Here is a 576,716-nt window from a genome sequence, read left to right as displayed (position 1 = left end):
TCGCCTGGGACCTCCTGAGTGCTGGAGCCAGCCGCCAGGCAGGCCTAGATGAGTCTCTCCTCCGGCGGCACCTTGAGGACACTGTCCATCTCCAGCCGGGCTCCGGCCACCTCCTGCTGGCTGGGGCTGTAGGTGCCCTCGGACTGGCGGCGCTTCCTGGCTGCCAGGATCCCTGAGAGGAGGCCCAGGAGGAGGAGGAGGAGGCAGGCGCAGGCCGCGGGCACGGCCACCTCCAGCAGCGGGAACGGCAGGGGCAGCGGCAGGCCCTTCTGCAAGAGACGCAGTAATGAGGGCTGGGGGCGTGGGTCCATGCTGGTGTGGGGGGAGGTTTTCCCAAACTTCCTGATGGTCCAGTGGAGAAGGGCGGGGATACGCCCTCACTCCCACGAGGACAGGAACCTCTGCTTTATTCTGTGGACCGGTGAATTCCAAGTGCCCGCAACAGGTGGGTGGCACAGGGTAAGCCGCAAAGGAGATAACAGAGGTTTTCCCCAGACACGGGACCAGCAAGCCAGGACTGGCAGACCTCTCCATCTGCCCCCAGGGCCCATGCCATGCCCAGGCCACCATCCTTCAGCCTTGAATTACAGCTCCAGGCCCTTCCTTTCCTGGCCACAGCAGGCCCTGCCACCCGGCCTCCCCCACCGTCTTCCCCCTCCCTGCCATAAACCCAGCCAGTCTGAGGTGGTGGGGACTTGATCCCTCCCTGTCCCAGAAGGTGGTCTGCTTTCTTAGTGTCTGTGGAGACCTTGTTTCATCCCGGGGGAGGCCTCTCAGGCAGTATGTACGAGACACTCCCTGGCCAGGTGGCCTGTGCCGGGCAGGAGTGGAGGGGGCCCGCCCAGCTGAGGGCAAGCTCAGAACCCAAGAGGGTCTGCCCAGGAAGGGGGCCTGAGACCAGGCTTTAGGGAGCCCCGAAACCTCTTCCTCTCTAGGCACAGAACAAGGATGCCCGCATCAAAGGCCTGGACCTTGGAAGCCCCCAAATCACCGAATTCTTAGATTCCAGGGCCTGAGAGTCTCAGACTTGCTGGCCCTTCCTCTGTCCTGTGAAGCCTCTCGGCCCACTGGGACCTGGGTCCCAAGTCCCAGGACCCAGCCCTGAAGGAGGAAAGGCACCCAGGGCTGGAGAGCAGAGTTCCGACCAGCCCAGAAGGGGCTGTCCCCCGCCCCCCCCCCCCCCCCCCGCCCCCGCCAGTACCTCTGGGAGAGCTTGTAAAGCCATTTCCTCCCTTGGCCCCGAGAGGGGAGGGGAGGTAAGGGCGCCAGAGGCTGTAAAGTTCAACTTGAAAGGAAACATTCCCCAGAAGCAGAAGGGATTTGCAGGTTTATGACCGGGGCTGCCAGAAGCCTGTGGAGATCAAGGCTCCTGCCTACCTCTCTCCCATCAGCACCCATGGTGGGCTCGTGGCCCACTGGGCCTGTGGCACCGGTTCCGCCCCTTGGTGGAAAGCGGAGCCAGGGGGAGGTTCAAACTCAAGCTACCCTCATCGATTGGGCCCCTCCTCAGCTGAGTCTCTGGCTGCTCCAGCTCAGAATCCAGGGCTCTCCAAATCTTCCTACTCTAGAATCCTGGCACGCAAACCACTGGAGATTACAGGCCCTTGGAGCCACCAACCGAAACCCCAGAATCCTAAGATCCTGTGAGACCTGAGTCCTGGTCCCAGAGAGGACTTGGCAAAGCCCCACTGTTTCACTGCCAGTCCTCAGAGGGACGGTGGGGCCTCCCAGGCCCTCCCTGAGTCTCCTTCCCTCCTACTCCCTGCCCCAGGACTGGGCTGGTCCAGGCACAGCGCCACGGGCTCTGCAGGTGCTCCCCCCACCCCCAGACCATCTCACCGAAGTCCAGGAGAGGGCCCGCGCCAAGCCCCCCAGGCATCACTCACCACCACTTCGCAGAACCGGCCCGAGAACCTGGCACCGCAGATGCACTCATACAGCCCGCCAGCAGCCCGGCACGTGCCGCCATTCACGCAGGGGTTGACCTTGCAGGGGACCTGACACCTGGAAGGCAAAGAAGGCGAGAGTCAGAAAGCTGCTCCCTCCTGGGGGCCTCTTGCTCCCCCATCGGCTTCAGCTTCTCAACCCCCACCCCCAAATACACAGGTGTCCACCTGCTGTCGCCATGCATGGTCCCCGCCTGGCAGGGCCCTGCCAGGTGACTGAGGCCAACTGTGACCGCTAGCACAGCCCCCCTGTGTCCCACAATCACAACAGAGAATGGCCTGCCGGGGTGGAAGTGTCGGGGAGCCTGTGTGAGGGCAGCGGCCCAGGGATGTGGACGCCCTCTCTCTCCAACAGGCCCAGAACCTGCCCAGCTGTGTCTCCCTAGGTGGTGCTGAGGTGGGCTCAGGGCTCAGGGGTGGGCACTGGGGGCCGAGGCTGAGGTTGATGCTGAGGCTGAGGGCTGAGGCTGAGGTCCAGGGCTGGGGGATAAGGATGAGGGCTGAGGCTGGTGGATGAGGGCTGAGGGCTGAGGCCCTAAGAACCACCACCAGGCCACTACTTTCCCAGTGACAGCCTAACAAAGGATGGTCTTGGAAACCCCGGGAGGAAAGAGCTCAAGTGACAGAAGTGGACCGTCCGGCACTGTGGACACAGTGAGGGTTGAGGAGATGAGCAACAGTCCATACCCCGCTCTGTCTGCCCTGCCTGGAGGGGATACAGGCCCCCCTCCCCTGCCCAGCTCCCAGGCCCACCTCTGGCCACCAAAGCCCTCCTGGCAGCTGCAGTTGGTCCCCTGGGGCCCACCCTCACAGGGGCCACCATCGAGGCAGGTGAAGTTCAGGCTGCATTCCTCCGGCACGACAGGCAACCTGGGCAGGAAGCACAGAGACCGCACTGGGTGGGGCCAGCACCCCGGGGACCAGACCGGGACCCCAGCCACCGAGGCTACCACAGGCCACCTGAGCCCCCACATCCTGAGCTATAGCGTTCAGGGCCCACCTACTACAGACCCGGATACCCACCATGGAAGTGGTGTCCGAGGTGGAAAGGCTGGGGCACAGGGCTAGCCTCCTGCAGCTCTAGCCCCCTCCCCCAACAAGGAGTCCAACCTCCAGACCCAGGCTGGGAACATCTCCCTGGGCTCAGAGTCCCTAGAGAAGCTGAGGAACATCAGAACTCTCCTTGGAACAAAAGCATGTTCCCAAACAGAAAACTTGGGCAGGACATTCCTTCTTGGGGTGGGGGGGACCCCTACCCCCCACCCTCGGACAAGAGCGGCATTGATCTCAAATTCAAAGTTATCTGGGTTTTACCTGGCAGCTCTAGGGGGCGGCTGTTCCCATTTCACAGATGAGGGCACAGAGGCTCAGAGAAGCGCCCACAGAACCAGAGCTGCGGCTGCGGAGCCCGTGGACTTGGGTGCGGCACCCCCGCCCCCGCCCGCGGAACCCACAGGGCCCCTCCGGCCCAGGCCGCCCGGGCCATCCGCACCTGCAGCGCGGGCCCACGAAGCCAGGCGGGCAGCGGCACTCGAAGCGGCCGTCAGGGCGCGAATGGCAGCGGCCACGAGCACAGGGTGCCGAGCGACACGGGTCGGCGCGGGTCTCGCAGCGCGGACCCTCCCAGCCCGGGCCGCAGGCGCAGGCAAAGGCGTCGAAGAGGTCGCGGCAGCCGCCGCCGTGCAGGCAGGGCGAAGGGACACACACGTGCGCGCCGTGGCAGCCGAGGCGTGGGACGGGTGCTCCGGGCCAGGCCGAGAAGTGCTCTCGGGAGCCGGGGGCTGCGCCGGGTCGCGGGCGCGCCAGGGGCAGCGGGAGGCCGCCGACGGCCACGCGACCCAGGCAGCCGGTGAAGTTCTCGGCCAGCAGCAAGCGGGCGGCGCCGGGGCCGCGCAGGAAGCCCAGGTCGCCGGCCAGGCCGCGCAGCGCCACGGGCACGGTCGCCCCGTCCAGCCAGAGCAGCCAGCGCGACGCGGCGGCCCCCGGGCGCTCCATGGCCAGGCGCACGCGGTGCCAGGCGCCGTTGGCCACGCGCGGCCCAGACCCCGGCAGCACTGCCCCCGGCAGGCCAGGGCCGCTGCGCACGCCGGCCGCCAGCGAGCCGTTGCGGATGGCCAGCCAGACGGCCGCGTGGGCGCCCGCGGTGGCGCGCAGCAGCCCGGCCTCGGAGTCGCGTGTACGGAAGGCCAGCGACAGGCCGCTGAGCGACAGCCGTGATGACGCGTTGTGTCCGCTGAAGGCGACCGCGGGGCCCTCGCGGAAGGTGGCTTCACCCACACCTGCGGGGAGAGGGAGCCTTGGGAAGGGCACAGGGGCAATGACACACCTGCCGCCCCCACGGCCCCCACCCATCTCGAGGGGGGCACACCCACACCCCCATCATCCAGTCCCAGGAGCCATCACCCCCACCACCCTGGCTTCCACCCCTCATAATTCCCTACCTCGGAGAGCCAGCTTCTGGCCATGTGGGGGAGACCTACCCTACCCCATCACGCCAGGCCCACTCTACCCTCCAGGTCACACACCAGGCAATAATTCCTCTGTCCCCTTCCCTCTTCCGTGGAGTCTCAGCACTGAGGCTCACTATTCACTGCAGTCATCTTTTTTAAATGCAGATTTTTAAAAATGCTGATCATGCATTTTAATAAAACGCACTCATCTTTCTAAACTGATCACATCCCTCTCCTGTCTAAAACCATCCCGTGGCTCCCCACTTCCCTTAGGAAAAAGTTCTGAGCTGCCTGGTCTAGCTTTCAAGGCCCCTCCTGGCAATATCTGGACCCCAACACCTTTAACTGTGCTTCAGTTGTTCTTATAAACACTAAGACTTTTGCATATGCTGTTGCCCCTCCTGAAAATGTCCGCCCCTATGCCTAGTCAGTCTTCCTTGTCCTTGGAAACCTGGTGAGTGCTGTCTTCCTCCAGAAAACCTGTCCCTCTTGATGCAGTGGCCTAACCACACTGGGGGCTGTTGGCACCCTGGTCTACTGCCTATGAGCCCTCAGGGTAAGGGTGGGCTCTAACCCAGCCTGGGTGTCCAGAACCCAGCATGTAGGCTGCCCAGAGCACATACTCACAGACAAAGCCATCGGGGACCTCCTCACAGGTGGCAGGCGGGAGACAGGGCTGGCCAGGACACCACAGTTGCTCGGCACATGTTGGCCCCGTGAAGTTGACAGGGCAGGTGCAGTGGAAGTCATTCCAGGTGACGAGACAAATTCCACCATTGAGACAGGGGTCAGGCTGCAGAAAAATCAGGGCAGGGATCGGCTCAGGCGTCAGGCTAGCGCCATCCCGCCATAACCATCACTGTACAGGCTCTTCACTGAGCACCTACTACAAACACATGAACTCCTCACAAATACAGAGAGAGGAAGTCACTGTTGTCCCCATTTTACAGATAAACTGAGGCTCAGAGAGAAGAAGCCACTTGCCTGGCTCATCCAGGCAGGAAATAGGGGAGCCAGAGTTCACACTCGGGCCATTCCAATGCCAAGGTTGGTGTTTTGTCCATGGACCCAAGGACATCCCTGTCGTCTGCGCCCCCTCCCCCACCGTTCCCACAGAAAGGCTCAGGCAGCCCTCTGCCTGGGTCGGGGTGTCTGTCTCACACCAAGACTGGGGAGGGAGGTGGGGGCCAACCAGAGGCCAAGAGCCGCTGGGCCAAGAGATCAGTGTGAATCCTGCTGTGTCACTCTCTAGCAGAGGAAACGTTGGCCCAGCGCTTCACCTCCTGCCATTTTCCTCACCAGAAGGACATGCTAACCCCCAGAGATGCAGGGTAGACCCCGAGAAAGGGACCCACTCCTTTTCCCGGGGAACTCACACTGCATGTGTCCTCGGAGACGCAGCCCACGGTAAGGTTCCGGGACTGCCTGCTGCCCAGCTCACTGGGCTGGCTTGAGTTCCCCAGCAGCAGCGGAAAGAACGGGAGGTGGAGGTCATTGAGTCGCAGGTCCTGGAGGCAGCCTCGGAAGGGCCCACCCCAGGGCTGGGCGTCAGCAGGGAGGAGCCTCCCACCCACGTGCACCTGCTGCCCCAAGCCCTGCAGCTGGTCAGGCCCGAAGCTGAGCGTCACCAGGTGGCGGAGCCCATCGTCCCAGCGCCCAGGAAGCACGAGAGTAGGACTGCCCAGCACCTCGGCCTGGATCTGGCCCTCACTCAGGAACACTGTTAGCCCAGCTACTGAGTCGTTGGCAAGTTGGAGCAGCAGGCCAGCGGGTTCCCGAGTACGGAGGAGAAAGGACATGGTGAGGTTGGGGCCTGGCAGCTGGCGGAGCAGGAAGGAGGCAGAGCTCAGGGTGCCCCCCAAGCCAAAGGTGGCAGCAGGAACCTCTGCAGGGAGAGAGGATGTCGGGTGTGAGGCCTGTGGGCCAGGGGAACGCCCACTCTCTGCCCCGGGGGAACGCCCCACCTGCCTCGCTCCTCACCATCAGCGCAGGTAGGACCACTATAGGGCCGGGGGCATTTGCAGAGGAAGCGAGTCCACATGTCCACGCAGGCCCCTCCGTGGGCACAGGGTGGAGGCTGGCACTGTTCACGGCGCTCGCAGCCCAGGAAGACATTCTCGCCAAGGTCCTCAGGCAACAGGAGGTGCCCGTCCACATACACGTCCTCGAGGCAGCCTTCAAAGGCTGTGCCGCCCAGCCGGGCAAAGCAGAACCTGGCAGGCGTTGGCGCTTCAGAAGCCACAGGAGCCAGGGCCACAGGACTGGAGGCCACACAGAGGCGGGCAGGGCAGTCCTCATGCCAGAGCTGCAGCTCCAGGACCCCCAAGCGCAATGAAACCTCCACTTTGTGCCACTGACCATCATTTAAAGCCAGGTCTGGCAGCTTCAGTGTTAGTGCAGTGGTGTTGCCGTGGCTCCAGAGGGTGGCCTGAAGTGTGCCCCCTGCCAGTGCCAGCTCCAAGCTATCCTGGGCGTCAGTGCGAGCGGCCAAGACACCAGCAGGTAGTGTGGTGCGAAACCTCAGTGCCAGACCCCGGGGGCCACCGGCTGGCACGGATGTCTGCACAGGGCTCCCAGCCACCACAGAGAAGGTGGTATTCTGGCCACAGAAAGATCCATGAGTACCGGGTGGGCAGCGGCAGGCGTAACTGTGGACCCCGGCCTTGAAGATGGGGATGCAGGTGGCAGCTGGTGGGCAAGTGTGGCCCTGGCAGCCGGTGAGCTGCACGGAACAGTCATGCCCACCCCAGGCCTCTGGGCACTGGCAGACATAGCCTGCCACAGTGTCGTCACACGTCCCACCATGGAGGCAGGGCTCCGACAGGCATTCATCCACATCTTCCTGACATGCCAGGCCTTCAGGAGAGACCAGGTCAAGGCTCAGCACTCAAGGCAAGAACCGAGCACTCAAGGCAAAGCTTACATGCTTTGTGGGACGGGGATCTCAACACCTAGTGACCGAACCAATTCCCAAAGGATTTCTCATGGTCCCCTAAGTTCCTGGAGGCTGGAATCCAAGATACCCCTTCCTTTTCCATGTCTGGTGGATCTCCATGCCCCGTGGATTCTATCCCCTAAACACTCACTGGTCTTGCCTTTTCTCCCATGCCACCTTTCTGACTCACCAGCTCACAGGGCCACAGTCTAATGTCCTCTACTTTGCCTGCCTTCAACCCCCTCTACCATCCATCTCCACAAGGAGTCAGAAGCCTATTTCCAAAGCATCACCTGGCCAGATTCGCCTGCTTAAGATCCAATCACTCACTTTGGCACTCAACATTCCTTACGGGCTGGGCTCTCCATGGCCCCAAGTCTCAACCCTGCTTCCTCCAAACCTTGAACTGCCTGTTCCTCTAAGCATTTCCTAGAAAATACTTCCCGGGGGCTTTGCTCGAACTGTTTCTCTGCTTGGAATGCCTTCTCCTCACTTACCCAGTCAAACTCCTACTCATCCTGCAAAGCCCAAATTCAAAGGGCCAGGCCCCTAGGAAGCTTCTTGGATTCCCAGTCCCTAGCTCTTGTGTCACTCCCAACTCCTTGCCCAGAAAACAGCTCCCCAGAACCCTGTACTGAAAGTATCTGTTTACTCAGCTGAGATCTCCGGGGCCTGAATATGCCCAGCAAAGGGCTTGACCTGGCTTTTGTGGACAAAGTGCCAGAATGGGGGAGGAGGGGATGGATGGATGCACCCAGGCTCCATCTCCCAGTCCCTCTGCCCCGGGGCCCCAGGCTGACTATGGAGGGGGTCACCTCACCCTCTCCTCCAAGGGCTCCCACACGAGGTACTTTGGCCCCAGCTTGGGTCAAAGGGCCACAGCCCAACTCCAGCTCAGCCAGAGCCTCCACAAAACAACCAAGGCCAGCCCTTCCCATCATACCCCAACTGGAGGAGCCCAGGCCCAGAAAGGCTGCCAGGATTTGAACCCTGACCCCCGTGAGCCCCCAACCACCATGGCCTCTTTTTGGGAACAGCCAGACACACCTCATCCTGCTCAAGGCCCCAGCCCTGCATACCTGCCAAGAGCCACAGGCCCCCCAGGAAAGTCCACAGAGCCGGCAGCTCCATCAGATTTCCCCATGGATGGCCAAGAGTGGCGGGCAGGTCGTGGGCCAGGAAAGCTAAGCTCCCCGCCTGACCAGCCGCCTCCTTCAGAACTGGCTCAGGAATGCCAGGCACTGGCCTCCCCCAGGCCAGCACGACCCAAAGGGAGGATGGGGATGGACAGCGGCAAGGAGCCCAGCCCTATGGTTGGGGTTCCCCCTCCCGGGCCCTGACCTCAGCTCTGACCTCCTGTCACCCATCAGCTGAGCTCAGCTGGGGGAGGAGCTGGGCTCTGGCTGACACTGGTGAACCGCAGGGAACGACACCCCCCTCTCAAACCTCCATGACTTCATCTGTAAGAACCCTACCTCGTGGGGGGGGTGATGAGGAGGGAACGAAATGCTCAGAAATGCTCATCAGGGGCCACGCCCACTGTAGTGGGCCTGCCGGGTGCCTGCAAGACCATTGCTTCCAGGCAGGACTTGGGGAGTCTCAGCCCACGGGGGGCAGTTGATGGGCTTCCTGGGTGGCCGCCCTGGGGCAGGGGACACTGAGCCCAGCATCTTTGGGCTGCTGAGTTGGGAGGGAGGGTGGTGATCAGCACCTCCTTGCCCTGGGCGGGGGAGCCAGTGCCCAGGAAATGTGCCAGGGAGAGGAGGCAGTGTGCCCAAGCAGGAATGCGGGCGGGCGCAGGGGAGGTGTCGCACACATTCCAGAGGGGGCAGGGACACCCGAGGAGGATGTGAGCACTTCTTTGGGTTCACCAGCGTCCTGGGAGGGTATCTGCGTGTCTAGGCATCTGCTGTACCCGAGGCAGGGAGAGGCTTTCTGCAACCCAACTCCTGCCTGAAAGGCCCCAGCTCTGCAGAGGTCAAGCTCACTCTTCTATCTGTGATCCCCTCCTTTACCTCTTCTGTCCTGTCCCTGCAGGGGCCCTTGGCCTCTGCCCTGCCCTAGGATGTCAGGTGCTTAAGGTTCTCTTTGCCCATCACTCCACACATTGGCTCCAGCTGCCAGGACAGTACCCATGAACCCCGGTCACTGGTTCTTCCTGGGCCCCAGACTCCAGACCACCAGCCCCCATCCTGGCTCCTCCCTGTGGGTGCTCCGCAGACACTTGGACTTGGTATAGACAAGTATGGACACCCAACCAACATCACCCAGAGCAGAAGCAGCCAGCATCTCTGACCCTTCTCACTCATGCCTGGACTAACTCCCAGGGCCTCCAGAACTCCCCCCTGAAATAGTTCTCAACCCACTTAGTTCCCCCCACTTTCGCCTCCAAAGCCCAGGTCCCCAGCTCAGCCTTTCTTAGCTGTCACCAGCACATCCACCTCCTTCCTGCTCTCCTTGTCCCCATCAATCCAGCCTCCATGCATCAGCCAGAGGAAGTTTCTCAGCCCAGGCCCCCCGATCTGCCCTTGCCCTGTCCTGGGTGCCCACCCTGCCCCCCGCACCTGTGTAGCCATCTGGACAGTGGCACTGGAAGCCGTTGGGCAGGTCCTGGCAGCGGCCACCATTGAGGCATGGCTGTGAGGCACACTCGTCCACATCCACGCCACATTCGTCCCCTGCAAGAGGGCCAGCTGTGGTTCCCACCTGTGCCTTCAGAACCAGAGAGCTGGAAGGGCCCATTTTAGAACTATGGAGACTGAGGCCCAGGGAGAAGTGCTAACACAGGCCGGCTGCACCTGTGTGACAAAGCCAGGCCTCGAGCAGAGCCCTAGCATCCTCCCCCCACCCCCAGGCCCGCATCCACATGCCAGTGGCCCGGCTTTCTCACCCTCAAAGCCGGGAGGGCAGCGGCACAGGAAGCCGGCAGCGTGTCGGAAGCTGAAGGTGCCGGGGAAGGTGGCCTGGGCGCCTCCGTAGAGCGCCGGGTCTGAGCGCTGCAGACACTGTCCCCCGTGCTGGCAGGGGGCCGACTCGCACTCATCCTCATCCACCTCGCACTGCTGGCCGCTGTAACCTGGGGGCACACGCACGTAGGTAGCAGGTCACACGGGATCTCCGGGGAGCACCCCTCCGCTGCTGCCAGGCCAACCCGGGGCCAGGCTGGAGCGACTGCTCAGAATACGCTCACCGATGCGGTGAGGGACGGGGACACTGAGGACGGTGGGAACGACTGCGGCAGGCGGTCAGCGTCCTGTTACTATCACTGCTAGTACTACGGAGCCCTTCGCACGTGCCAAGGCTTCACGGGCATTTCACCTTGACCCTCCTCGCGACAATGCTCAGAGCATCTGCTGCGATTAGCCCGATTTTGCAGATCCCCGCCGAAGTGACGTTCAGAGAAGCCGCAGTCACAGACACACCTGGAGGGCAGAGGAGCCCTGGCGCACACCTCCCGGCCGCCCACGCGGCACCACCCGGGCGCGAGCACGCGCACGCGCACACACGCACGCGCACGCACCTGGCCAGCAGAGGCAGCGGAAGCTCCCGAGGCCCTCGAGGCAGGACGCGTTGTTCGCGCAGGGCCCCGACTCGCACTCCAGCACCTCCTGCTCGCAGCGCGCGCCCTCGTAGCCCGTGTCCGCACAGTCGCACCGGAACCTGGAGCAGAGCGGGGCGCAGGCCCGGCTGAGCGCGCCCTGAGCCTCCACCGGCCTCCACCTGCCCCGCTCTGGCGTGCAGCCTCCTCCGCCCCCGCCCCGCCACCGGGCCGCGGCCGCCCGCTCCGCAGCTCACCCGTTGACCAGGTCATGGCACTCGCCCCCGTGCGCGCACGGCTGGCTCTGGCACTCGTCCAGGTCCAGCTGGCAGCGGGCGCCCCCGTAGCCCGGCGCGCACACGCAGCGGTAGGAGCCCACGCCGTCCAGGCACGAGCCGCCGTGCAGACAGGGCGTCGAGGCACACTCGTCCACCTCCTCCTCGCAGGTCACCCCTGAACAGGGCCGGAGACACAGACAGACAGATGGACACCCGGAGGGAGGTCGAACGAGGCCCAGACAGGCCGACCTGCAAGCAGCTTCAGACAGCTACAAGGAGCAGAAACCTGAGGATCCCGAAAGAATCCGTTGGTCCATTTGTCCGGAGGAGGTATCTCTTGAGCCGGCAACAGCAATGAGGTAGAAACAGGACGGCCGTCCCTGCCTCCCTGAGCTCACAGCCGTGGAGCTGGGGAGACGGGGAGACGGGGAAGAGGTCGATAGGACATAGATGCTGACTAATTTTTCACTGTGATAAGCTCAGCAGTGGGAGCATAGTGGATCCCCTAAAAGCAAGACCCAGGGTTCTGGCCTGGGCAGCTGGAGTCAGGGAAGGCTTCCTGAAAGAAGAGACTTTTGAATGATGAGTAAGCATTCACTGAGTTGGGCCAGGGCTGTGCCGGGATTTGGCTTCCAGGCTGGGGAACTGGCCCAGACTAGCTTGGGGCAGAGGCATGATGTCCTCAGAAAGGGAAACAGCGAGGGTCAGGAGCAAAGGACAGAGCAGAGGAGGTGAGGTAGGGCTGGGTGCTGTGGTGGCCTCGGGGGCCCCAATCTGGGCTTATCCTAAAAGTTGGAAGCCACTGAGTTACACGATTCTATCTACACTGTGGAAGGCTCACTCTGCCGGCTTTGAAGAGAGTGTAGAGAGGGACTCCGTCGGGGAGGGACAGGCCCCAGTGAGAACTGCTGGAGTGACCCGCTCCTTCAGGTTTCCCCTGTGCCTTCTTGCTTCTAAAACCCCAAGCCCAGGGAAGCCCCTCTGCCCTGGGCAAAACAGACATCTGGGCGGCCCTCAGGGGTCAGGAGACGAGGGGAGATGGAGAATCTCAGGGTTTGGGGATGTACTGCCTGAATTCATCGGGGGGCCCACATGTCACAGTGGACCCCAGAGGCCCTGCCCTCCCCCACCCACTACATAGGGTTGGCCCTGGGGGACCAGGGACCCAGCTGGCTCCAGCTGGAACCTTCCGCCGCTTCCCAGCTCAGTGAGCACCAAACACAGCCCCTCCTTCCCGTGACCCCTCACTCCTCCCGCCACAGTCCCACTCCCACCCTCTGTGCCAGGGGGAGCCAGGCCCCAGCCGCCTGGAATCCCAGCCTCCCCCGCCCGGCTCTGAACGGAGGGAGGAGGAGCGCAGTGAGTCATGGCAGACTCTGGCCCCGCTCGCAGCCTCAGCTCACCCAGAATGTGCTCCCCAGGGCCCCCCGGGCACGTCTGGTGCATGCACCTGCTGGCCCACACACACGTCCACGGATGCACTCCGGGAGCCCAGACACCCGCAGACAGAGACACACGCAGGCCCCTCACGTGACCTCCCTCACACATGCAAAGCTAACACTCCACCCAGACTCTCAGACGGTGAGGAGGATACGTGGAACCCATTTCCAGAGTCCGTCCCAAAGTGCCTCACTATAAGCTCCCTCCCCTGGAAGCCGGCCCCCCCCAGGGTGCACCCCTTACTCTGAGGCGAACCTCAAACCGCCTTCCGCCCTCAGAGCAGAGGGAGTCGAACTAGAACTGGGAGTGTCTATGCTTCAGGGTCCCCGCTGCCCTGGGCGGAGCCTCTCACAGACCTGTGCCTAGCTGCTCCCCACTTCCTGGCTTCCGGACAGTCGGTCCATTCTGTGGGAAGCCCCAGAGCAGAATACCCCACAGTTTCCAGGATGCCTCGGCGGCTGGGCGGGGGGGCTCTCTACGCTAAACTCAAAGCTCAGTGCGTCATTTTACAGCCTGAGCCACTGACGGGATGGACATCACAGACCTCCGTCCAGGACATGAGGCCATTACCTGCATAGCCAAGGGGACAGCGGCACTCGTAGCGATCAGCCAGGTTGTGGCAGGTGGCCCCGTGGTGGCAGGGCCGGGAGGCACACTCGTCGATGTCCAGCTCGCAGCGTGGGCCCTGGAACCCGGGCACGCAGTAGCAGCGGAAGCCGTAGGGGTCTGGACCCTGGGGCACGCACAGAGCGCCGTGGTGGCATGGCTGGGTGGCACAGCCCTGGGGCTCCATGGGCCCACAGGTGTAGCTGCCGTTCTCCGTAGCCTGGCACTCGGTCCCTGGAGCACACGGGGCTGAGGCACAGACACTTGGGGCCTCCGAAGGCACCATTCCTGTAAAGAGAGAAGATGGGCTGGGCGGGGTAGACCAGGACGCTCCCCTCACCACTGTCCGGCCCACCCCAGACCACGGAGCCAGAAAGCAGGAGGGGTCTGTCTGCTTTCAGGAGGCTAGACGGAGGGCCACGGGCTCTACAAGCTGCATCCCCCATGCCCCTGCACAACTACAGCTGGAACTGAGACTGGTTCAGGAGGGTCTCTGTGAAGGGGAAGGGACCAGAAGCATACCACCCCCACCGCCACCCCTCCCCCCATCATGCCACAGCAGGACTAGAGGAAATTCAGGAGGGTCTCCGTGAAGGGGAACAGGCCAGATACTTACCCACCCCACCCCCCCATGCCCCAGCAGGACTAGAGGACAGACGCTCTCTGACCCTGAGAGCTTTGCACCCTGCTCATCCCCTCCTCGCAGAGCCCCTTTGGGGCAGGCACTGTCGTGCCCATTTTACAAGAGAGCAAACGAGGCTCAAGCGAGAGAGTGAAGACCTTTTTCTTTTAAGATTTATTTCTTTATTTCACAGAGAGCATGCGCGCGCACAAGCAGGGTGGGGGGGAGAAGCAGGCTCCCCCGCTGGGCAGGAGTGGGGCTCCATCCCAAATCCCTGAGATCCTGACCCGAGCCAAGGGCAGATGCTTACCTGACTGAGCCGCCCTGGGGCCCCGAAAGTAAAGACTCTTGCCTGAGCCTCACAGCAAGTTACTAGGACAGCCTTGGAGCCTATCACACGTTTCATCACCCCCACCTGCCCAGAGAGGGGGTCTCCTCCCACCATCCCGTCCACCTCTCCCGCTGGGGGTCTGGCAACTCCATCCCAGGGTGAAACCGGAGATGGAGGACTTCAAAGGCAGGGACTGGGAATTGGGCACCACCACCCCCCACCCCCCCCGCCAACCCGGGCCCTCCTCCCAGCCTCCACTCGCTCACTGTGCGGGGCCTGGAAACCTCTCCGGGGATCCCTGGCCCTCACTCTATTCCCCGCCTCAGCCACCGGCTGACCAGCCCACCTGGCCAAGGTCGCAGGGTGCAGGACACCTGACTCAGGCCACTGCTGCCTCCACCACACCAGAGGGTCACCTGCTAGTCTGGAAGCCAAGCCCCTCGGAGTCAGCCCCGTCCCCTTCTGAGAGCCTGCACAGCTGGTGAAGAACTTAGGCTTTGAAGCAGAACTGCCCTGGGTTCAGATCCCCGCTCAGTTACCAGCTCTGAGACCCCGAGCAGGTCCTTTCTCCTGCTGAGCCTCTGTCTCCCATCAGAAAGGGGATGAACCCAGGGCAGGCCTCACAGCACGGGGGCGGATTCAGAGCCTCAGGTACTGCTGCTGGCCACTCGCAGGACCCCAGTAAGAGCTGGGGGAGGGGAACCGCCATAAAGCAGGAGGCACCCCCCAACCTGGGGCTCTGAGAGGCGCCCTTCCCCTGCCCAGGTTGTCATCCAGACACTAACCAGGCCTAGAACAGCTTCAGGCCCTGCACCTCCCTTCCCCCACCTTGGTGAAGACCCCCTAGATAAGGTTCAGCGTCATCCACATTCCACCAGGCAGGGCCTTCCACTGGCCACCCCCCGCCCTTCCCAGCCGGCAGGATGGGGGACAGGGATGTGGAGACACAGACCTTGGCACCAGAGAGAGAACCTGGCTGGCACTCCCCAGCGCCCAGAGCACCTGGTACAGCTGGGCGTGGGCTCACTCACTCCCTAACGGTGGGCCACCAGTGCCCACCCAGGGCTAGGCATGTTGCAACGGGGCAGAGGGGCTGAAACGCCATCAGGCCAAGATGACCGTGTAGGGCTCTAGTGGTGTCCACAGCCCCTCTCTGACCACTGTTCCCTCCCCAGCTCAGGGCATCCATCCCAGCCCCCTCCCCCAAGCCTGGCCGTGTAGGTGAGGGCCGGGGAGTCTGGGCCTCTCTTGGAGCGGCTTCTGGGCAGCTCAGCTTTCTTTTCCCCACCCCAGCTGCTGTGGCTGATCTGTTTAGAGCCATGTCCTTTAGGGCTAAATGGCCAGATGAAGGTGGGAAGATAATCTAATGGAGGTGGGAAGATAGTCTGATGGGGGTGGGAATGGATTGCGCTCCCTTAGGGAAAGGACAGCGGTTTGGGCATCAGACAGGCCTGGCTTCTGGGGTTCAAACAGTGCCACCTCGTGCTGTGAGAAACCACTGAGGGGACAAGAGTGAAGGCCTGGCCCCCAGTGAGGCTTCATGGAGGGCTGTGGCCATTTTGATCAGGCTCTGGATCGCCATGGGAGCAGGTGGCCCAGGACCCTATATGCTGGCGCCCCACGGAGTCGGAGTCTAGTGACAGGAGAGAAAGGGGCTCCTCCCGTGAGTCAGGCGGAGAGGAAGGAAGCTGCTTATCCCACGGGGCACGCAGTAGCACCAAAAGCCTGGATGGGAGACACCCCTCTTTCTTGTATATTCCCAGTTATCTTCCTGTTCACCTTAGCAGACGCAGAGAGCTGCTATCCTGTTCTACCGCTGAGGGAAGGGAGGCTCAAAGACAAAGGGACTGCACTGTCTCGCAGCCTGTGAGGGGCTGGAATCCAAACCAGGTCCCACTACTCCAGACTTTCATCCCTGGGGCTTCTGAACCTCCGGCTTGTATTAAGGATACAGATTTATGGGAGTGCCTGGGTGGCACGGTCAGTGAACCTCTTGGTTTCAGCTCAGGTCGTGATCTCAGAGTCGAGATCGAGCCCTGCATCATCGGGTTCCGTGCTCAGGGGGAGTCTGCTTAAGATTCCTCCTCCTCTCTAAAATAAATAAATAGATCTTTTAAAGAGAGAGAGAGAATGAGAAAGAAAGAATACAGAATACAGATTTCTATTTCTATTCTATTCTGTATTCCCTGAACTCCAGACCTAGAGATTCAGAGCTATTGGGCCTGGGCCCAGAGAATCTGCATTGCCTCAAGTTCCCTGGGGAACCCTTTGCACATGGAGGCCTAGGAACCGCTGGCCTCAGTCCTCATTCTGGCGGGAGTGACACCAGAAGGCCAGGCCAGCCCTGGGCTGAGAGGTGGAGGTGAGGGCAGTGGGGCAGAGGGGGGCCGGCCCTGGGCCAGGCTGGGGGCGTGGCCTGTTGCCAGGGCGACGAGGGGCCTGTGCTTATCTTTACAAATCCCTCCTGACCTCTCAGGCTGCCTGGGAAGACCTGGCAGGGGAGGGATTAAGGGACACACGCCCCTCCCCTTCGACCTGCTGCCCTGTCCCCGGGCAGGCCCAAATCCCCCCCCCCCCACCCCGCCAAGAAGGGAGGACGATTGTCCTATGATAACAGCAACCGTTTACTGAGTGCGTACTATGGGCCGGGAGCCATGCTTAGGTCTGTGACTGCGTGACTACCATTGATTCAAACCAGGAAGGGTGGGTGCTGTTAAGAAAAGTTCTGTTTTCTAACTCAGAGAGGTTATAAACTTGCCTCAAATCTGCTCTCAAAAAACTAAGAAGGAGGTTGTCTCCAGACTCCTGAAAGACCCACATCTCCCAAAGCAAGTGAAATTCCCACTTCGCAAACTCTGCGTTGCCACCCATTGTTGTCATCTCAGGGCAGCCCAGCCCAACCTTCCCGGGTCACAGGAAAAAGTCTCTGAAGGTTGGCACAAGGGTGGAGGTTCCTGGATGGGCCTGGGCCGAGCAGTCAATTTTCCCTCTTTAGGCAGAACCGGGCTGTGGGCAACCCACTGTGCTTCGGCCGTCACTCAGGGCCTACTAACTCCTACTTTATGTGCACTTATGGCTTGTGTATAATCACTGAACAGGTATTCAAGAGTTAAATTACTAAGGATTTAATTGCAGCAGGATAAATTGAGCTTTTGTATGGCTCAGGTACAACACATTTATGTGCACTTATAACAGACCTCGTGATAACTCCTGACGGCTGATGGGAAATGTTTACCGAGGGTGAGTTTTGAGAAGCTTCTTGTCTTAACGTGGCAAGAAAGAGGATATTTCTTCTTGTAAGATATGGGAGCGTCTGACATAGGGGCAGACACTGCTCAACTAATCCCACTAGGCCCCCAGGACAGGAGTGAACACCCACTACCCCACAGCCACCAGGAAAGGGCTAAGTTACCCTAACAAGATGGGACAGTTTGGAATACTCTAACACAAAAATGTTTAACACCGCCCCCCGAGGCTAAAAGGGGAGTTCAGTATTGATAATTTTGGTAACGATAGTGGGTGACAATGGCTACCACGATTTACTGCCCATGCTGTGCCTGGCACTGGCCTATCCCAGTGTTTCCAGCTTGGGTCTCGGAGCCCAAGTCCATGGAGATACTTTCCCACGGGGCTCTGCCCCCCAAACAGGCCACTTTTATGAGTGGTCTCTGGGCTAAAATGTCCTTGGAAACTGCAAGCCAAACTGAGTTGGAGAACCACTGTGTTTTCCCGTCAGATTGCTCAGAGTTAGCTGGGTGGCCTCCTGAAGGGGTGGAGGAACAGAGAAGGGACGTGGCTTAAATAGGCAGGTACCGAACACAGTAGCTGTGCGACTCGAGGCAAGTCCCTAACCCTCTCTGGGCCTCATTTCCTCCTCTATAAACTGGGGGTGTTAGAGCCGGCCTCACACAGCTGTGGGGAGATTCTCAGTCTGTCATGTGGGGTGCCCGGCTGGCGCTGTCGGTACAGCATGGGACTCTCGATCTCAGGGTGGTAAGTTCAAGCCCTGTGTCGGGTGAATGGATGACTTAAAAATGATAAAGAGATTTTTAAAAATCTTTAATAGGGGTGCCTGGGTGGCTCAGTGGGTTAAAGCCTCTGCCTTCGGCTCAGGTTATGATCCCAGGGTCCTGGGATCGAGCCCCGCATCGGGCTCTCTGCTCAGCAGGGAGCCTGCTTCTCCCTCTCTCTCTCTTTCTCTCTGCCTGCCTCTCTACCTACTTGTGATCTCTGTTAAATAAATTTTTAAAAAAACTTTAAAAAAAAATAAAAATCTTTAGTTAGAAAAACAACAAAAAAAAACAAAGTCCCTCACGGGAACCCATTAGCATAATATCTCCCAGGGGTAGCCGACCGTGCTCTTTATTCACTGACCAACAATCCTTTACTTGGAGCAAATGCTGTCTAGCCAGCCAGTCCTGACGCTGGTTCACATGTGTGTGGCTCCCCTCACCCGCTGTCCCTGCCTCTCTGCCGCAGTCCCACAGCCCCCCGCCCCACCCCCAGCACTGGGGGGAGGAGGGGCCAGACGTGGGGATGGGACTGCCGCCCTTTGTCAGCCAGGCTCCCGGGCTGTGAGAGCCCAGCCCGCCCCCATTGTCCTCCAAGATGCTTGGTCCTCTCCACAGAAACCAGCCAGGCTTTTGTGGCAGAGCGGGCCCAGGATGGAGGGGCTCAGCTCAGGGCCTGGCAGGCCTAGGAGGCAGAGCCAGGGGCCCAGGGCTTCCAGAAAGCTCATCCCCTCAGGGATAGAAATTACTTTCCCAGGGACAAGGTCCCCAGCCAGGCGTCGGGCGCTGGTATCCAGGAATGCTTGTGCCCACGGTGCCCTCACCCCAGCTTTTGGGGGGTCCCCAGGGAGTGGGCTCCCTGCAAAGAAATCACAGTGAGAATGGCCACTCCCAGGCACCCTAGCCAGGGTTAGATTGGGGTGAGCCTGTCCCTCCGTGGCCACTTTTTCTGCAGCATCCGTCTCCTTTGTGTTCTCTCGGTCTCACGGTTCACACGAACATGTGTCTGAGTGTGAATGCACATGTCACTGTCCGTACCCTGGTGTGTGCAGGCACCCATCACACATATGGAGGGCCGTGTGTGTTTGTGTGTGAGTGCACGTGGCCCCTGCTCACGTGGTGAGTTGTGCCCTTGTACGTGCCACACCAGCGTGCAGGTGCGTGTGTGTGTGTGTCTGCAGGTGTGAGTGTGTATGTGGTAGGGCAGGGGGCAGAGAGCAGATCTACACGCCAAGATTCCGTGCCCCTCATGCGCAGGGAGCAGGCCCTCGGCTCCTCTCCTGAGCCCGGGATCCGCGTCAGGAGCCCCGCTCCTCAGCCCCCGTCCCTCCTTCCCTACAAAGTGGGGTCCTCATCCTCCCCGGGGGCCCTTCAGAGAGGAGGAGACAAAGGTGTTGTGAGTAGGCCCCATGAATGGGGAGGAGGGCCCTAGGTAGGGGCCTGGGGAGGCTTGACCTCCCACCCTGGGAGTCGGAGAGGTGCCTCTCCCCCCAGCCAGCAGTGAAGTCCAGGCCACCGGCCCTGGGTTGGCTCCCTCCGCCAGCCAGCAGCGGAGGCGGAGGCGGGGTCAGGGGACTTCCCAGGCCTGGCCCCGTAGCTATAGTGACCAAGACAAAGCGTCCCCAAGACCCCCCAGGAAGAAGTCCAGGCTGCGGGCAGCACACGTGAATCCTCTCGGACAAAAGCAAAACCGTTTGGCGAATGGGGTCTGGCTTAGGAATCCCTTTCAGCCAGGTCTGGGAATGCCGGGGAGGAGGCAGCAGGGGACACACGTGCTCCCCAGTGCCTGGCCACCCCCCAGGGGCCCCAGAGCACCCCCAGCCCCCAGTGCAGGCAAGGGAACACACACATGGAGGGGATGCAGGTGGACGCTGGGCTCCCCTGGCCGCCTTCCCCCTCCTCACCATGATCCACGGGGCTGGGGTCTGCTGCCCCCGCCCCCTGTCCCCTTTCGAGAGCTAAGATACAGCTCAACCCACTTGACAAGTTATAACCCACAACTTGTGCTCGGTCGCAGCCCACCACACCCAGAAAGCCTCAGACCGCGACTCTCAGCTCACCCGGGACAGCTCACAACTTCACCGCACCCACAGCCCGGCGCACACTCACAACAGACTCGGGGATGAGACGCCCACTACCTGCAACCCCTGGCTCCCAGCCTCAGCCCGGGGCTTCCCAGTCCCAGCACGGCTCCCAGGCCGCAGCGCCCCAACCCACGGCCCCTTCACAAAGGCCCCCAGGCCACCCGGCAACCCCCCAAGGCCCAGGACACACACTCCACACAGGCCCGGGGTATCTGCACTGGGAGACAGAGACAGACCCAGCCCCAGTCCCCCGCCCCCACCGCCACCCCAAGGCTTGTGCCCCAACTCACCACCCAGGAGGGTGAGGGCCGGAGCCAAGAGCAGCAGCCGCGGCAGGAGAGGGGCCAGGGGCCTGGAGGCCGGGGTCCCAGGCCTGGCCAGCGCCATGGCAGCGCGCTCAGCTCCCGGCTGTGGGAACAGGCGGCCTGGCTGGCTCCGCACCCCCCTCTCCCTCCAACCAGCACTAATGCCGTGGACAGAGGCCCGGCCCCTCCCTCCTTCCCCTCCCGCCTCCTCCCTCACCCCAGGCCCTCCCAGGCTGCTCCACTGGGAACAGATTCTAGAGGAGGGGTCTGGCCCACCCTGTCTCCCCAAGCTCCAGGGCTCCAGAGAGGCCTCAGGGGGCCCTGCAGGTCTGACCTGATCTTTGTGCACCCCCCCCATCGCCCCTCCTCCCACCTCTCAGGTCCTGCTGCCTCAGCCTCCTGGCTGGGGAGGCTTTCTGTTCTTTTCCCAGATGATGCCCGCTACTCCCAAGTCCTAGGTTATCCCAGCCTGCCGGACACGCCCCCATCTCTTCTCAGCCTGGGTCCCCCTCCCTAGCCCAGGGCTGAGCAGCCAGCAGCCTCCCAGACCTCCTCTTGGCTCAAAAGCCCCAGCCCTTCCCACCCAGCTTGTTCCCTCCCGCTGCTTCCCACCTGAACAGGTACCCCCCAGCCTGCAGCCAAAGCCCCCTTCCCCTCCCCACACTCAGCCCACCAGCCCCTGGTATCTCTTCCTTCTCACTCTCTTAATCCCACCCCTCTCCTTGACCTATGCTAACAAACCGCCCCTCCCAGTGGGGCCCTCAGGATAAGGCCCCTGGCTCCCTTCATCCTCACCAGCCAAACTGAACCTTTTCCATTTCTCCCCTTTGGCCTAAATCTTTGCCTCTGCCATTCATAACTCTGGAAACCTCACTGCAATCCAAGGCACCCTATTCTAGTGAATGACAGTTCCAACTAAGCGAATTTTCCCGCTCCCCTGCTGGGAAGTCCTTCTTGTTGTCTAACCTTATAGTCTCCTGCTGCACTTGATGTTTGCTTGCTGCCAGCTGGAAAAGGGAATGTTGTTTGCAGGGGTGGGGGTATGTGTTCTTTGGGGGACCTGGACTCAGGAATCCCGTGGTGGGCTCTGGGATGTGCCCTGACATCTGGAAGGCAAAGTCTGGAGAGATAGACCTGAGCCGTGAATGAGGGAGCTCAGGCAGTGCTAGCAGGTCCACGGAGGGAGGGAGGAGAAGGGCAGTGGGCATTACACAGCACATGGGTGGCCCAGAGCCACGCTGGTCCTCCAACCCTAGCAAAGTCCTCAGAAAGGGAGCCAAAGACCTGGGTGGACCCCTGGTCCACATCCCACATCATCCCCACCTGGAGTCTTGTTTCCTCTGGGATGGGAGATGCTCCTTGGTTTCTGGGACTCTCCTCAGAGGGTCCCTGCCTCTCACATACCAGGAGCTCCCACCACCCCTAAGACCCTCCTCCACCCTGTGAGAAAAGCGCAGACCCCCGCCGCTAAATAGATCCCAGTTTGAGCACAGCTCTACCACTGATTGGCCGAGTCATCTCAGCACGTGACTTCCTCCCCAGGCCTCAGTTTCCTCATCTGTAAAATGGAAATAACAGTTCCCACCTGGTAAAGCTTTAATGAGCTAAAGCTGCAGTGAAACTTCTGTTCATTCTGTGTCTCAGAGGTTCCTGAGAGTTCCAAGCAGCCCGGGGAGCTGCGCACAGAACTGAAGGGCTCCCCTACCCGCTCCCATCCCTCCTACCCCATCCACCCCCGGTCCCCGGCCGCAGGGCCGCGGACACAGACATGCGGCTTTTACACTGAACCCTGAGGTCAGCAGGACGCGGGTCCAAACGCCCACCGCTCCCCGCCCCTGTCCTGCAGCTGCTACGCGCCACCGTGTGGCCAGACCTGGGAGTGTCGTGCGAGGTCCGGAGGGCACTGGATGGGCGGAGGCGGACGCGGAGGGATGGATGCGGAAACAGCGCGGGCGCGGGAGCCCCAAGTGAGCGAGGAGGCGGCGGCTGGGGGGCCACCGCTTGGCCGGAGGCCGAGGTCAGACGGGGCAGGCCGTCCTGCCGCACTCCCTGTTCGGGTCTGGAGAAGAGACAGTGAGAGTGGGCCAGCCCCGCCCGACTGGATGGGAGTGTTTCCCCACCCGGTCCCACTGGGGGGGGGCGGCTGTGAAGGTGGAGGGGGACCTTTTATTACCCCCTCAACAATACTGCAAGGTCAGCGCTGCCCCCATTTTACAGATGAGGAAACGGAGGCTCGGGAAGGTGAGATTGGCTGCTGGGGTCCCACAGCTCAGCCGTGCAGGGGCGGGATTCCAGCTCGGGCCGCCTGACACCAGCCCTTTCCACTTCTTGAGTCTTTGACTCCAGGCTGAGTAAGTGCGCTCGAGGATTCACTCTGCTCGGGGGCTACTTGCTGACTTCCTGGTCGAGGGCACCCAGCAAGAGGAGCCGAGGGAGATGTGACAGGAAAGCTTAGTGCTGGGTGGCCCCACCTTTGGCGTCGCCCCACTTTGTATGAATCCTGAATCTGCTGTCTGCCCTCCGGCAAGGTTTTGTGGGTCTGTTTTAGTTTTTCGATCCTCGTTTCCCCATGTGGAAGTTGGGATAACAGTATCTCCATCGCAGTGCTCTGAGTGGGCTGCCGGCCCCAGGAGCGGTGCATCCCCCTCCCCCCACCTCAGCCGCTGCTCCCCGCTGAGGGGATCTCCAGGAGGGATGCCTCTGGACCCTTCCAAGCGAAGCCTGCCCTGGATCCCCCCACCAGGGGCCTGCATCTCCCTTTTCAGGGGACCCTGTTGGTTATTCTGTCTCCCACTCTCCACACGCAGGGGGGAGGGACCCCTCCTGCCCCCATACGGCCCACTGATTCCCAAGGACTTCCTTCCCTCTGGCTTCCCGGAAGTGGCATGTGGTGGCACAGCAGGAGAGATGAGGGAGGAGGGGAAAGCCCGGGGTATTTCCTCCCTCTCTGCCACCCCTCCCCCCCACAGCCCTGCACCCCACCGCCCGACGCTGCTGAGGACAGCTCCAAGCACAGACCCCTTTGTTGCTTCAGCTCTCACCAGCTCAGTGACCCAGTTCCCTTCGTAGCCAAGTGGGACCCCCTTTAGCCCTGACCTCCCTGACCTCTCAGAGGCCTTCCCCACTCTCACCCTCTCCCTTCTTCTTAGAACATTTTCCCCTGGCTTCCCTCCTACTTTCCTGGCTATCCCTTGCTCTCTCTTTCCTCCCCAAATGTTGGGGTGCATGGGGATCTGCTCCCATCCCCCTGCCCTTCTCACACCTCCCTCCCTGGGTGAGCCCGCGGATGCTTGTGAGCTCTCTGCCAGTGGTTTTTAACCATGTCAGTTCCCCCCTTGATAGGTATCTCATATCACCCTTTACTCCCCTGCAACGAAATAGCATACTATGCATATAATTCTCCAAGGAGAACCATCCCAACGCCCTAACTGAAATATCAGAATGAGTCATTATAGGCTAATGGTGAAGTGCACAAAAACTGGTTCAAATCCTGGCTTCTACACTTTCCAACTGTGTGACCTTGGGTAAGTCCCTTACCCTCTCTGTGCCTTAGTTAGCATTCCAGTAAAAAAAAGGGGGGGGATTTTTTTTCCCTTCTATGTAGTACTTAGCTGCATAGAGTTATGAGGATTAAGTGAATAATTATTCATGAAGTATTTAGAACAGTGCCCGGCACATGCTAAGAGCTGAGCGAGTTCTGATTAAATTAATAAGGAAAGTAATTTAAGAGGAGGTGTATTTCAAGTTGTAAATACTTTCATTGACTACCCTAGAAAGACATGATAAAAGAGCAAGACGCCTGTTCCTATACATAGAGTCCCCTGAACGTGACAGACCCAAATGTGGACCAGTGAGGGCTTGTCAAGTTGCAACTCAGATACCACAGTAGTGTTAACATCAAGTATGTCATTTTCCGGAACAGTGACAACTCTGGGGAAAGTTCTGAACAAGATAAAGAGCACTATTCCTTCCATTTACATGGAAACCATATATCTGGCAATTTAAGTGTATGTCAAAATTCAGAGCTTTCATACAAAAATGCTCTGTACTTGTGAGCAAGACTTGGGCTCTTGCTCAGACACAAACAGGTATTTTTTTCCTCTATTTAGATACCTGGTAGAACATTCCAAAGTCAAAGGGCATATGGGACATTCTTGGTGGTCTGGTCTGAACATCGCAGGGTGTCCAGAACCCCGGTCCCCACACTCAGTGCCAGCCGTGGCCCCTAGTCATCATGAAAACAGCACTCCCTAAGATTCCCCCCAAAAGCATTCAGGAGGCCCCTGGCTTCTACACCAACTGCCAGAATTTTCCAAATCCCAATTGTGTCTCCTTGGCTTCCAGGCCAAGTTCAAATTCCTGAGCCTGATGCCCAAATTCCTCATAATTCAGCTCCCTGCTTACCTTCCCACAGACACAGATGCATATCATGGGGTTTCACCCTCTCCCCTCCCCCCTACATCCAGTTGCTCTGTGTTCCCCCCAGCTCCCAACTAAACACACGTACACACACCAGGGGTTTTGTGGGGGGTTTTTGTGTGTTTTTCTGGCAAGTCTTCACTCCCAGGGTCTGCTCCCTGGAAAGCTCATTGCTCCTCCCTCCACCTGGTTAAATCCTGTGCTGATGACCTTGCCAATCCTTTAAGACCTGGTCTGGCATCCCCGCCTCAGAGCAGCCTCAGTCCCCTTCCCAAGGCTTGACTGGGGTCTCTCCTGTCCTTCCCTAGCCCTGTGGGCTTCCCCGAATGACCTCAGCACTGACCATCCCATGTTCCTGTTGCCAGTGTCCATCTTAGGATGTCTGTACTATCCTAAAGCAGAACACATAGCAGGTGAGAGCCATTCAGCCCTTGGCTTTCAGAAGCTCACATCTAGTGGAAAGACAGACACATGGACAACACCAGGAGACACTTGCTTAGAGCCTGGTGGGAGCCCCGAGGACAGAGAGGCCAGCCACCAGAGAGGAGGTGGAACCTTGGGTGTGGATAGTTTTCCAGGTAAAGAAGGAGACAAAAGGCTTAGCTGGCTGAAGACTCAGTGTGGGTCAAGGTCACTTGTTCTGCTTTCCCATCAGGGACTGCAGGCAGGTGAGCATGGCCTGCGGTCAGGACGGGGAGTGGCTGCAGTCAGAGGAGAGGCTGGTGCACCATGAGAAGAGCTCATGCAGAAGGTGCCAAGGAGGTCGGGCTTTGTCCCGGGGGTACTGGGGAGCCATGGGAGGGATTGAAGCGCGGGAATGATACATTCGGTTAGCGTGTTGTGGAGTGCCCTCTGGGAGGAGCGTGGAAGATGCGCTGTAGGAAGGCAGGAGTAGAAATAATCCAGGGAGAGGTTACAAAGCCTAATTAGGACAGGGATGAGGGTCAAGAGAGGGTGGGCATTTGTGGGGCTGACACAACAGAGGTTGATGTCTTCTGGGGCTGAGAAAGAGGGGAAGGCCAGTGTGTGTCTCTGGTGAAGCATCCCAGCTTGGTGAATGCCCCAGTGATGAGGGTGGAGACAGGAGTGATGAGGGTGGAGACAGGAGCGGTCGGGTGGCTTGGGGAGGGTGGTCCCCACAAACCCCGTCCTCCCCCGCCCACAGGATGGGCTGCAGGCCCCTCTGGAGCCACTAGAGGGAGCTCCAGGATAGGCCAGGCTCCCCTCTCCCACCCGCTGGCCTCCTCCCCCTCCCTGAGGGGATAGGACCCACCATGCTGCTCAGATGTGGGCTTCGGGGGTCCTGCCGGGGCTGGCCCAAGTGCAGCTGCTCACAGAATTGGGCCACCTCGTTCTCCAGCCACTGGGTTTGCCGGGGGCAGGGGGCATTTCTTGAGCTGAGAGCAGGTAGGGGCAGAGGTTGGGGACCGCCAGCAAGCAGCACAGACAGCCTGTCCTGCCTTACCTGGCACCTCACCCTCTATTCCCACCAGGAGAGGGGGAGCAACAGGCTCAAGGTCACATCACTGTCAGAGGCAACGCCAGAGCCAGCCAGAACCGCTTTCCGCAGCTGGGGATGGAAATGAACCAGAGCTCCCAAGTCAGAGCAGCTCTTGAATCAGAATGGGGCAAGCAGACTTGGCGAGCTCCCCTGACCCTTCCTACAAAAACCTGGGATGGAGGTGAATTTCCTTGAGCCTCCTACCTGCGTGACAGCTCTCCAGACCTGGAGGCAGGGAGGCTGGTAGGTTCAAAGAATGGGGGCGGAGGGCGGGTTGGCTGCAGCGCTAACCGCTGCTGGGGGGGTGGGGGAGCCATTAGGGAGTCTGGGGGCCACCTGGGGGTAGGAGGCTTCAGCAGGCCTCCTCCGTATGAGGCAATGTGCGGAGAGCTCCACGCCAGGACAGCCTGGCATTTGCAAAGCATGGCTCCAGCTGCAGAGAGGGGAGTGGCAGGATTACAATTTTTGGAAAAGTGACTGGCCTCTCTACTTGAGTCCAAATGGCACAGTCTTTTAATTTTTTATGAAAACAACAAACGAATAATGAATGGAGACCCAGAAAGAAGAAATCCATTTCCTTTTAAATCTGATGGAAAGAGCGCATCCAACCCCCAGAGAATGCCCGCAGGATCGTAATCAGCTGTGACAAAAGGTGCGATCCCAGCCGAAGTCAGTGCAAGCTGCCTACTCAGGTGACCCTAGAAGCCCGAAGCTGAATCCCTTTCAACAGGGCTGCTCTGGTTGCCTGAGGTTTAGGTGGGGGGCAGGGACTAAGTCAAGGTCATACAGCAAAGCTAGAACTGGAGCAAAGACTCCTGACTCTCAAGCTTGGGTCTCCTCTCTGTGTAAAACACGCCTACTTGTCTGCACACACACACACACACACACACACACATACACATCCACATCCCACCCCACACAGGAAATGCTTTCCAAACTCCGATATGCAACAAGATCCCACAGACTCACAGATTTGCTCACACAGACACATGTGTACTTGCCTGGCTGGAAGTTCAGGGACATCCACTCAGGGCACCCAGATACACAGACAAGAATATTTGCATTCACACACGCAGGTGTTCTTACCCGCAAGTGTGTGATCACCCCAAGTCTAGATACTCACATATATCCAGATACCGACACAGGGCACACACGTGCAGATATTCAGATACAAACGAGATCCAATCCCATCTCTCAGTACACATCTACACACACACCACTCACACAACGGCGCAGACTCCTGAATGTTCACGGACACACTCACACGACCAGCATACTGCACAGCCCCAGGAGGCCTACCGGCCAACACTCTGGGCTAAACAGCCGTGTCCTTGGCTCCCCATCGCCCCTCCCCCCGCCTTGGTGGCACTGAGGTCAGCGAGGAGTGTCCTGAAGACCCTGACTCTGTGGGGGGCCTGGGGATCTGAGATGGGCGCGTGCAGGAGCACAGGGACACTAGGTTCCTGTGCAAAGAGCCCAGGCTGATTCATGCAAGTGCCCAGGCAGCTGGGGGGTCTGGAGCAGCCCCCAGACCCACCCTCGCTCAGCCCCATGCTCTCCCCTCCCAATAGGCTTGTGTGCGCCAGTGGGCTCCAGCGTATGTCTTCTTGGGGGGCCGGCAGGGGCAAAGTCAATGGATGAGTTCCACTACTATGTGGCTTTAGGATTCCTTCTTTCATTCATTCCTCTGATACTTACTGACATTTGCGAATGTAATTCATTTGTGAATCAGGTGAAACAAAGACAAACAAAGGGCAAGGAGCAGAGCTGCACCTGGGCTGTGGGGCTAAGCAGTTCACATTCTTCTCGGAGCCTCGGTTTCCTTCATCTGAAAAATAGGGACCCCGGGAGCTCCCAGACCCCCTGTTGGGTTTGTTGTTAGAATCAGATTTGATGATGGATGCGGCAGTGCCTTCAGGGGGAAAGGGAAATTTTGAGTAAAATAAGAGTCAGACCTTTCTTCGGCACCATCTGTGGGCCAGATCCATGGTATGGGAATGTGGGCAGGTGCGTGGGCCATGGAGTCAGAAGCCGGGCTGGGCTCTAATCACTGCTTTGTCGACACTGGCTGTGTGAGCTTGAACAAGTTACTTAACCTCTCTGAGCTTCTATTTTCTCATCTGTAATGTGAGTAGATGCCTCACTGTATGCACATGCTGTGGGATAGCGCACCAAGAAGCTCAGGGCCCACTTCAGAGCAGGTGTGCAAGCCAGGCGGTCCCCATTATTGTCTCTAAGCTTCCAGGCATTCATTCACCAAACACTTGCTGAGCGGCTACTAGGAACTGCCATGATTCTAAGGGCTCTCCAAATTCTGACTCATTTAATCCTTCTAACAACTCTACTGTGGTCCCTGTCTTACACTCGAGGGAACTGAGGCACGGAGAGGTCCCGTCACTTGTTCGAGGTCATGCAGCAGCTAGAAGCCAGAGTTGGAATTGGAAGCCAGGCCTGTTGGCCTCCCTAAACCCATCTAGAAGATGTGCATTTCCCCTCTTAGGGTTCAAAGTCCTCCCCTCTCCCCAGGAGCAGACCCTGTTAAATAAATCATCCAGTAACGGTTTCTAATTCCCAGACTTGGTTGCAAATGAATTATTCACATTGTAGGGCCTGCGAATGGCTGGCTGGGCCTCATTACCCGGGAAGGGCTGCCCGCCCGCAAGATGCCACTCCCTCCCCTGGGCATGGGTCCTGGTGGGCCAGCCAGAGGCTCCCGGAGTTGGCGGGTGCCGGGGCTGCTCCGGGAACTGGGAGGAGGGGCTTTCCTCCTCCCATTCCCAGCCTTTGCTTTCTAATAAGCTCACAGACTGCCATTGTCAAGAGAACATGAGCTCTGGACTCAGCCAGGCCTGGGTTCCAATCATCGCTCTGCTCTGAGCAGCTGTGTGACCTCAGGTAGGTCGCCTACCCTCTCTGAGTCTCTGGGGAGGCCGACTGGCCCAGCCTACTTCACACTTTCTCTTCTTCCTCCATTTGTGGGCTGAGGCTTGTGCTGCCCAGCCAGGCCCTGTGCTGGAAGCTGGGGACAAAGATCCTGTCCTAGGGGGGGACACTCAGTCTCAGGGTCTTTTATCGTCTACTTCCAGCATCTGGCTGAAACCCATGCCTGAGCCAGAGCCCTGGGGCTGGTTGTAGGGGATACTGAGTGTTCCAGAGCCCCCCTTCAGGGCCAGGAACCCACCCCAGCACTGGGAATATTAACCGCTGATGGCTTCTAGGCTATGCCCACTGCCACAGGGCAGCAGGACCCAGTGCCCGACCGATGCAGAGCTGCAGATGCCCAGCACCCTTTCCTCACCTGGAACAACCCCAAAGGGTCTCACAGTCCCAGGGACCCCTGCAGGGGCCTTAGCCGCAGCCTCATTGTGACTCAGGCTCTCCCCCTGCCCAGTCCTGCCTTCCTGGCTCCTTCCGAGGGCATGCCCCAACCAGCCTGCGTGTGGTCCTCCAGCTCGGCATGTTTCTAGGAAGCCCATTTAACACACTTGTCACAGACAAGGCCCAGTCTCAGTAGTAAAGGAGACAACCCTGCTCCTCCTCCCAGGCTGAGCCCAGTTATACGGGAGACCGACCTAGAGGCTAATCAGTGGGAGGTAGAAGGGGGTTGGAGTCTGGCTTAGCCGGAGAACAGGACCGAAGCCAACCTCATTGGAGAAGATGAACTGATGACCCAGAGCAGCCAGGAGGTCAAGGTCACAGACTTACTTCACATGGAGGTCTTTTTCGAAAGCAACTGAGCAGGATCTTCTTTATGGAAAAACTAAGTTTGAACCAAGAACGATAACATTAGCCGTAATAGTTGCCATTTCTCGAGCAGGGAGGATGTCCGGGCACCCTGCCGTGCGATCGGCTTCATGCCCTTCCCGCCTCCTCAGAACAACCTCATGGGGTTCTCTTCTCACCCATTTCACAGATGAGGAAGCCAAGGCTCGCAGGGCTGAAATGACTCGTGCCTCAGCCGTGGCAGAACCAGCATTTGAACCCTGGGCCATTCTGTGCTTCTGCGGGATCTAGACTCAAGCAGGCACCAGCGTCCTGAAGAAAGGCACCTAAAGAGCTTCCAGGCCCCGGGGGTCACCCGAACTAGCTGTTTGCCAAGTGCCTGTGACAGCCCAGGGCAGCAGGGGAGTCAGGAGGAGAGCTGTGGGCAGTCCGTGAGTATGTCCCGGTGACCCAGTCCCAGTTCCAGGCAGGCCACTCTTCCTGTCAGGGCCCTCCAGTTCGTATATTTGATTCCAACCCCCATCTGTGTGCCACAAAAGAGGAAATTGTGTCTCAGAGAGAGGATATGGCTTGTTCAGGCTTGCAGAGCGGAGACTCAAGAATTCCTGACACTTGGTCTCCTGTCCTCTGCTCAGCATGTGGAAGAACAGAGGCCACTGCTAACCGATCGAAGATTCGGATGTAGAAACCCAGCCCCCAGTGTGATGGGTATTTGGAGGTGGGCCTTTGGAAGGAGATTGGATCATAAGAGCGCAGGCCTCGTGAATGGAACTAAAGCCACTTATGAAGGAGACCCCAGCGAGATCCCTGGCCCCTTCTGCCCTGTGAAGGTATAGCAGAAAGACCTCTGTCTGTGAAGCAGGAAGGGGCTCTCACCAGACACTGAATCAGCTAGTACATCGATCTCGCACTTACCTGCCTCCAGAACTGTGAGAAATAAATTTCTGTTGTTTATACCCAATCTATAGCATTTTGTTAGAGCAGCCCAATGGAAACGAAGGCAGCCACTTTGCCCATCTGTTCCGAACAGTTGATCTTCCTCCCCTCCGTCCATGCAAACCTCTGTCCATGCAAACCTCCGCCCATGCACGGATCCATGCCTGCCTCCTTCCACGTGTTCGTCTCCCTGTGCGTCCACGCATGTCTCCATCCACAGCTGTGTGGTAAGCATCTCTGCGCACCGGGTCTGGGCTGGGTGTTAGGGACAGAGCAGGCACAGCCTACCCTTGCTGGAGAGCCATGTATTAAACAAACAGCCCACAAAGCCCAAGTGCATAACATTGTGCAAAGTGCTGAGAAGAGGCAGCTCGGGAGGTCTTGAGTGGGTGTAACAAGGACCGTGTCTCTCGGGAGTCTTCTTGCCCCAGGGAGCTGGTGGGCAAGACACCCACTGAGACAGCCCCATGGGCTTGGCCTCAGGGGACAAAAGCTATGAGAAAACCATGAACAATGCCCTAGTGGAGCCAACTGGCTTGGCGAGGCTGCAGCCAGCCCACCTGGCCCTTCCAGCCGATGGGCTGCCTTGGCTGCAGCTGGAGGTAAGTCAGGAGGTAAGTGGGGTGGGAGGGGGGCTTTTGTAACTCCTTGTGATTTGCCTTGTGAGCCATCCCAGCTGGAGCCTACAGAATCCAAGAACTGTATCAGAGCTTTAGGAAACACAAGAGAAGTTATTTCAGGAGAAGGGAACAGCATGAGCATACGTGTGGAGGTGGGGATAGTAGACAGACACAGGAAGGTAGAGCGAGGAGAGAAAGGGGAGGAGAAACTGAGTCCTGGTCGCCAGGGACTTCACCAGCACTCTGGGGGCTCAGCTCCCACTATACACCAGGGGCAAGAATTACTTTTGAAGGCTAACTGGACCCCCAAAGAGGGCTACGTGTGATCCCCATTTCATTCTCATTTCATTTCATTTTCATTTCATTTCAATTTCATTTCATTCAGTAAGATCCTTACCCCTGGGACCCATTTTACAGACAGAAAAACCAAAGTCAGGAGAGGAGGAATGTGTCACCTGAGAGCACAGAGTTAGCAGGTTAAAGGGTCAGAATGAGTTCTTTACACTCCCCCACTGTGCTCAGCAAACAAGGGGAGGAAATCTGGACACATGAGGGGCAGTGCCCAGGCTGCTCTGCTGGGGTCTCATCTATCCCGCCCACCAAACAGAGTTTATTTCCGCCACCGCACGACACTAGGTACAGAGTTGATGCTTGGAAAATTCCATGAATAAATAACCATCCGAAGAGCAGACACTCATAAACCATGGGCTCTGCCACCACAACCCTGTGGCCATACTGTTATCACGCCCATTTCACAGGTGGGGAAACCGAGACCCAGCTAGTAAGTGGGAAGGCTCTGATCCACTGGACAGCAAGTATATAACTCAGTCAGCAAACTCACTGAGAAGCATGAGTAATGACCAGTAAATGGATGAGAGCAAAGGAGAGTAAATAAAGGGTGTGAGGTTGAAGGAGGGACAGAGGGAGCCAAGGTGGGATGTGGATCTCAGCAGAGTGCAGGAGAGGGGAAAGTCATTACACTTGTCCCACCTCCAGCTCCCAGGAAAAGGGCTTTTCCTCCTCCCAGGGCGGCTTGAGTTCTTGCCAGGATGTTGCCTAGCAACAGGGCCCTCACCCTGGCCCCGCCCCCTTGAGCTGGCCAGAACTGGGCACCTGCAGCCAGCCGGGAATAGGGACCCTGGGCTCTCAGGCTGGAGGGAAGAAGGCCAGGGCCAGAGAGGCGGGCCTGGCTGGGCTCCAGCACTGAGAAAGGAGCCCCAAGACCTGCCTGGGGGAGGGGCTGCTTGGACCAGCTGTTTCTCCCGAAGGCTGTCTTCGGGGCATGGGGGAGTGGAGGCACTTACGGCTGCCCAGAGCAGGGGCCATGGGGCCCTGGGTTGGAGAAGATCTTGGATGAGTCACTTTCCTTCCTCAATCCCTTTCCTCATCAGTAGAAGGGAGCGCATGCCCCCTTGCCAGGGGTTCCGTGTGGGGATAGAGCGGGCCCAGGGGACTCTTTACTCGCGGAACGTGCAGGCTACTTCTAGAGGAGAAAGATCTGGGGCAAAGGCCTCTCACAGTCCCCTCCAAGAGGGGACACGGTGCCCTGGGTGGGAGCACGAGGCCTAGAGGGCTCCCCAAGGAGGTGGCGATGGGACTTCTCTAAGTGGGGTGGCTGGGAAGTAGGAGAATTGGCAGAGGAAGCCAATGTCCGTTCAACGGCCCAGAGGCCGGAGATCGGTGCCCACTTAGCAACAGCGACACTGCCTCCTGCCGGACCCATTTACATTCAGTCCTCAGTGCAGCTCCGGAGGTGGACAGCTGTGCTCCCATCTCGTACAAAGTGAGATGTTGGCTCAGAAAGGTAAAGAGACTTGCACACAGTCACACAGCTGGCGGGTGGCAGAGCCATGTCCAGTTCCATTTCCCTGGCTCAGATGGGGGGGGGAGCAAAGAGCAAATGGCATTTGGCAAAAAAATGTCACAGTGGAGTCTGCAGGGGCCCCTCCCGGCACCTCCAGGGGGTGTGGACTTGGTGCAGAGGGCACTGGGGAGCCACTGATGGTTTCTGAGCTGGGAGAGAAATGCCCCAGGCTGGGTCCCCAGGTCCCTAGGTGCTGTCCCGGGCCATCTGTCTCCGCCTCCCACACCTGCCACCCTCTGCCTCCAGCCACCCCCGCCGCTTCTCAACCACACCAAGAAACCATGTGTGACGGAGGAGAATGTAAAAATATATATATGTAACTGAAAAACAACGTGCTGACAGAACACAGCTATAAATACTCTGACGGGTGCTGAACCATTCCTCGGATCCTGCTTCCTGCCGCCTGAGGAGCGGGGACACAGGGCCTGGCAGGTGGGGTGGGAACTCGGGAGGGAAAGGAAAGGGGGCAACCACTTGTGGACCTACTTTGTACCAAAAGCTTTACAAGCAGCATGTCTCTGAGTCTTCCCGAAAACCCTCTCAGAGAATTGCTACTGTCGGTTATCTCCAGTTCACAAGTAAGGAAGCTCAGATTCAGGGAGGTGGGTCATCAGGTCAAGGTCACACGGCAAGGAGGCAGCGGAGCTGGGCCTCTGGAAAGTCCTGCGGTGGGCCTGCTGCCGTCCAAAGAACAGCAAGTGCGCTCCAGCTCTGCTTTCCTTCCTCGTTGTCTGGGGACAGAGAGAGTTTCAGGCTTCCAGACCCTGCCCTGCTTCCATGCCTTTCAGGGCTCCCCAGTGCCCTCCAGATAAAGACCAAACTCAGTGAGGTCCTTAAGACCCTGTGCTCTGGCCTCTGGCTGCCCCCTGGGCCCACCTCCCACCATGTTCCGATCTCTGAGACACAGAGCCCTTCTGTCGGGACCTCTTCAGGACCAAGTGCTCTTGGCCTCCATAACTACTATTCCCTTTGCCAGGCATGCTATTCCCTTCTCCTTACTTCCACCTACACTGGGGCCTCAGCTTAAGTGCCACTTCTTCCCAGGCCTCCGGCGCCGCTCAGGCCCCCTCTGCGTTCTCTGCAAACCCTGAGGCTCGGCTGCAACCTCGTGGGTCATTACGGGTGGTGGGCCACAGCTGGCCAGGGCAGACCCAGGGCCGGCTGCCAGCCCCGGGGCCACCCAGTGAGTGCCCCCGAGTGCTTGGCTGCTCGGGGGCGGGGTGGCCGTGCCACCTAACTGCGCCTCTCCTGTGCATGGGTGGGGCTGGGTGATGACCACACCAGGTAAAGCAGCTTTCCGGCTGTCAGAGACACCCCAGGGTGGTGAGAGATGGAGCTGGAAGAGGTGCTGGCTTCAGGGCTCCCGGGGAGAAGGAAGGGAAAGGAGGAGAAAGAGAAGCAAAGGGGGCTCCCAGGGCCCCCGCCAAGGGCACTGGATACCCACGGAGGAGTAAGCTGGCCCCACCTCCAAGACCCTCCCTGGATTGGGACGAGCCTTCCGCCCGGGGTCTGAACCTGTGTACAATCCTGCGTGCGCCTCCAGCCGGCCTGTGGCACAAAGGTAAGGCCGCAGGCGGTTACCTGGTTCGTCCACAGACCTTCCCCGTAGACCAGCACCGTCCCCTGCAAATAAAGTGTGAGCCACCTATGGCATTTTTACTTTTCATTTTCTAGTAGCCACTTTAAAGAAAAAAAAAGCAGCAGCTGAAGTTAATTTTAATGTTTTATTTGGCCCCAATATCATCTCATGTAATCCAGATAAAAAAAATCATTGAGATTTTTAAAAACTTTTTTATTCTTACTGAGTGTTCAAAAATCCCATGTGTCCCATGTACACACAACACATCTTGGTTTGGACTAGACACATTTCAGGTGCTACTGTATTGGGCAGCAGCGTTCCAGACTATGCCATGATGAGAAACAGGACCACGCTTATATCCACCATTAGCTCCAGGGTTTGGCCTGTGAGGGAGACTCAGGGCGTGTTTGTTGAATGACTGGCTGAGCGACTAGAGGAACGGAAGTATGAATGCATGAATGAACAAATGACCTAAGACGTTAGATCAAAAGCCAGATTCCCAGCCCAGGCCATGGGAAGATCCTAGAAATAAATTCTCGTCCCACTTCTGCCTTTAAGTCTTTGCCCAACCAGAACTGAGCCCTCAGTTGGGGCCTCAGTTTCCCCATCTGTACAATAGATTGTGGGGTTGGACTGCATGACATTTCCAGGCTCTCACTGGAGGTTGCCTGCCCTCCTGTCTGCAGCTCCCTTCTCTAAGTCAGGCCCCCAGGGAAGTCCCCCATGCCCCTACCGCCCCACTCTCCCTTCTCCTGCGTGTGAGACAGGAGGTCTCCGCAGAGACCTCCAGGTGACCTTCTGTGCCAGGCCCCAGAGGACTCCTCTGCACAACAACCGTGGCACAGGGAACAAAGCCAAGGTGTGTCCCCAGGCGTGGCCTTCCTCCTTGGTCACCTCTGTATCTCACATTTGTTCCAAGCTAGGAAGATAGTGGGGGAGAGCTTGTCCCTTTGATTCTGTAGAGGATGAAAAGGGAGGGCCAAGAGAAATGCCAAGTCCAGTCCGAGGCCACACAGTGAGCAGGGGAGAACCGGGCCTCTGCTTTACTCACCCGAAAAATAGGTGCAAAACCTGCCTCCCTCCCCCTCAAACATCAATGCCTCAAATCCAGGCTCTGCTGCTGACAGCCCTGTGACCTCGGGCACCAGGCCTTACCTCGCTGTGCTGATTTGTAAGTGGGGATGGTAACAATACCAGTGTCATCGGTTGCTGTGCCCGTGAAATGTGTTAACCTACGTAAAGCGCTTATACAAGTGGTAGATATTATTATTAGCCTTCACTAGGGAGCTATTCTGCCGTTCAGATGAGGCACGGGGTGTGACTGGGGTTTACACACAGTAAAGTCCTCTCTTGAGAGGCAAGTGTTGTTGGTTTTTTTTTTTTTTTTTTTTTGGCCGCAAAGGAGGTTGCAAACTGTAATATGCATTGTGACTTGCAAAGTGTTTTGTAAATGTTGCCGCATTAAGGAGGCTATTGTAGATTAGCTTTTTATAATCTGAAAGGCACTTCAAAATCATAAATCACTTCGGAGACCGTAGAGCTCTTTCCAAGGGCTTTCTAGACTGTCGAGTGCTGTGCAAGTCTGAAACGAGTGGCCTTTCACGGCCACGGGCAAGAAGCAGGGTGGGAGTGGGCAGAGAAAGGGACAAGAAGCAGAGGATCGAAACTGCAGTCCGTTTCCCTGCCGGTCACGGCACCGTCGCCGCCCATGCCAGCCGGTGCGGAGAAATTCCAGAGTATCTGCAGATTCCTGAGCTGCTGCTCTGAGGCCAGGGAGGCCTGCCTGCAGCGCTGACTCAGCCCAACGGGATGAGTTAAGCAGGAATCAGCCCCATCTTCCTTGCACTTGGGACTTCTCTTTTTAATTTTTTTTTTTTTTTCTACCACAAAGGCAATAAACCTGACACCATTTAAAGATTTCCCTGTGGGTTGGGGAGAGGGTGAGCTCCTGGGCTGCCTGATGACCTTGACTTGGGCCTGCTCTGGAGACCCAGCCCGCAGCTCCTGCTGCCCCCAGGTTGACAGGATGGCAGGGGTCAAGGGCTGGGGGCAGGTGGTTCAAAGGCTGGGGGCAGGTGGTTCAAAGGCCCCGGTCTGTGAAGTTCCCCTCCGGGGTTGGCGGCCAGGGGGATTCCAATCCTAGCTCTGCCTGTTACTTTTTCACCTATGACCTTGGGCAAGTCCCCTTAGGCTGAGTCAGGAGTCCTTCAGCTCTAACAGACTGATAATGCCCATTTGTGTGTAGGCATTGGGCGGCCTAGTGTGCCTGCAAATTCTGTCCCTTCTGGCTCTCCATAGGCCCGGGAGCCTTCTAGTCAGGGAGAAACAGAAGGTGAGGCAGCTTCTAGAGCATTGGGGTTATGAGCATGGGATTTCAAGTCATAAAGACCTGGATTCAGATCCTGGCTCTGTGAGATACAGCTGTGTGTCTCCAGGTGAGTCACATCCCCTCTCTGAGCCGTCCTTTCCTCAGCTGTAAAATGGGCCCAGTAATAGTCATTACCTTGGTGAGGATTTGGAGACATGTCTATGGCACGTGTGGCATAAAATCTGACACGTAAGAAGTCATCGATAGTATCTTCGATCTGCCACGCCCTGACCCATTCTGAGGGCCCCGTTGTGCTTTCTGACACCATGCAATCCCCCTTCCCGGGCCTCTCCACATTTGCAGCTACTCGATAAAAAGCCATGTGACCCAGATGACAGCTGGGGTCCTGGGCCATCTGCATCCAGCTCGAGCTGTGCCCCACCCCCACTGGAGTTTCTGCAGAAACGTTTTCTCCAGCCCTGTCTCCTTGTGGCCCCCGGGCTGTGTGATGTGGACCCCAAAGTGGAAACTCCTCTGAGCTCCTTACACAAGCCATGTGTGAGCAAAGCACCTTGGCTGTAGATGTCACAGACAAAGGAGGGTCTGCTGGAATCTGCTCCAGAATCCTCTTCCTGCCCTCAGAGCTCATCCCAGGCTCCCCCCTACCGCTGGCATCTGCCTCTCTCCCTTGCCAAACTTTTAGAAGCAAGACACCGACATTTTTCCTTTTGCCTCGTGCAGTGTACCTCATTTTTTTCTGAACAAAGCCAGACTCTTCCCAGGGTTGCGATGAAGGCAAGTTGTCTTCATCTAGTTGCATCCCCGGGTCTGTGTGACATTTCAGAGCCGGGACTGTGTCCCTGTTCACTCTTCTAAGTCCGTGGTGAGTGAAGAGTAGACGGGGGCGACTGGGGCAGGGGGACGGGAGGAGCTGCCTTCCGGCTGCCGATGACCCTCTGGTCTTGGAGGTCAGTTCCGTGGCAAAGGGACTAATTCAGGAAGAGGTTGAGCTCATGTGTGTCTGTCTCGGGCCCCAGGAACGACCGAGTGCTAACATGTTCTCGGCTCCTTTGAGGGCCACGTGAACTTTAACCCTTGGGGGTCCTTCTTAGGGTCTGACACCATCAACGACTGCCTCCCTGGAGAGTTACCAAGGGCTGGGCAGTGGCTCTCAGGACGGGCTCACCTCATACTCCCCTGGAAAGTATCGAACCCTAGAACCACACAGGCCTCATACCTCCTCCCTCAAGATCCATTCAAATGTCTGATGTAGCATCTGATGATGATTTGTCGAACACCCTAGTGGATGCCGATATACACCCCTGGGCCAGAGAAAGGGACTGGTTTTTTGGTTTTAGGTTTTTGGGGTTTTTTTTTTTTAAGATTTTTTTTTTTTTTAATTTGACAGAGAGAGATTACAAGCAGGCAGAGAGGCAGGTAGAGAGAGAGGAGGAAGCAGGCTCCCTGCCGAGCAGAGAGCCCGATGCGGGGCTCGATCCCAGGACCCTGAGATCATGACCCCAGCCAAAGGCAGAGGCTTAACCCACTGAGCCACCCAGGCGCCCCTAGGTTTTTGGGTTTTTTAAACTAAAGTGTCTGTGCTGCCTGTGGGGTTTCCACATGAGGCCCTAGGAGGCGGTCTGTAGGCTGGGAGTCTAGGCGCAGGGCCCGGCTGGATGGTAGAAAGAAAGGTGTGTGGGCTTGGCAGGCCCTGGAGACCTGGGTTTGAATCCCTGTCTTAAGACGTCCCAGCTCTGTGGTCTTGGGTAGGTCGCTTCACCTGTCTGCACATCGTCTCCTTCCCCGTGGGCTGGCGATCAGAATTCCTACTGCATGGGGCTGCTGGGGTCCATCACCTGGCCCGGGGTCCAGCCTAGAGTCGGTGCTCCCCAAAGTATGGTTCTGTTGCTTTCCTGAGCAAGCTGCAGGGTGGGAGGGGAGGTCACTGGCCTGGAAGAAAGTTCTAGTTCCCGCCCATCGTGATGTGCAGTCTTGGCCAAGCCACTCCCATCTCTGAGCCTCCGTGTCCCCATTCAGCTCCAACCTGGGAGACAGTTAAGGGCTGACCTATAAGGGGGTGGACGGATCTGTTTCAGCCAATTCTTGGGGGCAGGTCACTCAGCCTCCCTGAGCCTCAGTTTCCTCCTCTGTAAATAGACATCCAGCGGTGTGCACATCACATCACGACTCTGTGTTTAGTGATGTCACGTCGCTAGCTTGAAATGGGCCACAGTGGGAGTGTCAACACCAAACAAGTTAGCAAACGTTATAAATCAGATTCTCCCCACCTCCCCTTCCGTGTCCCCCCCCACCCCCGACAGTCAGTTTATCAACATGCCAGCCACCGGGACTCAAGTAAGAAAACTTTCATCATGGTTGTTGGGAGATTCAGAGAACTATTGCTATTAAAATTTAGCACAGCACCTGGACTTAGCACAGCACCCGGGACTTAGCACAGCAACCAGGCACTAATATGTGCTAGTTAAACACACTTAACATTTATCGGCCACCACTTTGTCTCTGTCCTGGTGTACAGTGATCACACCTGTCATCTCATATAGCTTTAAGAACCCTGGGAACTTCTAGAAGAGGAATTTCAGGCTCAGACAGGCGTGCTGACTTCAAATGCAATTAATGCGGGCCTATTATATGCCAAGTTTCTTTTTATATACCCATCTCTGTTCAGCCTTGTAACCCCCTTTTCCTCACTCCAGTTGAGGAATCAAAGGCCCCGAGTGGGCAAGTGACCCGCCCCAGCTCCCACGTCGAGCGCGGGGCCGTGTCGTTGGTCTTGAACCTGCGTGTGCTGGCCTCCGCTTCCGCCAGACTCCCTCCCCACCACATCCAGCCGCATCCTCTCCTGGATCAAGGCAGGCTTTGCTGATCTGATCTCTCTGGCCCTCTCCAGCTCTGACATCCTCAGTATTTAAATCAGCACATGAATATTTCACAAGCATCCCGGGCGAAAATAACCCCCCGCCTGGTTATGTCAGGCTGAGGCCCCAGTCACTGCCGGGCGCTTGGGCTATTTGCGAGGCCTGCAATTCTGCGAGGCCTCCCGGTAGCAACCAAGGAATCGATAGCCTTTAAATAAGTAATTAGAGGAGCTGAAGACGTCGGCACAGCCAGGAGTGAGCAGGGGAGTATAAACTCATAACTCTCCCAGGCTCACTGCGGAGGGCCGCGTTCTATTTCTTGGTTAGGAGATGTGGCGGGGCCTGGGGTAGGCTGAGAGGTGGGGGAAGTGCAGGGAGGGGGAAGATGTACACACCCTACTTGGCATTTGCTGAGCCCCCTCCATGTGCCAGGCTTCCTCTCATCGTTGCATCCCTAATGTTCTCCTAAAGACACTGAGGCTCAGAGAGGGGCAGTCAGTTGCCTAGGGCCACACAGCCAGGAAGTAGCAGAGGCTGTAGGCCTGTCTGACTTCAGCACACAGTTTCTCAGCTTGGGCATTAGTGACATCTTGTTCGTCAGGTGCTTCTTTGGTTTGGGGGTGGGGGACTGTCCCGTGTCATTGTAGGACATTTTCACCCTTGTCTCTAACCTCTAGAGGCTGGTAGCCTGTCCTCCCTACTCACGATGACCAAAAGTGCCTCTGGATGTTGCCAGATGTCCCCTGGACTGGGGGGTGGGACTAAATCACCCAGAGTGGCAGGGCGGCTTATTGAGCCATTCCTTCTCTCTGCTGCTGGTGGCTTTTAGGATAAGGATCAAAATCTCTCTCTGACCTAGAGAGGCAGCTCTAGAACCAAAGCTGGCCAGGTGAGAACACACCTGCTGTGTGACCTTGGGCAAGTTCTCAAGCCCTCTGTGCCCCAGTTGCCCTATCTGTAAAATGAGGGCCCCACCCCAGAAGATTGTCATGAGGTTTAAATGAGTTAGCATACGCAAAGCATTTAGAGCAGTGCCTGGCCTCCACAGTCCAAGGACCCGTGAGGCCAAGCCCAGCCCGAGTCTGCAGCTTCACTGGTACTATTCCTCCCCTAAGAATGGAGAGAAGGACCCTAGCAGGAGCTGGGAAGAAATCATCCCTGACAGCTTCTGCTGTTTCCACCCGCTTCCCCCTCCCACCAGCCCTGAAGCTGGAGAAGCAGCAGCAAGGACAGCCACATAGTCCCACAGGACCACAAGGTGCTAAGAACAGAAGCTGGCTGTGTGGAGAGAGGGGTGCGGAGGGGCCTTACCCGATTTACAACAGCATCCGATTAAAATACAATCCCTTTTATTATCCAGGAAGCCATAAAAATACATATAAACAAACACGTTTTATCCCTGGAGTTGGTCATCGCATTTTACTGGTTGATGGCGTGTGTTTTCGTTCTGCTGACGTCTGTTAGAAACAAGGTTCCAGAAGGCTGTCCTCATTTGGGTGCTTGGGAGAAGCCGTTTCCGGGAAGGCACTGCAAGGCACCCTTGCAGAAACAGCCCCCAGCTGGCCACATAAATCCTCCCTTTCCCCCCCCACCCAGAAGGTCCCTAGAGATTACCTGGTCTAGCCTTGTCCTAGTGGAGGCATCCGAGGCCCAGGACACACAGTGCTTAGCCCAGGAGCCCCGAGCAGCTTGGTTCAGCAACTGTTCTCTGAGTGTATTAGCGACGCAGAGGTGCTGTGATAAGACAGGCCCCCGACCTCAGTGACACAGTGGAGTTGTGTTTCTCGCTCACAGGGCCGGTGTTCTGGAGATGAGCCCTCCCCACGGTAACTCAGGGACCCAGGCCCCTTCCTCCTGGCTGCACCCTTCCCGAGGGCCTCCGAATCGTCTGCTTTCCGCTGGATGGGGGAAGGACTCTGAGGAGGGCAGTCTTTATGGATTTTTACGGAGGTTTTTTTAGGTCGGGCTGGGGAGTGGCCCATGTTGCTTCTGCGCACGTTCCACCGGCCCGTTCTGGAGTCACATTCCATACTGAGCTGCAAGGGGGGTTGGGAGAGGAGGCCTGGCTGTGGGCTTGGGAGGAAGAAGAGACAGGCTGGTGAGCAGCTAGCTGACAGGGTCTCAGGGTCTGGCTTGGGGCTGGAAGCTGTCTGGGCGGGGATGACTAAGAAGGCCGACCTGCTCTCTCTCAGGGCTCATAGCTAGTGGGGGAGGGGAGCAGCAGGTGCAGCTGGCTGATGGTCCCAGCTTGACATTCAGAATGAGGACTTGTCTTTTTGAGCCCCCCTCCCATTGACCCCTGGAAGTCCATTTACTTCTCTCCAGAGAGACCAACCCCCCCCCCCACAGATGCCACGATAAATCCAAGACTCCTGGGGTCCTTGGCAATTTGGCCCAAAAGGAGCCAGCAATCTTTGTTTCTAGAAGGTTGCAGATGGGGCCCCTGGGTGGCTCGGTCGGTTGAGCACCAGAGTCTTAATCTCAGGATCTTGAGTTTAAGCCCTGTGATGGGCTCTACGCGGGGTGTGGAGCCTATTTTTAAAAAAGAGAGAGAGAAAAGCTTGCAGAGAAGACAGTGGAAGGCCCAGTTCACTTCCTGAAAGGCCCTATTCTCTGTAGTATTTCCTTCTTGGGGGAGAAAGAGGGGCCTCCCTCCCCAGGAGTACCTGTCACTTCACACTGCCACCCGCCTAGGCTCTCACCAGAACAGGTCTGGAGACATGACGTGGCTTCTCAGTGTACCGGCCCACGGGCGCGCACATGTGGACGCACGCGGCCCTCAGAACCGACCATCGCAGACATCTGCCGCTTGGGTCAGCTGATATCTACTGGAGGGGGGATCCCGAGACGGGAGAGGACCTCCCACTGCAGAAGCTGATTGGGACAGATAGCCTGTGCCCCCAGCAACTAGACTTCATGCACGCGGCCTGAAGGATGGCCCAGGGGACACGTCCTCCCAGGACTCTGAATCTTTAGAGTGACCCAGGCACAGGGCCAGTTGGGTTTGAAAGGCCACTGTAGCAGAATGGCATCCAGTGACGTGTGATGCATCGTCTCTGTGGCCCGTGGTGCCAGCAGGAGCCTCAGTGACCATTGGCAGGTGGCCCCGGGGCCAGGCCTGAACTCTGGGTTCCTGTCGAGCCTGTTTCTTCAGTCCCCAGTCATATGCAGCACTTCACATTTTTCCAGACAACTGCTCTGGCTACACCAGAGCCAGTCTTCACTAAGGACAGCCAAGGACCCTCCTTCTGTAGCCTGGGCGGCACCCGGACCTCTACCCCACTCCCTCCAGGATGTCCTTTGCTGCCAGACCCACCCGGGGGCCATCCCAGAACCGCTCCCCACCTCCCACCTCCCACAGGTCTAACAGCTTCTGCCCTCAAGGGAGATGCCAAGGCTCCCGTCTCTTTTCCTCCAGGAGATTCTGAGCAGATCTCTAATTAACCTGTCTGTTCACACTCCTTCCACATTCGAAGTCCTCAGGAGGACTGTGGGCAGAACTAACATAATTGGCTTTCTTTGTGATCCTATGCATTTTATGCGTTTAGAGCCATTATTCTGACAAGAGGTCCACTGTCTTCACTTGGTGCTGAGGGGATCGAGGGCACCAAAAAGGTGAGGGTCCCTCTGGGCTGTGGCCTTGGGACTGCTGGTAACAGGATTCCCTCCTCCATGACACACGAGGCCCCTTTGCCTTACGAGGTCCTTACTGGTTGGGGGAGCACCCCATCCTCCCTGCCCCATTCCTTCTGGGAAGAGATCCCCACTTCCTTCTGGGACCACCTCCTCTCACCGCTCTGGGTAGAGGTAGGTGGTCCCAGAAGAGGTTGCTGTGTCGTCCTGTGACCTCACTCGACCTCACTCAACTGACTGGTTAGGGAGGGGCAGGCAGAGAGGCAGGCAGAGAGAGAGGAGGAAGCAGGCTCCCTGTCAAGCAGGGAGCCCAATGCAGGGCTTGATCCCAGGACTCTGAGATCATGACCTGAGCTGAAGGCAGAGGCTTAACCCACTGAGCCACCCAGGCGCCCTCTGTAGTTGCTTTTCTAAATGGGAATCAGGAGGGGGCTTCCAGTTCTTCTCTCCCCCTGTGGGGACTTGGAGCTAAGAGCAGTCACATTTCCCACAAAGTAGGGGAAGCCAGTTTGAGTAGGACAGGGAAGCTGAAGGGAGAGAGATTGAGACAGGGATAGAGAGATGGAGAGAGGAGAAGAGAGGAAGAAAGAGAGGGAGGGAGTGCGAGGGACAGGAAGGGCAGAGGGAAGAGGGAGGGGAGGGAGCTGGCTGCATCCTGGCCCAAGGTCAAGCTGTGCCCCTGCTGGTTTGCCACTCATTTCGCTTTGGTTCTCCATTACTTCCTTAGGTTCCCTACTTGTGACCTCAGCTCATTGGACATGGAGTTTGTCACTGTCTGACTTATTCCCACTGAATCACCAGCGTCTGGCCAGAGCCCAGCACATAGTAGGTGTGCAGCCAACATCTGTGAATGAATGAATGAAAGAACAAACCAGGTGCAGAGAGAGTGATTACACAGGGAGAGGTCAGGAACTGCCGGGGGTGGGAGGTGATACTCAAAGTGGGACTTAAAGGGAGAGCAGGAGTTTTCTGGGGGAAGAGGCTCAAAAAGACAGGGGGGACTAGATTGAAAAAGGCTTAACTATCAGACTAATAATTAGGATTTTTGCAAGTAGTGGCTGATCTGGGTATAAACCCCAAGTGTTCCTGGATGTCCAGGCTCCGTCCATGTAAGGGAGCGTGTGGGAGCTCCTGGGCTCCCCTCGCGTCCCAGCTTCCAGAGACCCCGCTAATAGGAAAAGCCAGTCCTCTCCCCAACCCCCCCAACACCTTTCCCCAAACTGCCCCCACAGGGGTCCCCAGTAGGCCTTCATGCGGCTCCATGCAGCAGCCTTTCCCATTCTGACTTACACCCACACTCTCCTCCCCAGTAACTCCCTCTCTGTCCCTCTCAGGCTCTTCTCCTCTTCCCTGGGCCCACAGCCATTCCCTAAATATCCGTGACCTCCAGGGCCTGTACTGGTTCCTCCCCTGGCCCTGTCTCCGCCCTGAACTGCCCCTTCCTCTCCCATGGCTTTGGGGACCACTCTGAGTAGCACGTTCCCAGCAGCTCCAGACCCAACAACTCTCCAGAAGCTGGACCTCCTCCTCCAGGCCCTTTGGACTCAAATGCATCCCGAATCAGACTCCTTGTCTTCACCTCCCGCCCGCTGTTTGCACCCTCCCTCCAAGTGCACATCCCGCCTTCTGTCCTCCCAGCCGGTGCGGAGAGGGAAGGGAGCAGGCTTGGAGGAGGGCAGGACGGCGCACACAGGGGGTCTGCCTGGCTCCAGTCACGTTCTTGATTTGGACTCGGGCTGGGGTGGTGTTTCTCACCTCTGACCCCCAGGCCTCCCGGGGCCAGGCCAGTAAACGTTGACCAGATCGATTTCCACCGTGTTGGGAAGTCAGCGGTCAGCTGCTGACCGCACTGTCAATTATTCAGGCTCCCTGGGATTCCACCAAGAGCGAGGGTTTAACTAAAGCATGGCTCCATTGTCCTCACACCCCCAGCTTGCCCTCAGAGGCCTGGACAGGGAGGGCCACCTCCCCACGCAGCCAAGTGGACATCTGGCCCAGCCCCCACTCCCACTCCCCAACCCATACATCCCAGGACCCGGGAGCCTCGTTGTCCTCAAGTCTCTCGGATGTACCTCTGGGCCGAGGGGGGCTGAGGCCTTGAAGGCAGAAATGGGATCAGGGGCCAGAAGTTACCTGAGGCACGCGGTGTTGGCGGGTCCCAGGCCCAGCAGGTACAAGCCGGTCCACAGCAGACCACCATCGGGAGGGACAGCTATCACAGGGAGAGACCAGGCTGTCAGGGAGAGATAACGATCATTTTCAGTGTGATCTAAATTTGCAAACTCTTCCTGACGGACCTACGTCATCATGTGGCCTCAAGTCTTTTTTTGGAACTAGGTGATACATAAACAAAACCCCGTTCATTTGTTAGCTGTTTACTGAACAAGCCAGGCACTTTGCTAAGGTGCTGGGGGATGAGGTAAGAATATCAGTTTGGCCCTGACCTTGAGTAATACTAGTACTAACGCTAATAGTAAGGGGAACTGTGACCAGTCAGGGGAGGTTCCAAACACTTGACCTGCTTCAAGGGACACCCCCCTCGTAACAACCCAGTGGGGCAGCGGCTGGGACTGTCTCGGTTTTATAGGCAACACAAGATTTTATAGGTGAGGCACAGAGAGGTACAAAATGTGCCCAAGGTCACACAGCCCATGTAAATGATGGAGCTGGAATTTGAACCCATGCGTCTGATTTCCAGTCCCTGCTCTCAGCCTCTCTGATCCAAGTTGTGTGAGGGGGTTCGGCTGAGGTCAGGTAGGTGATCAGCTAAATAATGATCTAATGATAAGAGCTGTGGAGGAGATATCAGAACTAATCTAACCAGGTTGGGGGGAGGGGGTAACAAATCAGAGAAGGCTTTCTAGAAGTGTTCTCTAAGCCGAGAACTTCTGGAAGAAGTGTCCAACTGGGGAAGGAGTCCAGGGAAGGAGGAGCGTTCAGAGACGGTAGCACAGCCAGCCGGATGGCCCTGCAGCCCCGGGGCTCTCAGAGGACCTCTCAGAGGACCCCTCTGGGCCCCGGCAGAGAGGAGCAGGGGGGTGGGCCTGTGGCTGACTCTCAGCCTCCCCCTCTCTGGGCCCACTTCCTCTCTGTCTGCCGGCTGTATTTTTAGATCTCTTACTTTCTGATGACTGGTGGGCTGGCAGTATCTGGTCCTTCCTTGGGATGTTTATAGTCTCCTACTGCCGGTGGATCCAGCACAGCCCTCCCCTTGGAGACCTGAGCTGCAGGGCTGATTGGAAGCCCCCGCAAGCCCCGGCTGCTTCACCGATGCCTCAGGGCAGAGGGGCCCGCACTCAATTGCCAGTTGACAACAGCCACCTCTGTCCCTTCTGTCTGCTTTCTCTCTCTCTCTTCTTCCCGGTTCAATCCGTGCCGCCCCACAGTCCCTATCTGTACTGGAGTCTGGGCTGGGCACTGACTTAAACATCTGACCTGAACGCCTTTAGCAGCGTGTGCTAGAGGCAGGGTGGGTGCACACGATTCCTATCCCAGTTTGGGATAGCGTGTGAAAGCAAAGGCGCTGTTAACAATTCTGCTGGGAGCACGGTGTCGAACCAAGCAGGGATACAAGTTCAAGTTCGCTCCAGCTCAACAGAAGGATGGGCAAGTGAGGAGACTTGACACAGGGAGGACAGGTAGAAGTGAGTCTTGCCCCGGGGTAATGGTATGTGCAAAGATGTGGCAAGTTTGGGGTAAGTGGGGAGTTTATGGTGACAATAACCTGGTACCTGGACCGTGGAGAAGGGGTGGAAGGAGAGCCCAGGGTGGACTCCAGGCAGGAAAAGATGGATAGTTTGGTACGAGTAGAACAGAGTGGCAAAACCTTGCTGTTCTGCCACCCCTGGGCCCATAGCAGGCATCACTAATGGATCACAGCACTCTCCTTCGCACGGATTCCACCTGCCAGCCCTCAACACGGTGCTGGGGCCAGTCACTTCCAGTTCTCAAGCTGTGCCCTAGAGGAGACCTACTTGCCACCAGGGGCTCAGCAATGGGACAGTGTGTACTTAGCTGGGGAGGAGGCTGAAGTTCAAATAGAGAGAGACCCAGAATGTGGAACTAAGGAGCTGGAATCTTCTCTGGGTGTTAGGGAGCCATCAGATGATGTTGCGGGGTGGGATGTACCGAAGACTGACATTTCAGGAGTTTTAGGAAGGTTGCTGCCGTGGCAGGGAAAGCAGTGAGGGGGTGCTGATGTCCAGGTGAGAGAGGAAGGCATGCCCCCTCCACTGACCTGGGAGCACAGAAGGGAGCCTGATGACCAAGCAGATGCTGTGGGTTAGGAAAAGAAGAGGAAGGCATGGAGGAGGACTCCCAGGCTTCTGGGTGCCTGACCAGGCAGGTGTGCCAACACGGTGGGAGGTCCTGATGGGAATCTTTGCTCCGGAGGTCAGCAAACAATGCAAGATCACCAAGGAGAGGGCCACCCCGGGCCTCAGTGCCCAACCCCCACCCCGGGTGGGGGTGGAGCAAGCTGGTTTGGCAGGTGTTACCAGAGAACCGGCAGAGCCTGGAGCGATTTGCCTTTTGAGGGAAATAAACAATTACTAAGATCTCAGAGATCTCATTCCCCCCCCTTCCCCACCCTGCCTTGACCTGATGGAGGGAAAGAGGGGCCTGCAGTGCTTCCCGCCCCATCTCTGAGAAATGGGAGCCCCAGGGAGCTGCTTGCAAAGTTTGGGGGTGACTGCCGTGAGGGGAAACTGACATGTCATTCCCCGATTGGATATCTGCTTAGTCCTGGGCTGCTACCCGCCCCTGGGCCACCAGTGTGGAACATGGTTGTCGAGGGCGGGGGTAGGGGGGTGAGGGGGCTGTGTAACGTCCCTTGGGGTCTGGTTCCTGAGAGGCACAGGGATGGCGCCGACTAGAGTCTGCGGAGGGCCCAAGGGAGTGGAGGCTGCAGGCTCGCTGGCAGCTTCTCGGCGTGGGGGGCATGAGTGGGTGAGGTGCGGGCTGAAGCTTAGCTGGCAGGTGCCGCTTCGTCTGGAGAGGGACCACCGGTGCCTGGGAGGAGGCCTGGGAATTCAATCCCTGATCAGTGGGATCTTTGGGGGCCTCCACCGTTCATCACTAGGCTTTGAGCTACGTCCACCACAGCCGTGGCTCACAAGAGCACCACTGCCCAGCTACGTATCCCTAGAGGGGCAGCTGCTTCCTCTTCTCCAAACCCAACCCTAGGGGTGAGCCCTGAGAAGGTGTGTGTGTGTGTGTGTGTGTGTGTGTGTGTGTGTGAGACAGAGACCACTCTGCCCTTCCCAGAACTCCCCAAAGTGCATGCATGCACAGGTGCACACACCCACACATACGCACACGCACTTCGAGCCCCTGAAGCTCCCAGCTTCGCTTACCTTGTGGAGGAAGAAGAAAGTTTGGGGTCAAATCTGAGCCTGAAGTTTTAAAATGACCAGGGCTAAAGCAGAATGAGAGACTGCTTCTAGAACCAAAATACCTACAAGTCAGAAACTGGACCAAAGTGCCGCGGAAGGTGCGTGTCTGCCAACTGCTAGGAGGCCCACGGGGCCCAGCTGGTGGCCATTATTAGAAAGATAATTGTACCTGTAACCTAAGGAGCAGAAAGTCCTTAATAAGCTGTTGACAAAGGGAACCCAAAAAGGCTAGAGGATTTGAAAGGATGAAGAGGATTAGAAATAAGGATGGACTGAGGTGTTGTTGAATGAACTCAGCAGGGGGACCAGGAAGGTCTCACACCTGCCTCTGTGCGATCCCCCCTCCCTACAGGGTCTGGGGGAGCCCTATCTATGGGAAACACGGTTGGGCTTCTGCCCCCGTTCTGACTCTGAGCCCTCTCTAGGTTGGCTTCCTCCAAGGCGAGACCCAGATCTCAGGATCCCTTCCCATTAAGCGGGGAGTGAGCAAAAGCCTGTCTCACTTAGCCCACCACTTCCACAACGTGGCTGGGAAGGTGGCAGAGGCAGAGCGGGGTGGGGGGGCGATGCAGAAGGAAGAAGAGGACATCAGTACGAGGCTTGGAGACCTCGGGGTCCTCCCGGCGTCCACCTGCTGGATCAGGCAGCTCATTCGGGGAACCTGACTCCTGAGGTCTAGCTCTCTCCCTGGGGCGGGGATGAGGGAAGCGATGGGGAGAAGGAAGGAGCTCTTGCCTCCCCTGCTCCCCACGCCTAGGGCTGCAGAGAGGGGCTCAGCCTAGCTTCTGGATTTGAGGGGCCTGTGGCTTATCCAGGGGTGAAGGATACAAGGTCAGGGGCTCTCTCAAGAGAGAACTAGGGCAGAAGACAGGAATCTGGGAGTCATCAGGACAGAGGGAAAGCCACAAACCTTGGTGTAAAAATGAGAGCAGGAGATGAGGCAGCCCAGAGAAGGGAGACTGGGGGAAGCCAACTTTTTGAAAATGGGAGAAAGAGTGGCAGGAACTCGCGAAAGAGCTTGCGGCTGCCAGATCCTGGCCACCCTCCGGGCCAGACCCCCTCTGGCGGCTGCCAAGATGCATCCCTCCTGCTCTGGGAAACCTAAGGGCCTGCGTCTGCCCAGGTGGGCAGCGGGACAAGTTCACCTCCCCGCTTCCTGCCCTTCCCCCGCCCCTCCAGCCTGGGCTCCTGCTCTGGACTGCTGCTGAGCCAGCTCCCCAGGGCCAGCCCGTGCTGCCCTCCCCCTCGGGCCCTGCGTTCCAGACTTTCTCCTCATCAGTTTACCAGCCTGGTCTCATTCCCTCTCCGGAGCCTCTCGCCAAGTTCTGCCTGGCTCCCTGCCCCCGTCTTCTCCTCTCCTTAGAGCAGGAGCCAGTTGGGGCCCGTCTACAGATGCAGCCGCGTGCCAGACCCAGGGACCCCTCCCGCCTCAGGCAGCAGAGCTAATGCTCTCCCCATTAGAGCTTTTCTGTGTCTGTCCTCACACCCAGTTGTGACAAGGGGGTTTATGCTCCGCGTCTGAGACCGAGTCCCGAGGACTGGCCAGTCACGTATGCCCATCCCCGGCCCGCACAAACCGGCCTCGGCATCTTCAAACCCCAGCCCCGCCTGCAGCCACAGGGATGCCGCAGGAGCTGGTACTCTCCGGCTCTGGGGTCTCTCTAAACCTCCATCGTTGGCCATCTGTACACAACCCATTTGTCAGCTGGGGGCCTCCAGTCCCAGAGAGTTTCAAAAATACCAGTTCAAAGCCATATTCCACAGCCTGTGGAAATGCAAAAATATCTTTAATATCCTTTGGAGAGTTCTGGAATGGTTCGCTTTTTCACACTCCCCTCTACATCAGAGCTGCAGCTTCTGCTAAATCCGTTTAGTGTCTGGATTGGGCCGCTGCCCTGGGCCTGCTGTTTCGTTTTTACACAGCTCTGGCTGAGAAGGGGAGTACAACGGGCACCTTCCGCTCTGTCCGCCAGACACCCACCGCGGAAGGTATTTCTGGGTGTGTAACGCAGGCAGGCAGGTGGAGGGGCCTTTAGGGAGGTTTGCGGGGGGGATGGTTTCAAGGGCTACAATGAAATCAACTTCAAACAGCATTGGATATCCTGTTCTTAAAAGTTCTTGGGTCACCACACTGCTGGACAGTTTCAAGAACCCTTTGACCTTTGACCTATTTGCATCTCTCTTCCCTGAAAAGCAAAATAGTGCATTGCTTCAGTGTAAGGGCCTGGCCCTGTGAGCTTGCTTTTGCATCTTATCAGCTGTGTGATCAAAGGAGGTTTACTTAACCTCTCTGAACCTCAAGCTTATCTTTTATGAGGATCATACAAGTTGAAGATAATACGACTTGTGGTAAGGATTTCATAAGCAATCTGTGGGAAGCACTTAGTGTGGGGTTGGCTCAAGGATGTTCGTTATTACTACTATTACTATTAACCCCTCCAGATTCTCTTCTTATTCTCCTAGGCAGAACAATTCAACCTTCTTGGCATTATCCCAAATTCCTCATGTCCTTACATATTTAAGCACAGAAGGCTTGTTCTTTGAATGGGATTGACCCTCCTTTGAAAGAGGTCAGTTGAGGTTATGAGTGGGCCTAACAGTGACCTCCCATTGGTAAGTACCAAACGAACGTATGCCCTTCCTTCCTCTCTCTCTCTCCCCGTACCCCGCTCTCCATCAGGCTGAAAGTGTATAGCCGAGACCAGCAGTGAAAGATCTTGGGCCTCACGGGAATCAGCTCGACTTTACTGAATTATTGGGAAACAGGTGCCCCTTTTCAGGGATTCGTACACAGCCTGGAGCGGCTCTTTATCCGACCTCATGGGAAAACCCAAGAGTGAAGCCAAAATAAACAAAAAGACAGCTTCTTGGTGATGTCACTTGAACTCCTCTATCCTACCACAAGTGGATTCAGTCTGAGTTTTCCAAATGTGTGAGCCCAGAAATCCCTCTTTTCTTGTTAAAGCTAGTTTGATTTGAGCTTCTGTCATGTAAAATCGAATGAATCTTGACTAAAGATTCTTGAATCTTGAATTTCAACTACATATCGGGTATATTACAGAACAAGGCGGATGTCAGGGAATCCATTGCGGGAAGTATAACCAGAAATCACAGGCCTGGAAAGATTGCTTCTGGCTCCATTTCTCTCTCTCTCTCTCTCTTTCTCTCTCTCTCAGGCCACACAATCTCCCATTTCTGCTTTTTATCTGCGTATCTGCTTCTTGTTTTTTAGCTTGGCTAACCGGTATTTTTGCTGGCTCCTCTAGCAAAAGGTCCCAGGGCTGACGTTCACTGGCCCCGATTGGGTCATGTGACCACCCTGACCCATAAACTGTGATGGGCCAACCAGTGAGCTCATTACCTCTGGATCTGAGCATTAGGGTCAGGCCCACGTCCACTAAATAGACTGAGAGGGTCACAAACTGTTAGAAAAAAAAAAAATCAAAGTACTTTTTTCAGACCGATGGGGAATGAAAGTCAAATACACACACACACACACACACACACACACGTGTGTACACACACACAACGCATCTCTAACATGGAGTGAAGTGAATTTCTGTTTCACAAACCAGCCAAACCCTGAATAGGGCCAGCCTCTCGCTCCTGAGGAACATCTCTGATGGAAACTTCCAAACTTCCACTGGTGACAGCATCTTCTGGAGATCTGGTTTGGCTTGGGCTTTCCTTAATCACTTTTCAGGTCACACTGCGTGCTAGAGGGGAGCTGGTTCTGGCTCTGCCCCCACCCCCATGAGTCCCTTGTATGGCATCATTTGAGTTATAAATGCCCCATTCCATGGAATCATGATGGGGAGCTCCAAGGAGAGAAGCCAGGGAGTAAGGAAGGGAGTAAGGAAGGGATCCCTGAGGCGGGAGCCTCTGAATGAGGCCTTCAGGGACGGGCAGTAAGAACTCGGGGCTGTAATCACGAAGACAAATGATCACAAGTGTACATGAAAGTGTGGAAATCCCGGAGCACCCATACACTGCTGATGGGAACGCAAAATGGCACAGCCGCTTTGGAAAGCAGTCTGGCAGGACCTCAGAAAAGTTGAACACAGAGCTACTGTGTGACCCGGCAATTCCACTCCTGGCTGTCTACCCAGGAGAAATGAAGACACATGTCTACACAAAAACTTGTACATGAATCTTCTTAGCGGTATGAGTCATAATTACCCCAAAGTAGGAACAACCCAAATGTCAGATGAATGGATAAATAGAATGTAGTCCATCCATACAGCGGAATATAATTGCACCGTGAGAGAGAATAAAGTCCAGTATCTGCTATCACAGGGCTGAACCTCGAAAATGTTTGTCTTTCTTTCTTTCTTTCTTTCTTTCTTTCTCTTTCTTTCTTTCTTTCTTTTCCTTCTTTCTTTTTCTTCTTTTTCTTCTTGAAGATCAACAAACCTTTTCTATTTTAAAGCCAGAAGGACTCTGAGGGGTTGACAAACTATGGCCCACAGGCCGAATTGGTCTGTTTCCTATTTTAATAAATTCAGTTTTTTAAGAAATTGATTTTTTTAAGTCCCGTATAATTAATGTATAGTGTTACATTCGTTTCAGGTGTACAATACAGTGATTCAACCATTCTATACACCACTCAGTGCTCATCACAGTAACTGTGCTCTTAATCCCCATCCCCCCACCCACCTCCCCTCTGGTAACCAACAGTTTGTTTTCTATAGTTAAGAATCTGTGTTTTTTTGTTGTTTATCTTTTCTCCCCCCTGTTTTGTTTCTTAAATTCCACACAGGAGTGAAATCATATGGTATTTGTCTTTCTCTGACTTATTTCACTTAGCATAATACCTTCCAGATCTATCCATATTGCTTCAAATGGCAAGATTTCATTTTTTACGGCCGAGTAATATTCCTCAGTGTGTGTGTGTGTGTGTGTGTGTGTGTGTGTGTGTGTGTGTACATTTATCTATCAATGGACACTTGAGTTGCTCCCATAGTTTGGCTATTGTAAGTAATGCTGCAACAAACATAGGGGTGCATATATCTTTTCAAATTTGTGTTTTCATATTCTTTGGGTAAATTTCCCTCTGGTGGAGTTACTGGATCATATGGTGATTCTATTTTTAATTTTTTGAGAGACCTCCATGTTGTCTTCCATGATGGCTGCACCAGCTTGCATTCCCACCGACAGCGCACAAGGGTCTCTTTTTCTCCACATCCTTGCCAACACTTGTTGTTTCTTGTGTTTTTGATTTTAGCCATTCTGACAGGTGTGAGGTGATAACTTATTGTGGTTTTGATTTGCATTTATCTGATGATGAGTGACGTTTATCATCTTTTCTGTGTGTTGGCCAGAACCTTGAAAATCTTAAACGAAAGAAGCCAATTATAAACCATCATGTACTGCATGGTTCCACTTGAATGAAATGTCCAGCAGAGGCAAATATATAGAGACAGAATGTTGAGGAGGGTTGCCTACAGCTGGGGGGACATATTAAGGGGAAAAAGGAGTGACACTGATGGGGATTGGGGGGGATGTTAAAAAATTGATTGTTAGGAATACACAAAAAACATTGAGTTGTACATTTTAAGTGAGTGAATTATATGGTATATGAATTATATCTCAGTAAAGCTATTACCAAAAAAAGGAGGTAGGAAAAGAGGGGCCTAAGTTGTACTTCAGCCTGGAAACTCAGAGATCCTAGGGCTGACTGTCTGATAAGCTACCCCCTCCCCACCCTTCATTCCTCGGATTCCACAGTAAGTGAAGGGAATTTGGGGCCTGGGAGTCCAACCCTGCAGCTGGAAAAATGCTCAAATGAAAAAGGGGAGAAAGGAGGGGGCGCCTGGGTGGCTCAGTGGGTTAAGCGTTTGCCTTCAGCTCAGGTCATGATCTCAGGGCTCTGGGATCGAGCCCTGCGTGAGGCTCCCTGCTCAGCAGGGAGTCTGCTTCTCCCTCTCCTCTGCCCCGTCCCCTAGCTTGTACACTCTCTCTCAAATAAATCAAATCTTCAGAAAATACAAAACATGAATAAAATGAACGAATATATAAGTACAAGGGGAGAGGGAGAAAAGGCTGTCTCGAGTACCTGAGGTGGGCAGGAAGCTCCACGAGGAAGCGGGGTGTCTGGTGAATGGCCGCCAGCTTGGGTCACTGGGTCAACGGTTGGGGGGTGGCCTAGGACAGCCTCTGATTGCACCAAGTTTCCTTGGTGTGAAGAACCTGTGGTTGGTACTAGTAGCGGTGTCTGCTTGGCCCTCAACAGCTCCCCCCACTGATGCCCGCTGTCCAGCCACAGAGGTGTGTGTGTATCACGTGGTCTGTGGCTCCCGCAGCTGGTCCCGGTGTGGACCTCTGGCCCAAGAGAAATCAGTCCAGGTCCCGTCTCCGGAATTTGGGATCTTGACAGAGGCAGAGGCCTTCTCTCCAAAGGGCCAGAATATGTGAACCCCGGGGGCTTTAGGACAGTCGCACCTCCTCCCCTCAAGTCCCGGTGGGCAGGGCTGAAAAGACTAGGAAGCTGATTCCCCAGCCTGTTGGAATGTTCTAAGCTCTCCGTGGAAGTAGCTCTAAAATGAAAGCACCTGGGAATCCTGAAGGAGAGCTGGGGGCCCTGAGCGGCTAGAGCAACAGCAGGGAAGCAGGGAGGAAGCAGGGATGGAGGATTCTAGATGAAGCAGCCCTCATGGGAGAAGGCAGAGAGGGACCGGGTGTCCCAGCAACTTCCCCAGACAGGGTGTGGGAATCAAAGACCATGGTCATGGGTAACCACGGCCCTCGGCCTGCAAGTTCCAGGGAAGCAAAATTTCTACAAATAGCGACCTAATGGCCTTGTTCATGTCATCAATAATTAATATTTTGTGCCAGGACCACAATCTCACTTGCTCCTTCTCCGTCTAAATTGGAGGGATATGTATTGTGCTCTGAGAGTTGCCCTGCCCACTGTCCCTTCTAGAATAAAGCTACCTGTGTGACCCACCCCTTGCACACCGGAATAAGGTTTGCAATTGACATAAATTAGCCGCCCTCCCCCTCCTCCCCCACTCACTGCCTCCCCGCCGCTGCCACCAAGAGCCAGCAGCTTTGGAGGAAGCACAGCAGGAGACCAGTCTCTCCAGCACAGTCTGTCTCTCTCTCTCTCTCTCTCTCTCTCTCTCTCTCGGCTTGAGAGTGGGCCTCCAGAGAGAGGCAGGGCTCTGTTTTTGCAAGGGCAGAAGCCAAGAGACACAGAGAAGGCAGTCTGCAGGAGCCAAGATTCAGGAAGACGTGGCAGTGGCCCCCAGAAGATGAGATGAAGGTACAGAGAGATGTTTGTGGGCAGGGGAAGGCACGGGATGGCTGAGGCCAAGGAGCCAACGGAGGGGCCCCAGGACAGAGAATAGCTTTGGCAGAGGGCACCCCAAATCCCAGACACGGAAACAACACAAGACCCCAGAGCATGTTCCTGTCTCCACGAAACATAGTCAGGTGGCTTAGATTCCAGCCTTCCCTGTCGTCACAGGTATCCTTGTTGGGAACCCCGGACAGGAACCGGTTAGCTCTGTTCCTTAAGGCAGCCACACACCCCCTTTAGTCCCCAGCCCCCCAGGAGGAGGTCAGCCCATCTCAGCAGGAGCCTCCCTCTTCTTTCGAACCTTCTCTTCCCCAGAGGGGTCCCTATCAGGTGCAGAGTACAGGAAGGACCCTGCTGTGACCTGGTGACATCAGTCAGGATGTCTCCTGCCTTCAGCCTGGACAGTTCAGGGATATATCTTATCAGAGGTGACCATGTCCTCGATTGATAGCAGGCCAAATTAAATCAAGGCCTGACAAAGGAACCCTTCCTTCTTCCCTCCCTCCCTCCCTCCTTCTCTCCCTCATTCTCTCCTTCCTCTGTTTCCTCAAGTGAACTTGACTCTCAAATGCATCCCTTGCTGCCTCGAGCACCCAGCAGAGTCTGACGGGTGTCTGCCCCAATTCTAAATTCAGTCTGGCCCAGTTTGGGTCAGGTGACAACCAGGGGGCCAATCAGCCGTGGCCAACGTAACAGGGTTATGTAGTATTAATCTGGTGGCTGCTGTCAGCCCTCGTGCTGTAGCTTCCCTGGGGGGAAAAGGGAGCACAATGCAGACTAAGACCTAAAATGTGTGTGCTAAACAAAACTAAAGCCAGGGGACAGGAATTAATATTTTTAAAAACTGACATAGTGAGGGCTTCAGAAATTCTACATATATTTTTTAATCGACTGCAGTTCTCACAACTGTGTGAGATAAGCGTTACTAACCTTGTCTTGCAAACAAGGGAAGTTAAAGCACTTACTCAAGACATGGGGTCTAGTCTGCAGCTGGATGAGAATCCAGGACTAACTCCCGGAATTATGTTCTTTCCTCTAGCACACTGCCTGGCATCGACTTGAAATGGTGTTTCTGCCCTTGCTTTGCTAAAGGCTCAAACTCCACTCACTCAGCCTTGTGGAAAGGCCTTTGAAGCTTTCTCGATCACATTCATCAACATATAGGTGAGGATGTAGAGCACAGAGAGGGTTAGTGACCAGCCCATGGTCACACAGGAATTCAAAGGGGACAAGTACCCAGGTCTCCCAAGTCCCAGGCTGGGGCTCTCCCCGAAAGTCATGCTCCCCTGTAGGCGTCCTGAGAGCCTGCTCCCTGACTGCTTTCCTCCCTGCAGAATTAGGGGGTGAGGGTACCCCGTGCTGCTTCCTGTTCTACCTCTCTGTCTCTGTTTCCTTCTCTGGTTCTTCTCTTCTTCCCTTAGATGTAACATTGGTCCCTCTCCTCTAAAGTCCCATAGCAGCAGAGTAATTTGGCTCCACAACTGACCCCTTCACTGTGCCCTTGGGACTTTCTCTCCAAATAGACTGCAGACTCCCTGAGGGGAATGTCTTCTCTGACATTCTCTAAATTCCTAACATGTCCCAGCATCCAGGAAGTGCTCCGAAAGGACTGAGATAAGTGTTGAGATAAGATCATTGGATTATGTGTCCCTGAGTAGCCACTGCATCCATCCACCCACGGTCCATCCATCCACCTGTCCAGTCATCCATCCATTCACCCATCGACCACGATCCTCCATCCAGCCTCGGGTCGGGGCGGACTGGCCTTAGCAGGAGAGCTCTGGGGATGCCAGGCTTATTCACCCCACCGTGTCTTTATCCGTGCTGTTCTCTCTGGGTGGAATGCCCTTCCGGTCTTCTGTTGCCTGACACTCCTCTTCCAGTCTTGGCCACGGCAGCATCTCTGCTCAAGAACCTTTCCCGAAGCCCATTTGACTAAGAGACGTCTTCTGTGTCCCCAAATGCCTTTTAAGCTTATCACATTCTTGACAGGAATGGCTTAAGTAGGATATAATTCATACAGCACAAAATTCACTCTTTTGAAGTATACAGTTCCGTGATCTGTTCAGAGCTGGGCAACCATCACCGCTATCCAATTTCAGACTGTTTTTCAGCCCCTCCACCGGCAAAGAAAGCCTGCGCCCATTAGCAGTCCCTCACCATTTTCTCTCAGCATCTCCGGCCCCTGCAATCATGAATCTCCTTCCTGTCTCTACAGATTGACTTATTCTGGAGGTTTCATTCAAATGGAATCATACAATATGTGGCCTTTCGTAACTGGCTTCTTTCACTTGGCATTTTTTTTTTAAGATTTTATTTATTTATTTGACAGAGATCACAACAAGTAGGCAGAGAGGCAGGGAGAGGGAGAAGCAGGCTCCTCACTGAGTGGAGAGCCCGATGCGGGGCTTGATCCCAGGACCCTGGGATCACGACCCAAGCCGAAGGCAGAGGCCCAACCAACTGAGCCACCCAGGTTCCCCCCATGCATTAAGGTTCACCCATGCTGTTGCGTGTATCAGGACACTCACCACATTTGTAACGGGTTATGGAGCCTGTGAACCCAGAGCCCCAATTGGTAGCTTTGGTCCTAGGGCGAGCTGAACGAAAAAGAGACAGTCTGATAGTCCTAGCACTTCTCTAATTCAGATCCAAAGTACTCATCCCAGGAAGATTGTTAAAAACCAAAGACCAAGAACAGAACTTCTCCAACTGTTCATAATCCCTCCTCCCCAACACTCAGCTCCCCCTCCCAACTGTAACATTATCTAATGACAGGTGGTATCAGTCAGGTTCCCACCGTATCTTTGCCCTGAGCTCAGAGTTGTTTATCCTGACACAGGTCTATACATTTCTACTCAGGAATATGAAAGAATCCAGACTTCACATAGATCCCTCTGTCTGGTCCAGGGGCTGTCCCCAGAGTCCCTCCCTCATGTCCATCACCAACAGATAAGGCAATCACTAGAATCTCATACAAGCTGGATATCAGCCAGTGGGAGAGGAGGCAAAACGCTAAGACACGGGACAGCAGGTTGTCTTTGGCAAGACCGTTTAATGAACAAGGTGTTGTAAGAGTCCCAGAGAAAAACCAGGTGAAATTATTAGCTAGGGTAGCTTTGACGGCAGGCTCTGGGAACTCAGCCCTTTCTCTTCCACTAAGAGGCCCCTCAGCTGAAAAGATTTATACCTATGCTTGTCAACCCATCCACACCCCGAGCTCCCTGTGGTAGGCAGAATAATGGCCTCCAAAGATATTAATGCCCTAATTCGGGAACCAGTGACTATATTAAGTTACATGGCAGAGGAGAGTTAAGGTAGTAGGTGGAATTAAGTTTGCTAATCAACTGATTTTAAGAGAGAGAGAACATCCTGGATTATCTGGGTGCACCCAATGGAACCGGAAGGATCCTTATAACTGAGCAAAAGAGGTGGAAGAGAGGGTCAAAGTGAAACATAGGAGAAGGACTCAAGAGGCCATTGCTGGCTTTAAAGATGGAAGAAGGAACCATGGGCAGAGGAATACCCTAGAGGTTGGAGATGAGAAAATGGATTTTCCTCCAGAGCCTCCAAGAAAGAATGCGGCCTGCTGACATCTTTATTTTATTTTATTCATTAAAAAAAAAAGATTTTATTTATTTGGCAGAAATCACAAGTAGGCAGAGAGGCAGGCAGAGAGGGAGGAGGAAGCGGGCTCCCCGCTGAGCAGAGAGCCTGATGCGGGGCTCGAGCCCAGGACCCTAAGAGCATGACCTGAGCTGAAGGCAGAGGCTTAACCCACTGAGCCACCCAGGCACCCTGACATCTTTATTTTAGCCTACTAAGGCCCAGGGAGGACTCTGACTTCCAGAACTATAAGATAATAAATCTGTATTGTTTTAAGCCACTAAGTTTGTGTTAACTTGTCCCAGAAGCAATAAAAGACTAATGCAGATTCTGGTATCTGTAAGTGGGGTGCAGGACTGTACCTACTCCTTCTCAAAAGCAGAGGCAGACCCTGCATACCAATTAAGCATTGGGATTCTGCCTCAGATCATCCAGGATTTATATTTCCAGTGTTTGCATGCTGGGTATCTTGAGCGAGTGACTCGTCCTTTCTATAGAATTTCCTCAGCAGTAAAATGGGAATCACTACACTTGCCTCATGAGAGTGTTGTGAAGGTTAATGAGGAGTATATGCATAAGTGCTTAGCACAGTGCCAGGCCCATGGTGAGCACTGAATAAATAAATGTTGCCCGATGTTATCATTATCGCCATGCATCATTAGCTGTTTTTTGAAGAAACTCAAATCAGAGCTAATTCCTCCTTCCTTTGTGGTATCTAAAAGGACAGCACCCAAAGGGTACTTGGGCTCAATGTGGGCTGGACTCTGTAGCCGAGAACATTCCTAACAGCTGAGGCTCCAGAGACCGACCATGTTCTTCATGCAGGTGGCCTTACATGGTTCTAGATGTTTCTCTGGTTTAGAGTAGGACAATCGCAGTGGCACAAAGTGACAAAGGTGTCTCGATGCATAGGAAGGGGAGGGATGGAACCAGGGGAAGGATGTGGGATGTTAGGGGACAGCAATGTAGTCTAGATACTAAGATGGGCCAGGATGGTGAAGGATGGACCACAGGGAAGCTGCGTGGACTCTTGAACCCAGAATTTACACCAGACCCAACAGTAAATATTAAATGCTCCCCCAGCTACGGTGGTTAAAACAACAAAGGCAGAAAATGCCGAGTGTTGAGAATGTGGTGAAATTAGAACCCTCCCACATTGCTGGTGGGAATGTAAAATGCTACAACCACTTTTGAAGTCTGGCATTTCCTGGGATAGTTAAATACACTGTTGCCATATGACTCAGCAATTAGTTACTAGTAGACCCATGTCCACATGTGTGTCTACACCAAAGCTTGTGCATGAATGTTCACAGAAGCGCTTTTCATAATAGCCCCAAAGCAGAAACCACCCAAACGTCCATCAGATGAGGAGTGGACACACAAAATGTGACGTATGGAATGGAATGGAATGGAATCTCATTTGGCAATAAGAAGGAATGAATTACTGATAACATGCTAGAACACAGATGAACTTCGAAAACATGATGTTAAAGAAGCCGGACATTAAAGACCACCTGTTGTATGATTTCCCTGATGTGAAATGTCCAGAATAGGCAAATCCCATCGGAAAGCCAATCTATGGTTACCAGGGATTGGGGGGAGGGAAGGCAAGGGAGGGACTGCTGATGGGTAGGGTTTTGGGGGAGGGGTGATGAAAATGTTTTGAAAATAGATAATAGTGATGGTTGCCCAACTCTGAAGAGATCACCAAATTGTACACTTTAAAGGGATGAATTTTATGGTATGAGAACTACAATCTCGACAAAGCTGTTATTAAGAAAATTAAGTACTACCAGGCTTTGAGTGCCTGCCGTGTGCCGGCAAGTGAGCGGAGTGCATGCCTGAGCTTAATGCCAGGCTGTGGGAACGGGGCTGATCTGCGGTGGTGAGCCCCAGCCTGAGCGGGAGCCAGTAGGAATTCTTGGAGGAAGGTGAGGAGGAAAGAGGACAGGTAGCCCAGCTCAGCTGACAGGTGTGTCAAGATGGCTACTGGGATCTCTCATCCAAGGGGGTGATGCTGAAATCAGGGGGGTGGAGGTGACCTCGAGACAAGTGAGATAACCTCGGTCAGAGAGTGGGTCTGAAAGTTGTCTCCATCAGTGGCTGTCTGCTGTCAGGGGCTCAAGAACAGGGAGCCTGGGCACCTTTTACATACAACCCTCTACCCCCCACAGGAAACCTTTCAGACTTTAAGCAGAATGACATGCCCCATTTGTGGGAAACAGTATGGGAAGAGGGGAAAGGAGAACCAGACAGACGACGTAGGAGGCTGGAGGCATCATCAGGAAGTGAGGTGAGTGGGAGAGCTTGCACTTCAGTGGGGAGATGGGCAATGTGTCAGAGTTCTCCAGAGAAACAGTACCAACAGGAACTATCTATACCGATATTTCTATCTATATCTGTATCTCTGTGTCTATAGCAAGAGATTTATTCTAAGGAATTAGCTCATGCAGTTATGGCGGCTAAGAAGTCCCAGGGTCTGCGTTTGGCAAGCCGGAAACCCAGGAAAGCTAGTGATATGATCCCAGCTTGAGTCCAAAGGCCTGAAGAGCGGGAAAGCCCATGGTGCCAGTTCTAGTTTGAGGGCAAGAAGAATCCAATGTCCCAGCTCAACAGCCAGGAGGGTAAAGTTCCCTCTTCTTCGGTCCTTTTGTTCGACTCAGCTCTTTAGTGATTGGATGAGGGCCATCCGCATTAGGGAGAGCAATCTGCTTTACTCTGCCTATTGATTCAAATTTAATCTCCTCCAAAAACACTCTCACAGACGCACCAGGAAGAATATTCGACTAAACGTCTAGCCCCCTTATAGCCCAGCAACTGACACGTGAAATTGACCATCACAGGCAATAAGCAAATAAACACCATACTTATATATGTTCAGGTAGTCCTAAGAAAGTAAGAAAGAAAAAGAAAAGGAAGCAGGATGAGGGACTAGAGAACAGTGGGGACAGAATGACAGGCACGGAGTGTCAAAAATAAATCCTTGTTGCCTGAATGGCCGAATCATGTGCCTCTATCAATGGGACTTTTTTTCTTCCCGTCCCAAATTACTCTACCTTCCATTAGGTTTCAATTGTAGTGAATGCTATTGTTGCCGGGGACAAGGCATTTTCTATTTCTTAAAAAAGAAGTAGCAGCTTGAAAAATGCCATGTTCACACATTCTTCAGGAATGTCATATTTGATATGGCCGCTGGACACGCTTGACTTCTTTATTTATGATTGCTGGCGCTTTTCCTTTGAGACCGCTCAGAATAGCTTCTGATCCTGCTCACTCACACACAAGGTGAAATCAAATCTTCCTGCACTAACCCCGTCGTCAGTGCCTTTGCTTACGAAAGCTTCCCCTGCCCTCCATGGGTAACTGGATGGTTAGAACAGGTTTCAAATGTGCCTCTCTTCACATAAACATCCTTGCCTGGTGTACTATGCTTTTGGTAAAGTGCATTTATTTCCAGAAATCTCATCCCAATCCATAGAAGTTGGGTGCACATTTCTGAAGGCCAAGTGTGGGCCATTTGCTGTTCACCGATCTCCTTATACTGTCCTAAATGTTTTTTTTTTTGGTCTATTGCTCGGTGATAGTCAAATCATTCTTTGGAAGTCTCATTCATCTCCCTCAGCATCCTGCCACGTCTGTTTGATTGCGTTTGCTGAATTTCTACACGCTGGTCAAAGCAGTGGGCTTAAACCAATACACCTTGTTCAGTGTGATGCATTTATGTAGGGACATCTTTGCATAAGTGTGAGTGTGTGTACCCTAACCTCGTTGAAAGAGCTCTGCTTTGGACTCAAACACATTCTAGATTAGAAGGGCAGCTCGTTCATGTTCTAGCTAGTAACTTTGGGCAAGTCACCACATGGGGCCTGCGTCCATACCTGTAAAAGAGAAATATAGGTGTACAACCAAGAGAAATGGAACTAGAGGTCCACATAGAAACGTGTCCATGAATGGTCACAGCGGCGTTTTCTTCATACTAGGAAATGAAACCCAAAGGTCCTTCAACCGATGAGTGAACAATAACCTCTGGTATATTCCTACAGTAGAATCTGTACAGTGGAATATTCTTTGGTCATCCAAGGGGAACCAAGGACCACCTACTACAACATGGGTAAGCCTTGAAAGCACACGAAGTGCAAGAAGTGCAAGAAGACAGTCACAAAAGGCCATGTGTGTGTGTTTGCCTAACACAGGACCACAGACTGGGTTGGTTTGATAACACAAATGTATCGTCTCAGGGTTCTGGAGGCTGAAAGTCCAACATCAAGGTGTCAGCGGCATTGATTTCTTCTTGGGGGAGAACATGTTGTCTCCCCTGGCTTCGCTTCTGGTGGTTTGCTGGCAATCTTTGGCATTCCTTGGCTTGTAGAAGCTCCGCCCTAATTCCTACCGTTGTCTTCACATGGTGTTCCCCCCTGTGTCCAAATTTCCCCTTTTTATAAGGACATCAGTTGTGTTGGAGTAAGGCCTACACTAGTGACCTCAGCCGTATTGATTGCACTGACAAAGACCCTATTTCCAGGGGTTTCTGGGTGGCTCAGTGGGTTAAAGCCTCTGCCTTTGGCTCAGGTCTTGGTCTCAGGGTCCTGGGATCGAGCCCCGCATCGGACTCTCTGCTCAGCAGGGAGCCTGCTTCCCCTTCTCTCTCTCTGCTTGCCTCTCTGTCTACTTGTGATCTCTATCAAGTAAATAAATAAAATCTTAAAAAAAAAAAAAAGACCCTATTTCCAAATAAGGTCACATTCCAAATAAGGGGGTTCAGACTTCAACATAGAAATTTTGAGGAGACACCGTTCAACCCATAGCATCACACGTTATAGTGTTCCGCTTATGGGAAATATCTAGAATACATAAATGCATAGTGAGAGACAGAAAGTGGATTAGTGGTTGTCAGCGACTGGGGGAAAGAGGGAATTTGGATCGACTGCTCATGGGTACAGGTTTATTTTCAAAACTGCTCTGGAATTAGAGAGTGGTGATGTTTGTGCAATTCTGTGAGTATACTGAAAACCAATGGATCATACGCTTTAAAAGGATGAGCTGTATGGTATGCAAATCATATCTCCAAAAAGCTATTTTTAAAAGTAAAAAGTATAAAAAAAATAAATAGATAAAAGTAAAAAGTGTGATGCTGGCTACCTTTCTGCCATATGAGGTGATGCAGATCATGTGCTACAACCGAAACCGAGTGGGTTCGGAAAATTCTGTAAGGACAAGAAACAGTCGCAACTTTCCAGGCTTAATTTTTAAACACCTTTGGATTTTGTTACGTGCATGCCACCCTGACTGCAGCGCGGGTTCCCTATTGATCCCAAACCTTTCTAATATAATAAAGGGAATGCTAGCATTTCTTAAAAGCTAACTTTGTTGCTCAAAGCTCACTCATATTACTTGGGAAAATATCTTCTCTAAACCTGCCCTGTGATTCCCATGAAATGTTCATCCTTTCTAGACGGATGTCTCTTTTACCATTGACTTTACCTCAGTGAAATCTCCAGAAAGCACCATCAAGCCTTTGCATTTTCAGAGCTGAGTTTTTTTTCCCCTGCATCTGTGTTTTTGCCCTTGTTAGCTCACAGTAAGTTCTTTCCCCAGAGGCCAAATAAAATTGCACAAAACAGTCAGGATTTTGGTAGCTAACAAAATGATTTCCTGTCCTCTGAGATGCCTTTGTGCATCTCTGCCCATCCCTCATCCCCAGGGGAACGTGCACAGAGCCTTAGGGACCCCTGAGTTTGTGGCATAATCATCTCACACGTGACCTTGGCTGGCCGCCTCGTGCTGGCGGGCGCCTCGTGCCTGCTGTACAGGGATCTGGGTGAGTTGTGGGTCTCCTGTTCACTGGTCTGAGGGATCTCTGGGTGTGACTGTGCATGGGGCACTAGCCTGTAGGTGAACAGTGCAGTGTCAGGTCCAACTTGGTGAAACCCAGTCTACAATCCCTTCGATGCCCTCTTCTGTCTACCTGTTCGACTTTGTGCCTTGGGGCCTAATCATACTGGGTCCCCATCCTCACTCTGCAGTTTCTTGCTCTGTGTCTTTGGCTGAGGTGCTTGACCTCTCTGGGCCTCAGTTTCTTCAATGGTGAAAGGGAAGCAATGATCCTTTTCTCCTAAGGCAGTGATGGGACAGGAGAGAAAGGACTGAGATTTCTCTGGTATGGACTGGGAGCCTGACTTACTGTGGGTGCTCTGCCTCCCTTCCCCTCCACCATCAGCCACCAATTAAAGTCTGATCTCCCAGGTCCATCTTGACTGAGATCTAAGGGACCGTGGAAAGAGTGCGGCCTTCAGGGTCAGACACACCTCCTTTGAAGTGCCAGCTCTGTCTATGACCTTGGGCAAAATCATCTAACCCAGCCTCTCCTGTGTCAGTGGGGTTGGGGTGAGGTGAGGAGCGTGTGTGAAGGAAAGACGTTGGAAGCCCAGAGGGGGCTGTGTGGCTGTGAGCTGCGCATGTCTGCCGTTGCCCTCTGACCTGTCTCCCTCACAGCCCGAGCCCAGCTGCTCGCTCTTCAGGGGGCCCCCCCACACCCCTCCTCTGCAGTTCCCTCATCCGAGACACGGTCAGGTTTCCCGGTTCCAGGCCTCTGTGTGTTTTCCTCACTCTTCATCCTCCCAGAAGACTTTTCTTAGTCTGAGGCAACTTCCAGGAGCCCTGGGCCAACTGCCAGTCTCCAGCCCTGGCCTCCCTCCTGGTGGGTGGTGAGTGGCCAACAGACCGGGGACAGGGCCCCTCCAGTCATTCCTCGCTCGGCTCCTAGAGCTGTGGGGCTTTGGGCAAGTTCCTCAAGTCCTCTGGGCTTTAGGTGCCTCCTCTATGAGACGGTGATGGTTATAGCACATCCCTCTGGGGTAGGTGGCTGTGTAGACTAAATAAGGCATCCTGAGGGAAGAATTTAGATCAGAGTCTGGCACATAGTGAGCCCTCGGAACTGTTTGATATTACTGCTGCTTCTTCCCTCAAGGAGTCCCTCACTGCTGGGTACTAGCGACACAGATGCGACCCTGCCCTGGCAGAGTTCCCAGTCCAGAGGGGCAGGCCGGCAGGACCACCGACCATCCCTGTACCTGGTGATAACAGAGGGTCGGTGCCATGGGAGCCGGGAGGGGAGAGACGCTGACTCCTCTGGGTTGGCTCCGAAGAAGCCTCCAGGAGATAGATCGTCTGGCTGGGGCCTGGAGGAGGTGTGGGAGTTCATCTACTAGGGGAGAAGAGGCCCAGAGGAGGGCAGGCCAGGGATGGGAACAGCACAAGCAAAGGCACAGAGGCTGGGAGAGATGGGCCCACATTTGAGATGAAGACTGACAAGGCGGGCAGCCCCTGCGGCTGTCCCCTCCATCCCCTCCCACATGTCTGGAGCCTGTCTATGGGGCCCTGCTGTGGGCAGCCACGACTCCAGAAGCAGCCCATGGGTGCCCAGGAGTAAGCACCCCAGGAAGGGCCCTCACCCCAGACAAATGGAAGATGGTAGGTATCCTTGGCCCTTGGGGTGGAGTAACACTAAGCCGTGTTTCATCCCATTTCCCAGAAGTCCCCAGGGAGACAGAGCCCCAGGTGCTTGGAATGATGCCTGCTTGTAAAAAAGCACCCTATACTGGTCCATGCCTCCCAAGTGCCCCATTTGGACCCCAGCGGTTTCCTCAGGGTCTGCTGGGGAGCCCAACCTAATGTATCAAGCTACGTAGGAGCCAACCAGACAGGTTAATTGTCCAGAATCCTGCTGCCCACTGTGCAGTTCTGGTGACTTCCTTAGTTCTTGCGGCAATAACTGAGCTTTCGGTCCGTAGCCAGCACTGGGCTAGACCCTGAAGGAGATGCAGAGAAGTGGAGAAAAGAGTCCCTCGAGGGACTATTTGAGGAGGCAAGACATGTCTGAAAAAGAGAAAATACAAATAAGTGGGAAAGGCCGAGCTCATTTCAGGAAGAGCAGGAAGTCTGGCGCACTGGGTGGTGGGTGGTAACGCAGAGCAAGGTGGGACTGGATGGAAGCAGGAAAACACGGAATGCTGGGCCAGCCTGTGGACACAAGCCTAGAAGTCCTTGTATGGATGGGTCTTTAAACCATAGGCAAGGGGGAGTCATGGAAGGGTTTTGAGCAGTGGAGGGATGGGATGATCTGTGTTAGAAGGATGCCTTGGGCTCAAATGTGGGATGACAGGGAGGGGGTGAGGCGGGAGTCAGGGAGGCCCAGGTAGAGGCTGTGGGAGTCGACTTGGCTGGATTTGGCTGTGGTTCGGACCCCAGCTGAGCAGGCCCGGGATCCTCAGCAGGGCAAATCTGTTTCTAAAAGTGCGGAAAACTTCCTGCCTTCCCACCCTTCCTTTCAGACCTACTTCCTGGTTGGGCTCCAAACCTGTTCCCATTCCTCCCACCTTCTCCCATTATCTCTGACTTCAGAATGTTTGCTTTGGCTCCCACTGTCTCCCGTCTGCTCTCTCCTGCGGTTAGTGGTAGATGCTCAGCAAAAAAAAAAAAAAAAAAAAAAAAACAACAACAACAAAAAAACCCAACCCTCCTTCCTGCAAGCCAGCCCCAGACTCCCGGGGCAGGGATTGTCTTCTTTCTACTTTAAGTAAACGGAATTGGAGCAACCTTGGCCTTGGAAGACAGACTGTGTCTTCTAGCGACTTTCCTCCAAAACCACAAATGCATTTTGCCTCCATTTGAGGTGGTTCTTGCCTCTGTCTCAGCAACCTCAGGGTGAATGTGAAGCAGCATCTGGCAGCCTTAAGATTTCACAGCAGATGCTGGGCTTTTGTGAAAAGTCGATCTCTCTGCAAACCAGCCGAGGGGGCAAAGATGGAGCCCTGCTCCGCCCATTCAGTAAATGTGTCTGAGCCAGGCCTTGAGCTGGGAGTCAGCAGAGAAGACATCTGCTCCCCGGGCCCCCACAGACCGCAAGACTGGTCCCGCGCAGGGGTACCGAGTGCCATGTGTGGGCCCTCGCAGGTGGCGCCTGTCGGCTGCGCTGAACTTGCCCGAGCAGAACGTCGTAGCTGTGCCACTTCCGGCAAGTTACCGACCTCCCTCTGCTTCACTTCCTGTCCACAAGGTGGGAAGAAGAGAGTTCTCCCCTCTTGGTCTTGGTGTGAGGATTAAATAAAGGAAAACAGGGAGACCTCAGCATAGAGCTGGGAGGAGTAAGCACCGAGTAAATGCTAGCTATTCTTTGTTTTTGTTTCTTTTTTTCTTTCTTTCTTTAATTCTCATACCATATAGTTCTCCCCTTTCCCGTGTACCATTCGGTGGGTTCTAGTATATTCACAAGGTTGGGCACCCACAAGTTCCAGAACATTTTTATCACCCCAGAGAAACTCGGTGCCCCTTAGCTATCACTCTCCCCAATTTCCAATGCCCCAGGCAACCCGAAAATCTACTTTCCATCTCTACGGATTTGCCTGTTGTGGACATTTCATGGACATGTAATCATACAGATAGGTGTGGCCTCTTGTGCCTGGCTTCTTCACTTAGCATAATGTTTTCCCTATTGTAGCACAAAGAAGCACTTGGTTCCCTTTTTTTTTTTAAGATATTATTTATTAATTTGACAGAGAGAGACACAGCGAGAGAAGGAACACAAGCAGGGGGAGTGGGAGAGGGAGAAGCAGGCTTCCCACTGAGCAGGAAGCCCAATATGCGGCTCGATCCCAGGACCCTGGGATCATGACCTGAGCCAAAGGCAGACGTTTAACGACTGAGCCACCCAGGTGTCCCTTGATTTTTTTTTTAAGGCTGAATCATACTCTTCTCCGGTGAAGAGAGTTTGTTCATTTGTCAGCGGATGGACATTTGGGTTATTTCCACTCTGCGGGTGCTATGAGTATACTGTCATGAACATTTGGGTATTGTTTCTGTGTGAACATACATGTTCATTTCTTCTTCTTCTTTTTTTTTTTTTTTTTTGAAGATTTTGTTTATTTGATAGAGAACGGGGGAGGGGCAGAGAGAGAGAGAAGCAGACTCCCTGCTGAGCAGGAAACCAGACCCAGGACTCCATCCCAGGACCCTGGGATCATGACCTGACCCGAAGGCAGACTCTTAACCGACTGAGCCACCCAGGCGCCCCACGTGTTCATTTCTTTGGTTATCTACCTGGGAGTGTCATGGCTGGGTCACGTGGGAATTCTGGGCTTCACTTTCTGAGGATCCGCCAGACTGTTTTCCAAAGCGGCTGTACTAGCTATTCTTGACTCAAGCTCTCAAAACACTTTCCCACACACATCACTGCCCAGCCCCAAGGGGAGCTATTATCACAGCATCGAGAGGGAAAGTGACATGCCAGAGTCCCAGGGACAGTTAGTGGTAGAGCCAGGACCTGAGCTGAGAACTTTGGGGCCCAGAGTCATCGTGTCACCTGAAGCCCCCAGGATCAACCACCTGGAGTTTATGCTGTGCCCCGGATGGATGAGATGAGGTGTGAGGCGTTACCTCTGCTCACAGCCACTCCCTTGTAGCAGGTGTACACCGAGAGCCATGGCTTATTCGACACCCCACCCCAGACACGAGAAGGCCCTGTGCACCCCCCACCTCCACCCTTCTCAGCAGACACAGCTCGGCCTGGTTCCTGAGCCCCAGGCAAGGGGAACAGTGGCAGGTATGGTCTAGGAATGGCTGTGCTGTGCCAGACTGGTGGGTGGTGTTTCTGGTTGGGAGGGAGCCCTAGGAAGCTTCTGTTCCCAGCTTTCACTTCTCCTGCCTTGACTGGAGCTCAGCACTAGATATCTGCTTTCCCGGTGGGGACCCTAGCCCCTTTCCTCACCCACACCAGACTCTTCCCTTTTGTGACCCTCTCATTCATTCAGTGTCTCACCCTGACCATCATCTGCTCACGCTGAGTTCCCAGGCCTCTCTGATCCTCTGCTGAAATGACCTTGAACTATGACTTACCCATGCCAAAACTCAGTTTTCTCAGCTCTCAGACCTGTTCCAGACGGTGGTGTAGGAGCAGCACAGGGTACCGGTTAAAGGGATGAAGTTGGCACTCGGACAAGGGCTTTTAGGCCCCCAGTTACCTGCTGTGTAAGCAGCGTGATCTATTTAAAGGACCAGGGACTGAACAGTTGCTTTGGAGATTCTGTAAGCTTCCTAGGCTAATGAGCCACATCCCAGCATGCCTTGTCCCATGACACTTGTATCCCTTGCAAGTGAGACAGAGAGCTGAGTGTGAGCTCGAGAGCCCAGAAGCCTACCGGAATCCTGGCAGACTTCCTTGAGGACCAGGTCTTGCACAATGGGCAAGGTTTTCAGGGCATAGAGAGGACAGGGATCTTCGAGGGAGAGGGACAGGACCACGAACGCTGCTTCAGGGGAAAGAGCAAGGACACGAGTCTCCTTTTTAAAATGTGATGCACTTTTTCTTTTAAGATTTATATACTTATTTATTTGACAGACGGAGATAACAAATAGGCAGAGAGGCAGGCAGAGAGAGAGGGGGAAGCAGGCTCCCTGCTGAGCAGAGAGCCTGAAGCGGGGCTCGATCCCAGGACCCTGAGATCATGACCTGAGCCGAAGGCAGAGGCTTTAGCCCACTGAGCCATCCAGGTGTCCCCAACTTGTTAAATGTCTTACAATAAAAATGCATCACATTTTAGGGGCACCTGGGTGGCTCAGTGGGCTAAAGCCTCTGCCTTCGGCTCAGGTCATGATCTCAGGGTCCTGGGATCGAGCCCCGCTTCAGGCTCTCTGCTCAGCAGGGAGCCTGCTTCCCCCTCTCTCTCTGCCTGCCTCTCTGCCTGCTTGTGATGTCTATCTCTCTGTCAAAAATAAATAAAATCTTAAAAAAAGAGACATTTAACAAGGGGGGAAACTGTAGACATACAATTAAGAAAAGGAGGTAATCTTGGGTATTCCCCCTCCCCAGAGGTAACTAGTATTAACGTTTTGGTGTAATCCCCTCCCCCTTTTTATCCTGTGCAAATATATCATATACATTCTCTTTTCTTTCCTACAAAAGCAGAAATGGACTCATGTACATACTGTTTGTGACCTACTTTTAAAAACGCATCGTGAACTGTATTCTCTGTCATTAAATAGTCGTCTTCAACACTCTTTAATGACTTTACAGTATTCTCTTATATGAATGGAACATAATTTATTTAAGTAATTTTCTATTCTTGGATATTTAAGTGGTTTCCAATTTTTCAGTATCATAAGCATCTTCTAAATGAACATCCTCTTGGTGAAACTCTGTGCATATCCTTAATTATGTCCTTGGGATAAGTTTCTAGTAAAGGAAGTGCTAGGATAAAGGGATGCAGATTTTGAAGAATGCTAATATGTATTATCAAATTGCTCCCCAGAAGATTTGCGTGTCTCTACATTCCTACTAGCAGAAGACAGGGTGCCTGTTTTCTAGTATTTCCCCTAATATGGGGTATGATTTTCTTCTTGGTGAATCTTACAAATTCAAAACCAGAGGTCATGAATCCAAGTTTCCTGAAAAGGTGATAATAGTGGTATCTATCATGGACTGGTGGCCAAAATCAAAACACATGGTGGGTATGGTATGCTTTAAAACACACACACAGGGTGCCTGATGGTGCAGTGGGTTGAGCCACTGATTCTCGGTTTCGTCTCGGGTCCTGATCTGAGGGTTGTGAGATTGAGCCCTATGTCTGGCTCGCTGCTTAGCCGGGAGTTTGCTTGAGTTTCCCTCTCCCTCTGCTCCTCCCCCCACTCAAGCACTCTCTCTCCTTTTCTCGCTCTCTCTCAAACAAATAAATAAATCTTAAAAAAATTTTTTTAAGGGGCTCAGTGGGTTAAAGCCTCTGCCCTCGGCTCAAGTCATGATCCTGGGGTCCTGGGATCGAGCCCCACATCGGGCTCTCTGCTCAGCAGGGAGCCTGCTTCCTCCTCTCTCTCTGCCTGCCTCTCTGCCTACTTGTGATCTCTGTCTGTCAAATGAATAAATTAAAAAAATTTTTTTTAAGATTTTTACTTATTTATTCTACAGATAGAGAAAGAACAAGCAGGGGGAGCAGCGCAGGGAGAGGGAGAAGCAGACTCCCCACTGAGCAGGGAGTCTGACGCAGGGCTCGATCCCAAGACTCTAGGATCATGACCTGAGCTGAAGGCAGACACTTAGCCGACTGAGCCACCCAGGCGCCCCAATAAATAAATCTTTATAAGAAATAAAAGAATAGGGGCACCTGGGTGGCTCAGTGGGTTAAAGCCTCTGCCTTCGGCTCAGGTCATGATCTCAGGGTCCTGGGATCGAGCCCCGCATCAGGCTCTCTGCTCAACGGGGAGCCTGCTTCCCCCTCTCTCTCTGCCTGCCTCTCTGCCTACTTGTGATTTCTTGCTCCATCAAATAAATAAATAAAATCTTTTTAAAAAATTTTTTAAAGAAATAAAAGAATAAAAACACACAATTTGGGGCACCTGGCTGGCTCTGTCAGTGGAGCATGCAACTCTTGGTCTTGGGGCCGTGGGTTCAAGCCTCATGTTGGGTATAGAGATTATTTAGAAAGAAAATCTTAAAACACACACACACACACACACACACACACACACAATTTACAGTTGCTGGTGATTATTCTAACTTGATCATGCCTGGAATGAGGAAGCCCTGTGAGTCAAGGTTGAAAAGATACATGGAAGCCAGCTTTGTAAAGGGCTTTGTTTATCTTCCTTTTAACTACAACATTAATATATGCTTGTAAAAATGGAAACAACCCACAGCTTTGACAGTGAAAAGTGAAAGTACTCCTTCACCTCCCTACGGTTCTCCCCCAGGAGATTAGATGAGGATCCTGCTAGATCTTCTCTCCTACCTTTACAAATTGTGTGTGTGTGTGTGTATGTATCCTTCCATGTATGAAATGTATTGTTGTTGTTGCTTTGTAGACTGGAAATCTGTATAGGACTTTGCTGCCATCTCATAACAAAAAACCTACCTTACTCTTTTGAACATCTGCTTGGATGCTAGGACTGGATAAGGCATAATTTGCTTATTCTTTCCCTAAACAACACAGTAACAACTCATCCTCAGACGCAGACCCTGACAGCATTTTTACAGTTTGGGTTCCTCGCAGTGGGGTGGGAGATCAGAGTGGTTAGACATTGTCACACTGTCAAATCACTCTCTGAAGGGATTGTACTGATTAAATTCTTCTCCTGCCAACCCTCTGGGAGTGTGTGGAGGGCTGGGGATGCCAGACTCAGGGGAACAAGGACAGCCCTTCCGTGGCTTTGTCTGGGTTTGGAATAGCACCTGTCTCCCCATAACTCTTTTTTTTTTTTTTTTTGAGATTTTATTTATTTATTTGAGAGAGAGAGAGAGAGCAAGCGTGAGAGGGGAGAAGATCAGAGGGAGAAGCAGACTCCCCACGGAGCTGGGAGCCCAATGTGGTACTCGATCCCAGGACTCCGGGATCATGACCTGAGCCAAAGGCAGTGGCTTAACCAACTGAGCCACTCAGGCTCCCGCCCTGTAACTGTTTTAACTCTAAAAGGTCTGAGAGCAACCCGAAGCAGGTCAGGATCCGACTCCAGCAGGAGCTTTTGCTGTCCTCGGCTGTGAAGCAAACCACAAAGGAATCTTTTTCTTGTTAATTAACTAGGGTTTTGTTAAATACCTTAGCAGCTAGCCAACTGCTCTGACCCAGCTGTTCCTGGGAGACATTCTGATGAGAAGTTCTGTGTTTTAATTTATACATCTTCAATGACGGTTTTTGTGTCAGAGTGTGTGGTCTCTAATCAAATATTAAATTAGCTAAGAGACATAGCATGAAGCCCTTACTCTCTGCCTGGCACTAGTCTGGGCACTGGGGAGGTAGACATGAGCACAAAGGTGCAGAGGGGTGTCAGGAGCTAGGAGCAACCAGGTATGAACATTTCATTATGGGGGCATGGTGGGGGAGGGGGAACCAAAGCTCTCTCTTTGGGGAATCAGGAAAGTGGACATTCTCTGGATCTCAGAGGCCCAGGAGGTCTTCATTAGTTGAAGAAGGGATAAGTACGGGTATGTATTACAGTATGAGTAATACATCTGTATGGGAAATAGCTGGTTGGAGTCTGGTATGGCTAAGAGCTTAGTTGCAAGGCCAAGGCAGTAGGGTCTGGGGGTATACATAGGAGATGAGGCTGGAAAGAAAGGTTGAAGCAGAACCATGAAGGCCCTCTAATGGCCTGAAGGCCAAGGGGCTTGGTCTTTATTCTCTAGGTGATAGTGAGCCATTGAAAGTTTTAGACAGAGGTGTGACACAACCAGATCTGTGTTTTGGAAAGTTCACTCATGATACGCGGAGAGTGACTTGCAAGAAAAGAGGCAGAAAAGACTAGTAGGTTTTTAAATAAAACTGTTAATATTACTAAAAGTGTTTTAAAATTCTTTTTTTTTTTTAAGATCTTATTTATTTGACAGAGAGAGATCAGAAGTTGGCAGAGCAGCAGGCAGAGAGAGAGGGGGAAGCAGGCTCCCCGCTGAGCAGAGAGCCCGATGCGGGGCTCTATCCTGGGACCCTCAGATCATGACCCGAGCCGAACACAGAGGCTTAACCCACTGAGCCACCCAGGTGCCCCTAAAATTCTTTTTTTTAAAGATTTTTATTTATTTATTTGAAAGACAATGAGAGAGAGCATGAGTGGGGAGAGGGTTAGAGGGAGAAGCAGACTTCCCATGGAGCTGGGAGCCTGATGCGGGACTCGATCCCCGGACTCTGGGATCATGATCTGAGCTTAAGCAGATGCTTAATGACTGAATCACCCAGGCATCCCTTTTTTTTTTTTTTTTTTTAAAGATTTTATTTATTTAGTGGTGCCTAGATGGCTCAGAACATTGGGCATCTGCCTTGGGTTCTGGTTGTGATTTCCGGGTCCTGGGGGTCTGCTTCTCTCTCTCCCTCTGCCTCTCCTCCTGCTTGTGCTTTCTTTGTCTCTCTCTCTCAAATGAATAAATAAAATCTTTTTTAAAAAGAGCAGTTATTTTTAAGATTTATTTATTTATTTGACAGAGAGTGTGTGTGAGCACAGGAAGGCAGAACGGTCAGGCAGAGGGAGAGGGAGAAGCAGGCTCCCCACTGAGCAAGAGCCCAATGTGGGGCTCCATCCCAGGACCTGGGATCATGATCTGAGCTGAAAGCAGACTCTTTCAATAAAGATTGAACCATCCAGATGCCCCACCTTGAATTTCTTTCACCAGTGTTTTATGGTTTTCAGAGTACAGGTTTTTTTACCTCTTTGGTTATTTTATTGTTTTTGGTGCAATTGTGAATGGGATTGTTTTCTTTTTCTTTTTTTTTTAAGATTTTGTTTATTTATTTGAGACCCAGAGTGAGGGAGAGAGAGTACAGAGCAGGGGCAGAGGGAGAGGGAGAAGCAGATTCCCTTGCTGAGCATGAAGTCCTATGCAGGGCTCAATTCCAGGACCCAGGGATCATGACCTGAGCTGAAGACAGATGTTTTACTGACTGAGACACCCAAGGACCTCACAGGATTGTTTTCTTGATCTCACTTTCTCCTGCTTCATTATCAGTGTATAGAAATTCAACAGATTTCTGCATATTGATTTTGTATCCTACAACTTAACTGAATTCATTTATCAGGTCTAGTATTTTTTTGGTGGAGTCTTTAGGGTTTTCTATAAATAGTATCATGTCATCTGCGAATAGTGAAAGTGTTGCTTCTTCTCTACCAATCTGAATGCATTTTATTTCTTTATGTGGTAGCATTACTGTGGCTAGGACTTCCAGTACTATCTTGAATAAAACTGGTGCCTTGTTTTTTTCAGTCTCGTTTCTAATTAAAGAACGAGACTGAGGTTAACAATGAGACACCTTATTTCACCTAATATCTTGATACCCAGTTTGGCAAGAGTGTCTGTAAGCAGGCACTATTTTATACAGTAATGGCAGTGTGCCCTGGACCAGAGCTTGACAATATGTATTAGAAAAACTTTAAACAATCCTTTGTGTCTTTTTATCAAAAATGTATGCTGAAGATCATAAAAAATGGAAAAAACTTGAGGATCAAGATGTTTATTATTCTTTTATTTATGAAAGTAAAAAAGTGGAAGGAACCAAATATCTAAATCAGGGCAGTTATTAATTTAATTATGGTATAACTGCCTTTTTCCACATATTAAATCATGTTCTTATTATTTTTTTTTAAAGATTTTATTTATTTATTTGTCAGAGAGAGAGAGCGAGCACAGGCAGACAGAATGGCAGGCAGAGGCAGAGGGAGAAGCAGGCTCCCTGATGAGCAAGGAGCCCGATGTGGGACTCGATCCCAGGACGCTGGGATCATGACCTGAGCCGAAGGCAGCTGCTTAACCAACTGAGCCACCCAGGCGTCCCAAATCATGTTCTTATTTTTTAATTTATTTCATTTCATTTCATTAGAGAAAGAGAGGGAGAGAGAGAGTCTTAAGCAACCTTCTTGCCCAGTGTGGAACCTGACATGGGGCTCAATCCCATGACCCTGAGATCATGAACTGAGTCAAAATCAGGAATTAGACACCTAACTGACTGAGTCACCCAGGCACCCCTTAATCATGCTTTTATTTTAATTTTAATTTTTTAAAAAAGATTTTATTTATTTACTTGAGGAAGAGAGAAATCGAGAGAGAGCATGAGCTGGGGGAGGGGCAGAAGGAGACTCGCCACTGAGCAGGGAGCCTAACAAGGGGCTTGATCCCAGGACTCTGAGATTATGACCTGAGCAGAAGGCAGAAGCTTAACTGGCTGAGCCACCCAGGGTTCCTTAAGTCATGTTTTTAAAATAATACCCAATTACAGGAAAATTACTGCTCTACAATAACATTCAAAAGCAGTATATGATGCTATGCAGAACGTGATCCTGTTTTGGTTTTCTAAATATGTGATCTGTTTCTAATCCTGTCTATCCAGAAAAAAAATCCACGATATGGTTAACTGTGGCTATCTGACTAAATTTTATTTTCTTCTTGATATTTATTGTTCTCTAAATTGTATGCAGTGAGGATGTAGTGCTTTAATAATCAGAAAAACAACGAAATTACTTTTGGTGTTAAAAAAAGGCAAAGGAAATCCATGAAAATGGAAGTAAGACAACTAATAAACATGAAAAATGCTCAATCTTGCTAATTATTAAAAATGCAAATTAAAGCAGCTCTGTAATCCTATTTTCGTGGACCAACTTTAGAAGAAAAACCTGTTAGTACACAGCATGTATGTATTGGCAACAGTATGAAGAGAAGCACTTGCATACTGCAGATCTGGGTATAATTTGGTTCAGGCTTTTGAAGAACAATTTGGCAATATATCTCAAAATCCTTCAAAATGTGTAATTTCTCCATAAAGTTGGTTTTAAAGATCTGTAATTGTATTCCTTGGATATCTTGAAGAAATTATTAAGAAACTGTGTATAGGGGTGCCTGGGTGGCTTAGTCAGTTAAGCATCTGGCTATTAGTTTTTGCTCAGGTGGAGATCTTGGGGTTGTGAAATTGAACCTCCCCCCTCTGCCCCCCTTAGGGCTCCATGTTCAACGGAAAGTCTGCTTCCCCTCTCCCTTTCCCTCTGCTCCTCCCCACCTCAAATGAATAAGTAAATCTTTAAGAAAAAAAGGAATGGTGTACAGGTGTATAAGCAAGAAAGCCTATCACATTTTTTTTTTTGAAACAGTAGTAAAGAGTTGTTTGAAATAATGTTATAGACTATATAGGCTGTGGAAATGTGATGATATATTTTTAAATTTTAACATATAGCTAAAAACCTGCCCTTGGTGTGATCCCTATAAGAAAAAATAAATAGGGGCACCTGGTTGGCTCAATGGGTTAAAGCCTCTGCCTTCAGCTCAGCTTCATGATCCCAGGGTCCTGGGATCGAGCCCCGAGTCTCGAGTCTCGGACTCTCTGCTCAGCAGGGAGTCTGCTTCCCTTCTCTCTCTGCCTGCCTCTCTGCCTACTTGTGATCTCTGTCAAATAAATAAATAAAAATCTATTTAAAAAAAAGAAAAAACAAATATATATCTTCAAAATAATTTTTTTCAAGCCCAATTTAAAAAATCTTTACAGATTTTGAAATACAGAGTAATGTGTATTAAAGCCCAGCCATGAACAGGTGGGCTGAGGGCTCAAAGCCAAGAGTGAGCACTTCCATGGGTTCTACAGAAGAAGGAATCTGCTTGGTCCATGGAAGAAATGCTTCCAGTTCTCCTTCATCCTGGGGACCAGCCTGACCTTCATGGAATAGGTCTGGGAGGCTGGAGAAGCCTAGACCGCAAGGGTGGGACCCAGCACAGGCTTGCTGTCATCTGGCGCCTGGAACTGTTCCTGCCCCTTATGTCTGACTCCCTTACCCCTGTCTCCCCGCCACTGCATTTCAGATTTTCTTTTATTCTCTCACCTGAAGCTTGATTTTTCTTGCCATAGAATTTTAGCTGGAGGGGTCCCTTCTCCCTGAAATAGTTTTTCTTTCCTATTCCTCTGTCACCTGGGCAACTTCCGCTTCACGTTTTATCTTAAAAGTCACTTTCTACTTTTAGAGACGAGGGGTACGTTTGTTAGTTTGATTGTGGTGATGGTTTATAGATATATCTCAAAATGCACCAAGTTGTATATTTTCTTTTTTTTTTTCGCCGCTGATCTCTCCAAAATCATGACCTGAGCAGAAGTCAGACCCTTAACTGACTGAGCCACCCAGGCGCCCACAAATGGTATATGTTCAATATATGTGCAGTTTATTGTATATTAATTATGCTTCAACAAAGCTATAAAAAAACCAAGGACTTCCTCAGTGAGACAGGCCTTGAACAACCCCCCGCCCATCCCCCCACCTCCGACTCCCCAGGCTGTATTAACCTTCTTTGGTAGATACAGTGAGTAGAGACTGATTCATGATCTGCACGGTGGCAGATGAATGAGCAAGGGTACAGGTTCAGCCCGTGTTCAGAGGGCATGTTCAGAGGGCAATGGAGTGGCAGGGACTCCAGGAGTGAGGACGGGGCCATTCAGCAGGGAGTCTGGAGATGGCATCTGAACAAGTCCAGAGAGGTACTCAGAAGTTGGAGGTCAAGCCAGAAGCTGGGTGGTACTCTGCCTCCGTTTCCCCAGGCTGCAAATTGAAGAGAATAATAATAATATTCATAACTATCCTATTATTTATGCAGACTATTCTTGTTGAGGATTAAATGAGTTAATCTACCTCCAGGGCTTAGAAAAATGCCCGACTCCATTGGCGGCAGTAAGTGTTCACATCAAGCCTTATTTAATCGGGAGCAGCCATCAATAAGGCTGGGAGCCTCTGATACAAACCTTTGATTGATTTGGGTTCAGCTTAATGGTGGATGACTTTAGGGGTTGTCTCCTGTCCGTTAGAGACCCATCTCATCCTCTGTCCCCTTTCACCCAGCTACCGGGCTGCCTCCATCTTCTCAGCCTTCCCTGCAGCGCTTGGAAACCCTGTCAGTTTCTCTACCTTATTTTTGCAAAGCTGTGTTTCTGAAGCCTCCTCTTTCCAAACGACAGGGAGGCACACATATGTTGCAGATTATGCTTCTATTTAGAGTTGGGGATTTGAAAAGAGAACTCACACACACATGGACGAGCATTTGTGTGCAAGCTCGTGGGCTTGTAGGTGTGAACATGTGTGTGCCCGTGCATGTGCTTGCACGAACTCCCATGGTTGTGCATTTACCCGTGTTCATGGGCATGTGAGCTTCTGGATGACTGCCTGAGCACGTAGATGGGTATGTGTTTGGAGGATGTATGCATGCATGTGTGTCCGTGATTGTGTGTGTGTGTGTGTGTGTGTGTGTGGTAGGGTGTATTTTGTGTGCATCTTGGTTTGTGTGCATGTTTGCACATGTGCGTTTTGTGCAAATTATCTGCGTGCATATAGTGTAAGCTTGCCTCTGCTCATGCCCCAGGAGGCACCAAGGCAAGTGCAAACCACAAGGAACAAAGGAATAATCTGCATAATTTAGCCTTTGATCTCAGGCCACCCCCCATCCTCCCTTGCTCTCACTCCAGCTGCCAAGCTGTTTCCCCAGCCCTGTGGAGCCCATCTTTGAGCTTTGTCTTATAGAAGCCTCAGCCTCTCCTTGCCACTGCACCAGACCAGCAGGGCTAGACAAGGGTCATGATCATTTTCTGAGTACCTATGGTGCCCCAGGCACCTGTACCAGATGCTTCACGTACATGCTCAAATTGGCTCCAGCAATCCCACAAAGTATAACAATTGTTCCTATTTGATGTTTGAGGAAGCTGAGGGTCAGGGATGATTAAGCCATGTGTCCTAGGTGGTGGGCTAAAATTTGAACTCAAGACTGTGTAGGCAAAGAGCCCACACTCTTTCCCCTTCACAAAGTTGTCTTCTGGGAGCATGCAGTCCGCCAGTACAGAGAGCTTCTGGGCAGGGGTGGAGGGCGGGGGGGGGGGGGGGGGGGGGGGGGGGGGGCGGAGTTAATAACCCTTACGGAGACATGGATGTGAGGGGAAAGGGAGTGCAAGCGGGAATCAGTAGGGAGTACAAAAGGCTTCACTTCCTTAGTCTTCCTTAGTCTTCACCAGGAGGGCAGGATGGAGAAATCCCAGGTGTGTAAATGGTGCAAAGATGGAGCAAGGGATGGGCCAAGAGCAGAAACAGCAAAGGTGAAAAAGACGCCGTCTTTGCCACCCCTAGCTTCATTATCCTAACGAGGCGACATTGTATCTCTCCGTTTTCTCAACTGGGAAATATGTCTGAGGTGTGGGTTTCAGAGGGTTTTTATAAGCTCTTGCTAAAACTAGCATTTGTTGATCTTCTGTGCTAAGTCACACAACCTCACAACCAACTTGTAGAATAGTTACTATCGTTGGTCCCATTTTATAGATAAGGATACCACGGCTTTGAGAGGATACACTGCTTGCCCAAGTGGCAGAGCAGGACCCAAACCTGGGGGCTTCCTCTACTACTGTTTTAAAGTTGAGAACAAATATTATATAAAATACCAGAGACATGGTAGGCACTCAACAGAGGGTAGCTAATAATAATGATAATGATGAAGGAGGACGGGGGTGGGGAGGAGGAAGAAAAAAGGGTGTTTTGCTGAGAGTTGGGGTGGCATTCAACTCCGCAGGCATCAAAATTTCTGGAAAAATCCCCCACCATTAGTGATCGTTTTTAGAACAAAAAGTTGCTTTCCTTGGAGAGGGCAGTAATATCTGTTCCTGGACCAGCCAGGCCAGACTCAAAGCCCAGCCACCACTTTCCAGCTCTGTGGCCCTGAGTACCCCAACCTCTCTAACCATTATTTCCTTATCTATAATGTGAGGATAAAATAGCCCCGCCTGGTTATTAACCAGGTTATTAACCCAAAAGGTTAAATGTTAAGTTAGTACAAAGCTGACCCAGAAATCCCACTCTTAGGTGTTTACCCAAGAGAAAGGAAAACAGATGTCCACACGAAAACTTGTACGCAAATGTTTATGGTGGCTTTATTCATTAACAGCCAAAAAGTGGAAACAGCCCAAATCTCCATCAGCCCATGAAAGAATAAGCGAAATGTGGTTTACCCATATAGTGGGCTAGTATTTGGCAGTAAAAGGGAGTTAAACACCCATATGATGTTGATCCTTGGAAACATAATGCTAAGTGGAAGAAGCCAGTCTCAAAAAACCACATAGTGTCTGATTCCCCTTACATGAAATGTCCAGAATAGGTAGACCCATAGGGACGGTAAGATAGGGGATCACTAGAGGGAAGATGAAGAATGGCTGTTAATGAGTAACGGGATGTCTTTTTTGGGATGATGAAAATGTTCTGGAATTGGTGAGTGGTGATGAGTGTACCACTTTGTGAATATACCAGAAAACCCACTGAATCCCGTACTTCAAAAGAATGAGTTTTGGGGCAGGTGAATTACATCTCAATAAAAAGCATCATTTGTTTTTTTGTGACGCTTCAATGAGATCCTTTAGGTAAATCCCTTAGCACAGAGGCTGCCTTGCAGTAAGCACTCGTTTGATGCTGCATAATTCAAGTAAATACCAGCTACCATGACCATGACTTTCAGTACAAGACTAGCTGGTGATTTTAGTTCCTTAGCCTCCTAAAGCTTCAGGCTCCTTACCTGCAAACAGGAGCTATAATACTTTAATTAGTTAAGGTTTCTTATTCTAGGCAACAGATACTGACTCGGGCTCATGAGTCAAAAAGGAATTTATTGGAAGGCTGCGGTGCTTTGAGTGCTTAGAACCGGGTTCCGAAAGAAAAGATCCAATAACTGAAAGGCTCCGGACTTCCTGGTGAAACATGTGTTCCAGACCCAGGCTATTGGGGTTCGAAAGTAGCTCTGCCCAGAAAGCTATGTGAGGCTTGGCTTTGCCGCCTGTCTGTTCATCTGCTAGATGGGGAAGATAGGGTGTGTACCGAGGATGAAATGAATTAATGTCTGTTTGTACACCTATCATAGTGCCTTGTGCGCAAAACTCTCAATATGATTATTATTCTTAACAGGGCCTTATTGCCAGGATGATTCAATTTGACATTTTCTCTGACCGTGCATGGCTCTGTCCAAGGTTCAAATCCTTATGGAGTAGGATGGGTCTAGCTAGGGTCACTTACCCACTCCCTTACTCCAGAGGAGCCTGGAGCATCTTGATTGACAGCACCATGGAGACTAACAAATTATGGGGCAGAGCTGATGCCTAACGGAGAATCTAGCAGAAAGGCCAGAGGGTGCTTAGCAGTAAAACCAACCAGACCTCCTGCAAATATCCTCATGTGAGATCCTTTGGAGAATCAGAGATAAGAAGTGCAAAGTACATGGCGCACAGTGGGCCCTTAACTACTGGGTTCTTTTTTTTTTTTTTTCTTTAAGATTTTATTTATTTATTTGACAGAGAGAGCACAAGTAGGCAGAGAGGCAGGCAGAGAGAGGGGGGGAAGCAGGCTCTCCGCTGAGCAGAGAGACTGATGCAATGATTGATTCCAGGACCCCCAGACTATGACCTGAGCCAAAGTACTGGGATTCTTCTCAGCTGCTGGCTGTTCTCTACCCGGGCACTCTGGACTTTTCATTACCATTGCAATATGGATTTGGGATGGATTATAAAAGGCCTTGAATGTCATGTTTAAGTCACCTGTGCTTTATTCTGAGAAACAAGCAGGGTACACCATCTCCCGAAAACCCCATGGTGTTTTCAGAGTCCGTGTGGACAATAGTCCACATTCCCCAAGCCTCCCAGTTGTGGGACCGTGGGCCTCAGCTTCCCTGTGTATAAAACGTGGCCACATTTTAGGTTCTGCAGGACTTAAATGAAATAGTATTTGCAAAGTGCTTAGAACAGTGTCTGGCCCAGGGTGAATGCTCAATAAATTGTGGCAGTTATAATAAATAAAATGAAATTCAAGAGCCCCACCTCCTGATGTCGATCGGAGAATCAATTGGAATCAAAGAGGCTGTAACACTTTGCACAGGACATGAGGCTGTGTCCCAGAAAGCAGTGTCCTTGATTGTAATCACCACTGGCAATAAGACAGGCTTAAGCCTTTAGTCTAAGTCTTACTGTTTTCTGTGAAATAAAGTAACATAAAGTAAACATTTAATAATAAGATGAAGGCTGATCTTAGAAACATTAAAATATGAAAAGGGTGTGTCTTTCAATTTGAGGTAATAAAGTATTGATAATTTAATATTTCACATAATTAAAGAATGTTCTCCTAGAGTCTATTACCAATTTCCCAAAACTTAGAACGCAATATTGCTTACTTAATGCTAAAAGGACACTGAGCATAATTTAATCTTTCCTTGAAGCTTTTGAATTTCCTTGAAGGCAAGATCAGCAATTTCAATATACACTTTTAGATCCTCCCGCTCAATGGTTCTCAACCCTGACTACACATTAGCATCCCCCGGAGAGCTTTTAAAAAATACTGTTGCCTGGGTCCCATTTCAGACCAATTAAATCCGAGTCTCTGGGGGAGGAGCTTGAGCACTAGAATTTTTGAAGTTCCCTGAGTACTTCTGATGTCCGGAGAGTCTGAGAACAGTTCCTCCCAGCGCCCACCGCCGAGCCCCCAGAGGGTGCCAGCTGTATTTGCATATGAGGCTGAAGAGGTCTGCGGAGGCTGGGTCATGGAGGGTATCCTACACCATAACAAAACAGCCCACAGGTCTAGGGGCTTAAAGCAATGATTTCTTTTTTTTTTTTTTTAAGATTTTATTTATTTATTAGAGAGAGAGAGCGCATGAGAGAGAGCAGGGGCAGAGGGAGAGGGAGAAGCGGACTCCTTGCTGGGCAGGGAGCCCGACGTGGGACTCGATCCCAGGACCCTGGAATGATGACCTGAGTGGAAGGCAGAGGCTTAACCGACTGAGCCACCCAGGTACCCCAAAGCAATGATTTCTTATTTCTTCTGATTCGGTGGGTTGGCTGGGCATTTCTTTTGCTGGCCTCACCAGCAAAAGAGGACTCTCAGTCACGCCCCCCACCCTCGAGACTATGACCTGAGCTGAAGGTCAGTGGCATGAATGGGTCCTGTCCTTCGTGCAGCTGCAATCATTGGGTGGGTTGGCTGGAGGCTAGCCTAGCTGGAACAGTTGGACCTCTTTCAGCCTGGTCTTTCATCCTTGATTTCTTCTCTGCATGGTGATCTCGGGGATGGTATTCTATAGGGGATGGGGGCAGAAGCTGCCCGGTCTTTTAAGGTCTAGCCTTGGGAGTCATGTAATCTTAGTTCTGCCTCCTTTCACTGGCCAGAGCAATTCACAAGGCCAGCACCGATTTGAGCACTGGGAAAAAGAGGCTGTGCTTCTTCCTAGGAGGCATGGCAAAATCACATTGCAAAGGAGTTTGCATTCCATGGGATGAATTTGTGGTCCTATTTTGCAGTCCACCACACAGGCTGAAGCCTGGCCTAAGGCAGGGGCAGTAGAAAGAAGTGAATTCATTCATTCACTCAGTCAGGTAGTAATTCATTCAATCAATATTTATTGAACACTGCCTGTCTACCAGGTACTTTTCTAGGCATTGGGGAGACAGCTGTAACTGACAATGGCAGAGTAGTGCTCTTGTGGAGCTTACAATCTAGGTAGAGAGGCATACAAAGAACATAAATAATGTGCATTCAAAAGTGCTATGAAGAAACATAAAGAAGGATTAGGCATTAGGGCTATTTTAGATGGAATGGTTAAGGAAGGCCTCTTTGGTAAGTAAAAGCAGCGGAAACCTGAAAGAAGTGAATCATATAGATGTTTAGAGATTGAGAGGAAAACAGTAAGTGCAAAGGCCCTGAGGCAGCAACGTGCTTCATGTTTGAGAAACAGCAAGGAGTCCAGTGTGTCTGGGGCACAGTGGGGGAGGGAGAGGGTGAAATATGATGAGGTAGGAGAGGCAGGCAGGGCCCAGACTGTGGGGGACTTTGCAGAGCATGATAAGGACTTGGGATTTTTATTTCAACTGTAAAGGAAGAAGCCATTGGGAGATCGTAAGCAAGATTGAGCTTTGTTTCAAAAGTCTCATTCTGGCTACTGGGTTGAAAGAGATAGAAAGCAGGGGGCGGGGGCTGTGACTGAGAGGTTATTGCTTGGACAGTAGTTGGAGTGGGGAAAGTGATGTATTTTGAAGACACAGCTAGTAGAATTTCCTGAAATATTGGATATGGGTGTGGGAGAAGGAGAGATTAAGGAGAAGTCCAAAGCCATTGGCTTGAGCAACTGGGTGAATTGTGGTGCTCTTCACTGAGGTAAGTCCAGATGGATCAAAAGTTTGGTTTTAGATATGTTAAGTCTGAGATGCCTTTTAGGTCTGAATAGGCAGTTAGCCATTGAGCCCAGAGTCCAGGTTGGAGTTCCAGTTAGAAACCCCGTGTTATCAAGAGCTACATCATTCTTGGGACTGGATGGATCACTTTGGGAGTTTGACTGTGAGGAGCTTTGAAGACTGAGCCCTGGGGCCCTGTGACATTCAGAGGTTGGGTTAAGGGGGAGGGTCCAGCTCCAAGACAGAGAAGGAGTGGCCAGTGAGGCAGAAGATAAGGAGTGGGTGTAGAATATGGGAAGCCTGGGAAGAGAATGCTTCTGGAAGAGGGTGGGATCAAGTGTTGAGTGCTGCTGAGGAGACAGGTAAACTGAGGCAGAGAAAGAACAAACCATTTGGATTTGGCAACATGGAAGCCGCTGGTGATCTTAAGATTAAAGAAAGCAGAGCGGAGGGGGTTGAGCAGGGAATTAGGATAATTGCCAGGGAAGGAGGCTCTGTGTGTGTGCATTCAGCTGAATATACAGAGTATTTCTCTGTTGTGGAAATAATCTACTAGAAAGGGAAAATAATCAATGATGTGAGAGAAAGGGGGACAACCACCGGATCAAAGGGCGTGTGATCCAGGGGACCCGGGAGGAGCTGGCCTCAGGGAGCAGGGAGGACTTTTCTCTCATTGTGTCTAGAGGGGAGGTTGAGCGCCGGGGCTCTGGTGCAGGTGGATGGGCAGGCTTGGCAGCCGGGCAGGGAGACAGTCAGGAGGCATTTGGAAAGCAGAACAGGAATGAAAACCAGTACCTTTAGGATTTAATGTGTCTCCCAGCAAGACTGTCTCTTATCAACAACCTCTCCCAACACCCCATCTGTGACAAGCCTGGCGCCAGGTGGAGGGGCTCGGGGATGACTCACCCCGTGCCCCTGCTGATGAGAAGTTCACAGTCTAAGAAGGGAGGCGGACCTGTAAACTGACAACTTCAATACGATGTGCTAATAATAAAGTCTCGTACAAAGGGTCTTGAGAACAAAGAGGGTGTGAGTAACTCTGCCTGGAGGGGTCAGAAAAGGCTTCACAGAGGTGACATTTAAATTAGGCTTCCAGGAGGGGGAGGAGGAGAACATTATCAGTCTGGTTGGAAGAGGAAGGTCTTTCAAGGTGGAAAGAATGGCACGCGAAACCCTCAGAGATGAGAAAGATCTAGTCCCGCTTTTCTGATTTTCCACCTGTCTCTTTTCTTCCTGCTGCTTCCCTCCCCATTCCAGGCTGTCGTCTCTCAGGCTTGCTTAGTTCAAGAGGAAATTTTTCTTTTTGGAAAGTTTAATAAACTTCCGCTCAGCCTGTACTGAGTCATGACAAAGGTGTGTTTCACACTTAAACAAACGTCTCAGATGTTATTTTTTGCACTTGAAGAGCAAGCTATTTTTAAAGAAATCCAAACTCACTGGGGCTCAGCAAGGATGAGTTCTGTGACCTGTTTTCAAGAAGTGAGCTTTGGAGAGGCACACAGTGACCAGCAGTGGTAGAAGCAGACGACCTAGCAATTCTTTCCTTTAAGTGAGCCAGTGAGTAGTCTCACCTTACTAAGTTGCTCATTTTATCTTGGCTCTCTGGTCTTCCAGAAAGCTCTCAGGGAGCATGCACCGATTTCTCAATAACAGAATGAGGGAAGATGAGGTCAGCACTCTCTCAAAGGTGGCCTGAGATAGTGGCAGAGAAAGGACAGAGAGCCGGGGGTGGGTTTGAGAGGGGTCTAAACTGTGCAATGAACAAGGGGAAAAGGCATTTCCCAGCTCCAGAAGTGTTGCCGTACCCATCTAGTAGCTCGCCTCCTCTGAGGAACGTGCACTGCATTCCCGCATTGAGTCTGTTTCCCACTCTCTTGAATCTGGTCTTTGACGACTTGACCAACTGCATGCAGGGGAAGCGACATGGGACCAGCCCTAGGACTAATCTTTAATAGTCCAGAAGAACTATTGCTGTGAGAAGCCCAAGATATATAAAGAGCTAACATTTCCACTGAGCTCCCCAAACAATAACCGTGCCAGGGGCCAAGTACATGAGTGCACCATCTTGGATGTTCCGCCCACTGAACCTTCAGAGGAATCCAGTCCCAGCTGATATCTGGATCCAAGAGCGTGAGTGACCCCAAGAGAGAACAGCCCAGCTGAGCCCAGTCAACCCACAGGGCCAGGAGAGACAATAATAAATTGTTGTTTTAAGCCAGTCAATTTTATGGTGGCTTGTTACACAGAACGTGCTAACGAAGGTATCATATATTTTCATCAATCTTTGCTAACACTAGGCACTGTGCTAGATGCTTTTCATTTTAATGCTCATGACAACCTGGAGATAAGTATTATTATTCTCCTTTTAGAACATGAAATGATGCTCAGAGATGTTTCAGAACCAGCCACATACCATAGGTGTCGCATAAGTGCTATGGCTGGACACTTCCCTGTTATGTACATCATTTGATTTCTCCCAAGCCTGCCCCTCTTCTCAGCTCAGACAGGGAGGCTAGACCACCCAGGCTTTCACCTCAAAACACCTGGCACTGCCTTTGTCCACCCAGTGGAAATGGAAACCACTTGGATCTCAAAGACAGGAGACCTGGGGCTGAGCCCCAGCTCTGCTGTCCAGTTGCTGTTTTACTTCAGGCAAAATCACTTCCCCTCTCTGGGCTTTCATTTCCTTTTCTGAGATAAGGGGACTGGGGTAGAATTGGGCTGTTTCTAAAACCCGAGTAATATATTAATTCCTCCATTTTTAAAAAGATTTTATTTATTTATTTGACAGAGAGAGATCACAAGTAGGCAGAGAGGCAGGCAGAGAGAAGGGGAAAGCAGGCTCCCCGCTGAGCAGAGAGCCTGATTTGGGGCTTGATCCTAGGACCTTGGGATCATGACCTGAGCCAAAGGCAGAGGCTTTCAGCCACTGAGCCACCCAGGCACCCCTAACTCCTCCATTTAAAAAAACTTTCTTATAAAAATTTCCAGACATACCCAGATGCAGAGAGCGCAGTGAACCTTCATGTACCCGTCATCTAGTTTCAACATCATTTCCATTTTGCCATACTGTATTTAATTCATGGCTCCACCTTTTTTCTCCCCTTACTGGCACATGACATCATATCATCTCACCCCTAAATTGGGGTTGCCAGACTTAGTAAATGACAATAGAGGACACTCAGTTAAATTGGATAACAATAAATAATTTTTTTAGTAAAAATATGTTTATGCAATCTTGTATTTTATCTTTCAACCCTACCTTCAATGCTTCAGTTTGCAGTTTTAAAAAGGAAGATTTTATTACACAACTACAAGGTTATGATAGTACCTGAAAAAAATCAACAATAATTCCTTAATGGCATTTAATAAATAGTATATATTCAAATTTCCCTGTTTGTCTAGAAAATGTCTTCACTGGTAGTTTCTTCAAATGGAGATATAAAGGAAGTTCATCATTATATTTGGTTCTTAAGGCTCTTTTTTTTTCAAAGTTTTTTATTTTTTATTTTTTTTAAGTCACTACACCCAACGTGGGGCTTGAACTTGCAACCCTGAGATCAACAGTCCTACACTCCACTGACTGAGCCAGCCAGGTGCCTGTTTGTTAAAACTCTCTCTTTCTCTCTCTTTTCTTTTTTTAAGATTTATTTATTTATTTGACAGAGCGAGAGATCACAAGTAGGCAGAGAGGAAGGTGGGGGTGGGGTGGGGAAGCAGGCTCCCCACTGAGCAGATAGCCCAATGTGGGGCTCGATCCCAGGACCCTGAGATCATGACCTGAGCCAAAGGCAGAGGCTCAACCCACTGAGCCACCCAGGCACCCCTGTTAAAACTCTTAAAGTCACTTGTAATCTAGAAAAATTCCTTCTTCCTCCCCTTCCTAACTCCCAGATCTTCTTTTTTCATGTTATTGACTTATTGAAATAACTGGGCTGGTGGTCCTGTAGATGACATGTTCTGAATTTTGCCAGTTGTTTCTTTATGGTGTGTCATTTACTTGTTCCTTTTGCCCCTTACTTCCTGTAGATTAAGTTTTATCTAAAAGTTTCATTGGATTCAGACTAAATGTTTTTGGCCCAAATAGAGATGCTGTGTATTTTAGAATGCATCTCACCAGGAGGCACAGAATATATGTTCATGTAACTTTGAGTGATGCTAACATTTATCAGTGGATCCAGGGAGTGACACCCTTTTTTCCTTTTTCTTTTTTTTTTTTCTTTTAAAGATTTTATTTATTTATTTGACAGAGATCACAAGTAGGCAGAGAGGCAGGCAGAGAGAGAGAGGGGGAAGCAGGTTCCCCGCTGAGTAGAGAGCCCGATGTGGGGCTCGATCCCAGGACCCTGAGATCATGACCTCAGCCAAAGGCAGAGACTTTAACCCACTGAGCCACCCAGGTGCCCCTTTTTTCTTCATTGTGATTGTAATTATAATGTTCCCTATGAATCCTTGGCTCAAAAGTTTTACCATCTATCGATGACCATCCCTTAAGCCAGGTATATTATTAGCATTTGCAAAATAGTGATGATCTGATTTTTAGCATTCATTCTGATTTATTAGCTGAAGTTCTTTTGTATAGAACTTTTTCTTATTCTCTGGGGGTATTTGGATACTTGAAATTTAGTCCATAATAAAAGACAGAATAAATGCTCAACTTTTTTTTTTTAAACAGAACCCTCCAGTTTTTTTTTTTTTAAGATTTTATTTATTTATTTGACAGAGAGAGAGATCGCAAGTAGGCAGAGAGGCAGGCAGAGAGAGAGAGAGGAGGAAGCAGGCTCCCTGCCCAGCAGAGAGCCTGATGCGGGACTTGATCCCAGAACCCTGAGATCACGACCTGAGCCAAAGGCAGAGGCTTAACCCACTGAACCACCCAGGTGCCCCAGAACCCTCCAGTTTTTATGAAATTTCCAGAAGAGAGTTGAATAGCAATGCTGAGATTTCCAACTGAAATTGAAGATTGTAAGTTTTTTTATTTAACTCCTTTGATATTATATTTGTATCAGTTTTGTCCTAAAAATTTTGGATCTTAACAGCATTGATCTCATTACTAATGTTTTAACCCATAATATACATATTTTAAAGTAGTGATACTGGGCGCCTGGGTGGCTCAGTTGATTAAGTGATTGCCTTCGGCTCAGGTCATGATCCTGGAGTCCCAGGATTGAGTGTCGCATCGGGGTCCCAACTCCATGCGGAGTCTGCTTCTCCCTCTGACCTTCTCCCCTCTCGTGTTCTCTCTCTCTCTCTCAAATAAATAAAATCTTTTTTAAAAGTTTAAAAATATTTAAAAAATAAAGTAGCAATCCTAATATCATTACTAAGACTATTGAGAGTTTAAGATTTCTTTTTGTTTTTTCCCCTTTATTCCTAGCATATATTTCATTAATGATAGTTAAAAACATTTCGTTTTGAAGTCAATTAGAGTGATTCTTTTTTCCTGTGTGATCATGTTATCAACCTGATATAAAGGTATGTTTATATTTTGGCTTGTTTTTCATGTTAGGTATTATTTAAAAATTTATATGATTTAATGATTTAAATATTTACATGAATCATTTATGAGATCTCAAAGTCAAAGGTATCTAACAAGGCTTATTCAGAGAAGCCTCACTTCTAATCTCTTCCCTTCCACTCTGTTCATTTTCTCCCCTATAGAAGCCCTTTAAGAGCTTTTTCCAGCCCAGCACTATTGACATTTTGGGCTGATGATCCTTTGGTACGGGGGAGGGGGGTGGTGGTGATCCTCTGTATTTTTCTTTTTAAGATTTTATTTATTCATTTGACAGAGAGAAGGAGGGAGAGAGAGAGAGAGAGCACAAGCAGGGGGGAATGGCAGGCAGAGGGAGAGGGAGAAACAGGCTCTTGGCTGAACAGAGAGCCTGATGTGGGGCTCAAACCCAGGACCTCAGGTCATGAGACCTGAGCTGAAGGCAGACGCTTAACCCACTGAGCCACCCAGGTGCCCTGATGATCATGCGTACTGAAGGATGTTTTGTAGATTTCCTGGTCCCTACTTACTAAATGCCAGTTGTTACTACTGAAAATGTCTCTAGACCTTGCTAAATGTATGTATGTGTAGGGGCCAAAATTACAGCTCATTGAGAATCACCATTTTAAAGGAGACAATTTCTTGCTGGCTTGAAAATCTGACCCCTGATGTAAGATATCTGCAGTTAACATTAAACTAGTCACTTTAGGCAATCACTTTTGCACCAATATGAGCACTACATTTGGGGTGCCAGGAATCATTTACAAAGCGGCTGTCCTAGTGATCCATAACATACTTATTATTTGTTAATTGTAATTGAAACCAACACACACATTTCTTCTCTTATAACTTGGGACCCCTGAAAATGTGTCCATCGAGAGGACCAGGGAAGAACCTCTGTGCTTTCCCTGCTTTGTAAAATTCTGGAGCTAGGTGATTTCTTAGGGCTTTCCTTCTGTCTGAATGCTTTTGTCCTTAAAGCCTAGAGGCTTGCTTTTCCAAATGGGGGTGGACAGGGTAGTAATTGAGATCACGGAGTTGAATCCTAGGTCTCTAACTTATCGGCTCTGTGACATATTGCCAGTGACTTACCATCTTGGAGCCTTAGTTCCTCCTTGATAATGAAGACAAAAATTTCATTAGAGACATAATGCATGGAAAGTATTTAATATACTGTCCGGTATATAATAGGTGCTTAATAAATGTTGGCTGTTAGTGTAATTGCCATCAGGGCTAGGTGGTGGTATGCCAGGAAATACTCAAAAGAGTCACGGGACAGATCAGGAGCATCTTCCTGGAGTGTGAATTTCTACTTGAGGAGTTGGAAAAAATAGGCTTTGAATTTTCCTCCTAAAGGGAAGTAATCAAAACTTTATTTTCATGTTTAAACAAACATGGGAATAGAAGGTAAAGTTTGCATGGATTTTAAAGATAACACATGAAACTTCAAAGAAATTTTGTGCTTGAGGCTGATGAATTGGGGCCGCATCCCCAGGCCTTCGGGGAGGCTGTCTCTGTCCTCCTTGCTGTGAGACATCTTTGGTGGGAGAGTTTCAGCAGTAGCTGAACAGCTCTGGGCTGTTGTGTATCTTCGGCTAATGAAAGTATCAGGGGTATTAGAAGAAAGCCTGTAAGAAGTGGGAAATTTCTGACCAGGAATCCCTGCTACCTTCTTGTCTTCTTTGGGGTTTGTTCTCCAATTTGCTGGGTATTCATTCAGTAAATATTTATTAAGTGACTATCCTGTGTCTGGCATGAGTCAAAGGCATACAAGTAGAACAAATCAGTCTGCCTACATGAAACCTTTAGCTTACTGATCATTCAGAATCAGTAGCTACCAGCTATCAGTAGCCTCGATAAAGGAACAGAAATGGGGGGACAGTAGGGGCAATAGGTTTGAGGTTTAGGGGAAAGATCTGGCAGTTACGGACAGTCGGGTAGCATGTGAGACATCCAGATAGGGACCCTGCGTAGGCCGTTGCATGAGAATCTAGGGCCATAATTCTCACGTGGGCCTTTTAGACATTTGTGGTGGAGTTTGGGTAGTCATAAGGGCACTTACTGGGGGGAAGCCAGGAATACCAGATGTCCCTCACTGCATGGACAGTACTGTGTGACCTTTGAATGTTGCATTGGACTTTTATGTAGGGGAAAGTCTTCTGTGCAATGATCTGAGCCTAATAACTAACTCCATTTTTCATATAGAGACAAGAATATTCCAGTGTCATTTTAATATTCCAGGGAGGCAAATACTGTTTAAGGTAAATGAAGATCATACCTTGCTGTGCTCAAGACTCTACCAAGAGTTATTCACCATTTCCGAAAATCAGGTCACCGACAGTGATTCTGCTGTAGTATTCTAGTCTTCAATTGGTGTCTGTAGCTGTTGATTTTGGGTCAGTGCTTCTCAACTGTAAGGTGCATGGGATCACCTGGGAATCTTGTTTCCTCCCTCCCTCCCTTTCTTCTTCCCTTAGAATGGAAAGGATTATTTGGGTAATAGAATCTAATCCAGTAGGGAAGGAGAGGCTGACATAACAGAGTGGTGGATTAAAGAGTAAACTGCCTGGGTGCCTGGGTGGCTCAGTCATTAAGTGTCTGCCTTTGGCTCAGGTCATGATTCTAGGGTCCTGGGATTGAGCCCCGCATCAGGCTCCCTGCTCGGCGGGAAGCCTTCTTCCTCTCCCACTCCCCTTGCTTGTATTTCCTCTCTCACTGTCTCTCTCTCTCTCTGTTGAATAAATAAAATCTTAAAAAAAAATAATAAAGAGTAAATTTCCTTAGAGGGTAGGAAAGGGCCTTCAGGCCCAGGGAAAGGATGTGGTCTTTGGTGAGAGGGCTGGTTTTTGTAAAAGGAGGGAAGGAGGGAATGGCTGGAGATGCATACGTGGATTTAGAAACATGGTGACAGGTGGCAGGAAGTTGAAGGATGTCACATCCTGTGTCCTGCCTCTCACCCACAGCGTGACTAGCCACCTTTCTGTCTTCAGCCTCTTTCTGTAGAGCCAGCCTATGGTAGGGAGAGGGGTAGGGAAATGAAGGATAGGAAGACAAGACTGACCTCTCTATTCCCAGGGCAACTGCTCTGAAAATAATATACAATGAAGGTGCTTGGGGTGCCTGGGTGGCTCAGTGGGTTGAGCATCTGACTTCAGCTCTGGAGCCCCCCTTAGGCTCCGTGCTCAGGGGAGAGTCTGCTTGTCCCTTTCCTTCTGCCCTTACTCTGCCCTCCGTTCTCCCTACCCTCCACCTCGCCCTCATGCTCTCAAATAAATAAATAAACAAAATCTTAAAAAAAAAAAAAATCTCATGCTCTACTGACGAAGTCAGCCAGGTGCCCCAGGAATGTTTTGCATTGGTGTTGTTCAATATAGTAGCCGCTAGCCACAGGTAGCTATAGAGCACTTAAAACATGCTTAATGCAACTGAGGAACTCGATTTTAAATTAAATTAATCATTTATTTTAAGTATTCCTCTCCCCATACTGTGCGGCTCAAACTTATAACCCCGAGATCAAGAGTCACATAGCGTACTGACTGAGACAGCCAGGTATCCCTATTTAATTTTAATTTATTTAAATTTTTTTAAATTATTTAAATTAAAATTTAAATTAAAATTAAAGCCACATGTGGCTAGTATCTTTTGTAGCGGAGAGTACAGTGTTGTGTGTTTTCTGTCTCTATCTCAATGTAGGTCTTCAAAGAGGAATACATTTTATAGAGCGTAGTATCACTGGGGACCAAGAGCACTGGACTGGGAGTCAGACCAGAGTTCAATTTCAGCTGTCCACCTTACTGGCTTGGTGACTCTAGGCAATGCACTTCCTTATCGAGGTTTCAATTTCCTCTGTTTTCTTCTCTTTTAGTGGGGAGAAGTGAGGGTCCAAAGAGCTAAGGGTAGTAAGGCACTGGGAACTGGGAAGGGCTGCCCACTGCTCTCACAGGTTACCAATTCACCTCCCTTTACCACCTTTTTTTTTTTTTTTAATCTTAAATGATTTTATTTTTTGGCAGAGAGAGAGAGAGAGAGAGCACAAGCAGTCAGAGCTGAGTGGAGAGCCCTATACCGGACTCTTGATCCCAGGACTCTGAGATCATGACCTGAGCCAAAGGCAGACACTTAACTGCCTGAGCCACCCAGGCGCCCCTACCAAGCACCATTTATAAGAATGGCAGAGTGCTGTGCCAAGTGTATGTTCCAAAGTTGCCTCTTCAGAGAGCCTTTGAGAACCGCATCTATCCACCTCTATTGCCTGCTTCCTTTTCTTTGGGCCATTCAATGTTATTTGAGTAATGTATATTGGCCTCTAGGGTCACAGAGGTAGGACACTGTCACTGTTTTCTTTTGTATTGCTTTTGTATCTCTAGGGACTAGCACGTAGCAGGTTCTCAGTAAATATTTGCACATGAATGGATGAAATGACAAGTGCTAGTGTTTGAATTTAGGTGTGATTTTAAAGCTCATCGAGTTCTATAACTTTATAATATCTATTACCTTACCATGTTTATAACTGGAAATGCTGGAAAAAGACCCAAATACCCAACATGGGTGCTTGGTTTAATTAAATGATTCTTAAGATACATTATGCAAGAGAGTGTTTGGTGACATAAAAAGAGGTGTATGTACTTTGTATTGTTAAGTGAAAAAAAATTAAAACTGAAGGTATACTATAGTCTCATTTTGTATAAGTTACATATATTTGTATGCACAGGATAAGTTTAGAACAATAGATATAATTAATATAAATATGATTACTATCACTGGGTGAGATTAAGGGATAAAAACATTTTTTGGGGGGTGCCTGGGTGGCTCAGTCGTTAAACATCTGTCTTCGGCTCAGGTCATGATCCCAGGGTCCTGGGATTGAGCCTCGCATCTGGTTCCCTGCTCAGCGGAAAGCCTGCATCCCCCTCCTCCCTTCCCCCTGGTTGTGTTCTCTTTCTCTCTCTCTCTTTGCATGTGTCTCTCTCTCTGCCAAATAAATAAAATCTTTAAAAAACCCCACTTTTTTCTAAAACATTTATTTCAATTAAAAGAATGTATCTAATATATCCAGAAAAAGCAAAATTATAGAGACAGAGTAGATTAGTAGTTGCCTGTGGCTGGGAGTGGGAATGGAATTACCAGTAAATGGGTCTGAAGGATTTTATTCTGCGGAATCTGTATATGTTTTAAAACTGAAATATTGATGTTGCATCACTTGGTAACATTATTAAAAATCCTTGATCTGTTCTCTTGAAATGCATGAGTTTTAGGATATGTAAATATACCTCAATAACATTAAAAATGTGTTATATATACATTTGTTTAATATATATATGGGTATGTGTGTATATATATACATACATATATATATTATATATATGTGTGTGTGTGTGTGTGTGTGCTTTCTTAAATAATTAAAGCAATGTAGAAGTATTCAAAATACCCTATCACCAACCCTAGCTCTACTTTTGAGGCACAACAGTAGTAGTTGGTGTTTAACCCTTTCTAGCCTTTTTCTATGCAAAATCTAAGTAAAACATACACATAATAGACATGTAATTTTTTGCAATTTTCTTCTCTCTCTCAACATACACTGTAGGACATGAAAAATGGTAACTGCCCTGGGACGTGGGATTAGGGGTAGAGGGAGTAGAGTGGGGGTGGGAAGGGAGAGGCATACTTGAAATTTTTAGTTTCTTTACTTTTACAGCATTTGCATGCTTTTTTTTGGTCAGGAATGTTTGGAGTTATGAACCCAATAAAGAGATTGGAATAAGTGACACCATTGAATGTTTAATTCTGTGCAGTCCACCTATTTAAAACAATTTAGAAATTGACCTAATGCTGGGCACTAAACTAAGTGCCTGAGATATACTGTCTCACTGAATCCTTGTAGCGATCCTACAAGGTATGCACTGTTATGGTCTCACTTGACAGATGAGTTACCTAAGACCTAGAGAGACTGTTTTTCCAAGGTCACATAGCTGGTCTGCAGAGAACCCAGGCCTTTTATACTGCAGTGGCTCTTTTCCTCCAAGCAGATGCATGTTCTTGGAAAGCCCAGCTTTAATGACCTCATTGCCTGTGCACGTGCAGTCCTCCCTAACCTACTCAAGTCCTCCAGGTGCTTACAGTCCAGGGAGGTGACCAACAATTACAAGCTAATGCTGTAAGAACACATGGTTTAATGAGCTGTGTGCAAAGTGGAGGAATTCAGACGATGTGTCTGAAGCAGCCAATGGGCTTTTGAGAGAATACGTTCGGAATTGACTAAGAATCCCAAGGAGTCTTTCAGGAGTGTGAAGAAAGTTGAGAGCGATTGGAAGTGGGGGACAGGGTGTAGAAAGGGATTTTTGGGCCTAGCCCCCCCCCCGCCCCCCCCCAGGCGGCTCAGAAAGTGTTACAGACCCTGGCAACTACAGTACTTAAGTTGTGTGGCTGGAGGGTCAAGCTGGCCTGAAGGAGGGGCAAAGGGAAGGGCATTCACCTTGGAACTTAAGGCCAGATCACCAAAACTTTTGAAGTTGAGTTAGAGTATTCGTACTTTATCTCTTGAATAAAGCAGAGGCTTTAAAACATTTGAATCTGGCATGTTACAAAGAAGGGAAGAGACCCAGAAGGGGCTCTTATGGGAGATCCCTCTTGACCCCCAGCTCTCCAAATCCGATTGCTGGGTGGTCAGGTTGTTTCCCACCCTGGCCTGGGCATTCCTTTAGGGCGAGGACCTTGTCTCATTCACTTGTGCTTCCTAACACCCAGCACAGCACCTGGCATGCAGCGGGTACTCAGTAAGGGGCGGAATTGGTAGGCAGAATGCTGTAACCAAAAAAGTGCCCAGGATTAACTCTGTAAAATACAAAGTAAAACATAATTTCTTCCTTAGCACTGCCCAGACGGGTGTTCAGCCAAAGTCTGACACAACAATAAGGAGGCCAGAGAAGTCCTGGCCTCAAAATGAATTCCCAGGCAGGTCCATTGGGTGAGAAAAGGAGAGATGGTTGCTGACTAAGCAGCCAACTTCTGTTCAGTGCCTGATATGTGATGAGAGAATTCACACCTATTGTCTTTTTCCATCTCTCCAACGGCTTCTAAATTGGAATTATTGTCCTAGTTTCCCTACCATAAAACTGACGATCAGAATGGTTCTCTAATTTGGTCAAGGTCACACAGCTGGTAAGTGTAGCGGGGCGGAGGCTGGGAGAGAACCTCTTACCAAGTCAGAGGCCTCCCGGTCCTCCACCTGGGGAGGCGTTGCACAGCCTACTCCGCTGCTTAGCCTCTGGGGTTGGGGGCGCACTCGCCACTGGCGCGCGGGCCGGGAGAGGCAGGCTCTGAGTGGCATCCGGGAGCCGCTCCCAGATTCGGAAGTTACGAAGTTTCCGTGCATTTCGCTTGCTTCTCTGCGCAGCTCGTCCCCGCTCCGCAGTAGTTACGCTGCTAGCGCAGCGGGGCTCAGGTGCTGCAGCGGGCGGGGGCCTGGAGCCTGGAGAAAGGCGGGGACGCAGCTTACGTAAGCGTCCGCTCGCAGGTGCATGCGGCCTCCACCAGCGTGTGGTCCCTGCGCGCTCCCAGGTGCGCAGTTGGCGCAGGCAGCGGCGCGGCACGGCGCCGGCGGGCGCTGGCCGGCGCCCTCAGGTACGGCAGAGTGCGCGTGGAGGGGGAGCGCGGCGAGCGAGGGGGCGGGCTTTCCGTTCCCCAGCAGCCGCGGGCCCGCCCCCCGGATCGGCCAATGGGCGCGCTGGGCGGTGTCACGTGCTCGCCGCCGCCGCCGCCGCCGCCGAAGCGGAGACCGGAGCCGCGAGCGCCACCAGGGCAGCAGCCGCCGCAGCCGCCGCCGCTGGGCTGAGGAGCCGGAGACGCGGACGGACGAGGTGGCGGCGGCGGCGGAGCGGGAGCGGGGACCGGGCGCGGGCAGAGCGCGGCGGCGCGGGTAGGCTGCGGCGGTGGGGTAGGCGCCTGCGCGGCGGGCCGTCCCGGGCGGGCGGCGGTTTAGGCGGCGGTTGAGGCGGTTGGCGGAGCCGGCCCGGGCCCCGCATTGTTTGTTGTGCGTCCTTAGCAGCGGCGGCGCCGGCCGCGGCGGCCCGGGCGGAGAGCAGGGAGCAATCCCGGCCCCCGTGGCTCTGGCATTGTGGCCGCCGCTGCGGTGCCCCGGCTGTTTCGGGCAAGGGCAGCGGGCAGCCTTCCTCACCTTCGTGGGGGACGGGGTCCCGGCCCCGAGTGAGGGGAGGGCGTGGGCAGTGTTGGGGGGGACCCGGCGCCGGGGGTCTCGGTAGGATGGAAGGCGAGGGGCTCTGGGCAGGTGTTGGAGGACATTGGGGGCAGGGGCTGTGAGCGAGGCTTGGGGGGGGCTGGCGGAGGGTGTGGGCAGACTTGGGGGAGAATGAAGGGTGGAGGGATCCGGCCCAACAGAGCGGGAGGGCCTTCGGGCAGGTTCGAGCGCCCAGTGGGGCCAGGGCGAGTGCGAGAGGGATGGGGAGGGCATTCAGGCGGGTGGGGGCAGCCTTTGGGGGTTCAGGAGGGTGTGAGGGAGGCTTTGGGGAGGGTAGAGGCTAGCGTGATGGGAATGGAAGGAGGAAATTAGGGACTCGATGGAGGAGTGGAAGAAGCGGATGTCCCGGTCGGGGCTGCGTGTGAGGGGCAAGGCGTGGGGGCAGATTTAAGGAAGGCCACCGGACAAATGTGAAGGGAAATGTGGAGGCAGGTGTGCGAGTAGGGGGAAGTGTGATAGGGAGAGAGGGACGGAGGTGTCTAGGGGTCTCTGGAGTGATGGTGAGGGAAATGGAGGCTTGCAGGGAGGAGGTGTGTGCCAGGGTAGGCCCAGAGGTTTCAGGAGACCTGTGAAGGATGTGAGGTTTGTGTCTGGCCAGGAGGTGTGTAGGGAAGACAAGAAGGAAGCAGGAATAGTGTTGAGACTGGATAGGTGGGACACGCAAAGGGCGGACATGTGGGGCGGGGGAGAAGACAGGTGTCTCACTGGCGAGTGGTGCTCAGGGGAGAACTGTATTGGGGGGGGAGGGGAGGAGGAAGGTGATTGGAGCAGGGCCAGAGTTGGAGAAAAGTGAGGACAGTGGAGTAAGGTGATGGGGATGGACAGGAGGTGTGCAGTGTATTTAGCGGATAGCAGACGTGAGTGAAATGTGTTAACTTTGGGGTTGGGGAGACATTGCAGGGGACAGGTGGAGTGGAGTATGTGTGAGGTAGAGGGCCAGAGGTGTAAGGGGTGAGGAAAATATTCTTGGAGTGGCAGCTGAGGTATGAAAACAGATGGAAGGAAATGTTTTGGGGGCAGGAAGTGTGGAGGGGAGTTAGGGAGAAGAAGTGGGGGTGGTACGTGTGTGAAGGGAAATCAGTAGAGGGAGGTAGTAGGGGATGGCTTGGAGGGGGAGGGATGCAGGTCAGGTCTGGGGTACATACAGTATGTAGAGGGATGAAACATAGCTTGGGGTGCTAGATTTTGTCTGGTGGGGGATAGGCAAGGAAGAGAGGGAAGAATGGGGGAAGACAGGATATTTTTGGGTAGCAGACATAGAATAATGCATAGTACATAACGGGGTAAGAGAAGGGCAAGGTAGGGAGGTGCGTGAATGTGTCTGTGACTAGAAAGGGATAGGTTGTGTATTGGATTGGGGTGATGGTGGAAGAAGCAGGTTGTCCAGGTTTAGCGGCAGGAAATGACTATTCAGGCTGGAGAGAGTTAGGAAAACAGGTTGCTTAAAAGAGAATGGAAGGAGCAGGGTGCTGAAGAGTGGGGTGAGATTGGAAAACTTTGAGTCCTGAGAGATTAAGGGGTTCAAAAGCTTTAGGTCACTGGAAATAAAAGGCAGAGTGCAGAAGTTGAAAAAACAAAAGCCAAAACCAAACTGAAGAGGGGATTATATTCTGGATGTAGAAGAACTGAAGAGTGTGTGTGGTGTGTGTATGTGGATCCTGGAATGATACTAATGAAAAATGGAGGACATTAAACCCTGTATATATTTGAAAGTTCATGCCTCTAGGATCAGAAGAATCAAGAAGCCAGATTTTAGTTCCAGAACCCTATGAATGGGGAAGGGATAGGGTAGAGCTGAGTAGTACACACTCCCAAGTTGGAGGAGGTATGTGGTAGAATATTGTCCTAGTGCATTGCGCTGACAAGTGTGCAGATAGAAGAGCCATACAGGGTTGTGTGGAGTGCACCACCAGTGAATAGAAATAGGATTGCAGCAGGTGCAGGGCAGATGCCTTTTTGAAGATGCTGCAAGAGAGCCGGGCCCAGTGTCCGTGCCATTCGAGGGCTATGTATCAGAGAGGAAGGAATACCTTGGTGCAGTGTCTCAGCTACCCTGGTGCTTTCTGGGTAATGGGGCAGTTTTCAGGCTTTGAGTGATGTAATATCTGAGTCCCATGCTAGAGGCAGACAGAGGTAATGTACATCCAGCTCCTAAAAGTGGCAGGAATGGAGATCTGCGATTCTTTAACTCTCTTTCAGGGTGCAAGTAACTGATCCTGCGTTGTTGGCTTTTTCTCCCAAATAGTTCAAGTAATAATTTGGTTGGAGGCTTTTGGATTTTCTGCTATTTTGATTTGAGTTAGGGAGTGTAGTGTTAACTTTATTGAGGAAGACTTTTGGGGGTGTGAGGACATATGGCCAATCAGCTTGCCAGACACATAGAAAATAACCTTCAGCGGTTTGAGCACATATATCTCAGTGCGGTTCTCATTCAGTGTTCTGTGGCTTGTGTTAGATTCTTTGGGATTTGGAAGGATTAAGGAAACTGCTTTGAGACTGCCGTAGTAAGCAGGGTTTTCTACAATCTTGGGAAATGATTTCCCTTTTGATAGTCGAAAATTCAGTCTTGTCAGATTTTGCAAAAAAATTATTTCATGTTGCAGGAATAACTTCAGTTATCTCTTAGTGGGCTTCATGTAGTGTGTTATGTAGTACCTGTGTGGTTTCAAATAAAAAGTATGCTTTGATACCTTGGGAAGCTTTCTGGTTTGATTAGTTTTCTCCTTTTGTCAATTTAGGAAGTATCTTAATGTGGCCATTGTAGGTTGAAATAATAAGTTTGAGTGGAAGTGAGAATCTTGCCTAAACATAATGAAGGCTGAGCAGAACAACACATTTTAAATAATCTGAATCTGTAAATATAAATATTTAAAAAGTAAACTGGAAGCTAATTTTTAAAATCAAATTTAAAGTGCATCATGAAGGCAACAAAATAATGTTCTGAAGGCATTGCTGTAAGATTTTATTTTTGGAGGGAAAGGTTTTTAAAGCATAATATGCCTTTCATTGAAATTCTTTGAAGTATTTTGAGATTTGATATATGTGTAGGATATGATTATAAGGGTATGGGCCCATTTGGCTCCCTGGCAGAGGATTTGAGCAGTAGGGTATAAAATGAATAGAGTAACCTTTGAAAATTCTCTCCAATATGGCTATTGTTTCCTCCTTGAATTTTTTAAGTCCATTGTGTTAGTTCATTTTATTGATTTGGGGCAAGCAGTATTTTCTTGCTCAGAAAACTCAATTCTGGGAGTGTTCTGGTTATATGTGTTGTTCTGTGAAATTCTATGGTTTGGGATGGTTGGTAGGCACTTGAAAATATTGTCCTAAGTTTATGAACCAAGGAAAGCAGGTTATTTAGACTTTGTAGACTAAATAATTGGGTCTGGTTTTATTTTCACTGGTGACTTGCTAGACAAGATACTTAATCCCTTTGTGCTTGTTTCTCCTCCAGAAACCTGACTCTGTCTACTTCCCATGAGAATTGAGATGGTTTATATAAAAGAAGTAGAAGTCTTTCAGGAAGATTAGAACTATGTAAATATGGAGATAGCTCCTTTTTTCTTTGTGTCTTGATCAAATAATAATTGGTGCTTCGGAATTTGGCATTAGGTGAGTTAATTTATAGTGGGAAACTTGGATAGAGATGAAACTTCTCTGAATGTCAGAGGTGTCTGCAAATTGAAGTTTCTTCATTCTTTGCTCTACTGTCTGCTTATCTTTTCTGGCTCATTTCTGTAGTTGAGTGTTGGTGCTGATTTGAATTCTTGAGTATGAGCAGAAGATTGTGAGAAACATTCTGCATTGTGGCTGTAGCCTGAGATTACTTCTAACATGAATTTCCAGAGATGAGCACTTCTCTCACTCAGTGAATTCACTTCCTAAATCAAGAATAATAAATACAATACATTTTCCTGTGTATTTTTCAGAAAATCAACTAATTCTAAGTGACTTGAACAGAAGAATAGAGCTATCCTTCTTCTAGTGGCATTAAACCTCCTCCTTTAGATTATTGAATATTTTTTCCTTTTTAAAATTTTAGTTCTCAAATACCCATCCTTTTGACGTTTCCAAGCCTGTTGACAGGTTATGCTCTATTTGAGGAAGAATGATGTTGAAATGCTTTTAAAATGTTTGTTAGTTGTAGAAAGCCTCTGTATGCTGGTTATGATTGATATTGCAAAAATGTAAATAGTAAGTTGCTTTTTGGGCATTAATTTGCTTGAGCTTGGTAATACCCAGCCCTGATAGTAGTCTTTTGTGCTAGCTGATCTTTTTTTTTTTTTAAGATTTTATTTTATTTTAAAGATTGATTTATTTATTTTGGCAGGGGAGAGAAAGCTAGCAAGTGGAGTGGTGGGGCAGAAAGAAAGGGAGAGAGAATGTCAAACGGAAGACTCCCCACTGAGTGGGAAACCCGACATGTTGATCTCAGGACCCTGAGATCATGACCTGAGCTGAAAGAGTTGGATGTCCAACTGACAGAGCCACTCAGGCGCCTCTTTAGAGATTTTTTTTTTAAAGATTTTATTTATTTATTTGACAGAGAGAGATATCACAAGCAGAGAGGCAGGCAGAGAGGCGGGGAAAGCAGGCTCCCCGCTGAGCAGAAATCCCCATGTGGGGCTCCATCCCAGGATTCTGAGATCATGAGCTGAGCCGAAGGCAGAGGCCTAACCCACTGAGCCACCCAGGCACCCCTAAAGATTTGATTTTTAAGTAATCTCCATACCCAACATGGCGCTCGAACCCACAACCCTGAGATCAAGAGCTACTCGCTCTACCAGCTGAGCCGGCCAGGTGCCCTGCTGATCTATTTTTAATAGTTTATATTCTCTTATATAACATGTTTGGACCTCCGCTACCCATCTTACTGCTCTTTTTGTTTTCATTTGTTTTATATAGATCTTATTAGAAAATTGGTTGTTTTAAAAAATTTTTTCAGCTGTAGAAAAACTGTTTCTGACAGGTAATTATGAGAGGCTTCATCCAGTCTAATTTTAGAAAACTTTATTGAGAAATGTAAGTTAAATTTATATGTCTGTTGAAACAGAAAAGAATAAAGTGATGAGGCCAGATTAGTGGTAATATAAATATTTAAATGGTTTAAGCCTGAAAGATCTGTAAGTCTGTAACTTTTAGGTCTTGCACTGCATAGTGAGGTAACCACATGACCTAATTTGTCACTTTCATGCCTAATTTAATGTATTTCTTGTTTTTTTATTTTAAAGATTTTATTTATTTATTTGACAGACAGAGATCACAAGTAGGCAGAGAGGCAGGCAGAGAGAGAGGAAGGGAAGCAGGCTTCCTGTTGAGCAGAGAGCCCGATGCGGGACTCGATCCCAGGACCCTGAGATCATGACCTGAGCCGAAGGCAGCGGCTTAACCCACTGAGCCACCCAGGCGCCCTGTATTTCTTGTTTTAAGGGTCCTTGAAGTACATCCTTTTTGAGAAGTATGGGTATATACATTCCATATATATGTGTTGCTGAGTGAATGAATGCCTTCCTAAATTTCAGTTACTTGATATTAAAATTCTCTTCTGAGATAACTAACACTGTGTCGAACATCTGCTTTCTTGAGTTAACTTTAGCACAACTCGAAAGGGTATAGTTGATTATATCGATAAAATCACAGCCTTGCATTGTGTGACTTCATGGTTCATTTCCATTTGAAGAGTGAGTTCTGCAGCAGGTTGTGTAATAAATTCAGAGGCGTTTCTGGGTCATGGATAAGATGTAGTTTCTTACTGCACCTGCAGAATTTCCTGTTCTTTGCAGTTTTCCAGGTACCAGCACTTTTCACAATATCCTATTAGGCAGATCAGCAATTTGTTTATAAATTGAATTTAACCATGTTAATACTATAGACATAAATAAAGTGTGAATTTAACCATATTCATACTATTGACATAAAGCAAATAGTAATTGTCCTTAAAGACTCTGTTTAGATTTTTTTTTTTTTTAATTACACTTACCTATTCTACTAGTTTAATTCAGCAAACATGCATTGACTTAGGCTCAAAGGCACGTTTTGTGCTGGACCTAAGATTTCTTTTTCTTTTCTTTCTTTTTTAATATTTTATGTATTTATTTATTTGACAGACAGAGATCACAAGTAGATAGAGAGGCAGGCAGAGAGAGAGGAAGGGAAGCAGGCCTCCAGGTGAGCAGAGAGCCCGATGTGGGGCCCGATCCCAGGACGCTGAGTTCATGACCTGAGCCCAAGGCAGAGGCCTTAACCCACTGAGCCACCCAGGCGCCCTGAGACCTAAGATTTCTTAGTAGGGCTCTATAACACTGTTTTGAGTAAAGAACAGATCCTTCCCTAGATAGGTTGGCCCTTAATGTGTAAATGGAGTCTATAATTTTGGTTACCGAGGTAGTGACCTGGTAAAGAGGTGGTTTGTTTCTAACAGTTAAGATAGAGGCATTTTATTCTTATGGTAGTTATAATTCCAAGTAAATCTAAAACTCCTTAAACATTGCATCTAATCATAGGCTTTTGCACAACTTAGACAACCTACGTTTTTACCTAATGAAGTATAGGGTATTGGGTAGCTCTTGTTTTAACTCTGGACAATTCAGTTTTAGTTAGCAAAGCTAGTGAACTAGAGGGGAAAGGTGTTGCAGTTTTGATAATGTAGGTTAGCGGCTGGAGAAAATAAGGTTTGGAGCCCTTGGTATCTATACTTTCAGTTGTTTTTGAAGTAAGCTGCAAATAAGCTTTTTTTTTTTTTTTTAAAGATTTTATTTATTTACTTAGAGAGCATGAGAGGGGAGAGGGTCAGAGGGAGAAGCAGACTCCCTGCTGAGGAGGGAGCCCAATGCAGGACTCAATCCTGGGACTCCTGGATCATGACCTGAGCCGAAGGCAGTCGCTTAACCAACTGAACCACCGAGCTGTCCCTGTACATAAGCTTTTAATGTCAAGGTTAGTATGGAAGGACAGATATCAAACATATTAGTGATGAGGTTTTTAAAAAGATGGTATCTTAAAGATAAATATTAACTAATGCTCTTTGAAATGCCAGCTTTGTGGTAAATGTTGTGGAGTTATACAAAATTGGCTTTTGAGGGGCACCTGGCTGGCTTAGTGGATAGAGCAGGTGACTCTTGATATCAGGGTTGTTAAGTTCCAGCCCCATGTTGGGTGTAGAGATTACTTAAAAATAAAATCTTCAAAACTGGCTTTTGGTCAGTATTATTGTTTAGTAGTGTTCTTTATTTCTAGAGCTCAGGGTTTGCATACCCGGACTTTGATCCCTCTGGGAGTATAATGTAGGTGAACAGGAGAGCATTACATTTAGAGAAATGGAGACACGGAGTTGACTCTAGAGCAGAGATAGGCAGACTTTCAGAACACCCTTTCAGAGGTTCCTTTTGGTTCTCAAATTTGGGCAGGAAGGTTGATGTCTGGGCAAATTTGAAATCTGCTTCTTTTAGTCAAGCCTTTGAGTGCAAGTCTTTTCAAAGACTGCCTGCAGTAATGCGTGGCCTTCGTAGGAAATTTGGGGCCAAGGATTATGCATTAGTAATGAAGCTGAAGAAGGGGGCTGGCCCTTGGGTGTACTCTCCTTTTAGGTTATTCCCAGAGATGATCCTGTGTGCAACCTTGACTGCTGTACTGGGTAGTAGAATGTTGTTGACACCAGAAGACTTCGCTTTGAGGTCTGATCCTGTTATTTCCTAGTTGTAGATCTCTCTCCTCATGTATAAAATTGGAATAAAACCTCTAAATTACAGTTACGGTGAGGATTAAAGAAGAAAAGAAAGCTGTTTGTAAGCATGAAACGTAACATTTTTTTTTGAAGGGAGGATTGAGGAGAAATTAAGGGCATACTTTGAAGTAATGAGAAAAATTTGACTCAGAAGGATCTGGATTTTAATTTTTTTTATCATGGCATGTTCAAATGTACATGAAAGAGAACAGTACAATGAACTTTCACGTACCCGTCAACTAGCTTCAGCAGTTACCAGCATTTTGCTGCTTTTGTTTCATCTACCCCTCACTCAGAATTACTTTCTGTTATTTTTGTTGAAATATTTACAGTAAATTTTAGACATCATATACTTTCATCCATAAATACTTCAGTATTTCTAACAGGCGGGAACCTAAAAAAAGATATAACCACAAAACTTTTAACTGTCTAAATTAACTATAATTCCTTATCTAATACTCAGGAGGAGCTGGATTTGAAACATAGCTCTACCACTCACCAGCTTTGTGTTAATCAAATTACTTGCTCTCTCTGAGCTTCTGGTTCCTTATCTGTAGCATAAAGATAATACCTCATGAAGTTATTTTGAGCTTAAATGAAATAACATAAAAGGCCTAACATGAATGTTCTCAGTAAATAGCCCAGCTTCTCTCCTGAGCTTCCTATGGCATGTGAATTAGGATTATGGGCTGCTCTCCTTCCTTCTTTAGTATCACAAAGAATAACAGTGCCCTGAAATGACTGTCCACTAAGCTAGTGAAATTTCTCTTCATTGGGCTCTTTGACTCTTTTAGTGAAATTCTGTCGCAGTTGAAATCATGTCTGTTCTCCCCCTCTCTTCTGCAAAATCGTTGTTCTCCTGTCTGGTGGCTTATTCTAGTCAACATACACATGCTGTTCTTTCATGTATTCTTTTTTTTAAACAATGCTTTCTTGACCATGCTGTTTCTTGTAGATACAACCCAGTGTCTCATCTTCTTGGAAAAGTTGTTTCTACTCATCTTCAGTTCTCCTGTTCTCTCCTGAACCTACAATAAGAGACTTTCAACTTAATTACTGAAACTGCTCTTGTTGAAACCACCAATTTTAATTCTCACTTAACCTGTTAGCAGCATTTGGTGCAGTGGATATGTCCTTCCTTGAAATACTTTATGTTCTGGTTTCTGGGATACCATATTCTGTTGGTTTTCCTCCTGTCTCCTTGGCTTCTCCTTTGTTGGTTCTTCTTCATAACTACTACCTCTTCGTATTGGACCACCTGGGGTCTCTGCTCTTCATTCTCATTCCCCCAGTGATCTCATCCAGTCTCCTGGCTTTATTACTGTGTATATGCTGATGATTCTCAAATTCTTATCTCTGAAACTCCAGACTTGTTTGTCCTACTGCCTATATTGATTGACATCTCCACTTACATATTTTATTGGCATCTCAAACTAAACTTGCCCCAAACCAAACTCCTGATCGTTACCCTGCCCCCTCTTGCACCTGCCTCACTTGTGGATTCCATGGGTATTTTGTTTTTTTTTTAAAGATTTTATTTATTTATTTGACAGATCACAAGTGGGCAGAGAGGCAGGCTGAGAGGGAGGGGGAAGCAGGCTCCCTGCTCAGCCGAGAGCCCGATATGGGGCTCGATCCCAGGACCCTGAGATCATGACCTGAGCTGAAGGCAGAGGCTTAACCCACTGACCCACCCAGGTGCCCCTCCATGTTTTAGTTAATAGCAACTTCCTCCATCTTTTTAGTTGCTCAGGCCAAGAGTTGTCTTTGACTCTCTCTCATACACTACATCTGACCCATCAGGAAATCTTGCCAATTCTGTCTTCAAAATACATCCAGACTCTGACCATTTTTCATCATCTCTACTGATTTAAGTTTACATCAGTTCTTTTGAATTATTGCAGTTAGCCCTTTTTTGCTCTTCGCCTCTTCATATTCTGTTCTCAATCCCATAGCAAGAATGATCCTTTTAAAAAGGTAAGTCAGATTTTGTCTCTTTCTGGTTAGAACACTGTCTTGCTCAGAATAAAAAGCTACGTCCTGTCAAGGTCTTTTGTGATCAGATACCCTTTTCTTTCTTCTCTGATTTAATCTCCTCCTACTTTTTGGACACAAAAAAGTGTCCTTCTTGCTGTTTCTTTAATGTGACAGGCATGTATTTCTGTCTCAGGTCCTTTGCACTTGCTGTTTGCCCTGCCTAGAATGCTGTTACTCAGATATATGATTGCTCCAACTTTTTTAGGTCTTTTCTGGTGAGGCCTTCTCTTTCTACCCTGTTAAAATGGCAGCTCCTCCATTTCTGGCCCTTCCCAGCCTTTTTCACCTTCTTTTTCTCATTACCATTTAAACCATTTAACTTATATTTTGCTTATTTTGTGTATTGCCCTTTTACCTTTACTAGAGTATAAGCTCCATAAAGGTAAGGATTAATACTGGTTTTGTATTGTGCAGATTCTAAGCACCTAGAACAGTACCTGGGACTAAGGTTGTTGACTATTTGTTGAATGAATTTTTCTTTATTATAGTCTGTTTCTTGGTAAAGATGCTATAGTTGGAATTCCAGTTTTTTTCTATGGAATACTCTGTACCTTGAGGTCTTTATGATGTGTTTTTCTTCTCAGTGAGTATCCTTTCAAAGACTGCTGTTGGTTTTATTAATTCATCATAATTTTGAATATTATGCACTGTGCTAGTTGGATGGGGGGGATACAAGAATTAAGTATACATAGACCCTGACCTTCAAGAGCTTACATTCTATTGAGATAGATGATGTGTGTGTGTGTATGTACATGTATATATGTGTGTATATATGTATGTATGTATGTGTGTGTCTTTTTTTTTTTTTTTTTAAGGTAAGACCTTAGATAAAATGGTCCAAGAGTTCAGAAGAGCAAGATATTATTTCTAGCTAAGAGGGATAAGGGAGAGACTTCAGAGAGAATGTGATATGTACATCTGTACTGAGCCATGGAAAATGAGTAGGATTAGGTAATGAGAAAATAGGGAAGAGAATTGCATATGGAGGAAATTGCATTAGCAAAATAAGAATGCTCAAGATTTCTTTGAGAAAGAATAAGTGGTTCAGTAGTTAAAGGTGAGAGAATATCAAAGGAAATGGTAAGAATGTTGGAGCCACTGATGATGGAAGGCCTGGAATGCAAAGGTGAGGAACTCAGTTTTTACTCTGTTGACAGTGAGGCTTCAGTGAAAGGTTTTTAAGCAACAATGGAGGGATGGTATTATTAGGGCTATATTTATGAATTTGGTAACTTTATGTGAAAAGAGAGGCTGAAATGCATACACTGATTAAGATGCTGTTGAACCTGTTTGAAGAAAAAAAGTGATAAAAGTAGTGGAAACAGGAGTGGAAGGGATGCTTGAAACTGATTGTGAGGTCTGAATGACATGTCTGCGGGTTTCAAGCCAGCTTGATTGGGCAGGCTAGGTGCCTCGAAGAGAAGTAGGGAATCTGACAGTGGCATCAGGAGGCAAGTTTAGTTTAGTTTTGGTACTGAATTTGCAAGTGTGGTGGTGACATTCAGGTAATGATTGTTTTGATAAAAAGAAAATTAGGGGGTGCCTGGGTGGCTCAGTGGGTTAAGCCTCTGCCTTCGGCTCAGGTCCTGATTCCAGGGTACTGGGATCGAGCCCTGTATGGGGCTCTCTACTCAGTAGGGAGCCTGCTGCCCCCCCCGCCCCCCCCCGCCTCCTCTGCCTGCCTCTCTGCCTACTTGCGACCTCTGTCAATTAAATAAATAAAATCTTAAAAAAAAAAAAGAAAGAAAATTAGGAATGTTTAGAAAGGAAGTGCATCTGTGGCTTTATGCTTTCATTTTGATACTAACTGCCAGAAAGAGACGTGATTGCTGAATCGGTTACTGAGGTCTGAATCTAGATAATTGATTTGGAAACCTTCTGATAAGGCCTCCAGACTTTTCTTTTGATTTGTAAGTGTCTCCACTTGTTTCACTAAAGTTTGTTAGATAAGTTGCTCTAGATTGTAAAACATTTTATATGTTCTCAGCAGTTTGTTACAACTTAGATGTCATCCTTTGAGCTTTCCTTTACTGCTTCATGGGCTATGGATACCTATTTCTGTACCACCCTTTTGGAAACAACAGATGAGGGGCACCTGGGTGGCTCAGTTGGTGAGTGTCTGCTTTTGGCTCAGATCATGATCCCAAGGTCCTGGAATCCAGCCCCATATCTGGCTCCCTGCTCACAGGGGAGCCTGCTTCTCCCTCTCCTGCTTCCCCCACCCATGTGCTCTCTCTCCCTCTGCTCTCTCAAATAAACAAAATATTAAAAAACAAAACAACAGATCAGAGTTCCCAACTAGTCACTTCCGTTGAGATCCTGTTGAGTTAGCAGGTTTGAATGCTCATGCCGAACCCCCTCTCCTTCCCCTTAGGATTTAGAAGCACATTGGAGGAAGACAACCCTTCCACCCTAATTAATGGTAGTTAAGGTGTTAGTTGCCAAAACATGTCTTTAACAACCTACACTTAACAAAATACCAGAAGATACCAGAGGATTTAGCTTCTCTTCCAGGCATATTCAAGAACAGAATACGATTCCTTTAGATTTATAAACTTTTCAGAGCTGTATAGCAGGAGGAGTTTTTAATCCGAAGGTCATTTATAGGAAAAAAGACATATTTGCAAAATAATGTTGTATGTAATTTTATTTATAGGCTATCTAATGATGCATTATACTTATATTTTTATACTTAATGCATTTTTAATAGTTGGGTAGAAAGACATCCTTGAGTTTATTAGTTAAAAACTTGTAGTTCACCAACTTGGCTTATAATGGTGACCTTGAGCTTACCGCACTAGTGTCTGAATTAAGTCTTTTCCTTTGTCCTTAGATCATAATGTCAGTGAATATGATTTTGGCACTGTCATTATAGAATTGGTTTTTGTTTACCAGTAAATAGGAGTCAGTAGGACCCAGTCACCCTGAAATGAGAAGATTTTCTTATGTAGGATAACACATTTTAAGATCAGTGGACATGTGGTGGCTTTTAGTTGGTCAGATTTAGCATATATTGTAGTTAAACTTTTTTTTTTTTAATCTGGATAATTTTATTTCACATAATTGGTTTGCCAAGAATATAAAGTATAGCATCTTTGAGAAACCTTTTACGTTCCTTTAGCCCCACTTTGTTCTTTGACAGATGAAGAATTCAGGATATATCCTGAGTGGTTAAGGGACTTGGCCAGAATCACACACATAGCTAGTGGCATAGTTGGGGTGTGAGGTGGATTTCTCGACCTCCGGGCTTGACCTCCAGGCTGCTTTGGAAATGTGGACCAGAAAACCTCAAATAAACTCAGCTTAACTGGTCATATTGCTGGCATCTGATGATGTTCAGTAGGAACAGTTATGCTACTTTTTTCCTCATTCCCTCTGAAAATTAATTTTTTTTTAAATTAACCATTTTAAACTGAACAGTTCCGTGGCATTTAGTACATTTACATTGTCTGGCAACCACGACCCTCTCTAGTTCCAAAACTTTTCCATCACTCCAAAGTGAAACCCCATGACCCATTAAGCAGTTTGAAGATTTTTTAAGCAATTAAAAATCTTTAAACAATTAAAATAAAAATCTTTACTCTGACAAGGTTGACAGTAGCAGGTTTGGTACTAGTGGTCACTCTTAGCGCTTTGCTACCCATCTCTGGTTTGCCAGGGAGAATTAAAGTGAATCCTCTTATGTTAATTAGTAGTGGATGCATTACACTTATAATGACAACATAAAAAAGAAAGTGTCAGACACGTAATGATTAACAGTACTAATAGTAGGTATACATTATGCATGTTATCGCTAATCTTCACACTAGCTTTTTAAAGTGGTTGCTCTAGTTCAGATAAGAAGATTGGGGCTTGGGGCGCCTGGGTGGCTCCATCGGCTGAACATCTGCCTTCAGCTCTGGTCACGATCCCAGGGTTCTGGGATCGAGCCTCACGTTGGGCTCCCAGCTCAGTGGAGATCTTGCTTCTCCTCCTACCCCTCTGCCTGCTTGTGTGTGTGCACTCTCTCTCTTTTTCTCTCTCTCAAATAAAATCTTAAAAAAAAAAAAAGGAAGAAAATGGAGGCTTGTTGAGTAAGTTCAGAATCACTTAATTGGTAAGATGTGAACCTGATATTCAAATCCATGTCTGTTTGGTTCCAAGAGTTGGGTGTTCTCTTTACTAAATTTGGGAGTAGACAGGCAAAAGTGACAAATGGAAGGGATCATCTTGTATGGGGTACCTGGTACTATTTTAGCAGGATAGTGTATAAGGGAAAGAGGTTGAGTTTGCTGGTTGCAGTATCGCCACTTCTGACGCCTTGTGATCTGTATTCCATATGAGAGAAGCAAAATATGAAATAACCTTTGGAACTCTTTAATGGACATTATAAGCAATTAGAAGAAAGTGTAGCTTCTGAGATTTTGTTTTTAGAAATTCTTTCTTTCCCTGCTCATTATTTTAAAATCATAAGTTGATTTGCTGAGTAGTTAACGATTAGTCTTAACAGTATTGGAACTCCATTGATTTCCCATTTTAAGATACTTTAAAAAAGTATCTTAGGGGGCACCTGGGTGACTCAGTGGGTTAAGCCTCTGCCTTCGGCTCAGGTCATGGTCTTGGGGTCCTGGGATCGAGCCCCACATTGGGCTGTCTGCTCAGCGGGGAGCCTGTTTCCCCCTCTCTCTCTGCCTGCCTCTCTGCATACTTGTGATCTCTGTCAAACAAATAAATAAAATCTTTAAAAAAAAGTATCTTAGATAAGATACTTTACTTTCAATGAGGAATAACTCAGATTGTGTGTGTTGAAGGATTTTGTAGTTACACTTTTGCCCCAATGAAGAAAACCCTTTTAGCTTTTTTAAAGTTTGAAAGAACTTTAATAGGCCAGTTTTCAGTCATTCTTCTAAAGTGGTTAGTAAGTCACCTGGTAAACCTTGTCATTTTCCTTTTTTCTCCTTTTTAAAGATTTTAATTTTTAACTAATCTCTACACCCAGGCTGGGGCTCGAACCCACAACCCCGAGATTAAGACTCACATGGTCCACCGACTGAGCCAGTCAAGCCCCTGCCCCCCTTGCCATTTTCTACTGTGTTTTGAATGACATGACTTCTCTTCTGGAGTAATTTGGTTCACTATGTTAGGTTTAGGCTAAAAGAAATATAAGTAGAAGATAGCTGCCTGGCTACTTAGAGAAAGAGATTTTTTTAGGTAATGTGAGCATAGCAAGAATGTAAGCTATAGCAACAGCAGCCACCTGAGATGTCCTGAGTTTAAGTGTGTTGATAGTTATCCAAAGAAGTATAGATTTTTGGCAGTGACCTTGTGACTTTTGCTAATATCTAAATAGTAGGTACTTCCATAAATGGATTTTAAGCTTTTAAAAACTTTATTTAAAATTTTTAAAATGCCCTTGTATCTTGGCTCAAACATTACACATTATTTTTCTGTTTTGACCTAGAGATGAGGTTTGATTCACTCTGGAACCAGCCAAACTATGTTGTAGAGAACACAGGCCTTGGAGTTGGTCAAGTTTATTTTCAAATCCTTTCTCTGCCACTTACTATCTGTAAGACCTTTCACCTTTTAAAATGAATATAATATCTCAAAATCGTGTAGAATAGGATTAGAGGGCGATATCTCACAGGGGCTCAGCACAGTGTCTGGCACATACTAAATTGTGTTCAGTTTGTAACTTGCAGGAAGAAGTCTTAATTTTGGTAGCCTAGACAAATATTAATGTATGCAGGTAGGGTAAAACCTCATCTCCTAATGTACACTGTCCTGTAATCAATACATTTCTTCTTGGATTTTTTGTTTCTTTGTGTGTGTGTGTTGAAGTGCTGTGTGTCAGTTTTCACTAGCTACAGAGCTTGCCCTTCTTTTCTCAGAAATGCTTGGCAAATATCTCCATTGATTATTGTATAATTTGCCTCAAAGAATAGATGGTGCTTCCTATAGAGGTTAATGATGAGGCCTTTGCTTCCCATAGCAATCCTTCAGTTAGGTGTTCCTGTGTTCCATGCTAACAGGTTCTTACCACCTTCAGAGATGTCTGCTGGCAGAATGCCCAAACTTTTGTCAAAGAAGGAAGCTCTGGTTGCCTGGAATGAAAGGAGTACAGAGTGTCCACTTAGTGTTTATAGTATATTTTATGATAATTATTAATATTAAAGCATGGAGAGCTATATCCTGGTCTATAATTTTGCTCATTACTTCCCCATTATTTGTATTGCTTCCCTTACTCTGTTCAGAGAACGAGACAGAGGACCTTTTGCTCTAAAACTTTAGGGTTGAAGTTGTGATGAATCATAATCCAAGAATATTAGCTGTGGAGGGGACTTTGGAGATCAGCTAGACTAACCCTCTTATCTTATAGATGAGAAAACTGGCTGAGAGAAAGTTGTGACTTGCTCAAGGACACAGAATAAGCGACAGGACTAATTTCCAATCTGGGGTTATGAAGCTAACCTGGTAGAGTGGGGAGAACACTGGACTTTGGAGTCGCACAGTCCTGGTTCTGAGTCCCTATTCCACCATTTATTAACTGTGTGACCTTTGACAAGTACATCTGAGTCTCTTTGCTGCTCTGTTGTATGTCGTTTGCAGGATTGTGAGGATTTGAGATAATAGAAGTAAAGTATAGTGCCTGGCATATGTTGTGGCCTCAATAAACGCTGTCTGTTATGTTGTACTGTTTTTCTTGATTACTTAAAACAGGTCATATGGCTTAAGTGATTTTTCTTTATGAAATGGGAATCAATGAGAATGGTCGATGTTTTTGCCAAATCCTTTCACTGAAAATCTAAGTAGTTGCTCATTGTAGGAGGACTGCTTATTGCAAAACAAGTGCAAAACATGCATCAAGAGCTTAGAGAATATTGCTCCAAGTTGTACAGTTGTTGACATAGTTCTTTTCTGGGAAATCTTTGCATTTCTCAAATGAAATGGAGCTAGTGTGAGGAACACCCAAATAGTGTACATTTAGTTAGGCCAGCCTAACTCTGTAGTTTTAAACTCAGTAGTACTCTACATTCTTCAGAAATTATTGAGGACTCCAAAGATCCCTTGTTTATGTGTTATAGCTGTTGATATTTGGGTAATTAGAAATTATATCAGATGATATTTACATATGTATTCATTTAAAATAGTAACCATTGTATGTTAATACAAATTATGTACAATATGTGTATAAATATATATTTTAAGATCTTAGTTTTCTAATTTTTTGTTTCAAGTTGCAAAAGTAGTACATGTACAGTTAAATAATATAGAATCAAAAAATGAAATTATTTCATTCCTGTCATATACTCATTCCGCCCCTGCAGTCAAGAGTTTAGCATGTATTCTTCCATAACTATTTTTATATGATTATAAATTCTCTCTTTCATACAGTAGATGTTGTTTGGTGACCTACTTCTTAAAAAGAATTGTATGTATTTTGGAGGTACAACGTAATGTTTTGATAAACACACCTAGAGAATGGTTACAACAGTCAGCCTAATTAACATCTCTCTCTCTTAGTTATGTGTGTGGGGGGTGGGGGGCGGTGAGAGCACCTAAAATCTACTCTGATCAAATTTCCATATCCAAAACAGTATTATTAGCTGTAGCTATCATGCTTTACATTAGATATCTAGACTTACTCATCCTACATAAGTACAACGTTGTATCCATTGACCAGTATCTACCCATTTCACTCACTTTCTACAAATGATGGTTTTTAATGTAAAAGAACTTTTCGACCACAAAAAAATTTAGTGAGATGTGTGGCATTGCTTTACATTTTTGCAAATCTCATTAATGTGTAGCTTAATAGAAGACACCTGGGTTCTGATAGCTGTTGCTGCATTTAGCCTGTTGTGTTATGTTGTTCTGGTTGAAGTATATAAAGAAGAAAATTAGGCTTCACAAGATTTGAAATTGGAAAAGGGGAGGAGTATTTTAATAGCCTTTTCAGATAATTGTGGATATTCTTTGATACTATACCAGAACTTGACAAATGATAGTTTCTTGAAGGAATCTGAAGCCAGATCAGTGCACTTTCATATTCTGTTAAATTAAAATCCAGTAGTTTGTTGCATTTTGAAAGTGAATCTTTTATCCCTGCATGATTTCATAATATCATGTGTTGGTCATTTGGAAGGTGTTGGTTCACTGAATTATGTTGAGCTTCCAAATGTGACACATTTCATTATATATCTTCACACATTATGTAGTCTCCAGAAAGCTGCATTCATGAGAGGGACTTCAAAAGGCACATAATGCCTTGCTACTACTTTGAAAATACTTCTGGATTTGTATGCCCCTGAAGGGATCCTGAATATCCCTAGAGGCCCTGGATCACAATTAGAGAACCAGGGAGTTAGATTAACTAAAGGTTAACTAACTAAAGGTAGTGACCAGGCTTGCAGACTGTATGTATTTTTAATAACGGATTATCTGGTAATTATAATGGAATGGATTGTTGTACAAGCCCTAGGCTTAGAAACCACCTTACTCTTTGAAATAAAACATAGCCTAATTTTGAAATGCAGTGAGTTGGTCATTGAACATTTGAGTGCTTTTTATAGACAAGATACTATGTTGAGGTGCTACCAAAGGTATGCATTATGAAAAAGGATTCCTTTTCAGTAGTTTACAGTCCAGCCGGAGAGGTAAGACATAATTTTATGAAAAGATAACTAATACAGTGTTCTCTGGTAACAAGTGTGACGTACAGTGCCGGGTAAAGTGTGTTTTAAATAGGTGGAGAGAGGAGGCCATTGTCTTTATGGAAGAAAACTGCAATGCTTGTTCAGATAGTCTTTACATCAGTTAGGCTAGACTGGAAAATTCATATAGAATAATTAATCTAGGCTTGCAAAATTAAGTTGCAGTTTATATTTTTATTTTTACATTGTTGTCCTGTTTTTGTAGGATTGTATGGTTTCTAGTATTTTTTATAGATTCTTATTTGCTTTCTTTTTTAGACTAATTCACTGTGTGGTGTGTAGGATAGATCTGTCAAACATCTTACCAAAACACTGTCACTGTTTGGTAGATAAGAAAACAAGATTAAGTAAAATCTGCCCAGAACACATACATATGAGTAATATGTTATTTGCACATATTAGAAAATACGTATACATGCTCAAAATAGAATAAAAAATACTCAGATCCTTTTTCTTTAGGGAAAATGTATACAAATATATTTATATACAGAGTGTAAATATCTCCACTCAAGACTTTGTAGAAATATTTTAATGCTTCCTAAAGTACCTGTGTATACCTTGTACTTGGTTATTTCCTTATTGGATTGTTATAAAGATTTTTTTCTAAAGATCTTACTTATTTGAGAGCACAAGCAGAGGGATTGACAGAGGGAGAGGGAGAAGCAGGCTCCCTGGCCCGATGTGGGACTCAATTCCAATCATGACCTGAGCCACAGGCAGATGCCCAACCAACTGAGCCACCCAGGCACCCTTGTTAAAAAGATTTCTTTTTTTTTTTTTTTAATTTATAAAGTGCCTTGTGCTAGAAGGCACTCGTAGTAGCTATTATTATTGTTGTTGCTGTTGTTACAGACTATTCAACTCGGAGTTATCTCTCATGTACAAGTTTGATAAGACATTTAACTTCTTAGTCCATTTCTGACGTTCATTTGTTGAGTGGTAGTTGTTCAGCTGTTCTGGTCTCTGTGCGTGGAATGCTTTTTATTGTGTTTCAGGTATTGTGCTAGGTGCTTTACATGCATTGCCTCTTTAGATCTTTGTAAGTCTCACTATGAGTTGAGTAATGGTGTTTCCATTTATAATGGGAAAAGTGAGGCTGGCAATGGTTAGCTGCTCAAGGTTCTTACTAGTTAAGTTGTATAGCTGGGATTTGAATCCTTATATGTCTCCAAGGTATTATCTTCTACTTTTCCATTTGGGCAGTAAGTTGAAGAAAATATTTTTGGGATATACTGGGGATTTAGCTACTTTTCAAAGAACAGGTTTGTGTGTATTTATGTGTGTGTGTGTGTGTCTGTGTGTGCATGTGAGGCTGAGGGGAGTTGGATGGTGGTTATTCTCCCTTTTTACATGTATTTGGTTTGTGTTTGGATTCCAGAGGGTTTGTTGTTGTTTTTTTTAAATGAGTTAGTCATTTGATTACTTAATTGCTTGATGAAATCATGGTAAAATAGAAATAAATTAAAATTTTCAAGATCTCTTTTTTTCCAAGGTGACATTGTATTATATTGGTGAAGAACAGTTTGTGGGCTTTTACAGCTTGTTTTAGGCAAGAATTGACCTACCTTTACCGTCTAATACATTACTCTCTGATTGAATAATATGGTTATAGTCACTTTTGAAAGAGTATTGTGGCTTACAAAGCTTGTGAGAGAAAAAAAATTCATTTGTACTGGCAGTTAGCCAGTATTTTATAAGCTACAATTTTCTTTTGAATAGCTGGTGGTTTGTAGCACCATAATTTGTGGTTCTTCTGAACTTGTAAAAAGATTACACATAGTTAAAAATGACCTTATCACTTTAATGTTTTAAGCAACTAACAACTGTCGAATTCTCTTATGTTATAGTGTCCATGTTTTCTTAAATTTTCTGGGCTGAGAATATTGTGAATTAATAATTTATATAGTATAATTACCTTCCCCCCTCTAAATAAACCTCCAAACAAACCTAAAACCAAAAACTACTTTGGTAATGTTAACAGGCATGGTTAAAGACAAAGAAAATATGAATCTCTTCACATCGGTCTGCCAAATCTTTGCAGTATCCTGCTGTTCTATTTCTTAGCCATGGCTGTCCAGATACGTTGAATTATGTGGTATGTGGGTTTGTTTGGGTGTGTTTAGTGTTCCTGCATGACATTTAGTTTTAAAACCAGTTTTTATGATGTTGCCACTGCTGCGGCTTCACATCCAGGTGGGAAAGCACTTCATTTGAAATGCTTAATGTTCTCTACCTTGTTCTCATGGTTTATGTGGAAGTAACTAAATTCTTGAAAGTCGTGAGATTATTTTATATCCTCCCTTTTGATTTTAGGTTAATCCTAAGGAATATGGTAAACTTCTGGTTTGAAAGATTTTAGAAAGCCAGATTAATTAGTTCCATTTTTATAGTTCGAGAAATTTCACAAACGAAGCTAGTATTCAACTTCTGACTTAAACTCCATTGTCAAGTAGAAACATTATTTAAAAATAAACTGTTGTGAACTGTTGTCTTTTTTTTTTTAATATTTTATTTATTTATTTAACAGAGAGAGAGAGAGAGAGATCACAAGTAGGCAGAGAGGCAGGCAGAGAGAGAGGGGGAAGCAGGCTCCCCGCTGAGCAGAGAGCCCGATGTGGGGCTCGATCCCAGGACCCTGAGACCATGACCTGAGCTGAAGGCAGAGGCTTTAACCCACTGAGCCACCCAGGTGTCCCTGTTGTCTTTCTTGAGGTGATTTTTTGACGCTTATTTCTGGAAGGTGGGTGAGATTTGAGTTAAAGTTTCCATTTATCAGAGAAATGATTTTCGTAGCTAATATTTTAGCAAATGGTTAATGGCCAAATCGTTAACGCAATCAACAGGTTGCCTTTAAAAAGACTCTTGCGGGGCACCTGGGTGGCTTAGTCAGTTAAGCGGCTGCCTTTGGCTCAGGTCATGATCCCAAGCTCCTGGGATTGAGCCCCGCATCCAGCTCCCTGCTCAGTGGCGAGCCTGCTTCTCTCTGTTCTTCTCCCTGCCGCTCTGCCTACTCATGCTCTCTATCTGTCGAATAAATAAACAAAATCTTTAAAAAATAAAAAGAATCTTGCTCTGGAGGATACTGATTCTCAGTCTTGATTGTACATTGTAACTATCTGAGAGCCTAAAAAATACAGATGCCTGGGTTTCACCTGGAGGGTCTCTAGTTGAGTTGGTTGAGGATGCTTCCTAAACATGAGGGTTTTTAGAGGTGATTCTTAGTGCGTATTTGAAGCTGAGACCCTACTGCTTTGCAAGATTTGTCTGCCCACCCAAGGGGAAGTATTTGACTTTGAAGGGTAATTATGTCTTTATCTTTGGAGCTTAAAAAACTTATTTTGAAATAATTGTAGGATCACTTGCTATTGTAAGAAATATCCAATAATAATTTCTCTATAATTTTGTCATTTCAAGAATGTCATAAATGGAATCATATAATATGTAAACTTTTAAGATTGGCTTTTTCCACTTAGCATAATTCCATTGAGATATCCAAGTTGTTGCATGTATCAATAGGTTTTTTCCTTTTTATAGCCAAATAGTATTTCATGGTAGGTAGGTGTGTCACAGTTTGTTTAATCTGTTGAAGGATATTTGGATTGTTTTCAGTTTTTGGCTGTTACCAATAAAGCTGATGTGAACATTAGCATACAGGCATTTGTGTGGTCATAAATTTTCCTATTTCTGGGATTAATACCCAGCAGTGCAGTTGCTTGATTGAATGGTAAATGCCATTTTAATTTTCTAAGTCACTGCTGTACTTTTTCAGAGAGGCTGCAGCATTTTACATCCCACACAGCGATGTATGAGTGGTTCAGTTTCTCCATATCTTCACCAGCATTTGATGTTATCACTGTTTTTTAAGAAAAAATAATAAGCTTTATTATTTAGAGTAGTTTCAGATTTATAGAAAATTGAACAGATAATACAGAGTTCCCATAAAGACCTTCCTCCTTCACTCGTTTCCCCTTTTATTAACATCTTGTGTTAGTATGGTAAATTTGTTAAAATTGATGGATCAGTATTGGTACATTATTATTTGCTAAAGTCTGTAGGTTTCACTCTGTGTTGTACATTCTGTGGGTTTTGACAAGTGTGTATGTATCCACTGTTGCATGATCGTATAGAATAGTTTCACTGTCCTAAAAAAAATCTCCTGTACCCTACCTATTCATCGCACCCCAGCCCCTGGCAACCAGTGATCTTTTTCTGAATGTCATATAATTGGAATTATATGTATGTAGCCTTTTCAGGTAGGCTTCCTTCACTTACCAATATGCATTTAAAGTTCCTCCATGTCTTTTGGTTGTTTGATGGCTCTTTTTTTTTCTTTTGATATCTCATTTTAAAAATTGCTGAATAATATTTCACTGTATGGATGGATATATTGTAGTTTATTCATTTAACGAAAGGCATCTTGGTTGCTTTCAGTTTTGGGAAATTAAGACTAAAACTGCAGTAAACATTTGTGTGCAGGTATCGTGGGTAGGTATTTGTGTGGACATAAGTTTTCAACTAATTTGGGTAAATAACCTAGTACGGTAAGACTATGCTTAGCATTGTGAGAAACTGCCACATGGTTTTCTTAAGTACTATTTTTCATTCCCTTCAGCAATGAATTATTTTTTATTTTAGCCATTTAGATTAATATATAGTGATTTTTCATTGTGGAATTCGTATTTCTCTGATGGCCAGTGATACTGAATATCTTTTTCATGTGCTTGTCTTCTATATGTCCTTTACAGTGAGGTGTTTGTTTGCATCTTTTGCCCACTTTCTAATTGGATCACTTATTATTTTACTGTTGATTTTTGAGAGTTCTTTATCCTAGATATAAGTCTTACTGGATATTTGACTTGCAGATATTTTCTCCCAGTCTTTAGCTTCTCCCTTTTTCTTCTTCTTCTTCTTCTTCTTTTTTAAAAGATTTATTTATTTCAGAAAGAGGGAGAGAGTGTGCGAGCGGGGAAAGTGGTGAGGGAGTAGGAGAGAGAGAATCTCAAGCAGACTCCCGGTTGTGAGATCAAAGCCCAACACAGGGCTTGATCTCACAACCCTGGTGTATGAACTAAGCTGAAATCAAGAGTCAGACCCTTAAGCGAATGAGCCACCCAGGACCCCTAGCTTGTCCTTTTACCTTCTTAATTGGGTGTTTCATAGATCTAAAGTTTTAATTTTGATGAGGTCTAGTTGATCAGGTTTTCCTTTTATGTTTTTTAAGATTTATTTATTTATTTACTTGACACAGAGAGAGAGAGAGAGAGAGAGAGAGATCACAAGTAGGCAGAGAGGCAGGCAGAGAGAGGGGGAAGCAGGCTCCCTGCTGAGCAGAGAGCCCGATGTGGGGCTCGATCCCAGGACCCTGAGATCATGACCTGAGCCAAAGGCAGAGGCTTAACCCACTGAGGCACCCAGGTTTTCCTTTTATGGATGTTGCTCTTCATGTCAACTCCAAGACATTTTGACCCAGCTCTGTGTCCTGAAGATTTTCTCCTGTGATTTTTTTTCCTGAAAGTTTTAATAGTTTTAAGTCCGTGATCCATTTTGACTCAGGTTTTTTTGTTTTGTTTTGTATAACATGTGAGGTTTAGATCACAGTTCTTTCTTTTCTTTTTTCTTTTTTTTCTTTTGGCCTTTGGATGTCCAATTCCTGCAGCGTCATTTGTTGTAAAGGCTATCCTTCCTCCTTTGAATTGCTTCCTCTGTTGAATTGCTTTTGCACCTTTGTCAAAACCCAATTGGGCATGTTTGTATGGATCTGTTTCTGGATTTTCTACTCTGTTCCATTGATCTATGTGTATTACTATAACTTATAATATAAGTCTTTAAATTGGGTGGAGTGACTCCTCTTATTCTTTTTCAAAATTGTTTTAGCAATTCTAGGTCTTGTGCTTTTCCATATTCTAGAATAGTCCAAATCTGGGAGTAAGTTTGTCTCTAAAAATAACCTTGATAGGAATTTCATTAAATCTGTGGATCAGTTTGGGGAGAATTGATAAGCTTTATTATGGTTATCTTTACTATGGATTTTAATAGATTGGAATGAGATTAGAGAGAAGTAGTTCTATAGAGAAAGTACTCAAACTCCTTAAATCAGGCAGAGATTTGTTTATAACTAATAAAGTATTAATTTTTTATGTCCCACTCCCCTTTTGGTGCTATAAAAACACCATTAACAGAGCAAAGGAAGTGGAAGAAGTTGTTCATTTATGCTGTTATATATTCACTCAGCATTCTTTGAGTTATCTAGTATAGGCTAGGTAGTTCAAGACATTGGAGTACAGTGGTAAGTGAGACAGACAAGGTCCCTACTCTCATTGACTTTATGTTCCTGTGGGGAAATGGTAAGCAAATAATCAAGAAATACATCAGTTAAGTGCTATGTGGAGAATTAAAATGGACTGATGTTGGTAGGGTGGCTACTTGACTGGATGATCAGGGAAAGCCTCTGAAGAGATGTCATTTATGGTTAGATGTGAATGTTAAGAAAGAGTCAGCCTTAGGAAGAAAAGGGAGAAGACTACTCTGGTCAGAGCAAACAGCTAGTGCAGTACAAGGACATAATTGGTATGTGGGAGGAACTAAAAAGAGGGATTGGAGTATAATGAGCAAGAGGGAAAGGGAAGAGGGTGGGTGGAGAGAGAGGGAGAGGTACAGATACAGAGGAATTTGGTGAAGTAGGCAGGGCCAGATCACCTAGTACTTTGTAAGTCAGGGTGAGGAGTATGATTTTTATTCTGAGAATGATGACAAAATGTTGGAAGATTTTGAATAGGGGAGTGAAAAGGGTTGATGTTTTAAATGATGACTCAGTTGTATGGAGAAAGGATTGTATATAGGGGCCAGAATAAAAGCAGGAAGATGAATTAGGAGGTTATTTCATTTTAGATGAAAGATGATGTTGGGAAGGGATTCAGGATGTATTTTAGAGGCACAGTGGTAGGATATGTTTACAGTCTGTATGGCAAGACTATATACATACGTATATATGTGTATAAAAGCATATACTTGCATGTGTTGTGATGAGCACTGGGTGTTAAAAGCAAGTAATGAATTGTTGAACACTATGGCAACAACTAATGATGTACTGTGTGTTGGCTGACTGAATATAATAATTTAAAAAAAGGATATACATGGTAAGCAATTGAGTAACTACTTGGGTCTAGCATAATGCTAAAATTGGGGGTGACAACAAAAGAAGTGTGACATGTAGACCATACTTTCATTGAACTGTGATGGAATGAGGTGAAAAAGAATACTAATGGGTAAGTGATGGTAGCAGAAGAGGATTTCTTGGAGGAGTTGGGGCTTGAAGAATAAGTAGGACTTTAGGCAGGGGAGAAGAACAAATCCAGGTAACAGAATAAGGTGTGATAGAAAGGCAATGAGCTTTTTACTCAGAAGACCTGGTTTGAATGTGGGCTCTGTCACTTAATAGCCTTGTGAGCTTGGTTGAGTCCCTTTGAACCTGTATCCACTCTGCTTGCCTCTTAAGGCTGCTATAAAGATGAAGACTTGGGTTGCTTCAACTCTAATGACAATATACTCGTTCTTATATGGGATTGCTAATACTCATTTATTGCAGATACTCATTTTAATAACATGGTTCATAAATTCAAATGTCTCATTTAGTAATTTGTATTTATCATATATTCCATAAGTTTCCATTACAAATTATTTACACATAGTGTCTAGGCCAGGGTGAGGCATTCAGTAAATCGTGGGTGATAATCATTATTATTACCCTGCTCCAGCTAAAGAATAGCATAGCAAAAGGCGAGGACAGTCTTTTCCCTTCTGGAGTTTTGCTCTTGGTGATAAGTCATCCTCATGGGAATGTAAGACAGAGACCAAAAGTCTCTGCCCTGGTACCTCAATTTGTTATGCACATGCAAATAAAGAAGACAGGCAGGGCATCTTCACTGGGCCTCATTGTGGCAATGAGACTTAATGTGGCCCAGAAGAAAAGGTAAGATTTGGGTAGTCAGGGAGGGCAGTCTATGCATTCCATTCTAAGAGGGCTTTTATTTTTATTTTTATTTTTTTTAATTTATTTTACTTTATGTACAGCTTATTTTTAGGGGTAGCAAAACATAAATGTTACTGCCACTGCTGAGGAAATCATTAGTAACACCTAAAAGATTCTCATTCTGGAACTTCTGTAATGTTATAACGAAATTTACTTTTTTCCCTGTACAATTTATTGAACTTGTGCCTGCTCTCCAGATGGCATTATAGAGTAAAATTTATTTTTGGAATGTCTTTTTTTAAAATATGGGATTGCTTTTATGATATACTTAGGTCTAATATCTGTTAGGGGGGTTTCTTTTTTATGTGTATAACAAAGCCCTCTCTGTTTTATGTAGTAAGATTTATTGTTACAAAGGCAGGGCAAATTTCTGAAATTTCCTTAGGTAATCTCTCTGCATGTTTTTAGATTATTTGGATCTAAACAGTTTATAAATTTATCTGCATATGTGGGATGCTAGGATGACTCTTTTTGTTTTGGAAAACAGTGCCATCAGAGTCCCTGTACAGCCTGTGCTGAAATTGGGTTGAGTTAATACAATGCACTGTTCTCTCTTGGTCACTGTAATGGTTTGTAAATAGCCCAACCCTAGGTCATGCTTCTTTTATGCAGCTGTCTTTCTTGGTTACTGGAAGTTAGATGCTCTTAATTTGTCTTTAAAGGAATCTAGGTTTAATTGCATATCTACTTGAGTGCTTTGTACCACCAACTAGGCTACAGAGAATTTTTGATAGCATTCCAAAAGCTTTTCTTATTGATACATGATCAGCAATAGCTTGATGAATTTTATAATTTTAATAATAAAGCTGACATTTACTTAGTGCACTTAAGCCATGCACTCTGCCAAACAGATTTAAAATTGCTTATAGAATATTTTTCATTTAAACATCACAGCAACTCAGGTGAATATTGCTTTTATTCCCACTTTAAGTGTGAGACAGAGGTTAATTTTCTGTCCCAAGGTTACACACTTAGTAAGTAATAGAGCAGGAATTTGAACCCAGGCAGACTGATTTCAGGGCCTGTTTTCTTACCCACTGTGCTTTACAGTCTTCTCAGATATTGTCTTTCTGGGAAACTGTCATATTAGGAATTTAATTTTATCTTTTATGTGTTACTTTGTGTGAGGGCATTGTAAACTTGTTACTAAGTTCCTGTTAGGGATTTTATAGTTGTACCCATCACCTTATATGAGAGATTGGTCATTGTCTTAGTTAAGTAACCCTAGCTGCTGATTTAGAGCCCTGAAATACATTGCCTAAAACCTGAAAATACAGTGAGGGCATAATAGTCCAGAGGAGGTGTCCACATCAGCATGTAGCTTTCCTTTGTATAACATTTAGGGGCCTTTGGGCATTAGGGCCATTGGGGATTCTGCCATCTTCAATGCATGGCTTCCAAGGTGGCTTTTAGAAGTATAGGGCAAGAGATTTTCTCTTGAGCAGCTGAGGTGAATGCAAGCAAGTACAGTTTCTGCTCACTTTCATTGCTAACGGCTTAGTCTCATTGTATTGTCTAGTTGCAGATGGATTTGGAAATGTGATGTCCTTTCCCCTTGCTTACCCTAGGAGATTAGGTGCCGTTCTTTAGTATTTTGAATATTTCATCAATGTTGAAGTAGTCTTGGTGAAGTACATTTTCATTGGCAGAGTTTGTGGTAATTTGATTTAGGGATTGGAAACTATGGAGTATGGCTGAATGTTAATGTATTTGTACAGATGGGTTATTAATCAGAAAGTAAGAGACATCTACACATTCCCATTTTAGTATAACAGAGGCAGCAAGCTCATTCTGGTTGACTTATTTTTCTTGGAACTCTGTCTTTATTCCTAAGTTATCTCAGAAGAGGTGACTTTAGTACAGATGAATTTTAATAGTTGAAAGTAGCATGATCTAAGTTTATTTCCCATATCACAAACTACCCTTTGGACTTTCCTTACAGCTTTAATTTTGCCATGATTGGGACAAAGATCAGACAAAGAAACACCATTCTCTTTGCTTTTGGTTGGTGACCTACACCTCTGTGGGATGACAGTGTATTTTGCTGGGGTTTTACCTTAAATGATTTAGTCTTTTCTTAGATTTTCAGTTGTGTGACAGGATATCAATAAAAATGTAGTGGTTGTCTCTTAAATTCACTGAAGCCTAATTGAGTTCCTCATACAATAAGACTAGCATTCTTTGAATGCTTTTGTAATAAAAACACACTTATGCAGACCTTCTATAATCCTTTGTTTTAACATATACACTCTAAAAAAAAAAGTCTAAAAATAGACTGAATTTTAAAAAAAGTTTGTTCTCCAGCTTTTGTAGCTTTGAGTTACGTACTTTTTGGAAAAGTACATGTAAACTTTTGACCTTCTACCACAGACAAGGAATGCAGGCATGTGTACTGCTAAAATTCTTTCAGGGCTTCTTTATTTGCCTAAAATGGGACAGGACTTTCAGGACATTTTAATGTTCAGTTACACTGAATTATAAGGTATGTCATTTGAATTCTCGTTATAATGTGATTCTTATATTTATAACCTGAATGTCTAGTCCAAAAAAGATTAAACCAGTTGGACAAATACAAAATATTTAAGCTGAGATGAGGCATTTCATGTGATATTACTCTTTTTTTTTTTTTAAAGATGTTATTTATTTATTTGACAGATGGAGATCACAGAGAAGCAGGCAGAGAGGAGGAAGCAGGCTCCCTGCTGAGCAGAGAGCCCGATGCGGGGCTCGATTCCAGGACCCTGGGATCATGACCTGAGCTGAAGGCAGAGGCTTTAACCCACTGAGCCACCCAGGCACCCTGTGATATTACTCTTTAATAAAAGGGTCTAAAACTAGAAAGGAGGATGGAAAGAGCATTGGAGTTTTGGTCATGAGTCCAGGGTTTGATTGAGTCTGAGCCTTGCTAAAAAGTTGTTTGGTGACTTTGGGCAAGGTACTTCTCCTCTTTGGGTCTCAGTTTTCTCTTTGAGAAGTAAGGGTCTTGTATTGTTAGTCTTTTTGACCAGTTTTAGCAGTCTGTAATTCTGATTATCTCCTAATTTCCAATTCTCCGTGTGTGTATGTGTGTGTGTGTGTGTGTGTTTTGTCTTATGAAGAGAAAGTTAACAATATAAAGCCACCAGTTTTTCTTTTGTCTTGGTGAAAAGTGTTGATAATAGAAAACATGATTTGAGTTATCCTACTTTAATATGTTTTCTAAAATTTGTTTTCAAGGAGGCATAAAATTAGAAGTATTTTGTTAAACATTTTAGAAGTCCACTCTGTTGTGCATTGCACCACAGGGCCAGCTTGGTTATACATTTTAATTGTGTCTTACTGCTGTCGGTGTAAAACAAGCATGTGAACTGGAAAGACAGTTAAAACACTTTGAAAACCTTCTAAAAGGTATCTCATATACCTAGTAAAGTCTTTTGAGTTTCCATTTTTTAGGCATAGGGCAATAAAATCAGTTAATATGAGAACGTGTATGGAACTTTGCCATATAAATTAGTACAAATGTATTGCTATCACATTTTTCTCTAAGTATTTTATTAGAAAAGTTTAAACATGCAAAAAAGTTGAAAGAGTTGTACAGTGAACACCTGTATATTCTATAATTAGCTCAACATCAACAATTAACATTTTCTTTTATTTGTTTTATCACTTATTATTTATTCTACTACCCATCTATCAATCCATCTTATTTTTTTTAAGATTTAAAAAAAATTTTTTTTAAAGATTTATTTATTGGGGTGCGTGGGCAGCTCAGCGAGTTAAGGGTTTGACTTAGGCTCAGGTCATGATATCAGGGTTCTGGGATCGAGCCCCGTGTTGGGCCCTGTGCTCAGCGGGGAATCTGCTTTTCCCTCTCCCTATACCCTTACCCACCCCCCTGCACTTTTGCACTTGTGCTTTCTCTCTCAAGTAAATAAAATGCTAAAGAAATTTATTTATTTGGGGGGGCATGCTATTGGGGGAGGGGCAGAGGGAGAGAATCTTAAAGTAGACTCCCCACTGAGTACGGAGCCCAAGAGGGGGCTTGATCCCATGACCCATGAGATAAAGATCTGAGCAGCAGCCAAGAGTCTGATGCAATCGACTGGGCCCCCCAGATGCCCCTTAAATTTTTATTTTTAAGTAATCTCTACACTCAACATAGGGCTTGAACCTACAGCCTCGAGATCAAGAGTCACATGCTCTACTGATGGAGCTAGCCTGGTGCCCCAAGTCCATCTTATTTTTGTTGTATTTCAAAATGAGTTGCAGACATCCTTAGCGTTTGCCACTAAACTCTTGGATATGCATATAAATAGCTAGCATTCAATAGTTGTTTATACTTTTTAAGCTAAAATTTACATATGTAAAAATACACAACTCTTAAATGTGCCATGGATGTCAGTTATTAGTTGAGGACCTGACCTATTAATTGAGCATCTAGGGTCTGTGCTAGTCTGGGAAATAGATGAAGAAGACACAGCTTCTGCTTTGGTGCTAGTAGGATAAATAGGGGAAGGCTGTGTAAAAATAAACTCAGTATTCTACTGAATTGAAAGATACAGGTCTTGCTTTCAGAAGCCAAGAGCAAGAATTTAGAGGGGCTTTTGGAGGGACTGAAACCAAGACCTGGCCGACCCACACGGCTGTCTTGTCTTAACCTCTATTTCACTTTGCCCATCTGTTCATTCTTTTCTCTTTGAAGATCTGCTTTCTCCTCTTTTTAGTACTTATGGTAGAATATGCCTGCCCCCACAGCCTTTCTTTTTAAAATGAACACTTCTCAGCCACACAGAGACACCAATTTTCTATTTTAATTTCAATTCCAAATTCCTGGGAGGTAGAATCTGACTGGCTCAGTCCTGCTTTGACTTTGGCTGAGGGCAGGGTTTTGAAGTACTTATTTCCTATTGGAATTCTCCCTTTGTGGATGGAGTGAAGTAGAGGAAAGAGAAGCGACCCTTCTCAGAGCAAGTAGGGAACTATTATAAGTGAGGATGCTGACACTGAAAAATGCTTCTAACTACAAATGTGATAGATAATCCTACAGACAAGAACAGGGTACAGAAATAGCATAGAGGACGAACGAATCACTGTTTAGGGATAGAGTGGGGTCAAGGACAGCTTCCTGGAGGAATTGGTGGCTGAGTTGGGTTTTGAAAGATAATCAAGTACAGCAGTGGGAAGGAAGGATCTGCTCTACAGAAGAGCAGCAACAGAAAGATAACAGATGGCATAGTGTGTTTTGGTAGTTGTAAGCACATTACTGGTATAATTTTTGAAGTGGGGCAGGTTTGTTGGTGGCTGGAGAGAACGAGATCAGGCCCAGTTCATGGAGAAATCTATCTTGCTAAGATAAGGGAACCCACAAAGAGTAGGTGATGATCAGGTTTGTTTCCTTATGAGATCATTCCACTGGATGAACTGGAGGCTGGTTCATTCTCTTGAGAACCTGGGCTAAGAGAGTGGCAGTAAAAAAGAAGAGGGGAGATACTGGGGCATCTGGGTGGCTCTGTCGGTTAAGCTTCCGACTCTTTCCGTTCAGGTCATGATCTCAGGGTTGTGGGATTGAGCCCCACATCTGGCTCTGCGTTCAGTGGAGAATCTGCTTGAGATTCTCCCTCTCCCTCTCCTCCTTCCCCTGCTACACACGCCCCCCTTTCTCTAAATAAATAAATAGAATCTTTTTTTTTTTTTTAAAGATTTTATTTATTTATTTGACAGACAGAGATCACAAGTAGGCAGAGAGGCAGGCAGAGAGAGAGAAAGGGAAGCAGGCTCCCCGCTGAGCAGATAGCCGGACGTGAGGCTTGATCCCAGGACCCTGGGATCACGACCCGAGCCGAAAGCAGAGGCTTCAACCCACTGAGCCACCCAGGTGCCCCAATAAATAGAATCTTTAAAAATAAAGATTTTTAGGCAGTAAAATCTTCAGTACTTGGGATTTATTAGATGTAGGGGGAGAAGGATAATTCTTTTTTTTTTTTTTTTTTTAAGTTTTTTTTGGAGGGGGGGCACCTGGGTGGCTTATTTGTTAAGTGTCTGCTTTGGACTCAGGTCATGATCCCAGGGTCTTGGGATTGAGCCACTCATCTGGCTCCCTGCTCAGCGGGAAGCCTACTTCTCCCTCCTCCCACTCCCCCTGCTTGTATTCCCTCTTTTGCTGTGTCTCTCTCAAATAAATAAATAAATAATCTTTTAAAAAATAAAGATTTTATTTATTTATTTATTTGAGAGAGAGGGAGTGCATCCATGAGCTGGGGGAGAGGGAGGGGGGAAGGAGAAGCAGACTCCACGCTGAGCAGGGAGCCTGATGTGGGGCTCTATCCCAGTACCCTGGAGTCATAACCTGAGCTGAAAGCAAACACTTAACTGACTAAGCCACTCAGGCACCCCAAGAAGGATAATTCTTAAGATGATGCTCCCTGATCTTCTGATCTGGGTGACTAGATGAACTGGGATACCATCTAAGATAAGAGATAGGAGACTGAGGTGCTGTTGGTGGTATACTCCTTGATCTGACTGATAAGTATAAGGGCACTTGAAATTGTGCTTATATGTTTTATGCATTTTTCTGTATTTAAGTTATATTTCACAATCTAAAATGTTGAACAGCAGCAAAAAATAAAAAAAAACAGAAAATACATTTGGGGAAAAAGCTGCTGACTTTAGGGTTGCAGTTTGCATTTGGGGTGTCCATGCGACCCTCCCAGTGGAGGTGTATATTTTATTTCATTTTTTTTTTTTTTTTATTGGAGGTATTTAGAAGGCAGTTGGATATGAAATCTGAAGTCCAGAATTACAGACCGCTGCTGGTAGAGATGAAAGGATTAGTTTAGATTAGGTCTGTAGTTCCAAGCCTGGCTGTATATTATAATCTTCTGGAGAGTTTAAATAAGTACTGATAACCTAGATCCCACCCCAGTCTGACTAAGTTGGTTTCTGGGGGTATGAGGGCACACATCTAGCTGAAGTAGCTTCCTGAGCTTCTAATGCAGAGATGAGAACGGCTGGGTTATAGGAAGATCACTTATTCCCTACATTCTGTGCCAGAGGCAGAGTTGTGCGAAGAGGATTTTGTGATTTAGAACTCAGTAGAGGTTTATTGTTTTTTTGGGACATAATTCATATGCCTTGTGCTTTCCCTCCATTCGTACTGGAGATTTAAAAAGTATGCTTTTTGTTAAAACAGTGATGCACATGTGTTCTTAAAAAATATGTGGAAGATACAGCTATTTTAGAAAAAATAGTTTTAAAACAGAAGCTTTCCTTTATTGAAATGGCTGTGTCTTCTCTAATTTCAATTACTAATAGCGTATAGTCTTTGTAGCCAAACTTAGAAAATTACCTCATCAGCTGCAGTGTCTTTGAATAGTAAATATGAAGGACAATGATTGGTAAATGAATTGTGTGTGTAATGTAGTCTGAAAGGCAGACAGCTGTAAGTGGTGTGAGATTTTCTCTGATATTTGTGGGATACGGAAAGGACAGTTGCTCACTCATCGTTCTTTCATTCCCTCCCTACATGGCTTTATAACTCAGCAGGGTCCTGTATCCATCAATATGTAATAATAGCACCTGGAGTATGCCCAGGAGTATATTAGGAAATTTATGTAAGTTACTAAACAAATAAAATAAAAATGCATGGGACTTGCAGTAGGCATGCCAGTTTGAGTTGAGGAGGGTGTGTAAATGACAGTTGAATCCAAAATTATTTGGTAACGATAAGAATCCAGAAACTAGAATGATTTATTGGGCTTGAGCATTTAGGGATGACTTACACATGGATTATTCTTCTAACACACTGGCCTCTGGTTCCTTGATCTCTTCCTCTCTAGTGATCTTGTTTTCCATGGATATCAGTCAGATGATGGACTTCAGATCCATTGATCTTACCATTTTTTCATTGTCTTTTATCTTCTTGATGTTCACACTTCCTTCCTCAGCCAGCTTAAATTCCATATTCATACAAACTTTTTTTTTTTCAAAGATTTTATTTATTTATTTATTTGACAGAGATCACAAGTAGGCAGAGAGGCAAGCAGAGAGAGGAGGAAGCAGGCTCCCCGCTGAGCAGAGAGCCCGATGCAGGGCTCGATCCCAGGATCATGACCTGAGCCGAAGGCAGAGGCTTTAACCCACTGAGCCACCCAGGCGCCCCCATACAAACCTCTTAAATATCCTCCACTCCCATGCTCTTCTTGCTTTATTACTCACTTGGCAAAACTTACAGCCCTGGCTAACCTGACTCTCCTACTCAGTATGTGCACTTGTGCATTAAGTGCACTCACACACTCCCACAGCCATGCCAGCTGATATTATTTTTACAATTATTACCTTGGACCTTGAGTGGGTCCTTAATGCTGCCAGGCAATCATATGTCCCTAGTCCATTCATTTTGTCACTCTCCTAGACAGCTCTTTTATACCATTCACTTTCACTTTAAGCCCGTAACACCTCCCGTTCCAGCAAGATGACCTTGCCTTCTGCTTCACTAAGAAAACTGAAGCACTCTATATTTATGCATTCTTCCTTCATTCCTATTACCATAGATGAACTGTCTGTGTATCTCTATCAGTCTCTTTACTTGTCTGCTAGATAGCAGCCCCTCTCAACTACTCAGTGATATTGCTCCAAGAAACCCCCCCACCTCCAGTTTTCCCACATCACTATTTTCATTTCTGTTGGATCATTCATAGCATATAAATGTGTTATTTTTCCCACTTTAAAAATACTCTCTTAATCCCACTTTCATTGCCACGTACTGTCCCATTTATTTGCCCTTCTTTGTAACAAAACTTCTAGAAAAAGTTCTCTCCTCAACTCTTGAATTTCTTTCTTCCTATTTTCTCTCTTTTCTTCTGTTATTTTTTATTGCGATATAATTCACGTACCATAAAATTCATCATTTTGAGTGTATAATTCAGTGGTTTTTAGTACACTCATAAAGTTGTGTGTCCATCACCATTAATTCCAGAACATTTTCATCATCCCACAAGAAACATCATTCTTAGTAGTCTCACTGTTTCTTTTTTGCCGGCAATCTTTGGCAACTTCTAATCTACTTTTTGTCTCTATGGATCTGCCTATCCTGGATATTTCATATAAATGGGATCATACAATATGTGACCATTTGTGTCTGGCTTCTTAGTAATGTTTTCAAGGTTCACCCATGTTGTGACATCTATCCGTGCTTCATTCCTTTTCGTGGCTGAATAATACTCTGTTTTATGGACATGTACCTACATATTTTGTTTATCCATCTGTTGATGGACATTTGGGTTCTTTCCACTTACTGGCTGTTATGAAATACACTACTATGAACTTTCATATTCAGGTTCTTATGTGAATGTGTATTTTCAGTCCTCTTGGGTCCCTGTCTTGGAGTTGAATTGCTGGGTCATGTTAGCAACCTTATGTTTAACACTTTGAGGAACTATTAAACTTGTATAAAAGAATTGCATTTTATGTTACCATCAGCAGTGTGTGTAAATTCCAGTTTCCCCATCTCACTCTTTCACAAGCCAACTTTAATCAGACCTTTTTCCTGCTTCTCAATTGAAACTGCCCTTGACAGGTCATTAGTAACACCAGACTACCTAAATTCACAGTCAATTCTCAGTTCTCATTGTGTTTAACCTATAAACAGCATTTGACATAGTTGACTACTCATTCCTCCATTCTTCACTTTTGGCTTTCAGAACACCACACATTTTTGCCCCTTCCCCCCATTTTATTGATCAGTTTTTATCAGTTTCCTTTGTTGTTTCTTCCTTTCTCCTCTTTAAAATTGGAGTTCTCATTGGGGATCTTATGTATTCTTAACACATCTTTTAATATTATTTGTATGCTGGCTCCCAAGCTGATACCTCTGAGATCTCTTTTTTTGTAGTTCAGAGCCATATATTCAACTGCCTGCCTACTTAATAGCCTCACCAGGATGTCTGATAGACATCTTGAATTGAAAACCGGGGCGCCTGGGTGGCTCAGTGGGTTAAAGCCTCTGCCTTCAGCTCAGGTCATGATCCCAGGGTCCTGGGATCGAGCCCCACATCGGGCTTTCTGCTCAGCAGGGAGCCTGCTTCCTCCTCTCTCTCTGCCTGCTTCTCTGTGATCTCCGTCTGTCAAATAAATAAAATCTTTACAAAAAAAAAAAAAAGAAAAATGTCTAAAACCAAAACCCTTTTCTTCTCTCCATAATATGTTTGACTCACAGGTCTCCCCATCTCTAATGAGGAGAATTTCATCCTCTAGTTGTTCAGGCGAAAAACGGCGTTAACTTTCACTCCTTTCTCACATCCCATATCCAGTCTTCTATGAAGTCCTGGTGCCTTTATCTTTAAAGTATACAGTCAGATCGCTTCTCACCACCTCTGCCTTTGCTGTCATCTTGGTCTGGTCATCATCTTTCACCTGGATTTTTGTAAAAAAATTGCTAGTTAAATCCCCTGCTAAGGTACCTTTGCCTCTAGCGGTAGCATAATACAATAACTGGAATAATCCTTGAGGAGTATGTCATATCCTATTCATTTTCTGCTTAAACCCTGGATTGGCTTTCCATTTCACTCAGTAACAGCCAAAGAAGGTCCTATTTCATTTGACTGTATTACTTTTCTGACCTTTTCTACCATTATTCTGCCAGGTTTACGCCTTTGACCTCCTTGCTATTTTTCATTTTTCTTTTCTTTCTTTCTTTCTTTTTTAAAATATTTATTTATTTAATTTAGAGAATGCATGCGTGTCTGCATGCATGAATTGGGGGAGGGGCAGAGGGAGAAATCTTCAAGCAGACTCCCTGCTGAGTGCAGAGCCCCATACAGGGTTGGATCCCCTAACCCATGAGATCACCACCTGAGCCCCAACCAGGAGCCCTCCGCCTAACTGATCGAACCACCCAGGTTCCCCATCCCTTGTTATTTTTCAAACAGGTCAGGCATGCTTTAGATTCAGGGCCTTTGCATTTGCTGTTCCTTTTGCTTGAAATTTTCTTCACTTCTTTAAAATCTATTCTAAACTTGTGACTTAAGCTTACTCAGATTTTTAATTCTACAACTTACTTTTTTCCATACTTGGTTCCTCTTACTCTGCTCTTTTTTACATAACACTTGAGTTACTGATTGGTTGCATTGTTGACTTATCTATGTGTTCATGATGTATTGCTCTCCCTCCAAACCCCTCTGCTAGGCTGAAGCTCCATGAGGGCAGGGACATTTGTTTTGTTTACTGGTATGTCTTAAATGTTTAGGGACAGTGATCGTACATATTAGCCATTCAACAAATATTTGTGGAATGAACAAATAAATGGGATAGCTATGTGGGGGAGGTGGGGTCTGAGGCAGATCTTGAAATATTTTGATAAGCAAAAATTTTCAGGAGAAAAGAACAGTTTGGAATCTTATTTTCCTACTCCTCTCTCTGCCTTTCACAAAATCAGCTATCCTTCAATGCGTGGGCATATGAATTAGGATGGAGTTTGAATCTGCTTCTTATTGTGTATATGGTCCTGAGCAAGATTTGTGGCCACTCTTTGAGTCATTGTTTTTGTTTTTTTTTTTTTTAACTTAGGAAGCTTGCTTTTTTTTCCCTTTTTTTTTTTTTTTTTTTAAATTTTTGAGAGAGAGGGGTGGGGTTGCGAGCACATGTGAGAGGGAGCAGGGGGAGAGGGAGTGTGAGAGAGAGAAGCCCAGTGCTGAACCCGACACAGGGCTCAGTCTCATGACCCTGAGATTAGGACCTGAGCCAAAATCAAGACTCAGATGCTTTACTGACTGAACCACCCAGGCACTCCAAAAAAGTAATTTTTATTAAGGTATATACTTTACATCTAGTAAAGTTCACCCTTTTCGGGCATACAGTTGTTTGAAGTTTGATTTTCTCAATTATGTAACAGCCACAATCAAGATAAAATATTTCCGTCACTTCAAGAAGGTCCTTTGGGTCCCTTTGTAGTCAGTTACCTCCCTTTATCTCCCATCCCTGGCAACCACTGATCTAATTCCTTTCTCTATAGTTTTGCTTTTTCCAGCATGTCATACACATGTAGCCACTAGGTATGACTCATTTTGAGTCAGGTCTCTTTCATTTAGCCTAATGCTTTTGAGATTCACACGTGTTATTCCATGTATTTGGAGTTGATATCTTTTTGTTGCTGAGTAGAATTCCAGTGTATGGATATAATAACAATCTGTTTTTTCATTTACCAGTTGATAGATTTTTGGGTTGTTCCTAGTTTTAACACTTCTGGGTAAAGGTGTTATACATTTTTATGTATCATATATACATTAAAAATTTTTTTTGGAGGGTGGACATATGTTTTCATTTCTCATGGGTAAATACCAAGGAGTGGGATTGTATGGTAAGTAATTTTCACTTTATAAAAAACTGTCAAACTGTTCTTCAGAGTGATGAGTCTTTTTTCACATTTATCAAATGGGCTGTTAGTTAGGACTCTTAGTTGCAAGCAACAAAAATGGACTATGGAAAGGGAACTTAGGAATGAGATACTTGGTGGCTCACAGAATCCCTTGGAGGGCTGGAGAGAGAGGCTCAATTATGTATCTAGGAACATTATCCTAGGCACAGACACTAGAGTTGGAACTGCCAAAACCATTAGGGGCACAGACACTGTAAGTAGAACTGCTGTCTCTGGAAACCTGATAAAGCTTCAGGCCTGCTAGCATTGGCCAGAATCCATTCTCTGAAGCCGAGTTCTTTTGAGTCATTACTTTTGAATCACTTTCTGGAGGTGATTTCATAAGGCAGGGGGTTCCCCAAAGGTAGAAAAGGGGGTTCAGATGTAGGGCTACTAAAGGAAGTGGCCTATATGTATCACAAATATCTACCTCCAGGGGTGATTGTAATTAGATAAAATAATTTCCATGTAATGTCTAGAACTTAATTAGGTGCTTTCTACTTAATAGGATGTAAATGCTTGTTTACTTAGCTGTCTACTTCTTTCTCGTCTTTTTAAAGTAAATTTCATTGAAGTATAATGAAATAGTGCATAAATCTCAAGTATTTACAGCTTGGTGGATTTTCATGAAGTTCATACTTTTAACCGGTACCCAAAAGAAGAAATAGAATATTACAAACATCACAGAAGCCTCTCTCATATCTCCTAGAAACCCCCCACTTTCTTCTCCACTAGGTAACAGCTATCTTGACATGAGTAATTTAGCCTCTTACCAACTTTATATAATCAAAGCTGTATGTTAACTTTGGTGTATATGATTTCTTTCCACACTCAAGCTCATTTGTGAGCTTCTATGTTCTTGTTCTTGTGTGTGACAAGAGTTGATTTTGTATTGTTCTTTTGTTCTTGTATTCTTGTGTGTGACGAGTTGATTTTATATCGTTCTGTTGTATGAATATAACACCATCCATTTTGTTGATTGAAGTATGGGTTATTTCCCATTTTGACTAATACAAGTACGTGCTGTTATGAATATGCTTGCATGTCTTTTCATGTGTGCGTATGTGTGTATACACACACACACATATATATACACACATACATACATACACACATTTCTTTGGGTATATAACATGGAGTGGAATTGCTGGGTCATGGATTCTGTGTATCTGTAGCTTTAGGAGAGAATGCCAAAAAGTTTTTCTAAATTAGTTTTTCCATTTTATACTCCCATCAGTAATACATGTGGGTTCTGGTTTGTTACATCTTTTTAAACATTTTTATCCTTTCAGTAAGACTTTGTTCCCAGGATAATACTTGCTTGATTCTACCTGATCAGTTCCATGTGTCTATTATATTAAGACTTTGATGGGAGATTTCATTTTTTTTTTAAAATCTTTGTTCTTTTAGTATTAAGTACAGAATATAGGATGTATATAGTAAATAAGTGCTCAGTGGAAGTCGCATGAAAAAATAAAGTGTGTAGGCTGGGATAATCTTGGCATTTTTTTGGGAGAGAGAACTTTGTGATCTGACTGAATTAGAAGTGAATGGTATGTTGGAAACAATGATAGGGTTGAATTAAGTCAGATGGAATCTGATTGGATTCTGTAGGTAATAGATAGCTCTTTTTTGTTTTAGGAACTGGGAGAGAGTTCATGAAACCTATTTTGTTCTGTGAATGAAGAATTACATTTTTGTTTAAAAGTGTGCCTAGCTCTTAGGAAGATTTGGGCCGATGATTAGACACAGGTTAGACAAAGTGTGGGCTGGTGTCTATTTGGTCAGCTTTATCTCTTCTTAGTTTCACATCTCTCTTGTCAAGATTAGAACTAATATAAAAATGTGAGTAGATTTTTTTCTTTTTCTCGGCAGAGTTTATTCTGTGGCAATCCAAGATTCAGAACTTTAAAATGTATGTTGCCAAGTATAATTTGTGAAAGAACGGAAGTTCAGCTTCTTCCAGTGCCAATCCTTGTGGAATTTTGTCTAGCTAACTGTAGTATTTCCAGAGTGGCTTGCCTACATTCTCTTGTGCTTTGTTTTTTGTTGTTTTTTTTTTTGTTTGTTTTTGTTTTTCTACTCTAGCACCTTTGTTCTGTTTGTTTCAGTATTCAAAAATAAAACTTTTATAAAGCGCATGAAGTTTCTTGCCTCTGAGGACTTAATATCACAAATAGATGTCAGATTTCATTTCATGATTTTTGTTATTTAAAAAGCACATAAATATAGGGGCGTGGGTGGCTCAGTTGGCCAAGCTTTTGCCTTCCGCCCAGGTCATGATCCCAGGGTCCTGGATCTAGCCCTGTATTGGGCTCCCTGCTCAGTGGGCAGCCTGGTTCTCCCTCTCCCTCTACCTGCTGTTCTCCCTGCTTGTGTGATCTCTTGCTCTCAAATAAATAAAATCTTTAAAAAAACAACAAATCTTTAAAAAAACAAAAACAATAAATAAATGTTTTTTAGAATCAGATTTCTAGTGGGAGAAAATGGTTAAGAAGAAAAAAACTTGTAATGTTAAATCTGAGTTGGAAATATCAATTTAAACTTATGATTTAAAAAATAAATATATTTACTTGTCCTTTACTTGTCCTATCCACGGAAAGAACCTAGCAGCAATGACATCTAAAGGAGAAGAGAATATCTAGTGCCTAGATAATTTAATTTTCAGTACCATTTCCCACTAATAGGAACCTTGGAGAAATGTTCCTTGGATCTGGTTCCAGATGTGGGGCAGGAAAAGTGCTAGCTGAGTCTGATACATCTTATGTCAAAAAGCCAGGGAGCTGGGGTGCTTGGGTAGCTTAGTCGGTTAAGTATCTGACTCCTGGTTTTGGTTCAGGTCATGATCTCATGGGTCAGGGGATCGAGCCCAGCATCAGACTTTGTGCTCAGCAGGGAGTCTGCTTGAAGATTCTCTTCTTCTGTCCCTCCCGTCAGTCACTCTTTCACAGGCTCTCTCTCTCAAATAAATACATCTTAAAAAAAAAAAAAAAAAAGCAAAGGAGCTGTCAAAGATGAACAGTTCATGTCCAAAGGACACAGGAACTCACTTGTAAAGCCTACCATTGGCCAAATTTGAGACAACTTGGGTATGAATGACAAAGAACAATGGCAGCGGACATTGGATTTTAAGAATATTCTATTAGTTCATAATGTGTTGGGGGAGGGTGAGAGGGAAGAAACGGGTGTGGAGAGAAAGGTAGAGCTTTTCTTTGCAATAAGATCACCAGAAAATAAATGTAAAAGGAATGATAAAAGTAGAAAATCACCCTTTTGTATACCCCACTCTATTAGTTCAGGCCGGGATCATTGGTGGATGCTAAAATTGCTAAGTTGCTAGGAAAAAGGATATTCACACAGTATTAAGTATCTTACTGCTTACAAAAGGGAAAATAATTTCATAATGTGGAGATCTAGCATTTACCACCTTAACCAAGTGATTAAGCTTAGGATCACCAAGCTGACATCAAGTCAGCAGTAAAGCTGTGTAACACCTCTGGTTGTATTATTGCCAGAAATGAGGAAATAATCAGAGAAATCATAATGTGGAGCATTCCATATGTCAGTTGGCCTGTACTCCTAAAAAAGACACTGTTACGAAAACAAACAAACAAAGGTAAGGAGACTGAGGTATTTTTTAAATAAATGTTTTCTCCTTGATTACTTTGGAAGCTACATAGTCTTTCTCAGTTCTTTTGATGTTCCCCCCCCCCCCTCAAATGGACTTTTTATTTTATTTTTTTTATAAACATATAATATATTTTTATCCTCAGGGGTACAGGTCTGTGAATCACCAGGTTTACACACTTCACAGCACTCACCATAGCACATACCCTCCCCAATGTCCATAACCCCACCCCCCCCAACCCCCCTCCCCCCATCAGCCCTCTGTTTTGTGAGATTAAGAGTCACTTATGGTTTGTCTCCCTCCCAATCCCATTTTGTTTCATTACTCTTCTCCTACCCCTTTAACCCCCCATGTTGCATCTCCTCTCCCTCATATCAGGGAGATCATATGATAGTTGTCTTTCTCCGATTGACTTACTTCGCTAAGATTTTTTTTTTTTCAGCAAATTTGTCATGCATCTTTGACTTACTAGAGTCTATTTTTATTTAATACTGTTATCCTTTATCTTGACTATGTATGCATCTTCGAACACTTTAACTTCCTTTACCCTCATCTCAAATTATAAATTGTTACTGTTGTGTACTTTATATAATATTTACACCCCACAAGTCAATATTGTTATTTTTTGGTAACATTTTTAATATTAATTTGGATGTATCTGTTTACAGTTGACTCTTGAACAACACAGGTTTGAACTGCATGGGTCCACTTGTATGTGGATTTTTTCCCATATAATATAGTACTATAAATGTATTCTCTTCACCTTATGATTTTCTTTCTTTCTTTTTTTTAAAGATTTTATTTATTTGAGAGAGAGTGAGAGCAAGAGAGAGAAAGCACACAGACAGGGAGAGGAAGAGAGAGAAGCAGACTCCTCACTGAGCCTGAAGCCTGATTCAGGACTCGATCCTGGGAGTCTGAACTGAAGGCAGACCCTTAACCAACTGAGCCACCAAGGCACCCCTTATGATTTTCTTAATAACATTTTCTCTAGCATGTATTATTATTATTATTTTATTAACATATAATGTATTACTTGTTTCAGGGGTACAGGTCTGTGATTCATCTGTCTTACACAATTCACAGCACTCACCATAGCACATACCTTTTCCAGTGTCTAGGATACATTATTGTTAAAAGATTATAGTATATATTACCTATAACATACAAAATATGTGTTGATTGTTTATGTTATCAATGAGGTTTCAGGGCACAGTAGGCTATCAATAGTTAAGTTTTGGTGGAGTCAAAAGTTTTTGTTTTTTTTTTAAAGATTTTATTTATTTCTTTGTTAGAGAGATCACAAGTAGGCAGAGAGGCAGGCAGAGAGAGAGGAGGAAGCAGGCTCCCCGCTGAGCAGAGAGCCCCCTATGGCAGGGCTCGATCTCAGGACCCTGAGATCATGACCTGAGCCGAAGGCAGAGGCTTAACCCATTGAGCCACCCAGGCACCCCAAAGTCAAAAGTTTTATGCAGATTTTCTGCATGGGGAGGTGTCAGCACCCTTAACCCCTTGTGTTGTTCAAGAGTCAACTGTATTTATCACTTTCTTTGCTCTTCTTCTGTCTGAACTCTGATCTTTTATTTGTGATAATTTTCTTTCTGTTGGAAGAACAGCCTTTAGAATTTCTTTTAGTATAGGTCTTCTGGTGGTGAACACTCTCTGTTTTCTTTCTCTCCCCCTGAAATTTCATTCATTCCTGTAGGATATGTTCCCTGGATACAGAATTCTGTAATACAAGTTACTTTCTTTAAGTGATTGAAGATAACCATTCCTCCATTTCTGGCTTCCATTGTAAATATTGAGAGTTGTCAGTCTGCCTCTCCTTTGAAGGTATTTTGTCTTTTTGTTCTCACTTACATTTTAAAACAATCCTTTGGGATGTAGGTTTTATTTTTGTTTGTGCAGGTACAAATAGAAACTCAGGACAACTTGCCAAACAGTTAGCAAATGGTAGATTAAAATCCAGGTCTGTTGGACATCAACACCTATACCTTCCCCCCCTTTGCCTTACTGTCTCTCACTAAAGGAGACTATATATTCATCTCTTCAACAGTATTTATCCAGCTCCCATTATATGTATAACACTGCTACAGACTGCACATTTTGAAATATAATTCTGACCCCCAATTTTACAGTTTAGAGAAAAGCATGCTAAAAACATTAAAGTTGAAATGAGACAGTATATGGCTAACAGCTAAAATGGTGATAGCTTGTTGTAATTACTTGAAGGAATTTATGCAAAGAGAATTTCACATTTGACTGAAAGTGTCGAAGATTGCCCTGGAAAGGAGGTGGAAATGTTGTCTGCACTCCAGGCAGATTGGGTGAGGGTGGAGATTGTAGAAGCTGTTTTAGGAGCAAATCACGGGAAGAAAGGGACAGAGGACTTGATGGATTCCAGGAATGGCAGCGCTTGATTTGGCTCTAGCTGAAGGTTATAAATTTTGTTGGGGATAGGATTGTATGCGAGGGGGTGCCTCATTCTTTTAGGTGGCAGGGAGTCCTTGAAGAGTTGTTTGGGGTGGGGTGATGCGGTGAAATGATTCACTTAAGTCATTTCCCCATTGCATCATTTTGTGATTACATATTACATACCATTCCTAATCTGCGCCTCAGTTAATTCATTTTATCAATAACAACAATAGTGAAGAAAACATCCCATGTTAAGAATCTGTTGTTAGGGGGTGCCTAGATGGCACAGTCAGTAACGTGTCCCGACACTTGGTTTCAGCTCAGGTCTGGGCTCCACACTCAGTGCAGAATCTGCTAAAGTTTCTCTCTCCCTCTCCCTTTGCTCTCTGTTTCCCGCCACCCTCCCTCCTCTCCTTGCCTTCGCAGGCATGCTTGTTCATGCTCTGTCTCTCTCTCAAATAAGTAAGTAAGTAAATAAATAAATAAATTTAACTCTTTAATTAAAAAAAAAAGAATCTGTAGTCAGAAGAGAGGGAAGGAGGTAGTTAAATCGGTGATGAAACAGTGTATCATAGGAGGAAGCTGTAAATATGCCATAGGAAAGATGTAGGAATTGTGCTGGTTGCTGAATTTAGAAACATTATATCTCGGTTCTGTTTAGTATGGTCTCTTCAGGAAGCAGTGTGTAGCCTGCGGATGCTAACTAAGCTTCCGCCGTAGGTATGAAGAAGAAAAAAACGCTTTCTCTGTTAACATTTTTTTCCAAGGGAATTGTATGAAGCCACTGAAACATCAGGACTGATGGAGTAGGAATGCATTTAAGTGTGGGCTCATTAATCTTTTAAGAAGTAGAAAAGCAAACATATGCCCGAGAAGCGGTGTGGGTTTACAGTGTTCAAACGGCGGCATCTTCAGATATCGCCACAAAGGAGAATGGGAAATGATTTGAGAACGGACACCACTTCTATATTTCTTTTAAGGTTGAATAGTTCAGCATAAGACCAGTTGCCTTTATCGATAATACACAACAAGCAGCTGTTTAACTTATTTAACTTATTGGAATGATTTTGCTAGACAAATTGCCTTTCAGTGAACATACTCTGAGTCTAGAGGAACTAAACACATGGGGCTATTTTTATATTGTATTTCAGATATTCTGTGGTCTCTAATTACTAATGATTTGAACATTTTTGTTTTAACTGGCAGCTTTTTTTTAAAGAAGAAAATTCCTATAAATACTTTCACATTTTTTAAATTTTCTATATTCTTTATGTTTTCTAAAATTGGAAAGGGAAGAACTTTGCATATGGTCTGTTTTTCTTGGAATAAGAGATTTTTTTTTTCTGGTTTTCCTCTTTCTGGTCTGCTTTCCTAACCTTTAACCACCCTGTTAACAGATGATCAATTTATCCTTGTATTCATCATTTTGATTAATTATTTTTTAAAAAGCTCAACTTCTAACAGTGATGTAAGTTTTCTCATGACAGCATCATTTAGGATTGTGTAACTCATTTCATTATGACAGTTTTGGTTCTTGAAGGTCCTTTTATCTTTTGAATTGAGTTTGTATGTGTATAATGCTGAATGGAAGGCCTAACCTTACCTTTTAAGTTACTGTCTGATTGTTTCTTTCTGACCCCTTGGCTGAATTTCCAGTTGATTGACCATACCTTATGAAGCAGATAGGGCAGATGTCTTTTACTTGAAGGTACTTTAGTGTAGAGACCCACAGGCTTTGACACCTAAAAGATTTGGGTTCAAATTGTACATTTGCCTTTGTGGTGAGTCTCAGTTCCTCAAATGAGTGGAGCCTTAAAATGGAGACTGATCATGAGCTGATGTAAGCATTAAGTTAGATGATTAATGTAAAGTGTTTTGTACACACTGTGGAGCATGGGGGATCAAAAATGAAGTAACTGCCAAGGTGATAGTTTTACAAGATTGGTCATGTAATTGTGTATGATGTGGTAGTAGTGTTTGCTGTTTATATGAGCAGTTTATTCAAATGAATTATCTGGGAATAAAGCACCTTTAGAATGAATTGCAGTCAGTGTCTTATAAACTTGCATTTGCTCCCCAGCAAGCAGAGGGTGCACAGTAACTGTGCTCATAGCTCTGCTTGTCTACAGCCTAGTAGAGATATGGCCCTTAGGGCAAGATTGTCTAAGTTATGAGTCTAGCTGTGTTACAGCTATGGAGAATGATGAGGAGGTGCTCATATGGCCCGCACAAAAATACCAGAACAGTGGCACCTGGGTGGCTCATTTGGTTTAGCATCCAACTTGATTTTGGCTCAGGTTATGATTTCAGGGTTGTGAGATCAAGCCCCGCTTGGGCTCAGGGCTGGGCATGGGACCTGCTTAAGATTTTCTCTCTCCCTCTCCCTGTCCCCTGTTCACGCAGATACTTGCTTGCTCTTTTTTTCTCTGTCACTCTTGCAAAAAAAGTACCAAGACAGAGCCATAATTGGGTTGTCAGTCATTTATTCATTTGTTTATTCATTTGACAAATATTTGAGCTTACTATGGAGGTACTGTGATACATACAAGGAATACAGCAGAAAATGAAATGTAGTATCTTCCTTTAAGGAACATGTAGTTACAGAACTGGTAAGTGGTGCAACATAAGGCAAAGCTAGTGCAGTGAGAGCATATGGGAAGGCTAATTTATTCAGTCCTGGCTGGGAAGGGGCAGAGGTAGAGGTCAAAATCAGGGAGGTCTGCATGGGGGAAGGTGCTGTCTAAGCTGAGGGCAAAATGAAGATCAAAGGTTTAAGAAGTTAATGGTGGTATTTTGAAAATTTTTTTTTTTAAAGATTTTATTTATTTATTTGACAGACAGAGATCACAAGTAGGCAGAGAGAGAGAGAGAGGTGGAAGCAGGCTCCCCGCTGAGCAGAGAGCCTGATGCGGGGCTCGATCCCAGGACCCTGGGATCATGACCTGAGCTGAAGGCAGAGGCTTTAACCCACTGAGCCACCCAGGCGCCCCGGTATTTTGAAATTTTTATTCTAAGAGTTGAGCATCTAATTTCTGAGAATAGGTTACTGAGTAAGCATGCTTGAGTCTAATTTCCAGCAGAAGTGGGAAATCAGATTTTAGAAATCCTTTCTTTTTCTCTTTGTTATTGGGGATAGGGAGGAGGTAGACCTAACTTTGTGCTCTGGACAAACTACAGTCGGTAATCTCACTTGGAAGCTGGAGTTTTAAATATTACTTGTATTTTTTTTAACAATGTATCTATTTAGTTTCAGTAATTTTGTTACAATAAATATTTGTTGACTCCATAGCCAAAGGGAGTGGCATGGTTCTGGTCCCTATCTCACCTCCATCCTTCAAAAGTAAGATCTGAGAGGCTAAATGGTTGGGTGAGCAGTGTAGAGAGTACTGAGAACATTGGGCCTTGGAATCAGGCAGCTGATCTAGTACATGAATAAAAAATAAACATAAATGACATGAATACATAAATAAACATGAATTCATACCTTGGCTCTGTCACTCACCCTGTGGTACTTGGCAAATAACTTAATGTCCCTGTTAAGAATGTTTGAAGATGTTGTTTAGTTTCAAAATGGGTCTTGTTGGTGTAGATGGTTCTTCAGGAATGAGGAGCCCAAGACTCAGGTTAGTTACATGCTTGCTCTTCTGTACACATATATGTGTGTATATATGTGTGTGTTTGTGTGTGTGTGTGTGTGTGTGTGTGTGTGTGTGTGTATGTCGAGATTTATAATGTTAATAGATTATTATGTTTGTTCTTCCATAACTGTGTAAGATAGGTAGAGATGAAATGGAATGGTGCTTTGAAGGGAAAATGGTTTTAGACTTGGGTTGGGATGAAGGAAGGGTTCCTGGAGAGGTAGCCTTTGAGAGATGAGTGGGCTTTTTTTGGGCAGATGCTTTATAGCAGAGTGAGTCATGAGGAGCTCTGGTTCTGTAGACAGGTTATCTCGTTTGAATCCTGGCTTTGCCATTGACTAGCTGTTTGATCTCAGTTAAGTTACTCTTCTAGACTATTGTTTCCTCTGTAAAATTGATAGAATCACATCTCCCACAGAGGGTTTTTGAGGATTAAATGAAGTAATGCATGTAAAATGCTTACCCAAGTGCTTACCCAAGTGCTTGGCGTACAGCAAACATTGCTTTTATTAAGGTGGCATTATCATTATTGCGGGTAGGGATTGGGGAGGCCTCTGTATAGGCAAGAGAGAATGTATTCTGTTCTGTCTTGATAAACTATCAGTTTTTTTTTCTTTTAAGATTTTTATTTATTTGACAGCATGTGCGTGCACACGCACAAGTAGGAGGAGCGGGAGAGGGAGAAGCAGGCTCCTCCTCTGAGCAGAGAGCCTGACGCGGGGCTTGATCCCAGGATTCTGGGATTGTGACCTGAGCGGAAGGCAGATACCCAATGAGTGAGCCACCCAGGGGCTATCAAGTTTTGATAATCTAGTAGTTGTATTTTTCCGTTTATGAGTCACACACTGAATAATTGAGATTTAGTGCAGATTCTTCTTGAACTGCAGAATTTGTTGCAGACTGAAAAAAACACCAGTCACAAGCTCATGGTATTGTGTTGCTGTCCCTTGAGTTCAGGACTCGCTGTCATTGGTTAGGTTGGAAGGGTCATCTTCCCTGCTTATAAAACTGTGCTTTCTAAAATACTTGCCCAACTGTAACTCCATGATCCTCCAGTAGCCTTGTGAAGCACATAGGGTGGGAAGTCTTATTCTTCTGGAAGCAGATTCCACAGGGCCAGCTGTTAGTGGCCATTCCAACAGTACAGAGCCCTGGTCTTCTGTCTTACATTCCATTTTTTTTTCTTTAGTTTTTTTTTGTGAATAGAAGTCTATCAGTCAACCTGAGTTTGCATTTAGTTGCTGCCATTTACTAGTTGAGTGATCTTGTAACAGTTCTTTGATTTCAGAGTCTGTTTTTCCATCTATCAGATGATGAGACTTTGAATCACCAGGATTGTCTGTGATGCTAAATTTACATTGTGTAATGCTTTGTAAGAATTGCTTTGTATAATGTTGTAGGGTTGTGTGTATTAAGACGCATGCTTATTCATTAATTGGTGTCTTATCTGCCTAATGATAATGCAGGGAGGAAATATTCCTATTTCAGTATTGCCTCTAATGTTTTTATCCTGCTTATTTGAGGGTAAGATCTTTGATAATGATGTGAAGACTCTGTCTTGGGAAAACTTAGGTGATCTGGGAGTGTTTGACAGGTGAATAATAACACTTCTACACAATAACAGTCTATTTTTCACATCATTACTTGCATTGCTTGGTCTTTCCCCTTTGTCTTTCTCTTGCTCTCTCTGTTTTTTGGTTTAGTATTTCCCAGATGGTTAAACAACTTAAAGCTTTCAAGCTAATAAATACATTTTAGAAGCTCAAAGTTTCTTTCCCATGGGATATTCACTCAGACAAGGGGATTTCTTTATGTATGAAGATCATTTTTTATGTGTGTTTATCAGTTATTTATTGTTTTCCTCATGAACCTCTGTCAGAGGCAGGTGAATATATAGTCCTATAAATACCATGTTAATTGGAAATTACAAAATGTATAAATTGAGTAGAACGAATTGCTTTTATAGACTTATTTTTTCTTGAGTGTTAAATATATACATGGGTACTTATTTATTAAGTGGTTGAGTTAGTTGTTGTGAAAACCCTAATTTTAAGTTTTCTAATAACTGAGAAAATCTACATTAAGGAAGAATTTTTGCATTTTACTTGTTCTTTTTCTGAACAGAGATTGTGAAAAAATACTGAGGTTGACTTGAAAGTATCATTTATGAGTTATAAGACTCTTGAGTTGGCATCTATATTTTAAGGGTTGGGCAAGAAACAAGTTATCTTGTAAAATACAAGGATATTTTCTATGGACATGGACGTTTTTGTTCCCTTTCCACTATGTAGCAAGTATGAAATTGCAGTTTCATAAATACTGTCGTGTTGAGTGTGCCAGGAGTCCATTCATAATATGTGACTTAGACAAAATAACTGGCCTAATAACTTAGGGTACCATTTTAGCAATTCATATTTTTAAAGTTATCCACATTAGAAAAAATACTGTAATAGCAGTTCATAGTTGAGTAGATTGACTTTTTTTTTTAAACTAATTTTATTTTTTATTATTTTTAAAAGATTTTATTTATTTATTTGACAGAGAGAGATCACAAGTAGGCAGAGAGGCAGGGAGAGAGAGAGGAGGAAGCAGGCTCTCCGCCGAGTAGAGAGCCCGATGCGGGGCTCGATTCCAGGACCCTAAGATCATGACCTGAGCCGAAGGCAGAGGCTTTAACCCACTGAACCACCCAGGCACCCTGAGTAGATTGACTTTAATTTAAAAAGTTATATTCTAGTCAAGAAGACCAAAACTCAGTTTAGTCAGCATAGGCTTTAGTTAACATAGGCTTGGGAGCCTTTTAAAAAATTTGATATAGGGACTCCTGAGTGGCTCAGTCCTGGAGTCCTCCACTGGGCACCCTACTAAGCAGGGGGTCTGCTTCTCTCTCCCCATTGTTCCCCTTGCTTGTGCTCTCTCTCTGACAAAATCTTTAAAAAAAAATTAGATATACTGTGGATGGAGTTAGATAATAGATTAACTGTAATCCTGGTTTAGGGCGTGCTCTCATTGGTTCACACATAGCCTTGTTTTTGTTTTATTTATTTTTAAAGATTATTTATTTTAGGGAGGTTGAGTGTTTATGTGGCTGGGGGCTGTGCAGAGGGAAAGAATCTCAAGCAGACTCCCCACTGAGTGCAGAGCCTGATGCTGGGCTCCATCCCAGGACCCTGAGATCACAATGAACCAAAATCAAGGGTGGGACACTCAACCGACTGAGCCTCCCAGGCTTACTGTCTTTTTAAGAAATTAAGAAGCCCCTGTGAACCCACCACCAGAGCAAAAGGATAGTCCTTAATAATCTGCGTCTGACTTTTTTTTTTTTTTTTTTTAGGTTCTCTCACCCTCATGCCTCTCCCCTCCCCCCATAATTTAAAATCTGAATTCTGTGTTTTCATTCTCTAGTTTTCTGGTTTTGTTTTTTTTTTTTTTTAAGATTTTATTTATTTATTTGACAGAGAGATCACAAGTAGAGAGGCAGGCAGAGAGAGAGGAGGGAGCAGGCTCCCTGCTGAGCAGAGAGCCCGACGCGGGACTCGATCCCAGGACCCTGAGATCATGACCCGAGCCGAAGGCAGCGGCTTAACCCACTGAGCCACCCAGGCGCCCCTAGTTTTCTGGTTTTGTATAGCTTCATCACATCTTCAGGGATTCTTAGAAAGCATATCTTTTTGTTTTGGCTTTAATTTTACAAAAAAGACATTCTATATGTAATCATTTAGGACTTAGTATTTTTGTTTAATATTGTATTGCTAAGATTTATCCATTTTGCTTCATGTCATTGTAGTTCCTTCACTTTGCTGAGTAATAATCCATTGTAGTAAAGTAACGTAGTTTGTTCATTCATTCTCCTGTGTATGGGCATTTTCCATATTTTCTAGATTTTTGCTACTGTGAACAATTTTGCTATGATCATTTTAATACATGTCTTTTGTACAGGTAAGTTTCTCTTCAAACATACCTAGGAGTAAAACCCCTGGGTAATAGAGAATGGGATTATTCAATTTGTGAAAATTATGCCAGACATGTTTTCCCACTACCAATCTATAAAAGACCCTGTGGACATACCCTTTCTAATACTTGGAATTGTCAGACTAAATTTGTGTTACTTGAATGGGTATAAATGGTATTACATTTTTATTGGTCTTGTGTTTTTTGTTTTTTTTCCTGTGAGAGGCTTGTTTGTGACCTTTGTTCCGGTTTTGTTTTGTTTTGTTTTGTTTTCTTTCACTTGGGTTGTTTGTGCTTTTCTTTTGGATTTTAAGTCGTCTTTATATAGTTAAGGTACTTTTGTTGGATGTATATATTCCAAAAGTCTTCTCAGTTTGTGACTTTCCATGTTTTTTAGGGTGTTTTTGATTACTAAAAGTTATTGATTTTAATACACTTGAATTTATTTTATAGCCAACACTTCTGTATCTTGAAGGAACTGTTTTTCTTTTTCTTATTTTATGTGCCAGTATCTGTTAACATTGCACATGATATTTATTTCAAGGCCCGAGATTGCAGTGGTAGGACAACAGAGAAGGTGGAATGTAGCTTAAGATGTGAATAACACTCATTGCTCATCCCTAACCTCCAGTAGAAAATAAACCCTTGTTAAAAGCTGGTTTCACATTTGTGCTTTAATCCTGAGTGAAGGTCACTGGTCTGCTATCATGATTTTTTCCCTAACTTCTTACCATCCTGTAGGTCTCTTGAATGATTTACCCTTTCTCTGGACTTATGGTTCAAAAATATATTTTTTTTAATAATGACTGTTGGTGAGAAAATGAATATGATCTTCCTGATTCATTTAGATGAACATTAAAAGGATGTTACATGGATATTTATATTAGAAGTTATTTTTATTCTTGAATTTTAAAATAGTTGGAATAAAGCTTAAAGAAATTTGTATTAGAGCATTCTGCAATAAAACATTTTCGGAAGTTATTTTTCTGTACTTTGGTTTTAAGTTTCTAAAAAGGACTTCAATTGAATGCTGTTCTGCTATTCATGCAGCTTGTCACAAGCATATTTGTATGGCAGGTACCCATATCTCCTGTCACTTCTATATATTACGTACTTTGTTCTCTGGCAGATTTGAATTCGGAAATCTCCTCTCCTCCAGAGCATGAGTGCACGTACATGTGCACACACACACATACCCTGCTCTTTCAAAGCCATCCTTGTACATGTTTCTGCTGTTGGGAAAGTGTACAGAGAGAACTTCTTGTGTTTCATTAATAAAGGTATCATTGTTGCCATCACATAAATAACAAGAATTTGTGTACGGCTTTATCAAGTGCTTTTTTGTATGCATTTCCTCCCCTTTAATCCTTACCTAAAACGTGGGTGATTGGCAGGGCAGTTTATAGTCCTACTTTAGACTGGTAATACTGAGGTTTGAAGACATAAAGTCAGCATGTTCCTGGTACATTAAGATACTTTGTATTTGCTGGATGGGTGGATGAGTGAATGAGTAAATGGTTAGTTATGCTCACCCTGATCCCCTTTGGATTATACCATTGCTTCAGATTTAGCTATGCCCCAGCAGAGGTCTTGATATATAGTAGAAACTAGAATGTTTATTGACTACAACTTCTGCTTCTGACTATGATGGAGTAACTGGTTCTGGACTAGCCTTTCTGCCATTAAAAAACATGAAACTGGACAAAACGTATGAAGCAGATCTTACAGGCTTTGGACAACAGGCCTGTGATCTTGAAATTCATGAAATGAGCCTCAGGATTGCCACTGTTTTCTGCCTGAGAACAATTTCCTGAGCTGGAATCTAAGCAGAGCATGGTGGCCTAACTGTATTGAGTCAGAATTTAGGGCAGCTAAAATGGCTAGAATCTTCAGGGCAGGACACTGGAGAAGAGGAAGCGCTATGGGAGGGCTTCCCAAATGTTTCTGTGTGGATTCCTCATGAATTATTGGTGAAGGGTAGAGCTCTCCATTGGGGAGAAAGGCTGGAAGGCTTATCAGAGTGGCTGCTCCAGAGTTGGGAATGGAACAGAGATGTTAGAGGTTGTGTAGCTGCGGGATATTGGAGCTCTGGCCCAGGCAGAATTGAGAGAGAGAGAGAGACCTGATTGACACCCTGGGCATGTGGGTGAAACCCTAGAAAGACTATGAGGTAAAGCAAGGACTGATAAACTCTGTCAATAAAATTTTATTAAAACACAACCACACCCACTTATTTTCATTCTGCAGTGGCAAAGTTTAGTATATTACAGTATTCAGTATTCCTCATTACCAGGACTGTAGGTCTGTAGGCCTCCAGTGTTAATTCACTGCATGTCTCTGTAAGAAAAGATTTTCTGACTTTTCCTAGAGTAAAGCCTACTCTAAACCTCCTATAACAAAGCCTATAATCAAATCCTGACAAAATCTTCAGAGGAGACAGAACTTGGTAGTTGAGTTCTGCCAGGTTATGGAGACTTGGGAAACATCTTAGGCTTTCCATAGTTTTGCCCTAACGAAAGTACTACTTGATCTTTATTTAGAATTAGAGTGTCTTTAAGCATTTTTACCCCCTGTATTGTTTTGGGATCTTCAAACAGTGACAGTGACTCTAGCCTATACTCTCTAATACTTTGAAAGTCTGTGGTTATTCACCTGGATAAATCTATGTAGGAATACATCTCATTCCATTAAACACACACACACACACACACACACAACCTTTTAGTCTTCTTTTACGGGGGAACTTTCTTGTATCTTCTATCCAACATCAGTATTTAGTTTAAATTGAAAAATTTGGTTATCCCCAAAGGCTTAAGAACTAAAATAATTCTCTAAGAGGACCAAGGTTTGGGGCACCTGGGTGGCTGAGTCGTTAAGCGTCTGCCTTTGACTCAGGCCATGATTGCAGTGTCCTGGGATTGAGCCCTGCATCAGGCTCCCTGCTCAGGGGGGAGCCTGCTTCTTCCTCCCCAGCTCCCTGCTGCTTGTGTTTCTCTCTCTTGCCATCTCTCTCTGTCAAATAAGTCAAATCTTAAAAAAAAAAAAAAAAGGACAAAGTTTCCTTTTTCTTTCTGAATATTTTATAGATGTGGGTATAATTTTAAAAACATTTTGAAATTTTGAATTGTTTTGAGCATATAGGCAGAATAGAATATAATAATATGTACTCACCACACACAACTTTTTCACAAGCTGGCATTTTGCCAAATTTGCTTTTTCTTAGGAAGTAGTACTCACATACGTATCGTGTGTGTATACCTCCTTGATGCTGTTCTATTCCTTCTTTTCCCCGTGATAACCACTCCTGAATTTTGTGTCGTTACCTCGAGTGATTTTTACACTAAAAATAATTTATCTGTAAATTATATATAACATTATCTTAAGCATTTTCAAGCTCTTTATAAAAGGAATCACTTTATACGCATTATTCTACAACTAGTTTTGCCACCCACCATTTTTGTGGGTTTAGAAATGATGAAAGATATCACTGTAATTCATTAACTATGCAATTTATAACTTCATTCTCTTGTTGATGGACATTTAGGTTTCCAGTGTTTTGTGATTATAAAAAAGTGCTGTTGTGAACATTGATTTTAACCTATCTTACTGTGTTTTTGTTGGAGTTTCTATACATAATGTAACCAGAGATAGTATTGTTGCTGTAGGATATCCACGCCTTTGGTTATTAGTTATTACTAAATTGCTCCCTAAGATGGTTTTATAGTTTTGGTTTTGTGCAGTTAATATAATGGATTCCCTAAAGCCCACATGTTGTGCTGAAGGAAATATGACATGAAAATCTCATTTTTCGGGGCGCCTGGATGGCTCAGTGGGTTAAAGCCTCTGCCTTCAGCTCAGGTCATGATCCCAGTTCCTGGGATGAGCCCCGCATCGGGCTCTCTGCTCAGCAGAGAGTCTGTTTCCTCCTATCTCTCTCTGCCTGCTTCTCTGCCTACTTGTGATCTCTGTCTGTCAAATAAATAAATAAAATCTTTAAAAAAAAAATCTTTTTTTCTACAGGTAAATTGAAAATTGGCTGTTTAGATTCTTGGTACATTTGTTCCTGTTTAAAACCTTCTTATGGAAATATTTAAACATATACAAGTAGAGAGAGCGCCTGTGAACCATGGAGAACCCCTATGAGTTTGCAATAATTATCAACATAAATCCATTCTTATTTCACTATCCTGCAACCCCCCAACTACATTATTTTAAAGAAAATCTCGGATTTTCAAATAGTATCATCTGTAAATACTGTGTATCTCTCAAATTAGATATCAACATTCCCACCAAGAGAAATTCATACTATACCATTATTGCCCTCTAGAGATAATTCTATAATGTTATTATTCCGTATTCAAATTTCCCAAGGTATCAAGTTTTTAGTTTTATCTACAGTATATTACATTTAAAAACAGATACTTTCAAGGTTTAAGTTTAATATGTCTCCTATGAAATGTACTTGTAGATTTCTGATTTATTACAGAATCATGTTTAAACATAGTACCAAGGGCACCTGGGTGGCTCAGTTGTTAGGCATCTGCCTTCTGCTGAATCAGGTCATGATCCTAGGGTCGTGGGATGGAGGCCCCCGCATCAGAGGCATTAGGCTTCCTGCTTGGCAGGAAGCCTGCTTCTCCCTCTCCCACTCCACCTGCTTGTGTTCCCTCTCTCTCTGTTTCTCTCTGTCAAATAAATAAATCTTTAAAAATAATAAATAAAGAAAATAAACACAGTACCTAAAAAGTGATCTGGGTATAGTCTAACCCTTTTACTTTATAAACAAAAGAATTGAGGCTCAGAGAGGTTGAGATTTGTTCAAAATTGGCTAGTTCATTTGTAGCGGAGCTGGAATTAGAAGGCAGATCTTCTGACCCTGAACGCATTGCTCTTAACACTAATTACATTGTATTGGCTGCCTTGTATACTTATTTAGTCCATTACCTCTATCAATTTTTTTAAAGTTTTCTTATTTATTTTTTAGTAATCTGTATCCCCAAAGTGGAGCTCAAACGCATGACCTCTATCAGTTTTGTAAATCTAGCATGTGTTTTTTTTCCCCCCAGTGGCTTTTCTTAAATATTAGGCTACTGTACTGTCTGTGAAGTACTAATCTTGTGATTTACATCATAGTGTATTTTTAAAGGAATTTGTGAAAGGATTGAATTATAATATCAACACTTGTGCCAAAGATATTGAGCTGTTCTGAAAAGCTACTTGTCTTTTCTGACCTAGATACACAGTTTCCAACTGTGGCAGAGGATGCCAGAAACAGGAGAATGAGTGTTGGCAAGAGTCTGGAAATTAAATTATTTTATTACTGAAGGATCTAATCTGACTCTTAATATTTAGAACTGTTATATATGAAAAATTTTTCTGTATCAACATAATACTTAGTGAATTTATGCATTTTTTTGAGTCAAAACCAGTTATTTGTTTTGCCAAGGTGAAGAGTAACTTCTATTTGTTTTAAAATTCATGATTTTTAACATTATTGCTTGTTTATAACTAGATTGCAGGTTCTGAGGTTGTTTTGCAAACAGCTAATTAAGAAAAATTATCATGTCCATTCTCTCCAGATACAGTTTCTTTGCCATGTTCTGTTCTGTAGAATGGCAACAAAAAGTCTTTTGAGAACCAGAGACACCCTTTGAAGCTTGTTTACCAAGGTGCTGGTTTACCCTTCAGTGTTAAATGTGCTGCAGTGGGCACAGGAAGACAGAGAATACTTGAATACTTAACTCTTTCTTGGCACATTCATTCCTGCTTTTTCCTTTTGACTGAAATTGTCACAAGATCTGTAAATTTCAAAGATAGTCTGATGCCCTCTGTCAGAGCCTTTTAGTGAAAAGAAAATAACTACTGAGTCATGTACAGTTCAGGTGTTACTTCATGTTTGATTGTGATATAAAGGACTAGATTTCAGGTTGAGCTTTTAGAGATCACTGTGTAAAATTAAATACACACCTGGTCTTTGATTTACTCATGGGCACAGTGATGTGAATTGGAAAAGATGCTAGAGACCCAACCCCAGTTCTAAGGATGGCTCTGCTGATGTGTGATCATAAACAGATCATTTAACATTTTTGTGTATTCGTACTTTCATATTTTAAAAGATTATAAAATGTATACTGTTTATTCATTTTTTACTACTTTTCAGGGGGTTGTGAACATTGAATGTAATGCTTTATGAGAAAATATTTTGTGAAATTCATTTGAATTTCTCTTTTGTGCCAAACACTGTTCTAGCTGTGCAAAACAAAGACTAAGCAAAGATAACATGCCAGTGGTAAATCCTATGGAGATGTAAACAAGTCAGAGATGTGCTGGAGGAGGGCTTGCTAGCTTAAATAAGATGATCAAGGATAGGCTCATGATAAGGACATTTGAGAAGACACCTGAAAAAGTAGGGGAAGGAGGTATTTGGGTATCTGTGACAATAAATAGCAGATGTAAAGGCTTCAAGGAGGGGAAGATGTGAATTGTTTGAGAAATAGCAAGGATACCACTGTGGATAGAACACAGTGAAGAGGGGAGCAGTGGGGTATGTGGCCAAGAAGTTAGGGGCAATCAGATTGATTTATAGGTCATTTTATGAGGTGTTTACTAGGAGACCGGAAACCATTGGAGGGGTTTGAGCAAAGAATTGACATGACCTCTCAACAATAGCCGAATTATGGAAAGAGTTCATCATCAAATGTCCATCGACTGATGAATGGAAAAGATGAGGTACACAAGCACACAGAAGTTATTACTCAGCCATCAAAAAGAATGAAATCTTGCCATTTGCAATGATGTGAATGGAGCGAGAGTGTATTATGCTAAGCGAGATAAGTCAGGAAGAGGAAGACAAATACCATAGGATTTCATTCCTATGTGGAATTTAAGAAACAAAAGAGATGAACATAAGGGAAAGGGGAAAAAAAGAGAGAGTGAGGCAAACCATAAAAGACTCTTAAAACTACAGAGAACAAACTGAGGGCTGCTGGAGGGGAGTTTGGTGGGGAATGGGCTATGTGGGTGATGGGCATTAAGGAGGGCACTTGTCATGAGCATTGGATGTTGTATGTAAGTGATAAATCACTGAATTCTACTCCTGAAACTGATATTACACTATATGTTAACAGAATTTAAATAAAAACTTTAAAAAAAGAATAACATTATCTAATTTAAATTTTAAAAAGAACACTCTGGATGCTATTGTTCTAGGTAAACAGAACAGGGTAAAGGTGAAAGATTTGGTGATGGAGTAGATGTGGGTTATGACTGTAAGAGAGCTGTCAAGGATGACTTTTTGTCATAAGCTATTGGAGAAAAGGAGTAGTTGCCTTTTCTTGAGTGAGGGAACACTGGAAGGAGCAAAGTTTTTTGGGGGGGCGGGACACATTTTAAGATGTTTATTAAATAGCCTTCATTATGTATTTGAGTGTGAATCTGGAATTCATGGTGATACAAATTTGGTGGTCCTTGGTGTCTAGTGGTATTTAAAGCCTCAAGCCAGAGTGAGATTGTCAAGTGAGTACATGTACAATGGTGAAGGGATTCAGTGTGAGGGCTGAGTCCGAGGCGTTCCTGCATTTAGAGGCTCTGAAGATAAGAAAGAAAGAAGCCAGCAGAGTAATTTATGAAGTAGGAATAGAACGAAGATGGGAGTTCTGGATGGATGCCAAGGGAAGGAAAATGTTTCAAGTAGGGAGCAGTCAACTGTGTCACCTGTTAGTGAGAGAGGTCAACTAAGGTGAGGACTGAGAATTGTTCACAGTATTTAAACATCATGGGAGTCTTAGGAGACCTTGACAAGAGCTGTTCCAGTAGAGCATTGGGGTGAGAGGCTGATGGGGGTGAATTTAAGAAAATGGAAGGAGAGGAAATGGAAACCAAAAATGTAAGTTCAAACAGTTCTGCTCTAAAAGGGGCAGAGAATTAGGGATGGGGAGCTAGAGGTTAAGGAAAGTTATGCAAGAGAGAGAGAGAGAGCGTGCAAAGGGAGTGATTAGTGGAGTCATATTCTTGAGTAGGCAAAAGGGGATGGGATTTAGTAGGGTTTGAGTTCAGTGCTGTCCATAAATAGGAATAGGAACAATTCATTCATAGTGAAAAGGAGGAAGAATATGTGGGAAAAGATGCAGAGGGTTGGTGTTTTGAAGGAAATAGAAATCAGGATGAGCAGTCAATTGTGAGGCTATGGGATGGAGGCATAGGTGTTTGAAAAAAGACAAGGTGTAAAATAATCGTTAAGAAAGTGAATGCTTTCTTCTTTCTCTCTTTTTTTTTTTTTTAAAAGACTTTATTTGAGAGACATAGAGAGCTCATGTGCATGAACGCAGGAAGGGCAGAGGGAAAGGGACAAGCAGACTCCCCACTGAGTGGGGAGCCTGGCAAGGGCTGACATGGGGCTGACACGGGGCTTGATCCAAGGACCCTGAGATCATGACCTGAGTTGAAGTGAGGTGCTTAACCCACAGAGCTACCCAGGTGCCCCTGAATTTCTACCCCCCTCCCCACCTCCCCACCAATGGAGCTTCTTGGACATTGAAGGATGTTTAGCATCCTGGGATACCAAATGCTAGGATTACTCACTAGTCATTATGACTACCAAGAAACTCTGCCTCACATTTTCAAATCCCCCAGGGTTGCAGTACTGTTTGAGAACTATTGATTGTTGGGCCTTTTGAGGAAAGATCATGAATTTAGAAAAAAGAACATAAGCATAGTTGTGTGATTTTTTTTTTTTTTTCCTCTTCTTAGTCACATCCAGCTGTCCAGGGTTATTGGTGTGGTATGGCCAAGGTTGGATTTAAGCAGGTTTGGAATTTTGCCAGGAGGGGTTAACAGAGGGAGTTGCTGGTGTAAATGAGTGACAGATGATGGATTGTATAATTTCGGTCAGATAAGGACAGAGTGAGGGTGTGAAAAGGGTGAGGGATTGTGAAAGGTGGGTTGGACTGGGGGATTAGGAGCCTTGGTGGGGGTGGGTGTCTAAAGTAGGAAAGAAGATGAGAACATTGGGGGAAAGGAATACAAGGAATGGAGAGCCCAGCATTTTAAAAGGATCATCTCTGTTGTTACTGAAATTGCTAAGAATTATGCTAGGAGTAGAAAGTGAGTGTGTTTGAGTGAGTTAAGTGGTAAAGTCCTGAGGGGATGGGAGAGGGTTTGAGGGATTAATCCAAGATGGGTGAAATAAGTCAAACAAACAACGGAATTTCTGTTGATAGAGGAAGAGTCAGAAATTCCCTGTAAGTCACTGTATTGATGACTGCCATGGCGATAGATGGGAAGAGATGGTGACCTTTCAGGTGGAACCTTCTGGAATTCTGCAATTAGGTGCTCTCTAAGGACTGAATTCAGATTTTTATTGAGCCTCCCTGAGTGCAGGTCATTGTAAGCCGTGCTGTGGAGGTAGAGTAAGTTACTTCATTAAGGAGCTTATGATAAAAATACTGAAGCCAGGTGTTGTTAGTAGGAAGTTGAGAAAATGCTGGATGGCTTAAAGAAGGGAGCAGTTATATCGATCTCAAGTACTAGGCAAAGCTTCATGGAGAGGTAGATTTGAGATGGACGGTTAATGGATAGAAAAATGACAGATCATGGTGGAGTAGAGGTTATAGTCCAAGTAAGGGAAAGGTTTAATTTTAAAGCTTAGCAGTAGGGGCACCTGGGTGGCTCAGTTGGTTAAGTGTCTGCCTTCGGCTCAGGTCATGATCCTGGGGTCCTGGGATCAAGCCCCACATCAGGCTCCCTGCTCAGTGGGGAGCCTGCTTCTCCTTCTCCCTCTGCCCCTCCCCCTGCTTGTACATGCGCATGCACACACACACACACACACACACACACTCTATATAAGTAAATTAAAAAAAATTTTTTTAAAGATTTTATTTATTTATTTGACAGATCACAAGTAGGCAGAGAGGCAGGCAGAGAAAGAAGGGGAAGCAGGCTCCCAGCTTAACAGAGAGACCGATGCGGGCCTTGATCCCAGGACCCTGAGATCATGACCTGAGCCGAAGGCAGAGGCTTAACCCGTTAACCCTCCCAGGCGCCCTAAAGTTTAAAAAATTTTAAATAAAACTTAGTAGTAGTGCATTACAAGATGTTCTGGGGAGGAGTCATTATACTTGTTTTGGCTGGGAACTACAGTGATGAGAGGAAGGACAGGGAAAGGATTACATTAGTGTTGTATTATGGAGGACCTTGGTACCACACAGAGTGGATGAATGGAATGCTGGTTGATTATGTAATGATTAGTCATTGAAGTTTTTGAAGGGGAACTTGACATTCTCAAGGTTAAGTTTCCCCCAAAGAAGGGCTGCAGTGGGGAAAGAATAGTGTAGGATAGGGTAAATTTCCTCTAAATGGCAAAACATGGGGTGCGTAGGTGGCTCAGTTGGTTAAGCGTCTGCTTTTGGCTCAGGTCACTGTCCTGGGATGGAGTCCCTCATGGGGCTCCTTGCTTAGCAGGGAGCCCGCTTCTCCTTCTGCCTCTGCCCCTCCCCAGCTTGCTTCTCCCTCTGCCTCTGCCCCTCCCCATTTGTGCTCCCATTTTCTCTCTGTCAAAATAAATAAATAAAATCTATTAAAAAATAGTAAAACATGGCAAAGCTAGACATTGTAGTGTATAAGATTTCAAAATATAGGTATCTTTGATTTGGAAACATCTTTGGTAGTAAAGCAAGGATCAGAACTCAGGATTTCCATTCTCATGCTGTGTCCCTTTTCTTGTTTTTAATTCAAGGAGCTTGCCTTATTTATAAGTTTATACTTGGCTTTCAGAACAGCACAGTCTTATTTTATTTTCCTCCTACCTCTTAGGCCATCCCTTCTCTAACTGTAGTTGTGCCTCTTCTGCTTTCTCCCATTCATTGGTATACTTACCTACTCCCTTGGTGATCTTGTGGCGTTATATGCTAGCTTTATGCCAAAAAATACCAACTGTATATCCTAATCCAGACCTCTCTTCTAAACTATAGGTTCACATCCAGTTGCCTACTTAAGATATCAGTATCTGGAATTCAGCATGTACAGAGGTGAATTCCTAATCTTAATCCCCCAAACCTGCTCTCCTTTCACCTTTCCTAACTCATCTGCTCAAGCCAAAAACCTTGAAGTTAGTCCTGATGCTTTCAGCTCACTCATACTCACACATCCATTTTGCTGGAAAGTCCTGTCATCTTTCCTTTCAGAATATATACATAATCTGATTACTAAACCTCCTAGTGGTCTCCTTCCTTCCACTCTTGGCTTCTCTATTATATATTTCAACATGGCAATCATAGTGACCTTTTAGAAATATGAGTCTGATATTATCACTTCTCTGCTTAAAACCCTTCAAGGGCTCTCCATCTCACTCAGAGTGAAAGCCACAGTGTTTAAAGTGACTGGAAAGACCTCCAGTATTAAGAGTTGACAGACTTTGGTCCATGAACCAAATATGGCCCACTGCCCGTTTTTGTATGACCTGCAGGCTTAAGAATGGTTTTTATGTTTTAAAATGGTTAAAAAAAATTAAAAAATTGATATTTTGTGATGTGAACATTATATGAAATCAAGATTTCTGTGCCTCTAAATAAAGTTTTATTGGGATATATCCACTCCCATTTGTTCACATCTTGTCTATGGCTACATTTGTACAATAAAGGCTGAGTTGAGTAGTTATGACCTCATGGCTTGAAAAGCTATTTAATATCTAGTCATTTAGAGAAAAAATTTGCTCATCTCTGCCCTTAGTAATCTGGCCCTTCACTATCATCCCTCTGTCCTTGCTGCCTTCTTTCTTTCTTTCTTTCTTTCTTTCTTTCTTTCTTTCTTTCTTTCTTTCTTTTTTCCTTCCTTCCTTCCTTCCTTCCTTCCTTCCTTCCTTCCTTTTTCTTTTCTTTTCTTTAAAGATTTTTATTTATTTATTTGAGAGAGAAAGAGAGAGCATGGGCACACAAACTGGCGGGGTGGGGGGAGGGTAGCAGAAGGAGGGAAAGAGAAGCAATCTTTCCGCTGAGCAGGGAGCCTGATGTGGGACTTAATCCTAGCACCCCAGGATCATGACCCTAGCTGAAGGCAGATGCTCAACTGACTGAGCCACCCAGGTGCCCCCTTGCTACCCTTATTTCTTCTCCTCACCCTTCTCTTGCTATCCAGCCACATTGGGCTCCTTGTTCGTCCACTTCACCAAGCACATTCTTCTTCCCCTGCCAGGAATGCTCATTCTGCAGATACCTGCGTGGCTAACTCCCTTACCTCATCAGTTCTTTGCTTGGGTGTCATCTTCTCAGTAAGATCTGACCATCTACGTAAAATTGCATTCCTCTCCGAATACTGCCTCAGTGGTACTTTCACTGCCCCTCTTCTCTTTCTTTTCCATACCACTTCACACCTTCTAATATACTGTTTACTTACTTTTGCATATATGGCTTCATTGTTTTCCCCTCTCTGATCTTAAACAACAAAGGCGGGGATTTTTGTCTGTCTTGTTCACTGATGCATCATAGTGGCTGGATATTAGAGGTGCTCAGTAAAGACTTGTTGAAATGAATTGAATTATTGGTTCTTTAACCAAATGGGCCATCTAACAGGGTGGTACAGTTTTATCATGTAACTATTCTGTCAAGGACTGGGAAGGACTGGTGTCTATTTATTTTAGTGAGGAAATACGTTTTCCTTACTACCATTTCCTTCGATGGGTTACTTGCTAATATCTTTTCCATCTTGCTTAGAGACAGTCAGTATGTATTCAGAAAGTGTTCTGGTTCAGCTTTAGCGGGCTCCAACAGCCCATTCTATGTTAGGATTATAGCCATGGGTATATCACTCTTGTTTAACTGTTCATTGGTACAGGGCCTTTTGACCTGATCCCAGTCTTGCAAGGCTTCAAATGATATGGTGGGATTGAACGTTTCCTCCTTCTGGGTGTTTGGGGTAGGGATGAATAGCTAGATTTTTGGAGTAGGCGTATGTGGCTTATGGGTTTTTCAGTTTAGCTTTCCCCTATGTGCCTTAGGAAATTTCCAGAGGAAAATACTGAAATTCTGTGTTCTTCTCATGTGACTATTATACACAAACTCAGTGACACCATATAGAGACAGTTTATTTGAAGGGTTTTTGGGAAGGAGTATTTGTCCTTTGTGTGCCTGAGTTGATTCATCCCCTGTTGTATTCCCTGTACTACCAACCATAGTGCCAGGTACACAGTAGACAATTAATTAGTATGTATTTGGTCGTAAATCTCATATAATTTACCTTAAAGTAATGTTCTTGGAGTATCAGTGAGGTCTTTTTCTAATTTTATCTTGCCCATCTTTAATATAGTGGACATGTGATTGTTTCATAATGAAGAAGTAGAACCCAGATATTTTATTTATACATAGCCTCTTTGGAGAGGTTACATGTATTAGTATTAACAAAAAATAAAGTTTTCTACTCCACTACTATTTTGAGAGTAGTAAGTAATTTCCTGGATTTTTATATCATAGTGTTTGCAAGATATTACTTGGAATTTCTTAAGAAAGTAGGTGTATTGTAATAATTATTTGCCTTAATATTTAGTATTTTCTCTTAATTCCTTTCCAGAAAAATGCCTAAATATTTGACTTAGTTTTATAGTATAAATATAGAGAGCATAGTCATTCTTCAGTTTTGAGGTTTGCTTTTAGGAAAAGGGTCTAGTATTCATATCTGTAAGAACCTAGCTTTGTGGGCTGGGTAGTCTGACCTATAAAGCCTTTCACCTTTAAGGTCAATTAAAACAAAGATACCACCACTAACAGGATGACCCATGGAAGAAAAAGTTGATAAGTTGGACTTCATACAATTAAAAACTTCTGCTCAATGAAAGACACTGTTAAGATGATGAAAAGAGAAGTCACAGCGAGAAAATCTTTGCAAAACACATATCTTGACAAAGGATTGCTACCAGAATATATAAGAACTCTTAAAACTAAACACCAAGAAAACAGACAACCCCATCAAAAAATGGGTAGAAGATCTGAACAGATACCTCACCAAAGATGATGTACAGATGACAAATAAGTATTTGTAAAGATATACAACATCATGTTATCATGGAATTCCAAATTAAGCAAAAGTGGGATACTACTACATAGCTATTAGAATGGCTCAAATCCAAAATCTTGACAACACCAAATACTGATGAGGATGTGGTACAACAGGGACCTCATTTATTGCTGGTGGGAATGTAAAATAGTACAGCCATGCTGGATGAAGGAGTCTGGAAGTTTCTTTCCTTCCTCTGTCCTTCCTTCCTTCCAGATTTTGTTTATTTATTTGAGAGAGAGAAGGGAGCAAGCATTAATTAAAAATTAATTAAAATTAATGGGGGGGATCAGAGAGGAAGAAGCAGACTCCCTACGGAGTAGCGATCCCAACTAGGGGTCCGATCCCAGGACCCCAAGACCACAACCTGAGCTGAAGGCAAACACCCAACTTACTGAGCCACGCAGGCGCTCCTGGAAGTTTCTTACAAAGCTAAATTAAACATTGTCTTACCACATGATCCCATTATTGTGTTCCTTGGTATTTACCCAAATAGCTTGAAAACTTATATCCACACAAAAACCTGTACATGAATATCTTTGGCAGTTTTATTCATAATTACTAAAAATAGAAAGCAACCAAGCTGTCTTAAAGTGGGTGAATGAATAAACTGGTGCATCCAGACATTGGAATACTATTCAGTGATAAAAAGAATTGTCATGGAGCAGTCTTAAATGCGTATTGCTAAATGAAAAAGGCCAATCTGAAAAGACTGTATACTGTATGGTTTTAACTATATGATATTTGGAAGAGGGAGGGTTGAGTAGGTGGAGCATGGGATTTTCAGGGTAGTGAAGCTGTCCTGTATAATTCTGTAATGCTGGATACATGTCATTATACATTTGTCAAAACTCACAGAATGTACAACACAGAACCCTAATGTGAACTGTGGACTTTAGTTAATACTTGGTTGTTCATCAGTTGTAACAATGTACCACACTGATGTAAGATGTTAATAGTAGGAAAAACCGTGTGGTAGGGAGAAGGGGCATACATGATTTTCTCTACTTTCCACTCAGTTTTTTCTATAAACATAAAACTGCTAAAAAGAAATCCATTAATTGAAAAAGCAGTGCTTGATTGAAAAAGTGCTACACATTCACATATATGCCTACATTCTACCTGTTGCATAAAGCTACTCTTATTTATTAATAAGTAGAGCACATCTAATATTTTCTAGGCTCTGTTTTTTTAAAGATTTTTTTTTTTAAATTTATTTGACAGAGATCACAAGTAGGCAGAGAGGCAGGCAGAGAGAGAGAGAGGAGGAAGCAGGCTCCCCTCTGAGCAGAGAGCCCAATGTGGGGCTCCATCCCAGGACCCTGGGATTATCACTTGAGCTGAAGGCAGAGGCTTTAACCCACTGAGCCACCCAGGCGCCCCTAGGCTCTGTTGTTAAAGGTGCACATATTGTTTGCTATTTCAGGGTTTTTTCCCCCTTCTGAAGTCATTTATTGAGTGTATACTTTTTGTCAGAAACTTTCAGGTATATTTCATTTAGTTTGAAGTAGATACTATTTACCCCATTGCCCAGATGAAAAAGCTGTGACTCAGAGAAATGAAGTGGCAAGGCTCGTGCTTGAATCTAGGCCTGTTTGGCTCCAAAACCACAATCTTGGCTTTACTGCCTGCTTCTGTTTTGTGTTTTTAATTAGGTTGTATTACTTCTTTATGCTCTAGTTTCCTTATATGTTGAATGGAGGTAGTAATTGAAATTGTGAGGATTAAATGAGTTAATGTATGAAAAGCTTTTAGAACAGTGCCTGGTACAGAATATGAGTTACATAAATACTAGCTATTAATTAGTAGTGGAACATTTCCTTATATCATAGATAAACTGAGAACCAAAGAAATTAAATGATTTTCTGAGTCTTAAAACTTTCTAAAGTCACATAGCTATTAAATGGCAAAGTTGAGTTTTTTTTAATTTCAAGGCCAGAATTTTATCTACTGTTAATGGGTTTTATTGTTTTTGTTTTTTGTTGTTGTTTTTTAAGATAAACTCTAAAAATGTGTTGCAGTTTCTCTCTATCTGCTTACAGTACACCAAATATAATTAAAAAAATTTTTTTTTTTGTCACTCAGGTTGATGTAGTAGGGGAAGAGCATTGGGCTGTAACTTAGGTTCTGGATCAAGAGGCCTGAGTCCCTGGGTTAGTTGTGTGACTTAAATATCTCTTTAGCTCATTTGTAAATCGAAGGGTGGATGAAGTTGGGCCAGATGATTTCTAAGTTGCTTTTATAGCGCGAACAATGTGATCTTGAGATACACTGCTTTTATCATGGATTATTGCAGTATACTATAATACTCTGAAGTTCCCGGAGCTGCTTGATTTATGTGTAGAGCGGTTCTCTCTGTGCTAAATGACTGAAGAATGCTGTATTTTGGTATTGGTGATCCACAGTTTCTCCACTACATCTACTTTTTCTTAGCTTCTTCCCTTTTTCTTTCTCTTTTCCTTTCTTTTAAAAATTTTATTTGAGGGGCAGGGACAGAGAGGGAGAAGCAGACTCCCCACCAAGCAAGGAGCATGACATGAGGCTGGATCCCAGGATCCTGGGATCATAACCTGAGCCAAAGGCAGTTAACTGATTGAGCTACCCAGGCACCCCTCTTTCCTGCCTTCAGTTTACTTTGTTAATACAGCTGAAATTTTGGCTTTACCTTTTTGCAGAGTGAAGCACATGAACTTTGCTGCCAGTTCTCAAATGAACACATAGCAGTCTTTTTTGGCTGCTGTATTCACAGCTAAATATTGAATGGCTGAATCCCCTAGAATGGTGAAGTGGGGTTGGGAATGGGAAATGCTGAAGACTTCTTTTGTGTAGTACGATCTTTATACAAAAGGATCTTTGAGATATGTCTTACCATGGGATCATGTTTTAGATTGTTTCTTGACTTTGTTGTATGAAAAGACCCTGTGAATTGCAGCATGTTTGTGTTCCCACCCTACCTTCGTGTGATATGTATAATAAAGTAAGTCTGATTGATTAATTCAGTTACATGATTTTTTTTTTTAATCAAGTTTTGCTAGCTTATTTCAGGTGGATTTTGTAGAGTCAGGGAAGTTGATGACAGGATATGAATAGTTTTGCATGTAGGTCATAGCTGAGTATCATTTGTGGGTCTCTTTTTTCATGTGCAGTATTGGGGAGCCTTAAATGTAACTTTCCTGGTTTCAAAAACTCAAAAAGGACTTTTTTTTTAGATTTATTTATTTGAGAGAGAGAGAGAGAGAGCGCATGTGAGCAGGGAGGGGGAGGGGCACAGGGAGAGAGTCTTAGTGGCTCTCTATCTTCCAACCGTGAGATCATGACCTTGGTGGAAACCAAGACCCAGATGCTTAACTGATTGTGCCACCCAGGCGCCCCAAGGATTTTTTTCTTTAAGAGAGCAGCTGATAGTATTAGGAAACTTACAGACAGAAGTATAGGGGGTTTCCTTATTTAAAGGAAATATAAAGGAAAGATATTGAGATGAAGAGGAAGCTACTTTTTTTTTTCCCAAGATTTTATTTATTTATTTGATAGACAGTGAGAGAGAGTATGAAAGGGAAGAAGGTCAGAGGGAGAAGCCCACTCCCTGCAGAACTAGGAGCCCGATGCAAGACTCGATCCCGGGACTCTGGGATCATGACCTGAGCTGACAGCAGTTGCTTAACCACCCAGGCGCCCGAGGAAGCTATTTTTTTTTTTTTTTTTTGTGAGTTTATACATACTATGGTGTGTAAATAACTTCCGATAGCCACACAGCTAAGCATGTATTCTCATTGGATGGTTGCTGTCTACTTTGTTTGTTTTTTAACATCTTGGCTTATAATTTTATAAGGATTTCATCAGTGCTCAGAAGAGTTTCCTTTTACCCTACCTGGAATAAAACTTCATAAAGATGGAGTAAAGGGGTAATAGAATAGTGATAAACCTCTGAGCAGATAGACACAGTGGGACTTTGGTGAGAGTCATCCATGGGTAATGAAGTCAGGATCTAGTGAAGATTCAGGATATAAGTGCTGTTTGTGATAACAGCACTTAAAGGTTGAAGTCAGGAGGCAGGGTCTCTCAGGAGTTGGGGGAACAGAGCCAAAAAGCATTCTAAATTTTAGGCCTAAAAATGATTAAGGAGGAAACATTGTGCCAGCATATACTGGCAAAATCAAGTGGAAAAGCTTCATGGTCTCAGTCAATGGTGGTGTATTTTTCAGGTATATTATCTGCTCTTTGGATAGGTCTGGTTAATGCCAATTTCTAATTGAAAATCTTATGGTTAACTGCAGTGGTGTTGCCATGGATAGTAGTATTACTTTTTCAGGTAATACTTCTTTGCTGAATCTGTGTCTGTTTATTTATTTCATTGAATGCAAGTCAGCCAGCTGCCACATTTTGACTACCAGGAGTGTTACTTTTTTGGCCATATCACTTAGGTTCTTGGCTGCAGGCCTTCAAAAGATATGGTAGCCTTTTTTGTTGGAAATGAGGTCATTTTCCTCTATAAAGATTATTTCTTTTTTAATTTTTTAACTTTTAAAATTTATTTGACACATAGCAAGAGAGGGTTGGGGGGAGAGGGAGAGGGAAAAGCAGGCTTCCCGCTGAGCTCCATCCCAGGGTCCTGGGATCATAACCTGAGCCAAAGGCGAGCAACAAAGCCACTCAGGTGCTCCAAGATTATTTCTTTTTAGTCAATAACATGTTTATGGGCTCCACACTCAGATATGAAGCTAATTGTAAATAATCATTTTTGAAAAGTTGTTTTTCTTTTTCTCTTGCAGGTGTATTCTAGAGAATAAGTCTTCAAACATCTTTGCCATATTGACTCCGAGTTGCCAGGGGACTCAGGCTTATGAGGAGGTACTGTCACACAAAACAGTGTCTAGTGAAGACGACAAGAAAGTGGGGAAAGGATTGGAAAAAGAAGCTAAAACGCTATAGAAAACCATGGTAGGTATTATTTGTGATTCCTTCATTTATTTATAAAAGATTTGAGTAGTTTAAAATTGGAAATTTAATAGTGAAGGCAAGTGAAAGACAATGGTGTTAATTTTTGGCTCTAGTGTATCAGATAAAGATGGCACTCTACTCTTTAAGCAAAGCCAATGAGTTCAGATTTATTATGAGCCCTTTAAACCACAAGATGAAGCCCCATGAGCCCTCAAGCCATAAATTATTAAATACAAAGGAGGGAAGGCTCATAAATAATATTTTCTAATAAAACTGACATTAGCAAACTGATACAAGGATGGCTTAGGTGACCTTGAACTTGAAATTGTGTAATTTTTCTCTAGTCTTCTACCCTAAGTTCAGTTTTTTTCCCGTGGACATAAGAAATCTTGAATTAATGCTCTAATGAGTGATACGGATGGTGCAGAATTTTATGAAATGTTCGAGTATTAAACTCAAAAAGTTACCTTTTCCACATGCTTTTAAAATAACAGGGTCAAGTGTTTGGTATATTGGGGGGCACTGAACCTAACCTCAAGTAAATCTTGCTTTTTTGTGGAAAGTTCATACTCAAATTAGATGAGATGTTAGATGAGATCATAATCTCTGGTGCCTAGTGTTTCAGCTGGTAAAATGTGTTGATTTTTTTTCTTCTAGTATTTTGGTTCTGGAGGATGTTGTGTGAATTTTTTCCCTAAGTATAAGTGAGAAAAGACTTAAAAAAGATGTTATAAGTGGGAGAAAAAGCACAAAAATATTAATCATCAGTATGTTTGAAATATGTTGTTTAGCAAGTCTGATGGTATTTCTTTAAGTGTTAGTTGATTTTTTAAAAAATTTGTTCTAAGGATTATAATTTAGTTGACTTGCTCTTAGAGAAGAAATTCTCCCAAATATTTTAATTCTGGATGGTGGGGAAAAATGTTACTTAACTTGGGATTTTCTCTGTCATTTCGTTTTAGGTGAGGTCTAAGAAAGGATACTGTGACTTCCGTTTCTTCAAATATGAATTATGTGCCTCTTCAACTTATTTATTATAGTCTTGATTTTCTTACATTTTAAATGCTTTTTACTGATATTTGTCATAGTTGATAAAAATTCCTTTCCTAGTTTATTCATTTTAAATTTAGTTTAGATTTCCTGGTGTTTACATAATTTTGTGTTTATATAATTTAATTGGTTGGTAGATGTTTTCCAGTTTTTCCTATTGCTTTACACCTTAGATCTTAGAGTTGAATGACAACTTTCTGTTTCTGCATATTATTTATAATTTAATTTTTTAAATCTTTAAGGAGTACCTGGGTGGCTCAGTGGGTTAAGCATCTGCCTTCAGCTCAGGTTATGATCTCAGGGTCTTGGGATCAAGGCCCGCATTGGGTTCTCTGCTCAGCGGGGAGCCTGCTTCCCCCTCTCTCTCTGCCTGCCTCTATTCCTACTTGTGATCTCTCTGTCAAATAAATAAATAAAATCTAAAAAAAAAATCTTTAAGTCCATTTGGATCTTGTTGGGGTAAATAAGATCGCCCTCCCATTTTTTTGGTCTTTTTTTTGTAATACTGCTTATTCTTCCTTTGACCATTGTTACATGGTGCTTATCCTGTCACAAAGTAGAGTCTTGGATTTAACATTCTTGAATTTAACATTGGCAGCATGTTATTTGTGAGAGAAACACCAAAGCTTTGTGGTATGTAGCAGTATGTCATTTTGTTAAGGGAAGGCCAGTGTGCAGGGCTGAGTAATTTAGCTAACCAAATAAATTAGTAACTCACCATAAAACTAAATGACAGAGACGATCCCAAGTTAACAGTTTTTTTTTCTCCACCATTCAGAACTAAAAAATTAGTAAATTTCTCCTTCTCTAGAGAGAAGTCAATAATTTAATAATTTTTCTCTAGAACAACCTGGCATCTCCAATTTGTTATATGGCTTTTTTGTTTTCTTGTTACTTATTTTGGGATATGTGAATAATTTCAAAAAGTGATTAAAAAGTTGGTTTCTTTGCAGCAAAAGATTCCAGTTAGAAAATTGGTTGTGGACTGTGAGCAAGGCAGAAATCTAGACAGAAATGGGTTTTATCTAGAAAAAAGGAAAGCTCTGTGATTGATTTGAGTCCTTATAATAATTGAAGGTTTCAAAGGTTTACTTACCTTTTTAGCTATAGTGTACTTCATTTTATAGGGGACAGTAATACTGTAGCATTAATTTACTAGTGTTCAAACTAGTATGATTTTTGAACATTAATATTCAAACAGAACAAGAGGCAGGACTGATAAGGACTTGAGAATATTTTATTTTATTTTTAAAAGATTTTATTTATTTATTTGACAGAGGGAGATCACAAGCAGAGAAGCAGGCAGAGAGAGAAAGGAAGAAGCGGGCTCCCCTCTGATCAGAGAGCCCGATGCGGGGCTCAGTCCCATGACCCTGGGATCATGACCCGAGCCGAAAGCAGAGGCCTTAACCCACTGAGCCACCCAGGCGCCCCTTGAGAATATTTTAGTTTGTGGTAGACTTTAGAACAAAATATTTACCATCTACTGGCATATTAGTTCATTTAAGTAAAGACACTGTAGCCATCCTTTACATGGAATACTTTGGGCTTTATGGAAACTCACCAACTTATCCCCGTTCATTTTGCAGTGTACTGGTACAAGTGTCTTCATGGTATTTGTAAATTGGGAAATATTCAAAAGTTTCTGGAAGTGTGACTCGTGAGTGTGAAGGATCTGCTCTATTAAATTTTCATGAAATTCATTCTATTTCTAGGCTCTAATCTGCTCCACTGATTTCTGGGCCAGCGTGTCATTTTAATTACTGCTTTTTAAATTTTTGGTATTTTGTTTTAGTATAATGGTACCACTCATCCATCTTTGTAGAATATTTCTTGATATTTTCATTGATTTTTTTTTTCTCCAAATGAGCTTTAAAATGATTTTTGTTGAATATTAAGTAAAGCTATCTTGAGAGGATTTGATTGAGAACGTAATACGTTCATAAATTACTTTGGGGAGTTGATTCTTTTGTAGTATGTATTTTCCCCATTTTGGGGTTTGGAATGTTTTCTGCTAATCTGTTTTGAAAATTAAGGTCTTGCACCAAGGGTGTGAATGCCAAATAGTAAATAGAGTTCTGATGTTACCCACAGTTTTTCTATAGTGTTGACACTTATCTTTGTATTTTATATTATTACTGTATTATGAAATCTCAATTTTTCAAGTTGCATAATTCTTCAGCAGTTTGGAAAGGAGTGACTGGGTATCACGAGTCACCATCATGGTTCCTAGATACTTTGTCAAAGCTAGGAAGTATCTTTTTCTTGCAGATGATGTGTGATACAGATGACCTTTTTCAAAGGTCGTCTGTATGTATCGGTATTCAAAATACTAGATTCAGCTAAAAGGTAGCATGTACATGATGCGGAGAGTGAATCTTACCAAAATAAAAATGAAAAATCGCTAATTTTCTAGTGTGGAGTTCAGTAGAATGATGTTTTACTTTCTATTCTGTGCAATTTTTTGTTGTCTCAACATTAATTGTTTCACAGTGGTTTGACAATGCTATGACTTGACTGAAATACATATATGTATTTTAATATATTTGTATATCATACTTTTCAGGTAACATTACTTTTATTGAAGTAATTGTTTTCTTTCTTCTCACAGAGATCTATTAGATCTTTTGCCAATGATGATCGCCATGTTATGGTGAAACATTCAACAATCTATCCATCTCCGGAGGAACTTGAAGCTGTTCAGAATATGGTGTCTACTGTTGAATGTGCTCTTAAACATGTGTCAGATTGGCTCGATGAAACAAATAAAGGCACAAAAACAGAGGGTGAGACAGAAGTGAAGAAGGATGAGGCCGTAGACACCTATTCCAAGTGAGTGTGGCCTGACCTTTGTGGTGCTGTACCGCAGTGCTCAGAAAAGCTGAGTACTCTCCCACTGGGTTTCATTTGGTATATGGTGTTCTTTAGGTTTTCTCATTTCTATGACTGTAAACAAGGAAGTAAATGTTTGTGGAATTTTTCCAAGTTACATTTGAAAGGAAGTCAAGAGAAAAACAACGATTAGACCAGGAAAAAAAGATGGACTTGTTCAGGATGCCTTTTGAGAGTGCACCAAGCCCTTTGAAGCTGTCATTTTTGGAGATATGAAATGTCACTTTTTTCATGTGTTGGCTCAGCCTTCTGAATTCAGAAATAGGTCTTTGGGGAAATCATAAAATGTCATTTTTTTTTAGGTATTTAAAAATCTTGGTGGAGAAGAAAGAGTGCAGGAAAATGTGTTCTAAATGTGTTTTTGACCATACCTACCTTGTTGAGTCCCAGGATTCAACACAGTGTCTGGCATGTAGTAAATGCTCACTGGATATCTGTGGAATGAATGACGGACTAGCAGGAGCCAGAACCTTCAGCAGTTAGGGCAGAGTGTTCTCAGTGCTGTAACAGTAGTCAGAGATGAGTGAGATTAAGCTTCATGATAACTGCAGTTAGATCAAGAAACTCTGTGTGACGTGCTAAGCTTCCCGTTTTGAGCAGTGACACTATAATTGGAATAAATATGATTTACTTGGAAAGAAGAAGCTCCTTTGATTGTACTGTATTTATAGGATTAAGAGCATTACTTTGGCTATAACATAAAGATAGAGGTTATAGAATTTGTTTCAGCTTTCAATTTTAAATGTGATAAATAAATAAAGAATAGTGGGGAAGTTTTGATAAATCGATTTTCTTCTCTGAAATATAGTGTAACTTTTTCATCTTTAGATGCAAGATAATCAGTATCGGTTTTCAGCTAAAGAACATAATTCCTTGAATTTGTTAACTGTTTACAGGTAATATCTACATTGTGTGTAGTACTAGCCTTGTCAGCTTGGAGCTTCTTGGCAATAATTCTTCAAGTTTTTCTTGAATGTGATGGCTTTAAAATAGATACTGTCAAATTTTGAGGTTTATCTTAATCAGTAGTATCCAGTAATCTAGCTCTATATATCCCAGTCCCTGTGCAAATTAGTTTTGCACTTCATATTTAAATTTGTACTATGGAATGTGTTTATGCCCTTTCAAAAACTTCTTAAAAATTTTTGATAAAATGTGTATAACATAAAATTTACCATTTTTAAGTGAAGTTTCATTTACTGTTGGAATTTAGACTCTCAGTACTATTTCTGCTGTTTTTTTTTCAAGGCTGCGCAGACTTTTGGAAAGTGCTCCAGCAGACTTTTGCTTAACTGGATCAGGTCACTGTATTTTAAAGATTTTTAAAAAAATAATGTGCTCCACACTTTCACTTGGACTTGTAAATATAGCTCTGTGTGTGGGTGCTCTAGACTGTCTTTGTGAACATTGCTAGGTTGAGCACTTGTCTTGATTCCTCCCATGTGTCAGAACTCAAGGAGGGCAGAAGGTTGGGGTCCTTATTTTGTGTAAAACAGAGGCAGGTACATCTGAGAACAGAGCTCTTTTCCAGTAATAGACACGGGTGAGTGAGCTCCTGATGTATGCGAAGTACTACAGAAGGCAGCGAGATGGGTGAGGGCTATCTTCTATTAAGCACCTGCTGCTGCCAGGCATAGTTAGGAAGCTTTTACCTGCGCACTCTTTATTTTACCTTTTTATAAACTGACTCAGAGAAAGCTTCCACTATTTATATTATTAGGAATATTAGGGTTCTGTTCTTAACTTTAAGTAATTCCCTATATTTGGGTGTTTGCTTTATGGTATCTCCTGTATTTAAATTAATTATTTAAATTCAGGGCTGAAGTAGGAGTTCCTTTCTCAGTTCAGTCATGCTGTCATCTGTGTAAGATCAAGTATATCTGAATTATGACATAGAATTTAATAAACAAGTAGTAACGGTTAGTTAATAATAGCTAAACACTTACTGAGTGCCAGTTACTATGGCCGACTGGTTTTCACATTATGTTACAACAAACCTGCTGGTATGGGTTATTATCACTCCCCTCCTTTGCCCCCATTTTACCTATGGAATTTCTGTTGCTTCAAATTTGCAAATGAAAAGAGAGACTCGGAATCATTAACAAACTTTAACTTGCTTGAGGTCAGTGAATGAGTATGTGTGGTGGGCCAGGATTCATTTTCATCTGTTGGGACTCCAAATCCAATTTTCTTAGCACCTTCGCCTCAAATTCCTGTGACTAAAACGTGAGAGCGTAGAGCAGGGAGAGTTTATATGCTGGTTCTGGGGATCAGAAAAAACTTTATGAAGGAAGTGGCATTTGCAGTAGGCTCAGAGTCTGGGAAGGCTCTTGGCAGGCAGTTAAAAGTGGAAGAAAACATAAATCTCAGCAAAGTTCGAGGTGTGAGAAAGCTTAGGGACCATTTAGGGATTAATAGCATTGTTTATTGAGCTGTTAATGTATGCCAGCATCTGCACTAAAGTTCATTACTTACTTGATGCTCTTAAGGACTACTTTGTAAAAAAGGCATTTTTTTTCTTCTTCTTCTTTTTTTTTTTTTATTTTACAAAAGAGGCAGGTAATTTGTAATTTACCCAGTGTCCTAATACTGAGTGGCAGTGCCAGAATTTGAATGACAAAGTTATGTTGTCTTCTCAGTTGGCTCCCAGTGTGCTAAGTGCCTGAGTGTTCAGTGGGATACTAAGAAAGTACAGGCAGAGTGTCGTCCCTGGACTGCTTTTGGAAGGCTACTCTGGTAGTGGTGGTATACAGTGGATCAGAATGGCAGAAGTTACTCATTAAAGCCAGTGAAGCGATGGTTATTGAGCATAGTCTAGGTGAGATGTAATAAGAGCCTGAACAGAAATTAGTTTGAAGGCATTTGTTCAAGGGTGATCCTGGAGGGAGAATTTATCAACTGTTACTAGATTTGGAAGAATGAGGAGAGGACAGGGATACAGGAGAAGAATCAAAGGCGATGGAATCTCTTCTTAATATCAAATAATTTCCTGTTTGGATCACTTGCTTTAAAACCCTTTTTCTTTCTGTCTATTTACTTATATCACCCTTTATAGTTTTTCATTGATTTGATTTTAATTGAATCTCTAAGGTATGCCAGCCACTTAACCAGTGTCTGGATTATTTATAATTTCTTGTTTTATTTCTACTGCCACAATATTTCTCTCTCTTATCCTTTCTCTAGTTCATTCTCCACTCTGCTGATTCTTTGCTCCAGCTACAATGACCTTTTTTCTCTCTAACCTTATCAAAGTCTGAAGTCAGACCCCTCTAATTTTGACCTCGCTTTCTCCTGAACTTGGGAAGCAGCCATAATAATGTAAAGAACCTGAGCATTGTGATCACACCAACTTGAGTTTGAATCCAGGCTGTGTTTTACTCTCTTTGTGAACTTGAACAATTAGCCTTTCTGAGATTGACATTACTTGTCTTTTAAATGCAAGCTTGTTGTGAGGTTTATTTTTTATTTTTATTTTTTTAAAGATTTATTTTTGAGAGAGAGAGCATGTGTGCGTATACAGGAGTGGGGTGGGAGTGGGGGAGAGGAGAGAGGCAGAGGGAGAAGCAGACACCCCGTTGAGCAGGGAACCCCATGTTGGACTCCATCCCTGGACCCCAGGATTATACCTAAGCTGAAGGCAGATGCTTAACTGACTGCGCCACCCAGCTGCCCTTGCTGTAAGGTTTAATGAGCGTCCGTGGCATGCAGTTTGTTCTCAGATGTAACTTTCTTTTCCCCTTTTAAGCAGGTTACTTTTTATACTTTGCTACAGGGTGAGCCTCAGGAACGAGAGATTGGATCTTTAGTATACTTTCTGTACTCAGACATTTGCTTACTTGCTGCATGACTGCTAAGATCAGTTACATTTTCCCTTGTGATGAGGGAAATGAACCTATAAGAAATTTTTAGTATTAAAATTAAGGGTCGATGTTAACATTATTTTTATGCACCATTCGTTACTTGATGTTCTTGTTCTTTAAGCCACAGCTGGATTTAGAATGCATATACTGGCAGATTATCTTTGGTCTCTTTGTTCTTTCTTCAGCTCTTTAGTTTTATCACATTGTTCTGCTTTCCCCATAAACTTTTGTGGATTCCTAGAATGATACAGCTAGAAGGGATGAGCTAAGGCTCATGCAGCTAATAGCCGTTTTTCAGTTACAGGTACTGAGCCAGCAGGCACCAGTAAGAGTAGAGTTCAGGTCTTTTAGATTTCCACCCTGATGCTCTTTTTCAGTATACTTTTGGTGTTCAGGTTTCTCACAAATGTCTTTAATCACCAATAAAAAGATAAAAAGATAAAAGAAGTTTAAAAATATTTTAAAAAATGTGTAAGGGGATATAGTACATATAGACTCTCGTAACACGTAGTTGTAATAAAGAATTAAAAGATTTTAAATAAAGAATTAAAAGAAAGACACTCCCTATTAATTCCTTGGGGAAGACAGATACTTTATTAGTCTTAAAACTGAGACTTAATTTTTGATGTCTGAATTTATATACTCCTTATATACCCAGGAAGCCAAGTGATGATTAAGTTATAGTTTGGGAAATAGGTTGTAAAAGTAATCATTTAGACTTTTATTTTTAGGGATCAAGGTGGTCGGACATTGTGTGGTGTAATGAGGATTGGCCTGGTTGCAAAAGGCTTGCTGATTAAAGATGATATGGACTTGGAGCTGGTTTTAATGTGCAAAGACAAACCCACAGAGACCCTGTTAAATACAGTCAAAGATAATCTTCCTATTCAGATTCAGGTGAGTACAGTTTAATTGAACCTCTAGGAGAACTTGTAAAAAGGTGAAAGTAGGTAGCGACCTTGATGAAATTAATAATAAGGAATTGGTAATAGTAAAGGGTAGGTGCAGACAAAGGGAATACTGCTACTCTGCGTCAGTGACACATCCATCACATTTAAAACAAACTTCTGATGATTAGTGCTCAGGATATATTTACTAGATGGCTTTTTTTCCCTTTTTTTTTTTTTTTTTTTTTAGATTTTATTTATTTGGCAGAGAGACAGACATCGAGAGAGGGAACACAAGCAGGGGGAGTGGGAGAGGGAGAAGCAGGCTTCTTGGTAAACAGGGAGCCCAACATGGGACTCAGTCCCAGGATACTGGGATCATGACCTGAGCCCAAGGCAGACACTTAACGACTGAGCCACCCAGGCACCCCTAAGATGGCTCTTAAGGTACAGTCTTCAGTTTTCAGGTGTATCTTGTTGAGAGGCTTCATGTTTTTCAGACTAAGTCTCTCAGTTTTATAAACTTCTGGAAGGGTTGGTATAATGCAAAAAAGATCAGAAGGAGCATAGACAACTAGAGACTTTCATAGGTGATAATAAAATTGAGAACTAAGTTAATTTAACAGTAACCCTTTCATCCTGTTAATAGAAAGTCACTATAATTCCTTGTTCCAAACCTTTTTCCAATGGATGGTTTTAGAAAATTTTGATGTTGGCATGCTTTTTGGAGAATCCTGTGAAGGTGGACGTCTCCCCAGGGCTGAAGACAATGGTTTGGTCTGGGGCTGTGGCCGCCCCAGGACCTGCTCTGCCAGTCTGCTCCAAGGGCCAGCTGCATCGCTAATTGGAAAGCTGTGATCATCTTTCAGTTTCACATGTGTTGTCTGTGGTATAATCAGATTGTAGCTTTTTGATGATTTCATATTGGTTAGTCCTTATATCCATGTCACATGAATAGATACCAGCCCTCAGGTGTCCACGAAGTCCTTTGAGTTGGGAATGTTCTCTTTTGTTGAGCTTGTTTCTTTTATTTGTATTTCTTCTAAAAAAGTCCCCCCCCCCACCAAGTTATATGAATTCTAAATTTGTTTTTAGCTTTGTTATTGGATACTTTTCTTTCACATTTACAAGTTGATCTTCAAAACCATCTTCCTTTTTTAATCTACTGTTGACACTCAGATTTGTCTTACTTGTTGACACATTTCCCTATATTGATTTTTGGAGCACTATATTTTCATTTTGCCTTAGATCTCAAGATATGGTTTTGTAAGTTACTGAACATATATTTGGCTTTTCCATTTTCAGTTCATGAACGAAGACATGTTTTTGGTCCTTCATAGGGTTAAATTGATTTCTTCTAAAAAATTATTTCAAGTCCTTTTGTTATCATTTGGGGAGGGAGAGTGGTGAGCAACATGGAGTACAATAATAGAACTTTTTATTTTTAGAGACAGTGTGGTGGTGGTGAGGAGTGGGGGTGAGGGGAAGAGGAAGAGTGAGGGAGAGAATCTTAAGCACAGGGGTCATTGTGGGGCTTGATACCACAACTCTGAGATCATGACCTGAGCCAAAATCAAGAGTTGGATGCTTAACCGACTAAGCTACCCAAGGCCCCCCAATAGAGCTTTTAAAAAACAGCTCAGTAACAGGACTTTCTGGCTAGCTGTACTCTCTGTTATTAGAGTGTTAACAAAATTCCTTATTTCTGTTTTTTTTTTTTTTTAAGATTTTTATTTATTTATTTGACAGAGAAATCACAAGTAGACATATATAGGCAGAGAGGCAGGCAGAGAGAGAGGGAGAAGCAGGCTCCCCACTGAGCAGAGAGCCCGATGTGGGACTTGATCCCAGGAACCTGGGATCATGACCCGAGCCGAAGGCAGAGGCTTAACCCACTGAGCCACCCAGGCACCCCCTCATTTTTGTTTTTTTATATTGTTTTAAAATGTAATCTGTATTCCTGCTTTTATTACAGTGAACACTGTTGCTCTTAAATCTAGGGTAAAGTAATCCATGGAGGCTTTTCAACCATCTCACCCCTGTTTCTGCTCCCTGTAGTGAGTCCTGTTTCTTATGAGAGTGGTCCTATTCCTTACCTGTGTCAGGGTGGAAAAGGAGTTGAGAACCAGGGCTATAAATAACAGAAGCTTTTTATTCTGAAAATATATCACATTTCTCAAGTATTGATATGGGAGATTGGGCCAAATTTCAGTCTGCATTAATAGAGCTTTCTCTGTGGAGATCACAACTGTATAAACTCTACATTTTTGTCTCCTTGGTGAGGGTCTTTATTTCAGGCCCCACAGTTTTAAAATGCTCTTGTTGAGTTAGCAAGTAAGTGTTCAAGGGAAAGGACCCAAAAGAAAGTGCAATCTTTGTAAACCATTTTAAATTTGAAGAGACTGGGGCTTTTTAGGCAAGAGAAGACAAAAAAAGACACATATTTTTTGGTCTTTGAAGGGCTTCTTAGAGGAGTTAAAAGAAGCCTGAGCTCTTAAGACCAGTGGTAGACATTAAAAGTATTTCACTTTATCATAGCCAATAGTTATCCAACCCTGAAACCAGTTGCTTTGTGTGATGGTTAGGTCCATTGCTGTAAGTATTTCAGAAGAGGTATCCAAGTAAAATGGGGACATAATTGTATACCCATCTCAGATTAAGTTGTAAACATGTACACATATATGCCCTCATACATACACACATTATTATTACTATTAATATTTCAGAAAAATCATTTTTTTTAAAGATTTTATTCATTTGTCAGAGAGAGAGAGAGAGAGAGAGCACACAAGCAGGCAGAGGCGGAGATAGAAGCAGACTCCCTGCTGAGCAAGGAGCCTGATGTGGGACTTGATCCCAGGAACCTGGGATCATGACCCGAGCCAAAGGCAGCGGCTCAACCGACTGAGCCACCCAGGCGTGCCCAGAAAAATCATTTTAAGCATGATTTCTACCTTTACTCCCTGCCTCCCTATTGTTTTCTTGGTGCTTGTATGGAAAACCAGTTTCTGATATGATATGATCTTATTTTCTTGTGAATTAATCTTTTCCTGAGCACTTACCATAGCAAAACTTCCAGTAATCTAAGTACCTTAGTTAATTGCAGTTGTACCATACCTTTTCTCTACGTACTCTTTTCTAGGTCAATTTTAGAACTTCCTTGAGCAAGGGTTAAGGGTGACCAAAACCAAGAATCACTTCTAATTAGCCCAGAACTCATACACTGGTGATCTGCATACATAGTTGAAGATTTAGTTTGACTAATTCTCTGCTGGCATCTTTAATGTTACTATAATGTCAATGTAAACAGGTTTCTTCATTTTCTCTATATTCTAGTTCTGGTTTTCCCAGTGACTGTGTGGCCTTTTCCCTTCCCTGGTTTTCTTTATTCAAAATTAGGATAATGAATTTTCTATTTTGCTATATTTTTTGATATAAATGTTTAATGGTAAAATGCTATTTTTATGAAAAGGGCTTTGAGTTCTTTTAATGCACACTGATATGCAAAGACCTAGTAGTGTTTCCATTCTATGTCAGGTAATAGATACAGATTTCACCACCAAGAAAGATCTGTGTAACTTACTAAACTAAATATTTAATGTATAATAATATTAAATATAGCTTAATATGTTCTTCTGATTGGTGATTATTTTGTGGAAGGCCCTTAAATTATATATGTGTAATTATATGCTGAAAGAAGCACTCTGTTTCCCTGTGGATGTCAGGTGACTTGTCCCATAATGATAGGTCTCACTGGAGTGATCTCTGAGATCTACCTTTCCTTTGAGAAAGGAAGTTACTTGTTTATACTAATTTTTGAAATCCTTTCTCATTCTTTCTTACTCGATGCTCTTTAAAAATCTACATAATCTTATGTAAAAATCTATTAATCTTATATTTGGAAGTCCTTAACAAATAGAAGTTCCTTTTGAGATGGTCTGGTCAAAAAGGGATTTGGTTTAGAGAGCATTCTCAGCAATTTATTACTCTACAGTAGCTCTCTGTAAGAATTTTAAGAACAGAATTTCACCCATTATCACATAATGATGCTGTTGGTATTTTACTTTCAAATATTAGAAAGAATGGTTTTAAAGATTGTTTAATAATTGTATAGAGAGTTGACATTGTGGTTGCGTTTTGAGGTGTGGAGAAAGATTTGTTCTGGTAAGTTGGGAGGAGAGAGAAATGTTATCCTTAAACTAAACTAGTTAAAGACTTTACTCTTTCAGCCTAGTATTATTAATAGTTAATAACATTTGAAAACTAAGCGGCAGTCATTCATTTTTTGAGATTTTAAAATAATTAACTGGGTGTTTTTGAAATCTTGGTGACTTTCAGAAACTCACAGAAGAGAAATACCAAGTGGAACAATGTGTAGATGAGGCTTCTATTATAATTCGGAATACAAAAGAGCCCACGCTAACTTTGAAGGTGATACTTACTTCCCCTCTAATTAGGGACGAATTGGAGAAGAAGGATGGAGGTACACATGTATATATTTTTGTTTTGCTCGCATAAGACCTCTCTTGAATGCTGTGTTAAGTGTACTTAATGGATTTAAGAAATGGTTCTATCTTCATTTGTTTTTTGCCACTCATAGTATTTTTAAAAGCTTTATTTCTACATGATTGCCATATTTTGCAAAAATGTATACATTTAAAATATGTTAATTCAGAAACCTGTTGATTATCATGTTGGTCTTAACTCTGCTTTAATTTTTATACAATTATGGTGTTCTATTTTACTTTGTCTATTATTATGCTGTTATTGGTATCAGCCAACCTATTCTGTGTAGTTTGGCTTTTAGGTCTGATTTTAGGATTAAATGTGGTGCAGAAAAATACTGTTTTCATATTTGCTCACTCATTGTTTCAAGTTACTCATTTGTACCTTGCTCTTGACTTCTGATAACTATTACAACTTTGTAAGATTTATGCTTTACCTAATTGCCCATGTATAAATATGTTCTATAATATAACAGATATAATTAGGGGATTGTTTTCTAAAAATTAATCTTCAGTAAATTTTTTTCTAGGAGGTTTGCGATCCTGTTAACATTTGTATATTATATATATGGGAATTATGCTTTAAACTAACTTACTTCTGAAGTTAAAAAGAATTCTTGTTTGGCAGTGTCATCCTTATAAAAGTAGAGTAAAAAATCTGTATTCAGCTTTGAGAAGGAATGATGGAGCTGAACTTCTTTATCTGGTGTTTTTATCCTGTTAAGTTAGCTTGTTTCTGCCTCTTAGTCCTATCCCTAGAAACACTTGCCACATGATATTTGTGCTGTGTCAGACCTTTGACCAACTGGCCCTTCTCTGTCATGACAATTTAGAGGCAGTGTGGCTTATCTGGGCCAGTGGGGACTCCCTGTTGCTGTTTTTTCATCACTAGACATTCAGCAAGTCCCATTGCTCACTCCCCTACCTGAAATACCAGTGCAGTAAGAAATATTGGCCAGTTTCTTCATTTATGTCAAATTGATGATAAAGGTGTAGTAAGAGACACATTAGTAATGTTAAGATTGAGAAATTTAGAGTTTGGCAGACGTGTCTCATAGAATCTTTTAAAGTAAAAGTGATACACTCCTTTACAAAAAAGTTTTTTGGAATAACTAAAATCAGCTCTACCATACCCAACAGATACAAAGTAGACACATTATGAGTCAAGTTTTAAAGTTAAAGAGCATCCAGTCTGTAATTGGGTTAATGCCAGTACTTTTTTTTTTTTTTTTTGCTGTATATCATATCTCTAATACCTCTGAAGAACCAATCCTAAGCAGCTTAATTTCTTTAACAGCTTTACAGTTCACCACTAACTATAGAACTATAAAATAATTTCTGAAGTGTCAAGATAATTCTGTTAATTCTGATAAGCTGTGTTCTACTTGACTCTCTCTCTAGTGTAAAGTCAGCCACTTCCTAGACTAGTTACAATTATGGGAATTATTAACAATTATTTGAGTATAGAGAGATGAGAAAAAGACTGAAATCACCAAAGACTAGATTAATTCTACGTCGGTTTGTAGCTGTAGGCATCTCTTCTGTTACTTCTTTGAAAATAGTGAGAGAACATCAGGCTTCTTTTTTCCTGTGGTTTTGTATGCTTATGTGGGATTAGGTAATAGTTTTCTGTGATACCCTTAAGCTTGGTCTGTTGCCTCTGTAACTTTAATTTCTGTTCACAGAAGTTGGAAACAGATACTGCACTGCACCCTTACTAGAAGACTAGTTACTGTAGAATACTCTCTGTTCAAGGTGTTTGTATTACTCAAGGATCCCAAGACCCCCCCCTTTTTTTTTTAAGATTTGATTTATTTATTTGACAGACAGAAATCACAAGTAGGCAGAGAGGCAGGCAGAGAGAGACGGGGAAGCAGGCTCCCTGCTGAGCAGAGAGCCTGATGCGGGGCTCGATCCCAGGACCCTGAGATCATGACCTGAGCCGAAGGCAGAGGCTTTAACCCACTGAGCCACCCAGGCGCCCTTCAAGACCCCTTTTTTGAGCTGTAACCTCCCAGCCCTGTTGAGTCACTGTTATCTCTTAAAATTTGTGCATTTTGTCTAACCTGGGCTTTTTCAAAATGCTTTTTGATCTGCACTGCCATTTTGTGTATTCCTGAGCAACTTTTAGGATCCAGCATGACTGAGCATTTGAGACCTAGGCTTATGATTCTGTAGGACTTGTTTCTTTCTACCGGACAATTCCTCCCACCTTGATGCAGTCATTTTCAGCTGCATGGGTGAAAGTACGGGATTCATTTGGGTTCCAGGAATTTCTAAGACTGGGAGATATCCCTCTTTTCAAAATCTCCACTCCTTTTCTTTCTCAGTATTTAAAAAAATATGCATTGTAACTCTCTTTGAGGAGACACTTTCCTATTGAACCTCAACAGCTCCCCTCCCCACAAAACAAACCAACTTTTCACAGTACGTATACACTCACATCTTTCTCTTCCGTCTCTTCACTTGGTGCATATTTGGGTAAAATCTAAAAAAGGGGAAAAAGCGTGGTTGCAAGCAGGGAGACCAGAGGACTGGGACAGGTGAGAACATCAAACTTAACCCCTTAGGGTTGTCTCTGCAGAAGTAGGTCTAACTAGTCATTCAGATTGCTACTTAAATTTTCAGTGGCCAGAGTATATAGTGAATCTCTTTGGTATTTCTTACTCTTTCACAGGTAAAATCCCTCCCATGCTGTCAGTCTTCATGCCATATTCCAACCCTTTATTTCAAGGCCCTGTAAAATAACCGTTCCCCATCACTATATGCTTCCTGCTAAAGAAGGGATAGGAGAAGCAGCACTTAGTGACTGGCAGTTAGGTGTTTGATTCTTAACTCCATTAGGTACTCATGCTGTGTGATCCTGGACAGGTTTCTTCATTTTAAACCGTGGATAAGAAATACTTTAGAAAGGTGTTTGAGGTCAAATGAGAATTTATATAATGTGACCTGTACGATACCTAATTTGCTCAATTAATAGTGGTAGTGATAGGTACGTTTACTCAGCTTATACTAAAAAGACTCCCAGTGCAAAGTCATATACTAAAACTGCCTTCAATTCATAACGAGAATAATGAGTGCTTGATAGATCTGGGGAACTGAACCTAAATACAGGTAAACTCTTCAACATCCACTGAAATGTAGTATTAGAATCAGTTTACTGTATTTACTGCAGTGCTAATAATGAGCTAATTTGTTATATACCTTATGATTCATCAAGAGGTGGGTATGTTTTTCCCTACCCATGTCCTTTATCCCTAGTGCCAAGGATGTTACCTAATACACTGTGGGTGTGCTGCACCCCTGCAAAGAAAAAAAAAAAAAATCTGTTAAATGAATTTTTGTAGCCAGCACATTACCTGATTAAATAGGACTGTGTGGTGTGTAAGAAGCATTAACAATGGGCATCTTGATATTCAAGCAATGTATATTGAGGATTTAGCTGTGTTAAAGTATTTTATAACTTATTATGTTAGAAGCATTTTCTTATACATGATTTAACCTTCACAGCAGCCCTGTGAGGTGGCTATCTGCCTTGCTTGATAAATGAGGAAAGTCTCAGGTTTTACCCAGCTCCTCCCACTCTGTAGTCCAGTGTGCTGTCTGCTCCCATTTCTCTCTAGGATGAGTGTAGGAGCCTCTTAGCTGATAGAGTTATTCTCAGCCTCACAGGGTCTCAGCTTCTTTCGGTGCTTGTGATTTTAAGAAGTATGTTTGCTATGAGGGTGGTAAGTTAGCTATTATATTTACAATGCAATTTGAAACCAGGTGGATAGGGAACCTACAGCAACTCTTACAGCTTAGGCTAAGATGAACCTCTGTCCTCAGTACTGAGGTAGATTTTTAGGGGTTCACAGAGAAGCTGCTCAAAAGTCTTTTTCACGTATTGGTGCCGGTATGAACTTCTGATGTGTCTTGGCCATTGACTAGGATGAGTTCTGCTAAATGGAAGGCATTAAGTTCTCACAGTCCAGAGATCACAACTGGGATTATAATGATGGAGTAGGCTTTATTTTCTTGTCTTCCTCAGCTGCTAGACCCACACTATTCAATGCAAATCTTTAGCCATTATCTTTCCAGTGGCTGGCTGCCTGCTGAAGCATTGAAGAAAAGTCATATCGAGTGGTGTTTCTACCATAAATTAGGAAAACAGTGCTCTCTCTGTTCTACTTTAGTGCTGCATTTACCTGTCTGCGTTATTGTGGCCTGATGTTTTGCATGGACAGTGGCTTGGTGCCTAGTATCTGCTCTTCACAAAGCCTCAAGGAATTGAGAGAAAGGGCTGCCAGGATATCTTCAGGCTAACTAGAAAATTCTGTCAGCGTGAATTCAGTAGCTCAGCTACGTCCAGATTGTCAAGGAGGCCATTATGATAACCCAACTCAACTGTTTTACCTTTGAAGAACCCAGGTTCCTCACAAATAACTTTCATTTAACACAGTCATGTTCTGGCTTTCCCCCACCCCATCTCTGGACTAGCAGTTTGTTAACAGAGAGCTAGCTTGCAGGTAGAGGGATTGAGAGAAACTGACCAACATTTCCTGCAGTACGGTATATTTCAGGTGGATTTCTGGTCACTTATCTAACCTCTAATTAAATAAGCAAAGTTAGGCATAGTAGACTTGTGTTCCAGTGCTTCTATTGTTCAGAATGTTTTATGTGCCTTCATGCCCTGATACCAGGTTCCTGAGCAATAAATTTTTAAAAGCTGTTTTTCTTTGCTTTTGGCATTTTTGTCACTTCTCAAGCCCATCTCCTCTGCTGTTTCTCATCTGTTTTACCGGACACTGTAGCAAAATGAAACGGCTCACAGTTTCATTGTTTTTACTTTGAAGACTCCAAATTCAGAAAAGTTTTGCTTCTCCATAAAATTGAAACACCTTTGTTAAAGTTCACACAGAATGTTAAGCTTGAGGTTTTACTGTGAGAAGCAGCATTGTTTTTCCACCAAATGCCCCATAAAACTATTATTTTTATATAAAGCAAATAGGCAAGCAGGGCTTGCAAGCAAGCACTGCAGTGCCATATGAATTTATATTGTTTTAAAATAAGAAACTTTGGAAGAAGATAAAATGAGATGAGTTATTACATTTCTTCTGCTGTTTCCCACCTCATGAATATTGAAACATTCTGGATCTTTGGACTTTTTGACTACGAGAGCATGAAGAAACATGGCCATTCTGGTAGTGATGTAAAGGGAGTCCAGGGCAAGCCTTCTGTTCACTGCCTCTGCCTTTCATCTCTTAACCAACTGAGCCACCCAGGCGTCCCCCTTTCATCTCTTTTTAGCCGAATCTATTGCTTCCAAATGTTGACTGTCTGTAACAAGATGATACCTAATTTTTTTTTTTTTTTAATAAGAGTTTGTGATGAAAATCTGACGTTGGGGATGAAAGAAGTTACCTAAATATTTTTACCGTTGTCCCCCTTTAAAAATATCTGTGTTGCAGTGAGCATTATTTGCAAGCTGTGACCACTGGACAAAAATACCAGAAAGGTCGAAAAGACCTTTGGTTTGCCTTGTCTTTTCCTATGCAAATTTCCTCTGACTCACTCCTGTCTTCCATTTCCCCCTTTTCCAACACTCCTGCTAAGATGATTGAATAAAACTTAACTTGCCTTACTTTTACCTTGAAGTTGAAAGTCTCAAAAAATAAGTACATTCCGTGTTTTTTCTTGAGATTACATTACTTAGCAGTCAGTCAACCTTTGTCATATCTAACTTTTAGGAGATTCTAATCATTTATAGGAGTTTGTTTTATCTGGTACATGAGCTTTACACAGATGCTTGTATTGACCATAGTTCAGCATTTTGATATAAAAACATTAAAATGAGTTAATTGTATATTTTACGTTATTAGAAACAGAACTAAGCAAATCCGGGAACTAGATCTTCTGTGAAGTAAATACCCATAGGATATGGCTACATATTCATAATATATCTATGTTTATAAATTACATTAATAGGTTTTTTGGGTTTTTTTTTTTTTTGAGGGTTCACGTTTTCTGAATAAAAAGGGGCAGTGAATAAAAAGGGGCAGTGAAATGAGATCCTGTGTCGTGAACTTGTGGGCAGAGGTTAGAATGTGAAGCAATGCAAGTATCTGCTGTAGAGCTCACCTGGTCAGAAAATAAGTGTGTAGCACTTCAGCCTTTAGAGCATTGCAGCCAGGAGAGAGAGCCACGGTTTGTTCTTTCATCGATCTATTTTCTGTTGGGCATTATGCCTTTGGTTTCAGTTAATGGAATTCTGTCAATTAGAATATGAGGAATCCAAAAAGTGTCAGTGGTCTTGTATCCCATTTAAAAATATTTGCAGTGTATCACTTGGCCCACACAAGCATACTCCCTTCTCTGACTGTTAGGATTATACTAGGAAGAAGTGTTGGGTGGGCTCTCCTACATCTAAGAGTTCTTACAAGGGAATGGCGAATCTGACTTAAATGGATTAGACAAAGAATTATCCCTCAGGAAATATTTGTACGTTATGCATTATAAATAATTGTACCAATTTTGCTTAAAAGCCTAGGAGTTTAGAGGAGATATAAATTTGGTGATCTATACTTGGATTTAGTTTCCTGTGACATCTTCTCAGATGGGGATATTTATCATTAATCACATGTTTGAATTCTTTTACTGCTCTGGGCCATCTAATCCAACTTTAAAATGTTAAGGCAAGTCAGATAACTGTAATTAGATAGTATTCTTTGCTGCCTTTTCTTTTTTTTTTTTTTTAAAGGTAGATAAAACTTGAAATGTTCCAATGTACTTCATTTTTGTAGTTGTAATAATTTTGTTTTAGGAAAGAAATAATGAGAGAATTTAAGGTGACATTTGAAGAGTTCTCATCAGTGGAGCAAAGTATGAGTTTATTTAGTTGTAAAAAAAATTATATTCAGTGTATTCTTAGTAAGTCTCAAGTTATTTACATGAAAGTGCCCAGTTTCTCTGAAGAACTGACCAGCAATTCCTCTGTAAAGGAAAGTCGTTATTGCTCCTGGTCCCAGATTTGTGCTCTTTGTGCCCCGCCAAAGGCAAAAGTGCTATGTACCTATTTTGTGCCCCTGTAATGTTATACACATGCTTAATAAGATCCCAGATTCTATGTAGCAGTGGTTATGTATTTGTTTACTGAATGAATGCTTTTGTGCTCCTGTCCTCCTTGTGCACAGAATGGCTCTGATGACTGTTTACTTACATAATCATTGTGCACGTAATTTAAGAAGAAAGCAACAAAACAAAGTTAAATCGCGAAATCTTCTGGGAGTCTTATTAGTTCACTCAGATGCTGCTCTTCTTTTTATTTTTATTGTTTGGTAATTTGACAGGAACCCCTTGGTCAAATTGTATCTGTCTTTCTTTATTCCATTTTCCTATTAGAAAAGGTTGCGATGAAAGATCCTCCGGACTTATTGGACAGGCAGAAATGCCTGAACGCCTTGGCGTCTCTTCGACATGCCAAATGGTTTCAGGTTGGCTTTTTGTTATTATTTTATTGTTATTGTAGCCTTGTGCAGGTTTCATTTGGAACACCTGCCACTTAATAATGGTTTCTGTGCACGTAATGTATAAAATGGGGCGCTTTCTACCTTGTAGCATTATTGTAGGAGTAAATGAGTTAATTTAGGTAAGGTGCAGAGTATAGCTTCTACTACAGTTAATGATGTTTAATTATCATATAATCTTTTTTTGGCTTAGTACTCTGAATTTCAAATGATGGCTTATAAAATACAAATAGGGATGAGAAAAGATAAGATAGATGGTTGCCCAGAATGGGATTGCCATGAGGCTATAAAAGCTATTTTTGTAATATGCTTCCTTTACTTTAAAATCTGCCTTTCTAGACTACAGTTCTCCTGCTTTTAATAACTTAATTTTTTGGTTTGCTTGACAACTGATGACTGAGTGGCTGATTAGTATTCACTTTAAAAAATGTATCCATGATCCGTGTACTTAAAAACCAGAAGATTGGCTTTCAACAGGGATATTGGAATCATTTTGTTTGTTTTAGGCAAGGGCAAACGGATTAAAATCATGTGTAATTGTCCTCCGCATTCTGCGTGATTTGTGCAACAGAGTTCCCACATGGGCACCATTAAAAGGATGGGTAAGTACTTACGGTTAAAAGCAAATTCTGTAGCCGTAGTCAGAGGAAATTACATGTAGAAATTACATGTTACTATAGAATGGCTGCATTCTGAGTTAGGTGTGCATTATCTTTTCTCTAGAAAAAAACGTTGTACATCTTTTTTATATACTTTTTTTACACATATAACCTGTCTCTTCTACCTCATCATATTCATATTGACAAAAAGGTTCTATACCTGTTAGAAGTGACTGTCTTCTTGCACTTTACTCTGTACTGATGGCTGATTACTATTCACCTACTGCCCGTGAAGGCCTCCTTGACTGGCACATTTCTCTTTCAGGGCTACTTCCATTTAAAATAAAAATTACCTGATATGCCAGGAGATGGCTCCCATATCTCTTTTTCTTTCTCTTTGAGTGTAGACCCTTAAATATAAGTTTGTTTTAGTAAGTAGAGTTGGGCAAATAGTACACTTAATACAATTGTGGATGTAGTTTATAATGTATATTGCAAAACTTATTTCATTTGGAAATTATTATGCTTGGCCCAGTCAAGAGCTCAGTGAAGAATATTATAAAAAAAAAAGCTATCAAGGGTCATTTTAGATTAATCTAGCAATTATTTGATATAGTACATGAGTTTTTAGTTTATTAACTATGGAGATTTGGTCTTTTGTTTATTCTAATAGTACTTGGGGCAGGCTGTCTGAAGTGAAGTTGTACGTGGTTTGAGTGCTTCCTAGGTTAAGTAGGAGATAGGTGGGTTGGGTTTGAACATTGATTAGTTATTAGCTATTACTAACTTAGATGAAAGCTTGTTAAATATTTGTTAAATTAACTAGGTGATCACAGTTTCTTAATTGATCCCTTCAGGTTAACCAAAAACAAAGTTTTGGTAACAAAATGTCCTCTGAATATGTTATCTCAAAAATGATTGATTTAAAAACTGTGGCTGGGATGAAAGTTGATAATCAAGCAGGAAAAGTTTAACTGGGCCTTAGATATTAAATTGACTTTCACCTTTTTTGGCCTCCATTGTAGATAGAAATGTCAGCTCACATTTAACTGGAATCCTTTTAACACTTGGTGCATGTACTAATTTGTAATTTAATATCTTCTAGCCACTAGAGCTTATATGTGAAAAGTCTATAGGTACTTGTAATAGACCTTTGGGCGCTGGGGAGGCCTTGAGACGAGTAATGGAGTGTTTGGCATCTGGAATACTACTTCCTGGTAAGGGTTTCAAACTCTGGAGGCAGAAGAATCAGAAACATTTCATTTTAGTTTATTTTTTTAAATATGTGCTAAATTTGTCCTCTGCACAGGAAAATGATGTGTAGGTGGTGTTTTGCTTGGAATGTTAGCAACTAGAATGTTTGAATGTTGGAAAAGTGCTATAAAACTCTTTCAATAACTGTAATTTATGTTTTATATGTACTAACATAAAAGGTACTAATAAGATATTGTGTCTGCTATGAATTTGCTTTACCTAGAGCTCTGAATTTGAAAATGTAGATGTTTGGTTAAAGTGTTTGAAGTTCATTCTATTTGCGGTCTGGTGTTTAATTTTGAAAAATTAAATTTGGTCTTATTTTACATATGTAATCCCTTTAAAGATCTGGGATGGTTCATCATGCTGTTTCTAAATTCTCAGAGTAAGACCCAATTTTGTCCTTAGGTATGCAAGTGATTTCCAGTAAAATAAGGACATTTAAGTGTTAACATATTGAAAATGAGTGTCCTTTTTATTCCATTTAATTGAGCAGACTTTTAACCTAGTTCCTCAGTTTTTTTTTTTTTTTTTTCCTTTTTCTCACCATTCTTTTTTCTCTTTTGTGTTAGTTCATCGTATTCTAAACTCAGTTCTAAGTGGTGCTTGTGTCTTTCTTTTGCCTTTGCCAAAGGGGGTCCTGGTCTACATGATCCTTGTGAGCGAGACCCAACAGATGCTCTCAGCTATATGACCGTCCAGCAAAAGGAAGATATTACCCACAGTGCACAGGTAGAAGATGGGGCATGTCACAGTGATCTATTAGAGAGAGAGAGATCATAACTTTATTTTCTGAATCATTCTATTTAAACACTTTTTTCTTGGCTGCTGTTAGGGCTTTTGTCATCATAAGGATAACATTTAATGAGTGTCTTTTTAGTTACGTGTACTAAAGACTTTATGAATGGCCACTGAAATTTGAATAAATATAATCTTTTGTCTTTAGCATGCACTCAGACTATCAGCCTTTGGCCAGATTTATAAAGTGCTGGAGATGGACCCCCTTCCATCTAGTAAGCCTTTTCAGAAATATTCCTGGTCAGTTACTGATAAAGAAGGTGAGTGTTTTATTGGGGGTGGATGTGGGCAGTGGTGGAAATGGTCATGGGCTGCATCTCTTGTTAGAGTGGAAGGAACTTTATTGTTAATCCAAGTCGTGTATTGCTTTTCTTCCTGACTTTCTTCTCTTTTCTCCCATCTAACATCTAACAGCTCTTCTCCTACCTAACAGCTTAATACAATTTATTCTTAGTAGTGACAAACTCACTTAGCTATGTTGCCCAGATTCAAATCTCTCCATTTATGTTGGTTGAAGGGGAAAAGATGAGCCATAAGCTGAGAGAAGATGTTATCATGGTCACTGACCAGTTAGATCTTTGTCATACTTGGAAGTGTTATGTAACTAAGAAAGAGAAAGATCTAGAGGAGGAGAAAATGATACTGGAAAATTCAGGACTATTCCATTTGACCTAGTCTGTCTGAACTCGCAGTTTCAACAGAGCATAGGCTTTGGGGTCTGTATGACCTTGGTTGGTTCCAATCAAAGCTCTACTACTTACTAGCTTTAGGCCTTGAGCAATGGGTTCATCTCTCTCTGTGGGGATATTACCCCCACTTCATTGGCTGATGTGACATTAAAATGACCAACTCAGTGCCTGGACTACAGTAGATACTGAGACGTGAATCACTTACTTACTTCATTGTGCACAATACACGTCCCCTCTCCCCTTCCCTTATTCTTGTTATGCTAGAAAGTGGGATGTTTAACACAAGTTATTCTTTACCTGGGACTCAGCCCATCTCCCATAGTAGATATTATTCTAATTTTTATATGACAAAAGTAGTGCAATGGCTTAATCTATCTATTCAGGCAGCAGAATTTCAGTGGGTTGTGGGTTAAAATACTTTCCAGGGAGTCCACAAAACCAAAACTGTTTCATAATAATACTAAGTCTTCTTCCTTTTTTTTTTTTTTTTTTAAATAAAGATTTTTATTTATTTATTTGACAGAGAGAGATCACAAGTAGGCAGAGAGGCAGGCAGAGAGAGGGGAAGGGAAGCAGGCTCCCTGCTGAGCAGAGAGACCGATGCGGGGTTCGATCCCAGGACCCTGGGACCATGACCTGAGCCAAAGGCAGAGGCTTAATCCACTGAGCCACCCAGGCGCCCTCTTCTTCCTTTTTTTTTTTTTTTTTTGCTTTTTTCCATTCTTTGTCTCATGAGTGTGCACAATTTTCTAGAGGCTGCATGTGACATGTGATAGCATCATCACTCTGGCGAATGGAATTCTTTTTTTGTGTAATCCTATATTGAAATTGTTTTAATTTCGAATATGCTAAATATTGATAGATATTACCCAAAAAACAAAGCTCTTTGAGTGTTCGGTAATTTTTTAAGAGGATAAAATGATCCTGAGATTAAGAATTTGAGAATCACTGCCTAATGCTGTAAACTTCTCAGGGGTAGTGAATTCTCCAGATGCTACTATGTAGCTTAAAAACCTATGCTCAGTAAGTATTTGTGGAATGAAAGCTACCTTCTTCCAGAGGGTGCTCACACAGCAGCAAAGATTTTTTTTGGCGTGGTGGGGGGTGGGGATGGAGGGGGCAAAGATTTTTTGAAAATGATATACATAGCCATGTGACATTAAGCACTGTCTGTGGATTGAGTAAAATTTTCAAATATTTATAGAGATTCTTGTGATTGGTGTAGAAAATTTTGTTTGAATCATTGAGTTCATAATAGCTCTTTTGGTATTGTATTTTTTCTTTCACTAGATAGTAAAAGTATATCTGCTGTTGCGTGGCTTATGTTTTTTTTTGTTGTTGTTTTGTTTTAACTTTAAAGGTCTTTCTCAAAAGTTAGGAAACTGCTGATCTGTCAATTTATAGCTTAAAATAGAACCAGACTGTCAATGTTTGTATTCAGGCACTATCAGCTACTGACTTCCATGAGCTGGGCAAGTCACTGACCAATCTTGCCTTAGCTATAGGAGGAGGGGACCATGTCCATTGCCTCCAGACTCTTACGGCATTGTTCCTCATATCTTCATGTTTTTAGTACCTCGCTTCCTAACATTGGCATTTAAACTTTATTCTTGTAATTCTTGGTAATTTCACTATGCACTCAGATTATTTTTTTTTTTTTTCTAAAATTTTGACTTCTTAGTTCCCTGATTTCCTCTTCCACAAATATATTGTCTTCTATCCTACCTCAGTTACTCATACTGTGGACATACCCTAGACCTATCCTCAGTAACTCTACCCTCTCCATAATCTTATTTTTAAAAATACCACTTCTAACTGCCTCTTGTCATCATCATTCTCTCTAGAACCCTTACTCCAGTTCTCGAGCCTTACTGCTGATTCTGTTACCTTTTCATAGTTTCTCAACTTCCTTGTGTTCCCTCTTCTGTCCCTTGTCTGCTTATATTCCATGGTCCATCATTATGATGACTTCCTAGCACATGCCTTCACTTTCTCGATCCTCTCTTCCTGGCACAATTCTCACTCTGGGGAAATCTAACTCTTTGCCTAGACCAGGCTGTTGAACATTGTTGGAGGAAAAGTACAGTCATCTTTACTTTTCCCTTTAGGTCTCAGGTGTAAATAACCTTAAGTAGACCATTTGTGTTGTCTAGCAATCCTCCTGTAAGTTCTAGAATTCTCCAGTTTTCCTAGATAACTGTTTTACACCTTTTCTCATTCCATACTTCTCTTCCAGCACTTCACTCTCATCCGATGATCTTGTTTGCTCAAAGGACTAATGTATTTGGATAAAGTCCCTTGACTGTGGTAGACTATCCAGGCTCTTAAGACCAATCTTTCTACTTCTCTATAAGTGGACATTATTCCAGCAGTTCTCTCTTTTCTCACCAGCATCAACTCTTCCCTTTCTAGTTGATCATTCAGCATAAAAACCCGCTGTAATGCCTCCCGTTTGAAAGATGTAACTAGGGGCTCTTGAGTGGCTCAGTTGGTTAAATGTCTGCCTTCAGCTCAGGTCATGATCCCAGGGTCCTGAGATTGAGCCCTACATCAATCAGACTCTCTGCTCAGCAGCAGTCTGCTTCTCCCTCTCCCCAGCCCCTGGCTCGTGCTCTCTCCCCTGCTCCAAATAAATAAATAAAATCTTTTTAAAAATTTAAACATGAAACCAAACTCCTCCCATCCCCATTTTGTAGTTCCCTCCAACCGAGTCCCATTCTCTGCTTCCCTTTATAACCAGTATTTTTGGAAAGAGTGGCGTATTCTTTCTCCTTTTCTTCACTTTTTAAAATACCTACTCTAATCAGGCTTTCTTCCTCACCACTCTATCAAAGTCTTTGTTGTGACCCTCATGTTACTGCACTCAGCAGTTAGCTTTCAGTTCTCAGCTGACTTTTTAGCCACATTTGATGCAGATGAACACTTTTTTTCCTCCCAAATTTTGTTACAATATAGTATGTATACAGAAAAGTATAAAACGTGTCATTTAGAAAATAATTATTAAGGGGCATGTGGGTGGCTCAGTCTTTAAGTGTCTGCTTCAGCTCAGGTCATGATCCCAGGGAGCCCTGCATGGGGCTCCCTGCTCAGTGGGAGGCCTGCCTCTCCCTCTCCCAATCTCCCTCCCTATATTTCCTCTCTCACTGTGTTGCTCTCTGTCAAATAAATAAAATCTTAAAAAAAAAAAAAGATTAAAAAAATCACATGCAGTCACCAGCCTTGTTAAGAAACAACATTGTTAGCTTCTCAGAAAGTATCTTCTTGTCTCTCTGTATCACCTCCCTGCCCCGGAACTACTAACCATTCCTGACTTTTTGATAATCATTTCCTTGATTTTCTTTATAGCTTTTCCACCTGTGTATGCTTTCCTAAACAGTTTGATATTGCCTACAATTTTATAGAAAGGCGCTCAAACTAAGTTTAATCTTTTGTGATTGGCTTCTTTCTCTCCCGAATTGTTTGGGATACATTCATGTTGCTGCATGGAGCTAATGTTTGTCCATTATAGTAACTGCACAGTATCCATTATGATTGTACTATAACTTATCCATCTACTTTTTTTTTTTTTAAGATTATTTATTTATTTATTTATTTATTTGAAACAGAGAGAGATCACAAGTATGCGGAGAGGCAGGCATAGAGAGAGAGAGGAGAAAGCAGGCTCCCTGCTAAGCAGAGAGCCTGATGCGGGCCTCGATCTCAGGACCCTGAGATCATGACCTGAGCTGAAGGCAGAGGCTTAACCCACTGAGCCACCCAGGCGCCCTTATCCATCTACTTTTGCAGGACATTTGGAGTCTTTTAATTTTTTGGCATCCACCTGCAATATTGCTTTGAGCATTTTTATATGTGCCTCTTGGGGTGTATATCCAGGATTTACTGTAGGCTAGCATATGATTTAATAAATAGTTATATATATATCAGTTTATACCTTGACCAGCACTGTGTGAAAATTCCTGGTGCCCTATATCCTCAGCAGCATTTATCATTGTCATGCACTTTTTCTGACATGAAATACTACTACTCATTTGACTTCTAGGTCATTATTTTCTCTTGTTTTTTTTTCTAGCCACAGAACCATTTCCTCAGCTTTGTAGGCTTTCCCCCATCTTCCTTATTTCTGAATATTTGAGTGTTGCAGAGTGCAGTCCTCAGAGTATTTATCTTTATTTACACCTAATTTTCAGGTGACCTCATCTAGTCCCTTGTCATGAAATATATATGTATCTCTACTACCAGCTGTAGCCACCAGCCTCTGACTGTAGACCCAGATATCCAGAGGCCTCTGCAATATCTCCACATGGATGTCTAAGAGACATCTCTTAGATGTCTAAAATCCAAATTCCTGTCCTTAACCCTGCCTCTGATCTGCTCTTTCCATAGTTATCCCAGTCATTAGAAACTCTGTGTGCTCAGGTCAGACACCTTCACCCATGAATCCTCTCTTTCACTCTGTCTAGACCAGTGGCAAATCCTGTCTATTTTCCTTTCAAAATATGTCCAGAATTCAGCTGTTTCTTTAGCTCCTTCACTGCTGTCATCCTGGCCTACATTGTCATCATCTCTCCCCGAATTATTGCAATTATCTTTCCTGTCTGGTCTTCCTTCTTCTGCCCTTGCCCTTGTTGTCTGTTCTCAGCAAAGCTGTAGGTCCTTTTTTTTTTTTTTTCTTTTTTTCTTCTTAACGTTTTATCTGGAAATAAGTACAGATTCACAGGAAGTTGCAGATGATACAGAGAGGTCGCCATGTTCCCTTCACCCAGTTTCTCCCAGGTTATATCTTATGTGACTATAGTACACTGTCAAAACCAAGAAATTGATATTGATATATTTTACGCCATTTTTATCACATGCGTAGATTTGTGTAATCAGCGTCACAGTCAAGATGCAGAACTATTTCACTACCACCCAGATCTCTCTCATTTTGTTCCTTTGTAGCCACACCCACTCCTCTCCTTCAGCTGTCCCAAGCCCTGGAGACCATGCATTTTTCTCAATCTCTATGATTTTGTTATTTCAAAGATTTTATATAAATGAAGTTATACCACATGTGATCTTTTGAGAGTGCTGCCCCCCCACCCCCACCCCATCCCCAGCCTAATTTCCTTATGGTCCACCCAGGTTATTTTGTGTATCAGTAGTTAATTCCTTTTTACTCTTCAGTAGTATTCTATGGCATGGATGAGCCAGAGTTCGTTTAACCACACACCTGTTGTAGGACATCTTGTTTGCTTCCAGTTTTGGGCTGTTACAAATAAACTTGCTACAGACGATCTCTTGTAAATTTTTGTGAACAGTTCACAAAAACACAAATTTTTGTTTCTTAGATTGGCCAGCAGTTGTTGTTGTAATGTTGTAATGTTTTGTCAAGTTTTGGCTCTAAGATTATGCTGGCCTTATAAAGTGAACTGGGACGTGTCCCTTCTTTTTCTGTTCCTTGGAAGAATTTGTTGAAAATTGGTGTTATTTCTTCCTTAAATGTTTAGAAGAATTTATCATTTGTGGGAAGGTTTTATTTTTATTTTTTAAGAAGATTTTATTTATTTATTTGACAGACAGAGATCACAAATAGGCAGAGAGGCAGGCAGAGAGAGAGAGGGAAGCAGGCTCCCCACTGAGTAGAGAGCCCGATGATGGGTTCGATCCCGGGACCCTGGGATCATGACCTGAGCCAAAGGCAGAGGCTTTAACCCACTGAGCCACCCAGGCGCCCCTGTGGGAAGGTTTTAAATTATGGATCTAGTTTCCTTTTAAGGAAAGGGCTGTTATCTTCTTACCAGAGTTTTGGTAAATTTTGTTTTTCTAGGAATTTGTCCATTCTACCCAAATTTAAAGATAGTTTATATGATTTTATTTTTTTTACTGCCTACAGTATCTTTAGTGATGTGCTCTTGTGTACATTTTATACCTCCTCTCTTTCCTGATCACACTCACTAGAGGTTTATCAGTTTTATCTTTAAAAAAAAAAAAATCAACTTTGGGGGTGCCTGGGTGGCTCAGTTGGTTGAGCATCTGACTCTTGGTTTGGGCTCAAGTCATGATCTCCAGGTTGTGAGATCAAGCCCCAGTCAGGCTCTGTGCTCAGCAGGGTTTCTGCTTGATATTCTCTCCCTCTCCCTCTCTCTACCCCTCCTTCTGTCCCTCCCTCCGCTTACACTCATATACTCTCTCTAAAATAAATAAATAAATCTTTTTAAAAAATCAGCTTTGGCTTTGTTGGTTATCTTCTGGTATATGCTTAAATTCTATTTCATTCATCTGTGCTCTTATCCTTTGTTTTTCCTCACTACCTTCTTTGTTTTTTATTTGTTTTTTGGGTTTTTTTTTTGTTGTTGTTTTGTTTTTTTGGCTTTTTGAGATAGCTGAATACATTATTAATCTCTTGGTCTTTCATTATATGTACTACTAAGGCTATAAGTTTTCCATTATAAGTCCAGATTTATGTGCATTACACTCTTTTTTTTTTAAGATTTATTTTAGAGCGCGAATGTAGGGGGAGGGGCAAAGGAAGAGGAGAAGAGAGAATCTGAAGCAGACTGAGCGCAGAGCAGATGGAGGGCTTGATCTCAAGAATGAGATGTTGACCTGAGCTGAAATCAAGAGTTGGATGCTTAACTGACGGAGCCACTCAGGCACCCCGTGTTACACTCATTTTTTTTTTTTTTTTAAGATTATTTACTTGAGAGAGTGAAGGCAAGAGGGAGCACAGAGGGAGAAGGAGAAGCAGACTCCCCACTGAGCGTGGATCCTGATGTGGGGTTCAATGTGGGGCTCCATCCCAGGACCCCAAGATTATGACCTGAGCCAAAGGCAGATGCCCCACTGACTGAGCCATCCACATGCCCCTACATTCCTTTGACATGAGTATTTTCATTCTTAGTTAAAACTATTTTTTGTTTTCCTTTGTTATCAGCTCTTTGACACATGAGCCATTTAGATGTCATCACTTCATTTCCAGACAAATGAGGATTTTCTAGTTATCTCTTTTTGTGTTCTTGCTTATTCTGCCACCTGAGAACATACTTTTTATGATTTCTGTCCTTTGATATTTCTCTTTTTTTTTTTTTTTAAGATTTTACTTATTTATTAGAGAGAGCGTGCAGCAGAGGGAGAGGGAGAAGCAGGCTTCATGCCGAGCAGGGAGCCCGATGTGGGGCTCGATCTCAGGACCCTGGGATCATGACCTGAGCCAAAGACAGACGCTTAATGACTGAGCCACCCAGGTGCCCCTAATCATTCTTCTTCATAAAGTGCATTTTTGAGAACTCAATCATTTGAGTCCCTTTTGGGTCTGTTTTTGTTGTCTGCTCTGTCCCTTGATTTTTGATCACATTATCTTGTCTTCTCATTTACTTAGTCATTGTGAGTGCTGGAGACTTTAAATGAGCAGTTGTAGAGAATTTAAAAGCTAGAATAACGATATTTTGGAGGATTTACATTTGTTTCTGGGCGATGGCTAGCGGAATTGGTGATCCTGGATCATTTGAATAAAATCAGGGATTAAGATGGGCTTGAGTCCATGTGTGATGCAGACTATTTTCTATTTTATTTACTTCTAGTGTATGATATTGCAGAGGCCCAGTCCCCAGTGTGGGGGATTCAGCAGGCCTTCTTTGCTTGGTGAACTTCAGTTTTTGACCCCTGTGTCCTGAGTGCCTGCTTAAAGTTACTCTGTCCAGTTCCTACTAGTGGCTTCTCCTGGATTTGGAGGATGCACCTAGGGGAAATACGGCCTCTAGTGCCCAGTTTCCTTTATCTTGCAGATCTTGACTGCACAGTTCTTTAGTGTCCAGGAGTAGTTTTTTTTCCCCTACATTTTGTAGGAATTTCTTTTTTAATTGTTTTTCCCAGGAAGGCTTTTTGAATTTACTTACTTTTCATACTGGTAAGTGGAACTTAAGTATTTTGTAAAAGTTCCTCTAGTGAATTGGTGGCAGCTAGGGTTGCTAGTTATTGCCCCTCCTTGTCTTCTGTTATCATCCCCTTCTTTTTTAGGCTACTCCAACCACTCAGTCCTTTATGGTATTTCTCAGCATGTTCCTATCTTAACACCTGTGTATTTGCTGTTTTCTCTGCCTGGGGTTCTTCCCCAAATTGCTGAATGGCTCACTCTGTTATTTTCATCAGGTCTTCATCAGAGGGTCACTTTATCAGTGATGAGCACCATGTACAAAATAGCAACACTTCCACCCCCTCAAGTCTCATATTTTTCTCCCATTTGCTGACCATCATATGACATGTAATTAGTTTCCATCTCTGTGCCTAAACTCCAGGAGACATTGTCTTGTTCTGTTACATGTCCAGCACCTAAAATTGTCCTCAGTTAGGGGCATCTAAGTGGCTTAGTCGGTTGAGTGTCTGACTCTCAGTTTCGACTCAGGTCATGAGGTCCGGGTCATGAGATCAAGCCCTTTGTCAGGTTCTGCGCTAGGAGTGGAACTTGCTTAAGATTCTCTCTCCCCACAACCCCCTCTCTCTTTAAAAAGGAAAAAAGAAAGGAAATGCTCAATTAATATTTATTGTTGAATGAATATAAGTATGAAATTATGATTTAAGTATGGGTTTCATAGGTGCTTGTGATGATTAAATAAGTTAATCCATTTAAGTGATGACATTTACAGTTAAGGTATTAAGCACAGTGCCAGGCATATGGTAAGTTCATATATTCTTTTTCTTTTTTTTTTTTTTTTAAATTTATTTTAATTTTTTTTCCCAGTGTTCCAAAATGCATTGTTTATGCACCACACCCAGTGCTTCATGCAATATGTGCCCTCCTTAATATCCACCACCAGGCTCACCCATACATATTATTTTTCAAAACTGTTGCCTCTCAAATGATGACTTCTCATTTCTAGACATTATATATGAGATTGAAAACTTATTGGCTTTTTGTGAAGCAAGCCTATTTTTTTGTTCACATTACTATTATGATTAACACCAGATTTTACAACCCTGGGGCTGGGATGGTAGAATGAAGCTTATTAATCTGTGGAACTCTCTTTAGGTAGCTGCAGGATTTAGAGAATAGATCTGCGTGTTTAAGCCAGTTTGTGATTTCCAGGCAATCAGGAAGCAGCTTTTAATGTAACTTAATGAGTAAGAGAGTGATCGAATAGACATCATTCCTTTTTAACTTTTATCTTATAAGAACTCCATTCTGGGAGACTGGCACGCTCACAGTTTTATGTAACGCAAGTGAAATATGATACTAAGCAGTTACAAGCAAATATTGTTCTTGTCAAAGAGAACATCAAGATTGATTGACCTGAGTGATAAGTATTGACTCAAGCAAATGCTGAAGTCAGTGTTTACCACAAGGGACAGTAAATCTTGATGATCAGAGAATATATAGTTAATCTCAGTATAATTACAGAGTTTCACTAGAAGTATCTGGAAATCTTGTGGAATGAATCTCTTGAGTATAACTTTCCTTTTGGAAAAATCCAGCAATGAACTTTTAAGTTGAAGACACAGAGTTCTTTAAAGTCCTTACACATACTGATGAGCTTTTCCTTGATTGTTTTGAACTTGGACAGCCAAGTTCCTCCCTTATGCCTGACAGTGTGATTAGCTAGCTGCTTTGTTCAAGAAATTGGTAATCAGTTAAGTTAGTTTTTTTTTCCATACCCGTTATATCATTTATAAGTCCTCATGTTAGTTTATAAAATAAAAGAGGAGAAAGTATCTTTGATGTTCACCAAGTGTAGTGGAAATACAACATCTCTGTATTTGAAGTAGGCAATGGCACAAGACTGCACGTGACAGTGTTTCTGAGAACATAGAAATTATTTTAAAAAGTTGAGATGAGAGGAAAGTTGAAGATGGACTGTAAATAAAATCTTTTTTTTTGAAGTTTTAATTTTAATTATAGTTAGTTAATTTACAGTGTTATATTTTAGGTATAAAATATAATGATTCAGCAGTTCTGTACATTACCTGGTACTTGTCATGACAAATGCACTCCTTAGTCCCCTTCATCCATTTACTCAACCCTCACCCCACCTCCCTTCTGTTAACCATCACTTTGTTCTCTATAATTAAGAGTCTGTTTCTTGATCTCTTTCTTTCTCTCCTTTTCTCTCTCTCCTTTTCCCCCTTTGCTCATTTGTTTTGTTTCTTAAATTCCATGTGTGAATGAAATCACCTGGTGTTTGTCTTTCTCTGATTGACTTATCACTTAGCATTCTACTTTCTAGCTCTACCCGTGTCATTGCAAATGGCAAGATTTCATCCTTTTTTTTAATGACTGAATAATATTCCAGGGTGTGTGTGTATATAAAATAAAGAATGAGATATACCATATGTTTATCTTCACACACACCACATCTTTACCCATTCATCTGTTGGTGGACACTTGGGTTGCTTCCATATCTTAGCTGTTGTGAGTCAGGCTGCTGTAAAACATCAGGGTGCTTCTGTCTCTTTGAATTAGTGTTTTTGTATTCTTTCGGTAACCTGGTAGCATGATTGCTGGATCAGAGGGTAGTTTTATATTTATAACTTTTTGAAGAACCTCCATACTGTTTTCCATGGTGGCTGCATGAGTTTGCATTCCCCCCAGTGGTGCAGAGGGCTCCTTTTTCTCCACATCCTCACCAACACTCTTGTGTTTTTTGATTTTAGCCATACTGTTAGGTGTATGGTCATAGCTTGTTGTAGTTTTGATTTGCATTTCCCCAATGACTGGTGCTATTGAGATTCTTTTCATGTGTCTGTTAGCCATCTGTGTGTGTTCTTTGGAGAAATGTCTTCTGTCCACTGTTGGTTTTTTTTTTTTTTTTTTTTTAAGAGTAATCTCTACACCCACCGTGGGGCTTGAACTCACAGCTCTGAGATTGAGTCACATGCTCCACGGACTGAACCAATCAGGCACCCCTGTCCATTTTTAAATTGGATTATTTGGTTTTTGAGTTTTGAATTGTGTTAATTCTTTATATATTTTGGATACTAACCCTTTATTGGATAGGTCATTTGCAAATATCTTCTCCCATTCCATAGGTTGCCTTTTAGTTTTGTTGTTTCTTTTGCTGTGCAGAAGCTTTTTATTTTAATGTAATCCCAATAGTTCATTTTTGTTTTTGTTTCCCTTGTCTCAGGAGACGTATCTAGGAAAAAGTTGCTGTGGCCGGTGTCAAAGAGATTATTGCCTGTGTTCTCTTCTAGGGTTTTTATGGTTTAAGGTCTCACATTTATGTCTTTAATCCATTTTGAATTTGTTTTTATGTATGGTATAAAAAAGTGTCCAGTTTCTTTTTTTTTGGTGTGGCTGTTTGGTTTTCCCAACACCATTTGTTGAAGAAACTGTCCTTTTCCCATTCTGTATTCTTTCCTGCTTTGTTGAAGATTAATTGAACATATAGGTGTAGGTTTATTTCTGGGTTTTCTTTCTATTTTGTTCCATTGATCTGTGTGTTTATTTTTGTGCCAGTACCACATTACTTTGATTATGTAAATAAAATCTTGAGTAGGATTTGAGTAGGCAGACAAAAGAATGGTTTGTAGTATGAGAATTAGAGTCCCTAAAGAGTAAGATGTTAATATGTGGGCTTAAAAATTTATACAAATAATAAATTACAGACATATCTGAAAAGACATAAATAAAAATAAGTCAAGTCCTTCCCCCGAGATAACTGCCTTTAACATTTTGATATATATCTTTCTAGATTTTTTTTCTGTTCATGCATATACAGGTGTAAAAAATGCAAAGATATTTGTGCAAATGTTTGTTAGTACATGTGAATAAATAGGAAAATAAATACTGATATAAAGGGATAGTATTTATTTCATAAAGATTCACTTATGAATTTTTGCTATTATAAAATTATATATGTGGTAATTTAATTTATCAGTGAAAATACTGTGGTCTTTGTTATTCCTAAGATTTTCCTTCCTGAACATATTAGCTACATTTGGCAGAGTAAGTACACACATTGTTTTGATTGATAATGAATCTCTCATAATTTTTTTAGGTGCTGGGTCTTCAGCTCTGAAGAGGCCATTTGAAGATGGATTAGGGGATGATAAAGATCCCAATAAGAAGATGAAACGAAACTTACGGAAAAGTATATAAAACCTTTCTTCTTAGAGATGTGAAAAGATCTGTAGTCTCAGATAGAAAAATAAAAATTACAAAGTGACAAATTTGATTTGGAGTTTTAAGAATATATCTTAACTGAGAGATTGATGATTAGATAACTTTATATTCTTTTCAGGCTTCATTGCTTCAGATATAGTAGTATTGACAAACTAAAATTGATGCTATAGTAGTTCATATCACTTGTACAATGAAATGTTAGTATAATTAAAGTGATTTTACAATTACTTATGAAGTGAAAATAATTTGTATATGTGTTTTCAAATTCTTGTTTTTTAAAGCCTGGTGAATTTATAGTGGTCACTTAGAATCTACAGATGCATAGATTAAAAACAAAATGGTTTAATTTCTTATCTCATTTTTTTTTGTTTTGTTTTTGTTTTAAACAGTTCTGGATAGTAAAGCAATAGACCTTATGAACGCACTAATGAGACTAAATCAGATCAGGCCTGGGCTTCAGTATAAGCTCTTGTCTCAATCTGGCCCTGTCCACGCCCCAGTCTTCACAATGTCTGTAGATGTGGACGGTACAACATATGAAGCCTCAGGACCATCCAAGAAAACAGCAAAACTTCATGTAGCAGTGAAGGTACAGTATTGCTTTTATTTAGCAGGGTTTTGTTATTTTATGTTGTAAATTAGGTGCTTATTTTTCGAAAATAACAGAATTTTTAAAGATTTTAATGATAATGATTTGAAGATTTTTGTCCCCTCTAGATTATAAAATTTTTCTTTTTTGGTCATGAAATAATATGTATTGATTATATAGAATTTGGGAAATGCAGAGAAAAGTAAAGACAAAAACCATGGGGCAGATCATTAATATTTACATATAGGATGTTTGTTTAGGTTGAGCTCACAGTGTATATAATTTATCCTCTGATTTTTTTTTTTCATTTACTGTATCATCAGTGTTTTCTCATATTATTAGAATGTTCACAAATAATTTTTAATGGCTGTATGATTAACGTGATATGGGTATACTATTATTTGTTTAGACATTTTACTATTCATTGAATATTTTGCTGTTTGTAGACTTTTCCGGTCATAAATAAATTTAATTATCTTCATGCATTTGGTGCCTTTACTGTATTTCAGAGTACTTCTATAGGGCATACAGTCCCGGATTAAATCAACCAATCATGGTTGTTTATAGGTTTGTAGAAAGTCCCTAAATCCTGGAATTTTAATACACTTGTTCTCTTATAGACAAATGTAGAAATGTCAAAGATCAATTTTAATTTAAGAAAAGTTCTGTTATGTAACAGTATAGCATAAGATAGAATTGGTCTGTTTTCATGATCATTCCATTTTGTAAGGATTATTAACATAGATGTGAACATTATCCTAGATTCTAAGGATACAGTAGTGAATAAAACAAATCCCTTAGCCTCCTAGAGCCTGCGTTCTAGTGTGGAAAGGATTGGAGACAGACAACAAATATACAAATGAATAAATGATAAGGCAGGTAGTAATAAGTGCACAGTGTAGGAAAATAATAACTAAACTGTAAACATATAAAACAACATACTATTTATGTTGTGTCTTGTTTATAAAAGGGGCACTTCAAGTATGATGAAATAGTATGAGTTTAAAATGAGGCAGAAAAAAATGAATCCAGGAATAAAGCTAAAAATACAGTTCAATAACTTAGCTGTAATGTATGCTGAGACTGAGTCACAAATTCAGATCTCAGTTCTCTAGGATCTGACTCAAAAAGCTTGTGAAATATCCCTTCACAGTGGCATAAAAACAGGCGTAAGAACAGTTGATTATGAGAATCGTAGTTGTTTTGGTGTAGAGGTCAAGTGGGCATTCTCCTTGAGTGGGTCTTCATAAAAAAGGATTGCATGACATCCTTTAACATCATATGTGATTCAGTGACCATTTGTGGGTTATTATAATTGCCTTTAGTGTAAGCTGGCGGCCTCACATCAACTTTCAATTCAGTAAAATTTGGGGACTAAGAATAGCAGATTTTATAATATGACAGGACTTAGATGCTATTTGTTCTCATAACTACTATTAACATTTTGGCATGTACTTTTCCAAGCACCCCGCCCCCCCCGCCACCTTTTTTAACCTGCAGTTCCAAAACCCAGGATGCGCTGAAAATGAAAAATAATTTCCGAGGTTTGATGAAAACTCACTTGATGGGAAAACCTGACCTGAATTGATAGAGAACTACTTTTAGTCTTCATTATTCCATTTAGTGTGAATATTTTATATGTTCCTTTGCACAAACATGGATAGCATCTGAACTCAACTGGGGATTCAGAAAATATATAGTAAATATTTTGTATTAGCTTTCTAAACTCTGAAAAACTATGAATTCCCAAAACAATCTGGCCCCAAGCCTTTTAGATAAGGAGTGGTGGGACCTACGTAGTGTGTATACACCTTTGTGTATACAAAATATATAATTAAAACAAATATTATTTTTGTTCATCTAAGATAGGAGGTTTTTTTATAGTTATCACAAAGATTGTTCTCCTTTTTAGTGATGGCCTGATATTTGTTTATTTTCAATCTACTGTAATGTAACTGATGATTTTAGATTTAGATGCTTCCAGTTGGTGCTTTATATCTTTAAATGTAAACTAGTCTAATTATCCCTTAAGATACATTCTAGGAGCACCTGGCTGGCTCTGTTGGTATAACATGCGAATATTGATCTCAGGGTTGTGAGTTCAAGCCCCATGTTGGGTGTAGAGTTTACGTTAAAAAAACAAAAGAAACAATTAAGGATACATTCCAGAATGAAATTTCTAGATTAAGAAGAGGGCGTATTTGAATGATCCATTAATTCACTAAATAGGTATTGGGCTTTCCATTATATGTTAGGCATATATGTATATTGCCAACTTGCCATTTATATACAAGTTTCAACTTCTCTTTTACAAATGAATTTGAGAGTGTTTTATATCTAATATGTGTTTATGAAAGTAGATCCTGCTAGATAAAAATCCTTAGATTTCTTACTACTAAGTAAGCTTGGTAGGAGGCCTTACCTGTCATGACAAATCACACCAGAGAATCAAATGAAAGCAAAATACGAAAAAGTGGTTCCTGCCACAGGAGCCTGGCCAGCCAGCAGCAGACACCCTGAAGTGATGGGGATCTGTTGCCAATCTTTGATTTCCTCTTCCAGTGTTCTTTTTTCCAATAGTCCCTCACAAAGAACATAATCAGCCATATTCCATGAAAAGAATCTTAGTCATTGTGGAGAAAAGGTCAGCTAGAAGAGGGCAGGGAGTGAAGGCTCTTTGGGAGAGGTTCTAGCAGCCCTCAGCTCTCCACCATCAAGGAGCCGTGAATAGGACTTTTTTTTTTTTTTTAAAGATTTTATTTATTCATTTGACAGAGATTACAAGTAGGCAGAGAGGCAGGCAGAGAGAGAGGAGGAAGCAGGCTCCCCGCTGAGCAGAGAGCCCGATGTGGGGCTCGATCCCAGGACCCTGGGATCATGACCTGAGCCGAAGGCAGAGGCTTTAACCCACTGAGCCACCCAGGCGCCCCTAGGACTTTCTTTTGAGTGGAGAGCCATAGAGTACAGTTTGTTTTCATGTGTTTTCTTTTCACTTTTGTCCTGTACTCTTTGAGGTTATCAGCTTTCCCAGCCTTAACCACCTTCTAGGGGGGGAGAAGAGGCATCGTTACACTGATTTCCCGGTCACCTTGTTTCCAGGAATAATCTTGTGATTTTTCAGCCCAATTAATATGTTTATTAGATTTGATTTGTTCACCGGACACTTGAAGCTCACTTTGTTGATATATCAATTTTTTGACTTCAGTATTGATTCCAAGCAAACTTCGGTTTTAGAGGTCTGAGAACTCATTACTTTTATTATTATTTTTTTAACTTTTGTAGCGTATACTAGCTAATAATAGGAAAATGATGTAATTTGACATTTTTTGTTAGTTGGTCAGTATTGCAAATACACTGTATCCCTTGAGATTTTCCATCAGTTTTATAAACTATAGTGTAGTGAAGTATGTTGCTACAATAACAAATAAATGAATATGATATGTGAGAAAAGCACAGGGAGAAGTGGTGTTAAGTAGCCACCTTAGACTAATTGTAACTGTCTATGTTAAATTTGGAAAAGCTGCATGTCTTTAGTTTTTACTGGAATAAACAAATCAAATTTATTTGTGACTCTTGACTTTTAGCCTGTATTAGCTTGTGTTCATTCCAAACTGATAACTGTTCTTTCAGAGATGAGATTTTTCAGGGAGAGCATATTTACAGGACTCATACAGTGGAGGTGTTTTCTTTATAAAATATTGATGAGGATAAACCAAATGATATTGATATACTTAGTTTTATCATACTACCTGAGAACTTCTAAAACTTAAGATATTGAAAAGACGTTCTTGGCTTTCTTCCAGTGATTACAAAGAATTGACTTGTGATTTGAAATGTTCAATAGAATGCCAGAGTTTCCTTATGAATTGGGTGAATTAATTTCAAATTCTCTTGGTACAGAGTTCTACTTATGTCCGTTTTTTTACCAATGTACTATTTTATTTATATTGGCAGAATCCATTATAGAAGATGCCATTGTTTATAAACTTTGGGTTGCCTGGTCTCTCATTTGTGGGACTATCATAACTGTTTTTTGAGACACTAAGTATAGTTGGAATAGTAAAGAAATATAACATTGCTTTTACATTCTAGCACTTAAAACATTAGTCAAAAGCTGAAAACATACAGAGATGTTTAGGAACCTATCCATATGTTTTGATATAAACCTTTAAATTAGTAACTGACAGTGCAATATTGGCCTATTTGAAAGAGGCTTTTAAAAATGGTAGAATGTATTTTCTTGTAAACCTCTAAAAAGCTGTATAACCTGGCAGGAGATACTAAAAGCCATGCTTACATGTGTGTATGCTCATGGGCACGTGCATGCCTCCAGAGACACACACACACACACACAAACACACACACACACACACACATTCAGATAACTTTATTTAAAAAATAAGAAATGCCAGGCATTAAATGGTAATATAAGAAGAATGGACATTAGGGACGCCTGTGTGGCTCAAGTGGGTTAAGCCACTGCCTTCAGCTCAGGTCATGACGTCAGGGTCCTGGGATCGAGACCCGCATCGGGCTCTCTGCTCAGCAGGGAGCCTGCTTTCCCCTCTCTCTCTGCCTGCCTCTCTGCGTACTTGTGATCTCTCTCTCTCTCTCTCTCTGTCAAATAAATAAATCTATCTATCTATCTATCTATCTAAAAAAAAAAAGAAGAAGAAGAAGAATGGACATTGGAGGAAGCCATAATGTAACTAGACCTTGAGGGGCAGGGTCAGAAATTTGCTATACACCTAGTATAGCAAATAAATCTTGAGGCTGAATCCTTTCTTTCAAGTATTGATTATGGTTTAAATTGAAAGCAAAGAGGTCAGTAGTAGAAAGCTTCAGATATTATATCATTGACAGGCAAACTGGTTCCAACATGAAGACTTCTTGATTCCCTCTCTGTGCTGATTTCCCCTTATGGATCGAATCATAGAATTTAGAGGTCAGCTAATCAGTCTTCCGGTTTCCCAGATTGGAAAATTGAGGACAAGAGGAGAAATGTAGGATTAGAGTGCCAGGTCTTCTCCTTTATAGTTCTTTGTACTTTTTCATTATGTTGTTTTACTTTTCCCCTCACCTCCTTGGTTGAAAGTGGCTATTCTGTTTCTCTATCCCCAGCCTTCAACTTAAATGACCCAGTAGTAGCCTCAGGTTTGCATTTCTCTAATCCTTTATTTAAACCTTATTACTCTGAGGATGTTTTCCCATTCTCTGTGGTGAACCTTCAGTAGGTAAACTTAGTTTAACCAGGGATTTGTAGGTTTAGGCACCCTCTCGCTCTTCCTGCAAGCTGATTCGTGCATTCAGATGTTATGGATTTGAAACTTGTATTCAGTATTTCATCTCTTCTCTGTGGTTTCTGATGTTTGAGTAAAACTGAATCTTACTGTAATTTGTACAGGTGTTACAAGCAATGGGATACCCAACGGGCTTTGACGCAGATATTGAATGTATGAGTTCCGATGAAAAATCAGATAATGAAGGCAAAAATGAAACAGTGTCTTCAAACTCAAGCAATAATACTGGAAATTCTACAACTGAAACCTCCAGTACCTTAGAGGTATATTTATATGTATTTTTTTCCTTAGAAAAAACTGTATTTAGATTGTAGGAAATTTGAGAGATGTGGAAAAGTGTAAAGAAGAAAATCAAAAGCTTATACAGATGTAAATATTCCAGAGGCAGCCATTATTAATATTTTGGTTTATTTTTATCCAGCCTTTTTGGGGGGGGGCAGTCATGCAGTTTTACATCATCTTTTTTTTTTTTCCACTTAACTTTAAAAAATCTGTTAACATAACTGTATAGTATACAACACATGAGTGTATTCTAATTTAACTAGCATTCTCCTTTTGCTGGCCATGGAAGTTCCTTCTAGTATTTCACAGTTAAAATATATCAACAATATCAACAATAACTAAACAGTGAAAAACCAGAAGGTCTAGCAGAGGGAATTTAGGATTATTTGAAGTTTGTGCCGAGCTCTGGGAGGCAGTGGGTCATCATGGAGCTGATATAGCCTTAAGGAAGGCATAGCCTGATCTAGCATGTTCCTCAGACTCTGAGTAAGTTCTAACAAATGAGCTTATTGCCACAGATAATAGAATGGGACAGAAATCTAAGTACTGACTAGACACAGCATTTTTGGAAATTCATGGAGCCCTTATTTACTGCATTCTGCATAAGGAATATTGGCTCTAAAGTAACAGCAAGAGGTTACATTAAGTTAAAAAATTTTCATTTGTGGGAATGAGTATTTATCAAACACTTAGTGGGCCATAACATTTTCAGTCTATAAACCTTTTGTAGTGCCTGCTATTGCCAGATGCTGCAGAAATTGCGTCCAGAGCCTTAAAACGTTCTCAGGCTAGAAACACAAAGGAGATATCCATAACTAATTATAATGTAATGTGATAAGTACTATGATGGAAAAGTGAACATAATAATGTAAAATCTCAAAAGAAGAATTGATCAGGAAACTCAGACACATGTAAATCAAAGGGAGTAAAATGTGAGTGAAGTTTGAGGTGATGTGTAGGATTTTGCTATGTGGAAAAGAGGTGGAAAGAAGGCATTTGGGGTCAAAGGAATAGGAGGTCTGATGACCTGGGGATTGTGGAAGTACAGGTTTGAGAGGTGCCAGGTGGGCCAGTGTGTGGGGAAAGATGGAGGCTGAGACCTATGGAAGCCTCGTCTGACTTTTTTTTTTAAAGATTTTATTTATTTATTTATACAGAGAGAGTGATCACAAGTAGGCAGAGAGGGCAGGCAGAGAGAGAGGGGGAAGCAGGCTCCCCGCTGAGCAGAGAGCCCGATGTGGGGCTCGATTCCAGGACCCTGAGATCATGTCCTGAGCCGAAGGCAGAGGCTCAACCCACTGAGCCACCCAGGTGCCCCTCGTCTGACTTTTCATGGGATACTGTGGAGGAAACTTGGCACCTGGCTTTTCAGAGGACCAGTCATTCACAGGTGATAGTCACAGGCAGGGCAAGATATTTTGCTGGCAGTGTTACAAATACTTAAAGAAGAAAGAGCTCATTAATTATGAGCTGAGACTGTTAAGTTCCGGGGAATTAGGGAGAGAGAGAGAGCAGTGTGGGCTGCACTGATAGCAGCCACGTGCATATATGGTGCCTTTGGTAGGAATACATATATGCTTCGTTTCTAAGTAATGTAGTAATGGCATGGAGGTTGGGGGAAAGAAATCCCTTATTCTTCATTTAAAATTAAAATATTAAAATGCAAATGTTTGTATGTCTTGACTCATTTTTATAAAAGTGATTTCAGATTTGGAAAGCAGAGTGATTACCAAAGAACTAGTTTCACAAATTACTCATTACCTTTTAAAGATGAAGACTAGAAATTTGCTTTGAAATTTTAAAAAATGTAGATTACAAAAACTCTTCAAGAAGTGAGGTTTTTTTTTTTTTTAAATTGCAGAAGACCTAGGCATGTTTATTAAATATGTCTTGAAAAGTCCAATGTTTCATTTCTTTCCCTACAGCATTAACCATTTATCAAATCAGCATAGAATAGTTTAAGAGAATCTTGCTGTCCATTGGGTTTGGATACATAATAATAGTTTGGGACATTCATTTCTTTCTTTTCTTTCTTTCTTTCTTTCTTTTTTTTAAGATTTTATTTATTTGCGGGGGAGAGAGATAGAGCATGGGCAGGGGGGAGGGGCAGAGGGAGAGGGAGACTTGCAGCTGAGCGGGGAGCTCCATCCCAGGACTCTGGGATCAGGACTGGAGCTGAAGGCAGCCACTTAACCACTGACTGAGCCACCCAGGTACCCCTAGGGCATTCATTTCTTTGTACGACATTTCTTGAGCAATTACTATGGTAGAATTAAAAACATGATCTCTGACCTCAAAAAGTGCTCAGTCTTTGGGTCTCTCCTTTCTCCAAATTATAGGTGCAGTATTTTGTGGTTTGTTTTATTTTTGGTGCTGCACTCTCTCGTCATTTGAGGCTTCACACTCTTAGATGAATTCCTTTTTTTTCCCTTACTCTAATCTTAATCCTTCCTCTAGTCAGTTCTTTCTGCCACTCCTGGCATGACTTTTCTATAACACAAATCTAATCCTGAATTTTCTAGATTAAAGTCCCTCTGTGGCTTCCCATAATTCATACAAAGGCAAAGCTCATTTGCATGGCATGCAGAGTCCTTTATGAATTGGCACCATCAAGGGCATTTCCTGTGCTTACTCCCTTATACAGCCAAACTGTGCTTCTTGCCATTGCCCGAACAGATGTTCTTTTCTTCTCTTGGGCCTTTCCATAGCTGTTTCTTCTGTCAAGAATGCCCTTCTCCTTAGTTTCCACCTTATCATGGTCTGTTGCTTACCTCTTAAAGTTTAAGCTCAGGTTTGAATGTCACTTCCAGGAAAACTATCCTGATTGCCCTAGAAAATGAGTGCTGCTTCTCTGTTTCCATAACATACATCTGTTCTATAAAATACACTGTTTTACAGTGATTATGTCTGTCCCTCCCACTATACTTTAGCTCCTTTGAGCAAGGAGTGACTGTTTTTATTCTTATTTTTAAATTTCAGAATCCAGAGTCTGTAGCCTACTGTTTTTACCTTAGGTGCCCGTAAGTCTCTTTTGAGAGAACTGAGAGCTGTGTAGGAACATTTTCTTCCCATCTCCCAAATTGAGTTATTTCTTCATAACCCTCAAGATGAAAATCAGTGAATACTCAGGTGTCATGTGAATCTCAACTGTTCTGTCCACTTTGTCAGTCATTTAAAGTATTATTCTTAGATCATGAACACCACAGAGTAGATCCTAGAGTACCGTGTAATGGCGAGGCCACATTGCTCTTGAACAGTGTTGAGACAGCCCTACTTTAGGGGCAGCCTGGCTGGATGACTGACAGCCATGTTTATTGCTTACGGAATTTCTATACCTTTAAAGATATTTTGTCATTTTGTATGTAGAGGTGATCACATCCTCGTCTATAAATGCTTTAAAGCGTAATTTTTGAGCCTCTTTTCAAGCAAAACATAGTATAATTAGATCAATAAGAAATTTAATACTTTAAAATCTTACTTGGTTGAACCTCCTTTTAGGTCAGAACTCAGGGCCCTATCCTCACAGCAAGTGGCAAAAATCCTGTCATGGAGCTCAATGAAAAAAGAAGAGGTCTTAAGTATGAACTCATCTCGGAGACTGGTGGAAGCCATGACAAACGCTTTGTAATGGAGGTGTGTACCTACATTCAAGCCCACCGTGCTTTCCCTCACAGACATAGGCTGTCCTTGGCTTATATGTAAAAAAGTTTTGTCTGAGTTAATTCTTGTGCCACTATTTGAGTTTTGGTGTTTTCTGTGTTGTGATACATTTAAATTAAAACTACACAGAGGAATTGCATGGGATAATTGCAGAGTGTTGTTCTTGATTTTAGGTAGAAGTAGATGGACAGAAATTCAGAGGTGCAGGTCCAAATAAGAAAGTGGCAAAGGCAAGTGCAGCTTTAGCTGCCCTGGAGAAGCTGTTTTCTGGACCCAATGCAGCAAATAATAAGAAAAAGAAGATTATCCCTCAGGTATGAGTTACCAAAAATAAATTTCCTTTTCTGTTCTTGGGGCCACTTTAGCTTTTTCTGAAGTTGTTTCTTTTTCTTGCATTTGGCATCCTTTTCTTTGGGTTAGATCATGAATACTGTAATATTCCCTGTTCTGTGGTCTTCATAGGCAAATTATATATTAAAAAGAAGGTATTAGCATTATTTGGGGGCTTTCAGTCACTCTTGGTCAGGTAGAGCCTTGAGGGATCTGGACTTGTAATGAGGTGTTAGCATTTGTTTAGGGAAACTGCCAAGAGTGTAGGGGCTTACTTTCATCAGAGTCTGAAGATGCACTTCCATTTCCTTTCCAGTTTTGTCCTTTTGCGTTATTTATTTTATGTTTTCCTTTGGGGGCGCCACAGTAAAACTTGACCTAATACATCTTCTGTTCATTCCTGACATGGGCATGTCAGTCCTGCTGAAGGCCCAGGACTGTAGAAAGTCTTTAGGAAAGATGGCCTCCTAATTACATGCTTTTGGACAACAGAGTCTTCATTCATTTATGCGTTCAAAAATATTTTCTAGTCGTATACTATGTGCATGATTATGAGGGCAAAAGAGATACATTGTTAAATATAAGATAGTTCTCTTCCTGGTGGAGAGTGCTGGGGCAGTAATGTCTGAATAGAGGATGTGATAGAAACGAGTTGGTTAAAAATGTTTAGACTAATAGAAGAAGATTACTTAAGATTCTGAATGAAACAGTTTGTTTAGTTTCTTTTACATAAGCTGAGTGCAACTCTGGCTAGAGTTGATCTTGTTTTATAGATGAGGAAATGAGGCCTGAAGAGATACAGACACTGCCCTTAGTACCACAGCTAACTGATGGTAGGGTCTCTTTCAGCTAGATTCTTCTCCTTCCAAAGACCATGGGCATTGCGTATTATAGCCATCTTAGACATTTGTCTTGTCTTGTACTTATTGTAATAAGCATTGTTTACATTCTAGGATTCAAAGTATAACCAAGGATGACTTTTACTGAGATGAAATACAAATGAAGCGTTTAAATTGCCCTGATACACATTCGGAGAGAGAAGAATTGGTTTATTTCCCTAAAACCTTCCAGGAAATGTGCTGAATTAGTAGAAAGATAATTGCTGACTTGTTTAGGTGTTTTTTACCATGAGTTACATCTTGTATTGGGTCAGTTAATGTTAGAGTTTAGAAAGTGAGTGCAAATACTTACTAGGTACTAGTTAAGTTTGGTTCTAGTAGACATGAGCTCGATTTGTGTGGAGTCTCTCTGCTCCCACCAGATTGTTACTTCCTGACTCCTTGGACTAAACTGTGTTTTAAAAAAAAAAAGTTACCTACATGAGGTTCACCTATTTTTAGAAATTTTCCATACTAGAACCTCTGAAACTCTTCTGTTCAATATGCTTGACAGCCAGGAGGCAGTCTGTTTTGGATGTGTGGGTTGCATTTTCTCCCCTCAGCCAAACAGAAAAATGGCTGTTCCCTGTACGTGATACATTTGACCTTGAAACGGTCTTCTCCCCAGTTATACTAGTGGTTGAGGTGGCGTTTCAGCATGAGATAAATGTGTGTATGCTCTGAATGTTTAAGCTGTTCGAGATACCGTTGACTTTATTCCACTTTGAGCTCTGAGGCTCTGCACCTTGGTTATAGGAGGGAATTCTGGTAGTTTTTTGTTTGAGTTTTTGTTGTGTCTTTTTTTTTTTTTTTTAAGATTTTGTTTATTTATTTGACAGAGAGAGACAGACAATGAGAGAGGGAACACAAGCAAAGGGACAGTGGGAGAGGGAGAAGCAGGCTTCCTGCAGAGCAGGGAGCCCACCTACGGGGCTCTATCCCAAGACCCTGGGATCATGACCTGAGCCAAAGGCAGACGCTTAATGACTGAGCCACCCACATGCCCCTGTTGTGTCTTTATATTAAAAAAATAAAACATTTCATTGAAAACTATGTGTTCTTGATTTTCTTAAAATTTCAGTTTTGGAAAGGGATGTTTTAGCAGCCCTCTGTTCTGTTTGTCCTTATCTAGTCTGCTTTTCAGAGTTTGCTGTTTTCTCAACGGCCTTTTCTCCTCTGAAGTAAAACAAAGTGGATATCATTATCCTCATTGTATAATTAGTGGTAGACTCTGATAGACATAGAGATTTATGATTTTACCAGAGTCCCATGGCATTATCCTCATTGTATAATTAGTGGTAGACTCTGATAGACATAGAGATTTATGATTTTACCAGAGTCCCATGGCATTTTAGAGCAAGAGGGCACTTTAAAGGCAGTATTTATTTCATGATTGGTACATGTATATACACACACATAAAGCAGGAGATGTAGACACAAATCACATGACTTTCCTGGAGTTTTCATTTTTGGTCTTCCTTCATAGTTTTGTTTTTTTTGTTTTTTTTTTGTTTTTTTTTTTTTAAACTCCACTCAGGTTCACAGATAATTCTTGGTGGTTGGTTGTGTAGTTTTTGTCTCTGGAAGGAGAATTCAGTGGAAACCTGGGTATCAAGTGTCTGTGATTACTTTAGTTAGGCCTGAAATACAACGGATGTAATTTGACTACTGAAATTTGTGTGTAGAAAATGAACTCTTTCTGAGTAACCCTCAAGTGAAAGAAGAAGTTATTTGCATACTTTTATGTGTCCGAATATTCTTCAGAACAGCTCGGTAAAGTAGGTGTCATTTTTATTTTACAGATGATAAATTAAAGGTTCAAGGTCATAGATGACTCACTGACTCATCTACAGACTCAAGTTTCTCATAGAGGTTGTGCATTAGAGGGATGGTGGGATGTTAGTTCTTATTTCTCTCAGTAATGAAAATCTGTTATTTTTAACAGGCAAAGGGTGTTGTGAATACAGCTGTGTCTGCAGCCGTCCAAGCTGTTCGGGGCAGAGGAAGAGGAACTCTAACAAGGGGAGCTTTTGTTGGGGCTACAGCTGCTCCTGGCTACATAGCTCCAGGTAGAGTATAGCCTGTAAGAGGTCTGCCTCCTCGTCAGGGCCAGACTTTGAAGAACAGCATGTCTTTTCTTCTCCAGGGTTATACACGATCCCTGGAAACATAACATAGGTGTAAGATGTGTGTGCATGGACGTTGAGAAGAAGAGAATCTACAGCATTTCACAGAGTCCAGGTTTTCTCCTGGAATCTGCTCAGTGACTGGAGGCATCCTGGAGGGAGGTGACAGAGGAGGAATATTACACTTGGTTGAGGGGACATATTTTGACAATGAGGAAGCTAATACTCCGCAGATTGAGGAGCGCACACGTGCGAGCGGGGCGCATTCAGCGGGACATAGAGGGTGGGTGGGTGTGACAGGAGTGGAAGACTGCTGCGGAGAGACTCCTTCATTGGGGTGTAGCCTAGCATTAACAGCGTTTCTTTAACTCGGTGTGTGGGATCCAGCGAAGGTCTACGGAAGTGTAAAAAAAGAAAAAGGGAAACTTATTTATCCAGAGCTTACTCTACAACAGATACTTTGGCATATATGATTTCACTTAATTGTTTTTTAATCTTCACAGTGTTTCCTCAAGTAGAAGTTATTTCCATTTTCTAGGTGAGGGAACTAAGGTCTAATGAGAGAAGGCAACTAGCTCAGTCTGAGACATAGCAAACAGCAGAGCAGAGATTTGAATGTAGGTGTTTGCAGTTCTAGAGCTTATATTCTTTCCATTTCACCACATGGCTTGAAGGAGATGGGAAAAGATGCCCTCCTTCTGCCTTCTGTTCTAATACTTACGTCATTTCAGCAGTAGGTGTAGAACTGTCTCATTAAAGTCAGGTTGTCTGCCATATTGAACGTATGGAACTTTTCACTTAGCAAGTAGACTGCTTATAATTGTTGATCGGGACGAAATTCTCTGAAGGATTGGATCTTATCCCATCATTATTTTTTTATGTAACATTGCTAAGAAGTTCACTTAGATTGTGTCTGTGTTTTCTTCTTCCTCCCTCCCTCCTTCTCTTTCTTTAAGAAAGAGTTAGAATAGGCTATTTGGGAAGTTCTGTGGGTTATATGGTTTTGGAATTAAGCTTGTAGGAGTTGATCCCTCAAAGATACGTCATATAATGAATATATTCGCTCATTGAAGTACATGTGCCTGCTTTGGGATTTTACTGTTGTGCAGCTTATGATCTAAAGGTGAGACAGGCTGATCATATAGTCACAATTATCAACTGAGAAGGTCGTGATGAAGGACAAGGGTATGTTCTGTGAGAGAATTTAACAGAGAAACTGGGTCTAGGCTTTGGGGCCTGAAGGCCTCCCCCAAGGAAGCGTCACCTGACCTGAGCTTTAGAGAATGAGGAGGCATTAACCTGGAGAAGACCAGGCTGGACAAGTGTTGTACACATAGGAAGCACATTGCTGGGCCAGGGAACTTACGGATGAGAAGGATTAGAGGAAGGCCAAATGTCTTCTAGTGTGGGAGAGCACTGTGTGTTTTGGGTGGGGGCTGGTGAGGAGAGAATGACAAGGACAGGGAGTGATTCGAGCTGAAGCTAGACACTCAACCCAGTCCTAGAGGCCAAGGTGTGGGTTTTGGCCTTAGAATGCTAAGTGTAGTGGAAGGTCGTGAAGAGTTCTAAGGGGAGAGATGACAACATCAGACTTTCCTGTAAAGAGCATCATCAATAGTTTGAAGAATGGATTGTAGTTACAGAAGTAGATGTGAGAAGACAAGTTAGAAGGTCCGGCCAGAGACCGTGCAGGTATCCCCAGGTGTGCAGGGAAGCAGATGGGCGGCAAGAAGCGACCACATTAAAGACAGACTGAGAAGCACAATTAATGGATTTCATGTGGAGAATGAAAAGGAGGGAGGTTTCAAGGATTTCTCCCAGCTTTTTCAGCAAGAGGAACTGGGTCAATGACTGTGCTGTTTAAGGAGATGGAGAATGCTGAAGGATGAGAAGGTGGGAAGGAGATGGGAGAGGAAAAGGTTCATTGTGGTTTGATTCTGTTTATAGGTCCCAAATTAAGACACTGTTCTATGCATTTCACTGTTTCTACTGATATTGAATATTCTTTTGCCTTGTTCGATCATTATTTCAAGAAAGCAGCTTGTATTAATAATAGGCAAGTTATTGAGATGAACTTTCTTGCCTTTGATTACATGTTCATCGGGGGCTTCCTCTGTCTGAGAGCACCAGCAGTCACCTGGTCATGGACGCTTACCTCCCACCCATCATCTAGGGGCAGTCATTGGGAAAGGCTGTGTGTGTGTGTGCGCGCGCGGATGCTAATCTATAGCAGCTTTTCTCTTATGTCATCGCATTGACCTCTGTGAAAGGCCTATCTTGTGAAGCTTTTAAAAATGAAGTTCTTTTATAGCCCAGAGAAGATTCAGATTAGGTCAGTTAGATTATGGATAGGTTATATGCCATTTGCGGAGTGTATTCTGTGCAGCAGGGACTGTAGTAAGTATTTTTACATACATTATTTAATTACATTCCCCTGCCAACTCAGTTACAGAGTGGTGACATAACAGGCACAAAGTCACCTTGCCGAGTGATAGTGAAGTCGGGGTTCAAACAGCCTGATCAGTGGCCAGCTTAGTGGTTGTAGTTTACTCTCTCTTTAAGGAGGTTTTGGTAAAATCCTTAAAACTGTAACCTTAGTCATCCAGCTGGCTACCTTTTCCTGGAATAGATGTGATATGCAAACTTTTTAAAGTATTAATTTCTCTCTTGGCCTCAGTTCCTACTGCATATTTCCTGCTTCTTTTAGCTGCATCATATCCTCTTGAAATCTAGGATTTAGGGAGCACAAAAGACTCCAATTAAGACCAAAGACTAAGGCTACATTGTATTATCCCTAGTTTTATGTGACTTAAGTATAGACTAAAAAGTGAAAATTTCCATCTCAGGAAATGTTTTCGTTAGTCCCTGAAAACAGTTTACTTATTCAGCATACATTTGAGTGTTTTGCTTCAAGCAAGAGATTTGGGCCGGGGCATTTGAAGATGACTAGTATGTGCGCTGCTGAATGCTTGGAAAGTCATATGGGTTAGGAACGAACGTTTGCATCAACACTGTGCGCTGTGATGCAAGCTGTAACGTTGCAGGGGGAGGGGCGCAAAGGAGCAAACAGCAAACCCAGGAGACTTCATAGAGGAGGTGATACTTGGTCCTGATCTACAGGCTGTGTTGCAGTTGGGCAGCTAGAGAAGAAGAAAAAAATCCTTGCAAGCAGCAGAAAGGATTATAGAAAAAGGGCTTGTAATGTTAAAAAGGCTTGATTTGTTTTAGGTACAGTGTGAAGGGCCCATGTAGATTTTGTTCTGTTTTAGAACCCAATTTTCCCTAAAGATTTACCCAAGCAATTTAGTATTTATATTTTTAAAGTTGTTTTATTGAAAGATTAAACATTATGGCTTCTATTAGCACAGTATTTCTAATCCCTACAACACTAGATAAAGTAGCTTGGAAGAGTTTTCATTTTATAGGCATGAAAAGGCAACTCAGAAATTACATGTTTAAGGACATATAAGAAACCAGTTCCAGAACAGATTGGCTCAAAAGCTTCACTGTTCTTCAGATGGACAATATGAGCCTTTTTCATAGGCAGCAGAGGTTAATGTCAGTTTGGCCAACTTTATTGAGAGACTGAGCTGGGATCAGGAAGTCAGATACCAGGAGACATGGACCTTGTCCCCAAGCCCACAAGCTGATCCACATTCCCGTTCAGCAGCACTTGAGGCCTCAGCCTGTCCTGTCACTGTTTTCTGAAGAGACCTGGGAAGTTCTGCTTTCCAACTTTAAAGAAATTGGTTAACTTGAGTGATTCTAAGTTCAGGGAGAGGAGACAGATTTGTTCAACAGATTATATTTAGTGAGTGGTTACTATGTGCCAGACCTTCTGCTAAGTTGACATGGTAAAAAAAAATGTCTAAGACTTGGTGTTTGTCACTCGAGTAGGGACACAGACAAGGAGTCGATAATTATAGCACAGTGTCATAAGTGCATGGAGAAAGACAGGATATTCTGGTAGGTCAGGAGAACCTTCTAGGTCATGGGGAAAAGCTTCCATGCTAAGCAGGAATGGAGGGTTTGGCCATTCTGGGAATAGTTCTCATTCATCCAACATCTGGAAGAAGTCCTCAGGGCCCAAGGCGCTGGGCCAGGCAGTACTTGTGAATGGGGCGAGTACCGATTGGTTGCCCTTTGCTCTGAACTGATCGGCTTTCTTCTTCTTTGCACTAGGCTATGGAGCACCGTATGGTTACAGCACAGCTGCCCCTGCCTATGGTATGTACACTGTCTTTCTTATTTCTCCTCTTAGCAATGCTGTCACAGCAATCTAAAGCACAGTTTGTGTCCAGGGTTTCTTTAAATGAATCGGAGGATCTCAGACCTGTTCATTCTAGTGACCCAACTTAAATTCCCTTTGAAAACGCCACAACCTTGTGGTTCTTGGTTTGGTTGGAGTTGCTCTTCTCTCTGCTTTGCCTGATTGAAGGACTGCTTGTTCTAATTGCCTGTTTCTGACCATATTGAAATTAAATATTTTAAGTAGTTCTTCTTACAGCCAACTGATACTCCATTCAAAGGCTACTGAAGGGCCATACCCGGTTTCCAGCTTGACTGCTCGCCGGTTACCTGGCTGCATTGAAGTTTCTGGCTTGAAACTGTCTGGGTGACTTGAGTTAGGGTTAGGAAATATTCACTTCAAATTTGTAGCCATCGTCCTTTTCCATACATTTTGCTTTAGAGGTGGTATAAATGGGCCCTAGTGTGGTGACGGCGTGTCACTGGCAGTGTCACTGAAGTGCTTCCTGCCCAGAGTCTGTGGTACATGTTACAAAATCATAGGAGTGTCTCCTCTCCCTCCAAAAATAAAAAATAAAAGCATATGCAGAAATGAACCTCAGTGGCCCTTTGGATAACTTTTGAATGAGGTTTATGTGGCAATGGAGGCAGTAGGTTTGGAGTCAGTGATATGCCCTTTTAGACATTTTCTCTAACTCAGGCGCTACATGTTCCAGGTCAGCCATCTGCAGGATGTTTGCCATTGAGAGAAGAAGAGAGTGTGTGTGCGCACGAGCGTGAGTGTGTGCTTGTGCATGTGTGAGTGCATATCGGTGCAACCCTGGGCTGGGCGTGCACATGCACTTTGGGGAAGGACCTTGAATGTCCCGCTCCTTGTAGTGTTAGTCCCCCACACAAGCCTCAGGACCCTTCATAATGCTTTCTCTCTTCATGCATCAGCTTTTCCCTTTTTGTTCAGATGAAAATGTTGGGTCCTTAAAACACTGCTAAGTGGAAGCTTCATTTGATTTCATAACTGTAAAAAATAAAGAGAAAATGAACAGTTTGACCACTTTCCCCATTAGGATAGTCTGGGAAAATGTGGGGAAGCGGCAAGGGTCAAACAATTGGGGTGAGTCTTCTCTATGGCAAAATGCCAAGTCTGGGGTTTCATCCTTCACCTGAATGTCTCCTCTGGAACGCTCAGGTTTGGTCCCCAGAGTCCCCAGGTCCCCAGATGTGGGGTGACTAGAAATTGAGAACTCATTTGAGAAAATGTTTTTACCTGGAATTTCCTCTAAATTCAAATTCTCTAGCTCCTTTTGTTTTGGCCATTTGCTTTTACTGTGCAGCTGACTTCTGGGTACCCTGACCACCACCTCCCTCCTGTGAATTAGGTCTGGGCAGTTGATCCGAATCCATTTTGGCTCACTGGTCCCATTGTGGTGTGTCTTGTGTGCGCGCCAGTGCATCTGCCTGCTAGGGCCGGTTGTTAATTCCGTGTCTTTCCTCCAGACATCGTAAATCTCACGTTCTTTAGTACAGTTTCCTAGGGCTGAATTTTTCTCTTTAAAACATGGGTATGTCTGGGCTTTAAGCTGCATTCATGTCTTTCCTCGGTCTTTTTAATTTTTCTCTCTTGTTCCTCCCTTTCCTCTAACATTGTACTTTCACCCTGCGGCCTCTGAGCCCCCACTTCAGAAGGCTCCTCCCTTCCATGTGCCATATAACTGACTTCCAAAGCTGGTGAAATTTGATGCCCCCATTTTTCACATAAAAGATTTGGTTTTTAAATGTTACTGTGATGCCAACCTACTAAAACAATGCTTTATTTTGGCTGTAAGGTAAATATGTCTTTTGGCCTTTGTAAAGCTGTTGCATGTGGGGTAATTTCCCTCTGATCATCTGGTGCTCTTGAGTACCTGCTGTTGCTGCTTTGTGATTTCTCCGTAGGCTAAAGACTAGACTAGACACAGGAGCAGATTTCAAATCGTGCTTGAGTATGCAGAAGTTTGTGAGGCCACAAGAACTCGCTTATTACAAAATTAAGAAAGTAGTTAATCTTTCCAGATTTGCCATGCCAATACCCGCGGCAGCCATTAAGAAGATAAAACACCCGGTCGCGACTCCAGTTGGAGCTGTGTTTCCGGGGAGCTGAGGCCTGCACAGAAAGCTGTGCTTTGAGTCTCGACAGTCATCCCTGTTTCTCCTACAGTGTGTGATGTGCCAAATTGAGAATGATTACGGATTTCTGGAGTCCCGTTAGAATATTTATCATGAGCACTGCTTTTGGTATTGAGAATTCATGGCCGCTCACACAAATGAAATTGCTTTCTGAATATCATTCTTCCTGCGACATAGCCATCTTAATTTCGAGTGGAAAATACTAATGATAAAAACATTAGCAATTTCAAAACAGGAGAGGTTTGTGGGTCTCCTCCAAAATGGTTCATGTTGACTGACTAATCTGGAAAAGGTTAATGATCATTACTGTAAGATTTTTTTTTCCTGAAATTTTTATTGGATTATTAAACTTATTTGGAGTCCTCTCCGTTTCTTCTCTCTGTAGGTTTACCCAAGAGAATGGTTCTGTTGCCCGTTATGAAATTCCCAACATATCCTGTTCCCCACTACTCATTCTTTTAGCAAATGACAGAAGCTAATTCCTATTGAACAACAAAACCAGTACAATACAGAATGTTAGAGAAAAAGCCTTTTTATCCTGCTTTCTTTGAACACATACTTGATCAAAATTATTTGTAAAGAACATCTTTCCTACTTTTTGATTTTAACAAATGCAAATTTAGTTCTCTAAAACTTGAAAACAAACAAAAAAGAAACTAGTTCTGTGAAACGGTACCTCATTTCCGGAAAATAACTTATACCAGCCCTTCTGTTCTAGGGAAATAAGTCTAGCAGTTCAAAGTTTAAGTTTTAAGAGGAGTATCAGATTATGTAAAATTAAATTTGTGAAGGATGTATAGAGTCTCAAACACTGATCACAAATAAACTGCTTTGTTGTAACACAGAGTACTGCCTGGTTCCTGATGCAGTCACTGATTCTTAGCTCTGATTGATATGTATTTGCCCCAGGGCACTTGAATTTGGGCTGTAGTTATTTTTTTTAATACAATAGAGACTTTTCATTTAAACTTTAACTTTGTAAATACTGAAGTGTGTAATTAAAGCCAATAAAATATGGGTTTGAATATTGTTTTAGCTTATTATTTTTGATATGTTTTGGTATCAAATTACAAGGAATTGAAAACTAATAATAACTTAGCCCTAGAAACCCATTCATTTGTAAGGAAACTGCTAAAACAAAGCAAAGGCAATTTGTTAGTCTGAGCCAGTCTACTCACTTTGTAAGCCTTTGTACTGCTGGACAAGGGCATCCCCATGATAAAGGTATATTCTGTTATCCAAGCATTGCTTCTTAAAATGATGGCACTACCCAGAGATGGGGAAGGAGGAATGTGATTATTTTAGTTTCCTAATTTCCAAGTTTTAAAAGAGAATAAATTAATCGATCAATCACCCTCTCTTGTTCTTGTGGCCTTCTTCACTCTGTAAGATACTGTGTTCACTTCCCTGGCTTTTTTCATGCAGATAGAAGATTAGCGATTTTTCTGGGATTCATTGAAAGGTCTCTTTTCCTCTTCAATTACATCAGAATCTAAAGCAGCAACAGGGTCCCCATAAAACTTGCTCTTCGATCGTCCCAGTTCTTGTTGAGTGCTGCTGTGAAAAGTGACAGGTTTCAGCCATGGGTCAGCATTTATTTTTAAGTTTTTCTTAAAATTTATCTGATTAAGCTGGTGAAAAATGATCAGTCAATAACATTGTGCTGTCCTATAAAGGGTGCAGACCTGAGCCTTCCCCTGCATTCTCGCCTTGTTTGGAGAGCCGATGATGTTACTAGAAGGTAATGGTTTCATTAAGGTACTCACCCCCATGAAGGCACCAGTGTGGTGTCGTGTCGAGATTTCTAAGTTGCTGTGTCTTAAAAATGTCTGTTCTTAGTATGAATTAGCTTCCCTCTTCCCTCTTAAATTCTGTTTCTCAGAGCCCAGTAGTGGCCATCAGTGAGAATGGGCTTCGCAAAATACAGCAAATTTATGTACCAGATTTCTTTGGGACCACTAAATGAGAATGAGACGGGCAATTTAAAACAAATGTTAGTGTCACTTCTCAGATGTGGATTTATTACACAGTGGCTTGTTACTTCTGCTCCTTGACCTTTAGTCTTTATTAGTGGTGGGTGATACTTTAATAAAACCTCATCACTTGCTAGAAATAGCTGTGAACTTACCATTCTCATCCTGTGCATTAGTGGCTAGACATAAACCTGAGGGCCCATTGCAGCTGGGATTTTCATGTTTCATTGATTCATTTTGCTGACCTATGGATGAAACAGAGCCATCACTGAGAAGAAAAAGCATGGCTGGTAGTGTCCAGTTTTTATTAATTCAATATTTACAATAGTCCTCTCTGTGTTTGGAATACTATTAATTGGCAGCCGCAGCCGGATTGTTATTTGAAATTGATTGTCAAATTTGCATTCCAAGTTGGAATCTCTCTGGAGATTTCTCTTTAGAAAATTCTTTTGAAGTAGCTGACTCAGCTTCATAATTTAACCCCTCTATGATGGTGCAAAGGGAGCTGTGCTGTTTTCCAACATGATGGCAGTCATTTCAAATGGTTTCTACCAAGTCTTTTTTTTTTTTTAATTTTGTTGTTTGTTGGAAGTTACTAACCATGTTGTAAACCTGCCCAGTTGCTGCAAACTTTTACATTTCTCTGCTTTACTTAAAATAATTGAGCTGTCAGTCCTTTGTTAGAAGTGGTAACCATGCAAGTTCAACTGTTGAAATTTTGTAATGAATTAAGTGTCCCCCTCCCCCCCTTCTGCCCTCCCCACCCCCTCCATTTTGTAATGAAAATTCCACTTACAGCTGAAAGAGCAGAGAAATATAAATGAAGCTCTTGGCTTCACCAAATTCTGTGACATTAACACCAAGTGTTGCTTCTCTGCTCTTTTCTCCACTGTAGGCGGTTTTTTCATTGACAGCCCCTATTGCCAGCCTCTGAGCGTCGCACCACTTATTATTCACTTGGGCCCTCAAGATTTCTTCTCTGACTTCTAGAACCATCAGGTTGTCTGGCTTGAAATGGCAATTTCTGTCTTGGTCTTAAGAGCATTGTGACCCCCTGAGGCTTTCCAGCTTTCAGATACACCACTCTGACACCTTCTTTTGGAAAGCAATGACTGAGCATTTTAAAGAAGAGCAATACTTTATTCAAAGCCACGGTGTCTGTTTTAAAACTTTTCCTTTGGGAACCTAGCAATATCTGTACTTAACCCCTCCTAGAGTAGTCTCTTGTCAGGGAGTTTACAGACCACTGTAGAACTTCGACTCCGTGTGTGAGCTGTGCTATCTCCCGACAGTTTTTAGACTTTTGTAGCACATAAATTGGGTAGTTGCATTCCTGACTGCGTCAGTTAGCGCTATTATAATTTCTCAGAGATAGGGGTCCTCCTTGAAGCCATATTCTTTGCATGGGGGCTGGCGCCCAGCCAGGGATGCGGCCTGCAGCTCCGGTCTCTTCCGGCGGCAGGACCACCTCCTCTCTTGTGCAAGGTCATTGGTCCAGTAGATTCCCGACATACCTCATGCTGACTAGATGCAGTGCATGGTGCGTGCAGCAAGGGGTCCCGAGTCGTTTGTAGTCTCTCTGAAACCGTTAACCTGGGAACAAACCACTGGTAGATTTTTCTATTAGCCTTTCCTTCTTTTTTTAAAATTCGGGTGAATGTTTGAAAATCATGAATCAGTCAGTCACCGTTATTAATTGAAGAGCTGGGAATACCTCGTTAATGTATTTTTAAAACTGGTGTTGGACCCTCTGTGTATTTCAGGTTAATACTTTTAAGCAGTTTTCAGCACGTTTATCTCACTTTATTCTCGTTCTCCTCGGACCTTCGTAGCCATATCACTTGTATAAAATAGGCTGAGATCTAGTGACTGTAAGCTGTGGTCTCAGTAAACAAAGGTAAGCTCTTTTATTTTCTGATTAAAGAGAAAAATAACTAAAAGTCAATGAACACAACGTGCATATATGACAATCATACAGGATGTATTTGATCTCTTAGGTCTTATGTCATCATATTACCTTTAAAATTTTTATGATCTAAATGTAAAATAGTTATTTTCAGCGTTTGTTTTAATACCCTTGTAATTACTTTTTATTCAAGAGAGACATTTCACCTTTACGAGTTAAATGTGTATATGTGTGTAGAAACTTACGTATTACATGTATGTGAATTACACACATGGACCTGTTTAAATAAAATAATTCAGTGGTGGGAAGAGTTCACCTGAGAAGACTTTAATGTCAGGGCACTCTTTTGGCCAAAGTGCTGGAATTTTATAAGCCGCGAGGTTGGTAACATTGCCGGTAGGACCCATTTACGCGTAGCTGTTACACAAACGGAGGATCAAAGTGCCAATTTCTCAAGGAGAGAAATTTTTCTGAGAAATGAAAATCTCTGATCTGTGTTGTATGCCCTAATACAACAGCAGCAAGAAGCCATAAAAAGAAAAAGCAATAGAAAACAAAAAAACCAAAATATTAAGGTAACTATGGAAGAATATGTAATTGACTGAGTTAAGCTATTCGTAGAACCAACTTTGGCAAGACTCAGAATGGTAAATACCCAGTCTGCAGAGACCAAATAGACGGAAGGCAGTTCGTCTGTCTTTTCCAGGTTAGGCAGCTAGACGATTGATTTCCCACCTGACTCAGCCATCATGGAGTTCATTTAAAAGATGGGAGGGTTAGGCCAAATATTTTAGTAAGGGTTTGCTTCATTTAGTGTGTCCCATAAATACATTTCATATGTGTTAGATGTTCTTTGCTGAGGCCATATTTGATATATAGAGATTAAAATGAATTTCATGTTTTATATGTCTCTAAGTAGCAGTTTTCTTGTTATTACTAACTTTGAAGGTTGCTGGAACATTTTTTCCCCTTACAAAATCTGTATTATGTCGAATGTGGTTTTGGCATCTATATAAGGTTGTATGAGGTCTAGCTGACTAGTACTACATACATTCCAGTCCTTATCGAGCAGCTGAGGTGCCCATTATGTGCCAGGTCCTTCTCTGGGTACTAGCGAAACAGTGTCTCTGCCCAGTGAAAACATTTCAAGTTCGAGAGTCTCCTTGTTGGTGGAATTGGGCCGATTATAAACTTCCTAGGGTGGGAGACAAATGATGCATTAGCAGTGTCAAAAGATAATTAACTTGGTTAGTAGTTTATAAATTATTTAATAATGTAGGCCCTCTGATATCACTGAACTGGCCTGGCCATCATTTGGAAGTTCACTTATTTTAAATATTTCCCTGGCACTTTTGAGAGCCTGAAACCAACTCTGGTTTATGTTCATGGCCCTCTCTCCAAGTAAGTGAATGGAATGAAACGAAGAACAAATACTCCAGTCCTTTAAAGCAGTTTGTATAGTATAGCAGAGACCAAAGTGGTTGCTTTAAACACCGACACCATTTTTTCGATGACAAGTGAGGGGAGTTTTACCCTTATAATCATCATTCATTATAACTTACCTGTTTGTTAGATTTCTTTAATCACTGCAGTGGAGGCAAATCTTCAGTAGTGAGTTAGGGGAATGAACTAAGATTTGCAGATGCGCCCCCACCCATTCCCCCCAGCAGTTAGATTTCTAGCAATCTAGAGCCCGAGGAACTAGGGACATTAGGAGCGGTTAAAGCTGCTCTGTGAATGGTCCTCCGGTACCTCCCACTCAGCACAGGCCGGTGCGTCTTGGGGGCGGTGGGGTTAGGGGGAGCAGGGGGCAGGGTCTCTCTGAAGTCCTCAGAGCAAGAAACGTCCTGCTGTATTTGTACTTGCAAACTATAAGGATCTGATGCCATGCAGTGACCAGAGGTTTCTCAGTGTTACTAGGAGGCCTGGAAGGGAGACAGGTAGCGAACGAGTAACGGCCAGAGTTAAGTTACTGCCTGCTGCTGGGATGCGGTGCAGCACGGATGTCTCCAGCGGGAGCTTACAGAGCGCACGCCAGTACTTCTTACGTAAGAAGCTGTCTCTTCCCTTCCTCATCCCATCTTCCAGAGAGGCGGTTTTAAGTCGCGAACTGAAGTTGAGTTAGCTGTAAGAATAGATACCCTTTCCCACGTTATCATTTTAGGTAGGAGCTAACAGCTTCCATTGATACTTGATGCAGTGATCTTTGGAGATTTTTTTAAAAAATAGCTCCATACTGCAAATTAGGTTATGTAAGCTTTACAGCATAGCTAGAAATAGGGAGTAGAAACCATGTGGGAATCTGGGCCAAAGCGTTTCTCTCCCTCCAGCAAATTCCCATGAGGCTTGGGGATTAGATGAGTTAATTCACGTAAGGTGCTTGGAATAGTACCTGGTGCACAGTAAGTACTCAGGAAATGTTGACCGCTCCTATCACGGTCGGCTGAAGGGACGGAAGGTGTGTGAGGGAGGCAGCAAGACTGTGCTGGCGGGTCGGGGAGAAGCCAGTGCATGGCCTGCTCAGGGGGAGCTGCACTGGTTCCTTGGTATTTATAGGTCTGGGGTGCTTCCACACTGTGAGAGAGGACCCCTGGCATCTGGGGACTAAACAGGAAGCATAAAGCAAACACTTAGCGGGAGAGGTAGTGTGGGGAGGTCGCTGCAGATCCGTGCTGGCTGAAAATGTCGCGTTTCTGGGGTGGTGGTGAAATCACCGGCCGGTCTCCTGCCAGGGACTTGGAAATACTTGCTTAGGGATGTAAGTGTGCTTAGAACTTCAAAAGGGCTGAGCTTAGAATATCACCGGCTGATTCCAGCTTTCTCCCCAGTGCATTAATAAGAAAAAGAGGTGTGTGATTGCAGCTAGCATGGGAAGCCAACATCCAGAGCTCGCCAGTGTTTGGCAGGTAGAAAGCAAGTTGTTATAAACCACAGAAAGAGGAGCCTGGGTGGCAAGCCTAGAAGGCCACGGACTTCTCTAGAAGTCAGTCTAGAAGGCCGATGCTTCTCTGCACAGCATTCCTGCAGCGTCTCTCTCCCAGTCCGCTTCAGCGCTTTGGAACAAACTGGCACTCGTCACCACATGAGGCCTCCCGGGTGTGTGAATCTTAGAAAAAACACGTCTGCCTGTCCATCCCATCTCCTTCTTTTTTTGGAAAAGGAAAGATGGGTAGATGGTCAGATGGGTGCCGTCGGTTATACAGCTTCTGGTCTCCTCCTGTGCAGGCTTTGGTTGCCCTAAGGAAGGGTGGGCAGGAGCGTGCGTCCCTGTCTGTGAGCAGGTGGTACTGAACGCTCGGTGGGGATTACAGACTGAGTTCTTTTTTTTTAGGTTGAATTCTGTGACACTCTAAGTTTATAAAAACTGTGTAGACAGGGACTGAGCATTACCTTTAAAGGCAAATAAGACAGGCTTGCACGATAGTCAAGAGGGTTTTTTTTTTTTTTTTTCTTTTAATTGTACCAAAGGCATTCATTGTTTGCAATGGTAAGTGAAAGAGGAGGGGACTCAGCAGCCCCCAGCTCCAGGGGAAACTCCAAAGACCTGCTCTCTCACTGCAGCCCCAAAGCGGAAGGCTCTTCTTGACTCCAAGAGCTACTCCTATAACTAACGTCCTGGCAGAAGCCACCGCGTGCCCCAGCTGTGGCTGTTTGGAGGAGCCACTGCCTCAATGAGCCAAGACTGAGGGAGGCCTTTCTTTCCTTTTTTCTTTCCTCCTCTCCCTGCCACCACCCCGCCCCCCGCCTTGACCAGTCAGTTTAACTTGGTCCTTCTAAGGAGGGTCTTGGTCTTGGCAGAACTTTGCCTTTTCTGCAGACTGCGCTGCCTTTGCTGGGGTATCGTCTGCCCAGGCAGCTGGAGGGAGGCCGGCTAGCACGTCCCAGCCGGAGGGGTATGGCGGTACCTCCTTGGCTGCTTCTGGTCCACAGAAGGTAACGGTAGCCTGGCTGCGGAGCGGGCATTCTCTTAGCACGGCCTCAGGGCCGGTCTCTCAGTCTTGGTCTGGTTTCACCTACCGTGATCCTGCGGAAGGTTGGGAAGAATGGTCTCCGCCTTACCTGTCAGCTAAATGTTTTCAGGGAGTGAAGGCAGTAATAGCCTTCCGTTTAAGTTATTTTGGGCTGTGGGCAGCGGCAGATTGAAGGAACAGAAGAAAGAAAAGGAAGAAATGCTCAAATTGCTCTCTTGTGTGGGCCAGGCACTCAGACATTCTTCTCCAACAAGCTTCTTGGAGGTAGGATTCTTGTTTTACAACAGAAGAGACCGAGGCTCGGAGTTAAGCACTAGAGTTAGGAATGAAACCCCAGTGTGTGATGCTAAAGCCCCGTTCCGTCACGCCATGCGCGCAGTGGGTGCCGTCTGGACCAAGGTGATGGGAGCACTGTGTGGCAGGAAGGAGGTGGGCAGGCAATGGGCCGGGTCGATCGGGGCCTCCGGGACACAGGGCCTTGAGCTCAAAGGCTCCTGTGCTGAAGCCAGGCTCTCTTACTTGAGGTTGTTGTGGACCAGATATCCTGGGCTTTTAGGGCTATTTTCTGTTAGACCAATTGGATAAGGTTGTTTAATAAAATGGAAAGATAGGCTAGAAGACTAAGGTGTGGCTGCATTTTAAACAAAGGAAGCTGTTGTACTTCAAGCTTGTTTTTTCTGTTTGAATATCAATGAGCACTTGAGGTCTTTGCTTGCATTTAGCTAATGGTTTGTTTATTGGTAATGGGAGTGCTTAGAAGACTTGAGCCTGGTGAGGTTTTGAGTTATGGGGTAAAAGGAAGAGGAGCCCAGGGTGCTAGCAGCCCAGGTTTGAGGGGTCCTGGGGGAGTGGCAGGGGGCAGTCGCCTGTCCTGATCAGCAGGACTTTCCCAGTCGAGGCTTCAGGACAGGCTGCCAGCCTGAAGGTAGCAGGCAGGCCCCCTGCCCCAACCCTGGTTGGGCTGTGACTTGGTGATCCCCACTGGGGTGGCTTGGAGGTCTTGTGAGCCACTCTGCCGCCCTTGTCCCTTCTCCCATTGCTACACACCCGGCTGCTGGCTCCTTTGCTGATGATGGCCACTTGGGTCTCTGCCTGGGTATGGAGACCGAATCCTCTCCGGGGCAGAACGGTTCTCCCTCACCACAGGGCACGGTCCTTGGCAGTAGGCCGTTTCTCCGTGCCGTCTGCCAGGATGCTGGAGGGGAGCAGGAAGAAGGAACCGTTTTAAACCCCGGTTGCCTGAGTTCAGAACAGTGACTTGTGTGTGAGCAGGGTGAGCACCTGTCCCAACGCTCCCTTAGCGGTTCTTTCCCAGGGGCCGCGTCCTGCGCCGCTCCTGCGGTTTGGAGAAGCCGCGGTGCGTGCTTCGTTTCCACCGTGCAGACGGGGACGCGGAAGCCCACAGACCTCGCCAAGCCACCCAGCTTGTTTGTGGCCAAACACCGTGGCTCCTAATAAGTGAGTTTTTTAACCACACAGAAGAAATAACATGTCTTCCACTGTTTCTGGAGTTAACAGAAGCCCTTAGAGATGAGATTTAAATTACACCACAACTGTGGGATCCAGAAATGATCTCCTTTTACAGATGAGGAAATGGAGGCTTAGCCACAATGACCTGCCCCAAATTACATAGCCCTGCCACCGGCTCCGCTCGGCTCCGCTCGGCCCAGCTCGGCCCCCCGGCCTGATAGCACTCACCGTGTGCGGTACTGGTGGTTTGTGTCCCTGCAGGGCGCTGCTGCCCGCTCCGTTTTCCAAACGCCGGGCTGCCGGTTCCCCTCGGCGCTGTGATGCCTTCCACGGACCTCCCTTCCAGCTCCTGGAGTAGATCCCTTGTGGTTGGAAACAAAATAAGCAGAAACCTACGCTCCCCCTCCTTCCCTTACCCCCTGCCATGTGCGGAGAAAAGGGTCCCGACTCCAGGCTTACTGGTCTGGTTCCTTTGCAGAACTGTTCGTGAGCTCAGCCCGGGCCAGGGGACGGACAGGTTAGCTTCAGCTCCATCTGTTTCCGCACCATCCTTTTTGCTCCGTAACCGGACTCTGCCACCACGTGCAAGTCAGCGATGGCTGTCGGAGACCCCCAGGGGCCGGTGGGGGGCGCAGGGTGCGGTTAGGGTTGTACTTTGTGTATTCAGCTTCACCGGCATTTCGGCTGTCCTCGGTCCCTGCCCAGGCCCTCAGTGTGCGCTCCGGCCAAAGGGGTCCCCTCTCAGTGACACGTGCCTGAGTACTCTGATGCCGGGATCTTGTCGGACCCATCCATTATGGAGACGGTCGCAGAAGTTGCTCGGCTTTCTAACACCCCTCGTGTCCCTAGAGGCTACATAAGGAAAATATTGTGGACATCTAGGACGTGAGAAACCTCTGGAAGGTGGCACCTGGGGAATGCTGGAAAGCTGAAAGCCCCTCAAAAAGAGATTCACTGAAGTTGAGGAAGGGGAGGACTTATCCCTTAGCTATTTTAAAGGGTTCTCTTTACTTATATGTGGCTCTAGAAGGGTAAGGATGGTAATAGAAAGCCGGTTGGGCATTTTGGGCTAACGTGTGCTTCCCATGACGACAGGGCTGCCCTGGGAGATTAGGTATGGTGAGAAATGGGGCCCATGGTACCAGGAACGTTTAAGCAAGCTGTTGGCATAGTGCAGAGGAATTGCTTCCGTGGGAGATCAGGTTTGGAAGGAACACTGATGCATATGGGGACACTGTTGAGCGCACTTCTCCCCTCTTGGACGTACGGAGTCGTTGAGAAATCTTCACGGTCACCTGCTGCTGCTTACCAGGCTCTGCGGTGGGGCAGAAGGAACAGCTGGAGAATGGGAGGGCTTTCGGCTTAGACAGCAGAGCAGAAGGTGAGCCTGTCGCCCGAGAGGAGTACACGGGAAGAGCGGCGTTGCCCGGGCGTCTGAACAGATCAGCGCCGTCTTCTGTGGTTGCCCGAAACTCTGGCGGGCCTTCCGCTCAGTGCAGGAGCCAGGCCTGAGGGCCGAGGACCTGAGCGGCTCTGACTGGAGTGCCACAGTCTTCCCCGTGAGACGGCCACCCGAGCTGGGTGGGAGTCTGCCAGGAGGGTCGTGAGGAGAGCTTTGAAGAAAGGGCTGGTGTGGCAGCGGGGGGCTGGGGGGGCTTGGCGGCACGTGGCGCTTGCGGAAAGGGCGTGGCCTGGAGCGGCATGAAGTTACTCCCTCATGGGAACTGGGACGGTCAGAAGGGTGGTGACAGATGGGACGGGTAATTTGGAGTCAGTTGAGGGAAGGCCCTGGGTACTGTGCCCTTCAGTGATCCTCCTCTTCTAAAATGGTGAGAGAATTCTGGAGGGTTGATTTGGACAGTTGGATGGGGAAGGACCGGAGGTGGGAGGCAGAGGCCGCCACAGGTGCAACAATGGGGTCTCTTCACAGGCCGGGCTCCTCGCCCCAACGGAGTGGGAGGATGGATGTGGTGGCACCCAGGAGGGGGCCAGGGAACCACAGTGTCCTAAGGGTAGTGTGGCGGGGGCACTGCCCAAGCACTTCTCCTGGGCCTCTCTTCAGTAGGTCACCGAGAGGACAGTGGTACTGGGGCCAAGATGGGGAAGGTGGGGGAGGGAGGAAGGTGCTGGCAGGGCAGGGAGTTGACAGGAGAGGGGTGGCAGTGTGGCAAAGGCCCTCTCCTTTGGGCTGGGGAGTGGGAGTTTGGTGGGGCCCAGTCCTCGCTGGCGTGAGGTGTGAGGCCTCCTGTGCTCTCTGGCAGTAGACAGACAGGGTGGCAGCCCGGCCAGTCAGCATCTTACCCTTTCCCCAAGCGTTCCCACACGTCTGCCCTGCTGGCTTCGCCAGTCAAAGGGAGTCACAAGTACTGGGTGTTCATCCGTGCAGAGGCCTTCTGTTTTGTGTGTGTGTTTTTTAAAGCAATGTTTTGGTTTCTTTGCCTGGGCAAGGTCTGGAGCTTGGATGCTTGGACGCTGAGTCTGGATTTAGCATCTCTGGAACACGGTCTGTAGCTGGTGGGAAGTTGCTGACTGGCTTTACAGAGGACTTTAACGAGGGGAAGAACAGCACGTAGGACTTTGGTGTCTGCCCAGGCCTGCCGCCTGGGGCTCATCCCGGACAGTGGCACGCAGGACCGCGGTGTCAGGGTGGGTCTCTGCACCTGTTACTTCTGTAGCTCTGCTGGGGATTAAGGTTAACGAGGCAGCTACAGTTTCGAACCTTCAGGGCAGAGCTATGAAAGGTTACAGGTGCTCGGAGACACGGATCCCTGCAGCCTTTGGGGTGGCCAGAACCCCAGGGCCCAGTGTCTCTTAACTACAAGCGGCCTTGCTTTCTGTCCCAGCAGGCCACCTTAGTGTCACCTGTGTGCATCCTAATGAGGAAGGCTGTGGGAGCACTGCCTTAGTCCTGACGTTGGCGGACTCTGGAAAGGGACAGTCTTTCGGGCTCCACGGACGACTCAAGACTCACGGCTAATCGGCCAGGCTGTGGGGGCACAGGAGCAGCCAGAGACGGTGCTGAACACAGCGCAGCTGTGACCCCACCAACTGTACTTAAACCAACGCAACGGGTCGTGGGCCGCATTTTGCCCACCTGTCTTAGACTGTAGAGACTCTCACCCCTTGGCTTATCGAGTCACAGGACTGGAAACGTCCTTCCTTCCGCTGCCGGGCCCATCCACGTTCCCGCCAGGGCGTCCCGAGAGCGTCTGTCCTGTGTGAGCGCTGAGGAGGAAGGTGCAGTCCTGGCCCCTAAGGATCACGGGTTTTGAGGGAGTGTGTCTGGGGGGGGGGCGGGGGGTGCGTTGACAGGTGAGAGCTAAATACAGAGCAGAGTGGCGCTCAGGGAAGTCCAAGGTGACAGGGGCCCGAGGAGAGAAGGGCTAAGGGTGAATCAGGAGAGCCGTAGGAAGGAAGCTGCTCTGGAGAGGAGAGGGTGTGTGTGGGGAACACCAGGGACCGCGCCGTCACGCAGGCACATGGGGCCCAGCCTGGGAAGGGCCCTGAGTGCCGGGCCAGAGAGCATGGGAGCCAGGGAGAGGTGGTGTGCGAGATGGTAAACTCCTCACAGGTGCATTTTAGATCCACGACTCTCGTCGTGGAAGACCAGATCTGTGGTTACAAATGGTATCTGTATTTCGTCTGGGCTTTTTGGGCAAGAATTTGGTTAGAGTTGGTATTCAAGTCGGAGTGAGAGGACAAGAGAGTTGGTCTTTCTGGCCATTGGCTTTAGGGGGCAGGGAGTACCCCCACTTTGGGCAGGGCTTGATAAAATCCTCCACATCCAGGCTTTTTCGCTCTTGCTGTTCTAAAGACCATTGACCAGGGCAAGACAAATTGAACATTCGGTCTTGAGTTAGAGTTTGGCCTGGGGCGTTGGTGTGAGGGTAAAAGTGAGCTCCCTCTCTCTTCAGAATTGAGTTCAGGGCAGGAGGGCTTCCAGGCAGGACTCACTTCCTGTCTGCGTGCAGCCAGCCCCCATGACGGTCGGGACTCTCAAGAAGCCTACACACTCTTGAGGCAAGATGTGTGTGTGTCACAGGCTAACGCCAGCCCTGCCGGGTGTATCACAGCCTGCCTGAGGCCAGGCCTTCCACTGGGTATGGGGGACAGGGAGGTGAGTCACTCATGGTGCCTGCCCCAAGGTGCTCGATGTAGTTGGGGCAATGAAAACAACTATAAATGTATATAGTGCTTTCTGCTTTCCAGATCCCGCCCTGCCCCCCCCCCCCCCAAAGTTTCTGGGCAGGGGAAGGGAGCTGCTGTAGTGGAACATCGGAGAGGTGCTAAGTCCGGGCGCTGGAAGCCGCCCTCATTCTCCTTCGGGGAGGAGGGGGCTGTGTGCTTCCCGTGCAGTGACAGGAGCTGCCGTGGCAGGGCCTGATCTGAGTGCCTGCACACATGCCCTCCCCGAGCCCCCAGCAGGCCTGTGGCAGTAGGCGAGGCTCCCCCGCAGCTCCCAGAAGGGAAGGCACCTGCCGGAGGCCCCGCAGCTGCAGGTGCTTTGCACGTGGTCTGCCCGCACCCTGGTCCTCTGGAGCCCCAGACTGGAGGTGAGGGGTTGGATGCTACCCTGGGCAGGCGGTGCTAGGAAACCGCTGGAAACCTAGGAACACTGCATGCTGTCTGGAGTGAAGCTTTGTCTTGTCAGTGATGGGAACCAGGGGAAGGTTATGGAAGGAAGTTATGGTCAAAGCTGTGCCTCCAAGGCCTGTTGGGAGGCCGGCCTGGGGCTTGTCAGGCTCCCGTTCGTGGAGGTTGCCTTTTAGACTTTGGACCCTGGTCTTGTCTCTTTTGGGGGCTTGGGGGAGGGGGGCGATCGTGTTCTGATAGTAGGTGGGTAACTTTTCTGAGGAGCAGAAAATGGTTTTCCCAGAAGCACTTCTGGGCTCATGGAAGGGAAAGGACAAAAGTGGGCCTGGCTGTGAGGCCAGGTGTTGGCCTTTCCTCAGGCAGCTCAGGCCTCAGAGGGAGGCTCGTGTCAGTCAGGCACCACAGTCCCCTCTGGAGCTGGAGCCTGGCCCAGGCGCTTGCCCTCTCCTAGCCCCACGAGCGCAGGCTTGATGCCATTTTCCTGCTTAGGGACACAGATGGTCAGAAGGCTCCTCTTCTTTTTTTTTGGACTCTAACCTAAATATTTCCGCTGTTCTGTAAAGTCAGGTTTTTGTTGTTGCTCATGGAAATTTGGGGTAGGGACAGATAAGAGTTTTAGATCACTCAGAAGACCCTTAAAGAGGTCCGTTCTCCACATGTGACTTCTTCAGCGTCCAGCCTCTTCCTCCGTCTTCTCTGGGCTGAGCACTGCTCCCCACCTCCGGCTTGGGAGTTTGGTGTGTCAGGGGCGAGACACGTTGCTCCAGGTGGGCTCCTTCTGTGATACGTGTCACTGTGTTGGCCTCGCGGAGTACATCGTCTGTGGCACTGAGCCCTGGGGTCCTGAGGACACCCACACGAGCTGTAACTGGAATTCCGCCGGGCAAGCCGATTCCCCAAATACCTCTTCTCTCCCCTGTCGTGTCAGAAGTGCCGCCATTAGATGCGTCCCTTTCCCTGACCAGGACAGCGTCTCACGCTCAGACCAGCCCCGGGCAGTCAGGCGGGGTTCACACTGCACCCCTCCTTCGTCGAGGGAGCGCTCAGAGCTCCCTGGCTGCGGTGGTTTCTCAGCGGCGGGGCCAGTCATTTCTTGCTCCCGTTCTCGGAGACGAAGCTCTCTAGACCGCTTGTGTCTAGAAACCCAGTCGGGGAGACTAATGACAGGCAGCCTCGGGGCCCCCGAGGCCGGGCCTTCTTTCTGGCACCTCCCAGGAGTCGCAGGTGGCGCTGGCTGTGTGCGGGCTCCCACCCTCAGGTGCACTTCCTTCCCCGGGGCTTACGGAAGCAAAGTGAATGCGGACTTGAGGTGGGCGTCCTCTGCCTTTGCCCCCCGGCCCGGCTTCGGGTGAGTTTCTAGTGAGGCTCGAGCCACCGTTGTCGGGCAGGTCTCCTCTGCTTCAGCCCCGGCGGGGCTCGCCTTGCTTACGGAGCCCGAAGTGTTTCTGAGCTCAGGCCTCTCCCGCCGGGCGGGTCTAGTGGCCGGTGGGGCCCCAGCCACACCTTCGAGAGGCCGGGACAGGACAGGGAGGACGGGCTCCGTCCTAATTAGGGTGAGGGCGCTTCGGAGCAGTGTGGCTCCGCCTGGGTGCGCCACAGCCCCACACGCTGGTCTGCGTGGCATTCGCGGAGGGGCCTGTTCGACTCCTTAGCACTCCAGGCAGAGTAGGAAGGGTAGCCTGGTCTGGGGAGGAAGCGGCCAGTTCCAGACTGAGGCCCAGGCCTGTTGAGAAGGGGCTTCCCTCAAGCAGGAGTAAGGTGGCCCTGCTCAGCCTCGGCCCGGGGTGGGGAAGGCAGGAGGCATGGAGAAGGCGAGCGTAGTTGTGGGTAGAAAACTTCTCTTTTCCCACTGCACGGTACACACATGACGTTGATTGGACTCCTGGCTGTAGCTTACTGTCACTCTGGTCTGGTCATGGCCAAGGTAGTTTTTAGATATCAATTTAAAATACCTATCTATTTACTGTTTTTTCTGAATACGCAAGTGTAAATAGTATAATCTGCAGTGCAAAGTTCTTGGCAATAACTTTGTTGTATATTATGTTGAAAAACATTGGCAAACGCGGCCGCCACGGATTGTCCTTCCCCTCTGGGGCAATGATGCCATGTAGGACTCTGAACCTTAAACCTGCAGCGTGGCTGAAGCAGCCTGCACGTGTGGACTGTCACCAGTGCCTCGCCCAGAGATGCCCGGCCTTCATCCAAAGGGACTCTCTGCCACCCCAGCGCCCACACTGTGGCTCCTCGCACTGACTGTCGGACTCTGCCGTAGACTCACCCCCTCGCCCGGCTGCTGCGGTTCGTCTGTAACGCCCTGACCCGTTGCATTCTCTCCACTTGGATGAATACAAATAAAAGCTTCTGTCTTAAAGCCGCCGCGGACCCGCTCTGGCTCAGTGCAGCGGCCGCTCTGATGAGACGGTCAAGCGCAGACCGTCCTCCGGGCCCTTACAACTCTCTGCTGCTTCTCTGCTAACGGTGCAGAAAGTTTCCTGAACCTGAAACTTCCAGCCTGGCACTCTGACCCTGCAAGTGGTGAGCTGTGGGTGCCAAGCGAGGGCCGAATTCTAAACCTTAGAATTTACTGGGCGCTTTGCACCCATCTCCCTCCTACTGCTCACACCTGTTCCCCAGGGCTGGCAGTACCCGCACATGGCAGATTAGGACACCAGAGCTCACAGATAAAAATACAGAACTTCTTCTAAATGGCAGCTACCATCTGCCCAGCTCCTCCCCCTTGTGAGGGTCCTACCGGGGAGCTGCCCCAGTAACGCAGTCTTGACCAGCAAAGATGGCAGCGTGGAGGACAGAGAAGGCAGAGCCAGGCCAGGGCCTGCGGCTGCCCTTCAGGTAAGCGCGGCCACTGGGTGGACAAGCACTGAGCACCCCGCTTCGCTTTGTCACTCAGGGGCCACCTTTTCTCCCCGCACGCCACCAAGCTGGATTCGCCAGCACGCCGCCACCGGCCGGCTGCCGCTCCCCGTGCAGAGCACACGGGGTGGCAGCTCTCCTGGGAGACTGAGGAAGATGCCTCCTCTCCCCTGGGACTTACTGCCAACCCAGGCCCTGGAGATCAGAGCCTCTTGGGTTCATTGGGGCCTGCTACACAGTCCGCCCAGCCCATTGTGTGTTTTCACGGACTTTTCCAGCAGCCCCGACAGAGTACAATCCAGGAGGAAGTGTAGAGGTGGTCGGAACCAGGATCTGAGTTTTCCAGCACAAAGCCCCATGTTCTTTGCTCTTTCTCCCGTAGTTTCCGGCCAACTACCCACCTTTCCCTCCCGCCCTTCTCAGCCAGGCTTCCTACAAATCTACACTTGCCCGTCTCTGCTTCCTCCTCTCACGCCTCAACTGGCTGCAGGCTGGCCCTCGGCTGTACCCACCCACCTCCGAGTCTGTTCCCACCCTGGGCACCAGCAACCTCCCGGATACCAAATCCAATGAGCCTTTTCTGGTCCCGCCCAGGACCAGATGACGAGCTCCTTTTTCCTCCCAGTGGCCACAGTCCTGCTCTGTGGCCCCTCTTCCTCCTCAAATGGCACTTCCTAGGCCTGCAGCTGAGCCCTTGGCCGCTCCGTACCTTCTGTGCGATCTTAGCCACTCTCCTGGCTTACCCTCTCCTGGCAGACCGGGCCTTCACAACCACGGGGACTTCCACACAGCTGTGACGATGGCGGGGGGGGGGGGGGGGGGGAAGAGCTGCTAACCAGCCGTAAGTGCATGACGGCGCCCCACACCAAAGCATGATCAGTACCACTGAGGTTCCGAAACACTAGGGTAGAGCTGCCTGCACAAGTCCGAGCATCTGTGGGCTCTGGCCTCCTCCCAGCGGCGTTTCCGGGACTCTTCCTGGGTCTCCCCCACCCCCGCCAAGTTTTGGTGACTCTCCAGGAGCCCTCTCCAGTCCGGCCTATTTTGTCACCTCTCTTTAGAATCCAAATCTCTCCTCCAACTTTTCTTCCTAAAGGACTGACAAGACACTTCAATTTTCTTTTAAACCAAGTTGGGTTAAGACTCTCCAATGGTTTCCTTGACCTTCATGGCCTAACCTCATTATCCAGTCCTCCCCCAGCGTCCCCCATCAGACCACAGTGCTGACTGTTCCAGCTAAATGTCTCGTTGGCTCTCTCTCCAGCAAACCCCTTGGTCAGCAATGCAGAAAACAGTCCCTGCCATTACACATCCTGCCCTGTCCCCACAAGGCCCTGTACACCTGTTCCAGCACTCAGTGTTCTCAGTCTGGGTCTCAACACCATTAGGGGACCTTCCTGAAGCAGGGCCCATTGGAGTCACCTGAGGCCGATAGGCACATGAACTCCTTTCTCTCCTCTCCCAGCTGTGACATGAGGATTGCTGCTGTGTCCCTGCACTCCCCAACACTAAGACCCTTGGGACTGGAAAAGCGTAGGGCAAGCTGGCCTCTCTGGATTCCTGCCCCAGCTGGCCAGGAACGTGGATCCCAGAAATAGTTTCTCTAGCCTGTGAATGGCAAAGGGATCCCAGATGTGCTCTGGGGCCGCTGTCGAGCACCTGCCATGGCCCAGGCCCCTCAGGGCACTCACCCGGCTTCGGTGCAGTGGACAGCAGACTGGACGGGGGCTTCACTCACCGCCTCCCCTTCTGTGTGGCCTGCATCTCAGCCCGTTTCCATCTGAGGCCAGGTGTAGAAGGGGTCCCGGAGGGCAGGTCGCACGGGGCGAGAACCGCAGGGTTGGGGAGATTGCTCTTCTTCCTGCTGCAGAGAAGGGGTGAGGTGGTAAAGAGGGCCAGCTGGCGGCCTGTGTGTCCTTACGGGGCAGGGCACAGGAGGAAACCCCCCCCCCCCCGCCCACACACACACCAGTGAGTAGAAAGGAGCTTCTGCGAGATGTGTCGTCCATGCCTCTCTCTTCCTGAAAGTTTCAGCAGAGCGCAAGCAGACCCCCGCTGCTACTCCCGTTCACATTTTAGGCCTGGAATTCCACCTCCTGTCTCTGCCTTGTGAGATGCTTTCACCTTCCCAGGTCTCACCACACCCTTACCTCCTGCAGGACTTCCCTAACCCTACAAATTCACACACAGCACCTCTCCCCATAAGCATGGCACTTGATTTCGCAGAATCCGTGTTCGCTGTGAGGGCGCAGGCGTCAGCCTCACAGAGGAGCAGCTGGTCTAGCCGCACCCCTGCAAAGCCGCCCCCCCCCCCCCCCCCCCCCCCCCCCCCACCCCCCCCCCCCCCCCCCCCCCGGAGCTGCTCGGCGCGCGCGAGTGGGAATGCCTGGTGCCGGCGCACACCCTTCCGGTTCCTGGGCCGCATGTGCGAGCAGGGAAACGGGGCAGGAGCATGTAATGATGAAACCGGTTTCTACAAAGTGAGGCTCTTTGTACCAAAATATTTAATGAATATGCTGTTAAAATAAAACCAACAAAAGGAATAGTAATACAGTTTTACTGGTTTATATTTCAATTCATAAAGTTGACACACTGGAACTACCCTAGCACAATTTCCACGCACCTAGTTTTAGATGGGCTTACAGCTGTTTCGGTAACTGAACAAGAAAGACACAAAGCAGTGGAGGGTGTGGTTGGGCGGGGGTTGCCACTTGTCACCTCCCAGATGACCTCAGCAAGCACTAGGACAGCCACTGGGAAAAGATACAAAACCAGCCAAGTATCTTTATACACAGACCAGTGCCTCTTAGAACAGCTACCTGCGCCCTGCGTGTGGAGACGAGGAGACCCTCGACGCCAGCTGTCAGCATACCGCTTTATAAATTAAAAGACTAGGCGATCTTTTTTTTAAAGGTGCTAAAACCTCCATTCCATAGGTTTGAAGTGAGAACTTGCAATCCATCTGAACGAGGTCTGCACGCAGCCACGCTCTGGGGAGGGACACGGGCCAGCAGGACGGGGCCTCGGCACGCACATCCCACACCTGCGTCTTCGCAAACACACACACACACACACACACACACACACAGTGCAGTGTCCTTCTCGCTTGTATGCCTTGTGCAAAAACACTAGGAACTTTTTAGTGAGGGAACGTTGCCCAGCTCTTGTGAGGGCCAGGAGGAGGGGGAACCCGACAAACCCGGAGTGAGAGCAAGTGCCCAGGTAGCCAAATAATTAGCTTGTGCAGATCAGTCGTGGTCTGGGATTTAAACACTGTCAGTTGGGCGCACTGGGAGAAGATATTTATATATATATATACACACACACACATGACACATGAAGCAAAGTAAGATTTGTCCACGTTATGATTAATCCTGTCTCACATCGGTCAAGTCACGCAGCCCAGCCCCGTGAAGTTTCAGCAGCTAACACTAAAGAACAACAGGAACTACGAGAGTTGCATAGAATTGATCGGAAACGTGAATAACACCAAACCCAAAACCTGTGCATCGTGTAGTTTAACAAAACTAGGCGGCTGCGACTATAACCAGGAAACCCTCCGATTTAAAACAAAGTGCTTTTCCACGTCTGCCTGGAGGACCCTACGCTGGCACTGAAGTAGGTAAGAATTATTTGAGTTACTGATCCCTGCCCGCTCCCCCCCAACCCCGCAATACATATAGTATGTATATTAAAAAAAAAAAAAAAAGATTAAAGGTTTAGAAAAAAACCAAAAGCCTGAAGGATCCCCAAACTCTGACAATGTCAACTCAGCCCTTGGGCTGGGGAGGTGGTGACCCACACCAGGAAGAGGCCTGGGCGCTCACACCGAGGACGCTTTCCCAGCGCGCGTGCAGAGCGCCACTCAGCCAGCAGGCCTGTCAGCATCAGCAGTTAGGAGAGCCTTACCCCAGAGGCTGCCTGCTTCATGAGCTCTGGTCCAATGACCTACCAACATGCTTCTATGGATCTGACTTAGGTACATTCTGGTCCTGGGACATGTCACAGAATCACACATCTGGCCAAAGAAGGCAACAAAAGGTGTCGTGTTTTCTGAAGGTGTCTGGAGGCAGCCGCTTCGCTCAGCAAGTCTCTTTCCCTTGAACGCCCGTTGCCGTCTTTATGGAGCTCAGTGTTCGGTTAAACCAGGTCTTCTTGGCGGCCTGGACCTCGTTTAGGGCAAGGCCTAAATGGTGCTCCAGGTCCTGTAAGAGAACGACGTACATGAGCGTGCCGGGCCCGGTGTCGACGATGCTGCCTCCCCAGAGCTGAGCCAACACGAGACTTCAGCCCATTTACTCTGAGACGTCTCAGGAAATTCCCCCCGTCTCCAACTGGCATAGAAGGATCTGGAATCCCTAGAGTTCTGGGATCGTTCCTAGTAAACACCCCTCCATTTCTTGCCTAGTCTATTTATTAAAACCACCTCCTGACCGAGCGCCTCCCTCCCCTGTACACCTATCACACGCCAGGCAGAACGGGCTAGAGCTCCGGCTGAGACCGTGTCATTCTCTTCCAGCAAAGACCTTTAAAGTCTAGACTCCCAGGCCAGACATTTGAGGCGTTGCATGATTCGGACCCAGAGACTCTCGCCAGCTCAGGACCCACCTCCACCCCTAGCTTCCTGACACTCCTCTCTGGGCGGGCCCTCTCCTCCCTCTGCTGCTCCGCACGCCGCTCCCTCCACCGGGAATGCTCACTGTTCTCTCTCTTCTGCAGCTGCAACCCTGGTTCATTCTTTGACCACAGCTCACATACTGCTGCCTTGGTGGTGCTTTTCCTGATTGTCCTGGACACTCACACAAGCCATGTCTTAGCTTTGCAACCCCAGCACCTAGAACAGGGCCTGGCAGAGAGCAGATGCCCGGTGAATGTGTGCGTTGTGGGAGACCAGGCCCTAAGCTCAGTCCTGAACTCGGTCCCTTTCACAAATGGCGCTTAGGGCCGACGCTGCGCTCCATGAGGCCGCTCATGGAATTGGCCACACAGGATAAAGACCAAAGCCAGCCCCGATTTCTTCGTCAGAAAGTCAAAGTCACGTCCAAAGTCACAGAGCGAGTTAAGTGACGGGAGCTGGGACTAAGAGGTGGCACTGAGGAAGTCCTCAGACACTCTGCCGAGCCCTTTCTGTGCTTAGACTTCAAAGCAAACCACCAGGTGGGGCCCTTGTCATCTCCCTTTGCAGACGAGGAGCCTGAAGTTAAGGAGGCCGAGAACAAACCCACGTCACAGCTGCTGGTGGCGCCGGGGGGATTTCCAAGCAGGTCCCTGGCTCCACTGAAAAGATTCCAAGCTTGACGGACAATGCTCATTATGAGAAAGTCCAGTTCATGACAGGCCAACTACTAATCAAACACCCCCTGGTAAATAACAAGTAATGGGCTTCTTCCTAGAAGGATTATGGCCGAAGTTGAAAAGGGAAAAAAACCCCACACAGACGCCGTTTCTGGGGTGTGCGGCCCACGGCTCGGGCCGGCGCTTACCTGTATCTTACACTCGGCCTCCACCAGCTGCAGCTTGGTCTGCGCCAGCTCCAGTTCCATCTCTCTCAGCTGGTTCTTCAGCGTCTCCTTCTCTTCGTCCGTGTCCTCATCTAAAACTTCCTTAGCAGAGCTCATGCCCTTTATGCGACCTTCTTTGTTGAAAAATTCCCGGCAGCGCTCACAGTCGTCCACTTTTTGCTGAAAGGGAAAGTCAGATGTGAACGGGCGAGGAGAAGCGGCCCGGCCCGAAGGTGTGGGCCCGTCCTTTCTGGGGAGCTGACAGGCGGCTGCAGGCCTGAGCACCCCGGCTCCCGAGAAGCTGTTCCCTTGGGAACTGGCAGATACCCGAGTGGGAAAGCCATGCAGCATCCTACACTAAGATCAATTAGAACATTCTTAGATCTTGGTCTGGTCATCTCACTTCCAAGGAACCTTGGTTAAAAAAGGGAAGATGCGGTGGTGACTGAAGATTTATGTACAAAGATTTTTCACTGCAGAATCAGAGACAGAGAAATAATGGGGGGGATTAACTATCCAACCACTGCGAGAAAATTCAATATACGCTGGGCTGCATCTATACAAGGAAGTACGTAGGCAGCCTCTACAAAGTGCGGAATTTTTCATAACATGGTAAAATGGTTAAATGCTGAGTGAACCAGGACACAGAAATGTCTGTAAAGCACGGTTACAAATAGACACCACACTTCATTAAAATAAGATGTCCCTGACTGGGAGAAACCTCATTTCATGTTCCTCTAAGAAAATATTCTGCCAATTAAACCACTTTATTTTGAGAGAGAGAGGAAGGGCAGAGGGAGAGGAAGAGACAATCCCAAGCAACCTCCACCCCAGCACAGACGACATGAGGCTCACACGGGGCTCGATCTCACAACACTGAGATTGAGACCTGAGCCAAAATCAAGAGCTGCATGCGGGTCCGACTGAGCCGCCCGGGTACCCCCAGTTACACCACTTTAGAAGGCCATCAGTTATAAAATATGTACCAATTTCAGGATGCAAACATGAAAAAAATGCGTATCTTAGAAAGACTAGCATTTTGTATACTGAAATAAACAGAATGAGCACTGAAAGAACATACACCAACATGTTAATTACGATATTATCTATGGGCAATATAATTATAAGGGTTTATTTTCTTACTCTTATTTTCAAAATTTTCTGCAATGAGCACTGCTAGTTTTAGAATCACATAATAAATTAGTAATAAATTACATTAAAAGAAATTACCACTGCTAGTTAAACACTGCTTAGGATGGAGGCCAGGTCTTGTTCCAGGTAAAACGGGGACGTGTATGAATAAGGCCATGAGCCCAGAACTCTCCCACCTTCATCCTTTAGCAAGTTACTCGTCCTGGGATAATCTGACGAGCACTCGACTACCGGCGCGGCTTACGGAATGCAGTGGCTGCCAGGGTGGCGCGGTCGGTGAAGCGTCTGCCTTTGGCTCAGGTCATGATCTCAGGGTTCTGGAATGAGCCCCGCGTGTCAGGAAGCCTGCTTCTCCCTCTGCTCCTCCCCCACCGCTCATGTGGACTCTTGCTTGCTCTCTCAAACAAATAAAATCTTCCAAAAAATTTTTTTTAAAAATTAAAAAAAAAAAAAAAAAAAAGCACCAACTTATAAAAGCCCCTGAATGGGCAACCGAAACATTAAAAACTGAAAGTCCTCATTGGATTTGGATCCATTATAAGGAATTGAGCCCAGAGAGGGAGCTGAGTGCCCTCATTTTACACAATGGGGGGAGTGACAGCGACACCACAGGGTCCTGACCTCTGCACCCTCAGCCTGAGCTCAACTGCCGCCGGCAGGCCTCCTTCACACACACAGCGCTGCAGTGATCACCTGCTCTACTGACATCTGCAAATCTCAGGTCACTTTTTGTGACAGTCACATCATCCAGACGATGTTACGTGAGGAAAAGGGCATTTGTATTTTGAGATATAAAACCAGAGCTCCCGGGTTGTGTCATACTCCCTTCCAGAGGAAACCAGCAGAGCGTTAGTTTTCAGCCCCAGAGCCAGGCCACGACTGGCCCCTTGTCAGGTACATGCAAGCTTCTCTCACTTTCGAAATCCAAGTAAACCACCCCCTTCCCAAAATCTCTGTGGCTGAGCAAAGCACAATGAGCTAGCTGGTACAGAAGAGAAGCTCTTTGGTAAAGGAAAACTTACCCGAATTTTCTCAATTTCCACTTTATTAGCTGTCTGCTGCTTCTCCAATCGTTCACTTAACTGAGAACAAATCTGAAGAAACAAACAAAGTGACAATCTTGTGAGCAATGTCGTGTAGAAGCTGGACCTGGGAGGAATTCTACGGCGAAGCGGAGTGGCCGAGGGCGCGCGATGGAAGGATGAGCCCAGGCTCCCCTGCTCTGCTGCCTCCGGTTTATAGACACTTGACAGCCTCACGAGCCAGCCCAAGATCCGAATTTAGGAAAGAACAAGACCAGTTTAGTTACGTTCTTAAAACTCAACCCGCCAGGGAAAGGAGCGGTTCTATAGCATGTGACCACGCGTGAACATGAGGCCGTAAGGACAGGGTGGCTTTCATTTATTAAATGCCTGTTTATATGCTGGGCACTATGCCAGGCTCTCTACAGACCTGATCTTATGGAATCCTCTCGACAGATCTCTGAAATAGTGATAGTTTCTCCGTGTCAGCGCGGAGAAGCAGTGAAGTCACTTGCCCAGTGAAGTCACCGGTCAGTGTAGGTGGCAGGTGGGTGTGGAGGGGACACATTTATCCAGACAAGCAGGCTTCCAGAAAACACGCCCACTTACAGGGTGCTCAGACTCACCTGCTTGTAGTCACCAATGATAGAACTGTTTTTTCTAATCTCAGATTCTGCTTTGTCAAGTTCCCGACGACACATTTCTTTTAACTGCACACATTAAAAAAAAAAAAAAAAAAAAGGAAAAGGAAAAGTGAATGTTTTAAAGGAAATATAAAGCCCTGGCACTGGCTGCTTCGTTCTGGGCTTTCCAAAAAGTACCTGACTACTCTGGCAGGGCTGCATTTCAACCACGTGGTCTCGATGCCAGGAGAGGGAGAGAAAAGTCAAAACTCCCAAAAGATCAAACCCCATTTTGGAGTGGGGCTTTTGCTAAGGTTCCTCCCTGCCTGTGAACTTGAGCTGAGGAGGCAGCACAGACCCAACGGACTAAAGCTCATCAGAGGACTGCTGTGTCTTTGGAACAGAGACAGGGCCTCATTGTCTCTCAGCTCAGGCCATCCTACCAGAGACCAGAGAGTGTCACCATCATGGAGAACCACGGAGGGGAGAAAGGGCTTCCTGCAGGGTATGCAGCATACTGTGACCTCAGTGACTGGAGAGCTGGCTCAAGACAGGCTTTCCAGAGTCTGCTCTGTGGGGGGAGATGCCAGGGGACAGATAGGGGAAGAGTCAGACATCACGTCTGCTTTCCTTCTGCAGAAATGCTAACCCTCTTCGTCACATTCAGTTGCTGACACACAGGAATTTCTCTTGTCCCAAGGAAGGATGGGCTCTGCCCCAGTGTCTCCTCTTACGCTCTAATTAACTATTACACTTTACACAGTAACTAGAAAAAGCCTTGGGAGAGAAACTGAAGCCAGCTGTCTATGGTTCCCCAGTGCCAACAGGAAGCTGCCAGATGGACTCGAGACTCTCAGGCACGGACAAGACACAGAGACGCGTGGGAGGGGCAAAGCTCCCCTCACCTGAGCAGACTCATCTTCCAGACGTCTTTTCTCTTCTTCAGCATCAATCAACTTTTGTTTAGTCATAAGCAACTCCTTATTGAGTGCATCTGCCTTCTCTTCAGCCTGAAACATGTAAAAGACGCTGTCATAGAACAAGAACTGAGAACCAGATGGGATTTGAATCGCTCAGGACAATCCCTTTTTAATGTGACAGAGAAAGTGAGCCAGAGAGCGGAAAGATGCCAGAGGTCACACGGAGACTGCCTGGCCCAGGCTCTTGCACAGACATCATGTGGGACAGTGGTTAGAAGCTCAGCCTTTGGCATCAGACAGCCTGGGCTCAGCCCCCATTGTTCTCTGACCATGTGCCACTTGGACAAGTCACTGAGAATCTTTCTGAACTTTGGGCTTGTCATCTGAGGGATACGGCACAGGAAGGACCCAGCATAGCACCTAGCAGACAGTACACACTCAATAAAAGGTAGTGGTCATGACCACTAACAGTAATAATAAATCCTGGTTTTCTTCCCCAAGACTCAGTATTTCCTCTGCTTCCTCAAACAAGGTCTACATTTATTCTCATCACGTGATAAAGGAGGCCACCTCTTTCCTGGCACTCAGTTTCCATGATCTGAAATGGCCACACCCCAGTTCTTTTTGAAAACATGCGAAGGTCTGGTGGGCAGATCTGGCGACCTAAGTGAAAATGAGACACTGATGCCTGATGCAGGAGTCCCTGACACTTGGCATTCCACGGATAACCGATGATGAGCACATCAGAGCGCAGCCACAGAAACGGGGCCAAAGCTCCTAGAGCTCCACAGCATCAGACAGAGAGAGTCTCTGCCAGCTCCTTATACACAGCCCTCTTTTTAACAATGAATGGAGGTGGATTAAACAGTTTCTGAAATTAAACAGAGTTTCTGATGTCACTAGCTGAAGAGGTGTCACGGAGCCCCTGCACTTTGCACCACACCACACTTGCTCTGAAGTATCTTCTCTGGGAGGAGCAGGAGCGGCAGGGCTGGGGCCTTACACGGAGAGCGGAGGATGGCTTGATAACGTGACCTCAAACAGCCATGCATTATGGCAAGTTACACATGTGTGCAGTTAAGTGGGGTCTTAGAGTTAGTTAAGGCCTGTCCTGTCTGGGCTGTGGCCTGTCAGCTCCTTCTCTACCTCTAACCCAAGAAACAATGAAAGGAAATGAGAACCGAAAAACAGAGGAAATATCTAGTGAGGAGAACTAAGTCCTGTTACAGATTGGTTTTTCTTCAATCTTTCTCCTCTCTCCCCGGACTCCCTTACCATCTCCTGAGCAGTGCTCTGGAGCCTGAGCACATGTACGTTCTCTCGGTCACTCAGCATTACTATCACAGTAGGAATTCTGAGGAGTGTGAAAGAGCCAGGTTACGAACTACATCTCTGAAGTCAAGTCTTCCCTGCACACCCTGGTTGCCCTCAAGCTCTCACGGCGCACACAGCAGAGCTATAATCTGCAACCTGGTGGTGTGACATTAAGTCCAGTGTTTGTGCCATCTCTCCAAGAGCTGATGACTCTCAAGGCTGTGTGAGTGGGAGGTGCACAGAAGTTACTAGACTGGCCTAACCAGTGTCCCCTCAGGGCACCATACTCCCTGCACTCTATCTGCATGAGCATATGAAGAGGGAGCATCTGGAGATTATATAAACACAAATCCTGACTTCCACTTCTCCTCAGGAAGGACTAACAGGAACCAGATTTATCCTCCCACTGCAAGCAAAAAACTGGACAAAGTGTATGAAACTACTGTTTTCAGACAGTGAAAACAATACATGCAGAACTGTGGTTCCTGGGAGAAAGAAAACAAGACGAGTCCCACTATCACCCTGGGTTTCTACATAGGGGCACATTCTGGCCTAAGAAGGAGGGTGAAGGGTTCCAAACAGAGCATGTCTCAAAAGGTCAAGGAAGCAGAGTTAAGGGACCAGGGATGCTGAGGTGGTTGGAAGCTGGGGGGCAGAGGCCTAGAAATAGGAAAGCTCTGAAGTAGCTCATACGGTAATAGTGGAGATAAACTGAAAACATGAAAGTACCCAATTAAACCAAAGAAGACAGAGAGGTGCCTGCCTGGCTCAGCTGGAAGAGTGTGCAAGTGCTGATCTCTGGGCTGTGATTTCAAGCCCCATGTTGGGTGTAGAGATTACTTAAAAAAAAAAAAAAAAATCTTTAAACCAAAGGAGGCAGAAAAGGAGAAAGAAAAAGCAAATGCAACAAATAGAGAACAATAAGCAAGGTGGCAGACTTAAATCTACCATATAAATATTTACATTAAATGTAAATGGTCTAAACATTCCAATTAAAAGATTATCAGACTAAATAAAATAATCAAGACCCAACTACATGCTGGCTACAAAAAAACAGTTTTAACTATAAAGACAGGGATAAATTAAAGGTCAAAGGATGGAAAAGGATGTATACTAGGCAATACCATGAAAGCTGGAGTGACTATTAATATCAAAATAGATTTCAAAGCAGAATACGACTAGGGACAAAGAGGGACATTTCATAACAATAAACGACTTGCTCCACTGAGAAAGTGTAATAATCTGAAATGTATAAATAAGTTCAAATTACAGGGAACAAAAACTAACATAATTGAAAGGTGAAATAAATGCACAATTAGAGACTTCCTCACTGTCCTCTCAGTAAGCAACAGAAGAAGTGGAAAAGGAAAACCAGTATATTCTTGGAAGATTTCAATAATACTCAACCAACTTGACCAAACTGACATTTATAGAATGCTGCACCCATAACTACAGAACACACACATTTTCCACCTGCAAACAGACATGCACCCATATAGATCCTAAGGTATAGGCCCTAAAATAAACATGAATATGTTTCAAAAGGATTAAAACCAGAAAGGATATGTAGTCTGATCACAAGTGAATTAAATTATAAAGTAACAATAGAAAAAATTCTGGGAGGGGCACCTGGATGGTTCAGTTGGTTAGGCGTCTGCCTTTGGCTCAGGTCCTGGGACCTGGGATTGGGCCCTGTGTCCCACTCCCTCTGTCCTTCCCCTCCACTTGTCCTTGCTAAAAAAAAAAAAGATTGATTTTTGGGAAAAATCCCTAAATAGTTGAAAATTAAACAACATACCACTTATCAATTCACAGGTCAAAGAAAAACCAGTGAGAACTGAATGAAAATAAAAACTTAATACATCAGAATATCAGCATGTGTGGGATGCAGCTGAAACATTGCTTCAGGGAGATTTATCACTTTAAATGCTTATTTTAGAAAAACAGGGTCTAGAATTAATGATCAATTAATGATCTTTCTTTTTAAGATTAGCTAGAAAAAGAGCAGGGGTGCCTGGGTCACTCAGTCGGTTAAGCGTCGAACTCTTAATATCAGCTCAGGTCATGATCTCAGGTCATGGGATCAAGCCCCAAGTCTGGCTCTGCGCTCAGTGGGGAGTCTGCTTGAGATTCTCTCTCTCTCTTTCCTTCTGTCCATCTTCACCGCATGTGAGCTTGCTCTTTCTCTCTCTCTAAAATACATAATCTTAAAAAAAAAAAAAAGATCAGCTAGGAAATGGAAAAAATTAAACCAAAAATAAAGTTACGAAAAAAAAAAATAACAGAAAGCAGAAATCGATGAAACAAAACAAATAGAGAAAAAAAAAATCAAACCAAAAACTATATTCTGAAGAAACCAACATACCTGATAAATTCCTAGTCAGATTAAGGAAAAAGGGAAAAGACACAAATTACTCATATCTGGAATGAAAGAGTATCTCAACAGATCCTATAAACATTTAAAGAGTAAGGAAATAAAAATAACTATACCAATACCTTCAACTAAAATGATGAAGTTACCTGAAAGACACAATTATGAAAACAGAGACAAGAATTAGAAAATTCCTGTATCTGGAAATAAACTGAATTCACAATTAAGTAATTTCCCAAGAAAATTCCAGGCCCACATGGCATCACTGGGGAATCAAAGATTTAGTCAAGGAATAACCCTACATAAATTCCTTAAGCAAACAGGAGGGAACACGTCTCAGTTCATTCTAGAATACCATCATTACTCTGACACCAAAACAAGATAAAATGTTAGGGAAACTCCAGACAAGATATTCCTCATGAACACAAAAATTTAATACAAATACAAATCTTAAGGAAAAAAAGGAAACCCCAAGTTTTCCTAAGGAGGCAAAGGTTGGTTTACATCACCATATTCACAGAATTAGGAGAAACAGCAAGTAACCATGTCAACAGATGCAGGAAGAGCATCTGACAAAACTCAACACCCATCACAACAAAGCTCAGTGCAGAGGAAGAAAGGAGAACTTCCTCAAACTGATCTAGGAAAACCCCACAGGGGATGGCTGGAACAAGGCGATGGTGCCCTCTCTTTCCATTCAACATTGTTCTGAAGATTCTGGTCGGTGCAGGAAGGCAAGGAAAAGAAAATGGCACAAAAGACTTGAAAGGAAGTAAACTGTCTTTATTCAGAGATGAACTGACTGTGTACATGGAAAATGCTATAGATAGTAAACCAAAAAGCTACTATAATTGTAAGTGAATTCAGCAGGGTCATAGGACAGAAGGTCATGTAATCAATTTTATTTCTAAGGACTAGCAATAAACAATTGGAAAACACAATATCCTTTACAATAAATTAAAAAAATGTATAAGTCTTGCGAAGTGAAAACTAAAGAATGATGCTGAAACTGAAAAAGACCCAAATAAATGAAAATTATAACCTATTCGTGGATTGGAAAGTTCAATTATTATTCAGATAATTCTCCCCAAGCTGACAGGTCCAATGCACCTCCACTCAAAATCCCAGAAGCTTTTATTTCTAGAAGTTGACAAACTGATTCTAGTACTTACATAGAAATGCAAATGACAGAATAGCCAAACTATTCTTTTAAAAAGAATAACAAAGTTATTGGACTCCCACGACCTGATTTTCAGATTGTAAAGCTACAGTGATTGAGACCGTGCTGTCAGCATGAGGATACACATATAGATCAATGGAGCAGGCATGGAATTGAGGAGACCATCCATATAATCGATTTTTGATAAAGAAGCCAAAGTAATTCATTCAGGAAAGGTTTGCCAGCTGTCACGGTCTCAGATCTAGGGTGCAGTGTAGCCAGACTGTAAATCTCAGCAGGTGAGCTCCTGAGTATTTCCCTCACCTTGATTACCCTCAGTTTAGAGAGTATGCCAGAGGGGACTCAGGTATGGTCCTGCTGGCCCTATGCAACGGGACCTTGTGCAGTGTTAGGTCTGGGCAGGACTCCTGTTTCATAGAGGCGACAGCACGGCTAGGCTCACTTAGAGTCTCTGTGGCTAACAGCAATCTCCTGTGTAACAAAAGTGACATAAAACATCAACTGAAAATTCAGAGTGTTCTGGAAACTTGGTAAGGCACACACCAGAGTTTTACCCTGGGATACAAAAAGGGAAAAGCTGGAAATAATGAATTTCTTTCAAAAACCTGACTGAAAGGGTACCTGGGTGGCTCAGGTCATGATCTCTGGGTCCTGGGATCGAGCCCTGCATTGGGCTCCCCACTCATCAGGGAGTCTGCTTGTCCCTCTCTCCCTGTCCCTTCTCCCACTTGTGCACGCTCTCTCAAAAAAAACCAAAACAACCTGAGTCCCTGAAGGCCAAAAACAAAAAAAGGGGGTGAGAGGACCCCATTCCCCTCGCTTGAGAACCTAGCTGACTTTCGGTGATAATTCTAAAGGAACAAGAGAAGACAGACTTGGAAAGGGACTCCAAGCCTACTGTGGGCAAGGTGTATCTTCTCAGCACCATAGTAGCCGGCTGGAGGAAGAGACCCCAGTTTGAAATTCCTGAGCCCTAAGGGGAGGAGGGGCCCTGCTCCTCTGAGCCGAGTTAGGAGTGTGAGCTCTGGTGTCAGGCCACCTGGGTTTTAATCTGAAATGTCACGCTATACCGCAGTTTCCTCATCAGTAAAACAGGGATCATATTGTACCCCTGACATGACAAGGGTTGTTTTGAGCACAAAAGCTCTTAGAGCAACGCCTAGAACTCAGTAAGTGCTCAGAAAACGTTTGCTTGTTGTGTGTCACTATCTATGTTTCTGATGTAGTTATGACACCAAATCGCAGCTTCCTATTCCATATTTATTTTGGAGACAGCAGGGCATTGTAGACAAGCCTGGGGCATTCCAGTCAGGCCTGGGCTAGATTCCTGGCTCTGCTTTCTCCACGGTGCCTCCATCTCTCTTTGCATCTCAAGTTCATGATTGTTACAAAAATCCTCATCCATCTGTGGGGCTCATGTAACCCTCCTCACAAGGCTGAGGCAAGGGTAAGAGATACTAGATGTTAGCCAAGAGCTTCTGACAGTGCCGATCACAAAGAACATCACGAAAGGGGAATTCACATTATTTTGACTATTTCTCACTCCTGGTTATCAGGAAGGTTAAAGAACCTAGCTCTTTACTGTGTCAAGATAAGGCAACTTGCAAAAAAAGTTTACACCATTTAGGAGCAGACTTCGAGAACATGAGAATCCGTGCCCACCTGCAAGAGGGGACACATCAGTGTGACCACTGGGCCTGGCAGGGCACAGTGCAGCAGCTCACACTAAACATCTACCTGGGGTCTTCGCTCAAGTTGCCTCTTCCTACAATTTTTTTTAACACAAAGCTCCTATCCAGGACCCCTTTTCTTTTGTCTTTTTCACCTCTTTCCTGCACGATCCCCAGCTGCTGCGAAGCCACTTTCGCGGCGCACTGTGGTCTGGCTTCAGTGGTTGCTGCTCACAGTCAGCCGCCTCCCTCCACGCACTGGGCAGAAAGGTCTGAACAGGAGGGGACGACTTCTAGAGCATTCCTACCAAGAACAGAGGGCATGCTGGGACTCTGCACTGGAAGGAGGGGACTCGAACCTGAGGGCCAGACTGTGGTGAACTAATAAACAGTGAGAGTTCCTGGTTCCGGTTACTGAGGACTAATGACCTGGAAACTGCCTCCCTTCCAAAGCAGAAAACGCCTCCTTCTCAGACACACGTAGCGAGGCGCAGCTGACAAGCAGAAGGAATCAGCGTGGCCCGAGGCTGGCTGTGTTTGGTGGTGCTTTTCACATTCACCAAGTCATGGTGTTCTCCTTGTGCCTGGGGACACAGCTAATATTCCACCTTCCCACCTTTTGCTCTACTTGAAAGGACAGTAACTGGTATTAGAATACGGGTCTATTCAGGGCGCCTGGGTGGTGAGGTTGTTAAGCGTCCAACTCTTGGTTTTGGCTCAGGCTCTGATCTCAGGGTTGTAAGCCTGAGCCCGGTGTCCGGCTCTCCTTCCTTCTTCCTCTGCCTCCCCCACCTCTCCCCTGCTCCGCACTCTCTCTCTCAAATATTCTTTTTTCAAATAAATAAATCTTTAAAGAAGTCTATTCAAAACTGTTTACTCCACAACTCTATTTCTTTTCTTTTCTTTTTTTTTAGAGATTTTATTTATTTATTTGACAGAGAGAGATCACAAGTAGGCAGAGAAGTAGGCAGAGAGACAGAGGGGGAAGCAGGCTTCCCGCCGAGCAGAGAGCCCGATGAGGGGCTCGATCCCATGACCCTGAGATAATGACCCAAGCCGAAGGCAGAGGCCCAAACCACTGAGCCACCCAGGTGCCCCTCCACAACTCTATTTCTAAAGAAAACAAAAACTGGTAGATACTGCCATCTTGCTCTTTTTTCATCTGACGTGTGAACACTTTGAGAATCTAACGAAAGCACAGACTTTCAAAGAAATACAGAACACGGTATTTTCCTACACATTTGGTGGATGCCAAGGACCTTGTGAAGTTCATAGATCTTAGGGGGTTCAACACATCCCGCAAGTATCCTATAAGCCCTTAACAGCCTGAGCCTCTATCTAGAACCTTAGGAAACCAATGAGCAGAACAGTAGTCTTAGGAGTCTGACAGGGAAATATATGAGTCAGATGTTGGCAAACTACAGTCCATGTGCCAAGTCCAGCCTCTACCTACTCTTGTAAATAAAGTTTTATTGGAACACAGCCACACTCATTCCTTTACTTATTGTCTACGGCCACTTCTGTGCCAGTGGCAGGGTTTGATGTTGCCACAGAGACCATCTGGCCCACAAAGCCTAAAATATTTACTATGCATCCCTTCAAGGCGGAAGTTTGCCAACTTCTGACCTAAACGATGAATGAAAGACCACACGTTTTCAAAGGGAGGCTGCTAGCACAGAAAATGGACAAACACCCTGCCAGGAAAGCCATCATCTTGAACTTTCTAAGATTAGGAGGAGCAATGAAAGAACAGCCGCCAGCTGAGATTACCGGTGAAGTCACAAGCCGTCAGGCCCCGAGCTTCCTGACAACCAGCGTGCTTATTCCACAGGCACCTACTTCGCAGGATAACAGAATCTCTTCTTAGGGAAGATAAGTAAAGGATAATGATTAAATGCTACTGCCAATTGTGAGAGCCTAAGAATTAGTCAAAAGGCCTGGCATCAAACAGTGCTGGGAAAGGAGTTCAGGGACGGCCTGTAGAACAAGAGAAGAGTGTGTGGGAAGGAGGGCTTACCAGAAAACCCCTGAAGGAAAAGGAGGGAAGCCAACAGTGACACGAACAAATGATTTTGCAAGAGGGACACTTTACAGGTGACATACTAGGACGACAGATACCGTGACTCAAGGACCGTATGTGATTAAGGGAGAAGCTGAGAGTTTCAAAATAATCCATCCCTTTGACCCTGTTAGACTCACGTTATCCAGGTCCTTCCGCAGAGCAATCTTGCTGGTCACCAGCTCATGGGCTAAGTCATCATTTTCCTGTTCCAACCTCATGTTAGCTTCTTGTAGACGCCGGTTCTCCCGCTGAAGGGTAGAAAGAAACCAGTTACAGACATGTAAAAATCAGATGGAGATGATAATTTCTCATGGCTAACCGTCATGGAAGTAATGGAAGGAGTGGCTGGTCCTTATCTGCTAGCAAGCAACAATTTCTTCTTTTCTTTCTCTTACCAGAAATACTTAACTGGCCCCAGCGACCTTGCCAAGCAGCTACTTCTGATTAACCGTGACGAACGGCCACTGTACTGTGACAACCCAGGCAGCTGGTTTAAAGCACAACAGATCTTACTTTCTTATTTGCAAATTCAAACTGAAACTTGAACCTACAAACAATGGATCTGAATTTTTAAAAGAACTCAGCAAACCTAGTTACATGCATGATTACAGGAAATCAAAGGCTGGAAGATCTTCACACTGACCCAGGCCAAAAGCAAACAAACCTCAAATCGCTCGATAGGGTCTTCTTGTTGGGCCTGCTGTTCCCTCATGGTGTGATACTCTTTTTCATATTTTTTCAACTTCTTCTGACTAATCTGTAGGATAAACCATGGCACAAATTAAAAAGCATCAGAAAGTGATACGTGTCTCAGGACCTGTGCTGACCTGGGACTCTTCAGTCACTGCGGGAGTGGTGTAGCCCCACAACTTCAGCCCTGAGTCCTGTGGTCCCTGATCACCACCTGCCTCCTCCGCCATTTTATTGTGCCCACACCAGCACTGCTGCTAGTGCTTTCAATCTGTGACCTCAGGATACCTCGACAAGATACAGTTTATCATCCTCATTTTATAGGCAACTAAATGGAGATTTGAGGAGGTTATGTAATTTGACCAAGGTCACTCAGTTAAGACGGGAAGATCTGGGAGTGGAGCCCAGGCAGCTAAACTCCATGCGAAGTCCAAGCTGTACTCACCTCACTATCCTACACCTATCACTTTCCCTCTCTACTAGCTCCTTCTGTGCAGCTATCTAACAGACACAATTCTCTCTGCCCTTAAAAACACCATTCTAGGGGCACCTGGTTGGCTCAGTGGGTCAAAGCCTCTGCCTTTGGCTCAGGTCATGATCCCAGGGTCCTGGGAGCCCGAATCGGGCTCTCTGCTCAGAAGGGAGCCTGCTTCCCTTCCTCTCTCTGCCTGCCTCTCTGTCTACTTGTAATCTCTGTCAAATAAATAAATAAATAAAATCTTAACCCTCTCCCACCCAAAAAAAACCCACACAACACCATTCTACCAACCACTCCACTCAGCTGCTCTTCTGCCCAGCAGACTACTTACTGTCCTCTTGCTCTCAAGCTGCTTCTCACCAGCCACGGCAAACCACAGGTGTCTAAGTTTCACTTCCAGTGCTTCATGGTCTCTCTTCAATCTCTCTAAATCAAGCTTTTTCTCTGACTGCTCAATAGGAAGACTCTCTTGAAGGTCACTAGCATTTTCTTTTTCACTCCATCCAGTGGGTCCCAACTCTCCCCAACTAGACTTAAAATTCCTGCCTTTCCTTAACACGACCAAATGACTCTTCTTCCCTCCAAAAAATCATCTCTCTCTTTATTCTCTCATCTCTCCTTCTACCTAAACAGTCCCCTGCCCCTGACCTTACAGGCTAGCCTGTTTTTTCCTTCAATCTGAACATAACCAAGGGCATCCCTTTAAGATGCAACTCTTACTCTTTTGATTCCCTCCTTTAAACCACTAACTCATTCCCTTTGGTATCTTTTAAATTATACTTTTAAATACTTGGAAATGTACAAAATAGAGAAGTGCTAAAACCAGTATGTGCAGCATAACGACTGATTAGAAAGCGAACACTCACTGCTTCCCGAGGCTTTAATATAATCAGCACAGTACTTCTGGCTCACAAATCTGACTTTCAGCTCCAGGTCATTAGGAATCTCAGAGCTGGGCTAGTCTAACTTCCTTATTTTACAGGCAAAGAAACGGAGACCTCGAAAGGGAATGGGACAGCCCCAAGTGTACAGCATCTCCAGTCTCTTGTTCCATGATTCCCTTTCCACCTCACTGCAGCTGCCTGCTGTTTCCCTCCCACTGACTCTCTGGACACTGCCCTTGTCCGATGTTTACAGGTATGCCTCAATCAGAGCTTATTCCTGGAGTCTGGTTACTGCCTGTGGGCAGGCAGCCAAGAACATAACACTACGCCCTGGCTGCCGTCTTCAGAGAGAAGCCCATTAAACACTTGGGGTGAGGCCACAAGCCGGAAAGTGACATCTTTAAAACCAGATCTTCTGTGGTTTAAGGACAATGCTGGGGTAAATGTTTGTGTACGTAAGTGATTCACAAAGAAAGCACCTAAATAAAACATTGATGTGATCAGTAAATTTATAAACAATCCTAAGAGATCAATAATAGAGGAACAGACAAAAATGAGGTCTGTGGGCAGCAGACACTCCCCCCCCAGAGTTCTCTGCGCTCAGTATGGGTAACTGATCAGGGAGCACAGGGGTTAGGAGGCCCCCTGGTACTTGATTTAAAAAAAAAAAAAAAAAAAAAGTTGACACCAAATCCTACAAAACATTTTCATGAATCTTCAGGATTCTTCACCTTCTCATTCTCATGATGGAGTAAGGAAGAGCTATTTCCGTCCCCTCCAATAAACATACATTATAAAAGGCTGATTATAAAGTAATTTCTTCTACATTTTCTTATCCCTTAATAAATGCCTCATTATCAGAGCCAAAGGGCTGACTCTGCCTCAACATTGTAACAGTATTATTGCACACTGGGTACCTGAGAGACGCAAGACTACACATGCCACCGCATCTGGTTCTGACATTTTCATGATAGAATACAGGCATTTCTTTATGTACTTCCCACGTTTTCCAAATTTTCTGCCTTAAGCATGATTTATTTTTATAATTAAGTGAACAAAGTAGGGGCACCTGGATGGCCCAGTCAGTCAAAGCGTCTGCCTTCAGACCTGCCTGGATCCTGGGATCAAGCCCCGCATCAGGTTCCCTGTTCAGTGGGGAGTCTGCCTCTCCCTCCGCCCCTTCCCCTGCTCACATTCTCTGTTGCTGATTCACTTTCTCTCTGAATTAAATAAACAAATAAAATCTAAAATAAATGCTGTTTAAAAATAATTATTAATAATTTTAAAATAATCCTGGTAATTGTTCTGGACTTCCCTAAGGTACCTTCTTGCTCATTTCTCCAGACAGTGGCCCCTACCTGTGCTTCTGAGTCAGTCCTCAGGGGCCACCCTTCAGGACCAGATACAAACAGAGGTCACCATCTTCCTCACTGGTCCGGAGGTCTGACTTCACCAGCTCCGGCTTGCTCTCCCATTTCTCATCCTCACTTATTCCTGGTCTCCCCCTCTCTTCACCACCTTATCCCCCACCCCCACCAAAGACAAAAGATAAATAAAACCAACGCTGCTTATAATGGGTTCACACCTGATCCTGACTTTTGGACCACGGGTGGCTGTATGCCACAGCCAAGTAATTCAGGCTTCCCCCGAGGAATGGATCCCATGAAAAGGCAGATGCCTGATACCTAAATGGGGAACCGACAGGTATCAGCTACAAAAGCCACAATTACAGCCTTACTAGGCTGCAGCCCAGAGAGACCAGTACCTGTCAGCCTGCCTGTCCCACTATCAGTGCCCTCCCCAGGCCAGAACTGTCTCATTGTCGTCCCTTGCCCATGCACAAAGAGAGATGCCTACAAATGCTTGTTAAATTAATGAGAAAGAACCCCTCCTCTTCTTTGCACCCACCTTTCTTCTGAACAGAAATGGCAACCACAGTGAACACAGAGCGCAAGCCTGGTCCCCTGCCTGGACAACCCCGTACCTGGTTCCCTCCTACTCACCTCTCAGAGACGAGCTCCAGGACTGCTTTACTGAACCCCTCCCCGGCACTTCTTCCCCCTACCAGGCCAGGTCTTTGCTACATATTCTCATAACATCAAGTCAATTCCTTCATGGCACCTGTCCAAGTTCACAATTATTTCGTTATGTGCTCACTTGATTTGTCTGTCTTCCCACTGGGAAACAGGCCCCATCTGTTTTGCTTACCCCACATCTCCAGTACCTAGCTCCATGCCTGGAACATAACTGGGGCTCGATAATCAGATGCCGAACAAATCAAGGCCAACGGCCTTCCTTTTACCCTAATAAGGATGCAGCAGGACATTCGTTTACCCAACAGTTGAGCAGTGTTCCTCGTGAGGCATTAGTGATACAAAGATGTATACAGAACACGATTTGTAAGCTCCGTGAAGGTAGGAACTTTCGTTTACTGTAAAATTCCTAATGCTTCGCAGAGACTGCAAGCATGGAAATACTCAATGAACAGACAAAGTCCCCACTCTTAAAAGTCTAAGGTTCATTTTTTCGGTCTCTGACTTATACCAATAACATTTTTTTTTTATACCAATAACATTTTAATTGAATTCAGGAAGAAGGGAAGCTACAGGCTCAGTCCTGAAGCTCTAAATCATACCTACCATTAGCGGACTCCTATCAGAAGAATGTGAAAGCCACAGCCTCACACGCAGACATATTTTTGCCCTCAAAGAAGCTTAGTTTTGAAATTTGTTCTGTTTAAATGTACTTTCAGGGGGGAATACTCTAATATAATTCCCTGGGATAAGGCTATGTTTGTAATTTAGGTAAAACTAATTTTATGTCCCACTGCAATTAGTACATTGTTTCTTAACGTTGTTAGAGACAGTACTATTTTAAAAGTTTCCTAAAAGCCATGGTTCCCATAAAAAGCACTGTCCCAGGGCACCTGGATGGCTCAGTGGGTTGAGCCTCTGCCTTTGGCTCAGGTCATGATCTCAGGGTCCTGGGATTGAGCCCTGCGTTGGGCTCTCTGCTCACGGGGAGCCTGCTTCCCCCTATCTCTCTGCCTGCCTCTCTGCCTACTTGTGGTCTCTCTCTCTAATAAATAAATAGATAAAATCTCAAAAAAAAAAAAAAAAAGGCACTGTGCCTGTAAAAAAGCATAGAAGCCAGGGCACCTGGATGGCTCAGTTGGTTAAGCGTCCACTTTCAGATCAGGTCATGATCCTAGGGTCCTGGGATCGAGCCCTGCATCGGGCTTCCTGCTGCAGTGGGGAGTCTGCTTCTCCCTCTGCCTCTGCTCCTCCCCCTGCATCGTGCCCCTGTATGCTCTCGTGCGTGCTGTTTCAAATAAATAAAATCTTTAAAAAGCCCTAAAGAGCATAAGAGTCAACCCTGCCCCAACCCTACACCAGCAATAAAGCATTCTGCATACCATTTGAGAGGACTCATGACCTCCCTGAGGCCACCCATAGTCTCAGGTTAAGGAACCCTGAATCAGAGAGAAGGTGGAGGCTTGGACCATGCCAGTTTTGTATCTTCGTAGAAGTATGTATTTTATCCCAAACATTTCTCTCTCGCTCACTGGTCATTTATCTGTTATAGGAATTAGATAAGGCTCTCTTAAAACATCAGGAGAGCTGGTACAGACCTGGTAGAGAAAATGAGAGACCGGCCACTGACATGGGTGGGAGGGAAGTGGTACCGTCTGTCATGGAGAGCTTGGGTTTTGCAGGTGGACGGACCCAGGCCTGAGCCCTGGTTCTACCACTGACTCACTCCATCCCTCAGGGTGAGCTGCCTTACCTCAGCTTCAGGTTCCTCATCTGACAGAATTCCAACAGTCCTTCTGAGGACTGCTGTTAGGAGGACTGCATGATAAAAACACATCAAGAGCTCAGAAGAGTGCCTAGCACACGAGGTCTTTTTAAGGAAAAGGGTGGCTATTAAGTGTTATTATTAATAATACCTACATTCTTGTCCTGACTCAGAGACAGAGTTACCCTCGGAACATGTGCTACAAGCAATGAGCCATTTAAACAAGTCGATTCAACACAGGAGAGCAGGAAATAGGTTATGGATAGGAAATGGGAGCTGATTTCCAACTCTGGCTTAAGAAACTGTTGCAAGGGTGGGAATCCCCACTGGGCTGGAGTCACAGGTAGTCCAGGAAAAGTGGAAGGCTGAATGTTATTAGTAGCTCTGCATGGCAGGGGTGAAGTTTACTGTGCAGGGGGGTGGGTGGATATGGAGATGTCTGGTATAGTGAGGAGATCTTGAACCCAAAGTCCTCGCTGCTAAATAAAGACATGTGACATAAGTCCATCTTCCTTTTTCAGACTGCTTGTGGCAGGGACTTCACTTTTTACTGATTTAAAAATCCTGAGACTTACACGGGACTTTCAAGATAGTAAGATACCTCTACACCTATTTTATTTAATCCCCAAAACAACTGTCTGCGATCACCTCATTTTACTGATGGGGACTTGAGACCTAGATAGGTAAAGTGACATGTTGAAAGCCAAGGACCCAGTCCCTTGGCTGGCAAGAGCTGCAGAAGAACACAAATCTGGGGTGATTCTTGTTTCTCATCCATCTCTGTAATATGTTTAACACTGAGCACAGTTCTTGGCACGTAAGAAAATCTACAAATGTTTGTTGCTGTGAACGGACTTAAGGAAAGTCGATATCTGGGCAGAGGAGGTCAGAACAAATGAGCATGGATGAGGACAAAGACAAAGGTCATCAACAGGGCATGGGCCATTTTACAGGTACCATCTGGCTTCTCTTTCTCTAGCCCTGTGGCCTTAACCTACCTCAGGTCACATGGCAGAGGCAGACGGGTAAGAGCCAAGGTCCGAGGGACTCCAAGGCCTGCACTTGTAACCACTTGAAACAAATCAACATCCTATTTAATTTCTGAGCCCTTTTATTTAATTTGTTTGAACAGTTCAGGCTCAAACTCCCTCAAAGATCACTAGATAGAATTAGGCATTCTGGTTCTCCCATCACAGTATTTTTCTAAAATGCAAGTAGCAAATAAGTAGCAGAGAATCCAAACACAGATAAGAACCAAAAGAGACCAGCTTATTAAAATAAATTAAGGCAGCAGTGGGCACTGCTACCCTTATGACAACCAGCAAAATTTAGAGTTCATGCAGAAAAAAAGAGCTTTCACTCAGAAGTTTCCTCAAGAAATTCAATCTAAAAGGTAGAAAATAAGTACAGAAGTAAAACTGCAGCCTGGTCTAGTCCTAAGGAAAACTGAACTTAGCTAAACTTAGCTACAACTGAGTTAAACTGACAGAGACTGCACTTACCTGCCATTACAAGGCAAACATCACCAAAAATACAAAGGGCCCCTCTCCTGTTCATTCAATCCCTCCTTTACAGAATGGTACACTGATGGTAAGCACTGACTTTAGTCTGAAATTCCTACGATCTAACCCCAGCTCCATCACTTACTAACACTGCACTTCTTGAGAGTTTTCTTCAATTCTCTAAGCTTCAGTACATGCATATGATCACTGTAAGGATTAAGTCACTATGTGCAAACATTATGCAAGATTCTGTGAACACATTAAGAAAACAACACTGATGAAGCCACGGCAATCACAGAGTTTAAGATACTCACACACACTAATATACAAATGATCAGACCAGAGGATGAAGTTCAGACTAATACTTATTTCAGCTCCTGAACAAAAATATCCCCCAAAAGCAAATATTCTCAAATGCCAGGGTTTTCTGTTTCTCTAAATAGCAAATGGTTAGGATTACATTAATTTGGAGACACTGCTATTTGGTTTCTGTAATATCTTTTTCTACAAGTAGTCTGAAGTCTTGCACACTCACTTTAAGTTTGAAATAACACATCCCAATGAAGCAATCAATGATTCAGAAGACCCATTTCACCTCAGACAGGATTCCAGAGTGAAAGGATCCAAGTCTTCATTCAGGTTTGCTCTAAGAAACCCATTGGCCATCTCTGTTACGGCTCTTACTTCTTCTGAACTAACCTAAACCTTACATATTGGACTTGCTCTCAAACATCTCAAAAAACCAGTTACTCCCTTATTTCTTGAATCAAAAAAATTTAAGACCTACAAATTAATTTTTTTCCGCATTTTCTCCCTCTAGACACAATGCATGGCCCAGTTATGAGTATAAAAGGGTTGTGGAGCTCCCAGGACCATTCATGATCTCCTGGAACAATCTATTTATAAAGAGAAATTCCTGGAGTGCCTGGCTGGTTCAGTTGATGGAGCATGGGACTTCTGATCCCATGCTTGGGTTTGAGCCCCACAATGGCTATAGAGATTACTTAAAAATAAAATCTTGAAAAAAAAAAAAAAAAGTGAAATTCCTTTTAAATCTTCTATCAGAAGTGGAAACAATCTTCCTATCTCAAGATAACGACCCATAAAGGGAGAGGAACTCTATGGATGGCTCAATGAATTCTGATATATGCTGTTAAACTTGAGATTAAGAGCAGAGGATCTAAGACTATTTTAAAAAGTAAAATATCTCAGTTGCATAATAAAAGTGAGGAGCAAGCACGAGAAGGGGAGAAGTAAAAAGGACTGAAAAGAAAGAAATGAAGAAAGAGGCAAGTAAAGACTGACAGAGAAAAAGATTTTAGAGAAAAGGAAGACACACAGGCAGAGAGAGAAATACAGACCTTTTTGAGCAACACACCCATCTGGTGGCCATTTCAGATATTGCTACACCAAACCTAATTCCTGCTGCAATTCCGCAGTTAAGAGGCCACACAATGGCATGGAAAGCTTTGGGAACATGGAGTCAGAAGGCCTGAGTTCCACTAGGCCTCGAGTCCCCACCCAGCTAGTTCCAGGGTAAGTCATTTGGCTTCTACAAGCCTCAGCTGCCTCACATGAATTGCCCTGCATACCTCACAGGGCACTGAAGGGAAGAAATGAGATACCCATAAAAACTACACAAATACTGGAAATTACAACATCAAAACTGTTAAAACACAACAACAATAAAAGCAGGTAACTGTTTCCTCAACTGGCATGTGAGGCAAAGTATTCCTAATTCCCACCCTAGTCAGGAAGTACAACTGAGAAAACCAAACCACAATATTTAAGAAATGAAAAAATAATGGGATGGGATTTCAGTGAGTTACAAAGCCAACGTTTCCTTTCTAAATTCTATACCAAAAGGTTTAAAAGCCAGTTTCCAAACCATTCACAAAGCAAGCATCCCCTTTTCCATGTCTAGAGGGGGCTCCAAACCCACAGATGATCATATATCGTTTCCTGCTGACGGAGGCACACCCACCTGATGCAGGCCACATAATGCAGGGCTCATGACTGAGCCTGCCGATGAGTTTCCTTATTGTTGAGTCGGCAAATTATCACTGGGACTGAGGTTCTTTGCCAATAATTGGCTTAACTACTGCCTATATTTCTCTTAATAATTTTTGGCATTAATAAACCTGCCAGAGCACAAGTAACCATCACTAACTAGACTACATCCCACCTTTTAGCAGAACAATTTCACTCTCATGTCCTGGTTCAATGCACAGGCTTTCCACGCAATGAGTCAATTTTAAGAAAAATTCGATCTTTCCCACCCGAAACCATGTGCAAGTAGGGGGAAACATCCAAAGTGTACCCCAGCCAGGCAGTGTTCTCCAGGGCAGAAGGAATTATGTATCTAAGCACTAAATGTGTGTGCTGTGCAGCCTTGTCTACCTTAACTCCGTGAAAGCACAGGCAAAAAAAAAAAAAAAAAAAAAAAAAGATATTAGACACCTCCAACCTGGGATTGGAAATGGAAATAAAGGCAGAGAGATGGAAATAAAGGAACCATATATTGTTAAAGTGTTTCAAGCTACTGAAAACCCAAAAAGTAAAACCTTCAGCTGGAAGCTACTGTAAGCCTTCCCCAAAGCCACTTTAACTCTCCAACTCTTCTTCATAAGACAATACTTGGTAGAAACTCAGCAGCGTATCATTTAATTCACTCATTCAACAATTTTTATATGCCAAATCCTGTTCTTGTGCTGGGATCTGGCAGGCAGACAATAATCAAATGAACATGTAAAATAATGTTAAGTAAGAATAAGTGATACGAGGAAACTTAGGGTAAAGAGATCAGGGTGTAAAGTGTTGAGGGAGCTGCTACTTTAGACATGGTAATTAGAGAAGGCCTCTCTGATGGCATGATATCTGACATAAGACTCAATGAGGTGACGGTGACACCATGTGCACATCAAGAAGAACATGATGGGCAGAGAGACCAGCCTGCGCAGAGGCCTGAGGGGTGAACATGCTCAGCATGTGCGAGAATAGCAAGAAGGCCACGTTGTCTGAAGTGGAAGGCGTGAGGGGGAAGAGGAGGAGGAGGTGAGATCAGAGAGATGGTCAGAGGTCAGAGGGTGTAGCACCTTGTAGGCCAAGGCAAAAACTTTTGAGTTTCATTCTGAGGTAAGAAGTCATCAGAGTTTTAAGTAAGGGAGGGATGGGATTAAAAAACACCACTGCGGTGCCTGGGTGGCTCAGTCTGCTGAGCATCCGACTCTTGGTTTCGGCTCAGGTCATGATCTCAGGGTCCTGGGATCAAGCCCAGCGTCATCATTGGGCTCTGTGCTCAGTGGGGAGTCTGCTTCTCTCTCTCTCTGCCTGTTCCTCCCCCTGCTCTCTCTCTCAAGTGAAAAAACTCTTAAAAGAGAAAAAACAAAACCATTGTGGAAACAGAAAGATATGGAGTCCACTGGAACATTCCAGAAGACAAGTGACAGTGATGGTTACACTAGGGTGTTAGAGAGAAGGGGCAAAAGTGATCAGATTCAGGGTGTACTGTGAAAACAGGGCTGGGATGGAGGATGAAGATGTAGTGTGAGAGAGAAAGAGGTACTGATAATAAGCAAGGGTTTGGGCCTGAGAAACCAAGTTCCAGGAACTTAAGACAGGTCACTGGGAAAGGAGGTTTTGGAAGGGAGGAAATCATCAGCAACTAAGAGGACCTCTCTTGTATGAATCAGGCTGAAGTGGAAAAAGCGACTCAGAGAACCTCAGAGTTCACCTGGTTCTGTGCTCTGTGCACAAAACCACCATCTGTGAAAATGTTTCTAAAACGTGTGCATTTGATATCTGCTTGGAAAACCAGTGGGCGCACAGGTTGCTCAGTCAGTTAAGCATCTGCTTTGGGCTCATGTCCCATGTCATGATCCCAGGATCCTGGGACAGAGTTCCATGCTGGACTCCTTGTTCGGTGGGGAACCTGCTTCTCCCGCCTCCCTCTGCCGCTTCCCCTGCTTGTGCTCTCTATCTAAAATAAAATCTTTAAAAAAAAGAAAAAGAGAACCAGAGAGGCAATAACCATAATAAGAGCCATAATTTCTTGAACCCTTACTAATTACTAGACATCATGATAAGCACTGTACACAGTGTAGTTAATCCTCACACATGACGGCACTTAACCACAGTACCTGGCACATGGGAAAATATCATTAAATCTTTTCCAGAGTACTTGTGAACTATGTAACATTTTAAGTTGAACACTAACTTTAATAATTATTTCATTAACTAGAGGCTCTATTTCTTTTTCAAATCCTTGATTCAATTTATATTAGGATTTCTATTGTTTCTCAGGCTTAACAGGTAGGTAGTTTTAGTACTTCCTTTCCCTTTTCACAAAGAGGACAGGCATTCCAGGGTCCGTTACCCAGAGTTTCCAGGTTCAGCTGCTTCCCAAAGGCCCAAAATCATATTATACGTCTTCATGAGCATTAAAACCCTCCATATTCCCCTGGGATGCTGTTTTACCACTTCACACACACTAGCTTTGAGCTACTATGATTTAGGCACCTGGGATTTCTCTTTTTTCTTTCAAGTTCATCCAGGTATTTGATACCTCCAAGTGTTTAAAGGACAGCCTAAGTTAGCTTAGTCTGACATATAAACAGAACCGAAAGCCCACTATTATTTTACATACGAGGAAATTTTGCCTTAAATAGGTAAAGTCACTTTGAATTCAGATCTCCCTGATTCCAAGTCTGTGTTCCAGTTAGTATATAACGAAGTTTCTCCCACTCACATTACAACATGAATACAAGGAGATGCTACTTTTACCCTTAAAAAAATTATGCAAATCATAAATGTCACTGAAAGTGATAAAATTGAGTTTCCATCATTATTAGTTTCATTTTAGGGAATTTCTGGCCAAAACCATAAATATGTGAAGTTATAAAGAACAGAGGAGAAATCATGAAACCGGAGTCCTGTCACTGCTTAGCTGTATGATGCTAGGAGCCCCAGCCTCTTTGTTTCCTGGGTCTTCAAAATGAGAAGAATACCTTCCCTGAAGTCCAAAGGTTGGGATTTGAATGAGATTTAATGCATAGAGTATATAATATGTAAGAAAATATTTGGAAAAAAATTATACAAGACAAACATCATCATATAAATGTTCATAGTTTGATCAGGAACGGTGAGACATAAACTAAAGAATCTAAATCAATGCAAATATTATTTTACCTTCATGCTGCAAGCTAATTCCATTAGTTTTTTCGCATTTTCTTCTGAGCGGTACCTCTTAGGAAGCTGAACCCTGAAGAATTTCAAGGCACCTTCAAAGTCTGTCAACAGCAAGTCATCCTTAGAAGTCTTGAAAGAAAGAAAGAAAACACAACCATGTATAGGAAAAGTTCTTTGCTATGAAGATGCACAAGAAGCATTTTAAAACACCAGCACCTTTACAATCCCCAGAAGATACTTCTTAGCCAGTGCCGTGAGTCACTGTCAGGGCCACGGCTACCGCACGGTGGCTGCTTAGAAGGAGATCAAGACCAAGATACTTCGAGTGCTGGACAGGGGATGTCACTCAATTTACAAATAAATGTGTACCTTTAATAATCCAAGGGCGACATTAAAAATAACACTTATTCCCTAAAAGAGAAAACACAAAAAGAAGATTTTCACTGATTATATCTGGACCAGTCAGCTGTCTGTCCCCAGAATGCCCCACAATTCTAAAGAAAGTATAAAAACTTAACTAAGTAAAGAAATGGGATATCTTGAAAATATCTTGGAAAATAATAATTATAGGTCTGCTACTGAAAAACAGCTTAAAATAGAACCAGTCTCCCATTCTTCTGAACTTTTTTAGCCCTATTCTCACAATCAACAAGAAAGAGCGCTTTTCCAAAGTATTCTGTGCTTCCCAACCAAAGCATCTGAGACAAAAAATTGTGATCTTTCAGGATATAACTGCAGGTGGCCTCTTCCCTTATCTTGTGCTACCCCATTCCAAATATAGCAGCAGTCCCTCTGCCTGTGAGCCCTTTACCCCAGAACAGAACCTGCTCAGGGCTCCCTCAAATCTGCCTTTCTTCAGCTAACCGTTCTGGGAGTGCTAGGGGCAAAGGAAAGATAAGTGGAGGCATGAAGACCTGCTAAATTCTTTAAGTTCCTAGACCTCAGTTTTTGTAACTTATACTCTCCTCCAAGGGTTTTTGGAGCTAATCCGTTGAAAAGTTCATTTAAATTACTTAGCATGACCAGGCCCATGGTAACTACTTAAAACAAATGGTTGTTTATAATGCTGAGAAACTGTAAAACTTAAAGGTTTTACATAAACTATGGTATACCCAAAGAATAAGATACTTTGCAGCTGGTAAGAATAATCAGTGTTTCTGATAGTGTTTTTAGCTTGGTAAAACAAGCTAAAACATGGATTTTATGGATTTTTGTAAACCTTGAAAATGGCATAATTAAACATAAAGAAGGATGATGGTACAGATGTGTGTCTATAAGTGTTCAAGTATATATGGCAGAATCATATTTTTAAAATATATACTTACAGAACCATAATATACATTATTACATAATACTCCATATGAAAAAAGTTATTCTGTATAGAAATAACACAGGTACATAAACACAAAAAATGGCTGAAAGAATATACCCCAAAATGTTGAGTTACTTTCTAGAGAGTAAGTGGGATTGAAGTATTTTGAAATCCTTTTGCTTGTGTTTTCCAGGTTCTATAATATGTGATATTAGTTTTAAAATTATTATTTTAAAAATATCTCACTGGAAAAGGTGAATATTTAATAGAGGTAGTGGATAAATCACTTACAAATGAAATTTTTTTTTTCTTAAACACATATACCCCCAAAAATGCTGTGGCAAAGACTGTTATGTATTCTGTTTCTTTTTTTGTTTTAGTTAATAGACCCTCCAATTTTTAGCTAATTCCTACTCAGCTTTTAAAAAGCTCTCTTTTGCAGCTAGATATGGTCAGGAACCTAAGTTCCGGCCAACAAGAGGTAAGTAAAAATTTGGGTGGAACCTTTAGGAAGTCTCTTTTAAAGAGGGGACACATCCTACCCTGTCCCCTGACCCTTTAGGGAAGGAAGGTTACCGCCAACCTTCTGGCTTTTTTCACATGAGAGAACTGAACTTCTACTTTATTTAGTCACTGTTATTTTGGGTTTCTTCAATAAATGCAGCCAAATCTAATAGTAATACAAATGTGTAACAGTGGGCTGTTTGTCTATTTTTTAGCAGAGAACACCTTTAACAAAACGTGATCATTAGCTTTAGCCCAAGGAAGAGTTACTTAAATCTGGATTTCTGAGCACAAAAATAAAATTAACTAAGAAGAAATTCTATTTTTATGGAGGTGACACAGGATGATACTGAAAACAAAAGCCAAAGTGCTGTGGCCTCTGATACATACCTCACATAAAAGCAGGTCAATGATATGGAAGACCATGTAGAGAGGGAATTTTGCTGTGAAAAGCGTAAGAAACCACTGGGAGGCATACATGTGCGCTTCAAGGCTTATATCCAGGAAGTGGTTGTACAGGTCAGGGATGTATTCCTAAAATAGCAAACTAATTAGTTTTGGGCATAGACATAGCTGTTCAACTCCCACTTGGGAGGCTCATAAATCTGCCAGGAATAGGCCAAAAAAGTCACATATTTGTGCTTTCCTACAAACCTCCAATGTGTTCAGAAGAACACTTATTATCGAGTATTAAACTGACACTTGGCTCCCTTTTCCAGCCCACAAACTAGCTCAAAAGAGGAATCCCCAAGACGGTGACAAGTATTTGGAATGATAGTTTTCCTTTCCAAGTTACGAAATGTTTGGAAAAGTCTGTTTCACTTTTATTATGATATTCCTAACCAGTCAGCTTCAGAGCCTTGGCAGGTACTTCTTGACTTAGTTTGCCATGTCAAAGGTCTCTACAAAGTCATCTGATCTTTTGAGTGTTTATGAGATTGAAAACCTCGCTCACACCCATCAGGTTCACACCTTATTAATGTTGGCATCATCATCACAGTGAGAAATGAAAACCATCTAACTGGTCCTTAACCCGGGATGGGCCAACGCAATCAACACTGCTCCTTGGCATCAGCTCGTCAACCTGGTTCTCCAGAGTCTCGAGTCTCGTGTCTCATGCTCTTAGGGGCAAATGCAAGCTGGTTTCCCTTTTTACCTGCATGAGGCGCTCCAGCTGGTAAAATTTGCAATGCAAATCTTCAAAGTTTTGCTTGAAAAGTTCCCTGAGACCGTAGTCAAACATGATCTTGACCAGCACACTGAATGCCTGTTCTTCAGGCATCTGTAACAGATAGGGAATGGGGTGGGGGTGGAGATGGGGGTCACAAACACACCCAGAAGTTTTGCCAGAGTGATAAATTCATCCTTCCACTTCTATCTACATACTAGGAAATTTCAGTGATATGTAGTAACTCGGGTAGTTGTGTTTTATGACATTCATTCACTCAACCAAGAGATATTAACGATGCCTAGTCTGTGTCACATAGTGTTCCTATCCTCGAGAAGCTTCCCACACAGTAGTATACAGTAAGTATGAATTAGGCAGAATTCATATTCACAATTACCTATGAATTAGGTAGAAAGATCAGTGGGGTTACAAGAACAAGAAAGCCTGAGTCTGGCTGAGGGAGCCAAGAATAGGCTTTGTAGGGGCAGATCTGAACTGAGTAGCAATAGGCTGACACGCAAGTATAGGTTTCATCTTTCTCTAATCATGACAATTCTATTAAATCATTTTACTTAGCTGCTATTTTTTTTTCTTCCTCGTTGTTACAAACACAGCCACTGAGAGGAGAACCTTAAATATTCTAAAGTTTAACAGTAATGTTCAAAGTACTATGGGTTTATGGTAATACTTAAAATACTACAACACCCCCCACTTCACTTCTATTTACAGATGTTACTGATTTATAATAATACCTACATCTTCCATAGCTTTGTGGAAAAAATATTTCCCTGAGAACCTGGCAAATGTCTAGTTTACAAAATAGAAAAAAAGTACTGGAAATGTTATTTAAGGCTTGGTATGACTGTAGCAAGCCTTCCAAATGTCAAGAAGGTGGGCGGGCTTCTGTGGAACCAGGGGATGAGGTGGGCTGAACACAGGCATCACTGAGAATAAAGCGGAGCCAAAGAACAAATCAGATTAAGTAATAAATGAGAAAAGCACAGCAAATTATTACTGGCCAAGTAAGGGCATTTGGCGCAAAGGACCAGATCTCAGAGGTCTCTATCATGGAAGGCAATTTCTAATTTCTTCTGCATACTGAGGGACCCTTAGTCTGTCCCAGAGTGGCATTTCTGATGTCAGGTAGCACATCTGCTTTTCCTCTGAAACAAGCATTTATCCTAACACAATGATAAGCAGGCACAGAGTTCAAACCACACACCATGGATTTGTCTGGGAAACCCATTTTAAAGGGGTTGTGATACTTAAATGGGGACAAATGTTCTTGGACTGAAGTTGAGAACAAAGACAAACCACACGAGCTTGAGAGACTCTGAGATATCAAGTCTTATTAAAAACAACAAAATTTTAAAATTTGAGCTCTTGATGGATATTAATTAGCTTCACCGTGGTAATCATTTCACAATGTATAGCTTATCAACTCATCAACTTGTACACCAAACACACACACACACACACATTTTTGCCAATTATATATCAATAAGGGTGGGAAAAAAACTTGACCCTTTTATAGCTTTATCATATTTTTACATGCTTACTAGTATCAAAAGGCTAGGTTCTCACAGAAGGAAGATACAAAGTGGTTTTGGTTTTACTTCTATTACAACCTACACAAGATGGCTTCAAACTCTTCAAAAGCTTCCCCTTATTTGGGGAAACAAAATTTAAAGTCCTTGGGCTGGCCTCTCCAGCTCCCACCCCATCCCTATCACAGGTAATGCTCCAGTCACACTGCCCAGCTTCCAGTTCCTTCCACAGGCCAAGTCTTCCCCATTTCGTTGCTTCTATAGGTTGTACTATTCCTCTTGTTGGGAGTGCTCTACTCTCCACTCTTGCTTTTAAATTAGTTTTCTTATTTTCACAATAATGTTAGCTTTAAAAAGTTAAATGATGCAGACAAGCACAAAGAGTCCGGATACCCCCTCTCATTTTCAGCATGCACCTTAAAGGTTACCTCCCCAGAGAAGCCTGTGATATAAATAAGGCTCCTTTGCTGTAATCTTGCATAAAACTTTTTACTATACCTTCATGTCGCCACTGAGGTAATAATGACATGCTTCTGGGACTTTCTGCTCACAGCCAGTCAGCTTCACTAGCTCTGTATCTACAAAGACTGGGACCAGGTCTACTTCATTGACTCCTGATCTCTAGCATCTATTATGCTAAAGACGGAGGTGCCCACACACACTCCGCTAACATCACTTGTGTGCTGTGTTTGCCAAGCATTTTGATTTTAATCATGAGGAAATGATCAGACAAATCAAGAATGTGGAGTATTTCACAAGACAATTTGCTTGAGTTTTTCCAAGACTGTCAATGGCATAAATCACAAGAAAAGCAAGGAAAGGAGGTAATTGAGATTAAAAAAGTAAAGAAAAAGGACACCAAATGCATTGCTTGACTCTTCACTGATCTTGGTTAGGGAAAAAAAAAAAAGCTATAAAGGACCTGACTGAGTAAACAACTGGGGAAACTCAAATGCGGACTCTGTGTAAGACATTACTGAGTCAGTGTGGAATTTCTTGGATGTGACTTGCAGTATTATGCTCAAGTCTATAGGAATGAAGTTAACTGATGTTTGCTACTGATTTTCCAAAAATAATTTCAAAAAATGTTTTTTAGTAAAAAATAAAATGTGTGTAAAAAAGGAGGAAAAGAGAGAGATGCAGACAGACAGAGAAAGCAATGTGGTAAAATAGGAACTGGTAAAACAGACGAAGAGTTTATGGGTATTTCACCTTAATGATTTTTCAGTTCTGCTGTGGATTTGAAAGAATAGCAGTAAGTTGGAGGGTAAAGGTCTTTGCTGAATAAATAAATGAATAAAATGGCACTAAAAGAAAGCCAACTTCTCTGCTTCCTTCCCACTCCAATACACAAATGATCCCCAAACAAATACTAGTAATAGTGGCTACTTTATAGAATATAAAATGTCCGTAAGGGTTCAATCAACCAAGACTATCCAATCATTCTAGCAATCAAAATGAAGTCTACTCTTGTACTAGTGTTCAACACTGTCATTTGTTCTTACCATGTTTCTCTTCCATTATGATCTCAAATTAAGGAAAAGCTTTCCAGATATAGAAGTAAAACTCATGCACTAGAGTCTGGCCAAAGGCCATATGAAACCATGCTCAAGTCTAAGGCTATCATAAGCTGAGGCAGGTCATGTGTAAGTCAGAGCAGAGACCTAATACTCACATGGAGAAGCAGAACAGCAGCGAGAAATGACTGGCCCTGGCAATAGCCAATCTCTTCATCATACACAGAATATGCCTGGAGAAAGAAAAACATGGGAGGTATAAATAAAATAAATATAGTCACTCACAGGCCACAGCTGCCCTATAGGACCTTGAATACAGGAAACGTGGAAGATACTCACACTCCGTTATGGCATTTTGATAGTCAATGAGTGATGCAAATATTTCTTGCCAATTTTTTTTTTTAATTTCAAAATATATATATATTTTTTTTTTAATTTGAGAGAGTGCGAGAGCATGAGTGTGAGAGGGAGAGGGAAAAGCAGACTCCCTACTGAGCAGGGAGCCTGAAGAGGGGTCCATCCCAGGACCCTGGGATCATGACCTAAACCAAAGGGAGACACTTAGAGACTAAGCTACCCATGTGCCCCTCACCAATTTTTTCTTTACAATAAACACAACTGTCGCCATGACCTCCTATAGCCCAGGAGTGGAGAAAGTTAGGCAAAAACCACTTCAGCTCTAAAAAAAAGGTTGCCATGACTCTGTCTTGGCCCTTGCCTTCCCCTCTTCTGTCTGGAAAAATGTGCTCTTCCTTCAGGTTCCAAACACTCCATTACCCCAGGGTTCCCTCTCTTCTCTGTACTCTGACAGTACTTGCTACACAAGTATAGTTATCACAGCACTCATCACACTGCATTTTAAATGTCCATCTTTTCTACTGGACTGTGAGCTTCTTAGGGGCTGGAGTGATGCCCTATCCAACCTAGCCAGGACCTCACGTCTTCAACATAGCCAGTCATACGCTTTAACACTGTTAACATTATTCATTTTTCTTTCTGGGAAAAAATCTTTTGGCAAAGACACCAAAATACAATTCTTTCCACAATGCCAGTAATAACTTTTCTGATAAGAGGGATTACTCCAAAACCATTTGTGGGTTCCTCTGGATTCTTATTTTGTATTTTTTTTGGCGGGAGATGATTATTGCCCATCTCTTCTGAACATTATCTTTAATAGAATACTGACATCTGACATTCCTTGTGGTTTACTCTTTTTGGTTCTTTGGTTGTTTTCCAGAGTCTTGTTTTTATGACTAATATTTCCAGTTCTCATGTAAGCTGTGGTGGAAAGGGAAATTCCTACAGATTCAAGATGCTATCCCCTGTTTAACAAGTTTATTTCTGATGAAATTCCATTTATTCCCCACTTATTTTTTGTACCATGGTTCCTCTGCATCTCATGAAAGCAATTTAGAATATGTCCAAAATAAAGATCATTTAGCAAAATGTGATGTTGATGCTTTTTAGATAGCAACTGAGTTAATATACACATGGGTTTTATCATTAGCATTTGGTAAAAAACTCTAACTTATATACTTTTTCAAAGAAAAGATATCCAGAGGGCTTTTGAAACAATTTATTTGATACAGTAAGGCATTATTTTGCATCTGTCATTACTAACACTAAGAAGTGTTAATAATCTTGTTAAGACTGTGTTAAAATCAGTAGTAGTATATGCTGACAGAGCTCTGTGGAAAGCAGTCTGACAATGTCTGTAAAATTATCAATTAATAGTTGTTTGGTCAAGGAAGAAAAGAGGCTTCAGAGTTAGTCAGAGTTGGTCTGAAATCCCACAACCACTGATGTCTAGGTCTGGATCTTAGGCCCATTACCTTTATTTCTTATCTGTAAGATGTGAATAATCCCAGTATTTATAGGACAGACTTAATGATTTATTCTCAGCTCTCTCACTATAAACTGCTCAGCACAGGACCCAATTATGTACCATGATGAAATGTATTGAATTTCTTTAGGCAGAAAATGGAGGGGAGCTTATTTTTCAGGGTCATGGGAAAGTCTGAAGGAATACATACAGATGTGAAAGTACATGACACATTTGAGACATGTTTAGGATATAAAATGCATGGAAGCTGTAATGAAATATGGGGAATAAAAGGCATTTCATCGGTTCATTAACATTTAATGAGCACCTACTATAAGCCAAGCACCATGCCAAGTGCTACAGACACCAAAATACAGAAGTGATTTCTGCCCTTGAGAACTTCACAGTTTTGTTGGGAAGTCTGATGTGTAAATCAACCAGAGTACAGTGAGAAGTTCAATGCAGCTGAAGCATAAAATATTTAGGAATTAAGGCAGGATAAATTGCAAAATGACTTTAATGCTAAGCTAAGAAATATGGGACCAGGAAATGAAGTAAGAGATTTTGATTTCATTCTGTGGGTTAGGAGGAAGCACTAAAGGCTTTTGTGGAGGCCCCACAAATGATCCAATTCTGGGGTCAACATGGAGAAAATAATAAATAGGTTAGAACCCAAAGGGAGGGAGATTAATGCAAGGCAGCTTTTGTGAAAGTGCTGGCACATATGATAGAGGCCTGTAGCCAGCAGTGATTAGAAAGGGAAGTAGGGCTGTAAGAGACATCAATCCTATCAAACTCAATGTGGCCAAAGGAAGGAACTGAAAACTAATAGAGAAATGACTATATGTTCAGCAAGACAATGGCATGGAGGGAAAAAGGAAGACTGTTTCCAATTAAAAGAGCCATAACAACCAAACATATTAGGATACTGCTGGATCTTATTCTCACCAAACGTATAAAGACATTTAGGGAAATGTGAAAGGTTACTGGATGGCCCTGACTGATAATGATGGCTGCTATGGATGGATAGTGATCTAATTTTTTTAGAGATGTGTAGTGAAGGACTCATTCATAATACCTGAGATTTGCTTTGAAGTACTTCAGGAAATAAAAATTTTTTTTTTTGAGAGAGTAAGTGAGCAAGCCTGGGAGTGTGAATGGGGGAGGTGTAGAAAAAGAAAACCTTCAAGCAGACTCCCTGCTGAACGTAGAGCCTGCTGTGGGTCTGGATCTCATGACCCATGAGATCATGGCCTGAGCCAAAACCAAAAGTCAGACAATTAAATGAGCCACCAGGTGCCCCACTTCAGGAAAATTTTTAAAAGGGATAGAGAAAGCAACTATGGTAATATGTTCATAAATATTAAATCTGGTGGGGAGATGTATACAAATTCATTATATTATTCAACTTTTATTACATTTGAAAATTCTCATTAATAAAACATGTTTTTATTTTTTTTTTAATTTTTAAAAATTTTTATTTATTTGACAGAGAGAGAGATCACAAGTAGACAGAGAGGCAGGCAGAGAGAAGGGAGAAGCAGGCCCCCTGCCGAGCAGAGAGTCTGATGAGGGGCTCGATCCCAGGACCCTGAGATCATGACCTGAGCCGAAGGCAGAGGCTTAACCCACTGAGCCACCCAGGCGCCCCATAAAACATGCTTTTAAATGAACTCTATCTTTAGACCTTTTTGTTTGATGTACTTAACAGACCGCCTATAGGAAGACTAACTGACAGCTGGAAATTTAGGCTTTGAACTAAATGCAGATTTGGGAACATCTGTGCAGTGGTTAAAGCTGAAACTGTGGGGGTGGAAGGAGTCACCCAGGGAGACAGTATAGAGCGACAGGAACTACTGATTGAGCACCTAGGGGAATGCCTCTGTTTTAGGAGCAGGTAGAGAGAGAAAGAGGGAGTCAGCAATGCTGAGGGAGAAGGTTGAGAGCAAAACTGGGAGGGTGACAGAGGTCAAGAGGTCAAGAGGAGAGTGTGCTTCAAGGAAGATCATTGTGAGACAAACACTAGAGAGCAGTGGGATCAGGAGGAAGGGCTCAGAGGCAATAAGCGCAGGGTTTCTTCGTGGGAAGTTCTGCACTGAGTAACAGCCAGATGGCTGCCTAGTCTGTACTTCCTAGAGAGTAGATGTTAAATGGGTACTTGATAAATTTTGGGGGGAAAAGACTAAAGACTGATTCTGAGGACAGAGGAAGGTTGAAGAACTCTGGTCCCAAGTCCTCTCTTAGCCTTATGGCTCTGAAGTACCAAAATCTACTGGAAAATTGATTGCTGAAATTGAACATTACTGCTGAATTGAACATTTCCTTTACAGATCTTTTGACAGACATCAGTATTTCCCACCATTTATTATGCTGCAGTGCTAAAAAGTCCACCTAGATAGGCATCACTACTTCCTGCTGTTGGATGTGTCCTAGCTCCCAAGTTCATAACTTATAATGGGAATACCAAAGGGAGATTACAATGTTACAGGACTCAAGAGGCTCTTAACATAAGACAATTTCTGAAAAGTTTAAATGTAGAACTGGGTGGGGAGGGGTTGCCTGGGTAGCTTAGATCATTAAACATCTGACTCTTGACTTTAGCTCAGGTCATGATCTCAGGGTTGTGAGACTGAATCCCAAACTCCACGTCAGGCTCTATGCTTCACGTGGAGCCTGTTTAAGATTCTTTCTCTCCCCTTGCCCCTTTCCCCCTAAAAATAATAGTAAGTATGGAATCAGGGGACTGTCATCTGCAAGTCCCGATTAAAAGGGTAAAAGAAACCTTATCATTTTATGTCTAATTGATTTCCTGTTCATTATGAGCATAAAATTAAAGGTGACATCACAATTTCAGAAAATCTATTCTTTTTTTTTTAAAGGTATTTTATTTATTCATTTGAGAGAGAGAGAGAGAGAAGGCAAGTGCATGAACAGGGCAGAGGTTCAGAGGGAAAGGAAGAAGCAGACTCTGAGCTGAGCAGGGGGCCTGATGCAGGGCTTGATCCCAGGACCCTGGGATCACAACCTTGAGTCGAAGGCAGGTATTCAACTGACTAAGCCACCCAGGGGCCCCCCTTTTTTGCCTTCTTAAACATCAGTTACAAATTACACTTTGTAGTTACCTTCTGTGTAATTTCAAAGAACCAGAATCACCTTTAAAACCTAAGGTTTTTGTTTTTTTGATGTGAAATACCTTGCATATTTTATATAAGGAATCTTGTCCATCTCCTCCTGTGTCCTTAAAATAGTCATGAGCTGGGAATGTCCTGTTAATATCCCGAGTGATAGCACTGTCCTGGGGAGACTCCTGCGGAAACATTAGAAAAGAGGTTTAGTAGTTAATCATGTACATATTTGTGTAAGTTTATACAACAAGGACTTCTCATTTACATGCTTTAAAGCTGCAGGGACATACATATACATGTGCATGCCCAGAGTTATTGCATCTTCAGGGACCAACTGTTCAAGCAAAAGCAAAATCAAGTATTAAGGAAAAAAATATGGAAGAAAAGGAACCTGCTTATTGCATATACCTCATATGTATTCCTCTCTGTTGCAAGAAGTGCAGCTGGTGACCTTTCTATTGCAAGAGGGAAAATGTGGTAATCAAAATGGAGTTCCCATAGGAAAATATTCAAACTAATCTCAAAAGGAGGTATAGTGCTCCCATTAGAAAAACTGGGTATAAAAACTGCTGCTTTAAATGATCCTTTGGCATGATGCCCATATGCCAGGTTCTCAAAAGGAAAAGGGAGGTCCCTAAATTGGGGTTTATCCTAAGGGTAAATGGTATAGAAGTGCATACAGTTTACTCAATATGAAACTAGACCACCAAATGTCAAGGGATTCAAACAGGCTATAGGAAAATATCCCTTCCTTTTGCCAATGGAGAAAACTAAACAAATGTCAATAATATCACAACAATCCTTTAAACAACAAAGCAAGCATTCAGGTATTCCTAATAAATTCCCCTTGTTAAATTTCATGTGTTCACATGCTAAAGAATGGAAGCACAGAAACATGACCTTCTATTTTAACAGTGCATTGTCTTCATAAAACAATGGACTTGATTCTCCTTGGTGAGACTACATCACATTCAGCATACCATCTAAGAGCCTGATACTCCTGCTTCAAGATGAAAAATCAAAGTGATATTTTTCTCTTGTTCAGTAATTTCTCCAGTCTTTTGGGTCATCATGTTCCTGGGACCACAAGTATTTTACAGTTGTGGGATGTGAACTAACTTTACATTTTTAAAGTCTTATTGAATATATTTGACATGTAATGTATAAATTTAAGGTGTACAGTGTTTTATTACTCTGATACATTTATATATTATAATATGACTACCACTATAGCCATATTTCTTACATAATATATTCATTATACTGTGCATCAGATCTCTATGGCTTTTTACTACTCATTACAAGTTTGTACACTATGAGCTCCCAAACTCATCCCAGTGAGCTAACTTTAAAGCCTATGCTCTTTTTTGATGAATAAACTATTTAACTTTCAGAGATGCTGCCAAACTGCTTCCCAAAGAACTTTACTGGCATACTACTCACTTTTAATATGTTATTAACAGTTAAGGCAACTCAGAACGATGGTGCTCTCTGACAAAAGGACAAGATCCAAGGTGAGACCAAAGACCACAGTAGTTATTGCCTGGTGACAGCTTCCAGGCTGCGGCACATGGAGAGGGAACTGAAACAGAGCTGGGGTGGGGAGTATTTCCCTGAGTTGAGAAAAGAGCGGGATATGGAAAGGGCAAGGTAGCTAGAGTTTGTAGGTCAGAGTACTGGAGAGGAAACGCTGAACAGAAAGGGATCTGTAGAGCTATCTATAGGAATCCCCACGAGTCATGAATCATAAAAGAAAAAAATTAGGTGAACTGGACTTCATTAAAACTTTAAAACTGTACTCTTTAAACACCTGGTAAAAACATGAAAATGTTAACCTTGACCAGGACAAAATACCTACAAAATCTGATAATGGTGCTATATCCAGAACATATAACTCTTAAAAAAGATAAAGAGGCAAACAACTGATTTTTAAAAAGGGGGGAATGGTGGTAAAAGATTGAAGAGCTACTTCACAGGGCAAGACACACAGATGGTAAATAAGCATGTGAAAAAATCTTAACATCATTAGTCATTAGAACAATGAGATTCTACTATCCATCTAACTAAATGCTAAAACTAAAAAGAACCAAGATAGCAAGTGTTGGCAAAGGGTGTGTGTGAAACAACTGAACTCCCAGAAATTGGTGGGAATACGAAATGGTACAAATATTTTGGAAATGGTTTGGAAGTTTCTTATAAAGTTAAACATACACTTAACATATAATTCAGTGATTCTAGTCCTAGATATTTATCCAAGAGAAATGAAAATATGAATAAATGTAAAGACTTGAACTTGAATGGTCACAGCTTTAGTCATACTAACCCAAACTGGAAACAATATGAAAGTGCTCTAATGGGTGAATGGATAAATAAAATTGTGGTACAACCCATATAGTGGAATACTACTACACAGAAATAAAAATCACTGATGTATGCAATATGAATGGATCTCAACAGCATTTTCTAAGTGACTGGAGAAGCCAGACACAAAAGATTATTTTCCATTAATCCAGGTGTATGAAGTTCTTATAAAGACAAAATTGTAAGTTATAGAAAGTAGATCAGTATTTGGAAGAGGCTGGAGTTAAAGGGAGAAAACTGATTCTCACGAGACATGAAGAGAACTTTTTGAAGTATTATCCACCACAACTATGATGGTAGTTAAAATGTACTGAATCATTTACTTAAAATTCATGTATTTTAAATTACAACTGAATAAAGATGATTTTAAAATGGAAAAATAAAAGAGGATGCTCATACAAATGAGAGACCCAAGATGATTCTAGCCCTTTAAAGTAGTAGAGTTCCCAGTCCTACTTTAGCAATATACAGCTAAGCGATGAAAATTATGTAAGTCCATATTTACCTCAAGGTCTTAAAACCTAAGGCACAGCTTAGAGGGACATGTATCTAGGTCTGGAAGTTGGGTCAGTCTCTTAAGCTGTATAACTTTAGGTATGTTTCGTATCTTCTGTGACTAATATCGCCTACCTTACAAAGTTGTAGTAAGGGTTACATTAAATGTATACATAAAATTTAAATCTATAAAGAGCATCTACCAGTGTCTGACATGGATACAGAAAAGGCTGGATAAAAGTGGAAGGAAGCAATCTCCAGCACTGCTGAGAGCTGGGGCTATCCTCTGAACACACATATGTACACAATCACTAGTGATATGCAGAATACACACACACACATAAGGTTCCTAGAATATATATTTTTACTCTTGTTTATCTTAAGTTCCCTATAAAACTATTCACGTAAGGATAGAAATTGTGATTCAGTTTTATAATTTCCACAGAGCCCAGCATAATGTGGGGCATAAAGTCAGTCAACGCTTGATAAACATACCTAATAAAGTTCAAATGCTTTCACAGGACTAAGCAATGGCAACACTATGTGGTCAACAGCCCGACCCAAACCAGGATCTCTAATGCTAACGTTTAATTCAAGATCCATGTGAATGAGGCACCACACAATCAGGAAAGACCCTTATTAACCGGAACAATGAACAGAAATTTTTCCAAAGTTGACATATAGAGGGCTAACAGACACATGAAAAGATGCTCAACATCATTCGTTACCACAGAAATGCAAATCTTAACTACAATGAGAGTGGCACCTGGCTGGCTCTGTTGGAGGAGTGTGTACCTCTTGATACTGGGGTTGTGAGTTAGAGCCCCATCCTGGATGTAAAGATTACTTAAATGAATAAATAACCTTAAAAAGAAAAAAGTCCCAAACAAAACTACAATGAGGTATCACCTCATAATTGTCAGAATGGCTAAGATCAAAAACACAAGAAACAACAAGTGTTGGTGAGAATGAGGAAAAAAAGGAAAAACACTTGTGCACTATTGGTGGGAATGCAAACTGGTGCAGCCATTGGGAAAAACAGTGTGGAGGTTCCTCAGAAAGTTAAAAATAGAACTGTCCTACTATCCAGGAATCACACTACTGGGTATTTATCCCTCAAATACAAAAACATTAATTCAAAGGGATACATTCACCCCCATGTCTACTGTAGCATTATTTACAATGGTCAAATTATAGAAGCAACCCAAGTGTCCACTGATAGAGGAATGGATCAAGAAGATATGTTACATGTATATCTGTATATGTATGCATGTATGTAATATAAATGTGGTATACACACACAAATGGAATATTACTCAGCAATAAAAAGGAATAAAATCTTGCCATTTACAACAACATAGATGGAGCTAGAGTATAATGCTAAGTGATAAATCAGTCAGAGAAAGACAAACACCATGTGATTTCACTCATAGGTGGAATTTAAGAAACAAAGCAAACAAGCAAAGGAAAAACACAAAGAGAGACAAACCAAGACACAGACTCTTAACTACAGAGAACAAACTGATGGTTACTGGAGGGGTTGTGGAGAGGGGATGGGTGAGACAGGTGATGGGGATTAAAGAATACACTTATCATCATGAGCACTGTGCAACGTACAGAATCACCATATTGTACACCTGAAACTGATATAACACTGTAATTAATAGTGAAATTAAAATAAACTTAATTAAACAAAACACAATATGCCATTTAAAAAGAAATAGTCAGTAGTACAGATCTGTGAAAAAACTGTATCTAGAATATATCTAGAACTCAAAAAAAAGATAATCTAATAAAATGGACAAAAATTTGAGCAGACACTTCATAAAAGAAAATAAATCAACAGCAAATAAGTAAATGAAAAAGTTAATTAAAACCACAACGAAACAGCCAGCCAAAAATGTCTGCCAAAAGAGAATGATTTCTTGTGCACTGATAAAGAGGGCTATATTACCTGGAATACTCTGAAGAGAGTTATTTAATATAGTGACAATTTGGAAAATCAGAATTATAATTTCAAAGCAGCATTAATGCAGTTTCTGAAAGATTTTGGAGCTTGAAAGAAAAAGAGAAGGGAGATTGAAAACATTAAAACAATGACTAAGATGAATTTCACATTGACAAAGCTTTCCCAAAGTGATGAACAGATATGTCACTGACCTATATTTGGAATAGCTACAAAAAATTATTCTGAAAAATTGTTAATTCTATTCTTGAATTGTATCTGCACCTCTAAAGAGAATTCTTTTGAAAAAAATGTCAGATGCATTTACTCTAGAAATTCTATAAAACAACAGTGTAAGTTCTGAAACATTCTAAGAGAGTGACAGATTGTGGCTTAACACAAGCACAAAGGTTAAATAAATTCTATTAAGAATTGAGAGGGAGGGGCGCCTGGGTGGCTCAGTGGGTTAAAGCCTCTGCCTTCAGCTCAGGTCATGATCCCAGGGTCCTGGGATCGAGCCCCGCATAGGGCTCTCTGCTCAGCGGGGAGCCTGCTTCCTCCTCTCTCTCTGCTTGCCTCTCTGCCTGCTTGTGATCTCTGTCTGTCAAATAAATAAAAAAAAAATCTAAAAAAAAAAAAAAAAGAATTGAGAGGGATATGGAAAACTTCAAAACAGACTATGCCAGTTACATCAGTCATATCAGATTAGTAATGAAGGTAAGATGAAGGCACAGTTATTACAGAGATATGGTTTGGAAATTCAAATGCACATAGGATAGGAAAATATAACTGGTCTGTCCTTATTACTCTGCCATCCCTCATCCATTGATCATGGGAGTCATCAGAGAATTAAGGGGTAAAACACCCTTGAGAAAAGTTGCATTGGAAAATTCACATCCTAAAATTCAAAGCCTCAACAATAATAATGTATCGGGGAGGCCTATGGCCAACCACTGACTTAAAATATCTAGTCTTAGGAAGTACGCTGAAAAATTTGGGATTAAATCCATTTGACTTGCCAGAAGTCAAGCTGTACAAAGATGATCAAGAAATTCTAACAATGATGAATTTAGTTAGTTTGTATCAGACGAGTGACATCATCAACTTAGAAAAGACTGAAGAACAGGGAATGGCAAAACTGTCAGTTGATATGTGACCTGAAATTTGTCAAAGTTATGGCAGAAGAGGGTTTTTTTCTCCATCGACTGGTTTTATGTTTCTGTCACTTCATCCCAAGAAAAAGAGCTTTACTCTCCAGAAGAAAACTAAAATGCCCTATGAGTATGCAGTATTAGCATTTTACAAACTTTTTCTGTTAAGAGTCAGATAGCAAATAAGTTTTGGCTTTGCAAGTCATTTAGCATTAAAATTACTCAATTCTCCCCTTGCAGAGTAAAAGTAGCCATAGACAATATGTAAATAAACAAGCACTCTGTTTTCTAATAAAACTTTATTTACAAAAACAAGAAGCATGCCTGATTTGGTCCCTGGGCCACAGTTTGCCAAGTCCTGCTCTAAATATGTATCACAGTAATTTTTTCATGGGCAATATGAACAGAGATTTGTAATGATTTTAAACATACTGACATGCTGTTGATTAATTTCATGTTTTACAAGCATAAATTCTGTCACAAATAAGCTGCAATAACTTAAAATGTATATCCCTTTGAACATATGTGCTTTTCATGAAATAATGAATGTTAAAAATGTTTGCTGCATTTTACAGAAGTCAGTTCTCCAAAAGTCTGTAAATTTCTGTATCCCCAATGTAGCAGAAGTTTAAATTAAATCTTGTAAGTATGGTGGTATACTGTCCCTTACATTTCAATCAGCAATGCTCAGAAATCATATATACTATATTTACTGCTCAGCAATTATAAACATATGCACTGAAACATACTAGACTGTCTAAAATACAAAGAAAATACCAGATGTTGGTAAGGATATGAAACAACTGGAACTCTCACTTGTTAATGGAGGTATAAAATGATACAACCACTTTGATGAATTACACAACAGTTTCTTATAAAGTCAAACATACATATACCCAGACCCAGCAATTCTCATCCTTAATATTACATAGGAGAACCAAAAACATACAATCAAGAAAGAAAAAAGTTAAGAATGTTCATAATAACCGTATCTGTAATAGCCCCAAACTAGAAATCCCAATGTCCATCAACAGAAAAAGAGATAAATTATGGTATAATAATATAATGGAATACATACGTACATTGTTGGAAACAATTTCATTAAAAATTGTATTCTAAAATCTCAGTACATTTAAAATTTATTCATAAGACAAATACTGAGAATTAACACCTCATACTAACATCTAAATCTCTTTTATTGCCCCTTCTCATACTCCTGCCAAATGGGACTACTCACTGTTGTTCAAAAATAATAAAATTAATGATACACTTTACTGCATTTTGTTATTTATCACGCAAGTGTGAGTGGGGGTTGAGGGTGGTAGGTGGGTAGGAGATAAGCAGGGGCAGAGGGAAAGGGAGAATCTTAAACAGGCTCCACACGCACCATGGAGCCCGATGCGGGGCTTGATCTCATGATCCTGAGATCATGACCTGAGCTGAAATTAAGAGTTGGATTCTCAACCAAATGAGCCACCAAGGTGACCCACCTTACTGCATTTTAAAAGAAAAAATCTAACTTTTTGTTTTCTTCATATAGTAACAAAACCCTTTTATTTTAATAAAACTTATTTTACTTCCTTCTTATGATAATACTGGGAGGAAATAAGAAAAAAGATAATTTCACAGTTCAGAAATAACTGTAGCTAATGTTTGATGGGTATGTGTTTTTTATGTAATTATTTTTAGAAAAGTTCATACTGTTTTGAAAATTAGTTTTACTACCTGCAAAACATTGTGAGCATCTTTTCATATCACTTGACAATTATCTACCCTGCCATTTTTAATGCACAGTTACCTGTAACATGGCTATACCATAATTTACTATGCTAAATCCCTGACTTTGGAATATTCAGGCTGTTCTATTTCTTTTGCTATAAACAAGGCTGTAAAGTAGAGCCATGATTCCTAAGGCAATGACAGTTTCCCACAATTTTATCATCCCCCAAGATCCAGCATTTAAGCCTTGTGTCTCGGATTATGAACTACACTGCCAATTTGTTCTCCAGAAAAGTGTACCAATCAGTGTACACACCATATTAGTAGCACCCTTATAGCAATTATCCTGCTGTTTTGCAAGAGTCTTTTATGTACCTGTCTTACCCTTCTTCTAGTCTATGTATGACTAATAATTGTATCTAAAGTTGCAAAGAACTACATATAAAGTTTACTGAGTCCATCCCATACTAATTCCAATGCACTGTTTGCTGAACCCACATGTTGACTGATCGAAAGGCATTATCGCACAGGTATTTCCTTGCTCGGTCAGTTGATTAGAGGGTCTAGAAGCAATAAAATCCAGTAGCAGTGAGTACATCTATTGCCAGGATCTTGGTTTCCAATACCAGTTACCAGTAAAAGGAACCAGGACTCCTTAGAGAAATAACTGTTTCTAAGACTGGGGCAGGAGATATAAGATGAACCTGCACTATCCAATAGTGCCAGAAGAGTAAGTAAGTGCTTCCCCTGTATCCTGACTATGAAAAAAAACAAACCCACAACAACAGGAGTGTGCCAGAGGGTAAGAGGAGCCAAAGAAAAGAGTTCCCAATGGCCAAAGCTGGAACAATTTAAACAAAATAAACGAAGTAGTACTGGATTATAATCCAAGTATAAAACAAAAATCCATGAGTCTATACTTACATAAACAAATGACTAAATAAATAAAGGCATGGGGAGGGGTGAGACAAATATCCTATGCAGAAGAATTCCCAGTAACGTATGCAGACACGCTGCCCTCCTGGAGGAAGCCCATTCCTGGTGTGAGCGGTGCAGAGCGACTTCCTTCAGAAGAATACACTATGGAAAGGGGAAAAACTGACTTAACAGTGAAGAAATATGACAAATATGCCCTCAGCCAAATGATCAAGGTCAAAATCACAGTGGTGAGTCATGGTGATAGTCCCTACCCTTGATAAGAGATGATAAAAATGGTGCTTTACCTATATGCTCATCAACAAAACTCATAACCTCATAAGAAAAACAGATCAATTCCAGCTGAAGGGCATTCTATAAAATACCTGACCAGTATTCCCTAAAACCATCAAAATCATCAAAAACAAGCTGAAGTATAAAACATTGTTACTGTCAAGAGGAGCCTAAGGAGACATGAGGATGAAATGTAATATAGTATCCCTGAACAGGATCCACTACAAGGAAAGGGCATTAGATAAAAATTAAGCAAAACTAAATAAAGTATAGGGGTACCTGAGTGGCTCAGTCTGTTAAGCAGCTACTTTCAGCTTGAGTCATGATCCTGGGGGCCCTGGGATAGAATCCCATATCAGGCTCCCTGCTTATCGGGGACCCTGCCTCTCCCTCTGCTACTTCCCTCCCTGCTTGTGCTCTCTCAAGCTCTCAAATAAATAAAATCTTTAAAAAAAAGAACCTAAATATAATTTCAGTTAATATTAATACAACTATATTGTTTACTAAACATAATATTTTTTTTTAAAAGATTTTATTTATTTATCAGAGAGAGAGAGAGGGAGAGCGAGCGAGCACAGGCAGACAGAATGGCAGGCAGAGGCAGAGGGAGAAGCAGGCTCCCTGCCGAGCAAAGCCCGATGTGGGACTCGATCCCAGGACGCTGGGATCATGACCTGAGCCGAAGGCAGCTGCTTAACCAACTGAGCCACTCAGGCGTCCCTAAACATAAGATGTTTAGTTAACATCTTACATGCAGGGTATAGGAACACCCTATATTATCTTCACAATTTTTATAAATCTAAAACCATTCCTAAATACAGTTTATTAAAAGAAAAAAATGGAAATGGCATTATCTCCTTATACAATATGGAAATTTGGACTTTTAGCAAGGTTAAGCCACCCAAGTTCACATACCAATAATGATCTGCACTTATTAGCCACTCAATAAAATGCTAAACAGAATATGTGGAATAAAACTGGTGAAATGAATGCTGTGGGTATAAGCTTATTAGTAATCAAAAGTAGGTTCTGTTCATGTGACAGATTTATAGATGACTTCTCTCTTGGCCTGAACTCTTACACCCTTTTAGTGTATATGATATAAAGCAAAGGTGAGACTTTGTTATTTAATTTTTAAGGTTCTTCTAAAAATAAGTCTGCAGAGAAAACCCTAAGGAAATAATAATACTTATATGCTGTTTTCTTCTCTCCATCTAAGTTTTGAAAGTCATCCATTAGTTCAAATCACAGTGGTACCACATTCTGTAATTTTTCTGGATAACTATTTTTATATCTTACTGTGAGAATTGGCCCACTGGGTAACTTCTCAGGATTAACAAGGTACTGGGAACTGGCGGAAACTCTTTGAATACACACCCTTTGTAAACTCAAGTTGAAAAATAGAAAGCTAAGAATGGCAGGAAGAAAAGGAAAGTACCCAAACAAAGAAAATACAGTGGAAGGCTGCCATGAGAAATAACCAACACAGGGAAGATTATTATTTCCAGAGTAGCTTGTTGCCTAAAGAAAAAGTTAGAAAGATCTTGGGACTAGTGTGTAATGTTAATAAATGATTTGTTAAAAGCCATCATGTAACACTTAAGAAAACAAAATAAAACAGAAACCACCAAAACCCCACTCAAATCTATTATACCGTATTCTATCTTTACACGTTTTTACAGAAATAAAAAAATTTTATTCTATCTTGCTCTAAAGTCAGTTATAGCTTGTAAGAAATGAATTTTAAAGATTTAATTTTTAAAATCCCCTAGGATAAAAACTCAAAAGAAGAAAAAAGAAATTGAAGGGGTGCTACATGTTTATAAGGGAATAAATGAGGACTGAAAACATCCTTGAGGTATAATCATTCTCTCTTAATTACGTAACTCTCATCATATGTTATTTAATTATATAGGTTTTGGAAACAGCAGACTTGCTTAAGTAAAAAAATAAAGAATAAGACTTCTACGCCAGTGAAAATAGATGTTCTTATGTATGGACAAGACCAAGATGGTCCTACAAAAATCTGAAAAATCTGGAAATTTTATTTCAATTGATCATGTTAAATCTAAGCATTTCTAATTGGATGTAACCAAAAAAGGTGATTAAGGAAAACAGTAACAATTATTCTGTCTCTTGAACAATAGCTTTGTCTTTAAAAATCAAATACTATAACCCTCTTAAAGAATGCCTCACACAGGAATTCTGACAAAATAAAAAGAAGGTATCTGTGATATTCCTAGAGATTTCTGAAATTTTGAAGATTTCTGAGATGTGTTTGGAGACTTAATAAACAGACTTACAGGTTACCATAAATTCTCTGACACTGCATGCAATGCTTTGCATGTATTTTTCTAAGAGGAATGTTTAGGAATTTTAAGACTCACTAGAATGTGGAAGTTCATAAGCACAGAGACTTTTTTCATGTGCCATCTACAGCTCCTAGAAGAGTCTGACAAATGGTAGACGTTCATCAGGTATTTGTTGAATAAATGAATTCTCAAAGGGATATATGAGACACCTAAGGTTCAGGGCCATTCATTTTTTGCTGACAAATTTGCTTTTAGAGACTTAAAAATAATTAACCAACAATGACAAGAGCTAAGATGGATCTGCTGCCATGGTTTTAACTGCCTTACGTACAGACAGATCGACCCATCTTAACCCTCTGACAACGGGGGAAGAAGTTAAATCATCTGGCTAGAAAGGGGAGAAGCTGGGCCTGGAACCCAATTCTTCTGGTTTTTTAGCTCACATTCTTAACCTAGACAAACATACTGTAAAAGTGAGCAAAGTCCCTTATCAGTAGTGAGTGACCTTTCTAGTTCCTAACATATGAAAAAAAGGCTTTTGTCTTCTAGCTCTTATAAACTAAAACTGACATGACAGACTTTGAAAATACGCTTTTTCTTTTTACTCATATGGAAGTGCTTTCTTGGATAAGGGTTGTTCAGTGGGCTTAAACAGAAATAACTAAGGCCCTTCAAGCAGACAGAGAACAACATGCAGACAGAGAAATATATATAATGCTCTTAAACATAAAAACAAAGTGAAGAAAATCTCAACATGTGGCCCTTCTAGAAGTTATTCAAAGAAAAGGCATTTTCCCTAAATGCTAGTTGGATTCCAACATGTATCTTAACCATAAGACCTTGTACATCAGTGGTGGCTCTTTCCCATCAGACTTGAGATTTATGATTTTGGCATATTTCCAACTTTGGGAGAGAGCCAAGGGACAAAATGTGTATTTGTCAGGTTTTCCTGTTTGGGACTTAGCGCCCTGTGGGGGATCTGCAATTTTAGTACCTAATTCAGAAATCCACTGTATATTACCAACAGCATAATTTATCTCACCCAAATGAAATTACAAAGAAGGTAAATCAGGCAGCAGGAAAAATGTTGACATATAATATAAATGACGCAGTAAATGTTTTTGGTTTTTTCCCCCTATGAATAATGTTAACTAGAACACTGTAGAGCTCAGTATGAAATACCTTTCCTAATCATCTTTTTTTTTTTTTTTAATCATTTCTCAGAAACAAAACCCATTTGGGTTTCTCTATTTTTGTCTCATTTAGAAAAGTGCCCTTCCATCTCAAGACAATTAGACAACTATATCAACACCCAATGCTACTAATCTTCCTTCATTCTCTTTTTCCCTTCCAATAAAGAAAACTTACTCTAAACATACACAACAAAAAGACAACCATGTACTATGGCAATGAACTGCCAGAGAATGTTATACAGAGCAGACTCAGAAAGCAGGCTCCAGTAATGTCTGCCAGACAAGCAAGTGCCTCTAACTTTAATACATACTTTAGCCCTTGTCAGCTGAACAATTATATACTTCTTACGTTAATTCTATCGCATACAGTATGACAGAAAATCAGATGACTTCTTTAGAAAAGATAGTTTTTTAATAAAATAATGTACTGCTATCACATTGTTTCAATCCAAATATGGCATTATAGTGCCATTCTAAAAATAAACTTAAGTCCCCTGTGATATGCAGTCTTTTAGCTATGTTCATTTCCTTTTAGGGCTCAAGTTTCCCACAGGAAAATTATTCAATGTTTGGCAAAACGGTCCCAAATCATGTATAGATAAGGCATAAATGCTAACTGCACTGTCAACCTTTTCCTGCTTTGTTATTGTTGCTTCTTCTTCATAGTAATCCATCATGGAGAGGCCCAAGAAGCAGGAAATACTCATGAACTGTTACCTGACAAAAGTGAACACAAAAAGTGTCATTTTGATTAAAAGCTGGGAGGGGAGGTAATCTATGAGTCAGCTAAATTTGAAGTCACAAAACTATGAAATACAAAGGCATATTCCAAACACTTGTTTCTGATAACTGTGATAATTTCCAAATACTTACTTCAATTATATTACTGAGTAAGACCATGTATCAAATGCCTTCTTCGTACAGCTTAATAAAGACTCTATTGTTTGACTTACACTATTTGCTTAAAGGTTTTATAAAGCATTCTGTGTCCAGAACCAAATCTTCTTAAAATCACCCATTCATGATATACCACACACATTATCAAGATGTATTTCTCAAGCTGTATTTTTATATAACCAAATAATCAAATTATGATTTCTAAGAAAATGTTTGTATTTCATAATCCTTAACAAATACTCAGTTTTAAAGTTAGTTTCTTCTGAAAATAACTCTTAGAGAATTAAGTAGCAAAAATATACATCAACTACAGAATAGCTAGATATATTAATATGACTTTACAATTCTACAGAGTTCCCAGCTCTTATAACAGTTAACACAACTGAGAATCTGTGTTTGAATGATATTAATCACAGACACCTTCATCTGTGAACTGCTGAACTGCATTCAGAATTCTATAAGAGGTCTGCATTCATATACTTAGTCACACACTATATGTTCTGCGTTTTGATATCTATTTTAGTTATATATTTTTATATAGCTTTCAGGCAAAAATAATGTTTCCTTGAGCCCCAATATACAAGAAAAATGTTTGAGATTTTAATATTTCCCTAAAAAATTAATCTTAAGAAACAATTACCAAGAAATAAATATTTAAATATTTAAAAGCTATCTTATTTCATCATTAATGTATAAAGCTGTAACTATATAGATCTTTTTTTATCAACCTAAAAACTCAAAACTTATCCGCACAAAGGTATAATACTAACCAAAGTCTATTAGCACTTTTGTAGTAATGCCTTTCTACATAGGTAGTAAAAGCCCTCCTGAAATTAAGTTTTTTAAAATGTTTTTCTATTTAAAGTTCTCGGGAAATAGCACTTTTAAAAGATATTGGACAAGCAGTGATCTTCAATCTTATTTAAGCAAAAACTTCACCCTCTAATCTCAACAGCAGTACAAGTACTATAAATAGCCATGCAAGCTTTCTAGAACCACCCATGTCATGTATTTTCACTTGCCCTAACAAACATTTCTGAGGTGGCTGCCAGTCATCAACAGAACTTTCTAACTAAGATTTTAATTGGTTTGGTTATAAGTACCAATGGAAAATATTTAATAACACACCAAAATCTGAGTACTTGTTTTCCTTTTTTCCCCAAACCTGCTAGCAACTCCCATTTTCTAAGCACTTGACAAATGTTGCAATCCTTTGGGCTTACTTTGGTGGTATGACTGAGCCTAAGGGAGGTATAAGACCGGGCGGGATTTGAGTCCCAGCTCCACAACTAATTAAGTCACCACTCTGGGTCTCCCTTTCCCCATCTGTGAAAGGAAGGGTCTAGATTGCGACCTCTAAGGGGTCTTCTAGCCCTGTGACTTTAGGATTCTATATTACGTAATTTACCCCTTCAAAAATCTTAAGTCCATCTCCACTTCCTAATTAAAATCAAATCCCTAGCCATTTATTCCAGACTAGGTCATCCCAATTTATTTATCTTTCTTTCTTTCTTTTTATAAAAGATTTTATTTATTTATTTGAGAAAGAGAGAGCAAGTGAGCGCATGCAGAAGTTAGGGGGAGCAGTAGAGGGAGAGGGAGTGGACTCTCCGCTGAGCAGAGATCCTGACGTGGGGCTCGATCCCAGGATCCCGAGATCCTGAGCCAAAGGCAGACACTCAACTGACTAAGCCACACAGGCGGCCCCCCCAATTTATCTTTCTGACCTTACTCTGGATTATACCTCAACTTGAAACCTCTGGTTTATCCATGCGGCCATATCCACACAAGGAAGACAGCAGCACCTGTTAACATGTACCAAATGCTTACTATGGGCCAAGAGCTTCACATGCATTAGCTCATTTAATCCTAATACTTGCATGAAATAGTGCTATTAAGGCAACAGAGACTAAGGGATTTCATACCTTGCCGTAGGTTCACAGTTATTAACTGGCAGAGCTAGAATTCAAACTCAAGTCTGCCTCTCAAGCACATACTTTTCATCACTACATATTACATGGTCTATTTCTTTTTTTTTTTTTTTTTAAGATTTTATTTATTTATTTGACAGAGAGCTCGCAAGTAGGCAGAAAGGCAGGCAGAGAAGAGAGGGGGAAGCAGGCTCCCTGCTTAGCAGAAAGCCTGATGTGGGGCTCGATTCCAGGACCCTGAGATCATGACCTGAGCCAAAGGCAGAGGCTTAGCCCACTGAGCCATCCAGGCGCCCCACATGGCCTATTTCTTAAGTACATAAATGACCCCTCTTCATTCAGAGCTCTTTGAAGCTTAAAACTCCCCTTGCCATGATTTCATTTTTTCCTAGTACAACTCATTTTTGAATTTCAATGAAAGGGATACCTCTTCACCACTGCAGTCCCAAATTTCCTTTCTACCTCTAACCTACTAAATAAAGCTTTTACTCTAAGCCTCAATGACTTGTTCCTTAATGAAGTACATCTAAATGCATGTACCTTAATGTCTAAGAATTGCACAGAAGTAATCCTCCAGCACAACATACTATAAAAGCAGGACAAAATACATAAAACACCAAGGTACTGATGGAGCAAATCATTATGGCATTACTTGAGGGGTTTATGATTCCTGCAAAAAGGGTGGGTCACTCCACATTCACCCAGGGCTTTCCTCTGAGTACATTCCAGTTTGCAGCAAGCCCTGGAGGTTACTGGGAGATTCTGACCTCTGTGTTACAAAGAAATAATAGCAACAATCTTTTACTGAATTTCTATGCACAATTCTACATACTTAAAATGTATAGTGTCTGAATTTCACAATAATTCTAACAAAAAGGGGAGTAAGCCCATTTTACAGAATAGAGAACCAAGGGCTAGAGATTCCAAAATCCATGCTCTTTTCATTACTTTCCTCTTTATCTTAGGAGAAAAGTGATCCAAGAATATAAACATGAAGAGCTTTACATTAATGTAACATGCATCTAATCTTAAACCAACCCCTTTAGTGTTGGCATCATCATAACTCAAACATGAGTATACTTCTGAAGTTCAGACAGATTAAGATTACCTAATAAATAGCCAGAATGAGTACCTAAATTCTGTTTTAACTTCATTTCCAGTGCTCCATAGGATATAACACACATCCTCGGTACAAGGATGTTAACAATTCATGATGGTAACATAGTCTAAGTAGGAAGGGTTTCAATTACTACAAATATCATGTCATGAAGAAAAAGAACTTTTAAAAATGAAAAAGACTTTTGAGTCAGATTCTGCTCCCCAAGTGCCAATGAAGACAGAGACCCACAAATGGCCTTTTTAATTTTTTTATTTCTGGTCTAGCTATAAATAACTGGTTTTGGCAATGGGGATTTCCCCAGTCTTTCTGGAAGAAAATTCATAAAGAAATCATGCTGTTTAATGCTGCTTTCTCCCCAAAATATTGACTAATTCAACAGATATTTATTAAAAGCTGATAGACACAGAATTTAAAGTTTGACTTTGAAAAGACTTACTTTTGTATGTTGTTCAAAGCCAATACAATCGTTTTGTAACAAACCAATAAATCTTTCATTAAGTGATTTTTATCATGGTAATGTAACATAAAGATGTACTTTTTACTCTGCAAAGGGCACTCTCGTGTCATATGTTGCTTTGATAATTGTAGGTTACTTTATTAGTCTATTGTCTATAGATCTTTTGGGTTCCTCAAACTCTGCCCAGCTGAATACTTCCAGCAATCTTATACAAGGGGTGGGCTGAGATAACACTACAGAGATCTTACTTTTCCCAGAACCTTGCCCATCTCATATACTGCCTTCTAAGGAAAGTCATCTAACACACATCTCCTTACCTATGAATACTGCATAGTACTTCATGTTCCACTCATCATCTCATATTCCCACTTGCCATCTGATACTGTCTTGTACTATAGACACCTGCATACCAGTATACATATACTCATCAAACACACACACACACACACACACACACACACACACACACACGTTTGTTTTCATGATTTCCTTCCCAGGATGTCAAAGAAGATGCTTTCAAGTCTGTTATCTTCCCTTGGTAAAAACCAAAATTAAAAAATGTGTAAAAAGACCCAAACAGATACCTATGCATCATCATGATGTAGTACATTGGAATCAAAAAGGTCTTACAGACCCCAAAATAGGCTTCCACAATTGTAAAAGAGGGATAATATATCCCCTTTGCCTGTCTTCCTAGGAGGATAAGAATAGGAAGTTGCTCTATATAGGACCAGAGACAACAGAGTGCTATAAGGTTCTCATTTTCTACTTTAGTATGTTCTAAACCCATGCTTTCTGGTTTCCCTCTACTTCTGCTGAAATTTATTTGCCTTTTCCTAAATGTGGTTTATGCTTCTTGTAAAAAATAATATACCTACTTATTTGGAAAGGTCACAGTACAAAGCTTACAAAGAAAAATAGCAGACCCTAGACCCCTCACTCCTCCCATCTTGCTCCCTGCTCCCCAGAAGCAACCATTTCTTCCTTTCCTTTTTCTTTTTTCTTGGCTGATTTCCTTCTTCCTATTTCTAAATATAATAATACATATCTAAATATAATAATATTTATATATATAAATATAATTATATAAATATACTTTTATATATATATATATAAATATACTTAAATTGCTATTTTCTCTGTGTGTGTGTGTGTGTTCATACATATCTTCCATACTTTCTAGTATGGAAGATGATACTGTACCTGTCATAGTCCCCAAACTCACCCACCCGCCACACGTACTTCTCTTCCTTGACTCTCAATGTAATTTTGCTACAATTTTTAGTTAAATCAATATTGTTCATAGCTAAATCACAGAATATATCATAACTAGACTTCTTTTGCTAATTTTCCATTTTGTCTGCACAGTTACTAATTGCTCCATTTCCATTTTGTCTGCATAATTATTAACTGCTCCATTTTTCTTCTCAATATTCTATGTATATCTATCATCAATTCTTCCCCAACAAATCTGACAGAATTGTAAATGAAATCCTGGGGCATCTGGGCAGTTCAGTCGGCTAAGCGTCTGACTCTTGTTTTCAACCTTGCTCATGATCTCAGGGTTGTGAGATCAAACCCCTCTTTGGGTTCTGCACTGGGCATGGAGCTTGTTTAGGATTCTCTCTCTCCTCTCTCTCCTTCTTCACACACACCTCTCTCTCTCAATAAATAAATTTTAAAATTAAAAAGTAAATAAATAATTAAATAAAAAGAACTGCAAATTCCTCTCAGTTATTTTTTTCTAAAGACATACTTCCTAGTGTCCTCCTTCCTTCTACTCCAACTTGGATGAGTTGCCATCTAGGTTTGCTGCACAGCTGATATCCCATGGCTTTCCTTCTCCATCACCATGGGAATTCTCTTCCCCTCGGTCCTGTGTTGGGAGCCCCTGCTTCCTGGTTTGTCTGTCTTCCACTTTTTAAATTTCAACCACTGTTCTGGGGAAGCATATCTTTTGGTAACTCACTGAGAAAGGATGTAAGGCAGGTAAATATTTTTGAGACCCTGCATATCTCAAAATGGGTTTTTACTCTCACACTTGAAAGAAAGTTTGACTGGGTATAAAATTCTAGGTTTAAAAAAAACAAAAACAAAACACTTGTCAAAAATTAGAAGTTATTCCCAGTTATCTCCTTGCTTCAATGTGGCACGAAGTTCAGTGCTATTTAGATCTCTGTACTTAGCATGTTCCCACTCTTCCATCCTTACTCCAGACCAAGAAGCTATGGAGATTTTCCTTTATCCCCAGTGTTCTGAGATTTTATGATTCGCCATCATAGAGTCTTTTTCACACACCAACCTGGTCCTTTTCATTATGGAAACTCATATCTTTCAGTTCTAAAAATTTTTCTTCTGATATTTCTCTGAAAATTTCCTCATTTCCTCCCCCCACATTCTGTTTCTGAAAATCATGTTAGCCAGATATTGGGCCTCTTCTATTGCATCTCTGTCTTGTTTTTAACTGTATTACCATCTTTTGTTTCATTATCCTACTTCAATTTTACCTTCCAACTTTTCTGATTTAAAAAACAACTCATTAGGGGCGCCTGGGTGGCTCAGTGGGTTAAGCTTCTGTCTTCAGATCTGGTCATAATCTCAGGGTCCTGGGATCGAGCCCCACATCGGGCTCTCCGCTCAGCAGGGAGCCTGCTTCCCCTCCTCTCTCTGCCTGCCTCTCTGCCTACTTGTGATCTCTCTCTGTCAAATAAATAAATGAAATCTTAAAAAATAAATAAAAAATAAAATAAAAATGCCTGATTATACTTTAAATCTCAAGAGCTCTTTCTTATTCTCTTCCTGTTCATTTTTTTTTAAAATGGCAACTTACTCTCTTTTCACAGATGCAAAAGCTTCTCTGAAAATATATTTTGGAAAACATACTGGATTTGCTTTTAAAAGTTTTGTGACTTGCATTGTTTCTATTTCCTCCGATTTTTGTTTGTTTGTTTTGTTTGGGCCTGTGTATTATGTAAGATGCCTTTCTCAAAAGACCAGTGATCTTTGGCTAACTGTAAAAGAGGAGTAAATACACTAATTGGAAGTTCTGCATGGATAGGTGGGATTTGCTGACTGACAGGCATCAACTTAAAGTGACTTGGGCAGGTAACACGACTGGTTTGGGAGCCCTCAAGTATCAGTCCCCAGACTAGACTCCTCTTATCTTCTGGTTAGAAGATTTAAAGCTGACTGAGAGCATTTTGGGAGCACAGAAGGAAAAGAAAACTGATTATTTAATACACAGACTTTTTTTTACAAGAAAGGAATCACGTGATTCTTTATAACTGCCAATTAATTGCAATGACTGGCATATAGCACAGATTGCTGCATAAGGGCTTCTTAACTATTTCTTAAGCTTTCCCTAAAGTCACTGTTATTTCATAATAGAATTTTCCACACCTTCCAAGCCGTTTCATCTAAAGCATATCCCTCTGAACACATGATTGATAGCATGTTAAGAAAAGAAAGGAAGACAAAACTAGAAAACTGGTAAAGACTGAAAGACAAAGAAAAACCACAGAATTAGTCACCAAGCTAGGCTCTACCTCCTCTTTCCTTGTGACTGATTTTTATGGCATACCTTATCTGGAATCAGAGCCAAGAAGGTGACGTGATCCAAGTACATATTCCTTATCCAGGCCAGGAGAAACTGGCAGTTTGACAGCACCACCATAAGTTCCCTTGGCCCAGGCTACAGGGTTTCCAGGAGTAGTTACCTGGCATACAGAGAACACACATTCCCAAACTGGTCTTTTGGTCCTAAAAAGATATCTTTTATCATTTAGAATTAAGAATAGCCTTGAGCAAAGAGAAGACTGCTTGCTTATAGGCTCTGGCCCACCTTTTGAACACCACTGCTCTATAATGACTAGAAGTAATATCAGTGATTAGAAGTAATAATAAGAAAGAATCATTCATTAATTCTGTAGAGTTGACCAGAACTTGCTCTGAGCCAGGTCCCATGTTAGATTTTGGGGATAAAGAGCTGAAGTGATACTACAGTTCCTGACTTTAGAGACTTTACAGACAAGTAAAGGAAGTAAATGAAAATAGTTTTATACTGAATTTAATGCTACTGTTGTTTTCAAAAGGTGAGGGTTTATCATGCCTCTCTTCCCAAATTTGGGATTGCTAACCCACACCGAGCTTCTAAGACCTTAATGTGGGGGGGGGGTACCATATCCTTATGTGGACTTCTTCAGATGTGAAACCATGGTAAATACAAATAATAGTACTTGTGTTTTTATTGCAAAGCACTTCACATATTACAAAATTAAATCCATATCTAATTCAATTGTCAAAGTAACCCTATGAGGGATGAGGAGATTATCTCCTTTTATAGAAGAAGTTAAGTGCTGGGTGCTTGGGTGGCTCAGTTGTTAAACATCTGCCTTTGGCTCAGGTCATGATCCCAGGGTCCTGGGATTGAGCCCAGCATTGGACTCCCTGTTCAGCGGGTAGCCTGCTTTCCCCTCTCCCACTCCCCATGCTTGTGTTCTCTCTCTCGCTGGGTCCATCTCTGTCAAATAAATTAATAAAATCTTTAAAAAAAAGAAGAAATTAAGTGCTCAGAGAAGTGACTTGCCCTTACAAAACTAGTTAATTTGAAACAGAAACCTAGATATTTTATTTTCAGTTCAAAGTTCCTTTTAATCATATCATGATACACTCTTCACCCAAATTTTGAAGAAAAGCCTAATGACTCATTTGCAACTATAAGAAATGACTAGGATAATGCCAAGATCTGCAGAATGTACTAATAATGTGTACATTTAATATAAAATAATTAGGTTTCCTTCAACTTGAAATGGAAAAATTATACAACAACACAGAGAACAATTTGTGAAGACTTTAAAAAATAAAAAATGCCACAATTCTCCCATCCTTAATCTTCCCATAATCTGCTCATATAACAATAAATTCTGGTTTGCCAATAATTTATTTCACAAGTCTTCTATGGTACAAAAAACACAGCGAAATTAAAACATTTCCCACAAAGCCACTGCACAGATTTTCAATCAAACCTGAAAGGCTGAGGAAACACTCCCAGAAACCACTCTGCTGTCTGGGAACTTGTAACCCTGTTACTTTAATTTCAAGTTCAAAGAGTGGACAATGCATTTATAGTACAAAAATTCAAGTTTTCCCAATCTTTAAAAATACTAAGACCATTATTCAAGTAAAAAGGAAAAGCCCTTAAAAAGGCTCAAAAAGAAATCCATCAAGCAATAACGCTTAAAGAAAACCCTTTCCAAAATGGAATGTGGGAGTGCGCAGATCCATGAACAATATAAATATCCTTTCTGGTGTAAGACAGTTCTTTCATTAAAGTAGACCACCCATCTTTTTGTAACTGCTTTTCTGTTCTAAGAGGAAAACAAAACACATCTCCTCTGAAATCATGTACAACTAATTTACAAACATAACCATTAGTTATTGTCTTATCTGAACATTTACTATGAAACAATTTCAACACAATCACCAAAAGCTTATGCTTCCTCTGCTATCAGTCATATACCATATATAGTTAAATGCACTGTCTTGCCAAGGCCCAAGGTAATTGAATCTAAAAATATACTTTTCTTTTTTTTCATTCTGAACTAGCCAGATTGGTATTTAAACCAAACGTCATCAAATGCTGCAATAAATTTGCCAGGATGAAAAGGTCATTTAAATACAAACTGTTCAAATGTATCACACACAAAAAAAGACTTCGTGATTACATCCAGGCTCATCCCCCAACATATACACACATAAGAAAATAAAAATTAAAAAACAAAACAAAATTAAAAAACAGTAAAAAACACTGAAGGTGAGAAAAGAACTAATAACTAAAAGAAAAGGCAGACTTTATATAGTCCAATGAAGACTATAAGATAAACAGGAAAAACATCTGATATTAAGCAAGTATCAGCTGGGGGACTGGGGGAATTTTTCTTTAAAATTACTACACATACTTAGTTTCTACTTTGGTTTTAGGCAGAGACAGTGACAGATTTTAATGTGAAAAAATATTTCTAATAACATTTAAATTTGGTACTAGGACAAAAGAAATGTAAAAATCTGTTAACAAAAGCTCTTATTAAAAGAGTTGTCTTCTGAGTCATTAAAAAATCAGCTTGAGGGGTGCCAGGTAGCTCAGTGGGTTAAAGCCTCTGCCTTCGGCTGGGAATGAGGCCTACATCAGGTTCTCTGCTCACCGGGGAGCCTGCTTCACTTCCTCTCTCTCTGCCTACTTGTGATCTCTGTCTGTCAAATAAATAAATAAAATCTTAAAAAAAAAAAATCAGCTTGATTAGCCACTTCCAGAAAATCAAATAGATATTTTCTCTTTTCCATAAAATTTCCGTAAGATCTGTACCAAAGGGTTTTCTCTTTTCTCACAAGATGGAACTCCATTGCAGGAAAAAATTAAAAGGGCTCAGCATCTTGCAAAAGTAAAAATCCACTGATTTAACATCAGTTTTCTATATATATATAAAAAAAAAATCTTTGAGATTCTCATTTTGCTAAACTAAAAACTCACAAGCAAACTGCAAATGTGAATAGGTTACATTCTCCAACACGTATGAAAAGGGAATTTTGTTTTTTTCAGAATCCAAGAGAAAAGGTTTTCCAATTCAAATGGCAATTTAACAGCCATTCATTGTTAAAATAACTTACAATTTTAATGAGTTCTAAATATTGAAACAGCTTAGAATCAAGTTTTCTAATAGTAAATATAAAGAACAAGCAAGCAAGCTTTTGGGAAGAATTCAGAATCTGAAATTTCAATGTTTATGTAACACTGATTCACTTGAAATTAAGTAGTTTAAGTAGAACACATATTTGAGATTAAAATCAAACTGGTATCTAAAACCTAAAATCCTAAGACTGCTGTCCTTCACTTTAAACGGGGGCAGTAGGTTTTCTAATATATGACCAAAAAAAACCCAAAGCCTATCTCCCTGTTTTATAAATATCCGTGTCCTTTCTTGGATTCAAAACGCCACTTTAACCCATTTCCCTTGGGTTTCTTCCATCTCACTGAATACCATTGTTGTATTCAGATTATAACATCTAGCCAAAGGCAGAGATCATGTAAGTCCCCTGAAGACTTCCAAAACATTAAAACCAGTAGAAAAAGCAGAGGAAATACTCTCATGCCTGGAGCTCCTGGGAAGTCCTTCTCTCCTTTTAGAAAAATAAACTTCTTGTTCTAAAGATAATCACTCGAAGAACAAAACAGCACTAGTACATACAAATATACAGCACTCTCGATAATTCTACAGAGTTAACAGTAATAACATCCTATAGGTTTTGCTAGTACTTTGGCTTAAAAAAAGGAAGACTAAGTAAAGAACTGTTATACCAAAGGACTTTTTTTTTCCTCAGAAAGAGAATAGCAATAAAGATGTCCTTTCTCATTTTCCTTCTCTCATTCAAATGTGCATTCCTTAACACTAACTTAAAAAGATTGCTTATAAAAAGAATTAGATGCTACTTTGTTGATTCCATTTAACCAAAAAGAGAACATCTCAATCCCCTTCTATTTTCTAAGAGTACTAGTTACATATACTGTATATTTTCTGACTCAATTGCTTAGGACACCTTTCTCCCAGATATTCTGGTATTTCAAAACTCTCTGGATGAAAAAAAAAAAGAGAAGACTAAAGATTTACTTTTATATGTTTTCACCATTACACAGAAAAATGGCAGCAATTAACCTATCTTTTGTTTTTCAGCTTATTGAAACACATTTTGCTGTAAAGAGAAATCTAAATTCAAATATTTTCAATACACACATAAACAAAAGCATGGGCAAAAATACAACACCACAATCACTTTCTATGCACACGTTTCTTTAGATCTCCATGAAGCACGGCACGGAGAGCAGCTCAATTTTTCATAAAAATTACATGATTTGACTGCACTTTTGCTTCATTTATGGTACACTGCAAAATTTTAAAATTAGTGTTTAGGTGTTCACATTTTTCACTGTATTGAGAATTCTCTCATGAGAATAAGACATAAAAAACATAAAACATTTGGCTTTCTAAATGACAGTGCTAAAACTTGCAGTGTAGTTCTACTTTGGCATATATAAAGAAAAATTTTAAATCCTGTTAATTCATCACTAGTTTTTAATATTCCACATTAAAAGAATTCAATTGCATATGCAGCCCAAACAGCTGGAAAGAACCCAGAAAAGCGACAAGAAAATGACTTTTTAAAAATGCTGACGCTTCTCACACCCAGGTTCAGTCATGCCCGTTGAAGAGAGGTGTTAGATATGGCTTTATTTATTTTAAATCTTAAAAATGTAGTCATTTTTGTGACATTACAAAACCTGGAACCAAGAGCAATTTATCTTCACCGTCCTGATTCTTCTGATGCAAAAACACTTTTTAGAAAATAATTTCTGCAAACTTAGAGGGTATTTTTGAATGATCATTTGTTTGCTATTGCTTAGAGTCTAATTATTTTGTCCCAGATTTCCTATTGCAAAGGAATACAGAGAGAAAAAGGAAACACACAAACACACATACACACCACAGCGACCCAGAGTGTCTGAACCACTTCAGATATGGCATCCATTAAGGGGGTCTTTGCTCCTAACTGTGTAAGGGTCCTTAGCTATGGTCTGATTTGCACAAGAAGTACACATGGCCCCTGAGAGGCGTTTTAGTCCCCTTTGGAAGACACTGTTGGAGAGACTATAAATGACACAGTTGCAGAAACTGTTACTAATAGCAAGCCAGGTGGTCAAGAAGGAGGCGAAGCGGTTGCTGTGGCCCGTGGAGCTCTCCAACAAGAAGTAGATGATGTATGGCAACCAGAGGATGTAAAATACACTAGTAATTCGGAACAGGACCATGGCATAGCGCTTATCGGGACAGGTCTGCACCTCCCCAGTCTCCCCACTCTGGCTGCTGAAGCGGGCTTGCCTTTCGCGGATCTCCTTTGTGTGCTGTTGGCAGATGCGGAAGATGTTGAAATAGGTGAAACACACAATGAGGGCTGCCGGGGCATACAACATCACCACGATGAAGAGGGTGAAGTAGGGGTCGGTGTGCCAGGACTCTGCACACCACTGAAACACATCTCCATGATATCCAGGTTTGCCCCAGTGGAAAAAGGAAGGCAGGAAGACCAGGGTGGAATACAGCCAAATCAGGAAAATACACAGACGTAGTCTCCAAGGCGTGACCAGGGTATTATAGGTTAAAGGTTTAGTGATGGCAATATATCTATCGATGCTGATACAGGCCAGAGAGGCCATGGAGACGCTCTTCAGAACGGACACTATAAAACCGAATAGTTGGCAAGTCAAAGACTCCTCGACTGGAAGGGGGTAGTGGAGGAGTGATAAAGAAGGGACCAGGCAGCTGACCCCAACCAAGAGGTCAGCATATGCCATAGTCTGAATAAAATAACTCGTAGTATGATGGTTCAACAAAGGTGCACAGTGAAATACAAAAATCACAATGATGTTGCCAGAAATAATCAATACAGTGAGAAAGACAATAATCAACACTTCCAAAAGGCAAAAATCGACAGTTTCCAAATTGCCCAACGTCAAGAGGCAAAAAGGGTGGCTGCTCTGATTACCATCCAAGGTAGAGTTCATCTTGAGCTTGGGAGTGATCTCTCACTTCATGCTGCCGCTTGGCTGCTGCCAACAGTTCAAAGGAGCAGCTGCTGTCATTGCGGTCAGCTCTGTGTGTCTGCAATAATGCCAGAGGAGTCTTAGTCCCCAAGCTCCTGATGCTGCTCTGGTGCATTGCCTGCAGTATAATTCCCTTTTAAATCCTTCTTGGAATAGGGAGAACCAGCAGCAGTTGTCTGGCCAGTCCCAGATGTGGCCATAGTACCAGGTTTACCATACACATAGCACCGGGGGAGTAAGCCAAACTCTGGGTACAGTGTCTTCAGGCCAATGAGGGTAGGGGTAAGGGCAGAAGAGAAGGGAGGAAGATTAGGAGCTTCAGCAGGAGTTGTAATGAGTCTCCTCTGAACAGCTGACAGAAGAAAAGGAGAGAGCATTTTACATTTTGCATCCAATGCCCTAATCAAAGAACCTGGCTAGCTCAGGCTGGTACCAACCCTCCCACTCCACCCTACCCCACCCGGTACAACTATTCATGGCTACTCTCAGCGGCACCCCGCATAACTGGTCCTTTACTCTACAGAGGAGGAGCAACAACAGCAAGCTTTCGTGATCAACATAAAACAAAATCAATCGCAAGCCGGATCAATCTAACCCCATTCTTTTCATTTGAGCCTTCTGGGGGAAGAAAAGGAATCTGCGCTAGCATTTCTGAAAATATTTTACTAGAACTACCACTAATAAAATTACTTAAGGTAATTCATTTCCTTCATTGATTCCAACGTAATATTTCGCCTATCTGAAAACATTTCAACAGAATTTATCTGTCTAGCTCGATTTCAGAGTGTTACCTGTAATTCTGCATGCTGCAATCCAAACAAAAGCCACAACACATCCTTAACAGAAAGCCTTGCAGTGCAGGAATGTGCCTCAGCCCCGTTTACTGCAGAACTGAGACACAGAGGGAGGGGATAAAGGAGGAGGAGGGGAAACGGGGAGAAGAGGGGGCTTGGGAAAAGGAAGAAGGGGGGGAGGGGAAAGAAAACGCCTGTGCGCACACACCCTACGGCATCCTTAGCAGCTCATTAGAATTCATTGCCAGAGAAGTGGTCCCTGATTTCCCGACTGCACAGTGGGGGAATAACTTAATATGCCTGCAGTGCAGTGTTTGAAAGCTGTTTCCTCGTCTGTCTGGAATCCCCCTTTTAGTAGATGGAGTTTAGAGAAGGGGTTGTAGCCGGGACAGAATGCCAACCAGGAATTAGATTGAAACACACTGCCAAAGGGGTAATGGTGAGAGGAAATTCCTATTTTCTTATAGCATTTTCCTCAAGAACAAAGAGCAATGCTAAAGAATGAAAGTGTGTTAACGGTGCATGGCAACTGAGGACTCCTAATTCAGTAGCACAAGGAGTTCTAGCTAGAAGGCTAAATGTTCAGCATTAATTTCCTCTCATGATTCACTGGATATTGGTTAATTTTAAGAAAGATGACAAAAATAACAAGCAAACTTAAAAATCAGTTTTTCAAGAGAGAAAGTAAAGAAAACCTCACCCATTCTCAACACTGAGGAAACAGCACACAAGCACGCTGTCCTATATTCAATGCTACCCTATAGCTTTGAGATGCCATTTCTTGCTTCTAGTTTACTAAGAAGCAGTGCACAAAAATACACACAAAAAGCGGACAAGTAAATATACCCACTTCCACTCAGGCTTTAAAACTGCAAAAGTTCCATGGTACAAATTAGCTTATGTATCTTAGAATACACAATCTTGTCTGTGCCTACTTTAAACAATGCAAGTTGGGATTATATTGTGGGATATATTACACTGTGTCAGTATTATATTCTGATAATGTCATAAATGATGACAATTTTTTCAGCTAACTGGAAATGTGTACTTTTCGTACTTTTTCCTCCAGGTATCTTTGGACTCTCGATTCATTCTTTTAAGTAAAGTTCCACATACCCAGTAGGGTGAAAGAAAATAAGCAAAGGTTGGCATTTCTAAGCATTCTAGAAAGACGGCACACCTGGGCAGGGATACATGTTATGTCATCCAATTTCCATTTTTTACTTGTCTCACATATATGCTTCCTCAATAAAAGCAAATGGCCTCCCATAATCAGAACTTAGTTAATTATATTTTAAGAGCTAAAGCACCATGCTTATTATAGGAAGGCAACATTAAAAAAACCTATGGAGCATAAGCTTGATAGCTATATTTGAGAGATCTTACTGGAAAACATGACAAAGTGCGGCATATAAAAAACCCATGGCACTGACCACCCATGTGGTTCAAATCCTTGCTCTTATATTACTAAAGCTCTCTTACCCTCAGTTTCATCATCTGTAAAATGAGGACTATACTCCCTATTTCACAGTTACTGCAAAATAAAGGAGACAGTGTATACATACAAAAGCTTAACAATACTTAGCATGTAGTGGGTATAAAACTTTATTCCCTTTCTTTTCCTAGAATTAAAATACCCTTCTTCCTAGGTAGTCTGTTTTCCTGCCAACCATACTGCACTGCTTGAGGATGGGCTCCTCTGATTCCTTAAGCGCCTCTCTTACTGTGACTGCCCAGTTACGAGGCACTGGGATACTCTGGATACTTTGCTGTCACACATTCCTCAAATACAATGAGGCTATACATATGTAAGGCAGTAAAAAACGAACGATGATATGACATTAATTATTCCTCTACACTAATTATTCCTCTGCCTTTGTCTCCAGCCCTGACTCTACTCCTGAGCATTCTTTCCCATTTACAATTTGCCTGCTAGTCTACATACATCTTCCACCTGAATGGCCCGTAGACTTCACCCACAGCATGTCCAAAATTAAATACATTTTTCTCAACAAACTGGCCTCTTTTTCTTGTTCCAACACTCTTTTATTTTTTTCTAAGCCCTCAGGTAAGAAACTAAGGAATTATCTTGACCATTCTCTCCCCACTCAATGTACTATTCTTACTCAACAGGTTCCTGGGAATCTGTTTCTACAGTGGCTCTCAACTCAGTTTTTAATACTTTAGGCCATCATTACATATTGTCTGGGTTTCTAGTCTTGTTCATTTTTCTGATCTATTCATTTCTGCCTAAATATCTAATAGTATATGCTTCATTATGGTACCCACAGTTCAAGAAAAGTCAACGGCTCCCTAGTGCCTCTCCAATCTGATCTCTCTGTTCCATACCCACCCCCCCCACACACCTGGCCCTCCAGACAAACCAGCTTACACACTATTCTGTACATTTACCACATACTTTGTTTTTGGACTCTCATTGTTTGAGTGGTTAATACTGAATGAAAAAGGGAATAATTTCTGACAGTTACATTTCAATAAAGAGAAAAGCCATTCACCAAAGTTAGTAGTACAAGATTTTCTAACCACTTGTGAATTTTGTCATGTAACTTATTCTCTAACTCAGGTGTCTCATGTATAAAACTAGACAGTTATGCTGATAAAAAAAAAAAAAGATGTTACATTGGTTAATAGCTTGAAAGAATTAATGTAATAAAAGTACAAGCTGTTACATTACTATCACTAGTATAATAATAGTTCTTTCAACTTCATTTCTATTTTAGTAAAAACACTTAGTGCTATAATTAAAATATTCATACTAGAAACTCAAAACAACAAAAAGCTTGAGAGCCACACTTTATCAACTCAGTTAAGAGTTAAGTGTTTTGTTTCAGATTAAAGAAAAACATTTTCTTCAGGAGAAAAAAATTATTAAGGACATAAAGTGGCAATAAATCTATGTCCTCAAAAAAAATCTATACGGGGTGCCTGTATAGGGCAGCACAGTCAGTTAAGCCTCTGACTCTTGGTTTCAGCTCAGGTCGTGATCTGGAATAATGAGATAGAGCCTGGGAGTCAGGTTCCCCTCTCAGCATGGAGTCTGCTTGGTACTCTTTCTCCCTCTCCCTCTGCTCCTCCCCCGTTACACTCTGTAAAATAAATACATAAATCTTTAAAAAAAAAATCTATATAAACTACCTTTTCATTTTTTAAAATTTTTATTTAAATTCTAGTTAAAGTTTACCATGTAATATTAGTTTTAGGTGTACAATACAGTGACTCAACATTCCCATATAACATTTGGTGCTCATCACGTATTTAACCTATCCCCCCTTCCCCACCTCTAGTAACCATCAGTTTGTTCTCTACAGTTAAGAGTCTGTTTCCTGAGGCTCCTGGGAGGCTCAGTAGGTTAAGGCCTCTGCCTTCAGCTCAGGTCATGATCTCAGAGTCCTGGGATCAAGCCCTGCATCAGGCTCTCTGCTCAGCAGGGAGCCTGCTTCACCCCACCTCTACCTCCCCTCTGCCCCGCCTGCTTCTCTGCCTACTTATGATCTCTGTCTGTTAAATAAATAAATAAACAAACTCTTTAAAAAAAAACAAAAACAACTCTGTTTCCTGGTTTGCCTCCCTCTTCCCCCCACCTTTTGCTCATTTGTTTTGTTTTTTAAATTCCACATATGAGCAAAATCGTATGGTATTTGTCTTTCTCTGACTTACTTCACTTAGCATAATACTTGCTAGCTCCACCCATTACTCATTTCCTTTTTAAAACAACGCAGTCTTGGACACCTGGGTGGCTCAGTTGGTTAAGTGTCTGCCTTCGGCTCAGGTCATGATCCCAGGGTCTTTGGATTGAACCCACATTGGGCTCCCTGCTCAAGCTGAAAGCCTGATTCTCCCTCTCCTGCTCCCCTGCTTGTATGGTCTGTCATACAAATAAATAAAATCTTTAAAAAAATAATGCAGTCTCATGATATATTTGTGTTTTTTGGTAAAACAACAACAACAACAACAACAACAACAACAACAACAGTATTTCTGCATATACATGTAATTGGAAGGAAGCACAATGGAAATCAAGTCTACTTTTTAGTCGATCATGGGTGGGTTAATGAGAGATTTTTTATTTTATGTTTTCCTATAGTTGCTAAATTTCCCAATTTCTTTGTATAGTTGACCCTTGAACAACATGGGTTTAAACTGCACAGGTCCATTTACAAGTGGGTTTTTTAAATAAACACTGTAAATGTATTTTCTCTTCCTTACGATTTAATTAACATTCTTTTCCCTAGCTTACTTTATTGTAAGAATTCAGTATTTAATACATAAAACATACAAAATATGTGCTAATCAACTGTTTCTGTTATTAGTAAGGCCTCTAATCAATAGAAGGCTATTAGTAGTAAAGTTTTCAGGGAGCCAAAAGTTTTATGTGGATTTTCAAATATGTGTGTGTGGGAGGTCATCACCCCTAACCTGAATGTTGGTCAAGGGTCAACTGTACCATTTTTATAATCAGGTTTTATTTTTTATTTAAGTTTTTATTTATTTATTTTTTTAATTTATTTGACAGAGAGAGACACAGTGAGAGAAGGAACACAGCAGGGAGAGTGGGAGAGGGAGAAGCAGGCTTCCTGCCGAGCAAGGAGCCTGATGCGGGGCTCGATGCCAGGACCCTAGGATCATGATTTGGGCCGAAGGCAGATGCTTAACGACTGAGCCACCCAGGCACCCCTATAATCAGGTTTTAAAAAACAGCCAAAATAGTATATGACATGTCCCTTTCAGTAAAGCTAACAAAAACTCTGGCCATGAGATGTCTTCCCAGAGCCACAGTAAGTGGATGATGCCAGGTTTAAGTCACCTACTTCATGGGACTCAGTTCTACTGGTCCTTATGCCATCACAGCATCTTTCAGACAGGCTTTGATGCTCAATTTAACTCAAAACGGATGCTCAGAGCCCTAGTTAAAAATTCTTACAGAATGAGAATATAACTGGATGAGCCATGTAAAATGGCCAGTATTTAACCATTTCATTTCTGGATAAATATTTTCCGATCTACAAAACTGGCAACTTCTATATGGTTCAATCTAATACTAAAAAGTGACAGAACTAAAAAGAAAATAAGGCCAAAAGAGGAAACATAAAACAAAAAAGGGAAATGACTGTTCAAGTTATATTTATTCTTCTCTCAACCTATTCACTAGCTTAAATATTACAGAGGAGAAAGGATCAATCTCAGTTCTTCAAATTCATAAGATACACTTCTGGGCATTACCTACTACTTATTATTCAGTAAAAATGAGCTTTAAATGTTGATTAACATATTATTTAAATGCATCTGATAGGGATGTATTTGTATCAATGTCATTCCAAAACCAGTCTGAGGTCCTCTGACTCATCTTCTACTCTTTCCTCTCTCCCATTTATTTATCTCCTTCATTCAGTCAATCACCAAATGCCAAGTATTTCTGGAACTTCTCTCAAATAGTATCTTTCTCTATCTGTTCTGCCAATACTCCAAGTCACAATCCTCTCTTGCCTAAATTACTCACAGGTTTTGCTTCAATTAATCTTACCTCTTCTAACTCAACTGGAATGATCATTCTTAAACTAATAATGATAATAAATTTAATAACAAAAATAAGCAAGCAATAATTTATACTTACTATGGGCTAAAACTGTACCTAGTGTTTTCATGCATTATCTAAAGTTCATTTAATAGCTCTACAAATAAGGTACTATTGTCATCTCATTTTACAGACAGGGAAACAAAAGTCAAATGTAATTTATTGCCCAATGTTAATGGCTTAAATACAGTAGGAATAAGGATTTGAATCAAGACAATCTAATCCACTTTCCATAGTGCCCTCTAATGTTTCAGTGACTTTCTATTGCTAAAAATTTCAATTATACCTTATATAAGCTTTTGAAGATCCAGCCCCTATCTTTTCTGGCCTCATTTCATTTTACAACCTGTGAAACTGCCAAGCTCTCACGCTTGAGCAAGCAGTTTTTCCACTGACTTCTAACATCACACATGCCATGTAGCATCCTATCCCACCCCAACAATCCCCTTCCCTCAATAATTTCTGAACAAGAGATCTTTTTGAATTCTTAGATGAGAAGTTCTTGTATCATGCCACATGGCAATATGTATTTTCTCTTCTGTAACTCTTCTATAATTTTATTGTAAATGGTTAGTTAATTGCTTATTTCCCTCATTAGACTATAGTCTCTCCCAAACCAGGGAGCAGATACATTTTATTCATGATCATATCCATGAAACCTAGCACAGGGCTGACATAAAGTAGGCTTTCAAAGGTATTTATGGCTGACTGAACAACAAATGGCTAATAAGACAACAGGCTTATAAGAATAAGACAAGACAATTCTGCTTTTAGATGGGAAGATATTTCAAGTAAAACCCTAGTATGATAACTGTTTAATTCACCTAATTATTAGATTGATGTTTACCTATCTGTAGGTCAAAAATTATCAAATATCAGATATTTTAATATGATCAAGCCTATTATGTTTCCAGTCTTATAATTCAGGAAACCTTTAGAACTCCCTGGACAGATATGACTTACAGAAACTCACTAGAAGGGACATGACATTACAGAGATGGGATATGCAGACTTGAAATGATCTTTGCAAATAACAATCTAAGAAAAACTTCTTAGTCCATTCACGTTGTTATAACAGAAACACCAGACTGAATGACTTATAAACAACAGAAATTTAGCATAGTTCTGGAGGTGAGGAAGTCCAAAATCAAGGTACTGGCAGATTTGGTGCCCCGTGAGGACCCATGGCCAGATACTACTATGTCCTCATAAGGTTGAAGGGGCAAGGGAGTGAGTGATCTGGAGACTCTTTTATAAAGATACCAACTGCATTCTTGAGGGATGCTCTCTTTAGACTTACTAACCTCCCAAAGGCCCACTTCCAAATACCATCATGTTGTAGGGGTTAGGATTTCGACATCTAGATTTTAGGGGGACATAAACATTCAGTCTACAGCAGACCAACTACAGCAACTGCTATATGGGAGACACAATATAGTTCTTAAAAGGGTACTCAAAACCCATTTTCCTATAGAATCAGATAGCAAGAGTACTCAGTTGTGAAATCATGTACTATTTTGGAGGGCAGGACTCAAAGACATTACATACCTAATTTTCCAGAATTTTCAAGCCCAGAGGAAGATCAACCAATTACTGTAGTGACCTAATGTCAGAGAAGAGGAAGTGAATGGCCCTAAGAGCAGAACTCATTTGAGTTCATAAGCTAATGGCAGAGAAACTAGTATTCAGGCTTTCTAACTCTATGGCCAATGACCCCCTTTTTGTTTGGTACCTACAGGCAGGTTCTCTGATTATTGAATGTTTGACTATTAACAAATCTATTAAAGAGATACTTATAATTAAAACCAAAACAATCTGCATAATAATGAAGTTATAATTAGATATTTAAGTTATTTTCCCAGACTGGTAAAATGTGGCTGGGCCTCCAGGACCTCCCTCAGACAAACAATTAAAAATGTAAATATTGGTTACATGGACTTGTCACTAGTTTAGATTTTGGATAAAAACTTGAAATTCTTAACAAAACATTCCTATCACTGAAAGTTTATCAATAAAACCACTATAAAAATAAAAGTAAACAGGTTTCAGAAAACACAAGGCTGACTGATGAAAAGAATGACAATGTTTCAGAGTGTGTCATTATTTCATTATTTTTTCATTAAGAGAATCCATTAAGGAAGCAATTTTGACATAAATCTTTGCTACTAAGCAAAACAAAACAAAAAACAAAACAAAAAACCCAAAACAACCAGAGTCACTGACATAAAAGGTGAGAAATAACCAAAAGGAAGGGCCAGAGTCTGACTCTGGAAGTTGGAGACCAGAAACTGTCTATGTTCCTTTCATTGTCAACTGCAATTTATTTGATTCACCAGACCCAAGCAGCTATAGTTCTTACAACTGGGGGTAAGAGGGGCAGGGGAGTCCCTGTGGCTTACTTATTAGGGCTCCTCCCCAATGAGTCTGACAAGTTCTATCTAGATACCAGGGTTGAGGAACCTTTGGTCAAAGGCCAGAAAGAACAGAAAACAAAAAATTTAGGAATATTTGGTCTGCAGAAATTTATTTCATGAAGCCAAGGGTAGTTCAATATCAAGATCATAATGTTGATAATTTGTAAAAATCATATTAAGGGCTAAAAAAAATCTCTAGATAGAATTTAGTAGACATTCTTTAATAAAATCTTCAAAGTCAAAGATGGAAGAAAATCACTGAAGGAAATGTAAGTTCATTACTTACAAAAAAACCCAAAAATGAACAGCATGCCTTCCAAAAGACTGGAAAACTAAAACCGCCTTAATTAAAATCAGGAACTCAATAAGGATGCTAGTTATCACCATCATCATTTAAAATGTCTTAATTTTTTTTTAAGATTTTATTTACTTGACAGAGAGAGAGAGCATAAGTGTGTGTGTGGGGGGGAGGGGCAGAGGGAATAGGAGGCTCCCCACTGAGCAGGGAGCTGGATGTGGGGCTTAATCCCAGGACCCTGGAATCATGACCTGAGCTGAATGAAGGCGGATGCTTAACTTACTGCACCACCCAGGTGCCCCCATCTTAATGTTTCTAACATAAAAACAAAACAAAGAAAATTAAACAGCCTGCAGAAACAGTGAAAAAAGAAGTGCAACTGTTTTTGTTGCTGCCATAACACATACCTGAAAATCTCAAAGGATGCTAATATAAAGTTAGGAGAACTAATCAAAATATCAAGAGGCAGATGAGTAGAGAGTAAAAAAAAAAAAGTCCATTCTCTTTTGTAGCAACTAGCATCCTGAAATAGAAATCAGAAAAAAATACTCCATTTGCAATAGCAAGAACACTCTAGGATAATTCTTAGGAATAAATTTAACAAAAAAGGCACAATAAATTTAACATAAAGGAAGGCAACTCTAAAGTCTTTAACAGACATAAAATAGGATCTGAACAAGTGGCAAGACATACCATACTCTTAGATGTAAAGATACTATAACAATGTAATTTATAACCTAAATTAATATGTAAATTAAAATTCAAATTAGAATCCTTACATAACCTTATTAGGAGGCAGTGGTCGTGAGACTGATGGAAAGGACTTAAAGGTTTATATGGAAGATTACATATGGAAGAATAGATAAGAAAAATATGAAATAAGGAATAGTGAGAAAAGATCTGATTTACCAGCACATATCAGAACATAACTTGAAGCCTCTTTAACCAAAACAGTATTGGCACAGGAATACACAAACAGATAAATAGAAAAATCTAGAACTCAATCTCAGTATATGTAAGAATATAAGATCTAACAAAGATGGCAGTTCTATTCAGTAGGAAAACAGGAGCAGCACAACTGGTTATCCATCTGGGAAAAAATAAAATTGGGCTGCCATCATATGCCATGTACAAAAATAAATTCCAGATGGACTAAAGATATAAATATATAACACATACAATAAAAATCTTGCAAGAAAATCTTAGAAATTGCACTTAACAAAACTTAAAGGTAGGAGACCTTAAAAAAGACACAATTTTCTACATAAAAACTGAAAATGTTTTGTATGGCATGAAACCATCAAGAAAATCAGTAAGGAATTAAAGTTTTAGAAAGATATTTATAATGAAGATAAAGGATTAATATACATAATAGAGAGTATTTAGTTCTTCTTTTGGTAAACAATTTTTGCTTTATTTAAGTGATTTTCTTCCAACTCTGGCTTTGAGATTTCACGTTTAATAAAGATGAAGAGGTAACTCAGAATAGTAAATCCCTCAAATTTATTGGTAGACAGAGAACTGCAAACTGAAGATATGCTGGTATCACTTATACCCACTGACAGCAAAAAGTTAAATACAGTTAGTAATAACTAACGCTGTTTGGTATATGGGGATACAGGTACTTTGCTCCGTTGCTGGTGAACTATGAACAGGAATAACAGGCTTTCAGAGAACCAAACTGGATATAAGTAAATTAAATACAAAAATTAAGGGCGTCTGGGTGGCTCAGTGGGTTAAGCCGCTGCCTTCAGCTTAGGTCATGATATCAGGGTCCTGGGATCGACCCCCACATCGGGCTCTCTGCTCAGCAGGGAGCCTGCTTCCCCTGCTCTCTCTGCCTGCCTCTGCCTACTTGTGATCTCTTTCTGTCAAATAAATAAATAAAATCTTAAAAAAAATTAAGTAATCAGTTTAAAAAAACATGTGACCCTTTGATCCAGCAATCATACTTCTGAGACACTATTCCATAAAAGTAAAAGATTTAGACACATATAAGGATGTTTATTTAGTAAAACACTACTTAGACTAGAATCTGGAAACAAGTAAATGCCTACCAATAGAAGAGAAACTGAATAAAAATGTACACATAAAAACAATATGTTTATGTGTCCATGGTAAATTCTGTATGAGTACATACATGCCTGTGTAAAGAAATTTTTATTTAAATTCAAGGATAGACAAGTAGACAGAATAATGGAAAAGAACGAGCTTTGGAATAATTTCTGAGTTCAAATTCTGCCTCTATCATTTATCTGCTGAATGACTGTAAGCAAATTACTAAGCTTCAAAAAAAAAAAAAAATTACTAAGCTTCAACAAACCCCTGCTTCTTCATTTCTAAAACAGAAATAGTAATTACCGCTTCACGGGGATTTTCTTAGAATAATGACATAACAGTTATAGAGTGCTCAATTTAGCATGTGTTACATACACTCAAAAGGGACAGCTATTATTATTATTATATTTTTCCCTTCTTGAGATCAAAAAACAAAAAACCCCCAAATATAAAATAAAAATCAAAAAAAGGGAGAAGAGTGCCTCTAAACTCCACTGCTTTTAAAGAAATAAGAAACACCTCAGGGCGCCTGAATGGCTCAGCTGGTTAAGCATTTAACTTTTGATTTCAAATCAGTTCATCATCTCAGGGTCCTTGGATGGAACACTATGTGGGCTCCTTGCTCAGCAGGGAGTCTGCTAGAGATTCTCTCCTGCCCCTGCCCCTGTACATGGTCTTGCTCTCTCTCAAACACAAAAATAAATCTTAAAATAAAACCTTAAAAATATATATATACCTATGTATTTTCTATTACTGAACGGTCATTTGTCCTTGGATTACAAAAGTCATATGGGAAAAATCCTACATATACCCCCTTATAAGACAAGCTTGACAATTAAAGCAAGATAATGATGAAGACATTCATCAGTTTTGTTTGCAAGTTAATTTGGGGCAGGGATTTATTCTATAAATCAAGTCACTGTTTGCTGCCTTAAATTTAGTCGTTGAAGAAGCTAAGCAAAAAAACCCTCAAGTGGCGCCTGGGTGGCTCAGTCGGTTAAGTGTCTGCCTTTGGCTCAGGTTCTGATCTCAGTATCCTGGGATTGAGCCCCACTCTCTGCTCAGCATGGGAGTTTGCTTCTCCTTCTCCCTCTGTGCCCTCTCTCTTGCTCTAGCTCCCAAATATATAAATAATCTTAAAAAAAAAACCAAAAACCCTCTAAAGGAATATTACAGGTGAAATTTCAGAATATAAAGCAGGTATCTAGCAAAGAACCCACATCCAGAATAAATTAAAAATGTAATACATATATGTAGGTAAATAATGTCTATATAGGTATACTAATATGTACAAATCCTGCTGTTTTAGTCCATTTGGACCACTGTAACAATACCACAGACTGGATGGCTTAAAAACAGCAGAAATTTATTGCTCACAGTTCTGGAGGTTGGAAATCCAAGATCAGGTGTAAACATGGTTGGGATCTGATGAAGACCCTTTCCTTCACTGCAGACTATTGACTTCTTGCTATGCCCTAAAACGATGGAAGGTGGCGAGGGACCTTTCTGGACCCTCTTTTATAAGGGTGCTAATCACTATCATGAGATCTCTGTCCTCATGCCCTAATCACCTCCCACAGTCCCCACCTCCTAATGCTAACACCATCACTTTTGGAATAAAATTTAACCACATAAATTTCGAGGGAGACAAACATTCAGACTGTAACATTTGCTAAATGCAAGAATGCTCACAGCAGCTTTGCTCATAATGGCTAAAATTGAAAAAGAACAAAGCAAAACCAAACATCTGTAATAGCAAAATAGATAATTTTCAAGCGTGGTTTATTCATACAATGAAATACTCTCAGCAACTAAAAAAATGAAAACAGAGTGCCTGGGTGGCTCAGTGAGTTAAGCCTCTGCCTTTGGCTCAGGTCATGATCTTAGGGTCCTGGGATTGAGCCCCACATTGGGCTCTCTGCTCAGCAGGGAGCCTTCTTCCCCCTCTTCCTCTGCTTGCCTCTCTGCCTACTTGTGATCTCTCACTCTGTGAAATCATAAAATAAAAAAATGAAGACGGGTCCCGATACACTCCCAAAATAGATGATCAAAAGAAGTCACGTACAAACAAGTACATGCTGCACGACTGTGTGATTGCATTTAAATGAAGTTCAGAAACAGCTGAAACTAATGGTATGGAGAGAAGAGTCAGAATAACGGTTATTCAAGGGCAGAGAAGGGGTGGTCATGACTAGAATGGGACAGAAATACCTCTCTGGGGTGCTGGATATATTCTTCCTCTTAGTAGTAGTTACAGCGGTATATTCATATGTAAAATATCACTGAGTTGTATACCTCAAATATGTGTATTTTAGCCTATATACATTACACCTTCCTATGAAAATAAATTTAAAAAATTTTAAAGTAGTTTTCCCCTAAAAAAAATTTCAGAACAAAATGTAAAATGTCAAGTACCATTCCTACACAAGGATAACTATAACTTTCAGGAAGGTTGGAAAGAAAAGCAAACAACCTTATATTAAATAATACTGCAGTGTAAAACAAAAAGAAGCATTCACCAATATTATGATGGCTAAGTAATTTTTATTTTCTGATCATCTACCAGCAATTTAAATAATTATACATCCATGAGATGTATCCACCCGCATAATCGAAGTTTAAGGTGAAATAAAAACCACATGACACCGGCATATATAAAGCACTGATCAAATATATCAGATTTTGTTAATAAAATGATCTTTTACTCATCATATAATTACCAGGTTTCTACTCAAGAAACACCATTTTCATGGAACCAGAAAAACAAGATAGTTCATATTTTTAAAAATTATCTGTCTGAAAGCCACACCAAAAACATCAAGAAACAATTTTTGACCAAATGTTTCAAAGGACTTCAAAAGAAGAAGGAAAGATAGACATACGACTGAGAATTATTTATCCAAAATATAATTTGCCACAATAGGAGAAAAAAAACCAAAACCAAAACCCAAGTAGAGGTACCTTCACTAGCTATACCTGTTACGTATCCTCATTCTTTGATGCCCCCATTCACACTCTTCCATCCTTCATGGCTGGGGAGCTCTTTTCTGAAACTGGTCTTAAATGTTACATTACTGATAAAGAATCTCCTGTTCTCCCAGGCTGAATTAACCACTCCTTTGATAGCTCCCACTGCTATTTCAGACCATGATATGATTTGTGTCTACTGTAATGACAAATTGTTTTGTGTTTCACCTCCCAGCTCCTGCACTGAGGCTGTAATGGGCACTCAAAAAATGCTGCTTGAACAATGACAGCAACACAATGGAGGGAATCAGAATATTAGTTCTTGAAAGAAAAAAACAACTGTCTAGAAACAAAATGATGACAACAGCAGAATTTTGATCAAATGAAGGTCATTTTCTGGGGAAAAAGATCCAATTTTGTGTTCAAATGCCATTCTTCCTCTGTAAGCGTTTTTTAAAGTAATAGTTTTATGGAGATATTATTCATTTAAGGTTTTAATATATCTTTAAAAGAACCCCACTTTTTGCCACATGAAAGATGCTGATGTTTTATTGAGGGTTCTGAGCAATTCATTCAGAACCCAGGTCTGGGACTGGAGAAACTGCTTTCCAAAGATAAATACTTCAAGAATGTGAGAAAACGAAAACAAAAATTAAAACCAATGAAGACAGGTGCAAAGACACAAAGTATCACCAAACCTGAAGAAAATTACTTTAAATTCTTGTATGCTATACAAAGAATAGTTTTTATTGCTTTGCTTGTAAAACCATGAGGAATGTATGAAGTTGCAAAGGGATACTATAAAAAAAAGAGAATTCTTCATTTTAGAGGAATGAGCTAAAAGGGAATACAATTGAAGAGACTAAAATCATGTTCTTTCCAATTGTAGAAATAGGCTTTACCTACAAAGAATACATTTCTGTGAAGTGTGAAAACAAAATAAACAAAAGAAAAGTTTTTCATACTGCATAGCACGAATGATCTAAAAATACAATTACATTCGGAAAGGATTTGGATACACAATGAGTAGAGGACATCCTTTGCTTCCGAGGTGAAGCCAATCAAGAGAGAAAACCTTTTTCTTTCTTTTCTGTGCCAACACTAGAAACAACTTTGGGCTAAAAGTGTATATAAAGTTCTATTCTTATGTTAGATAAAGGGATTATAAAACGTTCCCTGAAATCAAACAGCCACACGATCTTTTCCTCACAGATTTCCAAAAGGATTAATGCTGAATTATCAGCCCCTTACCTTTGTAATAAGAATTCGGTATTTCTCTACCAGGTGGTCGTTGTTGTGACAACCTGCTAGCAGCTGCCAGACTTCTCCTCGAAGAGCTTCAGGAACACCGCTTCTTACTAAGGATGACAACTGCTTTGGTCTCACACTCAAATTGAGATGCCTAAAAATAAAGTCATAATCTGTAAGTGGATTAAAGGAAGATTCTCTAAAGAGTATTATTTTTTTCAAAGATCTTATTTTTGGGGGTCCTGGGTGGCTCAGTCAATTAAGGATCTGCCTTCGGCTGAGGTCATGATCTCAGGGTACTGGGACTGAGCCCTGCATCAGGCTCTCTGCTCAGCGGGAAGTCTGCTTCTGCCTCCCTTTCTGTCATCTCTCTTGCTGTCTTTCTCTCAAATAAATACTAAAAAAAAAAAAAAAAAAAAATCTTATTTTTAAGTAATCTCTACACCCAGTGTGGGGCTCAAACTCAAAAGCCTGAGGTCAAGAGTCACACCTTCCACCAACTAAGCTGGCCAGGCACCCCTAAACAGTGTAATTTTTATGAAAACTAGACTAAATGATTTTCACAAACTTAATGAAGGTAACATACTAAAAAAATAAAATTAAATAGATCTGCTGAATTGGATGTGGTCAAGATAACTAAAAGATTGAGTGAAGAACTGTGCAGACTGTTTCCTAAGTATCTTTAATTTATTGCTCTTTTAATTTTTTTAATAAAAATCAAAACTAGAAACCATAGCTTCATGATTGTGGTTTATGTAAGAAAAACAAAGCAGAATTCCAATCAGCAGACACAAAGTCAAAGATAAGGGCTTGGCCTTGCATCAAAATTCACAAGTGAGTTGTGTATTTATATGTTCTAAGTTAAAATAAATATAAAAATAAAGCTTTCAGCTGTTTTTATGATACCTTGCTTCAAGTAACATTTTAGAATGACTATGATCGCTAAGGAAGTTTCTACTGTACTATGATAATATCAAAACAAATTATGGAAGTCTTTGAGCTTCATTTATTTAATCTATAAAATGGGGAAAAAAACCTTATCTTGAATTGTTGGTACCAATTTATAAAGTAATTTGCATATAATCTTGAATTTGATCTGCACAATAACCACCTGAGGTAGGTAGTTAGTACTTCCAGTTTTACTGACGGAGAAAACAGCTCAGAAAAGCTGATTAAATGACTCAGGTAGTCTCAAACTCAGATCAATAAATGCTCTGTTGAGTATGGCTGCTTTGTGTTTTGAAAGCCACCATTACTGAGTCAGTAAAGCAGGATCCCGACCTGCAAAGTCTTCTGTGACTATCAGATTTAAACAGAAGTTACTGATGACCACTCTCAAAATACAACAAGGACTCAGACTTTTCTCAAAACGTTCCCAGAATTCTAAAGAACAATGCACAGTGTCTTTAAAAATGGTTAATTCTGGGGCGCCTGGGTGGCTCAGTGGGTTGGGCCACTGCCTTCGGCTCAGGTCATGATCCCAGGGTCCTGGGATCGAGCCCCACATCGGGCTCTCTGCTCGGCAGGGGGTCTGCTTCCCCCTTTCTCTCTGCCTGCCTCTCTGCCTACTTGTGATCTCTCTCTGTCAAATAAATAATAAAAAAATTAAAAAAAATGGTTAATTCTGTGATGCTAGTACCCTAACGAGGTAGCTATAGACAATTCAATATGGTTTCTGTCTTTGCTTGGAAAAAATAGTTACATAAAAGTTGAAGGATTGGGAGCAGAAAGAACAAAAGCAGTTGTTACTTAACTCAAGAACTGGTTAACTATGGACTGTATGCCAAATCTGCCCACTGCCTATTTCTGTAAAGCAACTTTTATTGAAACACAGCCTTTTAAAATTGTTTACATATCATCTATGACTACCTTTGCACCACAACAGCAGAGTTGAGTAGTTGTGAAAGAGTCTACTGGGCCACAGAACCTAATATTCATGAGCTATATTTATTAATGGCCTAAGTATTTATGACCTCGCCCTTTACAGAAATAATAAACCTAACCTAGGTTTATTTGCTAATCCTAGCTTAATTTATATTGGTAAAATTATTTTCAGAATAATTTTATGTCCTTGATTGTATTAACTTTATTTACCCCCAACATACTATTTTATACCAACATTAGTTCTCTTATCCACTGAGTCGCATTAAAATATACTTGGAGAAATTAGAGTTCAAAGGTACTATTACTTATACTACCACTAAAAATCTAATGTGGAGGGGCACTTGGGTGGCTCAGGCGTTAAGCATCTGTCTTCAGCTCAGGTCATGATCTGGGGATCTGGGATGGAGCCCCACATCAGGCTCCCTATTGGGCGGGAAGTCTGTTTCTCCCTCTCCCACTCCCCCTGCTTGTGTTGCTTCTCTCGCTGGGTCTCTCTCTGTCAAATAAATAAATAAGATCTTTAAAAAAAAAAAAATCTAATGTGGAGTTAAATAAACCAACTTTAGGCTCGGACTTGCCTGTGTTAAAAATTCTAGGTCTGCCATTTACTAATTAGAATTGCTGACTAAATCTCTGAACCAGTTTCCTCATCTGTATAAATGGATACTAGTTCATAAGGCTGTTATAATGGCTGAAATCAAGCACGTAACTTAGCACAATGCCTGGCATATAGTAAATTCATTAATTCTCACTAATATTACTACTAGTACAACATCCATTATTTTTAACTCACAATAATCTTGAATGGTAATTTTAAAGACCTGTATATTTTGTAAATGAAGAAACAGACTCAGAAGAGTTAAGTGACTTGCCCAAGACCATACAGCTTGGAAATAGGGGAGGCAGGATTTGAAGCCAGGCCTACTAGGTTATAGAATTCCATGATATTATAATGTTTCCTACCTATAGAACATATATAATAATGATGGGAAAAAGAGATGAAATGAATTAAAGAAGAGAAACAAACTGTATTAGTATTTCTGAAGACATGACCCAAACCAGCAAAAATAGTTTCAACACCCTTCAGAAATATCTGTAGACTCAGTTAATGTATTTGAGGAAGTAGAAGAAAAATATATTAGTTAATTAACAAATAAATTTAAAAATATGGTAATAAAACAAATTCCAAGCAACTGTATAAAATGGTGGGGAGTTCATCTAATAAAATCTAGAGTCTAAATGCTGTATCTGAATGATTTTAAATAAACTATTATGTAACCATGTCAAGATTCAATTACATTTCTATTTTAGAGTAGAAACCTTTTTATACAGATGAAATGCCTGCCAGCAGCAGTCCAAACACTCCAAATTCACTGAACTGAAAATATAATTCTGATGAGAGCATCAGCAGGTTTGTCTCCTGACTGCTAAAGGAATATTAAAAATAAATGAGAACTGTATCCTGGAGGGGGGGATTAGAGGGGAGGCTTCTGTAGAGTTCATTTACTAAAACCACTTGTATAAAGAAAAACCATGCTTTGGTTTGCATTCTCCTCCTCTACACATTTGACATTTCCCCATGTCGAACACGTTTCACCGAAAGTGTAAAGCACTGTGAGAATGTTGGAAGCAGATGCATGCCCATTTGTAGTCCCATCCCTTAAGGACATGGAAGATTTTTAAATGCTGAAACACAGTTTTCTAAGAATAGAGTGAAAGCCTTCAACAGTTAAATTTTCTGAGAAAAATCAGACCCCAAAGTAAGAGGCCCATGGGGAGCTTACATGACAACCTTAACAACCAGAAAGTCAGAAATAGAGAAGTGCTCAGATCACTTTCAAGCTTTTTTTAGCCCCAGCATATACTGGCATCCTACAGAGAGGAAAAAGGAAACTACATAAATGTCTCACCAACTCGACATCTCTGGTTTCATTAGGAAACACCTGAAGCTAGTGTATCCTTTCTAGACAGTCTATGAGGATAGTGCTTCTTAACACTGTTGTCAAGCTGACAAGAAATTTCCGAGTTTTACAAGTGTCAGTAGGAAAAGTAACCGTTAGAGCAGTCAATATACAGCATGTTCATAACACTCCGCTGTCACTTCAGATAAATAACACAGATAAGGAGAAATCCCACCTGAGGTCTCTACTCTGGCTCTATGCATTGTGTGTGTGTCTTCCAAACAACCAATTATTGTGTACTAATTGTTATATATTATCTTAACCAGTCAGTGGTTCCTAACCACGTCAATAAAAAGGAGCTCTTTCATGATTCTCTCCATACATTCCATGTTTGAATTATTATTTCCTGCAGCCATGAGAATTTATTAGGTTTCTATATTGTGAAAGGTAATTTCAGGGGCACCTGCATGGCTCAGTCATTAAGCATCTGCCTTTGGCTTAGGTCATGATCCCAGGGTCCTGGGATTGAGCCCCATATCAGGCTTCCTGTGCAGTGGGAAGCCTGGTTCTCTCTCTCCCACTCCCCCTGCTTGTGGTTCCCTCTCTTGCTATCTATCACTGTCAAGTAAATAAATAGCATTTATTTAAAAAAAAAAAAATTAAAAGTGATTTCAGATCTTCACTACTTACCCTTATAAATCTATAAAAACAGAGATTCTAGAACACAAACCCCATACTTTGGTTTCTATAATAGGTTGCAAAAATAGAACGGTTCCAAAATTGGATATTGTAGTTAGGGGAAGATACCCTATCCATAAAATGAGAATTACAGATGAAAAGGAGAACTGTTCTAACTTACCACTTTGACAGCAGTTCTCCCCATGTTTCAAGAATTTTTCCTGCACATTCTTTGGATACATCACCAAATCCACTCAAGAGAGGTTCATCATTATCTTTAATAAATAAAACACAAAAAAGGATAACAGAAGTGGCTATGCTAGCCAGAAGAATGAATGGAAACACAACAATCAAATTTAAAAGATTTTACTGGGAATGTAAAGTCTTAATTTCTATTTCTCTCTTTTAGCATACAGATATAAATACAAAGGAAATAAAAATGATCCTAGGTACAATGTTGCAGTAACCTTTTTATTTCTCTTTTGCTTTCCATAGAGTCCACATTATGTTAACTTCAGAAAAGAGCCATTTCTAAGACTCAAAATATGGTATCTTCTTTTCCCTTTTCCAAAGCAAACAACTTTATCCGTGAAAATATATGGCAGTCTTGTTTACCACAGTTTAAAAAATTACAAACAATAGGAGAGCAGCAATAGGAGGCTGATTAAATTATGAAACACAGTTACAATGTAATTACATATTGACATGTGTTTACATTAATAATCTGGCAAAATGCCATATAAAATAAAAATATCAGGAGCTAATAAATCCTCACTATGATGAAAACAGTCTAGATTAAATTATACTAAGACATTACCAATTACAATCTGAGTGACAGAATTATGATTTCTTTCCCCCCTCCTTTATGTTTTCAGGACTGTAAATTTTCTACAGTGACATACATTTATTATAGAGAGCACAAAAATATTAAAAAAGACCAAAATGAGTCATTTCAAACTTAACTCTAGTAATTAAGAAAAGTAAGCTCAAATAAGAATTTAAAGATTGTAAGAAATGAAGGCAGTAAAAAAAAAAGTGACACTGATAAAAGCCTGTGAGAGGAATTTAAAAGTGTAATGAAAGGGGGAAACACAGACTAAGATATTTACATAATCAATCCTCTTTTGTTGAATACTTGGGGAGTTTTCAATTTTCTGCTACAAATAGTATCAGGAGGAACTTAACTTTTGTTTTCATTGGGTATATGCCCAGAAGTGCACTTCCTGGGATAAAAAAGGCATACTTTTAAGGATTTTGAAACTTACTGACAAACTGCCTTCCATAGTGGCTCTACAATTTAGTTCTACTAGTAGGGGACAACAGTCCTTCTAAGTGTCCTCACCAATGCTGTTTCTAAGTTTTCCGGCTTAACCTGCCTAAACAAAGTTTGGATCTTTATGCCTTTAATGAGTACATCATGAATTTGCATCTCTACTATGGACAGCTCAGAAATCCATGATACTTATTACTTCTTTACATTATAACACCTGGGACATTAGCATCAGTTTTGATGGTGAGATAGGAAAGACAGAATGAATGTGAGACCTCTTTTGCTACAAATGAGAGATAGGATAAATAAGGAAAAGAGAAAGCCTTGAGGGCATGAAGATAAACTTTCCCAATTTTGCTATTTTGCCAGAATTGGCCCTACTTTCTAATGCCTCAAGTAATTCTCTCCTCACTCAAATATCAATGTATTGTATATAATGTATTGGGGAATAGCAGCTATAAAAAATGTACTAAAATGTACCAGAGATGACAATTCCTTTAAAGAGATTAGGAAGACCTGTCTTACCAAATTCTCTTTTATTGCTTTGGACACTTTCAACATAGCTTGACAGTAGCAGTTTGAAATATGTCTTTAGAACTCCATCTACCTAAGACAGGGGAATGGGGGGGGGCGGGGGGACAGGGACCAGGCAACCAGTTTCAGAATATTGTTTCTGAACACCTTCCTTCACTATCTGCTGGTTTCCTGTCTTGGGAGCAGAAATGTCCTATGGATAAGGAGCTTCTCTACTAGAGGACTACAGCCATTTCTTTCTAGGGAGCAAACATATGACAACAGAATGGGTCTCCCTGGTCCACATACAGGTTAGAGAATGAAGAGGTGGGGTGACTGCACAGCTTTCTTCAGCACCATAGTCCTGTCATTAGTCTTGCACTATGGGAATGGATTGGGGGCTGGGATGGTGGTGGGAAACCCATCCCACCAGTATCTCCTGAGCATCTATTACACACACAGAATTGTGTTATACACTAGGGAAACAATGTGGGCAAAAAAAGACACTTTTTTTGTCCTTTATGAAACCTGTGTTCTAGTGTTCCCTAACTCTCCCATGGTCTGTTATTGGTCCTTATCTTAGTTAACTACTGTTACTAGAGCCCCTCTGAACTCCTCAATTCCACTGAAAAATGTATGCCTGCCATAGATTAGAACTAGACATTAGTCTAGATGTTAACCTTTAGCTGGGCCCAAACTTTGTAAAAGGCAGATACTCTTTAAAATCTGCAGCACTGAGATTCAGCATTTGACCATTCTCTGGCTGCAAAAAACCAGAGTGTCTTTCTCAATTCATGGTGGGTTTTGTTTTTATTGTTGAGTTTAAGGGGAGAAGAGTTCTCTAAACTATTACTTGCTCTTCCATCTTGAGCAGCATTGACTTAGAAGGTAAACTACAAGTCTCAAGACTACCAGTTATAGAGCAGACAGTCTCAAACAGTGAGAACAATTCTATCTTTCCCAGCTTTAACATATAACTTAAGTTGGTTCTGCAGGAAGACTTCAAATTGTATCTCTAACTTCTCCCAAAACAGTATATGTGCTTTCTCTGCACTTCAAAATGCTTTATGTGAACTAAATGCACCAAGATGATTACAGAATAGAGCTCAGAATGCTAACTTTCAGAACAGGACAAAGATCCTCCTTGCCTATTTCTAGATGTTTGACCTTGGGCAAATTCCTTTTTCTGAGATTCCATTTCCTTATGTGCAAAATAAAGATAATAGAAATCTCATTTTTCAGAATTTTTGTGAGGATTATATAAACAAAATATTATTCTACTTTAAACTAAGTACCTACCTACCATATATTAAGCATCTAGTAACTGGTGGCCATTAATATTAGACATGGGAAAAGTGAAAGTTACAGGGTACAATGGGAATTGGAAAGTAAGGGCCGGCTCTAACTTGAAAAAAGTACATTTAACCATTAGTATATATTTCTTTTAACCCAATTATTCTTGCCACCTCTAGGCCTTTGTTAATGCAATTTCTTAGCCAGAAATACCCAGACCTGCCCATTTATCTCTTGCACTTTAAAAGTTCCAGCTCAAAAACTACTCTTCATGATGTCCTACCACATCTCCCCAAAATAAAAAATGGATGTGCCTCTATGAATTTCCAGACACTTTCTGTGAACCTCACATACACACATGCTTCATATGACCTTCTACCATAATCAGCTTTTCTCCCTCTTTACAAAAATAAAAAGTCCTGCTACAAAATTATAGGTTAGAAAATATCTCCCAAACTTTTGCTTTTCCTGTGCTCCTTCTCTCCACTTCTCATGTCTATACAGTAGCTTTTAACAGAGACTGACAGATTAGTTAATGGATATAACCATGAAAAAAAAAAAAGAAGAAAAAAAGAGAGGTGGTTGATTCCTAACGTTTATCAGCGTGAAAATCCAATACTATACATACATGATTTGTATATTTAAATACTCATATTTTATGAAAGAGTCATGTGTGGAAGCTGCATTTTGGCAAGTGAAACTATCCCTGTAAAATGAATCAGTTGAAATGGGAACATTTATTTAGGTGGAAGCTATGTCAAGTTTGCTCTAAAAATGTGTTGATACACTAAGCTAGCACATGCTGATTCTTAAAAAAGGTACTAATTATAAATCTAATTTTTTCCAACTTGATTACAGTTATCTTAAAGAAGGTCCTGTGCTCATCATTTTCAAATCTCCCATAATCCTTTGCATACAGTACACTCTCATAGGTATTTACTAAAAGAATTCCAAATGCTATGTCACAGTTATCAATTCCCTGATAAACTTATAATGGTGTGCATGGTATACCACCCCATAATAGAAATTAAGCTCTCCCTACAATTTACCTTCCTCTTCATCATCTTCTGGAGGAGAGGGTATCATTGAACTCTGAGATCCAGACTGTGGCAGGCGAATTGAGGGACTGGCTGTAGTTTTCCTCCTCTCTCTCTCTGATTCACTTTCCAAGCACACAACTTCGTATAAAGTGTCAGTATTGTTCTTTCTCTCCTTCTGCTTTATCTTGAAGATGAAAAAATGTTATTTACTAAGTGGTACAATTATTTTTTAATTGATAACTACACTTCTGATTTCATACTGGATTAGAGAAAAAAAAGGTATTACTTTGAATGACTACACTAAATGTAACTTTTTTTTTTCTTTTTTAAAGATTTTATTTATTTGACACAGACAGAGACAGTGAGAGAGGGATAGGGTTAGAACAGCAGGCTCCCTGCTCAGCACCGGGCTCGATTTCAGTACCCCCTGGATTATGACTTGAGCCAGAGGCTCAAGAACTGAGCCACAGAGGCACTCCTAAATGTAACCTTTTCTAAATAGAAAAATATGTTTAGACTTAAAAATCCAGAAGAAAATGGGTTAGGAGGACTCTAATTCTGCAGTTTTACTTACTGTCATCATATATGCAGCTACCAGTATTTAGTAAGTGTTAGCAATCTATAGCTTCCTAGTTACTTTAAGGTGTCCTTCAAGGTTTCCTACAAGCAACTACCCATGAGGAGAGTGCCTGGGTGGCTCAGTCAGTTAAGCATCTGCCTTCGGCTCAGGTCATGATCCCACGGTCCTGGGATCAAACCCTGCATTGGACTCTCTGCTCAGCAGGAGTCTGCTTCTCCCTCTGGCCCTCTGTCTGCTCATGCTCTCTCTCACCCATGAGCTTTGTATCAAATAAATAAAAACTTAAAAAAAAATAAACTATCCCTGAGAAAATGTTTTTTATTTTATATTTTTTTAGAGAACTAGAGAGGATGGGGAAGGGCAGAGGGAGAGAGAGAGAATCTTAAGCAGGCTCCACACCCAGTGCTGAGCCCAATGAAGGGCTCATCGTGACTCTGACTGAGATGATCTAATAAGCTGAAAAGAAGAGTCAGATGCTTAACTGAATGATCTACCCAGGGGCCCGGAAAAAAAAATGTTTTAAAATATTCTAAGACAGTTTAGAGACTCTCTTTAGAGAGTCCTTTTATTTCCATGCTTCTTCCCACTCCTTTATCTTAATTAAAGCAATGTAGAGAATGTTCTTCAACTGAAAGTTACAACTGGGGGTCAGAAGGAGAAGGTGAGTGGTAGAAAAGAGATTAATGAAATCCACAAAAATTTTGTATCTCAAATTGGTTTGCATTCTGAGGCAAACACGTAGCAGTTTGAACTCACCTAAATTAAAAATTAAGAACCAAGAATATAAAACTTTTCCAGCACCAAATTTAAATATATTAATACACCACATTATAGCCAGCTTATTAAGAAGGAGGGAAAAGAGTGAAATACAGAGCAGGACAAAATGGCAGAATTACAGGAAAAGATACAAAGACAACTAGAAATGTGGCTACATCAATAAGAAAGATGTATAAGCACAAAGTAAAAATACAAGAGATGGGGATTAAAAGGTTCATGAGGTACAGAAGTATCAGGCAGAGTAGATTTTATCATCTGAATGTTCATGCAGGTTTTTGAAAAAATTATACCAATCTTGGAAGACCAAATTAGTGGCAACATGTACTTTCGATATCATCCTGAAGCACTGCTTAATACTGGAGTTGGTAAACCTTTATGTAAAGGGCCAAAGAGTAAATATTTTAAGCTCTATGGGCAACCAGTCTGTCACAACTACTCAACTCTGCCATGATGGTGCAAAATCACCTACAGACACTAAGTGAGTGTGACTATATTCCAAAAGAACTTTATAAAAACGAAGGCCAGGCCAGATTTGACCCATATTTTGCCAATTTTGTTTTAACGTGCCCACCTAAGGATTAATTTTCTAGATGAATAAACGATTTTGACTTAGCTACTTAATACTAAAGACTCAGACTCTATGAAACTATATATTAACCTACAGATGTGTCCAATAGATAGGCAAATGATTTCTGTCCAGTAGAAAAGATATCCCAAACTTACCTATAAGATAGTAGTCAGTTTTATTTCTGACCTAACAATCTTGTTCTAACATTTTTTCTTTTTTTTTAAGGAAGGACTGTATCAACTCAAGTTCCTCAAATATGTAGAGCAAAATACTGGCTCCCTCATTACTCAATGAATTGAATTAAAATCTATGACATATGTTTATTCTAAATTTATAATTATGATTTTTAACTTTTAAGTATTATACTTTGATAAAAGAATAGGATTTCCTTTTTTCATTCATTATAAATTACTATCTGAAACAGTTAATTACTATCTAAAAGAGTTCAAAGATCAATAGTGTTTTACTCAAAAAACAAAAAAATTCTCAGACCATTTGGAAAAAGATTCAATCAGACACATACTTTATACCATATACCAGAATAAAACACTAATGAATCAGAGATCTAAAAGTAGAAAAACAAAAACATATAAGTAATAGAAGAAAATGTGTATATTTCTTTATTATTGGGTGTAGGGAAAGTATTTCTGACTCAAAATCCAGAAGCTTTAATGGGAAAAACTTGATAAATTCAAGTACATAAAAATAAACTATATGGCAAAAAAGCTGAAAAGACTCTTCATAATTTAAGTCACAAGACAAATGACAAACCAGAAGAAATATTTGCAATTTATATCTCAAAGAGTTAATCTCGCAAATACAGAAAGAGCTTCTAAAAACTAAAAGGAAAAAGGCCAAAACCAAAAAGCCAAAAATATGAAAAGACAGTTTAGAGAAAACAAGGAAAATTACCCTTAAACATATGAAAAAAAAGGGGCTTGTTTTCGTTCATCAAAGGATAAATTAAGACTACAATCAGATCCTTAAGTTTAACAACATACCCTTGACAAGCCTATGGAGAAGCAGGTACTTTCATATCCTGTTCATCCCTATGATTACAACAGTGAGAAAGGGAAATCTGGCAAATATAACAAAATTACATATGCAAAATTATTTACTCTAAGATGCACTTTCATTAAATCAAAACAACTTATGCACAAGGTTCTATACTACAACATTATTTGGAAGAGCAAATGATTTTTAAAATCCAAAAATCTATCAATAGAGGACAATTAAAAAATCATAAATCATGATTCATCCAAACAACAAAGTACTATGTAGCCATTAAGAATGAGGAAGATCTCTAAAGAGGCACCTGGGTGCTCAGTTGGTTAAGCTACTGACACTCTGATTTTGGCTGATCTCAGAGTTGTGAGATCAAGCCCCATGTCCATCTCTCAGCTCCATCCATCTCTGCGCTCAGCAAGAAGTCTGCTTGTCCCTCTCCCTCTGCTCTTCCCCCTGCTCTCTCCCTCCCTCATATATAAATAAATAAAATCTTGAAAAACAAAAAAGGTGTAGGACAGTACATAGGCTAGTTTGTATTTAAAAAGGGAGTTAAGAAATATATGAGTATTTTATTACTTTCACAAAAAGAAATACTGGGAAGATAACCCAGAAACCACTAATAATGGTTACTTATGGGTTTAGATGGAGAAACATGAATTAAAGTTAAGATTTCTGAGTACATTTTTACATAATCTTGACTTTTTTATCACTGTATTTTAAATACTCAAAAACTTAAACCAAAAAGGAAAAAAAGACCCAAAGACCCCAAATTGAAAATATGGAAACAAATGAACCTAACTATATGTCAAATGGTAACATAACTATAATGGAAAAGAATTTTTTTCCAATTAACTTTTGAACATATCACTCATTTTATAATCTTACTGGAACATGTTCAAAGGGCGAAAAAAGTTCCATAAAATCTTAAACTTCACTCAATAGTTTCATTATTAACTGTAATACTGACATTTTTGGAATGAATACCAACAAATGGGAATTTGAAACTGTACAGACACAAATAATTTCATATTATATACATCCATTTTTGTTGTATCTACATATTGCAGGTATATTAATAAATGTTTTTCCCAAAACTTAAGTTCAGAATATACTAAATATTCTGGAAACCTTTTCATTTAGATGTTTACATACTGATTTTCATATGCTGATACTAAAATATGCATCTTATTTCCAACTGAAAGAAGTTTGTACAACATAAGTTGTACACAAATTGCAGTGTGGCATCATCTATATTTTAGAAATGGTACAAGTTTATTAATGAATGCTTAATTACCCCATCAGTAACTATATTAATATATGTTTGTCCTCACTGAAATTTTAAGTAATTAAAATCTGTATTTCAAAAACAAATATAATAGTACCTTTTCTTAACATTTTACAGGCTTATAAAGATTTTGTTATAAATATGCTAGGAGCAATAAAAGATCTGTATTCAGGGTGTTTCCTGCAATACTGTCATTTTTTAATTTTTTGATAAAGTAGGATAAAGCAAATAAATATATTACAGTTACTGTATTTAAGATATTCAATATTAGAAACATATATAAATGTAGAAGAAGAAAACCCCGCAATGTGAAATTATTATTGAAAATATGTGAATGAACTCAAGTGATTGAGGGAAGGATCATCAATGCTAAAGGATGCTAAAACCAGTAGTTAGAAAGTTGTTGAGGAACAGGGTATTTGGAAGTTGCCAAAGAACCACCCCAAACATTACTTGCTAAATGCAAAGAGAAAACTACTTTTACAAAGGAGAAATCCAGGGGTCACCACCTGAACCCAGTGATCACACTTCTCAGGAATACCGGAATACCACGGTATCATGTGTCTCCTGATTTAGCCGTAGAAGATCTCTAGTACAGAGAGCATTTCCGTATTTTTTACCTTGAGAGGCAAAGTGGGTTACGGCATACGTGTGCATGGCACACACACGTGCACACATATGCGCACAAATACACACCCCCTCCCAAAGAGAAATAAGAGGCTCAGGTTTCTAACATGGTTATACTATAACTTGCCCATGTGATGCTGGCCACATACTTAGTCTTATAGTCATCATTTATAAATGATATAGAAATCATTTATAAAATAATTTCATAAAAGATTCTAAGACACCTTCTCTTTGGCAATAAAATTCTGTAATTCTATAGTTTTAAGAATGCTTAGCTGCTCTTAAATTCACTTTATGTTACTGTTGGGAAACCTAGTCTTCAGACCAGTTTCTTCCACTTCTACTAAACAATATTCTGAATATTAAAATCCAAGAGAACGATTTATTTATTTATTTATTTAAGTAAGTAAGTAAGTAAGTAAGTAAGCAAGCAAGCTCCACGACCAGTGCAGAGCCCAATGCGGGGCTTGAACTCATGACGCTGAGATCAAGACCTGAGCTGAGACCAAGAGTCAGACATTCAATCAACTAAGCCACCTAGGTGCTTCTTTCCCCACTAATTTTCAAAGTTTCTTCTCTAATATGATGCCATCTTCATATAATAATACTCACAGGTGGGTAGGCTTCCAGGCTAAAGAGGAGTTATAGAGTCATCAGATAATTTTAGTGATAGGAAAAAGAATCAATTTTTAAACATGTATTAAAAAAATTTCTATAATTATTTTTCCCATATTGATAACAGAAACTATATGCTGTATATTTAAAAAATTTGGTCTGCACCACTATTTCCTTTTTAGTCTGATGAGAACTGCAAAAGGGTTAAAATTTTAAATTCTCCTTAATTTAAGTAAATCCTATGTGTCTATGAAAAGAATCCTGACTGAGAACTCTTAGAAGGCTCAGGTATGCATCTTGTTCACACAACATTCCATAAAATCAATTTTACATCTTTGGATCTATAAAAATGAAAATACTATCTTCACTGGATCGCTATAAAAATTACACAACAGAAAAAGTCAAAGTAGCTAGTACAGTGATGGCCACAGTAGGCTCTCAACCACTGTAGTTATTACTTTTTAATACCATAAATATAAAGAAGGGAATAAACTTAGTTTATTATGTTACAAGAAATGAGATTAATAGTCCTCTAAGTGCGTTAAGACAGCAACAAGTTGCTTAAATTCTTCACACTCTCTCTCTTCTTTCCTATTCCCTACCCCTCACAAAATTCCCCCCCCCAGCCCCCAAAATAAGACTTACCCAAATAAGGAGAAAAATGAAAGATTATTCCCAGGAATTCCTTGCCCTCTTCCTAGCTTCCACATATAAACTTCTGCCTTTTGCAAAGAAAATATTGACAAGTTGGCCTATGTTTAGCTTGTAACCTTAACAGAGTCTAGAGTAGACTACTGGATTAGGTCTCAGGTATATGTGGCTACTTGACCCCGCCTAAGTCATTTATTAGCCAACTTAGATATATTATTTTAGACCAAACCACAATAAATAATATTCCTGGAAACTCATGCAGTCTTTGAATATAAGGCTGTATAAGATCTAAAGGGAAAAGAGAGATCAAAGGAATCTTATTTATGTTCACTAAGATTAAAAAGACAGAACTCTCTAATTAAAGAGAATATGTTTTCTTACATACAAATTTGTACTAAAATTATGGAATTAATTTCTATTTATCATCTCTTACTCTAAACAATTAAGAATCATCCCTACTCCCTAAACTTTTAAAATAATACCCGTAAACTGGTTTTCTTTCTGAAGTGTTGTTCTTCTGGGGCTGATCCACTAATAAAAACTAATGTTGTTCTGATTTCATGTCTTAGTATTTTTTTAAAAAGTAGGCTCCATTCCCACTGTGGAGCCCAACACAAGCCCAAACTCATGACCCTACGATCAAGACCTGAGCTGAGATCAAGAGTCAGATGCCTAACTGACTGAGCCACCCCGGCATCTCAATGACTTGATATTTTTAATTCTTTCTCTGCTTCACTAAGGTTCCACAGTCCCTCTCTATAACAGCTAAAATACATGAAGAACATACCATATGCCAAATGTGTTATACAGTTTCTCACTTAATGTCACAATAACACTATGAGGAAGATTCAATCACTGCATTCTACACTTGAGTACACAGGCTCACAGAGTTGAAGGTACTTGCTAGTCAGTGGTAATAATCCCATTTTCTGATTCCAAAGCAAACATCTAGTTGATAACCCTATCCTAATCCTTTTCTGCTGCCACAGTGATGTGCTGGGAGAACAGTGCTGGAGCCCAGGTTTACTTTCTGTCTCCTAAGACAACATGGAAGAGAAATCTCTATTCCTCTTCTGTTTGCCACCTTTCTCTAACTATAACCAAAAAGGCTAACTTGAAAACATTGGAACTAAAATATTTATTGCTATCAGAAAGAATACTCAAGTAAACCCACAAGCAACACTGTAATTTTGTAAAACCGAAAATCAAAGTTACATGTCAATAAAAATCAATTCAACAAATATTTATAGAGAACTACTATGTTTTAGATGCTTGGATAAATCAGTGAATAAGGCAGATCAGGAATACTGTCTTAGTAGAGGTTTCTTTTATTTTTAAACAGGTTTTGTTTTTTTTTTAAGATTTTATTTATTTATTTGACAGAGAGAGAGAGATCACAAGTAGGCAGAGAGGCAGGCAGGGGGTGGGGGGGGGGAGCAGGCTCCCCGCTGAGCAGAGAGCCCGATGCAGGGCTCAATCCCAGGACCATGGGCTCATGACCCAAGCTGAAGGCAGAGGCTTTAACCCACTGAGCCACCCAGGCGCCCAGTAGAGGTTTCTAACAGGGAAAACAGATAATAAGCAAAATAAAATTTATTATGTTGTATGCTAGAAGTTAAGAGCAGACAAACTGCAGTGTTACATGTGGCAGTCAGGCATTACTAAGATGTCAATCTAAGCACAAATTTATTGAAGATAAGGACTTGAAAAAGGTGAATAATAGCAAGTGAGAAACTGGAAGAGCATTTAAGGCAGAAGAAACAGTTAATAGCGGAAGGCCCTGAGAGCATGGCAAGAGAAGAAGCAGCAAGGAAGAAGAGCATTAAGAGAGAAATTAGTTCATGACACAACAGACAGTAGACCATATAGTGTCTTAAAAGCCACAGAAAGGACTCTTGCTTTTATAGAGTAAAATAGGTTTAAAGAGTTATAAGGAGAAAAGTGATATGATCTGATCTTAGGTTGCTGTGTTGAGAATATATGGCAGGGGGGGGTTGCACAAAAAGAAACAGGGAGCTGTGAAGAGGCTACTACAGTAACTCAGGTAAAGGTGACAATTCAAATAAGATTAGTGTAATTTAAGTGCTAAGAAGCAGCCAGAATATGATTGATTTTGATAGTAAACAGAATTTCCTGACAGACTGGATAAGGGGTGTGAAAAATCAAAGTAAAATTCTCAGTGACAATTAGGAGAAGATGTCCATGAACTGAGACAGTGAAGAGAGGTACGGAGAGCATTTTAGGGGTTGAGAGTGGAGGACCGAGGTAAATCTGAGATATCCTGAAGGCTAAGTGAAAGGTTAAGGAAGGGGAGAGTGATCATTTGCTCAAAGGCCAAGGACTATGAAGACTCTGACTGACCACCAGATTTAGCAATTTAGGTCACTATGGAATTGAATTTTTTTCAAGAAGTTCTGATACAAAGGAAAGCCCCCCCCTCCAAAAAAGGGGGGTAAGTAGTGGGGCATCTGAGCCAAGAAAAACTAAAAGAAGGAAACACAGATTTCATCTGCTGCTCACCACAGGTAAAATAGAGTGTAGAATTTGTAGAAATTAACTGACAGATTTTTTTTTTAAACTGATACTCAAAAGAGACCAGAACATAACAGACCATAAAAATCTACTATTAAAAAATGTCTAACATATCTAACATATCCAAAATTGCTAGACAAAGAAACAGAAAAATGTGACTCACCAGACATTAGAATTAGCAGTTAAGGATTTTTAAAGTAGCAGTATTATAATTATGCTCAAGGATGTAAGAGAGAATCTTCTTGAAAGAACAAAGAGGAAATCTCATAAGAAAACAGAAACTATAAAAAAGAACCAAATGGACATTCCAGAAATAAAAAGTTCAAGACCTGAAATTAAAAAAAAAAACAGAAACAAAACTTAATTGAATGAGCTTAATAAAAAATTGGGGATGATGAAAGGGGCAAGCCAACTTTAAGACATGTCAAAAGAGAGTTAAAATGATATCCCACCTGAAGAAAAAACAGAAAAAAAAAAAAAAAAAGATTTAAAAAAACAGAGGGGTGCCTGGATGGCTCAGTGGATTGAGCCCCTGCCTACGGCTCGGGTCATGATCTCAGGGTCCTGGGATCAAGCCCCGCACTGGGCTCTCTGCTCAGTGGGGAGCTGGCTTCCTCCCCTTCTCTCTGCCTGCCTCTCTGCCTACCTGTGATCTCTGTCAAATAAATAAATAAAATCTTTAAAAAACAACACAAAACAACCAGACTAAAATATATGCAAGTGGAATCTTAGGAGAGAAAAAAAGAGATGGGGCAGGAAAAAAGGTAGAAAGAAATAACAAACCAAAATAAAAAAATCAAGAAATTTTAAAAAAAGGGGGGGGATGGGGAGGAAATTGTAGGAAGGGTTTTTTAGCCCCCCCTTTTTTTAAGATTCAGAAAGAAAAAAAAAAGAAAGAAATAATAGACCAGATTTTCCTCAAAATTGGTAAAACGAAACAAAACAAAACAAAAATTGAAAAATTCGAGAAGTTTGGGGCACCTGGGTGGCTCAGTAGGTTAAGTGTCTGCCTTTGGCTCGGGTCATGAACCCAAGGTCCTGGGATCCAGCCACACATTGGGCTCCCTGCTCAGTGGGGAGTCTGCTTCTCCCTCTCCCACTCCTCCCTCTCTCATTCTGTGTCAAATAAATATATAAAAATTCAAGAAGCTCAACAAACCCAAGTGAGACAAAGAATACCATGCCTAGGCACATCATATTTAAATGTCTGAAAATCAAAGATAAAAAATAATCTTAAAAGCAGCTAGGAAAAAGTGACTCATTCCATACAGAGAAATAGTATCAATAAATGCACCCTAACTTCACATCAAAAACAATGCGTCAGGAGACTAAGATGACATCTTTAAAGTGCTAAAAGAAAAAAAAATGTCAACCCAGAATACTACAGCCAACGAAAATATCCCACTGGAATGAAGGTGAAATAAAACCATGTTCGGATAAAGAAGTCTAAGAGTTATAGGACTTTAGTACATGGACACCAGAAGAAATGTTAAAATAAGTTCTCCAGATTGAAGGCAAGTAAGATCAGACAAGAACCTGCTTCTTTAGGAGGAAATGAAGAGAAAAAGAAATGATAAATAGGTGGGTAAAAATAAAAGACATTTCTTCTCTTAATATGTTTAAAATACACATGACTGTTTAAAGATAAAAGTGACAACTTAGCTTCATGATAAATCAGCCTCAAAAATAGTTTCTCCTTTATCTACCTCCCTCCCATATTTATAAAAAAGTGTAGTACCTGTTTTAGTTTCAAAAAGAAATTTTCAGTAGTACTACGTTTGCTGAAGGGCCAGAATAATCTTTCATTAGGTGAGCAAACGCGGACTTTTGTCTCTATGAGAAATCGAACAGGCTCCTGTACTTCTGTTATTACCAAATCAACAGCTGTGGTCATAAACAGCACTTTATCTAGAGAGAGAGGTGGGGAGAAGCAAATAAAAAAATGGAAATATATTTGCTCATACAATTAATGTAAAATTAGTTACTTTTCTCACAAACTTTCAAGATAGCTTAAGGTAATCCATTAATTAAATCAAAATCTAAAGTAATCAGATACATGGCTGTTTTGAAAACTCTTTTTCTATACTGAGAATTCTTTGCTTGGGTAGACTCCTTGGAATTAGTGACGGCATTATATAAAAGTTTATGAAATGTTCTGTCAAATTGATTTGCAAAAGTGGCATATGGCCTCTTCATGCCACTCTCACCAACAGTGGGGATTCTCAACTTTTAAAATCTTGGTTAACTTATCCATTTATCTATAGTGCTATGAGTAACAAGAAAAAAATGAAGGGGAAAAAAATAAACGCTCAATAGGAGGCACCAGTTATGCAAATAATGTTACATTATAAGGAGAGAATATTATGCAGCCACTAAATGACATTCAGAAACAGTAGGAAATAATTTGAAAAAGGCGGTTTCTGCAAAAGAGTATCTGAAAAGCTACATAAGAAACTGGTCCCTATGGTCCCCTTGGGGTAGGGCCCTGAGGACCATGGTAGATTCTTACTTTTCCCTCCATATCCTTTTAATTTTTAATCATATGTGCATATATTATCTTTCCACAAAAATAAAATTTAGAATTCTGTATATAAGTAAGTACACGAATAGAAAAGGAAGCAGGGAAGTGAAAAATTAAGAGACAGGAGGGAAAAATAAGGGGGGAATGATACTTTGTTTATAGGTCAAATTTAATAAACTCAAAGACCTATAACAAATTCTTTGGTTTCACCAGAATTAAAGAAAATACTGATATTTGTCAAATAAGTGGTCCTAAGGTTTGGGTATCTTTTGGGACTCAAATTTCTGTTCGTGATATCAGCAATCTGCATCACCTTTAGGAGTTTCCTCATTTACAACTTGAAAAGGTAGAGATTTTGGATTCCAGCTCCCAGTGATAACATAGGACTTTCCATCTGAACTTTTGCCCATAGATTCCTAAAGAGTAAAGACAAACATTAATGCCAAAATAAAGTAACAACAGCTAATTCCCATTTTGCTGCCTTTAAAAGAATAGGAGTCATAAAAATATAAGAATATGAAAGAGGGTCAGATATTTTTAAAACAAAAATATATGTGAATGAGACTGCAGTTAAAATAAAAGATATGCCAATTATTTATGCAATCGCTCCTGAAAAATTATGAAGTAAATGCTTAGAAATCATATCAAACTACAAATTCAGAGAAACTTACCACCTGAATCTATGCTGAATGCTTCTGTCAAGTGCATAATTATCACATAAATTTCAGTTTTGAAAATAAAGATTTTCATAATAGCAACAATACTACTACTACCTATATTTATAAAACTCATGATAGTCTGTAAATACTTCTCTCGTGAACCTTCTCTTTGATTCCAACTTCAACTTTAAATTATAAACAAGGATTATTCACTATCGTACAGTGAAGAAACTGAGGCTGAGACTAAATAGGTCTAAGGTCAGACTAGTAGATATCAAGTCAGAAATGAGGAAATTCCTTATCTTTGTTTACTGCTACTGCAGCTCATAAGAACACCTTCATAAAAGTCCTTTACCATCAGATTCAGGTCAGATAAAGTGAACCCTTTATCAAGGAAATAGTGTATAACCTTAAAATGAAAAGCAAGTCTTACCAAATCTAACAAGTGCATGTCACTATTTCGTACATCTTTTCCTGGGCTAAGGAGAAGACCAAAACACCTACAAAGAAAGAACAGGCATAAATTTGCAAAGAAGATAATATTAAAAAAAGATGTTTAAACTAGGTCATTTAAAATTCTTATTGATGGATAAAGGACACATTAAAATTATCAATAAACTAGTATTGCCCAAATAACCTTACTTCTTTAATTTACATAAACAAATTCTACGTATCTTTCATTATCACATAGCGAAAGTCAGCATATTAGCTGAAGATTTATAGGCGTTAATTCAAAGTGAACAAAGTATTCACTTCAATAACCCAAAGAATTCCCCAGAGAACAAAATTCTTCCAAATACATTTTTGAATACAGTATATGGTTACTCCACTGAATTAATAAAAACCAGAATTTATATTTAAGCTGAATTAACTAAAAATGTTTACCTTTCAATGGCCAGCTCTTTATTAGTTGTTTGTTGCACATAGATGACAATTTTCTTATCAGTTCCTTGGCGAAGTTTAAAGCACTGTCTGTCCTTCTCTTTAGGAACTGCACTGTAGAACAGCATGTTTCATTAATTTTGCAAAGTATTTTCTTGTGACATATACTAGAACAACTTCCCTCGAATCTAGGATTCTTTTCTATGCCTGGTTTTCAAGTCATAACAGAAATTTAAAAATCATCATCAACCTCTTCAGTGAAAATATTATCATTACTGTATATAATCCATTAAACAATTTATAACAGCTAGAAAAAACTGATATGCTCCCTAAAATGTGGCTTTAATTTCTTAATTTTCTGTAGTTGTTAAGTTAGATATCTATAAAGCATGTAGCATGGCATCTAGCACATAGGTACTAAAAAAAAAAGTTAATTTTCTTTCAACTTAGTCACTTTTTATAAATAATTACCGCCTTATTTGTTTAAATATGTAATAAAAAATAATCATAGATCTTTTGAATTTCTAAACAAGGTACCTTCAAAAAATAACAGAGATAAGGAAAATATGGCCAACAGTCAGCTGTTGCTTAGTGTTTCCCTTAAGCAGTGATAACCTTATTATTCACCCGTGCAATAACTATAAACATAATACTAAGGATATAGTTAAACATCTACTTAAGAAAAAAATTGAAAATATCCTTAAAATTAGAATTTACCAAAGTAACCCCCTACTCTCCCACACACCACTTTCTCTGGCTCCTCTGTTCTCAAAAGCAAACATCTGCCAATGGCAATCTGCCAAAGTGCAGCAAATAGGAATTATATCTTGGTACTGTACAACTTTAAAATAATAATGGCAGCAGAACCATTAAAAGGTACTATAAAAGGCTCAATGAGATTTCCAGGTACTGACTCAAAGTAAAAAGTGGCTCTGAAGATATAAAGTTAGTTTGAAGACCATCTGTACTTAGAGAATAACCAATTCAAAAACACTCTCTGAAACTCAGAATAAGAAAATCAAAGAATCTGGGTGCCTGGCTGGCTCAGTCAGTGACTGAGGGTTGATCTCAGGGTTGTTAAGTCTGAGCCCCATGTTGGGTGTAGAGATTACTTTAAAATAAAATCTTTAAAAAAAGAGAAGGAGAGAGAAAAGAAAAGAAAACTGAAGAATCTTAGCAAGGGAGTCCGGAAATGACAAACGTGCAAAGAAAAATGTCTGCATACCAAACTGTTAAACATTTGTGGCTGACAAAATTTTCACCTCTAAGAATATGTACACAGGTCTCAACTTTTAAATGATAAAAGATACACTAGTCTTTATATTCTGCAAATGCTGACACAGAAATAAATATAATCCCATCTCTTAGTAGTATTTAAGACAACAGCAAATACAAAGTTGTCTCTGGTGTCTTAAGTACAAGGAGAAGCCCTATTAACAGGAAACAGAGTGGAGACTGCAGGCAGTGAGGTGAACTTCAAGGAGATTATATTTCTAGTCTTGTCATCGTATCACTGAACAGATCCACCCCAATAATTTTACATTGACTTCCTATTATATAAATTACAATACTGAGATCCAGGTTTAACTTCCCCAGGCTTCTTTACTTATAAAACAAGGAAAGTATCAAATACCCAGCATATCTAATAGGGTTATATGGTAGAATAAGTAAGACAAAAAGTGCTCTGAATGTTATAAATGAAAACGTTCCATCTTCCTAAGGGCTAAGTTGAAAGTAGGTTTCTAATATTAATAATAAGAATTATACTTTTTCAGGGATGAAAAGAAGAGCATTAAGTCTTGTCACAGCATTTTATTTACTTTAGAGTAAAACCACAATCTATCTTGTGTTATGGTTACTTATTACACCTGTGTTTTTTGGATAGATGCTAAGTCATATGGGTACACCACTATATTGTGTTTTTAGTGAAATATAACGGACATACAACATTCTATTTATTTGAGGTGTATAACAATGTTTTGACATTTGTATATATTGTGAAATGCATCAAATTTTAATTATTCTATTCTGGTGAACATTTAATTTCCACCTTTTAATTTTACTATTACAAACAGTATTAAGGGGAACATCCATCTCGACAATTCTTTGGGTACCTCAATGATGTTTACAGAATCACTGGAAAAAAAACAGTTGGGTTTGGCCCATTCAAATCTGATAAAGAGATGCTAATTTTCAAGAAGTCACTATCACTATGATAGGGCTATACAACACTATTTTCTACCATACACAACAAATTCAATAGAACCACGTTAAAAAAAATAACAAAGCCCTGACAAATGCAAAGAGCAAAATGACCATCTAGGGATTTTTCATATAGCATCCCCTTGGTATGAGGGCGAACAGGATGTCTATGATTATGATCATTCTACCTTGAACATGCCTGAGTTAAGAAGCAGTTTAGTGCTTCTAAGAGATCTTAAACATTGTTCCTATTTGTAATTGAAATTTATAAAAGGTATCTACATAAATTTCTTTACAAAAGGGGAAAAATGGAGTTTAAAGAAACTTTTGTTTCTTAAAAAGGAAAAAAACTGTTACAAAGTTTAAAGATTATAATTTCCACTTCCTAGGGCCGGCATATATACTGTGGGAAGCAGCATATCCCAAAGTTGCCGTGCAAACAGAAATACAGCTATCGAGTGGGCACAGACCATAGTGTCTAATACTTCAGTGCACAAATCAAAGTTGAAGCTGCATTGTACATGAAATTGGCCACCAGATGGCATGATAATTCCAAAAGTCTTTGCAGGGAGACCAAGCGTTATCAGTTGCTCAAACAAACCAGTCATTGTGTTTTCTAATTTGAAAGCAAAATAGTAGAAAACATTCATATTTTAAGGTAATTTCATTTTACCCATTTTATGAGGTAATCATGAAGGAAAGAGACTCTGAATATGCAACTATCAATTATGATCCAAGAAGCACCTAATATGTGATAATGGGTTATAGAGGAAAAAAAAATCATCTGTGACTATAGTATTTTAAAGTTAGAAAGCACTTTAGAGTCTAGCCAACTTATTTTATAAGTAAGGAAACTACTGCCAGGAGATATAAAGAAACTTGGAAAAGTTCACAGTGTTAATAGTAGCAATAATTAAACTAAATCTAAGTATTTCTATTCTAGGGTTCTTTCCACTACTCAAAAGTATCATTTTACGTAAAAGCCCAAGCCAGTTATTTCTAACCCTATATGCAAGACTAAGACTTCAGACACAGACTTCATTTCTCCTCATCCAATGTGTTCAGATAAACTTTAATGGAAAAACTGATGTCATCAGCCTTAAGACTTTTAGATTATTAAAACAAATTAACCAGCCAAAAAGACCAAAGAACGAGCAAAACAAATGCAGCTACAAATCCAGCTTGCTTAACTACTGTCATATTTCATATCAGCAGTCAGCCGGTTACTTTGAGTCTAAAAGAACATAGTAACGTAACGTATTTCCCCATATAAAAGAATTTAATAGCTTTAAAATTCTTCAAATCTTGCCTCTTAAAAAGAGAAATGAAAAAAAAAACCAAACCAGTCCCATTCAGAGGACATGAACAGACATTTCTGCAAAGACATCTAGATGGCCAACAGACACATGATAAAGAGCTCACCATCACTCGGCATCAGGGAAATACAAATCAAAACCACAATGAGATACCACCTCACACCAGTAAGAATGGGTAAAATTAACAAGTCAGGAAACGACAGATGCTGGCGAGGATGTGCAGAAAAGGGGAACCCTCCCACACTGTTGGTGGGAATGCAAGCTGGTGCACCCACTCTGGAAAACAGCATGGAGGTTCCTCAAAGAGTTGAAAATAGAGCTACCCTACCACCCAGCAATCGCACTACTAGGTATTTACCCTAAAGATACAAATGTAATGATCCGAAGGGGCACATGCACCCGAATGTTTATAGCAGCAATGTTCACAATAGCCAAACTATGGAAAGAACCTAGCTGTCCATCAACAGATGAATGGATAAAGAAGATGTGGTATATTTATACAATGGAATACTATGCAGCCATCAGAAGAAATGAAATCTTGCCATTTGCAACAACGTGGATAGAACTAGAGGGTATTATGCTAAGTGAAATAAGTCAATCAGAGAAAGACAATTATCGTATGATCTCCCTGATATGAGGAACTTGAGAGGCAAAGTGGGGCATTTAGGGGGTAGGGAAGGAAAAAAATGAAACAAAATGGGATCGGGAGGGAGACAAACCATAAGAGACTCTTAATCTCACAAAACTGAGGGTTGCTGGGGCAGGGGTATGGAGAGGGTGGTTGGGTTATGGACATTGGGGAGGCTATGTGCTATGGTGAGTGCTGTGAAGTGCGTAAGCCTGATGATTCACAGACCTGTACCCCTGGGGCAAATAATACATTATATGTTAATTTTTAAAAAAAGTCCCATTTAAAACTGCATCAAAAACAGTAAACCTAGGAATAAACTTAACCAAAGAGGTCAAAGACCTATACTCTGAAGACAACACAAATAAACGGAAAGATATTCCATGCTCATGGACTGGGAGAACAAAATGTCCGTATCATCCAAAGCAATCTACTGATTTATTGCAGTCTCTATCAAAATGCCAACAGCATTTTTCACAAAACTAGAACAAATGCTCCTAAAATTTGCATGGCATCACAAAGACTCTGAATAGCCAAAGTAATCTTGAAAAAGAGAACAAAAGTGAAGGTATCACAATCCCAGATTTCAAGATGCATGACAAAGCTGCTGTAAGCAAAACAGTACGGTACTGGCACAAAAACAGACATATAATCCAATGGAACAGGACAGAGAACCCAGAAATAAACCCACAATTATATGGTCAATTAATCTTGGACAAGGAATAATGAACATACAATGGGAAAAAGACCATCTCTTCAACAAATGGTGCTGGGAAAACTGGACAGCGACATTCAAAACAATGAAACTGGACCACCTTCTTACACCATACACAAAAATAAACTCAAAATGGATTAAAGACCTAAATGTGAGACCTGAAACCAAAAAAAAAATCCTAGAAGAGAACACAGGCAATAATTTCTCTGACATTGGCTATAGCAACATTTTTCTAGGTATGTCCCCTAACACAAGGGAAACAAAAGCAAAAATAAACTATTATAAACAAAATAAAAACTTCTGCACCGCAAACAAAACAATCAACAAAACTAAAAGACAACCTTCTGAACTGGAGAAGATATCTGCAAATGATGTATCCAATAAAGGGCTTGTATTCAAAGTATATAAAGAACTTATACAGGACGCCTGGGTGGCTCAGTCAGTTAAGCATATCTGCCTTCAGCTCAGGTCAGGATCCCAGGATCCTGGGATCAAGTCAGTGGGCCTGCTTCTCCCTCTGTCTGCCGCTCTCCCTGCTTGTGTGCTCACTCTCTCTGACAAACAAATAAATAAAGTCTTCAAAAAAAAAAAAAACCCCACAAAACTTACACAACTCAACACCCAAAAAACAAATAACCCAATTTAAAAATGAATAGAAGACATGAAAAGACATTTCTCCAAAGATGGCATACAGATGGTCAACAGACACATGAAAAGATGCGCAACATCACTCATTATTGGGGAAATGCAAATCAAAACCACAATAAGGTATCACCTCACACCTGTCAGAATGGCTAGTATCAAAAATGACAAGAAATAACAAGTGTTGGTGAGGATGTGGAGAAAAAGGAACCCTGGTGCACTACCGAGGGGAATGCAAACTAGTGCAGCCACTGTGGAAAACAGAACTACTTTATGATCCAGTAATTTCCCTACTGGGTAATCACCCAAAGAATACGAAAACATTTATTCCAAAAGATGCATGCTGCATTATTTAAATAGCCCAACCGGGAAAGCAGCCCAAGTGTCCATCAGTAGATGAATGGATAAAGAAGATTGGGGGGTATGTGGGTGTATATACACGCAAATGCATACTATGGACTATTATTACTCAGCCATAAAGACAAAAAATGAAAAGAAAGAAATCAGCCTTTTTCTGACTGACTTTTTTCCTTAACATTATACCCTCATCCATGCTGTTGCAAATGGCAAGATTTCATTCCATTTTTATGGCTGAGTAGTATTTCATTATATATAATTATCACATCGTCTTTACTCATTCATCTATTGATGGACACTTGAGCTTCTCCCATTATTAAAGAAAGACAAAGACCATATGATTTCACTTACACATGGAATTTAAGAAACAAAATGAACAAACAAAAAAAGAGACAACCCAAAAAATCAGACTCTTAACCATACTGATGGTTACCAGAGGGAGGAAGGTAAGTGGGATGGGTGAGAGAGGTGACGGGGATTAAGAAACCACTTACTGTGATGAGTGCTGCGTAGTGTACAGAACTTTTAAATCTCTACATTACATACCTGAAACTAATATAACACTGTATGTTTGATTATACTGAAATTAAAACTTAAATAAATTTAAATTAAAAAACCTTTCCTCTGCAAAGTTGCCTATTTCCTTTTCTTTATCACTTACAATATAAAAAACTCTACCTATAAAAGCAATCTTAAAAAAAAAAGCAAACATTTTATACATGAAAGTTAAATAATCTGACCCAGAGTTTCCCTTGAACCACAAATGATATACCACGTTAATACAAACTTCAATTAAAAAAAAAAAAGAATAAAATATCCTACCTAAAATAACCTTTACCATCATCTTCTTTTATTTCTAAAGACACAGAGAAGGTAAAGATGTCACTGTCAGGAGTTTGAGGTGCAGCAGCTGCTGAAAGTGGAGTCTGCTTGGCAGAACGGCGGAAGGCAGTGGCAAAACTGTAAAGTATCCGGCTTACCTACAATGGACATGTTAGAAAATGGGCTGTTATCAGAAGAAATAAAATACCTTTATTAAGGCTGAAAGTTACCTATTTTGTGTGTGTGTTGGGGCGGGTAGTAATTCATCTTTCCCCCACTGATTTACCAAAAGAAATCAAAATCTTCCCACCAAAGAAAGCAAGCAACACTAAAAATGGCCAGAGAAAGGGTTTTAAAAAAGAAATGGTTATAAACACAAGAAATCCAACTGAAAAATAATTTCCTAAATTGTTAGAAACAATCTGAATATATTTATTACAGTAAAAAAAAAAAAAAAAAAAAAAGGCCTACAAGATTAGCTTTAAAAGAACAGTTTGGAAATGTGTCATTCCTGAAAGCAAGATACCTATCAAGAAGCAGTCTTGGTCTCAGACACTCTTAGCAACAACGTTCTGGTTACCCAAACTTTTAGTTTCTTTATATTTCAGCCCATCAGGCTGGAATCAATAAAACATCAGCAAAGGATTTCATTTGGCTTATTAAGTGACCATAATAAATACTGCAATTAACTTCAACACAGTGAGGGTAAAGGTGAAGTTTCATTTGCAGACAGTTTTCTGGTAGGGACTTACAGCTTCTTGTATTTCACACCGGAAGACGTGTATTCTAAAGAGCTCTGCATTGTAATGACTTTCAGTGAAAGCAAAACAGTCACTCTCGGGAGTTCCATCATGCCCTCTGACACAGAAGAGGATTTTGTAGATAGGGTAGTTTGCTATTTCAGTGTTTGTCTGAGGATCTAAGAGTCTGTTTGGGAAAAAAAGTTATAAAGAGCTTAGAGGGATTACGGACTATTCTCACTAAATCCATATTATGATTCGAGACTCATCTTTCTAGCAAGATCACAGAAACCATTTTTGGTATGCAAATCATATTAACCTTAAGTCTTAACAAAGAAGTTATATGTAGATTTCTATTTTTTTTTTTAAGATTTTATTTGACAGAGAGATAGCAAGAGAGGGAACACAAGCAGGGAGGGGTAGCAGGAGAGGGAGGAGCCAGCTTCCCACCAAGCAGGGAGCCCCATGCAGGGCTTGATCCCAGGACCCTAGGATTATGACTTGAGCCAAAGGCAGACGCTTAGTGACTGAGCCACCTAGAAGCCCCAATACGTGGATTCCTGAATTATTAATTATGTAATTCCATGGTACTAAAACCTACATAATCTTATGCTTTAGGGAGGCAATCAGAAAGACAAACAATAAGTACGTAGGTTTTCTATATAGTCTGTACATAAATAAAGACTAGATCAATGAGTAAATTAGACTACCAAAATGAATCATTAAAGCTGTGTTTCTCACTACCTCCTAAAAAATGACCTAATCTGCTTTATTATTTAAAAAAACAAAAAACTGATGTGTTTTCTCAGAGTGAAACATATTCTTCTGATTCATGGCAAATAAGAAAGTACAAAATGTTAACAACTAAAAAAAGATAATTACTAATCAAAAGCATTCCATTCGCTGAAAATCAAAAGTGTGTTATTCATTCAGAAACGTATTGGTTCAAAAAAAAAAAACTTATTGGTTCAACAAATACTTATAATACTCTAAGCTCTGTTCTGGATACTGAAGACACAAATATAAAAGTAATGAAAAGAAACTGCAATTTCAACAGTGAATGGGTAGGGCCACTGATGAGGAAAGCCTAGGGGTCCGTGCATAATGGAAATACACAGGAAGTGGACCTAATCCACATTCAAAAGCACTTTGACAAAAACTCTGAAAACATGAGCAAGAGAAACTGGGTTTTGCATGTCTACAGAATTAAAATGTATTAGAACAAAGTATAATTTCAGTTGGGCAACAACTACTAAGAAGGACACAGAAATGAACACTAAACAAGTTTTATGAAAAGTTTCATATTATTGGGGTGCCTGGGTGGTTCAGTTGATTAAGCATCTGACTCTTGATTTTGGCTCAGATCATGATCTTGGGGTCCCAGGATCTAGCCCCTGCATCAGGCTCTGTGCTCAGTGGGGTCTACTTGAGGATTCTCTTTCCTTCTTCCTCTGCCCCTTCCCCCACTCACATATGTGTGTGCTCTCTCCAAAACAGTCTTTTAAAAAATGGTGATTCTGATATGTCAATATTATTATTGTTGATTCTAATATGTTGTTAGATTCAATATGAAACTTCATATTGAACTAATGTGTCAAGCTACTATCTGTACTAGTGGAACAGGGAAAATATAAATTAATTTGTTAGGCATACTTTCAGGTCAACATATTTCAATTATCCCCAAAACATTTAAATTTTCAAGGTACCACACACAAGCAGGGTGGGGAAGAATATAAAAAAACTGTTCAAATGAGTAATTTTCGTAAGGGTCACAATCCTTGGAAGACGTTAAACGCCAAGTGAATTAAATATTACATGAATAAGATAATTATGTATTTTGTTCACTACTGCTTCTTACTAAATCTATAGGTCAGAAATCTGATCCAAACATTTCAAGAAGCTGGTCTTACCTCACGGTTCCTTCAGACACATTCGGCACTGACAGGGTAACGTCTAGTGAAATCTGACATTGGCTTCTTAAGATGGACATCATCCTTAAGGCTTCCACTTCACTCCTGGGTGCATTTACTGAGGCACAGCCTAAATAAGTTAGTTTGCTGAAAACTACACTGTCTTCATCAGCAGCTGGTGTAAAAGGACTTGACCCTTCAGAATCTGAAAGAAAGGAAATGAAATCATTTTTAATATTTTGTTGACATGAATACCAAGTAAAACCTTACAAGTTACATTTAGGTCTACAATTAAAAACTAATGAGATAATATGCTAATGCCCCAGAAGAAATGCCCATTAAAGCCAGAAATTTCACATTAAAACTCTGTCACTAACACCCAAATTTTTAGGGATTCCTTTACTGTCAATCCCAAATCTAAAATGTGATCTGAGGTTAGATCTGATTTACATTTTGCCTCTTCTAAATTGTTCTGACTTTATAATTCACATATAGGTCAAAAAGATATTTAGTATTTTACCACTCTGAAAAATTCTCCCTCTTTCTGATCTGTACTGCTTTATTTCTCTCATTCATCATCTTAGCTACTTAATGTTCTCCCAATACCCCTGCTTTCCCTTTCTCAAGAAAGCTGCATAGTTGTAACACTCTAGTTTTCCCAATGAGCCTTTATAATTCCCCTATTCCTCCTCCTCTGTGCTGCCTTTTAAAAAACCTGGCAACTACTCCCAAAGAACTATCTATACAGGCCAGCAGCAAATATCTCTTCCCCAAGCATTATTCCTCTACATCTTCAACACTGTCCTCAAATTCCTTTTCTTAGAAAAATCTTGAAACATTCTGAAACACGGCTTCCTCAGTGTCATTTAACTGCTGTTATCTCTTGCTTTGATAACTATGACGTACATTTAAAGGGAAATCAGAATGGTACATATACCTACCCTTCTCATATCCTCCTAAATCTAGAATCTGAACATTTTAGAAAACAGATGATGGTTTTTGCTTGCTCTGAATCAAACCTAGCACAGGGTGGGCACTCACATATTAAAAACAATAACCTTCAGTTAAGCAAGCAATGCAGCAGTCCTAACCTCCTTGTCCAGGTTTCACTGGCAAGCTCATCTCTGGTTTTTGAAGCCCTACTAATGGCACAGGGTTAATGGTAGATGAAGCTGAGAGTTGGTTAGAAAGAGGTCCATCTCCTTCACCATCCAGTTGTGACCTTTCCACAAGTTCCTTGTCCCCTGGCTGGTCGTCCATTGGAGGATCCATCAGCACATCTGCTAGCTCTTTTTGCAGCTGCTGCTCACTTCCATTCCCTATAATCTAAGGGTCACAAATACACGCAATCAGCAAAGTGAGAAAGAGAGGCCGGTACTAATTCAAATGGGTCCGTATTCTAGAGAAAACTGTCAGCATTTCTTTTGATAGAAAGATATCTTCTGAATTTTTTTTTAACAGAATAAGTCAAGATCTGCAATAAATGAGAGCTGCAGCTGCTCTCTTAATTCGTAGTTTTTCATGAAAAAGTGTATAGTGAATTTGAGACTATTACCCAGAAATGTATGTGACAGTGTTTATCTAAAGTTTTCTACAGTGGCCTCAACTAACAAAACATCCATAATTTTACTTGTCTGGTGAGAAATAATCTGTTAAAAGGAGTATCTTTAGGGGCTTCTCTAATCTTTAAGAAACAGGGAAAATGTGTTTGCCTGCAGAAGTTATCATAGGAACAGACTTATTAGGTAATAAATTTTCACATGTATTTCACCACTCCTACTATAAGTCAGTCTCTTGCAATCCTAAGGGAGACTCCTCTGAAATGAACAGTTTCTTAATGTTCTGAGGCACCTGAATAAAGCTGGTATGTATAAAATGGCCTGAGGAGAAGCACACCATTTCAGTAATGTCAAGTGTTTTTCTAGAGTCATGATGGTTTATTCTTAGTTGCTCAATAAGGAAGTAAACAAGTGCAAAATCTAGTGGAAAGTGCCCAATGCTAGGGAAAACCACAAGTGACAAAACTCAGTACTGTCACTAAATGCTTATTTAAGAAACACTAAAAAAAAAAAATTCAACAAAACAATTTAGAAAAAGACATGATCAAGAATGGGGGTTGATTTAGGAGGCTTTCTGAAAACTAAAAGCTAACAGAAAGTTAAAATGGGTGGGGCTAGGAGACTATGTTAAAGAGAATGAAGTCTTCCCAGCCAAATAAACACAGAAGTTAGAAGCAAAATTCCAATAATAACAGACGTACCTCTGGACTGCCAAAAAAACCAGTTCAAACATTTTTTTTTTTTTAACTCTATAAGCTTCAAGTTCCTTTGGCTGTAAATTATAACTGAGAAACAAACAGTCTTAAGTCTTTTTCTTGCTGACATTTTCCTAAGGGAATCTGAAATGTCAGCTATTCTTGCCACACAGGTGTCCAGCCTCGTGGCTTCGGTGACAATGTGTATTTCCCTGAACTTCATTTTATGTTTACAGTTACTGCTAATGGAACTACAAGTGGATCCCGTAATTTTAATTCTTTGTTATGCCTGATCCTACCCAAACACAAATGCAATCCAATTTCTTCTTTCAAAAGTTGTACTTTCAGAAGTTTTTAAGCCATCTAAAAAACAAACACAGCTTAGTTCCAATTAACCTCTCATTCTTCCAGAACTGGAGAGCAATTACTGCATCACCTGCAGTAAACAAAAGATACTCTAATTGAACCTAAACTGTTTTCCAAGGGGAAAGAAAAAGAACATAAATAGGATAGTTACAACTTCCTGAACACAGATGGAGAAAAGATATTAGACTCCCTGTTTGTGTAATTAGTAATTAGAACTGGGAGACTATCACCAAAAGAGCAAACTAAATCAAAGAGAAAACATTATATTTTACATGTTACAAAGTACTATTTTGTTCTTTGGTTTAAAGAGTAATTAAGCTCAAGTCTTCTGTTGGATAGGCTGCCTACATTTTCACATATTCTTCAATAACAAAAATACACCTAAGCCTGAAAGAAAACATGTTTATATACTTGTATTTTGTTTGTACATGTTTATCTTGCATTCCTCTTTCATTTACAGAGTCTATAAACATAAGAACTGCCTTCTATTTCCTCAACTCTTCCTTAAAAACTAGGAAAAAGAAATGTACACACACAAACATTTGATTTTTAAAAACTGTTTAAAAACAGCAATGCTACATATGCTTTGGATGATTAGGGTCAATACAGTACTCAACAATTATGTTACATCATTTGTGAACCTTCGATCTAATTCCAAAATTATTGTCTGTGACATTATAATACACATACTTAAACTAGTTAAGGTTTTTGTCATTGTTTTTGTTTTCTTTATTTAAAAACTTTTTTTTTTTTTTAATTAAGTAATCTCTATGCCCAACATGGGGCTTGAACTCATGACCCTGTTATAAAGAACTGCATGCTCCATGGACCTAGCCAGCCAGGCACCCTGTTTGTTTGTTTGTTTATTAAGATTTTATCTATTTATTTGACAGAGAGATCACAAACAGGCAGAGAGACAGGCAGAGAGAGAGGAGGAAGCAGGCTCCCTGCTGAGCAGAGAGCCCAATGCGGGGCTCGATCCCAGGACCCTGGGATCATGACCCGAGCCGAAGGCAGAGGCCTTAACCCACTGAGCCACCCAGGCGCCCGTTTGTTTGTTTTTTTAAAGATTTTATTTATTTGAGAGAGAGAGAGAGAGACAATGATTGAGAGAAAGAGAGATCACGAGTGGGGGGGAGCGGGGGGGGGGAGGGAGTTTAGAGGGAGAAGCAGACACCCTGCTGAGCAGGGAGCCTGATGCGGGTCTTGATCCCAGGACCCTGGGATTGTGACGTGTGCCAAAGGTATACACATAACTGACTGAGCCACTGAAGAACTCATCTGCTGTTTTCTTTATGAAGAAGTCTTCCCTAGGCTTATGGAGGAAACATTCAGCCACGCCTTTCAGGGGTCTTAAACTTTGGCATGCATCAGAATCACCCGGAGAACTTTTAAGACACAAACTGTTCAGCCCCAACTGAATTCCAATTCAGTAAGTCTGGGTGGACCTGATAATTTGCATTTTTAAAAAGTTTCCAGGAGATGGTGATAGTGCTGGTCTGGGGACCAGGCTCTAAGAACCAACCTTAGGTTAGTTGTTCTTAACCATGACTACATAGCATAATAACCCATATTACCAGGAAGCATGCTGGTAATATGTAAATTATGTACTAAAATATGTACTCCTCCCTCCGCTCCCTCATCTCCCAAACAAACGAGTAAATCAGTCTCAGAGGTAGAGCCTGGGCATATGCATTTTGAAGAACCTCCACAGGTGATTTACAAAACAGTTGGCATGCCAGATTAGGCCAGCAGACTGCAGTTTGTTGACCCCTGGTCCTGATGAATAGCTTAAACGAACCAACGACTGCTTATCACTAGACTGTGTTATAATAAAAAAATAAACCCACTGTTCCCTGTTGCTAATAGCATTCTTTTTTTTTCTTTCTTTTTTTTTTTTTTAAGATTTATTTATTTATTTATTTGACAGAGACCGCAAGTAGGCAGAGAGGCAGGCAGAGAGAGAGGAGGAAGCAGGCTCCCTGCTGAGCAGAGAGCCCGATGCGGGGCTCGATCCCAGGACCCTGGGATCATGACCTGAGCTGAAGGCAGAGGCTTTAACCCACTGAGCCACCCAGGTGCCCCCCTTTTTTTTTTTTTTCTTAATTTACTTATTTGTCAGAGAAAGAGGGAGAGAGAGAAAGGGAGAGAGCACAAGCAAGGAGAATGGCAGGCAGAGGAAGAAGCGGGATGCGGAACTTGATCCCAGGACCCTGGGATCATGACTTGAGCCGAAGGCAGATGCCTTACTGACTGAGCCACCCAGGTGTCCTGCCAACAGCATTCTTAACAGAAAACACAATCATCTCTAAAATAACACACTGCAGTATTAGTCAACGGGTAGACATATAGATCAATGGAACAAAACGGAATCCAGAAATAGACTGACAAATATATGGCCAATTGGTTTCAAAAAAGTTGGCAAGCTAATTTAATGGAGAAAGGGAATAAAACAAATGGGCTGAACTGACCTGACATCTACACCTATGCAAAAATATGAAGCTCATGAAGCTCAGCCAATACCCCACACATCACATATAAAAATTAACACAAAACGGGTCATGGTCTAAATGTAAATCCTAAAGCTGTAAAACTTACAGAAAAAAACAAAGGAGAAAATCTGTGAAAATCCTGGGACACAAAGATTTCTAATGACACAAAAAGTAGCATAAAAGAAAAAAAATGTACCTGGGTGCCACAGTCAGTTAAGTGTCCGACTCCTCCTTCTGGCTCAAGTCATGACCTCAGTCAGGGTTGTGAGCTTGAGCCCCTCCTTCAGGCTCTGCAGTGAGCACCGAGTCTGCTTGACACTCTCTCTCTCTCTCCCTTGGCCCCTTCCCCCTACACTCTTGCTCTCTAAAATAAAAATAAATCTTTAAAAAAAATGATAAAATGATAAAACTAGAAACTTCCGCTCAAAAGACACCATTGAGAGAATAAAAATATAAGCCACAAACAGAGAATATGTATCTGATGACAGATTTATATCCAGAATGTCTTATAACTCAATAAGGAAACAAGCCACCCAATTTTAAAAATGGGCATTTCACCAAAGAAGGTATAGAGATTGCTAACTAATAAGCACATGAGAGAAACTCAATTCATTAGCCATTAGAGAAATTGAAACCTCCACAGGATGCCTCCACGAACCTATAAGCTTGGATAAAATTAAAATGAAAACAAGGCTAACAATAACCAAGGACTGGCAAAGATATGTAATAACTAAAAAACTCTCAAACATTGCTGGTGGGAATGCAAAACAGTAGTGTCACTTTAGCCATTTTTTTGTGAATTTTATAGTTAAACATACACTTACCATATGACTCAGTCCTAGGTATTTAACCAAGAAAATTAAAACATATGTCCCGTAAACGTTTATAGCAGTATTATTCATAATCACCAAAAAACTGAACACAAATGTTTATCAGCTGCTTAGTGGATAAACAAACTGCAAATATCTATACAATGGAACACTACTCAGCAATAAAAAGGAATGAATTATTAGTACATGCAATAGCATGGATTATTCTGAGTAAAATAAGCCAGACACAAAAGGCTACACCACCTTGTTAGATTCTATTTATATGGCATTCTAGAAAAGGCACAACTTCAGGGACAGAAATCAGATCACTGGTTGCCAGGGGCTGGGAAGGAGATAAGAGGACAAAAAAGAACTACAAAGAACTTTCTGGAATGATAAAAATATTCTGCATCTTAATTGTGGTGATGGTGGTTGTTATGAGTTTGCATTCACTAAAGCTTATAGGACTGTACACCTAAAAGGGGTGCATGTTACTATGTGCAAATTTTACCTCAATAAACTTAAAATAGAAAGGGGATATTGATAGTGGCAAAGGTTATGCATATGTGGGAGCAGGGGTTAAATGAGAAATCTCTTTACCTCCCTCTTGATTTTGCTATAAACCTAAAACTGCTCTAAAAAACAAGGTCTATTATTTATTTATTTATTTATTTAAAATTTTATTTGTTTATTTGACAGAGACACAGCGAGAGAGGGAACACAAGCAGGGGGAGTGGGAGAGGGAGAAGCAGGCTTCCTGGGGAGCAGGGAGCCCGATGCAGGGGTTGATCCCATGACTCTGGGCCAAAGGCAGGTGCTTAGTGACTGAATCACCCAGGCGCCCCTAAAGTTTATTTTTTAAAAAATAGAAAAAAAGCATGGTTTCTACAAAAGATGCAATCTGAGAACACACGGTTCATTTTTTCTATCTGCACCTCAAAAGCTATTCATGCAGGGTTCTGTTTTTGACAATCACCTCATTTTACAGACTCTCCTGTGCCCACTTCATCTGCTGCCAAGATACAGAAACAATCCCTAGTATGGATCTACAACCCCTTCCTCAACGGTCTACTGGAGAGGAAATCTTCAGCTAGATGCCCCAAACAGTGTGTCAAACTTAACTCACTGACTCATCCTCCTCCTGTATCCTTTTATTTTTTTTTTTTAAGGAAGCTCTATGCCCAGTTTGGAGCTGGAACTCATGACCCCAAGATCATGCTGTACCAACTGACCCAGCTGGGTGCCACCTGGTTTTTCGTTTGTTTGTTTGTTTTTAATTAGGGAATTGCACTACTATCCACTTAGTGGGCCAATGAAAGAGCACAATCACCCCTCACCCTTCACTTCTCTAATCCCCACATTACTCATGAATCCTACTGATCCTTGCTCAACTGTGCAGTTTTTCCTTCCTCTCTCAGCATAGGTAATACCACAGGATGGCTAATGTTCATTTTACATAAGCCTATTTATTAGAAAGATAGGAGTTTCCTTGCCTTTTCTCTCTCCTATGACCTATCTTTCACACAGCCACTGAAGTTACAATTGCAAAGCTTAATTCTGATCAAGCATTACCTTACTTTTAAAACCTCCCATGTTTCCTCAATTCCCTTAAGATAAAGCCCAAATTTGTAACTATATTCTATGAATTCTTCACAACTCTGCCCAATTTATGTTTCCATCTCTTACCAATCACACCAAATTACTCACCTTCCCCAGGACAGAGGATAAACTTTCAAGCATCTAGACTTTGTACAGACTATTCCCTTCCCTAGAAAGTAATCCTTCCCTTCTTCTTTCTGCTAAGACCAAGCTTAAATTCTGTTACCTCCTCTGGGATATCTTAATCGTGCAATAGGGGGTGTAATTACTGCCTCCCTAAGGATGCCACCATCACATGAGCATACATGTTTTAGAGAACCAGACCTTGAACGAGACTGGGCATTATTAGATGGCACAGACTGCTTAAGTTATCTTTATATTATTCTCAAAGCATTAGATATACTTACTGCACAATATACTTACAATACATGTTTACTGAACTGAATTTTATAAAGGCAAGGAGTAAATGCCAAAGTAATATTTTCATATTGGATATTCTACAGATTTTGGTTTAGTTATGAAAAATGAAATTTGAATTCTTTATTTTCACTTTGTTTACTTAAACACAAACAAAACCACCATCATTTCCTATTATTCTGAGAGTCATTAAAGGTTTAACGTTTACAGTAAGAATACTGGGCAAGACCAGTTAGCATGCTGCAGACCAATTTTATTCTGAAGTCCAAAAAAGACTTCCTTTCCAGGAGGGTTCAATGACATAATAATAATAATATTATAGGACATTTGTTTATAACTCAGGCACTATATGTGACTTTTACAGGAATTATCTCATTTCTCACATGGCAGTACCCGCCAATTAGTAAGCATCCGATTAGTATCTCCCTACCTCACTTCCAGCTATTCCATTTTTTTTTTTAAGATTTTTAGTTAATTACTACATGCAGTCCCTACACGTGGGGCTTGAACTTAAAACCTTGAGATTGAGTCGCATACTCTACCAACTGAGCCAGCAAGGCGCCCCCCACTTGCAGCTATTTCTAAATAAACTCTGGCCCACCTACTGGAGTTCAGGTATGAAAAAGCAAATAACTTAAAAAAAAAAAAGTTCCACTTTCCATTATCCAGAGAAAACTAAGAACACACCTACTATTTATGTGAAAGACCCATTACTGGAATAACACCTATCCTTTCTAAATATATCAAATAAAAGTAATGATTTATATGGTAGAAGTGGCTACAGGTCTGTATCCTTGAGAGCAAAACTGCATTTATAGAAGCAAGGGACAAAATGTTTCAAAGACAACAGCCAGAGTCATTTCCTGGTGTTAATTTTCTACTCCTAACTTTATAGCCCCTGTTTCCTGTCACTGCAACAATACCAGCTAGGCCCTTCTGGATTTGACTGTTATCCAAAGCTACTTTAGGCAGTCTGTGATCTTTTTCCAGTAGAGATTTTGTCTTCAAGAGGCATGCTTAGGAAATGACAGTGTGCCTTGAGAAATCCATAGATGATCAGAAAATTAAAGACAAATCCGTGATATCTACAGTTCCCACTACTTGAGTCAGACCATAATGAAAATATAAATGACAATGCTTCAGACAGTAATAGTACTCAGTTTCAGTGTAAAAACTAAGGCATTCTGAAACAAGTACATAAAGCTCACTTTTACCAGAAAGCATGGCACAAAATAATCAGAAGTCCCATTTGGATCCTAGAAAGTATCGTTACTAACCTCAAATCCACTCACATACTTGTTCTGTGATCTTTGGTAAATCACTAAATGACTTTGTGCCTCATTTATAAACAGCAGCTGTTTTGATTAACCACCTCTTTATCTTCTGTATGAAGTTGGGACCAGAGAAACCACCTAAAATTACCACTAGGAATCATTAACTTTAATTTAAAAAGGAGAAGAAGGAACAGCACTTTGTGAATTCATCCTAAAAGGTCAACTGAAGACAGACCCAAAGTATTTATGACTGTGTTACAAAATAATGGGATTATGACTGGGTTTTACTTTTCTTATTGTCTGAATTTTCTGTATCAAGCACACATTATTTTTATAACTATAGAAAACAAGTAACAAAAAGGTCATTTGGGAGAAAAAGAAAAGCAAGCACATTCAATTCCACTATATGCAATGCTCCTGACTTTGGGCCCTTTTCTCTTGGTCTCTCTACACATTACAGACTCAGTTCTTTGAGTAATTCTTAATCATTCTTTAAGGTTTTGCTAAATTATTACCTACTCTTTGCTTTTCTAGGCATTAGGCTGTCATACAATTCTGTTCATATCTATATTCTAGCACTTGATGAATTTTATCATGATGACAGGGTTACTTATGTGTCTCCCCCATCACCACCGCGATCCCCCTAATTAAACTGTGTGTTCATGGTTCAGTTACTTTGTTTGCTGAATAAAAGATCTGCATTAGAGGACAAAATCACCTGATACTAAAAACAAGTAATATCAGAAACTGAATCAGAAGACTGGCTTAGGCAATTCTAAGAGAGGAGTGACTTCTATATCAGCTATTTTAATACAGTTTGGCAACTTCTTTCCAACTAAAATAATGTCCACTGAATTTTTCAAGAAGAAAAAGATTAAAACTTTTTAAAAATCCTCTAACTGAACTTTCCACCAAAGAAGTACTCACTCAGCAATGTACCTCCAACCAATATTTACAGAGTATCTTTGGTTAAGAGATAAGGGTATAAGATTCCTACACTACAGGAGTCAGGTAAAGAAAATACAACATGTTCTGAATTTATGAAAAGTTCTCCGATTATGATGTGAGTTTTCCAAACATTTTATGAAGAAAAATGCCTATGTTTTTAATAACCACACCATTGCATAAAGCCTTTCTTTAAAAGGCTTAACTAATGCATTGTCTTTTCTAAGAAGGCTTCTCAGACTCCTCCCCCAGTTGACATAGGTTTCCATCCTCTCTATTCTATAGCACCCTTTGTTAATCTCTATTTAGCATTTATCTGTTAATGTTGAAAATTAAATATAGCCACAGTATCTCTACAGCTCCTCCATCAAGAGGTATAAGTCAATTTCCCTAAACCCCAGAATCTGGACTGGTCATATGACTTGCTTTGACAAATAAAATGTGGCAGAAGTGACACCATGTAATCTCTAACCCTTTGCCTTAAAAGATGCATTACCACTTCCGTATCTGCCCTAGGACTGCCATGTTGCTGTGAAGAAGTCCAAGAAGACCAAATGAAAAGAAAGATTCAGCCATCCCAGTCAAGCCCAGTCACCAGTCAATGTATCAGATCAATGAAGTTATATGAACAAAAACAGGACGAGCAAAACTACCCATTCAATGGATAAAATCATGAGAACTAATAAATTGTTTCAAGCCACTCAATTCTGAGGTAATCTGTTACAAAGCAAAGATCAGTACAAACCACTTCAACAAGATCCCTAACAACTATCATCTACCCCAAGCTGTAAGCTTCTTGAAGATAGGAACCATATCCAATTTATCTCTGTTTTCATTCAGCCTTTTAAGAGCTTCTCTTCGTCTGTGATATTTGCCAGTTTTACTGTCATCCTGATTGGGACTCACACACTGTTCCTTGAAGCTGGGGATCTATGTCTTACCACTTCTGGAAAATATTCCGCTATTATCTCAAGTAACTCCTTCTCTCCCATTCTATTTTCCACATAACTTCTGCAGATTTATTGATTTTCTCTTTGGCAATATCTAATCTACTATTTAACACATCAATTGCACCTTTAACTTCACTAGCTCTTATTGTCACTAAGTTTGCTTTGTCTTTTAGATAATTTTGTTCATTTCTAATATTTTCCAATTTTTCTTCAAATCTTCAATCACTTAAATCATATTTATCTTAAAAGTTATAGCTAATAACTCAAATGCTCAAGTTTCAACAAGATTTGATTCTGCTACAGTCTGCCTGCTCTTTGTTCTTTATAAATTTTGGATTATCTGATATTCTTTATCAGGGTAATCTGTGGGAATACCAGGCAGCCTGGGTGGCAGGCATGTCCCTCCAGAGTAGTTTTGCAATTGACTCTGTCAGGTGCCCTAGAAGTATTACCAACCCAGGAATATTCAATTAGTGTAAATTCAAACCCCAAATACCCTAAGGCAAGCCTATGGGTATAAATTCTCAAGACTCCCCTCCAAACCTGTGTCCATCCTAAGAAGACTTAAGCTAAGTTTCCTTTTTTTCTTCCTGTGATTGTAAGTAAGTTATTTTTTCCAAGTCTATCCTTTCAATTAGGATGCATCATCCCCTGAAGGTGCTATATAAGGAAATCTCAGTTTCAATACCCTTCTCTATAAAACCCAAAGCCTTATGTCTTACCCAACTTATCTATCAAAACCCATGCCTATTGGTCATGAAGAACACTAAAATCCCCCAGTATAGCCCCAATGTAAGCATTTATGTATAGATCTGGCTTTCACTGTCCCTCTTTGCTTTTGTTCCTTTGGGTTTCTTTACTTTCTTATGCATATAGCTGTGAAAGGATGTATTTCACCCAGCTCTCCTAAATATTTTGTATTGGGACATTTTTGGATTTTCTAGGTCATCACATTTCCAAAAATGGGAGTTGTCAGCCTCAGTGCCTAAAAACAGCATTTGGTAGATTACTGGTTGTCAACTCAATATTCAACAAAACAATTAGGACTTCTGGCATGGAAGAATGACGGGCTTTCAAATATATTTTCTAAATCCAATGCAATTTTAAAATACAGCAGTAGCTGAAAAAAAAGCTTCAAAAAGAAGAGTATCACTGAGCAACATGTTGCAGCAATTCCATCATACTTTACTTTAATCCCATAGACTGAACAATAATTCTATTACTTTCTTCACTTACCAGTTCTACATACAATACTCCAATATACTGCAGAGATGTACTGAAAATACAGAGAGGAAACATTTTAAATTTGTAGGGCATATTGCTCAATTTCCTGGTCTAAAAAAACAGAACATTTCTTTTCAGTAAACAAGATAAGATGAGAGAGCAAGAAAAAAAGTTCTCTGGAGGAGCCCTGAGGGTCTTTCCCATTTACCATAAAAGATTCATCAAATTAGAAACAGGAAGAGTAACTCAAACAGTACTTCAAAAATTAACAAGAAAATTTTCAAATGGAAGACACCCAAAAAGAGAGAAGACTGATCTATTTGCAAGTGTACGTGTTCATGCTATCTTCCTTCCTATTACAGAAACTGTTCCTAGGCTAACCCCTCTACTCACGCAATAGGAAACCCCTCTCCTTAATCAAAGACTTTCCTCTTCTCTGGTACTAGTAATGTCTTCCTCTTTAATGAGTAACTCCTATTGGCGCATTTGTATCTTAACATCTTTCACTGGAATCCCTATTCCTCTTCAGGTACCATGGTTTTTTTCTTGTTTTTGTTTCTTTTTAGCAAAAATCCTTAAAATGGTTGTTATACTACCACCACTTCTTCCTCACCTACCATTTACTACCCAACCCATTAAGAATGCTGCTAATCATCTAATCTCTCTCTTGAAAACAAAAAGTAAGCAAAAACAAAGACACCCTTCTTAAGGATCACCCAGGCCTCTATCCTGTCTTTTTTCAGTCACCATCGAAAGCAACCTCTCAGCAGAATCTAACATACCTGGTTATTCCCGCTCTTTTGAAACACTTTCTTCATCTCTTTTCAAAGGCATTCCAATCTAGTTTTCTTTAAATCTAGTTATATCTTCTCAGTCTTCTCTGCTGGTTTCTCTTCATCTCCATCTCTGAATGTTGAAGTACTCCAAGAATCAGTTCTTCACTCAACTCTTCAGTTTCTATGCTCACTCTGTGGGTGATCTCATCTAATCCCATAGCTTTAAATACCATCTATATACTGTTGATGCCAGCCACAGTCGCTCCGGAGATCAATCTCATATAATCAACTACTTGACATCAAGAAATGGACACATAATAGTCATCTCAAATTTAACATGTTCAACTTCTGGTCCCTCTAACCCAATGCTGGTCCTCTTTCCATTTTAATAAACGGCACTACCATATACGTAACAGCTCAGGCCAAAAATTAGGAACCATCATTTATTTCTCTCTTTGCCTCAAATCCCACATCTAATTTGCCCACCCTATTAGTTCTACCTTGAAAATACATCCTGAATCAGACCACGTTCACCTTCTAGTCTTAAGTCAACATTCTCTCTCCCTTTAATGAATGAAACAGCCTTCTATCTACTCTTTTTGCTATCAGTCCTGCCTCTTGATTGCCCATTCTCCATGGAGCAGGCCAGATATAACTCATCGTTTTGAGTATATTCACAGGTATGTGCAACCAACACCAAAGTCAACTTAAAATGTTTTCATCACCTCAAAAAACAAAACAAACAAACAAACCCCCAAAACACCAAAAACTACCACTGTTAGGTTTCAACTCTTCTTTTCCCTAATAACTCCAGACCTAAATAAGCAACAACCAACTGATCCTCTGCCTCTGAAGATTTGACTATTCTAGACAGTTCATATTAATGGAGCCATGTAATTTCTGGACTTCTGTGACTTGCCTGTTATTTAACATGTCTTTGAGGATCATCTATGTTGTAGCATGTATCAGTACTTCATTCCTTTTAAAGATCATAAACCTAATATATATAATAAAATATTTTAAATAACTGTATACCACATTATCCATTTAGTAGTTGATAAACATCTTATGTATCTTTATCTTACGTCTTTCTTCCTTTGTCGCTTATGCTTTTGGTGTGGTATCAAAGAATCCACTGACAAATCTGAAGTCATGAAAATTTACCCGTTTCTTCTAAGAGCTTTACACTGAAGTCTGTAATCCATTTTAAGCTAATTTTTGTATATGGTGTGAGGTAAGGGTACAACCTCATTCTTTTGAAAGGGGCTATTTAGTTGTCCCAGCACAATTTGTTAAAAAAAAAACAAGACCAAAAAACCTATTCCCAACTGAATGGCATTAGTAAACCTTGTGTCAATCAGTGGACCACCAAAATGATTCTATTCTCAACTCTCAAATGTATTCCAATGATCTATATGCATATCTTTATGTCAGTACCACATGTCTTGATTACCACTCTTTATAGTAAGTTTTGAAATTACAAAGTTTGAGTCCTCCAACTTTGTTCTTCATTTTCAAGATTACTTTGGCCTATTCAAAGTCCCTTGCAATCCAAAATGAATTTTACAGTTGGCATGTAAACTTCTACATGGATGTTACCTAGGATTCTGATAGATTGCAATGAAAGTGTAGATCAGTTTCATGAACATTGTATGAATTTCCATCTACTGAGCTCTTCTTTAATTTCTTTCAACAATGTTTTGCAGATTTCAAAGTATAAGATTTTCACTTGTTTAACTTAACACTATTTCATTTCTTCTTTTTTTAAAGTAGGTTCCACATCTAGTGTGGAGACCAGTGGGGGGCTTCAACGTGCAATCCTGAGATCAAAACCTGAGCTGAGATCAAAAGTCAGACACCTATCTAACTCAGCCACCCAGGTGCCCTTATTTCATTCTTTTTCATGCAATCATAAATGTTTTTTCATTGTTATTTTAAGATTGTTCATTCCAGGTGTATAAAAAATTGAACTTTTTGTATGTTGATCTTGTATCCCGTAATATTGCTGAACTTACTAGTTTTAATAGTTTTTTTTTCATATTTCATAGGGTTTTTCATATATAAATTCATGTCAACTGCAAACAGAGTTTTTACTTCCTTTTTTCCAACATGGGTATAATATTTTTGCATGCCTAACTGCCCTGGTTGTACAATGGTGAACAGAGGCTGCAAGTGCAGACACCCAGGTCTTGAGTCTGAACTAAGGGCTAAGAATCTACTCTTTCACCAGCATGAATGATTCTTACTGTGAGTTTTTCATAGATGCTATTAATCAGGCTGAGGAAGTTCTATTCATAGTTGATTTATTTTCTATGTTTCTTTATTTTTATAAAAAGGTGTTGGGCTTCACCAAACATTCTTCCTGTGCCTACTGAAAATGATCATGTGGTTTTGTTTTTAGTTCCATCGATATATTACATTCACAGATTTTCAGTTGTTAAACCAACTTACATTCTTGGGATAAATCCCACTTGATCATGGTATGTAATCCTTTTCATATACTGCTGAATTAAATATCCTGCTATTTTGTTGGGGACTTTTGTGTCCATATTTAAGATACTGACATGTAGCTTTCTTGTGGTGTCTTTGTCTAATTCTGGCATTGGTACAGTGTCACTCTCATAGATTTAGTTATGAAATATTCTCTCCTTTTCTATTTCTTGGAAGTTTATGAGGAACTGATATTCTGATTTAAGCATCTGGCAGAATTCAGAAATAAAGCCATCTAGGCCTGAGCTTTTCTCTGTGGTATATTTTTTATTACTAATTCAACTTCTTGTCATAGGTCTATTCACACTAAGCCCCATTAGTCTTTTTCTACAACTGTATCCATTTCACTAAGTTCTTTAATTTCTTGGCATATTACTATTCCAAATAAGTCTTTATAATCCTATTTAACTTAAATTCAGCAGTAATGCCCCCTCTTTTAGTTCTAATCCTAGTAATCTCTCATTTTCTTGGTCAATCTAAGGTAATGCTAATTCCGTTGATCTGAAAGAAACATGTGCTTGTTTTATTGATTTTTCTCTTTTACTTTTCTATTTTGTTTCACTGATTTCTGCTCTAATCTTTTGTTCCCTACTTTGGCTTGTTTTACACTTAGTTTGCCCTTCTTTTTCCAATGTCTCAAGGTGAAAGATGAGGTTATTGATTTGAAATTTTCCTTCTTTCATAATATCGGAATTTACAGGTATAACTTTTCCTACATACATTTAATAAGCTGTATCCCATACTGCCTGCTTTTTTAGTATCTAGTGAATATTTTCTAATATGCATTGATATTTCTTTAATGTGTGTATATCACTTTAGTAGTTGTTGTGGAACTTGCCATGCATGTCTTAATTTATTAGAATCACGTTCTAATTTACACTACCTTAATTCTAGTAAGATACAAAAAATTATTCAAATATAGCAGTATTCCCCCATGGTATTATTATACATACTATATCCATAAATATTACAAATCAACACATTTTTATAATTGTTACTTCATATAATTCTGTGTCTTCTAGAAAAGATGAGAAAATATGTATTTATTTTGTTGTATTAATTTTATCAATCCTAGTCCTCTTCATTTGCTCTTGTAGTTTTGAATTACCATATTAAGTCATTTCCTAAGCTGTAATACAGCTCTGCTCTAACCTACCTCTTTTTTTTTAATGACTGGCAAATAGATCATATATCTGTATATTATGGGTATAATATATACTTATTGTATATATAACACAAAAGAAGAAAAATGTATTCATACCATCTTTATCGTTACACAATTATCCTTACTGGTGCTACGGATTAAAATTATTTGGGGTCACTTGCTTTTAGCCAGAATAACTTCCTTCAGTATTTCTTGCAAGGTGGTTCTGATAGCAGTAAATTGTTTTTATTTCAAAATATCTTTATTTCATCTTCAGTTTTGACTAACAGTTTTGCTAGGATTCTTGGTTAACAGTTTTTTCTTTGAGCACTCTGAATATGTCATCCCACTGGCTTCAAGCTTCCACTATTTCTGCTGATAAGTCAGCTATAAATCTGAGGTCCCCTTCCAAGAAATGAATCATTTTTCTTCCATTACTTTTAAGATCTCCCCCTGTCTTTGGTTTTCAACATTTTACTAAGATATGCCTTTTTGTGGATCTGAGTTTTTATCTTACTTAGAGTATGGTGAGCTTCTTAGATGTGTATTGTTTTTCAATAAATAAATGTGGGACTTTTCAGATATTATTTCGTTAAATATTTTTTCTGCTCATTTTCTTCCTCTCCTTCTGAAATACATACAAGGATGTTATTACACTTAATAACATCTCATTTTTCTCCATGGTTTTGTTCATTGTTCATTCTTTCTGTTCTTTGGGTATTTCTACTGATCTTCAAGTTTATTAATTCCTTCTTTTAAGAGTGGCTCGCTGGCTCAGTCCGTAAAGCATGTGACTCTTGATCTTAGGGTGGTGAATTCAAGACCACACAGTAGGTGTGGAGCCTCTTTAATAAAAAAGTAAAAATAATAAAATAAAAATAACAAAAACTGTTAAATTCTTTCTTTTAAAAAAACATATTTGTGGGGCGCCTGGGTGGCTCAGTGGGTTAAGCCTCTGCCTTCGGCTCAGGTCATGATCCCAGGGTCCTTGGGTTGAGCCCCGCATTGGGCTCCCTACTTGACAGGAGGGCTGCTTCTCTCTCCCACTCCCTCTGCTAGTGTTCCCTCTTTCGCTTTGTCTCTGTCAAAGAAATTTTAAAAATCTTTTAAAAAATGTATTTATTACAGTATACTTGATGTACATTATGTGTCATCTTTGCACAAGGGCCATGTTAATTGTCTCTGTGTTGTTCCAATTTTAGTATGTGTACTGCCAAAGCAAGCACATGTACATTCAAATGCACATAATTTAAATGTGCACTTTGGTGAATTTTGGCATATGCACATACCACAGTCAAGGCAGTGGACATATCCATAATGTCCAAAACTCCTTGCACCCCTCTGTACTCCCATTCTTCTTTTTTAAAAAAACATTTTTTTTAAAAGATTTTATTTATTTGACAGAGAGAGTTACAGCGAGAGAGGGAACACAAGCAGAGGGAGTTGGGAGAGGGAGAAGCAGGCTCCCCACTGAGCAAGAAACTCGATGTGGGGCTTGATCCCAGGACCCTGGGATCATGACCTGAGCTGAAGGCAGATGTTTAACAGACTGAGCCACCCAGGCACCCCTGTACTCCCATTCTTCTTCGCCATCCCATCATCATACCCCCAGGCAACCATTGAACTGCTTTCTGTGACTCTAGGTTTTGCATCTCCTAGAATTATATATAAATAGAATGTGCAATATGAGCTTTTGGTGGTGGTGAGGGCTGGTCTGTCGCCTTCCACTCAGCTTATTTTGATAGTTCTTCACGACTGTGGTAACAGTTCATTTTTTAAAATATTTTAAACACTTCTCCCATTTTGTTATGAAAAATCTGTGGGTCTCTATTTTTTATGTATTTTTCCAACTTTATTGAGACTTAATTGAAATAAAACATTGTTTAATGTGATTTGATATGTGTACATGTTGTGGAATGATTACCACAATAAGGTTAGTTAATATATCCAACAACTCACACGATTACCATCTGTGTGTGTGTGGTGAGAACATTCAAGATGTATTCTCTTAGGTACTTTCAATCAATTATGTAATATAGTATTGTTAACTATAATCCCAATGCTGTACATTACATTCCCAAAACCTCATAAATGCACAACTGGAAATCTGTACTCTTTGACCAACATAGCATTTCTCCCACCATCACTTCCTGCCCCTGGCAACCACGATTTTACTTTAAATTTGGCTCAGATTCCACGTTGTGGAATGTGAATTACGTTTTCGGTTGTTGTTTCAAGGTATTTTTGATTTCCCTTTTGTTTTCTTCTTTGATTCACTGGTTCTTTGGGAATATATCGTTTAATTTCCAAATATTTGTGATTTTCAAATTTTCCTCCTGTACCAATTTCTAATTTCATACCTCTATAGTTAGAAAAAAGATATTTAGCATAATTTCAGTCTTCAACTTGCTAAGATTCGTTTTGTGACCTAACATATGATCCTCCTGGAGAATGTTCTGTGCATGCTTGAGAAGAATAAGTATTCTGTTGCTATTGATAGAATGTTCTATATATGCCTGTTAGGTCCATTTGGTCTATGGTATAGTTCAAGACCAATGTTTCCTTATTAGTTTTATGCCTAAATGATCTATCCATTGTTTAAAATAGAGTACTAAAGTTCCCTATCATTATCATATTGTCTATTTCTCCCTTCAGATCTGTTTCTTTTGCTTAATATATTTAGGTACTCTGATGCTCAATACATATATATTTACAACTGGTACATCTTTTTGATGAATTGACCCATTTTTCATTATATTATTCCTTCTGTCTCTTCTTAGTTTTTTGACTTAAAGTCTACTTTGTCTGGTATCAATTCAGATTCCCCTGCTCTTTTGGTTTCCACTTGCATGGAACTGCTTTTCCATCTCTTCACATTGAGTCTGTGTATGTCCTTAAGACTGAAATGAGTCTCTAGCAGGCAGAATATAGTGGGGATTGTATTTTTTATCCTCCCAGACACTATGTCATTTGGAGAATATAATTCATTTGCATTTAAAGTAATTATTTATAGGTAAGAACTTATAATGCTGTGTTACTGTTTTCTCACTGATTTATAGCTCCCTTGTTCTTTTCTTCCTTTCCTGATGTCTTCCTGTGTGAAATGAAGTTTTCCAAAGTGGTATACTTTGATTCCCTTACTGTTATCTTTCATGTTATCTATTGTAGGTTTTGCTTTGTGGCTACCATGAGGCTTACATAAAATATCTTAAAATGTATTACTCATACAACAGTGTATTATATTTGTAACAACTTCAATCATATATAAACACTCCACCCTTCCCCCCACAACATTTTAGGGTCTTGGTGTAAAAATTTAACTTTTTATATTGTATATTCATTATCACTATAGTTATTTTTAGTATCTTTGTCTTTTTAACCTTTATACTAGAATTAATCAACACACCATCTTACAGTTTAAGAGTATTATGATTTTGACTACATACTTACCTTCTTCAGTTTTATACTTTCATATTTTTCATTTTATTAGTTAATATTTTTCATCTCAGATTGAAGAACACCTTTCAGCATTTTTAGTAAGGTTTGGTGATGATTAATTCCCTTAGTTGGATTTGGGAATATCTTTTTCTCTCCTTCATTTCTGAAGGGCAACTTTGCTGAATAACGCATTCTTGGTTGTTTTTTTGTTTTTTTTCTTTCAGCACTTTGTATCATCCCACTCTCTTCTGGCCTACAAAGCTTCTGTTGAGAAATCTGCTAATAGACTTATGGAGACTCCCTTGTCATGTGATTTTTTTTTCCTCTTACTCCTTTAAAAATTGTCTTTTACTTTAGACAGTTTTATTATAATGTGTCTTGGAAAGAATCGCTTTGGGTTGAAATCTTGGGGAAACCTATTAGCTTTATGAACTCAAATGTCCAAATTTCTCTCCAAATTTGAGAAATTCTCATGCATTAGGTCTCTATAACCTTTCAACCCATTTCCCCCTCTCTTCCTCTGGCACACCAATAAATGCAGAGATTATTTTTATGGTATACCATGGTTCATGCAGGCTTTCTGCACTCTTTTGCATTTTTTTGTTTTCGAACTAGGTAACATTAAATAATCTTTCTTCTACTTTGTAATAATTTCTTCTGCCTGATGATTTCCATCTCATTTGCTTTCCCTAAGCTGGCGATGACTGCTCAAGCATGTGGTTTCTCCCAATCCCACAGAATCCAGTTTTATGCATGCTCACTGGCCATCTGCAAAGGCTCATTCTGACCATTCCTGCCCTCAGCAGCATGCATAAGAAGGCAGTCACTGGGGGCAGGTGTGTCTGGGTGAGCTGCACAGAGGTTGGTGGTACCCATAGCCCAGCTGAAGTGATCAGTAGGGGAGACAACCTTATGAACAGAGTTCTTGATAGAGTTCCCAAAGCAGTTAATAAAATGTGTGTTCCTCTCATATGTTCCATTCTCAGCCTTAGCTAGTGTTCTCCCAGCAAGACTGTCCACCCCCAAGTTGTGTAGTTCACAACCCAATATTCTGGAAGGATTGAGAAAGAAATGGGTTTTGGGAGTATCCCACACAGCTGGGGAATCCAGCACCTGCTCTCAATTTCCCACATGGAGAAAATCATGGGCAGAGAAAGTCTCTACTGGCATTGAGTTGTGCTATCTTGGGGGAAAGGTGACACAGGTAAAGTAAAACAGCTCCTTTCACAGTCTTCAGTGGATCCAATCTTGGATGTTTTTTGGTCCAAGCATGCTGAAACCTGATAGACCCCTCGACTTCCACAAAGGCACTCTGGTCCATGACTGATTGTCTAAATCAGTGTAAAGTTTATCCTAAAACTCCTGAAAACACCTCTCATTAATTCTTTTGCCGGCTGAAATTTACTGTTGATCCCCTCTAGTGAATTTTTGGTTTCAGCTGCTGTGCTTTTCCACTTCAGAATTTCCAACTGGTTCCTTTTTTAATAATTTATATCTCTTTAATGATATTCTGCATTTGATATGACACTGTCATCATACTTTCCTTTATTTCTTTAAGCGAGATTTCTTTCAGTTCATTGAATTTAATGGCTACTTTGAAGAATCTATGTATTAAGTCCAACATGTCACTCTCATAACCAGTATCTACTGCCTGCTCTTTTTTTTTAAAAAAGGACATACAGGTTATTTTTTCATGTTTCTTTGCATGTTTCACAATTTTGTGTTGGAAACTTGATATTTTAGATAATATATTGTACCAATTCACAGTACTGGTCTCCCCACTCTGGGACTTGTTATTTTTTTATGCTTGCTTGTTTATTTAGTAGCTAGATAGCTTATTTCCCTAAATTCTATTCCCCTAATTCCTATACTGTTAAACCTCTGACTTGCTCCCCTGGAGAGATTTGGCTTTGCCTATAGTAATCCTAAAATGAGAGCAATTTTGAAAGAGTACTTGGACGACTCCTCTGACCACCGTAGATATTAAACTCCACTAATTATGGCCAACTGCTCTATAGTTTTCAAGAATGCACTTGGGTATAAACTACTCCACAGAATAAACTAACCAAACTGACATTACTTTGAAGGGATTTTCAGAGGTCCATGTTTGAGATTTGTTCTGACTCTAAGAGTCAGTCTCCTCCCAGTAAACCTATACTTAAATCTATATGTTCAATCAATCTACCAATCTCCTCTCCAATTACCTTTCACCACAAGGGCTACTGTTTTTGAGAGTACCCTTAGGCTTGAATTTCTCTACATTCTACTGTAAATAAAGTCAGTTTCTCTGGGAAGGGATTAGGAGCCGTTTTATGACACCCTTCTCACTACAGGGAAAATCTGAGCCACAGTTGTGAAGTTAGGAGATGGAACAATAGCATGTTTTACCCTGAGTGACATTCCATCTTTAGAAGCTGAGTACATGGTGGTTGTAGGTGATATAGTAGTCTCAAGTCTTCTTGGTTTGTCTGTACTGGTGGGGAACCACTATTTTAGAGGCTAGGGCAATTGGACCCTCAGTATTCTAAGTAGCACTGTGCCCAAAGGAGAGCCTCTATCCCAAGAACAAGGGCTGAGCAAAAAAAGGGATCCCCCCGCCCCATCTCTGAGTCACACTTGGCTAGCAAAATGTAGCTGGAGGCAGGATGAGAAACACAACTGCCCTGTTATTCCCTGGAAGATAGCCCTCCAACTAGGAGTCAGGGGTGGGGGTCGGGTGAGAATCCTGTCTTCTTGATTGCACTGATAATGGGGTTACCATTTTGCTCAGCTGGGATAGATGAGGGAAGCAATAGGTCTTGGTTCAAATACCACAGATTCTTTACCAAACTTTAGTAAATTTCCTTGAATAAATGTTTCTTTATTTGCTATATACCCTTTAGAACATTTCCAAAGACTATAAATCATTGTTTGTTTGTTTTAATCACTGCCACCAATTTTGCTAAGGAGCAGGTCCACGCATCTCCTTATGCTGCCATGCTATCAGCCAGTGAGCTTTTTAAAATGTAAATCAGGGGCGCCTGGGTGGCTCAGTGGGTTAAAGCCTCTGCCTTCGGCTCAGGTCATGATCCCAGAATCCCAGGATCAAGCCCCGCATCGGGCTCTCTGCTCAGCAGGGAGCCTGCTTCCTCCTCTCTCTCTCTCTCTCTCTCTCTCTCTCTCTCTGCCTGCCTCTCCGCCTACTTGTGATCTCTGTCAAATAAGTAAATAAAATGTTTAAAAAAAAAAAAAAAATGTAAATCAGATCATGCCCCCATTGAAAACTCTCCAAAAGATTCCTTCACATTTATAACAAAGTCCAAATTTCTCCTAAGCTCTACAAAGGTCTACATGATGCAGGCTCGGCCAAGCACTGGATATCAGTTTACCACTTTTTATTTCCTTTTGTCACTCTGCTCTAACCTCTGTCCTAACAACGGTGGTCCTCTACAGGATCTGTCTTCTGTTCCCTTTAAAAAGCTTTCCTCCTGGATTTCTCCTTGGCCTTCTTCCCCATTTCATTCAGGTCTCTGCTCAAATGTCATTTCAAGACATTCTCTAAAATAGTACCTGCCCTTTCTTCTTTATCCATGTATCCCACTCTGATTTTCTTCACAGCACCTAAATTTACTTAACCTATTCATTTTCTTATGTGCTTAAAGTCTGTTTCCTCCATTAGAATAACAACTCTTAAGAGGGTAGGGGGCTTTGCAGTCTTATTCACCACTGTATCCCCAGTATTTAGTACTTGGCACATAGTCAATACTCAATAAATACTTGTTGAATGAATAAACTTAAACAAGAACTGAAGTATTTTTAAAGCGATTTACATTTTAAAAGGCATTAACAGTGTTCTTCCTAATATTCATAAAGACAATGATTAACAGAGTATGGGGAAAAAAAGTAAAATAGTTGTTCATTTGGCTTAGAAAATATAAACAAACAAAAATGGCCAATATCAAAGTATTTAATATTGTTTCAATAATCCTAAAATTTATTTTTATAAATTACACTGCTGATCTGCCCTTGCTTTTACACTACATATACCAGAACCAGAAGAAATAATCATCTCTAATTTAATGAGAAAATAAAAACAATACTAAGGTCATAAATATTTCCACTATGACCGCTAGTTTTCACAATTGGGGTATTGGAAGACTTAGAAGCTAATCAAATTGAAAATCCTTAATCAAATATAAATTTGTCACCATCACTAATTATAAATAAAAGTGTTTACTATTAAAAAAGTTAGGATACTATTTCCCTTTTTTCAGTTGCACTCCATATACCTTCCTATTATAGGCCAAGTTTTGCAATGAGCCTAGCAAGGCTAAGCAAAGGAATCTTAGGTTATGGAGTTTTACCTTGAGTCCTGTTTTCTCGTCATCACTTCCATTATTTGTAGATGGTGTCTCATCTCCTTGCCTGGAAACCAAGACAAAATCTTCACTATTAAGAGTAGATACAGAGTCTGAGGAGACACTGATTTTTCCAACAGAAGCCTTGTCATCCATGACTCAAGAATGAAGCTCAACTCATGAATGATTAAATATTTTAAAAATGCCTGAAAAACAAAAACCATAAAGATACTCATATAGAATGTCTGCCAGATATTCAGTTATGCTCTAATTCTTACAAAATACATAAGGAAAAACTTAAAAAAATACTTTCTAAATCTCTTCCCAAGACTTTCACTACTTACAACTTAGGCTTTCTATTCCAGATAATAAAGAATTTGATGCTATTCAGGGCCAAGATATTTCAGATTAAAAAATAACAAATAAAACAGATTCCCTTGAGAATAACTTCCTACCTACAGTGATTTCTTTGGCATATGTTACGACTCTATTGTTAGACCTCAAAAACTATGAAGTACTAAACTTCTGTTTTCTAACCTTTAATTTGCAAAGCTATACACATAAATGAAATTGAAAGCACACAGGACAATAACTAAGGTTTTTCTAATGTTACTGATCCTTGAATTTAAAATATTAATAAGATGCTTTTAAGAAATAAAATTTCATATTCACACTCAAGAGAAATAAATTCAAGACAGAGCAAATTCCTTACATAGCAAGAAATCAGAAATCCATTAAAAACTCCTATCTTCCCATCCCATGGTTTCTTAGAATTCAACTCAACATGAACATTACCAGTAAGTTTCATGCCAAAAATTCCCAGCAAGAAGTATAAAAATATCTCACTTATGAAAAGCCACTCAATTATTTATGGACTCCTGGAATAAAACTTAAACTCATCTACCATTCAAAAACCTGGTTCTGAATACTTTATGGCAATGTTCCCATTTGGTTGCCAAACGGCAACAAACAATGCAACATACTCAGAAAGCTGTAACCAATAAACAGTAGCTCCAGCTCTATGCTCATCTTGTACCCCAAAGAGGTAAAGGTGCTGAGAGTCTATTTAATCTCTCCAATTAACAAGCCTTGATTTATGCTTTGTGTTTTTAACTGAACATATATTCATTGGGCGCACACCATGTGCCAAGCACTATGTTCCCTCCAAAGGCTCACAGCTAAACACTGGGCAGCAGGAATTACACAATCCCTGAGTATTACCGTGAAACAGACAAGAAAATGCAACCCCAAAAGAAGGTAATTTACCTAGGCATAATTAACTACCTACTGCTTCCTATTTAAACTAATTTCCTTGTTTAAATGGCTATCATAGCTTTACATTTCATAGGACTAAATTTAGATGTATACTGTGGCATTCAAAGACACTTCAAAATGTACTTTTTGAAAACTTTCTCTAATGTAGTTTTGCTTCATCCAGTCAATGAATACTCACTAAGTGTTTAGTGTATAAAGGATAACACATGGTAAACAAGAGAAAATCGATTTTTGCCCCAAAGGAATGTATACTGCAGCAGAGAACAGAGGCACATTGAACAGGTTAACAGGTATTGATTTAGGGTAAAGAAAACTATGGGAACATGTTTGGAGAGGGACCTAGACACAAAAAGTTAAGGAATATAGTCACCTGAAACTAGTAGAATATTGTATGTCAATTATACTTCAATAAAAAAAAATTATTAGAAGAGGTAATGTCCTTACTAAAGATATATACTTTATTTTAAGATTTTATTTACTTATTTGACAGAGAGAGAGACAGCAAGAGACGGAACACAAGCAGGAGGAGTTAGAGAGGGGGAAGCAGGCTTCCCGCTGAGCAGAGAGCCAGATGCGGGACTTGATCCCAGGACACTAGGATCATGACCTGAGCCGAAGGCAGACGCTTAACGACTGAGCTACCCAGGCGCCCCAAGATAGATACTTTAATAAACACCCATGTATTTGCCCTTATTGGATCCTCTTACTAAAGTGGTTTCCTTGCTTTTGTACTCCATCATCTCCAACTCATCAATTCATGATCTAACTCCTTTTCCTAGTAGCTTGCCAATCCTCATCCCAGAACCAAGTAAACTGCTTGCCTTATTTCTGCTCCTCTAACATTTTACATTTTTATAGCATGTATTGCGATGTATTACAATTTGATGGTAACTGCCTCTTAATTTAATCTTCACATCATTTATTACACAGATAAGGAGATTGAGACCTAGAGTGAGGTGTAACTTGTTCAAGATAATGGCTGCAGTGTAAGGTGGTTAGAGGCAAAGGCAAAAAGTGAACCCAATTATCTGTTATTCCAGAAGCTATGCTCTTTCTGTCAGATTATGATACCTTTCCAATGCCACGAATCTGGGCCCTGTCCCAAAACACTCAGTATTGGGTAAAGGAATCTATATCTTTTGTAGAACCTGCTCATACTTCAGGCAAGGTTCTTCATGCTTAATTAGATTTCCATTCTTTTAAATTGTGATTAATAGAATGCCTCAGAAAGTTCTCTAAAGCTATGATCTGAGACACTGACTACTTTCTATAATATTATAGACTCAAAAAACAATATACTTTGGTATTTAAACACTACGGAACTGAGAAGACTTGGCCGACTCCAAGTTCAACCTATTTCCTTTGAGGAGGTGATAGGAAAATATACTTTATAAAATACTATTTGTTTTGGCACCTGTAAAAAAAACTGAATCACTAAGTGGGGATGAGGTTTATCAAAACATGAAGTAGTACAGGAAAAGTTATACAAAACTCCCCTCCTCTGGCCTCCACAATAAAGAGGTGTCCCAGAACCTGGTGTACTCCTGGCAAAGCTGTATTTGCAACCTCTCTGGAGACCACGAGGAGTAACTGTTTTGTTTTTAATCCCTACTTTTATCATTTACCAAAAGAAGCCCCTACTGTAATCCTTCAGAGTGCAATTCTAGGTCTGAACCTCATGGATAATTAAAACAAGCTTCTTCCTCCAAACATCCTGCACCACCAGCTCTCTTCCTACTTTTCCTTATAATATCCATCACCATTTGACACATTTTATGTTTTAATCATTTGTTTTTAAATATCATGTAAGCTAGAACCTAAGTCCCACCAGGACAGAGATGTGTCTGTTTCATTAACTGCTGTACCTTAGCACCTGGAACAGTGCCTGGCTCCATCCCAGGACACTAGCATATAGTAGGAGCTCAAATACTTGCTAAAAAATTAGGATAAATGGTAAATAAAGATGGAAAAGAATAAGAGCCACCCAATGAACAGGTAAGATCATCTACTGACTGACAGAACACATGTCACATTTGTGACAGTAAAGCACACAATTAAGAGCTGGAAAAACCTAAGTTAGAATACTGGCTGTACTACCTAATAGTGTGAGCTTTGTCATAATGAGCCTTAGTTTCCACAAGTGAAAATGATGTACTATCTAGCTTACAAAACTACTGTAAAAATTACTAAGGAACATATGTACACCTTATTTATTAACACACTAAAAACAGTATAAGCACCCAGTAGTTACAGCTTTTTAAGCTAACTTCCAGTTTTAAAAGAATTAACAACTATCAGAGCACCTGGGTGGCTCAGTCAAGTGTCTGCCCTCAGCTTAGGTCATGATTTCAGGGTTCTGGGATCGAGCCCTGTGTTGGGCTCCCTGCTCAGCAAGGAGTCAGCTTCTCTTTCTCTCTCTGGCACATCCCCCATCCACCCTGTGCTGTCTCAAAAAGTTCAATAAAATCTTTAAAAAAAAAAAATTAAAGAATTAACAAGTATCAACTGATTAAGGTAATTCAGTTTCAGAAACACAATACTAGAACAAAAATACATAGCTTTCTTATTTTCCACATTCTAATTTCTTTGTATCTAAATAAATGTGAAGGAATACTCTAATGTTTTACCTTTATATGATACTTTACAGATTACTAAAACATACACATTCTTAATCTCATTTTACCACCTAACAATTCTATAAGGTAGACAGAATAAGGATTTTTATCCCATTTTAATAAGATAATATACATACATGGATCCTCGTATAGGTAGGCACTAGTTATCTCCTTCTTTTAAACAAGTGACAACCTAGACCCTAGCATATCTAGTTACCAACAGGGCCAGATTGGTGAGTCAAGTTCAAGGATGTTTCCTTCTCTATCACCTTTTAAAAAGTCAGTAAGTCACTTAAAATGATAGGTGATTTTGTTTATGCAGCCTCCAGCATCAAACCCAAAAGTTCAATTGTTAAATTTTTCAGAACTTCCTTTACTACTTTTATCCTTATTAACATATAAAAGATCCCTAGAGATTTTCTGATTGAAGATTAGGCTCATGGGGGAACCTAGCTGGCTTAGTAAGTAGACACGGTCAGTCAGGGTCATGAATTTGAGCCCCATGTTGGGCACAGAAATTTAATAAAAAATTTTTTTATAAAGGAGCGCCTGGGGACACCTGGATGGCTCAGTCAGTTAAGTGCCTGCCTTCAGCTTGGGTCATGATCTCAGGGTCCTGGGTTTGAGTCCCACATCAGGCTCCCTGCTCAGTGGAGAGTCTGCTTCTCCCTCTGCTGCAGCGCCCCCTGCTTGTGCATTCTCTCTCGGGACAAATAAATAAAAACGTTAAAAAAAAAAAATGGGGGGGGGGGGCGCCTGGGTGGCTTAGTGGGTTAAAGTCTCTGCCTTTAGCTCAGGTCATGATCTCAGGGTCCTGGGATCGAGCCCCACATCAGGCTCTCTGCTCAGCTGGGAGCCTGCTTCCCCCCACCCCCTGCCTGCCTCTCTGCCTACTTGTGATCTCTGTCAAATAAATAAATAAAAATCTTAAAAATAAAAAAATTGGGGGTGCCTGGGTTGGTTCAGTTGGTTAAGCAGCTGCCTTCAGCTCAGGTCATGATCCCAGGGTGCTGGAATCGAGCCCCACATTGGGCTCCCTGCTCAGCGGACAGCCTGCTTCTCCCTCTCTCTGTTTGCCACTCTGCCTACTTGTGCACTTTCTATTTCTGTCAAATAAAATCTTTTAGAAATTTTTTTAAAAATTAAAAATTTAAAAATTACAAAATAAAAAGGGGCACCTGAGTAACTCAGTGAATTGAGCAACCACCTCTTGATTATGGCTCAAGTCATGATTTCAGGGTTATGGGATCGAGTCCTGCATCACGTTCCATGTTGGGCATTGAGTTAGCCTGGAATTCTCTCTCTCCCTCTCCCTCTGCCTGCTGCTCCCCCAGCTAGTGCTCTCTCTTTCAAATAAATCTTTTTTTTTTTTCCCCTGATGGGCAGCTTATTTTATTCTTTTGTTGGACTGATCCTTTTTTTAAAATTAACATATAATGTATTATTTGTTTCAGGGGTACAAGTCTGTAACTCATCAGTCTTACACAATTCACAGCACTCACCGATAACAGATACCCTCCCCAAATGCCCATCACCCCACCTCCCCATCCTTCCCACCCTCCTCCCCTCCAGCAACCCTCAGTTTGTTTCCTGAGACTAAGATCTCTTAGGGTTTGTCTCCCTTCCTGATCCCACCTTGTTTCTTTTTTCCCCTCCCTTCCCCCCAACAAAGCCCCACCCTGCCTCTCAAATTCCTCATAACAGAGAGATCATATGATAATTGTCTTTCTCTGATTGACTTAACTCGCTTAGCATGATACCCTCTGGTTCCATCCATGTTGTTGCAAATAGCAAGATTCTGTGTTTTTGATGGCTGCATAGTATTCCATTGTATTTATATACCACATCATCTTTATCCATTCATCTGTTGATGGACAGATAGGTTCTTTCCATAGTTTGGCTATTGTGGACATTGCTGCCATAAACATTCGGGTGCACGTGCCCCTTCAGATCACTACATTTGTATCTTTAGGGCAAATACCCAGTAGGACAGTTGCTGGGTCATAGGGTTGCTCTATTTTCAACTCAAATACATCTTTTCAAAAAATTTTTTTAAAAAGAAAGAAAATTAGTCTCATGATATCAAAACTCTTTACAAACTTTTAGCCTAAATTTACTGTTCTGTGCCCTAAGTGACAATTTATACTTAACTATACTTCTGCAAAGATCATGGCAAATAATGCACCTGAGTCTTGTCAAAAGAAGATCATGTTCATTCTCAATCTCCTCTTTCTTAGAGACCCAGCTAATGGGGAGTAAAATGAAAAGGAAATGGGGCACCTGGGTGGCTTAGTCGGTAAAGCATCTGCCTTTGGCTCAGATCATAATCCCAGAGTCCTGGAATCAAGTCCCACATCTGGCTTCCTGCTCAGCGGGAAGTCTGCTTTTCTCTCTTTCTCCCTCCATCTGCTCTCCCCACTGCTTGTTCTCTTTCTCTCAAATAAATAAAATCTTTAAAAAAAGAAGAAGAAAAGAACTGCCCATGATAAAGTTTCTTTTGATAGTCCCTCAAGAGTAGTGGGCTACTGGGCAATCGGTGTTTACTTTTTAAAAACTCATTTTTTGGACAAAGTACTATCAGATACTAACATTCAGAGGAGGAACATAAACACAGCAAACTTGCAGTGGCATGAATTTGCTTATGTGCAATTAGTAGAGACAAAAATCACCTCCCAATAAGTGACCTACCTAACTCAATAAAAGAGGTGTGAGTGATACTTGTAATTGAACTTGACATGCTTGAGACAAAATGTGCTAGTTCCCAGCCACTATTCCAGGGCTCTAATTCATCTTTATTTCCTTGAAACTCTTTCCTCCCAAAGTAATATTAACTGCCTCCACCTCTACCACTTTCAATAGGACACTCCAGTCGAAGAGCAGTCCCTCTCTCAAAAATCTGGCTCCTCCATCTCTCACCAACCCTTATTGAACCTCCTCTTTTTAAAACTTAATTTAAAGCCTCATCTGTGGGGGCACCTGGGTGGCTCAAGTCGGTTGAGCATCTGCCTTTGGCTCAGGTCATGATCTCAGGAGTCCTGGGACTGAACCCCATGTTGGGCTCCCTGCTCAGCAGGGAGTCTGCTTCTCTCTATCCTTCTACCCCTCCACCTACTCCTTCTCTCTCATACGCTAATAGATAAAGTCTTTAAACACACACACACACACACACACACACACACACACACACACACAAAAAACACCTCATCTATGGCCCTGGGTATTTTACCCTCTCAGCGTCATTTTTTTTTTACTTTTTTTTTTTTTTTAAGATTTTATTTATTTATTTGACACAGAGAGATCACAAGTAGGCGGAGAGGTAGGCAGAGAGAGAGGGGGGGAAGCAGGCTCCCTGCTGAGCACAGAGCCAGATGTGGGACTCCATCCCAGGACCGAGATCATGACCTGAGCTGAAGACAGAGGCTTAACCAACTGAGCCACCCAGGCGCCCTCTCAGCGTCATTTTGAAAAGGAAATAAACAAACTAGTCAAGTACAGTACTAACTTTCAAAGCCCAAATAATTTTTTTTCAGTTCTCATCATCTTCTACCACTGAAATCAATGAAAATGCTAACCATTTCTTTATTCTGAAACTTTTTTCTTGCTTCCATTTTCTACCTTTGACTACCTTTTCTCAGGTATCACTTAAGTTCCCTTTCTTCTGACCCCCGCCTTTTTAAAAGTTTTTATTTATTTATTCATGAGAGACAGAGACAGAGAAAGGCAGAGGGAGAAGCAGGCTCACTGCAGAGCAGGGAGCCTGATGTGGAACTCGATCCCAGAGCCCCAGGATCATGACCTGAGCTAGAGACAGACGCTTAACCAACTGAGCCACCCAGGCACCCCTCTTCTGCCCATTCTTTAAGTTCTACTCTGTTCTTCTTTTTCCATTTTTCCCTAGCTCTTATTAGCTCACACAGTCACAATTTTTTTGGGGGGGGGGCATGATGACAATACTCATAGCTCATCTTCCTCTCTAATTCCATATGGGTATTTGTGTTATGTTTTTCTTTTTTCCTATTTCTTTTTTCTTTTTCTTTTTCTTTTTCTTTTTTTTGAGAGGGAGGAGGGTGAGAGGAGGGGCAGGGAGAGGGAGAGGGAGAATCTTTTTTTTTTTTTTTTTAAAGATTATTTATTTATTTATTTGACAGACTGAGATCTCAAGTAGGCAGAGAGAGAGAAGAGGAAGCAGGCTTCCCCATAGAGCAGAGAGCCCAACGTGGGGCTCAATCCCAGGATCCCGGGATCATGACCTGAGCCGAAGGCAGAGGCTTTAACCCACTGAGCCGCCCAGGGAGAGAGAGAATCTTAAGCAGGCTCCATGCCCAGCACGGAGCCTGACGAGAACATGACCTAAACTGAAATCAAGAGCCAGACGCTCAACGGAATGAGCCGCCCAGGCGCCCCTGTGTTTTCCTTTCAATTTCATATTAAGTGTCTGACGTGTGCCAGGCACTATGTATAATGCCATGGTGAGGAATAATAGGTAGTCTTTACCTAGGATAGGCTTACAGTGGTACAGAAAATGGACAGATGAGCAAGAAATTATAATATAGTGCTTGGTATAATAGAGGTATGCAAAGGATGTTGTGAGAATACACAGGACAGTTCTGCTACATGTATTCATGACCATCTCAAAATCAATTCCATGTAAACCTCTGTCAACCACACAAACATATTCTTTCTTCTTCATAGGTTCCCTATCCTGGTTAACAACTACTGATCCAAGACAGAGATGTTCTCCCCTGGAACACTAATGGGTTTTGGTTCCAAAACACCCCAATCTTATTCTCTGACATCCTTCATGTCACTGACTCATGAGTATTCCATTCTCTTTCAACTAAAACATAAGTTTCCTTTCCTAGACTCTCCCTATGGGGTGCCTGGGTGGCTCAGTTGGTTAAGCAGGACCGTCGGTCCTGGGATCGAGCCACACGTCAGGCTTCTTACTCAGCAGGGAGCCTGCTTCTCCCTCTCCCTGCTACTCTGCCTGCTTGTGCTCTCTCTCTCTCTGTCAAATAAAATAATAATAATAATCATCATCATCATCTAGACTTTTTCTAGTCATTGATTATCAAGGTCCTATAGCTAATATCTAAAATTTAGATCTGATCATATATCCCACACTTTCCTCAAAACCTTTGACTGCTCCTGACTGAAAATAGAATAAAACCCCAACTCTCATTACTCTTCAAAACAGGGAAACAGTCTATCATTCTAGTCTTATCTCCCTTCTATCAAACCATACCAGAAATGCACCAAATATGTCATGCATTTTTATGCTTTCAAACCTTTGCTCATGTTGTTTGCTAATCTAGGAACAGGTCTCCATTTCCCCAGGTAGTTCTTCTCCCTCACCAGCAATCTTATGTTACAATCAAATATCCAAACTCCCCCTTTCCTTTCTGCAATATTCATTATTTCTCTCAAGGGCTCCCTAAGGCTTTTGTTTGCTTTTTAATTCTATCACAAAATTACAGCATTTATCACACAGTAGAGTAATATTATACCTCTTCCCTACTCCAACACATTGGTTGATCATTTATTCCAGAAACAATTACTAAATAAAAACCACTACAGTAAACGCTGGGAATACAATGAGCACAGACAGTCCCTGTGAACTATCTGTGGACTGGGATCTTGGGTTTTATTCGTATTATCTTTATATCCTTGTTTACTAGCAGCCCTACATAAATTTGGTTGAAAATTAATCAGTGCTTAACTGGTAGGAGGACAGATGACAAATATGCTACACTACATACATGTGACTTGGGGATATGGATATGGATAGCAACTAGAATGAAGAGACTCAAAAAGACTACCTTTGAGTGTGCCTCACTGACTCTTCATCAAGTTCCCAACTGTCAAACTCAAAACCAGTTAACACTGAGTCAGAAAATATATCTTAGATTCCCTTTGGACCAAAACACTCTCATCACTTCCTTCACAATACCCATCATTTTTGTTGCTCAACCAGCGAGCAAATGAGTACAGCTTTAGGGAATCTTAAAGGGGATACTTAAGTTATCTTGCTAAATATAAAGAAACAGTAATACTTATTAGTTCCTACCACCAATTATATGGCCAACATGGTACTAAAAAGCTATATAAGCATTATTTCTAATGTTCACATAAACTTTAACAGATACTGACTTCTTATGACGAACAGACTGAGGCTGAGACAGGTTCCATAACCTGCTTAAGTTCACGCGTAAAACTATAGGTGCCTCTGTCCTTTTCTGGAATGCAGCTCTTCTCCTTGGTGTCCTTATCTCCATTATCTCCCCATTCTAATCCATTTCCATTCTCTATGTTAGGTACCAGTTGTATCTGTCTAAATCACAGATAAGGTTACTCTCTGTTCAGAAAAAGACAAAACAGGAAGGAAGAGAATCAAGTCTCAAAGATGCTGTAACAGGCCAATTTCTCTGGGTCTGTAGCCCTTTAAAATTAAACAGCATACTAAGAAGTTATTATTATTATTTTTTAATCACACTATATTAATCTCAGCTTTTTTCTTTTTTCCTTGGCTCAGATGTTTTCCTGCACTGGTTTTCACATGAGTTTCTCACAGCCTAGCCCTGGGAAGGGTGGGACAAATTTAACAAAACTCAATGGAAAATCATCCCTTCTTTATAAAAATAAATTCCTTTCCACCACTACTAATTGCTAAACAATAGATGTGTCTTTGTTTGTTGAAGTCTAACTCTGAATTTGGAGGCTGTTTCTTTGAATTATTCTAGTGAGCGAAGAGAACCATATTAATTTAAGCCTTCTGAATAATTTCAACTTAGCTTAGAAAACCAGAAACAAAAGAAAACAAAACAATCATCTTGGGCCTACAGCAAGTAAAAGCAAGAAAAACCAGGTTATCTAAAAGTCATCATCAGGCAAATTTTAACCTGCAATTCACTTCCTTCAACTATAAAGTGATTATTTTAGTTCAATTCCAGAAAAATTTAAAAGGATAACTTAATTATAGGAATACAGAAATTTGTAAGACAGAAGGGTTTACATTTAATTTTTAAAAAGATTTTAAAGTTTTAATCTTGTTAAATTGTAGCTAAATATATGTTACTATTTTATCCATTTTTAAGTGTACATTTTGTGGCATTAAGTACATTCACATTATTGTGCAACTATCACCACCATCCACCTTTAGAACTCTTTTATCTTCCCCAACTGAAAGTCCATATCCATTAAACACTAACTCCCTTTCCTCCAGGCAACCAACACACTATTCCTTCTCTATGAATTTGACCATTTCAGGTACCTCATAAAAATAGCAGAATCACCCAATATTTGTCCTTTTGTGGCTGGCTTATTTCATTTGGTATAACGTCTTCAAAGTTCACCTATGTTATAGCATGTGTCCTAATTTCCTTTCTATTTAAGACTGAGTAATATTCTATGGAGTATTTACACTAAATTTTGTTCATCCATTTGTTGTTCGATACAATTTTTTTTCCTTAAAGATTTATTTATTTCAGGGAAGGGGGGGGCCCAATGCAGGGCTCCATCCCAAGACCCTGAGATCATGACCTTAGCTGAAATCAAGAGTCAGATGCCCAACCAACTGAGCCACCCATGCGCCCTGGTTATACAAGTTTTTAAAGCCCAACTGTAACATTTTAGGATCTTTAAGGTAAAACTCACAAAATTAGTAAAGGGCCCAAAGAAAACAACTAGGGTTTCCAGAGTTACTTCTCACTTTGTCATGAGTAACAAAGCTTTATTAAAGTTAATAGTCTGGTACAATATTAAAAAAAAAACAAAACTCCTTGGTCCTTCTTGATGTGACTTAAACAATGTTGTAGCTTCAGTTTTCTCGTATGAGAGAGGAGAGGAATGAACATTTCTATTCTTTTGTCATTGGGAGTAATCACGAAGAGGGTGGGGAGATGCCAGGTGCTGTCCAATCTTAACCCATGATGTAAGCATAATCAGTTCCATTTCTGCAAATGAAGAAACGGCGTCTCAGAAGTATTAAGTAGCTTACCTTCAGTCACACAGTAAGTACAAGACTTGGGATATCTGTGTATTTCTGATTCCAATGTTCACACTCACCCCTTATATCTTGATACCTCAAGATGAAGGGTACAAGAGGTAAGAGTGGAAGAAATGGACATAAAATAATTCATTTAACTCTGAGTTGATTATCTGAATGCAGTACTGTTGACAGCTAAAAGGGGGGAAAATGTAGGTGGTTTCCCCATGTTCCTATGGATATTTCAGGAAACACCACTTTAATTTTTTCCAGAACTCAAGGTGTGATGACTTTATGCCACCTCAACACAATATCTCCAAAACTAAATATTTAAATTATTTGGATGCCATTTCCACAATAGAAACCTACTTCTGGCAACAATGAAAGTTAGCTCATTCAGAAAGTCAGATTATGTCTGCCCTCCCTAGTATAGATTTGGGGGGAAAAAAAAATGTATTCTCTTTTTCTGGAACAGATTCCTAAGGCATAATGATTTACATTAGTACTTTATATATCTGGAAGTATGACTTTTTAAAATTTGACAGAGACAGAAAGTGAGAGAGAGAGGGAGACAGATCACAAAGAGGGAGGAGAGGGAGAAACAGGCTCCCGCTGAGCAGGGAGCCCACAGTGGGGCTTGATCCCAGGACCACGGGGTCACAACCTAAGCCGAAGGCAGATGCCCAATCAACTGAGCCAACCGGGCACCCCCTTTACTATAACCTCTTTTTTACTTTTAGGGAAAAGTATGTATCCAAACCACAAATGCTTGGCGGATCCACACTTGTTTTCTGCACCTTCTGATATAAGGTGGCCAGAATTACACAAGGTTGGTGGGACATAGGACAAGTGTGTTGAATAAGGGATGGGCAAATATTTATTACACATTTTCATCACAGCACTGGAATAGACACTATGTGAGAATATTAAAAAATTCACAAATATTAAGCTCCATAGATGTTTTTAAACTTATCTGAAAAGATTGGTTCTCACAACCAAAAGCAAAAAATTTAAAGATTTGTTTCTGGTAGTGAATAATTTTTGTAAAGAAGTATTAGCTTTTGAGCTTAGAGAGATTTCAGATTTTTCTTCAATTCATAGAGAATTCAACAGGTAACTACGATAAGGATATAACCATTTCTCTTCTATAGATATATCAGAGGTCTATTCACAGAAAATCGTGTGTCACAGCAAAAGAGATTTACATGACACGTTCCTACTCTTACATTGCCAGAATCCATTCATCAGCATCCTTTGAGGGCATAAAACAGTTTATTACCTCTACAATAAAAAACATGAAAATGATTAACTCAAGGCTCTTCTCAGTAGTATTATACAAATCCGCAACATTTAATCCAATTTAGCCTCACATGCTGTCTCTTAATACCCATGATATTTAAAATATGCTCCCCAAAAAAGATTCTGCATATCAATTCCTTTTTCTGATACAAGGGCCATCTTCAAAAAAAAGGAAAACGAGATTATAACCACAGGTTGTTGGTTGTAATTACCAAAATGCATAAATAAGGAAACATATGTATAATCTTTATATATTGTAATTTTATATATTTATAATTTTATATACTTTATACATAAAATATAAATTTTATATATTTATAATTTTAAATATAAATTATAATATGCATTTTGTATACATAAGTATACATGAAATAATTTTGTTATATTTAATAAATTTTACATATCATATATAAAATAAATTTTTTAAATAGTCAAATTATTGTTAAGCTGTAGAGTTAGTAACAGTTTGTTAAAGTTACCACAGGCTCTAATTTGCTAATGTACCTAAAGAAATAACAGATTATAGCATGGAGAAAAACGTATTCCTACAAAGATTAATGGATTCCAAGGAGTGGTGATTTGTAACATAAAAAGGTGATGCAACCTTAACTGGAGATCTGTAACAACCATGCGTGGACTCTTATGAGTGATGTGGACCTCCCAATCTGGCAGCACAGCCATACATTTAAGAAGATACACCTCCTGCTTCAGAGGCATGGTAGTATATACTATTTAACGTCAGGTATGAACTTAAAAATAAGGGCTTTATTTTTACATGTGATCCACAAAAAAAGGAATTTGGGGGAAAAGCTAGGCCTCATAAAACTCTACTACGCTGGAAAGACAATCGTCAAGAGAGTCTCATTGATGACTACCTCAGAGATACTGGTTGCTTTGAAAAGAGGGAAACTTCCAGGCTAAATTCTATAACTAAAGTGTTTGTCATGACTTGCAAACCGTCATATTTGTTCAGTTTTTGTATAGGAAGAGAAACAAAGTTATTAGGGTCAATAAGAGTGGTTGTAAGTTTAAATGTCTATCCAGTATTATTTTGACTTAAAAGTTTTCCAAAGAATCAGTATCTTTCAGAAACAACACAGCACAGGAGGTAGAGGGTGGGGGATGGACTGGGTAACCAATCTATGCACAAAGGAAATAGCTGTTAAGTTGTTGCCCACCGACTTTGAGTCCTTGGCCTTGGATTTTCTTTCTTTGGGATCTAACTACGGAAAACCAATAAAACAAGGCAGTTGCATACAAAGCACCCAAATGTCATGCCAAACCCTTCTTTAAGTATGTTGGTTAAATCAGCACTTCGATATTTAAGTTCTAACTCCATGAAAGATTATTTATGAGTTCATTTACTCCACATGCTTGAGAAGTCTAATCATATCTGATTACACTGAAAACTACAAAGATATTATTGGTAGCCTACACCAGAAGCTCAGCACACCACTGTCTATAAAGACACTCAACAGCAGCACTGATTTAAACTGATTATTTTCTGAAGTCTGTACTCAAAGATCACTTGTTAATTACTGCAAAATGATGAAACCTTCAAAGTAGGCTACGCATTAGCTGGAAAGACGGTCAATAACAATGACTTCTTAAAAAGAATTTGGGCTGGAAAGTTTAACTGGAAATACACTCAAAAGAAAATGACTTCTTTAAAGAATCTGGGCTGTAAAGTTGATATATATTTGGAGGAACTCATGTCTCTTCGTGTAGATAACGTGCACAATGCACTTCTTTTAATATGTAATGTAAAAGGTAGGAAACAGTTGTCTTCACTCTTACAGTGTCCCACTAAATTACCACTCAACTCAAATTTAAGGACGTGTCAACAGCTAATAAAACACTATTCCAGTAAGACCAAAATGCACAGAGTTCGAAGGTTAACTATCCAAACACACACATACCTTAACACCAATGACCTAACTTAATCAACAGTAAACTGGGTTATAAAACTGAAAAGAAGTACACTACAACATAGCAATAGTTCAATTTTAATTAGGAATTTGAGTTAATCTGTATTCAAGCTACATGTAAATTTTAAATCTTACTAGTAAATACAGTCATGGATGCAAATCTCATACGATCTGAGATCTATAAAGGAAGACCATAAAGAACGCTCTCCCACATTCATTTTCAGTTTTTATAAGTAAACTCTTACAAACCTTCAATATATATTAAAATAGCACCTTATACACGTTGAATTGAGGCCGATAGGTCCTTCGTTTAAAAGAAGTTTAATGTGTACTTCCTTGGCATTTAACTTTTTTTCAACTTTTCAAACATCAGTTTAATGTGATAAACACAGTGCAATTCACCCTCCATTGTTTTCTTTTTAAATAAACAAAGCAGCTGGAAACAGAAACATTACACTATTCCAGTCACATGTATGGGAACACAGGTGTTTATACGGATGAAAAAAAATCAAATGGTGAAACCATGCCCCTGATAGTTCCCCCCCCCCACTAATAAAAACCACAAAAGCCAAAAGATTTCAAATTCAAGTTGGAACACGATTTTAAACTAGCGAAGCACTAGTAGCATGATCACTTAACACGGACTTCTAGCATTTTTGCTTCCACGATAAAGGAGTCCCCGAGAAAGCTTAAATATGGAGATGCCTGTAAAAACAGGTGCAGATGCTAACAGTCGTTAGAAGAGCAGGGACCAAAGTAGTACTAGGCAATGGACAGCGAACTCTTAGAAGTCTGGGGTTATCCTCTGGCTCAACACCTGAAAAACCCTAAAGGTTGCTGAGAATCAAGACGCAGCAACAAGGTACTGGGAGCAGATACATGGGGAGAGCGAGACACTTTAACTGCAGGTGGGGAAAATGAGACAGAAAGATCAGTACAAGTTGGCAGGCCAGCAGTAAAAGAAAGCAAGTCTTTCAAAATTGGCGCAGCCCACGAAGCTAGCTTGAGGCCCAAGCCAGCTGAAGTCCTAATCAACCAGCAAGAGGGAGAAACTGAGGCGGAGGGAGCAGCCAGATTCCCAAACAGGACCTGGCCGCAAACATGAAAGTCGAGAGACAATCCGGCTTTGCCTGGGGGTCAGAGGGACTGCAGCAAGCTCAGGACTCCGTAGACAGACACCTACTCAGACAGGGGGAACCGGTTTGGGCAGGGGCTGCGAGAGCGTTCCCGCCTGCGCATGCGCCCTGTTCCCTCCGCCACAGCTCCCCCTCCCCCCAATCACGGCTCCCCTCAGAACCCGGCTAGTCGAGGGAGGTGAGCGCAGTCTGGCCGGCCCAGCCCAGCGGGATGAGAACACAGCCGGGCCCCCAGCAGGGCCTGTCACAGGATTCCCCCGGGCTTGGTGGATAGGAGGATGGGAGGAGGAGGGGAAACGCGGCCCTACCCGACCCGCCGTCTCCTCCTCCGCCGCCCGCCGTTCGCCGTCCCGGAGGCTCCGCCGCCTGGGCCTCCCCAGCCGCCCTGCCCCCGCCCTCCCCGCCCCCTACTCACGTGAGAACCGCTTCTTCCGCCCTCCGCCCCGCCTCCCGCCCCGCCTCATAGGCCTGCGGCGAAGCCGAGCAGCCCCATTGGCCCAACAGCAGGCGGCGAGGGCGTACTTCCTTTCCTCGAAGCTCCACCTGGGCTTTTACCCTGCCACGGGAGTCTGCGCCTGCGCCGAGTCTGCGCTCCTGAAGGTGGGGTAACGCTGCGCTCTGTATTTGGACTCGGTCGGGCCGCGGCTGTGACTGCTTCAGGGGCTGGAAGCAGGATGACAGGGGACAGGGGAATCAGGCTAGCTAGCACCTGTTAGCGCCTAAAAGGAGGTATCCATGCAAAGACTACTGGTGCTACAGCAAGAAATCCGCTAATCTTTCCCGTTCAAGTGCTGTTTCAAAAGCAGCCCTTAACAGCGTTACTCGACTCACTTGGCCTTTATTGAAGGCGTGCATTGTGATAGGTCATTTTATGGGTATCTCATTTGGCCTTACCACAAAATCGAGAATGTTCGATTTTTCTCATTTTATAAAGGAGTCCAGCCTAAGTAACAATTCAGTCCAAAAGCCAAAAACGTTTGCCTCAAGTCCACGGGCCACTGGCTGCAACACAGTTGCCTTGAGGTATTGAGACACAAAGAACAGACCAGAAATAAACAAGTTTGTTTCAGTGTCACCTGAAGAGGGGCTGAAATTTTATCTTAAAATCATTCAAAAGTAGGGCACCTGGCTGGCTCACTCCTAGAGTATGTGACTCTTGATCTCGGGGTTTTGAGCTCAAGCCCCACATTGGGTTTAGAGGTTTTTTAAAAATCTTAAAAAAAAAAAATCATTCAAAAGTGATCTATAGAGCAAAAGCAATAAAATGAGATTTAAAGTCCTGAATGACTTTAAAATGTAGTTGGTAACAGAAACAATGGCTACTAAAGGTGCTAGTAAGTTATGACAACTTATAAAATATACAGCCTATCCCTTACTCTTCCTTTTTCTTTATTAAAATAGTCTATGCTCTTTTCCTGGTGAATGAGTCATGTAATGTTTTCCTGTGGATAATGTGTCCACATCAACCGGAGAAAACACAAAACTGTTGTGCTCTTTTGCAGTCCTCTATGTGACTTCTCTACTATTACAATAGACTTGGCTGCACTCCCGCAGGAAAATAGCTTTGTTCTTTTTCTCCTTATACAGTTACATAATAATACACACCCATTTTAAAGTAGTAATATCAAATAATAGATGCAGTATTAGGAAATCTTCTGAAGTCTTGAAGCATTTTTAATATTTTGTTGACTATACATTCATGTATTGATTCATTATGTATACCCCAAATATATATGTAAATCTTAATATAAGCTTTTTAAATAAAATTTTATTACAGATTCAGTACAGTATGCCTTGGAGAATAGAAAACAGAGACAAGCTACAGTAAAAAATAAAACATCACATTCCCACCATCAATGTTAATACCATAATGCAGATCCTTGTGTGCCAACATAGTTTTTCAGAATGAGATCACGTGGTTTAGCAATCTGCTTTATTCAATTAACAATATCCACCTTATCATTTCAGTATATTTTCCCCACATCCAATTCCCAGATTACATCCAATTTTCTTTCAACCTAAAAATATTTTTACAGTTGGCTTTCCCAAATCATGTAATATTTCAATTGTTTTCCTCTCATCTATTATCTACTATAGTCAAATATCTTGTTGACTGAAATATATTTTTTTAAAGCTAATTTTCCTAAATCAGTATCCAATTCAGGGCCACACACTATATCTGGTTGTTCCATCCCTTAAGTATTTTTTTACTCTAGCACTTAAGAAAAATATTAAGATACAGGCTTACTGAAGAAATCAGGCCACTTGAGTGCAAAATTTCCCACTCTCTGGATTTGAATGATTGCTTCCCCAAGAGGTTATTGAATTTGTTCCTCTAGACCTGGTATTTCCTGGAAACTAAAAGTTCTGTTTCAAGGCTCAATAGATTAATGTGGTAAGTTAGAGCCAAAATGGGAAAATCCATGAATGCTAAAATGGGGAAAAAAAAAAAAAAAAAAAGGAAATTCAATCTATACATCCAAGGATGCCCTCAGACATTTTTAAGGACAGTGCCAATTTCAGATTTGGATTTTCTAAAAGATCATTCTGGTAGAAGTAGAAAAGGCAAAACAGGGTAAATGGAACAGTTTAGAGGCCACCTAAGATCAGAAAGATTTGAACTAAGGCAGAACAAAGGGGATGGGGTTGGAGGGAACAGGGTTCAAGAGATATTTGAAAAAGAAATATATTCAAGCTTGCTGATCTTCTGCCTGCTCAAACCTGATTTTGAGCCCTTCTGGTGAATTTGTCATTTCTGCTATTATACTTTTTAACTTCAGAATTTTATTTTGGTTCCTTTCATAATTTCTATATCTTTAATACTATTTCCATTTTTTTCTCATAGCTTTTCTGACTTCATCTATGTTTCCTTTTAGCTCAGTGAGCAACTTCCAGACAGTTGGTTTAAAGTCTTTGTCTAGTAAGTCAGATGTCTCCTCTTCCTCAGGGATGGTTTCTGTTTATTTCATTCCTCTGAACAGGCCATACTTTCCTATTTATATGCCTTTTGATTTTTTGCCAAAAAATGGACATTTGAATCTTATAATGTGGTAACTGTGGAAATAAGATTCTCCCCCATCCTAGGGGTTGTTGGTTTTGTTTTTTTGTTTGTTTGTTTTTATTGTTGAAGGATATCTCTGTACCAGGGATCAGGATCAGCCTAAGGTGAAAGGTCAACATCTCAGTTCTTTTCTGAGTCTTCATCTTTTCCTGGTTATACATATTGGCTTTCTAATTTTCCCTATGTAAGTGGTTGCTTCTGAATGTCCTAATCCTTAAATGTCTGATTCCCAAATGGGGTAAAAGGGAAAACAAACACACAGAACAGGAGCTGTTCCTTCAAATCCCATAGAAACCAGCTCAGCCTATGGAGGTTGAAACACAGGCAACCACTCTGCGCCTGAATCTCAGAACTCAAAAGGAGCAATAAGCAATCAAAATACAGAACCCAGGTATTTGGTGAACAAGATTCTTATTTCCCACCACAGCTCCAGCAAGCCACACTGGGATGTAAATATGGCTGCTGGCCACAGGGCTGAAGGGTAGGAAACAGGGGGGTGTTATCATTCTAGAGGCTGACACTGACTGAAACTAACCTCAATTTACCAACCAGACTTTCTCCTGGAAGACGCAAGAATTCAAATAGACTCCAGAGTTCCAAAATAGTTACTTCAGTTTCTGCCAGTACAACTGTTGTCTAGGTAGAGAGACGGCTTCCTTGTGCTTCCTCCTATATCTGAGGAATAGAAAGAAAAGAAATGTGAATGGTGAATAGAGTCTAAGGGATCTGTGGGACACTATCAAGAGAAGCATACCACTGTGGAAATCCCAGAAGAAGAGAGAAAGGGGAGAAAGAATAATAATCAGAGGTGCCTGGGTGGCTCAGTTGGTTAAGTGTCTGACTCTTCATTTCTGCTCAGGTCATGATCTCAGGATCCTGGGATTGAGCCTTACATAGGGCTCCACACTCAGCACATAGTCTGCTTGAGATTCTCTCTATCCCCCGACTTTTCCCTCCTTTCCTGCACTTGCGTGCACACTGTCTTTCTCTAAGATAAATGAATAAATCTTAAAAAAAAAAAAATCAAACTGTAGAAAGCCAAAGAAAAGAGAGACTCTTGAAAGCAGCAAAAGAGAAGTGATTCTTCACATACAAAGGAGCCTCAATAAGATTATCACCCAAATTCTCATCTTAAACCTTGGAGGCCAGAAAGCAGTAGGTTCATAATAATCAATGTGCTGAAAGGAAAAAAAAAAAAAAAAAACAACTCGATAAAGAATTCTGTATCTGGCAAAACTGTGCTTAGCGCACCTGGGTGGCTCACTGGGTTAAGGCTCTGCCTCCGGCTCAGGTCATGATCTCAGGGTTCTGGGATCGAGCCCCACATCTGGCTCTCTGCTCAGCAGGGAGCCTGCTTCCTCCTCTCTGCCTGCTTCTCTGCCTACTTGTGATCTCTGTCTGTCAAATAAATAAATTCTTTTAAAAATCTTAAAAAAAAATCTTTTAAAAAAACGAGGAAGAAATTAAAATAATCTGATTTTTAAAAAGCTAAGGGAGTTTGCCAATAATTCTGGCCATCAGAAGTGCTATAGGCAATCCTTCAGGTTGAAATGAAAGGATGCTCAACGGTAACTTGAAGCCATATGAAGAAATAAAGATCTCTAGTAAAGATAAATGTGTGGGGAATTATAAAAGTAAGTATTATTATAATTACAGTTTGTAACTCCCCTTTTTATTTCCTTTATGATTTAAAAGACAAGTGCATTAGGATATTAATCTATGTTATTGGGCACAGAGTATATAAAGACATAATCTGTAAAATCAATAACAGAAAGAAGGGGCAGAGCTATACGAGAGGTTTTGTATGCTATTAAAGTTGGTATCAATTAAATTAGGTTGTTATAATTCTTTGGTGTTAAATGCAATTCCCATGACAACCACAAAGAAAATATTTATAGTATATTCGCAAAAGGAAATAAGAGGTGAATTAAAACTTTTCACTAAAAAAAATAAACACAGAAAAGGACAGTAATAAAAGAAATGAAAGGCACAAAGGCCTATAGAAAAGGTATAGCAAAATGGCAGAAATAAACCCATCCTCAGCAGTAATTACTTAAAATGTAAATAGTGTAAACTCTTCCATCAAAGACAGAGACGAGCAAATGGATTAAAAAAAGAAAAGTTCCAACCATCCATAGAAAAGACTCACTTTAGACCCAAAGATACAAATAGGTTTAAAGTGAAAGAATTTTTAAAAAGCTATTGCTGGGGGGGGGGGGGCGCCTGGGTGGCTCAGTGGGTTAAAGCCTCTGCCATCGGCTCAGGTCATGATCCCAGGGTCTTGGGATCAAGCCCCACGTCAGGCTCATTGCTTAGCGGGGAGCCTGCTTCCTCCTCTCTCTCTCTCTCTGCCTGCTTCTCTGCCTACTTGTGATCTCAGTCTATCAAATAAATAAATAAAATCTTAAAAAAAAAAAAAAAAGCTATTGCAGGGGCTCCTGCTGGCGTTAGTCAGTATAGCATGCAACTCTTTATCTCAGGGTCGTAAGTTTGATTCCCGTGTTGGTCCAAGAGCTTACTTTAAAAAAAACTTTAAAAGTTCCATATAAATAGTAATCTAAGAGAGTGGGTGATTATACTAACGTCATACAAAATAGACTGTAAATCCAAAAAACTGGTTACAAGAGACAAAGAAGGATGCTATTTATTAATAAAAGGTTCAATGAAGCAAGATCATATAAAGATTATAAACATTGGGGTGCCTGGGTGGCTCAGTCATTAAGCGTCTGCCTTCGGCTCAAGTCATGATCCCAGGGTCCTGGGATCAAGTCCCACATCGTCCTGGGATCGAGCCCCATATTGGACTTCCTGCTTGGTGGGAAGCCTGCTTCTCCCTCTCCAGCTTCCCTTGCTTGTATTCCCTCTTTCACTGTCTCTCTGTCAAATAAAAAATCTTTAAAAAAAATTATAAACATTAATATACCTGGTAAGAGACCCTCAAAATATATAAAGAAAAAATGACCAGAAGTAAAGGGAAGAATAAAAAGTTCTACAATAACAGTTGGAAACTTCAGTACTCCACTTTCAATCATGAATAGAACAACCAGATAGAAGTTAAGTTAGGAAACAGAGAACTTGGAAGATCATGCTAAACCAACTAAGCCTAACAGATATGTACAGAAAAGTCCACCCAACAATAGCAGAATACACATTCTTTTTACATTCACATGGAATATTTCCTGGACAGACCATATAATTAGGCCACAAAACAAGCCTCAATAGATTTTAAAGGATAGGTATCAGACAGTGTATCTTCTCCAACCATAATGGAATGAAGTCAGAAATCAGTAACATAAATAAATGTAAATTACACAACATGCTTTTAAACAACCAATAGGTCAAAGAAGAAATCAAAAGGGAAATTAGACCATATGTTAGAAACAAATGAAAATGATGACACAACATACCAAAACTGATAGGATGCAATGAAGGCACTGATTAGAGGGAAATTTATAACTGAAAATGGCTACATTGAAAAAGAAGAAAGATCTCAAAAATAATACCCTAACTTTATACCTTAAAACAAGAAAAATTAGAAAATAAACCCAAAGCTAGCAGAGGGAAAGAAAGAAAACAGATGAGAGTGGAAATAAACTAGAGAACAAAAAAGAGAAAAATCAATAAAACCAAAAACTGTTTCTTTGAAAAAAACAACAAAAGCAACAGATCTTTAAGGAAATAACTAAAATCAGAAATGAAAGTGGATATCACTTCTGACATTCTAGAAATAAAAGGATTATAAAAGAATGCTGTGAACAACTGTAAGCCAACAAATTAAGTAACCTAGAAAACAAATTCCTTGAAACACACCAGCTATTTAAACTGATTCAGAAGAAATAGAAAATCTCAGCACACATATAACAAGAGATCGAGTGAGTAATCAAAAACTCCCAAGAAAGAACAGTCCTGGGGCGCCTGGGTGGCTCAGTGGGTTGAGCCTCTGCCTTCGGCTCGGGTCATGATCTCGGGGTCCTGGGATCGAGCCCCGCATCGGGCTCTCTGCTCAGCGGGGAGCCTGCTTCCTCCTCTCTGCCTGCTTGTGATCTCTCTCTCTCTCTCTCTGTCAAATAAATAAATAATCTTTAAAAAAAAAAAAAAAAAAAAAAAGAAAAGAAAGAACAGTCCTGTCCCAGATGACCACCAGTGAAATGTACCAAACATTTATTTATTTATTAAAGATTTATTTATTTATTTATTTGAGAGAGAAAGACACAGAGAGAGCATGAACAGGAGGAGAGGCAGAGGAAGAGGGAGATGCTGACACCCTTCAGAGCAGGGAGTCTAGCGTGGTTCTCTATGCCAGGACCCTGAGATCATGACCTGAGTCAAAGGCAGCTGCTTAATCCACTGAGCCACCCAGGTGCCCCGAAATGTACTAAACATTAAATGATTAACACCAATCCTCCTCAAATTCTTCCAAAAAAATTAAAGAGGAAATATTTCTTAACTCATTCTAAGAGGTCCTCATTATCCCGATACTAAAGGCAGATAAAGTCATCGTAAGTAAGTTATAGACTGGTATTTCCTATGAATATAGATGCTAAAATCCTCAACAACATTTAAGTTAATCAAATCCAACAACATATTAAAAGGATTATTCTCCATGTCCAAGTGGGATTTATCATAGGAATGCAGGGTGGTTCAACATAAAATCAATCAATGTAATATATCACATTAATGAAACCAAGAGAAGAAAAACATGGATCATCTCAATGGATGCAGAAAAGGCATCTGACAAACTATAATGCTTTTCATAATAAAACCTCATAAAACTAATTTTAGAGGGAAAATTCCTCAACATGATAAAGGTATTTGTTAAAAACCCACACTGAACACCATACTCAATAATTTAGCTACCCCTCTAAGATCAGGAACAAGTTAAAGATGTCTCCTTTCACTGCTGCTATTAAACACTGTACTCGAAATTCTAGCCAAGATTATTAGACAAGAAAGAGAAATAAAAAGCAAATTGTGAACAAGAAGAGGTAAAACTATCTCTATTCACAGACAACATGATTATATGGAGAGAAAATCTCAAAGAACCCACAAAAAAGCTACTGAAGCAAAAACAAAACAAAAATTCAGTAATGTTGCTGGGTGTAACACCAACACACAAAAACCTGCTGTTTCTACACACCAGCAATGAAAAAATATGAAAAGGAAATGAAGAAACAATTCCATTTACAATATTATCAAAAAGAATTAAATACCCTGAAAGCCTGACAACATTGCTGAAACTAATGTACACCTCAATACATGGAAAGACGTTCTGCATTCACAGGAAGTCTATTAAACTTGTTAAAACAGCAATGCCATCCCAAAGTGATCTACAGATTCAACACAAGATCAAAATTACAACATCCTTTTTCTCTGATATGTAAAAGGTCATCTTCAAATTTATATGGAGCTTCAAAGGGTCAAAACAATCTTGCAAAAGCATGAAGTTGAAGAACTCACGCTTCCTCAAAGGTGAGAGGACAGAGAGCTCAGAAATAAACCGTCACATATATGGTCAAAGGTGCCAAGACCATTCAAAGGGTAAAAGAACAGTCTTCAAGAACCGGTGCTGGAAAAACGATATCCACGTACAAAAGAATATGAAGTTGGGTACAGCTGTGGTGACTATTACACAACAGTGCGAATGTACTTAATGTCACCGAACTTCACATTTACAAATGATTAAAATTATACTTTGTTTTACCACAATAATACCCCTCTCCCCAAGGTGGGGGGGGGGTAAAAAAAAAAAAAAAAGGAGAGCCCAGGGAGCTACTGAATTGGCAAGAAGGAAAAGGAGTCCAGAACGATGATAAAGTTTTCTGGTTGGCAGGACTGCGTGGATGATGCCGTTTACCAATACAAGGACTGCAGGCCATAAGAAGCAGGAATGCATACGAACTTGAGATAATTAAGGTACATTAAGATTGGGACAACCAATTGGAGATGTCTTCTGGGCAGCAGCCCTGGAGCTCAAGAGACCAGTTCCGGATGGCGAGAGTGATTTGTGAATGGCCAGCACGTTGCAAGTAACAGAAGCCACCGGGATGAGAGAGATCTCTGGGAAACAGCAACTTCCAAAAGCTGGGAGGAGTCCACCACCTTCTGCCTTCAGGGCCCCAGCTCCGCGAGTCCACATCCCTAGGCGGGAGGGGCTTACCAAGGCTTAAGTGCGGAGGTGCCCTTCAAGCCCACGTCGGCAGCAGGCGGCGGAGGCCCAGCTCTAGAGGAGCGGCTCCAAAGCGGCGAAGCGCGCAGAACCTGAGCCAGGAACGCGAAACAACCGCCACAGCTCCCGGTCAACGGCGAGACTCTCGCAACACCACTCTCGGATACTCTGCCCCCTTTCCTCCGCGCGCAGGGTCCCTCTCCGGGATCCCGTCACCCTCCGAGTCTTCCGATTGGTGGAGAGGACCAAGGGACCTGGAAGTTGTTTTGTCCGGCGAGGGCTGCCCTTCCGGTTCCGTTGGGTCCCCCTTTGGCTCGGGTTCCCTGCCCCTCCCCCTTCCCGGAGCCCCGAGGGGCCGGAGCTCCTGGCGGTGCCGGATCCAGACGGTGGCCTTCCCCCGGGTCTGTAAGTGCGGAGGCGGCCGGAGCGCCGGGCAGGGGTACGGGGTCTCTCAAGAGGGAGCCCCCTTGGGGCCCTGGATTGGCCGGGACCCGCTCTGGGATGGGGGCGAGGAGCTGGCCTAGGCCCGGTGGGACTTAAGGAAGCCTTGGCCCGGCCCACGCTGTGCCCCGCCCCTTTTTCTTCCCGGCTTCTGGAATGAGGCGCCTAACTATGCCCCAGGGACCTCCTCCTGGGACCCCAGCCGAGGGCCCAGCAGTTGGCTTGGACGCCTGATTCTGGCATCTTGTAGGAAGTGCAAGAGTTGAGGCCCTGACAAGGCCTCGGTGCCAACCCGCTGGATTCACTATGCGTGCTGACCTAGGTTACCCTTTTGCCGGGGTTTCCCCCAAATTGGCCGCTGGCCACAGCATCTTTTCTATTACTGGCGCTATGCTAGGTACTGGAGCTTCTTAAGATACCCTTTCAGTATTCCAGGGTCAAGTTTGGGAGCCAAATATAAACAAATAATTGCTCCTGCGATTTATGTATCAGGCAGATATGTGTGAACTACCCAACGGGCAGTTGCAGGGAAGGCTGAGGAAAGAAGGTGACGTCTGAATTACACTTCTTGCAGAGGATAAAGTGGAGAAGAGCTCTTCAAGCAGAAGGAACAGTTCGCAAAGCTTTGAAGGAATGACTGAGGAGTGAAGAGGAGAAAGTAGGGGGCTCGTGTGTGTAGGAGGAGATACGTGTCTGGGAAAGTAGGCTGAGGTCCAGATAGTGAAAGGTTTAATCCTAAAGGAGTTGGGTAGTTTTAAAAGAGTTTTAAGTGGGAGACTTACATAGGCAGATTTGCACTGTAGAAAGCTATGTTGTTCTAGAAGTCAGCTTATAGAAAAGAAATGTCTCTAAGCTGATACGGACTCTTCAATTAATGTCTAGGTGCTCTTATTGGAAATTCGTTTGAAGGAGTAATGAAATTAGCCTAGTTAAGGAAGCCTGAAATGGAGTTATGACAGTGTTACTGGAAAGAAGGGAAGTATGCTTAAGTGAATGGTATGATAACTCCATAATAAATTGAATGCTGGGGGAGAAAGATGTAACAAAGCTGCTTCCTAGGTTTTCGGCCTTTGGCATTTGGAGAATGTTGATGCTAATATCAGCAATAAAACCATAAACTTGTAAATTACAAATTTATTTTTTTGGACATGTTGAATTAAAGGTATAATGGAATAGCCACATATAACTGTCCAGTATAGAGTTGGAAATGCAAATCTGCAGCTTAACCTCAGTGTTGTGGCTAGAGGTAAAAGTTTGAGTCATTGGCATAGAAGTGGAAGCTGTGGTAATATTTGGCATCAGGAAGGAAGTATTGAGAAAGATGGGAATATTTGGGGGGGGATGCTTGCATTTATGAAGCAAAAAGAGGAATTAATTGGTGGGATAGCAAAAACAGAGGCAGGGGATAATGTATAAAAGTATAGGGTTCCAGCAACCAAGAAGACCCAGAATCAAGAGAAGGGAATTTTGGGAAGGGTCCAATGGGACAATTTGTGCAGAGCATTTGGGGAATGAGGAATGGGGGGAAAGATTGTGTTTCTGTAGTAAGACATCATTAGTGGGGCACCTGGCTGGCTCAGTCAGTAGAGCTTGCAACTTTTGATCTTGGGATCATGAGTTCAAGCCCCATGTTGGGCATAGAGATTATTTTAAAAAAAGAGACAGAGAGAGAGAGATCTTTAGAGACCTTTCAAAAAGCAATTTTAGTAGAGTGATGAGGTGTAATTTATGAAATAATGGAGACCTCAACTAGTTTGGTGTTAAATGAGAATGAGACAAGGCTACATGTGAAGTGTTTCACAAAGAAAATTGGCAGGCTTTATTTGTTTATTCACCTAACAAATGCTTATCAAGCACATTCCAGATACTGTTCTAAGCTCTTTTAAACATTAATTTAATTTTTAATTTCCCATAACAACACTATGACGTATTACCATTTGACAGATGGGAAAAATGAAGCACAGAAGGGGTTAAGTAACTTGCCCCAGGGTCACACAGCTAGTAAGGGTTGAGCAGTATTGTCCTTCTAGGAAGTATAGCTCCAGAATCCATAGTTTTATCCACTGCATTAAGCAGTGACTGAATATGGTAGTGAAAGGAGTGGGAAAATTTTAAGAAAAGATAGGTTCATTGATTAAAAAATGGAAGGCTCGGAAGGAGATCCTAATTGAGAAGGTAAGTAATGGGTGTATGTTTATATTACATATTTGTTTTTTATTTCTCTCTGTCTTATATCCTCTTCCAATCAATGCCACTTTAGGTCAGTTTCTTTCACAATTAGGTCAATTTATCCCATGCTTTTATCTATCACTTACTATCTATAATCAAGTCTCTTTAAATTCAGTCTCTATCCAGCTAGCTAATGAATCTTCCCCATCATGTCATGTAAGATTCTCTGGCTCATCATTTTAAGACCAGATGGATGATCATCCCCTCCAATATTCCTTAGCTAATGAGTGACACTGTGTCACATTAATCCAGTCATTCAAATCAGAGGTCTTGGAGTCATCTTAAACTGTCCTTTCTTAACCCCACCTTGGTCACCAAGTCCATCAGTTCTTTGAAATATCTCTCAAATCTGTTTTCCTCTCTGTATCCATATGATTGTTGTCAGTATTCAAGCCCTCATTATTTCGATCTTGATCTGTTAGACTAATAGCATACTACAGGTATCCTTGCCTTCATGTCCACTGTTCTCAGAGCCATTCTCCATTAATTTTTAGGTTTTACTTACTGAGTTTCAGACGGTGAAGGAGTTTAGGTATCGCACATCTCAAGTGATAGAATAGTAGCCTAGGGCAGGTACTGTTGAGTAACCTGAGGTAAAGTTAAGTTTGTTTAAGGCTGGCCATAAGGATAGGGATTTAGGGATTTTTTTTTTTTTTAAATAGAGAATGTAAATAAAACATTGAGAAACCAGATGGGCTTTCTGAGGAGTAAGCCTTGAAAAAAACAGCAAAAAATCAAGGACTAAGCTTTGAAGGATATACTTAACCTTTACACAATTTATTGGATCCTTGAAGAGCAAACAAGCAAAAGAATGATGAAAAGCTGAGGCCAGTAGTTAAGCAACTTGACCATTTCTGTACAACAGTTTGAAAGAATGAACTAGATCTGTATTCAACATATATAGCTATCGAAACAATAAATGAAAAAAAAAAGTTTCCAAACAACATGTAGAGTTTATGTGTAAGAAACATAGCTTATATTTTCTGGGGCTAGGCATATAGAAGTACTGTTTTTCAAGTGGAAGGAAGGAGAATCAAAAAGTACCAAACTTTTCCAGTAGTAAGTGGAAGATGGTTGGGAAAGAGAACTTTAGACTTATAGTTAAAAGTAAAAACAAAACAAAAGATTGATAACTTGGACAATGTAGTGTCATGAAGGTTACCCAAATGAAGAAAGAGATTGAGGTTTATAAAGAGAAAGATTGTGATGTAATGCAACCTTTTTGAAAAATGGAGTATGGTGTTAGTGAGAAACAAAAATTTCCAGGTATTATGAGTGCTAGTTTGAAAGATAAGGTTACTTCTATGAGGTAGATCACAAAATAAGACTGACGTATAGCTTGGGAATTTATTATGTGGAATAGAAAATTTTTCCTTATAATTAGAGGTATTTGAAAAAGAAACTTTGATATTTTCTCACTACCTGTAGCAGAGCAGTAAACATTGTCCAACTTAGAACATCCACTGATCCTTTTTGGCTACTCCTGTTTGAACAAGGGGAATTTTCAGATTAGTTGGCACATTTGTTACGGAGATAATTATGAAAGAACTGTATAAATATAACAAAGAGAAAGGGGTCTTAAGTGAAAATATTCCTATTACACCAATGTTTGATAAATAGGTCATTCACAGCTTGCTAATAGGGGCACCCTGGCTCAGTCCTTTAAACTTCTGCCTTCAGCTCTGGTCATGATCCCAGAGTCCTGGGATGGAGCCCCCTGTTGGGCTCCCCGCTCAGTGGAGAGCCTGCTTCTCCCTCTCTCTCTGCCTGCCTCTCTGCCTACTTGTGATCTCTCTTTGTCAAATAAATAAATAAAATCTTTAAAAAAAAATAATTAAAAAAGGAAAAGATACAAGTGTGAAATCAGGGCACCTGGGTGGCTCAGTTGGGAGTTTGCCAGCTCAGATCACAATCCCAGTGTCCAGGGGTCGAGCCCCATGTCAGCTTCTCCTCACTCTGGTCCTCCAACCCCATTCATGCACTCTCTCTCTCTCTTGCTCTGCTCTCTCTCTCAAATAAAATCTTTTTTAAAAAAGTATGAAATCAAAGAATTTATATAAAAACCCTTTCATCCCCTTGCTCATGCTCACTCTTGCTCTCTCTCAAATAAATAAAATCTTTAAAAAAAAAGTTGCTAAAAGAAACTTGGCAGTATTCAGCTTTAATTGTAGTCATCTAGGCAATAGATGATAAGGGCTTGAACCATGGCAAAGACAGACAGAATAAAGAGAGAGAATTTGGAAGTCATTCTGAGGGATCAACAGAATGTGGTGACCAAGTCTCTATTCTACCTGATTAAGTTCTTTACTTTTGAGTTACTCAAAGCTCTCTTATAATCTAGAATTATGTGAGTGATTTTTATGAAACCTATGAATAACTGCTGCTGTACTTAGAATTATGGTTATTTGCAAATGGCATTCAGACTTAGCATACAAATATGAATACACAAAAGATTGAAAAATAACAAAGTGAAAATAGGTGAGAAATGAAGATAAAACAAGGATAAGGGAATAATTGCAATGAAGAATACAACTAGTAAGCCTCTGCCTTCGGCTCGGGTCATGATCCCGGGGTCCTGGGATTGAGCCCCGCATCGGGCTCTCTGCTCAGCGGGGAGCCTGCTTCCCTCTCTCTGCCTGCCTTTCTGCCTGCTTGTGATCTCTCTCTGTGTGTCAAATAAATAAATAAAATCTTTAAAAGAAAAAAAAAGAATATGACTAGTACATAAAAGGCTTACTGTTAAAGTCCTCTAGACTTGACACAAATTTGGCCTTACATCCTACTCTGTTTTTAAACATAAACCTTTTGTTGAAGCATAAGTCAATACACAAAAGTATGAAAATCATTAAATGTACAGTCGAATGGATATGAGGAGGGAGGTCTGAACAGTTACATAGTTAACATTATTCATGGGGTAGAACTTCAGCTAGTCTTGTTTCATACATGGACTTTAGCATCACGTAGCTTGGGCCCAAGTTCCAGTTCTAACACTTAATATTTTCCACCTCTCATAAGTTGAGTAAGTTATTTATATCCTCCAAGATTGGGCTTCTTCATATGCAAAATGGGGATGCTAATAATACCTACCTCCTAGAGATTTTGAGGATTAGGTGGGTCAATTTAGGTAAAGCATTTAGCACTTTACCTTGGACCTAGCAAGGATTCAGTAAAGATTGGCTGTCCTTTTTCTTTCATTAAACCGGTTTATAAGAAACACAGTTATTCCTTTTCATTTTAACATTTTTTTAAAGTAAAAAAAAAAAATGTTTAAAATTTGGGTGTACATTGTCAAAACTATTTTGGTAACAAACGCTAGAAAGGAATTTTCTCCCAGGACACTCAAAAGAGAATATGATGATAATGAAGGGCCTCTCTACCATAGCACAATAATAATTTTACAGGGGACATTAAAGAGTTAATTATTCTGCTGGTTTTGTTGAATGAGTTGTGTATAAAGTAACACTTGGTCCTTGCCCTCAAATAACTAATATTGTATTGAAAAGAGAAACTAGTGGCAGGAATCAATTAAAGGGATAAACTGTGTGGTCCAGAAATAAGAGTTTATCAAAGGCAGCCAGTGAGTATATTGACACATACTAGGCAAAACTTCTTAAACAGAACAAATTTTCCTCACATTCTTGGACTGTAGCAGAGAAATCAAAGCAAGCACTTTCCTGGGGTACATACCTATTGGGTTGTTCCTGCTGTTAAGTTTCTTGAGACTGATAGAAGTACTCCAGCTCCTCATCTTTGAAGCTCCAAGGAACAATTACCCTTGAGAATAGTTGTGTAATGCACTCTGAGTATTATCATCCTGTAGATGGAAGGCGTTAATGATCATTGTTGGGTGTGTGTCAGAAAATACTGACCTGAGGGTAGACTCAGGACAAGCTAAACTCTAAAAATAGAATGTCCCTTTTGTTGGCCACTTGAAGCAACAGGCAATTTTATAACTTATGGTTATAAATTTGGGCATTCACTGTTGCCAGAATGAATGTATGAGGCCACTGTAATTGCTCAAACTAACCAGTGATTATATAATTTTGCTGCTTTCTTTATTAATGTTTCTTTTATCTCCTAGATTTTTCCTTTTTATTTGATATTCACCATCTTTTCTCTCATACAGCATTTGCTTCTGTATGTTCTTCCTTTCTCATCTTTATTGTGATTATTCATTACCTGTGCATTCAGAATGCCATACAAAGGAAAAGCTTTATAATTTCTGTATGTCTGTTTTTGTTAATAAACCATGCCAGTTCTCCTTCCTACATTTCACCTTTCTTCCAATGACAGTTCCATTCTGCTGAACTCTTAAGTTTGGAATCTTTACACATTCCTTTTTTTTTTTTCTCTCATTTTCTGTATCTAGTCAATTACCAAGTTCTTCAAAATATTTTATTATTTTTCCTTACTCGGTATTCCCATTTTCATTCCTTTCTAGGCTCTCAGGGCCTCAGACTTGTAATGCTTTTACAGATCTTCAATAGCAGTTCTTTCTTCCTTCCACTGTCAAATTCTATAGGTCCAATAAACACAAACTGAGCACCTCCTGTGTGTTTAGTACAATATTAGGTTAGGGGAAGATACAGCAGTTTGAACAGAAGAGGGTCCGGCCGGTAATGTGGCTGCAGTAAGTAGAATTTGAAGCAAAAGGGAAGTGTTTTGCCGTAGAAGATGCAGGTTTCCAGCATCAGACTCATTGAGTAAGGTGAAGATGTTTCCCTCTAATGTCATGAAGCTTGCAGTTTGGAGGAGAAGGAACAAGTACTTAATAAAGTATTCTGAGTGTTATTGTAGAGGTGCTATACTATGGGTCCAGTAGAGACAACTGTTCCAGTCTAAGACATTAGGTAGGGGCATCTCAAGAAATAAAGGAATGATGGGGCACCTGACTGGCTCAGTTGAGAGTATCGCACTCTTGCTGTTGGGGTCATGAGTATGAGCCCTGCATTTGGTGTGGAGATTACTTGGAAGGAAGGAAGGCAGGAAGGAAGGAAGGAAGGAAAAGAAAGTCAGTCAGAAATAACTAGGAGTAGTATTCTAAACTAAAGAAGTAACTGTGCTGGGGTGCTTGGGTGGCTTATTTCGTTGTGTCCACCTTCAGCTCAGGTCATGATCTCAGGGTCCTGGGATCAAGCCCTACATTGGGCACTCCACTCAGCGGCCAGTCTGCTTCTCCCTACCCCCTCTGTGATCTCTCTCTCTCTCCCCCCCCCTCCAAGAAATAAAATCTTAAAAAGAAGAAAGAGAGAGAGAAAGAAAAGAAAGAAAGAGAGGGAGGAAGCGGGGGAGGGGAGAGGAGAGGAGGAGAGGGAGAAAGAAAGAAAGAAAAAAAATAACTGAGCTAAGGCCTGGAGTCAATAGAGTGCTGTCATGCACCAGGCACTGAGCACTGTAAGACCTGGACTCTGCTTCAGGAGCTGGGTTTTATGAGCCTTGGTAAGTCACTGTTATAGAAGATAAGATTATAAAGATTAATCTTCAGGATCTATATTTGATCAATTACAGCTGATTGTCTCTTGTGACTCTCAACTATGGAGTTGATGAATGCACAAAGTTCAAGGTGAATTTATTGATGCTCTAAGATCGTAGAGCTGTTTTTCAAGGATAGAGCTGATATACCTACTGATGTCACTCACAGAAGACTGGTGTAGAAACAGAGTGTCAGTTTATTATTTTTACAATGACTGGTGGACTGGAATTATCATGTTCACATAGCCATTTCATCCTTCCCTTTGGAGAGAAACATGGGAAGCCAAATTATCAGAAAATCATTTAGGGAGTATAGAATCAGAACATAGAAACTTTCTTCAGAGGAATTGCGATATAAGGGACAGATAGGCAAAGAGTTTGGCAGACACCTTATCCGTGGTTGAATGGTTATCCCAATGTTTACCTTAATTATAATTATTTACCTTAATTAATTATTATTGGGTTTACTTCATCAATTTATACTCCAAGGTTAGTCTTCATCCAGGAGACAATGGGAAGTCACAGAAGGATTTTAGGCAGGGTTGGATCCAGTCAGATCCAGTGTTTTTGAAAGTTAACATGTGGTGTAGAGGTTGTATTAGAAGAAATAGAAGCTGGAACCCAAGAAGCATTTATGATCCTGTTCTAGTAGTCCAGTTGATGAGTAATGATGGATAAAGAGGACTTAAGAAGAAAAAAACAGAATCTATAAGCTATTAATTTGATTGACTTTATTCCTGCTCAGATTCCCACCAAGTGGCTCATCTGGTTTTTCTATATAAAGTATTTCATTTACTTTCTATATCAAGAAATCCTGCTTGAGAATTTAGATTTGTCCAAAATGCACAGGATAAAGACTTGTACTTTGGCACTGTCTAAACATTGTCCCTTTAAGTCTGTTACGTTCAGTTTATTGCAGAAATGCTTGTCTGAATAAATGCACATCAGTTTAAATAGAAGAGTGTTTACCCAGGAATGGGGCAAGCAAGGTCACTACAGATCTTTAAAGTAGAAAGCAAAGGGAGATTCTTCTTTTTTGCCTTTGAAGAAGCAGGTTCACAGTATCATGCAAAAAAAAAAAAAAATCGTTACTTTACTACTTGCTGGGATGTTTTTAGTATGTTTTTGAAACCCTATAGAATTCTCATTTGAGGAGTAGAAAAAATGCTCTTAGAGCAAGCACTGTTCTTGTATTAAGTATCTTAAGAAGTTGAATGGATGCCAAATTATTTACAGTGATACAAGTCTACTCCTTAGGTGCAATTGATACTTGATATGGAATAATTTTTCACAGCCTTTGAAAGCTGTCACACTAGCTTCCTCTTTCAAGGAAAATTTCATTTGGATACATACAAAGAGATATGTCAACACAGATTTGTTTTTGGAAGGAAAAATCCAGGTTTCTTAATTGTTTGAATTTTCTTAAATTCATCCTTTTTACATTTCTGTTCTTTAGGTCTGCCAAAATGTCTGAAAGATCAGATCTCCTTCACTTCAAGTTTGAAAATTATGGAGATTCAATGTTACAAAAAATGAACAAATTAAGAGAAGAGAATAAATTTTGTGATGTTACAGTTCTCATAGATGATATTGAGGTACAGGGGCATAAAATTGTGTTTGCTGCAGGTTCCCCCTTCCTAAGAGACCAGTTTTTACTGAATGATTCCAGAGAGGTGAAAATCTCCATATTGCAGAGTTCCGAAGTGGGGAGACAATTGCTCTTATCCTGTTATAGTGGTGTGCTGGAATTCCCTGAGATGGAACTGGTCAATTACTTGACTGCGGCAAGTTTTCTTCAGATGAGCCACATTGTAGAGCGGTGCACGCAGGCCTTGTGGAAGTTTATAAAGCCAAAACAACCAATGGATAGTAAAGAGGGATGTGAACCGCAGAGTGCTTCTCCCCAGTCAAAAGAACAGCAGGGAGATGCCAGAGGCTCCCCAAAGCAGGATTCACCTTGTGTTCATCCATCTGAAGACAGTATGGATATGGAGGACAGTGATATTCAGATTGTTAAGGTAGAATCTATTGGGGATGTATCCGAGGTTAGAAATAAAAAAGATCAGAACCAGTTTATTTCTTCTGAACCCACTGCTTTACATTCATCAGAGCCCCAGCATTCCCTGATAAATTCAACTGTGGAAAACAGAGTAAGTGAAATAGAACAAAACCATCTCCACAATTATGCCCTCTCTTACGCAGGCAGTGATAATATCATCATGGCCTCAAAAGATGTCTTTGGGCCTAATATTCGAGGTGTAGACAAAGGCCTACAGTGGCATCACCAGTGTCCAAAGTGTACCAGGGTGTTTCGTCACCTGGAGAACTACGCCAACCATTTAAAAATGCACAAACTCTTTATGTGTCTACTCTGCGGCAAGACTTTTACTCAGAAAGGCAACCTTCATCGACACATGCGTGTGCATGCCGGCATTAAACCTTTCCAGTGTAAGATCTGTGGGAAAACCTTTTCTCAGAAGTGTTCCTTACAGGATCATCTTAACCTTCACAGTGGAGATAAGCCCCATAAGTGTAACTATTGTGACATGGTTTTTGCACATAAGCCAGTTTTGAGGAAACATCTTAAACAGCTGCATGGCAAAAACAGCTTTGATAATGCCAATGAAAGAAATGTGCAAGACCTCACAGTGGATTTTGATTCTTTTGCATGTACAACAGTCACAGACTCTAAAGGGTGTCAGCCACAGCCTGATGCAACACAGGTCCTGGATGCAGGTAAACTGGCCCAAGCTGTCTTGAACTTAAGAAATGATAGTGCTTGTGTGAATTGATTAAGGGCTTTATGCTCACAACTTAGAATGGACTGAAAATGTGGCAATAGTCTCGAGTCTTTTTAGGAGTGATTTTGATAGTCTGACTTCTCCAAATCCTCTGTGCGGGTTGTAGGGGTGAGTCAAAGCACTAACAGACCAGGCAACTTACCACTTGGAGTGGTCTTGCCTTCCTTTTGCCCTCTTCCATTTTGTGTTTTGAATTATTTATCCCGTGTTGTCTATTTTCCTTTCCCAAGGAGTATTCCATTTGTCTACCTAACATTGACTTTGGTCTTAGACTGACACTATTTTAGGCTTTTCACTGGGCACATTCTGAAGGTACCAATAAGTTAATAACATCACCTACAGTCCACTAATAGATGCTATGCTAAGAGAAGTGAGTAGTATTTTTCTTTGGCAAAAAAATAGGCTAAGATACAAGGTGATACTGCTCTTGGCCTGAATATGTGATAGAACTTCTGGTTGCCTACTGTTAATTGCCTACTGATAATGAATCTGCCTCCTACCATTTGTACTTGTCTTGCAGCTGCCTATGAAGTATTTTGGGTTGTTCTGTACTCTTCAACGGTATTATGGCCCAACTTCATGTCACTGAGTGGTTCACATAGACCAGAGTAGAGTTTTTTCAGCAACACCTACAGACAGTTAGGGATCAGCATGAGGAGCATAATTAACAAAGGATAGAAGTACAATTGTATAATAGCACTTACATAGGTGGTCTTCCCAGAAAGAAGCCAAATGCTTATAATTAACATGTAATTTACTTGTGGATGCTTTTGAAGTCAGGATTGCTCCAGGCACACTTAAAATGTGCTCAAGTATAATGGTCTCTCTAAAAAGGGGCTATTTGGGGGTCCATCTCCGGACTTTGTTTTAGAGGGCTAGCCATCAGAAAGGTGAGTTTGGCCTTCACAGTTTTGTCTGGTGTAATCTCTGAATTCTCATTTCTTCCTGTACACTAGTTTCTAAAATGGATGAAAAAAGTGGATCACAGAGGAGCAATCAGATTTTTGCATTCAGATATTCCTATAAAGGTACACAGTCCCACCTTGCCATGTTTGATAGATCACTAATACAAAATTGATCTTCCAATATGGAAAAACACAATTTTTTTCCCCAAGAACACAACTGTGTTTTTCCTGAAGCACATGTTATAGTTCAGAAATAAAATTTTGAGACTTAGTAGCTTTTGACTCATCAGTTAGATTTAGGTAATAGGAATCTTAGAGTACTTAGAGAATCTTAAGAAATCGTATACTCCACCTCTTTTATTTTTTAAGTTGGGGTATCCAAAGCTCAAAGAGGTGGCCTGGCCAAGATTGGCCGAAGTAGAGAAGTGACTAAGAATGAGCTAATGTCTTCTTATTTCTCACTAGCTCTTGGCTTAAAAAGATACAGTACATGATCAAGAGTATATTAGCAAAAAGCTCCCAGTTTGTGCTTCACTTTTGGGAATCCCTGTTGGCTTTTTGAGACAGCCCGGAATTTGCAAACAAAACATCACAGGAAGGATGTGTTTTTGTGTTTTTTTTTGGTGGGGGGGAGGGTTAGAGTGAATATTACATTCTTCTCAAGAAATTGACTGACTTGGTAGGTGGTGGTCAGGGAGGGAAAGGATGAGTAAGAATAATGTGAGAAGGATCAAAATATGAAACTGATTTTTGTCTGGAAGCAATGTTTGTTTAATTTCCATCAGGATTTTCTGTTTTTATTTTTGAGCTATGAGAATCATGTACAGATAAACCAAAACTGAAGTTTAACTTGAATCGTCACAGGGAATTCTTAAAGTTGTTATAATTTAATGCATTTACATGTGAATCTGATTTGAGTTATAATTTCAAACTTTTGTTAAAACACTTAAAATGAGAATAAAATTGAGTGATAAGACCAATAGGTATCTTATGCCTAAGGTCACTCATTTTTATGGTCTAATGATGCTACCTAGCATTCTGATTTTTATATGATCCAGCCAAAGAGTACCAAGTCTATGCAACGATGAGACATTAATATGTTAGCCGATGTTTTTCTGAACATCATTTCACCATAGGGAAATTTCAAGTTGGAGTGCTTTCTTTGCTTACATTCATATCCCATTTTTGTTATTGGTTTGAAGACTAAAAGGCATGGGTTCAAGTAAGATTGGTCTCTTTGGTTGGAGACTATTTCTAGGTTCATTCAGTAGTTGAGAAACATTTATTGGGCACATTTGTTGCCAGGTACTATGCTAGATACTGAGGATATGAAGGTAAGATTGCTAACGGTCCCTGCCATCACAGAGCTTATGGTCTCAAACGGTCTCGTGTGGTCTTAGATAAAGTGATTTAAACTAGGAATAATAAAGAAAATGCCTTGCTTCCTTTGATTACTTAAAATCAGCATCTTGATGATTTTTTATCAGTAAAACTTCTAGTTCCCACCTTTTGCAACTGCAAACCACTAAAGTGATTTACAGTCTCCTCCATTTCTTGGCTGGAGAGGTGTTCTGTTTCTGTGAGACATTTTCTTAATTTTGGTGGGACTTGACTTTTCTCCTTTGTTTATACATGTTTCTTAGATTGTATTGCAAAGTGGTCAAGTTAACTGACATCAAATACATTTTATAAGGGAAGATGATTTTCAAAACTAGACATATTCTTATAGAGGAGAAAGATTTTTTTAAAACTTTAAGTCATTCTGCATTTGTATTTTATGGATCCCTAGGCTAACTAAAAAGAACTCTCTTTACCATAGTTTGGTTTTTAAAAAATTACCGTGTGTCACCGTTATTTATTTATTATTTAATTTTAAAGACAAACTCCAAACTGAAGTGGCTCTGAGGTAAATCAGATGTGGTTTTGTTTTAGTTTCTTTATTAGAAGATCTATAAATGGAGGGTGACCAATGTCACCACTTCTAAAATATTGTCCTAAACAAACAAACCAGAATATTTTATTTCAGCTGGTGAATAGCTGTTCTAAATCTGTTGTATGTTAGACATACTATGAACTACCTCTTCACTTATTATGGGGAAGTTTCCTTAATAAAAGTGTGACAATTAAATCTCTGGTGTCAGTGGTTTCTTTTCTCTATCCCTCCTGCTTTCCTTTTCAGTCGCCTAAATTTGAATAAGGAATGCTTTCTTCACTCCTACTGTTTAAAACACATATTAATCAAGCGCTCTGAGCATGGCTTCTGAAGGAAATCTGGTTAACTAGAAATTGTTAGTAGGGTCTTACTTCCAGGAGAACCTGTTAACTGAGGGGGTAGAGCTACTCCTTTTAAGAACTAGTTCAGACATTCCTTCATTTAGGAAATACTTAATGTCTACTCCAGGCTAGACTTCGGGGATGCAAAGATTGTAAATCACTGTCCGAAATACCTCAGCCCAGATGGGTCACAGATTTCAGTACAGGTATGGTAACAATAATGAAGGCAGCCAAAGGGCTCACAGGCTCCCAACTGGGAGCCCACTAATTCAAGGGCCATTCAGAATGGCTTCATGGACGACGTGATTTATGAACGAGATTCTGAAGGATAAGTGGGGGGAGAGATAGGGCACGTGGGAAGAGACAGTCCCAAAGAGCAGATAGAAGGTCTGGGTTTGCCTAGAACTGGCGTGTGGGGAGGGGGTCGGGGGACGGTGACATCGCGATGGATGAGTGAAGATCCAGAGGTAGGGGGCCAGATCCTGATGGTCATTAGGCAATCTCGAATGCCGATTTTTATGGCGGTCTCCTTTCCTCTGTCACATTTTAAGTTGTAGATGGCCCAGAGAGGAGAGAACCCGGCCCGTGACAACCATGAGGGCCTCCCAGTGATCCCATTCAGGGTGTTCCGATAGACGCGCTGTACTTCAGCCTCACAACCCGTCTGCGATACGGACACTGGAGAGAACTCACGAAGGGAAAGGCCCGCTCGCCGAAACTGGGGCAGGAGAGATGGGATTTGCCGGAACACGGGGGCCTCTCTGCCATTCTAGGAGCTGGGCGGTGGTGGGGGAGGGGATGAGGAAGGGAGAATGTCTGTGCATGTCCTTCCGGGACGCCCAGCCCACCCCAGAGAGGAGTAAAGCTAGTTGACACCGGATGTGTTTCCTCCCAAGCGAAGTCCACCTTCCGGCCTGGGCCGCCGCTGCTGCGGGAAGCTGAGCTCTGGCTCTCTGAGTCGGTGAGTGAGCGCGTTGGAGACCGGCAGGGTGGGAAGCCGGAAGAGGAGGAGGAAGAAGGCAGCCAGGCTCGGGCAGGGAGGCTGCGCTGGTGCTGCAACCACTTGGCAGACGGGGCCTGTGGTCCTGGGAGGCTTAGCTCGGGAAGACCTGTGTATGGCGAGCTGCAGGATCTTCCAGGCCACCTTGGGTCCCGTTCAGTTCAACAGATGTTCCCCTCCGCTGTGCGTGCTCTGCGCTGGCCCCTGTGCTCGGGGCAGAAACTCAGATGAAGCAGGCCCCTTTTCGTGGTGCTCTGGGAGCAACTCACTGTCTGTTGGGTAGATAGGAGAAGTCACAGAAGTCCTAACTGATTTGGGTCTTAAAGGAGCCAAATTACTGGCTGAAAGAGGGTTTTAATGGAAACGTGCAAACGTGTGTTTGGTCTTCTTGTCTGGGCAGTGGTGAAAATCTCAATATCGAAGGAGCTTTGATAAAAAAGAGAATATATTGAGGAAAGATAAAGCCTTAAAGATGGCTAGGACCAAATAATGAAGGATCTTGTATTTGCTAAGAAGGGTAGGCTGTCCTGGAGGTAGAGGAGAGCAATGGAGGATTTAAAGTAGAAGAGAGGGACCCCTGGGTGACTCAGTTGCTTAAGCATCTGCCTTCAGCTCAAGTCATGATATCAGGGCCTGGGATGGAGTCCCACATTGGGCTCCTTGCTCAGCAAGAGGTCTGCTTCTCCCTCTTCCTCTACCCCCTCCCCCCACTCGTGTTCACTCTTGCTAGCGCTCTCGCTCTCTCTCTCTCTCTCTCTCCCTCTCCCTCTTTGAAATAAATAAAAAGACTTTAAAAAATAAAGTAGAAAAGAGAATTTTTTTTTTAAAGTTTTAAGAGGTGTTGGTTCTGGTGGCACTCAAGAGGGTAGGTTGGAATATGGGAGAATGGGATAAAGGAGACCTGTTGGAAGACCTTGCAAAGGTCGAAGGGAACAGAAGGAGGACCTGCAGCAGTGATGCAGAATAGGAAATTTGGACATTACATTCGGGTTTCTAATGTGAGAAACTACGTTAAGTCCCTTTACTAGTGGACATTAGCAGCGTCTTGGACCACAAAACGGCTAAAATTTAGCCAAGGAGAAAAACAGAAACCATTAAGTACAACTCAGTGTAATAGGTGCTGTAACAAAATTACGAAAAACAGACCATGAGATAAAGAAATGTGTTTTCATTTTTTCGGTTTTGCAATGGTGGCGTAGGAGTTCACTCTTTGCACCTAGATTAGAATTTGAATCTTCTTTTACCCAATTCAGGTGTGGGATTTTTTTCTTCTTTTTTACCATCACAGTGTAGGAGAGCATTCCCTATCTTTACATCAACATTTGTGTTTTCTTTTGCATAGATTGTGACCATGGCTGCTGAATCTGATGTTCTGCACTTCCAGTTTGAACAGCAAGGAGATGTAGTCTTGCAGAAAATGAATCTCTTGAGACAGCAGAATTTATTTTGTGATGTGTCCATTTATATCAATGACACCGAGTTCCAGGGCCACAAGGTGATTTTAGCTGCTTGCTCCACTTTCATGAGAGATCAGTTTTTACTCACGCAGTCAAAACATGTCAGAATCACCATCCTGCAGAGTGCAGAAGTTGGCAGAAAACTGTTGCTCTCATGCTATACTGGAGCACTTGAAGTTAAAAGGAAAGAGCTTTTGAAATATTTGACTGCTGCTAGTTACCTGCAGATGGTTCACATTGTGGAAAAGTGCACAGAAGCTTTGTCAAAGTATCTGGAAATTGATCTTTCTATGAAAAATAATCAACATACTGACCTGTGTCAATCCTCTGATCTGGATGTTAAGAATGAAGAAGAAAACTCAGATAAAGACTGTGAGATTATAGAAATTTCAGAAGATAGTCCTATAAACATAGATTTTCACGTAAAAGAAGAGGAAAGCAATGTTTTGCAGTCTACAGTAGAGTTGACATCAGAGAGAAAGGAAGTGAAGTCACCAGAGCTATCTTCAGTAGACATTGGTTTTAAAGATAATGAAATTTGTATCCTCCACGTGGAATCTATTAGTACTGCCAGTGTAGAAAATGGGCAGTTTTCACAGCCTTGTACTTCTTCAAAAGCAAGCATGTATTTCTCTGAAACACAGCATTCACTGATCAATTCTACAGTTGAGAGCAGAGTGGCAGAAGTTCCTGGGAATCAAGATCAGAGCTTATTTTGTGAGAATACTGAAGGAAATCATGGTACAGTGAGTGAGATTCAGAATCTGGAGGATGCTTATTCACTGAGGCACCAGTGCCCCAGGTGTCCTCGAGGATTTCTTCACGTTGAAAACTATCTGCGCCACCTGAAGATGCACAAGCTCTTCTTGTGCCTACAGTGCGGGAAAACATTTACGCAGAAGAAAAATCTCAACCGGCATATTCGAGGGCACATGGGCATACGGCCCTTTCAGTGTACTGTGTGCTTGAAGACATTTACTGCTAAAAGCACACTTCAGGACCACTTGAATATACACAGTGGAGATCGCCCATACAAATGTCACTGTTGTGACATGGATTTCAAGCACAAATCTGCCCTCAAAAAGCACTTAACCTCTGTGCATGGCAGAAGCAGTAGTGAAAAACTACCCAGGCATGATCTCAAAAGGCAAAATTTGCTGTAATTAGAACCACACCTTGCTATATAAGCCTTATATCATAGTTAGGCGAGTTTTTCTACAGAAATGCAGCATATGTTATATTGCATCCCCTGTGCCCCCCCCATCTTTGGGTCTTAATTTTGGTCTGCCTACACGTTACTCTTTCTGAACTTCTACTAGCAGTTCCAATGTGTGGGAGACATGATAAAGCTAATGGGATGCTGTCTTACCTCGTACAGTATATGTAAGTCCCAGTGGTATATCTAGAGAAATAATGTTTCACTCTTAAATATTCCTGATTCTTGTGACAGAGAATCCAGCAGTATTTCTAAATTCTGATTTTGACTCTCTAGATAAATGATGTACATGTAAAATCCCAACCACATAATAATTTTAATCAATTAGGTTAATAGGAAGAGAAAATAGACTTCAAAACATGCTGTAATCCATTATTAATTCTTTATAGGACTAGTGAAAAAAAATTTTTTTAAACAAACTGGTTGGATTCTGAAGCAAAGCACCAAGGTACTTGTTTTAAACTGTAAGGGAACACACTTCAGATTCACTTGGGAGTAGTAGAATTTCCTTGGACATGGGCTAAAATTCCTTAAAATAATGTTTCCATGATTTGTTAGTATACATATTTTAGAAATGATTAATCAAGCCCAAGTTTCTTGATTTTATTTCATACAGTTATATTTAATAATTTTATGACCAATAAAATTATACCATTGGCAGGAAGCTCTGAAAATTTTCTTCTCTTTTTATTTTTTTTATTTTTTTAAATATTTTATTTATTTATTTGAGAGAGAGACAGTGAGAGAGAGCATGAGCGAGGAGAAGGTCAGAGAGAGAAGCAGACTCCCCGTGGAGCTGGGAGCCCGATGCCGGACTCGATCCCGGGACTCCGGGGTCATGACCTGAGCCGAAGGCAGTCGTCCAACCAACTGAGCCACCCAGGCGTCCCTTTCTTCTCTTTTTAAAGATTTTATTTATTTATTTGACAGAGAGAGAAATCACAAGTAGGTGGGGGGGGCGGGGAAGCAGGCTCCCCGCTGAGCAGAGAGCCTGATGTGGGGCTTGATCCCAGGACCCTGAGATCATGACCCGAGCAGAAGGCAGAGGCCTAACGCAATGAGCCACCCAGGCGCCCCTCTGAAAATTTTCTTTTAGAAATTGCAACTTTACTAAAGGTACTCTACTGTTTCCTCTCTTAAATTCATTTTATTTTTAAATTTTTTAGCTAACATAAACTAACACTGACATTTGTTTTTGGTCTACATTTTCATGAATTTTAACACATGTAGATTTTGTTCAACCACCACTGCAATCAGGATACAGAACATTCCATCATCCCTAAAAACTCCATTATGATGCCCCTTTGTAATCAACTCCCCCACCTATCTTTAAATCCTGGTAACAGTTGCTATTGCTATCATTTTCCTTTTCTGGAATGACATGAGGGGATCTTGTAGTATATACCCTTGTGAGATGATTTTTTTCACCACACAGAATGCCATTGGATTCATTTATGTCGTGTGTATCAACAGTTGATTCCCTTTTTTACTTTGAATTGGCAATATATATTATCTTGCTGTCACTAGATGAACAGTTTAAATAAATATGGTTAGCTATTGGTGTTCTCTTAATTGTTAACTTTTTTCATTTATATTAATGCAATTTTCATTTACCACATGTTGGTAAAAATCCTAACCATCCCTAGAGTTTTATTCTGTATTTCCAGAAATGTGCCAAAAGCAAAACCATGACCATATGGTTATTTTTGTGAGCGTAATATTCTGATTGTGTTATGAGCCATTGCTCTCTACTATCCCTGTGTACAAATAACACAAAACTTTTTGTTGTCAAAGCCATGATTAAAATCTATTACCTGGCAAATCATACTCTCTAAAATGCAGGAACAAAGTAGTTAAGAGAGCCTGACTGGATGCATCTTTCAAGATGTTCTATTTCTCCTCTACTCACCTCAGCTTTATGTAGAATTTCTGCTATACTTAGGTTCTGAAGCCCTTCCACATTTTAAAATGTAATATACTTTGTACCATTTATAAGAATTTTGTGACTGATCACATGTTGATAGTTATAAATGTTAAATATCCTTTTTGTGATACTTTTGTGAAAAATATATTCTCTGTAGAATTTTAACTCTCGGAGACACTTCAAAGAATCCAGCTCTCATCTTTGATAAGAAAACCAACTTCATAACCCCCTCCCCCAGCCATGTCACTTGTTAGTGACATTGGACAGGTCACCTCTCTACCAGTTTTTCTTAAATTAATATGTAAAACAGTAACTTTGGACTTGGTAACTTGAAAGATCATTTCCAGGTCCAAAAATCTATGATTTTATATTTAAATCTTCCTGAGTTTTAAGAACACAGAAGAGGGGAAAGCAAGAGAGGAGAGTTTTGTGTCTTTATGAATGTTGCTATTTGAGTACTACTTTGGAGACAATTTTTCTAAAGTAAATAGTGTTTTTCTTCAATGGAGAACATGATAGTGCAGCATTTAAATTTCTTTGCGATTAGATCTATAATTGGCCATGATTGTAGTTATGAAAACATTTCCCTTTCAGAAATAGTTTGTGCTTGAAGTACTTTTCTTATTTTTGCTTCCTAGGATGAAATTTTCTGGGGGAGGGCTAGAGATGGGAGGGAAGGGTAAAAGAATAGTAATAAACTGGTTTTTTAGGAATTGGTACCTACTATCCTTGATGTTTGGAAAAAATTATGGTTGAAATATGTTTAAGATTTATGTGTGCCTTGTAAGATTCTTGTGACATTTTTTGTAAGCACTTTGAGATATTTGCTTGGGGGAAGGGTTGTTTTGTGAAAGTGATGGTTGTTATTTATTTTTATTTATTCCTGTCCAGTAGCAGAGAGTGATCTCAGAACATTCCTAGGACAGTGTCTGTTTGCATGATGTATATAAACAATTCCAGGAAAATGGAATCTTTTTAAAAATGCAGGTATGGCAAAGTAAAGTGTTGAATTTATTCATTTAAAACATTCACTTTTTGTTTGTGTTTCTGATATGTTGGGGGAAAATGCAACATGTTTGAGTTCAGCCTCTTCATTTACTGCATCTATGTATAAAGAGTCTTGGAAAGTTAATTGTTACTTTGGTATAAGAGAAAATTCTTGCTGTTTTTTTCTTGGATGTAACTATTCTATATGTTTATATTAAAAAAAACCAATAAACTGGAGATGGGAATGGAGAACTTTGTGTTATGTCTACATCTGTGAATTTTAAAGAAGGAAACTTTCTTCTGGTCATTCATTCAGTCAAAGAATATTTACTGAGTCTATATAGTATTAGAAGTTAGGTATGCAGAGAAAAATCCCTGCTCTCATGAAAGGTGTATTGTAGTGGAAGGAGAAAAACAGTAAACAAGTAAAATCGGTGTATATCAGATTTTGAAAACGAAGTTGGAGAAAATAAAGCAGGGGTAGAGAGTGTCAGGGAATGGAAATTGGGATTAAAATTTTAACTGTGATGGTCAGGCCACCTTTGAAAAATTTTGCAGACTGTCATATACACTATCCAGTAGAATAATGTGTGTGTCTATATATATGTATATTTGAATATATATGAATATATACATATACATTTACAGTTTATAAACTACTTGTTCATATGTCTTTTAATTCATAGTGGATTTACTTTCATACCTACCTTTGTTGGACATCTGGTTTCACATAGGAAAGTGCCTTGAGTTTAATTACAAATCATGGCCATTTTTCTTAGTCTGTGTTTTTCAGTTTCTCAGTAACAGAATGTGTAGTATCTTCTTTTTAGGATTATTTTAATGAGTGAATAAAACCAAAACCAATGGTAAAAATGAAATTTTTATTACCTAATACAGGACCTAGCACATGGTAAGCACTTTATAAATGCTAATTCCCTTATTTCTCTGCTTCTTCATCTTAAAAAATATATAATTCAGGCTTTACAGTTTGCTGTGAAAAATCCTTCAACAAGTATTGAGATATTAATCGAATTTTTATCCTTGTCAGCTTCTGAAGAGTTAAGTTTTCTTTTTAAGAAAGAGATCTGTGTTCGTGCCTGCCAAGCAAATGCTTTTCTTTCTCTCTCTCTCTCTCTCTCTTTTTTTTTTTAATAGGGAGATTGTTTGGCAAATATGTGGAGGGATTGAGGGAACGGGTCAGTATTTGATTACCAGAGAGTGCATAGAATATAATACAGATATATCAGATCATGCTCAATGGAGACTGCCTTTTCACGAGGGGAGTCAGACTCTCTCACATCAGCGTCTAGGAGGCTGACTCAAAGCGCTGATGAAGGTGCAGGGAGTTTCCCATCAACCCTTTCGGCTTGTCTAGGCCTGCTAACAGCACCTCCCACAGTGCTCCGGGGCTACCTAGTCACGTGACAGGGGTGGTTAGACTCGACCAGAGGGAAGCTGATGCGCAGTCCAGGTGGCGGGGGCTACTACTCTTTGCTTCCACCTCCTTAACGCCAAGGCCTGCGTGATCTCGCGTGAAAGAGGCAGTATCTTCTCGCGAGAGCTAGGTCGGGATCCCTCCAGGACCGCCTCCGTGGAGAGGAGGAGGAGGAGGAGGCGGAGGCGGAGGGAGGAGGAGGAGGCCCCGTCGCGGCCTCCGCCGCCGCCAACGGGGCTGTCCCTATAGCTCCCGATGGAGTTTGAGGTCGTGAAACCGCCGCCGAGCTCTGCCCCGGCGAGACGAGGCGCCTCCGTCTCCGAGCCGCGCCGTCGCGGGGCTCCCGGGAGCGGCCCTTAGCGACCCCGCCCGGGCCCCCACAGGTAGGGCGGGGGCGGGCACGATGCGGCTGGGGCCCTAGCTCGGGTCCCTAAGTCCTCGGCGGTCGGGCGGGAGACCGGTCTCAGCCCCGGGCCTGTGTGCTTCGTCGCCAGTGCCCCGAGGGTTGGGAACTGGGGGCCGCACCTGACACTCGGACCCGGCCCGGAGTCCGGGGCCTGCGGAGGCCCCTCTCTGGTAGGGCTTTTTCAATACCGAGCGCCCGGCGCAAATGGCCACCTCCCTTCGACACCGGCTGAGGAGAAGCCTCTGACCCCTAAGGAACCCACCCAAGCAAAGGCCAGGGTTCTCTCTCCCTTTTCTACACCAGCTGGCGAGAGGGCTTTTGGAGGAGGTCCTCGAAACCAAGCCCTCTCTTAGCTTTTCGGCGTTCTGTCCTGGGGCTTCGCGAGATCCCAGAGCAGGGATGGTGGAGGCGATCTGAGTGGTAAATAGGGACCGCGGCCAAACAATGCCCTGGGAGGGCTTAACCTCCTGGGAGGGAGATGGCCGGACCAAAGTGGTTGCACAGTGAATGTGAGGGAGCAATGGCACGAAACACGGCCACGGAATTCTGCTGTGGCTTTTTTTCTTTCCCTCTTTCATTTTTCCTTCTTGGGGAAGCCTCTTAAGACTCTTCCACCATCTTAGAAGAATGGTAGAAAGCATCTTTGTTTCTCAGAAGCAGCTCTACTTTTCTCTGCCCTTAGCTTTCAGGAAGGGAGAACATGAGAGTAGCTGTCATTTCCATCCTTCTAATCACAGAGGAGTTTAAGATACCGGCAGGTAGAACCTTGACACCGAAATAGTCTCCAGTAATCACTGACATAAAGTAGATCTAATCTCGTGATTCCCAGCCTGTTTTATTTTTAAATAACCATCTAGGTTCCCTTCTTTTAATTCCTGCTCTCTCCTTACCTGGGCCCCTTTTTAATTCCTACTCTCCCCCAAACTGCTAAAGTGCTTAAGTAATCTTTTCTCCATTTTTGTATTAGTCAAACTATTAAGTTCTAATAGGAGCTTTTGATTAACCTGAGAATGCAAACGTTGCTACGCTACACTGATATGATTTCACCCAAAAGCAAAAAAACAAAATGTTTTAGTTAGCCTGTGCAGCCTTTTTCTAGTTAGATACACAAATTTAGTTAAGGCTTCTTCAAACATTAAGAAAAGTTTATGGATTTTGCTATTATTACCTTCTTTTATCTATCTATAAAGCAACACCACTGTTAAAACATCCTTTTCTTTTGCTGTTTACTTCCCCATTAATTTTTGAAGGAAGAGAGGCCATTAAATCCTGTCAAATTTTTAAATGTTATTTTCGTTAATTTGGAAATTCATGTTTTCTAAATTTTAGAGTTAGGAAAATTGCTAGAAGGACAAAATGTTAAGCGTATATTGTTTAGAAAAAGCAGATGTTAAAATTCAAATTGCCTCCTATTATTTGAAGATTGAATTGCAGTCATGTTCATTAGTGGATCCTCTGAGTTATCCCTGATCTGTTATTACTGTTGTGTTGACCTGACATATAAGACTTATGTCCTTTGTTCATATGTTTTCATTAATTCATGTTCTGCTTTTGTAATTTGCTATATCTTCCAGTCTGAAAAAGCTGACAAAAATTCTTTTGGTGGGGAAAGCTTTCTTTTAACACAAAATTTTGTGTTCGGAAATAGAACTTTGAAGCTATATGCAGGATCTAAGAAGGCTAAATAAACTTACAACAAGGCCTTATTATAATAAGCACTTACTGTTTTGGTTGGACTGCATTGAAGTTTCACTTTCTAGTTATGGAAAAAGGAAGCATGTGGTAAAATAAAGCTAGCTGAAAATTAAAAGTAATGTTTTGCATCCAATCTGGTTACTCTCTTAAGTTACATCTTTATGTTTCTCAGGTTTTCTAGTTTTGTGAAAACTTCTTAAGTGTAGTTGTGACTTTCACCTCAAATTCTTAATAAATATTACTTTTGATTATTGCTTTATAATTTTAAGTACTCTGGAATAGCACTATCCAGTACAAGTCAGTAGCCACATGTGGCAATTGAGCACTTGAAATGTGGCTAGTGTGAGTTGAGATGTGGTATAAATGTAAAATAAAATACACACCAGATTTCAGAGACCTCGTGCAAAAAAATAATAATTGAAGATACCTTAATAATTTTTTATGTTAATTACATGTCGAAATGATATTTTAGATAAATTGGGTTAAATTATATTATTAAAATTATTTTCATGTTTTCCCTTTTTTAATATGACTACTAGAAAACTTTAAATTACTTGTAGCTCACATTGTGTTTCTATTAGACAGCACTGTTCATTTTATTATTATTATTATTTTTAAAAAATTTACTTATTTCTTTGACAGAGAGAGAATGAGAGCACAAGCAGGGGGAGTGGCAGACAGAGGGAGAAGGAGAAGCAGGCTTCCCGCAGAGTCGGGGAGCCCGATGTGGGACTTGATCCCAGGACCTGGGGATCATGACCTGAGACAAAGGCAGTTACTTAACCAACTGAGCCACCCAGGTGCCCCTAGATAGCACTGTTTAAAACAACACTGCTCTTCTGAGAAGTAAATTACCTGAATAAAAGTAAGCACTTGAAAACCAAAAATTTCCTGACAGAGTATCATCTTGCAATCAGAGTAATCAAAAGACTAATGACTTTGGTAATATGAAGGATAAAGTTCTCAAGTGGCCATTAGTGATAGGCAGAGGTGAGTAAGTTCTGTCTCAAAAATAAGTATTGTTCCTGTCTTGTCATCACTAAAGCAAATCTTTATTGGATATGCTAATTAAAATAGAAAATTATTGCATTTGTGTTATACTAGAAGACATGAGAAGTTAAATCTTATACTGATTAAAAAACTGAGTTTATGGGATGCCCTGGTGGCTCAGTCAGTTAACGTCTGTCTGCCTTTGGCTCAGATCATGCCTTTGGGATGGAGTCCTACATTGGGCTCCCCCTACTTTGCGGGGAGCCTGTTTGTCCTTCTCCCTCTGCCTGCCACTCCCCCTGCTTTTGCTCTCTGTCTCTCTCTCACTGACAAAGAAATAAATAAAATCTTTAAAAAATAAAAATAAAAAACTGAGTTCAGTCTCAGCGTGAATTTAAGAAAAAGTTGAGTCTTATACTTTGCTAACTTATACTAAAGTCACTTATAATAGCAGTCTTTAAAACTGTACTTCAATTCCTTTTCCTCCAGTCCCTTTAGTATGTTTGAGTGCGGAGTTTTAGAGTTTGTACATTATTTCCATTGGTTTTGTTTGCTGTTTTATAGGCTAAGGTCTCATTTGTACCTATGCTTTAAATATAATTTTTGAAGTCTAAACTAATTATTTGTAAGGTTTCTGAATTGAGAAGTACTTCTCATTACTTTTCAGTAGCTTAAATTCCTCACGTAGGTGAACTAAAATGAAAACAATGAATGTCTTAACAGACTTGAGCCCTAATGTTTACATTTTTATGAGGAGAATTGTAAAATACTAGATACCTTTTATTACACAGTAGTGAAGGAATTATAACCTTTATTCTGGCATTTTAAAATCAGGTGGCATAGTCCAGAACTGGCTCCATAGTGTCATGGTGGACTAATAACAAAAATTGAGAGTACTTAGCTGGTATGCAATTTGCTCATAATAAAGCAATGCATAATTTGCATCATATAAGAGAAGCCTATTAATTACTCTTTCTATTTTACAAGTTAGTATTCATAACAGGGAACTTACAGCCTGGAAAATTACTTCAGGAAAATCTTTTTAAGGTCGTACTCTAATGGAATGTTTCTTCTCTTCTCTATATTGCTATTCGTCTTCAATTTTACTAACAAGTAACTGAAAGTTACTTAGTTAATTCAAGTAATTTAATTAGAATGGTTTTCCTAAATAGTCTCTTTATGTACTTAGAGTTGTGGGCTTTTTGTTTGTTTTGAGTTTTGGCTTTTTAATCCATTTTATCTCACTTTGAGATGTTTTGGGAGTATCTTCAAGTTTGATACTTGACTCTTAACTCTGAGTGTTATTAGCAATTTAGACTTCCATAGAGTCAAGTAAGTTACTATGGAATTATTAGTATAAATCTGGAAGTCTTATACATCAGTATATATTCTTTGCTTGCTATGGTTCATGTAGATGATTGTTAAATTATAAAGACAATAAGCTATTTATCATTTTGGTTTATAAAAATACTTCCTAGGTAAATGTTTATGAAGTACCTTTTTTAAAGAAATGAAAGACAAAAAAAAAGTGAAAGTCACTTTTGCTATCATGAATTAAAAATTTCGGTGGACTATATAAGCTACTTCTGTGTTTTAGATAAAATTTTATCTTCTCTTTATCTTAATTGAGGAATCTAGAATTTATTGATAATGGTACTGAAGAAAAAACATTTAAAAAAATCAAACTTTTCCTTATGACTTACGTAAGGAGAATTCAGTACATATTTTCCTGTCAGAAAGTTAGACTCTGACACATAGCAGGAGAATTTGGCAGAATTACTGACAAGTTTTGGCAGAATTTTTCTTTTTTTTTTTTTAAAGGTATTAATTCAGTTTCTATTAGAAGTCAAACTTCTCAGCATTAATTATATTACAGTATCTGGTGTTTGTAGACCTGGAAACACATGTGGGATATTATAACATAAAACTATTAATTACATTCTGGAGTAGTATGAAACACTTGAAAACTAACAGGTGAAAGAAAATATGAAAGATAGCATTTTTATGTTTAGTTCAAACTTAAACGGCTTCTCCCACCCCCTACTCATTTACTAATGTAAAGTATTTCAGGATGATCTTGGAAAATGAAATAAGGAAAATCGTTTTCTACTAGTGTCCTGTTACCCAGTGTCTGTGATACTGTAACCCACAAAATTATAGCATTTCCAAACAGGTGGCCATTATGAAAAAATAGATGCAGTGTCTTGTTTTGATAAATATTATATCAGTTCAGGTTATTAACTACATTAGGGCTCTCAGTAGTAGATTCAAGATAAAATGCCTTCTTCCTCAGAGGCCTTTTCCTTGTATAATTCTACAACCTGGAAAACTGAACATTTCAAATGTTAAATAGTTTAAAGAAGTGGTATGTTCACCTGTTCAGTGCTCATCTCTGAAGTTGGAAGCAGATTAATCAGATTTAAGATTGATGGCATTACTCGATGTGGCAATGTAAGGGTATAAGGTAAAAGGTATAAAATTAAGTATAACTTGCAAGATTTTGCTAGTTTAAAAATAAAAATATTAGAACTTTACATTAGAACTGTTTGAGGAGAAATTTGTACAGGGTGCTTTTAATGTAATAAGCCCTGTGATTTATTCACCAAGATATTTTTTGAAACCTTAGTTTTTGTTGAACATAGAAGCAAAATAAAGGCTAACAGAATTCTTCATTTGGATGTGGAGATATTGGAGAATCATCAGTTACATACTTTTTCTGTCTTGAGTATGACTATAGTTTTAAACATCTAATTTCTGTGGAACTAAGATATTTGGGTTGGTAAACATTCTTAGGAAATAAAGTAGTGGCTGTTTAATTGCCCTAAATACCTAGATTTCTGTTCACCAGAGAGCCTTTGTCCGACTTATGTAAGTTTTGAATTGGAAAAAAAAGTTTGTGAAATGTAGTGTTCAAGTTAGGTATCTAAAGATTTCAAGTTAGAGTGCATATAGTTTTGATACCAAATATTTTATTTTATTATAAATCGTGGAATAAACATTTTAATCTTAGGAAAAAGAATTTTATCATTTTTTCCATGTGCCTTTTAATCATATGTAAAGATAAAAATTTATATTTTGCTTTTTTTTCTGATTAGAATTATTAGATGAGAATATTGCTTTATTCTTCCCATATCTTGCTTATTGGACCTGACAATTTGGGGTTGTTTATCTATAGCTCTGTCTTACTAAAAGATATGTTTTGTCAAAAGTATTGTAGGGAACCACATTCTAGATTTGTAAGACAATTTTTTTCAACTTTGGCACTGTATTTCTGTATCTTAAGGTTAGCACTTTTTTTTTTTTTTCTGACAAGCTGCTCTATCATCATCTCAGATAATTTGATTTTCAGTACCTTTGTTAGCCTCGTAGTCAAATCTTCTTTCATGAAGCTCCCGAGTCGAACATTGTCTGACTTGGTCATGTAGGTAGCTTGACTCACTATGACACTTGACTCACTATGATATTCTTTAGATCAATAGTTTTCAAAGTCCAGTAACTCTTAGACCATTTCTTAATATGTTTGGGGGTAGTAGCTATCCAGAAAACCCCAAGCAGTCCAAAGTAGTTTGTATTCTAAAAATGAAACATGGAAAGTTAATCTACTTATTTGATGTGGTCGTTAAAAAAAATACATAAAAGTTTTGAGAGTCCACTGTTAACTTGAGCAACCAATATAAACATGTTTAGTTGAAAAGGATACTATTTAGATATTGTTTCTGGACAAAATTTCAGAAATTTAACAAATTCAGCAAATAGATTTAAAGAAAAAGATCTCTAAACCATATAAAATTATTCAGAGTGTTTTAGGTTTTGAAGCTATGATGGTTGACTTAAGCAGTTAACTCTTAAAAGGTGAATGATGAATATGTTGTTAATTCTTACTTTTGTCCATTTCCAGCTTACAAAACACTACACAGCAAAATAATGATCTGCTAGACTGCTAACCCGAGCATCCAGCTTCCACAATGCCTGTGCAGGCAGCTCAATGGACAGAATTTCTGTCCTGTCCAATCTGCTATAATGAATTTGATGAGAATGTGCACAAACCCATAAGTTTAGGTTGTTCACACACTGTTTGCAAGACCTGCTTGAATAAACTTCACCGAAAAGCTTGTCCTTTTGACCAGACTGCCATCAACACAGACATTGATGTGCTTCCTGTCAACTTCGCACTTCTCCAGTTAGTTGGAGCCCAGGTAAGCTTTCAAGATTTTACTAATTTGGTATATGTAATAATTAGATAACTTTGTTCATTAAGGGGGTACAAAGTGTGTCTAGTGATACTTGAGACCGCAAAAATATTCAGTGTACCTGATGTCATGATTATATTCTGCAAAAGATTTCCTTTAGATAATGTCATATAAATTCCATTATAGTTATGTGTTTGTGTTCAGTGCAGTGGTCAAAATTTTTAAATGATTTTGGTGGATAAGGAACATTTTTAAATAAGCATATTCATTAGGTGATATGAAAAGAAATATAATCAAAGCTTTGGCTAGGTACCAACCAACTAGGACCCTCAAATGGAGGTTTTAGAGTCTTTTTTTTTTTTAATTTCACTTGAGTTTTAGGATGATATTACAAATGAGATAATAAGGTCTATTTAGGGATATATATATAGAAAACCAGTTTCTGGAATATCAGTAACAAATTCTGCGCAGTTTTTATGCTCATGTGTTATAAAATTAGTATTTCTTGTTTATAATCTTTTTACTGAATCAGACCAAGACCCTAGACTTAAATAATTTCCATTTAATAAGGGCTTGCTTTATGTTAGGTATGATAGTAAGTATTCAACATCTATTATTACTAATTCTTTCCATTAGCTCTTCAGATAGTTATTATCCCCATTTTACAGGTGAGGAAGAAGATGAAATTCTGTACATCATGCACTTATATTAAAGCAAGAAAGTAAGGACTTTTCTGATAAATCACTTCTTGGAAAATTCAGTGATTTAAAAATATTCCATTCTTTTAGTATCTTGATATTTGAAGTTTTTATTTTAAAACCTATTTCTTTTCAATGTTCATAATTCAGTTAGACACTGTGAAATCAAGATGCATCTATAATCAATAGTATGTCATAATTGGCAACAGTTTTTCTTAATGGCATATGAAATAACAGTGCATTTTGTAAACAGTGGCATCGTAGATCCATGAATACCGTAGACTCTTGGTAATAATACTAGCCATCTGCCATTTATTTAGCGCCTGCTATATAGGTCAGGTATTATGTTTTATCATTTATAAATGTCCTCTCAGTTGGTCCTTAATCGCCTACAGGCCTATACAGTGTGATTTCTGTTACCTTTAAAGCCCCACCTACGACTACCACAGACTTCAGTCTTTCTGCTTAAGCTATATTGCTTCCTAGCCAATTGTTAAATTGTTAAAAGTACCTACTGAGGGATTTTGTAGCGACTGTTACCTTTTCCTAGAATGTTTGTTACCTCTCCTTTTTCAGGTCTTTATTCAGATGTCATGATTCCCAAGGAAGCCTATCCTGACCACCCCTGTTAAAATTGCAGCTCCTCTCCAGCACTCCAGATCCCCCTTTACCTTGCCATGTAATTTTTACTGACCAGTTTCTATCATACTACCTATTTATTTATTATGTTTTTTGATCTTTTGGCTCCATCCTCTCTTCATGAGAATGTAAGCTCTACAAGGGCAAGAAATTTAACTGTTTTGCTTACTGATAGATGCCTAATGCCCAAAACTGTGTTTGGAACATGTTAAAGTACTCCAAAAATACCAATATTTGTTGGATTAAAATGAATTTTCATAGTGGCAATATGAAGTAGAGATTTTTATCTCCATTTTTCATATAGGAAAACCATGAGTTGGAGCACTTAAGTAATTTACTCAAGATCACTCATAGAAGTGGCAGAGCTGTAGTTGATGCCCAAGTTTTGATCTTTCATTAAGAATACTGTGTTTTGAGCGTGCCTGGATGGCTCAGTGGGTTAAAGCCTCTGCCTTTAGCTCCGGTCATGATCCAGGGTTCTGGGATCCAGCCCCACGTCAGGCTCTCTACTCAGCAGGGAGCCTGCTTCCCTTCCTCACTCTCTGCCTACGTCTCTGCCTACTTGTGATCTCTGTCTGTCAAATAAATAAATAGAATCTTAAAAAAAAAAAATACTGTGTCTTGGGGCTCCTGGGTGGCTCAATCAGTTGAGCATCTGACTATTGATTTCAGCTCAGGTCTTGATCTCAGAGTTGTGAATTCAAGCCCCACACTGAGCTCCATGCTGGGCATGGAGCCTACTTTAAAAAAAAAAAAAATACTGTGTCTTGTGTCGCTTCTATTCTACAAAAAGGGGACAGACCATTATCAATAAATGTAATAAGTAAATTATATAGTGAGAGGGTGCTAAGTACTTTTTTCCTAGTTATTTTGAAATACTTTTTTAAAAGTTACAAAAAATAGTGTACAGAGAGCCTGTATAACTTTCTGCAATTTCCCCTAATGTTAACATCTGTCAAAATTGTAGCATAGTTATCAAGCCTAAGAAATTTAATATATTTTTTAAAGATTGTATTTATTGATTTGAGAGCGAGAGAGAGACCATGAGAGGGGCGAAGGGCAGAGAGAGAGGGAAAAGCAGACTCCATGTTGAGCAGGGAGCCCGATGCGGGACTCAATCCTGGGACTCCAGGATTGTGAGCTGAAGGCAGTTGCTTAACCAACTGAGCCACCCAGGTGCCAAAGAAATTAATATTAATACAATATTAACTACCTGCTGCTTTTTCCATTTATTAATACACTGAGTCCTTGCTGTTAAGTATTGTCACCTTGGTTCTTGGAAGGCAGTTTGGCTAGGTTTCGGCTTTAATTTTGCTTAAGCTACTTTGATGTATTGTCTCCGTATTATAATTTTATATTCATCAAGATTATTATCAAATATGTAAATAATCGTTCCATGAGCTGGATGAATGTATTTCCTCGATTTTTCTTTGTTTTTAGGTACCAGATCATCAGTCAATAAAGTTAAGTAATCTAGGTGAGAATAAACACTATGAGGTTGCAAAGAAATGTGTTGAGGATTTGGCACTCTACTTGAAACCATTAAGTGGAGGTAAAGGTAAGTTCATAAAAAGTCTTTTTACTGGTGAGCAGGATTTGGTAATATGTTTACTTTGAAAGACTTAATGTTGATACCATTTTAAATAATTTTGAGTTTTGTTTTGTTTTAAAGATATTTATTTATTTATTTGACAGAGAGAGAGCACAAGTTGGCAGAGCAGCAGGCAGAGGGAAAGGGAGAAGCAGGCTCCCTGCTGAGCAGAGAGCCAGATGCGGGGCTCAATCCCAGGACCCTGAGATCATGACCTGAGCTGAAGGCAGATGCTTAACCAACTGAGCCCCCCAGGCACCCCTAATTTTGAGTTTTAAAAAAGTTTGGACAATTCTTGGAAAACTTTCTGATGGAGAATATTATATCATTTTCTGAAAATAACCGGTATTGTTACTATTTTAAGAATTCATCAGACACTACATATTGAGATTTCTACAGTTCCTATTCATTAAAGTAATAGTGCTGTAGCAGAATATTAATTTTGATAAGTCATACTAAGACAATTTCATGTATTCATTGAATCATTCATTCAATTTTATGGAGCACTTGCTGTGGTTAGGGTCCCTGCCTTCACAGAGCCCACAGTCTGTTGAGGGAGATAGCCATATAAGTGCAATGAATTAAGTGTTGTGACAGAAATAGAATTCTGTTTTGTTCATCACTGCATATGTAGTGACCCACACATCATAGATGAATCAATCAAGTATTTATTTTATACCTGCTCTGTGCTTTATGCTGTTGAATACGGAGGACATAGTGATTTCCTTGAGAAACAGCCTATCTACCTCATTAATTCAGTCATTCATTTATTGAAAAGATACCTAACAAGCATGTACTAAGTGCTGGGCAATATTTTTGTATTTGGCTTATATGAATAAAAATGCTTGCCATAAAAAAAATGCTTGCCATTATAGCACTTACATTTTAGAAAAGGGATAAAGTATAATAAATGGTAAACATAATAAAAATTATTTAGTATGTTATGATTGATAATCATTATGAAAGTAAAAATACATTTAGAGGGATCAGAGATGTCCGGGTGAGGGGATAAGGCCAGATTGAAGTTTTACAGAAGGTGCTTTAAGAAGTTAGTTTCTAAACTTGAGATGAAAGAGGTGAGATAGCCATGTAGGTTCCTGGGAAAAGAGTGTTCCAGAGCGGCAGTAAGGATGGGGCACCCGAGTGGCACAGTCAGTTAAGTGTCCGGCTCTTGGTTTTGGTTCAGGTCATGATCTCAGGGTCCTGAGATGGAGCCCCATGTCGGGCTCTGTGCTCAGCATGGTGTCCGCTTAGGATTCTCTCTCCCTTGTACTGTTTCTCTCTCAAATAAATAAATCTTGAAAGAAAAAAAAAAAGAAGAAGACTTTTCCAGAGAGGCAGTAGTAAAGTCCCCAAGGCATGCCTAGTATTTTCAAAGAACAATAATAGGAGAGTGTGCCTGGAGTAATGTGTGTTAGGGGGAGAGCAGTAGGACATAGATGAAAGGAAGTAGTAAGACCAGAAAACGTGTAGACTTGCAAGCCATTTTAAAGACTTGAACTTTTACTCCAAGTGAAATTGGGGATTCATTCTAGGGTTTTAAGCAGAGGAGTGACACAATCCTAGGCTCTGTGTAGCTGCTCTGTTGAGAATGCGGTGTGAAAGGGTGAGGGTGAGTGTAAAAGGGAGCATGGTATTGGCTTATAGGCTAATGGGCCAAGAGTAGCAGTGGAGGTAGTTAGAAGTGAATGGCGTGGATATATTTTGAAGGTAGAATCAAGAGGATTTCCTGAATTATGGTGTGTGGGACGTGAGAGAAAGAGCAGAATCAAAGATGACTCCTGGGCTTTGGGGTCTGAGCACCTAGAAAAAGAGATTACCATCAACCTAGACAAGGAATACTGAAGATAGATCAAGTTTAAATGGGAAGATCACCAGTTTTAGTCATGTTATGTTTGGTGTCAAATCTTCATTTGGATGCTATTGAGTAACCAATGGATATATGTTAAGGAATGAGGTATAGAAACTATCTTTGGGAGTCCTTAACATACAGGTAGTATTTACAGCAATTAATAAGGTTGGTTAAGATGATGTTAAGAAGAAAACAAAAACTGGGTCCTGAGGCCCTTTAACATTAAGAAGTCAGGAAGAAAAGGTTAAATCAGAAGAGAAGACCTGGAATAAAAGGAAAGAAGAAAAACAGGAGAATGGAGTGTTCTGGAAGCCAAGTAAAGAAAGTGTTTAAAGGAATTAGGAGGATCATCTGTGTTGAGGGCTGAAGGTGAAGTAAGGTAAAGGACTGAGAACTGACCATTGACTTAGCAGAGTAGAGGTAATTGTCATGAACAGGCAGTTTTGATGAAGTGATAGTAGCAACAACTTGATTAGAATAGGTTTTAAATATTGTGAAGCAAGGAATTTGGAGATAGTGAATATAGACAATACTAGAGAATTTGGTACAAAAGAGAAGAAAGAAATGGGGCAGAGTCAGGCAAAGATGGATGAATAAAAAGATTTACTTATTTTTAAGATGGATGAAATAACAGTCTGCTTGTTTTTACTCTGCTGATGGGAGCAGTCAAATATCAAGGGAAGAAGTGATGATACAGGAGAGAGGAAAGAATTGCTGTAGCATATCCTCAGGAAAAGGGATTATGATCTAAGAGCTTGCCATTAATTTATATTTCTAAATGTCATGTATACAATAAAGTTAGAGCTGTTATTAATCATACTTTTGATTAAAGTTTTCATTAATTAACTGGATGGAGAACAGACTAAATAAATCCAAAGTACTCTCTTGAGGGACACATACAGTTCAGAGAACAGGATACCTAAATAAAATTTGAAGTAATTGCAAATTAGACTCCTGTTACCACAGAATAGTAATACATAGATTCAGGACACACTTGTTAAAACAGTAGAAGGACTCATTACAAAATATGGCTTCATAGTTAAGTATGGATAACGAAAATTAACTTGTCTTATTTAATTGAAAAAACTTTACTTTATTTCCTTTCTCTTAAAGGTGTAGCTAGTTTGAACCAGAGTGCACTGAGCCGTCCAATGCAAAGGAAACTGGTGACACTTGTAAACTGTCAACTGGTGGAGGAAGAAGGTCGTGTCAGAGCGATGCGAGCAGCCCGTTCACTTGGAGAAAGAACTGTAACGGAACTAATATTACAGCACCAGAATCCCCAGCAATTGTCTGCCAACCTGTGGGCTGCTGTCAGGGCTCGAGGATGCCAGTTTCTGGGGCCAGGTAAGATAGATCACTATCTTGTCTCTCTTACTGGCTATCAGGGGAAGAGGATGACAATTTCTAGAGTTAGCTAAGAATCCCCAGACTCAGCCCATCTTTATTTTTACATATCTTGACATAATTAAAGATAAATCAGTTTTTGTGATCATAATCTATGTGATGGTGCTGTAACATCTTAGAATAAATTTCTCATTTAATATTTAGCAGCCTTAAAAAGAAGTGACACAGATCCACTTTTATAATTTAAAGAACCGAGTTAGAGAGGCCAAAGATTATACAGATATACAGATTTTTAATGAAAGAAATTTTAAAATTGTCTTTAAAAATTGGAAAACAGAAATTAAAAACAAAAAAATAATAAGAACCACTGGGGATGATGCCTTCATAGTTATTACCATCTACATTCTATTTAAAAAATCTTAACCTATACCAAGGTTATGAATGAAGTACACTTCTCTGTTACCTTTTAGAAGCTTTATTGTTTTACCTTTCTGATTTAGAACTTTAGTCAGGTAGAATTTTGCGTGTGAGTGTGTGTGAAGGAAACTTTCAGTAAGTGACATGGGACAACTGAATAGATGTGGAAAAAGATAAAATTGGATATATTTCTTATACACCATAGCTACTTAAATTCCAAGTAGGTCATAAATATTAGTTATATAAAAATATATCATACAACTAATAAAGAATACAAGAGTGAATTCCTCTATAACTTAATATAGGAAACACTATCTATATATATTTTTAAAGATTTTATTTATTTATTTGACAGAGAACACACGTAGGCAGAGGCAGGCAGAGAGAGAGAGAGAGGGAGGCAGGCTCCCTGCTGAGCAGGGAGCTGGATGTGGGGCTCGATCCCAGGACCCTGGGATCACGACCTGAGCCGAAGGCAGAGGCTTCAACCCACTGACCCACCCAGGCGCCCCAGGAAACACTATATTTTACTCCAAATCCAGAAGCAGTAACAGAAAAGACTGATACATGACTAAATATTTTTTCTAAGATTTTATTTATTTATATGACAGATACAGAGAGAGAGCTAACACAAGTAGGGGGGGGTGAGAAAGGGAGAAACGGGCTTCCCACCAAGCAGAGAGCCTGATGTGGGGCTCTATCCCAGGACCCCAGGATCACGACCTGAGCCGAAGGCAGACACTTAACGATTGAGCCACTCAGGCACCCCGACTGAATTTTTTTTTTTTTTAATATTTTATTTATTTATTTGACAGACAGAGATCACAAGTAGACAGAGAGGCAGGCAGAGAGAGAGAGGGAAGCAGGCTCCCTGCCGAGCAGAGAGCCTGACGCGGGACTCGATCCCAGGACCCTGAGATCATGACCTGAGCCGAAGGCAGAGGCCCAACCCACTGAGCCACCCAGGCGCCCTCGACTGAGTATTTTTTTAATTGAATCACAGAAAATATCAGCAAAGTAAAAAAATGACAAACTTAGAAAAATGTTTGTATTCTATCACAAAGGACTAATATACCTAATATGTAAAGTACTTCTAAAAACTCAAAAAAGATATCAGCCACCCAATTGAAAAATTGGCAAAAGATATAAACAACATGGATGAGAAAAATATAAATGGCCCTCAAACATACAAAATATACTCAGTGTTTCTCATATATAGCAAGAGAAATATTCATGAAAATTATATTGACCATCTCTCATGTATCAGATTGGTAGAATTCAGAAGTTTGACAGTATATTTTGTTGTCAGGGCTATGGGAAAATAGGTACTTTCATCCAATTATGGTGGCAGTACTAAGTGGTACACATGTTAAAAAGAGGTATTCCACAGTTTCTACCAAAATCACATATGCACTTATTCTTTGGCCTGACAGTTCCATTTCTACAAATCTTTGCCAAAGATACAACAAAAAATATGGAATGCATAGTTTTTTGGTTTTTTAATTTTTTATTTAAGTAATCTTTACACCCATCGTGGGGCTCAGATTCACAACCCTGAGGTAAAGAGTTGTGTGGTCTTGTGACTAAGCCAGCCAGGCACCCCTAGAATGCATAGTTACAAAGTTCTATTTGTAATAGCAAACATCTGGAAGCAACCTGAATGTCTATGAAGAAAAGATGTATTTAATAAACTGGTATATCCTTCCAGTGGAGTACTCTGCAGCTGTTGAAAGGAATGAGGACAATGTATATGTTTTGCTACGATGTGATCTCTATATACATTAAGTTTAAAAAAAAAAAAAAAAAAGCAAAAGGGGTGCCTGATTGGCTCAGTTAGTAGAGCATGGGACTCTTGATCTTAGGGTCATGAGTTAAAGCTCCATGTTGGGTGTAGAGCTTACTTCGGAAAAAAACCAAACCAAAAAATAGGTGCACCTGGGTGGTCCAGATGCTGGGATCAGGCTCCCTGTTCAGCGGGGAGCCTGTTTCCCCCCTCCCTGTGCTGCTCCCCCTGCTAGTGTTCTTTCAGTCTGTCAGATAAATACATAAAATCTTTAAAAACAAGAACAACAAAGTGCAGAATAGTGTGTTTAATATAGGATTTTTTATCTAAGAAAGGGAAAGAGAGACAACCATTATCTGCTTTTGTTTGTATTTTCCAAAGGAAACAGTGGTAGGAGAAATTTAGAAGTAATAAACGTATATAGAGGAAGAAGGAATCAAGGGAAAGCAGGACAGAACTAGACCTTTCTCCGTGTACCGTATTTTATACTTGGGACTCATGTACATATTTTATGTAATTATAAAACAATGTGTAGGAAAAATGAATTTTAAAAATTTAATTTAATTAAAAAGAGTAAGACAAAACAATACCTAAAAATAAAAAAGCTGAAACATACATTAAATTGGTTGCATATTTATCTGGAGTGAATTACTGCAGGTGACTTTGGAACACAGTGTTTTTGATTTTTATATTCTTAGCGGGATGTATAATCCTAAGGTATATTCAGGTACACAGTAGCATAAAGCAAGTAAGTAATTATGTTAATTGCCATCAGGAACCAAGATTTTCAGCATTTAAAGGAAAAGATATGGGGTGCCTGGGTGGCTCAGTGGGTTAAGCCTTTGCCTTCAGCTCAGGTCATGATCCCAGGGTCCTGGGATCAAGCCCCGCATCATCGGGCTCTCTGCTCCGCAGGGAGCCTGCTTCCCCTTCTCTCTCTCTCTGCCTGCCTCTCTGCCTACTTGTGATCTCTCTCTGTCAAATAAATAAATAAAATCTTTTAAAAAAAATAAAAATAAAGGAAAAGATACAAGTGTGAAATCAGGGCACCTGGGTGGCTCAGTTGGGAGTTTGCCAGCTCAGATCACAATCCCAGTGTCCAGGGGTCGAGCCCCATGTCAGCTTCTCCTCACTCTGGTCCTCCACCCCCGTTCATGCGCTCTCTCTCTCTCTTGCTCTCACTCTGCTCGCTCTCTCATAAATAAAATCTTTTTAAAAAAAGTATGAAATCAAAGAATTTATATAAAAACCCTTTCATCTTAAATTTGAATTGTCAGTGTAAGTATAGACTCATTTACTTTTCCTTCTCTAAAAATGCCTATTCCCTAGATCTGTCCACTAAAAGGGCTTAGCTGTAGCACACAGATTGTGACCCTTAATAAATACCATTGCCCACTAAAAAGAAGCACGGCTCTTTAGTCTTTAGTTAAATGCCATATTTCAGTTCTAGGGTAGGGAAGTACAAGTTGAACCTGGGAATTCTTGGGCTAAAAAACAAAATGCTATCAAAGATCATTGGCATCTTGTCAGAATTAGGGCTTCCACTGTATATGAGTGGTACAGTTTGAACATCAAAATGGATAATGAATATAATGGATTAAAACATATAGAAACATGTTTTATGTTTTAAAAACATATGGAAATATGTGGAAACCCATGATCTTGTAATGGTGGTATAGGAAAAATTAATTGGTTATCTTTGGCAGTTGCTAAATAATGCCAACACATTATTCTAGAAATTGCAAGAGTAGAATAAAAGTCAAGCATATTTTTTCTGCCTTTCCTTTACAAACTGTTTTAAGGACAGTTTCTCAGGGTGTTGAGTGTAGCTTCCTCATTTAGCAAAATTCCAGCTAATAAATTTAGAAAAAAAGTGTCAAAATTAGAAAAATCACACATTTACAACCTCAGATGAATTAGTGGGTCTACATAAGAATTATTAGTGGCTGTTAAAACCATTAGATGTAAGGGTGCCTGGGTGGCTCAGTGGGTTAAGCCTCTGCCTTCAGCTCAGGTCATGATCTCAGGGTCCTGGCATCGAGTCCCGCATTGGGCTCTCTGCTTGGCAGGGAGCCTGCTTCCTCCTCTCTCTCTCTGCCTGCCTCTCTGCCTACTTGTGATCTCTCTCTGTCAAATAAATGAATAAAATCTTTAAAAAACCACAAAAAACCATTAGGTGTAAGGTTGCTTGGAAAATTTACTATAGATGCATGAGGCCTGAACCCACTGATCATTACTAAACCTACTAACATTGCTAAAAGTGAGACAACTAGGCCTTAAGTGTCTCCTTATGTAATATTATGTAATATAGGGAATAATAAGTGAGCTTGGCAGAAAAACTAACAAAACCTCAAAAAACAAAAACTCATTATGAATCTAATCAAGCCTGTAGTTTACATGAAATAAGGAGGTTAAATGAATATACTTAGAAATACTATAAGCACAAAATTAGCCAAGTCAAGAATGTTGGGAATTGTTTAGAAAAATGATTGTTTCTTCAAAAAATTCAGAGAAAAAACTGTGTTTTCTCTTAAATGGGAAGGTGAAGGATAGCGGAAAGCTAGTATAGATATATATTTTTTAAGCCTAAAGGCATATTAACAAAAACAGTATGGACTCTATTTGGATACTTACTAAAGAAGGCAACTATAAGAAGAAATTTTTGAGACAGTGGGAAAAAATTCAACGTGGACTGGATATTAGATGATAGTAAGGCTATATATTACTTTTTAAAAATTGATAATGGTATATAATTTTTTATGAAGTCCTTACAGGTTAGAAATATATAATGAATTATTTAAGGGTGAAGTACTATGTTGTGTGGGATTTACATCAAAACACTCCAGCCAAAGCCAACTGGAAAAGTGGTTAAGAACTGGCAACAGCTATCTTATGGGTTCATGTGATCTCTACTTTTATGTATGTTGAAAATTTTCCATAATACAAAGTTACATTGAAAAAATAATTTTAAAAATCTACATTTATATGTAATTTAAGAATACTGCCTTTGGATATTTCCTCATAATTATTTACCTGACCCAAGGACCACTACACTGGGTATCAAATATCCTTTGTTCTACCACTCAACAACAAAAAGACAACACAATATAAAAAATGGACCAAGGGCATGAACAGACATTTCTCCAGAGAAGGTACACACATGGCCAAAAAGCACTTGAAAAGATTCTCAGCATCATTAGTCATTAAGGAACTGCAAATCAAAATCACAGTGAGATACCACTTCACCTCAGCTAGGTTTGCCGTAGTCTAAAAAATGGAAAGAATGGTGGTGAGGATGTGGGTGAAACTTGGGAAGCAGAAGGGTGCTGCCTCTGTGAAAAACAATTTCACGGTTCCACATATACTCAGAGTTACCTTATGACCCAGCAATCCCACTCCTTGTGTATATATCCCAAAGAACTGAAAACGGATTCAAGCTAGTACTTGTACACCAGTGTTCACAGCAGCATTCGTCACATTCGTCACATGCTTCCACAAAGGTGGAAGCAATCCACACGTGCGTCAGCTGATGAGTGGATGGCCAGATGTGCTTTGAACACAAATAGAATGTTATTCAGCCACAGAAAGAATTGAAACACATAAAATACTTTCATTTCTATGTAAAGTCAGCATAAAAATTAAAAAATAATTAAAATCGATATATGCTACAATGTAGGTGAACTTCAATCATACTATGTTAAGTGAAAGAAGCCAGGAAAAAGGTCCCATATTCTATGATTCCATGTATTTATTTACAGTATCCACAAAAGTAAATCTATAGAATCAGACTACAGGCTAGTGGTTGTCAGAGCCTGGGGGGTAGAGGCTATGGGGAATGACTGTGTAATGGCTGTAGATTTCTTAGATAGACCTGATGGTTGCTCATGTGAATTGTATACTCTAAAACAGTTAATTCTGTCTAAAGTTTACCTCAGTTTTTTAAAAAAAGTCCTTGGTGCAAGTACAGTTTTGCTGCTAACTAGTTATGAACCTTGACCTTATTTCCTCCCTTTTAAAAGAGTTCGATTTTTTTTTTTTAAGATTTTATTTATTTGTCAGAGAGAGAGAGAGAGCATAAGCAGTCAGAGTAATAGGCAAAGGCAGAGAGAGAAGCAGGCTCCCTGCTGAGCAAGGAGCCTGATGCAGGACTCGATCCCAGGACCCTGGGATCATGACCTGAGCTGGAGGCAGCCCCTTAACTGACTGGGCCACCCAGGCGTCCCAAGGGTTTGATTTTTAATCCATATTCTAGATGAGCCCTCAGCTTTGAAGTTCCACTGTTTTAATTGAGAACCAACACACTTTTAACTTCTAATTTTAAAATAATTTCAGATTTACCCAGAAGTTGCAAGAATAATGCAGAGAATTCCTGTATACTTTTTAAAAAAATTTTATAATTTTTTATTTTTTTATAAACATATAATGTATTATTAGCCCTAGGGGTACAGGTCTGTGAATCACCAGGTTTACACATTTCACAGCACTCACCATAGTACATAACCTTCCCCAATGTCTAGAACCCAACCACCCTTGCCCTACCTACCTCCCATCCTGTATACTCTTTATCCACATTCACTAGTTTTTAATATTTTATTTACTTTGTTGTTTGCCCTTATCCTCTTTTCTGAGCTATTTGAGAACAGGTTGCATATTTCAGTGCCCCGTTATCCCTTTATACTTCAGTGTTTTCCTAAAAATAAGGATACTAATTAACAACAGTATGTTCATCAAATTAAGAAAATTTAACTTACATGCCATACTAAAATCTAGTTTGTATTCCCATTTTTTCAATTATTCCAAAAATGTCTTTAATGGAATTTATTTTCTTCCAGAATACATTCCAGTCCAAGATCATTTATTCTATTTATTTATGATCTCTTTTTAGTCTTCCTTAATCTGGAACCATTCTTCAGCCCGTCTTTGTCTGATGTTGGTATTCTTGAAGGATACAGGCAGTTATTTTTTTTTTTTAAAGATTATATTTATTTGTTAGAGTGCATAGCGGGTGAAGAGGGAGAAGCAGGCTCCCCACTAAGCCAGGAGCCTTACGTGGGGCGTGATTCTAGGACCTAGGATCATGACCTGAGCCATAGGTAGACAGACACTTAAAGAGCTGAGCCCCCCAACTGCCCTGAAATAACAGGCAGTTATTTTATTAAAAGTTTCCTAATTTGAGTTTGTCTGATATTCCCTTATGATTAGATTAGATTCAGATTATACTATATACATCCCTGGCTGGAAAACAACATAAATTAATACCTTCTTTAGGTATTGCATCCGCAGGGTAATATCATGTGCAAAATTGTTGTCAGGCAAAATAACAGTCTCAAGCATCAAAGAAAAATTACCATTTACCATAAAGCTACTACATGTCCTTTATATGTTATTTAGTATGTCAGAGTATTTCTATGTATTTTGTAAATGAGGATTGTTTCTTTGCACTATAACATTACTATTATCTAGTTGATTATTAAATACTTGCAGATAAGTTTTAAGTTCTGTTGACTTATGTTCTAAATGGTTGTTTAGTAGAAATTATATTTTGTTTGATTGCTTTTTAAGTAAACTGCATTTTTTAATGCATGATGTCCTCTTTTTGTGTTAATGAAATACAGACTGTGGATAATGGATGCCCATGAACCTAATATCCCCCCAAAAAATTGACAGATGTCATCTGCAGGGTTTCTTATTTATTGTGAATTCATGTTTCTTCTAGCTATGCAAGAAGAGGCCTTGAAGCTGGTATTGCTAGCATTAGAAGATGGTTCTGCTCTCTCAAGGAAAGTACTGGTACTTTTTGTTGTGCAAAGACTAGAACCAAGATTTCCTCAGGCATCAAAAACAAGTATTGGTCATGTTGTGCAACTACTGTATCGAGCTTCATGTTTCAAGGTAAGTAGCAAACTATTATCTAGACAGTCCATGCCTGTGTATCAGACAGAGGCTTTCTAAAATGGGCGTTAACCTGGTCTAGAGGCTCCAGGAATGCAGAATGCTTCCAAGAGTTGAAAGGAAACTGTTTTCCTTCTGCATTGCTTGCATCTGTGATACTGCCTCTTGAGCATAAACATAGGTGAAGGTGTCAGTAACACAAGCCAGAGCGTAAGGAAATAGTTTGGTAAACTTGACTCTCGGAATAATGAATGTAGGCTAAAGAAGTCTAATTCAAATGAATTTCCCATCTTAAAAGGAAAAACGCTGTAAAAATACGTAAAAGGTTGGTAAATGTTTCCATTTCCTGTTACTATTTTTATTTTATTCCTTGTTATTAGATTATGGCCTTTAATCTGAAGATGGCCTATAATGTTGCCTTCAGGACAAGAGAGTGAAAAGTTGAGGTACATGCCCCACTCTGCATTTAGGAGGTGTGATTTTTTGGGGTATGTTTTGTTTTGGTGAAGAAGACGGAAAAACCCCAAGATATTTAGAAATGTGGTTGCATTGTCTTACAGACTTGTGGGTGATTACAGGTATTGAGAGTGGTGGAAAGTAGGCTGAATCCTTGGAAGTTTCTGCGAGTTATAAGAGTAGGGGTTGCTGGCTGGATCTTAAGAAAGGCCCAAAGACTTGGAATTGCAAAGGTCCGTTGGCTTTTGTAAAAGTAAAACATCAAAATTCAAAAGCCAAAGCTATTTTGCTGGTTTTACAGTCCAAGAGTGAAAACAGTAGAGACAGAAAAAAGTTTTTTCAGCAGATTGCTTAGTTTGAAATAACAGGTAATTGCTGATGGAAATATGTTCAATTGAACTCACTTATCTCCATTAATGAGGCTTGGACACTATCTCCTTGACAGTTAAGTGCTTGATTTTGTGTCCTTACGGGAAGCAATAGAAATGAATCCCTGGTTCCTCACATATTATGCTTTTGGCTAAGCAACCAAATTACAGACATCATTTATCATCCTGAAGTGACTGACTAGGTTCTCACACTGTGTATTCGTGACTTAATGTGTTTTTTCTCTCATAGGAATCCTAACTGATTTGTGGTTTATGATAGTCATACATCTACAGTTGCTACGAATATCTGACATTTGAATAACACTGGTATAGAAAGTGATTTCAATTTTATGCTCTCATTTCATCCTCACTAATCCCTAGTTTAAAATGTTGAAGCAGTGTTTAGATTAATAAAAAGATACCATACTGACTGGACTTCCAAAAGGCCTCTCTCGGGTGTCATATACTCTAGTAAAATCACCATTGTCAACGCTCTTTCCTTGATTTTATAGGCTTAGAGATGTGAACTTTGTGGGTGCATACAGTAGAATCTTTCCTCAGGAACAGAACACCCTTACCAAGGTCACCCACAACGGGTGATTAGTTTTATTAATTTGTAATGAGAAGTGCAGCTCTCACATGACTTAAATCATCATATTGTAGATATTTTCCTGCCAAAGAGTATCACGCCTTTGCTTAAGTAGCATGGAATCAACACAAGGGGAAGGGGAGTTACTAATTCCAACATTTGGTGCAGTGAATCCCAGCTGATGATCTGCATCAGAATTATCTATGGGGTTTTTTTTAAAGTATACATTCCTGGTCCCATCGGCAGATATATTCTGATTTGGTGTATCTGATGTGGGACTTGAGCATTCATGCATACTTTTTAAATTTGTGGTCTTCAAAGCCAGGAATTGTGATTACCTGAAATTGAAGTTTTTAATGCTTCACAGGTGATTTTGATGCATGTTAGTGAGAACTTTAATTTGACCAGCTCTGTTAGCCACTTGGGTCTGTCTTTACTACTCATGTGAATAGGTGCTTAGGCTGCCTACTAGGCACCCTGTAGCCTATATGGTAGTTGTCTGATGCTTGGGCTTCTTTCTTCTATTTTTTAGGTTGATAATTCTTTCTTTTGTTTCCTCAGTGTTTCTTTAAGTAGGTTAGGGTAGAATATAGATTTTTATAACTTCTAAGTTATATACTCTGCTCTCTCTTCAATTATACCTATGATTGTGTTGTTTAGAATTTTGGGTGTCCCATACTTTTCTATAATGTAATTACATATTCCCAAAGAGATTTTGAACTGATACTGTTAATTCTCAGATGATAACTTGATTTTCCCATCTTCATATTCTTGGGGTCATATTATTGTTGTTTCATGTGACAGCAACAGAAACAGCCAGTGAGGTGGTTTGGAGGTATTTTCATTTTGCCACTGAGGAAAATCATGATTTTGAACAGTTTAAATGATTTGTCCAGACTGAGTTTCAGAGTCTGTACTAGTCCTAGGTATTCTGAATCCTAGCCAAGTTTCAAATTTCATTATGCGAGTTTTAGATAAATGATATCATTTATTGTGGAAATTATCTAGTTATACATTTGTATGTTTGGAGAATTAGACCATTTCAGTAGGGTATGTGAAACTGTAAGCTTTTGAATTTATGTTTTTTAAATTATTTAAGTCAGGTATAAATTAAGGCTGTATAAATACCCTAATGATCATTTTTTTTAAAGATTTTATTTATTTATTTGACAGAGATCACAAGTAGGCAGACAGGCAGGAAGAGAGAGAGAGAGAGAGAGAGAGGAGGAAGCAGGCTCTCCACTGAGCAGAGAGCCTGATGTGGGGCTCGATCCCAGGGCCCCGGGATCATGACCCGAGCCGAAGGCAGAGGCTTTAACCCACTGAGCCACCCAGGCGCCCCCTAATGATCATTTTTGTGTTGATAGAAAATTTCTTTTTTTTCCCTCCAAAGATTTTATTTGTTTATTTGAGAGAGTGAGAACACGAGAGGGGTGAGGGACAAAGGGAGAAGCAGACTCACTACTGAGCAGGGAGCCCAATGTGGGGGTCGATCTGGGACTAGGGGATATGACCTGAGCTGCAGGCAGATGCTTAATCAACTGAGCCACCCAAGTGCCCTGATAGAAGATTTCGTAATCATCACATGACAGTGCTAATATATGTCTACCCATTGGCTGGAGTGATTTGTTATTCCTCTGCTTAAAAGTTCTCAGTGGCCTCCCATTCCCTTCAGTGTAATATATAAACTTCTCCCCACAGTTTTTAAGGCTCTCTGATTCTTCTCTAGACTATCATAGCCTTCAATTCTGTGTGCTTTGCTCTTTCATTTTTGTTTCACCACTTGCTACCGTTGTTAGGATTCTGTTTCTTACCTGGAAACTCCTATTTGTCCGTCAAGACTCAATTTACCTAGCCTTCAAGTGGGGAAAGCCTTCTCTCTTATCCCTTCCTTCTCCCCCAAGTCAGATTTAATTGCATCTCCTTTATGTTGCCATGGAGCATTATAATAGCATGTATACTATAATTTTCTGTTTAGAAGTGTCTTCTCTATCAGCTCCTGCGTTCATTGACAGAAATCAAAACTGTGTGCTGGGTTATGTAAGTTCTGCTTCATTCCAAAAAGAATTTGTGATGAGGGTATTCTCTTCATTTCACCTTCTTTTGTCTGGTATCTGGTATCTCTACTCTCCCCACAAAAAATTCTTTGGAGAAGCAGGGCGAGCAGACCAATTCTGATGGCCTTTTTTTCTCCGTTTTATCGTTTAGGTTACCAAAAGGGATGAAGACTCTTCCCTGATGCAGCTAAAGGAAGAATTTCGGAGTTATGAAGCATTACGCAGAGAACATGATGCCCAAATTGTTCATATTGCTATGGAAGCAGGACTCCGTATTTCACCTGAGCAGTGGTCCTCACTTCTGTATGGTGACTTGGCACATAAATCACACATGCAGTCTATCATTGATAAGGTTTGTGAAATTAGTGATGTTTGTTTTATATCCTTGCTCTTACTTAGAAGAGCATTCCAGTGTTCTAAAGGAACTAAAGAGACAACTAGTTGGAGAGTCCTATGTTTTTAAATATCTGACTCTATATTATTTTCTTTATTTCTTATTATTTTTTTAACTTTCAAAATAAATGACAGGAGGCAACGGGGAAGCACATACAGGGTAGTAGCGTCAAAGCAGCCTGGCTTTCAGAGTCTGTGGTTAATTTGTGTTTTGACCCCAGAGAGCGAATATGGCTTATAATAAGTAAGTTTTCTAAGTGTCTAGTGATGAATTTCATAGGGCAGATTCTGAGGTGAAAATTTCATTCATCATTGATACTCCTACTATGGAATCTGAAGACACTTGAAAACCTGTTTAGTATGTTGACTGAATAAAGCACTTGAATACAGATGTGTCATGAGAACCAGAGTACAAGCCATCCTGTTTTCTGTTTGGTAGCTGCAGTCTCCAGAATCATTTGCAAAGAGCGTCCAGGAATTGACAATTGTTTTGCAACGGACGGGTGACCCAGCTAACTTAAATAGACTGAGGCCTCATTTAGAACTTCTTGCAAACATAGACCCTAATCCAGGTATGTGAAAAAATACTCAGCTGCTTACACTTTTTCTACCCTTGAGGTAAATAACACAAGAGAATTACTGCTAACAAATTCTTCCCCCCCATCCCCTTGACGGCTTATTTTAGATGCTGTTTCGCCAACTTGGGAGCAGCTAGAAAATGCAATGGTAGCTGTTAAAACAGTGGTTCATGGCCTTGTGGACTTCATACAAAATTATAGTAGAAAAGGCCATGAGACACCTCAGGTAAGCACATACGTTGCACTTCTGACAGCTCTTGCCTCTAACAGAGGTTCATCCTGCACCTCTTGAACAAGCTTTTCAGTTAATGGACTTCTTAGATGACTGTGCTCTTGTAGGTTTCTCTCATCTCTGTTCTTTTGGGAGAAACTCGAGTGTTAGTACCTGACAAATAATTCCTAGCACAGCAACCGTTGGGAGAGTATCTTGAACATGAGTTCACGGTCAGTGTTTTTGATGGAGTAAGATCAGTGATTCTTTCCAGACATTTTGCCTAATTCTTCTCTAATTTAGGGAAATTATTACTTTTTTTCTCGATTGCTCTCATACAAATAAATCTGTTTGTAAATGTGTGGAGTTTGAATTTTTAAAATATTTGCAATGTACTTTAGAAGGAGTTGTTTAAGGTATAATCTTTTATTCTAATAATGATGCCCATTTATTACATCACTGTGAGCCAAGTTCCTATATTTGGTATTTTATTTATATGATCTCTAATCCTCACAGCCACCTGCAAGATAATTGCTATTCCTAAGCTGAAGTTTAAAGAGGTTAAATAACAAATCTAAGATCCTGGTGGCAGTAAGTGACAGAGCTGGGATCAAATCTTCTCAAAAGTCATCTTTTCACTCTTTTATCCTTATTCTATTGGAAAACATTGTAATATTCAAACATTAACTGACAGATAAATGTTTCATCGTCATTAAGGTTGCAGAATTAACAATGCCATCTTAAATTTTGATGCAGTTCTGATGAGGTTCTTACATTTTGCCTCATTGTCTTTATGAACTTAAATAGCTCCAAGCCTAAGAAGAAAGTTGTACCCTCAAGCTTACAAATAATTTGGTTTCATAAATTTTCACTTTCAGTGGAAATCGTTTTCTACCTCTTCTGGGAAAGTTTAAGTGGACAAAGCTTATGGCCTTTAAATGCTTTTTAAATCATTTGTTTTGGTATCATTTTAAGACAGCAATGAATTGAGGAGAAAATCTTTTATTTTTGTGGGCATTGTATTGCCTGACAAATATATAGACATAACATTTGAACCAGGTTCAGATACTCCTCAGAAGGAATATTTAAAACAGCAGTTCAGAGTTAACCGTATATAATGCCTAATGGGACATGGTGGAATGGCAGTTGTTTCAGGACAAGAATAACCTCTCTAACCTGAAAAAGAACTAAAGCGGTTAATCATAAAATTCTGAAATTCCAAGAGTCCTCACTTTTCCACACACCAATTTTCTTTTTTGTAGCCCCAACCAAACAGCAAATACAAGACTAGCATGTGCCGAGATCTGCGTCAGCAAGGAGGGTGTCCCCGAGGAACAAACTGTACTTTTGCCCATTCTCAGGAAGAGCTTGAAAAGTAAGTTATGAAAATTCTTTTTCAGATGGGTTTAATTTGGGGTCATTATGAAAGTGTCCTGTGTAGTCTTAAAGTTTGTGGTGGGTTTCACAGATGTGATTCATTGTAGAGTTCCTTACATTGCAAGATAATCTTTTCTTTTGAAACTATACCTTTTCGCTTTTGGGAGCAAGAGTAACGTGATAAGTGATTTAGAACCTTATTCAAGGGTCATACTTTAGACCATTATTTCGCTGGAATCCATGTTTTTGCTAAGCACCTGTGCAGAACAAAAACACCCCTCCATGCAGTCTTACTTTTGCTCAGGTTCAACTGAAGCAAAGTCACAGGTAAAACAGTACAGCAGGTACATTTTCTTTTTATGGCTTTTGGCCTCTTTAGCATATGTATTGTCCAAGTTTCTGGGGGTTTTTTTGGTGTTTTTTTGTTTTTTTTAAGATTTTATTTATTTGAGAGAGAGCATGAGCTGGGGAGAAGGGCAAAGGGAAGAGCAGAAGAAGCAGTAGTTGTCCCATTCCCCTCCCCCTGAGCAGGGAGCCCATCGTGGGCCAGGTCCCAGAACCCTGAGATCATGATCTGAGTTGACGGTGAACACTTAACCAACTGAGTCTCTCAGGTGCCCCTGTTGTTCTGTTTCTTAACCAGAACATTCATCATTGAGATCTTGCCAAAAATTGGTTCCAGCCTTTCTATCGAATCAACCTTTGTATCAACTCTTAATGGACATCTCTTGTTTTTAGATACTTTAAGCTCAAGTTGAGCTAATTTTCTCCTCCCATATATCCTCTCCCACCTTTCATTCTGCTCTCCCTTGGGGTACCCTGTCCAGCCAGCTACACATGCCTTGTTAAAGACATCATCTTTGTCACCTTTCTCTCACCTACTTATCTTGGTCAACGAGTTAGTTCAGCTTCCTGCCTGGGTGTTCATTTCTGAACTCTTCTTTCCAGCCTTATAGTCCAAATTATCATCCCCTTTTCTCAGTCTGCCATTGCCTCCTAACTAGTCATCTTACAGCTGTTGTTGCCTACCCCCCAAACCCACCATTCCCCACAAAACAAGGAGAACTTTATATATTAAGCTCATTGCAAATAATGAGAAGCAGGGGTTTCTCATTATCCTGTGGATCAAGTTATAATCTAGATTGTGGGCCCTGCATCATCATCATCTACCATCTTTCTGATCTCATCACAGTGCTCCCAAATTGTATTCTGTACTCATACCACGCTTTCCTTCTGTCAGTCTCTGGAATGCAGAATGCTCCTTCCCACCTCAGGTCTTCTATGTCATGCTGTTCCTTGGGGCCTTGCCTTTGGAGCTTTTCTTTCACCTAGCTAATCTTTCACTCTTTGGGGGGATCTTCCCAATATTACATACTAAACCAGGTTCCTCTTTGCCATGCTTATCGGTAAATTTTAGTGGTTGGCAAACTTCTATGTCAAGGTCCAGATAGTAAATATTTTGGTGGACCATACAGTGAACTGTCACAACCACTCAATTCTGCCATCGTAGCAAAAAAGCCACTATAGTGCATAAAACGGGCATAGCTGTATACTTTATTTACAATGAACAGGCAGTTTTGGCCCACAAGAGGTAGCCTGCTGACCTCTGCTCTGTTGACCGTCTGCCTTGTTGTAGTGTAAGCTCAGTGGACTGTATCTGTCTTGTTGATTACGGTCACCTCTCCTCAGTTGCTAGCACTGGCCCCTGTACCTAATGAGCTCCACAGCAGCAGCAACATGATAGGTGATATGTGTGTGTGCATTAAAAAGAAGAAACATGGTTCTCTTTTTTTCCCCCCTACTGGAAGAGCCTAGAGAGGTTGCAGGAGCCCTCTGCTGTTTGCACCCAGTCTAAGCAGCTCTGTATACAGAGTTTTACATCAGTCTGTTTTTTGAGACTCTAGGAGATCTATTGAGCTTGCCCATACCTGAAATAGAGCTTCTTAGCTAAAGTAGAACTTTTTAGGGGACCTTGCTTGGGAGTACTTAGATTTAACAAGGTCAGAGGAGAAACTGATTTCATTGCCATTCCACCCATAACTGGTGCCCCAGCTGAAAAGCCATTTCACCTCTTACATCTTTAAGCTGGTTTTCTACTCTCCATCTCCATTACCTACTTCAGAATTTTATTATCTCGTCTGAAATTATAATAGTAATAGTATAAAAATAATAATTATAGCCAAATTAACTGGTCTCTTTGGTGTCAGGTACCATTTTTAGCGTTTCACATGCGTTTACCCAATTCATCCATTTAGTACTCTACTGGCCTTTAACCTGGCATCTATGTTCAACGTGGCTATTTCATTGCTACCCAGATTTTCTTTTGCAAGTAAGCATCTAATCATGTCCATCTTCTGCTTTACATTCTAAATTGGTTCCTTAAGTGTATCACGGGATCTGGTCCTAATGTAGCTTTCCAGCCTTACTCTACCTTTTGCGGTCTTTATAATTTTAAGGTACATCTCATTAGTCACTGTTCACTACTACACAAATTCTTTCAGTCTTTCCCTTGTTGTTTCTCTGTATCATATGCTTTTCTCTTTTCTATTTGGAGAGCTCTTGTTCCTCATCAAACTCCGATGTCAACTTCCTTCTGAGGACTTCTTGACTGCCCAGGCAGAGTTAGTTGCTTTCTTCTCTATGCTGGTGTAGTGCTTTATCCTTTATAACGTCCAGTTCTCTTCTCATATTGCAGCTATTTATTTGCATGTTTGTATTTTCACTGGACTTCATTATTCTATGGGTAATTAATCTTGATATTTTTTGCACTTAGCAAGTAGCTGATACATATATTTGGTATATTTATGTTGAAAGAACAAATAATCTACAATTCATATTTCCACCCAGCCTTACATTCTTTGTTGCTGTGTGAAAAAAAGAAGAAAAAACAGGATGGTACAAAGGATTAAGGAAGTGGAAGATGTCACTATCCTATTGGCTAAAAAAATACATGTTGCTACCTGTAGAACCTTTGTCTTATTTCATGTAGTACACCAGGAGGAAACATTCGTTTTACTTAAAATTAATTTTACTCCAGCCTGCTTTCACTACTGTGCATCTCTCTAACCAAACTTAATGTAAATTCCCAACAATCTCCTAAAAATAAATATTTATGCGAATGTATCTTAGAATGTAGAGTATTAGAATCATGTTTTCAAGAGTTGCTACATTCTGGAAAGTGTCAAAAGTCTGGGATCAACCAGTTCAACAAATATGTATAAAAATGATTGCTAAGTGCTAGGTACTATTTGAGGTGCTTCTAGTGGAGGAAGAGGAACAGTAAACATGTAAACACAATTTCAGTTACTGATAACATACTTTAAGAACGTCTGAGGTAGAAACAAATTTGTCATGCATGGGAACTACAAATAAGACCAGTGTGTCTGGAAGATGGAGAACGAGAAGAATGACATAAGATTAGAGAGGTAGGCAAGGACCAGGTCTTACTGGCTTTATGGACCACGGTGAGGAATTTGGAAGGCATTGTAGGGTTTTATTCAAATGCAACAATGAGGTTTTTAAAAAAATCTTACTTATTTTTTAAGTAAGCTCTTTGCCCAATCTGGGGCTTGAGCTCAGGAGCCTGGTCAGATCTAGTCTCATTTTCTACCAACTGAGCCAGCCAGCAACCCTGCAACAATGAGATTTTAATTTTGTCTTAGAAATGTCACTAAGTGTCTGCATGGCTGGAGTCCAGTTAAACTACTACAATGGTTCAGGCACAAGATTGGTGTCTTCATCCTAGGACCATAGTAATGGAAATGATGAAAAGTGGTCAGATTGGGGATGTATTTCAGAAGTGAGGCTGATAAAACTGATAGATTGATTATGGACTTTAAAGAAAAGAGAAAAATCAAGAATGACTCAGAGGTTTGGGACCTGCATAACCAAGTACTGTATTTTACTGAGATGGGAAATGCTTTTGGGGTAGAAAATCAGTAGTTAGTTCTCTTGGCCATATGAAGTTAGAGGCTTACTCCATCCACATTCATGCAGCAAATATTTATTGAACACCTAGTATGCACAGGCACTGTATAATGTGCTGAAAATAGAGATGTGGGTACGAAAGGTAAAAATCCTTGCTCTCATGGGGCTTATAGTGTAGTAGAGAAGAGTGACATAACGCAAATAAATAGAAAGCATAATACCTGGTACTGATCCATGCTGTGAAGAAAAATAACACAAGGTATGGAGAAAGGGAACGATTGGGAAGGGGGAGATATTTTAGATAAGATGGTCTGGGGAGGTATCTCAGAGGATATGACATGTAAGGAGACACCTAAGTGAAGTGATGGTGCACTAGAACAACAGATCGTTATAGGAAGTCTTTTCAAAGGCAGATGGGCTTGGGATCTGGGGCTCAAGTGGAGAGATGGGCCCTTGGTAGAACCCAAGCGGCAAGATTGGCCTGAGTTAGGAGCAGGAACTCTCTATCCCTTTTTTTGAGGAGCATGTAGTTAACAGATGCAGGAAGTTTACTGGAATTGGTGGTAAAAGAAGTAATTCTCCTCTGGTTCCATCTATTTTCTCTGTGAAGTGGGAGGCAGTATCATCAGTAGCAGAGGAGCTGTCGAGAGTGGAGGTGGAAAGGATGTTAGAGATGAGAAAGTGAGTTGAGTAGAGAAGTGTATTAATGTATTGCTTGGCCATTTAAAATAATTGATCATAATTTTGAAGGGAGTCTAGAAAGCATGATGGCATGGTTTTTCTCCACAGCATTCAGCTCCTGAGAAAAAGGCCCAGAATGAGAGATTAGGGTTTTACCAGGTGAGTTCAACACAGGGAGTGAGCCAAGGGAGTGGAAGGTATTTACAAGGGAGGAATTAATGGCAGATAGTGGATTCAAAGCTGGGTAAGGCAGGGAGTGAGTACTTCAGGGAGCTCAAAGATGATTTTAAAAGAATAGGAAACAATTAGCTTTTTCAAGTGTGAGGTCCAGACCCTAAGTCCAAGTCTTTAGCTGCCTAGTTGCTAGAAATCCAATATGTATCCTGACTTGTCACTGACTTTACCTCCCTTAGTTGAGGTTTTACTTGTTATACCTCTTCTAAGATAGTCACAGTCACAACTTTGTTTTTTGCCTGCCAGAGTAATCTTAAGGATAGCTGAGATTTGTCCTTTGAGGACGGGAAGCAAGGAGCAACTGGGTATTTTGTGCAAGAACCTTTTGAGGTGAAGAATGAAGAGTAGGTTTCAGAGAGCATGTTGAAGAAAGTGCAGGCCTCTCCACACTACCAATTGGCCTTTCTAAAGTAGACGTTTTCTCATCCCCTCTTCATAATCAGTGGCCCCCCAGAATCTCTGAGATGACATATATAAACTGGCTGTAATCTCTTCTTCTTTTTTTTTAAACTTTGTGTTCTGTCACTGCACTCTCAGCCAGTCTCATCTGGGGACACTTGGCTTTTATTGAGCTCCCACATGCCTGTCAGAGTGTGTGTGTGTGTGTGTGTGTGTGTGTGTGTGTGTGTGTAAAAGAGAGAGAGAGTGGGAGAGGGAGGGAGAAGAGCAGGATTGAGTAATGAGGCTGTTTATAGATACTGAGGGACTGAAAGGGAGGCTATTGTGAAGGCATTGCTCATCAATAATGCTATTTATATTTAATTACCATATGTTTGATTGTATAACATTAGTATCAGACTAATTTAGGCATATGTAATTATGACTTCAAATGTGTATAGTCGTTTTCTATTCATTTAACAGTTGTTCCTCACTTTAAAGTATTAGAGGAAACATGGACTAGGACTACATTAGAATGAAGTTTTTGAACTGTACAAGTGGAAACAAATTTTTTTAAATGGACTTCAAGATCAGATTGCTGTATATATTATGAGTGTTATATCTGTGGGGCGCCTGGGTGGCTCAGTGGGTTGAAGCCTCTGCCTTCAGCTCAGGTCAGGACCCTGGGATCAAGCCCCGCATCGGGCTCTCTGCTCAGCAGGGAGCCTGCTTCCCTTCCTCTCTCTCTCTGCCTGCCTGTCTGCCTGCTTGTGATCTCTGTCTGTCAAATAAATAAATAAAATCTTAAAAAAAAAAAAAAGAGTGTTATATCTGACTACTATAAATAAAACCCTGAAATTACTATCAGAAAAGCCTTTAATTCAAATAACTTTTTTACTTTAGGCATAAACTAATCTGAAAAATATAATACTAAATTTCCATATTTTGTTGAAGAATGAGTTTTGGTTTCATAATTTTTTTTTAAAGATTTTATTTAGGGGTGCCTGGGTGGCTCAGTGGGTTAAAGCCTCTGCCTTCGGCTTGTGTCGTGATCCCGGGATCCTGGGATCCAGCCCCACATCGGGCTCTCTGCTCAGCGGGGAGCCTGCTTCCTCCTCTCTCTCTGCCCGCCTGTCTACTTGTGATCTCTGTCTGTCAAATAAATAAATAAAATCTTTTTAAAAAAATAAATAAAAGTTTTATTTATTTGACAGAGATCACAAGTAGGCAGAGAGGCAGGCAGAGAGAGAGGAGGAGGCAGGCTCCCTGCTAAGCAGAGAGCCCGATTCAGGGCTCGATCCCAGGACCCTAGGATCATGACCTGAGCTGAAGGTAGAGGCTTTAATCCACTGAGCCACCCAGGTGCCGCAGTTTCATAATTTTTTAAAATTTACATAATACTCTCAACAATTTGGTAATAACAGAATTTTTGTCAACTTTTTCATCCCTTTTCATTTGGCATTTCATTTGGCATTGCTAAATAAATTTTTTGTATAGTATACTTTATATTCCAATTATGTAAAATTTTCAAAAGGATCTCTTCTTACTCCCTTAAAAGGCTTCTTTGAATACATGTGTATTGTGCTTGCTATATTAACTGTGCCCACATACATGTATGTGTGTATGTGTGGCATATATATTTTCATGTGGCAGCTATCACAGCACAGTTTGATGTACGCTGTATTTGATATTTAGCTGAAGAAACTTCTTTAAAGCTGTTCCTCCTATTTAAGTCTTTTCCAATTGTCCTTTTTTTCTCCCTTCAGAGTAAGATGTAGTGAAATATTCACTGATATGTTGATTGTTTTTGAAACAGGTATCGATTAAGGAACAAAAAGATCAATGCAACTGTAAGAACATTTCCTCTTCTAAATAAAGTTGGTGTAAACAACACTGTCACAACCACAGCCGGAAATGTCATTTCTGTCATAGGAAGTTCTGAAACAACGGGGAAAATTGTTCCAAGTACAAACGGAATTTCAAATGCAGAAAACAGTGTTTCCCAGCTAATCCCACGTAGTACTGACAGTACGTTAAGAGCTCTGGAGACTGTGAAGAAGGTGGGGAAGGTTGGCACTAATGGTCAGAATGCTACTGGGCCTTCTGCAGAGTCTGTCACTGAAAAGTAAGTATTAGGTAAAAATGGTTACTTTGAGTTTTTTAGAAATGCGTGAGTATTTTTATTTACCCTAAGGAAAAACAGTTAATCAGAATTTTTATGCAGAATGTTTCACATTAAAGAAAGCACTAAATACCAAAAAATTTGAGTTCTAGCCCTGGTTCTGCAGTTGAATAGCTCTGTGGCCTTGGAAAGTCACTTCATCTCTGGGTTTTGTTTTCCTTGACTATAAACTGAAGAGGCTGGATCAGAATTGGTTTTTTTCACTTAAACTTTTCACACTTAAACTTCCTTGAACTTCAGGGTCGAGTCATAGAAGTGCCAAAAGGGAACTAAGTAAAAACCTAAGCAAGGTGAGATGCTGAGCTTCCAGCCTCCAGACTCTGCTACAGTCAAAACAGTTCCTCTCTGTGCTCCATAATGATGTGTGGTAGTTAAGAGGGTACTCTTGGCAGCCGAACTCTCTGGGTTCAAAATCCGGCTTACTGTTTTCTAGCTGTTTGATCTTAGGCCAATTAATCTGTCTTCCTCAGTTTACTCATCCATAAAATCTGTGCAGTAATAGCAACTACTAGATGTGTTGGTTGTGCAGATTTGTGAATTGTAAGTGTGGTGCTTTGAACAGTGTCTGCCAAATAGCACTCAATAAATATCTGTTGTTGTTGTTACCAATATTGTTGGGTCTCAGTGTAAGAAAGGGTTTTGGTGCCTTAAGAAAAAACTTTCACAACTTTCTAACAATCTGAAAGGTTTCTTCCACCTCCAAAATCTCATGCTTTGGTATTGTTTTCGAGTCTTAAAATCTGAGTTTTGAAGAGACCAGCCTTTTGAACTGAAAGTTTTGTTAGGGACTGATTAAAATAAGATTCTTAGATTGAGAGGCTGGCACCAGATTATGGACCTTGTGTTACATGTGTGTTTAGAAAATGAGCTTTTGGAGGGTTTTGGCAAGGTGATACAGAACTGTTTTATACCATACAGTGGGATGTATTCAGCCATAAAAAAGGAGTGAAGCCCTAGTACATACTACAGTATGAATGAACCTTGAAAACTATGTTAAGTGAAAGAAGCTAGATATAAAAGGCCATATATTACAGAATTCCATCTATGTCATTGTCCAGAAGAGGCAAATCTGTAGAGACAGAAAGTAGATGAGTGGTTGCCAGGGGCTAGCGAGAGAATGCTAACAAGTAGAGATTTCTCTCAGGGCTGATGAAAGTGTCTCAGGATTAGATGGTGGTGAGGGTTGTTGTACAACCTTGGGAATATACCAGAAGTCACCAAATTGTGTGCCTTCAAAGGGTGAATTATATCTCGGTTTTTAAAAAATGATGAAACTAGGGGAAAAACTTTAAAAAATAATCTAAATTAGTCATTTATTCATTCAGAAATTATGAATGTTCCATGTGCCCAACACCAGCCAGTTGGTGAAAATGTAATGAACGTGAACTAGATAATACTAATTCCTGCTTCTAAGATGGGTCTTACAGGGTGGTTTAGGAGGCAGACGTAAACAGACCATATAATATATTCTGAGCGGTACTATAATGGAGTTGTGTTCCAAGTATTATTAGAACACACAAAAAAAGGATACCATTCTGCAGGGAGTTATTGTGGAAGGCTCCTTAGAGAAGACCTAAGCTAGTTCTAAAAACATGGATTGTTGGGAAGGAAGGACTCCTCAGTACAGGAAGCCACACAGGCAAAATCATGTACACAGGAGAGGCATGCTGCGGAAGAGCCTGGAATCCTGAAAGTCCTGTAGGCCACAGCTGTAGGAGTCTAGCTGTCTGACTGGAGGATGACTAAAGGCTAGCATTTTCCTTAAGTCTGATTTTTACAGATAGCTTGCAGGATCTCATGAGGCTATGAATGTTGTCATGGATTTTGATACCTTTTTGCTGACAAGTCTAAAAATTTGCCATTTCAAGGTACTTAGCCAAGTTTTATAGTGTATAACATTTTGGGGGTTTTTTTGCTTGTTTTTTTTTTGTTGTTGTTTTGTTTTTTTAAGATTTTATTTATTTGTCAGAGAGAGAGAGAGAGAAAGCACAAGCAGGCAGAGTGGGAGGCAGTCTCCCCGCTGAGCAAGGAGCCCGATGCGGGACTCGATCCCAGGACCCTGGGACCATGACCCGAGCCGAAAACAGAGGCTTAACCAACTGAGCCACCCAGGCGTCCCATGTATAACATTTTGATATGGAAGGACCAGATACCCTGTGTTAAGCTCGTTGCATAGTGCCTGGAATGCGCTCAGTAATTGCTCAATAGGAGTTAGTGTATTACTGCTATAAGGAAATCCTAATCATTTTCCTTGTTGCCTTTATTTAACTGCAAAGAATAAGCATAGCCCTAAAATATCTTTAAACTGTAAGTCAGTAAATTTGTATCTACTATTATTCCCCAACAGTTCCATAGTTATCTTCATTTTACACATAGAAGTAAACATCTGCTAGACTAATCTGCTGTGTTAGACTTAAAGGCAGCCCATACTCCTTGTTTATATTCTAGCTTTAAAAGGGTTTCTCTAGTTTGAGAAAAACCCTCTAATCTCCTTGGGATGCAGCATACTGAATTCCTACATCATTAACAAGTGCATTTTCTGGAGCCACCTCATATCTAACCTCTGCTAAAGTTGGACTTTTTTTTCTTCTTTTAAAGATTTTTATTTATTTGAGAGAGAGAGCACACAAGCAGGGGCACAGGGCAGAGGGAGAGGGTAAAAGCAGACTTCCCACTGAGCAGGGAGCCCAATGCAGACCTTGTTCGATCCCAGGACTCTGGGATCATGACCTGAGCTGAAGGCAGATGCTTAACCGACTGACCCATCCAGGTGCCCTAAAGTTGGACTTCTTAATAGGACATAAGAAAGCCGTGATGAGATCCGCTGCGGCTGATTGCTTGGTGACTCAACAAAGAAAATCCTTTGTTAAAAAAGTAGTAATAATAAGCTTATTTATTCAGTTTATGGGTAACCATGTATTGGCATTTTGATCACCCACTAGTTATTTACTGACTACCTACTATGTGGCAGGACCTATTTCATTTGTTTAAGAGATATTACTGAGTAACTACTGGGTGCCGGGAAGTCTTCTAAATATAACAGTTAACAAAACTCTGGAGAGATAACAGTTAACAAAATGAACAAAAATGGGGCCTCTGGGTGGCTCAGTTGGTTAGGCGTCCAACTCTTGATTTTGACTCAGGTCTCGAGCTCAGGGTTGTGAGATTGAGCCCCATGTCAGGCTCCATGCTGGGTTTAGAGCCTGCTTGAGATTCTCTTCCTCTCTCTCTGCCCCTCCCCCACCAAAGGAAAAAATAGCCTCTTCTTAGGGAGTTTATATTTCAAAATGTCTACCTAGCTCTTAATAGAACAACCCTTGTTTCATATGTCTGTCTTCTTTGTCCCAAAGAATTCTGGTGGACTACAGTGGGCCCTTGAACAACATAGGGGTTGGGGGTATCAACCCCTGTGCAGTCCAAACTCTGAGTACAAGTTTTGATTTACCAAAAATGTAACTATATTAATAGCCTACTCTTAGCCAGAGGCCTTATTGATGACATATAATCAATCAACATAGATTTAGTAGGTTATAGGTACTAAATACTGTATTCTTTCTCTAAAGTTAGCCAGAGAAAAGGGAATGTCATTCAGAAAACATAAGGAGGGATCCCTGGGTGGCTCACTCAGTTAAGCGTCTGCCTTCGGGTCAGGTCATGATCTTGGGGTCCTGGGATTGAGCCCTGCATTGGGCTCCCTGCTCATCAAGGAGCCTGCTTCTCCCTCTGCCTGCAACTCCCCCAACTTGTGCTCATGGTCGGTCAGTCTCTTTCTGTCAAATAAATAAATAAATCTTAAAAAAAAAAAAAAGAAAAAAAAAAAAGGAAGGAAGGAAAGAAAAAAAACATAAGGAGAGCTGCCTGGCTGGCTGGCTCAGTCAGTAAAAGCTGCACCTCTTGATCTTGGGGTCATGAATTCGAACTTCACATTGAGGGTGGAGTTCACTTTAAAAAAAAAATAGTAAAAAAAAAAAAAAGAGAGAGAACATAAAGTACATTTACAGGACTGCATTAATTGAAAAAAATCTGTATTTAAATGGATCTGGGCATTTCAAACCTGTGTTGTTCAAGGGTTAACTGTGTATCATTCCTGTTGAGAACTTCTTGAACAGTAATTTTTTTTTTTTTAATTTCCTCTAGGAAAAATCCACCATTGTTTAAGAATGAGTAAAAAGGGATTGATGGGTCACATTAGTGCCTGAGATTTGTTTGCATTTCTTTTTGCCTTTCTCAGAATATGAGATCTGTTACTGTGATTCTATGAGTGAGCAGTGGAAGGTGGCAATGAAATCCATTGCCTGATTCTTCACTATGGAAGTATCTAAAGAGTTACAGACAGTGATTTATTCTTTGTTCTTGATAAATTATCTCTCCAGTAAAATTGGCTCTCCACCCAAGACTCCTGTAAGTAATGTAGCGGCTACCTCAGCTGGGCCTTCTAATGTTGGAACAGAGCTGAATTCTGTGCCTCCAAAATCCAGCCCATTTATAACTAGAGTACCAGTATATCCTCAGCATTCTGAAAACATTCAGTATTTTCAAGATCCAAGGACTCAGATACCCTTTGAAGTCCCACAGTACCCACAGACAGGTAAGTAACTTTAGATAGTTCTAAGAAAAAAAGAAACTATAATATAATATGTGTTGTCCTTAGATAAGCAAGTGAATCACCTACCTAGAATATGTACATTAAGAAATTAATTGGGGTGCCTGGGTGGCTCAGTTGGTTAAGCATCTGGCTTTTGATCTCAGCTCAGGTCTTGATCTCAGGGTCTTGAGTTCAAGCCCTGTGTTGGGCTCCATGCTGGGTATGGAGCCTACTAAAAAAAAAAAAACGAAAAAAAAGAAAATAATCCTTTGGACTAAGTTTTCTTTCTGCCCTAAGAATCAATGATTCTACATGCCAAAAGTTTTAGGATTATCCTTCCCATGCATCAGATTTAGGTTCCATGAATGAACTTCAGGGAGTTTTGTGAATCCTTTGAAATAGTTTGCAGAATGTTTGGTTTATATATACTGAGGTATAATTTTGGAAAGACAGTGCACAACTTACGCATATTTTGAAAGGTCTTTAATCTCTGCTCCCCAAAAGTTACGAGTCAATAATGTAACTAACTACTTAATCCACAGCCTGCAGCAATAGATGCCCTAGAAGGAAACTTACCAGCCATCTATTAATAGCTCTGTCTTGGGTTTTTGAGGAGCGGTTTGACAAAATAGTGAACTTCAGTAATTTTCATGTAGTAGTGTCTTGATTTCTTTCTAAAGCAGGGGTAATTCAGTAAGGTTCAGAATTTACTTTCTTTTCCCACAAGGCTGCTTTAGACTTAAACCTTTGTAAAATGTTGGATTTTACTAAGATTACATTAAATATTCCTCTTTTCTGATTTTCAAGGGTACTACCCACCACCTCCAACAGTACCAGCTGGTGTGGCTCCCTGTGTTCCTCGCTTTGTGAGGTCCAGTAATGTTCCAGAGTCCTCCCTCCCACCTGCTTCTATGCCATATGCCGATCATTACAGTACATTTTCCCCTCGAGATCGAATGAGCTCTTCTCCTTACCAGCCGCCTCCTCCGCAGCCATATGGACCAGTTCCCCCAGTACCTTCTGGAATGTATGCTCCTGTGTACGACAGCAGGCGCATCTGGCGCCCACCTATGTACCAACGAGATGACATTATTAGAAGCAATTCTTTACCTCCAATGGATGTGATGCACTCGTCTGTTTATCAGACGTCTTTGCGAGAAAGATATAACTCATTAGATGGGTATTATTCCGTGGCTTGTCAGCCACCAAGTGAGCCAAGGACAAATGTGCCTTTACCAAGGGTAAGTGATGATGGAAATAGGAGAGTGCCACTGTAGTGTAGTGGGTAAGAGCCTGCTGTCACACTTGGTGTCCTACCACCCAGGTGTAGATTTCTGGCTCCTCCACTTATGAACTATATGACTTACAGAAGTCGCTTGACTTCTCTGCGTCAGGTTTCTCACGTTTGGTAGCAGGGATAGTAGTACCTACCTCATAAGGCAGTTGTGAGGATTAAATCAGAAAAACAAAGCCTTTAGAACTGGACCTGATACATATTAATGCTCAATAAATGTTATGCTTGGATAGGAAACTATCCTATGATGGGAAAGTAAAAAGAACTCTCCAGAATGGAAGGGCAGGGCCTATTTTCAGTATCCCATGCAGTTAGAAATGACTTCCCTAAACCAGAAAAACTGAGTGCTCGGATACTACTTTTAACATCACTGGACTCAATATTAACCCTTTCCTTTAAATGTGTGAACAGACTAAGGTGACTTCCTTACGGTATCTTTTTTTTTTTTTTTTTGGTCCCGACGATATAATAAACTGTTAACATTATTTCCACAGAGCATAGTTACATTTATTTACTGCTCCCTAGATGATTAAGATTGTTTCTTTTATCCCCCCTTAGGAACCTTGTGGTCATTTGAAGACCAGTTGCGAGGAGCAGATAAGAAGAAAGCCAGAGCAGTGGGCACAGTACCACACTCAGAAAGCAGCTCTTGTCTCTCCAACTCTTCCTGTGGCAACACAGTCACCAACACCACCTTCTCCTCTATTCAGTGTAGACTTTCGCACTGATGTAAGAAAGGTCTTAATCACTTGACGTTGCAAGGACAGATCAGACACCTGACCTCAGAGCACTCCTTCAAACCAGCCTTAGCTGTGGTGGCCATTTTGTAGTGGTTTGGTGTGCAGTTGAGTCTGCTTAGTTCTGTGAACACTGAGTATGTAATGAGCCCTGCAGTTAGGCATTGGCAGACTCCGGAGACCGTGAAGTCACAGTCCTCTTCCCACCAGGAACTGAAAGTCTTCCCAGCAGTGTAGTTCTCATTGTTTTTCTGGTTTTAATTAATAAGATTTATATCTGCCATTTATTGAGCACCTACTTGTGCCAGGCACTGTACTAAGCATTTACAGAATGTTTATTTAATTCTCACAAAAATCTTAGGGGGCAGGTATTAAATCTGTATTTTTTTAAGGAATCTTATTCAGAGAAATTAATTTGTCCAGGTAGTAAATTCATCCTGTAAATAGCTGGGATTTAAGTCCTAGTCTAGCAGAATCATTTCTTCCCTACTTTACAAAAGGTGCAGAAATGCCCCTGTTTTATTTGTACAGTTTTACATCACTGTTAACTGTTGTTCTTGTCACAAAACAAGTTTTTGTACTAGGATCAATTCAGTGTGCCCTGTGGTTTTCAGTACTTCTATATGTAGAACAAACCATTACTTCTTGAAATTTCTCTAGTTGGGTTTATTTCTCATTCCTATAGGCTCTCATATAAAAAACTCATTAAAATTTTACTGTGAGAAATTTCAAATGCGTAAAAAGTAGAGAGGATAGTAGATAATAAACCCCATGTACCCATCACCGCTAATTATATACTCAGCCAGTCTTGTTTCATTTGTATCCCTTCTTCCCTCTGGATTAATTTGAAGTAATCCTAGACATCATATTTTCTTGTCCATAAATATTTCAATAAAACATTGAATTTTTAAACTAGATCCAAATTTCTCATCAAAGTTAGACTTTTTTAGGGTGCCTGGGTGGCTCGGTTGGTTAAGCATCTACCTTCTGCTCAGGTCATGATCTCAAGGTTCTGGGGGCAAGCCCCTTGTTGGGCTCTCTGCTCAGTGGGAAGTCTGTTTCTCTCTCTGTCCTCCCCCCCTCCCCCCACTTGTTCTTTCTCTCCAGTAAATAAATTTTTTTAAAAATCTTTAAAAAAGACTTCTTCAAAGCAGCTAAACATCTTGACAGGAGTGTAATAGAGTTGCCGCTTGCTTCATACAAAAATATATTTACACTTTTTTATACTATGCTTTAAGAAATAAGTATTTCCCTGAGGAGCCTGGCTGTAGAGCCTATGACTCTTGATCTTGGGGTTGTGAGTTCAAGCCCCACATTGGGTGTAGAGATTACTTAAAAAAAAAAAAAAAGTATTTTGTTGACACTCAGCTCCGCTGTTTCCTAGCAGTATGACTTCATATAAGTAATTTAACCTTTTTTGGCCTTGGCTTTCTGTATCTGTACAATCCGTAAACTAGATTTAGTGATTATTACAACTTTAATATTTTGATCCTATAATAATTCTGACAGTCTCTTTAAAATTTGCCCACTTTTTCTTCTAATTCCAAAGAGCTGCCTTTGAGGTTTTTTTGTTTTTTTAATTAAATCCTGCATGGTTCATCAGTTATATTCCCATATTTTTAATGTCGGTCTCTTCTCAGGAGAATGATAAACTGGTACTACGGGCTGTGGTGTGTGTATGTGTTTTCTTTTGCTTTTTTCATTTTTTGGAGTACCTGGTCTACGTTTGAGTCATGCTGTAATTTTTTGTTGATTGGTTTTGACAGTAGCAGTCAGGGGTTTCTTATGAGTACTCAAAGGACACAGTAAAAAGAGAATTCATTCTCTTTTCTTCTAATGAATAATGTAAATACAAAGAGTATAGATACTGCTTGTTACTTATGACAGGTTTTTATATTAATTATTGAAGGTTTAATTGTTCACTGTGAAGTCCTGTATATTCTATAATTGTTACTTTGTATGAGTTACATGTTTGTAAGTTTAAGATTTATACTAATTAACTATGCCTTTTTTTTTTTTTTTTTTAATCAGTTCTCTGAGAGTGTGAGTGGTACAAAATTTGAAGAAGATCATCTTTCTCACTATTCTCCCTGGTCTTGTGGCACCATAGGCTCCTGTATAAATGCCATCGATTCAGAGCCCAGAGATGTAATTGCTAATTCAAATGCTGTATTAATGGTATGATTTGGGGGGGCAGGAGGATATCATGCATGTTGACTCAAGTTTTAGAGTGATTGAGTGCTTTCATCTTCATATTGTTGCTATATAAGTCCTAAGTAGCAGAGTTAGATTTAGGTAAGTCTGAGATAAATTGCATTTGATGTTTAAATTATTTGAGCATAGTTCAGTGGTTTAAAATAGATGTTGGACTACCACTGACATCTATAGCTAGTGTTAAATTTACCAGAAAACTTAATTACATGTCTTTTGAAAGCCTGTATCTGTATTACTAACTGAAGTAATTGCTGGCAGTCCCTTTATTGATTTTCTTTCGTTTATGTAGGACCTGGACAGTGGAGATGTTAAGAGAAGAGTGCATTTATTTGAAACCCAGAGAAGGACAAAAGAAGAAGACCCAATAATTCCATTCAGTGATGGACCTATCATCTCAAAATGGGGTGCAATTTCCAGATCTTCACGTACAGGTTACCATACCACAGATCCTGTCCAGGCCACTGCTTCCCAAGGAAGTGCCACTAAGCCTATCAGTGTATCAGGTAATCCCCCTTACTAGTATGATACGTTCTAACACTGTGCTTTTTAAACCTCATTTTGTGAGGTACAGAACATTTCCCTCTATTAATAATCACAGGAAGCTCAGAATTAAAGTGTTTAGCCTGGAGAACATGGCTGGTTGGATAAAATAGGGATTTTTTTTTTTTTTTTTAAGATTTTATTTATTTGACAGAGAGAGAAAGAGTGAGAGCAGGGACATGAGCAGGGAGAGGGAGAAGCAGGCTTCTTGCCAGGCAAAGAGCCCTATGTGGGGTTCCATCCTAGGACCCTAGGATCATAACCTGAGCCAAAGGCAGATGCTTAACGACTGAGCCACCTAGGCGCCCCTAAAATAGGGATCTTTTCTTAAAAATATATGTTCATATTTATATACTAATTTTTCACTTTTGTGATCATTGTTTTTTTCTGCATTTCTGTAGATTATGTTCCTTATGTCAATGCTGTTGATTCAAGGTGGAGTTCATATGGTAATGAGGCCACATCATCAGCACATTATATTGAACGGTAATTAGTTACTCTTAATTCTCTTGGATTCTCTTCTCAGACTGTATGTTCTCCTCAGAGTATAGCTCCTACCTCCCCAGTTATTCATGAAGTATGCTCTGATGATTTTAGCTATATAACAAATTTCTGAAAAAAACAAAACAAAACAAAAAAAACAATTTACATTTGGAATGACAACTGAAACTTTCAGGGTTGATCCATTACTGAAAACATGCATGGCATATGGCCATATGGCTTTAGTTGCTTCATCAGTTTCTTTTTTATAACTGTAAACGTGTTTCTCTTTAAAGGGACAGATTCATTGTTACCGATTTATCTGGTCATCGAAAGCATTCCAGTACTGGAGACCTTTTGAGCATTGAACTTCAGCAGGTAGGCTCTGTGTTGCTCAGCTTTGAGTTTTTAAAAAATAAAATGGTGGTTGGAAGGTAATTTTACTTTTTTTTTCTTTACTGTAGGCCAAGAGTAACTCACTGCTTCTTCAGAGGGAGGCCAATGCTCTGGCCATGCAACAGAAGTGGAATTCCCTGGATGAAGGCCGTCACCTTAGCTTAAATCTTCTAAGCAAGGAAATTGAACTGAGAAATGGAGAGGTAAAGAAACCAGACCTCCCACCTTCATGCTAAATGTATTGGCGTTTGCTGTTGTGTTGGTTTCTGCCATTACTTAGTGCATGTTAGTGTGCCTTTTTCTGGTGGATGATTGCTTTAAAAACTCCGAATAGAAATAAAATTGTAGTACCAGATTATTTTATTATTCAATCAGTTATTTCAATCTTTAGGATTCCTGTTTTAATCTAAAAGGGAACCCCCAGCTTCCAAAGGTATAAAGTCATCATTTTTCTTAATTACAGAGTGATTATACAGAAGATACAAGCGATACTAAGCCTGATAGGGATATTGAGTTAGAGCTTTCGGCACTTGATACTGATGAACCTGATGGACAGGCTGAACAGATTGAAGTAAGTACCACAATTCTACATTGAGGAGGCTTTATTCCATTGGAAATGAAAGTACAAAGTGCTTTCATAGTCAAGGATTAATGTTTTATTTCCTTAGGAGATCCTGGACATACAGCTTGGTATCAGTTCTCAAAATGATCAGTTGCTGAATGGAACAGCAGTGGAAAATGGGCATCCAGTCCAGCAGCACCAAAAGGAGCCGCTGGAGCAGAAGAGACAGAGTTTAGGTGAAGACCATGTGATTCTGTGAGTGTTAGACAGATAATTCCTCACCAATGGACATAGGCTGTGAATATTGAAAGAAAAACAGATACAGTATTAAATGCATTTTCGGCTTTATCTTATGAGGGGAAGACCCTATGTAATAGGACAATGACTGGGTCAGTCTGCATTTTTAGGAGAGAAGAGGTAAATTTGAATTAACAAAGTAGCCCATTTAAGTCGCCTGAAACTTGATTTTTGTTCGGTTAAAAGTTTGTCCCTGTGCTCCAACATCAGGCCGTACTTTCTCAGTCTGGTATGCGGTCTTCCAGATGGCAAAATGGAGAATTAAAACCTGGATGTAGGATTTCCCTTTTGAAAAATCATGTTAAGATATTCTTGGATTTAATATTGCCATTTTATATAATTACTGCCAAGAAATATAGGTTAGTCTTGAACTTAATAGTGTGTTGGCCTTAAATTAACCAGTATTTTAATTTCTTTAATACGATTTTTGGAAAATGGGACTTTTTTTAGTGAGCGCTGATCCTTTTTAGTGATAAAGACATGCCTTTGCTAGGAGCTCTCAAGGTTTATTATAACTTGTATTAAGCATGTATGGTTATTCTTCAAGTTTTCACTTAAAGCTAATTTGTTTTCAATGTCATTTATTTTCTCCCAGGGAGGAGCAAAAAACAATTCTGCCGGTAACTTCTTGCTTTAGCCAGCCACTCCCAGTGCCCATTAGCAATGCAAGTTGCCTCCCCATCACCACGTCTGTCAGTGTTGGCAACCTCATTCTGAAAACTCATGTTATGTCTGAAGATAAAAACGACTTTTTAAAACCTGTTGCAAATGGGAAGATGGTTAACAGCTGAAAGGAGGTTCATCTTTCAAATTTGTGACCATACCATGGAAGCATTTACACTAGCTTTTTATATATATAATATATATTATATAATGTATATTTTTTTTAAAAAAAGATATTACTGGGGGCATCCATTTCCTGTGGACTCTTTGATACTTCAAGCCCTCTTGCATTAGCATTATGAAAAAAAAAGAAAATTTACTTTACTAGGGTAACACGTTCACTTTCCAGAAGTGATTGGAATTTGGACATTTAACTTAAGCTTCAAGCAGCTTTTTATGAGTTTGTAGCAATCCGGTGCAGTAACTGAGCCATTTCCTATTTTAAATGGCTTCTATAGAAAATTAACAACTCAGTTATTAAACTAGCAGGATCCTACAATGATACATCTAGTGAAAGTAGACTTAATTAACTTATTTATTTCTATTTTATGTTTTGCTGAGAGAAATTTCCATCTCATTCCAGCTGCTTTATCCTTCTCATGGGACTTTGCATGGATTTTTCTTTTTCTCTCTCTCTTTCTTTCTTCTTCCTTCCTTTCTTTTCTTTCTTTTTTTTTTTTTTTACTTTGAAGAGTGGAGTTAGACGTTCTTACCATAGAATTTTACAGGGTTATATAATAGCTTTCTTTACTGCATTATATGTAGGAGTGTGGTGCAGTGCTTTTATCTGTAGCATTGAAATTTTTTTTAATTTTCCATTTTTCAAGAATAGTTTCTGCTTTGTTAATATTTATACACAGGCTACTTGTTGAAGTAAGTAATTAAATATATAACCAAGTGCCTAAGTCTTTCAGCTGATGTACTAGATATTAAATTCTCCTAAGTTATGCAGAATCGTTTTTACAATTTTGATAAATTATGCACTAATGTAACGGCAGTTTTTTAAAATGCAGATTTAAGCCTGTACATTATTGAATCTGATGACTTGGCAAAAGAATCAGGTGCTTTCAGCTTTCTTGAGAAAACCCTGTATGTAGCGTTTGCACTGACTAACAAGATGGTATTGCTGTTTTTTTTTTATTTAAACTAATTAATTTGGATGTTCATTGCAATATCTTAGTTAAATATTGTTTATTGTTACTTCACGTTGGGGTTTAATTTTCCTTGTTTTCTGACTGTTAGGTTAATAAGACTATGAACCATGTAATAATAGAACATTGGCTAACCTTTATTCCTACTTAAAAACACGAATAATTTCTGCCCTGCTAAATGTGACTGAAAAGTGTTTGGACCTGGCATCTGGAAGTATGCAGTATGTTCAACAGCCATGCCCCAGATTTGTGGGAGGTATATTACTGAAACCTAAATTTCAGTCAACATTTAGAAACAAAAGCTGGGCATTCCTGACTGGTGATCTTACCTATAGTTTGTCTCTTTGTTTCCCCCCCACCCCCGGTTTCTTTGAGATTAGTTTGACTTTTATTATTTTTTTAATTAACTTCTGTGAAGTTGTTTACTCTGAAAATTGTACTGGAATATTTTAAGCCAAGCTGATCTTTCACCAGGTGTACTGTATGTAAGGGCTTTTCCTGCTAGCAAGATGCTTAAACAGGATCATGTTATTGGTCGTCTGAGCTATTTAGTTGTTTTACAAAACCACAGCATTGTATCAGATAAGATTTTGATAAAAAGTTTTGTGCACATTTCCAGGGGCGGGAGGGTTGACATTTCCCTGAAATTTCTTGATCAGAATGAGTAAATACTGGTGTTTGATAACCTGTCTTAATGAACATGCTCATAAGGTGACTGATAAGTTGTAAATATACCTGAGAAACAAAGGGGTAGTTTTGATATTCTGGTGTCAGTGTGGAAGATCTTACACATTTATTTAATATTCAGATGTATGAACATGTTTGTTTGTAGCGTAACAGCACAGTAGCCTTGACTTCGTTTCCTTCAGTTAGTGCTGTACCTTTTTGCCATGGCCAGTGCTCCCTATCCCTACAAAGACATTTTATTTATTTCGCTCTGTAACCTGAAATGAATAGGAACAAGAGTTTTAAACCATGTTACATTAACTTATTTCTGACATTATAAATTAGCCTAGGATAGTACAAGAACATGATTGTTATATAATTTATATCAGAACCCTTCTATAAATATGCGCTTATTACATTTAAAATGCTTCCAATGTACTTTATTTGCTGTTTGTATTTCCAAAAAGGATTTGCAAACCAGTATGTCTATTTCATGGATATTTAAATAGTGAGATCTTCCATGTTGAAGGTAATGTATTTTTTTTTAAGATTTTAAAATTGCTATTTTGTTACAAAATAGAGACCTATTAACAGTTTGAGAGCTCCTTATGTGCCCTCAGGGAAAGAACCCTCTGTGCAACAGAACTACGCAAAACATCTTCAGCACGTTCTGAGGGTGAATATATACTACATAAATTGATCTTGTGTATTTAACCTTATCTTTTTAATTTTAAAATTGAAATTTTGAAATTTGGTTGTGCTCTGCTGGAGGGGTTTGGGATAAACTGCTTAGGTGTTTGCCTACTTGTCCAGTGAAATTACATTTGCATCAGTATATGTATATACCTGCCAACCTTATTGGTATGTCTCAGAACATTTATATTAAAATAATGCTTGTCTTGCAGCAGGTGATCCCATAAAACGATAACTCCCAGTTCTTAAAAACTTACTCTCATTCTCACTAACAACATAGGAATTGTTTCTGTGTTGGGATTATTCTGTATTGCATCCTTTATCTGTGTAGTGGCCATCTTCTGTTTCTCACGGTGGGTTTCACGTAAGGAAAGACATTCGTTCTCTGCCCCTTTAGAAGAAAGAGCAATTTTTCTGATCCTTCAAAAAGTTACTCCCTGATGTCCTGGAGGGGGAAAATAATTCTAAATCAGACCGAGGATGTGACTTTTTAAAATTGGGTGCATTCCCTGTCATTTGACCCTTTTACCAACATGTTGTGATGTACAAATGTTTGGAATCAGTATATAAGGCAATAGGAGAGGAAAGGTGTGATGTTGGTAATTAAATTGAATATGGTGCCTGTGGTCTAATTAGGAAAAAGTAGTCTGAGGTCTGGAAAGTGGGAAAGTGCTGGGGTGTTTGTTTTACTTTTCGTGGTTTTGTTTTTCCGTTTCTAAGTCCCACTCTGGAGGCTGTGGGCCTCGTTCAGATTCTGTGAATGTAGCCTCAGTAGTTCTCTTCTGTAGTGTGCAGTTCATTTTCCAAAACCTGAAAAAGTGATGTATGTATTTCATCTAGTTGGTACCTGAGCAGAGCAGATTCCCTGCCTTTCCTGCCATGACTTCTTTCAGTACCATCTGATAAGCCAGTGTCATGCATGGAGTTTGTGTGTTACAGTCTGCAAGAGAAGGTAGTACTTCACTGGGTCGGTGGCACTGATTTTTTCCTAGTAGTTACTTACTCTCACAGAGGATAAAAGAAACCTCACGTCCTATACGAGAACTGAAATATCCCATTTGTATGGATCTAGTCACTTTCACTCAAATTTTGAGTTGATTCTAAGTATATAAAGCACATCCCAATTTTATATACTGCCTGGAGAAAATTACAGGATGCACAGCAATTTCTAGGAATTTAAAATGGGATCATTTAAACATTTGAAAACATTGTTTTAAAAACCATCTAGCTTGCTCTTGCATTTTAGATGTTAAAGCCCATGTTGTCTAGTTGACAGGAGTGGAATTGTAATGATCAGATTCAGCATGTGATTTCAACTTTGAATCTGAGTATTTCTTCCCTAGCTTCTTTGTGTCGTTTTCTGAGCAGACTGTCACCAGTTACTGGTGACTGAGCAGTTAAAGGGAAAAGTTGCATTGCAACTATGTATTAGTTTCCTGGAAGAACTTTCCTTGTGTTTTAGTGATTGAAGAGTGTTGATGGGATCACTTACTGTAACTCCTTCATAAGAACCCCTTCTGCAAGCAGAACACAAATGAACGTGCTCAAGGAGTATCCCATTTTCTGGATAAATTGGATACATTTGCTAGTTATTCCTTTATACTAGCAGTGCCTTTGTATCCCTTTGCTGGCAAGGGAATACAAGGAGTCAAGGCCACTGATCAGAACACCCCACATTTGAGTGGAGTCTTATTTCTACTCCAAGAGCAGTTATTCCCCCCAATCTGAAATTGGCAACTTTTTTTTTTTTTTAAATAAAAATTTAAAAAATATCCTCAAACCAGTGGAACACAGACACTGGCTGCACTTAGTACTGCCAAAAGCCAAGGTCATTTGCATATATTCCATCAATCTGTCGAGAATTAGGCCTCACTTTATAACCCAAGGCATGGAAGTGCATGCATTCTCTTAGCTGGGCAAACAATTATACTGTAGTTGTGATACAACACATGTGGCTTCTATTTGTACTGCACATATCCACTGTACAGCCACTTGGGAGTATCGTGGTTAGCTTGCAGCAACTGCTGTCTGCATTTATACTGTTTATTGCATATTCTTTTCCCTGGAAGTGAAAGAGAAATGTTTTTCTTGTTGCATTGATTACATTTTATAAATTTGCTTAGCTGGAAAGTTTGGGAAAAGAGGCCTGTTTGTCAATTGTACAACCGATTGTGAAGCTCTAGTGTGAATATTTTTACGTCTGTATTAGACATTTTCTTTGCAAATCTATTGTTCGATTGAAATGTAAATGAAATTAAAGATGGTGTACACCCATCATGTAAAAAGCAGGCACCATCTCTAAGATGGACTTAATGCTCATTTTTAAGGCATATACTCAGCTTCTATTTAAAACTATAATTTAAAATAATTCTGTACAATGAAATGGGGAATATATATGGGAATAAATTCTATTCCATTTATTTCAATTTGAATTTCCAAATTGTAATGTTTCCCTTTGTGCTATAGGAATAGGATTAAATGGGGGAAGGCTAGGATTTATAAGGCCTGTATATGGGGGGAGGGCAGAGATGGAACAATGAGGGTTGTGATGATAGTGAATAGCAAAGAGTGAATTCTGTGTGTTTTTGCTGTAGCACTGAAGTGAAGAGATATTAGCTTTGGCTGTTCACAGAATAGAGCATCATGATTTTCAGTGTTTGAGAGAAAATTGATGGAAAAAGTTTGCAGTACTTGACATGTATTTGCATGCACAAAATAAAATTATTTGTCCACCTTAAAAGTTGTTTTAGTGTCAATATTAAGTTTATGGTGCATTTTAGTTATAGTTATATCCTTGGTATACTGTTTGGCTTAAATGAGCTACCAGGATACTCCTTGAGATTTAAAAAATCACCTGCCTTGGGGTGCCTGGCTGGCTTAGTTGATAGAGCATGGGACTCTTGATCTTGGGGTTGTGAGTTCAAGCCCCACAGGAGGGGGTAGGTTGTACTTAAAAGGGTTTTTTTTTTTTTTTTTCTTTTTGAGATGTATTATTTGAGAGGTTGGGGCAGGGGGAGAGAATCTCAAGAAGACTCCCCACTGAGTGTGGAGCCCCATTTAGGGCTCCCATCTCACAACGCATGAGATCATGACCTAAGTTGAAACCAAGAGTCAGATGGATACTTATCCAACTAAGCCACCCAGGTGCCCCTAAAATTAAAAATCTTTAAAATAGGGGCACCTGGGTGGTTCAGTGGGTTAAAGCCTCTGCCTTCGTCTCAGGTCATGATCTCAGGGTCCTGGGATCAAGCCCCACATCAGGCTCTGCTCAGTGGGGAGTCTGCTTCCCTCTCTCTCTCTCTGCCTGCCATTGTGATCTTGTGATCTCTCTCTCTCTCTCTCTGATAAATAAATAAATAAATAAAATAAATAAAATCTTTCTAAAAAAAAAAAATCTTTTAAATAAATAAATAATCACGTACCTCATGCATACATTGCCTGGGAAGGATCTGAAAGAATGAATAGACTAGGGAGATTGAAATATTTTACAATGCAGTCAGTCAATTCAATTATTCAAATACAGGTAAAGTACTTTTTTTGTTGTTTAAATTTTTTTAGACATTTTATTTATTCATTTGAGAGAGAGAGCACAAGCAGGAGGAGTGGCAGAGGGAGAGGGAGAAGAAGACTCTCCGCTAAGCAGGAAGCCCAAGGCAGGCTTGATCTCAGGACCCTGGGATCATGACCTGAGCCAAAGGCAGACGCTTAACCATCTGAGCCACCCAGCGTCCCCAGATAAAGTACTTTCTATATGGGAGATGAGGACATAGATAATACTAGCAGTTCACACTCTAGAAGAGGAATGAAATAGGACAAATTCATAAATAACTAATATGTCATAGCTGTGGAACCTCAGAATATGAACAGATAATGGCCTGAGTGCATCGAAACGCCATTTTCACTGGCCTTGAGTAGTTGTACTCATTCACTCAGCTGATAATTGTAAGACCCAGTGTGTGCTGGTCGTTAAAGGTCAATAAAACATGAAGCCTTCCTCTGGAAGCTCATAGTGTGAAAAATGGTAAAGACAAATCTGAATCTGCAGCTTAGGGAATGATGTTCTAATGTAGGGTGTATGGAAACTTCAGAAGGGAAACTATGGAGCAGATGGTAGTGGGGGTGAGCCAGGAGAGAGAATTCTAGACTTTGTAGGCTGAATAATATGTCACCAGGTAGAGAGAGGGAAAACACCCTGAGCGCCTACTTTACCTTCACAGCAATCCACTCTGTATCTTAACAGTCCTTCACTATAGATCTTATGATTCCTATTTTGTATCTGAGATGTTAAGTAACTTGCCCAAGACCTCCTAGCTAGAAAGTAGTGGAGTCCGAATTCAGGACTCAAGTCTGTCCTACCTTCCCAAAGGTAGTGATGGTGGGGGTTGGAACCTGTTTTAGCCATGTTATAGTGGAAGGAGTGTTTAAGGAGTAAGTAACTCTTAGAGCACTTAACATGTTCCAGACAGTTCTAAGTGCTATAGGTACATTAAAATCTAGGACCATTACTGTCACCATTTTATAGATGAGAAAACCAAATTTGCCTGAATTCACATGGCTAGATGAGGTAGGTAGGAATCTCTATGAAGGACATTGAATACCATAATAAAAACAGGGAGTCTTGGAAGTTAGATGATCTGAACAATCTGGGATTTTAAAAAGATCACTTCAGTAGTAGAGTGAGGTGAAGCTACAGATAGACCAGCAGGGAAGCCAGGCCAGCAGTCTTGGTAAGAAGTGTTCAGAGCATGGCCCACCAAGGGTGGAGGGTGAGAGAGGTGGATCTGAGAAGCAGGAGAGAGCAATTGACAGGATTTGTTGTAGAGAGAAGATATTGGACATCTACACATACAGAAGATAAGATTTGGCGGAGAGTCCCAGACCTCATTGCTGAGAAGAGACCTGTATTTGTGAGACGTGTAATCTTGTGTAAGCCCGGGAGTGACAACTTAGATCAGGAAGAGGAGAAAGAACCAGGGATAGTGGATCCAGGCAAAGGAGAGGAAACTTAAGGAGATGAAAGTCCAGGAAGATTTTATCTCCTTTATTGTACCTATTGGAGTAATTAGCATTCATTTTAACAAAGAGGAAGGTAAAAACCTTAATTGAAAATTCCGCAGTGCAGTGGTTCCAAACTTATTTGCACATTGCAATCACCTAGGCATCTTTTAAAAAATCCCAAAGCCCAGGGATGTCTGGGTGACTCAGTCATTATAAGCGTCTGCCTTCAGGTCAGGTCATGATCCCAGGGTCCTGGGATAGAGTACTGAATCAGGCTTCTTGCTTAGCAGGAAGCCTGCTTCTCCCTCTTCCACTCCCCCTGCTTGTGTTCCCTCTCTTGCTATCTCTCTCTCTCAAATAAATAAATAAAATCTTATGAAAAAAAATCCCAAAGCCCAGAACACATCCCAGACAGATTAAATCACAATCTCTCCATCTCTCGGGGTGGGACCAAGGCATCTGCCCTTTAAAGCTCCCCGAATGCTTCCAATGTGCAAAAAATTTGGGAACCACTGCTGTAATGGATGAAAATGGGTTTGGGACCTATCTTATCCAAGTTACTAAATAACATCCACTGTCAAATGTTCAGGCCGGTATGGTTCTTAGAGACATTCAGCAGATACCTTAATGAGAATCTACTACGCACCAGGCCTAAAGGATACAGGAGTGAACTAATCCCTAACTTCATGAAACTGACATTATAGATGGAGGCATAGACAAGAAACAAAACATGAATTTAGATCATGAGTCATACAACCAGAATGAATATAATACAGTCAACTTTGATGGGATTTTGTAAGGTGGGAGTGGTCATTCTCAGGACTGTAGACCGTTTCAGGTAGGGCAGGCTGCCAAACATCCCTGTCTGGATCCCTGATAAACTTCTCAAACTTAACGTGACTAAGACAGAGTTTCTGGGATTCCTACAGTCTCCAAACCTCCAGTCTACACCCCAGCCCCCACCATTTCTGTTACTTCCCCCTGGATCAATGTCCCTCTCACTTAGTCCAGCAACAAATCTTCCCAGTTCTAGCTTCAAAATACATTCCGAATTTGACCGCTTCTCACCACTTAGGTCTGAGCCACAATGATCTGTCACCTGAATTAGCCTGAAGAGCCTCCTGCTCTCTCTGCTTCTGCCGTTTCCTCCGTTCAGCAGCTAGTGTGATCCCTTTAAACTGTGAAGTCTGACTTTCACTCGTGCTCAAAACCCTTCAGCTGCATCATCATCAGAGTGAAAAACAAGGCCTCTTCTCTGGTTTTTTGCTCACTATGCTGCAGCTGCACTGGCCACTTAGGTAGGTGCTCACCACACCAGGCATGGTTCCACTGTAGGGCTTTTCTGCTTATTATTCTCTAAGGACAAATGCTTCCCCACCCTCAGTGGATATCTTCATGATGAGATACTCCCTTTCTTTCTTTCTTTTTTTTTTTTTTAATTTTTTCTTAAGGTTTTATTTATTGACAGAGATCACAAGTAGGCAGAGAGGCAGGTACAGAGAGAGGAGGAAGCTCCCTGCTGAGCAGAAAGCCCAATGTGGGGCTCCATCCCAGGACCCTGAGATCATGACCCGAACTGAAGGCAGACGCTTTAACCCACTGAGCCACCTGGGCACCCCGAGATACTCCCTTTCTTAAGGTCTTTACTCAGAAGTCAACCTCTGTGGAAACTGGATGGAGAGCCATGGTGGGGCCTGGGTACCTATTTAAACTAGATGTTTTAACCCAAGAGACAATGAGTTCAAATGTTCTTCTTTTTTTTTTTTTTAACTATATTCTGAAGTAGTTATAGATTCACAGGAAGTTGCAAAAATACTAGAGGACACATGCATCCTTCACACAGTTTCCCCAATGATAGCACCTTTCATAACTATAGTACAATAGCAAAACCAGGGAACTTACATTTGTAAAGATCCACATACCTTATTCCGATGTCATCAGCTTCACATGCACTCATTTGCATGTCTGTATGTATGTGTGTGTGTCTAGCTCTTAGCACATGTAGATTTGTGGAACCACCACTACTCCCAAGTTAAGAGAACTGAACGACAACAAAAAAGTAAGGATCTTTGCTCAACGATCCCGCATGCTACCCCTTTACATTCATATTCCTTCCCTTCCCTTATCCTCATTCATCCCTAATCCCTGGCAACCCCTGATCTATCCTCTCTATATATAAATTTTTCGTTTTGAGCATGTTGTACAAATGAAATTATACAGGATGTAACCTTTTGAGATTGGCTTTTTTCACTCAGTCTCATTCCTCTGAGATCCATCCAAATTGTCACATATATTAATAGTCTGTTCCTTCGTATTGCTGAGTAGCAAATATACCATTTTGTTAAACATTCACCCGTTGAAAAACATTTGGGTGGTTTCAAATTTTTGACTTACAAATAAAGCTGCTGTAAACATTTGTATATGTATTTTTATGTGGACATATGTTTTTTGTTTCATATTTTTTGAGCAAATAAATTGGTGCACTTGGGCTACCTCTGAAAGAAACGGATAAACTGGACTTAGGCCGTCTTAACTTAAAAATGGACAAATTCTTTCAAAGTACAATTTCCAAAACATATAAAATCAAAAGAAAAATTGGAATAACTCTTGTATTATCTATTATCTATATCTATATTGTATTTCCTATTATACTGTTATCTAGTATGGTTATCTATTGTCACCTAACAAATTACCCCCAAACCTAGTGGCTTAACGCAATAGCATCTACTATCCCACAGTTTTTGTGTGTCAGGAATCTGCGTGTGACTTCAATGGGTCCTGTGCTTCCAGTCGCACAGGTGTTGGCTGGGGCCTCAGTCATCTCCCTGCTCACCTGGGGAAGTGTCTGTTGCCAGGCCCACTCCCTGGATTGTTGGCAGGATTCATTTCCTCTCCAGCTGTTGGAATGAGGGCCTCGGTTTTTCCATTGAAGGTTGCCCTCAGTTCCTTGCCAGTTGAGCCCCTCACAATCAGTATGGTGGTTTGGTTCATCCAAGCAGCAAACAGGAAGAGCCTGCGACTGGGGGAGAGACTGGGGAAAGGGGCTCTATAAAGTCACAATCTTTTGTAACCTGATCTTGGAAGCACGACCCTCTCTCTTGTCATTATTACTTAGAAGCTTCATTTGGCTCAGACCGCAGTCAGGAACTGATAGACCTCCCAGAGCCACCCAGCTCCTGTTTCATGTTCTGGGTGATCCTTTCCCCTAAGTGTGGACTAGACCTAGTGACCTCTTTATCTCCAGTCAGGAGACAGAAACTATACAGGGGAAATTTCATGTAAAGAATTATTAAGATTTAATAAATGAATGACTGTAAGATAAAAGGAAATTCCATATGGGGCCCTATGAAGAATTCCATTTGGTACCTTATGGAAGGACATACTTGGAAAGAGGCCCCCTTCCCAAGACTGTGGTGCAGACCTCAGTGCAGAAGGTGAAGTTCAGCCCACAGCACAGCAGAGAAGTTTGCTGGTGTTCCCAGGCTGGAACTGGTTGCTGGCCAGCAGAAAGCAAGTCTCTGGACCACAGGTGAACTATACAGGAACCTGTGCAGGTAATTGGCACCAGTGCATACAGGAAGCCTTCAGGTGACAATGTAGGCAGGAGGTCTTCAGGGCACCAGTTTTCATGCTGAGAAACCCACGGGAAAATTATTGTTAGACCAATCAAGTTTTATGTACTTTTATATACTTATATGTACTTATAAATAGTACAATACATCATATCCAAATTGGGTTTATCTCAGGAATGTAAAGTTTCTTTAGCATATGAAAACCAATCAGTGTAATCCACTGTATTAACAGAATAAAGGTTATATCTGCCATAACGTCTCAAAAATTAAGGGGGGGCTCCAATGACTTATAGAGATTAAAAATATATATGAAATTAAAAAAAAACTCAAATATTTCTTAAAGAGGAAATTTCGTTCATTAGTGTAAGAAATAATACTGTTACTAATGCTATGAAAACAAAGAGCATCTACTATCCCCAAACTGTGGGATAGTAGATGTTATTGCGTTAAGCCACTAGGTTTGGGGGTAATTTGTTAGGTGACAATAGATAACCATACTAGATAACAGTATAATAGGTAATACAATATAGATATAGATAATAGATAATACAAGAGTTATTCCAAAGAGGTTTTCTGATTTTTCTCAGATGCCTTAATCAAAACTCTGAAAAGAAATATAATTGCTCCTTAAAGACAACCCAACATCTAAAGAAAATTTCAGTAAACAAAATTAAAGTCTTCACCAAAGATAACACTTCTGAAACTTAAAAATGTATTTAAATATTATATAAGGAAGTATTATTGATTTTATATTTATTTTTTTAAGATTATTTATTTGACAGAGATCACAAGTAGGCAGAGAGCGAGCGAGAAAAGGAAGCAGGTTCCCTGCTTAACAGAGAGCCCGTTGCGGGATTCGATCGCCCGACCCTGAGATCATGACCGGAGCGAAGGCAGAGGCTCCACCCACTGAGCCACCCAGGCGCCCTGATTTTATATTTATTAATACAAGAAGAAAAGCTGCTTAATTTCTAAACAAGAAAGACACTGAATTGCCACAAACTGGCTCCATACCCCCAAAAAAGAGGGAAGGAAGGAAAGGGGTGGGTGGAGAGAGAAAAGAAAGAAAGGAAAGAATAAGAAAGACTGGTTATTCCAAACAGTCCTCATGCCGCTTTGTGTCACTCCAAACTGTCTCTAGACCTTTAATACTTCTATAAGAAAAAAATCCCAGGGCTCCTAAGTGGCTCAGTCGTTTAAGCATCTGATTTAGGCTTAGGTCATTATCTCAGGGTCCCGGAATGGAGCTCGGCCTCAAGGTTGGGCGGGGGCGGGGGGGGGGGGAGCGGCTGTGCGGGGAGGGGGGGTGGGCGGTGAGGATGGGAGGGTGCGTCTCTGCACTCACCTGGGAGTCAGCTTGTCCCTTCCCTCTTCTTCTACCCCGCCCCACCGTGCTCTCAATCTCAAATAAGTAAATAGAAAAAGATACAAATGCAATGCCTCAGTTGGCATTACCATTTAGGTCTTGATCTCAGGGTCCTAATCTCAATCAAGGTCGTGTGATTGAGCCCTCCCCCGCCTTCCCCTCCCCGCCTCAGCCCCAGTTGGATTCTGCCATTAGCACTGAAGCTGCTTCTGCTTCTCTAGCCCTCTCGCTCTGCCCCTCCCCAACTCCGCACTTACTCTCTTGCCCTCTTTTTCTCCCTCTCCCTCACTCCCTCTAAAGTAAATAAATAAGTAAATAAATAAACCTTTAAAAAAAAAAAGTGACAGGGACAAATTGTTCTAAATCTACAAAAATTTTGGTGGAAAACTCAGTGGAAGACCAAATCCCATTTTATGTCTTATTATCATAATCCAGAAAAATAATAAGGGTAGAGCAAGACCTGAAACCCATCATGCCTCAAGGCGTTTAAGCATCTTTACATGAATTTCATTCAGTTACCTCAAAACTGCAAATATGTTTAATAACCGTTTGTAAATTTTTCGGTTGGCTCAAGATTTTCCCTTGATAAAAGGCAAATGCTTTAATAGTCACAAAACAGCTATGGATTTTGGTTTTCCCGCTAAGAAATGCTTTCTTTTTTTTTTAAAAAGATTTTATTTTATTTATTTATTTGACAGAGATCACAAGTAGGAAGAGAGGCAGGCAGAGAGAATGGGGAAAGCAGAGAGCCGGATGTGGGGCTCGAACCCTGGACACCGAGATCATGACCCGAGCTGAAGGCAGAGGCTTAACCCACTGAGCCACCCAGGTGCCCCAGAAATACTTCCAATGTACTCTTTGGATAAACAAACAAAAGCACTATGAGTAAAACACTTTAAGAACTATAAATTACACCTGGTATTCCTATTAGACAGAAATGTCATTGTCCAAACCATCCCCAAATTCTGTTATGTTGAGCAGTCCTGTTGAATATCGCTAGGTAACTAACTCACATAGACATACTCCTGACAGATGTCGAACTATATTCCCAACAAGGACACCACTAGATATATCCCTCAGTCATATATACCCAAGAGAGTGAATATATTAAGAGACATAAATGAAAATCAGCCTTAAAACTGTACCAGAAGGGGGGCGCATGGGTGGCTCAAGGGTTAAGCCTCTGCCTTCAGCTCAGGTCATGATCCCAGGGTCCTGGGATCGAGCCCCACATCAGGCTCTCTGCTTGGCAGGGAGCCTGCTTCCCCCTCTCTCTGCCTGCTGCTCTGCCTACTTGTGATCTTTCTCTGTCAAATAAATAAATAAATAAACCTTAAAAAAAAAAAAAAACTGTACCAGAAGGGACAATTTCAGGTAGTATTAACTCCAAAGAAATTTTTTTTTTTTTTTTATAATTTTATTTTTTATAAACATATATATATATATATATTTTTTCCCCCAGGGGTACAGGTCTGTGAATCTCCACGTTTACAAACTTCACAGCACTCACCATAGCACATACCCTACCCAATGTCCATAACCCCCCCCCAACCCCCCTCTGCCCAGCAACCCTCAGTTTGTTTTGTGAGATTAAGAGTCACTTATGGTTTGTCTCCCTCCCAATCCCAACTTGTTTCATTTACTCTTCTCCTACCACATTAACCCCCCATGTTGCATCTCCTCTCCCTCATATCAGGGAGATCATATGATAGTTGTCTTTCTCCGATTGACTTATTTCGCTAAGCATGATACCCTCTAGTTCCATCCATGTTGTTGCAAATGGCAAGATTTCATTTCTTTTGATGGCTGCATAGTATTCCATTGTATATATATACCACATCTTCTTTATCCATTCGTCTGTTGATGGACATCTAGGTTCTTTCCATAGTTTGGCTATTGTAGACATTGCTGCTATAAACATTCGGGTGCACGTGCCCCTTCGGATCACTACGTTTGTTTTTTTTTTTTTTTTGAGAAAGAGAGAGAGATTGAGAGAGAAAGCACAAGCAGGGTAGGGAGGAGCCAAGGGAGAGGAAGAGAAAGACTTCCAAGCAGGCTCCATGCCTAACGCAGAGTGGGACATGGGGCTGATCCCAGGACACTGAGATATGACCCAAGCCATAATCAAGAGTCAGACGCTTAACCAACTGAGACATCCCCCAAAATTATTCTTAAACTCTAGAACGTACACATATAAAGTTATATATAAAAAGTCTGCCTTCCAGTCCTTTCTCACCTCTGTCCCTCGAAGATAACCATTCTGTTTCTTACATATTCTTTAATGTTTTTCTTTGAGCAAATATAAGCAAATAACATTATTTGTCTATATTTTTTATGCAGAAGGCAGGAAACTAATACGTAATGCTCTCCACCAACTTGCCTTTTTTTTTTTTTTAAACTAAATACTATGTTTATGCAAGTATATTGAAAGGATGAACTTCCAGCAGTGGAATTTCTGGGCTAAAAAAATATTAAATCTTTAAAAGTATTTTTTATAGTTTGTTGATTCTCTCTAATGTTCAAACAGCAAATATATAATTAACAAGGTATTTATATTTTTTATACTATTGAATACCTTGAGCCAGATTCTTCTGAAAACTTTAGTCAGTCATTCACTGTTCCCTAAGTTCTTTTTAAATTAACACATAGTATATTATTAGTTTCAGAGGTAGAGAATTCAGTGATTCATCAGTCTTATCTAATACCCAGTGCTCATTATATCACATGCCGTCCTCAATGTCTATCACCCAATGACCCATCCCCACCCACACCCCCCTTCTCTCAGGGACCCTCAGTTTGTTTCCTATGATTAAGAGTAAAGGTATTTATTTTTGCATTATTGACTAATGTATCTCATATGTAAGAGCTGTATCAATTTACACCTCACCTGCAATGTATTCCCCATACTCTTGCTGTTATCAAACTTTCTGATTTTTAACAATTTGAATGGTGGTAAATGGTATCTGAGTGGATTTCTTCTTTTGGAGATGAGAACCGGGAAAGCATATTAGCAGGCTGTAGAAAGCAAACTTGTATCTGCAGAGGAGACAGAGGGGAGGTCATTGCCGGAAGAGTCCTTTACCAGGCTGGAGGAGCAGAAGCCACTTCGGCAGTGAGTCATTTAATAGGTACAGATGCGGGAGGTTGTTGGTAGGTTTTGAGGGTGGACACAAGTGCACGTCTCTTTTGATTGCTTCTGATTGTTTTGTTTGTTTTGAGGCGTCTTCAGCTCCTGACTGCTTCTGTTTTTCAGGCGAAATAAGAACCAAGGTCATAAACTGAACCAGGAGAGGGGAGAGAGCATTGAGGATTTGAGAAAAGAGATGTGAATTGCTCCTTTCAGTGAATGGGAGGGTAACCTGCCCAGGGAAACAAGGATCCTTGGGTAGCACTGAGGATTACAGCCTTCAATTTAAAGTGAAAAAAAAAAAAAAAAAATTTTTTTTTTGTTGTTGTTGTTGAAATTTTATTTATTTATTTATTTGAGAGAGAGAAAGAGTGGGAGAGCAAACCAGGGGGAGCTGCAGAGGGAGAGAGAGAAGTAAGCAGAGGGAGAGGGAGAAGCAGGCTCCCTGCTAAGCAGGAAGCCCAGGAGGGTGGATCCCAGGATCCTGGGATCATGACCTGAGCCAAAGGTAAACGTTTTAACGAAATGAGCCACCCAGGTGCCCTCAAAGTGATTTTGAAGGACAAAGCACCACCGGGGATGAAGAAGATCCTTGCTTCAGGGACATGTCAGAAAAACAGAATTAAAAGCAAATGCATTCATCTAGCATTCATTTAACAGGTATTAATGGGGACTCTGCCTTACAGAAGCTCTGTTGCTGGGTTCTGGCTTGTCCCCTCGGCAGATCACAAGCATCCTCCAGCTGGCTGCCTGTTCAACGCACAAATCTGATTAAGTTAAGATGATTCACTCTGCAAACAAAAACACAAAATGTCACCATAAGGTCTCCATAGGATGAATTGTTCTTAGATTTGGGGAGCGAAGTTCTCACTCTTGATAGCCTGAACCAACAGCTTCTTAGGAAAATGGGCACATATACCAATTTCCAGACAATTTGCAGGACCACAAGTTGAGGATCTCTCCCTCAAATTAGGAGCCTTATTTTAGAGTGTATTGTTTTAGGGTTATTTTGGATGATTCAGTTTGTACAAAGCTTTCTATGAATTACTTTCTGGCTGTGTATTGGACACTTAATAAGGACTCAATTTTAAATCATTTTAGATTTTTTTAAAAGTTGCAAAAGTAACATGGACTTCTATATTCTTCACCCTGAATAGTCGAAGGTTAACATCTTACATAACCATAGTACAATTATCAATACTGCTGATACACTATTATTATTAATAAACCTTATTTCATCAGTTGTCCCGTTCATGTCCTTTTTCCGTTCGAGGATCCAATTCAGAAATTCACCAGCGTTGTCAGGGTCCTGGCTTTTTTTCTTTTTTTCAATGCAAGTCTGTGTGTTTTGGGGCAAAATACTTAACGTCTCTGAGTCTGTCTTGTTTTAAGGGCCGCGATGTGATTAAGAAGCAATAAGAAACACAAGTGGAATGGTTTCAGAAATGTCAAAGATAACTAAACAAACTTTTCTTAGTATTATAAACTAGGTACGCACAGGGTAACTTTTCGTTTAAATTAAAACAAAGCCAACTGAAGAGTACTACCGACGTCGAGGTGTTTTGTCCCAAAGAAGTACCCGTAGCGATTCCCTCAGCCCCGGAGGAGGCCTTCCCTAATTGGGCAGCGTGCGTCCGCCCGACCACAGGAAGGCCGCCTCATTGGTTCGCGCAGTCGGGACTCCGGCGGCTTTTCTCTTAGAGCTCAAGGCGCTGACCCACTTCTCTTCCTCCAACCCAGCGCTTCCTTCCTTCCGAAGTGCCCAGAGCTGCCGGCCCGAAAGGATCCGGACTGAGCTAGGCGGGGTAACTGCACTGAGGTCAGTCGGCAAGAAACGGCGGGCATGGAACACGGGTGGGAGGTGATGTCTGCGCGCCCCTCGACCCCCACGGCCGCCTCGATTCCGTGCCCTGCCCCCTCCTCTGGTCCCACCTCCATTAGGTTCTCCCAAAAGTTCTGCGCGCCCCTCTGCTGCCCTTCCGCTGGCCCCACCCTCACCGCCCCTTGCGACCCCGCCTCCTCCACCAGCCCTTCCGCTTTTCTCAGCCCCACCCCCGATTCCTCCCCTCAGGGGCCCCGCTCTCTTCGCCGGCCCCGCCTTCTCCGGGAGCCTCTCCACAGGCCCCGCCCTAGCCGCGTCCTCTTCGAAGGCCCCGCCCTCACCGAGCGCACCCCTGGCCCGTCTCTCCGCCCATCCTGTGCCGTCCCGACCGCTCCTCGTCACTTTAACTTTGGTTCTGGCCTCCCGCGGCTCCTCTTCACCCCCCGATCCCCGTATATGCACGTTTCTTTCCATCAGCCCTGCCTTCTGTGCACATTCCCTGTCTGACTACTGGGGTCTCGTTCCCGCGCCGACCCGGACTGCGTCCGTCTGTGCTTAGTGAATGGTGCGGAGACCTTGCGCTGGACCTTGGACACCCCTGCTTTCAGGAACCCCTGGGAGAGCCACACTGCAACGGAGTTTGACAGGCCCTTCCTTCCTTTAATGAAGGAAGCATGTTTGCGATGCTTGGAGGAGGGACTCAAGTTGTCACCGTTACTTCTGGAAGGGCAAGCTGGCCTCTGAGGAGCTAAGCAGTACCTTTCTCCCCAGGTGCCCTTGGCATCTTCTGATGCAGAGTGTTGGCTCCAACCATTGCCTTTTGAACTCTTGGGAATTAGTAGGATCTTGTCAGGGCCCTTCTTTTAACCAAAGTTGGTAGGGCTTTCAGAGCCCATCCATCCACACGGTCACTGAGCTCTTCAAGGAAGTTGAAGGCAAGGGACAGATGAGTGATTGACCTAGACCAGCAGTGGCTCAGCGTCATACTCTTGATGCTGCTCTTTGGAGTTTTTCCTGAGGATTCTGACCCAGTTTACAATTACCCAGCAGTCGTAGTCGATTAGGAAATCCTAAAAGTATGTGTAGGTGAAACCTCTAGTCAGTAAGTAGATTCCTCCAAGCCAACACGCTGGTACAAGCTATGGTACACGGAAGACAGTGACCGACACCCTCAGTCTGGTAGAGTCGGGTACCCTGGGGTCTGATCCCAGCTCCACCATTTGCTGGTTCTTGGCAAAGAACCTTCCCTTATCTGAGCTTCAGTTTTACCTTCTGCACAAAGAGCGTGATTGACCCGGTCACCCAGGGTGATGGCATGGATGGCATGCTTATGAAAAAAAATCATTTTTCGGGTCTTAAAAATAGTAGGATCTTAGCATAAGTGAGTCCCTAGCCCATTGTCTGTCTGGTTCACACCACCAAAGAGCCTGATACGTTGCCTCCTTCAGGCACCATGACGACCCTGGACGATAAGTTGCTGGGGGAGAAGCTGCAGTACTATTATAGCAGCAGTGATGATGAGGACAGCGACCGCGAGGACAAGGACGGAGGCAGGGGTGCGCTGGCCGGCACATCGATGCCTGCAGATGCTGAGTTGGCAGGCGAAGGCATCTCCGTTAACACAGGTACTGGACATTCCTGAGCTCTGGGATCAGGTTTAACAAATGTCCGTGAAATATGTATTTCCTGATCACTTCTCTCTAATTCCAGTCTCACTCCTAGTCTCGTGTCATCATGTCCCTGCGTGTGCTTCTAGCCGTTTCAGTGCACAGTGCACACGTGCGTGCACACCATACACAGACCGTAAACACACACAGTGAACACAGACTGACTTGCTTTTGAATCCGGCTTCTCAAATTCATAGTTGTTTGATATCACAGAAGTCATAGGTATCCATACTATATGGTGGTATAGAGTCCTAGAAATGGCATATTTACACTTTTACATTTTGATATTTCCAAATTGTGGCCATTAAAGTGGCGCTGTTTTATATGTAACCAGCAGTGTGGTTTTCCCCATACACTTGCCCTCCTGCTGTGTTATCAGAATCTGGGATCTCTGCCTCCTGCTGGATGACAAATGGTAACTCATTGTAGTTTTATTTTCTATCTTTTTCAAGAGGGATGTTGAGCCTCTTTAAGAGATATTTTCCTATCCTATACACGTTTTTAAAATTTGGTGGTTGGTCATTTTTTTTTAAGGGAGCTATATAGTAAGGAAGCTCATCTGTGGTATGAGCTGTAACTATTTCTCCCAATTTGTTGTTTGTCTTTTGATTTTATGTTCTTTTCCTGACAGAAAACGTTTTTTTTTTTAAGTGCCTGAAAGCATTATTTTATACTTTCTTACTTTTGTTCCTTACCGAAAAGTTCTTTAGTCCGGGATTATAAGAAGATTCTCCCATGCTTTTTCTTAGTACGTTCATGATTGATTGATTGATTGATTGATTTCTTTCTTTCTTTCTTTCACTTAAATATTGATTCATCTGGAATTCATTTTGGTGCAAGGAATGTGATAGGGCCCTCTTTTTGTCTTCATATTGCTACCCAGTGGTTTCAACACCATTTAGTGAATAAATCATCTTTTTTCTGTTGCTTTGAAATGTCAGTTTTATCATGTACTGAATTCCTCCCTGTTGTTGTGTCTTTACCTGCACTTCGTAGTCTCTTGCGTTGACTGTCTTTCACTGTGCTGTATCACACTGTTTTTCATCACTGTGTTACAGGTTTCAGTATTTAGTGGGGCTGGTTCCACCTCAGTACTCTTCTTTGTCATCATTGTCAAAGCACTTTTTTTTTTTTTTTTTAAGTAGGCTCTATGCCCAGCATGGGGCTTGAACTCACAACCCCAAGGTCAAGACGCACATGCTCTACTGACTCAGCCAGCCAGGTGCCCCTTAACTTTTGCTTTCTTATTTTTCCAAAACAAATTTAGGAGCATGCACACATGGGAATGCATTAAGAATATAGATTAATTTAGGGTTAATTGGCACCCTTGTGATGTTGGGTCTTCCTGGTCAGGAATATGGTATCGCTTTTCCATCCTTCTTTGTGTTTCTTGGTAGAACTTTAAAGTTTTCTTCATAGAGATTTTTAGATTTTTTTCCTGCGGTAACAGAGGCCCTCCAGAGGTCCTCAGTGGCTTGTGGTAGTGAAGGTGTGTTTCTCAAATGTGTTATAAGCTACTGGTGTGGGTCAGCAGCAGCCCTGCCCTTGCTTGCTTCATTTATCCACCGCAGGGTTGAAGGAGCAACCCGGGACGTGCCTTTTCATGACCAAGTCTAGCGAGCAAGAGAGGACTGTTGAAAACATGTAACGGCTCATAAATATTCTGCTTAGGATTCATTGGCCAAAGCAAGTCACATGGCCAAGGCCAACATCAGTGAGCAGGGAATGCATATACCCATCCCCTAAGAGGTCCTATAGATCACATGGCAGGGGGCAGGGAGGCTTGGGGGTAACCTGACTAACAGAATGACCTGCCACAGTTTTGTTATAAAAATCTGGATAATACAGAATGTATGAATGTAGAAAGAAAAAAGCAGTGGTTCTGTCCCACTAGTCCCCTTGGATCCCCCTACCTAGAGACAGCCTCTGTTAACTGTTGCCATTTCCTTCTAGTTCTTTTTCTGTGAACATACAAAGGTACGTGTGCATAAATAAATGTCCATACAGATGTACACACACACCCATAATTCCTTTTCTAAAAAGTGGACAATCCTACCAGGATACTGTTCTGCATTTTGCTCTCCTTTTTTTTGGACCCAATATATTTGAGCATCTTTCATGGCAAGGAACATAGAGCTACCTCACTCTTCCTACGAGTTGCCTTAGTTTCCTCTGAGTAGCTAAATCATGATTTATTCAGTGCGCCTCCTGATGTTGGGGCCTAGCTCGTCCATTTACTCAGGGCAAGCCACGCCGCCCTGTGTGCACGTCACCGTGCCCCCGATGGAGCAGGCTCCGGCGGCACGTGACCAGGCCCGTAGTCCTCCGGCCGCTCTTCTCGGTCACTTCCGCCTTCGCCCCCCACTCAGGTCCAAAAGGGGTGATAAATGACTGGCGCCGCTTCAAACAGTTGGAGACAGAGCAGAGGGAGGAGCAGTGCCGGGAGATGGAAAGGCTGGTCAAGAAGCTGTCGATGACCTGCAGGTCCCCTCTGGATGAAGAGAAGGAGCGGCACAAGCAGCAGGCGCTGCAGGAGAAGCTCAGTGCGAAGGTAATTAGCCGCCCCCGCCGGCCCCCCCTCCCCGCCCCAGGCTTTTCTCAGGGCGGCCACCGGCGCCCCGTGGGGATGCATCTTCCGTCCTGAGTGCGGCTTGTTGTGGGTTAGGTGAGGTCAGCGTCTCTACCTCACAGTGCTCTCGGGGTGCAAAGCGCAGTGCAGAGCCTGGCCCATTAACAGTGCTCAGTAAATGGGAGTTTTCTGTCCTTTATTGAGGCCTTACCTTGGGCCAGGAATAACCCTCTGAGGTCGGTGCATTATCCCTGTTTTACCGATGATGCAACCGTTAGTTCGAGGTGAGGGGGGCCTTGGCTCAGGGTGTGCAACCAGTAAATGCTGATGGGAAGTAGGATCTCCAGCCAGATTTTTTTGCTCTTTTTGTGATGCCGCTCTGTTTCACCAGAAGCCTGTTCATGAGCATTTAGTGGAATAAGGCCACACAGTAGAAGCAAATGGATACTCTGGAAGATATTTGGGACTAGGTCCCTGACTCTCTCATTTTCCCCTGTATCAGAGGACCATCTAGACGCCCCACCTGCCCTCTGAAGATGGATGAAGGTCTAGGAGTGCCCGAGATCATTTGGCTATGGCCAGACAGCTCTTGGCTGGAAATTACTGGCCAGGATCAGGGAGCACATAAGGGGATTGAGAGAGGAGTCATTTTCATGGAGCAGGAGAAGGATTTGGGGGCATGAGACTTTCTGACCATAACAGCTCAGAAACTGCTCTTTCTGAGCAGTGGTCAGAAAGAGCCACTCTGGCAGGCCCAGATAGACTGGAGAGTTGGGAGCTGGGGGGAAGGATGGTGCTGGCCGTGATGCAGAAATGTCCATTCTGATCTACTGTTGTCCCCTGGCTCACCCTGTATTCTGTGCCATACTAGGCAGAGCTAGGCACAAGGATGTCTTGCTGCACCAGGCCAGGAGAAGGAAGATACTTTCGTAACATAAGCTGGCTCCAGGGCAGTGTGCCCGCAGCTCCCAGGGCTTCCGTATACTGAGATTAGAGCAGATGAAGCAACGTATCACATGACCACATGGGGCAGTTGAGAGAAGCTGTCCTTGTCCTGCTGGATTATGTGCCATAGAACAGAGCCGGAAACTGGCTCCATGCCAGAAACACGGAAATTAAGCAAAATATGGCACATTATGAGTAATTCTAAAAAAAAAAAAAAAAAAAGATACTTAGAAACATGAGGAAATATTTATGATGTAATGATGCCAAGTGGCAAAAGGAGGTTATGGCTTCATCGGTACACCCACAGCTGCTGTTAAAAAAAGCAAAAATAATTTCAGCCTGTGACTGGTAATAAAAAGCAACATTCAGTTTTAGAGAGTATATGTGACTGTGTGTTTTGTGGGCGGGGGCTGCAGAACAAGAATGGTGAGTGTTCTTTTTAGAATTCCTTACTATCCTGTTGTCTTCTTACCAAAAATGACACAATGGGTAAAATAATTAATCCATTGTTAAGACTGACCAAAAAAACCCAAGCTCATGAAGTGATATTAGCTGCCTTTTTGGGTGGAGAGGCGTCATAACGCAGTAGTTCCAAGATTGGGGTTTTACAAAATCTAGTTTGAATCCTGGGCTCGTACCTTCTTGAACTGGTACCAAAAATCTCAAGGTTATTATTATTATTATTATTATTATTGCAAGATGGGAGCAATGAAAGTTCCCTCCCGATGGGGTTCTCGGAAGAGTCCTGCGGGCTTTCATGCATACAGAGCCCTGAGCAGGGTTCCTCGCGTCCCGTGAGCCCGGGTGCGTCCTGCGAGCGCAGAGTCGGGTTTGTGCGGCATCTGCTCACTTGCCGGTCGTCCTGCAGATGACTCTGAAGGAGTTTGCCATGATGAACGAGGACCAAGACGATGAAGAGTTTCTCCAGCAGTACCGGAAGCAGAGGATGGAGGAGATGCGGCAGCAGCTTCACAGAGGGCCCCAGTTCAAGCAGGTTTTTGAGATCCCCAGCGGAGAAGGGTTTTTAGACGTGATTGATAAAGAACAGAAAAGCACCCTCATCATGGTCCATATTTATGAGGATGGCATTCCTGGGACCGAAGCCATGAACGGCTGCATGATTTGCCTTGCTGCTGAGTACCCAGCTGTCAAATTCTGCCGGGTGAAGAGCTCGGTGATTGGGGCCAGCAGTCGCTTCACCAGGAACGCCCTTCCTGCCCTGCTGATCTACAAGGGAGGTGAATTGATCGGCAATTTTGTTCGTGTCACTGACCAGCTGGGGGAAGATTTCTTTGCTGTGGACCTTGAAGCTTTTCTGCAGGAATTTGGATTGCTCCCTGAAAAGGAAGTCTTGGTGCTGACGTCTGTGCGTAACTCTGCCACCTGTCACAGTGAGGATAGCGATTTGGAAATAGATTGAACTGCTAGTCTAATTGCATAGATTTCTCATTGTTTTGGCTAGAAGACCCATGGCTGTGTATTTATTTTTGTTCCTTCCTGTGTTGTGTGGCATCTCAGCTGTTCTTTGTAGTCCCTTTTATTATACGTAAAGTCAAGAAATTCTTAGATTAAATTGGAATGCTGAATCACCTTGTGGCTAGCCGCAGTGACTTAAAATTGTGTAAACAGGAAGCCAGGCTTTTCAACTGTTTACCTAAAATTCTCCAGCATGACATCTCTGTTACTGTTTCTAGTCAATATTTACATAACGTCCTAAAGACAGTGTCCTAGAAATTGTCTTCAGATGGTCTCAGAGGTCTCTGCTAGGCCTGGGAATATAATTCTATAGTTAGTGTGTTCTTTGCAACATAAATAGTGTGTCTCTTTCATCAATGATCATAAATTATATTTACTTGTAATCAGATCCATAGTCCTGGAAGGCAGTTACATTTTTACCCTAGACCCTCTTCTCTACCAGGGTCTTGTTTAAAGCTTCCCGACAATGGTTGTTGGCCCCATCAAGAGGGGTGACCTCTGCTGTTGGAGCCAGTGTCCCGCTCAAGCATTATTAAGTCTTGAATAGGAGGAAAGATTGATGCTGACTGCCTTCTTGATGCTGAAGGCCAGCTTAATTTAGAAATCAGAGCTGGTTTGGAGCTGGGAAGCTTTTTGAAAGGAGGATCTCTTAAGATAACTCCTGCTCATTTCTTTGTCTGTCTTTATCTTATTTAACAATGTAAGTTTTTGTTTTAATGTAGCTTTTTAAAAAGCTTTTTTTTTTTTGGATACTGAAAAAATAATATTTAACAGAGGAACATTTGCCAAAATACAGAAGTAAAAATAAGAAAGAATAATATCTAATTCTACCGCCTATCTACCGCCTAGGGTAAAACACTGTTAACATTTTGGCATATTTCCTTCCATTGTATTTTCTTTGTATATGTAGACCTTTTGGTTGTGTTTAAACAAAACAATGGGATCATTCTGAACATACTGTTTTATAGTATGGTCAGCTAATATAGATCAAACTTTTTTTCATGTCATTAAATAATCTACAACATTTAAAAAATGGCCATTGATATTCCACTGTGTAGATGGCGCTGTAATTTGCTTGGTAGTTGTCTCTTAAAAAGAAAAACAGCAAAGACTTTTTACTACGGAAGTAATAGATGTCCATTGTAGAAAATGTAATAAAAATTATTGTTAAAAAGTGATTTTAAAAGTCCTATAATTCGGGGCGCCTGGGTGGCTCAGTGGGTTAAGCCGCTGCCTTCGGCTCGGGTCGTGATCTCAGGGTCCTGGGATCGAGTCCCGCGTAGGGCTCTCTGCTCAACAGGGAGCCTGCTTCCCTTCCTCTCTCTCTGCCTGCCTCTCTGCCTACTTGTGATCTCTGTCTGTCAAATAAATAAATAAAATCTTTAAAAAAAAAAAAAAAAAAAAAAAATCCTATAATTCTGCCAATCAAAAATTATCCGCTTTATCATTTTTATAGGTAGCCTTCTAGTCTTTTCTATTCATATTCATATTTATAATAATGATTGTCATTTGAATGCTTTTCACTTGTTTTTTACTTAAAACGGTGTACATTCTAAGGTCGGGGAGATGTAATCTGGAATTAAAAGATTAACTTTAAAATTCATTTTTGCTTTTCCTGGTTATTCAAGAGTGGACTAAATGTAGAAGGATCTTGAAAATATCTGTTGTGCTTTATCAGTAGGAGGAAAGTGTATGGTTTATCTGCTTTAAAAAGCTCACTGTAGAAAGCGTGGAAAAAGCAGAGACAACTATTGTCAATGTTCTTGTTTATTTCCCTCAGTCTTTTTTTTTTAGTGTTTTAATAACATCGAGAACTTGATTTAATTTTATGTTCTACTTTATTTAATATTATATCATAACTACTTCAATATATTATAAAAATTCTAAATAAATAATTTTTAATGGCTTCATAATACTCCATCATATTGATATACCATGATTTATTTAACCAGTTCCTTAATATTGGGTATTTAATTTTTTTTTTTTTTTTTGAGAGCACACATGCATGAGTGGTGGGAGAGGGGGAGAGGGAGAGAGAGAATCTTAAGCAGACTCCACACCCAGCGCAGAGCCTGATGTGGGCCTGATCTCATGACCCTGAGTTCATGACCTGAGCTGAAACCAAGAGTCAGATGCTTAACTGCCTGAGCCACCCAGGCGCCCCAATATTGGGTATTTAGATTCCAGTTTTTCATTAAAACACTTAGCATCTTTGCATTTGGGGCTGAAATGTTGGATTGTTCTCTTGTATAGATTTCTAGAAGAGGAATTCTTGGTGGGTGGGCAAGAACATTTACAAAAAAATTTTTTTTAAGATTTATTTATTTATTTGAGAGAGAGAGAGACTGCCCAAGCAGGGGGAGGGGCAGAGGGAGAGAGAGAGAATCCCAAGCAGACTCTGCAGAGCATGAAGCCTAACTTGGGGCCCGATCTCATGACTCTGAGATCACAACCCGAGCCGAAACCAAGAGCCGGATACCCAACGGACTGGGCCACCCAGGTGCCCCGCAAAATAGTTTTTAGAAACCATCTTCTGTTCCTTTTGGAAATGAAAATACCACTTGCAGAACCTTCACTTTGCCTTTCAAGAACAGAGATTCTAGAATAAAATACACAGACATGGAATGGGGAAGTCCTCAAGTACTAAATCTCTTATTCAGGTATAGCAGAAATAGTATGGGCTCAGGAGTCAAGAAAGATCTGCGTTCGAATCCTGTCACTGCTGTAGCGCCTCGTGAGGACCTCGGCATCTTGAGGCTCAGTTTCCTCACCCCTGCAATGGGAACACTGTGCTTCACCTCTTCCGGGATAGCGGTTCTCAACGCGTGCTCCCGCAGCAGAGGAGTCAGCCTCACCGGGGAACTTGATCAAAATGCAGATTCTCCACCTCCACCCTGATGCGCCCACGGCATCAGAAATGCTGGGAGTGGCCCAGCACACTCCACGTCCTCCAGGTGACTCTGAGGCTCATGCAGGTGTGAGAATCACTGATGTACGGATTGAGGTGAATGACAGCAGTAATCACAAAACAGCTTATGTGAGTAAGGGAGGAAAGGAGTTGAAACAAAACGCTCAATTTTTCTTTTCCTCTTTATGTGGTTCTCCTTTTTAGCCATGGAAAGGAAGAAAGGAAAGAAACATCTATTTGTCTGTCATAAGCTGTGTCCCTGTAGTATCCAGATTGCACTTTCTTCCAAAACGAGAGTCCCGGGAAGGCACAGGGTTTGTTTTCCTTCCAGAGTGTGGCATAATCACTCTTCACTCCAGGAATAATAGGCTAACTTTTACTGGCTTTGTTGGCAAGATGCTGAACCCCTCTGTGCCTCAGTGTCTTCATCTGTGAAATGGGGATGAGTAACATGAGTCCTTTCATATCAAATATTTAGAACACAGCCTTCAAATAAGTTTTTATCATCCCCAGTGCCCATTACTGTGCCTGACTCTTGCTAAGGATCAATAAACATTTAATAACGTTGGCTAACTGAACATAATTAAAAATAAATAAATAGGGCGCCTTGGTGGCTCAGTGTAACGGTTAGACCTCTGCCTTCGGCTCGGGTCATGATCTCAGGGTCCTGGGATCGAGGCCTGCATCGGGCTCTCTGCTCAGTGGGGAGCCTGCTTCCCCCTCTTCCTCTGCCTGCCTCTCTGCCTACTTGTGATTTCTCTCTCTGTCAAATGAATAAATAAATAAAATCCTTAAACAAAAAAAAATAAACAGATAAAATAAGAAAATAAAGGACATAATATATTGGCCCACTGAATACCAACAGCCTTTCAAGGTAGGAAATAAATAGTAACTTTTCAGACATGAAGAAGCCAAGACTTCCAGCTTGTGGGCGGAGAAGGGTATAAAATCTGGTCTGTGTATTTCCAGAATTTATACCATTTCCACAATGTCGTGTTAGTTCTGCATGGAGGAAGCAGATGATCAAGGGACAATAAAACAGATCAATTTAAAAAAGAAAAAGTGGGGGCACCTGGGTGGCTCAGTCAGTTAAGTGTCCGACTCTTGATTTCAGCTCAGGTCATGATCTTGGGTTGGTGGGGTCCAGCCCAGCATTCGGCTCCCTGCTCAGCAGGCGTCTGCTTGAGGATTCTCTCTCTCCCTCTGCCCCTTACCCTGCACCTCCGTGCAAACTCGTTCTCTCAAAGTAAATACATAAATTAAAAAAAATAATAAAAAGGAAAAAGTGGAGAGAACAAGTTGGAGGAAGAAAATTAGGGAGAAAATTTTAAGAGAACAAGGAGTTAAGCTGGGTGGAGCCCGGGTCTCTGGTCCTGCCTGTGTTTCATGTCAGAACCTCTGCCCATCCGGGCTGTGGCTGTGATCTGCTGGGGGTTCCCCCTCCCTGCCAGGACGCCACAAAGTCCTTCCCTCCAAAGTCTACCCAGAACCATACTTCCACTGCCTGTCCACTGTTGGTGGCAGTGATCCAGAGAATAGTGAACGTGAACTCTAGCTCTCTCTTGGCAGCCAGCTCTGTTCCCCAGACAAACCTCTTCCTCTCCCCAGACCTTAGCTTCCCCATTTGTAAAATAAGAGCTAAATTATATGCTCTTTTAAGACCCATCGGGCTCTCAAGTTTTATGAATTCATGCATTTTTGAAAATCACCTCATATTTTGAAAACTTTGAAAACTACAGGAAAATGAAAAGAATATTACAGTTAATACCCGTGTAGCCTTCGCTTCATTTTACCCCTAACATTTTGCTACACTTGCTGTATCTCTGTTTTTTTTGTGGAACCTTGTTAAGTCTTTCCTGTCTCTTTAGGAAGAAGCAGTCACGTTGCCCGTACTTCTAGGGGTTATGACAACATTGATTAAGAAAAGTTTTGAGGGAGGCCCCTGGGGTGGCTTAGACGGTTAAGCAATCCAACTCATGATATCGGCTCAGGTCATGATCTCAGGATCCTGAGATCGAGTCCCATGTAGGGGAATCAGCTCGAGATTTTCTCCCTCTGCCCCACCCCCAACTCATGCACTTTTCTTCTCTAAAATAAATAAATAAATCTTAAAAAAAAAAAAAAAAAAAAAGTTAGGCGGGCTCAATGCCTGACTCCAGCAAAAACTGGCCATGGCTTTGCTTTCCCACCTAAGTGGGATAACAGTAGTTTGCTTGACAGTCCCATGAATTAATGCCAGTAAAGTAATTAGCACTTTGCTTAACACAAAGGAATGTCTCAGTAAGTCATCTACTGTTGTTTTCATGCTATCATTTTGTATTTCTTCAGTTCAATGAAAAATGTAGGTTTTTTCCTAAGTGTGGCTTGAATGACCTTTTCTCCCTTTCCTGTAGAGTAACCCCTTCTTCAGTGTTTGTGGTTGCCCCAGTTGAATTGTAAGTATTTGTTTACACAAAATACGATGAAGTATTTGGGGACAGGGACTGTTTTCCTGTCATTTCCGGTTTCTGATTAGAGTTGATGGAAGCTCACGTTGGCTGCTTAAGTGGGGAAAATCGCCAAGGCTGAAGTAGGCTGAAATTCACATTAGGGTAGAAGGCTCTCTGCTATGTTGCTTTTCCAGAAATGTTACATGTTTTTGATCGGAGGTGAACTACCTATGCTCCCTGAACCAGGTTACAAATTCCAGCGAAACCCTCCGCCCGGCCAAAGCAAGAGGAAATGCCAGTTGTAACTTGGTTTTGGCCACATGGTGGCAGCAGAGGCGAGGGAAAGAATAGTTTCGTTGCTGTTGGTAAACCCAGCCACAGACTTCCTATTTTGGGGCTGAAGGACATGCTTACTACCATGTACTAGTCATTTTAGAGAATTTGTTTTTCGGAAAGAGAACCAGAAAGTATTACATACACACACTTTATTAATGAGTAACAGAGCAAACAAAATATTAGTTGATGAATACAACATGCGTGCACTTCCGTATTATGGTCCGTTAAGGCTGAGAGAAAAGCTGGCCCAGGAAGAGAAGAGGAAAGCAGGGGCACTCACTAGTCCCAAGTGAACAGTCCCAAGCTCCCTAGTTCAGGGCACAGGCTTTGTGTTCAAATCCCAATCCTGCCACTGATCCCCCAATGACTCTTGTCCCCTCCCTGTGATGGTGCAAGTGACCAACATATATTGAGACTTACCGGGTGCCAGGTCATTATTCTAAGCACTTCAGTATTTATTTAATTATTTTTTAGTTTTTTAATTTAACTTTTTAAAAGTAAACTCTACTGCCAATGTGGGGCTCGAACTCATGACCCCAAGATTAAGAGTCACATGCTCCACCAACTGACCCAGCCAGGCACCCCTATTCTGAGGACTTTATATATATTTTCTTGGACAATTCTCATAACAACCCCGGAGAGATATTATTATCCTCATTTATAGTTAAGCAATTTGCCTGAGGTCAACCAGCTGATGAAGAACAAACGATGTCAGGACCTAACATGCGCAGGAACTCAGAGCTCAGAAGTCAGGATCTCAGTACTGCGTGGTATCCTTACCTCTGCACAGGCTATGATGATGTCCACCCAGAAAGGCTGCTGGGAAGAGATGAGGGGTGCCTGCCCCGTGGTTGGTGTTATGGACTGAGCTAACTAAGACACTGATTCCTAATAATTTCTATACATTCAAGAGAGGAGAGAGAAATAGGACACCTCAAACTTACCTGGAAGGAGAGTTGGGAAGAATCACAGAATCCTCTGGCCTCTGGGGTTCATGGTGGACCTTGCTGTCCATCTTTTCCAGAGCTGTGTATTTGCTACATCCTTTGCATTACCTCTGAACACTTTCCGTGTAAGCACAGCCTTTCTAAAGGCAAGGATGCTGTCTCCCTTTTGGCAAGCTCAAGTTTTATAGCATATAGGGCCAGGATTCTGTGAGTGTGCCTGGGAGACCACCTGCACCAAAATCTCCTAAGGTACTTATTTAAAATGCGGTTCCAGGGGCTCCTGAGTGGCTCAGTGGGTTGGGACTCTGCCTTCGGCTCAGGTCATGGTCTCATGGTCTCATGGTCTCAGGATCCTGGGATCGAGCCCCGCATAGGGCTCTCTGCTCAGAGGGGAGCCTGCTTCTCCTTCTCTCTCTGCCTGCCTCTCTGCCTACTTGTGATCTCTGTCAAATAAATAAATAAAATTAAAAAAAAAATGCGGTTCCAGCCCTCAATCCTGACCCTCCCATGCAGGATGTCTGGGGATGGGGGGTAGAATATTCATTTTACATAAACAGGCCAGGTGATTCTGATGCACGGCAAGTAGATTCAGAGTAAGAAGCGGGTGAGGGGAGGGCTTTTAATTCCTCATTTTAGCCCAGAGCCAGATCTCCATTCAAATACTGATTCTACTGCTTTGTAGCTTGGAGCCTCGGGCAAGTTACCTCCCTGGGCTGCAATTTCCTCATGGGGATAATAATGTGGGCTGCACAGTATTTTTATGAGGATTAAATGGTATGATGAAGGCAAAGCCACCAGCACGAAATCTGGCCTATCATTAAGTAGCTTTCTACCTTGTCATTGTGGTTTCTGAGGTCTGTGGTTACTGGATTTTGTGATGCATGTGGTGATGGTCTTGGTCATGGTTTTACCAAATGTCGGTTGTTCTGTGGTCCTTGGAGAGGAAGGGGTGGAAATAGTGTCTCTGTGTGTGTGGGGTGTGTGTGTGTGTCGGGGGGTATCTGGCTACTTGCCAAACAGAGAGTTATTTGATTAGTTTTGCTCATCTTATTTTTTCCAGCCTTCGTCAATTTCTGTTTCCCTTCCCACAAGAGGAGAGGCGCTGACAGTGTTCCAGTGTGGTTTGAATTTAAGAGTAGGAATGAGCATAAAGTCTCCAAAGAAAGGAGCCAAGAGATGAACCTGACTCTGTGCAGAGAGAAGGTGGACTTGGTTATGAGAACTGAAAGGGGGAGCCGTGACTCCTATTTCCAGGTGCTCCTCATCCAGTGGAAAAGTGTAACTCCTACTCTCAAAGAATCCTCCGTAGATTCATGCTTTGGTAGAGCAATCCTTGGGACATTGAAGGGGTTGGGACATGCTGTGTTGGGGATAAAGACAAATATCAGAAATAACTCTGGGAGCTTCATCAAAATGCTATTACTATGTAACATCACCCAAAAACTCAGTTGGTTAAAACATGCGTCATTTATTTTCACTTCTGTGTCTTTGGGACAGCTGGGCCCTGGCTGACCTTGGCTGGGCTGCTCTCGCATCTACAGGTTAGGTAGGGATTCAGGTTAAGTGACTCTGCTCCATGTGTCTTTCATCCTTCTCTGTGGCCAGTGGGCTAACCGGGCATGTTCTTCTCACGGCGCTGAAAAACGCAGGAGAACAAGCCTCGTATCGTGGCTTCTTTTCATACCTACTAATATTCTATTGACAAAGCAAGTTATGTGGTTGAACCCAGAGACATGGAGGGCAAAGTTATGTGGCCAAGGGCATGGGTTCAGGGATGGGTGAATGGGGGCCATTGATGTAATTGACGAAGTTCCTCCATGAATTTCCTCAACTCTGCTTCCATCTCAAGTCCTTGCTTCCTCACAGATGCTGCTACATAGCACTTCGTACCTGTCTTCTGGCTTGGATCATAATCCATGCTACCATTATGTACATGAGTGCAAGAGCTGTGTGCATAGTCCTGGTGCCTGGTGAGTTAGGGTTAGGGTGAGTTATGGGAGAGAGTAGGAACCAGTGACAGAAATGAGAAAACAGGAGAGGCACATAAAACTAAAAGGAGTGGAGGAAAGACACTGAAAGAGACGTGAATGGGGTGAGTTAGGGAACCTTCTGAACAAAGCATCTGGCTCTACCAGTTGCCCAGAGTATTGATCTATCCCAAGTATTTAAAGCAGCCATATCTGCATTGAGAAGGAGTCTTGTGTTCTTATTTTTCATGTGTACTGGTTGCATTTTCCTGGTGGCAGTCCTTGCATGAAAGGTTATATAGGGTTATAGAAATTTCCTTTGTACCTGGAGAAGGAGTAATCAATTTACCATTTATGATTGGAGTCTCTTTCCCTACTGAGATCTCTCCAATTGCTGCACCCTTGAAACAAGGCTGCCTTGCTTTATAATGCAGGAAGATTGCATGAGAAGCAAGGGTATAGAGGCAGACTCAAATTCCTTTCTCGAAATGCAGTTGTTTTTTTCTTAATGAGGTGGGTCATAGTGCTCCATGTTATTTTGAATAAACTGAAAAGTTGAACGTATTGATTCTGGGAGGGTGGGCTAGATCGATTTTGAAATGGCCGGAAGTCACTTCAGGACAAAGTCAAGGATATGGTGGGTAAGAAGCAGGTTTCCGTGTGCAGCATAAAGACTTTCTGAAAAGGGACTGCTATGAACTACAGCAGTCTCACTGGGATAAGCATAAACTCTTCCAGGGGAACAGCCTGGGAGCAGAAATTACAAGCATTTGCATATGCTTTTTTTTTAAATTTTTTTATTTTTTAGCGTAACTGCATATGCTTATTTTGCTTAAGGTGTTCAAAATTGGTCTCTTTATGTTTCATGTGAAAAATCTCCAGGGGGATATTCTTTAGTGGATTTAAGAGCTTTTCTGGAGTTTGGAGAGGGATTTATCCTCTTGTCTTCATGTCAATGTCAGCTGAGAGATCTACCCAAAGTAAAGCAAGAGGCTAGATCTAGGTAGGAGTGGGTTGGGGATGGGACCCAGGGACCCACATGCCTGGTGACTGAGGCTATTTACATGCCTGCCATTCCCTTCTCTTGCCTGTCCTGCTGGGGGTCTGGAAGTGGAGCACCCTTCCAGGGTGTGACTAATTCTTTGGGATGACACCTGGGTAGGATGACCAGGGCAGGGCTGGTGGTCCAGAAGAAGGAAGTATTGGTAATCTCCCAAACCCCACTGTGTCCCTCTCCCCTTATGCAGAAACATCACCTGGAAGAAGATCAGAAGATAGACAAAGCAACAGCATATTGCATATGTATTCTCTGTGCCAGGTTCTAGAGACACCACGGGAACTCAGATAAGGTCCCTCATGGTCAGCTCATAGGGTGTGTCCAGGTCCCTCGGGACACACCCTCTTCCCTTGGTTAGGGCTGATGGTGCAGGTGTGGAATGGTTGGTGAGCCTCACGACCAGTATCTTTGTGAAACTTCAGAGAAGGCAGAGGGAGGATGTGGGTTGTGAAGCAAGGGACAGGTGACTGGGAGAGTAGCAAAGATCTGGCATCATATCATGAGCAGATAATCTGGGAGTGGATGGGTGGAAAGGGGACCAGGAAAAAGTGGCCTCAGTGTCAGTACAGGGTGAGCTATGGAGTCTGGTGGGCTGAGCAAGGAAGCCTGAAGGTTACCACTAAGTGTGTGTGAACTTGGGCAGGTCCCTTAACCACTCCAGGCCTCATTCCCCCAGTGTATCAAATGAAAGGATTGGATTAGATCTGGGGGCCCTTCGGGGAGGTGGAGGAGAAGCATCAAGGAAGTAGAGAAGGTGCCTTTGATTCTCATCTCACCTAGACTGTGCTGCTTTTTTCCCTTTCAGTTTTATATATGTTTCTGTGTCAGTTTATTAGGAAAAAAAGTGTTTTTAAGATTTTCTTTATTTATTTGACAGAGAGAGAGAGATCACAGGTAGGCAGAGTGGCAGGCAGAGAGAGAGGGGGAAGCAGGCTCCCTGCTGAACAGAGAGCCCGATGCGGGGATCGATCACAGGACCCTGAGATCATGACCTGAGTTGAAGGCAGAGGCTTAACCCACTGAGCCACCCAGGCGCCCTGAAAAAAAAAAAAAACATTTTTAAAAATATTTTGTTTTTTGTTTTGTTTTGCTAAAACGGCTAAAGATCTTTAAGCTCCCTTTTAATTAATTAATTAGTTAATTAATTAAGATCAAACAGCATAGTGTAGCAGTTCCAGAACCAGGCGGTGGCAGGCTTGTGAGTAGGACCTGGAAAGGCCCGTGGGTAAGCCAAAACTGCTATAGCCCTCCTCCTCCCTAGAAGGGGAAGAGCCCAAAAGGGGAAGGTGTGTGGGGTGGGGTGGGGTGGGGTGGGGTGGGGGTGGATTTCTTGGAGAGCTGGGAACATAAAAGAATAAACCTATTTGGTAAAAAATTGGGCATATCATGAAGCCTTTCGGACCCCAAATGTGTCCTCACCTGAGCCAGTGCACCAGCCCCGGTCTGGGATTCCTCCTTGCAAGTTCTCCCACTGAGGCCCCCAAACCTGGGGTCTGGATTCTGTGGGGCCCCCGTTAAAATACACCTGCGCTCCTCCAGCTGCAGAAGGGCTTGTTCTGGTTCTGCTACTGACTCGTCTTCCATCTCGGAGCCTCAATCCTCCTTTGTCAAGTGGCAGTAAGAATACCCTTGCTTTGTGTGGGTAAAAGCAAATGAAGGGCTGGCCCATGATAAAGACTTAAAGACCACCTCTTCCACCTGCCACCTGTCCCTAATGCCTGCAGCCCAGCCCTCCTTTCCTGCTTTGGTTCATCTCATGAACTTAACAGTGCATGCCCACTGCACATGCCTTCTACAGAATTCCTGGTGTAGCCGACGGGTGGCGTCATAGTAAACAAGTAAAATAACAAAGAATTTGAAGTGTGCACAGCTTCTAAATGCTTATCAGCATAAAAATAGATGATCATTTATTCATCTCAGATGTCTGGAGTGTCTCCTACCCGCCAGACTGGGTACACTGGGAGAGGTCAACCCCTTGACACATGAGTATGTGAACTTTTGTCCGTGTCCCAGACAGTTGAGAAGTCAATTATTTGGGAATACATGGTGATGTGATGGAAAATAAGGTGCCAGTCCCCCCAAAGCAAGACCTGGGGATTTGCACCCTCCCTTACAGCTTCAGATCATCAGAAAATTGTAGCATGCACCCTAAGTGCCCAGGAGTGAGTGTTGGAAGAAGGAATGATAAGGAAGAATGGGCACAAGCTTTGCCACCTAAAAATCATGTAAACGTGGAAAAGTCCATTCTTGTCTTTGAACCCAGTTTCCACGTCTATGAAACAGGATCATAATATCCGCTTCCCTGGTTTTTGTGGGAATAACGTAAGATCAGGCAAGGCTCTGCTTCATAGCAGGTGCTTGGAAAGTGATAGCTATGATTATGATTTTGGAAAAAGCACAGAACAGATGATCACATTCTTGAATTGTCCCTGTGGGTGATGCAGTCTCTCCTTGGTGGGGTCCGGGGCTTAGGAGTCCGCAGCTGAGATCCTCCATCCGGGGCAAAGGGCTCGGAGTGCTCCCTGCACATCGCGGTTCCGGAGACTGTAGATGACGGGGTTTAGCATGGGGGTAACCACGGTGTACATGACCGTGGCCACTCGGCCCCGCTCTGCCTCATACCGGGATGTGGGCTGGAAGTAGACGGCGATGACTGTCCCGTAGAAGAGGCCCACCACTGCCAGGTGGGAGCCACAGGTGGACACAGCCCGGAGCCTCCCAGAGGCTGAGGGCAGCCGGAGTACCGCAGCTGCAATGGCCCCATAGGAGGCAAGAATGAGCAGGAAGGGAGTGACCACCACCGCAGCGCCCTCGGTGAAGATGAGAAGCTGAATGTGGCGGGTGTCAGAGCAGGAGAGCCTTAAGAGAGGCTGGTGGTCACAGAAGAAGTGGGGCACTTGGTGGGAGGCACAGAAGGACAGGCGAGCCATAAGCAGGATATGCAGGAGGGAGTGGAGGTGGGACACCAGCCACGCGGTCACCACCAGGGCTGTGCACATGGCCCGGGACATCCTTGTGGCATAGTGGAGAGGGTGCCGGATGGCCACGTAGCGGTCATAGGCCATGGCGGCCAGGAGACAGCTATCAGTCACACCCAGGGCAAAGAAGAAGTACATCTGGGTCAGGCAGCCAGCCAGGGAGATGGAGCGGTCATGGGCCAACAAGTTGGCCAGCATCTTGGGGACAGTGACGGAGGTAAAGCAGAGGTCCGCAAAGGACAGATGGGCCAGCAGGAAGTACATGGGTGCATGCAGGGCTGGACTGGCCCGGATGGCGGCCACAATGAGTCCATTACCCAGGATGCCTGCCACATACAGGACCAAGAATAGCACGAAGAGAGGTTGCCGCTGTCCAGGACTTGAGCTCAGTCCCAGTAGCATGAATGGGGCTCCCTCCGAAGACTCATTGGTAGCATCCATGGCTGGTTCTTCCTCTAGAACCACAAGGGTTCTTTCTACTCCTGGGGCATCTCCCCAGTGTCTAGGAAAAGGGTGAAGTGTGACTACATTTCTCAAGGCTTCCTGGACATGGGGGAAATCATGGGTTTGGAGTCAGACAGCCCTGGTATTACACACAGGTGTGACTGTGGGCAAGTCATGTCACCGCCCGAACCCTCTTCCTTTCTGGCTTTAGGTTTCCCATCTGTAAGATGAGGGAACTGAACTCAGTGATCTTCTAGGCCACTCCCAACTCAGATACTTTGTGATTTTAAGCAATAGAACAAAAGGTGTTGCCCAGGATGGAGGCTGGAGCAGGAAGAAAGTATGGAAGAAAAGACAGAGGGAGGATCCACACAGCAGGTAAGAGTTCTGACCACGAGGCACTTATTTCCACAAAGTAAAAATGGGGAAAAACAGAACAAAACAAGATAGGAGGGAGGACCACACCTTTCAGAACCCCGAGGATAAAGACAAGAGCCCTAACTTCCCAAGGGGTTAGAGCACAAGGATCTAATGATGTTCTGATAACCAGACTGCCTTCAAGTGTTCCACTGGCAGTGGATGATAGAACACAGTTGAACAATATCTTCAGATTCTGAAGGAAAAAAAATGTATTGAACTTAGAATTTGATGCTAAAGCAAAATAATAATCAAGTGTGAGAGAAGAATAAAGGTATTTTCAGACTTGCCAAAAAAAAAAAAAAGTACACAAGAATCGGGATGACTCCCCATATACCTTAGAGACAGATGCACCAGCCAGATGGCAACTTGTTTTATGTCTCTCATTTTTCCCCATCTGTATCTGTTGCAGAAAACTTGAGAGAGGTTTTAGGACAAGGTTTGCTGGAGGCCTTTGCTGAGACGATCCCTGCAGGGGAATGATCTCCTAATTTCTTCCTGTGTCCTTCTCTATTAAAAATATAAAATAAATAAAATAAAGTGACTCCCTACCCTAGTGTCTTCCTTTTTCCCCCTCCATTGTGTAAGAAGAATCCTCTGGCTTTGGCTCCCTGTAGAGCATTTTCTCAAAGTCCCCATCATGTGCCACCTTCCAGGAGGGTGAGTGGATGGAGGGTAGGGTCGTGGGGGCAAGCTCTTTACAAACTGGACCTGTTCTGACCTGTGTCTACACTGGTGTCAATGAACATTAAAACACACGGAGCTGTTTGTAGGACATCCATATATAATCACAGACACAGCCGTGCAGGCTTGCAGACTTGCGCAGCCTCAGGAGGGTCTGGTCTCTGCAAATGCACAGGCACAATCCGTAATATACAGAAATGTGGACCTGGCAGAGGCGTCACACAAAAGTGGACAAGTGAAACCACAAACCCCCAGACTCAAATCATCATACACGTAAAGAGACAGTCAGATATAATCACGACATAGTGCTGAGGCCAGAGAGTGACGATCGGTCACATGCTCCTGTTCGTGGAAACTCACAGCACCATATACAGCGACTGGGACCTGCCGTGCCCATCTGTGCTTCCGCCGACCACCTGCTCTGTGTAAGCGCTCTACCGGTGCGTGCTCCTGCCCATTCTAGGCACACCCGATCCCCTCGCTGATCACCTTGTCATCACGCACAGCCTCAGGGGCTCACAGCCTCCCACTGTCATGCATGTGGTGACACTCACTCACTTGGGTCACCACAGAGCTGCGCCAGTCTGCCTCCCCTTTGACATCGTTGGACAGTGACAGTAATGCACAATCATGGCCTCACACAAACAGCAGGCACTCTCACACTCACACGTGTGTGTGTCTCATGCTCACAGTCGCATGTGGGAAAACAGGTCTGCACGCTGTGCCCCGGTGTACCCTCTGGCCTCTCTGCATCGCAGGAAGGAATGGCAGCAGGGCCTCTGCATGCTCTGTCACCAGGGTATCTGAGGAGGGAGTTATTGGCCACAGCTGACGGGGTTTGGGGGCTTGGGAACACTTTAGCAACCTCCCCATCCCCAGAGGCAATACCGCGCCTTCCCTTGGCCCTCATCCCTGGGGCAGGATGCAGCTCAGCCCTGGGACTTGTTATGCTGCCCCTCTAGGGCGCAATTTGATGGGAGAAAGGGGGGTTGGTGCTGCCTCCAACTCAAGGGACATTCAGGAGCTCAAACATAGGGAGGGTTCTGCCCCTCACTCCCTGTCTTGGGAAGGCCAGAAAGAAGGGTCAGACTGACTCATGAGCCCCGAGCAACAGTGACTGGGGTCGGGGGCAGGGGAGCCCAGGGTTTACAGCCGTAGCTTCCTGGGTGGCCAACCCTCCTGTCCCCCTCTGCTGTTGCTGGTGGCTTCTTCTTCTTCTTCTTTTTTTTTTTTTTGTAGATGATTCTACATAGTAAGTGTTGATAAACGCAGCAGGAAGTGGAGGAGTGTGGGAGGGACGTGCCTCTGGTGACCAGCAGCGTGTATGTTTGTGTGACTGCATGTGTGAGTGTGCAGGATTATATGCTTGGGTGTGGAGAGAGCGGTTGTGTCTCCGTGCAACTGGCTGTAGCACGTGTGTGAGCGTGCTGCTGCATCTGTGTCTGTGTGGGTGGCTGTGTCTATGAGAGTGCTTCTTTGTGCATGGATGTCTCTATGTTGGGAAGGGGTCTGCATTGCTGGGTGTGTACTGTGACACAAGGGAATGGTGCCACACATAGCATTCCAGGCGGGAATGGCTTTGCATGACTCCGTGTCAGAACAGCCATAAAGGGGGGTTTGGAACATAAGAACTTTCAGTGATTCCCTATTGCCTACTGGGTAGAGTCCTCATTCCCCTACCTAAGACCCCACCCATGACCTCGCTCATTCTCAGACCCTCAGTCTTCAGACTTCCCTCTACTTCTTTTCTAGAAAGCCCCTCTCAAGCCAGTTAAATTGCTGTCCTTAAAATCTCCTGCATGGTCTGGGCTCATTTCATGGCCATGTCTTTATACCTGTTTGTCCTTCCCCTACGGAATGTTCCTTTCCCAATTGCCACCCACGCTGTAAGGCCCACAACACCTTGTGCAGTAAGTGCCCTGAATCAGACCCCCTGCTCCCCTGACCTCAAGCCTGCTCGTCCTGACTGCTTATCTTGGGAAATGGTGTTGAAGGAGGTTTAAAAGGGAAACATTTGACCAGAATTGGGGAAATCCCCTGGACATTTCACTTTGGGGTCAAGGATCTGTTTCTCTTCCCTCATCCTCCGGATTGGGCTGTTACTGCCTCCCAGTCCTTCCCCTTCTCTTTTGCTTGTTCTGTCTATCACACAGGCCCAGCATAGTAGCCTGCAACTTCACGTTAATGTGTGGGATTTCTGCAATTATTGCATCATTATCTTTATTATTTATGTAATTAATATTGTAATTATTGCTGCTCCACTGATGCTATCCATGTGGGAGGACCTGTGGACATCCTGTAGTGTCAAGACAGTGGAAGGGGCCAGATGCCTCTAGCAACTTCCCTGATCATGGTGGGGCCTGTACATGTCATGAAAGCCCAAGAACATGCACAAAGAAGAAAAGATCAGAGAGGAGGTCTTTAAGTATAAATTACTGAACTGGGGGCAAACTTCATATTCTCAGTCTGGAGGCTGTGAAATTTTCTGATAATGCCTTTAACCATTGTCATAGCTTGTGAGTTGTTACAGTGATAAGGAGGCAAGGACTGGGAAAGGATTATAAAAGTCTGTGATGGGAGAAGGGGTTTTAATTTAGGCAAACTTTTGTCGTAATGTGTTGACCTAGGATATTGTACCCTCTGCTGTTGAAATGTGGGCTCATCAGGAAACAAGGTGACCAACCATTCCGGTTTTCCGAGTTCTGCACAGGTTTTTAGGTTCTAATAAGAGCTCACATGGGACTTGGTGTTTTAAAACTAGGATAGCTTTGGGCAAATCAGGACAAGTTGATGACCTTTTCAGGAGACCTATAAAATCTTCCAAGATAAAGAGACACTTTTGTGCATATCCCTCTCTCCGTCACACTGGGACACCCTAGAAGACCATGGTTACTGAGAGGGAGGGTCCTGGTCCTGGTGACAAGGAGTGTCACCTTCCCAGGGAGCCAGGCTGAAACTTCAGTCTTCTTGCAATCTCGTGCCTGGTGGCTGATTTCTCTTTGAAGGGAGGTTGGACTGGTGAGGTGGAGAGGAAAGAAGAGACTCTGTGGGGAACCTTATTGGAGTTTGAACGCCATACCTCTCCATCCCTGGCCTCATCACAGCCAAAACAGGAGAACTGGAGGGGGATCAGGTGGGAGCTGACATTGGCTCTGGCCATGCTCCATCTCTCCTCAGCTCCTGCTCTAACTCTCAGGGTCCGTTTCTGTATTGTTCCTCTGCATGAAGGGGCTTTCCAGGCAGAATGCCATGCCTTGTCCTTGTCCATGTGGAACTGAATCAGGGAGGCAAAGAAAATCTGTCAACATTATGAACTCTGGGTAGATGAAAATCCCAAGAGCATTGGGTCAGAAGGGTGCAGAGTGACCCCAGGCTGAGAGCACTGTGGTTAGCCAAGAGGTCTGGGCTACGGCATTCCTTCTCCTAACACTAATTCTGCCTCTGGATGTTGTAATCTAAACACAAAGCAGTCTATTGTACTGGGCCATGTGCTAATCTGAGTATGTTCACAATTCTGAATGAAATGTAAATGCACCAATAAACATCTTGTACCCCTAAGCTTTAGGACATGTGAATCATTATCTATAACCCCAAATAAATCTTAAATTAAGACCCAAGACATGTCAATTAAATACTTAAAATACTCTTATGTTTAACTCTTATCTAGTTCTGAGCCTAGATTAACTGCTATAATAACTTTAGACCGTGACTTAAACTTATCACAAATTTTATCCACACATAAATTTGACTTACCTAACAGATCTCTGATATGGACTACACTCTAACCCAAATGTACTCTAGCAATAAAAGTGAAACCTGAACACCAGCCTTAATTAGCCCTGTACTCTAAAACTAACCCTCAATTATTTCTAATAAGAGCTCACATATAGCATTCCAGGCAGGAATGGCTTTATCCAAACTCTGACTGCTAAATTTATCCCAAACCTACTACTAATTAAAATCAACCCAAATCCTATAATATATGTAATTTCAATTCAATCCTAAACTTATCTGATTGCTTTTAAATTCCAAACCCAGCCCTGGCTCTATCCTTACCCTAACCGTTGTCTTAGGGATAACCATAATCCTAATCCTAACCCTATTCTAACCACATCCATAATTCTGACCCTTCCTAACCTCATCATATACCTGACCTAATGTAGCAGGGGCCAGATTCTAACCTAACTATTGGAATTTTAGGAATGAGCCTGTGTACGTTCCTGTGCTGTTCAGCCATTTCTGGGAGAGATGGAATATAGAGGCTAATAGGGAGGGGTATTTGTTTTATCAGATTCAGTCCCATTCTTTGACGTGAGCGGGTTCTGAAGATGCTCTCTGCAGGTCAAAGAGAGCAGGAGCAGCCTTACTGGTCATGAAGAGCCTTAAAAGGGCAAGAATCTAAGAACACTTAGGGCCAACACAGTTTTTACCCGGTGTTTCTGGGAAACAGACTTCTAGAAGTTCAAGTGGCAAATACATCCAGTAAGTTCACCTGGTAATATCTACGGACTTGAGTTTTGAACACTGAGGAACCTAAGGCAGCTCAACATTAGCCTGATCTTTGTTCTGGCTCTAGATGTTGGTCCTAGATTAACCTCCTTGGGAGATTTTGGTCTCCCTTCTATTGCTTCTCCCCCTTTCTAGTCCCTTCAATAATTGCAAGAGTCAGCCAAGCCACAGATTCATCTGTCTTTACCCACAGGGACAGGGGTCAGAAAGGGACCTCTTATCTTGTCATAGTTCTAATCAGGCTCATTGAATTTCTTATTAGTGCTCTGGACCAGGACAGCAGAATCGGCTCCAAGTCCTTCTGACAGCCTCCTTGACCTCCTTGTTGCGGAGGCTGTAGATGAGCGGGTTGAGAGCTGGGATGACAAGAGTGTAGAACACAGATGCCATCTTGTCGGTGTCCAGGGCATAGCTGGAGCTGGGACGCAAGTACATGAAAATGAGTGTCCCGTACAGCATGGCTACAGCTGTGAGGTGAGAGCCACAGGTAGAGGCTGCTCGGCGGCAACCCTCCGCCGAGCGCATGCGAATCACAGCCCCAACAATGAAGCCATATGACACGACAATGACCAACACAGTGGCTGTCTGGATGAAGCCACAGACAGCAAAGAGGAGGAGCTCATTGAGACTGGTGTCATTGCAGGAGATGGCCAGCAGTGGAGGGATGTCACAGAAGAAGCTGTTGACCTTCCGGGAGCGGCAGAAATCCAGGCGGAAGGTGAAGGTCGTGTGGACAAAGGCACTGACTGCTCCACCCAGTGCTGATGCTCCCAGCAAGGCCAGGCATACACGCTGCGACATGGCTGTTGTGTAGAGAAGAGGGTTTCCGATGGCCATGTAGCGGTCATAGGCCATGGCTGCCAATAGGCAACACTCAGCGTCAGCCAGTCCTGCAAACACAAACATCTGGAGGGCACAGGCCATGTAAGGGATGGTGGCATGGGGCAGCAGCAAGTCCACTAGCATCTTGGGGCCGATGGCTGAGGAATAACAGGCGTCCAGCAGGGAGAGGTTGGCCAGGAAGAAGTACATAGGCGTTTGAAGTCGGGCATCTAGGCGGATCAGCAGCACCATGCCCATATTTCCCAACAGGCTCACTAGGTAGACTGGCAGGAAAATCAGGAACAGGGTCATGCGTAGGTCCCAGCGATCCGTGATGCCCAGGAGGATGAATTCAGCAGGGGTAACCCTGGTCCAGGTGAGGTTCTCTGTAGTCATCCTTCTGGACAGAGACTAATGAGAGGCAAAGCAAGAGGGATATAAGACATAGGTTATGCCAACCGTGGAGGAGGGAGGAGAGAGCACTGGGAGGTAGGCAGACTCGGACTTCCATTCTTCCTGTGTAACAACATTGCTATGTGACCTTGGACAGGCCACATAACCTCTCCAAACCTTCCTTTCTAATTTTGATGAGTCACTGCAACTTAACCTTCCTGAGGGCAGAATTCTTGTCTGTCTTACTCAGTTTTGTATCCACAGTACTGAGAACATTGCCTGGCACATCGTAGGTGCTCAACAAATGTTTGTGAAATGAATGAATGATGGATGGGGCAATAGTTAACATCTGGCCAAGGTTGGAACACTCCATGACTCCAGATGCATTTTGCTCTCCAGTTTCCCAAGGAGGAAAAGAGACAATGAAATGAACAGAAAAATCTCCTGACCCAAAGGGTAACTAGTGATGGATCTCGAGGTTCTGGGAGGACATATTCCCATTGGAGTACGACCTGGGTGGAGAGAGTTCAGATGTGGTCTAGTATCTTGGGGAGGCAACAAGAAGTGGACAGAGGTTTGAATGTATTCCAGGGCCAGACTCTCCACCTCTCTGAGCCCGAATTTTCTCATCTGTGTAATGAGAGACAAGGGTGCAAGGATTAAATGAGAGAATACATGCAAAATATCTCTCTCACACAGGGCCCAGTACACAACAGGGATTTTCAGGAAGAATCAATGAACTGAATTGAGCTAATGCCTTGCCTCATTACCGGAAGGAAGCAACTTTCAGGCAATTAAAAATAGTGTATTTTCTAGAGAGTGTAACATCACATCACACTATTGTGCCTTTGCATTTGCTCCTTCTGCCTAGAATCCATTTCCTCTTTTTGTGTTTGGCAAAACCGATCTTCGATGTAAAGGCTTACCTAATGCACTCAAAGGAAACAAAACCACTCCCTTGTTTGACCCTGCTGCACTGAAGCTTCCATCTGTTGTGGCCCATCAGCCTTCTAGTCCCGTATTTGTGTCGGTCTCTCCTGTGGGATAGGAGGTCCTTGATCCAAAATTCATTCAAGCAACATTTATTGAATACTACTTCACACTAAGAATGGCCCTGCAATTCATTTGTGTATCTCCAGGGCCTGGTGTATGATCTGTTCTCAATAAGTGTTAGTTTCATGTGGAAGAATGAGGCATATGAACACAAGCTGCGTACAGACTTGGTTTTGAGTCTAGGTTCCACTGCTTTCTGGTGTGTAAATTTGGGCAAGCTACTTCACTAGTGTATATTAGGAACTAGACTACTTCCGTTGGGGGTTTCTAAGAGGCGTTAGGTGTGCAGCATACGGCCTGGAGCCGAGTAATTGCTCTTTCAGCTTCCTTTGAGAGAAGTTGAGATGTTCGACACCTACGTGTGCCTGGTGAGAATGACAAAGATTTTCCTACAAAGGACAGCTTGGCTGGAAAAATTTCAAGATGTCACATGTTGGTGAGGTCGTGCTGGTGGAAATGTAAGCTGGGACATTTGAAAGAGACTCTGGCAGTTAAAGACCCCCACTGTCTTAGTCTGCTGGGGCTGCCATAACAAAGGTACCATAGACTGGATGGCTGAAACAGTGGACATTTATTCTCATGGTTCTGGAGGCTGGGAAGTCTGGGATGGGGTGCTGGGATGGTTGGCTTCTGGTGAAGGCTATCTTTTTGACTTGATGATCGTCGCTTTCTTGCTGTATCCTCAAATGGCAGACAGAGCTAGAGAGCAAGCTGTCCGATCTTATTAGGGGACGAATGCCATTGTGAGGACTCCACCCTCATGACCTCATCTAGACCTGATTACCTTCCAAAAAGTTCCACTTCCAAATACCATCACACTGAGGGTAGGACTTCAACATATGAACTGGGGAGAACACAATCAGTCCATAACGGCTAGTAATTCTACTTCTTGGTGTTTACTTTTGAAAACTCTCACACACACATATACAAGGAGATATGCACAAGGGTGCACACCCTGCGGGACTGTTGGTAATGGCCAAGCATTAGCCAAGCCTAAATCTTTGTCAGTAGGCTCAGGGGAGTTAGACAGGAATGGATTCAATTTGTATGTATCGATGTGGAGAAATCTCAAAAAACACACACCAGGCATCCCACAAAAATAAATTCCAAATGGCTACAAGACCTACATGGGAGATAGGAAACCATCAAGATCCTAGAGAAGAACACAGGTGGCAGCATCTTTGACTTCAGCAGCAGCAACTTCTTGCTAGACACATCTTCAAAGGCAAAGGAAACAAAAGCAAAAAGGAACCATTGGGACTTTTCTGCCCGGTGAAGGAAACAATCAATAAAATGAAGAGACAACCTATGGAATGGGAGAAGATATTGGCCAATGACATATCTGATAAAGTCAGATATAAAGGGTAGGTATAAGGAAATGACCAACTCGACACTCAAAACACAAATAATCCAGTTAAGAAATGGGCAGAAGACATGAATAGCCACTTTTCCAAAGGAGACCTCACGAGAAAAGAGACTCAACATCACTCAGCATCAGGGAAATGCAAATGAAAACCACAAGGAAATATCACCTCACACCTGTCAGAATGGCTAAAAAGAATAACACAAGAAACAACCGTTGTTGGGGAGTATGCGGAGAAAGGGGGAACCCTCTTAGGCTGTTGATGGGGACACAAACTGGTGCAGCCTCTCTGAAAAACAGTATGGAGACTCCTCAAGAAGTTAAAATTGGAACCACCCAGCAGTTGCACCAGCAGGTATTTACCCAAGGGAATGTGAAGCTTTTAACAGCACGTAGGAACTGACTTTCTGATTGAGAAAATAAAAAGACGTAATGACCTGGGCAACAGAAAACCTATGGATAAAGAATGTTAGTTCTTATGGGTAAGGGCTTATTAAAAAATTAGAGTATGTAGTTCCACCTTTGGATGGAGAGCCACAAAATTAAACTAAATGACTTCAGATTTTGAAATTTTAATGGGAGAAAATTTGATTTGCAATGAATTATTGTATATCATTAACAAAAAGCTGTCACTGTCTTAGCTCTTTAATATTCAGAAGCTCCTAGTTTTTATATATTTCATCTTAAATGGTATGAAAGGGAAGGCAGCTGTTAGTATATTTAAAATCACCATTGTGTTTTGATCTTCTAAAACTGGTTTATGATATTTTCTTTCTACATTCTTACAAAAATTTGCTCATGGCCTGGATTTATAATTACCTTTTTACCGTATTAGTCACCTGGGAGTCCTGCAAAGGTATTTAATGAGCTAATATTAAAAAATATTTAAGGTTGTCACTATACTATATAAAATATCAAATATACCAAATATTCTCTTTTGAAAGCAAGCTAAGAAGTGTATTTTAAATACAGATAATTAGTCTTCTTTTAAAGCCAAGAAAGTGAAATTACAATAAATTCTTCTTTGACATACTTGAAAAAAAAACCCACATTGACGTGAAAACATGATTTTCAGAAAAATATACAAACTGACAAAAAGGCACAAAATCATTTTTTTGTATATGTATGCACATTTGTATGTCCATGTATATGAACCATTACTGCTGGGCTCCAACCAAAGATGCGATCCTGGCTAAAGAACCTCAGGCCGTTTCAGAATGTTGCATCGCTTTTGCCCTATCCACACACCCAGAACTAAAACTAACCCTTCTTCTCTTTTATGATTCAGGGTCATTTTTTGCCAGGAAGCTTTATCTCAACACCCAACTGCCCAAACTCTTGTGTTGGAACCCCAGTCACTAGACTGTGTATTATAACCCAATTACCTAAATGTTTGTCTGTCTCACCCAATCAAGCATTTGCGACTATGCCTCCTTCTTCCCTCTATCCTTAGGGATACAGCATTTTAGGGACCCTCTCCTCCTTAGTGGCATCCCTGGTGTAGGTGAGAAAGCCTCTAGGGGTAGTTTCTCTAAACTACATGTTCTCCATGAACAGGTCAGCTGGATGACTGACATTCTGCATTCACAATCTGGCTGGTAGTCAACTACTTGTGTGTTTCCATGTTCTGCCTGGAAAACAAACACTACTCACCTTCACAATATGAGGAGCAGAGCAGCTTCAAGTGTCCCTCCATTTCTCCATCTGTAAAATGGGGACAATGAAGCTTCAGAGATTTTAGGTTGCTTTGAAATTTTTGAGTGCAAGGATCCCCAGACTTCAGTTGTGTAGCTATTATGGAGAGAGAGTGTGTGTGTGTGTGTGTGTGTGTGTGCACGTGCACATGCATAAAACACAGAGTTAATTCTCTACTAGTTTCTCTCTGTTCCCTTACTGCCCATGAGAACATTCTAGGGTATCTTTCCTTGAAGGTAAGAAAACTGAGTTCCAAAGAATGGGGACTCGTCCCAAGAGGTACAGTCATGAAGGGATAAAGTTGGGGCTTAAACTCACATCAGACTCCAAATACGACATGTTTGTCTCCAGGCAGAGACTCTAACTAGACTGCTTAATAGATCACCCCAGTCTGTGGTTGCCACTGTCTCCGTCTCTGTCCTCTCATCTTTAGATTGAGCGGATTGGGCCAGATCAGTGGTTTCGTCTACAGACTTCTGTCATTAGAAGTACTGGTGAAGCTTTGGGTAAAAATATATGGCTGTGCACAGTGTCCAGAGATTCTGATTCAGTTGATCTAGAGCAGGCCTCAGAAATCTGTACTTGAAAAAAATGTTCCAGGTGATTCTGGTGTGCTGCATGATTTGGGATTCCTGAGCAGATAAGAGCGTCTTAATCTTAAGTATGCATAGGAATCACCTGGGGATCTTGTGAAATCCAGATTCTGCCCCAGAAGGCCTGGGAGGGGGCTGAGATGCTGCGTTTCTAACCAACTCTCAGATGTTACTGATGCTGCTAATTTGGGCACCAAATCTTTAAGTAGTAAGACCCTAGCTCATATCGGTTAGCATTTTCAGCTCTGATGTCTGAAGATTGTAGCTTTCTGGACACTTCTTTTTCCTGCTAGCTCCTTTCTCTCTGCTGAACTCTGTTTTGAGTCATCCGCTCTCTCCAGGCCTCACTATACTCATGAACACATTTAAGTTTGGTGAGGATGGCCTGCTGGCCTTTCTCTACATGTGGCTTGGCCATTTCCCAGCAAGCCCGAATTCTTAGCCCATTCCTCCTCAGGACACAGGCATTTGACACGTCTCAGTCCAGATACCAGCCGCTTGCCCCGTGATGGTGTGTGGTTACTGGGTTGTTAGGACATACCTAGGAGACGGAGGACAGTGGGAGATCTTCTGGTGGAGCAGCTTCAATCCAGCTTATAGGGTGACAACAGCAGGGACAGGTAGCAGGGATGTCCCCACCCTAACATAGGAATGGGGGGACTTATACACTTCTTGGGCCCGGGGGGAATGGTGTCTTTCTGTTTTCATCCTGATTCCTTTCCTCTCTGCTGTCCTAGACTCCATGGAGACTCCCTTTCCACATCCTTTGGGGACTCCATGAAAGCCAGTGGCAGGGGAATGCCAGGGATGACTCACTCTTTGGTGTCTGGGGAGGATGGGAAAGTTTGATTAAGTGGGTCCCCAGGTTCTATGTGGGGCAGACAATCATGCTGTTTGGGGAGAAGGGTTCCCTTGGCTTGTTTTCCCCATCCGTTCTTTGGACTCAATATTTTTTTTATTACTCTTTATGATCTCGACCAACACAAAATTCTTCTTATGTTTCCCCTAACACTCCACATTGTTCCTCTTGCCTGAAATGTCCAGCCTTTTCCTTGTCTACCTGAAAAGCTCTTTTTGTTGCAGAATGAGCTCGATATCACCTTCTGCAGGAAGCCTTCCTGCCTCCACCGCAGAGACGCTGTTGCCCTCTGCGTGTCTTTGAGATGCACATACGAGAGCAGGATTCTGAGATGATGAGGAAATGGGATCATGTGTGACGCAGCAGGAGACTGGAAGCAACTGGAGGCCAGGGCAAGCCATGGAGTCAGCACTTGGGAAATGAGATGCATGTTCTTACACTGGGCCCAGGGACTGTGTTTTTTGTTTTTTGTTTTTTTTTTAAGATTTTATTTATTTATTTGACACAGAGAGAGAGACAGAGAGAGAGACAGAGAGAGAGAGAGGAGGGGGAGTGGGAGAGGGAGAAGCAGGCTCCCTGTTGTGGGGCTCTATCCCAGGACCCTGAATCCAGAGCCATCCGCCAAAGTTTCCAAGTGGTGAGGATTGGTGAATAGATACATTGGCTCCTCCATTCAAGTGACTGTTCTCAATACGCCTTGGTTTGTGTGGACACTGCCTGGTCTAACCCCACCTTTCCCCTGTCACTGGGGAAGCCAGGCTGCCATCCTTAGGGGCAGGGCTATCTTGCCTAAGCAACACATGTGGTCTCCACAACCAGGCCAGATTCCTAAAGCTGCAGCCACATTGACATCTAAGGGTCAGGCCAGGGGTGTAATCCTTATACAAGGGGAAAACCTCATACATGTTCCTACGACGGATCTGTCCTTTTGGCTTCAGATGTCTGCTGCTTCTGTGGTATCCAGTCACGAGATGGAAGCCTACCTTTGCCAAACACTGAAATGTCTCTAAGGAGAAAAGCTGTCCTCCAAAACAGCATGGACTTTGACATTATTACTGTCTTGCAAGGAGGCCCCTGGGCTATTACGGACACAGTATGTTTTGTGTTCATACCTGATGGGTCTGCTAATGTATCTTTTTTTCTTTTCCTATGCCCCCTCTTTTTTTTTAAAATTTGGGTACAGTTGACATACAACGTTCTATTAGTTTCAGGAGTACATCAGAGTGATACGATGTCTCTGTATGTTACGCAAGGGCTCACAAGTGTAGCAATCCCCTGTCACCATACAACACTGTTACAATATCTGTATCAGCTTTATTAAATCACAGGAGGACACAAGGGAACGCCCTGAGCGAACTGACCGCCCACCCCCCCAGCCTAGCGGGCTTAATAAATCAGTGGTTTGGCTCATGGGGTTCTCGGTGGAAAAACACATGACTTATTTAGGGAATCTTTACCGAAATCTGTGTTTTCTTTTGTATGTACCTATACTGTTGCTACGGTATCTGCTTCCGATGCAGCTAGATAGCCAGCGAACGAGCCACTTCCATGCCAGCAGACCCGCTTGCAGACCGCTCAGGGCACACGGTGGGAGCGGAGGACCTGAGGACTGTAAGACCTGGTCCCAGGGGTGGAGTGGTGGAGGAGGTCACGGAGAGTTCGTGACCTCCGGTTGACCCTATCCTCCGCACGTAGCTCCGCCCACTCTTCCCACAGTGGGAGCCATTTTCGAGGACATAGGCTTGAAAGAGCAGGGCTCTGTTGAGACCCTCTGGACCGCCAAGTGACCGAGCCCCTGTGAGTCATCTCTCTCTACAAACTTCTACGATTGCGGCCAGCGGGTGCGGATATCTGCCTGTGGCGCCCGAGACAAGATGAGCCCCGAGTGCAAGTTGTTTATTAACGCTGCCGCCTGCCAGCCCGAGTGCCCGGGCGCGGGGATCCTGTCCCTCTCCTCTGCGCCCTGAATCGCACTTCCTGTGAGTGGAGGGTCTGCGTGGGGGTGACGTTGCTGTTCCCCTTGATCTCGCACAAGACTTTTTTTTTTTTTAAGATTTTATTTATTTATTTAATTTATTTTTTCAGCATAACAGTATTCCTTGTTTTTGCACCACACCCAGTGCTCCATGCAATCCGTGCCCTCTCTAATACCCACCACGTGGTTCCCCCAACCTCCCACCCCCCGCCATTTATTTGACAGGGAGAGAGAGCACAAGCAGGGGGGGCAGCAGGAGAGGGAGAAGCAGGATCCCGATATGGGGCTCCATACCAGCACCCTGGGATCATGACCTGAGTCAAGGCAGGCGCTTAACCTGCTGAGCCGCCCAGGCGCCCACGACTTCTTTCTAATATATTTTTTTCCACCTCTGAATACACTCTTCCTTTGTTTCTCATAGACCTGAGCTGATACTGGAGTTCGCAGAGTATTGCCACAGTGGTGTGCTTTTCAGGTTGCTTTTCTTTGGTTGTCAGTGATGCTGCTGGGAACATCCACGTACACGCTTTGGCGTGGACATGTTTTCTTCGTTAGGCACCTGGGCATGGAATCACCCCATCACACGGTAACTCTGTGTTTAGTATTTTGAGAAGCTGCCCAGCTGTTTTCCAAAGTGGCCCCAGTATTTTAGTTTGGCTACCAGTGTAGGAGGGTTTACCTCTCTCTCATTCCTTGCCAAGATTTTGATATTGTCCACTTCAAAAAATTTTTATTTTTTTTTACTTTTTCAGTGTGATATTGCCCACCTTTTGGATTGTGGCCATCCTAGTGGAAGTGAAGTGGTATTTGGTTGTTTTGACTTGGCGCTTTCCTAATGTCTCACTGTGTTGAACATTGTTCATGTGCTAATGGACCCTTTGTGTATTTTATATGGAGAAATGTCTATTTAAATCTTTTGGCCATTTTAAAATTGGGTTATTTATCTTTTTATTGTTGAATTGTCAGAGTTCTTTATATTCAATGGAAATATATGATTTGCATTTATTTTCTCCCTTTTGGTGGGTTGTCTACATTTTTTTAATGGAGGTATAGTTGATACACAATATTGCATAGTTCCAGGTATGCAGCATAGTGATTCGACAACTCTGTGTGTAGTCATACTGAGCTCACCACAACTGTAGCTACCATCTGTCACCATACAACACTGTTACAGCACCATTGACTATATTCCTTATGCTGTGCCTTTTATTCCTGTGATTTATTCCTTCCATAAATGGAAACCTGTATCTCCCGCTCCCTTTCTCCTATTTTGCCCATCCTCCACACCCTCCCCTCTGGCAACCACCAGATTGTCCTCTGTATTTATGAGTCTGTTTCTGTCTTGTTTTGTTTGTTCATTTGTTTTGTTTTTTAGATTCCATATATATACATATATATACATGTATATATTCCATATATATTCCATATATATACATATATATTCCATATATATACATATATGTACATATATGTATATATAAGTAAAATGATATGGCATTTATCTCTTTCTGTCCTACTTATTTCACTTTGCATAATACCCTGTAGATCCATCCATGTTGTCACAGGTGGCAAGATTCCATTCTTTTTTATGGCCTAGTAATATTTCATATATATATATATATTTTTTTTTTTTTTCATCAAAAAGTTGATGGTATCTATCTATCTATCTATCTCCATTCATCTGTTGGTGGACACTTCGATTGCTTCCATATCTCGGCTACCATGAATAATGCTGCAATAAACACAAGGGTCCAGATATCCTTTTCAGATTAGCATTTTTGTTTTCTTTGGGTAAATAACCATTAGGAGAATTAGTGGATCATATGGATTTCCATTTTTAATTTTTTGAGGAAGCTCCATACTGTTTCCCACTGTTGCTGCACAAATTTACATTCCCACCCATAGTGTACGAGGGTTCCCTTTTTTCCATATCCTTCCCAGCACTTGTTATTTCTTGTCTTTTTTATACTAGCTGTTCCTACAGATGTGGGGTGATAATCTCATTGTGATTTCAATTTACATTTCTCTGATAATAGTGATGTTGAACATCTTTTCATGTGTCTGTTGACCATGTGTGTGTCTTCTTTGGAAAATGTCTATTCAGATCTTATGACCATTTTTTAAAAAGATTTTATTTATTTATTTGACAGGCAGAGATCACAAGTAGGCAGAGAGGCAGGCAGAGAGAGGGGGAAGCAGGCTACCTGCTTAGCAGAGAGCCCAATGTGGGGCTCGATTCCAGGACCCAGGGATCACGACCTGAGCCGAAGGCAGTGGCTCAACCCACTGAGCCACCCAGGCGCCCCTTTGTTGTTGTTTTTTAAAATTTTGTGTTGAATTATGTAAGTTCTTTATATTGTTGATATTAAGTCAGTATTGAATATATCATTTATAAACATCTCCCCCCATTTAGTAGGTTGTCTTTTCATTTTCTTCATGGTTTTCTTCTTGATTTTGATGAATCCCATTTGCCCATTTTTTTCTATTACTGCTTGTGCTTTTGGTGTCATATTGAAGAAACCCATCTCTTAATCCAAGGTCAGAAAGATTTAGTCCCATGCTTGCTTCTAAGGGTTTTGTAGGCTCTTACACTGAGGTCAAAGATCCATGTTGATGAATTTTTATCTGTGGTTTGAGTTAAAGGTCCAACTTCAGTCTTTTGCATTTGGATATTCAGTTTTCCCAGCACCATTTGTTGTAAGTACTCTTCTTTACCTGTTGAATTGGCCTGGCAGCCTTGCTGAAAATAACTGACTATGAACACGAAGGTTTATTTGTGGGCTCTCAAATCCGTCCCTTTGATGTTGGCTTGTGCCAGTACATACTGTCTAATTACTACAGCTCTGTAGTAAGGTTTGAAATCAGAAGATGCGAGTATTTCCAAATGTGCTCTTCTTTTTCAAGGATATATTACCCGTTCTGTGTCCCTTGCATTTCTATTTAAAATTTAGGGTCAACTTGACATTTTCTGCAAAAAAAGATAGCTGAGATTTTTATAAGGATTGCATTGAATCCACATTATTAGTTTTAGTAGGTTTTTTGATAGATTCCTTAGGAATCTTTATATATATGATGGCTGTCGTCTGTAAAAAGACGTAGTTTTACTTCTTTATAATCTGGATGCCTTATATTGCCCTTTCTTACTTAATTGCTCTGGCTGGAAACTATGGTATAATGTTGAGTAGAAGTGGCAAGAGTGGACATCTTTTTTTTTTTCTTTTTTTTTTTTTTTTTAGTCTGGGAAGGTGGGGAATGAGAGGTCATGAGTCAAGACCATGGACAGTGGGATTATCTTTGTTGAAGCTGGAGTCTAGGCAGTATCTGTGGAGTCCAGCAAGGAAGGGAGAGTAGAAAGAGGGAGGAAACTCTATGAAACAGCACTGATGAGTTCCGAATAATTGTTTGCCAATTTTATTGTCTCAGTTTCCTCAGGGCATTTTAAGATTTTATTTATTTATTTGACACAGAGAGAGATCAGAAGTAGGCAGCGAGAGAGGAGGAAGCAGGCTCCCTGCTGAGTAGAGAGCCGATGCGGGGCTCGATCCCAGGACCCTGGGATCATGACCCGAGCCGAAGGCAGAGGCTTTAACCCACTGAGCCACCCAGGCGCCCCAAGAGTGGACATCTTTATGTCATTTTCTAAAGATTTATTTATTTATTTTAGAGAGAGGGGCCATGTGGGAGGGTCAGAAGGAGAGGGAGATAGAGAATCACAAACAGCCTCCATATCCACCCAGTACGAGTCTGTTGCAAGGCTGATCCCACCACCCTGAGGTCAAGACCTGAGCCAAAACCAAGAGTTGGACCCTCAACACACTGTGCCATCCAGGGGCCCCTGTGTCATTCTTGATCTTGGAAGGGAGGGGTAGAAGAATAGATAACGGGATAGTGGAGCTCACAAGAAAAGCAGATCATGTCCAGGTGATTAGGGTAGGCTTGTGTAAGAGGGTGCTGTCTACAGATGATGTGGGACTTAAGTGAGCTATGTGGGCCTGAAGGAGAGGAAGGTGCCGTGGAGGGGAAAATAACATTAGAAAAAAGACCCTGAGTGGAAATGTAGATGGTATAAATGAGTGAGTGATAGTTCAGATGTAGTCAGCATCCTATTTTTTAAATATGTATATATTTTTATTAACATATACTGTATTATTTGTTTCAGGGGTACGGGTCTATGAATCATCAGTCTTACATAATTCACAGCACTCACCATAGCACATCCCCTCCCCAGTATCCATCACCCAGCCACCCTATCCCTCCCCCCAAACCCCCAGCAGTCCTCACTTTGTTTCTGGAGATTAAGAGTCTCTTATGGTTTGTCTCCCTCCCTGGTCCCATCTTGATTCATTTTTCCCTCCTCCCCCACAAGCCCCCCACCCTGCCTCTCAAATTCCTCATATCAGAGAGATTATATGATAATTGTCTTTCTCTGATTGACTTATTTCGCTCAGCATAATACCCTCTAGTTCCACCCGTGTCATTGCAAATGGCAAGGTTTTGGGGTTTTTTTTATGGCTGCATAGTATTGCATTGTGTACACACACACACACACACACACACACACACACACCACATCTACTTTATCCATTCATGTGTTGATGGACAGCTAGGCTTTTTCCATAGTTTGGCTATTGGGCACATTGCTGTTATAAACATTCAGGTGCACGTGCCCCTTTGGATCACTACATTTGTATCTTTAGGGTAAATACCCAGTAGTGTGATTGCTGGGTCATAGGGTAGCTCTCTTATCAACTTTTTGAGGAACCTTCATACTGTTTTCCAGAGTGGCTACACCAGCTTGCATTCCCACCAACAGTGTAGGAGGGTTTCTCTTTCTCCGAATCCTTGCCAACATCTGTTGTTTCCTGACTTGTTAATTTTAGCCATTCCGACTGGTGTGAGGTGGCATCTCGTTGAGGTTTTGATATGTATTTCCCTAATTCTGAGTGATGTTGAGCACTTTTTCATGTGTCTGCTGGCCGTTTGGATATCTTCTTTGCAGAAATGTCTATTCTTGTCTTCTGCCCATTTCTTGATGGGATTATTTGTTCTTTGGGTGTTGAGTTTGATAAGTTCTTTATGGATTTTTGATACTACCCCTTTATCTGATAGGTCACTTTGCAAGTATCTTCTCCCATTCTGTCAGTTGTCTTTTGGTTTTATTGACTGTTTCCTTTGCTATGCAAAAGCTTTTGATCTTGATGAAGTCCCAGTAGTTCATTTTTGCTCCCTTGCCTTTGACAATATTTCTAGGAAGAAGTTGCTAAGGTTGAGGTTAAAGAGGTTGCTGCCTTTCTCAAGGATTTTTGATGGATTCCTGTCTCACATTGAGATCTTTCATCCATTTTGAGTCTGTTTTCATGTGTGGTGTAAGGAAATGGTCCAGTTTCATTCCTCTGCATGTGGCTGTCCAGTTTTCCCAACACAATTTGTTGAAGAGATTGTCTTTTTTCCATTGGACATTCTTTCCTGCTTTGCCGAACATTAGTTGACCATAGCGTTGAGGGTCCATTTCTGGGCTCTCTGTTCTGTTCTATTGATCTGTGTGTCTTTTTCTGTGCCAGTACTGTACTGTCTTTGATTACAGCTTTGTAATAGAGCTTGAAGTCTGGAATTATGATGCCACCAGCTTTGCTTTTCTTCTTCAACATTCCTCTGGCTATTCAGGGGTCTTTTCTTGTTCCATACAAATTTTAGGATTATTTGTTCCATTTCATTGAAAAAGTTGATGGTATTTTGGTAGGGATTACATTAAATGTGTAGGTAGCATAGACATTTTCACAATATTTGTTCTTCTGATCCATGAGCATGGAACATTTTTCCATTTCTTTGTTTCTTCCTCAATTTCTTTCATGAGTGTTCTATAGTTTTTGAGTACAAATTCTTTGCCTCTTTGGTTAGATTTATTCCTAGGTATCTTATATTTTTGGGTGCAATTGTAAATGGCATTGACTCCTTAATTTCTCTTTCTTCTGTCTTGCTGTTGGTGTATGCAACTGGATTTCTGTGCATTGATTTTATATCCTGACACTTTACTGAATTCCTGTATGAGTTCTAGCAGTTTTGGGGTGGAGTCTTTTGGGTTTCCCACATAAAGTATCATATCATCTACAAAGAATGAGAGTTTGACTACTTCTTTGCTGATTTAGATGCCTTTTACTTCTGTTTGTTGTCTGATTGCTGAGACTAGGACTTCTAGTACTATGTTGAATAGCGGTGGTGATAGTGGACAGCCCTTCATGTTCCTGATCTTAGGGGAAAAGCTCTCAGTTTTTCCCCATTGAGAATGATATTCACTGTGGGTTGTTGATAGATGGCTTTTATAATATTGAGGTATGTACTCTCTATCCCTACACCGTGAAGAGTTTTAATCAAGAAAGTATGCTGTAGTTTGCCAAGTGCTTTTTCTGCATCTGTTGAGAGTGTCATATGGTTCTTGTTCTTTTTTTTATTAATATAGTATATCACATTGATTTGCAGATGTTGAATCAACCTTACAGCTCAGGAATAAATCCCACTTGGTTGTGCTGAATATTCCTTTTAATGTACTGTTGGATCCTACTGGCTAGTATTTTGGTGAGAATTTTTGCATCCATGTTCATCAGGGGTATTCGTCTATAATTCTTTTTGATGAGGTCTTTGTCTGGTTTTGGGATCAAGGTAAAGCTGGCCTCATAAAATGAGTTTGTAAGTTTTCCTTCCATTTCTATTTTTTGGAACAATTTCAGGAGAATAGGTATTAATTTTTCTTTAAATGTTTGGTAGAATTCCCCTGGGAAGCCATCTGGTACTGGGCTCTTGTTTATTGGCAGATTTAAAAATAAAGATTTTATTTATTTATTTGACAGAGAGAGAGAGAGAGAGAGAGACAGACAGAAGAGAACAGGAACATGAGCAGGGAGAGTGGGTGAGGGAAAGCAGGCTTCCTGCCAAGCAGAGAGCCCAATGTGGGGCTTGATCCCAGGACCCTGGGATCATGATCTTAGCTGAAGGCAGATGCTTAACTACTGAGCCACCCAGGTGCCCCTTCTTGGGAGATTTTTGATTACTGTGTCAATTTCCTTACTGGCTATGGGTCTGTTCAGGTTTTCATTTTCTTCCGGGTTTAGTTTTGGTAGTTTATATGTCCCTAAGGAATGCATTCATTTCTTCTAGATTGTCTAATTTTCTGGCATATACTTACTCATAATATTTCTTATAATTGTATTTCTTTGGTGGAGGTTGTGACTTCTCTTTCATTCATGATTTTATTAATTTGGGTCCTTTCTCTTTTCTTTTTGATAAGTCTGACTTGGGTTTATCAATCTTATTCATTCTAAGAAACTGCTCCTAGTTTCATTGACCTGTTCTACTGTTCTGTTGGTTTCTATTTAATTGATTTCTGTTCTGATCTTTATTATTTCTCTTCTCCTGCTGGGTTTAGGCTTTATTTGCTGTTCTTTCTCCACCTCCTTTAGGTGTAGGGTTAGGTTGTATATTTGAGACCTTTCTTGTTTCTTGAGAAAGGTTGTATTGCTGTATACTTTCCTGTTAGGACCACCTTTGCTGCATCCCAAAGGTTTTGGACAGTTGTGTTTTCATTTTCATGAATTTTTAAAATTCTTCTTTAATTTCCTGGTTGGCCCATTCATTCTTTAGTAGGATGCTCTTTAGCCTTCATGTATTTGAGGTCTTTCCAACTTTCTTGTGATTGAGTTCTAGTTTCAAAGCATTGTGCCCTGAAAATATGTAGGGAATGATCCTAATCTTTTGGTACCAGTTGAGACCTGATTTGTGAGCCAGGATGTGATCTATTCTGGAGAATATTCCATGTGCACTAGAGAAGAAAGTGTATTCTGTTCCTTTGGGATGGAATGTTCTGAATATATCTGTGAAGTCCATCTGGTCCAGTGTGTCATTTAAAGACTTTATTTCCTTGTTGTTCTTTGGCTTAGATGATCTGTCCATTAGTGAGTAGGGTGTTAAAGCCCCATGCTAGTATAATTGTTGATTTGTTTCTTTGATTTTGTTATTAATTGACTTATATAATTGGCTGCTCCCATGTTAGGGCACAGATAATTAAAATTGTTACATCTTGTTGGGTAGATCCTTTAAGTATGATATAGTGTCCTTCCTCCTCTCTTAGTGTAGTCTTTGGTTAAAATCTAATTTGTCTAATATAAGGATTATCACCCCAGCTTACTTTTGATGTCCATTAGCAAGGTAAATGGTTTTCCACCCCCTCACTTTAAATCTGGAATTGTCTTTGGGTCTAAAACGAGTCTCTTGCAATGGTATATCGATGGGTCTTGTTTTTTTTAATCCAATATGATACCCTTTGTCTTTTGATTGGGGCATTTAGCCCATTTACATTTAGGGTAACTATTGAAAGATATGAATTTAGTGCCATTGTATTGCCTGTAAGTATACTGTCTTACTGTATACTGTCTCTGTTCCTTTCTGGCCTGTGTTACTTTTAGGTTCTCTCTTTGCTTAGACCCCTTTCAATATTTCCTGTAGGGCTGGTTTTGTGTTTGCAAATTCTTTTAGTTTTTGTTTGTCCTGAAAGCTTTTGATCTCTCCTTCTATTTTCAGTCACAGCCTCTCTGGATAAAGTATTCTTGGTTGCATATTTTTCTCATTTAGTACCCTGAATATATCATGGCAGTCCTTTCTGGCCTACCAGGTTTCTGTGGATAGGGCTGCTGCCAGTCTATTGTTTCTACCATTGTAGTTTACAGACCTCTTGTCCCAAGCTGCTTTCAGGATTTTCTCTTTGTCTCTGAGACTTGTTTTATTATTAGATGTTGGGTGTTGGCCTATTTTTATTGATTTTGAGGGGGGTTCTCTGTGTCTTCTGTATTTTGATGCCTGTTTCCTTCCCCAAATTAAGGGGGTTATCTGTGTCTCCTGGATTTTGATGCCTGTTTCCTTCCCCAAATTAGGGAAGTTCTCTGCTATAATTTGCTCCAATATACCTTCCTCCCCCTTCTCTCATTCTTCTTTTTCTGGGATCCCAATTATTCTAATATTGTTTTGTCTTACGGTATCACTTATCTCTTGAACTCTCCCCTCATGACCCGGTAGTTGTTTTTCTCTCTTTTTCTCAGCTTCTTTATTCTCCATCATTTGGTCTTCTATATCACTAATTCTCTCTTCTGCCTCATTTATCCCAGCAGTTAGAACATCCATTTTTTAAAAATTTTTTATTTTTATTTTTTAAGATTTTATTTATTTATTTGACAGATATCACAAGTAGGCAGAGAGGTAGGCAGAGAGAGAGGAGGAATCAGGCTTCCTCCTGAGCAGAGAGCCCGAATTGGGGCTCGATCCCAGGACCCTGGATCATGACCCGAGCCAAAGGCAGAAGCTTTAACCCACTGAGCCACCCAGGTACCCCAGAACATCCATTTTGTATTGCACCTCAGTAATAGCCTTTTTGATTTCAACTTGGTTAGATTTTAGTTCCTTTATTTCTTCAGAAAGGGATTCTCTAGTATCTTCTATGCTTTCTTCAAGCCCAGCTAATATCTTTATAATCACCATTCTGGACTCTAGTTCTGACATCTTACAAATGTCCCTATTGACTAGGTCCCTGGCAGTCAGTACTGCCTCTCATTCTTTTTTCTTTTCTTTTCTTTTCTTTTTTTTGAGGTGAGTTTTTCTACTTTGTCATTTTGTCCAGAGAAGAATAGATGAATGGAGAACAAAATGCTAAAAGGGTAACAACAACCCCAGAAAAATATATATATAAACAAATCAGAAGAGTCCTGAAACAGAATGGGGGAGGGTGAAGAAAAAGAATACAATCAGGCTGGTGAATAGAATAGAGCCACACAGTAGATTTTGGTTGTATTTTGGTCTTTTAGGAGAAACTGCCTCCCAAAATTTTAAAGAAAGAAAAACTTATATATACACACAAAAATAAGGGTAAATATGATGAAGGGATGGAATGTGACTGTAAAGATGAAAATTAAAAAAGGTTTTAAAAAAGGAATTGATAAGGTAAGAAGTTGTTTTAGAGAAAAAAATGAAAAAAAAAAAAAGAGAATGTGATCAGGCAGGAGACTAGAACAAAGCCACACACTATTATTTAGGGTATATTTTTGTCTTTTGGGAGAAACTGTATCCCAAAATTATAAAGAAAAAAAACTTATATATATACAAAAATAAGGTTAAATACAATGCAGGGATAGAGTATGACTGTAAAAATGAAAACTGAAAAAGATTTTTGAAAAGAAATTGATAAGATGTTGGTTGAAAAAGGAAAGAAGAAATATTCCAAAAAAAGAAAAAGTAAAAAATAATGAAAATTAAAAATATTAACTTTGAAAGACTAAAGAATCATGGGGAAAAAGCCATGAATTCTGTGCGCTGTATTCCCCTAGTGCTGGAGTTTTGCAGTTCTCATTGATGAGTAAACTTGGTCTTGGGTGGATGTTCTTGTTGATCTTCTGGGAGAGGGAGTCTCTTGGAGAGTTGTACCACCCTTGCCAGTGGCCAGGCTAAGTAATCTGCTTGGGTTTGCTCTCAGAAACTTTTGTTCTCTGAACACTTTCTGTACAGTTTTGGAGGATGAGAATGAAGATGGCGGCTTCCTGATCTCCAATACAGTGGAGCCGAGAGCTTGGGGCCCCATTCCTCAGTGCACCCTCGGAGAAAAGCAGTCAGTCACTCCTGTCTCCCTGGTGTCCGGCCACACTCCAAGCTCCCCTGGCCTGTGACTGAGCATCTGTCTCTGGTGCATGGCCCCATTTGGAGTCTCCAAACCCAGCAGATTCCTGTGGTGTTCTCCTGTACCACTCCTCCTGGGGGAGGTAGGGGAGTCTCCCCAGATCTGCTGCTTATTGGGTTCCTGCTGGAAGAGTAGTGACCCAGCTGTGCCATGGATCATGGTTTATGGCAATCCTGTGCTGAGAGCCCCCTCCTCAGCTCTGTCTTTGCAACTAGCTTCCCCACTGTGATACTTGGGAGCTCTGCCACACTCAGGCATCCCTGGTCTTTCTGTGACCCCAAGGGCCCTGAGACCATGCTGTCCCAGGGAGGGTTCCACCCCCCGCTCTCCCTGCTTAGCCACTGGAGCAAAGTCCCTCTGTGGAGCAGACTTCCACAAGTTCTGAGTTTGTGCTCTGCTGCTCTCTCACTGGTAACCAGCTGATGGAGGCTTCCTGCCCCCAACCCCCCCACAGTCTCACCTCAGATTCACTTCCCCACATGTCCTGCCTTCCAAAGAGTGGTCGCTTTTCTGTTCATAGAATTGCTGCTCTTCTCTCCTGTTGAGTTTGCTGGTAATCAGAATGGTTTGATAACTAGCTAAATTCCTGGGACAAAATTTAGGTCTCCTACTCCTCCACTGTCTTGCTCCCATACCACCCCCTCCCCATTTCAGTCTTTTAAAATTTGTTGAGATTTGCTTTATGGTTCAGTATATGGTCAAGTTTTTAAAATATTCCTTGTATGCTTGAAAAGAATGTGTTCTTCACAAGTATTAGATGTGGTGTTTTATACGATGTACATTAGGTTAATATTGTTAATTGTATTTTCCAAATCTTTCAAATATCTACTGATTTCTTTTTGTCTACTTGTTCTGTCAGTTACTGAGGGAAGTATATTAAAATCTTCTCTTATGTGTGTTTTTATCTAGTTCTCTTTGTTGTTCTATCAATTTAATATGCCTATTTACAGCAAAAAAATTTAGAATGGTTGTATCTTTCTGGTGAATGAAAGACCTCATGCTTATAACATGAACCTTTGTATCTGTAATAATGCTCTTTGTCTTAAAGTCTAGTTATTCAATAATGATATAGCTACATAATTTTTATAGTTTATGTTTTTTCAACTATTTTCTTTTCATTGTTATTATTATTGTTATTTTAATTTAAAGTAAACTCTACACCACACATGGGGCTTGAACTCACCACCCCAAGATCAAGAGTTGCATGCTCTACCAACTAAGCCAGCCAGGTACCCCTCAACTTTCTATTTTCAATCTTTTTTTTTTTAATTTATTTTCAGCGTAACAGTATTCATTGTTTTTGTACCACACCCAGTGCTCCATGCAATCTGTGCCCTCTCCAATACCCACCACCTGGTTCCCCCAACCTCCCGCCCCCCGCCCTTTCAAACCCCTCAGATTGTTTTTCAGAGTCCATAGTCTCTCATGGTTCACCTCCCCTTCCAATTTCCCTCAACTCCCTTCTCCTAACTCCCCATGTCCTCCATGCTATTTGTTATGCTCCACAAATAAGTGAAACCATATGATAATTGACTCTCTGCTTGACTTATTTCTTTTTTTTTAATATTTTATTTTTATTTATTTGACAGACACAGATCACAAGTAGGCAGAGAGGCAGGCAGAAAGAGAGTGGGGGAAGCAGGCTCCCTACTTGAGCAGAGAGCCCGATGTGGGGCTCAATCCCAGGACCCTGGGATCATGACCTGAGCTGAAGGCAGAGGCTTTAACCCACTGAGCCACCCAGGCGCCCCTTGATTTATTTCAATCTTTATGCATTTTTAAGTTTTCAAGTACATATTTCATTGAAGGATTATTGATGTATACAGAAAAGTGTACAACATTTTAAATGTATGGATTGATTAATTTTTCCAAAACACACATACTAACTGAGCCAGCACTTAGGTCATGAAAGAGAACCTGAAGATTAACCCAGAAACTTCTTTGTGTGTCCTTTAAATCACCATGAATCTATGCCTAGATTCTTCTAGAAATATTCTTGTTCTTTTAGTTCTAGCAAATAGTGTGTCTTCGTGGTTTAGCTTTCTCTGTGGCTAAGTTAGTCCCTGTGAATGAATCACTGCAAAGCTCGGCTTAGAAATGGTCCCTGAATCTCAGAGCATTTGACCCTTCCAAGTTTTGTGAACATTTCTTATAGTTGAGTGGGGGGTCTGTTAGTCATAGAACTACTAACTGGGCTTCCTCCTAGAACCTGACTTTCGTCTGATGTCATTCTTTTGTTGATTCCCACTCTCTGGTTTGAATTGGCTTGCACACCTATACCTATTCATTAAGTCACAACCAAAAGGCCTTTACCTTTTCTTCAGGTTGATGAACTTTTTTACAAGCTTCTTCCAACGTTAGGATTTTGACCTCAATTTTCTTAGAATATTTACTTTAGAAAATTTATGATCATAAATTCTTTCTCTGCTCCTTTGAGATGTCAATCTTGTAAAAAGCCTCTTGCTAGTTCATAGGGCAAGGATGTCCCAACTCAATAGATGGGAGCCATGTCTTTGAAATGCAATGAACAAGGAAGGAAGCCCACATCTCCCATTCTTTGTGAGACTGTGGAAATCTCACTCCCGTGGACAGTGCTTGTTTCAAGTTACAAAACTACCTCCTATCATAGAGAGGTGACAAGTTTATTTTACCTTTGTGTAAATACAGTTAGGGAACACGGATGGCCTGTATTTTTTAAAAAACTCACCAATCACCCCAGCACTTAAGAATCCTTTTACCAGGGCCACCTGAGTGAATCAGTTGGGTAAGTGTCTGACTCTTGGTTTCAGCTCAGGTCATGATCTCAGGGTCCTGAGATCCAGCCCCAAGCTTTGGCTCTGTGCTCAGCAGAAGGCCTGCTTCAGATTCTCTCCTTCTGCCCTTCCGTCACTTGTTTGCACATGCTCTCTCTCTACCCCCCTCAATAAACAAACAAATAATAAAAAAGAGTCCTCTTACCATTTACCTCAGCAGACTTTAGCTCAGACTGAGCTCTGTTCACTCTTATTGCAAGAATCTTGAATAAAGCCTTCTCTGCCTGTTTAACTTTGGTGCCATTTTTTATTCGAAATCCCATTGGGATTTTTGTCCACTCCTTCTATCCAGGCTGCAGAGCTGTCCTTGGCTAGATGGTTCTATTCCAGTCCTGCCAGGTCAGGCAGGCTTTATTTCTTAAACCTGCTTGTGCTTCTAAGCATTAATCCTGCTATAACCTTGAGCTTTTCAAAATTGTAATAGAGAATTCCATTGAGGAAAGTATTTTAAAAAGCCTGGTCTACTCTTGTCTCTTTATAAGATGCAACATCTTCTGCAGGCAAGGAGTCTCCACAGAGCCCCCTTCATGTCTCTGTTCCTCAGGCTGTAGATGAACGGGTTTAGCATGGGGGTGACCATTGTGTACACCACAGATGCCATCATTCCAGTGCCTGCTGAGTAGGAGGAAGAGGGCTGGAAATACACAAGAAAGACAGTTCCATAGAAAAGAGTGACTACTGTCAGGTGAGAGCCACAGGTTGAGAAGAGTTTGTGCTTCCCCCCAGCTGAGGAGACCCTGAGGATGGTGTGCATGATGTGGGCATAAGAGACCAGGACACAGGCGAGAGGGACCACACCTGCGAGGGCTGCTTCAGCAAACATCATGACCTGAAAGATCTGGGTGTCCGAGCAGGCAAGTTTGAGGACAGGGAGAAGGTCACAGAAAAAGTGTGGGATGGAATGGGAGGCACAGAAGGAGAGATGAGTCATGAGGAGGGTGAGTGAGAAGGCCAGGAGGTGGGCGCAGAGCCAGGATGCGGCAACCAGCAGCAGGCAGCGTTGGGGACACATGATGGTGGTGTAGTGGAGAGGAAGGCAGATGGCCACGTAGCGGTCATATGCCATCACGGCCAGCAGGAAGTCATCCAGCAGGGCCAATGCCATGAAGAAGTACATCTGTGCAAGGCAGCCAGTGTAAGTGATGGTGTGGTGCTGAGTAAGGGTGTTCACCAGCACCTTGGGGACAATGGTGCAGGAGAGGCAGGTATCAATGAGGGCCAGGTTGGCCAGGAAGAAGTACATGGGGGTGTGGAGGCGCTGGTCAGAAACTATGGCCAAGATGATGAGCAGGTTCCCCAACACGGTGACCAGGTACATGCCCAGGAAGAGCCCGAACAGGAGAGGCTGCTGCTCTGGGTGGTCAGAGAAGCCCAGGAGCAGGAAGTCGGAGATGCTTGTGTGGTTTCTGATTTCCTTAAGTAGAGAAATTGGAAGAGAATTTTGCTTAAATAAGGTAGGCCCTGAATAATACAGACCGCAAGGGCTTTGATCTGATTTTCTATGTTCTTTGAAAAGGTCACTGAGAATCACTAGCAGCTGTAACTCTGGGTTTGTAAACGTTGAGGGTTGTGGACTATGGTAATGAGGCATGAGGATGAGCTGTAGTTTGGGTTCTAGATTCCTGTCATGTAGCAAGTTTTTTGGCATGGATTGTCCGAGTGACATGAACTGGGATTCACCTGAAAGAACTTTGGCAAATTCAGCTCCCTTTCTAAAAGACTTAGAACAAGAAGCTTGGTCTCTTCTCTTTTGGAGCTCATTTTGGGGTCTTGCATCTACTAGGGTTTCATGGGCACTGCAGGGAGCCTGTGTGTACGTGTGTGAGTGTGTGAGTGCATCCTGGGGGAGATGGTGGAGGAGTCGTCTCTCCAGAGAGGAGCCAGTGGAGACCAGGTATCTTTAGGTGTAGTGGGGTGTTCCACTGACCTTTGCCTTAGAGAACCATTCCGCTGAGTCAGCGTGGATGTGAGAACGTTGGAAACTGAGATGTGCTCTCTTATTAATGACATACCAGTTTCGTTGTCCTCATCAACCTCACCACCACCACCTTTCTTTTTATGTTCTGGGCTTTGATGTCCTGGAGACAGGATGGGAAGCTTTTCTCTGCCTCTTATCTCAGTCTGAGCTCGGTCAGTTTCTGAACTCTGAATGTGTGTTTCCTCATTTGGACCATGGGCAGCACCTTCATGGAGTCATTGAGGTGATGACTGAGATAACATGTATGGAGGGAGGGTACTATCGAGGGTGGTGAGGCTCCTTCCATTGTTGGTCACAGTTGCTGACTGTGAAGCAGGGACACATGATGCAGTGGAGAAGCATCAGATGCCCTGTTATAGCTCTGTTTCTTATGTGCGTTTTAAACTCGGGGACAGTTTTTCTCACTTGGAGCCTTACTTTCCTTCTCTGTAAGATATGCATGCTAGCCTTACCTGATAGGCGTGTTGAGGGGACCAAGGGCTGGAATCCGCTGAAGTTTCCTTATCAACCATGATGTGCAGTCAAGATGAGAAATTTCCACCTTCCTGTTTAATGGTGTGGAGAAACATTCAACAAACGTTCAGTGGCGGCATGGCTTCGTGCCATGTTTGTTTAGGGTTGTGATAAAAATGTAATATACCCTTGGGAGGTGGACAGAATTTCCCCACTCTTTACTTTTTTTTTCCCTTTAAGTTTTATTTCTTTAGAGAGAGAGATTGAGAATGAGAGTGAGTGAGTGAGGAGTGAGGGAGAGACAGTGGGAGAGGAAGAGCATCTCTAGCAGACTTCCTGCTGAGGAAGAGCCCATGTAGGGCTTGATCGAGGATCCTGAGATCAGACCCCAGCGAAAATCAAGGGTTGGATGCCCAACAGACTGAGCCACCAAGACGCCCCATTCCCCCTCTTTACTCTTTAAAGATTTTATTTATTTATTTGACAGAGATCATAAGTATGCAGAAAGGCAGGCACGCACACAGAGAGAGAGAGATAGAGAGAGAGGAGGAAGCAGGCTTCCTGCTGAGCAGGGAGCCCGATGTGGGACTCGATCCCAGGACCCTGGGATCAAGACCTGAGCCTAAGGCAGAGGCTTTAACCCACTGAGCCACCCAGGTGCTCCCACTCTTTACTCTTTATATGATTTTGAGAAAGTTGCTAAACTTTTTAAATGGGATAATATCTTTTTTTTTCAATTATTTATTTATTTATATCTTTTAAATGGGATAATATCTGAGTTGAATGAATCCAGTGTTTGTGAAGATTACATTGGGATAAAAAATGATGGTGTAATGTTTAGACCAAGGCTGGCACCTAAGTGCTCAGTAAATAGGGTCTAGTATTGTAATTGCCTTTTTTTTTTTTTTTTAAATAACATGCGGGTGCTTTGAGGTTGTGGTGTTGTGGGCTGTGCATCTAGATTGGGCTTGCCACTTGTGGGGTAAGAACACCAAAAGCCACCTCCACCACTGTGACCATGACACCATCAGCAGCATCAGCAGCACCGGCTCTGAAGAGTTATATCTCTACTCAGACCTGTCAGTGGCAAAGCCATTGACATTTTGGGATCTGAAGCCATGTGTAAACTTGGACAAATCACAGAATCATCAGAGCTCCCCCCTGCCTCAGTGATTAATGGAGGAATGGGAATGAATGAGTCTATCTGGAATAGTTTTGGGTGGCTCGAGTTTTTAGATGAAGAGAGGGTGCGAACAAGTTTGGTAAACTGATTGGATGTAGAGGAGTCAGTTACTAGTACTGACTTGGTGTGGTGGCTGAGAGAGTTTCTGGAACCACACCCACCCAAGTGGACTGAGAGGGAAGTGTGCTTTGTCCAGGACACAGATGGGGCTTGGGGAAGGGTGGTCTGAAGCCTGTTCTCTTCAATGACTTTAGACTAGATCATCAGGGACATGAAGAACCCCCGAGGTAGGTGGCCCTGCTCATGATCCGAAGAGCCAGAAATTGATTGGCAGATGAGAATGTAGGATAGAAAGAGGGAAAGCAGAAGGAGCAGGATTATTGCTCTGTGTGTGTTTGTGTGTGTGTGTGTGTTTGTGTGCCTGTGTGTGTGTGTGTGTGTGTGTGTGCAAGCATGCTAACAGGGGGGCTAAGGTAGATGGCTCTCTTGCCATCCATATGCCTCAGTTCTTACCTGGACATGCTGGCCAGCCTCAGTCTCTGACACTTCCAGGGAGGAGATAGGGTTTGCTAGAGAAGACATGGCTGGAGTGAGTCACAGAGCCCTTCCCTGTCTGTAGGAACAGCACAGACTAAAGACTCTGGTCTTGGTGATATCTCAGGCACAAGCGTTGCTGACTTTTGACAGGCAGTGTCTCCTGGGACCCATTCCCGATCTTCTAGTTAGAGCCCAGATGGGGCAATTGTCCAACCACCAGCTGGCCCGTCTGCATCAGGGCCCCCTGAGTCCTGGTAGCATCAGTGATAATACCATTCAGATGACCAGGGCTGGGATCCCTGGGGGACTCCTGTTTCTTCCCCTGTGTGAGATGCTGCTTGGTTGCATCTTCCTGGCCTGATCCTGAACGGGGCTTATCTGTATCATAGAGTCACCCTTTCTAATTAGAGCCCAGTCCCCATGGATGAGATACAGTCAATCCTAGAAAATAAAAAAAAAAAAATTGAAGATAAAACAGATCAGGAGCAGGGGTACCTGGGTTGCTCAGTTGTTTGGGCATCTGACTCTTGATTTTCACTCAGGTCATGATCTTGCGGCTTGCGATGGCCCTGTGTTGGGGTGTAGGCTTGATGAAGAATTCGCTTGTCCTTTTTCCTCTGCTCCTCCACCATTTCATTGTGCTCTCTCTCTGTATCAAATGAATCAATCGATATATAAATAAAATCTTTAAAAAACTCTAGATTAAGAAAATGATCAATACTTCAACTATCAGGGCGCCTGGGTGGCTCAGTGGGCTGGGTATCTGCCTTCTGCTCGGGTCATGGTCTCAGGTTCCTCAGAGTCCCTGCATTGGGCTCTCTACTCGATGGGGAGCCTGCTCCCCCCTCTCTCTCTGCCTGCCTCTCTGCCTACTTGTGATCTCTCTCTGTCAAATAAATAAATGAAATCTTTAAAAAATACAAAGAAAATCCCAGTTCAAATATATAGTAGAGGGACTATTCCTATTTTCAGTGTCCCCAGAGATCAGAGATATGAATACTATGTAGCCTGTCTATAAAGCTCAGGATGCAATCTCTAAATTCTTTTTTAAAGATTGATTTATTCATTTTTGGAGGGAGAGAGCATGGGTAGGATGAGAGAGGGAGAGGAAGAAAGAATCCCACACCAACTCTGTGCCAAGAGCTGAGCTCCATGCTGGGCTGGATCTCATAACACTGAGATCAGGACCTGAACCCAGATCAAGAGTTGGACCCCGAACTGCAGGTGCCATCCAGGTGTCTCAATCTCTGAATTTTTAAATTAATTTTTTGCTGTAATTGTATCATACTCAAAAAAAGTTTGTAAAACATCTGTGCTGTTGAACGAGTGGTAATATAATGAATGCCCATTCTCCCAGCACTCAGCTTAAATAGTTGAATCCTGCAGATGCCCTGTGTGGACCCATTTTCCATCATATCCTTTCCTTCCCCTTTTGAGGAAATCACTGTTGTGAGCACTGTGCATCATTTCTTGTTGCTCTTTGTAGTTTTGCCACATATGCATCTTTGAGGGAGGTCCTGGAGAAGATGTGACCCCCAGTTGACTCATGAATTAGCCCCAGGGAATGGGAGGTTCCCTATCCCTTCCCCTGACTTCAGAATGTAGCTCTGCCCACTCTTCCCATGATGGGAGACATTTTCAAGCACACAGCCCTGAGTTAGCCATGTGCCTTCGAGACCCTCTGGGAGGGTAAGTGACTGAACTCCTGTGAAGCCTCTCTGTGTATAAACTTTTGTGATTCTGGTGGGCGGGTGTGCCTATCTACTTGTCTTGGGGTGCCCTAGATAAGACATGCCCTGCGTGTAAGTTCCCTTGCTTAGTAACACTGTTGCTACCAATGGGCATGGCCTATCTCTTTCCTTGGTCTCTACCTGCTCTCTTTTCCAGTGTTCAGTTTGATAACCCACATGCAGAGATTGTACACTGTATAGTTAACTCTAAATGTGCCTGTTTTTGTCCTTTATGGGAAAGGAATTACACTTTTTACATTCTTCTGTGAACTGGGCCTGTTGGTTAGCATTCTTCCTTCACACTCAGTCACGTAACTGAAGGGTGTTCATGTTCAGTGGTGTCTCGTACAGATCACAGCACCTCCTTATGCACCCCTGTAGCCTGCCAGAATTCTGATTTCAGATATTTTGAGTTTGGAATTGCTGTGTGTGTATGTTGTCTGTGATTCTCTCACAGGGTCCTGGGGACACAAACATACCATATTTCCACAACAGAAGGAATTTATAGTCACACTGAGTACAACTAGTTCAGGCTATACATACCCTCGTGTAAATTCAGATTATGGTGACCTGCTCAATGAGTTCACTGCAAATGCACAGAAAATCCTTCTCTCATGAGAGATTTTTGGATCACAGAAATGTAGATAGATATTCTGGTGCCCATGTAGTAGTAATCATGGTATGTACTTTAAAAAATTAATCAGTGAAGAGTAAGACATAGAGAAAACTGTGCAAAACACAAACACCCCCTGACCCCCAGGAAATATTAGAAACCAGTCCCCTCTGTGCAACTTCCCAGATTTAGAAGTCAAACGTAGCCAGTACATCTGACACTCGTTTTGTGTGTCCTACTAATAATCATGACTTTTCTTTCATTCTGGATGAAAATAATTCCTGTCCTCTTTGGAACAGTTTCTTTTAGCTTTGTCTGTTTCTGAACTTTAAATAAATGTGCTCATCCATATGTATTCTTTTCTCTGGCTCCTTTTGTTCAATATTTTTACTTATATGAGATTTATCTGGATATGTGTATGTAGTGGCGCTATGTTCATTACCATTGCTGTGAGTTGATCATTCTGGTACCTGAGTCTTGGTGCACACATGCGTTCCTTTCTGTTGTGTACATGTCCAGGAATGGCAAGGCTAGGTTCCAAGATATCCGTATCCTCCAGTTGGGTGCACATTGTGAAACTGACCTCTAGGGAGATTGTCCCACATTGCACTTGGACTAGCAACGTGTGAGAGCGCTCGTTGGACCACATCCTGGCTAAGTCCTGGTGGTTTCAGCCTTTTCCACTGTGGTCATGTTGCTGTGTGTGTGGTTTGGGTCTCATCTCCTGATGGTTTGATTTTATATTTCAGTGGTTAATTATGAGATTGAGTTCCTTATAAATACTCATTAGCATTTTGAAAAAGATTTATTTATCTTAGAGAAAGAGTGAAAGAGCAAGAGAGAAGAGAGCAGGGGGAGGGATGGAGGGAGAGGGACGAGAGAAGCTGACTCAGGGCTTGATCTCACCAGCCAGAGATCATGACCTGATGGGAAATCAAGAGTGAGGCTTAACTGAGTGAGCCATCCAGGTGCCACTCATTAGTATTTTTATTTCCTTATTTTGAAAGTGCTTGTTTCAGTTTTTATTCATTTCTTCCGTTTAGTTATCTGTCATATTCAGATGTATTTATAGAACTATGTAGAACTATTTTATTCTAGATCCTAGTCCTTTGTTGATTTATGTACATGATAAACATTTCCTCTATCTCTGGTTTGTCATTTCACTGTTTATAGTGCTATTTGCTAAATCAGTATTTTTATTTTAACTGATTGAATTCATCAGTATTTTTTTTTTTTTTCCTGAGTGCTTTATTTGTGTCTGGTTGAAGTGGTGCTTTCTTTCATGAGTTCAGGAAGATATTTGCCAGCATTTTCTTTTAAAAACTTTTTAATTTTGCTTTCCCCAATCAGTTCTTTAGTGCATCTGGAACTGATTTTTGTGTATGTAGTGAAGTGTGTGTCTGAGTGTGGGGGGTTGTGTGTGTCTGTGTTTTATTTGTTTTTGCATGATGGTAACTAATTATTAATTACAGTGGTTCCTCCATAGACTCTTTTGAATTGCAAATGTTATCTGTAAACAAAATGCTCCCGTGTTTCTTCCTGTAGAGAATTTACATCCTCTCTGTCTTTTCTCTCTGACTGCCCTGGATGAGACCCCAGGTCTAGTGTTGGAGTGCTGTGGTGACAGCTGGTGTTCTCATTCCGTTTAGACAACAGATTTAAATGTGTGGTAACCCTTATGTATTATATATGCCATATGTTTAAAACAAGGCAACCTTTTTCAGGTTAAGAAAGTTTTCTTTCATCCCCATTTTGCCAAGAGGACCTTTCAGTGAGTGGATGTTGGAGTTAATGACATGTTTTTTTCTTCCATCTTTTGAGATGTTCTTGCATCAGATCATTTTTGGCCTTTGCTGTATAAATATGGTGACTTACTTTGGCTGAGTTTTGAATGTAAAATCCACCTTTCCTTCCTGGGAAAACTCAGCTTGGCAATGATACATTTTATTTTCTTCTGAATTGTTGTGATTGTATTGCTAATATTTTACTTTGGGTGGTGCATTTATTTTATAAATTTCTTTGATGCATTTATCTTCATGGAGATCAACTTGTTATGGTAATTGTTTGCAATGTTATTGTCAGCTTTTGGTATGAAGTTTGTGTTAATCTCATAAAGGGAATTGGATGAGTGTTCCTGCATTTTCTATTGTTTGGAAAGGATTTATGTTTTCCTTCTTGAATTGTGTGTAGAAAATCACTCTTGCAGCCATTTGGGCCTGAATTTTTCTTCAAGGAAGGGCTACTAATGAAACTTTCTCAACGGTTATAGGTTTATTTAGGTTTTGTTTGTTTTACTATATTAGTTTTGATGTGATATGTTTTTCTAGAAATCTATTTAAATTTTGAAGTTTATATAACATTGTTTGTAATATCTTCTTTATTTTAATATCAGAGGTAATGTCACTCTTTTCTTCTTATTGATAATTAGTATTTTACCCTATAACCATTTTCATCAGAGGAGTATAAATTATCTTTTCAGAAAATCTTTTAGCTTTGTAGATTTATTCTATTTTATCGTATTTTGCTCTCAGCTGTTTTCTTGCTTGGATTGATATTTGTTGTTCTTTTTCAGATGGATTCTAGACTTAGTGTTTCGTAACCTTTTCTTTGTTTTTCTCACATTTGCATATAACTAATTTTCTTGTGAAAAATTTCATGTAAATAATGTTTTATAATTGGTTTTCATTCAGATAACAATATTTTCTGAAAGCCATTTTGATTTCTTTTACTCCTAAGATTATTTCTAGCTGAATTTCCCAACTCCCAAATATAAATTTATTGTGGCGAACATTTTGTAATGTATATGGTTGTCAAATTACTATGTCATACATCTGAAGTTGATATTATTATGTTGCAGACTATTTGTCAACTACACTTCAATTTAAAAAATGATAGAACACTGTAGGTTAATTACACTGGAATTATAATAATAAAAAAAGGAAAAATATTAAAAAAGAATGAAATGGGAAAAAAATGGTTAGCGGACTCAGGAAAACAGTTCCTTCACCAAAAATCAAAGAAGTTTGTGTAAAACACCTTGCTCCCTGCAATACATGCCCTCCTTAATACTCATGACCAGGCTAACAATGAATCATGGAACACTACATCAAAAACTAATGAAGGAATAACACAGAGGACATTGGGAGGTGGAGAGGAGAAGTGAATTGGGGGAATTTGGAGGGGTAGACAAACCATGAGAGACTGTGGACTCTGAGAAACAAACTGAGGGTTTTGGAGGGGAGGGGGGGTGGGGGGTTGGGTCAGCCTGGTGATGGGTATTAAAAAGGGCATGTATTGCATGGAGCACTGGTGTGGTGCATTAAAAATGAATCTTGGAACACTGAAAAAAAATAAATTAAAAGGCAACAACAACAACAATAACAACAACAACAACAAAAACTAATGATGAACTATATGGTGACTAATGTAACATAAAGAAAAATTAAAAAAAAATCAAAGAAGTTACAACTAAGTCAAAGAGGTACCATTTTGTCTATCATATCAGTTTTAATTAAGGGGAAAATGTGAACATCAAAATATGGAGAAGATGGAGACAATTGGGCACTCTCATTTGGGCATCTTGACAGAATGGATAAAGGGCCCTAAAAAGGTACTACTTAGTATTCTAGTTTTGAAAATATTAAATGTAATGGACTATGAATATATGAAAATAATTTCTTTTCAGAGACTTTTTGCATCATTGTTTATAATAGTGAAAGCTTAGAAACCCCCTAATCATCCAACCATAGTGAAAAAGCAAATATATCATGGATGTTTTTGTGATGTAACCTCAGAGAGCCAAACGTTCAGGAAGAGATAATCACAGGGAGACAACTCAAGTTTTAAGATGAACCAAGAAAGTACATATAATTGTACCAGCAATATTTTCTCAACATAGTAAAGACAAAAAGTCATTAGAAAAAGATAGGTGGGAAATACTGTAAAATATTATCAATGTTTTTCTTTACAAGGAGGGGTTGTGAGTGTTTCCTTTTTTCCTATTTGTTTGTGTTTTACAAATTAACTCTAATGAGCATGTATTATTCTGCAGTTGAGACACATGAAATAACCCAGAGTTTAAAAACCAAAAAATCAAGGACTTGTCCGTAACTAGTAATCTCTGTCACAATCTTTGATCTGATCCCTGGGGTGTGTGTTGGGGCCAGTCCTCTGATCTCTCTGTGTCTCATTTTCCCCCTAGAATTATTCTTGTTTTCTCAGTCCCAGCAAATTGTGTGTCTTCTCAGTTCAGCCTTCTGTGTGTGTAGGTTAGCCCCTCTCAGTGAGTTGCTTCAAAAGCTGGGCTTGGAAATGGTCCCTGAAACTGAGAGCACTTGACCCTTCCAGCTCTTGTGAGCATTGCTTGTCAGTGAGTGGGACCTGTTAGTCAAAGACTGGGCTGGTACCTGGCTTCATCCCAGAACCCCAGTTCTGTCTGATGTTTTTCTTTTGGCGATTCCCACTGTGAGGTTTGAATCTTCTTGGACATCTGTATACCCACTAATCAAGTCACCTTATAGGAATGGCTGGCCACTCCTTCTTCCAGGTTGTAGCTGTGTCCTTCGCAAGTTGATCATATTCTCCTTCTGTCCAGTTAGGCATTCTCTGTTTGATGAACCTGCTCATGATGGCGAGCATCCATCTTGCCTTGAACTTGATTTTTCAAAATTGCTGTGGAGAAGTGCAGGGAGAAGGCATTTCAGAGAGCGTGATCTTCCAGTCTGGGGCAGGACCCGTTACGGAGTAGAGTATCTTCTCCAGCCTGAGAGCCTCCACAGAGCCCCCTTCATGTCTCTGTTCCTCAGGCTGTAGATGAACGGGTTCAGCATGGGGGTGACCATTGTATATATCACAGATACAACCATTCCAGTGTCTGCTGAGTAGGAGGATGAGGGCCGGAAATACACCAGAAAAAGTGTCCCATAGTAGAGAGTGACGACTGACAGGTGAGAGCCACAGGTTGAGAAGGCTTTGTGCTTCCTTCCAGATGAGGGGATCCTGAGGATGGTGTGCATGATGTGGGCATAAGAGACCAGGACACAGGTGAGAGGAATCATGCCTGTGAAAACTGCTTCAGTTAACATTGTGTCCTGATAGATCTGAGTGTCTGAGCAGGCAAGTTTGAGGAGTGGTGGTACATCACAGAAAAAGTGTGGGATGGAATGGGAGGCACAGAAGGAGAACTGAGCCATGAGGAGGGTGAGTGAGAAGGCCAGGAGGTGGGCGCAGAGCCAGGATGCGGCAACCAGCAGCAGGCAGCGTTGGGGACAAATGATGGCGGTGTAGTGGAGAGGAAGGCAGATGGCCACATAGCGATCATATGCCATCACAGCCAGCAGGAAGTCATCCAGCAGGGTCAATGCCATGAAGAAGTACATCTGCATGAGACACCCAGTATGGGAGATGGCATGGTGTTGTGTCTTAATGCTCACCAACACCTTGGGGACAATGGTGCAGGAAAAGCAGGTCTCAACAAAGGAAAGATTAGCCAGGAAGAAGTACATGGGGGTGTGAAGGTGCTGGTCAGAAACTATGGCCAGGATGATGAGTAGGTTCCCCAACATGGTGACCAGGTACATGGCCAGGAAAAGCCCGAAGAGGAGAGGCTGCTGCTCTGGGTGGTCAGAGAAGCCCAGGAGCAGGAAGTCGGAGATGGTAGTTTGATTTCTAATTGCCATTTATAGTGGCAGAATTGCAGGGAATTCTTGCTTAAATGTACACAGACTCCAACAATTTATATCATTCAAAGCCTTTCATTGGTTTTCTCTGTTCTTTTCAGATGCCACTAAAATGCACTCCTGTCTCTCACTGGTGGGCATGTAAGCATGTACAGATCTGAGAACTATGGATAGTAGCAACAGGAGATCTTTTGGGGGGTCAACTTCATATTATAGGTGTCTCGTAAATTGTCCTGTAGACCTCCTGGATGAGGCTGAACTGGAGCTTAGCTAGAAAGAATCTTCCCAGGTCTTAGTCTACTCTCCACTTTATTAAAAACTAAAAATTAAGCTCATAGCTTAGAGGTCTGAAAAAAGATATCTTGGGGATGGGAATTTGCTGGACAATTACTAAGGAGCATCCTCTCTGTCTAAATCCTCATTACTTTTTATATTTTAGGTAAATTACTTACATCCTTTGAACCTCATTTTCTTTACCTGTAAGATACAGAGACATAAACCTACCATATAGGACTGTTGAATGCATCAAAATACCAGAATCAGTTAAACGTTTTTTCAGGACCTGCGTTGTAAAATCCAAATTGAGAGATTTTATCTCATATATTTGGATGGTATAGAAGGATGAACCCACAAACAGGCAATATCAGCCTGTGCTCATGTCATGAGCATGCTTTTTGAAGTGGCAATAAGATATATTCCCTTTGGGTCTGATGAGCCTTCATTGGGCCCCAGCCTCCTGTGATGTTGAACAAGTCTGCTCAGTGTTTCTGGCTTCAGTTTCTACATCTGCTTAAAGAAGATAATGATGCCAAAATCAGAAGGTTGTTGAGGATTAAATTATATAAGGATTGTACAGAACTAGAAGAGTGACTGTCTTATATCAAATGCTCATCAAATAGTAGCTTTCCCTGATATTACTGTTTTCTTTTGACAGAGGTAACAAAAGGAGGGTGCCTTCTGGAGTGACCAACTAGTCCTCCATGTTTGCCCTGGACTTTTCTACCCCCTTTCAAAACTGAACATTTCACTTCCAGGAAACACCCTCAGTCCTGAGAAAATTGGACTTTTTCTTGGTCCTGGTCTGTGGGAAGCTGAGTTTTCAAAACTTTAAGTTTTATATATAGAGTTTTAAGTGCCGTTGTCACCAATTTCGTCATCATGCCCTTGGGTGGCAATAGCTCTGACCTAGTAGTACCATGACAAAGCTTCCACTCAGACATGTGACATGTGCAGGTCCAAGTTTGAGTCCCATGTCTACCATCTTGGCCAAATCATTTACCTTCTCAGAACCTCAGTTGGAAAATGAGCCTAAATAAATCTATTGCAAATACTTCTGATACTTAAAATTAGCTAGGGTGTGCTGGCCTATTAATTATTGTGGAGATTGTTTCATTTGGTGGTGGTATAGACTGATTGTGGAAGCCACTCATAATCCCGTGGGCTGAGAGGGACTTTCATAATCCATGAAAGTCAAGGGGTCCTGAGCACTATTATTGCACAGATACAGTGTCTTGGCCACTGCCAGGGGCTTGGGGACCCCTGATCTGCACTGACTTCAGGCTGGACTATCAGGGAATTCATGGATATCAAGTAGAGGCTCTCCTTGTGTGGTTAAGCAAGCCTGGCTTGCTTGTATTTGACTGAGAGCAAGGAAGAGACAGGAAAGGAGGAAGGAATAGGGGAGGAGGGGGAGGAGGAAGTGTGTGTGTGTTTGTCTGTGACCAGTACCTCCTATCTCCACCCCCTCAAGTCTTACCTGGAAATTCTGACCATCCTCAGGTTTTGTGTCCATCACTAGGTGTTGGGTCTGTCTTGCCTATTTGGTTTGCTTCCCCTTCTTTTCCTCAAGAGGACTTGCTATGCGGCACCTGGGTAATGCAGTTGGTTAAGTATCTGACTCTTGATTTCAGCTCAGGTTGGGATCTCAGGATCATGGGATTGAGCCCCATGTTGGGCTCTGTGCTCGAGGTGGAGTCTCTCACTCTCTCTCCCTCTGCCCCCACCAACCTCTAAAACACATAGACAAATCTTTAAAAAAAAAACCAAGAGGACTTGCTACAACCTCAGTATTCTTCCTCCTCTGTAACAGCAGCATGGACTAAAGAGTTGGGACCTAAGCAACCCGTCGTCAGGAACAGGAGCCAGGGAGAGCTGTGGGCTTTTCATGTGTAATATCTCCTGGGACCTAATCCCCAATCTCCTAGTTAGAGACAAGATGGGGCAAATGTCCAACCTCCCAGCTGGCCCTTCTGGGCCCTGGACTTGTGAGTCCCAGCAGTGTCAGGAGCACCTTTGTCTCAGAGTGACCACATCTGTCTGTGACTCCTGAGAATCCCGCACCTGCTACACTTGCCCTGGGCACAGGCAGGGGAGAGCTCTATCTCCTCCTTCCCCAACCTGCCATGGAGTTTACACACTCTAATCAGATTCCAATCCTCTTAAAGAAAACCTGTACTTTCTCAGAAAATCATAATAATAAATGAATTGGACAGGTTTGGGGTAGGATGCGCTACACAATCATTGTCTTCAAATTCCTACTGTTCTGTACATAGAAAGAGTGAACAGACTTGTTCCCTATAACTCCAGAGGTGAGAGAGATGGATCATCTATAAATATCTGCTGAAATAGTAGAGGCTTCTGCATGCAAGGTTACTTTAAATTTCTTAAATTGTGAAATACATCATATATAAAACACAGCATGCAAAACACGTAAGACCATTTTCTTACAGTTTTACCAGCTATGTGTATATGTGTGAATCATGTATTGTTTTTATTTGCCTATTTTTGTCTTTTACATGAACGGAACATTTACCTTCTTTTACTCAGTTTTATGTGTTTTTTTTTTTTAAGATTTTACTTATTTATTTGAGAAAGAGAGAGAGAGTGAGAGAGAGCATAAGAGGGGAGAAGGTCAGAGGGAGAAGCAGACTCCCCGCAGAGCCAGGAGCCCGATGCAGGACTCTATCCTGGGACTCCGGGACCACGACCTGAGCCAAAGACAGTTGCCCAACCAACTGAGCCACCCAGGCACCCGTCAATTTTATGTTTTTTTTTTTAATTGTTTTCTATGTTCAAATAATCTTCAACAAAGCAGGAAAGAATATCCAGTGGAAAAAAGAGAGTATCTTCAGCAAATGGTGTTGGGAAAACTGGACAGCCACGTGCAGAAGAATGAAACTGGACCCTTACACCATACACACAAATAAACTCAAAATGGATGAAAATCCTAAATTTGAGACAGGAATCCATCAAAATCCTAGAGGAAAACATAGACAGCAACCTCTTTGAGCTCAGCCACAACAACTTATTTGCCAGACACATCTCCAAAGGCAAGGGAAACAAAAGCCAAAATGAACTGTTGGAACTTCATCAAGATAAAAATCTTTTGCACAGCAAAGGAAACAGGTATGGAATGGGAGAAGATATTTGCAAATGTCTTTTTTTTTTAGGTTTTCAAACAGCTTTATTGAGATATAATTTACACACCATAAAATTCACCTATATTAAGATTACGCTTCAAGATTTTTTAGTAACTTTACAAAGTATGTAACTTCCACCAAAATCTATTTTTTTAATTTTTTATTTTTTCAGTGTAACAGTATTCATTATTTTTGCACCACACCCAGTGCTCCATGCAATCTGTGCCCTCTTCAATACCCACCACCTGGATCCCCCAACCTCCCACCCCTGCCCCTTCAAAACCCTCAGATTGTTTTTCAGAGTCCATAGTCTCTCATGGTTCACCTCCCCTTCCAATTTCCCTCAACTCCCTTCTCCTCTCCATCTCCCCTTGTCCTCCATGCTATTTGTTATGCTCCACAAATAAGTGAAACCGTATGATAATTGACTCTCTCTGCTTGACTTATTTCACTCAGCATAATCTCTTCCAGTCCCGTCCATGTTGCTACAAAAGTTGGGTATTCATCCTTTCTGATGGAGGCATAATACTCCATAGTGTATATAGACCACATCTTCCTTATCCATTTGTCCGTTGAAGGGCATCTTGGTTCTTTCCACAGTTTGGCGACTGTGGCCATTGCTGCTATAAACATTGGGGTACAGATGGCCCTTCTTTTCACTACATCTGTATCTTTGGGGTAAATACCCAGTAGTGCAATGGCAGGGTCATAGGGAAGCTCTATTTTTAATTTCTTGAGGAATCTCCACGGTGTTCTCCAAAGTGGCTGCACCAACTTGCATTCCCAACCAACGGTGTAAGAGGGTTCCCCTTTCTCCACATCCCCTCCAACACATGTTGTTTCCTGTCTTGCTAATTTTGGCCATTCTAACTGGTGTGAGGTGGTATCTCAATGTAGTTTTAATTTGAATCTCCCTGATGGCTAGTGATAATGAACATTTTTTCATCTGTCTGATAGCCATTTGTATGTCTTCATTGGAGAAGTCTGTTCATATCTTCTGCTCATTTTTTGATATGATTGTCTGTTTTGTGTGTGTTGAGTTTCAGGAGTTCTTTATAGATCTTTATAGATAGATATCTATAGATATCTATAGATATATCTATAAATATAGATATAGATCTTTATAGATCTTTATAGATATCAACCGTTTGTCTGTACTGTCCTTTGCAAATAACTTCTCCCATTCCGTGGGTGGCCTCTTTGTTTTGTTGACTGTTTCCTTTGCTGTGCAGAAGCTTTTGATCTTGATGAAGTCCCAAAAGTTCATCTTAGTTTTTGTTTCCTTTGCCTTTGGAGACATATCTTGAAAGAAGTTGCTGTGGCTGATATTGAAGAGGTTACTGCCTATGTTCTCCTCTAGGATTCTGATGGATTCCTGTCTCAGGTTGTGATCTTTTATCCATTTTGAGTTTATCTTTGTCTTATCAGTAAAGAGCTATTATCTAAAATCTATAAAGAACTTATCAACTCAACACCCAAAAAAACAACAAAAAATCCAGTCAAGAAGTGGAGAGAAGACATGAACAGACATTTCTCCAAAGAAGACATACAAATGGCCAACAGACACATGAAAAAAGGCTCAAAAGCACTTGGCATTAGGGATCTACAAAACCATGGGGTGTTATATGCAACTAATGAATTGTTGAACACTATAACTGAAACTAATGAGGTACTGTGTATCAGCTAATCGAATTTAAATGAAGAAAAAAAAAAGATACCATAAAAAGAACCACAGTGAGATACCATGTCACACCAGTCAGAATGGCTAAAATTAACAACTCAGGAAACAACAGATGTTGGCAAGGATGCAGAGAAAGGGGAACCCTCTTACACTCCTGGTGGGAATACAAACTGGTGCAGTCACTCTGGAAAATGGTATGGAGGTTCCTCAAAAAGTTAAAAATAGAACTACCCATGTCCCAGCAATTGCACTACTAGGTATTTATCCAAAGGATACAAACAGTGATTCATAGCAGCAATGTTCACAATAGCCAAACTGTGGAAAGAGCCAAGATGTCCATCAGCTGATGAATGGGTAAAGAAGAGGTGGTATATATACACAACGGAAGATTACTCAGCCATCAAAAAGGATGGATTCTTGCCATTTGTAATGGTGTGGATGGAGTAGAGGGTATTATATGCTAAGTGAAATAAGTCAGTCAAGGAAAGACAAATATCAGATGATTTCACTTATGTGGAATTTAAGAAACAAAACAGATGAGTGTAGGGGAAGGGAAGAAAAACAAAATAAGATGACATCAGAGAGGGAGACAAACCATAAGACTCAACTCTTGGAAACAAACAGAAGGTTGCTGGAGGGGAGGTGGCTGGGAATATGGGGTCACTGGGTGATGGGCATGAAGGAGGGCACTCGATGTAGTGAGCACTGGGTGTCATACACAACTCATGAATCACTAAATTCTACCTCTGAAACTAGTAATACACCATGTGTAAATTAAGTTGAATTTAAATTAAAAGTTAAATAATTATTTACATGTAGTTTACACATAATGTTACATTAGTTTCGTGTACAACAGTGATTCAACTGCTCTTTATGTCATGATGGGCTCATCACCAGTGCAGCTACTGTCAGCATACAACACTATTACAATACCACTGACTACATTCCCTATGCTGTGCCTTCTATTCCTGTGGATTTTTCATTTCATAACTGGAAACCTGTACCTCCCACTCCCCTTCACCCATTTTGCCTGCTCCCTGCCTCCCTTGCCTCTGGCAACCATCAGTTTGTTCTGTATTTATAGTCTGATTCTGCTTTTTGTTTGTTTATTCATTTGTTTTGTGTTTTAGATTCCACATGTAAGTGAAATCATACGGTATTTGTCTTTTTCTGTCTGGCTTATTTCACTTAGTGTATACCCTGTGGGTCCATCCATGTTCAATTTTATGTTTTTGACATTCATTCATATCGATACTTGTAGCTACAGGTTATTCTTTTTCACTGATGCATAAGAAAGGGTCACACTGTCCTACCTAATATCTTTAGGGCTCTTCATTTTGGAATTCAGAACCTTTCTCATTTTAGATATATAAGATTGTACATATTTATGATGATTTGATATGCATATACTTTGTATAATGATGACCCCAATAAACATATCCATCACCTCACAGAATTACCATTTTTGTTTTGTGGTGAGAATGCTCAGGATTATTTACTCTCCAGCAAATTGCAAGTATGTAATACAGTATTGTTAATCATCATCACCATGCTGTATACTAGATCCCAGAATTTACTCATTTTATAGCTGAGAGCTTGTACTCTTTGAAGGTCCACTTAATCATCCACCATACCTTTTCTTTTCCTCTCCAGGAAGGTGGCTACATTTTCCCCCTCCCTCTTTTATATCCAATTCTCTTAGTTCCTCCTGGATAAAGTTACATTTTTCTCCCAACTTTTCCTCACTTGACTCCTATACACCCCACAGCTTTAGATTATATTTCAGGAGTTGGAAGTGCCAAATAGCATTCCTCATGAAGATTCTCTTTGATAGTGAAATTCTGGGCTGAAGGGAGGAGGGATGGAGAAAGGAGGCTGGGGGGACATTTTGTTATTGTGGATATTGGGGAGGCCTTTTCTGTACCCACTGGAATTCTTAAGAAAGTTGACAACATAGTGGTAAGGACCTAAAGACAGAATCATTTATAGTGAAACAGTTGGAAACACTGAAATAATTTCAGGAGACACTTAGACTGAACTCACTTTGAGGATGTGTGATAATTTCCACCTTATTACAAATCTTCAGATGTTATCTGGGAAGGGTCCATGGACACACTTTCATCAAGTTTTGATATAGTGTCTGAAATTTATCTGAGGCTTGCTATATGCAAGACACTGTCTCAGAGACTTAAAACAGAAATAATATATATTTTAGGACACTTATTACATCATTTAATTCCCACAGCAGTCTACTTTTCATATGAAAACTGAGGTACAGAGGGGTTAATGTACTTGCCCAAGATCATGGGGTTGGTAATGGTAGATTTGGGCTTCTAGGCCAAGTAGTATAATCTCAGAACTAGGGAGCAGAAGCTCGGAGGGGTTAGGTAAATGATTCAAAGTGACTAAACTTAGAATTTTTCCTTTGACACCCACAACCATGTAGTGAGATTATTTATTGAATCCATTATGTAGATGAGGAAAATGAGAGTTCAGGGCATTTCATGGCTTGATTATGGTCACACAATTTGTGAGATAAAGCTGCAACTTAAGTTTTCACTCTGAATCTTGGGAGCTTATTACTATGCCGGTGAAGCTGCCTCCTCTGACAACTATGTGAACAGCTTTGGAGAGGTTATGAGCTGTTCTAAAGGTAATAGGAAAATCCATTAGCCAGACCCAAGGAGTTTGTGCATGAGATGAATAACTCTTATGATGACAATATTGACTTATTGAGGCTTCATATGAGATTAAAAAAAACATCACAACAGAAGTTTTCCCAGCTTTTCTTCAGGATACTTTTTTACACAACACTGGTTATGTCTGTGACTCATATGAGCCAGAGACTACAAAAGAAAAAAAAAAAGGAAACTGTGTGTCTGATACAGTAAGACATCAATATCTGTGTCTCATTTTATTTATTTTTACCAAAAGGTATAATAACCTTCTATTGCAGTTGTCTCATTTCCACTTATTGGACTGTGGCTAATTTTGACACAGAGCTATGGTTGATATATCTTTGCAATATTTTCATAATTCAACGCAGTTCTTGGCACACAACAGGTGTTTCATGGGTTCTTGTTGAATGACTGAATGGGTTTTGCTATTCTGCCCTTCTGATCAGCTTTTTCAAGGCCTGCTTCATGTCCTTGTTCCTAAGACTATAGATAAAAGGGTTCAGCATGGGAGTAACTACTGTATAGATGACCGTGACCACACGGTCCTTTGTCACTGAGTAGGTGGATGAGGGGCGAATATACACAAATATTATGGTTCCATAGAATAGTGCCACAACAGTGAGGTGGGATCCACAGGTGGAGAAGACCTTGTACTTGCCTCCCCCAGAAGGGACCCTCAGAACGGCACGGGTGATGAAAACATAAGAGACAATGATCAAGATGAAGGGACTCATGATCACAAAGGAGCCCTCTGTGAAGGCCAGAAGCTCATTGACCGAGGTGTCAGAGCAGGAGAGCGTCAGCAGTGGCTGGACGTCACAGAAGAAGTGGTGGATGACGTTGGGCCCACAGAAGGAGAGGCGGGCCATGAGAATCGTGTGAGTGAGTGAGTGGAGGTGGGACAGCACCCAGGATGACATCACCAGCAGAAGACAACGCTGGGGGCTCATGGTTGTAGTGTAATGCAGCGGGTGACAGATGGCAGTATAGCGGTCAAGAGCCATGGCAGCCAGGAGGAAGCTGTCAGTGATCCCAAAGGCCACAAAGAAATACATCTGTGTGAGGCACTGGGCAAAGGGGACCTTCTTGTTCTTGCTCAGCATACTTGCCAGCATCCTTGGCACAATGACACTTGTAAAACAGATGTCCACCAGGGAGAGGTTGGAAAGGAAGAAGTACATGGGGGTATGGAGGCGGGCATCCCCCCGGATGGCTGCAATGATGACTGAGTTGCCAGCCACGTTGAGCAGATACATGGTGAGGAAGCTGGCAAAGAGCCACCCCTGCTCTTTGGGGTCACTGGTCAGTCCCAGGAGGAAGAATTCAGTCATATGGCTCTGGTTTCCCCTCAGCATTGCTTTCCTGTAAGTAAAAAATATGGAGGAATGTTTGGTGTATGTCCTGGCTTGGGGTCTTCAGTCTGGTAGAGGAGATATAACTTGTTCCAACTTGTGCCCTGAAGAAAGGGAGTTCTTATAGCCCACCATGTATTTTATGATATGACTTCACAGAATTGGTGTTGGCTACCTTGATTTCAATTCCAACTTTGCATCTGACTAATTTTGTGGACTTGAACATGGTACTTCATCTTTTGTTTTTTATTCAAGAGACAAAATGTATACTACCCACGTTCTTAGGCTATTCTGACAATATGTGGTAACGATCTTTGGAAAAATGTTCAGAAAGCAATCATTTCGCTTCATTTCCCAAGTCGTATCTAAGACATATATGTTGCTTTGTTTGGCCTCAAGTGTTTTTTGTTTGTTTGTTTGTTTTTGAGAAGGAAAGAAAGAAGGTGGGAAGGGGCAGTGGGAGAGGGAGAGAGGGAGAATCTTAAGCAAGCTCCAAGCCCAGCATGGAGCCCAGCATGGGGCTCCATTTCACAGCGCTGAGAGCATCACCTGAGCCATAATCAAGAGTTGGGCGCTTAATTAACTGATCCACCCAGGCGCCCCAGGCCTCAGTTTCTGATCAGCCTGCTAACCTCTAGTTCCTTCTACCTGTTGGCTTCTTGCCAGGATTTCTACCTTCTGCTTTCCCGGTGTGAGGAAGGTAGGGTATCCTAAGTTCTCCCTGTACCAATCACATAACTACTATAGAGATTATATTCTTGGATCCAACCTTTCTTGAAAAAAAAAAAAAGTGGTTTTGGAATGCATTTGAGAATTTAATTATGGGCGAGAAGGTCAGACTAGGAGTGCTTGGGACCTGGAAATCTGACATGTCCATCAGGGTGTGGAACTGTCAAAGGTGAGTGAGAAGCTGGAGAACTGTCTCTAGTAGGGGGAGCATAGTTACCTAACATTGAACTTGGTGGTTTAGGGAGGTGGGTGGCATCAACAAGGCACAGAGGAACTGAATCATGAGTGCTCTTACAGGCAAGAAGAGTCTAAGGGGTGGTAATGTGGGCAATGGAAATGTGGGAAGATGCAATATTCTGGCAAAAACACACTAAGAGGTATGCACAGAAAGGTGCTGAGGTTCAGGAATGGGTCCTCCCAAAAGGCAAGAGCCAAGGCTCCAGCCTGGCAGGAACTGAGGCACTAGTCATTTATCTACCAATGTAAAGATTCAGTTGAAGTGGGGCAAGACAAGGAACCATTGGGACATAGAATTAGAACCAGCCAGCAGCCACCTGGGTTGATAGCGAGATGCTGAGTCACAGAATATATACTCAATATGTCCACCCTGCCTAAGGATAGGATTGGCTTCAGAGAAAACAGCGGAAAAGAGAGACTAGAAGTAGTGGTAGTAATCCTAGGTAAGGGAGGGTAGAATTAGGGATGCAATTTGATTTGGAGAAGTTCATATCCTATACTCCTTTGTGTTCTCACCATCTTTCTGGTACTTTTGACAATGAGTCAGAAACAAACTAAGTACTAATGATATGTTTTTAATGCTTAGTTATCTTGAATGAAATTGGTGGCCCTCCTTAGGAGAACTCAGGCTTTTTTTGTTTCCCTTTTAGCATCTTAACAGGTGCATGCATACAGCAGCATTGTTTTCTGAAATGTTTCCTTCCTCTTTGAGATACTTGGTGCTCAGAAGGTCTGAATTGGATTCTTCCACTAGGCAAGGGCCCACCAAGGCCATCCGTACAGCATCTGGATAGGTCCTTGGTGAAAACGCTACCAAGGCAGGGTTCAAGTCTGTTTTTGCTTCCCACTGTTTTCCACCTGGCTAATGTAGTTGTCTAATAAATATTGGCCAACAGATTGAACCAGAAATGTCATCCCTGGCCACTCCTGGTAAGACTGTGGGTTTTAAATCAGTAACTGGAAGACTAGACTCCTAGAATCAGGAGAGGTGATGGAAAAAAAACTCATGATTTGGAAATTAGTTCTGGTTCAGATATTGGAACCAGAGTGGTTCAGATAATAACCCTTGGAAATGGGGAAAATAAAATGTCATGTCTTGAAGTTTACTGTTAAGTTCAAATTAGACAACATATCTGAAAAAGTATTTGAGATCTACAATATTCTATGTATATGTTGTTTATACTATGAATGATACTTCTTGTTAGTATTCTGTACCTAATTGTGTACAGCTGAAAAATAATAGATGTAATCTAGAGGAAACCAGGCAAAGGGTAAAGGGTGGGTAAGCCAGGGTAGTGTGTTTTGGAGGGGGAACTGGTCACTGGGAGGAGAGTTAAGTGCTAAGCTGGAGGGGATGACAGAGTGACAGGGTGCAGACTCAGGACAAATTGGCCTTTCCTGGGAAGAGAGGGAAAAGGAACAAAGTCCTTAAGGATTTTCTGTTTAGGATAATTCTTATTGGAGTGTGTAGTTTTCTATGGCTATTGTAACAAATTACCATTAACTTAGTAGCTTAAAACAACACAAAATTTTATTTCACAGTTCTGTAGGTCAGAAAGCTGAAAAAATCAAGATGTTGACAAGGCTACGTTCCATTATGGAGACTCCACAGAAGAATCCAGTTCCTTGCCTTTTCCAGCTTCTCAAAATTGCACATTCCTTGGTGAGTGGCTCCCTCCCTCTGTCTTCAATGCCAGCAAGGATGGGTGAGTCCTTCTTATGTTGCCATCTCTCTGGTTCTCTTTTGCCTCATTCGTCCGCATTTAAGGACCCTGTGATTACACTGGGCTCATTTGGGTAATTGAGGATAATCCCTTTATTTTAAGGTTTTGGACTTCTGGCTTCCAGAACTGTGAAAGAATAAATTTCTGTTGTTTTGAGCCATCAAGCTGTGGTAATTTGTTGTAGGAGCCCTAGGAAACTATATAGAAGTCCTAACGAAATATCAATGAAATAGACCCCTTGGCAAGAAAAATCACACAAAAAAAGAATGCATGAAAAAAAATAATCAAGATAGGAGAAATTATTTTAGGTATTAGAGATAATTAGTCTTATACAATAGAAAATTTTATGAAAAATTTAAATGAAATGGGTACATTCTTCTAGAAATATATAAGTTGTACAAGAATTATTTGAATAGACTAATGAATTGTTGAGAAAGTATAAATGGTAGTCAAAAACCTTCCCTTTCAAAAAATATCTGGCCCAAATGACTTTAAGTTAAGTTCTGCCAAACTTTCAAAACAGCTAATTCTATTTTATGCAGATTGTTCCAGAAACTAGTAAACAGAGGGAAGAGGGTGACCTTCTGGCCCATTTTATAATGTTAGTGTAATACTGAGTCCAAAACCAGAATAAAAATAAGAAAAGAAAACTCTAAGTCCATTTTGTTTATGAACATAATCTTAAATATGTAAAATCTTAAATAAAGCAATTGTTAAATGAATCCAAGATAGTACTAAAAATATTAGATCATGAACAAGTGGGATTTGTCCCAGTAATGGAGATTTCACAAAACTCCATCAAATACTTCTTCATGTTAATAAGAGAAAGGGGGATAATATTGCATGATAATTTTTATCAAAACAGAACAAGAATTTTGCAAAGTTCAATATCTGTTTACACTGACTTCTGTTAGAAAACTAGGAACAGGGAATATTCTTAATTTGCTAAAAGCTACCTACACCCAAACCCTACACTAAATGGATAAACCTTAAATGTATTCCTTTAAAGATGAGAAGCAAGACTACGATATCCATTACCACCACAAATGTTAAACATACTATTGGAAATTCTGTCTAACACTCTAAGAAAAGAAAAAGATGGTAAAGGGATGGAAGGAAAAAATATAAAACTTCCATTATTTAAAGAAGATAGGATCATCTTGGAAAAAAAAGAATAGAATCAATTGAAAAACTATTAGAACCAATAAGTGAGTTCAGCAGAGTGGCTGGATACATGATCAACTTAAAAAATCCATAGCATCTCTCCGGAATAGAATATAAATAACCAATATAATAGACTAGAAATAACTAATCAGAATATGTAGTAATAAATAAGATGTTATTCACTGTAGTAGAACAAACTCTAAAGCTCTAGGAATTTATCTAAGAATAGACAAAACTACCATGCAAAGTCTAATAAAGAGCGTATAGATGATTAAAATAAGTGGAAAGAAATCCATCTTCTTGGATGGAATGAATAATATTGCAAAGATGTTATTTCCCACATTAATCTGTAAGTTTAGTTCACTCTCAATGAAAATATCTGTTGGTTTTTTTAGAGTCACTGATAAATTTAGTCTCAAATTTACATATAACAATAAAGATCAGGAAATAGCTAAGTCAAACTTGAAAATAGAAAGAAAAAGAGGGCATTTGTCTTATTAGAGATTAAGAACAACAGACATTCATAATAATAAAAATAGTGTGGTTTTGGTGCAAAAACTGGTAAAAGACCAATGGGAAAAACTAGATAGCTCAGAGAGAGACCTATATTTATATAAGAACTTAATACAGAAAAATGGTGGTACTAAAAACCAATGGGGGAAAGGATAGACTGTCTGGAAGTATTGGGAACACTGGCTCACTATTTTGAAGATTATAAAAAAATACTATCTAATATCATGTATAAAGGTGGAATCAGATGGATTGTGAACTTGTCTGTGGTAACCCATGAATCTATCAAGTTAATAGAAAAAAAAACTATAGGAGAATATCTATGAACTAGACAGGGCAGAACTTCTTTTTTTTTTTTTTTTTTTTTTTTAAGATTTTATTTATTTATTTGACAGGCAGAGATCACAAGTAGGCAGAGAGGCAGGCAGAGAGAGGAAGAAGCAGGCTCCCCGCGGAGCAGAAAGCCTGATGCGGGGCTCGATCCCAGGACCCTGAGATCATGACCTGAGCTGAAGGCAGAGACTTTAACCCACTGAGCCACCCAGGTGCCCCAGGGCAGAACTTCTTAAATAAGACACTTAACCTTAAAAAAGGCAAAAATAAGTTCCAGCATAATTATGAATAAAGCTAACAGACATGAAAGGCTGGGAGATAATATTTACAATGTATAACAGTTGAGGTACGAATGGGTGTTACAGACAATGATCACTTTCACATCAAAAAGAGAAATCTATGAATCCCAGTAGAAAAATGAGCAAGAAAACCAAAGGGCCAATAAGCCCATGAAGAAATGCTCAAATCCATTGGTTATCAGAGAAATGGCAAAATAAACAATGAGATTTCACTTTACATTTGTTAGCCTGGCAAACATTGGAAAGGAGAATAAAGACAACTCTTGCAAAGGGATGTGGCAATGTAGGGATCGTTGGGTACTGCTGATTGGATTGTAAAGCTGGTACTTATAAAACAATAAACTTGTAACACAATGCTCAGAGAACAAACCAGCATGATTTAGCCAAGTGAATGAATATCCCATGGCCCTACAATCCTGCTCCTAGTCAGATATCCCAGAGAGACTGGTACATAGGCAAATAAAAGTTTGTGGAGGACAATGTGTCTGCAGTGTCAGTTGCAGTGATGGGGAATTTGTAGCAACCTGATTGCCCATCACTAGGCTGGGAAACGTGATAGGAGCACACCGTGGGTATAGGGCAGCTGTCTAGAAATGACTTACTAGAATTCCTCATAGCCACACTGATAGATTTTAAAGATATAATCTGAGGGGGAAAAGTAAGAAAACGAATGAGATCTATAACACAAGATGTTTTATATAAATTAAAAATGCAACAAAAATGGTAATCACTCCATGATGTGTACATAAATCAATACATCACATTGTATACCTCAAAAATAATTAAAAAATGCAATGAAATAACAAGGGTATCCGTACACAAAGTTGAACACTAAGCATATTGGAATGGAGGAGGGCAGCAGTGGGGAGTGGGTATAAGTGTTCATGAGTGAGTGAGGAGGCAAACAAATAAAAGAAAAAGGGGCCCAGTGTTGGCAATATGCCATGAGCTGGGGAATGTGGTTAAGTCAACCCTTTGCGTCTGAAGTCTATGAATAAGAAAAAGAATATCAAGTCTTAAATAAAACTCAGGGATTTCTCTTCCTTTCTACTCATCAGAGTGTGAAATATTGCCAGTAAATGGATCCGCTATCTCCTAAATTGTGCCCCCTGTCCCTTTGCAATGCAAATTGGATAGGTCCATACATCTTGGATTGAAATGCAAGAGCCAAGCATTCTGCTAAGCCTGGCAGCACCAGCATCCTGTTATCAGGCTTTTCTCTTTGTTAATGATGTTAGGTATGCTTTTCTTTCATGAGTTGATGGATTGATTTATAATTCACTTAACAAATTTTCACCAAGTGCCAGGAGACAACATAAGCATTGGGAATACAGAAGAATCAGATACCATGATAGCACTTCTGATGTTTGAAAACAATGACAATGTCCCTAGGTTTATTCTGTGGCTGAAATTCCCCCAGTTCTTTCCAATCCTTACCCTACAGGACTTGGAATTAAATCATCCCACCATCTGCAGTCCTTTTTGAGCTTCTGGCTGGCATGGCTAAAGCTTCCTGTGTAATGGTCAAGTATTTCCTTTTAGAATGTAAATTCCTAGGGGACATTTGTTAAATTCTAGGTTGTTGGAGATGGAAGTAATCTTAGAATTTACCCATTTTGTAAGTTTCCAAACTGCTTCTCTGGGGACTCAGGGGCTCCCCAAGAGGGACTGGGAAGCTGAGGGGAAGGCTGAATGGGAGGTTCTCTGGGTCTCTTTCTCTAATCAGAGCGATTCTGCTATCAGTGTGTTTTACAGATTGAATTACTGCATATGAGACTCTTGACTCCGGGAATCAAACTGAGGGTTTTGGAAAGGGAGGTGGGTGGGAGGATGGGGTAACTGGGTGATGGTGTGTATTTAAAGAGGGCACATGATATGATGAGCACTGGGTGTTGTACTGAACTAATGAGTCATTGAACATTATATCAGAAACTAATGATGTGCTATGCCTGGGCTAATTGAACTAAAAAAAAAAAAAAAAGAAGTATTATGAAGATGTAGTTGAAAACAGTGTGCTCATTTCATGTAGGGAAAACTTGAGGCCCAGAGAGCAAGTGATTTACTCAATACTACAGTCTCCCTTACCACTCTCCTGTGTCATCTCATGGCCCATGCTATTCTGAAGATGCTCAGAGGTCAGAGTGAGACCACAGAATCTGGAGCCTTTCTCAGCAGGGCTGGCCTTGGGGACAACCAGGGGCCAGGCTGGGTCTCCCTGAGAGCATCAGAGCAGCTACATCTGTTTCATTCAGTGCAGGACTTCTTTCCTTGGGGTCTTACCCACCAGTAACAAATCCTTCCTGTGTTAAATAAATGGAGAAGGAGAAACAGAGGAGTGTGGAGACCATGGCATTGGACGCTTAGGCATATGACCTGATCTGTGGTTTTAGCTGTGCTGAGCCTCAGATTTTGTTCTTGTAAAAAGAGGATGTAAGATGTCATACAACATGATTTCTTTTTTGTAATGTTCCAGGGTTTGTAGGACTTGGACATAGTGATGGGATGGAAGGTAATAGCTACTTACTCAGAAGACGGCTGGTGACTTCCAAGATGGACATTTATGAGTCCAGGCATCTTCTTCTCAGCCTCAGGGGCCTTGGTGATTAATGTGGACATGCAGACTGGGGAGATAGAGCTTTCATATCAAGCAAGGAAGGATATAATCCGAGCTTGGTGTGGGAGCAGACAGGATTCACTGCACCCTAAATGTTGTGTATGTGACTGTCATCTCAGATACTTTTCTTCCTTGAGAGAAGTAGTCTTTCAGTGTAGACTCATGCATCTGGAACCCAGCATTTTTTCCCATCTCCAGCTGCCATCATTGGCCTCTGCTGATGTACTCAAATGATGAAGGGTGAAGACCTGGAAGGAGGTGATTGCCTTTCATGTAAATCATCCCAAGGAGGCAGACAGACTTTCCACCCACTGCCCCGGGGGAAGCTCATTAAGAAGAAAGACTTGGGAAAACAGTAGAGACTAAGGAATCTCTGCATTCCAGGGAGACAAGTTTCTTTGAATCTCACATAATTAGTGGCTTGTTACCATTGTGATTTTGAGGTGATTGAGGTAGGTAAATAGAGAAGCCTTGGACCTGGGGACATCCCTGGGATGCTGGGGAATGATGTGTGGTGCCATGGAAAGGATCTTAAGAGTGAAGATTCTTGGGTTCTAGTCAGCTAGTGAGTAGTTGTGATTTGGAGCAAACACTTAGCCTCTCTAATTTTAGGTTTGTCATCTAGATTTTAGTACCTGTATGGCAGAGGGGGTTGCCTGGAGAATTAAATTAACTCAAGAATATATTAATAATAATAATAATAATAATAATACTAAATTTTTCAAATGCTTGTATAACATTTCATGGTGGGTTCTTTTGTTGTTTTTTATTTTATTTTTATTTATTTATTTTTTTATGTAGCTCTTCAAGTGCAGTGTTCTTGTTTTTGCAGATGAGAGAAAAGAGGCTCAGTCTTACTGAATAACTTCTCGAAAGTTTCATAACTGGGAAGTGCTAAGGCTAAGTTCAAATTCAGGGTTGTCTCACTCTTATATTCCACACATATTCTACTTTGTTATGTGGAGGCTACACCTGGGAAGTTCTTTCATGGTTTCCTCTCATTTTCATCTCCAAGGTGCTAGGCCATCTTCAGATGTTCTACAAATTTATCTACTTTCCTCCCCATTCTGCTGATCCTGACCAAACTCATCCTAGGCTAGTGAAATGGCTCATTAAAGGGTAGGGCCCTGTCTTCTTTTGAGTTCACCAATGCATCCCCTCAACATCTAGCAAAGTCTGGCCCATAGTGGGCATTCAAAACCATTTGTTAAATAATATACCAGGCACAATATTTCTTTTAAAAATTTTTGTACAGAAATTAAAAAGTAATTCCAAACCAGAACAAAATCTTGTTGCTGTGCTACCAAAACAATAATTATATTTATAAAGTGTTCTAAGATTTCAGATAAAGGAATATATTATGCCCAGGAACAGCAAACAGAAGGACTCAAAGAGGGACTCCTACCATATCTGATGTAATGCAGCCATTGCATCAATCAGCTTCTCAGGATGAAAAAGCCAGGAAAAACTGAAAGTGCTTTTTTTGTCTTTTTAAATTTTTAACTTTTATTCTTCTAAATTGTGTTCTTTTTTTTGATATTTTGTTGTTATTTAAAGGATGAAAGAATATTTTAACTGAATCCTACAGTGACACTTGAGAAGAAATTTAGGTTAACATGGAACATTTGTTAATGGGAGAACTTATTAGGGGCCAAGGCTTATTGAAGGAGTGTTGATCCTCCTGCCAAATACTGTCATATCCCTCAACTGATATGGCATAAACTTACTGGGTTTTTTCCATGCATTTATTTTATTTTATTTTTTTATAATTTATTTTGCACTGTATTTATTTATTTTTAAATTTTTAATTTTTTCAGCGTAACAGTATTATTTTTGCACCACACCCAGTGCTCCATGCAATCCATGCCCTCTCTAATACCCACAACCTGGATCCTCCAACCTCCCACCCCACCCCCCCTTCAAAACCCTCAGATTGTTTTTCAGAGTCCATAGTCTCTCATGGTTCACCTCCCCTTCCAATTTCCCTCAACTCCCTTCTCCTCTCCATCTCCCCTTGTCCTCCATGCTGTTTGTTATGCTCCACAAATAAGTGAAACCATATGATAATTGACTTTCTCTGCTTGACTTATTTCACTCAGCATAATCTCTTCCAGTCCTGTCCATGTTGCTACAAAAGTTGGGTATTCATCCTTTCTGATGGAGGCATAATACTCCATAGTGTATATGGACCACATCTTCCTTATCCATTTGTCCGTTGAAGGGCATCTTGGTTCTTTCCACAGTTTGGCGACCGTGGCCATTGCTGCTATAAACATTGGGGTACAGATGGCCCTTCTTTTCACTACATCTGTATCTTTGGGGTGAATACCCAGTAGTGCAATGGCAGGGTCATAATTTTTTTTAAATTTATTTTGAGCGTAACAGTATTCATTGTTTTTGCACCACACCCAGTGCTCCATGCAATCTGTGTCCTCTCCAATACCCACCACCTGGATCCCCCAACCTCCCACCCCCCGCCCCTTCAAACCCCTCAGATTGTTTTCAGAGTCCATAGTCTCTCATGGTTCACCTCCCCTTCCAATTTCCCTCAACTCCCTTCTCCTCTCTAACTCCCCTTGTCCTCCTTGCTATTAGCCAACATATATAGTACATCATTGGATTTTGATGTAGTGTTCAATGATTCATAAGTTGGCTTTGTCTTTAGTTATGTTGCTGCTTTGGTTAAAACCTTCAGTTCATTTACTCATTCAATACTATGTTGGATGCTAGAAATAAAGAAATCAGTCACACCAAGTGAATTCCTATAAGTACATTCTAGAGGGGAGAGAGACATGTCATTACAACATGGAGCAATATTATACAATAGGAGTATGTAATAGTTTTAAGAGTAGGGAAGAATGAGTATTGAATTTGTGGTCAGGTGAGGCTGGGGGTTAGAGATGGGTTGAGAAAAGCATCTCTAGTAGAAATGACCCTTGAGCTGATTCTTGAAAGTGTAAGTAAAAGATGGCTGAAGAGTCAATGGTAGAAGAACGTTTAAGGCAGAGGGACCACCTTGCAGGCAGACATACTGTGTCTGGGGATCTGAAAATAGCCATGTGACTCGAGTTTAGAGTGAATATGTTGGAGCGAACAGAGATGAGGCTGGAATGTTAGGCTTGCTACACTTATTGAAAATAATTCCAACTCCTTAGCTTGCCAGTCATAGCTTTCCATGAGCTAGTCCCATTCCTATTTTTCATCACCTGTCAGGACTTCCTGAGGCCATAGCCAGCCTTGGCTTCTTGCCTTTCTTAGCACCTGATTGCTATATGGATTTGCACGTGCTGTTCATTTGGCATTTATCTACCTAGCCTCCTCATCTTTGCTTGCCTGGAAAATTTTGTCTTCCAAGTCTAGCCTTCCTCTGCTGTGAAAGCTTGCAATATTAACTCACCTTTAAATATGGCTCATTTGGTACTTCCTTTGATTCATATAGTGCTGGCTTTTGCACAGTCACATGGAGACTCCCTTTCTATGTGGAATGCTTTTATTTGTGTTCCCGCTTCATTTTCCTTGGTAGATTACCAGCTCTGTGAAGGCAAGACACATCAGAGTGGGGTGAAGGAGACGCCATAGTTCGGTTCACCCAGTACCTGATCCAATTCCCCTTCTCCTTGCCTACCTTCAGAATATGGGCTGTAAAAATTATACATTAGATTTTCAGCCACTCTTTGAGCTGGAGGAGTCAGTCTCAGGCAATGAGAAGATGTAAACATACATTGCTATCCCGTCCCTGCCTTTCTCTTTTTTACAGTTTAGTTGGAGCTGAAGTAGCCATCATATGAGGAGTCAAGAGATTGAGTCATGTACCATCTCTGAAGGCACTGAGGCATGGATCTAATGCTAGCAACCATCTCCTCTGATCTCTTGGGGAGTAGGACATAAGCACCCCCTCCCAACTTATTAAGCCATTGTGGTCATGTTTTTCATTTCTTTCAGCCAAATGTGAATACAAATTATACAGAGAACTTTGTGAGAAACTCAGAAAGTTGTAGAGAGATGGATCTAGATGGAGGAGACACATACTTGAGCAGAGTTCATGCTTGGGTGGGCAAGCAGCGTGTGATAATAGGAGGCTTTCAGGACAGGTAAAGTATTTGGATAGGTAATGGTAATTCTGATAGGTAATTCAGGCAAAGGATATTCTTAGGAAGGTTTAGTAACAGGGAGACTGAATAGTCTACATATTTTGGCCCTTTTTTTTCTCCCCTTAGTGAATCTCAGCATATTCAGCCCTTTTTCTAGTCTAGGGTAGTAAAGCATTCATATTAGGTGAGATCTTAAGTATCACTGGTCACTCTTTCAACAGTTAATCTTCTCCCATATCATCCATCATTTGCTGGTTCACCACTGTGGTGAAAAGCTCACTTCTGCCCAGACCACCCTATCCATCTTTAGGCAGCACCAAGACTTGTTCAGCTGCATGGGATTGTACCAGGATTATTGTCTTTCTCGTACCCTGTGATGATGGGTACTGGCTCCTCACCCATGTAAACATTCTCCTTCTCCTACCTTTGTAGGACCAGCTGCTCTAGTCTCCCTTTGACCTCTCACTTATCTGGTTTACAACTTAATTGCCAAGCAGAGTGATAGACACATCTAGAGTCTAATGAATACTTCAGTATTTATGAGCTAAAATTTTTTTATTTGTCAGGTATTCTAATTAACTTCAACTCAGAAAAATGGTTTCAAGCAATTCTTACTTCTCAGCTTTATTGAGGTGTCATTGACAAATACAATTTATATATATTTAAGGTATTCTACTTGATGTTTTGATATATGTATGCATTGTGAAATGATTGCCACAATCAAGCTAATTGACATACTTATCACCTCACATAGTTAGCATTTTTGTGTGCTTGGTGAGAACAGTTAAGATCTACCCTTTTAGCAAATTTCAAGTATACAGTACAGTACTGTTAACTGTAGTCACTGTGCTCCAAATTAGATGTCAAGAATTTATTCATCTCATATAACCAAAACTTTACACCCTTCGACCAGCTTTGCACAATTCTTACAGTTGTGACATGACCAGTCAAGGTGCATCTAATGATTATCAAGCACATGTTATTTACTCAGTGTCACTAATGGGCCAGGCTGAAAAGCGATGTGAATTTTTCCCACCCACATTTCTTTTGGTGGAACTCAGTTCCTTGGCCATATTTAACTTCTAAGAAAGGCTGGGAAATGTGGGATAGCTGTGTTCACAGGAGGAAAAGGCCAAGGATTTTGAGTGTCATTTGAGTAAGATCTGAATTTAGAGGGCAGAAGTGTTGATATGTGTGAGTATCTGAGGGAAAAGCATTTCAGACAACAGGAATGGTGAATTCAAAGGGCCTGAGATGGAAGTCATCCATGTTTACTTAAGGAACACCGGTAATCAGTGTTTCTGAGGGAAGTAGGTGAAGAAAGGGCCAAAAGAAGTATCCAAAATTTATAAAGGACTTATTAAACTCAACACCCCCAAAATAAAAAAATCCAGTCAAGAAATGGGCAAAGGACATGAAC

The 576,716-nt window shown here is 42.0% G+C and overlaps 14 protein-coding genes, 1 long non-coding RNA gene, 1 other non-coding gene and 1 pseudogene across 33 annotated transcripts in view; 7 read left to right on the top strand and 10 right to left on the bottom strand.

The window, feature by feature from the left end:
- CRB2 (crumbs cell polarity complex component 2) overlaps positions 1-20,674 on the bottom strand; it is a 20,830-nt gene extending 156 nt beyond the window's left edge. Inside the window, exons 1-13 of the mRNA XM_032865815.1 lie at positions 20,531-20,674; positions 13,158-13,481; positions 11,127-11,322; positions 10,852-10,991; positions 10,222-10,407; positions 9,896-10,009; positions 6,377-7,252; positions 5,773-6,281; positions 5,024-5,189; positions 3,439-4,225; positions 2,700-2,816; positions 1,887-2,004; positions 1-269 (exon numbers count right to left, since the gene is read on the bottom strand). The exon at positions 1-269 is cut by the window's left edge and continues 156 nt beyond it. Coding sequence (XP_032721706.1) covers positions 45-269; positions 1,887-2,004; positions 2,700-2,816; positions 3,439-4,225; positions 5,024-5,189; positions 5,773-6,281; positions 6,377-7,252; positions 9,896-10,009; positions 10,222-10,407; positions 10,852-10,991; positions 11,127-11,322; positions 13,158-13,481; positions 20,531-20,627 — 3,855 coding nt within the window. The 5' untranslated portion in view covers positions 20,628-20,674 and the 3' untranslated portion in view covers positions 1-44. The remainder of the gene's footprint in view (positions 270-1,886; positions 2,005-2,699; positions 2,817-3,438; positions 4,226-5,023; positions 5,190-5,772; positions 6,282-6,376; positions 7,253-9,895; positions 10,010-10,221; positions 10,408-10,851; positions 10,992-11,126; positions 11,323-13,157; positions 13,482-20,530) is intronic.
- A 79,562-nt stretch (positions 20,675-100,236) lies between these two features.
- Positions 100,237-232,692, top strand: STRBP (spermatid perinuclear RNA binding protein). 4 transcript variants are annotated; one of them, XM_032865811.1, is made up of 18 exons: positions 100,237-100,381; positions 172,032-172,200; positions 175,862-176,082; positions 180,734-180,899; positions 185,228-185,372; positions 192,775-192,866; positions 193,406-193,501; positions 194,604-194,715; positions 195,387-195,484; positions 195,699-195,810; positions 208,209-208,301; positions 208,723-208,922; positions 214,327-214,485; positions 218,003-218,137; positions 218,338-218,478; positions 221,318-221,441; positions 225,681-225,725; positions 230,778-231,405. In XM_032865811.1, exons 2-18 carry the CDS (start codon positions 172,198-172,200, stop codon positions 230,870-230,872), a joined length of 2,037 nt encoding a protein of 678 aa, XP_032721702.1. In that variant the 5' UTR covers positions 100,237-100,381; positions 172,032-172,197; the 3' UTR covers positions 230,873-231,405. The 4 variants fall into 4 exon arrangements, with proteins under 4 accessions (XP_032721702.1, XP_032721705.1, XP_032721704.1 ...); XM_032865814.1 differs by lacking the exon at positions 230,778-231,405 and adding an exon at positions 231,646-232,692 and having other exon boundaries at positions 100,238-100,381; XM_032865813.1 differs by lacking the exon at positions 230,778-231,405 and adding an exon at positions 228,295-228,753 and having other exon boundaries at positions 100,239-100,381.
- A 14,902-nt stretch (positions 232,693-247,594) lies between these two features.
- On the bottom strand, positions 247,595-399,609 carry RABGAP1 (RAB GTPase activating protein 1). 7 transcript variants are annotated; one of them, XM_032865797.1, is made up of 27 exons: positions 399,530-399,603; positions 382,991-383,190; positions 370,812-370,851; positions 359,561-359,795; positions 358,470-358,674; positions 356,572-356,746; positions 355,820-355,977; positions 349,141-349,251; positions 348,689-348,755; positions 347,910-348,012; positions 346,814-346,983; positions 336,442-336,616; positions 332,498-332,591; positions 327,857-328,007; positions 286,111-286,224; positions 281,254-281,328; positions 278,020-278,145; positions 277,254-277,397; positions 275,417-275,458; positions 275,048-275,176; positions 263,173-263,265; positions 262,646-262,756; positions 253,897-254,001; positions 252,995-253,078; positions 252,369-252,440; positions 250,177-250,374; positions 247,595-248,898 (listed from the first exon to the last, which is right to left on the bottom strand). In XM_032865797.1, the coding sequence occupies exons 2-27, from the start codon at positions 383,134-383,136 to the stop codon at positions 248,776-248,778; spliced, it is 3,246 nt and encodes a 1,081-aa protein (XP_032721688.1). In that variant the 5' UTR covers positions 383,137-383,190; positions 399,530-399,603; the 3' UTR covers positions 247,595-248,775. The 7 variants fall into 7 exon arrangements, with proteins under 7 accessions (XP_032721688.1, XP_032721692.1, XP_032721689.1 ...); XM_032865801.1 differs by lacking the exon at positions 399,530-399,603 and adding an exon at positions 371,582-371,864 and having other exon boundaries at positions 382,991-383,078; XM_032865798.1 differs by lacking the exon at positions 370,812-370,851 and having other exon boundaries at positions 399,530-399,609.
- On the bottom strand, positions 309,426-314,042 carry GPR21 (G protein-coupled receptor 21). Its single transcript, XM_032865810.1, has 2 exons — positions 313,273-314,042; positions 309,426-312,833 (listed from the first exon to the last, which is right to left on the bottom strand). Exon 2 carries the CDS (start codon positions 312,440-312,442, stop codon positions 311,393-311,395), a length of 1,050 nt encoding a protein of 349 aa, XP_032721701.1. The 5' UTR covers positions 312,443-312,833; positions 313,273-314,042; the 3' UTR covers positions 309,426-311,392.
- Positions 376,319-376,435, bottom strand: LOC116872891 (annotated as a pseudogene).
- On the top strand, positions 399,003-401,167 carry LOC116872841 (atherin-like). The gene is made up of 3 exons (XM_032866361.1): positions 399,003-399,040; positions 399,125-399,821; positions 400,999-401,167. The coding sequence occupies exons 1-3, from the start codon at positions 399,003-399,005 to the stop codon at positions 401,047-401,049; spliced, it is 786 nt and encodes a 261-aa protein (XP_032722252.1). The 3' UTR covers positions 401,050-401,167.
- A 1,065-nt stretch (positions 401,168-402,232) lies between these two features.
- LOC116872556 lies at positions 402,233-408,677 on the bottom strand. Its single transcript, XR_004383670.1, has 2 exons — positions 408,440-408,677; positions 402,233-402,957 (listed from the first exon to the last, which is right to left on the bottom strand). It is a non-coding gene; the product is annotated as an uncharacterized LOC116872556 (long non-coding RNA).
- A 73-nt stretch (positions 408,678-408,750) lies between these two features.
- ZBTB26 (zinc finger and BTB domain containing 26) lies at positions 408,751-420,919 on the top strand. 4 transcript variants are annotated; one of them, XM_032865807.1, is made up of 2 exons: positions 408,751-408,849; positions 418,047-420,919. In XM_032865807.1, exon 2 carries the CDS (start codon positions 418,057-418,059, stop codon positions 419,380-419,382), a length of 1,326 nt encoding a protein of 441 aa, XP_032721698.1. In that variant the 5' UTR covers positions 408,751-408,849; positions 418,047-418,056; the 3' UTR covers positions 419,383-420,919. The 4 variants fall into 4 exon arrangements, with proteins under 4 accessions (XP_032721698.1, XP_032721697.1, XP_032721696.1 ...); XM_032865806.1 differs by having other exon boundaries at positions 408,758-408,853; XM_032865805.1 differs by having other exon boundaries at positions 408,806-408,887.
- ZBTB6 (zinc finger and BTB domain containing 6) lies at positions 408,785-426,919 on the top strand. 2 transcript variants are annotated; one of them, XM_032865809.1, is made up of 2 exons: positions 408,785-408,853; positions 424,913-426,919. In XM_032865809.1, the coding sequence occupies exon 2, from the start codon at positions 424,922-424,924 to the stop codon at positions 426,188-426,190; it is 1,269 nt and encodes a 422-aa protein (XP_032721700.1). In that variant the 5' UTR covers positions 408,785-408,853; positions 424,913-424,921; the 3' UTR covers positions 426,191-426,919. The 2 variants fall into 2 exon arrangements, with proteins under 2 accessions (XP_032721700.1, XP_032721699.1); XM_032865808.1 differs by lacking the exon at positions 408,785-408,853 and adding an exon at positions 423,407-423,531.
- A 3,660-nt stretch (positions 426,920-430,579) lies between these two features.
- On the top strand, positions 430,580-482,538 carry RC3H2 (ring finger and CCCH-type domains 2). Of its 5 annotated transcripts, none has more exons than XM_032865793.1 (21): positions 430,580-430,972; positions 437,579-437,876; positions 440,648-440,765; positions 443,764-443,997; positions 451,914-452,089; positions 455,711-455,911; positions 456,392-456,524; positions 456,638-456,756; positions 458,004-458,116; positions 465,155-465,463; positions 469,894-470,108; positions 470,913-471,346; positions 471,958-472,128; positions 474,168-474,284; positions 474,640-474,853; positions 475,292-475,376; positions 475,667-475,748; positions 475,835-475,969; positions 476,230-476,337; positions 476,435-476,583; positions 477,221-482,538. In XM_032865793.1, exons 2-21 carry the CDS (start codon positions 437,646-437,648, stop codon positions 477,414-477,416), a joined length of 3,540 nt encoding a protein of 1,179 aa, XP_032721684.1. In that variant the 5' UTR covers positions 430,580-430,972; positions 437,579-437,645; the 3' UTR covers positions 477,417-482,538. The 5 variants fall into 5 exon arrangements, with proteins under 5 accessions (XP_032721684.1, XP_032721683.1, XP_032721686.1 ...); XM_032865792.1 differs by having other exon boundaries at positions 430,581-430,972; positions 474,168-474,314; XM_032865795.1 differs by having other exon boundaries at positions 430,581-430,972; positions 474,168-474,314; positions 476,435-476,564; positions 477,221-477,367.
- Positions 456,195-456,305, top strand: LOC116872904. The gene has a single exon (XR_004383706.1). It is a non-coding gene; the product is annotated as a small nucleolar RNA SNORD90 (small nucleolar RNA).
- Positions 482,539-494,497: 11,959 nt separating the features above from the next.
- PDCL (phosducin like) lies at positions 494,498-502,532 on the top strand. Its single transcript, XM_032865791.1, has 4 exons — positions 494,498-494,680; positions 496,132-496,308; positions 498,720-498,901; positions 500,733-502,532. The coding sequence occupies exons 2-4, from the start codon at positions 496,137-496,139 to the stop codon at positions 501,282-501,284; spliced, it is 906 nt and encodes a 301-aa protein (XP_032721682.1). The 5' UTR covers positions 494,498-494,680; positions 496,132-496,136; the 3' UTR covers positions 501,285-502,532.
- A 10,920-nt stretch (positions 502,533-513,452) lies between these two features.
- LOC116872851 (olfactory receptor 1K1) lies at positions 513,453-514,403 on the bottom strand. Its single transcript, XM_032866372.1, has one exon. It carries the CDS (start codon positions 514,401-514,403, stop codon positions 513,453-513,455), a length of 951 nt encoding a protein of 316 aa, XP_032722263.1.
- A 5,871-nt stretch (positions 514,404-520,274) lies between these two features.
- On the bottom strand, positions 520,275-521,234 carry LOC116872840 (olfactory receptor 5C1). Its single transcript, XM_032866360.1, has one exon. The coding sequence runs from the start codon at positions 521,232-521,234 to the stop codon at positions 520,275-520,277; it is 960 nt and encodes a 319-aa protein (XP_032722251.1).
- A 21,534-nt stretch (positions 521,235-542,768) lies between these two features.
- On the bottom strand, positions 542,769-544,783 carry LOC116872839 (olfactory receptor 1361-like). The gene is made up of 2 exons (XM_032866359.1): positions 544,724-544,783; positions 542,769-543,707 (listed from the first exon to the last, which is right to left on the bottom strand). Exons 1-2 carry the CDS (start codon positions 544,781-544,783, stop codon positions 542,769-542,771), a joined length of 999 nt encoding a protein of 332 aa, XP_032722250.1.
- Positions 544,784-553,523: 8,740 nt separating this feature from the next.
- LOC116872838 (olfactory receptor 1G1-like) lies at positions 553,524-554,465 on the bottom strand. The gene has a single exon (XM_032866358.1). The coding sequence runs from the start codon at positions 554,463-554,465 to the stop codon at positions 553,524-553,526; it is 942 nt and encodes a 313-aa protein (XP_032722249.1).
- Positions 554,466-562,668: 8,203 nt separating this feature from the next.
- LOC116872850 (olfactory receptor 1L6-like) lies at positions 562,669-563,598 on the bottom strand. The gene has a single exon (XM_032866371.1). It carries the CDS (start codon positions 563,596-563,598, stop codon positions 562,669-562,671), a length of 930 nt encoding a protein of 309 aa, XP_032722262.1.
- Positions 563,599-576,716: the final 13,118 nt, after the last annotated feature.

This window comes from Lontra canadensis, unplaced genomic scaffold (assembly GCF_010015895.1).
Source record: "Lontra canadensis isolate GAN:19392208 unplaced genomic scaffold, GSC_riverotter_1.0 scaffold30, whole genome shotgun sequence".
NCBI lineage: Eukaryota > Metazoa > Chordata > Mammalia > Carnivora > Mustelidae > Lontra > Lontra canadensis.
This window is presented reverse-complemented; position numbering and strand designations above follow the sequence as displayed.

What these genes read in the sequence shown, in the direction of transcription:
- STRBP (XM_032865811.1), top strand. An exon ending in ATATTACCCACAGTGCACAG is followed by an intron (nt 195,485 to 195,698) that starts GTAGAAGATGGG and finishes TTTTGTCTTTAG; the next exon opens with CATGCACTCAGACTATCAGC. An exon ending in GTCAGTTACTGATAAAGAAG is followed by an intron (nt 195,811 to 208,208) that starts GTGAGTGTTTTA and finishes TAATTTTTTTAG; the next exon opens with GTGCTGGGTCTTCAGCTCTG.
- GPR21 (XM_032865810.1), bottom strand. Translation starts at nt 312,442, where the DNA reads ATGAACTCTACCTTGGATGGTAATCAGAGCAGCCACCCTTTTTGCCTC.
- RABGAP1 (XM_032865797.1), bottom strand. Translation starts at nt 383,136, where the DNA reads ATGACAAGGCTTCTGTTGGAAAAATCAGTGTCTCCTCAGACTCTGTAT. An exon ending in ACGAGAAAACAGGACTCAAG is followed by an intron (nt 370,852 to 382,990) that starts GTAAAACTCCAT and finishes CTGTATTTTCAG; the next exon opens with TACATCTCTGCAGTATATTG. An exon ending in TGCGGAAGGACCTGGATAAC is followed by an intron (nt 254,002 to 262,645) that starts GTGAGTCTAACA and finishes TACATGTTTCAG; the next exon opens with GCTGAAGAGAAGGCAGATGC.
- LOC116872841 (XM_032866361.1), top strand. Translation starts at nt 399,003, where the DNA reads ATGAGACAGAAAGATCAGTACAAGTTGGCAGGCCAGCA. An exon ending in TACAAGTTGGCAGGCCAGCA is followed by an intron (nt 399,041 to 399,124) that starts GTAAAAGAAAGC and finishes CTAATCAACCAG; the next exon opens with CAAGAGGGAGAAACTGAGGC. An exon ending in CCGAGTCTGCGCTCCTGAAG is followed by an intron (nt 399,822 to 400,998) that starts GTGGGGTAACGC and finishes ATTTTATTACAG; the next exon opens with ATTCAGTACAGTATGCCTTG.
- ZBTB26 (XM_032865807.1), top strand. Translation starts at nt 418,057, where the DNA reads ATGTCTGAAAGATCAGATCTCCTTCACTTCAAGTTTGAAAATTATGGA.
- ZBTB6 (XM_032865809.1), top strand. Translation starts at nt 424,922, where the DNA reads ATGGCTGCTGAATCTGATGTTCTGCACTTCCAGTTTGAACAGCAAGGA.
- RC3H2 (XM_032865792.1), top strand. Translation starts at nt 437,646, where the DNA reads ATGCCTGTGCAGGCAGCTCAATGGACAGAATTTCTGTCCTGTCCAATC. An exon ending in TCCAGTTAGTTGGAGCCCAG is followed by an intron (nt 437,877 to 440,647) that starts GTAAGCTTTCAA and finishes CTTTGTTTTTAG; the next exon opens with GTACCAGATCATCAGTCAAT. An exon ending in ACCATTAAGTGGAGGTAAAG is followed by an intron (nt 440,766 to 443,763) that starts GTAAGTTCATAA and finishes TTTCTCTTAAAG; the next exon opens with GTGTAGCTAGTTTGAACCAG.
- PDCL (XM_032865791.1), top strand. Translation starts at nt 496,137, where the DNA reads ATGACGACCCTGGACGATAAGTTGCTGGGGGAGAAGCTGCAGTACTAT. An exon ending in AGGCATCTCCGTTAACACAG is followed by an intron (nt 496,309 to 498,719) that starts GTACTGGACATT and finishes CCCCCCACTCAG; the next exon opens with GTCCAAAAGGGGTGATAAAT. An exon ending in AGGAGAAGCTCAGTGCGAAG is followed by an intron (nt 498,902 to 500,732) that starts GTAATTAGCCGC and finishes GTCGTCCTGCAG; the next exon opens with ATGACTCTGAAGGAGTTTGC.
- LOC116872851 (XM_032866372.1), bottom strand. Translation starts at nt 514,403, where the DNA reads ATGGATGCTACCAATGAGTCTTCGGAGGGAGCCCCATTCATGCTACTG.
- LOC116872840 (XM_032866360.1), bottom strand. Translation starts at nt 521,234, where the DNA reads ATGACTACAGAGAACCTCACCTGGACCAGGGTTACCCCTGCTGAATTC.
- LOC116872839 (XM_032866359.1), bottom strand. Translation starts at nt 544,783, where the DNA reads ATGGTTGATAAGGAAACTTCAGCGGATTCCAGCCCTTGGTCCCCTCAA. An exon ending in CCCCTCAACACGCCTATCAG is followed by an intron (nt 543,708 to 544,723) that starts GTAAGGCTAGCA and finishes TCTCTACTTAAG; the next exon opens with GAAATCAGAAACCACACAAG.
- LOC116872838 (XM_032866358.1), bottom strand. Translation starts at nt 554,465, where the DNA reads ATGGCAATTAGAAATCAAACTACCATCTCCGACTTCCTGCTCCTGGGC.
- LOC116872850 (XM_032866371.1), bottom strand. Translation starts at nt 563,598, where the DNA reads ATGCTGAGGGGAAACCAGAGCCATATGACTGAATTCTTCCTCCTGGGA.